This window comes from Chiloscyllium punctatum, chromosome 5, assembly GCF_047496795.1.
Source record: "Chiloscyllium punctatum isolate Juve2018m chromosome 5, sChiPun1.3, whole genome shotgun sequence".
NCBI classification, from domain to species: Eukaryota; Metazoa; Chordata; class Chondrichthyes; order Orectolobiformes; family Hemiscylliidae; genus Chiloscyllium; species Chiloscyllium punctatum.
In genome coordinates this window covers 4947234-5471854 of record NC_092743.1, presented here as the reverse complement: position 1 = coordinate 5471854, position 524621 = coordinate 4947234, and the positions used below count along the sequence as shown (strand labels likewise).

The 524621-nt window shown below is 41.5% G+C and overlaps 2 protein-coding genes across 8 annotated transcripts; both read right to left on the bottom strand.

Moving 5' to 3' along the window:
- Positions 1–3051: 3051 nt before the first annotated feature.
- Positions 3052–113755, bottom strand: ttc39c (tetratricopeptide repeat domain 39C). Of its 6 annotated transcripts, XM_072569680.1 has the most exons (14): positions 113432–113755; positions 77360–77408; positions 74044–74172; positions 49888–50002; positions 43948–44299; positions 26584–26752; positions 21925–22018; positions 19237–19344; positions 16549–16658; positions 14821–14944; positions 11385–11482; positions 10790–10894; positions 9450–9488; positions 3052–5107 (listed from the first exon to the last, which is right to left on the bottom strand). In XM_072569680.1, exons 1-14 carry the CDS (start codon positions 113614–113616, stop codon positions 5018–5020), a joined length of 1767 nt encoding a protein of 588 aa, XP_072425781.1. In that variant the 5' UTR covers positions 113617–113755; the 3' UTR covers positions 3052–5017. The 6 variants fall into 6 exon arrangements, 5 of the variants coding, with proteins under 5 accessions (XP_072425781.1, XP_072425783.1, XP_072425782.1 ...); XR_011960612.1 differs by lacking the exon at positions 11385–11482; XM_072569682.1 differs by lacking the exons at positions 74044–74172; positions 77360–77408 and having other exon boundaries at positions 113432–113520.
- A 10491-nt stretch (positions 113756–124246) lies between these two features.
- On the bottom strand, positions 124247–489029 carry LOC140476847 (laminin subunit alpha-3-like). Of its 2 annotated transcripts, none has more exons than XM_072569677.1 (78): positions 488680–489029; positions 480731–480883; positions 406713–406830; positions 390999–391117; positions 389207–389377; positions 388959–389056; positions 384391–384506; positions 378998–379116; positions 378215–378305; positions 373181–373312; positions 369577–369639; positions 366855–366995; positions 364812–364949; positions 361798–361932; positions 359947–360081; positions 355982–356119; positions 350035–350087; positions 346172–346271; positions 345704–345756; positions 345493–345598; positions 334055–334154; positions 327415–327571; positions 323017–323155; positions 316728–316870; positions 316486–316592; positions 310717–310864; positions 301362–301525; positions 300821–300929; positions 298789–298886; positions 288239–288416; positions 285263–285389; positions 279905–280044; positions 277339–277454; positions 271994–272205; positions 270880–271084; positions 266067–266211; positions 259983–260123; positions 252805–252966; positions 252190–252291; positions 250129–250212; positions 248598–248828; positions 225665–225778; positions 219166–219284; positions 218978–219058; positions 217303–217424; positions 213638–213688; positions 211986–212137; positions 210622–210732; positions 209749–209860; positions 206841–206990; positions 204068–204264; positions 200946–201062; positions 200700–200854; positions 197030–197171; positions 194973–195072; positions 192136–192252; positions 191467–191649; positions 187577–187716; positions 186112–186309; positions 185865–186001; positions 183558–183723; positions 181301–181434; positions 180445–180592; positions 179434–179553; positions 175573–175715; positions 171547–171673; positions 169578–169715; positions 167464–167591; positions 166375–166518; positions 161003–161156; positions 158929–159104; positions 157489–157678; positions 152708–152860; positions 151632–151782; positions 148945–149075; positions 138544–138634; positions 133924–134043; positions 124247–128672 (listed from the first exon to the last, which is right to left on the bottom strand). In XM_072569677.1, the coding sequence occupies exons 1-78, from the start codon at positions 488932–488934 to the stop codon at positions 128527–128529; spliced, it is 10500 nt and encodes a 3499-aa protein (XP_072425778.1). In that variant the 5' UTR covers positions 488935–489029; the 3' UTR covers positions 124247–128526. The 2 variants fall into 2 exon arrangements, with proteins under 2 accessions (XP_072425778.1, XP_072425779.1); XM_072569678.1 differs by lacking the exon at positions 323017–323155 and adding an exon at positions 322666–322798.
- Positions 489030–524621: the final 35592 nt, after the last annotated feature.

Genomic DNA, 524621 nt, shown 5'->3' with positions numbered 1-524621 from the left:
CCTCCTGCTGTCATGTGACACACCAGCCCGGCGCCGGATATTTTTGTGAATGGGTTTCTGTTGCCTTTCGCTCTCTGAGTCCACAATCAGCCCCACGTCCCCTTTCAATGTGCTGCCACAGCTTGAGCTGGTCAGGTTTTGGTCCAGGACACTTGCTTTTGCTTTTACACGCCTTTATTAGTTGAGGCATCGAAGATAAGAGCAGGGGAGGTTCTGCTGGAGATGGATACAAGTTAAATAAGAGAAAGAAGTTCGAATAGTGGGAATCTGAAACGAGAAGTTGCTGGAGAAACTCAACAGGGGCTGGCAGTGTTGGTAAAGAGAGAGAGAGCAATTTTTCTTCTTCTGTGTAAAACCTGAGGCAGGTCACACCTGGAGTACCACTTCTGGTCACCACACTATAGGATGTGATTTCAGTGTAGAGGGTGCAGAGGAGATTCACCACGATCTATCCCCAGTGGAACACTGTAGTCACGCAGGGAGGCTGGAAGAGCACAGGTTGCTTTCCCTTAAGTAGAGAAGACTGAGGGGACCAGATGCAGTTTATAAAATTGACTAGCAACGTCAGGGGAGATGGAAGAGGGGCAGAGTGGAGGAGGAGGGATTGCAGTGCAATTGTCATTGATGGTAATGAGCTAGCTCTGGGCTGATTTATTATATTTCAGCCACGTCTTTCTTTATTTTCCTTATTTTCAAATTATTCAAAGTGGTGCCAAATCAGGCAACAGATGAAAAATTTCACCATATTTTGTTGTATCACTGTAAAATGTGACAATAAATCATGCAATCATTTCATCTTCTAAAATATAGCATTATGGGATTTAAGGGCCAGTTCAAAATCCAATCTGTCAATTGTTTCCTAACTTCATAATCTTTGAATTTAGTCTAAATTGGGGCAAGTAGCTTTTGAAAATCCAAGTAAATTACGTTTTCTACATCATGTCATAGAAGCAGAGATGATTTGCACAGAAACAGACCCTTTGCTCCAACTTGTCTATGCCAAATAGAGATCCTAAATTAATCTAGTCCCATTTGGCAACACTTGGCCCATATCATCAATAACAACCTTCTATTTCAATCCCATAAGATTTAATTCCCATTTGAAACCCATATTATTTATTATTTCTTTCCTGGTCAATCTTCTATAGATCTTTATTTTCAGTTGTTCTATTGTTTTTTCCTAATACTGACATGAAGATGGCTAGCCTATAATTCCCTGGGCATGTTTGCTCCCCTTCTTAATCAAATTGGCTGGCATTACAATTTTCTTTCTAACAGGTTACTAAATATATGCAGCAATTGCTGCCATTTCGTTCCTAGATTATTTGAAATTAGTGGATGCAATCCATTTGAACCAGGGGTTTTATTCTCAGAGTTGATTAGTTGATTCAATTTGTTTAAATGTTCCTATCTCATTACATGTTCAATAGTATGCCAACTTGTTCTATCACCAAATGCCAAAGCAAAATAATTATTTAATTTTTTTCATTATTGCTATTAGCAGGATTATTTTGTCTAACAGGGTGTCCAATTCCCATATCATCCTTTTCATGCCAATGCAATGCCCATATAACGGAGGACAAACAATTAAAAATGGAACAAGTACACTAGTTTGTAGTCTTATGACAAAAGATGTGTCAGATTGGACATATTTTGCACTCGAATTCAAAAGATTGAGGGTTGATTTCATTAATTTTACAAGATCCTGAATTATCTTGACAAAGTGGACGCAGAAAGGATATTTCTTTTTGTGGGCGAGTCCAGAATCAGGGGACACTTAACATTAGCAGTTACTGTTTTAGTTCAGAGGTGAGGGGAAATCTTTTCTCTCAGAGGGATGAGAAATGTGGGAACAGTGCCTCGGTGGCAAACAAATTAGCTGTGATTTTACTAAATAGTGGAGCAGACTTGAATGGAGCAGCCTACTTCGTGCGTTTGTAAAATTATGGACTTATTGAAGCGAAAAGCCCAGGCAAGAGAGTCATGTAGGAATACACTTGTTTACAAGTATAATATTGAATCTTGTCCAATGGAATATTTAGGTAAAACAATACTATGCTTTGAAGCAACAGTTTAAAGTACTGAATTTTCCCCCTAAAAGTTTGGTGAAATTTTAGCTAATGTTGTTCCATTGTTTAAGAAAGGTAGCAAAGATTAGCTAGGTAACTATAGAACAGTGACCCTGACAACAATGGTAGGCAGGTTGTTGGAGGATACTAAGGGACAAAATCAACCAACATTTGGATAGTGTAACTCGGGATAGTTGGCATGGATTTGTACAGTTTGGACATCCTGTAATAGAAGAGATAGTTAAACTGGAAACAGTGCAAAGATGATTTACATGAATGTTGCCAGGACAGTAACCCCAAACTATGGGGGGAGGTTGACCACGATAGGACTCTGCACCCTGGAATGTCAGAGAATGAGGGGTGACCTTATTGAGGTATATAAAATTATGAGGGCCATAGATAGGATGAATACATATAATCTTTTTCCTATGAATGGGGAATTGAAAACGAGAAGGCCTAGGTTGAAAGTGAGGGAGGGAAAAATTTAAGGAGGACCTGAGGGACAATTTCTCCACAGAGAGTAGTGCGAATGTGAAATGGACTGCCAGAGAAAGTGGTTGGGGCAGGTACAATAGCAACATTTAAAACACATTTGGATAACTACATGGATGGGAAGGGTATTGAGGAATATGGACAAAAATACAGGCAATTGGAACTAGCTGAGTGGACACCATGGTCAGCTTGGACCAGTTTGAGCCAAAAGGCCTGTTTCCAAGCTGTATGACTCTATGACTCTAAATATTTTGAAATTGCTTTCAATTATTTCCACATTCCTGTATGCTATGACCATCCATATTTTAGCTATATAGAGCCCAACTTGTCCATGCTGACTAAGTTTCCTAATCCGAAACTAGCCCCATTTACCTGCATTTGGCCCACATCCCTCTAAACCTTTCCTGTCCACGGCCATGTGCAAATGTCTTTTAAATGTAGTAATTGTATAGAGAAAGTGCAATTTTTTTGGAATAAATCACAATGCATATGGACAGAAGTCTTTTTTTTAATACAGCAGAGTAACAGTAGTCTACAGACAGTGAAAAATACAGTGAGTTTTCCTCACCATCCAGTCAGTCAACATTTCCACTTGTACACAATGAAAAAACCCAGTTCTCAATCCCAGTCTTAAACAGTATCACAGTAACAGTGAGTGACGGGGAGGCAGAACATTTAGAAGTCCCATATCCTTCTAGAATAATGTCACTTGTCAATTGCAACGTGAACAAATTGTTTCTCTGTTTATGAAATACTGTTACTACAACCAGGGACACATTAATTCCTTGAGTAACTCATCTCAGTTCATTAACATTTTTGTAATTTTAAAACTTCCTGTCCCCTGAGTAATGTGTGTACCAGAGCAAAACTGTTGATAACATTCTCCAGTCTGAATCAAATTAGAAGATTCACATTTAGTTTATCACATTACTCAATGTCAGACAACTCAGTTATTTAATGCTACTGTTAAAATAAAACAGAAATTACCACATTATAGAATTATACTACCATCTAAGTAAGGGGATTTAAATCCCAGAATTTTAAGTTTAGAAACACAGGACAAGGCTCTAATTCACGAGTAAAATTATTTGCTGAGCAACAACCTGAAAATTCAGAAATAAATAAATAATCCAACATAACCAGCAACAGCACAGGTGAGCTGCTCAGTCACACAGAAAGACCTCAAGTCTGTGCCAAGTCAACTGGCCAGTTGGACAAGGTATCAGACGGCAACCAGCGCCTATTGAATCACAACGCAGCAAAGAGTCAACAGCTTCAGGAAATGGGGAAAACTGGTGCAATAAACATTCATGGCTGTTGGACAAGCCACACAAGGTTATATAGAATTTAGGAACAATATTATTTGTGATTTTATTACTATTAGATCATGCCTCAGAATTTTTATTTTTAAAATAAACTTTTAACACCAAACATGGTGACATCTGCATTCAGGTGATAAGTTCTTATTCAATGGTTCTCACCTCTCAGATAATGGTCCATTGATAATTTAGCATAGGCATCATCTAATGGAATGAAATCTTATTTACCCTGTTAAGAGCAGATACAAATATAGTCATATGACAAAAAAATCATAAAGTAGATAAAGAGACACTAAGATCTACAAGACAATTTGATTTGCCCATTATCTTGTTCCCCAGAGATTTCCTTTAAAAATGTATGAATTTTCACAATTTATTTTGTTTCTTTTGCATCTGATCTACAACTGAGGTATTTTTTTAAAAAGTATACCAGAAGATCTCAAAGAACATCTTAGTATAGTGGCATCATAGGTTTGAAGAAGGTTTTAACTAAAAAGACCTTGTAGATACTGCACCTTTCATTCATAATTAACAAATGACCCTGAGCAGAAATGAACTCAAGTCCTTTGCTGCTGGTGTTCTGCGGGGTCTGATATAAAAGAGAATTTAAAAAGTGCTAACAATATTTTACACATCTGAAAATAATGATGGTGTTAAATCTAGGCAAATTAAAAATATAATTAGTGCAACAAAAATATGGCTATTAACAGGCAAAAGCCATGAACACTTTTTCCTTCCTGACCTTCTGCTACCTTAACCAAAGCACATTTAGAATCTGCCTAAGTGATGTAAATGGGCTCTGTGCTTTGATAAACTGCACTGATATTACAATTAGGTCCAATTTGAAGTACAGTAAAAGTGGGGGAGGAAAAGCAAGGCCACTTGATAATCCTTGGAATCCCTAAGCCTTCTCCTGTTTAACTACCTATAATAAAGAAGCAACAGCTTCAATGCATCTCATTTATCAGTGAAACTGCCCCTATGCGTCCAAAGATATTCTACATGCTTAGGTTTAAGGCAGCCTTTATGAGCTCAGGCCAACCACTATTTCCTTTGCTGTGTAGTTACAGCATAAAGTGCAGGAACTAATTAAGTTCAATCACATGTGCACTGGAGAGGACTTCTTTTTGGCAAAGATCACTGTGGAACAACTTCTTTCAATGATGCTAACGCAGTATGAATACGCACATGAAGACGGTTTTCAAAATCATAACCAGCAAACTCTTCCTGCAAAGTAAGAAAATGAGAATTAACTGACAAGGATAAAATGTATTTTCTGAATCAGCATCTGATAAAGACAGCTTAAATAATTCAATCATATTAATCTAAAGTCACCTATGTCATATTCACAGACACTGAATTAAACAATTAGAAGAAAACATCGAATATTCAAAAATAACTTACCTCTGTTTTGAATGGTGTAAGTTTAAAAGTTCTTTCAGGATTTAAAAAAATTGTCATTTCAAATCTCATTCTGAAATTGTCTAGTTGGCAAGTTAAATATACCAATACCAGAAAGAACTGGTTGTCTGGGGATCTTGGAAGCCAAAAGGGGACTTAATAGTGATGTGTAACATATGAGGAGGCATTAGACAAGAATTTCAATTGTCATAACATTCATGGCTTTCAGCCTGATGAGGGAAAGTGGGACCAGTGTAGATTTACAGTATCTTTTTTTTTTGCTAGTGCAGACTCTATGGACCAATTCTGAAATGAATGACTCCATGAATCTGATAACTTGTATGTGGAGGATTGGAATCCTACAATGTGTATCACTGGGAGACAATAACTTTACAGATAGTAAGGAACAGAACTGAATGATTATTGATTCATAGAATTGTATAGTTTAGAAGATATCCAGGTGGCCCATGTTCCTTGCTATATATTTTCCAAATTTCCTTTCCTGTCTCTTCTCAACTCCACCCTCCTCCCTGACCTATCACCTTCATCCCCTCTCCCACTCATCTATTGTACTCTATGCTACTTTCTCCCCATCCCCACTCTCCTCTCATTTATCTCTCCACCCTTCAGGCACTCTGCCTGTATTCCTGATGATGGGCTTGAAACATCGATTTTACTGCTCCTAAGATGCTGCCTGAACTGCTGTGCTTTTCCAGCACCACTAATCCAGAATCCACGCTGAGTCAGCCTGTACAAGATAATTCATCTCTTGACCTCTCAATCCTACTCCCACTAAATTTATAATCCAACTTCCCATTCTGACACCCACATTAACAAATATTGTAAATGGTTTGCTCTATCCCTTTCCTTTAAATCTACAATCATGAAATTCTCCTTAAAAAATACTCTCCTCTCCTTGGTTCCTTTCTTTGCCTTTGCAAATCTTCGAACCGCCCTTTCCTTTCTGAGGGCCTTGACCATGTTTTCACCTCTGAAAATTTTTCATATCTTTCCCAGAACCCATGGCTGAATTCCACCAATCAAAATTCTACATCTATCACAGTACCAAAGTAATCCTAATTGAAGTTATAAAGGGATTCATAAGTAGCAAGTAACATCTATGTCACACAACTGCCTGCCAGCAATGCAGACTTCCAACAAAAAAGAATAATTCTAACTATTACCTCCTTATGTTAAATAGACTTAACCACTGCTGGATCCCCAACTATTAATGTCCTCAGGGATTACCATTGACCAGAAACTGAACTAGCCACCATGTAAATATTGTGGCTACCAGAGGTGAGGAATTCTGCAGCAAGTAACTGACCACTCAGCTCTCCAAAGTCTGTTCATCCTCTACAAGGCACATGTCAGGAAATTGATGGAATATTCCCCACTGGCCTCAGCCACAATAACATTTAAGAAGCTCAGGTACATCTGGACAAAGCTACTGGTACCCTATCTACCATCTCCAACATTCACTCCCTCAAATGTGAAACTCATAGTGGCAGCAGTGTGCACCATCTAGAAAAGGCACTGCAGCAAATCATCACATTTCCTCTAATGGCACTTTCCAAAACTGCAATATCTGCCATTAAAAAGCAGCAGCTCAGCATTTGCTGAGGAACACCTCGAATTGTAAATTCATAGGTTTAGAAGGATATGGGCCAAATGCTGGCAAACGCGACTAGATTAATTAAGGATATCTGGTCTGCATGGATGAGCTGAATTGAAGAGTCTGTTTCCATGCTATACACCTCTATGACTCTAAGCCACATACGATCATGACATAGAACTGTATCACTGTTCCTTCAGTGTCACTGGGCCAAAATCCTGGAATCCCTCCTAAACAGCGCTGTGGGTGTCCCTCACCCCAAGTACTGCAGTAGATCAATAAGGCAGTTATAATCATAGAGACAGAGAGACATACAGCATGGAAACAGACCCTTCGGTCCTACCTTCCATGCCGACCAGATATCCCACCTAATCTAATCCCATTTGCCAGCACTTGGCCCATATCCCTCTAAACCCTTCCTATTCATAGACCCATCCAGATGTCTTTTAAATATTGCAATTGTACCAGCCTCCACCACTTCCTCTGGCAGCTGATTCCATACCCGTACCATCCTCTGCGTGAAAATGTTGCCCCTTAGGTCTCTTTTATATCTTTCCCCTTTCACCCTTAACCTATGCCCTCTAGTTCTGGACTTCCCTACCAAATAGCCCCTTGCTCCTAACTTCTATAATTTTTTCCTATGGCCTGCCATTTCTTCTACTAGCCTGTCTTATGACTGTACTTCCCTGGTTCTGAACTCCTTGGTCATCACAAATATCCTTCCTGCACTTACCTGTCTAGTCTTGCGAGAATTTTATAGATTTCTGTGAGAACCCTCACCCCATCTCCACCATTCCTCTGAATTCTAGCAAATAGAATCCCAACTGATACAGTCTCTCCTCATATATCTGACATGTCATCCCAGGAATCAGTCTGACAAACCTTAATTTTCCTCCCTCCATAACCAGAACATCCTTCCTCAGATAAGGAGACTAAAACTGCAGTTAATACTCCAGGTGTGGACTCGCCAATGCCCTGTAGAATTGCAGTAAGACACACTTGCTCCTGTACTCTAATCCTCTCCCTATGAAGGTCAACCTGCCGTTTGCCTTCTTCACTATCTATTGTACCTGCATGCTTAACTTCAGCGACTGGAGTACAAGGTCACCCAGATCTCATTGCACCTCAACCTTTCTTAATCTACCACTACTCAGGTAATAATCTACATTCCTGTTTTGGCTACAAAAGTGGATAACCCCACATGTATCCACATTATACTTCATCTAAAGAGAGATCATTCTTTTCATAGTAAGTCTTTGTTCTCAGAGGTGACATAATTCAGTGCTGTGAAATGCTATTTCCAAGTTATGATACCATTGATTTGTTTCATAATAGGGGCTCACATAGAACATAAACACTGACATGGACCGGTTGAACTAAATAACTGGCCCTTATGATATATATAAAATGTAAATAGACAGCAGTGTAGTGGTAGTATTAGTGGACTAGCAATCCACAGACCCAGGCTAATGTTTTAGGGAGCTGATTCCCACTATAGCAAATGGTAAAATTTAATTCTATATTTTTATTGAATTTAAAAAGTTGCCTAATCGCAAACATGCACACTGTCAATTGTTGTTAAAAAAAACATCTGGCTCACTAATATCCTTCAGGGAAGAAAACTGACTTTCTCATTTGGTCTGGCCTGTATGTGATTCCATATCCATCGCAATATGGTTGACTCTTAAGCGACATCTGGGTAATTAGGAATGGGCAACAAACGCTAGTCAAGCCAGCAATGCTCACATCTTGTGAATTAATTAAGAAAACAGAATACACATTGGGAACTAAGTTTAAATTGGAAACGATCAATGCAATCAGTTTCAGCAAAATTAGGTGGCACAAAATGGGTTAGATATTGCATTTTCACTTCTGACTCTGCTTCAAACGTAGTGTAGCTCAAGAGATAAGTCTCTCCCTCTCTTGACTAGAAGGGTCATATGTAAAATGCTGAAAATGTGTTGCTGGAAAAGCACAGCAGATCAGGCAGCATCCAAGGAGCAGGAGAATCGACGTTTCGGGCATGAGCCCTTCTTCAAGAATTCCTGAAGAAGGGCTTATGCCCGAAACGTCGATTCTCCTGCTCCTTCGATGCTGCCTGACCTGCTGCTCTTTCCTGCAACACATTTTCAACTCTGATCTCCAGCATCTGCAGTCCTCACTTTCTCCTCATATGTAAAATGACTTTGCACAACATAGTTGGCCATTATCTGTTTTTACCATCTATATTAGAGAGTGTCCTTTACACAGTAGATATGTAGGAGAAAGTGAAGGCTGCAGATGCTGGAGATCAGAGTTGAAAATATGTTGCTGGAAAAGCGCAGCAGGTCAGGCAGCATCCAAGGAGCAGGAGAATCGACGTTTTGGGCATGAGCTCATGCCCGAAACATCGATTCTCCCGCTCCTTGGATGCTGCCTGACCTGCTGCGCTTTTCTAATCAGTAATATACTTTACAAGTTTGGGTGTTTGCTTGCAGTGTTTTCATACAAGGATTTGGTCAATGTCAAAATATCTAAACTACAAAGAAATCAGACACAGGTTTTCTAACTTACCTTGGCTTGGTACAGTAAAGTTCTGCCTTTATCCAAAGTCTATCATTTAAAAAAAAAGTAAACGTATTAATAATATGTCCTCCACTCAAATAATGGCAATAAAATCACAATTGCAAGGAACTATTATCAGACTATCATTTACATTCAATAATACAGCATCTCTGGAGAATAATTTGAAGATTTTACAATTGGAATATAGGAACTGGAGTAGGCAATTCAGCCCTCAACCCTGTTCTGTCATTCAATGAGATCATGGCTGATGTGTGGCTATTGCTTAATCAAAATTTAAAATTAACAACTGATCCAGATCCACTGCTCTTGGTGGAAGATAGCTCCAAACTTCTGTTTCCCAACAATCCTCCTAAAAGGTCTGGCCCTAATCTTTTGACAATGCTCCCTAGTTCTAGAATTCCAAACAAGTGGAAATAGTTTATCTACTGTCTTTTCATGTTAATATCTTGAGGACTTTGATCAGATCACCATTTAACTTTCTAAATTCTAGAATAAAGATACCTAATTTATCTAATCTGTCTTTATCACTTAACCTCTGAAGTCCAGGTCTCATTCTTGTAAACCTACACTGTACTCCCTCCAAGGCCAATCTATCCTTACCAAGGTTCTGTACATCTCTATGACTGTATGAATGACACCCAGATCTGCTCACAGCACTCCAAGTGGAATCTAACCAGGCTTTTATATAACTGCAGTGTAAATTCTGCACCTTTCCACTCCACTCTTCATAAAAGCCAGCATTCCATTAGCTTTCTTGTTTTCTGCACTGTGTTTCATCTTTTAAAGATTTATGCACTTGATACCCCAAGTATCTTTGGACATCCACTGTGTTTAACTTCACACCATCTGGCATCTGGAAAGTACCCTGATCTATCCTTTCCTGGTCCAAAATGGGTAACCTCACATTTGCTTACACTGGACTCTGTCTGCCACAGTTTTGTCCATTTACCTCATCTATTAATATCCCTTTATATTTTTATGCTTTGAATCTAAACTTTCTACAATGTTGATAACTTTGTGCAATCAGCAAATTTGGATTTGCCTCACAAAGGAAATTTTGATCATGAGTAGGAACAATTAAATCAGACAAATTAAACTAAACTCTTAAGAATCTTGGAATATATCATAAATTAAAAACTAAAGGTCAGAAAACCAATATGGCTGTCAAATGTGGATGAACAGTATGTGCAATATTTTCAGCTCTAAAAACAGAGTTGCAGCTTTTATAAGACCTACTAATTAGTGGGACAATTCTTTGCAAGATAAAGTCTGTAAAATGGATGAGATGTTACATTCAGCCAGCTTTGATTAATGTTGGATATACATACCTCTGGATTTTCTAATAACTGACATCCAAGTTCATAACAAGCATATGGCTGTATGTACGCATTGTTCTGACGACTCAACTCATCCTTTATAGCTAGGTGGAAGAACTGCAAAAAGAAACCAAGTTACAATGTGAAACCATGTCGCACAGATTGATTGATAAATATGTATTACAAAAAGTGATTGTAAACTGCATAGGTATACAGTATTCATGCAACTATAGGTGGAAGGGAAAGGAGAGGAACTTAAATCAGATGCTCAAAACTGTATTACCGTTACAGTTTGGTGCTTTCAAGTGCATTCTTCCTTATGAGCAAGTTACAAGATATACTCAAGATCAATCAATGTTATTTAAAACAGTAATTGAGTTGTAAATATACCTGTAGAATACCAGGTTTCTTTATAATATTTTTACATTTCAAATATACTTTCACAATATATTAATACAACACAGAGTTTTAAATGTCTTTCATTTGGAAATTTTATATTGTGTTTAAATTTTACTGAATATGTTGACGTTGAATAGAAAACAAAATTCAATTCTTAAAGTGCTATCAGCATGAGCAGATGTGTTAAAGACAGGCTATACATACACACCTGAATAGCACCATCTGAATTTCCTAGACATTTGTGTATTGCACCCAGGAGAAGGTGTTTTAACCCAATTGTTAATGGCTCATGCATTTCTTGACAAGCTGCATAAAAGAGGACACATTAGGTTGTCGATTATAAAACTTGACTTGTTGCATTCAGCCTAAAAATCAATCACTATAGGAAAAATAACCAGGAAGATGCACACTTTGTGAAGGATTATTTTCAGTTAATCTCAGAAATCTCAATTTAATTGTATTCACTGCATTAAATAACAAAGGCATAATCGCAGATTATACTATTACAAAACTACACACACTCAACATGCAGTATTAGGTTAGTTGTTATAGATTAAGTATTCTCTTTCTGATGGTTTCATGCATAATTAATTCAACAAGAATCAGAAGTTTCAAACTGTTAATGCATTAAGTTTCCTATGCAAATGCAAAGCAAAGTCTATTTACATAAAACATCAAAACAAGCAATAGATTTTAGGCAATGAAGTTGTCTCACAAAGGGAGATGAACAAGCCAATAAATAAACATTCAGCAAACACCAAGAATCTCATATCCATGTGAGTTGGGATGTTATTAGCGTTGACCTTTCAACAGGGTAGGAGGCAAGGTTGGGGATATGGAGGTTACAGGTGACCCCACTAGTCCTGATCAGAATGGAAATAAGTGCTTAATCCCCCTCCTTCAGATTCCCCCCTGCAGATCACACTGCTGTAACAGGATTTCATTACTGTTCTCCATTGACTATCTTACTCACAAAATTATCCTATTTAATTAGGAGACTGCTGGAATTTCTATCTTGAGCGGAGTTTACTTCTGCTGGTAGAGCTGTTTTGAAATAGACACAGTGATGCCAATAGAAACTTCAGATGAGGAGATGAATATTCACCAAACAATGGCTTCTCATGAAGCGGCAAGTTCAACGTTTTGCCATGCCCAGAAGGTAGAACATTGTGGATAATTATACTTTTGTTTTAAATCAGATATTGAGTGCAGGGAAGTGGCAGATGGAGATTAATTCAGATAAATGCGAGGTGCTGCATTTTGGGAAAGCAAATCTTAGCAGGACTTATACACTTAATGGTAAGGTCCTAGGGAGTGTTGCTGAACAAAGAGACCTTGGAATGCACGTTCATTGCTCCTTGAAAGTGGAGTCGCAGGTAGATAGGATAGTGAAGAAGGTGTTTGGTATGCTTTCCTTTATTGGTCAGTGTATTGAGTACAGGAGTTGGGAAGTCATGTTGTGGCTGTACAGGACATTTGTTAGGCCACTTTTGGAATACTGCATGCAGTTCTGGTCTCCTTCCCACTGGAAAGATGTTGTGAAACTTGAGAGTTCAGAAAAGATTTACAAGGCTGTTGCCAGGTTGGAGGATTTGAGCTGGAGGGAGAGGTTGGAGTGTCAGAGGCTGAAGGGTGACCTTATAGAGGTTTACAAACTCATGAGGGACATGGATAGGATAAATAGACAAAGTCTTTTCCCAGCGGTGGAGAAGTCCAGAACTAGAGGGCATAGGTTTAGGGTGAGAGGGGAAAGATATAAAAGGGACCCAAGGGGCAACTTTTTCACGCAGAGGATGGTACATTTATGGAATGAGCGGCCAGAGTAAGTGGTGGAGGCTGTTACAGTTGCAATATTTAAAAGGAATCTGGATGGGTATATGAATAAGAAGGGTTTGGAGGGATATGGGCCGGGTACTGGCAGGTGGGACAAGATTGGTTTGAGATATCTGATCGGCATGGACAAGTTGGACTGAAGGGTCTGTTTCCATGCTTTACATCTCTATCTATGATGAGTGTGACACAGAGCTTTCAGAAGAATAAGTAAGTTAATTGGGTGGGGAAAAAACATAGCAGATGGAATATATGAAGGGATTTTTTTTATCACGGGAGGTTGAGTATGAAGGGCTTACATTCATTGAAGTTTAAAAAGAATGAGAGGCAACTTTACTGAAACATAGAACTCTTAGGGAGATTGATAGGGTAGATATTGAGAGGTTGTTTTCCCTTGTTGGAGAGCGTTGGACCAAAAAGCACAATCTCAGAATGTGTGGCCACACAGTTAAGAGAGTGATGAAGAGGAATTTCTTTTCTCAAAGAGTACTGAATCTAAGAAAGTCGTTGTGGATTAGGGCTGTGTAGTGTGGGTCGTTAAATATATTCAGAACCAAAGTAGACAGATTTTTAATCAGTAAAGAAATTGACGATTATTGGGATAAGGCAGGTCAATGGAGTTGAGTATTAGAGGTCAGGGAGAAAGTGAGGACTGCAGATGCTGGAGATCAGAGCTGAAAATGTGTTGCTGGAAAAGCGCAGCAGGTCAGGCAGCATCCAAGGAACAGGAGATGCAGCAGGTCCGGCTCTCCTGCTCCTTGGATGCTGCCTGATCTGCTGCGCTTTTCCAGCAACACATTTTCAGTATTAGAAGATCAGCCATAATCTCATTGAATAGCAGAGCAGACTCGATGGGGTGAATGGCCTACTTTGCTCCCAATCGTATGTTCTTATTTTAGACAAATAATTTTTATAATGCCTGACAGGTTAGACATTGAGAGTTGTTTTTTCTTGCCTTGAGATTCTAGTACTGGGGTGACAGTTTCAGAATCACTGAAGACCGAGTTGAGTAGGAATGGCTTCATTCTGCAAGATGTAAATATTTGGAATTATTTATTCCAGAGGGCTGCGGATAAAAGTCTTTGAGTAAATTCAAGACAGAGATTGATAAGAGTTCTGGGATGCAGGTTCACAGTGGGCAAGTGCTTTCCACAAAAACCAAAGGATGCAGGGATAGGGTAGGCAGCTGTTGCTTGTACATACATTGTGCAATGATCACTTCAAATGCTTTAGGGGCAGTAGCATGTAATGCTGCTTCTACTCTTCTGAAAAATAATGTTATTATTTCTTTTTTTGAAAGTGGGCAAGGATTAATTTCAATATTGTCTATTGAGAATTTAGCAAAGTAGATGCGATTCACTTAGTCAGCCTCCATAGCAATTTTTACACCATGTTGTTTGTGTGAACTTGAACTTTCATATAAATCACAGAATTATTACAGTGCAGGAGGCATCAATTTGGCCCACTGTCTATACGCTAGCTCCTCAGCAAAACTTGCAGGGCCAATGGACTGTTTTTATGCTTAGACTCTCAACATAATATGCAAAAAAACCTGCGTGAAGTTGTAGGTTCAAATAAAAGCAATGTACTGCAAATGTTGGAGATCTGAAATGAAAACAAAGTGCTGGACAAACCCAGCAGGTCTGACAACACTTGTGGAGAAAGAAACAGATTTAATGTTTCAAGTCTATTATGACTGTTTTATGGAACTAGAGTTAAAAAAAAATGACAACTCTATTTTTCCCTCTTCAGAGATGCTGCCAAACCAGAGTCTCTTTAATATTCTTGTTTTAATTACTGCAATAGTAGGTTACCTTGATTCATTTGCTGCAGATTTGAAGGGGAACAATTGGCAAGTGCTTTCCACAAATACAGCACTTCAATGACAGCGAGGACACATAATTCTTTGGTGGGCTTCTCCTTCTGGAATCTTTCAGCCTGCACAGAAATTAACAAACATTAAAAAAAACATTAATTTTGACTCTCTTTTCTTAAAGAAAGACAACAAATTCTTACAACTGCTGGAAATACTCAGCAAGTTTGACACTTTCTCTGGGGAGAAACAGAGTTAACACGTGAGTCAAGTCTGACAAAGAAAATTACACCGAAACTTTAAACACTGTTTCTATCTCCACAGATGCTGTTTAACCTGCCAAGAATTTCCATCATTTTTGATTTTTCAGTATACACAGAATTTGGTTTTTGCAGATCCATACATGCCCTTCACAAACAGAAGCAGATTTTCCTCATCAGTTAGATGAGCTGAATAACGTTAAATGGAATTCAAACCGGATTACTGAGGTGATACACTTGAGATGAACAAACATGACAAGGTAATGTTAGTTGAACAGCAAGATCCTGGAAAGCACTAAGCATCAGACGGAGTTTGGTGTGCAGGATCACTGGTCCCGTAAGATATCAGGGCAGGTAGACTGAGCGGTTAAGGCGGCATATGGAATAAAATCATAAATTACTGGAAAAACTCAGCCAATCTGGCAGCATCTCTGGAAAGAAAGCAGAGTTAATATTTCAAGTCCAGTGACTTCAGAATGAAAGATTTCAGATTTCCAGCAGTCACAGTACTTTGTTTTATTATATGGGACACTTGCCTTTATTAGCCAAGGCATAGAATTTAAGAGCAGGGAGGTTAGGCCCGAAGTGTACAAAACATTGGTTAGACCCTAGCTAAACTATTGAGTGTATGTCTGGATCCCACATTATACAAAGGATGTGATAGTACTGGAGAGGGTGCAGGGGAGATTTACCAGAATGTTGCCTGGACTGGAACGTTTTGGTCATTGGGTTGGCTGGGTTGTTTTTCTTGGATCAGAGGAGGCTGAGAGGGCTCGTGATTGAGATGTATAAATTTACGAGAGGCCTAGACAGGGTAGACATGGAGGAAACTACCCCTTGATTAAGACATCATAGAAGTAGTGGATGCAGGTACAGCTACAATAAGTTCATGAATAGGAAAGGTTTGGAGGAATATGGGCCAAATACAGGCAGGTGGGACTAGTCTAATTTGGGAGTATGGTCAGCATGGACTGGTTGGACTTAAAAGTCTGTTTCCAAGATGTATGCCTCTAAGACTAGGGCACAGATTTAAGAGAAGGGCAGGAGGTTTAGAAGGGATGTGAGAAATTTTTTCCCCCACCCAGATGGTGGAACTCACTGCTTATAAGAGTGGTTGAGGCAGAAGCCCTCATAACACTTAAGAAGTATTTAGATAAACACTCGCAATACCAAGACATACAAGGCTATGGCCAAATGCTGGAAAATGGGATTCAAAATATTAGGGGTATTTTTTTAACCAGCATGGACACAATGGGTTGAAAAACCTTTGCCTTTGCTTTGGATCTCTAAGACTCTGACTCTGCATTAAATGGGAGCCCTGTCATTTTTAAACAATGCAGGTGCAATGGGCATCTGACCCCAATACGAATATCTGGGCTTTCAAATTTCAAAATTTCTAATCAATTCTTAAGCATTTACTCATCTCTCCATTTGAGAAATTAAAAAAAAACGGAACCACATCAGTCTACCTTTCGGGAGGAAAATTGCTCAATTTGATTATTCTTCCTTCTGAATAACTTCTGGACTTCAATGAATACTTCTTGTGCCTTGTCAGTTTCACCTGTTGCTCCCTGGCATGCTTGATCAAAGAATTACAAAAGTCTTATTTTATGCAACCAGTCAAAATATCAACACACAACAGTGCAGCAAATAAAGTAAAAATGAAGCAAATGTCAAAATGGCACTATTAGATTCTGAATCGTATTACATTTAACTTTTATTCATCATGAATGCTATTTCTTACTTATTACATATATCTAATGGATTAATTTATGTTTTTAGGAATACAACTTTTAATTTGGGAACTACACATTTTAAATGCACAATAAAACAAAAATATTTAGCTTGTAAATGTTGGTCTCTGTTCGTTTTAGGAGGTTGTAGTGCAACGATTATAAGCTAAACAATGATCTATCTCTTTGTATTTAGAGGTCTAAATTATTCATATGCTTTCCCAAAACTAGGAGGAAGTTTTGCACTTGGACTTAGTTGTTTGAATCTCTTTCAGGGCATCAAAGTATGTCACACTGTTGTGTGTTCTTTTTGACCTGGGTTTTATCTGGGTAATTTCTCACACAAACAGACAGTTACAGTCTGGGTCTAGAGCAGCTGAAGATGACATAGAGAACCTGCTGAGACATATAAACCAGTATTCTTTGATTTGAGGCCACTAAGCAAGAATGCAGTAACAGCCATGTTTGAACTGGGTAATTTAAAGAAAAATTATCTGTGGATGTTAGCATTTCTGGCTGGGCCAGCATTTATTGTCTGTCCCTAGTTGCTCAAGAAGGTGGTGGTGGTGAGCTGCCTTCCTGAACTGCTGCAGTCCACCTGTTGTGGGTTGACCCACAATGCCATTTGGGAGGGAACGCCAGGATTTTGACCCAACGATAGTGAAGGAATGTTGATATATTTCCAGGTCAGGATACTTAGTGAGTTGGAAGGGAAGTCAAAGGTGGTTGTGTTCAGACATCTGCTGCTCCTCTCCTTCTGATTCGAAGTCGTCATGGGTTTACAAGGTGCTGTCTGAGGATCTTTGGTGAATTTCTGCAGTGTATCTTGTTGATAGTATACATTGCTGCTACTGAGTGCTGGTGGTGGAGCGAGTGGATACTTGTGGATATTGTGGAGAGTGTGGTGCTGGAAAAGCACAGCAGGTCAGGCAGCCCCTCCCAGAGGAGCAGGAGAAGAAGGGCTTTTGCCTGAAACATCAACTCTCCTGCTCCTCGGATGATGCCTGACCTGCTGTGCTTTTCCAACACCACAGTCTCAACTCTAATCTCCAGCATTTGCAGTTCTCACTTTCACTTGTAGGTATTGTGCCAATCAAGTGGCTGCTTTTTAGTGGATGGTGTCAAGCCTCTGGAGTGTTGTTGAGGCTGTACCCATCCAGGAAAGTGCAGAATATTCCATCACACTCCTAATTTGTGTCTTGTAATGGTGGATAGGCAATGGGGTGTCAGGTAGTGTGTTACTCGCCTCAGTATTCCTAGCCTCTGACATGCCCTTGTAGCCAGTGTTTATGTGGTGAGTCCAATTGAGTTTTTGGTCAATGATAAGCCTCCAGGATGTTGATAGTGGGGGAATTCAGTGATGCTAACAGTATTAAGTGTCATGGGGCAGTAATTAAGTTGTCTCTTATGGGTAAAGGTCATGGCCTGGCATTTGTGTGGCATGAATGTTACTTACCAATTATCAGCCCAAGCCTAGATATTATCCAGATCTTGTTGCATTTGGACATGGACTTCTGCATTATCAGAGTTGTCGCAAATGGTGCTGGACATTGTGCAATCATCATCGAACATCCCCACTTCTGACTTTATGATGGAGAGAAGGTCATTGATGAAGCAGCAGAGGATGGTTGGACACTACCCTGAGGAACTCCTGCAGAGATGTCCTGAAGCTGAGATGACTGACCTCCAACATCCGCGACCATCTTCCTTTGTGCCAGGTATGGCTTCAATAGCGAAGAGTTTGCCCCCCGATTCCCATTAATTCCAGTTTTGCCAGGACTCCTTGATGCCACACACAGTTGAATGCAGCCTTAATGTCAAGGGCCATCACTCTCAATTCACAACTGTGATGTGTTGAAGGAGAATGGGTTGGTTCAGCTAGCCAGTGGTTACTTGACATCACAAGAAATCCAATACTTCAGCATGATGCCAACAGCATGGATTCAATTCCCACACTGACTAAGGTTACCATGAAGACTCTCCTCCTCACTCTTGCCTCTCACCAGAGATGTGGTGACCATCACCAGTCCTCTCTCTCGATAATGATAGAGTAGCCCTATGGGCTGGTAAGACTATGGTGACTTTACCCTTTTCAGGGGAATAGTATAGGAGAATTCTTGATTGTAAATGATAGAACAGGAACTGCTTGATTGATATTTTCAGGTTTAAGAGCAAGTGCTAACAAAATATAGTATTAAATTAGTAGTACCTCCTTTATTTATTGTACATCAGATCTTTTTAAATGTGAAATTTTGTAGTATAATTCTTTTCATAACCATGAATTTGAATTTCCTTTTTTCTGCTACCGAGAACACTTCACATTAAGCAAAGATATACAGTACCACAATCCTCTGACACTGGGCTAATATTATTCATTGCATTCCTTTTACAAAGCAAATTAAAATGTATAGTTTTGGAACAAACCTGCAGTCAAGTATGCATAATAACACTGAGACCATCGGGATTCATTTTTAAGCCTTGCAAAAGACTTGTATGCATCCTTGAAATTCATTTCTATCATACTACACCAACCTGAAAACAGGAACAAAGCTCAAGTCAAATACAAATATAAACAAATAACAGCTCTCTTCATTTAAAGACAATTTGATATATTTTAAAGGTGCATCAATTTCATGTACTTCCATGCATCTTAATGTCATATGCCACATCTTAAATTTGAATCTACTTTTCCCCCTTTCCCCTCAAAACTTAACTATATGCAATATTATAAATTTCAATTAATGTTTTCTTTGAAAATATTACTCTGCTTCTTCAGATATTTCAAACTAACTTTTCCCTTTTCACTTCGCCCATATTGCTGCCATTTTAAGTTCCATTCAGTGGGCTGACTTGATTTTTCATAAATCTGCACCAGAAGCTTGAACTTGAGAAGAAAGAGGAACATTAAAAAAGAAGAATACAAACAAACATCACTGCACTAAATGAGTTCAGTGAACATCAGCTGATAGAAATTTACTGGTAATGTTTGGCATGAGGGTGCACATTAGAAGGTAAATCACAGGGAAGACACAAACCTTTCATTCTTTTAGCATAAGTCATGGACTTTTGACCTCGTGCTCCAGTTCCACCAATGACTTCCACTCTCCCCAAATGCTATTACAGAGATGGTCCAGGTCAGTACAAACAACCACCAAAGCCCACCTCCTTTAACTTTCTCAAACACCTAGATCTACCTACACTAGACACTCCAGATGGCCACCTGCAAATTAATCTGTTTACTAAACTGGGAGTTGACTTTTCCAATAGCCGAACTCAGTCTGCTCAGATCATTGTCTGTGCAGCCAAGATTCACTAGTCTCAAAAAAGTGCTGCACAGATAACGAATACCATCAGAGACCTGGTCTAGGAAATTCATGGCATTCAAAACAAATTTGAAGGAAATGAAGTGAGTGGACTAGATAGGTAAATAGTCTACAATTAAACAAAGAATTGCAGAAGCTGGAAATCTGAAACAAATGCAGAAATTGCTGAAGAAACTCGGTAGATCTGGCAGCGTCTGTGGAGAGAGAAAAACAGAGTTAATTTTCAAGTCCAATGACTTTTCATCAGAAGTGGGTTGAAGAAGTTAACTCTGATTTCTCTCCACAGATGTTGCCAGACCGGCTCAGTTTCTCTGGCTATTTCTGTTATCATTTTAAATAGTCTATCATGTCTGGAGGGAGAACAAAAATCTGAAATTATTACTTGATAGTACAGAAGTTAAACACTACTAAAAGAAAGAAAAGTCAAAGCTTTTGATCTGGCACTTATTAGGACCCGGAGAAAGAGAGAATTGTAGATGCTGGCAATCAGAGTCAAAAGGTGTGGTGCTGAAAAATGCACAGCAGATCAGGCAGCATCCGAGGAGCAGGAAAGTCAACGTTTCGAGCATAAGTTCTTCATCAGGAATTCCTTTGACTCATTAGGACCAGGGCACAAGAAATGAAATTTAGAAAGGGAAAAAACTCAATGCTGGAGAAACTCAAGAGGGTTGGCAGAATCTAAAGAGAGAAACAGAGGTAATGTTTCAGATCTGGTGTGACTATTTGGCAGTTTTGAACAGTCCCAGAGAGGGAGATGGCAGAGAACGAGGGAGTAGGCAGACAGCGGTGTTGGAGGTAAGGACAGGGGAGGGGGAGATGAGACAGCGAAGACAGAAGAGGAGAGGATAGGAGGAAGATACTTAGTCATCCATAATTATATATCAGTTTCCAGTATAACCTTTAGCACATCGGGAATATTTAGTAAATGGTGTCCAATGAATGACTCTACATTCAGAGATTTATAAGCATGGCCTGATTGAACACAGTCAGTATACTCCCAAATGATGCTGGAAACTATAAATGCCTCCTGCATTCCCCGTGTAAATGTTCTGACCAAACACAGTCTGCATGTCAGGTCTGTGATTAATCAGCTAACTTAGGTTGCCAGTTAACTTTCCAGCCGCATCTCTCTACCAACCATGACCCAAACAATTTACATGGTCTTCCTAAGCTGTATGAATTGGTGCTTTCTATCAAAGCCCTGTTTTCTTGTGCCCCAGTCCTGATGGCCGCAAGATAAAAGGCTTCAACTCCTTGTTTCTTTCCAGCAGTGTTTAAGATCTGAAATGTTAATACGGTGGAAATCTAGACAGGAATCAAGTGGGAAAGGTTCAGTCTCTATTGACACACCTACCCTCTGATTCCATTGGTGACCAGGCTGACTGATAAAAACAGACTACTCGAGTTATGTAGACCTACCCAAATAATACTAAATTAGTGACTAAGACATTGCCAGTTAATTTCAAGCTACCATATCCAGGCATGTCACTTTTCAGCAATCCAAAAATCAGAAAAGACCTCACTGACTTACCCTTCATTATTCCTTCTCTTTTCCTTTCCCTCCCACCAACCCCAGGAGAATTTCCATTACTTGAACTTCACTGTATAGGAGCAATACAGATATTCATGTTAGATGCACATATTTACCCCTAGATGCATTTAAAACCACTCCTGTGTACAATATAATCTCAGTTCATCCTTCACAGAGAAACATTTTGCAGATAATAAGTCAGATTAAAAATACTAACTTCCAATCATAATCCTCAGCACATGAATCTAAAACACTTACCTATCTCATATAAGCATACATGTTGGATTTCTCGTTGATCTATAGCTAGTTCTAATGCGGTTTGGAATGATGTCAAGGCACTATTGATTTTACACTAGAGGAAAACAAAAACAGTGATTTTAAATCACACCCAGCAAAACATTTCCAAACAATATTTCAGTACGGAAAATGTATTTTTTGCTATTTTTGTTTGCCGTATATTGCTTTTATGTTATTTTTCAGCCATTAACATCCCTGCTTCAGGAGCCATGCAGCCAGCGGCACCATGAAGACAACAACTTGCATTTATAGAGAAACAAAATAACAGCAGTAATAATAGTCAAACATCCCAAGCTGTTTCACAAAATTCTAACCTAAATACATCAAATCATTTAAGGAGATATTAAGTCAAATGACCAAAAGATTGATCAAAGAGTAAGGATTTAGGAATTTCAAAAATAAGAGGAGTAGGACATTTTTTAAACAAAAAGCATCCTAGAAATCAACGGCTGCTGACAACTGCTTAGAGTAATGGGGTATTACAGCACAGAAAGAACTCTCGGACTATCGTGTTTATGCCAGTCATTCAGCAATTATCTACTCTAACCCCACTTACCAGCACTTAGCCTGTAGACTTGGATGATATGACTTTCAAGTGTTCATCTAAATATTTCTTAAATATTGTGATGGTTCCTGCCTCTACCACCTTTTCAGACAGTGAGTTCCAGATACCCACCATCTACTGGGTTAATTTTTTTTAAACGTTCTAAGTTTCTTTCTCCTCACCTGAAATCTATGATGCCTGGTTATTGACCTCTCTCTAAGGAGAGGTTAGTAAGTGTACTTTCTTGCCTTTCTACACCTTTCAAAATGCAACATGTCACACTTTTCAGGAATAAAATCCGTCTGCCACTGTTCCCCATATCTGAGTAGCCAGTCTAGATCATCTTGTTGCCTTCCTCTTCACTACTTACCACAACACCAATTTTTAGCTTATCTGCAAACTTACTAATCAAACTTCCTAAATTTGTGTCTAGATCATTCATGTATAATACATCACCAAACATTATGGTACACATGGGCTTCCAGTCACAAAAAGACCATTTGACCATCAGCCTCTATTTCCTGCCTCAAAGCCAGCTTTGGATCCAATTTGCCAAACAGCCCAGAATCCCAGGAGCTCTTACATCTCAGTCTTCCAGGTAATATTTTATCAAAGTCTATTTGAACTCCACTTAATCTACATCAACTACTTCACCGTCACTGACACACCTAGACATCAAACAAGTCAGTCAAGTTTGATCAACATGATATCACCTTGACAAAGCCACGCTGACCATCCTTGATTAATCCTTGCCTCTCCAAGTGGAGACTTTTAGTATTCCTCTGAGTTTTTTTTCCCAAGTCTTTCCCCACCACTGATGCTAGAAATACTGACTTATAGATTCCTAGTTTATGCCTACCCTCTCCACCTTTGGATTTTTCTGAACTCACTAGTGTATTTTTATGCTCCACCTTCACTTTTTTTTTGAAGTAACCTCATGGTATTTCAATACACTTCTACAACTTCTGCTGTTTATAAGCCCTCCAAACCTGCCATAAGCTTCCTTTGTTTTCCTTTTCCAATGTAATTCTTCTGCATCCAGGGTTTCCTGTATTTGTTGTCCCACTCTTCATTTTTATAGGAAGATATTGGTCCTGCATGTCCGCTATATGTTCGACAAGGTTCCCCATGGGAGACTGGTTAGCAAGGTTAGATCTCATGGAGTACAGGGAGTACTAGCCATGTGGACACAGAACTGGCTCAAAGGTGGAAGACAGAGGGTGGTGGTGGTGGTGGTGGTGGTGAGGGGTGGGGGGGGGGAGGGGAGAGGTTGCTTTTCAAATTGGAGGCCTGTGACCAGTGGAGTGCTGCAAAGATCGGTGCTGGGTCCACTACTTTTCATCATTTATATAAATGATTTGGATGTTAGCATAAGAGGTATAGTTAGTAAGTTTGCAGATGACACCAAAATTGGAGTTGTAGTGGACAGCGAAGAGGGTTACCTCAGATTACAACGTGATCTTGATCAGATGGGCCAATGGGCTGAGGAATGGCAGATGGAGTTTAATTTAGATAAATGTGCGGTGCTGCATTTTGGGAAAACAAATCTTAGCAGGACTTATACACTTAATGGTAAGGTCCTAGGAAGTGTTGCTAAGCAGAGACCTTGCAGGTTCATAGCTCCTTGATAGTGAAGTTGCAGATAAATAGGATAGTGAAGAAGGCATTTGGTATGCTTTTCTTTATTGGTCAGAATATTGAGTACAGGAGTTGGAAGGTCATGTTGCAGCTGTACAGAACATCGGTTAGGCCACTTTTGGAACACTGCGCGCAATTCTGGTCTCCTTTCTGTCGGAAAGATGTTGTGTAACTATAAAGGGTTCAGAAAAGATGTACAAGGATGTTGCCAGGGTTGGAGGATTTGAGCTATAGGGAGAGGTTGAATAAGCTAGGGCTGTTTACCCTGCAGCTTTGGAGGCAGAGGGGTTACCTTTTAGAGGTTTATAAGATCATGAGGGGCATAGATAGGGTAAATAAACAAGGTCTTGTCCCTAGGGTTGGCCAAAATAAGAGGGCACAGGTTTAGGGTGAGAGAACAAAGATAAAACAAAGAGACTAAAGGGCAACTGTACACACAGTGGGTGGTTGTGTGTGGAATGGATTGCCAGAGGAAGTGGTGTAGGCTAGTACAATTGCAACATTTAAAAGGCATCTGGATGGGTATTTGAACAGGAATGGTTTGGAGGGATAAGGGCCAGGTGCCGGTAGGTGGGACTAGATTGTGTTGGGATATCAGGTTGGCTTTGACGAGCCGGACCGAAGGGTCTGTTTCCGTGCTGTACATCTCAATGACTCTATGCCCTTTTTGAATGACTCCCACTGCTCTAATGTAGATTTGCCTAAAAGTAGTTAACCTTAGTACAATTTCACAAATCTTGTCTCATATATTAAAATTATTTATATATTATCATTAAATGTAAATATCCATTCAATGGAGAGTTGGTCAGGGAACTGTGCCTGCTAAAATGGGGTGCCAATCAGATAGGAGGTACTTCTTCAGAGCAGGTTTTTTTCACAAAAGGGCAAGAAAGCTTGCTATATTTCACACCAAGAAACCCTACAAGATGCTCAACGCAACTCGCACTTAGCCAAAAGAAATTGTAAGATACACTGTTATTGGGATAGTGTAGATATATGGCATGAAGGTCACTTATGATCTAGAATAGCAGACCATGCTCAAGGGATCAATGGCCTTTTCCTGCTATATTGCTATATTCAGCAAGTCAGGTAGAATTTCTGCAAAGAGAACAAAAGTCAACACAGGTCAATGACCTTTCACAATTCCAGACCATTTACATTAAATGGCCTAAGTCTGAGCTGTAAAATTCTATCTAATGTTATCTTTGATTTTGACATATCTTAATTGTGCCTGTCAACACATTCAATTGGTTAATAATCCAATTCTACTGGTAGACCATAATACATTTTTGACATGGGTTGAAACAAATTACCAATATATGGCATCCTTGATAAATAATACAAAAAGATGGTTGCACCACTAAGTAATAGCATTACCTGAAAGAGACCAACCTTGGGTGAAGAGAATAAGAGGGAAAAGACTCAAATCATAAAACACAAATCCAGCTGCCTCTTGGGACACTAGTTTCAATCCATCCAGAAAATTGAGCTACAGGGAAGGCTGAATAGGCTGGGGCTGCTTTCCCCGTAGTATCGAAGGCTGAGGGGTGACCTCATAGAATTTTATAAAATCATGAGGGGCATGGATAGGATACATAGACATGGTCTTTTCCCTGGGGTGGGTGAGTCCAGAACTAGAGGGCATAGGTTTAAGGTGAGAGGGGAAAGATAAAAAAGGAACCTAAGGGGCAACTTTTTCCACACAGAGCATGATGTATGTATGGAATGAGCTGCCGGAGGATGTGGTGGAGGCTGGTACAATTGCAATATTTAAAAGGTATATGAATAGAAAGGGTTAGAGGGATATGGGCCAAGTGCTGGCAAATGGGATTAGATTAGGTTGGGATATCTGGTCGGCATGGCTAAGTCGGACATGGCTAAATACTACCGAAGGGTCTGTTTCCGTGCTGTACATCTCTATGACTCTATAAATATCAATCACTGCCCACACAGGGGTGGGCAGATATGACAGGGGTGAACAAAGATGACTATTTCAGTGTCCGGAATTCAGAATTATGAGAAAGAAGCCAATTTGTTCTCCTACAGGAAACTTCAAAGAGACCATGAATAAGCTTCTAAGATTATATGAAGCTTACTAATAGTTAATCCAAACAAAATGTTCACCATGGTGAAAGATTCAAACCTTAGTTAAAATTAGAAGGTTTAATAGAATTTTGATTATTTTGTGCAAAATATAAAATCAGCAGAAAATAATTTACCAGCAAGATATCTAAATTAAGACAGGGTAAAAGGATTTCAAAAAAAAAGGTACGATTAAATATCTGTGGACAGAAGGGAAGACAGAAACTGGCAATAAAATAAGCAACAGGCATAATAACCATATTCTGCTAGTGAACATTGAATATTTTTTGGTATTTGTACTTTTGAATTTTTGCTCAGCATAAACATTTTACATATAAATATGAACAAAACTGTACCTCCAATCGTTGAATTCTCCCCTTGAAAAACAGAAACAATGAAGAGTCTGGATAAATAGCTTCCTTTGTCTGTAGAATTTCTTTTGCCTCTCTCAATCCAGCTTGTGCATCCATGCCGTCCAAAGCAAAGAAAGGACGCACCACTGTGTGGTACCATAGCAAGGCTAATCTGAAAGGTAAAGCAGCAGAATTTTCTGATCTGCAGACAACTTAAATACTACTTTAAATGAGCTCAGAAGTGGGAGGGGGTTCGTACACTAGGGTCTCAGCATACTTTATTAAAGGGACCAAGGCAGAGAAATTCAGCATGTTGCGTTTCAAGGGAGTAATTCAAGGTTGGATGGCTGTCCTTTAATGGTTGGAGTATTACAAGCAAGAGATAGGACTTAATGGTGTAGATAGACTTGTAGAATTGTGACACTGATGTCATCGCAGAGATGGATGGAGGGACAGGACTAGCAAATCAACATTCCAGAATACAGGATCTTCAGGCAGTACAGGGGAAGGTGTAAAAGAAGGAGGAGGTATCACATTATTAATCAAGGAGTCAGTTAGGAGTCAATAAGGAAAGATTCTGTCTTGGAAGGAGTGTCAAATGAGGCACTGAGAATAGAATTTAGGAATAAAAAGAGGCTCGGAGTGTATTATAGATATCCAAACAGTCAGCAGGCAATAGAGGAGCAGATATGTAGACAATTCACAGAGGTGTATAAAAACCTAATAAAAGGTTTTCCCTAATATCAACGGGGATTGTTATAATTTTAAGGGCTTAGAAGGTGCAGTGTCCTTGAAATGTATTCAGGAGAGCTTTGTATATTAACATGTAGAAGGTCCAACAAGAGTCAGCGGGGTGCTGGACCTAACTCTAGGGAAGTAAGCTGGACAAGTGTTCAAGGCAACAGTCGCAGAGCACGTTAATGATAGCGACTATAAGATATAAAAGTAGAATTCATCCATTCGGCCCAGCGACTCTGCTGCACTACTTGATCATGGCTAATATGTTTCATGCCTTCTCCCCTTAACCCTAGATTCCCATACTAATCAAAATCTATTTTTGTCTTAAATACACTCAATAACTTGGCTTCTACAGCCTTGTACGGCAATGAGTTCCATAGATTAATCACTCTGTGACTGAGGAAATTACTTCTCATCTAAGTTTCAAAGGGTTGTCCGTTCACTGAGTCTGTGTTCTCAGGTCCTAATGATGGAAACATCTTCTGCACATCCACTCTATCCAAGCTTCTTAGTATTCTCTAAATTTCAATCAGATCCCTCCCCCCCACCTCTCCACCATCCTTCTGAACTCCACTGAGTACAGATCCTGAGTCCACAAGCTTCCCTCATATTACAAGTCTCTCATAGAACATAGAGTATTACAGTGCAGTACAGGCCCTTCGGCCCCTCGATGTTGTGCCAACCAGTGAAACCAATCTGAAGCCAACCTATCCTACACTATTCCATTTTCATCCATATGTTTATCCTATGACCAGTTAAATGCCCCTAAAGTTGGCAAGTCAACTACTGTTGCAAGCAGTGCGTTCCACACCCCTACTACTCCAAGTAAAGAAACTACCTCTGACATCTGTCCTGTATTTATCACCCCTAAATTTATCGCTACGTCGCCTCATCCTAGCCATCACCATCCAAGGAAAAAAGCCCTCACTTGCCACCCTATCTAGCCCTCTGATTACCTTATATGTCTCAAGTCAACTCTCAAATGTCTCTCAAACAAAAACAGCCTCAAGTCCCTCAGCCTTTCCTCATAAGATGTTCCCTCCATACAAGGCAACATCCTAGTAAATCTCTTCTGAACCATTTCCAAAGCTTCCACATCCTTCCCATAATGTGGTGAACAGAACTCTACACAATACTCCAAATGCGGCCATACCAGAGTTTTGTAAAGCTGCAGCATGACCTCATGGCTCCGTAACTCATTCCCTTTACAAATAAAAGCTAACAGTGTGTTTCTTCTTAACACCCTTATCAACCTGGGTGGCAACTTTCAGAGATCTATGTACATGGACACAGAGTTCGCTCTGCTTTTCTAAACTACCAAGAATCTTATCATTAGCCCAGTATTCTTTATTCCTGTTACTCCTTCCAAAGTGAATCACCTCACACCTTTCTGCATTAAATCCATTTGCCATCTCTCAGCCCAGATCTGCAACTTATCGATGTACCTCTGTAACCTGCAAAATCCTTCAGCACTATCCACAACTCCACCGACCTTTGGGTCATAGAGTCATGGAGATGTACAACACGGAAACAAACCCTTCGTTCCAACTCGCCCATGCCAACCAGATACCCCAACCCAATCTAATCCCAGCTGCCAGCACTTTGCCCATATCCCTCCAAACCCTTCCTATTCATAAACCCATCCAGTTGCCTTTTAAATGTTGCAATTGTACCAGCCTCCACCACTTCCTCTGACATTCATCTGCAAATTTACTGGCCCATCCTTCTATACCCTCATCTAGGTCATTTATAAAAATGACAAACAGCACTGGCCCCAAAACAGATCCTTGCGGTACACCGCTGGTAACTGAATTTCAGAATGAACATTTCCCCATCAACCACCCCCCCCCCCCGTTTTCTTTCAGCTAGCTAATTTCTGATCCAAACTGCTAAATCACTCTCAATCCCATGCCTCCATATTTTGTGCAATAGCCATCCTCATCTACAGGATTATTCTTGTGATCCTCCTCTGTACCCCTTCCAAGGCCAGCACATGCTTACTTAGATACAGAGTCCAAAAATGCTCTCAATATTCCTAATGCAGTCTGACCAGAGCCTTATACAGCCTCAGCAGTACATTCCCCACTCTTCTATTCTAGCTCTCTCAAAATGAATGCTAACATTGCATTTGCCTTCCTGTTAACTGAATCTGCAATGTTAACCTTAAGAGAATCCTGAACTAGGACTCCCAAGTCTCTTTGTGCTTCAGATTTCTGAAGCCTTTCTCTGATTAGAAAATAATCTATAATTCTATTCTTCCAACCAAAGTGCATAACCTCACACTTTCCCATTCTAAATTCCACCTGCCACTTCTTTGCCCACTTGCCTAGCCTGTCCAAGTCCTTCTGCAACCTCTCTGCTTCCTCAATGCTACTGTCTCTCTACCTATCTTTATGTCATCTGCAAATTTAGCAACTATAGTCTCAGTTCCTTCATCCAGATCATCACTATATAATGAGAATAGTTGTCGTCCTAACAAAGGGTCTGTTTCCATGCTGTATGACTCTAATTCTTTGACTCTCTAACTCCAGTAGTCACCACCTGCCATCCTGAATAAAAACAAACAGTCTTCCCCCCAAACCTCTGCCTTCTGCCAGGCAGCCAATTCTCTATCCATTCTAATACATTTCCCCTAACACCATGGATTCTTTTCTTATTTAGCAACCTCCTGTGTAACACCTTGTCAAAGGCTTTCTGAAATCCAAATCAAATACTTCCACTGAATTTCCTTTGTCTAACTTGCTCATTACCACCTCAAAGAATTCTAACAGATTTGTCAGGCACAAAACCTTTGACAAAACCATGCCAACTCTGCCCTATTTTACAATTTATTTTCAAGTACTCCATAACCTCATACTTAAAAATAGACTCTAAAATCTTACCAGTGACCAAGGTCAGGCTAACTGTCCTGTATTTTCCTATCTTCTGCCTTCTTCTCTTCTTAAACAGGGTGTTACAATAGCCATTTTCCAGTCCTCTGGAACCATCCTTGACTCTTGAAAGTGGAGTCACAGTTAGACAGGATGCTGAAGGAGGTGTGTGGCATACTTGCCTTCATCGGTCAATGCATTGAGTATAGGGATTAGGACATCATGTTGCAGCTGTACAGGATATGAGGTGAGGCCCTTTTAAGAATACTGCATTCAACTCTGGTCTCCCAGCTACAGGAAGACTTTGTTAAATTTGGGTTCAGAAAAGATTTACAAGGATGTTACCGGGCTTAGAGGGGTTGACCTACAGGGAAAGGCTGAATAGATTTTTGCTTTTTTTCCCTGGCGCGTTGGAGGCTGAGGGGTGACCTTATTGAGGTCTATCAGGTCATGAGGGGCACTTGGGAATTTGTATATTAAGTGCTCGCCTCACCCACACTCCATTAATGAATAAAATAGTACATTGGATAGGGTGCAGAATAGTTTCACCAGAAAGCATATGTTCTTCTTATTTCACACACTGTTCTCACACTGCAAACTTTTGCTATAAATTTTGTGTCATTACCTTATACTGATGAAGCAGCAGCGCTTCGACTAGTGTTAGTGTATGTGTGTTAGTGTGTGTGTGTGTGTTAGTGTGTGTGTGTGTTAGTGTGTGGTGAAGGCCTAGTGGTATTACTACTGGACTTTTAATCCACAGATCCAGGAAATGTTCTGGGGACCTGGGTTCAAATCCCACCGCGGCAGATGTGTAATTTGAATTCAATCAAGAAAAATCTGGAATTAAGAATCTGGGATTACAATGAATCTATTGTTGACTGTTGGAAAAACCAATCTGGTTCACTTAAGTCCTTCAGGGAAGGAAACTGCTATCCTCACCTTGTCTGGTCTACCTGTGACTTCAAACCAACAGCAATGTCTCTTAACTGTCCTCTGGGTGGGGCAACAGATGCTGGCCGAGCTAGCAAGGTCCTCATCGCCATGAATGAATTAAACAAAACAGGTCGGACTTTCAAGCGAATAATAAACTCTTTCATCTTTCTAACATGTTATATTTTTAAATTCCCAACCAGAGGAAACAGCAACACGATGTCTACCCTGTCAAGGACCTTCAGAATTTCATTCTTAATTCATTCGTCCTGCTTATTCAACTAAACTTGAGAATACAGATCCAGTTAACCCAGTCTCTCATCATGGGATAAATTTCACATTAGGGACCAGTCTAGTGCAACGCCTCCAAGGCAAGTATATCTTTGCTTTTGTATGGAGAGCAAGACTGTGCAGGATTCCAGGCAAAAAGAAGGACTGCAAATGCTGGAAACCAGAGTCTAGATTAGAGTGGTACTGGAAAAGCATCTATTCCTGATGAAGGGCTTTTGCCCGAAACATCAATTTTCCTGCTCCTTGGATGCTGCCTGACCTGCTGTGCTTTTCCAGCACCACTCTAATCTAGACTGTGCAGGATTCCAGATGATGTCTCATTAGAGTCCTGTCATAGAGTCGCAGAGATACAGATTCTTTGGAAACAGACTTTTCAGTCCAATTCATCTATGCCAACCAGATACCCTCAATAAATCTAGTCCCACATGCCAACACTTGGTCCATATCCCTCTAAACCCTTTCTATTCTTGTACCCATCTAGATGCCTTTTAAAATGTTGTAATTGTTCCAGCTTCCACCACTTCCTCTGGCAGCTCATTCCATACACGCACCACCCTTTGCGTGAAAAAGTTACCCTTTAGGCCCCTTTTATATCTTTCCCCTCTCACCCTAAACCTATGCCCTCCAGTTCTGAACTCCACCACCTCAGGGTAAAAATCATGTCTATTTATCCTATCCATGTCCCTCATGATTTTATAAACCTCTGTAAGGTCACCTCTCAGCCTCTGACACTCCAGGGAAAACAGCCCCAGCCTATTCAGTCTCTCCCAAGAGCTCAAAACTTCCAACCTTGGCAACATCCTTGTAAACCTTTCCTGAATCCTTTCAATAGGAAGGAGGTAGGAAGGAGACCAGAATTGCATGCAATATTCCAAAAGTGGCCTAACCAATGTCCTGTACAGATGCAACATGACTTCCTAACTCCTATATTCAATGCTGTGACCAATAAAAATTAAGTGCATTCTTCACTATCCTATCTAACCGAGACTCCACTTTCAAGGAACTATAAGCCTGCACTCCAAGGACTCTTTGTTCAGCAACACTTCCTAGGACCTAACCATTAAGTCTGTAAGCCCTGCCCTGATTTCCCCTTCCAAAATGCAACACCTCGCATTTATCTAAATTAAACTCCATCTGCCATTCCTCAGCCCATTGTAATCTGAGTTAACCTTCTTTGCTGTCCACTACACCTCCAATTTTAGCATCATCTGCAAACCTACTGACGATATTGCCTATGTTCACATCCAAATCATTTATATGAACGATGAAAAGCAGTGCAACCAGCACCAATCCCTGTAGCACACCACTGGTCACAGGTCTCCAGTTTGAAAAGCAACCATCCACCACCACCCTCTGACTTCTAACTTCGAGTGAGTTCAGTATCCAAATGGCTAACTCTCCCTGTATCCCATGTGATTTAACTTTGCTAACCAGTCTACAAAGAGGAACTTTGTTGAATGCCTTACTGAAGTCCATATAAAACACATTCACTGCTCAATCCTGTTTGTTACTTCTTCAAAAACCTCAATCAAGTTTGTGAGACATAATTTCCCATGCACAAAGCCATGTTGACTATCCCTAATTAGTCCTTGCCTTTCCAAATACATGTACATCCTGTCCCTCAGTATTCCCTCCAACAACCTGCCCAGCACCAATGTCAGGCTCACTGGTCTATAGTTCCCTAGCTTTTCCTTACCACCTTTTGTTAAATACTGGCACAACTTTAGTCAACTTCCAGTCTTCCAGCATCTCACCTGTGACTATCGATGATACAAATAACTCAACAAGGGAGGCAGCAAACAATTCCTTAGCTTCGGGTGTATAAGGTTCTAAAAGGGGAGGGCAAATAGCCAGAAATCGTTTTGCATATTGGCACTAATGATATAGCCAGGAAAAGGATCGAGGATATAAAAAGTGATTTCAGGAGTTAGGATGGAAGCTCCAAAGCAGGACAAACAGAGTAGTGTTCTCTAGTTTACTACCGGTACCATGAGATAGCGAGGCGAGGAACAAGGTGCGGGCGCAGCTTAACACGTGGCTGTTCAGCTGGTGTAAGAGGGAGGGCTTCAGATATGTAGATAATTGGGATGCCTTCTGGGGAAGGTGGGACCTGTACAAGAAGGACGGGTTGCATCTGAACTGGAAGGGGGCCAATGTCCTGGGTGGAAGGTTTGCTCGAGTAGTTCGAGAGGGTTTAAGCTAGTATGGCAGGGGGCTGGGAACCTGAGCTGTATATCGGAGGTGAGAGTTGATGCAGATGAGGCAATAGCAAGAGGTAGACCAGCTAGTGGGAAGGATTTTCCTGGGAAGGAACCAAGGGATCAGTTAAAGTGTGTTTGCTTTAACGCAAGGAGTATCAGAAATAAAAGTGATGAACTTAGAGCATGGATCAGTACCTGGTGCTATGATGTTGTGGCCATAACAGAGACATGGGTTTCTCAGGGGCAGGAATGGTTGTTGGGTGTTCCAGGGTTTAGAGCATTTAAAAAGAATAGGGAGGGGAGAAAAAGAGGAGGGGGTGTAGCACTACTAATCAGAGAGGGTATCACAGCTACAGAAGCTTCCATTGTCGAGCAAGATCTGCCTACCGAGTCAGTATGGGTGGAAATTAGGAACAGCAAGGGAGCAGTCACCTCATTAGAGGTTTACTACAAGCCGTCCAATAGCAGCAGGAAGATGGAAGAAAGCATAGGTCAGCAGATTTTGGAAAAGTGTGGACGTAGTAGGGTTGTTGTAACGGGTGACTTTAATTTTCCCAATATTGATTGGAACCTCCTTCGAGCAGAAGATTTGAATGGAGCTGTTTTTGTAAGGTGTGTTCAGGAGGATTTCCTAACTCAGTACGTTGACAGGCCGACGAGGGGAGAGGCCATTCTAGACGTGGTGCTCGGAAATGAACCGGGGCTGGTATCAGATCTTGTGGTGGGAGAACATTTTGGAGATAGTGACCACAACTGCCTCACATTCTACATAGCTATGGAGAAGGAGAGGATTAGGCAAAAATGGGAGGATATTTAACTGGGGAAGAGGAAACTATGATGCAATTAGACATGAGTTAGGAAGCATGGATTGGGAGCAATTGTTCCATGGTAAAGGCACTATAGACACGTGGAGACTGTTTAAGGAACAGTTGTTGCAAGTGATGAATAAATATGTCCCTCTGAGATGGGCAAGAAGTGGTAAGATAAAGGAACCTGGGATGACAAGAGCGATGGAGCTTCTCGTCAAAAGGAAGAAGGTAGCTTACATAAGGTGGAGGAAGCTAGGGTCAAGCTCAGCTGTAGAGGATTACAGGCAGGCGAGGAAGGAGCTTAAAAATGGTCTGAGGAGAGCCAGGAGGAGGCACGAGAATCGCTTGGCAGAACGGATTAGGGAGAACACAAAGGCATTTTACACTAATGTGAGGAATAAGAGAATGGTCAAAGAAAGAGTAGGGCCGATCAGGGATAGCATAGGGAATTTGTGTGTGGAGTCTGAGGAGGTAGGGGAAGCCCTAAATGAGTTTTTTGCTTCTGTCTTTATGAAAGAAACGAACTTTGTAGTGAATAAAATCTTTGAAGAGCAGGTGTGCATGCTGAAATGGATAGAGATAGAGGAAGCTGATGTGCTGAACATTTTGTCAAACATTAAGATTGACAAGTCACCAGGCCCAGACCAGATTTGTCCTCGGCTACTTTGGGAAAAGAGAAATGCAATTGCTTCGCCACTTGCAAAGATCTTTGCATCCTCGCTCTCCACTGGAGTCGTACCTGAGGACTGGAGAGAGGCAAATGTAATTCCTCTCTTCAAGAAAGGAAATAGGGAAATCCCCAGCAATTACAGACCAGTAAGTCTCATGTCTGTCCTCTGCAAGGTGTTAGAAAGGGTTCGGAGGGATGGGATTTATGACCATCTGGAAGAGCATGGCTTGATTAAATGCAGTCAACACGGCTTTGTGAGGGGCAGGTCATGCCTCACAAACCTTATCGAGTTCTTTGAGGATGTGACTAGAAAGGTTGATGAGGGTTGAGCTGTGGATGTGGTGTATATGGACTTCAGCAAGGCATTTGATAAGGTTCCCCATGGTAGGCTCATTCAGAAGGTCAAGAGGAATGGGATACAGGGGAACTTAGCTGTCTGGATACAGAATTGCTGACCAACAGAAGACAGCGAATGGTAGTAGAAGGAAAATATTCTGCCTGGAAGTTTGTGGTGAGTGGTGTTCCACAGGGCCTCTACTGTTTGTAATTTTTATTAATGACTTGTATGAGGGGATTGAAAGATGGGTCAGCAAGTTTGTAGATGACACAAAGGTTGGACGTGTCGTTGACAGTATAGAGGGCTGTTGTAGGCTGCAGCGGGACAGGGACAGGATGCAGAGATGGGCTGAGAGGTGGCAGATGGAGTTCAACCTGGATAAATGCGAGGTGATGCATTTTGGAAGGTCGAATTTGAAAGCTGAGTACAGGATTAAGGATAGGATTCTTGGCAGTGTGGAGGAACTGAGGGATCTTGGTGTGCAGGTACATAGATCCCTTAAAATGGCCACCCAAGTGGACAGGGTTGTTAAGAAAGCATATGGTGTTTTGGCTTTCATTAACAGGGGGGTTGAGTTTAAGAGTCGTGAGATCTTGTTGCAGCTCTATAAAACTTTGGTTAGACTGCACTTGGAATACTGCGTCCAGTTCTGGTTGCCCTATTATAGAAAAGATGTGGATGCTTTGGAGAGGGTTCAGAGGAGGTTTACCAGGATGCCGCCTAGACTGGAGGGCTTATCTTATGAAGAGAGGTTGACTGAGCTCGAGCTTTTTTCATTGGAGAAAAGGAGGAGGAGAGGGGACCTAATTGAGGTATACAAGATAATGAGAGGCATGGATAGAGTCGATAGCCAGAGACTATTTCCCAGGGCAGAAATGACTAACACGAGGGGTCATAGTTTTAAGCTAGCTGGAGGAAAGTATAGGGGGGATGTCAGAGGTGGGTTCTTTACACAGAGAGTTGAGAGAGCATGGAATGCGTTGCCAGCAGCAGTTGTGGAAGCAAGGTCATTGGGGACATTTAAGAGACTACTGGACATGTATATGGTCACAGAAATTTAAGGGTGCATACAGGAGGATCAATGGTCGGCACAACATCGTGGGCTGAAGGGCCTGTTCTGCGCTGTGCTGTACTATTCTATGTTCCCACATAGTTCTATAGTACACCTGATCAGGTCCTGGTATTTATCCACCTTTATGTGTTTTAAGACATTCAGCACCTCCTCCTCTGTAATATGGACATTTTTCAAGATGTCACCATCTATTTCCCTTCAGTATCTCCTATGTCCTTTGCCACAGTGAACACTGATGCAAAATACTTGTTTAGTATCTCTCCCATCTCCTGCGGTTCCATAGATAGACTGCCTTGCTGATCTTTGAGAGGTCCTCTTCTCTCCCTAGTTACCTTTTTGTCCTTAATGTATTTACAAAATCCTTTTGCATTCTCCTTAATCCTATTTGCCAAAGCTATCTCATGTTCCTGTTTTACACCCTCCACCATCGCCCCCACTGATTTCCTTAAGGATTCACTCAATCTCTGAGTTGTATACCTGACATATGCTTTCTTCTTTTCCTTGACCCAAACCTCAATTTCTCTAAATTCGGAGATACCGTTGTTGGACTGGGGTGTACAAAGTTAAAAATCACACAACACCAGGTTATAGTCCAACAGGTTTAATTGGAAGCACACTAGCTTTCGGAGCGACGCTCCTTAATCAGGTGATTGTGGAGGGCTCGATCGTAACACAGAATTTATAGCCTTCCTGAAGAAGGGCTTATGCCCGAAACGTCGATTCTCCTGTTCCTTGGATGCTGCCTGACCTGCTGCGCTTTTCCAGCAACACATTTTTCAGCTCTGATCTCCAGCATCTGCGGTCCTCACTTTCTCCTAGAGTGATGTTGCATTCTTCCATCCTCAGTTGTAACACTGAACAATTTATTCATTTTGTTACAAATGCTGTGCACTTTCAGATACAGACCTCTTGCAATCTACAGCCATATCTAATTGAGCATTCTAAAGTTCACACATATTTCCCTTTCCAAATACACTTTGGTCATCATCACACTGAGCGAATATATCCTTACTTTCCTTTGATTCACCACATCTCCTTGAACATGGTCCCTACTGGCCTAGTATTTAGTTTAAAGCCCTCTCTACTGCCCAGTTATAAGATTTGCCAAACACTGGTCTCAGCACAGTTCAGGTGAAAGCCATACAGCTCCCTCTTTCCCTCGTATTGAGCCCAGTATCCCTAAATCAAAGCACATTTCTCCCATACCATTCTTTCAGCTATGGACCTATCCTTCAAAATCTTATTTATCCTGTACCAATTAACATAGATCGTAAATATCTGAGGTGCCAACACCAATCCTTACACCAGTCCACTGTTGTTAGTTGTTAAACAAGAAGGGTTTTGAACTGTTTGAGTTGAGAAACAAGAAAAATCCAGACCTACAAAAATAGAGGTAATTGTAAAAGCAGGACTTGAGTTTCAGACAGGATAGTGGAACCATAATAAGCAAACTAAAAGAAAGACAGGTATGATGGTAGTAAGTAGAGGCCCAGGCTAATGCCCTGGATACATTGGCTCAAACCTAACAAGGTAGTGCTAACAAGGGTGGAATTTGAATTCAATAAATCCGTAATATAAAACCTGTCCCAGTAACGGTTCCCATGAAACTATTGTCTATCTAGCTATTTAGTTATCCATTACTAAATTCAAGGAGGCTTTGAAAGAAGGGAAGGAGGTGGACAGGCAGATTGGTTTCTATGCTACAAAACTACAACGTGATGCTGAGATACAAAAGATTTGCAAACAATGGACAAATGCCACATGATCAAAACAAGAGTTGGCATGGCAACACCAAGGTTAACTCTATACTCCTCCACAAGAAACAGTTTCTTTGACAGCACCTAGAATAAAACCAGTTTTTGCAGGATATTACCAATTACCTGTACATGAATTTGACAGTATAAAACCAGATTCTTTCTCAAGGTTTGACATGAACGCATTGTGCGGGCATTCAGACTGATCAGAATTTTAATACTATACCCACAGCCTGATGGAAATATAACCAAGGTCATACAAATATTGGAAAGTGTTTTGCATTAAAGATTAAACTCCTTAAAAGCTATGTCTTGTAAAAGAAAATCAAGGTGACTGTTGGCATTCATCAGAACTGAAATTATTTGCTTTAATTTTTCTCCAGTTACAATTTTTTTTCAAAAAGCAAGCTTTCCACTTCATATGGCTTAGAAACACGTACTCTTCTGTAGATGTTTGTCAGAGAATTATTCATTAAGGAAGATAGACAGAATGTGAGACCAAGCGAAAGCAGTCAGGACAACTGTTCTATGGTTCCCTTGAGCATTTAAAAAAAATATAGGATGCTGTGATTATGTTGGTAGCAATGGAAGCTATGAAGGGTGTGTAGTCATCCAGGCCTTCAGCAAACTTTAACCATCAACATTTGCCTGGTTCCTGCCTTTTTTGAGAGACATTGAATAGCTCCAGCCAATACAAATGCTGAAACTAGTTTTTAACTTTAGTTTACAAAACCTTGCCCACTGATGAAGAAAGTGAATGCACTAGAGCCAAGTTTTTGGATAACCCAAAAATAGATGGGAAGGTAAGCAGTGAGGATAACGTGAACAGCCCGCAGATGGATAAGGCATTTTAAGCATGTCAGCATAACCTTGCCATATGTAAGATAATATGATAAAATGTGAACTTATGCACTTTGGCAGGAAGAATAGAGGTGCAGGATGTTATTTAAATGGAGAAACTTCATTAAAATCTCGTGAACAGAGGAAGTTTGTTATTTGTGCACAAGCTGTTCAATGAGCAAACATACAAGTCCAGCAGGTAATATGGAGAAGGTAAATTAAACATTGGCCTTTACTCAAAGGGTATGGAGTATAAAAGTAAGGAGATTTTGCTAAAACTATACAAAGTATTAGTCAGACCACAGCTGAAACACCACAAAGAGTTTTGGGCCCCTGATCTAAGGAAAGATATACTGGCATTGGAGGCAGCCTAGAGAAAGATCACTGGCTGATACCAGGTATGCAGAGACTGTTTTTAAGAAGATATTAAGTGGGTTGGAATTTAAATGAATGAGAAGCAACCTCATTGAAAGATGCAAGATTTTTACATGGCTTGACATTAAAGATGCTGAGAGATTGTTTCCCCTTGTGGGAGAATCTAGGACCAGACTGCACAATCTCAGAGTGAGGAGTCATTTACTTATACAGAGAGGAGGAGGAATTTCTTCTCTCAGGAGGCTAGTAAAGCTGTGGAATTCTTTATGGCAAAAGTGTAGAGGCTGTGTCAATGAGTATATTCAAGGGTGAGACAGATTTTTAATCGTTAAGCGTTATAGGGAAAAGGCAGAAAAGTGGATTGGAGATTATTAGATCAGCCATGATTTTATGACTTGATAAGCTGAATGACTTTTATTTGCTCCTATGCTTTATGGTCTTAGCATAGGAGGAGGCCATTCGCCTCATCACGTACATGCAGCTCTTTGACAGGGTTATCTAATGAATCCCATTTAGTTCTTTCCCCATAGCCCTACAATTATTTCTTCAGTTCCCTTTTGAAAGTTACTTGTGAATTCACTTCCACTGGCCTTTCAGACAGCAAGTTCCAGATTATAATTCACTGCATAAATAATTTTTTCTTCGTGTCATGTGTGGGTCTAATCAGAGCTTTAAACAATGATAGCATGACTTCCATCCCTTGTATTCCAAATCACAAGGCAACTCCAAACTCCCATTATCCTTTTAATTTTTCTTATACTTGCCCACTAGCTTTTAGCTATTTCTGTATTTGCTCATCCACAATTCTAAACTTCCAATTCTGGATTGCTTAAATACTGTAGGTGATAGAGAATTCTAGATCTAACATAATGATTTCACTATAGGAAAGCAGCTAAGTTGACATTCCCAATAACACCAAGGATTCCTAGTCAACACTCAGTACTTGGTCTGACCACAAGTTCCCGACAAACAAAAATCATATTGTAAACAATGATAGTTACTTTTTACAACATATTGGCCAAATTCAGATCAAAGATAAGTGGCTGTTTTATGACATGAATCTGGAAGCAACTAAATATTAGATACATTAGCCAAGCAGGGATATGGTTAGCAGCTCTGCACCGTACATTAAGAGACACCATAATATTTCTGTGTACATGAATAGTACAAGAAGACTGGAGGATAGCAAATGTTGCTCCCTTGTTCAAGAAGGGAGTAGAGACAACCCTGGTAATTATTGACCAGTGAGCCTTACTTCGGTTGTGGGTAAAGTGTTGGAAAAGGTTAGAAGAGTTAGGATTTATAATTATCTAAAATAAAAATAAGTTGATTAAGAATTGTTAATACGGTATCATGACAGGTAGGTCGTGCCTCACACACCTTACTGAGTTCTTTGAGAAGGTGACCAGATAGGTGGATGAGGGAAAAGCCGTTGATGTGGTGCATACAGATTTCAATAAGGCATTTGATAAGGTTCCCCATGGAAGGCTACTGCACAAAATACGGGGATATGGGATTGAGGGTGATTTAACAGCTTGGATCAGACATTGGCTTGCTGAAAGAAGACAGAGGGTGGTGGGTTTATGGGAAATTTTCATTCTAGAGTTCAGTTGCTAGTGGTGTACTACTAGAATCTGTTCTGGGTCCACTGTTGTTTGTCATTTTTATTAACGACCTGGATGAGAGCGTAGAAGGATGGGTTAGCAAATTTGCAGATGACACTAAGGTCAGTACAGTTGTGGATAGTGCCGAAGGATGTTGTAGGTTACAGAGGGACATAGATACACTGCAGAGCTGGGCTGAGAGGTGGCAAATGGAGTTTAATGCAGAAAGGAAGGAGTAACAGGAATCAGAGTACTGGGCGAATGGCAAGATTCTTGGTAGTATAGAGGAGTAGAGAGATCTCGGTGCATGTACACAATTCCTCAATGTTGCCACCCCCTTTGATAGGACTGTTAAGAAGGCATACAGTGCGTTAGGTTTTATTAATAGAGGGATCGAATTTTGGAACCATGAGGTCATGCTGCAGCTCTACAAAGCTCTGTGCGGCCGCACTTTCCGAGCATTGCATGCAGTTCTGATTACCCTATTATAGGAAGGATGTAGAACCTTTGGAAAGGGTTCAGAGGCGATTTACTAGATGTTGCGTGGTATGGAGGGAAAGTCTTATGGAGGAAAGATTGACAGATTTAAGGCTATTTTTGTTAAAGAGAAAATGGTTGAGAGGTGTTAATTAAGACATATTAGATAATCAGAGGGTTAGATTGGGTGGACAGTGACAGCCTTTTTCCTCAGAGGGCGATGGCTAGCATGAGAGGGCATAGCTTCAAACTGAGAGATGATAGATATAGGACAGATGTTAAAGGTAGTTCCTTCACTCAGGAGAGTAGTCGGGATTTGGAATGCACTGCTTGCAACAGTTGTACACTCGCCAACTTTACGGGACTTTAAATGGTCATTGAATAGGCATTTGGACGAGAATGGAATAGTCTAAGTTAGATAGGCTTCAGATTGGTTTCACAGGTCGGCACAACATTGAGGACTGAATGGCCTGTACTGCACTGTAATGTTCTATAAAAGTTTTTTTAAAATAGGAAGTTAGACATTGACCTATTAAAAGTTAAGATGCCAGAATTAGAAAAAAGGAAATGCAAGATTGAAAAAAATTGTTTCTCTTCGTCTACAGTTGTGCCGGTTCACAAGCCAACACCCAAATATCCACTAACATTTAGTGAACACTGAGAGTTATAGATATTTAAATATAAGGAGGGTTTAGATGTCTCATTTCTCAGACAATGTCCAAAATGTAGTTGCAAATTGTTTTACAATGCATACAGAAGGCATCATCATAGGAATGTACTATGATTTAAATGGATTCATATACATTTTAAATCTGGGTAAATAACACGAGTTTTTTTGTGACTAAATTTAATTATGAACTTGTAAATAGTTGTGTAACTAATGCAATTCCTTTTAAAAGTTTGAGAGTGCTTCTTTAGCAGCATTAATGGTTTTTGTATATTTTGTTCATTCACCTTAGGATGTCTTACGACTTAGCAAGCAAACTAATTGTACTTTAAGGTATGTTGGAAATTTCTAGCCAAGATTTTTTTAAACTTATAGGAAAACACCCATAGCTTGGTTTATCTGTTTTTCAGCAGTACTGAGAAGACCTAGGATTGCGGTAATTGTGTACAGCAGATGATCCTGAGAAGGGGAGAATGTAGTAAAATTAGATTACATTAGAGTAAGGAGCTAGTGATAATCCCAGATATATTAGGATAAAACCATAAGAGGTTACTTGAACCTGAGTGCATTTAAGGTCATATGTATTAAAGCTTCAAGAAAAAAATATCATTGTTTCCAGACTTGAAGTTCAAGTCATAGTTGCCTTAAGCCTCCTGATATTTTAGGTCAATTTAGTTCCTCTGGTGAGAGTACTGAACATGGAATGCTTTTTGAGATTTTTTTGGGAATTTGTAGCGTTTTGGTTTTATTGGGATTATACTTTTACTATGTATTTAAAACTCTTTGAACTTGTGTTATAAGTAAAGGTTTTGGTTTATTCTATCTTACACAATTGTTGAGCTAGTGAAGTTCTGTTTTATCATGAAAGTAAAATCTGTAACATTGCATGCTTATGTTGCAGTGAGAAATCAACTCACTAAAACCAAGATAAACAAAACATGACAAAATCAAGTCAGATTTCAGTTGGAATCAGAATTGTCAAATAATATTATCCGCTGGAATCATAACAATTGGGGGCTCTTTGCAGGATCTTTGAATCCACTGGAATTAACAAGGATCAGTCTCTTTCTTGAAGTGTTAGGAATGTTGAAGAGTGGATATAATGGAGGTATGACCACAATCCTCACTACTTCTCAGACATATATCTGATATCAGAACTGGAGAATTGAAAATGTTACACTCTTGTTCCAAAGAGGATGCAAGGATAAACCAGCCAATTAAGCGTAGGTGGTGGAAAGGTTTTTAGAAATGACAATCAAGGACCAACAGCAGAAAAGGAATGTCAGCACAGCCTTAATTAGAGGTGAATTGAATATAACTAACTTGATTTGAGTATTTTGATGATGTAACAGTAGCTTATGGAAGATAACACAGCTTAAAAAAATAAAGGGGACAAGTAGCAACATGGATATGAAGTTGTGAAACATTTGCTCGACCAAGATCGATTTTGTTTCATTTGTTCGATTTGACACAAGATCAGCATCCTCAAATGCTAATGGCTTGTGCCAAAACAAAATCAGAACACATCAAAGATGACCAATAAGCTAACCTGCCTTAATTTAACCGGGTGTGTTCCCTCCCCTGAACCACTGCAATAACCTCCACAAAGTGAGCAGGAAAGATATTCCATGTGCTATGAAAACAAGAGGTATATTTTCACAAATGGATCATGCAATTGGTGCAATTATTAACATTTTTAAAGGAAAATCAAGTACTTGATACATGTACTCACGTAGCTAATGGAGCCTTCATGTCCTTACTTTCACTTGCATACATTAGGGAAGATAATCCCTGCAGACGGTCTCCAGGAAACCCCAGTAAGTTGATGATTTTCAGCAGGTTAGGAGGTACCATTGATATACAAAGATGGAAAAGCCCATAGCCAAAGCTGACAGCACCTTTCAGTCTACTTAGTGATTCTTCTTGTAGAGATACAGCAGGAATATGGTTATCATTAGCCCTATCAGACGTCAGAGATTCCTGAGATCTTTTTTTATGCATCATCTGTAGTGCATCAATTTCTGCATAACACTTATTGTAAATTTTCCATGCTTTTCGAAGGATCCATCCACCTTTAATATACGCTTTAGTTTGGAAGGAAAGAAACAAAACCTTTGTCAACTTTTTAGAAGCAACACTTAGTTTTACACCTCAATTGTGGCAAAATGAAGCTAAACTGTCTAAGATAACCAAGAAACACAAAAGTCATCCTGCTGCAGGAAGATGCATAGTAATCCCCTCTTTCCCCACACGCCGCCAATCTATTTCGTATTTCATGCTCAATGCAGGACACCTCTTGATCAGTTATGGCCAGCTGGAAATGTGGCAAGAATGCTGATAACTACTGCATAGTGAGATGGTGTGCAGATGCCGGTGTTGGACTGGGGTGAACAAGGTCAGAAGTCACACGATACCAGATTATAGTCCAGCACAATTTATTTGAAATCACAAGCTTTTGAAACGTTGCACCTTCATCAGGTGAAGCACAGAGAGACACATAGGCACAGAGTTTGCAGCAGAGAGATCAAAAGATCAAACAAATGGTGTGAGTGGAGTATTGAAAGGTTGAATAATAAGTCTTTATAGGTGATCAGAAGTGTCAGATAGTGTGAGTAAAGTGTCAACAGCTGAATAGTAAGTGAAGGATAACCTATTATATGATTAATTGAGGCAGAGAGTTAATTACAAAAGATTAACAAAGTGGTGTGGGAGACAAACCAAATGGCTGAATCAGTTGTTGACACTTTCCTCACACTATCTGACACTTCTGATCACCTGCAAAGACTTATTCAATCTTTCAACATTCCTCTCACACCATCTGTATGACCTTTTGATCTCTCTGCAGTAAAGTCTGTGCCTATGTGCCTCTCTGCGCTTCACCTGATGAAGGGGCAGTGCTCCGAAACCTTGTGATTTCAAATAAACCTGTTGGACTATCACCTGGTGTCATGTGACTTCTGACACTTGTGGATAAAATTGTATTGGCACCAATGTCACTCATAGGCCCAAAGACACAGAGGCACTTCAGTACTTATAATCTCTGAAGCTTAATTTAAAAATATGACATTAAACCAGAATTACTAATCAATTCTCTTTCACCAACTTCACCTATCAACCTTTCACTTTGGTTGCATTTACAATCCCAAGAACATATCTTACATAGGAGAGAAATTACTTCATTCAAATGGTTGTGAATCCTTGGAATTCTCTCCCTCAGGATGCTCTATCATTGAATGTATTTAAGGCTGGGATAAAGCTGGGATGTTTGATAACTTGGGAAATCAAGGGACATTTGGAGTGAGCAGGAAAGTTGAGTTGAAGCCCTGAATCAGTCATGATCACTTTGAATGGTGGAGCAGACACAAGGTGCCAAATAATCTTTTCTTCTTCTATTTCCTGCGATCTTTGAGTTGCAGGGGTGTCCTTCCTACTTGATAAATCCCATATGCCTAAGTGTATCCTAACCCAGTTCCTTCCACCAATAAATGGATCAGCCAAGTTACATTAGTACAGAAAAAGCTACACAATCTACCTCCAATGTAAATGTATACAGACAATCCTCCCTGCTCAGACAGACTAGCAAGAACTCCACAGAGGTGCCAGAGGCAGGAACATATAAAAAAAATTAAAGGAAATACAGAATATAGGGGCCTTGATTCTTCAATTTTCAAAGCACTAGTGGTAACCATTACAAATAGAAGCTTTCTGAAGAATATCTAAATTACTCTTATGATCCTAGTTGATGGTATTACTGGACAATTCAGATCTCAGACTGAAATCTGGCTTGATATTTTTTTTCTTCCTTTTGTTTTAATTCCATGGACTTTTACTGAAACACAAATATAGTCCAGTAGATTTAGTTTTAACAATGAGAGAGAAGTTTCTTATGTGAAAGAAATAAAATCAAAACAGAACAAGTCAAAACTGTTTTCATACAAATTAAGTTTCAAGATTTCCAAATGCACAGTAAAACATAATCCCATCAATTCTATATGCACTCCTTTGCAGTACTCACAGCAGAGAATTCCTTTTTAACCACATCCTTGGAGCTCAACTGAATTGCTGTTTCAACTCCCAGCCTCAAGAATTATATAGCCTCTTTCTTGAATCTTCGTACAGCTCAGCTTAGACTTGCTCAGCTTCAAATAATCCATTCAGGATTTTAACCAAATACAAGAACTTCCAAACTAAATTTCTTACAATTAGGCAACATATTTCTCAACCATTCTAAACAATCTCACTTCAAAGATTCATAGAATTCATACAGCGTGGAAGCAGGCCATTTGGCCTATCGAGTCCACACCAACCCTCTAAAGAGCACCTCACCCAGAACCACCTCCCTACCCTATTCCCAAAACCCTGCATTTCCCATGGCTAATTCACATCCCAGGACACGAAGGGCAATCTAGCATGGCCAATGCACCTAATCTGCACATTTTTGGATAGTGATAGGAAACTGGAGCACCTGGAGGAAACCCATGCAAACACAGCGAGAATGTGAAAACTCCACACTGATCGTCACCAGAGGGTAGAATCAAACTGGGGTCACTGGTGCTGTGAGACAGCAGTGCTAACCACTGAGCCCCATGTTGCCTTCTTCAGGAGAAATTACTCGACACATCCAACTCCCACTTGAACAAAAAACAGATACACAACAGTACTGAAGAAGGGTCACTGGACCCCAACAGTAACTCTGCTTTCCCTTCACAAATGCTGCCAGAGCTTTTTTTTTAAATTTATTCATTCACGGGATTTAGGTGTCTCTGGCATTTAATTGCCCAACCCTAACTGTCCAGAAGGCAGTTCAGAGTCAATCATATTGCTATGGGTCTGGAGTCACATGTAGGCCAGACCAGGTAAGGATAGTAATTTCCTTCCCTAAAGGACATTAATGAACCAGATGGGTTTTTCTGACAATTGACAATGGAAGCATGGTCATTATTAGATTTTTAATTCCAGAATTTTATTGAATTCAAATTCCACCATCTGCCGTGGCAGGATTCAAACCTGTGTACCCAAAACATTATCTGGGTCTCTGAAATAACAGTTCAGTGTTAATGTCAATTGGCCATCGCCTCCCCATTGCCGAGTTCTTTCCAGTAATTGTTACTTTTGTTTCTCATTTCCAGCCCCTTCAGTTCTTTCCCTTTTTTGTCAGCTTCAACTAGACTTCAGAAAACTGAACTGAAACTATAGGTCTTTTTCAAGCTATGGAATATTCCCCAAACTAAAAACAAAACATTTCCACATCCTTCTAAGCCTAATGCACTACAATGTTTACTTTGTTCATTCATAAACTCTCTCAATATAAACAAATTCCCATTAGCCTCCAAGAACATCATCTCTCAATATTTTTCTTAAAAAACCATGACTTCGCGAGTTTTGAGAAGATTTGTAGCTCAGGTGGAGGTTCTGAATATAGGTTTGCCTGCTGAGCTGCAAGGTTCATTTCCAGACGTTTCATCACCTTACTAGGTAATATCTTCAATGGGCCTCTGGGTGAAGCACTGCTGCTGTTTATATGTTTGGGTTTCTTTGGGTTGGTGATGTCATTTTTTGTGGTGTTGTCATTTCCTGTTCTTTTTCTCAGGGGGTGGTAAATGGGGTCTAACTTGATGTGTTTGTTGATAGAGTTCCAGTTGGAATGTCATGTTTCTAGGAATTCTCATGTGTGTCTCTGTTTAGCTTGTCCTAGGATGGATGTGTTGTCCCAGTCGAAGTGGTGTTCTTCCTTATCTGTATGTAAGGATACTAGTGAGAGAAGGTCATGTCATTTTGTGGCTCGTTGGTGTTCATGTATCCTGGTGGCTAGTTTTCTGCCTGTTTGTTCAATGTAGTGTTTGTTACAGTCCTTGCACGATATTTTGTAAATGACACTAGTTTTGCTTGTTGTCTGTATAGAAACTTCAGAAATCTGGAGAAATCAATAAAACTGACTTCCAAAAAATGAAACCAGGCAGATCCAACACACCACACTTCTACAGATTATCCAAAATTCACAAACCAGGAGCCCCCCCTCAGACCCATAGTCTCGCTAACTGGAACACTGACTTACAGATTGGCCAAGGAGCTACACCAAAGACTAAAACACTTAGTAGAAGACTCACACCACTCCATTCACTCCATCCAAGAGTTCCTGAAGACCAAAGACACCAAGAAAGAAGAAGATGAAATAATGGTCTTCTTTGGTGTAACAGCCCTGTTTACATCAATCAATATTATCCTGGCCATGGAAATACTGCCCACACTATTAGAAGACCAAAGACACATACACCAAACACCACTAACTTCATTAGCAAGGTTAGTATTATCAAGCTAGTGGACCTATGCCTAACCACACACTTCACCTTCAATAACAAAACCTACAGAGAAACCAACGGAACATCCATTGGATCTCCGATATCAGGATTCTTAGCAGAGGCAGTAATGCAGAGACTTGAACAAATAGCTCTGCCAACCATCCAATCCAAACTCTGGGTCTGCTACATGGATGCCACCTTTGTCATCACTAAATGAAACAAATTAGAGGAAACCTTCAAGACCATCAATAATACCCTTACTGGCATAAAATTCACTAAAGAGGAGGAAAACAACAACAAACTGCCATTCCTAAATGTCACAGTAGAGCGAACAGCCAATGGGGAACTTCAAACCAGCGACTACAGGAAAACAACACATACAGATCAAATACAGAAGCAACCATCCCAACAGCCACAAATGAAGTTGCATCAGAACATTATTTCAACAAGCCAAGAGGAACTACGCAGAGCAGAGGAAAATCACCTATATTGTGTTTTCAAAAAGAATGGGAACCCAATGAACACAGTCCACAGATTTCTCAGCAACAAACCCAAACAAGCAGACAAGACAGGTCCAAAAACCCTAGCCACTCTCCCCTACATCAAAGGCATCTCGGAAATGACTGCCAGACTACTCAGACCACCAACACATTGAAACAGCAGCCAATGAACTTGAAAGACCCTATACAGACAACAAGCAAAACTAATGTCATTTATAAAATACCATGCAAAGGTTGTAACAAACACTACATTGGACAAACAGGCAGAAAACTAGCCACCAGGATACATGAACATCAACTAGCCACAAAATGACATGACCCTCTCTCACTAATATCCTTACATACAGATAAGGAAGGACACCACTTTGACTGGGATAACACATCCATCCTAGAACAAGCCAAACAGAGACATGCACAAGATTTCCTAGAAGCATGGCATTCCAACTGGAACTCTATCAACAAACACATCGAGTTAGACCCCATTTACCACCCCCTGAGAAAAAGAACAGGAAATAACATCACCACAAGAAATGACATCACCAACCCAAAGAAACCCAAACATATAAATAGAGAGCAGGAATCAGCAGCAGTGCTTCACCTGGAGACTCACTGAAAATGTTACCTAGTAGGGCAACGAAACATCTGAAAATGAACCTTCCAGCTCAACGAGCAAACCCACATCCAAAACCATGACTTCAGAAAGGTTTAGGAGTTAAACTCCTTTATAGATACAAACCAAAACCCACATGCCACTAACTCATGCTCCAAATACAAAAATAAATGATATCAAAAATGTATAAATCACACACCTTACATTACACTTTCAATACAGAAAAATTTAAGTAATAATCTTAACCTAAAATGACAACATACCAGAAAGCTCCTGCTTTACAAAGGAAAGTACAGCAAGATAGACCTGACAGTCTGCAATGATGATTTGTCTTTGGAGTCTGTCAACATCCAATGCACTCGGCCTCTGCATATCAATCTGTTTAGCAAAAGGGAAAAAAAAATTTTTAACATGGTGTAACAAGTTTAAAGAGCTCAATTATGGTCAGCTTTGGTCTTGTCCAATGGTCAGATAACTTTGCTATTTGAGAAACACAACTGAGACCCATGGCAAGAAATACACAAAGATTGATGGTCGATCAAGTGTTGCCTCCAATAAACCTCGAGAATCCACAATAGCCTGTGATATTCGTTCTTCTGTTATGAAATTTCTTTGTGTTTTCAATTATTGATAGACCATTTTTTCAATAAAATCTTGTCCTTAATAAGCAGGAGTAGCAAAATTAAACTTACGGATAAGGAGAATTCAGATGGAACATCTATTGTGCTACAACTGGTTCAGATACAAGGCCTTGGGTACAAAAAATTAGTTCTTTGAGTAATATATTTAGGAAACTGTAGAATTTGGCAAATTCCAAAAGCACAAAATATGCCAGGAAACAGCTCATATCGCTCATTCAATTTTAGTAATGATCTCTTCCTGTAATTAACCATAGTGGATTTGTAGTCATAATGTTACTTTGGATTTAAAAGGCATTGACTAGGACTTAGTCCAAATTGTGTAAAATACTGCACTCTGGGGATCAAAGTAATACATCAGAACGTTAAAATAGTCATTCTCCCAAAGATCCATACAAATATGGACATTTGAAGTTTTATAGCAAAACGTTTCAATGATGAGGTAGAAAGGGATCCTATAGATTCTTAAATTGTACAGCTTAATAATTTGAATTCCTCAGCACTAACTTTAACAGTAACTTGCATTAATGTAATGTATTTAACATAGTAAACAGAAGAGTTAACAAAATTTTAAACCAAGTTACTCAAAGCTTGGTCAAGGTGCTGAGTCCTGTGGGATGTCTTAAATGACAAGGATGAAGTAGAGAGTCAGAGGCGTAGAAAAGGAATTCCAGGATTTATGGACTAGAGGCTGAAAGCACAGCTGCTAGCGATGGAATGATGGAAAGCATGGATGTACTAGAGGATGGATTTGATTTTTACAAAGCTCTCAGAGGGCTCTGGGGCTGGAAAAAATTACACTAATCGAGATGAGGTCATAGATGGATTTGAAAATAAAAATGAGTTTTTTTAAAGAAGCAAATAAATGTTGGACTGGAAGCCAATGTACAAACCTGGCAAGCACTGGGATGTTGGATGAAATGAACTTGGTACAAGTGCAGCAAATGTTTGGATGAGCTCAAGCTTATGCAAAGTGGGATGTCTGGCAGAAAGACACTTAATGCATGACAAACAGCAGAGGTTCAGCAAACGAGATGAGGCAAAGACAGTGATAAGTTTATATAATCAATAAATCAAATCAGATCTTTGGTTTTGCAAATAATATAAAAAGGAGAAAAGTATTTTTCATGGACACTCTCAAATTCTAAAGTTGCATCTATAATATAAAATTTTAGAACCACTAAATTTCTATTTAAATTACATTGCTTAATTCAAAACATAAGGTAATTCATTTTTGAACAGGAAACCAACTTTGAATCAAGTACAAATAATTTATTTAAAGGCAGTTTGAAACAAAATTGTCGAGTTGTGGTTGCCCTTCTGTAAGAAAGTTGCAACATTTATACTGTGGGTGAAGAAATTTAATAGATGTAATACAGGGATAAGAGGAGATCATTTCACTTAGTTATAAGAGGTTTAGGATACACTTCAGAAGATGAGCTTTTTTCACTAGGGCACTGAAGGACAAGATGATGCTTTGACAAGTAATTAGAAGAAACTATTTTTATCAGTTGGTGTAAGCATAAACTTAAAGGTCAGCAGCAAGAGGCTGAAGGCAGAAACAAAGACTACTTTTGTACGTTAAAGAAGAATAGTGCTATAAGAACAAAGAATGTCCTACCACAAAGTGAAATTCACACTGGTTTTCAAATGAGCTAACAAATGAAAAGTTCACAACCATGATAGACAATACAAAAATTCTCAAATTATAAATGTGTGATATTAAAGACAATGAAATTTTATACCCCTATTACTGTGGAATGCTACTAGGCTTAGTGGCAACAATTTCACCTCAAGAATCTACACATCCTCAGCATTGAGTATTCAGCTCTTTGGAAGCTGTGTCAACATCCAGTGGGATATTTGCATCTGATCAAATGGCATGTTCTCCACCATTCAATTCATTTCAGATCTTCAATTGGTTGAGACAGTGATGCTAATGGTTCATTATGCTGTACCGATAGCTATATTTGGCAAAGGTCCAATAGATGCTGGATTTCCTTTACATTTGGATTTTAGTCATTTTAACTAGATTGCTACTCTGTCCAATTCCAAATCAATCTTAATAAACTCGAACAAAGATATCCAATCCAATATCAGGCATATTGACATGGCAGCACGAACAAAATAAGATTCAATCAGTAGACTCACTGCGCTCCCAACTACCTTTAAAGAAACGTATAATCGTTGCTCGCCTTGTTCAGTATTTCTCAAGGAGTTTAACTTTTTGTGGCCCATACATATTAAATATGGGTGCTTGTGGAATGTTTATTGGCTTATCATATCCTTCTGCAAATAGAAGGGTTGCAGATAATCAGCAACTCTGACCTGGTGGGATGCTAAACTGCTAATAGCATCAACTGACACTCATCAGATTGTTAATGTATAAATAGAATAAATAAGCCTCTCAATGACAAACATGGGAGAGGGATGAAGGACGAAAAGGGCAGAATAAAGTATTCATCTACACTTAGTTTTGGTTAATGGTGACCCCCAGGATGTTGATCGTGGGGATTCAGTGATGGTAATGCCACTGAATGTTATGCATGATGGTTGGAGTGTCTCCTTTGGATATGGTCATTACCTAGTCCGTTTAGCACAAATATTACTTGCCACTTATCATCCCCAAGCCTGAAGGTTATTCCAGGCCTTGCTGCAATTGGGCAGTATCTGAGAGGTCTAGGATAGCACGGAACATTCTTCACAGATGCTTGCACATCCCACCTCCGAACTTTAAGGTGGTGGGAAGGTCATTGATGAAGTAACTGAGAATTGGGCCAAGGACCCTGTCCTCAGGACCCTGAAATGATATCTTGTGGCTTGCATTTTTAACATGGAGAAGCAGTTGAACTGTTGTAACCTATGAAGCCAGTTAGTCTGTTTGAGCTGGCACACGATCTGATGAGCAAAATATTCTCAGCATCTTGTAAAATGCACTTTCAACAACTTAGCCCTACCATTTCTGCAGTTCCAACATGATACAACCACCAAAGTTCTTCCTGATTCCCCACCCCCAGGATTCCAAATGGACCGGGAATAAGCCTTTGTCCATTCTGGAAATCATCCCATCATACAGAACCATCCCCGACATCACAGATGCAACACCAGTTCTTTCATCTCCTTCCTTCATACAGTCTAAGGCACAAAACACTCCTTCCAAACACTCCTTCCTAACTAATAATTACTTGTAGTTATAGAGTCATAGAGATGTACAGCACGGAAACAGACCCTTCGGTCCAACCCATCCATGCCGACCAGATATCCCAACCCAATCTAGCCCCACCTGCCAGCACCCGGCCTATATCCCTCCAAACCCTTCCTATTCAGATACCCATCCAGATGCCTTTTAAATGTTGCAACTGTACTAGCCTCCGGCAGCTCAGTCCACACATGCACCACCCTCTGTGTGAAATGGTTGCCCCTTAGGTCTCTCTTACATCTTTCTCCTCTCCCACCAAACCTATGCCCTCTAGGTCTGGACTCCCCCATCCCAGGGAAAAGACTTTAGCTAATTATCCTATCCATGCCCCTCATGATTTTATAAACCTCCATAAGGTCACCCCTTAGCCTCCTATGCTCCAGAGAAAACAGCCCCAGCTTATTCAACTTCTCTATCCAGCTCAAATCCTCCAACCCTGGCAACATCCTTGTAAATCTTTTCTGAACCCTTTCAAGTTTCACAATATCTTTCCGATAGGAAGGAGACCAGAACTGCATGCAATATTCCAACAGTGGCTTAACCAATGTCATGTACAGCTGCAACATGACCTCTCAACTCCTGTACTCAATACTCTGACCAATAAAGGAATGTATACCAAATGCCGCCTTCAGTATCCTATCTACCTGGGACTCCACTTTCAAGGAGCTATGAACACACACTCCAAGGTCTCTTTGTTCAGCAACGTTCCCTAGGCCTTTACCATTCAGTGTATAAGTCCTGATAAGATTTGCTTTCCCAAAATGCAGCACCTCGCATTTATCTGAATTAAACTCCATCTGCCACTTCTCAGCCCACTGGCCCATCTAATCAAGATCCCATTGTAATCGGAGGTAACCTTCTTCGCTGTCCACTACACCTCCAATTTTGGTGTCACCTGAAAACTTAGTAACTATACCTCTTATGCTCACATCCAAATTCTTTCAAATTAGTATACTGTTTCATTTCAGAAGGTTGGACTAATTCTTCTCCAAGTCCCACTCCTCCACTAGACATGACAATGCTTGAATTTAAAAAGAAAGATTATAATCCCAATTAAAAATTAGACAATATAGCTCAGTACGATAAAACAAGTCAATCAAGTCCTTTAAGTCTTTTTTATTTACTCATGGGATGAGGATGTCGCTGGCTGGACCAACATTTGTTGTCCTTCCCTAATCACCAGAGAGCAGTCTGAATTAGAATTAGATTTTTATTGTCACGTGCACTCAAGTATAGAAATAAATGAGTACAGTGAAAAGTGTATGAAGTCGTCATTCTCCGCTGCCATCTTGGTTACAAAACCAGAACTTTTTTTTTTAAAAAATCAACAACAGAAATAAAAGAAAGCCAAAAAGGTAAGAAAAACATCCACACCTTAAAGTCTAAGTCTTATTTCTATAAAAGGTGTTTGGAACCACTAATGCAGATACCCAGGCCTAGTAACGGCCTGGAGTCTTGGTCGGCTTACAAGTCTCACATCAAGTACTGGGAGGAGCCATGTTTTTGCTGTCACCATCTTCGCTCGTTGGAGGAGCTTTACTATTGCTACCACTGGCCCCAAAACGATGGGAGGAGCCATATCCTTGCTGTTCCCACTGCCTCCAATCGCAGGGAGCAATGGTGTTCACTGCATCAGAGCGATGGGAATCTGCCCTTGTGCCGATGCCACTGATTAACCCGCTGCCAAAGGCTTTAAAGGAAAGAAAAACAAGAAAACGAAACAGCAAAAAAGAAAAAGAGCAAAAGTAAAAAGGAAAAAAAAGAAAACAAGCAGATGGGAGCAGACGAGCCCTGGACTTGCTCAGGAGCCCACGCATAGCCCTGCTACTCCACAGTCATCTGGTATTTAAGAGTCAGCAACATTGCTGTGGATCTGGAGTCACGTATGAACCAGACCAGGTAAGGAAGGTAGTTTTCTTCCCTAAAAGGACATTAGTGAATCAGAAGGGTTTTCCTGACAATCAACAATGGAATTGTGTTCATTAGACTCTTAATTCCAGATTTTTAAAAAAAATTGAATTCAAATTCCACAATCTGCTAGTGCAGGATTCAAACCCAGATTCCCATAACATTACTTGGGTCACTAGATTAACAGTCCAGTGATAATACCACTAGGCCATCACCTCACCAACAAAAAGTTCTTAAATAATTAACTCATTTCATTTCAAAACTCTCACAAAAGCAAATTCTGCAGTCTTAAATTGTTCACAGATTGTCCAAGTGCTGTCTATAACTGAAGTCACTTTCCACAGGTGAATTCAAGTATCTCCACAACAACTTCAGCTCATTGCAAATGCAATGTTTTTGCTGCTGCAGACAATGTCCTCTGCTTTGTAAAGCTGAAGAGACACACACCCAAACAATTGTTTTATAATTTAACGAATCGATACATCCAGCCTATGGCAGCATAAGTTAATATTTTAGGTAACACATCTCCATAACAATACGAAGTTTGCTTCCCACAATGTGGTCTCCTTTGCACTGACGAGTCCTAATGTGGGTTGGGGGATTGATTTATTAAATCATTCAGTCAGCAAACAGGACTAAACCTTCCAGATTGCCTTTCATCTTAATTCTCACCCCAATTTCCTGTTTGTGGGCTCCGTCACTGTTTCAAGGAAGCTAAGCAGAAGTTAGTGTTTCAGCTAAGCACTTTACAGATTTTTGCATTTAATAATAAGTTCAACAATTTGAAATCACAACCAATGCACCCAAGTTTTGGATAGAAGAGATTATTATGATTTCTACTGACACCTCTGCTAGACATATTTTGTGTTTCTTTACTTGTACTATTATCATCTCCTTTTACCTTACATCTTCATTTGTTTTGCCATCCAATCTGTCCCACCAATTTTATTTTATGTTTTATATCTCTATTTCTTTTTCACCCGAATTAACAACCAATTTACACTGGGCCTCAAATCTGTTTCCTTGCCTCCTCCTTCACTTCTCAGCAGTTAAGAGTCAACCACATTGCTGCAGGTCTGGAATCACGCGTAGACCAGGTAAGGACAGCAGTTAGATTCCCTAAAGGAAGTTAGTGAATCAGATGGCTTTTTCTGACAGTCAACAATGGTTGCATAGTCATCATTAGTCACTTAAATCCAGATTCTAATTGAATTCAAATTTCACAAACTGCCATGGCAGGATCTGAACCCAGGTCCCAAAAACACTATCTGGGTCTCTGGATTAATGAACCAGCAATAATACCACTTGGCCATCAATGATAAAATGGATAGCAAAGAAACAGCAGAATAATAAAGAACTGATTCAGTTGTCTTTATGGAAGACAACCAAATAAATTCTCAGGAAGGCTAAGGAATTGAAACAAATTACAAGAGTAATGCTGAGTAATTAATGGGACTGAAAACTAATACATCCCCCAGTGCCTAATAATCTGCATCTTAGGGTACTAAAGGAAGAAGCCATGGAAATAGTGAATGCATTGATTGGCATCTTTTAAATTCTATGGATTCTGGAACTGTCCCGGCAATTAAAGGATGGCATATGCAACGCTGCTATTTGAAAATGAGGAAGGGGAAGTCTCAAAATTACAAAATCAATTAGCCTAGCGTCAATAGTATGAATCATGCTAGATAACAGATGCAATAACACAACATTTAGAAAGTACCAACAGAATTATACAAAATCAACATGGATTTATCATAGAGAAATCATGTTCAACAACCTACTAGAGTTTTTTTGAAGACTTAACTTAGTAGAACTGGTAAGTGAGAATTAATGGATGTGATGTATTTGGATTTTTAGAAAACTTTTGATAGAGAGATTAGAGTGCAAAATCAAAGCACTTGGAAATATGGATAAGTTACTGGTATAGACCAAGAATTGGTTAGCAAACAAATCAGGAATAATTGAACCTTTTCCAACGTGGAAGGTGGTGACTGGCAGAATACCACAGGGTTTAGTGGATGGGCTTCAGCTATTCACAAAAGAATTTGTAGATGAAACAAAACTACATGGGATTGGTGGGAAGGATGTAAAGGAGCTTCAAGGCAATTCATTCAAGTAAATGAATTGTCAAATATGTGACAGACACACTGAAGTTACACAACAGCACTTCCTCCATGATAATCCTTAACACTGGCGTCCCACAAGGATGCATACTCAGCCACCGCACCCACCCCCGCCCCCCCAAACTCGCTGTCCACTCGTGACTATGTGACCAAATTTTGTCCAAGCACCATCTACTAGTTCACTGACAACACAACCACTACAGGCCGGATATTAAACAATGATGAGTCAGAATACAGGAAGGAGATAACAGGCTTGGTGCAAAGATAACAATCTCTCCCTTACTGTCAGCAAAACTAAAAAACTAACCTTTGACTTCAGGAAGAAAGGAGGAGGACACACCCTGTATCTACAATCAATGGAGCTGAGGTGGAGAGGGTTGAGAGCATCAAGTTCCCAGGAGTGACGATAACCAACAATCTGTCCTGGTCCTCCCACAAAGATGCAACGACACCTCTTCTTCCTCAAGAGGCTTAGAATATTCTACACGTCCAGAAGAACCTTCACCGACTTTTACAAATGCACCATAGAAAGTATTCTATCTGGGTGCATCATGGCTTGTTACGGCAACAGCTCTGCCCAGGAGAGGAAGAAGAAACTGAACAAAGTTGTGAAGACAGCCCAGACCATCATGCAAGCCAACCTTCCATCCATAAACTCCACCTACACCTCTCATTGACACAGAAAAGCAGCCAACATCAAAGATCCTTCAGACTCCGGTTATACTCTCTTCCAATGTCTTCAGTCGGCCAGAAGATAAAGAAGTTTAAAAACACCTACTTAACAGGTTCAAGAATAGTTCTTCCCCGCTGTTATTAGACTGCTGAATGGACCTCTCTAATTTCAAATCTCATATTCATCTTGCTTTTGTGCCCATCCTGTGCAGCTGTAACCTTGTATGCCTCATTCTGTCTAAACACCCTTTGGTCTGTTTGTCCTTGTATGTTATGATCTGCTTGTACAACAAAGCTTTTCATTGTACTTAGGTACATGTGAAGTGGTAAAAACAGAATGGCAGATTATAATTTAATAGGTAACAGACTGGAAAACATTGATGTGCAACAGTAGCTTTGGTGCTCTTGTGCACTAGTCACTAAAAGCAAACATGCAGGTGCAGAAAACAGTTAGGAAAGAAAATGGCGTATTAGTTTTAACTGCAAGGGGATTAGAATACAAACACAAGGATGCCTGACTGCAGCTCTGCAGAACCTTAATGAGACCATTACTGCATGCATTTTGCCTCATTTCCTAAGAAGGGATATATCTGCCACAGAATTTCAGCAATAGTTAACCAGACTGAATCCTGGGATGACAGGATTGGCGTATGAGAAGAGATTGGGTCAACCCTGCCTGAATCCAATGGAGGTTAGAAAAATGAGAGGGTTTCTCATGGAAACACAAAATTCTAATAGAAGTGGACATAATGGAGATTGGGATTATGCTTCCTTGCAAATGGTTGTAAGGTCTAAAACAGGGAGTCATGGTCTCAGAATTTTAGGATAGGCCATTTAAAGACTGTGATGACAAGCAAATTCTTCACTCAGAGGGAGGTGAACTATTGGAAGTCTCTATCGCAAAATATTGTAGAGGCCATGTTAGTGAAAATATTGAAGAAAAAGAAAGATTTTTAGACACTAAAGGTATCGAGGAGTACAGGGTATATGTGGGATCTGGTGTTGAGATAAAAGATCAGACAATATTCATAGAGTCATAGAGATTTACAGCATGGTAACAGACCCTTTGGTCCAACGCGTCCATGCCAACCAGATATCCTAGATTAATCTAATCCCATTTGGCCTATATATCTAGCACTTGGCCCATATCCCTCTAAACTCTTCCTATTCATATACCCACCCAAATATCTATTAAATGTCTTATAAATGCCTGATTTGTACCAGCCTCCACCATATCCTCTGGCAGCTCATTCCATACACATACCACCCTGTGAGAAAAAGCTACCCCCTTAGATCCCTTTTAAATCTTTCCCCTCTCACCCATGCCCTGATGTTCTGGACTCAACCAACCCAAGGAAAAGACCTTGTCTGTTTACCCTTTCCATGCCCCTCATAATTTTATAAACCTCTAAGTTCACCTCTCAGCCTCTGACACTGCAGGGAAAACAGCCCTAGCCTATTCAGCCACTCCCTGTAGCTCAAAACTCCCACCTGGCAACATCCTTGTAAATCTTTTCTGAACTCTTTCAGGTTTTACAACACCCTTCCAATTGGAGGGGGACCAGAATTTCACACAATTTTCCAAAAGTGACATAACCAATGCCCTGTACAGCTGCAACATGACCTCCCAACTCCTATACTCAATGCACTAACCAATAAAGGAAAGCATACTAACCACCTTCTTCACTATCCTATCTACTTTCAAAGAATTATGAACCTGCATTCCAAGGTCTCTCTGTTCAGCAACACTCCCCGGGACCTTACCATTAAGTGTATAAGTCCTGCCCTGATTTGCCTTTCCAAAATGCAGCACCTCACATTAAATTCCATCTGCCATACCGACTGGTCGACTAGGCTTGATCGGTCAAAGAGTCTACTAATGCTCTTTTGTTTTGTCCTCTACATTTCCCACAAACATCAATGAAATCAGATTATACATCTCTTATATAACATGGGAAAATAGGAATTAGGAGCAAGAGTAGGCAATTCAGCCCTTCAGGCCTTCTCCGCCACTTAGCATGATCATGGCTGATCTTATCCTGGTCTCAACTCCACTTTCCAGCTTGCTCTCCATAGCCCCTTACCCCCCTTATCATCAGACACATATCTATTTGCGTCTTGAATCTGTTGATTGATTCTGCCTGCACTGTACTCTGGGGCAGTGAGTTCCACAGATTCACAACCCTCTGGGAGAAGTAGTTTCTCTTCATCTCAGTTTTGAACCGACCTCTATATCGATGACCTCTTGTTTGAGATTATCCCACGAGGGTGGAACATCTGCTCAATGTCCACCTTATCATTCCCCTTGAGCATTTTATATAAAAGCACCATTGGTAGTGGTAGAAACTTTGAAAGCTAGTAACACAGCAGGATTAAGCTTTCAAGCCTGCTCCATTATCTAATATGATCATGGCTGATCATCCTATCCACTCCACCCTCTCCTCCCCGACCTATCACCTTCATCCCCTCCCCCACTCACCCATTGTACTCTATGCTACTTTCTCCCCACCCCCACCCCCACCCTCCTCTAGCTTATCTCTCCATGCTTCAGGCTCACTGCCTTTATTCCTGATGAAGGGCTTTTGCCCGAAACGTCGATTTCGAAGCTACTTGGATGCTGCCTGAATTGCTGTGCTCTTCCAGCACCACTAATCCAGAATCTGGTTTCCAGCATCTGCAGTCATTGTTTTTACATCCAACTCAGTACCCTGGTCCTGCTTTCTCCCCATACCCTTTGATCCATTAAACCCCAAGACATATACTACATCTAACCTTTTCTTGAAAACGTTCAATGTGTTGGCCTCAATCACCTTCTGCATCATAGAATTTCACACTCCCACCAGCAGCTTTCCATCCAATTTCCCTTACTGGCCTCAGAGTTCTGTGCATGAAATGGCTTCAGGAGTCAATGCTGCAACTAGTGTGCCAACACCAATCACCATGTGTGCACACACACTCAGCTTGGAGTGAATATTGTTTACCACGCTCCAAGTGAAAGTACTTCTCCCTTTCAGTCTTAACTGGCATACCCCTGGTTCTGGACTCCTCAGTCATCATGACTGAGGGGTGACCTTACAGAAGTTTATAATAGTCATGAGTAGCATAGATAGGGTAAATAGACAAGGTCTTTTCCCCAGGGCGGGGGAGTCCAAAACTAAGAGACATAGGTTTAGGGTGAGAGGGGAAAGATTTAAAAGGGACCCAAGGGGCAACGATTTCACACAGAGGGCAGCGAGTGTATGGAATGAGCTGCCAGAGGAAGTTGAGCAGGATTTTGTGATAACTACAGTTGAAGTATAAATATGCCAACAGAATAGAAGATAAATATATTGCAGCAAAACACTTGAGAAGTAGAAAAACACCTTCATTCACAATGAAATGGAGCAAAGTTTGAGTAAAGTGCTTTATAATCCAGATTGGAAACATACGTCTAAAAACGATCCCTTGTTCTTAATGTGGAACAAATATGCAAAAATCTTGAACATACAAATGAATCAGACTTAATTATTACTGCCTGTTGCATTAAAGTAATCAAAACTGACTCACTAAAATACCATGGACAGGGTAAAAGGAGGAAGGATACGCCCAGTGACTGGCAAGGAATTACAGTCTAAGTATATGGGGTACACCATCTGGAATGGAGGTTTTTCTTCTCCCATAGAGAATGGTGAGCCTGTGGAACATTCTGGAGAAAGTGAGGACAGCAGATGCTGGATATCAGAGCTGAAAATGTGTTGCTGGAAAAGCGCAGCAGGTCAGGCAGCATCCAAGGAGCAGGAGAATCGACGTTTCGGGCATGAGCCCTTCTTCGGGAATGGGGAAAGTGTGTCCAGCAGGCTAAGATAAAAGGTAGGGAGGAGGGACTTGGGGGAGGGGCGTTGGAAATGCGATAGGTGGAAGGGGGTTAAGGTGAGGGTGATAGACCGGAGTGCGGGTGGGGGCGGAGAGGCCAGGAAGAAGATTGCAGATTAGGAAGGTGGTGCTGAGTTCGAGGGTTGGGACTGAGTCAAGGTGGGGGGAGGGGAAATGAGGAAAGGGATGAACTCAGATTTCTCCAGTTTCCTCATTTCCCCTCCCCCCACCTTGTCTCAGTCCCAAACCTCAAACTCAGCACCACCTTCCTAATCTGCAATCTTCTTCCTGACCTCTCCGTCCCTGCCCCCACCCCCACTCCAGCCTATCACCCTCACCTTAACCTCCTTCCACCTATCGCATTTCCAACGCCCTCCCCCAAGTCCCTCCTCCCTACCTTTTATCTTAGCCTGTGGACACACTTTCCTCATTCCCGAAGAAGGGCTCATGCCCGAAGCGTCGATTCTCCTGCTCCTTGGATGCTGCCTGACCTGCTGCGCTTTTCCAGCACCACATTTTCAGCTGTGGAAAATTCTGTCACACAAAGGTGAAGCCATAACATTGAATGCTTTCAAGCAGATATTAGCTTTCGATCATAAGACACAGGAGCATAAATTAGGCCATTCAGACCATCGAGTCTGCTTTGCCATTCAATCATGGCTAATAAGTTTCTCAACCCAGTTTCCCACATTTCACAAGTATAGATTCTTGAGTATCAAGAACCTAACTATCTCAGTCTTAAATATACTGAATTACCTGGCCTCCACAGCCTTCTGTGGCAGTGAATTCCATAGATTCACCACCCTCTGGCTGAAGAAGTTTCCCTTTATCTCAGTTATAAAAGGTCTTCCCTTTACCCTAAGGCTGTGTCCTCAGGTCAGAATGCCTCCTACCAATGGAAATATCTTCCCAACATCTACTACGGACTAGATGAGTATATTTACAACTGAGATAGATAGGCTGAGTATCGGGTTATGGGGAGAAAGCTGGGGAATGGGATTGAGAAACTTATCAGTCATGATTGAATTGGCAGAGCTAAAGGAATCAAAGGATATGGGGAGAAGACGGCTACTGAGTTGGATAATCAGCCATGATCATACTGAATGGCAGAGCAGACTCAAAAAAGGGCCAAACAGGTCACTCTTGTGGCTATTTTCTATGTTTCTAAAAGAATTTGATTTGATTTATTTATTGTCATGTGTACCTAAGTACAGTGAAAAGCTTTGTTTGCGACCAGAAGAGGCAGATCATAGTAAGCAAAGATATATGGTGATCATAGGGTGAAAAGAAATCTTGGACAGAGTAAGACATACAAGTTACACCAAGTGCTAGGCAAGATCAGCATCATTTGAAGTTAGAAAATCCATTCATCAGTCTAATAATGGCAGGGAAGAAGCTGTTCTTGCACCTACTGATGAGTGTGTTCAAGTTTCTGTATCTTCTGACGGAATAGGTTGTAAGGAGAGCATTACCAGGGGGTGGATGGGTTTTTGATGATGTTGGCAGCTTTTCCACAGCAGCAAGCCGTGTAAATGGAGTCCACGGATGTGAGGTGTCTGGGCTGTGCATACAACTTTCTGTAGTTTGTTATGGTCCAGGGTAGAGCAGTAGCCGAACCAGGCTGTTATGCTCCCAGACAATGTGCCTTCCAAGGTGCATCTGTAAAGGTTGGTGAGGATCCTTATGGAGATGCTGAATTCTCTGAGCCGCCAGAGGAAGAACAGGTGTTGTTGTGTCTTCTTGACCGTCGCATCTACATAGGAAGTCCAGGACATGTTGTCGGCTATCATCACTCCTACGAATTTCTTGCAGTTCAAATCTGACACATTCACTTGACGAATGCTGTATTTGCATTGCACCATATGTCCAGATTGGTCCAACATCCAACTTACAGCCAGTTAATTACTGCTGAATTTCATGTTGCATAAGCTTCTTGGATGCCAAGGGCAGTAACAGATATGGAAATATGTGTATGGTATGGAGATGTTGGACTTGAATGGATAAAGTCAAAAATCACAAAATACCAGGTTACAGTCCAACAGGTTTGTTTGAAATCACAAGCTTTCAAAGTGACAGTCCTTCACTGGGAGACGCAGATCAGCTACGATCATGTTAAATGATAGTGTTCGCTTTATGCTTTTTAAAAATTCATTGTGGGCAAGACTGGCTGGACCAACATTTATCAACTATCCCTGGTTATCTTTGAGAAGGTGGTGGCAAGTTATCTGCAGTCTATGTGCTATATGTAGACCCACAATGCTGTTAGGGAGGGAATTCCAGGATTTTGATATTGAACAAATGTCAAGACATTTCTAAGTCAAATGGAGAGTGGTTTGGAAAACGTGTAGGTGGTACTGTTCCTATGTATCTGCTACCCATGTCTTTCTAGATGGAGGTGGTCATGGGTTTAGAAGTTGCTGTTTAAACAGACTTGATGAATTTCTACAGTGCATTGTCTAGATGGCACATACCGCTGTTCCTTCATTCTTACAATTTATAATACATTGGCAGCTAACTATGACCCAGCAACTTCCTACTCACAAGGTTTTTAGCTGCTGGCTGAGGGGTATATGTTAAGTATGGGCAAGAGATTTCTCCTGCTCTTCCTTATAACAGGGACATGTGATCTTTCATAATCACTTGAGAAGCCAGGCAAGAATGACACAAGTCATTCAAAAGATTGCTATTATTTAGACAAAATTGGCAGTCAATTAAATATGACCAAATAATTTATTCTAGCATTCGTTTATACAAATTGGTTAAAGAATGAGTAATGGCCAGGAAAGTGGAAGAATTCCCTTGCTCTTCCATTGAATAGTGTCATTGAATCAATTATGCCCTCAATTAAGCATCTCATATATCCACATTAAACCCCTCCTTTAGTGCTTTAGATCAGTGCCAGCTTGGATTATGTGCTCAAACTGGGGCTTGAGCCAACAATCTCATTCAGAGGCATTGGAAACAGAGCATGTGTACTGTAATAATAAAGAGGACTTCACGCACATTTACAACAAATTGACAAAACGGACAGAGCATTTTTTTGAGACAAACCAAATGAAAACTTTAATCGCAATGATCACAGACTGATACAAGGAAGGAATGAACAGCAGCAAAGTAACAGTGACACAGCAGGAATGGAACTAGACTCCCTGTTTTCTTGTCTCAACTTGCAGCAGCATGAGGGTTAAATAAAATTTGTCAAGATGCACAGGAGAAATTAGGACAGATAACCAAAATCTTGATCAGAAAGGTAGGTTTTAAAGATAAAGCTGATAAGAATTTGGTAAAGTCACATCCTTACTTTGTTTTGTTCACAACAGAAACTGCCATTTCTAGTATTATTTTTGTTTCTATTTTAGGATTTAAGAAGAATCTTAAATGGAATAGAATATACACAATCAGTAGAAAAGGTGAAGGACTACAGAAATAGAATTCCAGAACGAAAGCTATATCACAAAAATCAATACAAAAGTATTTGTTGGACTTGTTGGGTGGCACGGTAGCACAGTGGTTAGCACTATTGCCTCACAGCACCAGAGTCCCAGGTTCAATTCCCGCCGCAGGCAACTGACTGTGTGGAGTTTGCACATTCTCCCTGTGTCTGTGTGGGTTTCCTCCGGGTGCTCCGGTTTCCTCCCACAGTCTAAAAACTGTGCAGGTTAGATGAATTGGCCATGCTAAATTGCCCGTGGCGTTAGATGAAGGGGTAAATGTAGGGGAATGGGTCTGGGTGGGTTACGCTTCGGCAGGTCGGTGTGGACTTGTTGGGCCGAAGGGCCTGTTTCCACACTGTAAGTAATCTAATCTAATATAGTAAATTGCCCAAGTATATCCTACCCACAACAAACAGGATAGATCCAATGCAGCCAGTTACACCTCTCAATCTAATCTCAATAATCAGTAAACTTATGCAAGGGGTTATTGACAGTGCCACCAAGTAGCATTTGCAAAGATAAGAGTAAAGTTGCCAGGTCACAGGGCTGCTTTCTCATTGATTGGTAGTGATTTAACCAAAGGGTCACCACACCTTAAGTGAAGGGACAGGTTAAGAAGGAGAGTCTTTCAAGGAAACCTCAGCCAGCATGAATCCATGGTATTGACATCACTCTGTATTGCAAACCTGCCATCCAGTCAACTGAGCTAACCAACACTCCCAGTTACCCTGTTCAATGGCACTCAGTTGTGGTTTTGCCAGGTCACTGCATTCCTCACCTCATTAGTGTCTTGGCTCAAAGAAGATCATAGAAGAGCAGGGCAGCAAGGTTTCTGGTCCTTGGCATCAAGACAGCAGCAACAGAATTGAGGCGTTAAGGAGACCAAGCCAAACTGGTGTCAATGGGACACAAGGGGGAAAACAGGGAAGATGGCTGTAATTATTGGATATCAATCATCTCAGCCCCAGTCATCACTGTAGAAATTCTCAGGATAGTGTCGGTGTCCAATAAGCTTTAGCACATTCATTAACGGCTTTCCCAGGTTGTAGTTGTGGACGTCAGTCATCTTAGTCCAAGACATCTCTTCAAAGCTCCTTAAGGTATTGTCCTTGGCCTGACCATCTACAGCTGCTTCTTCAAAGACCTTCTCCAAAGATCTTCCCTCCATCATAAGATCAGAATTGGGAATATTCATTAATAACTGCACAATGTTCAGCACATCTTGTGGTGTGCACTCCTCATACACTGAAGCAGTCCACATATGATGTAACAATAGTAGGACAACATCAAAGCTTGGACCGCCATGTGCAAGTAACATTCGTACCAGACAAGTGCCATGCAATGACCATCTCCAACAAGAGAAAAATCTAATGACTGTCTCTTGACATTTAATGGCATTACCATTGCTTAATCCCCCACAATCGGGAGAGGTTAACATTGATCAAAAATGGGCAGAAATGGCTATCACAAGGGGATATAATTTTAAGTTGATTAGAGGAAGGTTTAGGACAGATGTCAGAGGTAGGTTCTTTACACAGAGTGTGGTGGGTGTGTGGAATGCACTGCCAGCGGTGGTAGTAGAGTCAGATACATGAAGGGCATTTAAGCAACTCTTGGATAGGCACATGGATGATAGTAAAATGAAGGGTATTCCTATCTTTAAGTAGGAATAAAAGTTGGCACAACATCGAGGGCTGAAGGGCCCAAACTGTACTGTACTGTTCTACGTTCTAAAAACTAAACTGCATGAGCAAAAGATCAGATTTTAGGAATTTTGTGGTAGATTACTCATCACCTGCACCTCTAATACATGCCAACCATCTGCAACATCCAAGTCAGGAACATGTAATGACCATATCATTTTATTTCCTTTATTTTTGATTCGTAGCCCAAATGGGAAAAAAACTATGTTAAAAATGACAGTGGAAAGAATCACTGCACTCTTAATATCAAGATAATAAAACTCACTGTGCTTTGGTCAAGTGGTTTTGGGGAAGATACTTGGAGATGGCATGGCATCAGTTGGTGTGCGCACTGTGAGATGTGCCTGACAACAAGTAGCCATTTGGTTTTTGCAATTGTCACCAGTTATGGATGCCAAAGGCCATCAATTTAGCAACAACTCTGACTGGTTCCTAGGTTACTGAACAGCTAGCAGTATGAGCAACACAAAGTTTGGGGCTGAACAGCAGCAGCGACACCAGTAAAAATACCCGAGGACTGGGCCTAGACTGAGGTCAGACTGAGCAGAGACAGCAGCAGAAACAGGGGAAGGGAGAGCAAATCTGGGGGTGTACTGCAGCAGAATGGAGCTCAATCCAGGGGTGGAGCTCCAGAGGTGACATCACAATTTAGGCTTGGCTGCTCAGCAACCTAGTTTACAGACTGAGTGAGTAGTGATGGAGAGAGACAATACAGTTACTTTTTGTAGTCGCAGTCCACTAGGAACAGGAAATGAGAGTGAGAGACCTGAGTCTAGAAATGAATGGGTAAGGTTGTATAATCAGTTCCTGGATTATTGTCTGTATTTGAGAAGGTTGATTTAATCATTAAGGTTTAAAATGGAAGGAGAACTTGGCCCCATGGAATGCTCCTGCTGTGATGTGAGAAATCAAGGACACTTCCAGTCTCAATGGTGCCAGCACGTATAGGAAGGGTGTTCAACTGCAGCTCTTGATTTGTCACAAAGGACCGGGAGCTGTAGACTGACTCACTACCGAGCATTCATGGGGCCAAGAATGTCATGGATAGCACACTTAATGAGCTGGTCACATCCCTAGTAAGGGCTACACAGGCATAGCAGAATTGGGTGACCAACAGGAAGATGAATAAGTGTGGACAGGCAGTGCAGGAGTCCCCTGCTGCCACTCCCCTGTCAAACAGATATACCATTTTGGATACTGTTGTACAGCAGGGAGGGTCGACGTGTAGGTGTACATCAGTGATAGGGGACAGCCAGGGGTACAGATAGGTGTTTCTATGGCCGCAAGTAAGACTCCAGGATGGTACATTGCCTCCCTGCTGCCTAGGTCAAGGATGTCTCTAAGCCGGCACAGCATATTCTGAAAGGGGAGGATGAGCAGCCAGAGGTTGTGATCCACATTGGTACAAGTGACATGGGCAGAAACAGGGATGAGATCCTGCAAAGGGAATTTAAGGAATTAAAAGCAGGACTTCGAGGGTTGTAACTCAGGATTACTTCCTGTGCCATGTGCTAGTGATGCTAGGAGTAGGACAATAGTACAGTTAAATACATGGCTAAAGAACTGGTTTAGGAGGAGGGCTTCAAGTATGTGAATCTTGTACAAGGAGGGGTTGCACCTAAACTGGAGGGGCACCAGTAACCTGGCAGGGAGGTTTGCTTGTGCCAGCTGCAAGGGTTCAAACAAGTGTCTTGGTAGTGGTTGGGGGGGGGGGGGGGGGGGGAACATGTCCAGAAACTGTTTACCAGGATGTTGGCTAGTTCTGAGGGTGCTGAGAATGTGTACAGGGTATAACCAGGCAGGAAAGAGTTAAGTTCTGAGTTTTGTAAAACAAGAGGTTCAGCTGAGCATGACTTAGATCAGATAAGAACTTACAGTTAACAATGGAGTGCTGGAGGCAAGGGTAATGGGTTAACAAGGTGGAAAAGCATTCATTATGTACAGCCATTTAACAATATTGGATGCATCCAGTATGCAATGTCAGTTAACAAGGTGAAAAGTATTCATTATGTGAAGCCAGTTAACAGGGTTAAGAACATTCATTGTGAAACAGCAGATGGTTTATTCTTTACTGTTGATGCTCGCCTATTGTAACGGTTACCCAATTAATATGTATGTTGCCTTATCTGGATTCTCCTCCCTGTAAAATGACTATAGAGTCCATTTGAGAAACTGCTCTTCTAGGGAAGACCGTGATCATGTCCCTGTGCACATGGACGATCATTCTTTCTCCTTCCAGGGCCCAGAACAAAGATGAAGAAGGTAAAACGTAACTGTGTCTCTGAGTGTTTTGCTTCGACTGAGGGTGCAAGTGGATGACAGTGCTGGCTATGAGAAGAGATTAAACAAACTTTGTTTTCATCGGAATATCAAAAGGGTGCAACCTGATAGAAGTTTATAAAATTGTGAGAGGCATAGATAGTCAGAATCTTTTTCCCAGGCAGAAATGTCAATTACTAGGGGACATAGGTTTAAAGGTAAAAACACTTAAGTTTAAAGGAGGACAGGCATTTTTTTTTTAAAACACAGGAGGATGGTGGTGGAGGCAGTAGCAATACAAATATTTAATAGGCATCTTGAGAGATATATGAACAGGCAGGGAATTAGATGTGGGGGCAAAAGATTTTTAGTTTAGAAAAGCATCATGTGTCAGCCCAGACTGTTCCTGTGCTGGACTGTCTTTTGACTGGGTAGATAGAATAGTGAATAAGGTGTTTGGTATGCTATCCTTTATTGGTCAGAGCATTGTGAATAGAAGTTGGGAGGTCATGTTACAGCTGTACAGGATGTTGGTTAGGCCACTGTTGGAATATTGCATACAATGCTGGTCTCCTTCCTATCAGAAGGATGTTGTGAAACTTGAAAGGGTTCAGAAAAGATTTACAAGGATGTTGCCGGGGTTGGAGGATTTCAGCGATAGGGAGAGGCTGAACAGGCTGGGGCTGTTTTCCCTGGAACGTCAGAGGCTGAGGGGTGACCTCATAGAGGTTTATAAAATCATGACAGGAATGGATAAGATAAATAGACAAAGTCTCTTCCCTGGGTGAGGGAGTCCAGAACTAGAGGGCATAGGTTTAGGATGAGAGGGGAAAGATTTAAAAGAGACCTGGGGGCAACTTTTTCACACAGAGGATGGTGCGTGTATGGAATGAGCTGCCAAAGGAAGTGGTGGAGGCTGGTACAGGTGCAACATTTAAAAGGCATCTGGATGGGTATATGAATAATTGGGTTTAGAACATACAACATAGAACAATACAGCGCAGTACAGGCCCTTTGGCCCTAAGAGGGATCCAGGCCAAGTGCTGGCAAATGGGACTAGATTAGGTTGGGATATCTCGTCAGCATGGATGGGTTGGACTGAAGGGTCTATTTCTGCGCTGTACATCTCTATGACTGCTGCAAGAGTGATTGGTGTATGTATAAAAAATCCTGGAAAACCCCTTTCTAACATCACTGTGCCAGCTCAACATGATCTTTTCATTGGCAATTGGAGATGAGCAAAAAACGCTTGCTTTGCCAGTGACACCATCATTCCTTGAATGTATTTTCAATTAATCAAACATGGTTAAAAATAGGGAATGCTCATGAAGCCCAAAGTGAAGCAACATCAAGATCTCAGACGCATGTGGGGCTGCAGACAGTCATAGATACAGGGCGGGGTGAAAATTGACAGCAACACTCCAACTGCAGTGAAACAGTGTTTTATAAAAGTTTAGCGAAACCTTTTTGTTTTCTTTTCTCTCCACCTCCACTGATAAAACCATATCCATACATCTTTCAAACAGTTTTCTCAATTTAGCTTACAATCCCACCATTAAAGGACATGAGAAAAACACAAAGGGAGCAAAGGACTGAGATAAAGATGGGAAGTTATTATGAAGATCCTCCCGGTCTCAGTTCTTACACTCTTTAAAATTACTCCATTTTGCTTCTGCTCATAATTCCCACTAACTGGGTCACTTCTCACTCTTCGGAATTAAAATTTCACTATGACTACTTCATCAGTCTGCCCACATCCTCCTTGAAGTTTATCACTATCTTCCCTATTGCTTACTTCATTGAGGAGTTTAGTTTTATCAGCAAGCTTTGGACTAATACCAATATGTACCTAATTCATTTACACAATGAAAAGAGCAGTAGCCCCAACATCGATCTAAGGAGAAACTCGGAAGCTAACGACAACACATTTCTTTCTACTCTTTTAAACCAAAATTGGTTTGTACACTCTGCTTTTTATCCCATTGCACCTTTAATCCTTTGGGCTTAAGTTTTGCTAACAAATATAGTACATGATACGCTTTATTCACGCATGCCTAATTGTTCTTGAGGAGTAGTGGTGAGTCGCTTTCTTTAGCCATTGCAGTCCACATGGTACAGATTCAAGGCTATTAAGGACGGTCTACACACACCACACTAAATTCATTATCTTCATCCACCCCACCCCCCTGTAAACTTCAAGAAAGAATCAATGTAGTTAATCAAACAGAACTTGCCTTTGACAAATCCATGTTGGGTTGTATTAGCTGATATTTTTCCAAGTATCAATTAATTTTGTCCCATTAATTGTCCACAATGGACCTGAAAAAACAGATTGAGTTACCTTTTTCTACACTGAATATTGCCAATGTTTTAATACATTTCCTTTATCTAGTTTTATTCCTTAAACTTCCCTAATACCTTTGCTTTCATTATAATGTCACAGCCAAAGAGAATTTTGCCTAAGTACTCAGTCATCACCATAACTATGTCCTCTGTCTCATTATTAAGGCTCCAGCTTTTGGTCCCGAATCAGCCCTAACCTATGTCTAACTATCAACAATTCATCGAAATTCAAGTCAATAGTAAATACAAGATACTTTCACAATTAAAACATATTCCAAAAGGTACAATGATAGTGATGCCCATTTTCTGTATTCAAAGGGTGTAACACTGTGTTTACTTAGCCCAAGAAGTATTAATGTAATGTTAACAATGGGTTACGTGTTCTGTCACATAAAACAGACTCCACTTCCATTACACAAGAGGGTCACGAGGCTAGAAGACACAATTGGAGTTAGTGATTAAAGCAGAGAGAACCTTAACAATTCAAAACAGGTGATTGAAGATAAGGGAACTCAATAGAATTTGTGGACAGAATAATAACATAGAATTACATTGCTTCTGCATGGAATAATTTTTTTGAATGTACAGTTCTGAGATACTATACACATCTGGAGCAAGTGGGACTTGAACCCAGGCTCAAGGATAAGGATAAACACCACACATCAACTGAGAGAAACAACCTGTTTCAAAGTTGCAATGCCTTTGTAATCATCTGCTTGTGATTGGAATGAAGCCCCACCTGTTCCATCTGGTGACAAGAATCAGAAAGGTTGAGTCTCTTTTCTATGAAAGGGCAAGTGATAAATTGTCAGCATTAGTTCATCCTCAGTGACAAAACCACCAGATGTCACTTCTCAAGCATAGGGAAGGCATCTGCTACAATTGTGTCCTTGAAATTCATTTAATTAGTTTAAGTACCTCTGTGTCTCTATGGATTGTAATATTTTCATATTTCACCAATGTAAGCTACTGTAAAGTTAGAAGCAGAAATCAGAGATACTTCATGCACAAGGCATGGCTTTGGCTCAGACAAAGCATATGCTTATTTCTGAAGCACAATACTGCAGAGGTTAGAAATTAGAACAATAAATGACAATACTTAGCAAATCAGGCAGTACACACAATGGAATTAATGTCTCGGGTAGATGAATTTTCGTATTATATGTTAGAAGTGTGATACATAATAAGTGAAATGGGGAAAGACGGCACATAAACAAATAAGGAAAGGTCTATGGGTGGAAGACACAGAAGTTAACATGATATTGAGTCAGCAAAGCAAGACCAATGGGTAGGTCAAATAAGGAAGTGTCCAAAGGAGGCATGAATGGCAGAATGATCAGCAGTTGTCATCCGAAAGCAAAACAACAGAACACAAGAATTAAAACCAAACCCACAGGCTGTAACTAGAGCTGCAAGGTTCAAAGTAGAGGCGTTGGCCATTTGCAGGTCAATATCAATGAGTGAGATAAAGAGAGGGGGAGTAACGTATCTAGGTTCACTGATGATTCAAAGGTGGGACTGGAAGCTATGAGAAAAACAGAGGCCAACGGACTGAGATAAAGATGGGAAGTTATTATGAAGTAGGCAGTTCTATTGACAGAGAGGATGTGGGGTTGAAACCTCTGCCCAAGGTTAACCAAGACTTCCCAATACTTAACTTGAGGAAATTTCTGCTTAAACTAGATTGGGATACTGGAGAATTAGTCTGATATCAAGGTGGTGAGGGATGATCAAGAAACGATGGAGCTGGAGTCATTAGGATATACATAGAAGCTGGCACAGTATTTTTGGTTGAAGTCACCAAGGAAAGGCAGTTCCATGCCAAAATAGAAATCGATTCTTGGAGAATTCCAGAAACAAGGGCAGGAATGAGAAGCCTTCACAGAAGATTTCCCAACTATGAATGGGCAAGAGTGAAACAAAACAGCTGCAGTTTAACGGCAACAGGGTCAAGAAAGCAGGGTGGATTTTGTGGGCATATGAGCTAGAAATTGCACAAATAAAGCACAAAAATAATTTTTTGGGATGTGTTCTAAGGAGTAAACTCAGAAAATTAGAGTACCCTACTCTCACGGGCTAGGTAAAAAGCAAAGTCACACACATTACTCTACAGCACACTCCAATAGTCATGACAAATACAGCTAATTGTTGTGTTTCTTTCCTCCTGCACAACTTGGAATGAGAATATTCTTGCAATGTAAAGACTGACGAAAATGTTCTCCCTATTATTGTTTTTTAAATCGATATAGATTGGATAGCGCTACCAATTCAGACAGTGTACTCACATTCTTTTTAATTTTATTCCTGATTGTTTCAATTACACCTGCTTCACTACTTTCACACAGCTTCTCAGTGTTTTTTAAATCATCACAAGCCAGCTGCATTTTTTCATCTTCAAAGGTCATCATAGCGTTCTGAAAAATTGATGTCAGAATTAATATGTGCAGCTAAAACAGTCAAAGAAGCTTACATTGTGCTAACACATATTAAATAACATACAGTAAATCAACATTAAACTATACAATAATTGGAAGTGTTTAACTAGAGTGATTCAATGTTGTAATAACATATGCTTGGGAATCAGTTAGCTCAGTTGGCTGGTTGACCAAATTCTAAAGCAGACAAATGCCAATAGTGTGGGTTCAGTTCTTATGCCAGCCAAGGTCACTCTGAAGTTCCTGCCTTCTCAATCTTGCCCTTTGCTTGTGGCATGGTGACCCTCTGTTTAAGGTCTCCACCAGCTGTCTCTCTCTTTATAGCTCTATAGTCCTCTGGGACAATGGCAACTTTAAAAAAAAGTCAGCTAATATCTAGTCCTTTTCTTAAGTATATTTCAACTTAATTCTGAAATTTGTAAAATACTATCTTTACTTTTGAAGTCTCAAACCAAAAGGACACTACTCACCCTTCCAGGTTGTAGTACAGTTATGTTTATTTACTTAAAAGGCTGACTTCCTTTCAGGTTATAAATAAAGTTACATATTCAATCTAATCTTTTAAGAACCAAGATTTGAATACCTGAAAATTAATGGGATGGCCTCGAATGCTAACCTTTTAGAAAATTTTTACCATCGGGCAATCTTCCCGATTTCAGAGTCAAGCCTGGATAGTGAATATTTTCCCTGTCAGTCAGTTATGGTTATATTCATTTCAGAGATTCTTTATAGATAGAAGACATTTTGAAATTGAAAATAAAATGCTCATATTTTGTTTTGGAATACCAATTAATGTTAGATTTACAATGAACAGGGATTTGGACTCTAACGTGGGGTGCTTTTAAAAATATTTATTCATGGGACGTGTGTGTCGCTGGCTGGGCCAGCATTTATTACCCATCCCTAATTGCCCTTGAAAAGGTGTTGGTGAGCTGCTTCCTTGAAGGTCCACAGTTTATGTGCTTTATGTATACCTATAAATTATTCTTCTTTTGTATATTCACAGATGAGACATAGGCGTCACTGGCTGGCTATTTATTGCCCATCCCTAATTGCCTCTGAACTGAGTGACTTGCTAGGCCATTTCAAAGAGCAGTTGAGAGTCAGCCACTTTACTGTGGGTCTGGAGTCATGTGTAGGCCAGATCAGGTCAGGATGGCAGTTTTCTTCCCTGAAGAACATTAGTGAACCAGGTGGGTTTTTTCTTTTCTGACAATCGACAATAGTCTTGTGATAATCTGTATATTTTTAATTCCAAATTATCATCAAATTCCACAATCTGCTATGGCTTGATTTGAACCCAAGTCCCCAGAAGATAAGCTGAGTTTCTGGATTAATAGTCGAGTGGTAATACCACTATGCCATCTTCTTCCTATGGTGATCAAAATAAAGCAACAACAGCTGGCTCAAACTAACTCTTGAAAGAAATGCAAGTATGCAACTCCACTCTACAAGTTTTATGCTTTTGCTACACTAAATTATAATGTTTTGTTGGCTACTTCTTTTTTTCTATGTATTAAAATATGATGAACAAATACTTAAGGAGGTGTTTATAAAAATGGCACTGATAACATTTGCTGGCCTACGTAAAAGGCTAACCTAATGGGAACTGATGTACTTCTGATTTTTCTGTTCTACAATGAAAATTAGCAGGTTAAGTCTCCAACACAACGCAACAGTGCTTTCCTGCTATTCCTTTACCTGAATTATATTATTCCAAATAAGATGATCTAAATCTTAGACAAATGGTGATCAGTATCTTGACTCCTATTTCATAAATTTTGCAACAATTAATTGTTTACATTGCATTAAGAAATAAACCTCAGGGCAGCTATTCAAACAAACAATCAAATAAATAGGACATATGGAGGCCATTATATATCAATTTCCATCCTTATAAAATCTAGTATTTTGGACAAACAAAATATATTACCCATTAAAAGACACAAGGAATGTACAATGAGAACTAAGTCAGGACATTTTTAAGCAACAAAATGCACACCTCAGAAATACACAGTCCTCACAATGCGAGAGATAATGCCTTCGCTGAGTCAGCAAAGCTAAAAAATTAATACTATTAACATTTTGAGAGTCTGAAATTACAAATGAGATTGTAAAATCTGGCTTGGTTATGACAAACGTCTCTCTGCCACTCCACCCCACTACAACTGAATCTGCACAAGCCTTTTTGAATTTCACGAAATGTACAATCTGCTATGAACCCACATAATCTGGCATAGTTTAAAAACAATTTTTAATTTAGCTTTTAAAACCATCCCTCAAGCTATTTTAAACGGTCACTTGCTATTTTTGATCAAAATAGCATTATTGATTCCTGAAGAAGGGCTTATGCCCAAAACGTCGATTCTCCTGCTCCTCGGATGCTGCCTGGCCTGCTGGGTTTTTCCAGCACCACATTTTTCAACTCTGGTCTCCAGCATCTGCAGTCCTCACTTTCTCCAAAATAGCAATATCCCAGCATTTTGGCTTTGAAATCAGTGTCAAGTCCCCAATTAAAAAAGTTACTTGATTCTGAAAGTTAATTTTCAAATTACTTCACCATTGGGACAGGGTCCCCAACTGATGCAATGTTTTTAAAATCAAGATAAAAGATCACAGAAAGTGCTTAACACTGCTCAAAATTCCACAATTTTTCTGCATATGCTATGAGGGGAACTTGTAAGTCTGTAACTGGGAGATGTGTTCAAAATAACTCATCACAATGATTCAAGGCAGTGCAAAAGGAGAGATCCAGAAAGACCTTTAGCCTTCCTTCAAACCAATGACATCACTCTTTACCCAATGAAAAAAAGCACTGTCATGTTACTCATTTATGTGTAAGACAAAATAAAAACAGAAATCGTTGGAGAAACTCAGCAGGACTGGCAGCATTTGAGGGAAGAAGGCAGAGTTAATGTTTCAAGTCCAGTGACTCATCATTTTGATATTACATTCAAATTCTCTTATATTGTGATTGTTATGCAATATCTGATGTAGACAAATGTCCAGTTCAGACTTAGACACCAAAACGAATTAAGGTTCCTTGGAGTTTGATTTGCAACTAAATAAATATTGAACTTACAGCAAAGAAAGAAAAGTCTAAACAAGTGATGAGTTCACATTTGCAAATTAGAATGGACAAAACACATACTCTAAATTTACTCACCAAGAAACTAACAAAGCTTGCTCCAAAGCTCATCAGAGGACTGTTGTTCCTATAAAGAATGCATTAAAATTATATGCAAATAAAAACTACTAGAATCTTAGCACTATATTCAATGTATACTTTACACCATAGCAAATGAAACAAAACATATCTGAATAATTAGTTTTAAAGCAATTTCAGTTATTAGAACTACCATAGAAGCCTAAAATCACTGGTATAAATTTCACCAACAACAGAAAATGTTGGAGAAACTCAGCAGGTCTAGTATCACTGGCTAACTTCCTCCAGCAAGTTCTGTTTTATTTCAGCTTTCCAGTAGTCATAGTTTGCTTTTGTATAAATTTTACCAACTTACTGATACAACCAAATGTTGCACAATAAATGCATTGTCAAGCAATTAAATGTTTACTTCTGAATGCCAGTTTTGCATAACATAGTCATTAGCCTATGAATTAGCCATTAAATAATTCTACCCTGAGTAGGTGGTTATTTAGCACTTCACCCCACTCCACCTTTATCATAATTATTGCCTGACAGGGTGTTGGATACAAATTTAATGGTAGCCTTAAAAGGGAATTAAATATTAGGATAGATTTAATTTTTTTTCACTCACTCAGAGGATGGTTAAGCTGTGGAATTTGCTACCACAAAAACTGTGAAGGCAGGGTCACGGAGTATATTCAAGAGGAGATTGATAAAATTTTAGAGATTATAGACATTGAAGAAATAGTAGTAAGAATACAGTGTTGAGACACAGGGTCAGCTACAATCATATTGGATGGCAGAGCAGGCTCAAAGAGCCAAATGGTCTACTCCTGCTCCTAGTTTCTCACAGTGTAGGGATTCCATGATCCCTGAAGAGCACAAGAGAGGGACAAACAGGGTTGCTGTCCAAAAGAGTCAGAGTACAGAGTACAATGGTCCGAATGACCTCTTTCAGTGCTACACTATTTTAAGGCTGAACTGTGATATAACTCCAACTCCATATACACGAAGATGAAACTCATTTCCAAAGATATCAAGCTGCATTGTTATTTTCTCCATTACTACTCTCTTCCACCTCTAAATTACTCATCAAAATATTAGCAGCACAAACTTTTCATATGCTCTACTATTAGTATAATAAAACAAAGCAATGCAAAAGCTGGCGATCTAAAACAAAAAAACAAATTGATGGAGAAACTCGGCATGTCTGGCAGTATCTGTGAAAGAAAATAGAGTTAGTTAATGTTCGAGTCCAGTGATCCTTTTTCAGAACTATATTTGTTCTAGATGTAAGTTTGCTCCCTGAGCTGGAAGGTTTGTTTTCAGTCGTTTTGTCACCATACTAGGTAACATCATCAATGAGCCTCCAGTGAAGCACTGGTGGTATGGCCTGCTTTTTATTTATGTGTTTAGGTTTCCTTGAGTAGGTGATGTCATTTCCTCTTCTTTTTCTTAGGGAGTAATTGGGATCCAAGCCAATGTGCTTGTTGAGAAGAGTTACAGTTGGAATGCCATGCTTCTAGGAATTCTCGTGCGTGTCTCTGTTTGGCTTGTCCTAGGATGGATGTGTTTTCCCAGTCAAAGTGGTGTCCTTGCTCATCAGCATGTAACGATATGACATACTAGTATCTTTACATACAGATGAGGAAGGGCACCACTTCGACTGGGACAATACATCCATCCTAGGACAAGCCAAACAGAGACACGCACGAGAATTCCGAGAAGCATGGCATTCCAACTGTAACTCTTCTCAACAAGCACATTGGCTTGGATCCCAATTACCCCCTAAGAAAAAGAAGAGGAAATGACATCACCTACTCAAGGAAACCTAAACACATAAATAAAAAGCAGGCCATACCACCAGTGCTTCACTGAAGGCTCACTGATGATGTTTTCTAATATGGTGATGAAATGTCTGAAAACAAACCTTCCAGCTTAGCAAGCAAACACATCCAGAACCTCAACCTGAGCTACAAATCTTCTCAAAACTCACTATATTTGTACTTAATTTCCTTGTCTGTGCAAATGAAACTGCATATCATTTGCGTGGAGCCTGGGAGGTGGTAATATCACTGCACTAATATTCTAGAATCCCAGGCTGATGTTCTGGGAGCATAGGTTCAAATCCCACCATGGCTGATGGTGAAAACTGGAATTAAAAGTGGTGACCATGTCCATGGTCAACTGTAATAAAATCCCATTCAGTTCACCAAATGTCCTTTAGAGAAGGGAATTCTGCTATACTCTCCTTGTTTAGCCTCATGAGGTTCCAGACCCTCAACAATTGGTTGACTCTTAACTGCTCACTGGACATTTAGGGACAGGCAATAAATGACATTGAACAAACAAATCCCTCAAACAAATTTTTAAAAATTAGCTGAAGAGACAATGTTGACCTGCTTAACGTGCAATGTAAGTGAGATCAATGCCTGCAATGTCCAGTGAAGTTTTAGTCAGATCACATCTTGGAGTTTGATGGCCAGATACCCTGGAATAAAATCAACAAGATGAGGGAAAAGAAAACTGGACGCGCAACATGTGCTACCCTCCTTGCTATTTACTTTTGAAAAACTATCAAATGTGTTCCATATCTGCCTTAAAGAATAAAAGAGCTACAAATCATGTGGAGCATAATAATTACAAGAGGATGTTGATAGCAAATTAATATATTAATTTCTGTATAAGAATACAAGGTTGAGAGATTTACAAACCTTTTTTTGATAAATGATCATCAACCTGAAATGTTAACTGTGTTTCTCTCCGTAGATGCTGCCAGAACTGCTCAGTTCTTCCAGCATTTTTGTTCTCATGTCAGACTTTTAGCGTTCAGTATTTTGCTTTTGCAATGCTTGTAATGTTCACAACAAACTTAATGAGCTGATAGTCCAAGTGAATAATTATGATATGCTAGCCATTCCGGAGATGTGGCCACAGGATGACGAGGCGTATGTGACATTCAAGAAGAATAAGAAGCTAGGTAAAGATGGAGAAGCCACATACATGCCTAATCAAAGATGGAATTGCTGCAACAGTTAAAGGTGACCTTTGTTTAAAAGGTCAAGATGTAGAGTCTATAGAAACAAATTACTGCAACTGCTGGAATCTGTACTGAAAACAATAAATACTGGAGATCACAGCAGGTCAGACAGCATCCATAGAAAGAGAGCAAGCTAGCATTTTGAGTCTAGATGACTCTTCATCAGAGCTGAAGTAAAGTTTGGACGAGACAGCATTTATGCTGTAGTTTGAGGGCCGGGGGGAATACTGGATGTAGGGTGCTGGTGAAGAAAAGATGTCGATAGTTCTGATTCAGTACATTCCAGTACCCCAGCCCCACTCCCTCTCCAATTATAGCATAAAAGCTGTTCCGTCCACACTTCAGCTCTGATGAAGAGTCATCTAGATTTGAAACATGAGCTTGTTCTCTCTCCATGAATGCTGCCTGACCCACTGTGATGTCCAGCATTTGTTGTTCTCAGGATGTACACAGTCTGCTTGGGTGGAGATGAGGAACAGTAGGGGAAAGAAGTCTCTAATGGGAGTGAGGTATAGGTCTTTAAACAGTAACCACGGTCTAGGCCAATGTTTACAAGAAATATTTGGTACTTGTGATATAGGGACAGCTATAATTATGGGTAATATTAATCTACATTTAACCTAGCAAAATCATATTGACAATAACCTGAATGAGAAGTTCACAGAATGCTTTCAAGATAGTTTCTTGACAGCATATTCTCCAACAGACCAGAGAGCAGATAATTCTGCGTATAAATGTGTAAAGATGAGCAGCAGGTGAGATGACTGGAGAGAATCAGAGAATGGTTAAAAGGCTAATCAGACAAATACATTGGAGCACAAGACGTAGCTAGCTAGAAATGTAAAATTAGCAAGATTATCTATAAGTATCCAAAATGGAAAAAAAACAAACCAAGTGCTGGTCCTCTGGAGGATGAGAATGGGGAGTTAATAGTAAATAAAGAAATGGCAGATATAAAGACAAGCAATATTTATTCACTGTAACAGTGGATACAAAGGAATCCCAATAATACCCATAAAGGTTGAATGACATGTGCATAGTTCATTAACACATACGTTAAATGGCCAAGCAACTGCTGTGAGTCCATATAAACAACCACCTTTGAAAAAGTATGTAAAGAAACCTATTTTTTTCTAAGTTAAAAATCACACCACACCAGGTTATAGTCCAACAGGTTTAATTGGAAGCACACTAGCTTTCGGAGCGACGCTCCTTCATCAGACAATCACCTGATGAAGGAGCGTCGCTCCGAAAGCTAGTGTGCTTCCAATTAAACCTGTTGGACTATAACCTGGTGTGGTGTGATTTTTAACTTTGTACACCCCAGTGCAACACCGGCATCTCCAAATCATATTTTTTTTCTAGCATTTGAGGAGAAGGGAAAAATTTGAAGTAACATACTCTAACTCAGATACATTTACACCATAAGGTTTAATTAGATTAACTTACATTGTGTTCTCACAGTCATGTTTTACAATAAAGTTTATGGACTGTAGTAGAACTGAGAAAAAAGGTTCCAGCAGTTTGTTGGGTTCAGCTCCAAGAGCAAAAGAGCTGATAGGAACTACTAATTAAATACTTTTGATAAGTAGACAATGCTGTAATGTAAGAAAGATAAATCATCCTATTTCTATACTGCAAGTTCCAAAAAGCAGCAGTAAAACAAACCCAGTAGCACAATGAGATCTATTTTTCCAATCAACCTGCTCAGAGAGGTTATCACACACTGCTAGAGCTGCAGGGACTTTAACCCAGGCCCCTCAGCCCAGAGGTAAGGACACTACCAGTGCACAAAAGGGCCCTGTGAGACCTATTAAGTCCATTCCACTGGGAAGACATAAACAAAGTCTTTTGAGTTCTGCAGCTGAAGTGCCAGTCTGGATTAAGTGCTCAGGTCTCTGGAGCAATGATTTAAAACCACAAAGTACTAACTCAAAGAAAACAGCACTGTCAGGAAATTGGATTATTCATCCTTGCCATGCTGAGAGATTCAGGAAGGGATGTCATTTTTAGTTCACTTTTCATTTTGACAAGTTTCAACAAATAATTTTAAATATTTTCTTGTAAAGTTTAAGCAATTATAAATCATAATGCTTACCATTGTGCAGTACTATCTACAAAAATGCTTACTTTTATACTGACCATAAATTCTGAAAACCACTCATTGAGATGTATTTATCAGTAAATGGCATCTTAAGCCTTACTTGCCTTAAAACTATTCACAAAAGTAACATAAATCTAATTTATACACTGGAACAAACAAACAGCTGTTGGTGTTGAGGAAAGAACATTGCTTCTACAGCAGATTAATGTGAAAAACATCAAGACTATTCTGAAGATGTAGGAATAAATGTTCTCTTGTGAAAAGCACACCATTCCAATCATACAGCTCAAACTTGACACGGTCGGAGGATTTTCATGGTCTGATGGGCACAGATGGTCTTCCACTCAGCTTACCAAAATCACAACGCTAAGTGGAAAGCTAAATGGTTTATTGTCTTTTGCTAATTCAGCTTATTAACAGGCAAATTTAGGGCATGGATCAAAGGCCACAGCTACCTTGAGGCAAATACAACAATCTTAAAATTGTTATATTGCAAAAAGTGAACATTCAACAGCACAACAGGCTTACTTCAACAGTCCTGGAACTCAAGTCCCCGAAAAAAGACAAGGGTGGCTTACAGCATCACCACCACCATGTCACAGATCATTCTTATTCAGATATACCATCAACATTCCTTTATCACAATCAAGTCCACACTCTGGATTTCAGTGAACCCCATTGGGGAGGAGGGCTACAAATGTTCAAAGTTCAGCACAAAAAGGAGCAGGTGTCAAAAACAACCCGCAATTCACCAACCAAATGCAGAGCGCAAACTAAAACAAAAACAATCATACACTGAGGGGAATTCAAGAATAGTGACTCGTGAATACATTGGATTTCATCAGCACAGAAAGCTGTGCTTCAATATGCAGCACATTCCTCCATGCAAACCAGTCACTTCAGGATTTCCTTTTCTGCTCATGCTTGCCACTGGAACATTAGCAAGGAATCCCACAGGAAATGTCAAGCCTAGATTAGCAATGTCGCCACTCTCGGTAATTAAATCAATACAATATTGCTGCTGATTTCTGACTGCAATTGACTGAACAGTATTTGAAGTGCATTGAGGAGTTAACCTCAACTTTAAAAACACATATGCTTCATATGAAAAACAGACAGGCTGCTTACATGTATGGACTTACTCACTTCTACCATAGAGATTTGACTTTACATGAGTATACAAGATTACATTTTTAGTCAAAACTTATTTTTACACAAGTAATATTTTGGAAGAGTCAAAACGCACCCTCTCTTTGTCTCCATCTTACGGCTGCCAAGTCAGAGACCCTTACCACCAATGACAATAGAAGCTAAAGATTTCATTATTTTATTATTTATGTATAAATACAAATTAACTCACGGAGAAGCAGGCATTAATCTATGAACACCGGCTGAATTTTCCAAGAAGTGATTAGATGATTAGATTCCCTACAGTGTGGAAACAGGCCCTTCGGCCCAACTAATCCACACTGACCCTCCGAAGAGTAACCCACCCAGACCCGTTTGCCTCTGACTAATGCACCTAACACAATGGGCAATTTAGCATGGCCAATTCACCTGACCTGCACATCTTTGGAATGTGGGTGGAAACTGGAGCAACCGGAGGAGACCCACGCAGACAGGGGGAGAATGTGCAAACTCCACACAGACAGACAGTCACCTGAGGCTGGAATCGAACCTGGGTTCCCGGTGCTGTGAGACAGCAGTGCTAACCACTGAGCCACCGTGCCACCCCAAGACTGAACTCAGGACCTTCAGATCATGAGTGGGCCAACGGACCAAAGAGTGGCATGTGGAGTTTAATTTAGATAAATGCGAGGTGCTGCACTTTGGAAAGGCAAATCAGGACAGGGCTTATATACTTAATGGTAAGGTCCTGGGAGTGTTGCTGAACACAGACCTTGGAGTGCAGATTAATTGTTCTTTGAAAGTGGAGACGCAGATAGACAGGATAGGGAAGAAAGCATTAGGTATGCTTGCCCTTATTGGTCAGTGCATCCAGTATAAGAGTTGGGAGGTCATGTTGCAACTGTACAGGTCACTGGTTGGACCACTTTTGGAATATTGTGTGCAATTCTGGTCTCCCTATTGTGAAACTTGTAAATCTTCTCTGAACCCTTTCAAGGATGCTGCCAGGGTTGGAAGGTTTGAGCTACAGGGAGAGGCTGAATAGCTTGGGGCTGTTTTCCCTGGAGTGTCCAAGGCTAAAGGTTTATAAAATCATGATGGGCATGAATAGGGTAAATAGGCAAGGTCTTTTCCCAGGATGGGGGGGTGGGGGGTGGAAAACTAGAGGGCATAGGTTTAAGGTGAGAGGAGAAAAATATAAAAGGGACCTAAAGAGAAATGTTTTCATGCAGAAAGTGGTGCATGAATGGAATAAGCTGACAGAGGTGGTGGTAGAGGCTAATACAATTATAGCATTTAAAATGCATTCAGATGGGTACATGAATAGGATGGGTTTAAAGGGATATGGGTCAAATGCTAGCAAATGGGGTTAAATTTATGTAGGATATCTGGTTGGCATGGATGAGTGGACCAAAGGGCCTGTTTCCATGCTGTATATCTCTATAACTCTATGACTATGAGTGGCAATCTCATGCAGATGTCACACGCAGGCCAGTGGGGGTGTTAGATCTGGAGTGAAGGTCCATCTGCAAGGAGTAAGATATGGTTGAGAGTGTGAGGGGTACATTTGGTGGTCAGTTTAATAGTTTCTCTGGAGTTAGGTAAGACATTAATAGTCTAACATTTCTTGAGTAACTATTCATTTCAGTGGAGCCCTTGGAATTCCAAGAATTAAATGGACACCTTCAGAGGATCCAGGGATTGGGGAATTGTTTAACAGAATCTTCTATTTGCCACGCAATTCTTCAAAGTCTGGCAAGGTCCTCGTGCACAACTCTTATCTGGACCATTAAGTTGAAAATTCTACTGTTGTTATGAGATGAGTGACTCCGATTGTTATAGGGTAATATTTAGTTGAAGTTAGTATCGGACTGGCCAGATCCCCAAACAGGAACCTGGCTGATTATATCATAATTTGTTTTTTTTAAAAAACCAAAGTGATCATTTATAAAAACATAAGTATGAAATATTGCATTCCGTTATTATGTACATATTTATTGAAAACATTTTTTACTCTTTTACAAAAAAACCCAAAAAAGTTATAAAAGGACAAAAGTACAGAAAAGTAGAAATAATATCGTACTATTTATATTATAGTAATGTTGACAATAAACTGCCTACTATTCTTCAAGATACAGTCGCCTCATACTTACTTAACTTAAACCAAATTAGCATAAACTCAAATTAAATAAACTGACAATAAAATAACAAATTACAATCCACTAAAACTAAATTACACTACATTGTATTATATTACATTACTCCACACGCTGCACCTCCATCAAGGCTCCTGTCCGTGGGAGCAAGAGTGATTATACCCGTATTTACTAGGCCTCCCCACACCTGCCACACCAACCAACACACCCCATTCAACAGCCCCCTCCACCGACCACCACGTACAGCCCTCGTAGCTATATAAAGGCCCTAATCAGTACTGCTGACAGATCCATGTCCATGTAATTTAGAAAGGGGTGCCAAATCTTATAAAATTGCTCCGTTCCATGGCGCACCATACTTGTCAGGTAATCTTGACGGACGTGCTCCATCACAAGTTTGTGCCACCCTGCAAGAGGCTCTTCTGCTATCCAATTCATTAGGATGTTCTTCCTCGCACAGTGTATAAAAATATTGAATAACCTCTTCCCGTGCTCACACAAGGAGGGAAGATTCAGTAGTCCCAAAAGGACGGACACCAGATCCTCACTAACTTCCAGGATCCCCTCCAGTTCATTCACTCTGAGCAACCAGTATCCGTGGATTGACTAACAGGACCAAAAGCAATGTGTAAGGGTACCAATACTGTTTTTACATTTGAGACATTTTGGGAAAGATACTTTCTTAAACTCTGCTAACCTCTCTGGCGCCAATTGAAGGATCTTCAATTGCATCGCTTGTGCCTTATTGCGCACTGAAATTTCTTTACACTCCCCGATATATCCTCCCATGTTTCCTATGAGATTTCTTCCCCCTAACTCCTGATTCCAAATCTTATGGTGTCTCTCCATATCCCCCAAGACACTCCCTCTCTGCAGATGATATAAGGTACTAACTGAGAGCGCACCCCCACATCGGAGCACTCTTCGTTTTATATCCGACTTGTAGGGCTGGGTCAAGAGTGTGGTCTTCTTCTGTATGTAATCCCTAACTTGGAAATAATCGGAAAAGGCCCCTGTTATGGATTCCGTATTTCTAACCTAATTGGCTGAAAGACAGCATTCCTTGTTTTAACAATAAAACAAATGCTTATTAACAAATGTAGAAAAACAAAAAACTTCTCAGGTTCAAAGAAATTTTAAACACATACAGTAGTAAAAATAACCCAAGCACAGCTTATAAATCGAACAGAAATAATAGATTTGGATAGGAATCAGTACAATTGCTGTAACTTACAAATATTGTTGCAATTCTAAGAACTAGTGCTGAAATAGAACTTTATTTTATTTTAACAACTCAAAACTGTTGTCTTTAACTCTCCCCTCACTAGGTATTTCAATATAAACAGTTGGCTCTAGTCTCAATGATCTGGGACACAGGGGTAGGATTACACCATGCAGACCTTAAAGCCTGCCCTACCATTCTGGATCATAGCTTACCACATGTGTTTCTAAATCTTCCAAACTGTGGGGGTGTTATACGTAAACAAATACATTAGTTTAGAGTAATAAACTTCTGTTTTATTTGTAAAACCAAATCTGCTGGATTACGTGCTTGTGTTTCAGTGAAAGGACAACTTGGTAAATAAAAGCAAAACAAATTACAAAGAAGCCAGATTTCATTTTGGTATCAGACTTGGCTGGTACTAACATTAGCTGACTTTAATACATTTAAATTAGAGATATTAGGAAGAACAAGGGTTAAGACCATAAATTAAAACAAATATGACACTAAGTTAAATGACAGGAGATTCTGTTTATCGCAAGAATTTAGAATAAGCTGTTTGTGTAGTATATTAGCTTAAACATTCAAAAGGAAGTTGGACGAACTTGTGGCGCACGTTAATACTTGTAAATAAAGAAATGGTTGCGATATTGAATGATGCATGTCATGGTTACTGATCACTGAGATTTATCTTTGAATAACCCTGGAGCACTAATGATGGGTTCATTAGTATCAGTAATGGGGATCGGACAGAGACAATATTTCTCTGCAACGTTGGCATCCTAATGCATCCTCTGATACTGCAGCATGAATTACTCTCTACCGTCTTTATCACAACAAACACCTACAACAGCACAACATTATTTGTATTCATTAACACTGCCCAAAATTTTTTCACTGGAGGAAACCATTCAGCCCATCGCCTACACAAGCTCAATGGCATCATTGACTAGTGCCAATCTCATGTTACCTCCCCATAACCTTGCACATTACTGTCTTACAAATCAACATCCAATGCCTTTGTTTCAATTGAATATTTCACACAATCTCCATCACATTTCCAGACATTGCATTCCATACCCTAGCTATTCACTAGACAAAAAGAAACCTCACTTTACCCCTGCTTCTTTGGCAGATTACTTTACATCTTTTCTTTTACAAGCAGAACAGCTTCTCTGTATCTACTGTATCCAGCTCACTTATAATTTTGAAAATCTCAATCAGATAGAAACAGTGAAATTAGGAGTAGTCATGTATTCAGCATTATGGTTGATCATCCCACTCAGTCCTCTGTTCCTGTTTCCTCCCTACACCTTCTGATCCCTTTAGCTCCAAGGACTTTATCTAACTCCTTTTTGAAAATCTTCCTGTGACTAAGAATTCCACAGGCTCCCCACTCTCTGGGTGAAGACATTTCTCCTCATCTCAATCCTAAATGGCCCACCCCATATCCTTAGACTGGGGCCCCTAGTTCTGGACTCCCCAGTCACCAGGAAGATTTGTCTGCATTTACATCATCTAGACCTCTAGTAAGAGATCCCCTTTTAGCCTTCTCACAAAAGGAGAACAATCCCAACTTCTTCAATCTAGCCTTGTAACTGAAGTTCCTCATCTCTAGAACCATTCTTGTAAACCACTTGTGCATTCTTTCTCGTGCATTCACATCCCTTTTATAATGTAGGGTCCAGAACGCACACAATATTCTAGCTTGGAACTATTTCCAAAGTGAACATGATGATGTGTACTTAGTACATTTTGAAAATCTCTCTCAACTTTAATTTAACATTGCCCAGTCCCCACTACTGCCTGTTGAACTTGCTTGTCATTTTTGGATATTATTTGAAGATCGCACATAGACTAAGTAGTCAGGTTAAAAATATGTCAAAGTAAACTTTTCAGTGTAAGTCACACTATACTAACTTTCAGTGCATGAATGTGCTTCATGGAAATACCACAAATTATTAGAAAAATAAAGCTATAGAGCTCAGGTGAACAATTTCACAAAAGTACTTGTTCTATCCTGCCATTTGCAGATGTTTTGGGTGAGTGAGCAATGCAATGGATATAGAAAGCATAATTGAGATTCAAGTTGACGGGCATTCATCTATCTAGAAACAAACACTCACTACCACCCAAATTCGATTGCAATTATCTGTGAAATATACAAAACAAACAGCACTCCAAATTTTGGAAGTGGCAGAACAGAAATTACAATAAAGTAAGAGGGCAGTGAAGGCTCAAGCAATATTGTCTTAATTACTAAAATGGGTGAGTAGCAACAAATTGTAAAAGACAAAATCAGAAGTCACATGACACCAGGTTATAGTCCAACAGGTTTATTTGAAATCACAAGCTTTCGGAGCGCTGCTCCTTCGTCAGGTGAATTTCAAACAAAGCTGTAGGATTATAACCCCATGTCATGTGGCTTCTGATTTTGTCCACCCCAGTCCAACACTAGTAGCTCCATAATTTGTAAAAGAACACAGGTTGGATTCATTTCAATACACAACCTCCATGTCTATTATCCTAAGCAAAACAAAAACTGGCCCCGACACCGTTAAGTGCCAGTTATTAAAAACTCAATTGCAAATACTGAATCATACCAAAACCTTTCACAGTGCAGAATTACATTACACAAGCAACTTTAAATACTGGCACAGAATATACTTACATCACATTTTTTTAAAAACTGATAAATGAAATTTCTTCTTCAATCAACAGATATTTTGGCACAGGTAGAAACCCACTGGCATACCACAAAAAAATCCAAACTCAACTACAGAGCAACTATCACAAAGATAGTGTGTACTTGCAAAATATAGGATATTCGTTTGGATGCACATCTCACTGGCTAAGCCAACATTATTGCCCATGCTTAATTGCCGTTGAGAAGTTGGTGATGAGTTACCTTCTTGAACCATTGCAATCCTTGCAGTGTACGTACACCCATAAGGGTGGGATTTGCAGGATTTTAACACAACGACAGTGAAGCAATAGTGATATATTTCCATGTCAAGATGGTGTGTGACTTGGAGGGGATCTTGCAGGTAGTGATGTTCCCCTGCATCTTCTGGCCTTGTCCTTCTAGATGGTAATGGTTATGGATTTCATAGTTTCTGTATCTGGTGAGTTACCAAGATGATACAAAATATTCATCATATGTAGAATGCAGTTAAGGCTACAAATGAAGCCAGTATCAAGTCGTATGACTAATTCCATTCCAAAATTTCATTGTGTTAGCTTGTCTTCCAATTTGGTAAAGAAAGCACACCAACTCCTATCCAGATAGGAAGACCTAGTGACCAATGTGTACATGGAAAAATCAAGTTTAAACCTCTGCTGGACAAATGCTGAATCTTTTCTTTAACTTCTTTCATATGGATGTCATTGGCTGGGCCAGTACTTATTGCCCACCCCATGTTGCCCTTGAGAATGTGGTGATGAACTGCCTCCTGGAATGTCCACAGTCTATGTGGTCAAGGCAAGCCCACATCCCCAATATGCTGCGTGGGTAGCAGAAAGGTATAATAATGGGTTAGACAAATTCCAATTGTTTTCTTTCAGACCCCTCTGATTTGTTGTAGGCCATTAGTGAAAATGCCTCATTTTGATCATAACATTAACTAGCACATAGATTATTTGTGTGTTTGTATACACGCAGCACAATGTAACTAATTCCAGTTTGACCACTCAGTGACTCATAGATCACAATATACCTTCATAAACGCTCTGAAGTGCTGTGAAGAGGTTTAATTCAAGTACTACATTAAAGTACACACTTCCTCTTCTGTTTAATAACCATCTTTCTCATCAGACACATTGACAGGATCCTATGTAATAGTCAGCAGGGTCAAGTTTCAGTCAGGCTCTATCACACTGCGCTACAGTTCTGTGTAGAGCTTGGTCGATGGACACAATCTGGAATTGCTGAATGACTGCAATTATAACACCCGACTGCATTCAGCCACATGAAAACACCCCAAAACATCCTACGTTTAATAATTTTTGGAATGCAATAACTCTTGTAGCAACATGCAACCATTCTGCAAAGACACGTGCTGGTTGCAAAAGTACAGAAAGTACTCAACATGTTTCAGAATCTCTCCTTTAACATACATGGGAGGGAATATTTGATTAGGTTGGTCCAACTCCAGATTTGCTCAGTTCATCTGCTGCAGAAACCTGTATTTGTTATCTCTAAGCCCTACGATTACAACATGCACATGATTGGACTCCGTCATGCAATCATCTGTAAATTTGAGGTAATCCAAACTTCTGCTAATCATGTTTTAACTTGCACCAAGTCACATTCTCCTGTCGCCCTGTACTCTCTGAACGACATTATCTTCTAGTTTAGCAATATCTCAATTTTAACATCTCATTTTCAAATGCTTCCTTAGGAACAAAAGGAACAGGAGGAGGCTATTCAGCCTGACAGGCCTGCCCCACTATTCAATATAATTGTGGTTGATCAAACACTTCAATGACGTTTATCCATCCCAACCTTATAAGCCTCTATGTCACTTGTAATCAGAAATGCATTATTCTCTACCTTAAACATACTCAAAGACTGAGCTTCCACAAGCCTTTAGGAAGAAAAGGATTCCAAAGATTCACAACGCTTGAAATGAATTAAATTCTGATCTTCTCAGCTTGGTGGCTCAGTGGTTAGCATTGCTGTTTCACAGCGCCAGGGACCCAGGCAACTGTCTGTGTGAAGTTTGCAAACTCCCCCAGTGTCTGCATGGGGTTCCTCTGGGTGCTCTGGTTTCCTCCCACAATTCAAAGGTGTGCAGGTTAGGTAAATTCGTCATACTAAATCACCCATAGTGTTCAGGGTTATGTAGGTTAGGTGCATTAGTCAGGGGTAAATGTAGAATATAAGGGTAGGGGAATAGGTCTGGGTGGGTTACTCTTCAGAGGGTTGGTGTGGACTTGTTGGGCAAGTGGCCTATTTCCACACTATAGGGATTCTACGATCGAGATCAAACATTAAGATGGCAGGCAGCATTCAGGCTCCTAGGTCTGTCCGCTCAGAACAGCTGCTTCGTCCCTTCTTTCCTTACCCTTGTTGTCCTCTTTCTTGCTCTTTTTCTGCATTTTCTCCTATCGGCAGTGACAATGGAGATAAAATGTCAGAGGGGAGCAGCCAGAGCAGGATTCTTGGCGGCCTAGCCTGGCAGTGGAGCCAGGGACTCCTGGTTGTGGTGGGCTCGGAGCAGGGACTCCACATGTTGGTGAGGTGACAGCTGAAGCAGTGCCAGAGACTTCTGGTTGTGATAGGCATGGAGCATGGACTCCTGGTCATATGTGTAGTAGTGGCAGCAGCTCCTGGTTGTGATAGGCGCCCAGAGTGGGGACTTCTGGTTGTTGGCGAAGTGACGGTGACAGTGGAGCTGGGGCTCCTGGTTGCGCAGCGAATGTGGGTCCAACACAGGATCTGGCATAGGTAGAGCATTGGTGGGGTGGTTTCAGTGACAAACAGACGGCATGTGAAGAGTGGCGACTGCAACATTGGTGGGCCCAGCGTAGGGGTTGTTGTTCAGCAGGCTCAGGACTCATGGAGGTGGTGACACAGCAAAGATGGGACTTGCTTTCACCTTTGTCTTTTTATTCCTGATGTATTTGAATAGCGCTGGATTGTGGGAATAGTTGAAGCTTTTCACTGTATTTTACTGTTCATTGTACAGCACAAGTGACAATAAATCAAATCATCAGCAAAAAGTAAGTGACATCCCATTTATTTACAACTGAAAACAAAAAATGCTGGAGATCACAGCCAATCAAGCAGCATCCATAGAGAGAAAACAAGCTAAGGCTTTGAGTCTTGATGACTCTTCATCAGGGCTGTCATGAAATGGGTTAGGGGAGGGGGATGTCTGAAATGGCAAAGAATGATCCTTTGAATGTGGAAACCGGTGGGGTGAAAAGTCAGAACAATAAGAACCCGATCACGCTGTTGTGAGTGACAGAAAGGGGCAAGGGTACACGCATAGGTGTTAGGTCAGATATGGTTGAGGGCCCTATCAACCACAGTGGATGGGAAATCACAGTTATGGAAGAAGCAAGTCATGTCAGCAGCACCGCTTTGGAAACTGTCATCGTCCAAAAAGATAGGTGAAGGAAATGGAAGAATGGGATGGAATCCTTGCAGGGCCTGAGGTGGGAACAGCTATAGTGAAGGTAGCTATGGGAGTCAGTGGCCTTTGTAGGGGTTGGAATGCTAGGAGAGAAAGGATGTTGATAGTTCAGATTAAAGTGATCTGAATGTGAGAACGGCAAAACAGTGGTGTGCCTAGCTGCCAGAGGTCCTGTGCAGGAAAGGAGCATTCTTTCTCACTGGCTACCTGAAGGAGGAGTGGGGCTCTGAAGGCTTGTAGTTTCAAATAAACCTGTTAGACTAAAATCCGGTGTTGTGTGATTTTTGACTTTGTCCATCTCAGTTCAACACCAACACCTCCACAGCAGAGACACATATCAGCCATGATCAAATGGCAGAGCAGACTTGATGGGCCAAGTGGTCCAATTCTACTCTTATATCTTATAGGGTCTTATAGTCATTCCAACTATTAGTCAAATAAACCTTTTCTAAACTGCTTCCAATGCACTTTCATCCTTTTTCTAAAATGAAAGGAGACCGATACTGTGCGCAGTACTCCATATATGGTCTTAACAGTATCCTGTATAAGGCACTACTTTTATATTCAATTCCCCTCGAAATAAATTGTAACATTATGTTAGTTTTCTAGCTACTAGCTGCAGCTACTAATCCTTTGTAATTTTATGCAGAAGGACACCCAGATCCCTTTGCAATCTCTCACTATGTGTTTCTTTTTTGTTGCCCTTGCCAAAATGAACAATTTCACATTTTCCCATCTTTGCCCACTCACTTAACTACCTGTTTTTTTTTGCAGCCTCAAGCTTCACAACTTATTGTTCTATGTATCATTTTCATCAGTGTGGCAACCATATTTTCGATTCTTTCATCCACGTCACTTGTATACATCGTAAATAGCGGAGGTCCCAGCTCTGTTCCAATAGTACACAAATCTATCAGGCTGAAAATGACCCATTTATACCTACTCTTTGCTTCCTGTTAGCCAGCTAATTTTCTGTTCTTGTCAACATGTTAACCCTTACATCATGAACTTTTGTTTTTGGCAATAACTTTTGATCCGGCACTTTATCAAATGCCTTCTGGAAATTCATGTATCATATTGCAGTTATGCATGACATTGACGAGGCCACTTTTGGAGCACTGTATACTTGTTGCTCTGCTACAGGAGGATTATTATTAAACTGGAGAAGGTGAGAAAAGATTTACCAGGATGTGACTAGGACCGGAGGGTTTGAGTTTAAGAATAGGTTGAATAGGCTGGGACTTTTTTCACCAAAACATAGGTGGTTGACATTAAGGGGTTTTATAAAATTAGGAAGGGCATAGATAGAGTTAATGGTAGTTGTCTTTTCACTAGGATGCAGGATCTCAAGATTGGGGGCACATTTTAAGGTAAGAGGAGAGAGATTTAAAAAGACATGAGGGGCAAACTTTGTGACACCGAGTTCCCATGTGGAATAAACCTCCAGAGGATGTGGGTACTGCTACAATGTTTAAAAGACTACACAAATAGGAAAGGTTTAGAGAGATATGGGTCAGAAGCAGGTAAGTAGGACTAGTTCAGTTTGGGATTATGTTTGACGTAGACTGGTTGGATTGAAGGATCTGTTTCCATGCTATATGACTCTATGAGTAACATCCCTTTTAAATCTTTCTTCTCTTCATCTTTAAAAATATTCCTCCAAGTTTTGAACTCCCCTACCCTAGGGAAAAGACGTTTGCTATTCACCTTATGAGTAGATTAGATTAGATTTCTTACAGTGTGGAAACAGGCCCTTCGGCCCAACAAGTCCACACCACCCTGCTGAAGCGCAACCCACCCATACCCCTACATCTACCCTTTACCGAACACTACGGGCAATTTTAGCATGGCCAATTCACCTGACCTGCACATCTTTGGACTGTGGGAGGAAACCGGAGCACCCGGAGGAAACCCACGCTGATCCTTCAATCCAACCAGTCTACGTCAAACATAATCCCAAACTGAACTAGTCCTACTTACCTGCTCCTGACCCATATCTCTCTAAACCTTTCCTATTTGTGTAGTCTTTTAAACGTTGTAGCAGTACCCACATCCTCTGGAGGTTTATTCCACATGGGAACTCGGTGTCACAAAGTTTGCCCCTCATGTCTTTTTAAATCTCTCTCCTCTTACCTTAAAATGTGCCCCCAATCTTGAGATCCTGCATCCTAGTGAAAAGACAACTACCATTAACTCTATCTATACCCCTCATTATTTTATAAACTTTTATCAGGTGAACTCTCAACCTTCCACACTCCAGTGAAAAAACTTCCATTCTTTCTTTATAACTCAAACATTCCATATCCACCAACATTCTGGTAAACCTCTCTGAACCTTCTCCAGCTTAATAATATCATTTCTATAACTGAGTGACCAGAACTGGACACAGTATTCCAGAACAGGCCTCACCAATATCCTGTACAACCTCAACATAACATCCCAACTCCAAAACTCAAAAGACTAAGCAATGAAGGCATGGGTTTTCTAACCACCCTGTCTATATTTGATGCAAACTTCAAACTATTATGTACCATACCCCAGGACCCTCTGTTCTACAACATTGCTCAAGACCTTACCATTAATTGTATAAGTTCTCCCCTTGTTTGTTGTAACAAAATGCAATAGCTCGCATTTATCAAATTGAACACCATCTGCCATTTTTCAGCCCATTGACTCATTTGACCAAGATCCATTTGTAACCTTAGAAAGCCTTCTTCAATGTCTACTATGCCACCAATTTTGGTGTCATCCACAAAATTAGAAACCATGTCTTCGGTATTCTCTTACAAATCATTTATAAAAATGACAAACAAAAGAGGACCCAGAACCGATCCCTGTGGAACACCACTGGTAACAGGCCTCTAGTCCGTAGAAGGGCCTGTTTCCACACTCTAAGTAATCTAATCTAATCTAAAAAGAGCAACACACTACCATTACTCTGTCTCCTGCCGTTACGCCAATTTTGTATCCAATTGACAAGTTCACCCTGAATCCCATATGATCTAACTTTACTAATCAATCTACCATGTGGAACCTTGTCAAAGGCTTTCCTAAAGTCCAAGTAAACATTGCGCTGCCCTCAATCTTTTTGGTAACTTCCTCAAAAAATTCAATCAAATTTGAGAGACACCATTTTCCTGACACAAAACCAAGCTAACTATCCCTCATCAATTTGTGCCTCTCTAAATGTCCGTAAATCCTATCTTTCATAATCACCTCCAACAATTTTAGTCAGACTCATTGGTCTCTAGTTCCATGGTTTCTCCTTACAACCTTTCTTAAACAAAGGCACTACATTAGCCCCCTCCAGTCATCAAGCACCTCATCCCATAGTTATAAATGAAGCAAATATTTCTGCAAGGGGACTTGCAATTTTTTCCCTTACTTCCCACAATGTTCTGGGATACATTAGATCATGCCCCAGAGACTCATCCACCTTTATATTCTCCAAGACCTCCCGAACTTCCTGTTCTTTAATGTGAACTGTTTTTAAAACTTCAAAATTTATTTCTCTGCATTAGGGCAACTTTTACACACAAGAGGGTGGTTTGTATATAGAATGAACTGCTGTAGTAAGTGGCATATGCAGGTACAGTTACATTTAAAAGGCATTTGGATGGGTACACAAATAGGAAAGGTTTAGAGAGATCTGGGCCAAAAGCAGGCAAATGGGACCAGTTTATTTTGGGAAATTGGGTTGGCATGGATGAGTTCTACTGTTTACATGCTTTCTGAGTCTATGACACCAGCTCCCCTTTATGTAAACGACCAGGTTATCCCCTCAAAGCCCTCCAACAGATTGACTAAACTGTTGGCTTGGCCCAATTGCCTAGAACTAAGTGCTCTGTTGTAATGTCTTCAATAATAGTTCCTAACATCTCCCCTATGACAATGCTGTTGGAAAGACTGTAACTTGACTCTGCAGCAGTCTAGGAACCAGAAGAAAATATTGAAGAAGGATATCAGGGTGCATAAGTCACTGGAAAAGACAGATAGCAATAAAATAGAGAATAGTAAATTAATAGATAGGGTAAGAAAAATATTAAAATATTCTAAAATCAGGGTAATGTACATGTCTATGAAAGCACAGAATACAATTAATAAGTATGGTAAGAAGATTTGTAGCTCAAGTTGAGGTTCAGGTTGTAAACTTGCTCACTGAGCTGGTAGGTTTGTTCTCTGATGTTTCGTCACCATGCTCGGTAACATCATCATTCAGCCTTCGGTGAAGTTCTGGTATTATGTCCCACTTTCTATTTAATGTGTCTTGGTTTGTTAAGGTGAGTGGTATAATTTCCGGTTCTTTTTCTCAGAGGTTGGTAAATGGGGTCCAAATCGACGTGTTTATTGACGGAGTTCCAGTTTGAATTCCAGGCCTCTAGAAATTCCTGTACATGTCTCTGTTTAGCCTGTCCTAGATGACTACCAGATTACTCTGACCCCTTGGCATCATGGTAGCCCACAAACATATCAACACACAAACAGCTACTGATGAATCTAAAGGACCCTAAATCAACAACCAGCAAAACCAATGTCATTTACAAAATACCCCGCAAGGACTGTTACAAACACTGAACAGAGAGACAGGAAACTAGCCACCAGGATACACGGACACCAACTAGCCACCAAAAGACATGACTAGCTATCACTAGCATCCTTACATACAGATGAAGAAGGACACCACTTCAACTGGGACAACACATCAATCCAAGGACAGGTTAAACGGAGACATGCACACGGGAATTCCTAGAGGCCTGGCATTCAAACCGGAACTCCATCAATAAACACATTGATTTGGACCCCACTTACCAACCTCTGAGAAAGAGAATCAGAAATGATATCACCCACCTTAACAGACCAAGACACACGAATAGAAAGTGGGACAGAATACCAGCGCTTCACCGGAGGCTCACTGATTATGTTACCTAGTGTGGTGATGAAACACCTGGAAACAAATCTACCAGCTCAGCAAGCAAACCTACAACCTGAAGTTTGGTGAGTTATAGGTGCTGCACAAAGAGGATGGTTCAAGGTCAGAGAATCAATGTGGCTACAGCCAAGGAACAAGAAGGGTACAATTGCAAAGTTCAATGTAGTCCACAGACCACCAAACAGATGGAAGGATGTGAAAGGAAAACAAAGATGCTGAGCATAATACAATATGGGTGAGGAGGGGTACAGGGCGAGGAGAAGGAAGAAAGCTCGCTTTAATTAGCCAAATTAGACAGGAACAGTAGTTGTGTCTAGGGAAGAGTGGTGTATTCACCTTCTCACAGTGTGTCCAGTCCAGCAAGAAATGAGACACTGCCAGACCTGGCTCTTAGGAACAAGGTGGGCCAAACAGATCAATTGTCAATAGGGAAGCATTTAGGGGGTAGTGATCGTTGAATCATACAGTTTAACATGACAGTGAGAAAGAACAATGACCTATCTAGAGTAAGAACAAATAACTATGATTCTATGATGCTTATAACTGAGGGAGAGCCAACTTCAAATGGGTAAGAATGAAACTAGGCAAGATGGACTGAGATCACAACTGAATAATGGGCTACCTTCAAAATGAAGATGATTTGCACACAATCTAAGTATATTTGCTAATTAAATCATTATTTAAATATAAATAATATCTTGAATTATGAAGCAAGTGAGGACATCTGTCACTAAGTCATTATGCAGAATCCGAGAGCCGTGACAACATGAGGGGCCAAATGGCCTTCTCCTGCACTATAATTCTGAAAACAAGGGGACAGATCCTTAAAAGTCAAAGCTTATCAATTCAAGGATAATGTCAGGTGGCAACTGCCTGTGGAAATCAGACACTGTGTTGTGTTTTAAATAAAAGTGAGATTTTAAAAGCTATGAAAACAAGGCAGGTTGAGAGGTGTGGAGGTCCATAAGACCATAAGACATAGGAGTGGAAGTAAGGCCATTCGGCCCATCGAGTCCACTCCGCCATTCGATCATGGCTGCTGTGCACTTCAACTCCACTTACCCGCATTCTCCCCGTAGCCCTTAATTCCCCGAGACAACAAGAATCTATCAATCTCTGCCTTGAAGATATTTAGCGTCCCGGCCTCCACTGCATTCTGCGGCAATGAATTCCACAGGCCCACCACTCCCTGGCTGAAGAAATGTCTCCGCATTTCTGTTCTGAATTTACCCCCTCTAATTCTAAGGCTGTGTCCACGGGTCCTAGTCTCCTCACCTAATGGAAACAATTTCCTAGCATCCACCCTTTCCAAGCCATGTATTATCTTGTACGTCTCTATTAAGTCTCCCCTTAATCTTCTAAACTCCAATGAATACAATCCCAAGATCCTCAGCCGTTCCTCATATGTTAGGCCTACCATTCCAGGGATCATCCGTGTGAATCTCCGCTGGACACGCTCCAGTGCCAGTATGTCCTTCCTGAGGTGTGGGGACCAAAACTGGACACAATACTCCAAATGGAGCCTAACCAGAGCTTTATAAAGTCTCAGTAGCACAATGGTATTTTTATATTCCAACCCTCTTGAGACAAGTGACAACATCGCATTCGCTTTCTTAATCACCGACTCAACCTGCATGTTGACCTTTAGAGAATCCTCGACTAGCACTCCCAGATCCCTTTGTACTTTGGCTTTACGAATTTTCTCACCGTTTAGAAAGTAGTCTGTGCTTTTATTCTTTTTGCCAAAGTGCAAGACCTCGCATTTGTTCACGTTGAATTCCATCAGCCATTTCCTGGACCACTCTCCCAAACTGTCTAGATCCTTCTGCAGCCTCCCCACTTCCTCAGTACTACCTGCCTGTCCACCTATCTTCGTATCATCGGCAAACTTCGCTAGAATGCCCCCAGTCCCTTCATCCAGATCATTAATATATAATGCGAACAGCTGTGGCCCCAACACTGAACCCTGTGGGACACCGCTCATCACCGGCTGCCATTCTGAGAAAGAACCTTTTATCCCAACTCTCTGCCTTCTGTCAGACAGCCAATCCTCAATCCATCCCAGTAGCTCACCTCGAACACCATGGGCCCTCACCTTGCTCAGCAGCCTCCCGTGTGACACCTTATCAAAGGCCTTTTGGAAGTCTAGATAGACCACATCCACTGGGTTTCCCTGGTCTAACCTACTTGTTACCTCTTCAAAGAATACCAACAGGTTTGTCAGGCATGACCTCCATGTTGACTTGTTCTAATCAGACTCTGCCCTTCTAAGAATTTAGAAACCTCATCCTTAATGATGGATTCTAGAATTTTACCAACAACCGAGGTTAGGCTAATTGGCCTATAATTTTCCATCTTTTGTCTTGATCCTTTCTTGAACAATGGGGTTACAACCGCGATCTTCCAATCATCCGGGACTTTCCGTGACTCCAGTGACTCTTGAAAGATCTCAACCAATGCCTCCGTTATTTCCTCAGCCACCTCTCTCAGAACTCTAGGATGTATCCCATCGGGGCCAGGAGATTTATCAATTTTAAGACTTTTTAGCTTTTCTAGCACTATCTCTTTTGTAATGACAACCATACTCAACTCAGCCTCCCGACTCCCTTTAATTCTTGGGATATTACTCCTGTCTTCCACTGTGAAAACTGACGCAAAGTACTTGTTAAGTTCTCCTGCTATTTCCTTATCTCCCATCACTAGGCTTCTAGCATCAGTTTGAAGTGGCCCAATGTCTACTTTTGTCTGTCGTTTGTTTCTTATGTATTGAAAGAAACTTTTACTATCGTTTCTAATATTACTGGCTAGCCTACCTTCATATTTGATCCTCTCCTTTCTTATCACTCTCTTTGTTATCCTCTGTTTGTTTTTGTAGCCTTCCCAATCTTCTGATTTCCCACTGCTCTTGGCCACTTTATAGGATCTCTCTTTTTCTTTAATACATTTCCTGACTTCCTTCGTCAGCCATGGCTGTCTAATCCCTCCCTGGATAATCTTTCTTTTCTTGGGGATGAACCTCTGTACACAGTGTCCTTAATTATACCCACAAACTCCTGCCATTTTTGCTCTACTATCTTCCCCGCAAGCCTCTGCTTCCAGTCTATTTTTGTCAGTTCCGCTCTCATAATTACCTTTATTTAACTGTAACACCATTACATCCGATTTTGCCTTCTCTCTTTCAAACTGCATACTGAACTCTACCATATTATGATCGCTGCTTCCTAAGGGTTCCCTTACTTTAAGATCTTTTCAGCCATGTCAGCCATGATCATAAAGAATGTCAGAAAAGGCTAAAGAGCTTGTGTCCTCTTCTGTTCTTTCTGTAGTTGGATACCCAGTTTCACATCTGTTTTGAAGGAAACACCTATAATAGTCCAATTCTTTACCAGAGACGGCAGCAAATGTGGAACATGGAGTGATGACTCAAATGGTATATAATAAGTTAAGAGGAAGCTAGATAATTGCATGAGGAAGAAAGGGAGAGAGGGATGATGTAACGTTTGAGATGAAACTTCAGCACAGATTAGATTGGCTCAATACAGATCAGTAACACTACAATTGTGGAACTACCTACAATATCAATGAATGAATGTGAGAATTGGCAATAAGGTCATTAAGGAGTAAGAGAAAAAACATTCCAGCTGTAAGATTCTCAGGCTGATAAGTCCAAGGACAGTGGCAAGAAACAGGTTTCACAATTTCAATAAATAAAGTTTGTGGAACACATAACTTTCTTTTTATATAAAAGACATGAGCAGCCCCTGACAAGGCCAGTAAATGCTGCCAATCCCTAAATGCCCTGAAGAAAGGGGTACTGAGACACCTTATTGAAGTCCTTGGGGTATAAGGGAGGGAAGTGAAGGATTTTGACCCAGTGATAGTGAACAAACAGTGATATATTTCTAAGTTAGGATAGTATGTGCCTTGGAGAAGAACCCAAGTACATGCTGTTCCCAAGTACATGCTGTTTTTCAAAAAAGTGGTAGCGTTTTTGTGTTTCAGAAGTGATGTTGAAGGGGTCTTAGTGAGTTGCTGCATTGCATCTTGTAGATGGTATGCACCACTGCTCCTGTGTACCGATAGTGAAGCGAGTGCATGCTGAAGGTGACGAATTTTTGATTTCTTTTTATTCATTGATCGATCGATATGGGCATCACCGGCTAGGTCAGCATTTATTATCCATCCCTACTTGCCCAGAGGACAGTTAAGAGTCAATCACAATGAAACAGATGAGGTTTTAAAATAAATCAACAGTAATGGCATGGTTGCAGTAGGCTGTTTATTCAAAATGTTTTATTAAATTCAAATTTCACATCGCAATGGTGGAATTCAAAACCAGGACCCCAGAATATTAGCATGAGGTTCTGATTACTAGTGATATTACCACTACACTATCGCCTCTCTTAAAATACCAAAGACGGGAATAAAACCAATATTTATTCCGTATTTATACTGTCATACGGTTTTTCTCTTAAATTTCCTGTAAATTACCCTGATGAGTGCAACACAAAAAGCTTTCGCAGCTTTTTGAAAGAAAAGTGTTTTTTTTAGCAACATTCAGTTCTGTAATACTGAATGACTATTTATAAACCTGGAAATATTCAGCTAAAGTACAATAATATTAATAATTATGCAAAATGCAATGAGACGTTAAGACTCGAAGGGACAATTAATCAATAACAATCTCAAACAAATAAGCTAAGATGTCAATCTGACTAGTTCTTGGTGTTGACACAACTGGGGAGATTTTACAAATGCGACATTTTTCCCATCTCGTGACTGTACAGTGATTGCATCATGCAAACTATTTTATAGGCTTTTCTATTAGTGTGGATCCTTCCTAAATGTAATCCCACTCACGTTCATACTTCAGCATATTGCTGCAACACATTTTTTTCCCAAGCTGTTTAGATATTGACCATTCAGATATTTTAAAAAAACAGTTTATCCCTATGAAGGCCATCACAATTGAGAAAATGCAGGTTTCCTCACCAATATTACAAATGCCAAATACATTAGTTGTAATCAATTCATCTATTCATTTTTGGGGTTTAGCTTTTCTGAACAAAGTCAGGATTGGCTTTTTCCAAGTATGTTGTGTGCAATTTATTACTTGCACTGCATTCTGCAACATCCAATTAAATCATGATCACCTTAAAAGTTAAAGGTTTGTGAAATACAGCAGGAGCAGTGAAACAAACCAAAATGATATTCTAACCCCTTCTCTTGTAATTTCCCTTTCTCATATCTCTATACACAATTAAAATGGGGTAAAGCAGAAATACAACATTTCCTATAAAGCCAGTTTGCTTTCTCTGCATAAAGCATATGACAAGAATATTAATTCTGTCGAAACTGAAGATGAGAAGGCCACCACTGTATTCACCACAACAGAGTTAATCTAATTTCACAGCAAAGAAATGGGTGTTCTCCAAACACTTTGTTGCATCATTATGAATTTGCATTTTAAAATATCAATATAAGAGTGGCTTAAAAGCAGAGAAACAACAAGATGATTAATCTGTGATGGAGGCATGATAAAAAAAATGTTTTCACATTACACGAAGCTCGCAAAGGCTGTAATCTCAAGTACTCTGTAGGAAACAGTTATACAAACAGCTTCAAAGATCTGACTTTATGTGCTTAAACTTAATTGTCCAACCAATTAGAACCTAATCATTCCACATTACATTGGCAACATTACCATTACACTACCATTACAACACCACAAGTAGTGGGAACTAATTTCCTTATCAGTGGTATCGTCCTGATGAAATGAAATGGCCAGCTTTATCAGACAAGTTGGAAACAAGTTGCATTGTAAAACAATGAATACTTTCAGCTGAACCATTTTTCTTTAAACAAATAAGAGATGTGGAATAATTAGACCAGAGATGGAGTTGGGGCCACTTCTGAAAGAAGGTTCATGAGGGTGCAATGGAGATTTATTAGAATAGTACTAGGAGTGAGGAACTTCAGTTAACATGGAGAGACTGGAGAAGCTGAAGAAGGTGGAGGGATGTTCTGAAGAGGTCTCATACTGGACTCTAAATCATAACTCAATTTCTCTCTCTCCCAATTCTACCAAGCACCTGTTGAGTTTCTCAAGCACTTTGCTTTTATTAAAATTACCAGATTCCACAACACTTTGCTTTTGTTTCAGGATAACAAGAGATCTGACAGATGTAAAATATGATGAAGGCTTAAGAATGAATGAGGAGAAATGTCCAGTGGCAGGAGGACTGAGAGTCACATAATGCAACTGAATTCCAAATTAAGTTTCAAAATGTGATATTCTATCCACAAACAAGAATTAGAAAGTCTATCATGTAGTTATGGTTGATTGGACTAAAGGGTAGGGCAATAAATAAACACTGAGGAAACATTTAAAGAAACAATTCAAAACTTCCAATAAAAATACATTCCATTAACAACTAAAAGTCAGTCAGAAAGAGACACCTATGGATTACTAAAGTGGTTAAGGAGAATATTGCATTAAAACAAGAAGCTTATAATGTTGCAAAGAATACTAATCAGTCTGAAGACTGAGGAAAATAAGAACTAAACTAAATAGTGGGAAGGGGTTGCTTAAATTGCACAGAAAATTATTGAAAAATGTAGAAGGTGGGGAGTGCTCAGCAAGCTTTGAAGTTTCCAGAACAAGTAATAAAGTAGAATTTGGTAACTTCAGGGACAGCAGATAAGGGAACAACTATGAATGGGGGGGTGGGGGCAGTCAATGCAGGATTGAGGGTGTTGTAATTGCATGCACGGAGCATACAAAACAAGGTAAATAAATTTGTAGCATAGATTGGAATTGGCTGGAGCAATGCTGTGGGTATTGCAGAGATGTGCCTGCAAGGAGATCAGGGCTGGGAACTAAATATCCAAGGATGCATGTCCTATTGAAAGGACAAGAATGACAGGCAGGAAAATCGACGTTTTGGCAAAAGCTCTTCATCAGGAATGAGTTTGGAAGCCTCGGGGTGGAGAAATAAATGGGAGAGGGGTGAGGCTACGGGGAAGGTAGCTGAGAGTGCAATAGATGGATGAAGGTGGGCGTAAAGGTGATAGGTCGGAGAGGAGGATGGAGTGGATATGTGAGATGGAAGAGGGACAGGTGGGACAGGTCATGAGGGTGGTGCTTAGCTGGAAGGTTGGAATTGGGATAAGGTGGGGGGAGGGGAAATGAGGAAACTGGTGACACCCACATTGATGCCATGGGGTTGGAGGGTCCCGAGGCGGAAAATGAGGCATTCTTCCTCCAGGCATCAGGTGGTAAGAGGGTGGCGATACAGGAGACCCAGGACCTGCATGTCCTCGGCGGAATGGGGGGTGGGGGGGGGGGGGGGAAAGAGTTGGAGTGTTCGGCCACAGGGCGGTGGGGTTTGTTGGTGCAGGTATCCCGGAGATGGTTCTCTAAAGCGCTCTGCAAGAAGGCGTCCTGTCTCTCCAATGTGGAGGACACCGCATTGGGAGCAACAGATACAGTAAATGATGTGTGGAAGTGCAGGTGAAACTTTGATGGATGTGGAAGGCTCCTTTGGAGCCTTGGACGGAGGTGAGGCGGGGATGTGTGGGTGCAGGTTTTGCAATTCCCGCTACGATGGCAGGGAAAGGTACCAGTAGGGGAGGGTGGGTTGTTGGAGGGCGTGGACCCCTCCCAGCACCTTCCCCAACATCCACACCTCCCCCCTTACCTCCGTCCAAGGCCCCAAAGGAGCCTTCCACATCCATCAAAGTTTCACCTGCACTTCCACACGTCATTTACTGTATCTGTTGCTCCCAATGCAGTCTTCTCTATATTGGGGAGACAGGACGCCTACTCGCAGAGTGCTTCAGAGAACACCTGCGGGACATCCGCACCAACAAACACCACTGCCCCATGGCCAAACACTTCAACTCCCCCTCCCATTCCACCGAGGACATGCAGATCTTGGGCCTTCATCGCCACTCCCTCACCACTCAATGGCTCATCGTCCACCTCGGGACCCTCCAACCCCATGGCATCAATATGAGTTTCACCAATTTCCACATTTCCCCTTCACCCCACCTTATCCTAGTTCCAATCTTCCAGCTCAGCACTGCCCTCATGACCTGCTCCACCTTCCACCCCACCTATCCACTCTACGCTCCCCTCTGACCTATCACCTTTACCCCCATCTCCATCCACCTACTCCACTCTCAGCTATTTTCCCTGTCGCCCCACCCCTCTCCCATTTATCTCTCCACCCCCGAGGCTCCCAGCCTCATTCTTGATGAAGGGCTTTTGCCCAAAACGTTGATTCTCCTGCTCCTTGGATGCTGCCTGACCTGCTGTGCTTTTCCAACACCACACTCTTGACTCTAAGCTCCAGCATCTGCAGTCCTCGCTTTCGCCTAGATGGGCAGAGGTGCCTTGTTAGTAAGACATGAAATGGAATCAATAGTGAAAAGTGACAGAGTCAGAAGGTGTGAAATCTGTGTGGGTAGAGTTGAGGAATTACAAAGGGATAAAAGACCCTGATGGGAGTTGTGCACAGGCCTCCTAGCAGCAGTCAGGATGTGGGAAGAAAACAAATCAGGGGATAGCAAAGACTTGAAAGAAAGACACAATTACAATAATCATTGGGGACTTCAATATGAGGTGGACTGGGAAAAATCAGGTTGGTTGTCAATCCCAAAAAAAGGAATTCATGGAATGTCTATGAGATGTATATTTGGAGCAGTTTGTAGTACAGCCCATTAGGGAACCAGACCATTCTGGATTTAGTGATGAGCGATGAGGCAGACTTGATTAGGGAGTGTAATGTTAAGGAACCCAGAGATGGCACTGACTATTATAAGATGCTTGAGAGTTTGAGGAAGAAGTTAGAATCAGATGTAATAGTATTATAATTTTGAGTAACAGTAACTACAAAGACACGAGGGAGAGGCTGGCCAGAGTTGATTGGAAGGGTAGTCTAGCAGGGAAGACAGTGGAACAGCAATGGCAAGGGATTTTGAGGGGGTAATTCAGGAGGTTTAGCAGAAATTCTCTCCAAGGAGGAAGAAACATATTAAGGGGAGGATGAGGCAACCATAGCTGATGAGGAAAGCTAAGGATAGTGGTGCAGAGATAGTGCCCCTACCTTTGAGCCTGGAGGTGTGGGTTCAAGACCCACCTACTCCAGAGGTGTACAATAACATCACTGAACAGATTGATTTAAAAATCTAAAAGCAAAACAAAATCAATATGATGGAGATTAGTGGGAAGCCAGAGGATTGGGAAGCTTTTAAAAACCAGCAGAGGATAACCAAAAAAAAGGAATAAGGCTGGAGGTGTTGAAAAATGTAAGTAAGCTAGCTGATAAAAGAAATTTGCAGGAGTGTTTTTTAAGATATCTAAAAGGTTTGAGAGATGCAGCAGTGGACATTGGACAACTGAAAAATTAGGCTAGAGAAGTAATGGGGGGACAAAGAAATTGTGGAGGTACTGAACTGGTACTTCGCATCAGTCTTCACAGTGGAAGAGTAAGGGCCACTTTTGGAATATTGTGTGCAATTCTGGTCTCTCTGCTATCGGAAGGACGTTGTGAAACTTGAGCGAATACAAAAAAAGATTCAGAAGGATGTTGTCAGGATCGGAGGATTTCAACTTTAGGGAAAGGCTGTATAGGCAGGAGATGTTTTCCCTGGAGCGTCAGATGCTGAGAGGTGACCTTAGAGGTTTGTAAAATCACGAGGGGCATGGAGAGGGTAAACAGACAAGGTCATTTCCCCAGGTGGGGTAGTCCAGAACTAGAGGGCATGGGTTTAGGGTGAGAGGGGAGAAATTTAAAAAGGGACAACTTGTTCATGCAGAGAGTGGTGCGTATATGTAATGAGCTGCCAGAGGAAGTGGCGGACGTTGGTTCAATTACAATATTTCATTGGATGGGTATATGAATAGGAAGGCTCAGAGGAATATCGGCCAAGTGCTGTCAAATGGTACTAGATTAGGTTAGGATATCTGGTCGGCATAGACGAGTTGGACCGAAGGGTCTGTTTCCATGCTGTATGGCTCTATGACTCTATGATACCAGCAGCATACCAGAACTTCAAAAATGTCAGGAACAGAGGAGGGTGTAGTGATCATTGCTAGGGAGAAGATGCTGGGAAATTGCAATATCTAAAGGTGGATAAATTATCCAGACCAGGTGGACTACACCCCACAGTACTGAAGGAAGTAGTTGAGGGGATTATAGAGGCATTGGAGGTGATCTTTCAAGAATCACTGAAGTCGTGGAAACTTCCATAAGACTGGAAAATGACTAATGTAATATCCCTGTTTAAAGATGGAAGGAGGCAAAAGACAGGAAAGAAAAAGCCAGTTGGTAATTTGTATGAGTTTAGAGCTCATTATTAAGAATGAGATTGCAGAGTCCCTGAAAGTGCATTGTAAAACAGAGTGGAGTCAGCACAATTTTATCAAGGGCAGGTCACGCCAGGCAAATCTATTACAATTCTTTGAGGAAGTAAAAAGCAAGATAGACAAAGGAGAGCTAGTGGATGAGATTTTGTTTTGGAAATCCAAATACATGTTTGAGAAATTAGAATCAGATGCACTCTCTGGATTGGTGGTACTGGAAGAGCACAGCAGTTCAGGCAGCATCTAAGGAGCAGCACGGATGCTGCCTGAACTGCTGTGCTCTTCCAGCACCACCAATCCAAAATCTGGCTTCCAGCATCTGCAGTCATTGTTTTTACCTAGATGCACTCTCTGACCAAGTGCTGAACAGGAGGCTGCGAAATAAAATAAGAACCCATGGTGTTAGGGGCAAGATACTGGCATGGATGGAGGATAGGCTGACTGGCAGAAGGCAGTGAGTGGGGACAAAGGAGTCTTTTGCAAGATGGCAGCCAGTGACGAGTGGAGCTCCACAGTGGTCAGGGTTGGGACCACAACTATTCACATGATAGATCAACGCTCTAAACAAAGAGACTGAGGGCATTATTGCTATGTTTGCAGATGGAACAAAGATAGGTGGAGGGACAGCTAGGAACAGGGAAGTTGGGCAAAGAAGTGGCAGATGGAATTCAATATGGGAAAGTGAGAGGTTATGCACATTGGTAGGAAGAATAGAGGCATAGACAATTTTCAAAATGGGGAACTTAGGACTCCTAGTTTAGGATTTGGTTAAAGGTTAACATGAAAGTTTAGCTGGTTGTTAGGAAATCAAATGCAATGTTAGCATTCATCCCAGAGGGCTAGAATTCAAGAACAATGATGTACTACTGAGGCTGCAGAAGGCTCTGATAGACTGCATTTGGAATATTGAGCATTCTTGGGCCCTATATCTAAGGATGAATGTGCTGGCATTGGAGGAGACCCAGAGGAGGTTTACAAGAATGATCACAGGGTGAAGGGCTTGTCGTATGAAGAGTAATTCAGGATTCAGGGTCTGCACTTCATGGAGTTTAGCAGGATGAGGGGGACCAGATTCACAGAATTTTGGGAGGCATGGATACAGCGGACATCTCAGCCAGAGAGTAATTAATCTGTGGAACATATTGCTGCAGAGGGCTGTGGAGGCCAAGTCATTGAGTGTACTTGTGATACAGATAGATAGGTTCTTGACTGGTAAATGGATCAAGGCTTACTGGAAGGAGGCAGGAGAACAGGGCTGAGAAAGGTATCAACTATGATCGAATTGTGGAGCAGACTGATTGGGCCAAATGGCTAATTCTGTTCCTACATCTTATGGTCTCATGGAAACTAGCAAAGTGCATATAACGGGAAAACAAAAGGAATATGAATTAATCAAGAATATGAAAAGATCATCAGGCTTTAGTAGTATATTAAAAGGAGAGTAGCAGAATGAAACATTAGTCACTTAGAAGCACAGAGAGGAGAAAGGGAAAATGCAAGTGTGTTGAAAACAGAAAGTTTACTAAACTAACAGAAGGAGTATGGGTTGTCCTATGAGCAAGTGGTGAACAGGTTGGGTTTGTATCCACTGGAGTTTTTGAAGAGTTAAAGAGTGACTTGATTAAAACATACAAGGTCCTGAAGGGGCTTGACAGGGTGGCTGGGGAAAGGATGTTTTCTCAAACCAGAGGGCCACCCCATTTAAGACGATGATAATCTTAATAAACAGCAGAATGCAACAGAACAAGTGGCCTATACCTGTTTCTAATTCATATGTCTATATAATCTGAAGGTCTTATTACAATTGCTCAAAGTTTGATAAGACCACATGGAGTAGTATGTACATTTTTAGTCTCTGTATTTAAACAAGGATAATTACATTACAGCAGTACAGCAAAGGCTCACTACACTGTCCCCTAGGACATATGGGTTGTAATGTGACAAGAGTCTGATTGAATTTGGCCAATATTCTCTGGAGTTTTGAAAAATGATGGATGATGTCATGAAAACATATTAGGGATTTTAAAGGGACTGTTTCCCTAGCTGGATAATCTAGAACTATGGATATGCTCTCAGGCTAAGGGTCGAATCATTTAGGACTGAGAGGTAGAGAAACAGGTCCACTCAATCAGTTCAAATCTTTGGAATTCTCCACCCCTGAGGATGCAAACATTCCACTGTGGAATATATTTAAGGCAATCAAAGGACTGAAAGAAGCCAGTGGGAGAGAAGAGTTCAAGATCAGCCATGATAGCAATGTCAGTCAGAATAGGCTCACAGAGGAGGAAATGCTGAGTGTCTTGAAACGCATAAAAGTGGATAAGTCCCCAGGACCTGATCATCTGTATCCTAGAACTCTGTGGGAAATGAGGGAAGTAATCGCTGGGTCCCTTGCTGAGATATTTGTATCATCGATAGTCATAGGTGAGGTGCCGAAAGACTGGAGGTTGGCTAACATGGTACCACTATTGAAAAAAGGTGGTAAGGGCAAGCCAGAGAACTATAGACCGGACAGCCTGAAGTCGGTGGTAGGCAAGTTGTTGGAGGGAATCCTGAGGGACAGGATGTACATGTATTCGGAAAGACAAGGACTGATTAGGATTAAAATCAACGAGGTAAAAACAATGACTGCAGATGCTGGAAACCAGATTCTGGATTAGTGGTGCTGGAAGAGCACAGCAGTTCAGGCAGCATCCAAGTAGTTTCGAAATCGACGTTTCGGGCAAAAGCCCTTCATCAGCCCTTCCAGCATCACTAATCCTGATTAGGATTAGTCAACATGGCTTTGTGCGTGGGAAATCATGTCTCACAAACTTGATTGAGTTTTTGGAAGAACAAAGAGGATTGATGAGGTCAGAGCAGTAGACATGATTTATATTGACTTCAGTAAGTCATTCAACAAGGTTTCCCATGGGAGACTGGTGAGCAAGGTTAGATCTCATGGAATACAGGGAGAACTAGCCATTTGGATCCGGAACTGGCTCAAAGTAGAAGACAGAGGGTGGTGGTGGAGGATTGTTTTTCAGACTGGATGCCTGTGACCAGTGGAGTGCCACAAGGATTGGTGCTGGGTCCACTACTTTTCGTCATTTATAAAAATAGTTTGGGTGTAAGCATAAGAGATATTGTTAGTAAGCTTGCACATGACACCAAAATTGAAGGTGTAGTGGACAGCGAAGAGGGTTACCTTAGATTACAATGGGATCTTGATCAGATGGGCCAATGGGCTTGGAAGTGGCAGATGGAGTTTCATTTAGATAAATGTGAGGTGCTGCATTTTGGGAAAGCAAATCTTAGCAGGACTTATACACTTAATGATAAGGTTCTAGGGAGTGTTACTGAACAAAGAGACCTTGGAGTGCAGGATCATACCTCCTTGAAAGTAGAGTCGCAGGTCGATAGGATAGTAAAGGAGGCGTTTGGTATGCTTTCTTTTATTGGTCAAAGTATTGAGTACAGGAGTTGGGAGGTCATGTTGCGGCTGTACAGGACATTGGTTAAGCCACTGTTGGAATATTGCGTGCAACTCTGGTCTCCTTCCTATTGGAAAGATGTTGTGAAACTTGAAAGGGTTCAGACAAGATTTACACGAATGTTGCCAGAGTTGGAGGATTTGATCTACAGGGAGAGGTTGAATAGGCTGGGGCTGTTGTCCCTGGAGTGTCAGAGGCTGAGGGGTGACATTACAGAGGTTTATAAAATCATGAGGGGCATGGATAGGATAAATAGACAAAGTTTTTTCCCCTGGGGTGGGGGGAGTCCAGAACTAGAGGGCATAGGTTTAGGGCGAGAGGGGAAAGATATAAAAGAGACCTAAGGGGTAACTTTTTCACACAGATGTGGTACATCTATGGAATGAGCTACCAGAGGAGGTGGTGGAGGTTAGTACAATTGCAATATCTAAAATGTATGTAGATGAATATAGGAATAGGAAGGCTTTAGAGGGATATAGGCCAGATTCTGGCAAGTGGGTCTAGAATAGGTTGGAATATCTGGTCTGCATGGACGAGTTGGACTGAAGGGTCTGTTTTCGTGTTGTACATCTCTGTGACTCTATGGCTTAATGATCTACTCCCTCTCCTAATTCTTGGATAATTACCTGAAGGGGACAGATGTGCAGAGCTATGGGCAAAGAATGATGGCTGGTGTTGGGAGAAGGATATTCAGATGGTGGGACTAATTGCAGATCTCTTTCAAAGAGTCAGCACTTAGACTAAGTAGCCTCCTTCTGCACTGCATCATTACATGGGGAATGAGGGGTGGAAAATCAGACTTAAGGAAAAGACGGCATCAGGGAAGATATGTCAGTAGAAATCGCTCGGCCATTGAATAAGATCATGGTTGAACTGATTACTCCCTCTTGTCTACTGTTGTTAACCCTGCATCCACCGGAGCCGCGAAGCTGTCAGCCCATTTGCCTGGACAGCTACAGCTGGTGGCCATTTCGTCCAACAGCTGAGGTCTTCACGAAGACCTCAACTTTCTCAACATCGCCCAAGGCACAGGAACCCTCAGGTTAAATTCACCACCAGAAGGCATCTGGATGGGTACATGGATAGGAAGGGTTTGGAGGGTTTTGAGCCAAGTGCTGGCAGGTGGGACTAGATTGGGTTAGGATATCAGATCAGCATGGACGGGTTGGACCAAAGGGCCTGTTTCCATCTCTATGACTCTAAGTCATCTCCAAATGGAGAGAGAGAGTAGGTTAGATCTCTCTAGGACTAGAGTGACTTTCACTTTTTTTAAAGAAAGACTCTGCTTCCACCGCCTTTTGAGGAAGGGTGTTCTGAATTATGGTTTGAACGGTGATCCCTGTTTCTAGATTCACCCAGAAGAGGGGACATCCTCTCTCCACATTCAAGACATCCCTCACCCCCTCTGAGGGGGGGGGGGGGGGGGGGGTGGGGGGGAGAGAGCCGAAAACTGCCGAAGATACCCGAGTGATCCCGAATGGATCACGAGTCTCCCCGAGTGATGCCGAGCCTCTCCAGACTCACTCACCGGTATTTTTTGAAGAGCTGGTCCGATTCCCTGAAGCCGTTGTTAAGCAGCATGTTAATCCCCGCCAGGGCCAGCTCGGCGTCGTCCAGCTCCTGCTGGGGGCAGCTGCCGGTCGGTGCGAGCCCGAGCCCAGGCCCAGGGCCAGAGGGAGTCGAGCCCGAAGCCTCCCCCCGCCTGCGATCCATCACCTCAGCCGCCGGGGTCCGGTGAGACACCACCCGCGGGGCTCCGCGCTCTGGAATTCCCGTCCGGTTAAAACAAGAGATCTCTGAGGTTCGCTACAAGAAGGCGGTCCCGGTGCCAGTTACGGCCGGGTCCCGCCCAACGACCCGCCCACATACACTAGGCTCCGCCCACAGATTCCACCCCGCCCATACTAGATCCGCCCCTCGTCATGGCCCCGCCTCCACATTCGGCCCCGCCCTCCATGCCGCAGGCTTCGCCTAAACCCCGCCCCCCGGTAAAGGTTGCTCCCTTCGAGTCCGCTTACCTCTCGACGCGCGGGCGGTGCCATGACGACGAAGCCTGATGTCCTGCTCGACACCAGCCAATCAGCGACAACCCCGGGGGTGAGCAACCGTTTCGTGACACTCTCCCCACCCCCCCGGGGGACACACTCTCCCCACCCCCTGGGGACACTCTCCCCACCCCCGGGGGACACACTCTCCCCACCCCCTGGGGACACTCTCCCCACCCCCTGGTACACTGTCCCAGCGCCGGGGACACACTCTCCCCACCCCCTGGGGACACTCTCCCCACCCCCGGGGGACACACTCTCCCCACCCCCTGGTACACTGTCCCAGCGCCGGGGACACACTCTCCCCACCCCCTGGGGACACTCTCCCCACCCCCTGGTACACTGTCCCAGCTCCGGGGACACACTCGCCCCACCCCCAGAGCACACTGTCTCCAACCTCTGGGGACATATTGTCCCCACCCTCCAGGGCATACTATGTCCACCTCCTGGGGACATACTCCCCAACCCCAAAGGTACACTCTACTCACCTCCTGTGGGGACACATTTCCCATCCCCTGGGGACACTTTGACCCACCACCCAGGACATAATCTTCCTGCCCCTCCAGGACACATACTTCACACCCCCAGGGACGCACTGACTCCAACCCCTGGGCACACTCTCCCTATCCCCTGAGGACACATTCTCCCACTGTCCAGGACGCAGGCAGGAGGAGGGCAAGAAAGTGAGCACATCCCCAAGTACATTGAGCACCATGTGAAGGACAGTGACAGAGTACGGGGGAGATTGAGTCTGAGGTCTTCTGGCATCTGCGGCATTGTTGAGCGCAGAGGAGATCAAGCCCACCACAGAGGAGATTGATCCCTTGTGGGGAGTGCAAGTCCAGCATGGCCATGTACTTATGAAGGGACTGTCATATTGAACTTTTAACATTTCTTTATTTTCCTAAATTATATTAAGAAAGACTATTGTTGAATTGTTAGCTTTACATTCGGTTATGCTATAACAAATGTTTCTTCAAAGCGAATTGGCTTTAACACGATTGAAGAATTTAGACCATTATTTGTAGAATGTGAACATTTCTTACCTGTATTGGCTATAACATGATTCCGTACCATTAGTTTAAATGGCAGGGTTATTAGGTGATTTTCTTAAAACACAAGACTAAATGAGAATGAAACTATCGTGTTAGATCAGAATTGACTGTATTTCCAAATCTTTTTACTTTGTACCTAAAATTTTGTACATAGGTACCTTTGTACCTAAGATGGCGCTGGGAATGGCAACATCATACACTCTTCACTGTACTCCTGTATCCCTGTACTTGATATGCATGACAATAAAATCTAATTCTAATTGGACATTTACAGGAAGGATCTGAGACAGATCAATTAGAGGGGGTGGCACGGTGGCTCAATGGTTAGCACTGCTGCCTCACAGCGCCAGGGACCCAGGTTCAATTCCTGCCACGGGCAACTGTCTGGGTGGAGTTTGCGTGGGTTTCCTACGGGTGCTCCCGTTTCCTTCCACAGTACAAGGAAGTGCAGGTCAGGTGAATTAGCCATGCTAAATTGCCCATAGTGTTCAGGGTAAATGTAGAGGAATGGGCCTGGGTAAGTTACTCTCCAGAGGTTGGTGTGACTTATTGGGTTGAAGGGCATGTTCCATACTGTAAGTAATTAATTTAGGATAGTGTGCCATCACCCAGCATAAATGCAATTTGTCATTTGACTTGACAAATTGTTATATCTGGATTAGTGGTGCTGGAAGAGCACAGTAGTTCAGGCAGCATCCGAGGAGCAATAAAAATCGACGTTTCGGGCAAAAGCCCTTCATCAGGAATACAGGCAGAGAGCCTGAAGGGTGGAGAGATAAGTGAGAAGAGGGTGGGGGTGGAGGTGGGGAGAAAGTAGCATCGAGTACAATAGGTAAGTGGGGGAGGGGATGAAGGTGATAGGTCAGGGGGGGAAGGGTGGAGTGGATAGGCGCAAAAGAAGATAGGCAGGTAGGACAAGTCATGGGGACAGTGCTGAGCTGGAAGTTTGGAACTAGGGTGAGGTGGGGAAGGGGAAATGAGGAAACTGTTGAAGTCCACATTGGTGCCCTGGGGTTGAAGTGTTCCGAGGCGGAAGATGAGGCGTTCTTCCTCCAGGCGTCTGGTGGTGAGGGAGCGGCGGTGAAGGAGGCCCAGGACCTCCATGTCCTTGGCAGAGTGAGAGGGGGAGTTGAAATGTTGGGCCACAGGGAGGTGTGGTTGGTTGGTGCGGGTGTCCCGGAGATGTTCCCTAAAGCGGTCTGCTAGGAGGCGTCCAGTCTCCCCAATGTAGAGGAGACCGCATCGGGAGCAATTGGTGGATGTGCAGGTAAAACCTTGATGGATGTGGAAGGCTCCTTTAGGACCTTGAATGGAGGTGAGGGAGGAGGTGTGGGCGTAGCAAAGGCCGTTCCCTCTGTGACTACCTGGTCAGGTCCACGCCCCCCTACAACCCACCCTCCCATCCTGGCACCTTCCCCTGCCACCGTAGGAATTGCAAAACCTGCGCCCACACCTCCTCCCTCACCTTTTCCAGCAACACATTTTTAAGTGCTGAAAGGTACAGTACACCTCCACACCTTCATAGCATAAGTAATGGATTTTAGTCCACCCCTTTAAACCAGCAGTATAAAGACAAATTTGCCTTTACATTCCAAGGCCAATTGCACACAGAGATCTGCCTGTCCCAAGGATTTCAAAACTTCCCATCCATTTTCCACTGAAGATTGGCCAAAGGGTTAGAAGATTTTTCATGAGCAGAAGCCTGATTCAAAATGTAAACAATCTCCTCCTACAGACAGTTACCTGGGAGAAACATTTCAGATTGCAAGATGGATTAGTGACCCTCCCTTCAACAGTCAGATTAAAAGTCAATCCCAAAAAGGCACAGATCATAAAGACCTAAGTCACATACAGTGCCTACAATCTACAGTGACCCACAGCAAACAAGAATTTAAAAGCAAGCAAATGTAAATGATAGCCCAATTATCCAAAGATGTGAGTTTGCGACATTCCTTTCGAGGATTGGTGGGATACTGTAGGAACCACATTTGCACTTTTGTCACCAAAGCCTCAGAATTCCTAAAAGAAATGCCCCATGGAGTTGGGCAGAGCAGCACACAATGGCTGTCTCTGGTGAAGGCTCCAACATTACAGCTGTTGGGCCAGGAACCCTTCTTTGCACTAGAAGTTGCCATTACAGACAAAACACTGTCAAGTGTACTTCTCCAAGAACACCACAAAACACTTGGGCTAATGGCCCCACAGCTCCTATCCCCAGTGGAACAGGATTTCTCAGTGTGTGTAAGAGACACTTTCTGGCAGTTTTCTAGGCAGTACAGTACTGCCAATATCATTAGACTCAGTCCCTCACCATATCCCACAGAACATATCCCCACAAAGCAAAGTGGACCCTGAAAGTTTGAGGCCATATCATTAAAGTCAAACAAACAAAACTGCCCACATTCTTAGCAGAGACCTTGAACTATGGTAGAGAGTCCCATGAGTGCCAAATAGTGGCAACAAAAGCAGGGAGGACACATGGAAGACACTCCCAGAGAAGGCACAATAAGTGTTTTTGTACATAGATCCTCTACGGTGGATGATAGGATTAGAAGAACAGGGTGTGGGATTTACTTGGAAAACCAACAAAATAGACTACCAGTGGAGCTCCACTCTCCCTTCCGACTTATCACCATCACCCCCACCACCATCTACCTACCGCACTCTCAGCTACCTTCCCCCCAGATCCACCGCCCTCCCATTATCTCTCCAGCTCCCCCCCACCGGCTCACAAGCTTCATTCCTGATGAAAGGCTCTTGCCCGAAATGTTGATGTCCCTACTCCTCAGATGCTGCCTAACCTGCTGTGATTTTCCAGAACCACACTCTCGACTCTGCTCGTGGAGCTAGATTTAAAACTATCTAGCAAAATAAGTGCTTAGTTATCCCACCACAGGCATACATTAACGCAGTAACAGACTGACAGACTTCCTGCCACTTTGGGAAGCTAGAGGATTTGTCTTGGCAGACGTAAAACCGTTACTGCCTGCATCCCTGCTGTAATACATCTTTCAGGTTGCCCAAGGCCACGAGTACAGAATTGTTTAAAATTAGTGCCCACCATAGAACATCATCAACTAGAAGCATAAAGACAAATGATATGGGCAAGCAGCCAAGAAGGAGAATCATGGAAAATCCCACCCCTGCCCCACTCCATCCTGGAACAGGTTTATGCTGCCATTGTCAGTCAGGCCAAAATCAAGGATCTTGTGCAAGCACAGACCAATGACAGGGAATTAAAATAAATACTAAAAGGAACACATGCTCCCTCCTATGATAGGCAGAAGGACAAATTACAGTTAAAGGATGGACCTGTCCTTAAGGAGGGACAATACATAGTGCTAAATGGGAATGCAACAAGATAAGTTAACAATGCCATGATGTCCAGGACCATCAGGGAACAGAAGCAACTACAGAAAAAAATTAAGCAACTGTGTTGGTGGTCAAAAATGGGTAAAGATATAAACCATTATGTTAAAACTTGTATCATCTGTGCGCAAAACAACTGAGACAGGTGGGTGCACAGGGGAGAGTTAAGGCACACCCGATACTTGGATGAATTTACAGATTTATTATGATGACCTTCACCTTCTTGCAAGGGGGAATAGAAGTTTATCCTGGTCATAGATAGATGATACATTTAGTAAATCAGTTGAAGCATTCCCAACCTGACCAATCCAGACAAAACGTCACAGCAAATAATCCACTGCAACAGATATTAAGTAGATGGGGGCTCCTGCGTAGCATAGAGTCAGATCAGACGCCCCATTTCACAACCCAAATAATACAAAATGTCATGAACCTCTGGAATAAGCCAAAAATTCCACATTGCATACCACCTTCAATCAAATGGGATATTGGAGAGAATGAACGTACCCTAAAAGATTATAGACCATCCAAAAAAAAATTTCCACTTGAAATATTATGTTACCCTCTGTTGTGATACTGGCATAGAATATGGTAGCATATTCTGCCAGATGCCCCACAAAAGAAATCAAACTACTGTTAGGACGAGATCTGTCCGAGCCTGAAATCACAGCCCTCAGCCATGAGCAGGTCATAAAAACACAGCCAGAGAATATATAGGCCACGTAGATGGCAGCCACTATTAAATTAAGGGCAGAAAAGGAAGGCCTACTTTGAGAGCAGAGAAAGCCCAATAGAGTATGAGGTAGGAAAAAAAGGTAATGTTCTGGGTTTTCTAACCAGACACATTCCTGTCCCCCAAATTCTCCAGACTCCAAGACCGTCGGTTTGCAAGATCTTAGTGGAATCTGGGAACGCTGGATGGAACCAGATGAAGGCATATGGCCCCCAAAGCAACAATCAGTTTCACATATCCCCAGAGGAATGTGAGACACCAGTCCCACATCCTGATCCCTTGCCTCTGATCCAAATCACATGGAACCAGGAAGCAATGCCCTGGTCACCCCAACCACTGCCACAACTCAAACGAGGAAAACGAGGAAAGTCATCATTGCTCTGAGGCTCACACAAACGTTTGCTTAGATGTTCCAATGAGGAGGACAAGGCTGAACAAAACTCTCCACAGCCCAAGTCCTCCTATTTTTAACACCCTTGACATCCTGTCTTAAATAGCTTCCATACTGTAAGGTATCAGCAGCCAGGCACCTTTCTCCTCCCCATTCACGCAGAATGAAAGAAGCCATGTCCCGAGCATTATACGAGTCTATCTAAGAGATAACACTAACCAGATACAGATGCATGGGCACAAGTATGCTTCCAACTCTAAATTTTGAGATCAACCGTCAAACCTTCAGGCCAGTATTTATACGTAACAAAATTGATAGATCAAAAGGAGGAAATCAGTTTAAATAAAAATAAGTATAATAAGATGGAATGAAGAGAGTGATGTAGTTGATTCTGAGACAACGGTTCTGAATATTAATAAGGAAAACTATGATGGTATGAGTTGTGAGTTGGTTATGATGGATTGGGAAATGTTACTGTAAGGAATAACAGTGGATAAACAATGGCAAACATTCAAAGAGCAAATGGATGAGCAATAAAAATTGTTTATTCCTGTCTGGTACAAGAGTGCAAAGAGAATAGTGGAAAAATCATGACTTATGAGGGAAGCTCCCCTAATGTCCTCAGCTCATCCACCTTCAACTGCTTTATCACTGACGTTCCCTCCATCATAACGTCAGAAATGGGGATGTTCACTGATGATTGCACAATGTTCAGCACCATTCGCAATTCCTCAAATACTAAAGCAGACCATATTGAAATGCAACAAGATCTGCACAATACAATATCCAGGCTTGAGCTGACAAGTGGCAAATATCATTCACACCACACAAATACCAAGCAAAGACGATCTCGAATAAGAAACAATCTAACACTGCCCCTTGAAATTCAATGGAGTATCACTGAATCCTCCACTGTCAACATCTTGGGGTTACCATTGACAACCACTTGCCACAAAAGCACAGTGGCTACACAAGCAGGTCAGAGGCAAGGAATATTGCGGTGAGAAACTCACCTTCTGACTCCCCAATGCCTGTTCATCATTTTTAAGGATAAGTCAGGAGTGAGATGTATACTCTCCACTTGCCTAGATAGGTGCAACTCCAACAACACTCAAGAAGCTTGACACCATCTAGGACAAAGCAGCCACTTGATTGGCTTTCTCTCCCTCCATCACTGACATTCAGTAGCAGCAGTGTGTACTATCTATAATAGGCACTGTAGAAATTCACCAAAGATCCTCAGTCATCACCTTTCAAATGCACATCCACTTCCATCTAGAACGACAAGGGCAGTAGATACATTGGAACACCACCACCTTCAAGTTCCCCTCCAAACCAATCTCATCTGATTTGGAACTATATATTTTTCTTCTCGTTCCTTAACAGTCACTGGGTTAAAATTGTAGAATTCTCTCCTTCAGTGCATTGTGGATTTACATACAGCATTTGGACTGCAGAGCTTCAAGGAAGCTGCTCACCCCACCTTCTCAAGGGGGAACTAGAGATATGCAATAAATGCTGGACCCAGCCAGTGACACCCATGACCCAGGAATGAATAAAAAAAAGTTTAAAAATGCAAATAAATTTGCAAGATGAAAACCAATAGACCCAAGAATTGGGTACAGCTTAGAAGTCAGCAAAGGCAGACCAAGGAATTGATTAAGAAGGGGAAAATAGATTATGAGAGTAAGCTTGTGGGGACCATAATCACTGACCTTAAAACTCTCCAAAGGTATGTAAAGAGAAACAGATTGGTGAAAACCAATGTAGGCCCCTTACAGTTGGAAATGGGGGACAAAGAAATAGCTAATGAACTAAATTCATCTTTCCCTTCTCTGAATAATATTCCAGAAATGATGGCGAACACTGGGTTTAGTAAGATGGAGGAACTTAAACAAATCCATATCAACAGAGAACTGGTATTGAAAAAAATGATGGGATTGAAAGCCAATAAATCATCAGGGTCTGATAATCTACATCCCAGATACTTCAGAAAGTGGTCCAAGAAATAATGGATGCTTGGACCGTCAAATTCCCAGATTCTTCAGACTCTGAAATAATTCCTACAGATTGGAGGGTAGCTAATGTAACCCCACTATTTAAAAAAGGGAAATAGAGAGAACTCAGGAAACTATAGACCACTGAGTCTGATGTCAGTAATAGGAAAGATGCTAGAGTCCATTATCAAAGATATTATAACAGAGCACATAGAAAACAGTAGTGGAATCAGACACAGTTAGCATGAATTTACAAAAGGAAAACCGTGTTTGACAAATCTTCTTGAATTTTTGAGGATGTAACTAGTAGAATAGATCTGGGCAGCCAGTGGATGTGGTTTATTTGGACTTTTCAGATGGCTTTTAACAAAGTCCCATTTAAGTAACTAATGTGTAAAATTAAAGTGGGATTGGTGGTAGTGTATTGAGATGGATAAAAAAATCAATTAGCAAACAGGAAACAAAGATTAGGAATAAATGGGTCTTTTTCCAAATAGCAGGCAGTAACTAGTGGAGTGTTGCAGGGATCAGTGTTATGACCCCAGCTATTCACACTATATTTTAATGGTACAGTTGAGGGAACTAAATGTAATATCTCAAAATTTGTGGGTGAAACAAAGTTGGGTGGAAGGGTAAGATGTGAGGAGGATGCACAAATGTTACAGTGTGATTTGGTCAGGCTGAGTGTGTGGGTAAAGGCATGGCAGATGCAGTATATTGTGGATAAATGTGAGGTTATCCACTTTGACAGCATAACTGGCAGGCAGATTATTATTTGAGCAGGTGTAAATTGAGAGAGAGGAATGTTCAATGACACCTGGATGTCCTTGTACACCAGTTGCTGAAAGTAAGCATGGAGGTGCAGCAGGCAGTAAAGAAGGCAAGCTGTATGTTGACCTTCATAGCAAGAGGATTTGAGTACAGGAATAGGGATATCTTGCTTCAATTATACCGGGCATTGGTGAGGTCGCACAAGGAATATTATGTGCAGTTTTGGTGTCCTTACCTGAAGAAGGATGTTCACATATGGAGGTAAGGTTTACCAAATTAATTCCTGGAATGATAGGACTGACATTTGAAGTATAAAATTCTAACAGGACTAGACATGCTAGATGCAGGAAGGGTGTTCCCAATAGTAGTGGAGTCTAGAACCAGAGGTCACAGTTTAAAAATAAGTCCTTTTAGGACTGAGATTAGGAAAATTTCTTCACAAAGAATGATGAGCCTGTGGATTTTACTGCCACAGAAAGTATTTTTTAATATCTCTTCATTCACGGGATGGGGGCATCCCTGGCTCGGCCTGCATTTATTGCCCATCCCTAATTGTCCAGGGTGCAGTTAAGGGTCAACCACGTTTCTGGAGTCACATGTAGGTCAGACCAGGTAAGGATGGCAGTTTCCTTGTGTACAGGTCATTAGTGAACCGGTGTGCTTTTCCAACCATTGACAATGGGTTAGTAAGCTCTTAATTATTATTATTAAACTATTATTATTAAACCATCATTATTAAACTCTTAATTCCAGATTTTTATTGAACTTAAATTCCACCATCTCCTATGGTGGGACTTGAACCTGGGTCCCTAGAACATTGCCTGGGTCTCTGGATTAACTGTCATCACTCAGTCATCAACTCCCCTTTAGGTGGAGGCCAAAGCATTGTGTTTTCACGAAGGAGGTAGATATAGCTCTTGTAGCTAAAGGGATCAAGGGAGATGGAAGTAGGGAAATATTAGAGCTTAATGATCAGTCATGATCTTATCAAATGGTGGAGCAGGAAGGAGATCTTACCTTCCATGTAGCATAACATTTGAGGTGAGGGGTACCTCTAACTAAAGTATGTCAAAGTGAACAACTCATATTATGTAGTCTTTGAAATATTTTTGAAAGAACCTGAGGCCTTAAATTTATCTTATCCTCCTTAGCTCAGGAAAGATCAGAAGACCATGAGATAAAGGATCATCGAGTCTGCTCCACCATTAGAATATGGCTAATATGTTTCTCAACCCCATTCTCCTGCCTTCTCCCCATAACCCTTGATCTCCTTATCAGTTAAGAATCTGCCTATCTTTAAATACACTCAATGACTTAGCCTCCACAGGTCTCTGCGGCAATGAGTTGCACAGATTAACCATCTTCAGGCTGAAGAAATTCCTTCTCATCACAGTTCTACAGGGTTATTCCCTTCACTCTGAGGCTGTGACCTTGGGTCCTAGTCTCTCCCATTGGTGGAAGTATCTTCTTCACCTCCACTTGATCTAGGCCTCTCAATATTCTGTAAGTTTCAATGAAATATTCCCTCATTCTTCTAAACTCTGAACATAGACCCAGAGTCCTCAACCTGAAAGATATTATTGCCATAGAAAGTGTAACAAACATTTACTTGTTCCTGGGATGGTGGGATTGTCTTCCTGGCTTGGAAGCTTCACAATCTTAACATTTCTCATAAGGTAACTTGCTTCCTGAACTCCTATTACAAAAACTAAACATCATAGTAAGACAGCAGATTTCCTTCCCTAAAGGCCAACAGTAGCTAAAATGTTTTTTTAGAAAATTAATGATAGTTTTATGGTCACCACTACTGAAACTAATTTCCAATTCTTGATGTTTATTAATTTGAATTTAACTTCTACCAGCTGGTGGGATTTGAACCCAATGCTTGCACAGCAATAAACTGGGTGATTACTCATCCAGTATGTCACAATCTACATTTAATTAATAAAATTTAAGAGACATATATCACACAAAACAAAATGTGTTGAGATAATACACTTTTTTATTTAATTGATAGGAATCATACAAGTTACCAAAAATACTAGAACATGAGTAAATGAAAGTGCACATCTAATGTCTTGCATTAGTGCATTTTTGACAGTGCAACACCAAAACCTAAAAATGAATATTTGAAATGGTTGCATGACAAAGTTCTGTCTGATATGGAAAAGACATGACATTGAAAGTAAATGGTTAACATTACATTGCAACAACAGTTGCAATGAGTTAGAAGCTTCCATATTCCCATAATTTGCTAAGCAGTGACAGGCAAAATTTGGATGAACTCAAATAATCAGGAGGCAGCTTTGGAGGGCACTTCATTTAAGTTTGAGAATAATATGGGGTTCTCCTTCCCAATACTGTTACGAACAAATCATAAACCATTATGATATGCATTCTTTAGAAATAATTATCTTTCTTTATGAATTGCAAATAAAAAGTAAGTATTGTTTTAAATGTTACCCTGAAAGGTGTGACACTTATTGCTAATTAGGTTTGATGATTTTCTAATTAAGCAATGATATTGGAGCAGTCATATATCTAGTAGACAGTAATTATACTTGGAAAGCCTTAATTGGTTATAATGTGGTTGGAGGACATGAAAAATGCTATGTAATTGCACATTTTCTCTCTCAGATGTTTTATTATAACAGAGTCTGAAGCAGATTTTTAGCTAGAATGGGCTTTGCAGCAATGGATTTCAATTCTCAGCACAGGCAGAAAACCTATAGTCATTTGAACCACTGAAATTCACTGAATTACTCCAAGCCTGTTTCCCGCCTGGAGCAAGGCTGAAGTTGGTGGGGACTCAATATTTGCAAGCAATGATTAGGTGGTCAGTGTGGACTTAGAGAGGGTTGTTGGATCTCGCAGACTTAAATGGGGATGATGGGAACACAGGCTTTGCCTTTATTAGAGGAGTCTGCAGGAAGTCTCAAAATGCAATTAAAATGGCTGTAGCCACGTGCCTTATTCTCTCCCTGAGCTGACATAACCTGCTTATTGCTAACTGCCCACATGACCGGTTTCAATGAGGCAGCTGGGATTTAAATCTATCCATATAGTGTTAACCCTCTCTTTTCCTACACATGGAGCTCATTATTGGCCATTAGTTCATTCATTTGTCAAGACTGTTTATTACTTATCAGTTGCTATATCTCTTCCGACTGATACCAACCTGGTAGCAGTACAAAAGAACATTCAGACATTTCAGTGGTTTTGAAGATTTTAACTTTTAAATATATGTATTTTGAGCAGGTTAAAATCTTGTCCGATGTTTCTTGCAAAGTTGTTATGTCGGAGACACAGCAGGCAATTTGTGCACAATAAGAGTCAACAAAAAGTAACATGGTGGCATTATAGCATGTGTGATCATGTGAATCCTTCAATATGTTCTCAGAAATGTAGTACTCTTTTCTGAAACTCCCAGGTAAATATCAGACTAGAGATGTATTATACAGTCGCAACACACTCCTCTATAGAAATGTATCAGAGGAGAGGACTAAAATGAATTGAAACCAATCATGTTTCAAGAATAACAATTGCATCTGTGTAGATTGGTGTGTTTGTTGTTTTTGGTAAATACTATAGCTGATGTTCACACAAAGGAGACGCATTTTAATCCAGCCTGTCGAGTGGAATATCGGTTCTATATCCTGCCCAATATGGACTTCAGTGGAGAGTGACACTAGGGAATGAGGGGCTATGTGGACAAGGTGGGACAGTGGAGTTGGGAGACAATCTTCCATCCATTCCGAACAGTTTCCTGATGGATGGGTCAGGTTAGAATTTCCCCTAGCCTCTCTATCTGAAATGTTAATCTATTAATTCTCTTCAGATTCTTACTGCCTGCTAACTATGTTAGGCATTTTTATTTATCATGAGTTTCTGTTTAAATACAATTACAAAGTACTAACAGCACAAGAGGCATTTTGACACAACTAATCTATTGTGATATTTGTCCCATGCCTTAGTTAATCTTACCCAAGTGGCACAGTCTTCCATTCCTTCCTCTCACGTATTTATGTAACTTACTCTTAAATGCATCAATACTAGTCACTTCAACCACTCCATCAGTTTTCTATGTTCTCACCATGCTCCATAAAGCAGTCTGGCCAGAATTCTTGGATGGACTGGGGGAGGAGAAGGGGCATTGGTTGTTGAATGTTTTTTTAAGAATATTTAAATGTGCACCTGCAGTGCCAAGGCAAACAAGGCTATGGGCCATTGCAGGAATTTGCAATTATAATAGTCAGGTGGTTGTTTTTGACCAGGACTGACTTGATGGGCACAAGATGAGAAAAACCTAATCACTCAGAGTGTTGTTAGAGTGAATTGAGAGTGTGGTGCCGGTAGGTCAGGCAGCATCCGAGGAGCAGGAGAGTCGATATTTTGGGCAAAAACGCTTCATCAGGAATGGGCTGTGAGCTGAGGCGATGGTGAGATAAATGGGAGGGGGGTGGGGCTGGGGGGAGGTAGCTGAGAGTGCAATAGGTAAATGGTGATAGGTCAGAGAGGAGGGTGGAGTGGATAGGTGGAAAGGAAGATGGACAGGTAGGAGAGAGCATGAGGGCAGTGCTGAGTTGGAAGGTTGGATCCGGGATAAGGTGGGGGGAGGGAAAATTGCAGTATTTAAAGAAAGAGGCCATCTGGTGTGTTCTGTGGTGGAACTGGTCCTCCTGGGAGCAGATGCAGCAGAGGCAAAGGAATTGGGAATATGGGATAGCGTTTTAACCTAGTCCTTTGCCTAGTCTTTGGAATTGTCAACCAGAGGGTATAGATTAGATTAGACTAGATTAGATTAGATTACTTACAGTGTGGAAACAGGCCCTTCAGCCCAACAAGTCCACACTGACCCGCCAAAGCGCAACCTACCAGACCCATTCCCCTACATTTACCCCTTCACCGAACACTACGGGCAATTTGACTTTGCCAATTCACCTAACTTGCACATTTTTGGATTGTGGGAGGAAACCGGAGCACCCAGAGGAAACCCACGCAGACACGGCGAGAATGTGCAAACTCCACACAGAGTCGCCTGAGGCGGGAATTGAACCCGGGTCTCTGGCGCTGTGAGGCAGCAGTGCTAACCACTGATGCTCCATCGTTTGAAGAGATTCAAGATGGACTATTAGAAGCATTCATTCATGGAATGTGGATGTTGCTGACCAGGCCATCCCTAATCGACCAGGAGAACATGGTGGTGAGCTATCTTCTTATATTGCGACAGTGTAGGGGTACCACAGTGCTGTTACGATGTGAGTTTCAGGATTCTAACCCAGCAACAGCAAAGAGGTAATGAAATAGTTCCAAATAAGGATAATGTGTCTCTTTTTGGTGGTGTTCCCATGTATCTACTACCCTTGACTTTCAATGCGGTGGAGGTCACGGATTTGGCAGGTGCTGTTGCAGGGGTCTTGGGTGAGTTATTATAGTGCACCTTACAGATTGCACCACTGTGCATTGGTAGTGAAGTAAGTGAATATTGGAGGTGATAAGTGGGGGTTGATGAAATTTTTGGGGATCGAGGAATATGTTGACAGGGCAAGACAGTGGAGTTGAGGGAGATCATGCATGATCTTATTGAATCGTGGAGGCGTGGAGAGAAATATGGCCTCATCATGGCCCTATTTTTTTTAATCTTATTTTGGTGGATATTTCATTGGACTATCAATGTATACTGCCAGAGATACAAGTCCCGGGTTCCGTTCGACTACACTGCTACTCTCAAGACCGCTTCAAGAGTCCGACAGATGCTCACAGGAAGAAATATAATCTGTATTTGTGTCTGTGTCGAAGCTTGCCTGTGCTTCCAATCGGATGATGCATGGGGGAAAACATTCCCTTTCTAGAAGATCATTTACTCTCCAAAAACAATTTGAAAGGCTTTTAATAATGATGGTTGAATCATGTTTATTTTAGAAATATGTTTAGCATTTAATTATTCAAGTATGAAAATATAAAATTAGCAGCAAATTTTAGTAATTTATTTGGCCCCACAGTATATAGCACCAATTAGGAATAAAATATTTGCATTGCGTTTCAAAAAGTTAGTGGGTCATTTTTCTTTTAATTGTAAAAATTGCTGTTATGAAAAGCCAAACCATAAATGTGTCAAATTCAATTGACTGAAATGAGAAGAATGCAAAGTCCAAGTTACAATAAATTAATTATTCTGCATTTTTGACAGTGGTTTAGTTGTCTATTACAATCAAGTGCAGGAAGATTAAAACATCTTTGCGGTTACAAACAGTAGCTGGATTTACATGACAGGACACCGAGTCACACTAACAGCACCATGAACTGCCACTGCTTTCTTGAATGATACTGGCTTCACGTTGATCACTACTTCCCCCATGCAGCCAATGAATGGATTACGAGTTGGCAAATGAGATAACTGTACATTATCTGCAAGTACAAAAAGATCAATACATTTTTTAGAATAAAACATAACCATAAAATACAACCTAACAGAATAGAGTATATATATGAAGAATAGAGGCTTAGGGACTATTTTTTAAATAGGGAGGGAAAGTCTTCAGAAATCTGAATTTCAAAGGGACTAGTTCAGGATCCTCTTAAGGTTAACCAACAATTTGATGTCAATTAGGAAGTCAAATGCATGGATAGGATAAATAGACAAAGTCTTTTCCCCGGGGTGGGAGAGTCCAGAACTAAAGGGTATAGGTTTAGTGTGAGAGGGGAAAGATATAAAAGAGACCTTAGGGGCAACATTTTCACACAGAGGGTGGTACTTGTATATAATGAGCTGCCAGAGGAAGTGGTGGAGGCTGGTACAATTTCAATATTTAAAAGGCATTTTGATGGAATGCCCTGCCAGTAGCAGTGGTGGACTCTCCCTCTTTATGGGCATTTAAACGGGCATTGGATAGGCATATGGAGAATAGTGGGCTAGTATAGGTTAGGTGGGCTTGGATTGGCGCAACATCGAGGGCCAAAGGGCCTGTATTGCGCTGTATTGTTCTATGTTCTATGAATAGGAAGGGTTTAGAGGGATATGGGCCAGGTGCTGGCAGGTGGGACTAGATTGGGTTAGGATATCTGGTTGGTGTAGATGGGTTGGACTGAAGGTTTTTTTTCCATGCTGTACATCTCTATGACTCTATGCCACTTCTCAGCCCATTGGCCCAACTGATCAAGATCAAATTGTAATCTGAGGTATCCTTCTTTGCTGTCCACTGCACCTCAAACTTTGGTGTCATCTGCAAGCTTACTAACTGTACCTCTTATGCTCACATCCAAATCATTTATATAAATGATGAAAAGTAGTGGACCCAGAACTGATCCTTGTGGCACTCCACTGGTCACAGGCCTCCAGTCTGAAAAACAACCCTCCACCCTCTGTCTTCTATCTTTGAACCAGTTCTGTATCCAAGTGGCTAGTTCTCCCTGTATTCCATGAGATCTAACCTTGCTAACTAGTCTCCCATGGGGAGCTTTGTTGAATGCCTTACTGAAGTCCAGTGTTAGTATTTAATTCAAGAAGACCAGAATACAAGATCAGGGATGTATTGCTGAGGCTGGAGAAGGCTCTGGTCAGACCTCATTTGAAATATTGCAAGCAGGTTTTGACCCGGTATCTAAGGAAAGATGTACTGGCCTTAGAGGGTGTCAAGGGGAAGTTAAGAAGGAAGATACCAGGGATGACAGACTTGTCACATGAAGAACAGTTGAGGACTCTAGGTCTGTACTCAATGGAGTTTGGAAGTAATGAGTTGGGGGGTGGGGAATCTAATCAAAACTTACAGAATATTGAGAGCCTGGATAGAGTGGACATGGAGAAGACATTTCCACTAGAAGGAGAGACTATGACACAAAGGCACAGCCTTTGAGTGAACAGTCAACGTTTTGAACTGAAATGAGGGAGAATTTCTTCAGCCAGAGGGTGGTGAATCTTTGGAACTCATTGTCACAAACAGCTGTGAAGGCCAAGTCATTGAGTGTATTTAAGGAAGAGGTAGATTACAAATTTTGATTAGTAAAGGGAACAAAGGCTGCAGAGAGAATGAAGTTGAGAAATGTATCGGCCATGATTGAATGGAGGAGCAGACTCAATGGGCCAAAATGATCTAATTCTGCTCTTCTACCTTATGGTCTTATAATTCACTCAAAACCCCATGTCAAAACTTTAAGACAATATGTACTAAAATATATTAGAAAAATGTATTTCCTTATATTATGAAGGCCATTCTTTCTCTTATTTTGTGTGGAATATTGAACCAGAAGGCATTTTACCTAATATTGATCTCTGAACTACAATCAGATTATCTGGTCATTTTCACAATGTTGTTTATGGTGGAGTCCTTATGTATATTTAAGGCTGAGATTGATAGATTCTTGATCTCACTAGGGGAATCCAGGGTTATGGGGAAAAAGGACAGGGAAGTGAACATGAGAAAAGTTGTATCAGCCATAATCCTGTTCAATGGTGAATTAGGCCCATGGGGCCATATGGTCTACTCCTGTTCCTATGTCTTATAGTCTTATGGGAGCTTGCTGCATGCAAATTGGCAACCACATTTCTACCGTGGCTACACTTCCAAAGTGCTGAATAGGTTTAGGGTGAGAGGGAAACAATTTAAAAGGGACCTAGGGGGCAGCCTTTCCACGCAGAGCTCATGTATGGAATGAGCTGCCAGAGGAAGTGATGGGGACTGGTACAATTACAACATTTAAAAGGTATCTGGATGGGGATATGAATAGAAAGGGTTTAGAGGGATATGGGCCAAGTGCTGGCAAATTAGACTAGATTAGGTTGGGATATTTGGTCAGCATGGATGAGTTGGACTGAAGGGTCTGTTTCCATGCTGTATATCTCCATGGCTCTATGGCTGGAAATTTTTAGATTGAGGAAAAAGCTATGTAATTGCAATAAATTCCTTGACATCAGTGAAAATACCTTGCTGATGTCCTGTCCCCTTTTTGTGCACATCCTTCAAACCACATCACATTCTCCAGATTAAGAAGGGTCACTCTAAAGTAAATTGCTCATTGAAGCACTAATTACCTGGTTGCATCATATGCCCTTCTGTGAGTTCAATAATCGCAACACATTGGCATTGGGTTGTGAAGTTGTCTTATAGCACTTAGAAGTTGTTGTGATAGGATGGAGGAAGCATAAAGAATGAAGATAACCCTTTTTCATGTTGGGGGTGCTGGTGCAATTTAAATTTCCCACACTCTCAGTTCACTATATACAAATAGGACATAGGACTTAGGAGAGAGTAGACCATTCAGCCCCTGAACCTCATCTGCCATTCCATTTAATCAGGGCTGATTCTTTGTAGTCTAAGATTACAAAGATTTCTTGATCAATTGGGATAATGAGCTGAGGAGTGGCAGATGGAGTTTAATTTGGATAAATGCAAGGTATTGCATTTTGATAAAACAAACAAAGGCAGGACTTATACAATTAATGGTAGGGCCCTGGGTAGTATCGTAGAACAGAGAGATTTAGGTGCATAATTCTTTGAAATTTGTGCCACAGGTAGTCAGGGTAGTTAAGAATGCACTTAGGAGCTTGCCTTCATTGCCTAGACCTTTGAGTCTAGGAGTTGAAGTTTATCAGGACACTGGTGAGGCCACTTCTGGAGTACTGTGTGCTGTTCTGGTTACGCTGCTATAAGATATAATTAAATTGGAGAGGGTTCAGAAAAGATTTAGCAGGATGTTGCCGGTAATAGAGGGTTTAGTTATAAAAGTAGGCTAGAGGCTGGATTTTTTTTTTAACTGGAGCGTAGGAGGTTGAGCATATAGAGGTTTATAAAATGATGAGGGCACAGTTAAAGTGAATAGCAAGTGTCTTTTCCCTAGGGTGGGAGGGTTCAAACTAGGGGGCATATTTTTAAGACAAGAGGAGAAAGTTTTAAAAAGGACATGAGGGGCAACTTTATACATGGAGAGTGGTTCATGTGTGTATTGAACTTCCTGAGGAAGTGGTGGATGCAGGTACAATTACAACACTTAAAAGACATTTGCATAAGTACATAAATAGGAAAATGTTGGGTGGGATATGGGCCAAATGCAGGCAGCTGAGATTAGCTGGGAACATGGGCATCATAGACCAAAAGGTCTGTTTCCATGCTTATGATTTTATGACTCAATGACTCTGAACTCCAATTTCCATAATCCTTGACTCCTTTGTCGATTAAAAATGCATCAAATCAGCTTTGAATACACTCAACGTCTAACCTCTGCTGCACAGTTAAACAGCCTTCAGAAAAGGAATTCTCCTCATCGGTCTTTAAAGTGAGACCTTTTATGCTTAAACTGTTTATCCTTAGCTCTAGAGTCTCCGACAGAGGGAGAGATCTTTCAGGAACTACGTTGTCAAGTCCCATCAGGATCTTTTATGCTTCAATAAGATTACCTTTCAGACTCATTAACTTCAAAAGATATCAACTGTTAAATCTTTCTTCGTCCCAGGAATAGTGAGTGAACCTTCTCTGAACTGCTTTCAATGTCATTATATCAACTGAATTCCAGATGTGATATCATCAAAGTTTTGTACAGAGGCAGTATTTCCTAACTCTTATCTTTTTCACATCCAGGCATGCTTTCATGTACCACTTAAAGTCTTTTTTCCACCATTAAATCACCCGTGCTAATTTTTCCCTGAATCCTCCACCATTAAATCACTTGTGTTTCTACTTCAATTATCAATTTGTAGGCAAAATCCATCAGGGACAGTGCATTGACAACTAAAGTGAGGGAAGGGTGGGAAGAAGGGGAGGAAACTAAATCAAAATGGAGTTGAAGGCGGGGAAAAAGGCATTCCATCAGCCGCTGCGGTGCCCACCTCTCTCTCTGAAGGCTTCGAGAGTGTTGGTATGGTGTAGTTGCAGAAGAGGGGAAGATAGTCAGTAACTACCACCCCCTCCACAACCTGCTGCTTGGACCTGTTTAATGGCCATTTTGGCCAGGCCCAGGAGTAGACCCAGCGGGAAGTGCTCCAACTTGCACCCCCCTTCCATATCAGAGATCAGGAGCATGGTGCTGAAGTGCAACCAAAAACACAACAAAAGGTTTCTCAAATAACTAAAAATGGGGTGCAAACATCCACAAACATTGTCAACAGTCTCCACAGTACCATGACTCTTTTATTCTATTCCCATTGTAATATTGAAAATTGACAAATAAACCAGTGAATTAGACATTTTAGCTCAAAGACTCAATTTGTTTACTATAATCTAATACTTTCTAGGTAGCTCAAACATTTTAGGTAGCCACGTACAGAAAGCTCCATGATCAAATGCACTCAATCATCCCCTGCAAGGCACTGCCTATTTTAATGTGAACAATTGTAGGAAGTGCTTCAAAGAAAACAAAATTTAATCATGGATACATTATTTTGAATATACAGGGCAAACGAGCCATTCAGCCTATTGGGTCTGTACTGACATTTATACTTATTACAAATCTCTTCCCATGCAATCTGTCTTATGGTATCACATTTTGTTGGATAACATTCCTGGGAAGTGACTTGGGATGTTTTTTGATTTTAAAGGCACAATATAAATGTACTCACACATATGCCATTACGTGAACTAACAATTATATGTTCAGGTGAGATGAACAGGTGCAATGACCAGGGCAAATCTCAAAATAATGAATTTTCTCTTTACAACAAGCTTCTTACCTGGGATGCCACCGACGTAGAGAGGGTCGGCAGTATCAGTGGAAAGTGAAGCAGCAGGTCCTACAACATGGTCACGTTCTGTGTCCACATCAAGTTGCACCACATTATTTCTTTTAATTACTATGTTAGAATATAAAACAAGGAACAATAATTACACTTCAGAAAGTACTTCTTTGGATGTAACACATAGGCAACTAAAACTGAGATTCAAAGTGCCTTTTGTTGGGTGAGGGTTTGGAGTTATGGAACCAAGGCAGGTAAACAGGTCAGATATGTATCGTCCATGATGTAATTAAATGGTGGAACAGGTTAATTTGTTTCCTTCTCTTCCTGTTTGCTTTAGGCACTTTGACACTTGGGTGAAGCATGAATTCAAATTTTCTTTCATGTATTTGATACAGCTGTGAACATTTGGACAAATGCTAATTTTTAATTATCATTGCAAATAACAATTAATATTTGTTCAATGTCCTCAGCCAATGTTGGTCCCTGAACCAACAATACCAAAACAGATTATCTGGGCAATATGGTCATCTGTTTGAGAGAGGTTACTATGCACCAATTCGTTGATGTGGTTTCCTACCTTACAGCAATGCATACACTTCAAAAATACTTAGTTCGAAGTAAACCATTTTGTAATATAAAATCCCTACACTGCAAAAAGCAGCTGTGTGGCTCATCGAGTCTGCATCGATTTTCCACCCAGACCCCAGCCCTATTCCCATAACCCTATATTTACTGTAGCCATTCCTTCTAACGTGCACATATTTGGACTGTGGGAGGAAACCAGAGCATCTAGTGGAAACCCATGCAGACACAGGGAGAACATGCAAACTCCAGAAAGATAATCACCCAAAGCTGGAATCAAACTTGAGTCCCTGGCACTGTGAGGCAGCAATGGTAACCACTGAGCTACCATAATGACGTAGAATCACTGGATTCAAAACATTAACTCTGCTTTCTTCCTACAAATGCTGTCAGGCCTACTGAGTTTCTCTAGCAATTTCTAATTTCGTTTTAGAAAATTTCCAGCATCTGCAGTTCTTTGTTTTATTGTATTAGAATATTTTGCAGATTGAGAGACTCTAAATGAATACAAGTCTGTGTTTTGTCTGCCTCACACTTTTCTGACAAGGAAACGGTCAGATTGGGAGTTAGATATTGGAAATGTGCAGAAGTAACATGTTGTCATGGGTAACTTTAACTTTTCTAATATTTATTGGAATCTCCTTGGTTCAAATTGTTTGGATGGATCAATTTTATAGACCAACTAGAGAGGAGGCCATATTGGATTTGGTGCTTGGCAACGAACCATGCCAGGTGTCAGATCTCTCAATGGGAGAGCATTTCGGTGATACTGATCATAACTCCCTGACCTTTATTATAGTCATGGAGAGGATAGGAGTAGATGGTACGGGAAAGTGTTTAATTAGGGGAGGGGAATTACAATTCTATTAGGCAGGAACTGGGGTGCCTAAATTGGGAACAGATATTCTCAGGGAAATGCACAACAGAAATGTGGAAGTTGTTTGGGGAACAATTGCTGATAGTGCTGGACAGGTTTGTCCCACTGAGGCAAGGGATGGTAGGTTGAAAGAATCTTGGGTGACAAGGGATGTGGAACATCTCATCAAGAGGAAGGAGGAAGCTTACTTAAAGCTCAGGAGACAATGGTCAGACAGCGCTGTAGAGGGTTACAAGGTAGCCAGGAAGGAACTGAAGAATGGATTTAGGCGAGCTCAAAGGGGATATGAAAAAGCTTTAACAGGTAGGATTAAGGAAGACCCGTAGGCAGTCTGCAATTATGTGAGGAACAAGAGGATGGCCAGAGTGAGGGTAGGGCCGATCAGGGATAGTGGAGGGAACTTGTGTCTGGAGTCTTAGGAGGTAGGGGAGGTCATTAATGAATACTTTGCTTCAGTATTCACTACTGAGAGAGACCTTGATGTTACTGAGGACAGCGTGAAACAGACTGATATGCTTGAACAGGTTGATGTTAAGAAGGAGGATGTGCTGAAAATTTTGAAAATCATAAGGATAGATAAATTCCTTGGGTCAGATGGGATATACCCTAGGTTTCTATAGCAACTGAGGGAAGAGATTGCTGCGTATTTGGTGAAGATCTTTGTGTTCTCATTATCCACTGAAGTAGTGCCAGATGGTTGGAGGGTGGCAAGTGTTATTCCCTTGTTCAAGAAAGGGAATAGGGGTAATCCTGAGAATTACAGACCAGTCAGTCTCATGTTTGTGGTGGGTGAAGTATTGAAGAGGATTCTGAGAGACATGATTAATGGATACTTGGAAAACCATAGTTTGATTAGAGATAGTCAGCATGGCTTTATGAGGAGCAGGTCATGCCTCACAAAACTTATTGAATTCTTTGAGGGTGTGACAAAGCACACTGATGAAGGTAGAGCTGTGGTTATGCCGTACATGGATATTAGCAAGGCATTTGATAAGGTTCTCCATGGTAGGGGCATTCAGATGGTAAGGAGGCATGGGATACAGGAAAATCTGGATGTCTGGATACAGAATTTGCTGGCCCATAGAAGACAGAGGGTAGTGGTTGATGGAAAGTATTTAGCCTGGAGCTTGGTGACCAGTGGTGTTCCGCAGGGATCTGTTCTGGGACCTCTGCTCTTTGTGGTTTTTATAAATGACTTAGATGCGGAAGTGGAGGGGTGGGTTAGTAAATTTGCTGATAACATGAAGGTTAGTGGAGTGGTACATAGTGTGGAGGGCTGTTGTAGGTTGCAGCAGGACACTGACAAGATGCAGAATAGGCTGATAAGTGGCAGATTGAGTTAACCTGGAAAAGTGTGAAGTGATTCATTTTGAAAGGTTGAATTTGAATGCAGAATACGAAGTAAAGGCAAGATTCTTGGAGTGTGGAGGAACAGAGGGATCTTGGGGTCCATGTCCATAGATCCCTCAAAGTTACCACCCAAGTTGACAGGTTTGTTAAGAAGCCGTATGGTGTGTTGGCTTTCATTAGCAGGGGGAATTGAGTTTAAGAGCCATGAGATTATGCTGCATCTCTGTAGAGCCCTAGTTAGACCACACTTTGTATATTGTGTTCAGTTCTGATCGCCTCATTATATGAAGGATATGGAAGCTTTAGAGAGGATGCAGAGGAGATTTACCAAGATGCTGCCAGGACTGGAGGGCATGTCTTATGAAGAAAGGTTGAGGGAGCTAGGGCTTTTCTTATTGGATCAAAGTAGGATGAGAGGTGACTTGATAGAGTTGTACGAGATGATGAGCGACATCGATAGAGTAGATAGCTAGAGACTTTTACCCAGGATGGAAATGGCTATCATGAGGGGGCGTAATTTTAAGGTGATTGGAGGAAGGTTTAGGGGAGATGTCAGAGGTAGGTTCATTACACAGAGTGTGGTGGGTGTGTGGAATGCACTGCCAGTAGTGGTAGTAGAGTCAGATACATTATGGACATTTAAGAGACTCTTGGATAGGCATATAGAAGATAGTACAACGAAGGGGATGTAGGTCAGTCTGATCCTAGAGTAGGATAAAAGGTCGGCACAACATCAAGGGCTGAAGGGCCTGTACTGTGCTGTACTGTTCTATGATTTATAATAACAATAAAAAAAACAACAGAAATCTATTGTCATCTGGGTATTTAAAAATGTGAGAGATTTTCCCATGTGGAAAACACACAGAAACATTATTGCTACCAATGTTATTGCGAAGGGAGTTTGCTGGTTCAAAATCCTGCAACTCCCATCCTAACAGCACCTTGAATGTTCCTAAATCCCAAAGGCTGCAACAATTCAAGACAACTTCAACAGGACAGTTAGCAATGGGTACTAAATGCTTGCCCAGCCAATGATGCCCTCATCATGCAAACAAAGTTAAAGAATAAGTATTCCTAAATATTTACTTTTGTTATTTTAGATTGATGACCAAACAAAACCTTATGTTTCTATAAATCTGTTCCATGCATTTATTTGCAATTTTGAGGAGAGAAGTGTTTGCGGAACTGAGATAAATATTTGCAGAAAGTAAAATTTTTCTCATAGTATGACAGGGCGGCGCAACATCGAGGGCCGAAGTGCTGTAATGTTCTATGTTCTATGTAAAATGGTACAGCACAGAAGGGGTCCCATTCTGACACCCATCATGCCTGTGCCAAGTCAATGAAGGAACCAACCAATAGTCCCACTGACAATGTCAAAGAAATCTTAGATTCTGGAGAAATCCTGGTGATTCCAGGATGATTAGAAACTGTGCCTCACATCCTCACCTAATTTCAGCTTCAAGGCACAAATTTCACCTCACTTCTTCTCCAACTTTGATTCTTCTATCTCCCAATAAACAATGACAGTAAAGGATATTCTAGGCTATCTATTTCATCATCATTGAATTCCACCTGAACTAATCCTCTGAAATCTGCTGCTGCCAAACCTGTCAGATCTCTAGTGAATGTACTGCTCGACAGTGGATATATTTTCAGTCTCATATAATAAATATTGATATTTTAAAAAGTGCTTCCCAATGAACTTTGCAGTAGATCTGCCATTTTATTCTGAACTTGTCTGTATTTAAAATATTTCCTGGTTGCTTTATTCAGAGCTGTGAATTAAAGTGAAGGATACTCACCTACTATTCTGTGCCACTGTCCATCACACAGTGACTGAGGTGTGACCGATGTGTTGAAATCACCAGCTCCATTGTTTACATGGACAGTAACCTGAAAATAGAAATTTTAAAATGTTCTGTTAATTTTTCAAGAAAATTAACCTTTGTTTTCTGCACGTTGAAAGCATTGCAAGAAAGTAGTTTTGTTTAGCTCAGAGTTACATTCCAGTAGAGCAAAGACCCAGAGCAGTTGTGGGACTAGATCATACACAAGGCCAAACTGTGTAAAGATAACAGGTTTCCATCCAAATTCTTCACATCAGATGTCAACCAGGACACTGTCTACCTTGTCAATTTGATGTAGAAGTTCCTACTTCACAGTTACGAGGAGGAGCTGGGGAGTTCTCCCTGTTACATATATTCTTCAATTAACACCACAGAAAAGAATTATCTATTCAAAGCTATTTGTGCGATCTGGTTCTGGGAAAACTGGCTGCCATGTGTCCTACACTACAACAGTGGACGCACTCATTTTGCTGATATGTAGCACTGGGATAGCTTGCGTCTGCAAAAGTGCTGTGTTAATGCAAGTCTTTCTTCCAATAACCAGTTTTTGTCATTACAATGCAACAGCTTCATGGTCACTTTTTTGGTTCTAGTTTTTTGTTAATTCTAAATTTTTAACTTATTCTTTGAACACTGTAAAGTAATGCAACTACTTTTTAAATTCCTCTTTCATATCTAAGATTTGTACCTAAGTACTTGTACCTAAGATAGTGCCATTAGAGGCAGCTATTGTAAAAACTTTTCACTGTACTCCTGTAATTGAGTACACATGACAATAAAGGATATTCTAAATTTAAATTATCAACCTTTTCTCATGTCCTTAACCAAAATCTACACACCAGATCTTGTCATCACACGGATGTTACCACATCCATCTCCCAATGTCAGGTACCAACTAGAAAGCTTGATTCCCTCAGGTTGACCTTTCATTCCTTATCTGTGCAACTGTTGTTCTCGCTCTAGGCTTCATTTCCAATCTATTGTTTACTCATTTCCCCTCCCCCTACTCCACCTTTAGCATATATGTCAACCTTTTCCTAGCTGCAGTCAGTCCTGAAGGTGGTCACGGGACTTGAAACATTAACTCTGCTTTTTCTCCACAGATGCTGCCAGACCTGCTGAGCTTTCCCAGCAATTTCTGTTTTTGTTTGTGAAAGAAATGCAAGGATTTTGTTTGTTCCTGAAATAGAAGTTGCAGGGAGCCCACATGTGTACTCAAGCTTTTTTTTGATATCTATCAGTGTTCTGACCACTGAGCGTTGCATTCTCCATCACGTCGAATTAAAGATAACATTAAGAGGGCCAAGATAACAACACTGATAATTGTGCTGTTCAGCAAAAAACAAACATTTTGAGAAATGAGAAGTAAAGCTGAAGTATTTTAAATAATAATTAAACTAGCCATGATTCGGTTGCTATTTTATCACTAACCCAAACATTCATTGCTACTCTTTCACAATAATTTTATATGTATCTACAAAATAAGTCTCAAGAGTGAAACATATTAATTAATGCTTCTTCAAAGTCTTGAAAATGTTTAATAAACTGTACAAAGGCAATGAAGCAATTTAATGAGGTTAGCAGCCAGTGATTGATAGTTGGTTGTCAAGAATAATGAGCTTATGTCTCAGCAATGGGGATGGAAGGAATTTAATTACATGTACAAGCAAAAGGCAAAGTAAGCATGCATCATTATTCTGTCATTAGTGTTCTACAATTGAAACATTATTTAAGTCAATGTAAGAGTACTTACAGGAATAATAGATTATTATGGATATTATAGATAATTATATACATATGTATCCAACTCATTGGCTGACACAACAGCGTTACTATTCACCCTGTTAAATCTCATTAGTTGGACACTTCCACATATTTGGGAGAGGCCATTGACGCACCGCATCTCAGGAAGTTTCAGTGTGGTGTAACCATTTTCATCATTATTTTCTTCTCTTCCAGTGGTATATAACAGACCTATTATAACTGCTTATTCTTCAGATAAGGAAGCTTCACCTTTTGTTGCTGTCAGATGATTAACATTTCAACAATGTAAATAAATTTTGAGACTCAGTCCCTCTGCCTTTACATTTCAGATTTGTTTTTCTTCATGCAACGGGCTTTCAGAATATCAAGTATTGGCAGTGAAGTTTAGATCAGAGTGGTGCTGGAAAAGCACAGCAGGTGAGGAGCAGGAAAATCAACGTTTCAGGCAAAAGCCCTTCATTAGGTTTCCTGATGAAGGGCTTTTGCCCAAAATGTTGATTGTCCTGCTCCTCGGATGCTGCCTGACCTGCTGTGCTTTTCCAGCACCACTCTGATATAACTCTGGTTGCCAGCATCTGCAGTCCTCACTTTTGCCTTGGCAGTGAAGTGACAGCCTAGATTTTTGCTCAAGTCTGCAGCAGAGTACTTAAAGCCAGAGCTCATGCACGGAAGCTCTACATACTGTACCAAGTGAACAACATGTGTAACGTCACAAGTAACTAAGGAATTATAAAAATTATTAAGAATGTAAGGGCTGATCTAATCACATTGGCTTTGATAGTCTCTTGCACATTCTTCAAATTGACAATATCCTGCAAGGTTATTTCAGTTCTTTGCAACTTTTCCTGCTCATCAAAAAAACCGCAATTATTTATAGACAAAGTAAAAAGCAATCATTAAAACTCGTTAGACCTTTTTTCTAGACAATAATGTTTTGTGTATGGCCTGATGGTAAATAATTGATGCAGGTATTAGAAAGTAATTGAAAGGAAGCAATTCTGGAGCAATGAACAATTCCTTTTTGTTCACCAAAGTCCTGACAGTCTCATGGCTTTTCAGTCTGACTGAGTGGTGGAAAAATGGTTCTAATTTGGAAATTGGTGATTACTCTTGATTTTATTGTGGGTAAGACCAAAGCAATGAGCTCAGAAAATTAACTTCTGGCTACAGTAGAGATGAGTGAACAATTCACCTGACAAAATAAATTATTAGAATCCTTTCAGAAGGTTTTGAAAAATATACATAAAGGTGAAGCAGTAGATCTTATATGTTTGGATTTTAGGAAGGAGTTTGATAAGGTACCACACCATAGGCTATTTAATAAGAGGTAAAAACAATGACTGCAGATGCTGGAAACCAGATTCTGGATTAGTGGTGCTGGAAGAGCACAGCAGTTCAGGCAGCATCCAAGGAGCTTTGAAATCAACATTTCGGGCAAAAGCCCTTCATCAGGAATAAAGGCAGTGAGCCTGAAGCGTGGAGAGATAAGCTAGAGGAGGGTGGGGGTGGGGAGAAAGTAGCATAGAGTACAATGGGTGAGTGGGGGAGGGGATGAAAGTGATAGATCAGGGAGGAGAGGGTGGAGTGGATAGGTGGAAAAGGAGATAGGCAGGTAGGACAAGTCCGGACAAGTCATGGGGACAGTGCTGAGCTGGAAGTTTAGAACTAGGGTGAGATGGGGAAGGGGAAATGAGGAAACTGTTGAAGTCCACATTGATGCCCTGGGGTTGAAGTGTTCCGAGGCGGAAGATGAGGCATTCTTCCTCCAGGCGTCTGGTGGTGAGGGAGCGGCGGTGAAGTGCTGGAGATAGCACATTAGCATGGATACACGATAGGCTAACTGATAGAAGGCAGAGTTGGGATAAGGGGTGCATTTTCAGGATGGCAGCCTATTCAAAGTTTGTGAGGTTGGCAGCCTGTAACTAGTGGAATGCCACAGTGATCAATACTGAGGCCATTAATTATTTGGAGGAGAAAAGTGAATGTTCTTTAGCCAAGTTTGTAGATGACACAAAAATAGGTGGGAAGGTAAGTGGTGAGGATGACACAAACAGCCTGCAAAGGAATATAGACAGATTAAGTGAAGTAAAAACTTGGATCTTGAAATTCCATGTGGGAAAATGTGAGGTCATACAATTTGGCAAGAAAAATGGAGGAGCTGAACATTATTCCAATGGAGAAAGACTGCAGGAAACTATAGAACAGAGGGATTTGGGAGTCCTGAATCACAAAAAGTTAACTTATCCAAGTTCAATGGATAATAAGAAGGCAAATGAAGTGCTGGTCTTTACTTCAAAGGGAATGGAGTGTAAAACTGGGAGGTTTTACTAAAACTGTACAATGTACTAGTCAGACAATGGTTGGTATTCTATGAACAGTTTTGGGCCCTTTATCTAAGGAAAGATAGACTGGCATTGGGGACAATCAACAGAAGGTTGACTAGGCTAATTCCAGGTATGGAGGTGAGGTTAAATAGATTGAGCCTGTACTCACTGGAATTTACAGGAATGAGAGGCAACCTTTAAACAGATACATTTCTTGACAGGGTAAATGTGGAAGAGCTGCTCCCCCTTGTGAGGAAGTCTAGGACCAGTGGGCAGAATCTCAGAATAAGGGGTTGCCAATTTAATACAGAGATGAGGAAGAATATCTTCTCTCAGAAGGGAATGAATTTGTGGAATTCTTTATCACAGAGAGCAATCAAGGGCCAAATGAAAAAAGGCAGAAAAGTGAAATTGGGAATTATTACATCAGCCATTATCTCATTGAATTGTAGAACAGAATTGATGGCTGAATGGTCTAATTCTGCTTCTACATCTTCAGATCTAAATACACCTGGAGATCAATAAAGAAAGGAAAGATAGATTTTGAATGCAAATTAGCACAGAATATAAAAATAGTTGGGAAAAGTTTTTATAAATATATAAAATGGAAAGGGTGGCTAAAGTGGAGTAAGTTCCTTGCAGGATGAGAAAGGGGAATTAATATTGGGTAATTCTGAGATGGCTAGGGTCTTGAATAACTATTTTGTATCAGTCTTCACAGTGGATGATGTGTCTAACATGCCAAAGAATGATGTTAAGGATATGACGGGAGGTGAGGACCTCAATTCAATTGTTATCACTAAAGGTCATGATTTGGAGATGCCAACATTGAACTGGGGTGTACAAAGTTAAAAATCGCACAACACCAGGTTATAGTCCAACAGGTTTAATTGCTAGTGTGCTTCCAATTAAACCTGTTGAACTATAACCTGGTGTTGTGTGATTTTTAACTTTATCAGTAAAGGAGTAGTGTTGAGTAAACTTGAGGGTCTAAAGGTAGATAAGTCCCCTGGTCCTGATGGACTGCATCCCAGGGTGCTGAAAGAAATGGCGGAAGTTATAGCAGATGCATTAGTGGTAATTTACCAAAATTCACGGGATTCTGGGCAGGCCCTGGCAGACTGGAAAACCATGAATGTCACGCCGCTGTGTAAAAAAAAGGTGTAGGCAAAAGGCAGGTAACTATAGGCCAGTTAGTTTAACATTTGTAGTCAGGAAAATGCTGGAGGCTATCATTAAAGAAGAAATAGTGAGACATCTGGATGGAGAAGTGGCAGATAGAGTTTAATTCAGGTAAATGAGAGATGCTGCATTTTGGGAAAGCAATTCTTAGCAGGACATATACACTTAATGGTAAGGTCCTAGGGAGTGTTGCTAAACAAAGAGGCCTTGGAGCGCAGAATCATAGATCCTTGAAAGTGGAGTGGCAGGGAGGGAAGATAATGAAGAAGGCATTTGGTATGCTTTCCTTTATTGGTCAGAGTATTGAGTACAGGAGTTGGGAGGTCATGTTGTGGCTGTACAGGACATTGGTTAGGCCATTGTTGGAATATTGCATGCAATTCTGGTCTCCTTCCTGTTGGAAAAATGTTGTGAGACTTGAAAGGGTTCAGAAAAGATTTACATGTATGTTGCCAGGGTTGGAGGATTTGAGCGATAGGAACAGGCTGAACAGGCTGGGGCTGTTTTTCCTGTAGCATCAGTGGCTGAGAGGTGACCTTATAGAGGTTTACAAAATTATGAGGGGCATGGATCAGGTAAATAGGCAAAGTCTTTTCCCTGGGATAGGGGAGTCTAGAACTAGAGGGCATAAGTATAGGGTGAGAGGGGAACGATATAAAAGAGACCTACGGGGCAATTTTTTTCATGCAGAGGGTGGTACATGTATGGAATGAGCTGCCAGAGGGAGTGGTGGAGGCTGGTACAATTGCAACATTTAAGAGGCAGTTGGATGAGTTATATGAATAGGAAGGGTTTGGAAGGATATGGGCCTGGTGCTGGCAGGTGGGATTAGATTGGGTTGGGATATCTGGTCAGCATGAACGAGTTGGACTGAAGGGTCTGTTTCCATGCTGTACATCTCTATGACTCTATGAAAGGGTTCCATCAGGCAGACGCAGCATGGATTTAGGAAGGGAAGGCCATGTTTGACAAACTGACTGGAGACGTTTGAGGATATAACAAGCGCGGTGAATGGAGGGGAACAGGTGAACGTTGTATACTTGGATTTCCAGAAGGCGTTCGATAAGGTGCTGCATAAAAGACTCATCCATAAGATAAGAAAGCATGGAGTTGCGGGAATGTACTAGCATGAATAAAGGACTAGTTAACCAATAGAAAGCAGAGAGTTGGGATAAATGGGTGTTTCTCTGGTTGGAGATCAGTGGTAAACAGGGTGCCATAAGGGTCGATGCAACTGTTCTTTAGAAATATGATTTGGAAGAGGACACCAAGTGTAACATATCCACATTTGCTGATGACACTGAAATGAGCGGAAAGGCAAACTGTGAGGAAAAAGATTTAGATAGGTTAAGTGAGTGGGCAAGGGTCTAGCAGATGGAGTACAATGTTGGTAAATGGGAGGTTATCCACTTTTGAAGTAAAAATAGTAGGTCAGAGTATTATTTAAATGGTGAAAGATTGCAGCATGCTGTTGTATAGAGGAACTTAGGGGTGCTTGTACAGGAATCACTAAAAATTGATTTGCAGGTGCAACAGATAATCAGGAAGGCAAACAGACATTGGTTTTCATTGCAAGAGGGATTGAATTTAAGAGCAGGGAGGTTCTGCTGCAATTATACAAGGTGTTAATGAGGCTGCACCTGGAGTATTGTGTGCAGTTCTGGTCTCCTTATTTGAGGAAGAATCTCCTGGCCTTGGAGGCGGTGCAGAGGAGGTTCACCAGGTTGATTCCGGAGATGAGGGGGCTAGGCTATGAGGAGAGGTTGACTCGCATGGGACTGTACTCGCTAGAATTTAGAGGAGTGAGAGGGGATCTTTTAGAAACATAATGAAAGGGATAGAGAAGATAGAGGTAGGCAAGTTGTTTGTGCTGGTGGGTGAGACTAGGACTAGGGAACATGGCCTCAAGGTTAGGGGGAGTAGATTTAGGACAGAGATGAGGAGGAACTGCTTTTCCCAGAGATTAGTGAATCTATGAAATTCTCTGCCCAAGGAAGCAGTAGAGGCAGCTTCATTAAATATATTCAAGACACAATTGGATGGGTTTTTGCATTGTAGGAGAATTAAGAGTTTGCTCTGCCATTCAATATGATCATGACTGATCTGACATACCTCCTGTCCACTTTCCTCCCCTTTTCCCTTATTCCTTGATTACCCAACTGATTGAGAATCTATCGTTCTCAGCTTTAAATATACTCAAGGACTCTGCCCCCTCAGCTCTCTGTGGCAAGGAATTCCAAAGACTCTGAGAGAAGAAATTCCTCTTCATCTTAATCTTAAATTGGTATTCTTTTATTCTGAGGCTATGCCCTCTGGTCCTAAACTCTCTCATTAGGGGAAACATCCTCTCAGTATTGACCCTGTCAAGCCCTTTAAGAATCCAATATGTTTCAATGAAATCACTTCTCATTCTTCTAAGCTCCAGTGAGTAGACTTCTAGGAGAAAGTGAGGACTGCAGATGCTGGAGATCAGAGCTGAAAAATGTGTTGCGCTTCACTGAACTGCCTCCAATATCTTTCCTTATATAAGAGAATCAAAACTGCTCACAGTACTCCAGATGTCATCTCACCAGCACATTGAACAGCTGCAGTAAGACTTCCCTGCTCTTATTCTCCAACCCCCTTGAAATAAAGGTCAACATTCAATTGGCCTTCCTGATTACCTGCTGCACTTTTGTGCTAGCTTTTTGTGTTTCATGTACAGGTACCCTCAAGTCCCTTTGTGTTGCAGCTTTCTGCAGTTTTTCTCTATTTAAATAATATTCTGTTCTTTTGATCTTCTATCCAATATGAACAACTTCACATTTACCTGCATTATACTCCATTTGCCAATTTTTTGACCACTCACCTAACCTCTCAATATCTCTCTGTAGGTTGTTTGTATCCCTCTTACAACCAGTCTTTTCACGTATTTTAACGTCATCAAATTTAGCTACAGTATATTCACTTCCTTCCTCCAAGTTATTAATATATATTGTAAACAATTGAAGTCCCAGCTCTAATCCCTGTGAAACCGATTGGTCATAAGTTACTAACATGAAAAATAATCTCTTGACCAGTGGTTTTCACAGGGATCAGAACTAGGACCACTTCCTCCTCTCTGTTTCCTGCTCATTAGCCAATTTCTTATCAATGCCAATATATTATCTCCAACATCATGGGGTGTTATCTTATGACTTAAGGTTTTGTGATATACCTCTGAATGCCTTATGGAAATATAGCATATCAGCTAGGCCCCTTCTGTGTACTCTGATTTGAGACTTCTTCGAGAAAATTGTAATGAATTAGTCAAATACAAATTCCCTTTCATGAAGCCAAGCTGCAAAACTGTTCATTCTCTCCTCATAAGCCAAACCCTTCATCTCTGGTATCAATCTCGTTAACCTCCTCTGAATCGCCTCCGGCACAACTACACCCCTCCTTAAGGGGATCAAAATTGTTCGCAATACTCCAGATGTGATCTCACTAATGCCTTATACAGTTCCAGCTGCACTACCCTACTTTAAACTCTATTCCTTTGTACGGGTTTATCAAAAATGCCTTGTTTTTCTATGTGCCTGTGCAGCCTTTGGACACTTTAGGAATGGAGTGTTTGAAGTCCAAGACCTCAAATCCAGTACCTAACTCATGGTCTATACAGCAACCCTAGTCCCCACACTCCTGTATATATCAGAAACATGTACAGCAGACACCTCAAATCCCTGAGAGTTATCACAAGTACTGCCGTCACAAAATCCTGCAAATCACTGGCAGGATGGTGTACTAATGTGCATGTCCTTTCCCAGGCCAATGTCCCAGTACCAAGGTATGGATTACACATGACAAGCTGCAATGGTTGAGTCACACAGTCATGTCAGGCATGTGGACAATCTAAACAAATGCTCTGCAATCACTCGGGAGAGCTTACTAGAGAGGGCAGAGAAAATGTGACAAGAGCACCCTAAAACAAATGCATCATCCACATTGACACATCTGAATCATTTACCCTAGAGTGCACTGAAATCACTCCACAGAGGCTGGTATCCCATCACCAAGTCACCCTTTATTTACATTTGAAAGGTTCTTGACACTGAGCCAGCTCTCAGAGTGAACAGAACCTGTGACACTCCTGTTTGCATCTGTCAACCGGGCGCCCTAATTGGACCAGATTAAGAACCCCAATCAGGGAACTCATATTCTATGAGGTCCACCCAGCTGACCTCATTATAATTACTATATGCACAAGCTGAAGAAGAAGCATCCATGATGGCATCAACACTTTGAGTGTCACCAAATGGAGTACAGGGAGGCCAGTGCAAGCAGGTGGAAAGCGGATGCAGAATCCAGGGCACTTCACCCACCCACCCACCCAACTAAGACTGAGTACGCAATTTCAAGACATGACTACTCAACCACTGCTGAAACCCACCCACCGTCTCAGGGAAGCAAGACGTCCTCAACCCTGAGGGACTGCCAAAGAAAAAGAAGTTTTTGTACTCTTTGCTTATCTTTTAAAGACCAGGATCCTGTATGCCTTACAAACTATTTTCTCAACCTGTCTTGCCACAGTCAGATTACTTGTGCATATAGACATCCTGGTTCCCTGAATCTTCAATTTTATCTGTCATGTATTGACCAATTACAGCAGCCTGTCTCTGTCCTCTTAATATCTACCATTATTGTTCAAACAGTTACAATCCCTCCAAATCTTTGTGTAAGTCTGAAAATGTTTAAATTGTGACCTGTACATCAAAGTCTATGTCATTAGTATAGGTGACAAAAAACAGTTCCCTGGGGAAGCCAATTACATAATGCTTCCAGCCTGAAAAACGATCATTCATCCTTACTCTCTGTTCCTTGTCACTTAGTCCCAGGCTGCTAGTACCCCTCTAATTCCATGGACTTTAACCGTGATAACAAGTCTTTTATATGCTATTGGATATTGGACATACCTGACTTCAGAATGCTTTCAGGGCTGGTAAACACTGTTATACCCGAAACAATACTTGCAGCAAGACTATAGGTTGTAACAACCCATTTAATACAAAACACAGAAGGTAAATAAAATTTAATGGTATGTAGCTGATTATTTAAGAATTATTCTTACCTTTCCCTTGTACATATATAGACTGAGATAATTTCCTTGAGAGCTGTTGATATGAAAGAGGATTCCAGTCTGGCTTTGAGGGCGCACTGCAAACAGGAGCTCAAAGTCCTTGCCCACCACAAATGAGTTATCTGAAAACAAGCATTCAGACATCAGTAATGAAGGATATTGATGATAATGTTTATAGGGTTATGCTGTGCTAGTGCACAGTAGGGCACTACAACTTGTGTTTCCTTACCAGATTAAGCTGCAGTTTCAGTGAAAAAGAGCAGAGAGAGAGAGAGAAAAAAAGATTTTCATGCCTGCAGCTCCTTTCATTGCATCAGAATGTCCCAAAACATTTTACATTGTAATCATTGTTGTAATAGAGAAAATGTAGTCAATTTGTCACAGCAAGTCTCATAGACTGCGAATCTATAACAATCTGAAGCATTGCCATAAAGATGATCACAGGTTGACTGGTTGGTGAGTAACTGCTGCTAGGGACTGTGCAACTGATATTGCAAAAGCCTTTTTTTTAGAAAAAGCCCTAAAATACCATACTAGCATTTATTAATTTTGATAAAGTTTGAAACTGACTGCAAGATGTAGACATTATAAATTACAAATCAATTAAGATTATTTGTTAATTAACACAATAAAAATGGCAGCACAAGTGATGTGCTGCAACTGCAGGATGTGGGAACTAGTGTGTTCCAGGCCAAAAGATATGCGGGATATGTCTGCACTGCAGGGACTTCAGTTCAGAGGTAGTGCACTGGAGGCTCAGCTACAGATGTTGCGATATGTCAGGGAAGATGAATGCTCCCTTCCCAATATATTCCAAGAGGCATTCACAACTCTCATGATGGAGTCTTCTGATTTGGCTAGTGATCAGGAACAGGAGGATGTGACCTCAGGTAGGGTAATCTTGAGGTCAGGCCCACAGGAGCCTCACCTCTTATAAATGTTGGAGGGTCAGTGCTGAGGAAATGCTGCACTGTGGGAGGGTCAGTACTGAGGGAGCAACACACTGTCAAGGGGGTCAGTGCTGAAGGAGTGCCACACTGTCAGGGGGTCAGTGCTGAGGGAGGGCCACACTGACAGGTCCAACTGGTCTTGCATGAGATTGAGGGCTGTAATGTGGATGAGTTAATTAATAATGGCATGGGAAGCCATTCAAGTGGGAGGGAAGGAAAGGGAATGTTGTGGTAGTAACAGGCAGGATGATAAGGGAAATTGAGCAAAGAGCAAGAGTCCAAGTGTCTGCATGACAGTGCCAGACTTTGGAATATCTGCTCAAGCTTGGAAAGGAACTTGCAGTGGAAGGGGGAGCATCCATTGTTGTAGTCCATGTTGTACCAATGACATATGGAGGCTGAGCTAGGAAAGAGACTCTACTAAGGGAGTATGAGACGCCAGGTGATAACTTGAAAGCAGAACATCAAAGGTAATAATCTCTGTTTACTATCTGAACCACATGCAAATTGGCTTAAGGCAAAAAAGATTAGAAAAGATGGTACAAAGATTGGTGTGTGAGAAGTAGGTTCTAGTTCTTGTGTCAATGACACCAATGGGGGAGAAAGTGGGATCTGTACTGTTGGAATGTTCTACTCCTGAATTGAATAAGGAGCAAGCCACTTATGATCAAAATGAGAAATTTATTCACTCATAGGATCATGAAGTTTTCAAGTTCTCTATCCATGGTTTATGGAACTTCAGTGATTAAATATTTTCAAGACAGAGATGATTGGCTTTTGATATCAATGACATCACGGGATATGCAGATAATATGGGAATATATAACGTGGAATAGATGATTAGTGATGATATAGAATGGCAGCAGATCAGGCTTATGGCACTGAATGGCCTACTTCTGCTCCTTAGCTCCTATCTTCATAGCAGTTGAGCACTCCCTCAGCACTGACCCCCTGACAGTGCAGCACTCCCTCAGCACTGACCCCCTGACAGTGTGGCACGCCCTCAGCACTGACCCCCTGACAGTGTTGCGCTCCCACAGCACTGACTCCCCAATAGTGTGGCATTCCCTCAGCACTGACCCCCTGACAGTGTGGCGCTCCCTCAACACTGACCCCCTGACAGTGTGGCGCTCCCTCAACACTGATCCCCTGACAGTGTGGCGCTCCCTCAGCACTGACCCAGTGACAGCGCGATGCCTCCTCAGTACTGACCCCCACACAGTGTAGTGCTCCCTCAATATCGATCCTCCAACAGTGTGGTGCTCCCTCAGCACTGACCCCCTGACAGTGCGGCGCTCCCTCAGCACTGACCCAGTGACAGCGCAATGCCTCCTCAGTACTGACCCCCACACAGTGCGGTGCTCCCTCAGTACTGACCCTCCGACAGTGTCGCGCTCCCTCAGCACTGACCCCCCGACAGTGTGGTGCCTTCTCAGTGCTGATCCTCCCACAGTGAGCATTTCCTCAGCATTGATCCTTCGACAGTGCTCCCTCAGCAATGAACTTCCGACAGTACAGTGTTCTCTCGCACTGACTCTCTGAGAGTGCACTGCATTGGAGGGACAGGCTAGGTTTTGTGTTGAAGTTCCTGAAGAAGGACTTAACTCATAAATTAATTCAGAAGACAGAATGCTTCCTAACAAGTAGTTTTCATTCATCACATGTGGAAGCAAAAATAATTTCAGAAAAGTTTTCTTTTCATAGAAGTAACTTAAGGATTTGACAAACCTAAAACAACATATCCTCCTTTGGCTGAGAAATAGACCCCTTGCTTAAATTTGCCGTCGAAACATGGTGTGACTCCAAATGTGTGCAATGGAGAATGCAGTTCACTACCATCCATTTTGAAGTTTCTTAGACATCCCTGAAAACCATGTAGCTGTTTGAAAAATATAAGACAATTAATGGATTAAAATTATGACCACAACTATATAAATTCTGGATAGGCCAACACAGGACCACTTGACCAAAATATGTGCAAAAAGCTTACAGATGAAACATGATCAACAAGTACAGAAAATACTCAAACAAACAAGCACCGGCCTTTATATCCAGGGTAGTTAAAAACAAGGGAGGAGAAATATGCTTCACTTATAAAAAGCCCTGGTTATCCTATATCTGCGTTCTGGTTATTATTTTGGGAAGGATATATTGACCTTGGAGTTAGCATGGAAGAAATTTATCAAAATAAAAACAAAGGTCTCGACAGTTATTTGTTAAAATAAAGTTTAAAGAAATGAAGGAGAACAGACAGGATACTAGAAATACTTTATTTTCCATCTGAGTGGGGAAGCTAGTATTACCAGGTATCATCTAAAAATTAAAGTCAAATCTTTAAGGGTTGAAGTGAGGAAACATTCAACACAGAAAAGGCAGTAGTGATTTAAAACTTATTTTTGCCAAAAGAAACTGATGCTAGATCAATTGCTCATTTAAACTCTGAGATTAATGGATTTTTGTTTACCAAGGGTTATGGTGTAAAGTATACAGAGTTAAATCATGGATCAGCTGTGATCTCAATGACAGAACAGGCCTCTTCCTGCAGCTATGCTGCCATGGTGAAAATGGGAAGATTTAGGAGGTATCTTAAAAGAGGTGAGAGAAAGAGAAAAAGGTGTGGGGAACTAATTCCAGAGCCAAGGCCTTTGAAAACTGGGTGCTAACGGCGGAATGATTACGATCAGCAATTTACAAGATGCCAGAATCGAAGAATTGCAGTGATCTTGGTGGGCTGTTGGGTTGGAGAGCATTGAAAAGTTGGAAGGGTGGGCAAGGCCACAGTGAGATTGTCAATTCCACATTACCTTCCTATTGCGTCGCTTTTTGCCTGAGGGTAATCCACCCAAATAGAATGGAGATTCAACTTTCAAGAGTGCACTATCGCTAAAACTGGCATGTCGTGTCCGAAGTCCATCAATAATGAGCTTTCCTTTATTATTTTCTCTGCTAAACACCACCTTTAAAAGGAAATTAATTACAAAATGGTAAATTAGGAGGGGAGCAGTACAGGAGTCAATAGAAAAATGCAATTAAGTTATTCAATACTGTTCTTGTAAATTATATTACAGAATGAATTTCTTAATGCAACTCAACTTTCCATAACATATTTTTAAACTTTTCTTATTCAGGTACATGCAATTTTAACAAAAATATTAATGGATTAAGTTTTTTTTACATGCAAAGTACCCGTTTCACCACAAACAGCTGTTGCAGCTGAAGCAACATGACATTTAGGTAGAGGTTAAATACTCAGAAACAATAGGGGTGTTTGTAAAGAGAAGAAAAAAAATTGACTCTATAGTTTTGGAGAATTTAGGATTCTCCAGTTGGATGGATCGAATGGCCTTCTTCAGCCTACTGTGTTGTTAACTTGATTTTCTTCGAGAATTTCCTATTTGTTTATTGTAAAATCAAATATTTACAGGTTACATACTGGCTGTATTTATAAGACCATAAGACATAGGAGCAGAAATTGGGCAATTCATCTACTCTGTCCAGACCATTCAGTATTCTGTAAGTTTCAATTAGATCCCCTCTCATCCTTATAACATTCATCAAATATAGGCCCAGAGTCCTCAACCATTCCTCATGTGTTAAGCTTTTCATTCTTGTGAGCCTCCTCTGAATATGCTCCACAGCCAGTACATCCTTCCTGACATATGGGGCCCAAAACTGTGCACAATACTCCAAATGTGGTCTGACCAGAGCGTTATAGAAGCCCAGAAATACATCCTGCTTTTATATTCAAGTCCTCTCAAGATAAATGCCATCATTTCATTTGCCTTCCTAATTACTGACTCAACCTGCAAGTTTACCTTGAGAGAATCCTGGACTAGAACTCCCAAGTCTCTTTGCACTTCAGACTTCTGAATCTTCTCCCCATTTAGAAAATAAATTCTGCTGTTGGTAGCTTGGTGTAAACAATACAGCTTGAGTTTTGTGATGCCATGATCAAAATATTGACAACTACTTGCATTTCTAAAATACTTTAATTTAGTCCCAAGGTTTTTGACAGGAGTGTTGTCAGACAAATTTTGATATTGAACCACTTGAGGAGTTAAGGTGACCAAAGGTTTCTTCTCATACAGCAGGATTTAATGGGTGTCATTAAGATAAAAGGAGGAATGTTGAGGCAGGAAAGGTTTGAAGGGATATGGGCCGAGCACAGGCAGGTGGGACTAGTTTAGTTTGGGATTATGTTCGGCATGGACTAGTTGGACTGAAGGGTCTGTTTCTGTGCTTTATGACTCAGAACACTATAGAAATGGAAATTCAACATTCAGGTTTGAATCAGCTGAAAGCACAGTCATCGATGGTGATGAAATGGAACTATGAATGTGCCACAGACCAGAACTAGCAAGGGGGTTGTAGGCCTGAAAGAAAGATAGTGAGATTTTTTATTTGGACAAGCAGAGTGAGTGGGCAAATACATGGTAGATGTAGTATAACACGGATGAATGTGAGGTTATCCACTTTGGGAGCAAAAACAGGGAGGCAGATTATTCTCAGAATTGCTATAAATTGAGAGAGGAGACTGTGTAGTGAGACCTGGGTATCCTTGTAGACTAGTCACTGAAGATAAGCATGCAGATGCAGCAGGTACTCAAGAGAATTTAGGTAAAGGAGTAGGGATGTCTTACTGGAAATGTACGTAGTCCTAGTGAGACGGCACCTGGAATATTGTGTGCAATTTGGTCTCCTTATCAGAGGAAGGATGTTCTTGCTACAGAGGGAGGGCAGTGAAGGACTGATGTATGAGGAGAGACTGAATCAGTTAGAACTACATTTGCTGGAGTTCTGAAGAATGAGGGGGAATCATAGAAACTTATAAAAGTCAAACATAACTAGGCAGGTAAGATGCAGGACGAGTGTTCCCAATGATCAAGGAGTCCAGAACCAGGGGTTACAGTCTAAGGATATAGGGTAGGCCATTTAGGACTGAGATAAGGAGAAATTTATTCACCCAGAGAATGGAGAGCCCATAGAATTTACCACCACAGAAAGTGGTTGAGGCTAAAACATTGTATGATTTCTCGAAGGAATTGGATATAGCACTTGGGGCTAAAGGAGTCAGAGGATATGGGGAAATGTGGGAACAGGCTATTAAATTGGATGAATAGGCATGATCACAATGAATGTTGGAGCAGGCTGAAAGGGCCAAGTGGTCTACTGCTGCTCCTATTTTCTATGTTAGGAGTGAGGCAATGGTTTCAGCCAACAGATAGACTAACAGTACAATTTCCCAGAAGTACCTTTTCCCTATACATAGAACATAGAACATTACAGTGCAGTACAGACCTTTTGGCCCCTCGATGTTGCACCAACCTGTGGAACCAATCTGAAGCCCATCTAACCTAGACCATTCCATTCTCGTCCATATGTCTATCCAATGAACATTTAAATGCCCTTAGAGTTGATGAGTCTACTACTGTTGCAGGCAGTGTATTCCACGCCCCTACCGATCTCTGAGTAAATAAACTACTCTCTGACATCTGACCTATATCTATCACCCCTCAATTAAAAGCAATGTCCCCTTGTGCTAACCATCACCATCCGAGGAAAAAGGCTCTCACTGTCCACCCTATCTAACCCTCTGATGATCTTATATGTCTCAATTAAGTCGACTCTCATCTTCTTCTCCCTAAATAAAACAACCTCAAGTCCCTCAGCCCTTCCTCCTAAGACCTTCCCTCCATACCAGGCAACATTCTAGTAAATCTCCTCTGAACACTTTCCAATGCTTCCACATCCTTCCTATAATGTGGTGACCAGAACTGTGTACAATACTCGAAATGTGGCTTCATCAGAGTTTTGTGTAGCTGCAGCATGATCTCATGGTTCCAAAACTCAATTCCTCTACTAATAAAAGCTAAGAGACCATATGCCTTCTTAACAACCCTACCAACCTGGGTGACAACTTTCAAGGATCTATGAACCTGGACACCGAGATCTCTGCTGTTCTACATTACCAACAATCTTACCATTAGCCCAGTACTCTGCACTCCTGTTGAGAAAAAGCTGGAAAATCTCAGCAGGTCTGGCAGCATCTGTACGGAGAGAAAAGAGCTGACATTTTGAGTCTAACTGACCCTTTCTCAAAGCTTTGACAAAGGGTCAGTTAGACTCGAAACATCAGCTCTTTTCTCTCCTTACAGATGCTGCCAGACCCCCTGAGATTTTCAGCTTTTTCTCTTTTGGTTTCAGATTCCAGCATCCGCAGTAATTTGCTTTTACTCTGCACTCCTGTTAATCCTTCCAAAGTGAATCACCTCACACTTTTCCACATTAAACTCAATTTGCCAACTTTCAGCCCAGCTCTGCAGCTTATCTCTGTCTCTGCAACCTGCAACATTCTTTGTCACTATCTAGAACTCTACTGACCTTACTGTTATGTGCGAGTTTACTAACCCATTCTTCTGTGCCCTCATCAAGGTCATTTATATAAATGACAATCAACAGTGGACCCAAAACAGATCCTTGCAGTACACCACTATTAATTGAACTCCAGGATGAATATTTCCAATCAACTACCATCCTCGGTCTTCTTTCAGCTAGCCAACTTCTGATCCAAACCACTAAATGGTGGCACAGTGGTTAGCACTGCTGCCTCACAGCGCCAGAGACCTGGGTTCAATTCCCGCCTCAGGTGACTCTCTGTGTGGAGATTGCACATTCTCCCCGTGTCTGCGTGGGTTTCCTCCGGGTGCTCCGGTTTCCTCCCACACTCCAAAGATGTGCAGGTCAGGTGAATTGGCCATGCTAAATTGCCTGTAGTGTTAGGTAAGGGGTAGATGTAGAGGTATGGGTGGGTTGCGCTTCGGCGGGGCGGTGTGGACTTGTTGGGCCGAAGGGCCTGTTTCCACACTGTAAGTAATCTAATCTAATCTAAATCACCCTCCATCCCATGCCTCCATATTTTGTGCAATAGCCTACCATGGGGAACCTTATCAAATGCTTTACTGAAATCCATATACACCATATCAACACCTTTAACCTCATCCACCTATTTGGTCACCTTCTCAAAGAACTCAATAAGATTCGTGAGTCCCGACCTAGCCCTTCACAAAACTGTGTTGACTATCCTTAAACAACCTATTCCTCTCTTGATGGTTATAAATCCTATCTCTTATAACCTATTCCAACACTTTACCCACAACCCAAGTCAGGCTCACTGGTCTATAATTACAAGGGTTGCCTCTACTCTCCTTGAACAAGGGAATAACATTTGCTTTCCTCCAGTTTTCTGGCACTATTCCTGGAGAGAATGATGACATAAAGATCAAGCTAAAGGCTCGGCAATCTCCTCCCTGGCTTCCCAGAGAATCCTAGGATAAATCCCATCCGACCCAGGGGACTTATCTATTTTTACACTTTCCAGAATTGCTAACACCTCCTCCTTATGTACCTCAATCCCATCTAGTCTAGTAGCCTGTATCTCAGTATTCTCCTTGACCACATTGTCTTTTTCTAGTGTGAATACTGACGAAAAGTATTCATTTAGCACTTCCCCAATCTCCTCTGACTCCATGCACATCTTCCCATTACTATGCCTTGTATTTGCAGATAAAAGCTAGTGTTTACTTACTGTATGCCACTTTCCATCATTGTGCTTTGCTTTGCTCTTAATTTTCAGTTTCTTCTCATTAACAGTAAAGGAAAAGATGAAACGACCTCTCGAAACATAAAGTATCATGGAGGATTTCCCTGACTTATCTGCTACATAAAAGATGGTTCCTTCTGTTGCAACTGTTCGCACATCGATGGAGAATGTTGACCTGAAAAATGTAATTATGTAAATATTGTATTTAAAACATCAATATGAGTGTTCCCAATACAGGAGACAGGGCGGCACCGTTAAAAGTGGCCAACATGATCCATCTGCACATTTGTAGTTGCACACAGTATTAATAATACTCAGTGGAAGCACTTGATATTATTCCCTGATCAAGAACAAAAACTCACAGCACAGTAAGCGGTGCATTAGTGTTTGGAAATGAAAATATTAAATTGAACAACACTCTGTTCCATCTTCTACCGCTTCACCTGATGAAGGAGCAGTGCTCTGGAAGCCTGTGATTTCAAATAAACCTGTTGGACTATGATGTTGTGTGATATCTGATATCTTCTACCAGTCAGCAAGACTCTGAGCTACACAGGACATTTTCTTTACAGATTGTACCGGGAAGAAACAACTATTCATATTGTTTGAATTCCCTACAATAGATTTTTAAACAAATTTGCGCATGGTTGAGTGTCACTGGTAAGGCCAGCATTTGTTGCCCATCCCTAAGTGTCATTAAACTGAGTGGCTTACTTGGCTATTTGATGAGATAAGTTCAGAGTCAACCACATTGCTGTGTGTCTAGAATCACCTGTAGGCTAGGCAAGGCAATGATGGCAGCTTTCCTTCCCTTAAAGACATTTGTGAACCAGGTGCGTTTTTCTGACAATTGACAATGGTTATATAGTCACATTTAAGGCCAACATTTAAGGCCAGATTTTTAATATGCAAAGTTATTTATGCAAACACAGGATAAGGTGACATTTATGATAAATAGCATTTGTTGCTGGATGCAAGTTTAAAAACAACAAACAATACACCAATTTTACATGTGCATATGTGGTGCTCCACCTAGCAATGACATTGGTCACAAAGCAGCCTTAAATTATATCAGAGTGCCTTTCATTATGAAAGGAACACAGAGAATGCTGGAGAAACTCTGCAGGTCTGGCAGCATCTAAGGAGAGAGGAACAAAGTTAACGTTTCAACTCCGTTATGACTCTCCTTCAGAACTGGTGAAGTGTTTGTTTCAGACTTCTAGCATCTGCAGTATTTTGGTCTTTTATCATGTTCCTGGTTGAGATTCAAGAAATGCTGTTTTCTAACACAAGTATCAAGCCACACAATAAATGAAGTACTTTCTTTTAAATTCCTATGGAATGGAGTGAGTATGCAAATTTGCATTATAACAGCTATTCGTTAAACATACATATTGACAGATTATAAATAATAATTCACTTTACCTCTCTTTAAATGATTCAGGAACAAAGTCATATTCCAATCTGCTGTCTGGTGAATCTCCAAATTGGTAGGCACCACTGACTGATTTTGGTTGCCATGGCAACAGGCAATCCTTTGATTCTTGGCCTGTATTCTCCTTAGTTGAATAATCAGGAATAACCTTTTGATTCTTTCCATTCTGTGACAAAGAAAACCTTCTATCAACATAGAACATTACAGCACAGTACAGGCCCTTCGGCCCTCGATGTTGCACTGTCTTGTGAAACCAAACCGAAGCCCATAGAACCTACACTATTCTATTTTCATCCATACGTTTATCCAATTACCATTTAAATTCTTTAAAGTTCACGAATCTACTACTGTTGCATGCAGGCTATTCCACATCCCTACTACTCTCTGAGTAAAGAAACTACCTCTGTCATCTGTCCTATATCTATCACCCTCAAGTTTAAAGCTATGTCCTCTCATGCTAGCCATCATCATCCGAGGAAAAAGGCTCTCACTGTCCACTCTATCTAACCCTCTGATTATCTTATACGTCTCGATTAAGTCACCTCTCAACCTTCTTCTCTCCAATGAAAACAGCCTCAAGTCCCTCAGCCATTCCTCATAAAACCTTCCCTCCACAACAGGCAAAATCCTAGCAAATCTCTTCTGAACCCTTTCCAAAGCTTCCACATCCTTCCTATAATGTGGCAACCACAACTGTACGCAATACTCCGAGTGCAGCTGCATCAGAGTTTTGTACAGCTGTAGCATGACCTTATGGCTCTGAAACTCAATCCCTCTACTAATAAAAGCTAACACACTGTGTGACTTCTTAATAACCCTATCAACCTGGGCGGCAACTTTCAAGGATCTATGTACATCTCTTTTACACTACCAAGATTCTTACCATTATCCCAGCATTCTGCATTCCTGTTACTCCTTCCAAAGTGAATCACCTCACACTTTTCCACATTAAACTCCATTTGCCACCTCTTAGCCCTGCTCTGCAGCTTATCTATGTCCCTCTGTAAGCTACAACATCCTTTGGCGCTATTCACAACTCTACCGACCTTAGTATCATCTGCAAATTTACTAACCCATCCTTCTCTGCCCTCATCCAGGTCATTTTTAAAAATAACAAACAGCAGGTATCCCAAAACAGATCCTTGTGGTACACCACTAGTAAATGAACATTTCCCATCAACCATCACCCTCTGTTTTCTTTCAGCGAGCCAATTTCTGATCCAAACCACGAAATCACCCTCAATCCCATGCCTCCATATTTTGTGCAATAGCCTAATGTGGGGAACCTTACTGAAATCCACATACATCACATCAACTGCTTTACCCTCATTGACCTGTTTAGTCACTTTCTCAAAGAACTCAACAGAGTTTGTGAGGCACGACCTACCCTTCAAAAAACTGTATTGACTATTCTAGATGATTATAAATCCTATGCTTTATAACCTCTTCCAACACTTTACCCACAACTGAAGTAAGGTTCAATAGTCTATAATTACCAGGGTTGTCTCTACTGTCCTTCTTGAACAAGGGGACAACATTTGCTATCCTTCAGCCTTCTAGCACTATTCCTGTAAACAATGATGACATAAAGATCAAAGCCAAAGGCTCTGCAATCTCCTTCATGGCTTCCCAGAGAATCCTAGGATAAGTCCCATTCAGTCCAAGGGACTTATCTATTTTCACACTTCCCAGAATTGCTAACACCTCCTCCTTGTGAACCTCAATCCTATGTAGTCTAGCACCCTGTATCTCAGTATTCTCCTTGACAAATTTGTCTTTTTCAGTGTCTCATCAGTGAATACTGATGAAAAATATTAATTTATTGCCTCCCCTATCTCCTCTGACTCCATGCACAACTTCCCACTACTGTCCTTGATTGGCCCTAATCTTACTCCAGTCATTCTTTTATTCCAGATATACCGACAGAAAGTCTTTGGGTTTTTCTTGATCCTATCTGCCAATTATTTCTCATGTCCCTGCCTGGCTCTTCTTAGCTCTCTCTTTAGGATACATTGGTCATTAATGCTGCTTACATTATCCTGGGGAACAAGAGAATTTGCATACCTTGTTTGTTTTAACTGTCTCTTGACCATTCCATTTTCTGCCCTCTTTCAACATGAGCATTTCTGGTGCTCTCTGCTGGGGACAAGTGTCAAGGTACACTCCGGTGTCCTCAACTGAAAATGCCAAATTTTCAATTCTGGGTGATTCACGGTTCCTAAAGGGAGAGACATGATTAGCCATATCCGTTGTAGCCCCAGTCCACCTGTTTATAATAATAATTTTAACAAAGTATTCTGTCAAATCGCCAATTCTACTTAATTTACCATGTTTTAATGGATTTTTAAGGTATATTAATAAAACAAATGAATAAGCTAATCCTTATATACTTTAATTGCAATTATGCAATGATCAATACTGTTTCAGAATAATTTCAGTAATGAGTAATATTTCCCACACCAAGACACCTTTTCTTTCTCCACTTGTGAGATGTGGGTGTTGCTGGCTGGGCAGCATTCATTGCCTGTCTCTAGTTGCCCCTTGAGAAGGTGGGGGTGAGCTGCCTTCTGGAACCGCTGCAGTCCATGTGCTGTAGGTAGACCCACAATACCCTCAGGGATAGAGTTCCAGGATTTTGTTCTGGTGACACGAAAGGAATAATAATGTATTTCCAAGTCAGAGTAGCTTGGGGGAGGCTTGCACGTATTTGCTGCCCTTATCCTTCTAGATGATAGTGGTCGTGAATTTGTCAAAGCAACCTTCATAAATTCCTACAGTTTATCTTGCAGATAGTACACACTGCTGCTACTGAGCGTCAGTGGTGGAGGGAGTGGATCTTTGTGGATGTGGTGCTGATCAAATGGGCTGCCTTGTCCAGGATGATGTCAAGCTTCTTGAGCATTATTGGAGCTGCACCCTTTCAGGCAAGTGGGGAGTATTTCATCACGCTCCTGACATGTGCCTTGTAGATGGTGGACTGGCTATGGAGTCAGGAGCCGAGTTAATTCGCTTTAATATTGCTAGTCTCTCACCTCTCTTGTAGGCCCTGTACTTATAAGGGGAATCTGGTTGAATTTCTGGTCAATGGTAAACCCCAGGATGTTGATAGTGGTGACTTCCATTTTAGTAATGCTCTTGAATGTCAAAGGGCACCTGGATTGTCTTTTGCTGGATTTGATCATTGCCTGCCATTTCTGTGGTATGAATGTTACTTGCCACTTGTCAACTTGAACATGAATATTGTCCAGATCTTGTTGCATTTGAACATGCACTGCTTCAGTATCTGAGGAGCTGCAAAAAATGCTGAATATTGTGCAGTCATCTGTGAACATCAGGGGCACTACCTTGAGAAACTACTGCAGAGATGTCCTGGAACTGAGATGACTGTTGTCAGCAACCATGACCATTTTCCCATGTGCCAAGTATGACCAACAACTTGATACCTTTTCCCCTAATTCCCATTGACTCCAGTTGTGCTAGGACTCCTTTCTACCCCACTCAGCCAAATGCAGCTTTGATGTCAAGTGCTGTCACTATCATCTCACCTCTATAATTCAGCTCTTTTGTCTGTGCTGGAACTAAGGTTGTAATGAGGCCAGGAGCTTACTGGCCTTGGCAGAACCCAAAATTAGCACTGTTGATTACACCTTCCATCATTTTATTGAGGACCGAGAGTAGACTCATGGAGCAGTTGGTAATTAGTTTGGTTTGGATTTGTCCTGCTTTTTTTGGACAGGATATATCTGGGCAATTTTACACATTGTCAGGTAGATACCAGCGTTTTAATTGTACTGGAAGAGCCTGGCTAGAGGTGATGTAAATTCTGGAGCACAAGTACTATTGTCAGAATATTGTCAGGGCTCAAAACCTTTGGAGTATCCAATGTCTGCAACTGTTTCTTGATAACATGAGGAGTGAATCAAATTGGCTGAAGATTGGCAACTGTGCTGTTGGAGACCACTGGAGGAGGTCAAAATGGATCATCCATTTGGTACATTTGGCTGAAAATGATTTCAGTGTTATCTTTTGCATTGATATGTTTGGCTCCCCATCATTGAGGATTGGGATATTTGTGAAGTCTCCACCTTTTGTTAGTTAATTTAATAGCCCACCATAATTCATGACAATATAGGAGAACTGCAGAGGTTACATCTAATCTATTTGTTCTGAGATCGCTTTTTGCTTATGTTGTTTCGTATGCGAGTAGTCCTGTTTGGTTGCTTCACCAGGCTGACAATGCATTTTCAGATCTGCCTGGTGCTGCTGCTGCTATTCCCTCCTGTACTCTCCATTGAATCGAGTTGATCCCCTGGCTTGATAGTAATGGTTGACTGGGGGATATGCCAGGCGATGAGATTGCAGAATGCGCTGGAGTACAATTCTGCTGCTGTCGACGGTTCACAGCGCTTCATGGATGCCCAGTCTTGCAGTTACTAGTTATATTTGAAGTTTGTTCCATTTAACAGAGTGTCACACAATAAAATGGAGGGTATTCTGAACGTGAGGATGGGACTTCGTCTCCACAAGGGCTATGGTCACTCTTACTATCATGAACAGATGTATCTTTAGTTGGCAGATTGAGTAAGAATGACGTCAAGAATGTTTTTTCTCATTGTTGGTTCTCTCACTACCTGCTGCAGACCCAGTCTAACAGCAATGTCCTTTAGGAACTGACTAGCTTGATACATTAGGAGATAGTGAAGACTACAGATGCTGGAGATTAGAGTCAAGAGTGTGGTACTGGAAAAGCACAGCAGGTCAGTCGGCATCTGAGAAGCAGGAAATCGATGTTTTGGGCTGGAATCAGGAATGAGGCTATGAGCCAAGGGGGTGGTGAGATAAATGGGAGGGGAGTGGGGCTGGGTGGAAGGTAGCTGAGAGTGCAATAGGTAGATGGTGGTGGGGGTGGAGGTGATAGGCCGGAGGGGAGGGTGCAGTGGATAGGTGGAAAAGAAGATGGACAAGTAAGACAGATCGTGAAGGCGGTGCTAAGTTGGAAGATTGGAACTGGGATAGGGTCGGGAGAGGGGAAATGAGGAAACTGATGAAATCCACATTGATGCCATGGGGTTGGAGGGTCCTGAGGCGGAAGATGAGGCGTTCTTCCTCCAGGCGTCAGGTAGTTAGGAAGTAGCAATAGAGGAGGTCCAGGACCTGCATGCCCTTGGCGGAGTGGGAGGGGGAGTTGAAGTGTTCAGCCGTGGGTGGTGGGATTTGTTGGTGCAGGTGTCCTGGAGATGTTGTCTGAAGCGCTCTGCAAGTAGGCGTTGTATCTCCCCAAAATCGCAAGTTTTGCAATTCCTGCAGTGGCAGGGGAAGGTGCCGGGAAGGGGGGTGTGGTTGGTGGGAGGCATGGATTTTGACGAGGCAGTCGCGGAGGGAATGGTCTTTATGGAAAGCAGATAGGGATGGGGAGGGAAATATATCTCTGGTGGTGGGGTCCATTTGTAGGTGGCAGAAATGGTAGAGAATGATGCAGTGTATACGGAGCTTGGTGGGGGTGGAAAGTGAGGACTGGGGGTTCTGTCCTTGTTGCAGTTGGAGGGGTGGGGTTTGAGGGCAGAGGTGCAGGAAGTGGATGAGATGTGCTGGAAGGCATCATCAATCACTTGGGAAGGAAAGTGTGGAAGGAGGCCATCTGGTGTGGAATTGGTCCTCCTGGGAGCAGATGCGGCAGAGGCGGAGGAATTGGGAATAAGAGATGGCATTTTTACAGGAGTCAGGGTGGGAGAAGGTGTAGTCCAGGTAGCTGTGGGAGTTGGAGGGCTTGTAGAAGATGTCAGTGTTGAGTCGGTCACCGTTGATGGAGATCAAGAGATCCGGGAAGGGGAGAGAGGTATCTGAGATGGTCCAGATGAACTTAAGGTCAAGGTGGAATGTATTGGTGAAGTTGATGAACTGTTCAACTTTCTTATGGGAGCACAAGATGGCGTTGATACAGTCATCAATGTAATAGAGGAAAAGGTGGGGAATGGTGCTGGTGTAACTATGGAAGATGGACTGTTCCACGTAACCAACACAGAGACAAGCATAGCTGTGGCCCATACGGGTGCCCATGGCTATCCCTTTCCTCTGGAGGAAGTGGAAGGATTCAAAGGAGAAATTATTGAGGGTGGGCTTGATAAGTTGTGCTGCTGCTGAGCCATTCTTGGTGGTGACATTGAAATTGCCCAGTCAGAGTATATCCACACCCTTGCCAACCTTTGTGCTTCCTCCAAATGGTATTCAACATGGAAGACCGCTGATTCATAAACCGAGAGAGCACATTATGTAGTACTCAACAGGAGGTTTCCTTGCCCATGTCTTTTCAACCTGTTATGGTGACCAGAGTCGATGTTCAGGGCTCCCAAGGCAAGGTCCCTTGCCTATATACCCCTGAGCTCCCACCTCTGCTAGGCCTGTCCTGGGACAGGACACATCCAGGGATAGGCCTCGAAGATATGATAACCCAAAAGACAAGCAAATTGTGTAAAATGGTTCTTAAATAAGATATTTTTTTGAATGTGTACTTGCAAAAGCATGCCACATATGTGCCCTGAAAAGCATTTGTGTTTGGTTCCCTCCTGCTCCATGCATGGTGAAGGACAACTCCTGGCAGGCAACAGCGCTTAGCCAGATGCACAGATGTGCTTTAAAAAAAAACGCCAACTCCAGAAATACAGAAGATGTTGGGAGCAACAACAACCTCTGGTGAAAGGGAAGAAATGATGAGCAGGAGGCCATACAAACATGAGCATAGATAAGATGAGGTGAGATACTGAAAATAGCATGAAAAATCATGCAGGGCTTACAGGAAAAAACCATCATGAAACTTGCCAAAATTGACGTTTAGTTGCTATCTGGTAGAATTCTGCTCATATTGTCCATGCTGGCTTGCAAAAAAAACTTCTCATTCTTTCCCAGCAGCTAAGCATTTATTGCCCATCCCTAATTATCCTTGAAAAGATGGTGAAGAGCCAACTTCTTAAATTGCTGCATTCTATGTGATATCTCTAGACCCACAATGCTGTTAAGATGGGAGATGGGAGAGTGGGACTCATTGCAGTGATACTTTTGTTGAAAATATTGATTTTAATACCAAAATTAACACTATCCAAATATTCCAGTATTGCTACCTTCATCATCAACCAGATTTGAACAGTGTGATCACTGATTCTTTGTACTAGTCCATACTCTATCAATTGGAATTGACAGAAATTACAATACAGAAAAGGTCATCTTGGTCAGTTTTGGTCTTTATGCTCCACAGAAACCACCTGCCACTCTAATTCATCAAACTCAGTGTATCCTTTCTCCATCATGCATTTATCTACTCCCTAAATGCATTAACGCTGTTCACTCAACAATTCCATCTATTAAAAGATTTTCCTCAATATTAGCTGAAATTAATTACAGTTGCCATTGTCCCTAGTTGAATAAGAAAGAGAGTAATTTACCTTTGTAGAAAGACATTGCTGATGCAGCCATCAAAGTTCCTTCTGTTTTTGTCCCCACCCAGATAAACCAAACCTTCTGTTCCAGGCTGACCCAACTGTATTGTTTCTTTCTGCTTGTCCATATCATCCACATTCAGATAGATACTGGATTTTATTGAAAACAAAAGGCAAAGTGGTAAATACTAAAAAGCAGATTCTCAGGTAGTAATATCAGAATAGAGATAACCAATATTTGTTTATACAAGATTTTACATTAAATGCAGGGGACTGGTTAGCTCAGTTGGCTGGATGTCTGGTTTCCAGTGCAGACTGGTACCAACAGTGTGGGTTCGATTTCTGCATTGGTTGAGGTTACAATGAAAAACTCTCCTTCTCAACCTTGCCCCTTTTCTGAAATGTGGTGACCCACCACAATTATCTCTTGCAATCAGAGAACAGCTCTACAATCTAGTAGAACTGTGACAACTTTAACTTTTCTTTAATGCTCAGGAAGGACATCCTTTCTAAAGGTTGGTGCCTAATGCTCCAGCTGAGGTCTATACAGTGATTTATAACTTGCAACTATAATGCGATATATCTTATTGAATCATATTTGTAAAAATTGGATCAGATATTTTGAAAACAACTTTGTTGGGAATATTTCTACTTCAACAGCTTCTGCATATCTTGCATGATTATAGATTATGTTTTAAGAATTTATCCTAATTTATTCTTTCATTGCCCATCCCTAATTGCCCTAGAACTCAACTCAATGGCCTAGCAAGTCAGCAGGCAGTTATATCATCTAGAGTCAAATGTATACTTTACCAAGTAAGGACAGCAGATTTCCTTTCCCTACTTAGTAATTAAACCCGATGGATTTCTCCTGACAATCAATGGCAGTTTCACAGTCACCATCAAATAAGATAAGCTTTACATTCAAGATTTATGAATTGAATAAGTGCGATGGTGGAGTTTGAACCTGTGTCTCTGGAGCATTAGCCTGGGCCTTTAGATTACGAGTTTAAAGACATAACTGCAATGTCACCCCCTAGTTTTTGTTCTATTAAAAAGCAAACATCAGACTTGATAAATTGTGTATAAGCTTACCGATTTCCTATCCTCTGGATTGATACATAGTGATTGGCACCATCATTGAAGGAGCTTTGAGACTTTAGGACTTTGCCCAGTATATTAACTACCACTTTACCATTTTCCAGGAAAACGTCAAAGTTATTCTGTAAAGTTAAACATATTGTTTTACTGTCAGAATTACAGTTGAGCTGTTTGGTTAAGTTCCACACTGCAAACTAACGTGAAAACTTTCAGTAAAATTTTTCATAAAATGGCTAATTTAGAGATGGACTTTTATTTAGTCTCTCCCCCACTATCCGAAATGGTAGGAAAATATTAGGCAGGGGTTTAAAATCTTGAAATTAAAAAGTCTGCCACCAACCCACTGCAAGATGAATATAGTTAACAGATAATACTCCCATTAATAGAAGGCAGGGACCTACTCAAGGTGCAGCAATCACAACACCATGACACCATCACCCTGCACAGTAGTGGTAATGTGCATTAAAGTCTGTATTTATTCTATTATACAGGAGATGTAGGCATCACTGGCTGGGCCAGTATTTATTGCCCATTCCTAGTTGCCTTTGAAAAGGTAATGGTGAACTTCCTTCTTAAATTACTGAAATCCATTTGGTATAGGGACAACCACAATGCCACTAGGGAGACAGGGGGTTCTAGTGACACTGAAGGAATGGCAACATATTTCCAAGTCTGGATGGTGACTAGATTAGAAGGGACTTACAGGTGATGTTGTTCTCATGTATCTCCCATGTATCCCTTGATCATTTAGATGGAAGTGGTCAGGAGTTTGGAAGGTGCTGTCTAAAGTGCCTTTCTGCAGTGCACCTTATAGATAATACACACTTCTGCTACTGAGGGAAGTGTGGTGGAGGGAGTGGAAGATTGTGGATGTGGTGCCACTTAAGCAGACTGCTTTGTCCAAGATGGTGTCAAAATTTGTGTTGTTTTTGGAGCAACACACATCTAGGCACACTCCTGAAGTATGCCTAGTAGATACTACACAGGCTTTGTGGAGTCAGGAGATGAGTTACTCCATGCAGCATTTCTAGTCTCTGACCTGCTCTTGTAGCTGCTGTGTTTGTGTGAGGAATCCAGTTAAGCTTTTGGTCAATGGTAACCCCAAGGGTGTAGATAGTGAGGTTTCAGTGATGGTAATAACAATGAACATCAGGGGACAGTGATTAGATTGTTTCTTATTTGAGATGATTATTGTCTGGCATTTGTATGGCACGAATGCTACTTGTCACTTATCAGCCCAAGCATGGATATTGTCCACATCTTGCTGCATTCGAATATAGACTGCTTTCAGTATCTGAGAAGTCACTAATAATGCTGAACATTATGCAATCATCAGTGAACATCCCCACATCTGAGCTTATGACGGAGGGAAAATTATTGATGAAGCAGCTGAAGAAGGTTGGGCTGAGGACACTACCCTGAGGAACTCCTGCAGAGATGTCCTGGAGCTGAAATGATTTACCTCCAAAACCACAACCATCTTCCTTGTTGCAGTTATGGCTCCAATCAATGGGAAGTTCTCATCCGATTCCCATTGACCCTAATTTTGTTAGTCCTCCTTGATGCCCCATTCAGTCAAATGTGGCCTTGACGTGAAGGACAGTCACTCCTACAGTCCCTGTGGAGTTCTTGCATTTTATTATATATTTCAAGGCTTTTTTTATTCTGTTTTTCACTAGTTAGGAGTCAGTTTTGCTTCAATGGGTAACATTCTCGACTCCGGCTAGAAAGGTGATGGGTTTCAAGTCTGACTCCAGTGATTTAAATGGAAAAGTGCAGTTTGATGCCCCCATGTTGTTTTGATGGAGTGCTGTATTTTTGTAGGTGTCACCTCTCAGATGCAAAGCTCTATCTGCCCTGATACCTAGAATTTAGGAGCAAGAATAGGCCGTTCAACTCTTTGACCCTTCTTGGATGAACTTAGACCAAAAATAGGAAAATGCTGGTCACAAGGCTATATTAATCAAGCACAAAAGCTACTCAATTCCAAGCAAATAATGTTTTCAAAGAAAATTTGAAATCCTTTCAATACTATAGGATATAACAATTCATTTGGTTTAAAAAATGAAATAGATATATTAGATTGAGTCACTCACTAGATTCCTTACCTTTTCATAAGAGAACAGTAGACTGTTTAACTGACTTGTTGCAAAACCAAATCCAATGTGGAAGTTTTCGGGGAAAGTCAAATCAGATGCAGGAAGTCCCAATAACCCACTGCCATTAAAGTAGGCAGTACGGACCAGCTAATGAAAAAAAACATTAGAAAACAGTTCATTAGGCAACTATATGTATCCATAGAAACATAAAACATAGAACAGTGCTTCTCACTGAGGTGCCATTGTGAGGCTTGAAAGTTGTAATGACTCCTCAGTGAGAAGTGACAGAGCAAGGTGTCTGGATTGTGAAAGCACAGGCCAGGAGCAGGAGCACAGCTAATAGAACTCAATTAGAGGTTCATTACCATCATTGCTGTCTCAGAACTTGCAACCAAACTTTCACCTCACAATCCTATTTGGGGTCTCAAATCCCACTTTGGAAAGGTTGGACATAATAAGAGCCCATTTGAAAGATATGGGGTTGGCCATTTAGAGTTGAGACAAGGCCTAGAGAGTGGTGACCCTGAGGAATTCATTGCCACAGATAGCAGTCAAGGCAAATCATCGAATGCTTTCAAGAAGGCAATAGATTAGGTATGGGGAGAAAGCAGGAACAAACGATCAGCCATGCTCACATTGAATAGTGGAGCAGGTTCAGAAACACCTACTCCTGCTCCTAGTTTCTATCTCAGTCCTAAACTATTGTTCTCTGATCTCATGAACTGTGGCTGTTCAGGTTAGCTCTTTAGTGTGCAGAAAGAACCTCTTTGAGTCTACCTTGTCAAGCTCCATCAGCATTTTTTATATTTCAATGAGATCATCCCATTGTTAAAAACTCTGTAGAGTATATAGCTCAACTTACTCAACATCTCACTATAAGAAAAACCTCTCATCCCAGCAACTAATCTATTTGACCATAATCTGATATTAACTAAGTGATAGAAAGACCAGAGGTCTACACATTACAATCCATGTTTTTCCCATATTTGAGATTTCTCAAATGAATTAGTCTCAGGGTGGACCAAGATATTACTCCAATTAACCTTGAAGAGGTTATGTTAATGTTAATGTACAAATAAACTAAGCCCATCTCTGTAAAGAGCTGGATAGAATATGCAGTGATTAATGAATAAAATAAATAGAGAAGAAAGAAAATTAAACAATTAATCTTAATATAGTTATAAACTAATAAACTCAATACTTTTCCTATAAATTAGCTTAAGCAGAGATTGTGGCTTCTTATGGAAGTATCTATTTATCACCATCACTAAAACGGATTATATGGGCTGAATCCAATTGTTTGTTGCAGTTTGCTGCGCACAGTTTGGTTGCCATTTTTCTCTATTGAAACAGCACATCATTGTGAAAGGTTTTATATGAACTTAAGTCTTTCTTTAGTTTAAAGGAGTCCTCCACATGACAAGTTTTGAGAAAATTTGGTAGCCAAAGTTATTAAGACCATAAGTCTGTAGAAATAGGCCCAGGAGTAGGCATTTCAGCCTACTCTACCATTCAGTAGGATGATGGTTGATGCGACATTCCTCCCAGTCACTTTTCTGCATTTTCGCAGTACCTCTTGATTTATCTACAGATGAAGAACATCTTTGTCTCAGCCTTAAATATAAAAAGGACTTTGCCAACCCCCCCCCCCCCCCCCCCCCCCCCCCCCCCCCGCCCACAGCTCTCTATGGCAAGGAGTTCCAACGATTCACAATCCACTGAGAGAAGAACTTCCTCCTCATCTCAGTCTTAAATTGGTGCTCCTTTACTCTGAGACAGTGCTCTCTGTTCTTTGGGGGAAGCATCCTCTCAGCATTTACCTTATTTACTATATCTAACTCCCTCTTGGAAGCATTCAATGTCTTGGCCTTGATTGCTTTATGTGGCAGTGTATTCCTCAGGCTGACCACTCTACAGCATTTCTTTAGAGATATTCATTATTATTGATCACTTGCAGGAAATGTACATTAATACTCACCAGGAGTGATTTTGAGCATCCTTTGCTAACACCAACAATAGGCTCATTGGACAGATCAATGTTCCTTTCCTCAGCTTTCAGATTTTTCATACAGGCCCTCACTGATGTCTTTACAGGAATGTTCAATCTAGAATGAAAAAGACAAAGAGAATTATCTACATATTATGAGATAGCAATCGATCACTCAGCCTCCTCCTCCACAGGAGCTTCCCTGACCCTTCATCTCACCCAATCAGCACATCCACTGATAAAGGTCAAGTTGCCATAGTCCCAGAGGACCACTGTCTCACGAAAGAGAGAGAGTCATTGAGTCATAGAGTAATACAGCATGGAAACAGGCCCTTCAGCCCAAACTGGTCCATGCTGACCACGGTGCCCACTCACCTGGTTCCAATTGCCTGCATTTGGTCAATTTTCTCTAAACCCTTCCCAACCACTGCCTCAACCACTTTCTCTGTGAGTCCATTCCAAATACACACCACTCTCTGCTTGAAGAAGTTGCCCCTCAGGTCCTTCTTAAATCTTTCCCCTCTCACCTTAAACTTAGGCCCTCTCATTTTCAATTCCCCATTCCTGGGAAAAAGCCTAAATGCATTCATCCTCTCTATGCCCCTCATGATTTTATACAACTAAATAAGGTCATCCCCTCATTCTTCTACTTTCCAAAGAATAAAGTCCCATCCTGACCAACTTCTCCCTATAACTCACGCCCACTAGTCCTGGCAACACTCTTATAATTCTTCTTTGCATTCTTTCCAGTTTAACGATAGCCTTCCTATAAGAGGGTGACCAAAACTGTACACAATACTCCCAATGACTTCTACAACTATAGCACAACATCCTAACTCCTATAGTCAATGCCTTGACCGATGAAGGCTAGCAATGCTAAATGCTTTCTTCACCACAATGTCTACCTGTGATATTGCTTTTAATGAACTATATACTTGTACTCCTAGGTCACCCTGTTCCACAACACCCCTCAGGACCTTACCATTTAGTGTATAAGTCCCACCTTGGTTTGACTTTCCAAAATGCAACATCTCACATTTCTGCAATTCTGTATTAAATAGCATTTCCTAACCCTCAGCCCACTTCCCTAACTGATTTGATAACCTTTTTCACTATCAATGATAGCTCCTAATTTTGTATCATCCACAAACTTACCAATCATGCCTTCATGTTCACATCAAGATCATTCAAGTAAATAACAAATAACAAAAGGTCCCAGCACCGACCCTTGTGGCACACCATGCGTCACAGGCCTCCGGTCTGAGAAACAACCTTCAATTATCACCCGCTGCTTCCTAACATTGAGCCAATTCTGAATCCAATTAGCAAGCTCTCCCTGGATCCCACATGACCTAACTGGAGAGAGATGACCAGAGATGACCAGATTACCTCTGGGTCACCACATGTCAGGTGAGGGAAGAGGTTGATAACTCAGCTAGAGTTTAGATCAGAGTGATGCTGGAAAAGCACAGCAGGTCAGGCAGCATCTGACGAGCAGGAAAATCGATGTTTCAGGCAAAAGTCCTTCATCAGGAAAGGGCAGAGGAGATGACCTGGGGGTTGCAGTAAGAGAGAGAGAAAGACTCACTGAGATTCTTGTGGAGAGAGGAGGAGAACTTCTTCAAGGTAGGCACCTTTGCAAGAGGATTCACAGTAAGATTAAAATCAACTAGGTAAAAGTGAGGACTGCAAATGCTGGAAACCAGAGTTTAGATCAGAGTGGTGCTGGAAAAGCACAGCAGGTCAGGCAGCATCCGAGGAGCAGGAAAATTGAAGCTTCGGGCAAAAGCCCTTCATCAGCTGATAACTCAGCTAGTGCAGGAATTGAACCCACACTGTTGGCATCATTCTGTATTAAAAACCAGCCATCCAGTCAACTGTGCTCAATTCCATTTACCAAACTTTGTGTTGTAACCTTCAATATCATCGTTCCCTGGTTAGTTTTCTTCAGAGGAAGACTCAGGCAGAGAATTTCCTGGCATGGTGGTTAGCTCAAGATGAAAGGGAGCGAAGGAGGAGATTTCTTCAAATAGAACAGAGCACAGGCCACCCCCAAACCCACCCTTCCCCAGAAATCAACTTCATCCATCTGTTCACTCTCAGGGATCTTTTAAATCATTTATGTGATGTGGGCAACATTGGTCAGACCAGCATTTATTGACCATCCCTAATCAACCCGTGATCTGAGTGACTTTTTAGGACCACTTCAAAGGGCAATTGTGTCAACCACATTGTTGAGGGTTTGGAATCAAATGTAAGCCAGGGTAAGGACAGCAGAGTTTCTTCCCTAACAGAACTCATGTGGTGGTAGCGTTCACCTGAGGTATGTAATCGACCCTGCAGTTTGAGCAAGAGAAGCTGGAATCAGAGGTAATAGGATAACAATTGAGCAAAGACATAAGGGAGCAGATGACTAGAGTTGATTGGCAGGGGAATCTAGCAGGGAAGTCAATGGAACAACAATGTTAGCATTAGTTTCACACGGGCCAGAATACAAGAGCAGGGATGTACTGCTGAGGCTGTAAAAGGCTCTGATCAGACTGCAGTTGGAATATTGTGAGCAGTTTGATTTCCATATTTCAGGTAGAATGTGCTGACTTTGGAGAGAATCCAGAGGAGATTCACAAGAATGATCCCGGGGCGAAGGTTTGTCATAATGAGGAACATAGAATGTTGGAGCAGGTGTAGGCCTTTGCCACAAGAGGAAACAGCTTCCAATGTTCATCCTGTAAAGTCCCCTCAGTATCTTACATGTTTTAATAAGATCACCTGTTATTCATTTAAACCCCAATGGATATCGTCCCAGTCTGTCCACCCTCTACTCATGTGATAACCTCCCGATCCCAGTAAGAAGTCAACCTACTCCTAGTGCAATTACATACATTTTCAAATTAGAGCATTACAACTGGACATAGTCCTCCAGAGACAATCTCGCCAAAGTCCTGTACAGCTGCAGTAAAATGTCCCTATTTTTATGTTCTATTCACCATGCAATAAGTGACAATGTACCATTTGCATTTCATGAAGATGAAATCACAAATAAATTACAATTCATGACTTGTAAATGAAACAGCAATTAAATAATGGGCTGCCCTTGAAGAAGAGATAACTCAGGCACATTGTTGCAGTCCTTCATATCTGTTCTTACAGACAGAAATGATACAGATATTGTTGAGAAGGGAATGAAGTATTTGTAGTGATAAATATAGAAAGTGGGGAAGTATTAGTAGGATTAGCATCACTGAAAGCAGGCAAATACCATGGGCAGACAAAATGTATTTCATACTGTTAAAAGCAGGTAAGGAGGAAATAACAGAAAGTCTAGTCATCATTTTCCAGTCCTCAATGGGTACAGGTGTGGTGCTGGTGGATTGCGGGATTACTGAGAGAATGGGGCAATAGTAAAGTTACCATCACTTTTGCAGTATTTTTTGTTAAACTCATTTACGGAATGTGGGCATCGCTGACTGGGCAACATTTAGTGCCAAGTGCCCTTGACAAGATGGTGGTGATAACGACAGACCTGCTTTACCTATTCTACAATTATATACTCTTTGACCAAGCATTCAGGCACCTAATATCTCATGTAACTTGTTGTTAAATTCTATCTGATTAATACTTCTGAGCAGTATCTTTGGACATTTCACTACCTTAGAGAGGTGTCACAGAAATGCAAGTTATTTATATTGTTGTTTTACACTACTATGAAAGGGGGAAATAAGCCAAGTTGTCTAGTCAAACTGTGAAAGTCTGCAGAGAATCTGTTCATGTAAAATCCCTTGGGGCAGTGTTTCCAATTACCTTACCGACCACCTGTTGAAGTTACAGCAACAGAAACTGAGAACTTCACAGAAATGGGAGATTTATTTTTAATTTCATATTTCAAATTTATCTGATAGAAAGGTGAAACTACTATCCTATAAAAAAGATTTCTGCAGGCAAACTTTGTTAAAAAGTTTGGTTTTAAACTTGCATCCAACTTCTTTATTTTTTAAAATAAAGCACAGGTCAACGTACCGTTCCTTAATCTGTGATGGTATTCCTCCAAGGTAATAGTTACGGAAATCCAGCTGACTGAAAGTATTATTCACATACACAGCATTGACACCATTGACTATCACAACAGTACGTTTTTTCGAATTGAGCATTCTGATTCTTATCTGAAAGAAATTAAAACACATTGTAAGCATATATGAGAGAATTAATACGAACCAACTATGACAAATTAAAACAGATTCGAACAAATTAAATAGATGAGGATTGAAAACCGCTAAATGTTATTTTCTCCTAAAGAAACACTGAAAACGTTGACATTTCAGAAATAGTATTTTCCTTTGAAAATCGTTTTAAACTAAGATACTGTATTGGAATATTGTTAGGAAGCAGAATATCACAGATATGTAATTTTGCACTTTCCAAACAATGGTCACGGTATTCAAGCAAGCTGTTCATTTGGAAGGAACATAAAACATTAATTATTACTCAAAAGAATAGAAATTACATTAAAATTAAATAAAATCTTAATGTACAGTTCTGATCTTCATTGAATAAAAAGCTCATTGATGCACTGAACAAAGTGCCAAAAATTATTCAATTGGTGACCTAAGAGGTTTCAGCTATTGAGAATTTGACTGAATTGTGATCTTTAAAATTGTGAAGTTGCTTGATAGGATAGGTGTGGTGAAGATGATTATGAGTGAGAGCAGAACTAGGGGCCATAACCATTATATGGTCATGAAGAATGCAAGAGGAACCTCTTTATAAAATAATTGTTGATCATACAGAAGATAAGCATTACGAAAAAAGATAAAAATTGAAAGCTTTTTGTCTTGCACTCATCAGAACTGAAATGAAAGGTGTCCAACTTTAGAAAGGGACGCACAGGAACTGTTAATTGCAAGCTTAGCTAACTGATTAAATTCAAACCAGGCAAGTCAAAGACATCTTCTGGATTCCCTGAAACGGTTTTCTATACTGACATTCCTGAGTTGATTGATTGTGTAATCTACTCTCTATTATAGCAGGAGTTAACAATGGCATCCAACAGGAGATAAGCTGAAGGACGATTTCAAATTAAAGTGATGGAAATGGGAAAGATGGCACCTTAAGTGCCTGGCCTTTGGTCACTGATCAGACAGAAGAACTGGAAAAGGTGATTGACAGGGAAAACAGTGAAAGAAAACTAGCTGGTAACATAAAAAGTCAGTAATCCTGCAAATATTTGATGAGAGAAGGAGTGAAAAAAAGTCAGTGTTGATCTTCTAGAAACAGGGACGTTGATAATGAAAAACAAGAAAATGTCTGAGGCACTGAACAGGTATTTTGCACCTGTCTTCATTGTAGAAGCTTCAGAAAACTGTCCATAAACACCTGAAAATCAAGGAGTGAAAGGGAGGGAAGAACCTAAAATAATCACCACCATAGGGAAAAGATACTGGGAGAGCTGTTAGAGTGGAAGGCTGACAAGTCCCCAGGACTCGAGAGTCTGCATCTCAGGATCCTTAAAAGAAGTAGCTGCAGTGGTGTTAGAGGCATTTCTTATAATAGTTCAAAATTCTTTAGATTCTGGCAAGATCCAGTGCACTGGAAAATAGCAAGTGAAATGCCTTTATTCAAGAAAGGAGGGATACAGAAATCAGGAAATTAAAAGCCAAGTGAGTGAAACAAGAGTTAATGTGTTCAAAATGTTAACTCTCTTCCTCACTCCACAGGTGTTGCCAGACTTGCTGAATTTCCCCAACAGTTTCTGCCTTTATTTCAGCACAGTTAACATGATTCTGTGAAAGGGAAATTGTATTTACCAAATTTACAGTTTTTGAGAGTTAGACATTTGAAGTTATTTATTGTCTGTAGTGCTAAAGTTATAAGAAAGATAGATTAAAGGGAAGAAAAGAATGTGGTAAACTTGGATTTCCAAAAGGCATTTCATTTCAGACCACATTAAAGATTCCTGCAAAAGATAATTAAAAAAAGTGTAGAGGGTAACATACTGGCATAGATATAGGCCTGGTTAAATAGAGAAAGCAGAAAATTGGGATTACTGGATCTTTTTGGCAAAATGTTATTAGTGGAATGCAACAGGGTCATTGCTGGAATCTCAATTATTTACAATCTCTATCAATGATTTGGATGAGGGAACCAAACGTATGCTAGCTAAATTTGGCAGTAACACCATGGTAGGCAGAAAAATAAGTTGTCAAGAGGAAGTTAAGAGTTAATGAATGGATACAGACAGGTTAAGTGAGCAGGCAAACAATTTAGAAAATGGAATATAATATGAGAAATTATCCACTTTGGCAGGGAGAATAGAAGAGTAGTTTAATACTTAACTGGAGGAATTATGTGGAGGTTCTGGTGTTGGACGGGTTGACAAGGTCAAAAGTCGCATGACACTAGGTTATGCTCAACAGATTTATTTTAAATCATAAGTTTTTGGAGTGCTGCTTTTTCATCAGGGGAATGAAAGGCACCTGACAAAGGAGCAATGCTCTGAAAGCTTGTGATTTCAAATAAACCTGATGGACTATAACCTGGTGTTATGTGACTTCTGACCTTAAATGGAGAGAGAATGCAGAATCCATTGGTACAGACAATAAATAACTTCAAATGTCTAACTCTCAAAAACTGTAAATTTGGTAAATACAATTTCCCTTTCGCAGAATCATGTTAACTGTGCTGAAATAAAGGCAGAAACTGTTGGGGAAATTCAGCAAGTCTGGCAACACCTGTGGAGTGAGGAAGAGAGTTAACGTTTCGAACACATTGGTACATGAGGATCTGGGTATCCCAGTACATAAATCACAATAGTATTGTGTGGATAAGGACCAAATGGAATGTTGGGATTTCTTGCAAAGTGATTTGAAGATAAAAGAAGAGATGTTATATTGCAGCTGTTCAGATCTTGGTTTGATTACACCTAAAGTAATGTGTATAGTTTTGGCTTTCATATTTGAAAGTGAAGTGAATGCAAATACAGCAGAAGCTATTCAGAGAGGGTTCACTGACTTATTCTTGAGATGAAGGTCTTGCCTTAAGAAGCATCCCAAAACAGAAAATACTAGAGAAACTCAGCAGGTCTGGTAGCAGCTGAAAATGTGTTGCTGGAAAAGTGCAGCAGGTCAGGCAGCATCCAAGGAGCAGGAGAATTGACGTTTCGGGCATGAGCCCTTCTTCGGGAATGAGGAAAGTGTGCCAAGCAGGCTAAGATAAAAGGTAGGGAGGAGAGACTTGGGGGAAGGGCGTTGGAAATGCGATAGGTGGAAGGAGGTTAAGGTGAGGGTGATAAGGTGAGGGCGATAGGCCGGAGTTGGGGTGGGGACAGAGAGGGCAGAAAGATCTGGTAGCATCCATAGACAGCGAAAGCAGAATTGGTGTTTCGAGTCCAGTGACCATTGTACAGAACTGATAGAAGGTAGGACAGGGTGACATTTGCACTGATGACTGAGGGGTGGGAATGGGGGCAGAGAGGTGAGCAGATATGTGGAGGAGTCCAGAGAGGGAGAAAGGAAAAGAATGTTAGGCAGACAAAGTGATTAACAAAGAGTTTTTTTTAAATTGAAGAAACATTCGCAGGGAGGGTCTTTGAATGTCAGAGTTTAGCAGAATGAGAGCTCATATTATAGAAATGACAGGATTTGATAGAGATATTGGGAGGATGACTCCTCTAGTGGGTGAGATGGGCCTAAAAAGGAGCCCTACATATTAGGTAAGTATTTTAATATTTTATTTATAGACAAACAATATTCATTTTTATTTATACTCTGTGGTACTAAAGAAATCAGTTAATCAAATCCACTTTCAGAATGCAGAGAGAATTTAGTTAATCTACTAGTTATACTGTACCTATTTGTTCACAATCTAAATCATAATAAAAATTACCACAATCTCGTTGCTGGTGTTTAGGGGGACTGATGATTGGGAAACCTTGGGTGCACTGGATTTGAGGTCATATCTGAACACCAACCTTCCATCTTCAATTGTGAGAACACAGCTTGAATCCTAAAACAAAGAATATATCTTATTACAACACTTCTTAATTTAACTTAAAATTATGTAAGGGTTTGTATAAGTGATCTAAACTTTGTTCAAAGGTTTTAAGGAGGTGGACAAGTTGGAAAGGTTTAGGGAGGGAACTCCAGAGCTTAGGGCCCAGGCAGATGAATGTTTAATCAACAACAGTGCCACTGGAAGTGAATCCTTAATAAGGTGATAGTGATCTGCCTTGTTAAGTAAAATTGAGTGGTCTTCCAGGCCATTTCAGAGGACAGTCAAGAGTCAAACATGTTTCTGTGGGTCTTTTCTTTTTAAATTTATTTATGGGATTTGGGTGTCATTGATTGGGCCAGGGTTTATTGTCTATTCTTAACTGCTGTGGAGGAATGGTGGGGAGCTGCCTTCTAGAATTGCTGTAGTAAACAGGGTGTAAGGAGGCAAATCCAAGATTTTGACCAAAGAAACTGAAATATATTTTAAAATCAGGATCGAGAATTGCTTGGAAGGGAGCTTGCAGGTGGTGAAGATTTCATTTATCTGGTGCCCTTGATCTTCTAGGTGTTAAAGGTAGCTGGTTTGGAAGGTACATTTGAAGAGATTTTGAATAAATCTCTTCTCCCAATATCTTTGACGCTACCTAATTAGGAATGTCATTAAACTTATCCATTCAAGATTGTTAATGACTGCTGTCACCTAAGTGTTGTGATGTCGCAGATATCAACAAAGGAGTCAGCACAGGTTGGGATAAATTTACAATATTACACACAGAGTGATGAGACATGTTGGACCTATGCACGTGGTAGTGTACCTGCACCCAGACAGCTAAATAATTGCTGGTACGTGGATGGACTTTGGTTTCATGTCAACATTGTGCACAAAAAAAGTACAATATTTTACCTTGCTCTCCAAATATAACAGCACAGCATTTTTACTCAAAGTTTGAATCGTTTGTTCAATTGCTAAGTTTTGTGCATAACCGGACAATTTAATTAGTGCATATCCAGTTCCATCAAAATAAAAGCCTTCATTTCCTCGTGGCTTATATCTGTAAAAGATAGCAATTTAGGTTGAGTCCAAGTTAAACTGCAATTATTCCTGTGAAAATTATTGTGCAACTAAACACTGAAAGTCTGATCTGAACTATCTATGCCTAATGCAGAGAATTAATACTGAAAATATGCCTCATCCCACTGGATTGGAGTCACACTCACAGCCAAATTAATTGGCATGTGTCAGGCAGTGAGAAAGGATGACTCCTATTGCTGGCACGAAACTTGTGAAGCTCAGTATTCTTCCTATGAATCAGAAAACTCCAAAGTTTGTAGATTCAAGTTCAACTCCAAAGAGCTAGCCATACAATTTATGTTGACTTGATGATTACCATTATTGATGGAATGCTGCATTGTCAGAGTGCCTTTTTTTTGGATGAGTCATTAAATCAACATCACCAATTCTGAGGGAACAGACAGAGTTGCAGGGGGTGGTGTTAATGAGACCATAGTTGCAATAGGGGGTAGCAGGGTGGATGGGCAGCTAGGTGTTCTGCTGTGTTTGTGGGAATGCGCAAATGGGACGACATCTATCAACATGTTATACAGGCCAACACGGCAAAATACTCAACAATTCAGGACAACCGCCTCAAATATGAGATAGTTCCACAAAGTCCTTGAAAGAAATGAAAGATTTCATTTGGAAAGAAAATTTTTTTAAGCTTTTCCCAAGGATGAACTATTCAGTGCTAGCTGTCCCATACCTTTGACATGGTCTGTCTTCTGTTGTATTGATGTTGAATGTTTGTTCAAAGTTGTATAAACTGATCAGTTTCTCGTTCAAGACACCAAGTTCAATGCAACCCTTATACTTTGGATAATCTAAGGCAGCTGGAGGCTGGATAGAAAAAGACTCACAATTAAAATGAGTTTGTATATCAAGTTAATTTTATATGATCAAAGGTACTTTGCGACATTCCCTAGATAATTACCTGACGGCGACATTAATTACATAGAATTTGCAGACCAGTCAGCCCAACTGGACAATATGAGCTGCCACCAACCCCAGCGCACCAAAATTGGTGGAAGGACATAATGAACATTTATTAGTTTTAACTAATTTAATTTGATATAATATATCAGTGGAAATTTAAACTTCCTATAATACAAAAACTACAACAGCTTCAATTTGAATGATCAGTTCAGAATATGACTTTGTATAAAAAGCACTGAATAATTAAAATGTTTAATGAATGTTGCATAATCATGATGTGGTGAAAATAAATAAGGATGGATGTTTTGCTACAGTTGGTTAAAGCTCTGATTAAGTTATACCTGTAAGTGGGTACAGTTTATCAGAATGAAAATGGAGAAAATTAAAATGTTTGAATTATGGGAACTGGTTGCATTTAATAGTCTCATATTCTCTTGAACCGAAAAGATTAAACAATGATCTAATTGAGGTTTGGGAGAGTAAAGAATTTCGTATGGTGTCTAGAGAGAAACACAAGAACAGGTAAGAGTAGGAGAAAACCATTTAGCATACCCTTCCTGCTCTGCTATTCAATATGATTATAGCTGAGCTCAGGATTCAACTCACTTTCTCACATGCTCCACATATCCTTCAACTTCTTGAAAAACCAAAAATCTATCTGTCCCAGCTCTAAAAACAAGCCTATGGGATGCAGAATTCCAAAGATTAATCACCCTCTGAGTGAAGAAATGTCTCACCTCAGTCCTAAAACCTAGTGCTTATCCTGGAGTTATTCCATCATGTTTTAGATTCACCAGCTAAAAGAAAGCCCCTCAGTGTCCAGCCTGTCAACTTTGTATATTTCAATGAGATTACTTTTCATTCTTCTAAATAACATAGACTAAATTTACTCAACTTCTCATCATAAGACAACCCTGTCTCAGCTCAATGTAGTGTACCTTTGCTGCTGTGTCTCTAATGCAAGTATATCCTTCCTTAAATATGGGAACCAAAACTGTAGACAGTGTTCCGGGTGCATTCTCACTAAATTCTTAAATAAATGTAACAAGGCTTTCTTATTCTTCCTCCTTTGGAAGGAAGTCCAGAACAAGGCAGCACATTCTTAAAATTAGAGCCAAGACATTCAAGAGTGATGTCAAGAAACACTTCTTTACACAAAGGGCAATGGAAAATTGGAACTTTCATCCAAAAAGCTGTAGATGCTGCAGTTAATTGCAGTTTTCAAAACTTTTATTGGAGGAAAGTTATGGAATAAAGGTCAGTAGACAGAATTAAGGTACAGGTCAGTCATGATCAAATTGAACCTAACTGGCATAGATTCAAGACACTGACATAAAGAAAATGCCTGCACTTGTACAAGTCTCCAAATTCAGCACCATTAATTAGGAGACAGTCATGAATACATCCAATAAAGAGTTCAGGAAAAGGTCTTTTACCGAATGTATAAAGAACCTTCTATGACATTCTGCGGTTGAGGTAAAGCAGAGAATCTTAAAGTACAGAAGAGACCTTTGACCCATTGAGTCTGTACCATCAACAAACTACGTTAAATCTATTCTCATCCAAATTTCCAGAACTTGTCCCATAGCCTTGAATGAGCCCACAGTGCTCATCCAAGTACTTTTTAAAGATTATAAGGTTTTTCTGCCTCAATTACCATCCCAGGCAATGCATTCCAGATTCCCACCATGCTCTGGGTGTAATTCCTTTTTCTCAAATCCCCTCTAAACCTCCCACTTTTCATCTTAAAAGTGTGTCCCTTGTTATTAACCATTGAACTATCATGGGGCATCTTAAGAGAAGCCAACTGTGTAGATGGAAGAGAAAGAAATGATAGGTTTTGTTGGTGGGATGTTAAGGAGGTGAGAGGAGGTTCCTGTGGGGCATAACATTTGTATTGGTTGAATGGTTTTAATTTTGTGCTGTACATTCTACATAGTTTAACGTAATTCTAAGCAATGGACCTAGAGATGTTCCATATTGCATATCCTTAAATAAAGTTGGTTTAGTAGTTGATGTGTTTTTACCACAAAGGTGGGGGGAAATCCTCCAACATAGAAGACTGTATTCTTTGGATCAAGATTAAGTAGCAAGTCATCTCCTTTTGCGGTTACGTTAGATGAGACGCTGTCAATACGTTTCTGCATGGTGGAACTGACTTGACTGTAGTTTAAGCTGCCATACTGTAGGATCCTGAAACGTAAGAGCTTTCATAAAACACACAATTTTATATGAAGAGCTTACAAACTTCCTATCGAGTCAACTGGACACCATTGTACTGGATATTCTCATAGTTACACAAACAGCCAAAAAAAAACATTTGCCAGAATGTGAGACAAAAATGTACATATGATGGAGTCTCAAGAACCAAGTGTAAAATTTAAATCCATATTTCAATATATCTGCATATTGCTGAAATGTCATGATGCCAGACTGTTCAGGGTTGATGTCAGGAAGCATTTCTTCATACAAATATTAATGGGAATATGGAACTAACTACGGGGGTTGCTCAATTGCCAATGTCAAATTTAGATCAGTTGATTGAGAATGGCACAATAGGCTCCCTGGCTGAACTACCTCCTCTTGTTCTAATGTGTCCACTTTTGATTAATGTTTGGCACTAACGTCCAGAAGGAGGAGTATAGTGCTTTACTTGATCAGAAATGCAAATGCCTAGACTGATGCTTTAGACACATGGAATCAAATCTCAGCAATTAATAAAATTATCTGTCAATAAATACTGGTCTCATAAATAATGATCATGTCTGATGATAAAAAATAAATCTGTTCAGTAATCTCTGGATTACAACATAAGCAATGAGCAAATCAGGAAAAGGTAAATAAGATCAGAGTTGAATTCAAGACTCAAGGGTGAGTGTGGGAGAAAGTGATTTCCATTTATGGCAAACAGGTATGAGTGCTGGGAAAAAGAGAGCTGTACGATTAAGGTGGAGTTCGCTTCAAATGCGTTGGGCTGAGTGTTCTGGTGAATCATGACTTCAGGGCTGTAGATGTGCAATGAGATACTTTCTCACTCAAAGCTGGGTTGACCTTTTAGATTATTTGTTCCCTTCTCAAAACTTGCTTTTGTACCTTTGTATTCTCATGAAATTTCATTTTATATCGCACCTTACTGAATGGCTTTTGGAAATCAATATTGATATCCCTTTGTCCACTTGGTACTTCTAACATGACTCTGCCTGATTGCCTTATGATTTTCTAAATGTCCTGCCTCCATAATATTGAATCTAAAATTTCATAATGACATTTTAAACTAACTGGCCAACCATTTTCTGCTTTCTGTTACTCCTTTCTTAAATAGTGGTTTTATATTTGAGGTTATTTTTCAACCCTTTGGGACCTCTTGAAAAACAAAGGAATTTAAACTTGCTGAACAGGTTGGGTATCCTTTATCCACATATTCAAAAAGACCTAAACACCAAAGGCTTTTTTTGAAAGTGGACCCAAATGGACCTGAAGACACCTGTAGACAGACAGTTTGGGCACTTTGGGGAAAATAACTTTGGCCCAAACTGATCTCAAAGCGAAGTTGTTTTTTCTAAAGATCCAAACTCAGCATATCTACAAATCTGTTGGGGTTCCTGGGGCAATGTGAATTTTTTCCCAAGGGGCCTGAACGGACCTTCAGTGGTAAGTATAGGAACAAATGGAGACAAGAATGATAAATGCAGATACCATCAGGTTTTTGGTAAAGATATTGTGAACCCATTCCCCAGCAGACTAAGATATATTGAGTTCAACAGTTAAATGAATATTTTGGTTTTGGTTGTGAGATGATCAGCAAAAGATCTTACATGGTAAAGTAAGTATATCCAAAAACTGAAAATATCAGCCACCCAAAAAATCTGAAGTTCTGAGGTTTTCAGGTGAAGGTTTCCTGACCTCTGCCTGCATACTAGCTTTGTAATTCATACATCAGGCCACCCAGATTTCTCTGCATCTTAGAGTTCTGGAGTTTATCTCTATTTATCTTGCCAAAATTGACAAGTTCACATTTTCCAAAATTACACTTCATTTGCCAAATTTATGTCCACTCACTCACTGATCTATAATCCTTCACAGGCTCTTTGTGTCCTGTCACAATTTACTCACTATTTGCTTATGACATTGAGTCGTCGACAAATTTAACAACTGTACACTCTGTCCCTTCATCCAAGTCATCAATATAGATTATATTCTTTTGTCATTTGGCAAGTGGACTGAAGCATAAATACATACCTTGATGCAGGTATTTTCACAAAATGCATGTAACAAAAGAAAAACGTTACAACAGTAACTTTGCAAAATTTGAAATGATTAAGTCTATGCTTTACCTTTCAAATTTGACAATATCGAAGCTTTCTTTATTGACGGTTTTCTCAGAGATTATTTTAGCTTCATCATTTGCTAGTTTATAGACAGTTACTAGTTTCTCACCCTGCAATGCCATGCCCATGTAATCTTTGGATGTCTGGTATGAAAGAGAAACAATTGGCACAAAATATTCAATGACATACTTAAAATGTTGCTTCCTTGTAACTTTGTTATATTCCAATTGTCCATGAAATGAACAATACTTACATCTTTGTTACCTAAATACAAAACAAACATGTTTGTTGCATCCTGCCTCTTACGCCTTCCAGCATCTCCTCGGGGTGGTAGGACATTTGGTCGTTTGAGGTATAACAGTAAAGATGTGTAAGGTTTTAAGTGATCGAGATTATCAGGAAGACGTACTTCAACACCAGAATTACCATTGAACTTCATTGCCACATTTATCTGTAACCACAGAGGAGAAATGGAAAAGTCTTAGAAAACTGTTCAATAGAAAAGGAACAAAATAACATTTCTGTGGTACCTTTCACAACCTCAGAACGTTCAAGATGCTTCATAGCCAGAATATATTTGAAATGTTGTCATTGTTGTGGCAAATACATTTGCTGATTTTCCCTACATGCTATCGGTCACAAAAGTAGCAATATGATAATAATAGGATTTCTTTTTAAAAGTGAATGTGATAAAAGAATAAATATTGAACGAGGACATGGGGATTCAGCATTTAAAAAATTTCATCTGTGAGAGCAGGGTCGTAGAACCAATGAAAGCAAAAAGGACACAAATCAACCTTGATCTATTGAATGACAGAATAGACTAGATTAGAATAGAATAGACAGATATTCCATATGGTGGAGGTAAGAAACAAAAAGAGAAAGAACACACTGTTAGAAGTAGTCTATAGCCCCCTTAGCAGTATTTGTACAGTGGAACAGAGAATGCATCAATAGATATTGAAGGCATGTAACAAAGCTAGTACATTAATAATTGGTTGCTTTAATCTTCATGTAGATTGGGATAGTCAGAATGGCAGAGGAAGCCATAAAGAAAAATTCATATTAGATTTGGGCCAGTTTCCTAGAACAATATGTTGAGGATTCAATCAGGGATCAAGCTATTTTGCATCTGGTCATATGTAATGAAGTAGGTCTTATCAATGATGTCCCCTCAGAAAAAGTGACCATAATGGGGTAGAATTTAGCATTCAGTTTGTGATGGAGGAACGTGGGTCAGAATCAACCATGTTTAACTTAAATAAGGATAATTACAGAGCAATGAGGTCAGAGCTACCTGGAGTGGACTGAGAATGGAGTTTAGCAGCAAAGACAGTGAGGAACAGTGGCAGATGTTTAAGAAAATAGTTCATGGCTCACAGCAAAGATATATTCTGGTGTGGTTGAACAAGTCTAGGAATGGGATAAGCCAACCAGGGTAGTTAAGGATAGCACCAGATTTAAATAAAAACATACTATCTTGCAAAGATTAGTGGTAAACCAAGAATGGGGCAAGTTCTGCTTCACCTTTGTCTTACGGTCTTAGGGACTTTGTGAGCCAAATGGTCTCCTCTTGTTCCTATGCAGCTTTATTGTTGTTAACTTTACAAGTTAAGGTGTCTTTCATAATGTAGAAAATTCCAGTTCATAATTAATTTGTGAAATAACTGAAATGAATATCCAAAAAGTTGGCTTTTAATCCATTTAATAACACAAACCTTATTAGCAGCTTCCCTGGCCTGATCAATGAGTTCCCTGATTCGGCCTATATTCTTAGAGATGTTATTGACAGGTTGTATTTGGCTTAAATCCTTTAGCTTCTTCACGAGGTCTGGTAGGGTATTAGTCAAATTTTTTACTGTGTGAGAGAACAAATATTACATTTGTTACTTCAAACATTTGTTAGTTTAGCTACTGAAAATATCACATCAGTGTTCAGTATTATAAAGGATGATCACATTCTCTTCTGTTCTTTCTTGGCAGTTCTACAAATTTAGCATTCATTCAATGCTTAAAGTTAGAATTTATTTATAAAGGCCCTCAAGGAAGCACATTGTAAACCATAACGACTTATCGTGTTAAAAAGTTTTTCCTTGACTCACCCTTGACTCTTTTTGCGAATTATCACTAAGGAGTTTCCCGGCTGGGGGATCCAAGACCCTTTTCATTAAGAGGGTTGTAAATCTTTGTAGTTCTCTACCTAAGAGGGTTGTAGATGCTCCATTGTTGTGTAAATTTAAGACAGATTTTTGATTTCTTAGGGAATCAATGTATATAGACAATGAGTGGGAACATTGATTTGGGGCAGAAAAATCAGCCACAACGGTACTGAATGGCGGAGAAGGCACCGTGGAGGTGAGTCATGCTTTGCTGCTCCTATGACATTCTTCTCTTTGTAACTTGAAACTGACCTTTTTTTTAAATGTAAATACCTTACCATTTAATAATTTTGATTGCCTTTATTAAATCTCTGTTCACTCCAAGGAGAACAATCCAGTCTCTCCAAATTGCAAAGTCATAGAGTCATCGAGATGTACAGCACAGAAACAGATCCTTCCATCCAACTTGTCCATGCTGACCAGATATCCTAAAGTAATCTCATCTCATTTGCCAGCATTTGGCCCACCTCATCCTTGGTGCCATTCTATGGAATTTTCTCAGCACTCTTTCCAAGAAAGACATTGTATATTACTGCAGTCAATGTCTAAATTGACATTTTCCATAGAGTCATACAGTCATAGAGTCCTACAGCACAGAGACAGGCCCTTTGGCTGAAATTGGTCCATACCGATATAAATGTCCACCAACGCTGACCCCATTTCCCTGCACTTAGCCCATATCCTTCTAAACCTTTCCTATTCACGTATTTATTCAAATACCTTTTAAAAGTTGCTAATGTGCCCACCTCAACCACTTCCGCTGACAGTTCATTCGGTATTTATACCTCCCTCTGTGTAAAACGGTTGCCCTCAGGTTCCCTTTCATTCTTTTCCCTGTAACCTTAAACTGATGCCCTCTAGTCCTTGATTCTCCAATCCTGGGAAAAAGACTGAGTGCATTCACCCTATCCATGCATCTCAAGATCTTGTTGCCTCTATATGAACCCCCTTAGTCTCCCACACTCTAAGGAAAATGTCCCAGCCTCTTCCTATAACTCAGACCATTGAGTACAGGCAACATCCTTGTAAATTTCTTCTGTGCTATTTCCAGTTTAATAACATCCTTCCTATAGGAAGGCGACCAAAGCTGAACACAAAACTCCAAGTGCAGCCTCAACAACATAACTGCAACATGACTTGCTAACTTCTATACTCAATGCCCTGACTGATGAGGTCAGTGTGCCAAAGCCTTTTTCACTGGTCTGTCTGTTTGTGATTCCAGTTTCAGAGAACTGTGAACCCGAACTCCAAGATCCCTCTGTTCCACTACAATCCTAAAGGCCCTACCATTCACTATGAAACTCCAACCTTGATTTGACTTTCCAAAACGCAAAACCTCACATTACCTATATTAAATTCCATTTGCTATTTCTTGGCCCACTTCCCCAGCCGATCAAGGTCCTGCTGCAATTTCTCATAACCTTCCTCACTTTCGATGATACCACTGTCGATTTTAGTTTCATCAGCAAATTACTAATCATGCCTTGTACCTTCTCATGCAAATCATTGATATAGATAACAAATAGTAATGGGCCCAGCACTGACCCCTGAGGCACTCCACTAGTCACAGGTCTCCAGTCCAACAAGCATCCTTCCATTACTACCCTCCCCTTCCTACCATGAAGCCAATTTTGTATCCAATTTGCCAACTTGCCCTGGATTCCATGTGATCTAACCTTCCAGAACAGCCTACCATGTGAACCTTACCAATCGCCTTACTGAAATCCGTATGGACTATGTTTACGGCCCTGCCCTTGTCAACCTTCCTGGTCACTTCATCAAAGAACTCTGGAAAATTTGTGAGGCATGATCTCCCACTCACAAAGTGAAGCTGACTACTCCTAATCAAACCCTGTCTTTCCAAATGCATGTATATCTTATCTCTCAGAATCTTCTCAAGTAACATACCCACCACAGCTGTTAAACTTACTGGTCTATAACCCTATTGGTCCTGCAAGTCTCCTCAATCTCCCTGCATATTTGTTCCTCTAATTCTCATTAACTATTTGGGGATCTATAATGTAACTCCAATAATGTCACTACCCCCTTCTTCTTCCTTAGCTCCACACACAAAGCCTCACTGGATTATCCTTCATCTCTGCTTACTGCTGTGATAATTACCTTAATCAAAAACGCAACTCCCTTCCTCTCCCCTCCTTCCACCATCACTGTCCTGTCTAAAGCACCTGTACCCTAGCATATTAAGCTGCAGTCCATAAGACCATAAGACCATAAGAGATAGGAGTGGAAGTAAGGCCATTCGGCCCATCGAGTCCACTCCGCCATTCAATCATGGCTGATGCGCATTTCAGCTCCACTTACCAGCGTTCTCCCCGTAGCCCTTAATTCCTCTAGACAACAAGAATCTATCAATCTCGGCCTTGAAGACATTTAGTGTCCCGGCTTCCACTGCACTCCGTGGCAATGAATTCCACAGGCCCACCACTCTCTGGCTGAAGAAATGTCTCCGCATTTCTGTTCTGAAATGACCCCCTCTAATTCTAAGGTTGTGTCCACGGGTCCTAGTCTCCTCGTCTAACGGAAACAATTTCCTAGCATCCACCTTTTCCAAGCCATGTATTATTTTGTACGTCTCTATTAGATCTCCCCTTAATCTTCCAAACTCCAACGAATACAATCCCAGTATCCTCAGCCGTTCCTCATATCTTAGACCTGTCATTCCAGGGATCATCCGTGTGAATCTCCACTGGACACATTCCAGTGCCAGTATGTCCTTCCTGAGGTGTGGGGACCAAAACTGGACACAGTACTCCAAATGGGGCCTAACCAGAGCTTTATAAAGTCTTAGTAGTACATCTCTGCTTTTATATTCCAACCCTCTTGAGATAAGAGACAACATTGCATTCGCTTTCTTAATCACGGACTCAACCTGCATGTTTACCTTTAGAGAATCCTCGACTAGCACTCCCAGATCCATTTGTGCTTTGGCTTTATTAATTTTCTCACCATTTAGAAAGTAGCCCATGCTTTTATTCTTTTTGCCAAAGTGCAAGACCTCGCACTTGCTCACGTTAAATTCCATCAGCCATTTCCTGGACCACTCTCCCAACCTGTCTAGATCCTTCTGTAGCCTCCCCACTTCCTCAGTACTACCTGCCTGTCTACCTAACTTCGTATCATTGAAGGGCTTATGCCCAAAATGTCAACTCTCCTGGTCCTCAAATGCTGCCTGACCTTCTGTGCTTTTCCAGCGCCACACCTTTTGACTCTGATCTCCAGCATCTGCAGTCCTCACCTTCTCCCATTCGATAGATTCTTGTGAAGCAGGGGGTGAAATGTGGGATTGAGGGAAATGTGGATTTGAGGTTACAATCAGATCAGCCATGATCTTACTGAACGATGGAACAAGGTCAGAGTGGCTGAATGGTCTACTCCTGCTCCTAATTCATACATTTACATTATTCATTGAAAAATATTATTTTAATTACCTGAATTTTCAGCCTCCCTTAAAGCTATGTTAATGGCTGTAGCATTTTCAATACTCTCTGATGACCTGTTAAGGTTTTTTATATCATTAATTATTGGCTGCAGTTTAGACATCACTCTATTCGCAGTATCATTTGCTTCTTTAGCTGCATCTTTTGCCATGTCTAAAGTCTCACCGACATCATCTGAAAGATGGAAGACATTGAAAAATGTTTATTTTAAGAATGGCAAGATCTAATAATGACAAGACTTTCCCAAATCTTGAACAGTAACAGTGATCTAACTAAGGAGTTTGAAATGATTACAGAATTTGAGATGGAATTTCAGAGAAACTAGGGGAGTCCAGAAGAAGGGGGAATAACATTAACATTATCTAGGGTTTACATTATCTAGGGTTTACATCTAGGGATGTCAGGAAACACTTCACATGGAAGTTGGCAGAAACCTGAAATTCTTTCCCATCAAGAAAAAATATTGAGGATGAGAGTTAATCTAAAATGTCAAAATTGAAACTGAAAGTTTTGTTGCAAAGGGTCTTGAAGGTCACAGAATAAATGGACTTAAGGTGGATATCAGCCACAGTCTAATCGGATGCAAAACCAGCTTGATAGGCTCCTGTTCATCTGTTCCATTGACCTGAGCCATCTAGTGAATAACATGCGAATGCATACCTCTATTTATTTGTTGAAGTTTGGCCTGAAGTGGAGCAAGACCAGGCTGTAATTCGTTCTTCTTGGATTTTGCATTGTTGAGGCGATTAGATGCATCTCTGAGCTTTGATGAAACATCTGCAAAATAACACAAGTCAATTTTTCTGTACAGAAACAAGGACTTGCAAACAGCCATGACGATCCTGAAATGGCTGGAGGATGAATGATTTTCCAAAATATTTTGCCATGCAGATGTTGCTAATATACAGATCATAGAATCATACAGTACAGTTGAGGTCCTTTGGCCTATCAAGCATGTACTTCCAAATGGTAGAAGTATGGTCTGGAACTGATATTTCTGTCAGATGACAGAGGTCTGAACCTCGTGCTAGAGAGCCAGTAATAGTAGAGACCCAACTCCTTCAGCAAGGGCCCAATATGTTAAGAACCTAGTGGCCAGCAGCAGGTCTTCCTCGGAATCATGGGCCTTTGGACAGAAATCCACACTCAAGAACCGCCAGCCAACTGGAGGCTGACACCTCTTCATTGTAGGCAGTGCCAGTGACAGTACAGGCAGTTATAGTTATTGCACCCACCAGAAATCCAGGACCATTGAGGAAAGCCAGGCCACAACTAAGGAAGGTCAGGCAATCAGTTTTGTGGGAAAAAGGACACGAGGGGTTGGTTCTCTTGCTGTGTGCTCACCCTTCCCATCGCTGGGTCTCTCAATCAGGTACCAAGTGTGTTTCAGCAAAGCACCCATTCCTGCAACCATTGCTCCCCACCTCCCCCCCCCACCCCCCCTCACCCACCCCCGCCACTTCCACCAAAAACCTGTAAGAAAACAGCCTTCATAAGTAGAGGCATAGATTGGAAGAGTAAGGAGATTATGATGAACTGAAGACACTGGATAAACCTTAGCTGGAGGAATGTGCAAACGTTCTGGGCAACACACTGTAGAAAAGTTGTGAGTGCAATGGTGCGACTGCAGAAGAGGTTTGTGAGAATGGTTCCGGGGAATGAGATCCTTCAGTTATGAGGATAGATTGCAGAGTTTGGGACTATTTTTCTTGGAGACAAAATGGCTAAGGGGAGATTTGACAGAAGTTTTCAAACTCATGAGGGATCTAAACAGTGTGGATAGGGAGAAGGTGTTCCCACTCATGAACAGATTGAGAATCAGAATGCACAGTCTTATAGTATTATGCAAAAGAAGCAAATGTAAAGTGAGAAAAATTTTTTTCATATGGGGGGTAGTTAGGGTATGGAATGCACTGCCTGGAAATGTGGTGCTGTATGTTCAATTGAGACCTTCAAGAGGGCAGGAGCTGATTATTTAAAAAGGAACAATATGCAACGTTAAGGGAAAAAGCAGGAGATTGGCACTAAGTTAAAATGCTTAGACAGCGAGTGCACACACATAAAGGTAATGACACTGTGATGTTGCTCTCTCATTAGAGAGGGTCTACTACATTTCATCATTTATATCAATGATTTGGATGTAAGCATAAGAGGTATAGTTAGTAAATTTGCAGATGACACAAAAATTGGAGGTGTAGTGGACAGCGATGAAGGTTACCTCAGATTACAATGGGATCTTGATCAGATGGGTCAACAGGCTGAGGAGTGGCAGATGGAGTTTAATTTAGGTAAATGTGAGGTGCTGCATTTTGGGAAAGCAAATCTTAGCAGGACTTATACACTTAATGGTAAGGTCCTAGAGAGTGTTGCCGAACAAAGAGATCTTGGAGTGCACGTTCATAGCTCCTTGAAAGTGGAGTTGCAGGTAGATAGGATAGTGAAGGAGATGTTTGGTATGCTTTCCTTTATTGATCAGATATTTAGTACAGGAGTTGGGAGGTCATGTTGAGGCTGTACAGGACATTGGTTAGACCACTTTTGGAATTCTACCTGCAATTCTGGTCACCTTCCTATCGGAAAAATGTTGTGAAACTCAAAAGAATTCAGAAAAGATTTACAAGGATGTTGTCAGGGTTGGAGGATTTGAGCTACCGAGAGAGGTTGAACAGGCTGGGGCTGTTTTCCCTGGAGCATGCATGAAATGAGCTGCTAGAGGAAGTGGTGGAGGCTAGTACAATTGCAACATTTAAAAGGCATCTGGATGGGTATATACTAGGAAGGGTTTGGAGGGGATATGGGCTGGATGCTGGCAGATGGGATTAAATTGGGTTAGGATCTCTGGTCAGCAAGGACGGGTTGGACCGAAGGGTCTGTTTCTGCGCTGTAATCTCTATGGCTCGAGAGAGAGACAACTGGTGGTGAGTTCAACCTGAGGGTGATTTTGGCTCATCTGAGGAGAGAAATTAATGAAGGAAGTCCTCCATAGTAACTTCAATTGGTGCAGAAATCAAGCCCATGATGTTGATCACCCTGTATCACAAACCAGCCATCCAGCCAACTGAGCTAACTGATCCTAACACATGATGAGTTAAATGGCCTCCCTCACCATGACAGTTCTGTGATTCTGTGAAGCATAACAGAACTGTACTTCAAAACATCTGGCCAGTAGTGTGGGAGGGCTATCCACGAGCCTTCCCGCTCTGAGTTTAAATCGGCCAGAGGCAGGAGGGTACTGGGCCCCCCACCTTACACAACTCCACTTTATGAAAGACCCCATCTTGACTTCCAAATATGCCTTCGGGAAGAGCATACATTCTACTCTGTATGTACAAGTCAATCTTGTCTATTAGCAATCCCTGTCAGATTCTGATGTTTTGATTTTGTATATCTTTCCATTAATTCTTTTGGTTCTTTGACATTTTGTGACTGTACACCTGAGATCCAACTATCACTGAGATCCTCACATACCTACATTAAATTCTACTTAAATACTCCACCTTTGAAGTTACGATTCAATCCATTCGTCGTGGAAAAAATATCATCGCTTTTGGTTTTTAATTCAGATGCTTGGCCAGGCAAATCCTCCTTCACCACAGCCTAAAACCACAATTATAAGCATAAATAAGTCATAAGTTTACAGGAATATTTTCAAAGAAAGATTGACATTGTGGCAACCATTGTAAGTGACAAGAATTTAGAATCATACAAGAAGTAACTTTTCATCTCAATGAATCTGACTTTTTCAAACAGTTATCCAATTTTATTTTCAATCATTTATGAGATGGGGGCACACACATTGGCAGGGCCAGAAATTATCACTCATCCCTAATTGTCCAAGAAATTAATCTCACTTCCCTGTTCTTTCTCCCAATTATTTTCTTTCCAAATAGATCCAATTCCCTTCAGAAAGTTACTCTTATAGACATAAAGGTCTGCAGGAGTGAAAAAAGCCTTTCAGTCCAACGTGTTGGTCAAAAAAACCCACTAACTATTCTTATCCCATTTTCCAGTACTTGACGCATAGCCTTTTATGCCTTGACACATCTAAATCCATCTTCAATACTCTGAGGGTTTCTGCCTCTACCATCCTTGCAGGCAGTGAGTTCTAGATTCCCACCATCCTCTGGGTGAAAACATTTTTCCTCAAATCTGCTCTAAACCTACTGCCCCTTTCCTTAAATCCATGTCCCCTGGTCATTGATCTCTCCACCAAAGAGGGAAGTTACTTTATGTCTACCCTGCCTACAATCCTTATAATTTTTAATATCTCAATCATGTCCCTTCCAGTCTCCTCCTTTTATAAAGCTCCACTGCAGCCTTCCCACTCTTAAATTCTATGCTTTGGTTAATAAAGGCAAAGATCCCAAATGCCTTCTTAACTACTTTATCACCTGTCCTGCTACCTCAAGTTATCTTGCTTCCCAGGGTCCTACCATTCATCAAATATTTCTTTGCTTTGTGTTTTTCTGTGCAAGTGCATCACCTCATACTTATCCAGATTGAATTCTATTTGCCACTGAGAAGGCCCTCTGACCAGACTGTCTATATCCTTCTGTAATCTAAGACTATCTTCCATTTAACACCTCTTAAATTTTTATATCATCTGTGAACTTATTTATCAGTCCTCTCGCATTCAAGCCTAAATCATTTATTTAAACCACAAACAACACTGATCCCTACAGAGCCCACTGGACACAGGCTTCAAGTTACAAAAATGTCCCTTGACCATCAGTCTCTGCTTCCTGCCACTCGGCCAATTTGCCAAATTTTCTTAGATCCCATGGACTCTTACCTTTGCAATCAATCTTCCACATGTGACTCTATGAAAAACCTCATAGACCCCAAGGGGTCTGGCATCATGATAGCCCACAAACCCACCAACACACTAAAACAGCAGCTAATGAACTTTAAAGACCCTATACAGAAAAAAAGCAAAACTAATGTTATTTACAAAATACCATGCAAGGACAAACACTACATTGGACAAACAGGCAGAAAACTAGCCACCAGGATACATGAACATCAACTAGACACAAAACGACATGACCCTCTCTCACTAGTATCCTTACAAACAGAGGAGGAAGAACACCACTTCGACTGGGATAACACATCCATCCTAGGACAAGCCAAACAGAGACACACACGAGAATTCCTAGAAGCATGACATTCCAGCCGGAACACTATCAACAAACACATTGAGTTAGACCCCATCTACAACACCCTGAGAAAAAGAACAGGAAATAACATCATCACGGGAAATTATGTCACCACTTGAAATTACATCACCAACCCAAGGAAATCCAAACATATAAATAAAAAGCAGGAATTATCAACAGTGTTTCGCAGAGCCCACTGAAGATGTAACCTAGTAGGGTGATGAAATGTCTGGAAATGAACCTTCCAGCTCAGCGAGCAAACCTACATTCAGAACCTCAACTGAGCTACAAACCTTTTCAAAACTCGCTGTATTAGTTATGGAATTTAGTGCATCCCTCTACTCACACACTCCTAGCATGTAACCAGCTGCAGATTATCTACAGATCTTGGCATTTACCTGCAAGGCAATATGTGATGCATTTGCTGCCTTGTTGGCTGCCATCTCTGCTGCATCCACTGCATTGATTATCTTCTCATAGGCATCTGAAGCATCGACGACACGTTGGATTAAGGAATCTTGGTTCACTTCTTCTATTGCTCTGTTATAATATAAACAGTATAAAGTCAAAGGTACATTTTCTTTAAAAATCTACGCAAATGCAATAAAACCAAATGAAGTGTTACTCACTCCCAAACTCCCTGCAGTGCTGCAAGAAGCCTATAATCCAGCTCAAAGAGGGCAAGTATGATGCAGCGGTAATGTCCCTACCTCTGAGCCAGGAGACTCTGCTTCAAAGGTTTGAAGCTCAGTATGTTCCAGAGACTTGGCCCAGATAGTCTGAAGGCTGGCACAGATTAGGTGAAAGGACTAAAATTCAAGTGCATTTAAAAAAAATACTTTATTCTGTATTCTTATGCTGAACTTTTATTTCTGATCCTCCCAAATCTGTAACATATACTTAAGTATTCTGTACCTAGATACCCTGTACCTAAGATGGCACCAAAGCGGTGATATTACAAACGTTGCACTGCATTCGAGTGCACGTGACAATAAAGGTTCATTCAAATTAATTCAAGACCCACCTGCTCCAAATTTGTTATAACATCTCTGAATAGGTTGATGAAAAAATATTTATAATACAGCCAGATGAAATGTTCGTCCAGAAATTGGTTAATAACAAAATGAGAGAAGATATTGGTAGGTATGGGACTGGTACTGGGTAATGGGTACATGTTCTGACCTTGAAGTTGCCAAGATTGCTCTGCAGTATCCAGGGATTAAAGGTTAATATCCTTGACACTGCTTCTAAGCATCCTGGAGAAAAAAATATTTGGGGCATTGAAATTAGTGTTTCATTTACTTTTGGACAATATCATTAATTGGTTATAATATGATGGGAGATGGAGAGAAAGGCTGTTTGAATAACATTTGAGAAACACCAAATTGGATAAGTCAGAATCTGATTTGCTATGGCAAGGAGAAGGATGAAGAGGATTGACAGATCTGGCAGCCAAGGGCATGAGCAAGTCTTGGAGAGGCACGTGATGCTATTTCCAGGAGTAGATTCAATCAGATCCAGCAGTTTAACTGGAGCTTTCCACTGTTCTTCAGTCTGCTGTTGTGGAAAGCCCCAGAGTCATCCAGGAGGGTGGGATGAACAAGTGAGGTGCTCCTGGGTTTTATGAACATAGACACAGGAGTAGACCCTTCAGGCCATCGAACCCACTCTGCCATTTCATTAAACCATTGTACTAAAATAGCCAATGCTACTTTCCTGCACTATCTCCATATCCCTTAACATCATTACTCTTCAGACATCAATCAATTTCTGCCCTGAATCTGCTCAAAGATTGAGCCACATGTCCCTTAGTTAGAGAATTCCAAAGATTCACCACCCTGCACAAAACTATTCTTTCCCAGTCTTCTGTTATTCTGAGATTGTGCTTCCTGTTCTAAAATCACAAGTCAAACATCTGTATCTACCCTAACACAAACTGTAAAAATTTTCAAAGTTTTAGTGAGATCACCCTCATTCTTCAAAACTCTGGAGAATACAATTTCTCCTCACAAGATGACCCTAAAACCTCAGGGATTAGTCTGGTAAACCTTTAGTGCACTCCCTCTGTGGCAAGTATATCACTTCTGTCAGAAAAAAATTGAAACAGTACACAATATTCCAGGTGAGGTCTCACCAAGATGTACACAATTGCAGCAAGACATCTTTACTTGTGTACTCAATCCTGCTACGATGAAGACCAACATACTACTTGCTTTTCTCATTGCTCGCTGTACTTACATGTTACCTTTTAGTGACTTACAAACTAGGACACCCAGTTTTGTTTGGGCACCTGCAGTTAACAACATCTCACCATTTACACAATATTCTAATTTCTGTTTTCTCTACCAAAGTTAATAACTTCATATTTATTCACATTTTATTCCAATTGCCCTGTCCTAGCCCATTCACCTAGACTTCATCTGGACCCCTCAAAACCAAATCATCCTCCACCTTACTGTCTGAGCATAAGAAGTTGATATGAGAAAACCTCCTCACTCCTCATTTAAACAAGTGGTATTGTTCCCATACCCACTGCAGCAAATACCCAAACAATTTAAGTGACTCTTGGGTAAGCACATGGAAGATAGTACAATGATGGGTACATATATTAGTCTGATCTTAGATAAAAGGCTGGCACAACATAGAGGGCTAAAGAGCAAATACTGTACTGTTCTGTTCTATGTTCTATAGCTGCATAAATGGTATGTTTACACAGTGGCTTTCATGAGCCCAGATGTCTGAATCACTTTATGGCTAACAAAGTGCTTCGAAATGTGCTTCCTACATTTTGTAGGACACAGGACAAACAATTTTTATATAACAATCATCTATAAATAGCAATGTGATACTGACAAGCTAATTTGTAATTGTAATATTGTTTGAGGGATCAATGTTGGCCTGTACTTATTCAAAACAAGAGGAAATGAATGGACTCAATTTCAACTTCTCACCCAAATGAAGGTACCTCCCACATTAAAGCAGAATTAAAGATAGCTGCAGATTTGCAGCTGAGATTTTGGGCTTACATTATTGGGTGGGACTTGCTCTCACAACCAGAGGCAAAAGATATTAACCATATCAATAATTGGATCAGAGAACAAGCATCACAGGTTGCCAGCCTCACTTTTCCAAAGATTGGCACCTGACAAATATTTCAAAAATTATTAGCTTGTTTTACTTTCCCCTCTTAATGTCTCTCCATATGATGTGGATATGTCTAAGTTGGGAGAATTTTTTTTTCACCATGAGATGATTGTTGCAATCCATAATTACCCTTGAACAAATTGGCTCTCTAGGCCATTTCAGACAGCAGTAAAGACTCAAAAACATTAAGGTCTGAAGTTACATGTAGACCAGGAAAGCAGATTTCCTTCCCTAATGATACTAGTGGGCTACATGGGATTTTACAACAATCAATGGTCATTTCATAATCACCAATACTGAAATTAGCTTTACATTTAAGCTTTATTATTTGCATTTAAATTCCATCAGCTGCTGTGGTAGCATTTGAATTTATGTCTCCACAACATGAGCTTGAATCTTGGAATTAGCAGGGTCCAGTCTTGGAATTACCAGTCCAGTGAGATTACCACTCCACCACTTTGAGAATGGTAACATGTGAAAGACCACCTAGCTTCTTTCCTTCAACATGCAATAATGTGACCTCTGCTTGTTCCATGATTCTCTCTACACTCCTCCTTTGCGCATCCTCCCCTTTGGCCACTGTGCCAACAGCTGCCTGGGATCAGAATACTGGAAGTCTCTCCTTTAACCTCCGCCTCTCTCTCCTCCTTGAAGATGCTTCTTTTAACCTGACTCAAAAACTTGTCGACAAGTATAGCGCAGAAGGAGACTATTTGGTCAATTGTTTCTGCACCTGTCAACAATGATCTGTTGTGTCAGTCTGTGTTTTTGCTTACTTTTTCCAATAATCCAGTGCTCTTATGTAAGAATATTAGAAATAGGAACATTTGGCCCTTAAGTCCTGCCCTGACATTTTAAAAATAGACTATGGTTAATCGTCAGTGTCAGCCCCACTTTCCAGCTCTATCCCTGAATCCCTCTCACCTGTGGAGTTGCTTTGACAGTTGATCCAGGTTTTCAGCATGTCTCTCAGCACTAACCACAATGGGCTCCTTGCTGTTGGCATTTGAGAGCTTTTTAATTTTGTCTTCAAGTGATGATAAGGCTCCATCTAACTGAGCTCCGTGTTTTTCATAATCCTGGTTAATGTAGGAATAATCAAATATGAACATGAGTGTGGAGTCTACTCAGATATCATATCAAAATATGGTGATGAATGCTTTCTCTTACCTCCTGGCTCTTATCCAACATCCGGAGCATGTTGTTCAGATTATTAAGGGTGACATCTGCCATTTGAAGCAAACTTGCAACTTCCGCCTGCTTAATATTTAATTTACCATGTTTATTCTGTGAAGAGAATTGTATATTGACTTTCTGTACCATGGTACATGTCCATATATGAAGACTCTTTATTCACACAATAGAAACAGATCTTTTCTAACATTTCCAGAAATGGTCTTTGGCCACTACTGGTGCTCCAAGTGGACTTCCCCTTCCTTTCGTTTCTGTGGAGAAACTTCTTGTGACCTCTACTTGTTCCATCAGCCTTACTGCGCTCCTCCTTTGTGCATCCTCCCCACTGGTGACTGTGCCAACATCTGCCTGGGCTCAGAATATTGGAAGTCTCTCTTTCAACCTCCGCCTCTCTCTCCTCCTTTAAGATGCTTTTTATAGCCTAACTCGAAAACTTGTTGACAAGTACAGCATAGAAGGAGACTCTTTGGTCAATTGTTTCTGCACCGATCAACAATGATCTGAATATATTAATCTCATTTTCCAGCACTTGGCCTTTAGCCCTGAAGGTTATGATAATGTAAGTGAATATCTAAATTCTGATTAAATGTTACAAGTGTTTATGACTCAACCACCCTCTGGAGCACAGAATTCCAGCCGTCCATCACCCTCTGGGTGAAAATATTTGTGCCAAATTCCACTCTATTTAACTCTGATCAGCTTCAAAATATTGTCATTAGAAACTTATGTTGTACAGACCAATTACTTTAGATTTGTACAGCGATTATCAACCAACAACTTTCTACATATATGGTGCCTTCAATATAAAACACTGGAGTATCTCCAATTTTGAATTGCTCCATCACTGGTAGCCACACCTCAACTACCTAAGCTCTAGAACTCCTTCCCCAAATTTCTCTACCTCATTTTCCTCTCTTAGGCTGCTCCATAAAACCTATAGCTCTTTAATGAAGCTTTTGGTCATGTGCTCAAAGGTTAAACAGGTTGGGGCTTTACTCATCTGAGTTTAGAATGAATTGATCTCATTGAAAAATATAGGATTCTTAAGGGCTTGACAGGACAAGAGCTGAGAGTATACTCCCCCTCACAGGAGAGTCTAGGTCCAGACAGCCCAGTTTCAAAGTAAAGGGATAAGGTGAGATGAGGAGGAATTTCCTCTCTCTGAGGGTTGTGAGTCTTTGGAACTCCTTGCCGCAGAGAACTGTGGGGCTGGAGTGCTTAGGTGTATTTAAATACTTAGGTAGATAGCGTCTTGGTCATTAGGGGAACCGAGGGTTAAGGGGAAAGAGTAGTAGAGCGGATATAACGAATGTTGGATCAGCCGTGATCCTATTGTATGACTGAGGTGAAGGGCTGAGTGGACTACTCCTTTACCTATTTCTTATGTTACCTAATATCTCCTCAAATAACTCCATGTCATATTGTTTGATAATACCTTGTGAAGTGCTTAGGGATGTTTAATAAATGTTTATTGTTGTGAAGGGAAGGTGAATTATCCCAGAAGTGATGGATAAGTGGGATTTACTCTGGGTTCAGATATAGACACACTGAGTTTTGGATAAGCTAAAGTTCAGAGAGTGTGGAAATAGAGGAATAATGAAACAATGACTTGCATTTAGATAAAATCTCTAAATTGGGAAATCTCTAATCATATAGATTAGTTCTACTGAAAGTTGAGGCTACTAATTTTTCTGTTTAACAATGATATTTACTCAAGTGACTTCAAATGTTACAGTGTGTTAAAAAAATATAGTTGGTGTTCAGTACATTTTTTTGGCCAAGAGATGTCACTGGTGTGTTTTGAACAGAGATGTTTTAAATGGTTTGCTTTAGCTGAAATCAAATCTTTCTCATGCGCTGTAAAATTTGTTCAATACAATGCTGTTTTCACAGGAATAGAAGAACGGGAGGAGGTCATTTAACTAAGTTCTGAAGAGGTGTCACTGTACCTGAGATGTTAACTCTGTTTCTCTCTCCTCAGATACTCCCAGACCTGCTGAGTTTCTCCAGCATGAGATCAGGGTACTTTCTATATGGTATAAAGTTAAATACAGTGGATGTCCAAAGACTTGTGAGTTCAGATCTTTAAACTGCCACAAACAGGGTGCAGCAAATAATCAAGACTATCTACTTGAATGCTGGCTTTTATATCTGGAGGATTGGTGTATAAGGATGCTGCAGCTATGCTGCAGTTATACAAACCTCTGGTTAGACCCCATTGAGAGCACTGTGAGCAGATGTGAGCAGCACACCTTAGGAAGGATCTATTGGCCAGTGAGGGAGTACAAAGTAGGTTTACAAGAATGATACCTGGACTTCAGAGGTTAAGTTATGAGGAGAGATTACACAAATTAAGTCTGTTTTATTTTGAATTTAGAAGGCTAAGGGGTGATCTGATCAATTTATTTCCATTAGCTGGGGATTCTACAACTTTGGGGTATAGTCTGCGAATTAGGGTCAGGAGAGATGGTAGTAGTACTTCGACACTGAAAGCGTGGTAGATGTTTGGTACTCACTTCCACAAATGGCAGTGGATATAGGATCAAATGTTAATTTTAAATCTGAGATAAATTAAATAGATAAAGATGTTAAGAAACATGAGCCAAGGCAGGTATATAGTGTTCGATCACAGATCAGCTGCAATCTCATTGAATGGTAAAGCAGGCTTGAAGGACTGAATAATATACTTCTATTTCTATGTCCTATTTTTTGTTGGAGGACATTTAACCCCGGGAGCCCTAGAATGAGATCATGACTGAGAGAAATGTCTTCCTGAAACTTTGTTGTGAATCAGCTTTCACCAAACTTCCAGGCAGCATATTCCACATTACAGCCATTCAGTGTGTTAAGAATATTGTCACATCTCTCTTCTGGCTCTTGTGTCAGTTATTCTAAATTTATATCCTCTGGCTGCTGAGACTCCTACCACTGACAACAGTTTCCCTTTATTTTCTTTATCAAAATTTGTCATAATTCCCTCAAAGTTCTTTCTAATTAAAAGGAAATCATTTTAAATGTTGAACTATTATGAATATTGATGTTGCAAAGAAATAAAATTCAACCATTAAGTAATGCAATTAATAATATTTAACAATCACCTTAATATTGTCCAGTGAAATAGAATTAATTCCGTTGAGGTTTTCAGCTTTTTGAGTAAGATTGGCTGCTTCAGTTATCGCGTCTTGAAGATCCATTAACTTAGTCTGATATAAACTTAGTGCATCCATTATATTACTTGCAAGTTGTTTGTTCTCTTCAATATTTTTTACAAATCCATTCTTAATACGGTCAAGCACTAACAGATAACAAATAAGAAATAGGAGAGTAACAGTAACAAAATTACATTTTTGATTTTAAAAAATCCTGTGTCACAGATTATACTGAAGAATTTTGGAATCAGTCAAGGCCATTTAGACCCTTGAGCCTGTTCTTCCATCCAATGAGAAAAAGACCAATACCTAGGATTGGATTTTCCTGATTTCAACTGGGGCTGGAATACATACAATCTGGGAGAGCAAAACAGCTGCAGCATTACAGAGTTAGATTTCCGACTTTGTATCTGATCTTGATGATACTTCTGATGGCAGGGAGATAGTGATTTTGCCAATCAATCTGTTCAGATATGCTATGACACACTTTTGGAATAGGTGGGACATCGACCTGCACCTTCTGGCTGACAGATAAGGACATAACCACTTCACTACAAAAGTCTCTCTGATGACAGGGAGTAGTGATGGTCTCTGAACTAGCTTAAACCAGCAAAAGGCCAAATAACATTGTTTAGGACTTACTAAAAGCTAGTCCCTTGATATCACCTTTTGAACATTTTTGGAGGATGCTAACATTCAGCAGTTGCCTGTGCTGCATGCAAGTAAAGGCCAGGTCAGGGGCAGATCATGGAGGCAGAAAGAGTTAAAAATATTCAAGCTTTTCATAGAAAATTAAAATTTCTGCAGCCAATATTAAGTAAGGGTGGTGTCTGTATTAATAAGTTTACCAGTTCAGGAAGTTGCCATCTTTCTGGCATAAAATGGGCATCAGAACAGGGAACATGGCTATTCAGACCCGACTTGAGTCGGCCACAGTTGGAGGCAACAGTTGAAAGGCTACAGTTGGAGATGGGTGCTCTACCCCCGGCAACTGAGGTGACTGGAGATGGAGAGCAGCAGTCGGCAGAGGAATGGTAGATTGCCAACTTCAGGAGATCAGATGAGAGGGGCAAGGGACATGAAGGAGAAGGAGAAGTTACTCTGAATACAAGATGGGCAGGAGTGATGGAATCTGTAGTTATTTGTGAACTGTTGCTAAGTCATCTACAACTTTCTAGGCAGATGGTCACGGACATCTGTGTCCTCGTCAACTGTGAACATCAGTGGCTGTGATAGGGGGTGGCAAATTGTATATCATCCAGATGACAGATGCCCTCTTTACAAATGCTGAACAACACATCAGAGTAACAATAGAAGGGACATTGCAGGCTCCCAGGGCACTGGTCCAATGTCTGATGCATTCACATTGTGCTCTCCAATACCCTCCTATATCCTCAATCACTGTGATTCTTCTGTGCTGTCCATAATATGGACCTTCTGCATGGACCTTAAGGGTGATGATGCGCTGGGAGCTGACAGTTCATTGGGAACAGGAGGTGGGGAGCAGAAATTGGAGGCAGAGGGAGATGACACTGAACAGAAAGGTGACACTGCTCCAACAGAAGATAACTTTCTCTGCCACCTCATTGGAAAAGGATCTGTCCATCTCCCTCCTCTATTGTCAGTCATTTGGCTTGCCGTGACAACCTGCTTCCCCGTGACACAATGGCACAGCTTGATACAAACTCCCTCCTTTAGGACAACATTCAACCTAAATCCAAATCCAAAACCCATCCCCATTCTTGCTCCCAAATTCTAATCTGATTTAATTGGATAAGAAACACTTGCGCCTGTGTCAATTAAGAGATCATCCCTGGAAAGGTTATTACAAAAGAAGACAGTCTGGCTTTATTAGATTAGATTACTTACAGTGTGGAAACAGGCCCTTCGGCCCAACAAGTCCACACCGCCCCGCCGAAGCGTAACCCACCCATACCCCTACATCTACATTTACCCCTTACCTAACACTATGGGCAATTTAGCATGGCCAATTCACCTGGCCTGCACATCTTTGGACTGTGGGAGGAAACCGGAGCACCCGGAGGAAACCCACGCAGACACGGGGAGAACGTGCAAATTCCACACAGTCAGTCGCCTGAGGCGGGAATTGAACCCGGGTCTCAGGCGCTGTGAGGGAGCAGTGCTAACCACTGTGCCACCGTGCCGCCCACAAGCTTCCTCATATGCTCTCAACATATCCTGTGCTCCTTTTTTTCTTAAAAGCTTCACCTTAAATGTAGCCATGCAATTCAGCCACTCACTGTAATAGCAAATTTCACATTCTTACCACATTTAGGATAAAGAAATTTAAGTCAAATTCTTTATTGCATTTTTAAGTGACTCATTATCTTAATGGCCCTTGAATAAAATAAGTTGCATTCTAAACCAAGAATCTGAACGGAAATTAAATTGTACTTGTCATCACATCAACAATAAATTATAGTATCAGTTACAGTAATAAGAAAAGTAATCCTGCTGATAAGACAATTCATTATTTTTCTGAAATTTTAAGTGAGAATTTAATCAAAACCTACACAGATTGAAAATCCTGTCAGCTAGCTTCCCTTTAGAGGCACCAATGCTACTCATCTTAATCATCTCCTGTCGCAGCAAGTTTCACAATTTACTTTATTCACCTTCAGCACTTTGGAATCAAACAGCTGGATCTACATGTCTGTTGAAAGCCAATGAAAAGTGTTTTTCCTAAGGCGACAATACTTACATATCTTTGACTCTTGATTCTCCCTGTCAGCCACTCTTCTCTCCTCATCAAAGTTACGGTTTCTCATTTCATTGAGCATCCGTTCTACCTCATCTAACTTGGGTGCAGTGCCAGATGAGGAATCAAGGGTGTTCATGGTCTTCAACATTTCTGAAATACAATTGCAGAAACAAAGTCCTTCCGAGTTTCTCCTGACAAGGATGTTTCATTATTATAATATGATGCATATTGTCAGCAACTGTAAAACCTGCTCTCTTCTCCATCCTTGATTTTCACTGCTTTACCGCTGTGTCTTCAGACCCTTGGGCTCTTTTTCCTCCCTAATTTCCCTCCAAACGCCTCATAACTACTTAAAACAAATTTTGTCTAAGCTTTTGAGCACAAATCTCCTTGTGTGGCTCAATGTGAATTTCTTGTCATCTAATGCTCCTGTCAAACACCTTTGACTGCTATACTATTTTAAAAGGTGCTATATAAATGCAAGATTGTTAAGGTGAAACTCAGCAATGATAGAGCGGATTTTTAACATAAATTTATGTATATCTAAAAATGACTTGGATACTGGAATATTGATGGATTAGATTGCCCCAGGAAAAGATGCCAAAGATTCAGTGGGCTGGAGAGCCTCCTTGCTGCCATAACTCACTCTATGGGCATGAGTTTTTGAATGGTGGGGTTTCCTGCTCCAGCACACAAAGAATCTATGAGATTTGCTCATTTGCTCTGCAGTACTTAACACTTACCTCAGGATGAAGCTTTTGCTCATATCTGGGACAAAGTTCTACCTTGGAGAAGTGTTGGCTCTCTAAAATCACAGCTCTACAAATGTTGGTCATTGTCAATAACACCCACATCCCATGAAAAGATAGACAAAAATATACATAGCTGTAAAGTGCTTTGGGATATTCTAAGTGTGTAATATCTGCTTTAGAAAGGAGTATACTTAAGAGGGAAATCAGGAGGGCAAAACGGGGACATGAGATAGCGTTGGCAAATACAATTAAGGAGAATCCAAAGGGTTTTTACAAATATATTAAGGACAAAAGGGTAACTAGGGAGAGAATAGGGCCCCTCAAAGATCAGCAAGGCAGCCTTTGTGTGGAGCCACAGAAAATGGGGGAGATATTAAATGAATATTTTGCATCAGTATTTACTGTGGAAAAGGATATGGAAAATATAGACTGTAGGGAAATAGATGGTGACATTTTTAAAAATGTCCATATTACAGAGGAGGAAGTGCTGGATGCCTTGAAACGGTTAAAGGTGAATAAATCCCCAGGACCTGATCAGGTGTACCCGAGAACTCTGTGGGAAGCTAGAGAAGTGATTGCTGGGCCTCTTGCTGAGATATTTGTATCATCAATAGTCACAGGTGAGGTGCCAGAAGACTGAAGGTTGGCTAACGTGGTGCCACTGTTTAAGAAGGGCGGTAAAGACAAGCCAGGGAACTATAGACTGGTGAGCCTGACCTCGGTGGTGGGCAAGTTGTTGGAGGGAATCTTGAGGGACAGGATGTCCATGTATTTGGAAAGGCAAAGACTGATTTGGGATAGTCAACTTGGCTTTGTGCATGGGAAATCATGTCTCAAACTTGATTGATTTTTTTGATGAAGTAACAAAGAAGATTGATGAGGGAAGAGCAGTAGATGTGATCTATGTGGACTTCAGGAAGGCGTTCGACAAGGTTTCCCATGGGAGACTGATTAGCAAGGTTAGATCTCATGGAATACAGGGAGAACTAGCCATTTGGATACAGAACTGGCTCAAAGGTAGAAGACAAAGGGTGGTGGTGGAGGGTTGTTTTTCAGACTGGAGGCCTGTGACCAGTGGAATGCCACAAGGATCGGTGCTGGGTCCTCTACTTTTAGTCATTTACATTAATGATTTTGATGTGAGCATAAGAGGTACAGTTAGTAAGTTTGCAAATGACACCAAAATTGGAGGTGTAGTGGACAACGAAGAGGGTTACCTCAGATTACAACAGGATCTGGATCAGATGGGCCAATGGGCTGAAAAGTGGCAGATGGAGTTTAATTCAGATAAATGCGAGGTGCTGTATTTTGGGAAAGCAAATCTTAGCAGGACTTATACACTTAATGGTAAGGTCCTAGGGAGTGTTGCTGAACAAAGAGACCTTGGAGTGCAGGTTCATAGCTCCTTGAAAGTGGAGTCACGGGTAGATAGGATAGTGAAGAAGGCGTTTGGTATACTTTCCTTTATTGGTCAGAGTATTGAGTACAGGAGTTGGGAGGTCATGTTGCGGCTGTACAGGACATTGGTTAGGCCATTGTTGGAATATTGCATGCAATTCTGGTCTCCTTCCTATCGGAAAGATGTTGTGAAACTTGAAAGGGTTCAGAAAAGATTTACAAGGATGTTGCCAGGGTTGGAGGATTTGAGCTACAGGGAGAGGCTGAACAGGCTGGGGCTGTTTTCCCTGGAGCGTCAGAGGCTGAGGGGTGACCTTATAGAAGTTTACAAAATTATGAGGGGCATGGATATGATAAATAGACAAAGTCTTTTCCCTGGGGTCGGGGAGTCTCGAACTAGAGGGCATAGGTTTAGGGTGAGAGGGGAAAGATATAAAAGAGACCTAAGGGGCAGCTTTTTCATGCAGAGGGTGGTATGTGTATGGAATGAGCTGCCAGAGGATGTGGTGGAGGCTGGTACAATTGCAACATTTAAGAGGCCTTTGGATGGGTATATGAATAGGAAGGGTTTGGAGGAATATGGGCCGGGTGCTGGCAGGTGGGACTAGATTGGGTTGGGATATCTGGTCAGCATGGATGGGTTGGACTGAAGGGTCTGTTTCCATGCTGTACATCTCAATGACTCTAAATGGAGGTCTTTTTGTTTAAAGGCTGTATTACAATATCAGCTACTTTATTTAGTGTAAAAGCGAGCTCACCCAAGATCTGCAACAACACGTTTTCTATATTTGTCACCATGTCTTGTGCACGTTGATGGGTCACATTGATTGAAGAGAGTAACAGTTGAGTAGTTCGAGAATCTTTTTCCACCTTAAAATAAAACATTTTCAGACTTCAGCACATCTGAAGTTTACACAGATAGTTTGAGTGATAACTTCTCATGTTCCGTGCTGTACATCTCCATGACTCTATGACACAACACAGAAGGTGGCCATTTTGCATATTTTCTGGATTAGTGTTGCTGGAAGAGCACAGCAGTTCAGGCAGCATCCAAGTAGCTTCGAAATCGACGTCGATTTCGAAGCTACTTGGATGCTGCCTGAACTGCTGTGCTCTTCCAGCAACACTAATCCAGAATCTGGTTTCCAGCATCTGCAGTCATTGTTTTTACCTCGTTGATTTTGCACATTTTGCCTATGTCAGCTCTATAAAAAGAATACTTGGGTATGTTTCAGTTTCTCACTCTTCCAGTCCTGCAAATTTTCTTTTCCAAGTTCTTTTGTCTAGTTCCCTCATGAAAGTTATCATTTTTCTGCTACACATTCAGACCAAGCTTTCCAACTGTACCCATGTGCAAACAAACTTCCACTCTGAGATTTTTGACAACTATCTGAATTCTATGTCTCCTGGTATCAACACTCTTGCCACTGGAAATCATTTACTGATCTTAACAAAACTCTGTATCATTTTGAGCATGCTTATTTAATCTCCCTTTAAGTTTCTCTGTTCTAAGGAGAATAATCACAGATCCTCTAATCTCTCCAGTGGTATCAATCTGGTAAATCCTTCCGTAGTAACTCAGAGGCTTTAACATTTGTTAATTTTTTGAAATTGTTACAAATATTACTTACCTTTTCCTCAAGCGCAAGAACATCTTGAACGAGATTCATGTTGTCATTTTCCAAGTCATCAGTCCTTTTTACGTGCCGCTCCACAGTGGCCTGATACACCTTTAACTGATTCTAAAATGGGAAACAATTTATATGATTGAATTTGTAATTTAAATGTATTATTTTTGGCTGCACTTATCACCAATGTTATTCTATTTGGTGATGCAGAGACTGTTGACACACTAAGACACAGGTTCACAGGATATGTCACTGCAAAGTGACAACACAGAAGCTGTGGGAACAACAATGGTCTGACCCATATAATCACACAGTTTGGAACTACACTCCAACAGTCTCCCAGGGTAGATTTTGTCCCTAGTTTGCAGATGATAAGAGGGTCTTTTCTGTGCTGTAGATCTGTCTGACTCGAGGGATAGGAAAATCAGTGTGAACAATGCAACTACAACCCCAGGCATGCAACCGATCAACCTGGGGCTGCTTTTTTGGAGAGAAATATTACTGATTGTTTTGACTGTTTCAAAACTGCCTTCCTCATTTCCTAACATTGGGTCAACAATGCCTCATGGCACACTGGATGTAGTTCACACACAGTAAACTTTACCTCCCAGAAAGGCACTTTAATGGACAGCAAATCTACAGTCAAATCAGCTCCAATTAAATCAGAATTCTGTACATCCCCTGAACTGGGAATTCTCCCATTTAACAATGTATCTGCACAAGTGTATATGATATTGATCACATGCATGTAGATGCACTCTGCACTCTGCACTCTGTTGTTAGTAACTGATTTATTTAGACCCATTTGCACAAGCCATTTTGATGACCACTTTTGTGTTCAGGCCTATTACTGTGACTTTTCTTTTAATCAGTCTGCTTAAACAATGCATAATTCATTTCCAAGCTAGCAAGGAATATTATGTTAAAATAAACTGATACACCTATAATAAATTAACTGTATTTTCTAACTTAAAACCTGAACATTTGAGTGTAACTGACATCCAGTTTATTTTCATACCTTGTACTCCCATGCAGACATACATTTCACACCCCCATACATACGCACATGACAGGTCTACAGACTTACACCAATGTGAGATCAACCAATTGACTGACGCAGTATACTCAAGGGAGAGAATCCTGTTCCTATTTCGTATGATCTGATGGTCATGTTTTCCTTCAGCATCTTATTTCACTAAATTGAGATGTTAAATCTTACACTGGTATATTATTGTTTTCAACCATTTAAAAAAATAACTGGTCTGAGCAAGGAAACTCAAACTTTACTTGGGGCCAGTCTGTAAGGTTTTGGGGACGACATAGAAGTGATAGAATTTGACTTTGGAAAAGCCTTGTCTTGGATTTACCTCAGTGTTTTTTATGGACTTGTCTAAGTTGTTCATGCGATGCTGTGTAGCAGTGCTTGTGTTTGCATTTTGAAGCTGGAGTTTGATCTTATGCAGATCGGAATCCATTTTGTTCAAGTCGAGCAACAGAGCTTCAACGCAACTGTCACAGGCTGGAGAATAAACAAATGAATTATCATTGATTCTGTGTACTGGTTGCAGAGAAACTGAACACAAAATGAGAACTTTTAAAATACCAAAGAGGATGAGTACAACGAAGTGTACATTTAATGCAAAGCACTCTACTCCCCCCCGCCTCCTTAACAAACTCTCATCTCCCTCACCCTCTTTGGTATGGTTACCTTAGCACCCTTAACTTGAAAGTTCATTCTGACAATATTTGCCAGCTGGTGTTGAATTAATACATGAGAATGGCACCTTCTGCACCTTATTTTAATACTGATATGAATTTGTTTATTTTAACAGGTGTTGCCCAACAACAGACCTTGGAAATGGACAGGAAAGAAATGAAGTTGCCATATGGTCTGTGAAAACAGAAGCTTGACAAACCAGGCTGATACACTGCAGGACAAGGGAAGCCCATTTAGTCCACTGTGACAATGCTGGCTTTCAGATAAAATTTACTCACTCCAGTTACTTTCCATGTAAAGTTGAAATTATTTTCAAATGTGAAAAGGCTAGGCTAACAGTTGCAGCGCAAATCAAAGGGAGGGTCACATAGTCGGAGGGTCAGTGCTCATGGAGGGCTTCTTTTTTACTTATTCACAGGATATGGCATCTCTGGCTAGATCAGCATTTATTCACCATCACTAATTGCCCAGAGGGCAGGTTAGAGTGGGTCTTGAATCATATGTAGGTAAAGATGAGAAATGTTCTTCCTAAAGGACATTAGTGAACCAGATGGATTTTCTAACAATCAACAATGGATTTCATGGTTATCATTAGACTCTCAATTCCAGATGCTTCACTGAATTCAAATTCCACCATCTGCCATGGTGGGATTCAAACCCAGGTCCCAGAATATTGGCTGAGTGGATTAATAGTCCACCAATAAAACTACCAGGCCATTGCCTCACTGGAAGGTCATTAGAGGAAGGGCTACATTTTTCTCCTACTTATCGATTACCCTTTAGCAAATTAAAATTCTGCTTCAATCAGATTCTGAACATTCCATTTGGAAAATTAATCTCACAACCTTTTTTCTTCTTTTGATGATCATATACACTACCCCTTAACTTAACTACAATCCTCTATAGATTTGAACACTTAAATCAGATTTACTCTTAATCTTATTTGTTTTTGAGATGAGCACACATTTCTCTTGTTTCTCCTCTTAACCAAAGACTCTCATTCCTTTTCTCACCCTGTGCTGTAACATTTGTAGAATGATTGAATGAAATAGCATGAAAGGAGACTTTTCAGCCCATCTTATCAATGTTGGTTCTTTGGAAGAACAATCACAATTCCCTGTCCTGCAGATTTCTATTTGTATCCACCTCTCGTTTTGGTGCTGCATTCCATCATAACTTGACATAGGTAAAAGATATTCATTTTTGTTCTTATTAATGCAGCACAGTAACAATTCAGGAAGCATTTTTCCTTTCCATGATATAATATAGCTGCAGAACAGATCTGCAGAATCTTTCACTTACTGTCACACTTCTCATCAGAACTAGTATCCTTGGGTTCTTCATTTGTGCAGTCTATGTAAAAGAAAAGCACAAATAAATTAATTCACCAAAACAAAGGAATTTCAAAACTTCGATTGTACATATAGTCAAATGAAGAACAGCCTAAAAGTAGGATGCTGGGTGTGCAAGAAAGTGGATCAGCCATGATCCTACTGAATGGCTGAGCAGGTATGAGGAGCCGAACTGTCTACTCCTGTTCCTATTTCTTCTGATCTTATCATCACAGGCAATTGCAGCAAGTGCTGAAGATTGTTAACCTTAACTTACCCATGAAGGTCCTACCTTCTCTTTCCCCCTCACCTGAGATGTGGTGACACTCAGGTTAATCTCACCATCAATCTTCCTTCTCTAATGAGAGAACAGTCTATGATCCTCTGGGCCTTTGGTAACTTTATGCTAAGCCACTGAATTTACAATTAATTTATATATTCATAACAGTGAGTTATTAACAAGCAGTTAATTTCCAGCAAGATCCAGCACCACAAACATTTTTAAAAAAGTAACATGATTTTTAATCTGGGTATGCAAAGCAAGAACTGACAGCAGCAAGTCACATTGCAAACCAAGATGAAAAACTGACTTGATCAGCATCCTTGCTGATGCAGTGAAAATAATCAGTGACTTCAAATACAGAGGAACTTTGATTATCTGAAGGACATGAGTGGGCAGTATTTCGCTCGGTTAATCAAATTCTGGATAATCGAATGCCGGACCCTCCGACAGTGCGGCACTCCCTCAGCACTGGATATTGTAGGTTGGCCTTCATAGCGAGAGGATCGAATACAGGAATAAGGATATGGGGCGGCAAGGTGGCTCAGTGGTCAGCACTGCTGCCTCACAGCGCCAGGGACCCGGGTTCACTTCCACCCTCGGGTGACTGTCTGTGTGGAGTTTGCACACCCTCCCCATGTCTGCGTGGGTTTCCTCCAGGTACTCTGGTTTCCTCCCACGGTCCAAAGATGTGCAGGTTACATGAATTGGCCAAACTAAATTGCCCATAGTGTTCAGGGATGTGTGCGTTAGGTGCATTAGTCAGCGTTAAATATAGGTGGGGGAGTGGGTTACTCTTTGGAGGGGTCAGTGTGGACATGTTGAGCCAAAGGGTCTGTTTCCACACTGTAGAGATTCTATGATATCTTGCTGGAAGGCATTGTGAGGCTAGACCTGGAATATTGTGTGCAGTTTTGGTCTCCTTATCTGTGGAAAGATGGATGTTCTTGTTACAAAGGGAGTACAGTAAGGATTTACCAAATTGATTCCAAGGATGGCAGGACTTACATATGAAAAGAAATTGACTTGGTTAGGATTATATTCATTGGAGTATAGAAGAATTAGAGGGGAATCTCATGGAACCTACAAAATTCTAACAGAACTAGACAGGTGAGATGCAGGAAGGATGTTTCTGATAGTGGGGGAGAGTCCAGAATCAGGACTGAGATGAGAAGTAATTAGGGGAGGCAATGGCCTAGTGGTATTCTTGCTTGACTGTTAATACAGAGACCCAGATAATGTTCTGGGGCCCCAGGTTTGAGTCCCGTCATGGCAGATAGTAGAATTTGAATTCGATAAATATCTTGAATTATAAATCTAATGAAGACCATGAATCCACTGTTGGAAAAACCTATCTGGTTCACTAATGTTCTTTAGGGCAGGAAACAATCATCCTTACCTTGTCTGGCTTATCTGTGACTCCAGACCCACAGCAATGTGGTTGACTCTTAACTGCCCTCTGGGCAATAAACCCTGCCTAGTTAGCGACATCCTCATTCCAGTGAATGAATAAAGGGAATTTTTCACCCAGAATGGTGAGTCTGTGCAATTCACTACCACAGAAAGTAGTTGAGGCCGAAACATTGTGTTTTCAAGGAGTTAGATATAACTCTTGCAGCTAAGGGGATCAAGGGAAATGGGGAGAGCGGGATTAGGCTTTTGAGCTCAATGATCAGTCGTGATCAGATTGAATGATGGAGCAGACTCGAGGGATTGAATGCCTACTCACGCTCTATCTTCCATGTATCTATGTTTTCTAAGGCAGAATCTAACTATGATGGAGGTAGTTCAGAGAAAGTATGCTATACTAAACCGGAATGGTTGTCTTATGTCTAAGTGTCGGACAGGTGAGGCTTGTATTCATTGAAATTTAGAAGAGTAAACATTGATTGAAATATATAAAACCCTGAGGGGTCTTAACAATATTGATGAGGTTAAGGTGTCATATCATAGAATCCCTACAGTGTGATAGCAGGCCATTCAACCCATCAAGTCCATACTAACCTTCTGAAGAGCAGTTCACCCGGACCCACCCCTATCCCTTTAAGTTTGCAATTTCTATGGCAAATCCACCTAACCTGCATATCTTTGGACTGCAGGAGGAAACCCACACAGACATGAAGAGAATGTGCAAACTCCCCACAGACAGTCACCCAAAGGTGGAACTGAACCTGAGTCCCTGGCGGTATGAGGGAGCAGTGCTAACCACTGAGCCACCGGGCCACTTTTGGCGGACTTGTTTTTATTAGGTGATAGGCATAGAGTTAAAGAGCAGGGAGGTTTTGCTGGAACTGTATAAAGTATTGGCTAGGCTATAGCTAGAGTAATGTGTGCAATTCTGGAACCCACATGATAGAAGGGATGTAATAGCACTGGAGAGGGTGCAGAGGAGATTTACCAGGATGTTGTCTGGACTGGCGATTTCAGTTATGAAGAAAGATTGGGTAGATTGGGGTTGTTTTCCTTGGAGTAGATGAGATTGAGGGAGGCATGATTGAGATGTATTAAATTATGAGGGTCATAGACAGGGTAGACAGGAAAAAACATTTTCCCTTGGTGGAGAGATCAATGACCAAGATTAGATGTAGGAGTTTGGAGGAGATCTGAGGAAAGATATTTTTCACCCAGAGGGTGGTGGGGATCTGGATCTCACTGCCTATAAAGGTTTAGAGGCAGAAACTCTAACATTCAACAATATTGCAATGCCAAGACATACAAGGCTTTGTGCCAAATATTAATTGGATTACAATGATGAAGTGGTTAGTTTTGACCGGTGCAGTCTTGATTGGCTAAATGTTTTTTTTCTGTGCTGGTCATGTTTATGACTATGTCCAGAAATGTTTCATCCTGTGAGTGATTTTGATCGAGGGGGTCACTGTTTAAACTCAGGGGTCAGCCATTAAAACAGAGATGAGGTGAAGTTTTTCTCTCTCTCAGCAGATAGAGAACCTTTCGGACTCTCTTCTTGAAAATACAGGAAAAGCAAAACATTTTAAAGGCAGAGGTGCATAGATTCTAGTTAAGCAAAGATGGAAGGTTATCAGGGATACACAGGAAGGATTTAAGGCTACAAGCAGATGGGTCTGGAGTCATACGTGGACCAAAGCACATAGTAGACTTCCATCCCTGAAGGACATCTGTGATCCAGGTGGACGTTTGTAATAATTATCATAAACACCAATGGTATAACATTTTAGTTTGACTCAATTCTGATTTTACCATTTGACATGGTGAGATTGGTACCCACAACAACAGAACATTAGCCTGAGATTCTGAATTGCTAGCTCAGTGACAATACCACTGCGTCCTTTAATTTAGATTGAGATTTTCTCTGTCATGTAGGCTCATACTGTTACCTTGGCAGTTGCTGCATTGGCCGGTCAATGGGTCACAACTTGTAGAACTTGAATGTCCACACTGACAAGGTCTACATTCACTTCCTATCTCCAAAGGGTTTCCAAAATAACCTGGAGCGCACCTGCAGATTTAATTAATATAAATTTGAATATATGTTTGTACAATCAGAAGATGCTGAAAGGGAAAGCACTCAGCAGGTCGGGCAGTATCTCTAAGAGAGAAATGGCGAACATTCCAAGTCCAATATGGATTTTTCTTGCAAAACTCCTTCTCTTAGCTAGATTGGACTCCAAACATTACCTTTGTTTCTCTGTTCATAGATGCTGCTAGACTGTTGATTTTCTCCAGCGCTTGTTTTTATTAGATCACTACCATCCACAGTGCTTTGCATTTATTTTAGAGATAACCAGAGTTAGCATTTTAGGTTTTTAATGAATGTCAATGGGAGGTCATTGACCTGAAATACTGTGATTATTTTTAGCCTGACTCACTATGCAGGAAGTCCATGAGATTGGCTTCACTCCCTCTAAATATTAACTTCAATTTGGAGTTACATCAAGCTGGATATATAACCAGTATGGTCGGTGAACCTGTCGGGTTTCCTCTGGGAAAGTCCTGTTTACCTTTACTCACTGTGATTTTCTGTTTGCAGATACAGACTTAACTGTTGGATGTTTTTCAGACATTACCACTATTATTTATAATTTCCAATACCCCTTAGTAGTCAGCCTTCATTTTGATGTTCCAAAGAGGTGTTGCTTTTCTTGATTTAATACTTTTCCAAAATGCCTAGGTTCATCAATACATAATCATTCTGGACTTTATTCTATCCTCCACACCAGCAGGTCAGTGTTACAGCTGTTGGCCACTTTGTGGAAGGGATCAGAATTTCAAAGCATCCTCAAAGGTTCCTCCATCTTCAGGTACCCTCATATCCTACTTGCCTCAACAGTGCCTAATATTCCCATGCAGCGGGCTCCACTCATGGTAACTCCCAATTACAAGATTCGACCACACTCTTTAAATACCTTAGAGTGAATTAAACTGACATCTTGACAAGACCACTTCCAGGTTCCTGACTTGGGAGTGAACTGTCAGGATCATCACCTAGCTGGAAAAACAAAGCACCATACGAGACTGCATAAATTGGATGGATTCCTCTACTCTAGTTGGCAGTGGGCGTGGAGTTGGGAAGGGTTAGAGCTAGGGTTAGGGTATAACCCTATCACATTTCTGGTGTTTTGGTGGTACACCCGAATTCTGCCACCTTCCTGCCTCTCCCAGAGTTAGACAACCATGGGCAATGTCTCCATCCCACCACCAACTGAGGCCCTTAAGTCGTGAATTAACAATCACATAAAGATCTGATTCCATGATGCCTTATTTATCACGTGCGCCTATCACCATTTAGATGCTTAGGAACACCAATGCCAGCTGAAAGTTTTCATCATACTGACTGGGAACTATAATTACCGTTCCTTCACTGTTGTTGTATCAAAGTTCCAGAATCCCACCCAAAGTGCACTGTGGATGTGCCAACATAGCAAGAACTATGACAAATCAAGTCAGCAGCTCGCCATCATCTTCTTAATAGCAAATAGGAGCAGGCAATCAATGCTGAATCAATAGCCAGAGATGCCTACATCCCATGAAAAAGTTTTCAAAAGAACTAACCTCTCACATCTTGATCCGGTATAGCCCGGTTTACACATACACTGAAAGGCACCATTAATCTCGCCACATCGTGTGGCAAAGCTGTAGACAAAAGCAATTGAAGACTATCAATAAACCAAACTGAGATTTGAATAACAGAACATTGACTCGTTAATTTAAGCACAGCATTTCAAGCTCGTGAACCTTACCTGTTGGAGGGTTGTGTGTATGGACAAGGACAGGAACTGCAGGTACCTTGGGCAGCATTTCCAAAGAAACCTGATTTACATCGTTCACAGTGATCTCCTTCTGTGTTATGTTTACAATCCTGGTACAGAAAAGCACAATGAATTATTTATTTAGACATATATGTATGGTCAAACAGCTCACTGCATAGTTTACTATTCAAATTGAAAACTCTGAAGTGAGCAGGAAATAACAAGACTTTTACAAAGCATATAAACTAGTGAAATGAACATACACATGTCCGGCAACTTAAATGCTCAGATGAAATGGCACATTTCTGAAAAGGAATGAGGTTAAGGTAATATAATCCACATGACACATTTCTAAGTGAGTGCCGGACCAGAGGGACCTGGAGATGTGTATCCACAAATCATTGAAGGTGACAGAACAAGGCAGTATGGTTATTAAAGGCATATGGAATTATTGACTTTATAAACAGATTCATAGAATGGGTACAGCACAGAAGTAGACAGTTCAGCCCATTGTGTTCATGTTGGTTTACTTCATGGACAGTGGCAATTCAAGAAGTCAGCTCACAGTCAATCTTCTCAGAGGGCAATTAGGGTTGGGCAATAAATACTGGCCTAACCAGAAATCTTGTGAATGAATTAGTTTAAAAACTCAGCTAGTCCCACTTCCCCATTTCTTCCCTGCAGTCCTACAATTTATTCTGTTTAGGTAATTATTCAATTTTCTTTTGGAAGCCCTGATTGAATCTGCCTCCACTGCACCTTCTAGAAGTGCATTGAACTCATTGTAGAATATTAGTTATCCTCCTCTGGGTCTTTGCCAGTGACTTTAACAGATATCATTTGGTTCTTAGTGCTCACAGGAAGAGTTTCTCACTGTCCACTCTGTCCAAATACTTCATGATACCCAAAGGCATTGGGTATAAAAGTAAGGAGGTTAAGCCAAATCTTTATAAACTACAGCCTACTCCTCAGCTGACAGGGAAAGTTGGACTAATTTGATAACTCAAAGAGCCAGCATTGGTACCTTGGGCTGAATGGCCTTCCTCTGCACTGTAAGGTTCTATGTTAGCATTTGAGATTCCAATTTGTGAAATAAAACAGCATATAAAGCAACACTGGAAAATGTATTTTTTAAAATTACAATTCTACAAACAGAATGCCAAATAAAGCAAATAACTGGAATAAGATCTAAGTACTTCGGCTACACCACCAAGACTCCACCTCGTAAGGTCTCAGCTAGCACATGTCCCCACCCATCTTTGGCCTGATTCCTATCCTCAGGCAGAATAGACATGCTGTAATTGATATGTTGGAGTCCAGCAGAAACAGCTGGATTAAAAACTAAAATAAGGTTTCAAAACTGTGCCCCATTGATACAATAATTACATTTAAAAAAATAATACCTCAATTCATGGCAACCTTTTACTTTTTTCCTGAGGTTGTGACACTTAACTTTTAAACAAACTTAATTAATAATTAATGTGGTAAGATATGTTTATAGTTGTCAACTAAAATTCGCAATTCAGTCAGTTGGCCTTGAGATATCACACTGCAAGGCATAAAAGCTGAAAATCGACAATAAATATTTTTGAAGTTACTTTTTTTTGTACTGAGGTCCAACTTTAACATGTCTGTCATACAGTGAATAATATTCTAAGGAAATCTCCTAGAATTTAACTGAATGTATTAAGTTGCACAGAAACAGTTAATTGGCTTCAGGGCATTGCAAGAGACTTTTATAGTTTCTGTACTTTCTGTGCATATCTTGCTGTAACCTCAGCTAATCTAACCCTACCTTGGACAATAAATCTTAATCCACCAGTGAATTACACTGAGTTACTGTTCCAAACAAGTTTACTTCACTGTTGTACTGCCTGATTACAGCAAAACAGTTAAGAGTGCATTGGAGAGAGACTATAAAGAATCTATAAAACAAATCAAAATCACTTAAAATTAATATTTTATTTCATTAAACATTTCAATTTGCTGTGTTTTAAAGAATAATACATGACAGGAGGAGACTTATTGGCCCATTGTGGCTGTTCTGGCAGCTGACTTGTCCAACTTGTCCCATCCTTCCCATAGTAGTCCGACATCAAACAGCTGTCAGACTCTTGATAGAAGACTCAGTGTTTGTCCTGACTTAACATGATGGGTGGTGCATTTCTGCTAAACAAAACCTCTTCTTTCTGATCCATGAATTCTGATCTCCTGACTCTCACTTGCCTGATGGCCACACCCATTTTTTTTTCCTCTTTACTCTCCTTTCTATTATTACCATAACAGTTTGTTAAGGCTCACTACTGGGATCACCACTTGACATGAGATTGTCACCTAGTTTCACTGAACAGCCTTTAAACCCAAGGGCTCAAACAATGATTATTCTTTTGTTTTTGATATAAGAACAGTGCTAAGAAATATAGATGGATAAAAACTACAAATGAGAATAGGTCATTTGGCTAAACCCCCAAACCCAATCTCTGGAATACTCCCAGTGCCATGCTTGAGTGAAAGGAGGAATAGTAGGATAGGACAGATGAATGCATGGCTGAGGAGCTGGTGCTGGTTGCAGGATTTCAGATCTTTGGATCATTGTGATCTCTTTTGGGGCAAATGTGACCTGTACAGGAAAGACAGGTTGCACCTGATTTGGAGGGTTCCAATTTCCTAGTGGAAACATTACTTGGGAAGGTTGAAACTAGTCTGGCGGGGTGGGAGGTTGGAGCATCATGCAGTGGTAAGACAAAACAGAAAGTTGAGGCTGGTACAGAATTTAAAGAGAGCAAGTTAAATAGACCAGGCTGGCAAGAGCATAGCAGAAAACAAGGAATGACTGATGAATCAAACTGAATTTATTTCAATGCAAGAGGCCTGATAGTTAAGGTGGATGAACTCAGGGCACAGATGGGAACATGAGACTGGGATCTAGATTAGAGTGGTGCTGGAAAAGCACAGCAGTTCAGGCAGTTCCTCTATTCCTGTTGAAGGGCTTTTGCCTGAAACGTCAATTTTCCAGCTCCTTGGATGCTGCCTGAACTGCTGTGCTTTTCCAGCACCATTCTAATCTAGAATCTGGTTTCCAGCATCTGCAGTCCTTGTTTTTACCTACATGAGACTGGGGTGTCATAGCTATCACAGAAACATGGCTGAGGGAGGGACAGGACTGACAGCTCAATCTTCCAGGGTATAGACACTACAGGAAGGGCAGAAGGAGAGGCAAGAGAGGAGGGAGTACCGCCATGATGTTTTCCCAAATCAAAAACATCATGGCGGTACTGAGAAAGGATATTCCTGAGGATCATCCTGTGAAGTTTTATTGGTGGAATGGAGAAATAAGAAAGGGGTGATCACTTTGTTGGGATTGTACTGTGGGCCCTCCAGACATCAACTGGAAATAGGTAGGGAGATTACAGAGAGCTGCAAGAATAATAGCATTGTAATAGTAGAGGATTTTAACTTTCCAAACATAGACTGAGAGTGCCAAACTGTTAACAGCTTGGATGGGAAGGAATTTGTTAAGTGTGTTCAAGAAAACTTTTTCAATCGATGTGTAGATTAACCTACTGGAGAAAGGACAAAACCTGATGTCCTCTTGGGAAATAAGACAGGTCAAGTGACTCCAAAAAGTTCCAAAGTGGCAGCTGGAGTTTAATTCAGATAAATGCGAGATGCTGCATTTTGGGAAAGCAAATCTTAGCAGGACTTATACACTTAATGGTAAAGTCCTAGGGAGTGTTGCTGAACAAAGAGACCTTGGAGTGCAGGTTCATAGCTCCTTGAAAGTGGAGTTGCACGTAGATAGGATAGTGAAGGAGGCGTTTGGTATGCTTTCATTTATTGGTCAAAGTATTGAGTACAGGAGTTGGGAGGTCATGTTGCGGCTGTACAGGACATTGGCTAGGCCACTGTTGGAATATTGTGTGCAATTCTGGTCTCCTTCCTATCGGAAAGATGTTGCGAAACTTGAAAGGGTTCAGAAAAGATTTACAAGGATGTTGCCAGGGTTGGAACATCTGAGCTACAGGGAGAGGCTGAACAGGCTGGGGCTGTTTTCCCTGGAGCGTCGGAGGATGAAGGGTGACCTTACAGAGGTTTACAAAATTATGAGGGGCATGGATAGGATAAATAGACAAAGTCTTTTCCCTGGAGTTGGGGAGTCCAGAACTAGAGGGGCATAGGTTTAGGGTGAGAGGGGAAAGATATAAAACAGACCTAAGGGCCAACTTTTTCCACACAGAGGGTGGTACGTGTATGGAATGAGCTGCCAGAGGATGTGGTGGAAGCTGGTACAATTGCAACATTTAAGAGGCATTTGGATGGAGATATGACTATGAAGGGTTTTGAGGGATATGGGCCGGGTGCTGGCAGGTGGGACTAGATTGGGTTGGGATATCTGTCGGCATGAACGGGTTGGACCAAAGGGTCTGTTTCCGTGCTGTACATCTCTATGACTCTAAGTGACTGAGGTGTTAATGGGGGTGCACTTTGGGACCAGTGACTGTAATTCTATTAGTTTTAACGTAATTATCAAAAAGGACAGACCTGGTTCATAAGTTAAAGTTCTAAATTGGGGCAAGGTCAAATTTGATGGTATTAGACAGGAACCTTCAAAAGTTGATTGGGGGAGCCTGCTTGTGGTAAAGGGAAGTCTGTCAATTGAGAAGCTTTCAAAGGCCTTGAGATAATGAGACTTCAGGGATAGCATGTTCCTGTTAGTGTGAAGGGCAAAGCTAGCAGGAGGAAACCTACACAGCATGAGTAGGGCAAAGCGGGTGACTAGAGATATTGAGGCTCTGGTCATGAAATAGAAGGAAGCATATGTCAGGCAGAGACAGCTGGGATAAAGTGAATGCCTTCAGGATTACACTTAAGAGGGAAATCAGGAAGGCAAAAAGGGGACATGACATAGCTTTGGCAGATAAGGTCAAGGAGAATTCTTAAAGTATATTAAGGGCAAAAGAGTAACTAGGGAGAGAATAGGGCCCCTTAAAGATCAATGAGGCCTTTTATGTGTGGAACCATAGGAGATGGGCAGAAGTGGATACTGCAGATGCTGGAGATTAGAGTCAAGATTAGAATGGTGATGAAGGACTTTTGCCTGAAACGTCGATTATCCTGCTCCTCGGATGCTGCCTGACCTACTGTGCTTTTCTAGCACCATACTAATCTTGACTTAGTAGCAGCAGTTTGTACCATCTACAAGGTGTACCACAGAAATTTTCAAAAGTACCTACCAAAGCCATGACCATTTCCATCTAGAAGGAACACCACCCCCTGCAAGTTCCCCTTCAAGCCACTCACCATCCTGACTTTGAAATATATCACTGTTCCTTTAGTTTCACTGGGTCAAAATCCTAGAATTCCCTCCCTAAGGGCGTTGTGAGTCAACACACAGCAGGAGGATTGCAGCAGTTCAAGAAGGCAGCTCACCCCCACCTTCTCAAGGGCAACTAGTGAAGGGCAATAAATGCTGGGCAGCCAGTGATACCCACATCCCATAAAATGAATAAAATAAAGATAAGTAGGAAAGCAACTTGGACGGAGGACACAAGAAGTCTGCAAAACTGATCAATCAGCAAATGGAGTTTAATTTATAATGGTGAGGAAGTTGGAGATATGTTGATAATGTCATTGGACAAATAATCCAGTGTTGGTTTAGCTCAGTTAGCTGGTTTGCAGTGCTATCAAACTGCCATAAAGCCAAGACAAATGTCATTTGACAAAGGAGCAGCACTCTGAAAGCTTGTGATTTCAGATATTGGACTATAATCTGGTATCATGTAACTTTTGACTTTTATTCAAACACGGACAAAAAAGTTGCATTCCAGAGGTCGGTTGAGAGTGACTGCTTTTGGGATCATGGCAGCATTCTAATGAGCACAATCAAGGAGCCCTAAAAAAACTGAAATCAATGGGGAACAAGGGAAAACCTCAGCTGGTTAGAGTCATACCTAGTACCAGCATTCCCTATAAATTTTCTTTCCGGCTGTGTGAGTCTCCAAGGTCCACATACAGCAGCAACGTCTGGAACTGGAAGTCAATGCCTCGAATGGTGAGCCATAGTCAAGTCATCAGATCAGCCATGTTCTTATTGAATGTTGCAGTAGTCTCAGGACTAAACGACTTACTCCTGCTCCAATTCATGTATTCTTATGTTTCCACTTGCTAGTGAGGCCATGACTACTGACCATCAATATGAGACAATTCACTAAGAAATTTAATAGGGAATCAAGAGAAATTTGTTTACCTAGAGAGTATGAATGTGGAACTCATCAACATAAGGTATAGTTGTGACAAATAGCATAATTACATTTATGGAAGGTGATAAACACAGGAGGGAGAAAGGGATAAAAGATAAGGCAATTGGGATAGATTAAAAATGATGTGTGGAGGAGAAGTGGAGTTGTTGGGCTAAATGTCATATTTGTGTGTTGTGAACACTCTGTAGCTTTTTGCAGAGCACATAAAAATACCATATCCAGATACTTACAATACATCTTCCAGATCGGTCTGCACATTGTTTTGAATGTCCATGACAGCGACAAGGTACACAGCGCCCCGAGAAGAAGCCATTCCAATCTCTGTAGTATCCAATGGCACATTTCTATTTAAGATAAACATTGAGAAAAGTGTAAGCCAACATTTACTTTGTGGTAGAGGGCAGGAGGATATAGAGACTCAGTGACCCAAATCACCAGAAGTAGTGATGCAAGTTAATAAGGAGATTAAAATAAAGCACAGGGGATATGCTTCTGGAAGGATGGAATTGAAGCAAAAGATGTTATTTTAAAAACTTTTTTGGAACTTAGGTTAGACCACGCTTAGATTACTATGCAAGATTCTGGTCTCCATATTATGGCAAGGATATGTAGGCACTGGAAATGACTCACAAGTTTACCAGAACTAAGAGACTAAAATGACAGCAAAGATTGACAGACTGTGGCTCATTTCTCTGCAAAAGAATAGGCTGAAGTTTAATCAAATAGAGGACTTGGAAAGGAGAGATGTAGAGAAGTTTGCATTTGTAAGCAAGAGCAAAATTGGAGGTGGTAAATAAATAATACTTACTAAAATACTCTATAGGAAATTCAGGCAAAACTTCTTTACCTGGGGAATGGTAATATTATAGAAGACACCAGCACATGGATTGGTTGAGACAAATAGCATGTATGTATTTAAAAGGAAGCTGTATAGACACACAAGGGAGAAAAGAATAGGATATGCTGATAGGGTGAGGTGAGGTAGCATTGGAGGAGTCTCACATGGACAATAACACCAATATTGACAAATCAGCAATATAGTTTCAAGTGAGGGTAGTCCACAAAATTCCCTATAAGCCACACTGCATCCCATCTTGAAACCATGTAACTGTTCCTTCACTGTCTTTGGATCAAAAACTCTAGAACTCCCTACCCAGTAGCACTGTGTGCATCCCTCCACAATAAGGGCTATGGTGGTTCAAGAAGGCAGCTCACCCCCACCCTCTCTGAGGTAGTTAGGGGTGGGCAATGACTGCTGGCCTAGCCAATGAAGCCCAAATCCCACAACTGAATAAAAATACCAAGTTGGGCCAAATGGCCTGTTTCTGTTCTCTAATTACTACATAGGAAACAAATGTATATTCCAAAAACTCAAAGGAGAAAAGTGAAAATAAGATCAACTAGATACAAGGCCATCAACACAAATCAACTTAAGTAATATTGGGCTCCATTTTCAGGAAGAACATTGAGACTCAAGGGAATACAGAGTAGGGTCACTAAGACATTGTCTGTTATAAGGAAATACAAATCTTAAAAAAATATTTAAAATGGTTTCTTATTAGCTGATAAGACAGATATATTTAAAATTATTGAAGGATAGGACAGGCTAGGTAGAAACAACATATTTCATGTAAATGAGAGGTCTCGAATGCAAGGCCATAGGCTAGCTCAGACTCAGTGAGTAGCATTCTTATCTTTGAGTCAGAAGGTCATAGGTTTAATCTCCACTCCAGAGACTAGACCATATTATTTAGGTAAATACTCCAGTGGTATACTGAGAGCATGCTGGATAGAGTGGACATGGAGAAGACATATCCACTAGTAGGACCTGGGCGTACAGCTTCAAGGTGAAGGGATGACTCTTTAGAACTCAGATGGGGAGGAACTTCCTCAGTCAGAGGGTGGTGACTCTGGAATTCATTCCCACAGAGGACTGTGCAGACCAAGCCATTGAGTGTATTTAAGGTAGAGATACAACAGTTCTTGATTAGTAAGGGAATCAGGGGTCATAAGGAGAAGGTGGGAGAGTGGGATTGAGAAACATATCAGTCATGATCGAATGATGGTGCAGACTCAATGGGCTGAATGGCCTAATTCTGCTACTACATCTTGTGGTCTTAATGCTTCTCTGCTCATGGTGCTATTTTTCAGATAAAATAAGAAATGGTGGTCTATCCTGTCAGGTGGATATAAAATATTCCATTGCTACAATTCTGATGAAGAACACAGGAGTTCTCTTCAGTGTCCTGGTCACAATCATCACCAAAACAAGATTATAGGATCATTTAACTCTGTGATGGTTCCTGGGATCTTGAAAGAAGGCAGCCCATTTTCCTTATACTACAACAGTAACTACTCTGTAGAAAATAAAGAACTGTAGATGCTGGAGATCTAAAATAAACAAAAACAGATATTGCTGGAAAAACTCAGAAAATATTTGGCAGTGAAGAGTTTTGGGAAATCCTGAATTCTGAGAGATTCCATGTAAGTAACTGTTTTTTCTTTCCACTGTTTTGAAATGTAAGATTTAGAACAGAGAACAGGAAGACTTTCTTGACAGAGAATCACATGGCTGTGGAATTCACTTTCAAGGTTAATGGGTGAGTCAGAAACTGAACTAATATTTAAGATTAGATTTCAGAAGAGAATGAAGGAAAAGGAGTTTATTGGATATGGAACAGTATGGGTAAACATGATTAAAACTATGCACTCATATGCAGAGTAAACATTGATGTTTGCTTTTCTGTGTTGTATTTCAAAATCAGAGAACCAGACAACACATTAGGCAGCTATTCAGCCCATCATGCCTGTGAAACAGGCATTCAATTAGTCCCTCTGCTCCCTTTCTTTTCTCCACAGTGTTGCAAATTATTTCCCTTTCAGCTTGTTATCCAAATTCCTCTTAAAAATTCCAAATGAAGCTGCTTCCAGCTCCATTTCAGGCAGTACCTGCCTGACCTCAACAAGTTGTTATGTAATCACAATTTTCCTTAGTTGAGAATTAAAAATACTTTATTTAATATCGCACTCCTATTAAATTTTGTATGATCTTGTTCATTCCTGCCATCAAGAGAACCAAAATCATACTTAGAAAAATATCAGCAAACTTCATATTTGCAGCTTTATAGAAAAAAAATTCAGTAAACAGCAACTAAACTAATATTTGCCCTGATCTCAACAGCTAAAAAAAACCCCACGTATCAAAAAATTCTACAGCACTTTTCATGTTCTAGAAGTATTTTATTGAATTGGAAAGAGCATTGGGCACACAAAACTGCATGTTTCTTTAAATTATAAACAAGAAGGAAACTAGTTCTGAGTTTAATTGAGTTGTTTCACAGTATCTTATTACAGAATATTACCTGCCTGCAGTTGATTCTCCTATTGTTGCTATTCAAGGAAACATTTCGTGAAGTCGATGGTATATTCTTTGGTTTATCCAGTGGTCTGTTCCCCGCTGAACATAGTCCAATAATCGATAACAAGACAGCCAGGACATGGAGTCTCTTCATTCGAACCTTAAAGGTGGACATCCTCAGTTTCCAAGTGACACGGTCCAATAGTTCTAGATGTGGATTTCACCACTCAGTGCCCCTATTATATATGCTGCCTGTACTCAGGTTGAATCAAACTTGCAAAAGTGTCTGATACTCCACCTTTAAACCCTGCCTCTCTCTGACTCAGGATTTACAACAGCTATAATCACTAATACAACACTGACAAATCAGACAACGCATTTGCAGATCTAGTTGGTACTAGTTGGAAGGTGTGGCAGCCACACACCTTTATCATGTCTGGACTAAGGCATGTCTAGACAGTCACTCAGTCATTTCATTTTAATGTGATTGATTTCTACCGCAGAAATGCTGATGCATTGCTTTTTCGTCAGAGTATTTATTTTTTTCAGTGGAATTAACATCTTGGAGATATAAACAATGAAAACATAATGCCATGTTCACTTCTCCAATTTACACATGTAGAAGAACTCAGATAGTCTCAATGTGCTTTTGTTAACTATCTGGAAAAGTATTAGAAAAATAGCCCATCTTCTTTCTTTGGTAGAGTAAACTCCTGTTTTTCAAATCAAGGATTAGAGTGCACAATTTTTAATTGGTTTTGATTTTTCATTGGTGCCTTAATTGTCCAAGTAATTCCCAGTTAGGCTTTCCTTCCATAGGAACATCAGAAGAGGAGGAGGTGATTGAAAATATTTAGCCTGGAGCTCGATGACCAGTGGTGTTCCGCAGTGGGATTGAGTTTGAGAGCTGTGAGATTCTGCTGCAGCTTTATAGTTAGACCACACTTGGAATATTGTGCTCAGTTCTGGTCATCTCATTATGGGAAAGATGTGGGAGCTTTAGAGAGGGTGCAGAGGAGATTTACCAGGATGCTGCCTGGACTGGAGGGCATGAAGAAAGGTTGAGGGACATTGTGCTTTTCTTATTGGAGTGAAGGAGGATGAGCAGTGACTTGATAGAGGTGTACAAGATGTTGAGAGGCATAGATTAAGTGAATAGAGAGAATTTTTCCCAGGGCGGAAATGTCTATCATGAGGGGACATAATTTTAAGGGAATTGGAGGAAGGTTTAGGGGAGATGTCAGATGAAGGTTCTCTACACAGAGAGTGGTGGGTGCATGGAATGTACTGCTGGCAGTGGTAGTAGAGTCAGATACATTAGGGATATTTAAGCGACTCTTTGACAGGCACATGGATGATAGTAAAATGAACATTACGTCAGTTAGTCTGACCTTAGAGTAGGATAAAAGGCTGGCACAACACCAAGGGCCGATGGGCCTGTACTATTCTGTACTGTTCTACGTTCTATGTTCTAAGCCTGTTTAGACATGGCTGATCTAATAGAATCTGAACCATTTGCTTGACTTTGCTCCATAGCCGTTGATACTCTTGCCTATTATTTATTTTTGAATGGTTGAATAAAAGAGGCTCCTTCTTTAGAAGATTGAGGATCGACCAGAAATACATCTTTATGATTACGAAAGGATTTGATACAGTAGACATAAAAAAGATATTAACATTGGAGGGGAAGACTAGAACTAAAAGTTATTCATTTAAGATCCTGAGGATTCTTGACAGGGTGTACATAGAAAGGGTGTTTCCTCTTGTTAAGGGTCATTTTAATTTTAATTTACACTGCAGGAGAAAATTGGTTATCCAGTTGGCTGAAGTACATTTTTGCTTTTGTCATGATGAGTACAAGGGGAAAAGCGCAAGTAAAATGCGAGATTTCATATTACATAGAACATAGAACAGTACAGCACAGGAACAGGCCCTTTGGCCCACCAAGCCTGTGGGCTTTTGTCCTTCCATACTAAAACTGCCTTCCGTTACAGGAGCCATATCCCTCTATTCCCTTCCTATTTGTGTATTCGTCCAGGTGTTTCTTGAATGCTGTTATTGTGTCTGTTTCCACCACCTCCTCTGGCAACGTATTCCAGGCACTCACCACCCGTTGATTGAAAAAATTGTGTCGTACATCTTTTTTAAACATCCCCCTTTGCACCTTGAACCTGTGCCCCCCTGCAACTGATCCAGTAATATTCTGTACAAAAACAAGGTAAAGTTGCCATAAGACCATAGGAAAGTGTTTAACATGAGGGTCACCATGCCTCAGGTGAGGAAAGAGGTTGAGAAGAAGAGTCCTTCGTGGTAACCTCAGCTGGCATGGGAATTGAACTTACCCTGTTAGCATCACTCTGTGTTAGAAAACCAGCTGTCCAGTCAACTGAGCTGACCAACTCCCCAGCAGGGAAGTTATGATTAACTTATATCAGAAACTAGCTAAACCTCAGCCAGAGAATTGTGTGCAGTTCTGGGCACCACACTTTAGGAATGATGTTAATGCATTGGAGAGTGCAGAAGAGAATGATTGCAGGGTTAAAATATTTTGGTTACGAATAAAGATTAAAGAAGTTGGATCTGTTTTCCTTGGAAAGGAGATGGATGAAGGGAGATTTGATAGAAGTTTTCATAATCGTGATGGGCAAGGACAGAGTAGAAAGGGAGAAACTGTTTCTGCCTGTTAAACAGTCATGAATCAGTGGGCATAATTTTACAAAAGAAGAAAATGCAATGTGAAAATAACTTTCTCATACAGCGAGTTGTCAGGGAATAGAATGGACTGCCTGGAAGTGTAGTGGAGGCAGGTTCAAGTGAAGGATTCAAGAAGTTGTTGGATGATTACTTAATTAGAAATAATGTATAGGGATACGGGAAAAGCCAAGAAGTTGCCACTAATTCAAAATGCTCTGGTGCAGATATGATGGCCTGAATGGCCTCCTTCTGTACCAGAACAATTTTGAGATTCCTGCTCATAATGTTTTGAACAGTTTAAAAAAATTGCAATCCTACAAGTCAGAATATTAAAAAAAATACATTTAAATGAAAAAATCTTGCTGTTCAAATACATAGCAGATTTTGACTGTTTACCAGCTAATTAACCCAAATGTTCCTGATGTCAAATACATCTATAATGTAGATTTGGAAATTTCCCATTCCAGTCAATAGCTAAGAATATAACCTGATAACTTTCGTGAGCTATCCCAGAAAAACATGCGTCTAATGTACAAATTTATGTTTGTTATGTGGTGTCAAATCTCTAACTGAAGAATGGTGTAATAGTATGTTATTGTGTGCTTTGGATCTGCATCAAAAACATTTGGAAAATAGCAAGCTGCAATGCTAACAGTGCCAGAGTACTGAACCAGCAATCATAGACCCAGTAACTTTCAAGGGAGTACAGAGTTTGAAGGGTGAGATATACAATGTCAAGCAGTTATTAAATTGCTTTCTAAACAATCTTAAAGGAAGATTTGATTTAATATTCCAAAAGGAGGCATGGTAATGTAGGAAGAGTCCAACTTTAAGAAGTTTTCATTTATTCCTCTGAAAGTACTGAATAGGAATCATTGCAGGAACAGCTGCTGAAAGAGAAACATCCTCCTTATAAACAATGGTCATTATTAATATTGCACCTTTGACATAGTAAAACATTCCAAAGTACTTCACAGCACCGCTTTCAGATAAAACTTTAGCACTGAATCACATATAGGCAAATATTACATTTGACCCTGATATCCAAATGCTTGTTATAGATTTTGAACACCTGGGAGTCAAGCACAGTGGTACCCCACTGGCCAGTGAGAGCCAAATTGAACAAAATCCATTTATTTCTATTCCATTCATTACCTGATAACCAATCCTCAATCCATGCTACTATATTACCTCCCCATGCCATCACTTTCATTTTATTTACTAACCTCCTGTGTGACAGTTTTGTCAAAAGCATTCTGAAAACCAAATACTGGTTTCTGGTTGATAAGAAGGAACCATTCACTGGTTCCTTCTTATCAACTCAAAAAAACTCTCTTAGGATTTTAAAACATGGCTCACTCTTCAGAAGTCCATAATGACTCTGTGCAAGCAGATGACTGTTTAACTATCCAGTAATCACATCCACAAGATCACACAATTGTTACTGTGCAAGAGGGACCATTCCGTCCATTGTGTCTGCTTTCGCTCTTCAAATGAACATCATGATTCAGTGCTATTCTTTTGCCATTTCCCCATATAATCATCCAATATTCTCCAAATTGCCTCAATTGAAGTTGCCTCCACCACAGTTCCAGGGATTGTATTCCAGACACCAAGCACTCGAGTGAAAATAAAACCTTGCATTTGCTTCTGTTGCAAATCAATTAAAATCTATACCTTCTTGTTCTTAACAGGTTTATAAGTGAGAACAGTTTCTCTCTTGCTATTCTATCCAGCCCCTTATGATTTCAAACAGTTCTATCAGATTACCTCTTATCTAGTACTGGATGTCTGATAAACAGTTTGATGGTTTAGTATGGAGACTGAGGTAGATGGTGAGGTGGCTGGTACTGATGCAAATGTGAATATGAAAATAGCACTGATGTCGAAGGAAAGCACCTAGTTAAAGGATATAAGGGAGTTGAGGATATATCCTTGGAATTACAAGGGGTAATGGTCAGGGAGAGGGAATAGAAGCTTAGAGCCATAGATGTGGGAAGTCTAGGCTTCTTTCTTAGGTCTGAAGAAGTACACTCCTGCAACTCTCAGCACACAGGGAAACTTAAAATTTAATAATTTGAAATTAACAGCTAGATGTTCAGTTGCAATGCTTCCATCTCTTCAAGATCTAGACTGAGCGAAAGCCTGCGCTATTGTAACAGTAACCTAGGGTAGGATTTGGGGTTTTGTCTGTATCAAACCGGGGTCAAGGGCAGATAATTTTAAGGTGAAAGGCCCAAGGTTTACAGGGGATTTGAGGGTGGTGGGGTCTAGAATTCACTGCCTGAGGGGGTAGTTGAAGTGGGACGCCTCATTACCTTTGAGAAAGGGCTTGGATGAGTTCTTGAAATGTCGTAACATTCAAGGCTGTGAGCCAAATACTGAAAAGTGGAACTGGTGCAGATTTAGAGTAGTTTTTTTTGGTCAGTGCAGACTTGATGGGCTGAAAGGCCTATTCTGTACTTTATGATTTTATGATTCTATGAATCTGCACAGAATGGGAAACTATCACTCAGCAGTGATTTTTTGAAATTGGCAAAATAGTGCCTGTGTTAGACTGGCCATTCAACTAATGATTGTAGACAGTCTCTCAAAGCTAAATGATTAATTGGAAACCCTTCAGCACTAAAGCAGCAACTGTCAGCAGAAACAAAGCAGTTTACTTCGTTTTAAGGTGCAACACATTACAATGAATGTTATGAGTGAGACCAATATCCTGTTCAGCTGGCAACAGAATATTCAATAGCTTCTGTTGAGGCAACCATCACATTGAGGAAAGTATCCTGAATCCAAGACCTACCAGCCCAGAGGACTGGCAGCTCAGGAGTGCCACTGTTAGCAGTGACTATTGCTAGGAGTGCACCTACAGGATGGGGCACAAAACAGGTCAGTGTGTAGTATTCATAAAGATGTACACCATGGAAATAGACCCTTTAGTCCAACTCATTCATGCCGACCAAATATCCTAACCTAACCTAGTCCTCATTTGCTAGTACTTGACCCATGTCCCTCTAAACCCTTCCTATTCACATACCCATCCAGATGCCTTTTAAATGTTGTAACTGTACCAGCCTCCACCACTTCCTCTGGCAGCTCATTCCATACACCAGCACCATCTACGTGAAAAAGTTGTGCCTTAGATCCCTTTTAAATTTTCCCCTCTCACCCTAAACCTATGCCCTCTAGTTCTGGACTCTCCTTCCTACCCCCGGGAAAAGACTTTGTGTATTCACTCTATGCATGCCCCTCATGATAAGGTCACCCTTCAGCGTCCGATGCTCCAGGGAAAACAGCCGCAGCCTATTCAGCCTCTCCTTATAGCTCAAAACCTACAACCCTAGCAACATCCTTGTTAATCTTTTATGAACCCTTTCAAGTATCTCAACATCCTTCTGAAAGGAGGAAGACCTGAATTGCACACAATATTCTAAAAGTGGCCTAACCAATGTCCTGTCCAGCCACAACATGACCTCCCAACCCCTAAAACCCAATTCTCTGTCCAATAAAGGAAAGCATATCAAACACCTTCTTCACTAACTAATCTATTTGCAACTCCACTTTCAAGGCGCTATGAACCTGCACTCCAAGGTCTCTTTGTTCAGCAACACTTCCCAGGACCTTACCATCAAGTGTAAAAGTCCTGCTAAGATTTGCTTTTCCAAAATGCAGCATCTCACATTTACCTACATTAAACGCCATCTGCCACTCCTCAGCCCATTGGCCCATCTGATCAAGATCCCATTGTAATCTGACGTAACCTTCTTCACTGTCCACTACACCTCCAATTTTGGTATCATCTGCAAACTTTCTAACCATTATTTTAATTTTTTTTAAAAATAGGAGGCCACATGGCCCATCACCCCTGCACCAGCTCTTCAAATAGGCATCATTACCAAGTGGCAATCGCCTGCTATTTCCACATACATTGTTTTTGGCCAAATAATTATTCAGTTCCCTATATTCTGCAAATGCATTTGGCAGTGAGCCTAATAACAGATGGTTGTACTGGTAGTCCTATCAAAGAGGCTTCAGATTAATTAGTAATTTACAGACAACTAATTCTCAACCAATCAACTTAGTTACAAATCAAAGGTCACGCCTGAAATTTAAAATTTTCACTGTATTCTAATTCTCTTGTAAATATTTAAACAGCTATCAAAATATTATAAGATCACAGCTGTGAATGTGTATACTCCAGTTGTGATCTTTACACAATTCAAATATTGTCAGAAATTTGGAGCAAACCTCAAATGAGGTTGCTCTCAATGGAATGCAATAAAAGATACCTGAACTGAATATCTGAACCTTGACAGGATTTTCCTACAACAACAAAAAATAACAATCTATGTACTGTCAGCAGCCTTCATTTCAGATCATAAATCCTTGTACACTATAAAACTATAATTTAAAAAATGACAATATTACACATGATGATCTCTTATGGAGAGCTGAAAATCTGTAAGGAGTGAGAACAAAATCAGGTCCTCTTCAGAAGTCTCTGTAACAACGTAACCTGCAACTAGTCACTAACAGGCAATAAACCTGATCTACCTGATCTAACAGGCAATAAACCTACAAGAGACTCTTTTAGTTAGACCAGGAAGTGTTTTTTTTCCTCAACCACACTAGACCAAGGAAACCCTGTTGTTTCCTATACTTATGGTGGCAGCAACCTTCCTGGTTTATTGCCTACCGATATAAGATTCTGTGTTTAAATTCCATTCCAGGACATGAACATTTAATTCAAATCTGACACTTCAGTGGAGCACTGACGAGTTTTTACAATGTTAGAGGAATGTCCTTAATGACAAGATGTGAAACTCAAGCAATTTTTGGGACATTTGAACCAGAGGAGTACTAATATCCTGGGCGGGAAATTTGCTGGTGTTATTCGGGTGGGTTTAAACTTTCTCAGCAGGGGGATGGGAACTGGAGGTGTAGCTGCAGTGCACAGGAGGATGAGAGTAGGAAGGATAGGGACAGGATTTCAGGTCACAGGAATGTGCTGGCAGACAGCGAAGTGGTTTGAAGTGTGTCTACTTCAAAGTCAGAAGTATCCGAAATAAGGTAGGTGAGCTTGCAGCATGGATAGGTACCTGGCCATTTCGGAGACATGGATAGAGCAGAGTGAGGAACGGATGTTGCAGGTTCCAGGGTTTAGATCTTTCATTACGAACAGGCAAGGTGGTAAAAGAGGGGGAGGTGTTGCCTAGTTAGTCAAGGATAGTGTAACGGTGGCTGAGAGAACTTTAGATGAGGACTCGTCTACTGAGGTAGTGTGGGCTGAGGTTAGAAAGAGGAGAGGAGAGGTCACACTTCTTGGAGTTTTGTATAGGCCTCCGCAGAGTTCCAGGGAGATGGAAGAGAGGATTAGCAACATTATTCTTGGTAGGAGTGAAAGGAACAGGGTGGTCATAATGGGGGACTTTAACTTCCCCAACATTGACTGGAAATGCTATAACTTCCGAATGTCGGATGGATCAGTTTTTGTCCAATGTGTACAGGAGGGTTTCCTGACACAGTATGTCGAAGGGCCGACAAGAGGGGAGGCCATATTGGATCTGGTGCTTGGTAATGAACCAGGCCAGGTGTTTGATTTAGTTGTAGGTGAGCACTTTGGAAAGAGTGACCATAATTCAGTTGCGTTTAATTTAGTGATGGAAAGGGATAGGTACATGCCACAGGTGAAGAGTTATTGGTGGGGCAAGGACAATTATAATGCGATTAGGCAAGAATTAGGATGCATAGAACGGGGTAGCAAAATGCAGGGGATGCAGACAATCGAAATGTGGAGCTAGTTTAAGGAACAGATATTGCGCGTCCTTGATAGGTATGACCCTGTCAGACAGGGAGGAAGTGATAAGGTAGGGGAACCGTGGTTTACTACAGAAATTTCAACTCTTGTTAAGAAGAAGAAGGAGGCTTATGTGTTGATGAGGCAAGATGGTTCAGATGAGGCAATGGAGAGTTACAGATCAGCTAGGAAGGATTTTAAGAGAGAGTTAAGAAGAGCAAAGAGAGGATATGAGCAGTCTTTAGTAAATAGAATAAAAGAGAACCCTAAAGCTTTCTATAGGTATGTGAGGAATAAAAGGATGATTAGGGTAGGAATAGGGCCAGTCAAAGGCAGAAATGGGAAGTTGAGTGTGGACCCTTCAGAGAATGGAGAGGTGCTAAATGAACATTTCTCATCAATGTTCACTCAGGAAAAGGAGGGTATTGTTGAGAAGAAGAATGAGGTACGAGATATTAGACTAGAAAGGATCGAGGTTAGTTACACACAGGTGTTATCAATTCTAGAAGGAGTGAAAGTAGACAAGTATTGTGGGCCAGATGGAATTTATCCGAGGATTCTCTGGGAAGCTAGGGAGGAGATAGCAGAGCCTTTGGCTTTGATATTTGAGTTGTCATTGTCTACAGGTTTAGTACCTGAGGACTGGAAATGTTGTGCCCTTGTTCAACAAGGGCAGCAGAGATGACCCAGGTAATTATAGACCAGTGGGCCTTACTTCTGTTGTAGAAAAGGTTTTGGAAAGGATTATGAGAGATATGATTTATAACATCTAGCAAGCAACAATTTGATTTCGGATAGTCAACATGGTTTCGTCAAGGTAAGAACAATGACTGCAGATGCTGGAAACCAGATTCTGGATTAGTGGTGCTGGAAGATCACATCAGTTCAGACAACATCTGAGGAGCAGTAAAATCGACATTTGGGCAAAAGCCCTTCAAGGGCAGGTCATGTCTCACAAACCTCATTGAATTTTTTGAGAAGGTGATCAAGCATGTAGATGAGGGTAGGGCAGTTGATGTGGTATACTTGGACTTCAGTAAAGCCTTTGATAAGGTTCCACATGGTAGGCTGATGGAGAAAATGCAGAGACATGGAATTGAGGGTGATTTAACAGTTTGGATTAGAAACTGGCTTTCTGGAAGAAGGCAGCGAGTGGTGGTTGATGGAAAATATTCAGTCTGGAGTCTAGTTACTAGTGGTGTGCCACAAAGATCTGTTTTGGGACCACTTCTGTTTGTATTTTTATAAATGACTTAGACACAGTCATAGGTGGATGGATTAGTAAATTTGCAGACGACACTAAAGTCGGTGGAGTAGTGGACAGTTTGGAAGAATGCTACAGGTTGCCGGGGGACTTTGATAAACTGCAGAATTGGGCTGAGAGGTAGCAAATGGACATCAATGCAGCTAAATGTGAGGTGATCCACTTTGGGAAGAGTAACAGGAAGGCAGAGTACTTGGTCACTGGAAAGATTCTTGGTAGTGTGGATGTGCAGAGGGATCTTGGATCCATGTGCATAAATCCCTGAAAGTTGCCACCCAGGTAGATAGTGCTGTTAAGAAGGCATATGGTGTGTTAGGTTTCATTGGTAGAGGGATTGAGTTCTGGAGCCGCAATATCATGCTGCAAATATACAAAATGCTGGTGTGGCCACACTTGGAATATTGTGTACCGTTCTGGTCCCCATATTTCGGGAAGGATGTGGAAGCATTGGAAAAGATACAGAGATTTACCAGGGTGTTTGGAGGGAAGGTCTTATGAGGAAAGGCTGAGAGACTTGGGTCTGTTCTCATTGGAAAGAAGAAGGCTATGGGTGGATTTGATACAAAATGATCAGAGGATTAGATAGGGTAGACAGAGAAAGACTTTTTCCTAGGATGATGACGTCAGCTTGTATGAGAGGGCACAACTACAAATTGAGGGGTGATAGATTTAAGACAGGTGTCAGAGGCAAATTCTTTACGCAGAGAGTTCTAAGGACGTGGAATGTCCTACCTGCTAAGGTAGTCGACTCAGCCACATTAGGGAGATTTAAACAATCCTTAGATAAGCACATAGATGATTTTGGGGTAGTGTAAGGGGACGAGCTGAGAATAGTTTACAGGTTGGCGCAACATCGAGGGCCAAAGGGCTTGTTCTGCACTCTATTGTTCTATGTTCTGTGTTCTTCTATATCCTGAAAGGCTTTTTTAAAATAAAAGCAGGCAGTTCCTCCAACTGACATTCCTGGCTAAACCATCACATCTAGAATGAACTAACTTATTATTCATTTCATAGAATTTTATAGCACAGAAGGAGGCCAATCAGCCCACTGAGAGTGTCCCATCAAAACAACCTTTCAGTTAGTTCCAGTACTCCAGTAAATTAGCCCATTTTAAGTATATTTAAAATATTCTTTTGATTCTTACCAATGGAAGCTGCCTTAGCAGCCCTCCAGCATTTTTCACAATTTCCTTAATTTGCACTCTCTGGTTAGGAGAAAGTGAGGACTGCAGATGCTGCAGATCAGAGCTGAAAAATGTGTTACTTGTGCCCGAAACGTCGATTCTCCTGCTCCTTGGATGCTGCCTGACTCTCTGGTTAGGACCTGTTCTGTCAGTATTTTGATGACGTTTGAGAGATAAATGTTGGCCAGGACAGTAGCGAAAATTCTCCTGCTCATCTTCAAAACATTCATTCATTCAAGAGCACAAACAGGATCTCTGTTTAACAGCACAAACAAAAAGAAGCCCCTTCATTCCCCACCCACATGGACAAAGCAGCACTCCAAACTTTTCCCGTTTCTTGCAGATGTTAAGGAACGCAAGCTTCAACTTCTCATCCACATCCCTGCCCATCCTCCACCTTCCAACAGTCCCAATCCCTCAAACCCCATCTCTTCCAGCCCCAGCCCTTGTCGTGTGTTCACCATACCCTCTGACCTTCCCCTCTCTGAGGCGGAGCGTGCTGTTCTCAGCAAAGGACTCAGCTTTGTACCCTTATGTCCCCACCTCAATGAATTCTGGGCTCGACATGATGCTGAGCTTTTCTTCCGTCGCCTTCTCCTTAGTGCTCACTTCTTTGGGCAAGAGTTCTCCCCCTTCTCCACAGATCCTTTCACATCCCTCCAACATTCCCCCTCTAATTGGACACCCCCGCCAGGACAATTTCCTGCCCTCGATCTTTTCATTGACAATTGTCGCCGGGACATTGGCCACCTGAATTTCTCTGCCCCTCTTACCCATTCCAACCTCTCTCCATCTGAACTTTCTGCCCTTCGCTCCCTTAGGTCCAACCCCAACCTTGTCATCAAACCTGCTGACCAAGGAGGTGCTGTTGTCATCTGGCGTACTGACCTCTACCTCGCAGAGGCTGAGTGCCAATTCTCAAATTCCTCCTCCTACCACCCCCACAGCATGACCACACCACTGAGCATCAAGCCATTGTCTCCAATACCGTGACTGACCTCATTTCCTCTGGATGCCTTCCCCCTACAGCTTCCAACTTCAAAGTCTCCCAACTTCAGACAGCCTGTTTCTACCTACTCCCCAAAATCCACAAGAGGGTCTGTCCCGGTAGGCCCACTGTGTCAGCATACTCCTGCCCCACTGAACTTATTTCCTCCTACCTCGACTCCATCCTTACTCCTCTGGTTCACACACCCTCCCCACCTACATCAGGGATTCCTCTGATGGCCTGTGACACATTGACAGCTTTCAATTCGTAAGCCCTAACCACCTTCTATTCACCATGGATGTGCAATCTCTTTACACCTCCATCGCACACCAAGACGGCTTGAAAGCTCTTCGCTTCTTTCACGAAAAGAGGCCCAAATAATCTCCATCCACCACCACTCTCCTCTGCCTAGCTGAACTTGTTCGCTCCCTCAACAACTTTGCCTTCAACTCATCCCATTTTCTCCAAATCAAAGGTGTAGCAATGGGTACTCACAAGGGTCCTAGCTATGCCTGCCCTTTCATGGGGTATGTGGAACATTTCTTGTTCCAGGCCTACCCGGGTCACCTCCCACAAATGCTTTATCGGTACATCGATGACTATTTCAGTGCAGCTTCATGCTCTCTTCCTGACCTGAAAAAATTCATAAACTTCGCTTCCAGTTTCCATCCCTCCATCACCTTCACTCGGTCCATCTCTGACACTTGCCTTCCTTTCCTTGACCTTTCTGTCTCCATTTCTGGCAGTAGCTCTATCCACTAATATCCATTACAAGCCCACTGACTCCCACAGCTATCTGGACTACAGCTCTTCTCACCCTACATCCTGTAAGGACTCTATCCCTTTCTCTCAGCTCCTTCGCCTCCACCGCATTTGTTCCAATGAGGCCAGTTTCCAAAGTGGTGCTTTTAACATGTGCTCCTTCTTCTCCAACCGTGGCTTCCCACCGACAGTTGTTGACAGGGCTCTCAACAGTGTGCGGTCCATCTCCGCGCCACGACCTTCACCCCCTCCCTCCCTCTTGTTCTCACCTTTCACCCCACCAGCCTTCACATGCAAAGAATAATCCTCCGCCATTTTCGCCAACTCCAACACGATGCCACCACTAAACACATCTTCCCTTCCCTCCCCTGTCTGCATTCCGCAGAGATCGTTCCCTCCAGGACAACCTAGCCCACTGCTCCATCACACCTAACACCTCTCCCATCACACACGGCACCTTCCCATCACACCAAACACCTCTCCCATCACACACGGCACCTTCCCATCACACCTAACACCTCTCTCATCACACACGGCACCTTCCCATCACACCTAACACCGCTCCCATCACACACGGCACCTTCCCATGCAATCGCAAAAGGCGCAACACCTGCCCCTTTACCATGCTCACCATCCAAGGCCCCAAACACTCATTTCAGATTAAGCAGTGTTTCACTTGTACCTCTTTCAATTTGGTCTATTGCATTCGTTGCTCCCAATCTGGTCTCCTCTATATTGGAGAAACAAAACGGCGACTGGGTGATCGCTTTGCTGGGCACCTACGCAATCAGGTCCCAGACCTTCCCATGGCTTGCCACTTCAACACACAATCCTGCTCCCATGCCCACATGTCTCTCCTTGGCCTGCTGCAATATTCCAGTGAAGCTCAACGCAAACTGGAGGAACTGGGTGGCACGGTGGCACAGTGGTTAGCACTGGGTTCAGTTCCCGCCTCAGGTGACTGACTGTGCGGAGTTTGCACATTCTCCCCGTGTCTGCGTGGGTTTCCTCCAGGTGCTTCGGTTTCCTCCCACAGTCCAAAAATGTGCAGGTTAGGTGAATTGGCCATGCTAAATTGTCCGTAGTGTTAGGTGAAGGGGTAAGTGTAGGGGAATGGGTTGTGCTTCAGTGGGTCGGTGTAGACTTGTTGGGCCGAAGGGCCTGTTTCCACACTGTAAGTAATCTAATCTAAAGCATCTCATCTTCCGACTAGGCACGCTACAGCCTGCTGGTCTCAACATTGAATTCAATAACTTCAGATGATTATACCATCTCGATTCCTCTGTTTTCATTCTGCTCCATAATTTTATTTTATTTATTTATCTTTTTTTGTTTTTTTTTTCACTGTTCTGTACCTCTTATTTCTTGATTGTCTCTCTTTCTCTCGCTCCCAATTTTCTCATCACCTTTTTCCTCTTCTCTTCCCACTTTGCTACCCTTCTCCCATGTTTTCCGTTTTGCCTCTGCTTCACCCATCCCCGCCATCCCCCACATATTTTGCCACATAGCACTGGCTTCAGCCTCGGTCATACACAGGTCCTAATCTCCCTATAATCTCTCTATGCACTGTCATTATCACCTTTTTATTGCTACCTTTGCTTCTGGACCCATGACTCACCTTCTCTCAGTTTAGTATAAATACCTCCCCATTTCTCCTTTTTTTAGCTTTGATAAAGGGATCAGTTAGACTCGAAACGTCAGCTCTTTTCTCTCCTTACAGATGCTGCCAGACTCGCTGAGATTTTCCAGCATTTTCTCTTTTTTGGCTCCTAACATAGTATTGCACCAAATTCTCAGTCTAGAATTGGCTTTTGAGGCACAGTGAATGTGCTCTTACCCTAAGCCAGGAGGCCTGGGTTCAAGTCCCATCTGCTCCAGAGGTGTGCCATAAAAATTCTGGATGGGTTGATTAGAGAATATCTAGAAATTATGTTCAATTCTCTCAAAAATGACATGAATCTACAACATTCAGAAATGGAAGCTAGAATGCTACTCAGAGGATCATGCCTAATGGCTGAAAATTAAAACACATCATGAAGAGTCATTTCGATCTATGGTCCAAACTCTCAACATTATACTTCATAAGTTTCTATGAGATACCTCTGCATTCTTCCAAACTCTAGTGAACATAGGCCTGACCAGTCCAGTCTCTGTTCATACATCAGTCCTGCCATCCCAAGAATCAGTCTGGTAAATCTTTGTTGTGCTCCCTGCATAGCCAGAATACCGTTCCTTACATTAGAGACCAAAACTGCACACAATATTCCAGGTGCGGTCTCACTAAAGCCCTGTACAATTGCAGCAAGACACCCCTGCTCCTGAAACAAAAAACAGAAAATTGCAGGAAAAATTCAGCAGCTCTGGCAGCATCTGAGGAGAGAAAGCAGAGTTAATGTTTTGGGTCCAGTGACCCTTCTTCAGAACTATGTCCTATTCCAGTACTTCTATTTTCTCAAAATATCTTTCCACATCCACCCAGTCAAGTCTACTCTTTTTCTTACAAGTTTCAATGCTATTTACATGATGTTTACACTGCTTGGCATTCAAGTATTCCTATAGTGTAGCTTCACAAAGTTGATATCACATGTTTAGGTATGCCTGGTGCTTCTCATGGCAAGTCCTGCCAGTCTTCATTGAATTAGGGTTGGTCCCTTGGCTTGATGATTATATTTGAGTGGGGGAAATGCCAAGCCACAACATCACACATTGTGGTTGATTGACAATTTTGGTGTCGATAGCCCAACACCTCCTGGATGCCCAGTTTTGTATTATATCTGTTCAAAATCTATCCCATTTAGCACAGTGCCACAAAACTCGATGAAGGGTAGCCTGAATGGAAAGAGAACAACACATTGATGACCAATGACCTGCACAGTGCACTCTATCAGAGCATAAGAAATAGGAAAAGCAGTAGGCATGTTTTCCTCAAGCCTATAACATCTTCCAACAGGATCATGGTTGATCCGACATTTCTCACGTCCACTTTCATGCCCTTTCCCCATAACCCTTGATTCCCCAACTAATCAAGACTCTATCTACTTCAGCCTACACAAAAGCTCTGCCCCCACAGCTCTTTGAGTCAAGAAGTTCCAAAGACTTACAAGGACTATGCCTTCTGGTCCTAGACTTTCCCATGAGGGGAAACATCCTCTCAGCAATTAGATCACCTCTCAGTCTTCTACACTTCAGTGAGTAGGGTACAGCCTATTTAGCTTCTGTTTGTAAGACAATCCTTCCATACCAAGGAACATCCGAGTGAATCTTTTCTGAACTGCATACTGATACTATCATGGTCAGATGCATCTGGGGCAAGTAGATTGGTGAGGAGGTCAAGTATGTTTTTCCTTTTTATTGGTTGTCTCATCATCTGCTGCAGGCCCAGACTGCAACCATGTCCTTTGTCAGTCGGGGTGCTGCAAAATCTCTCTTGGTGGATAACCTTGAAGACCCTGTCCAGAATACATTTCATGCCTTTGCCACCCTCATTGCTTCCTCCAAGTGCTGACAAAGATAGAGGAGTACTGACTCATCAGCTGAGGGATTTGGTATGTAGTAATCAGCAGATGATTTCTTTGTCCAATGTTTAGAGTTCCAGGAGTCCCTGGAACTATTTCCAGAGTTGGAGGAACACAAAGATCTTGGGGGTTGTAGGACTGCAGTAGGTTATGGAAGGTTCAAGACATTTTGTTTCCAAAGATGAGAATTTTAAAACTGATGCACTGCCAAATCAAGTGGCCGTGCCAGTCAGTGGGCACAAGAGTAATGGTTGAATAGGATGTAATGTGAAATAGAAGGCTGGAGGATAGCAAATGCGGTTCCCCTGTTCAAGAAGGGGAGTAGAGACAATCCAGGTAATTATAGACCAATGAGCCTTACTTCAGTTGTTGGTAAAGTGTTGGAAAAGGTTATAAGAGATAGGATTTCTAATCATCTAGAAAAGAATAATTTGATTAGGGATAGTCAACATGGTTTTGTGAAGGGTAGGTCATGCCTCACAAACCTTATTGAGTTCTTTGAGAAGGTGACCAAACAGATAGTTGAGAGTAAACCGGTTGATGTGGTGTATATGGATTTCAGCAAGGCGTTTGATAAGGTTCCCCACAGTAGGCTATTATACAAAATGCAGAAGAATGAGATTGTGGGAGATAAAGCAGTTTGGATCAGTAATTGGCTTGCTGAAAGAAGACAGAGGATGGTGGTTGATCGGAAATGTTCATCCTGGAGTCCAGTTACCAGTGGTGTACCGCAAGGGTCAGTGTTGGGTCCACTGCTGTTCGTCATTTTTATAAATGACCTGGATGAGGGCATAGAAGGGTGGGTTAGTAAATTTGCATATGACACTAAGGTCAGTGGAGATGACACTAAGGTCAGTGGAGTTGTGGATAGTGATGAAGGATGTTGTAAGTTACAGAGAGACATAGGTAAGCTACAGAGCTGGGCTGAGAGGTGGCAAATGGAGTTTAATGCGGACAAGTGTGAGGTGATTCACTTTGGTCAGAGTAACCGGAATGCAAAGTACTGGGCTAATGGTAAGATTCTTGGTAGTGTAGATGAGCAGAGAGATCTCGGTGTCCAGGTACACAGATCCTTGAAAGTTGCCACCCAGGTTGACAGGGTTGTTAAGAAGGCATACAGTGTTTTAGCTTTTATTAATAGAGGGTTCGAGTTCTAGAACAATGAGGTTATGCTACAGCTGTACAAAACTCTAGCACTTGGAGTATTGTGTACAGTTCTGGTCACCGCATTATAAGGAAGATGTGGAAGCTTTGGAAAGGGTGCAGAGGAGATTCACTAGAATGTTGCCTGGTATGGAGGGAAGGTCTTAAGAGGAAAGACTGAGGGACTTGAGGCTATTTTCGTTAGAGAAAAGAAGGTTGAGAGGTGACTTAATAGAGACATATAAGATAATCAGCGGGTTAGTTAGGGTGGACAGGGAGAGCCTTTTTCCTCAGATGGTGATGGTGAGCACGAGGGGGCATAGCTTTAAATTGAGGGGTGATAGATATAGGACAGATGTCAGAGGTAGTTTCTTTACTCAGAGAGTAGTAAGGGTATGGAATGCTTTGCCTGCAATGGGAGAGTGGTCCAGGAAATGGCTGATGGAATTCAACGTGAACAAATGCGAGGTCTTGCACTTTGGCAAAAAGAATAAAAGCACAGACTACTTTCTAAACGGTGAGAAAATTCGTAAAGCCAAAGTGCAAAGGGAGGGAGTGCAGGTCGAGGATTCTCTAAAGGTCAACATGCAGGTTGAGTCTGTGATTAAGAAAGCGAATGCGATGTTGCCACTTATCTCAAGAGGGTTGGAATATAAAAGCACCGTTGTGCTACTGAGACTTTATAAAGCTCTGGTTAGGCCCCACTTGGAGCACTGTGTCCAGTTTTGGTCCCCAAACCTCAGGAAAGACATACTGGCACTGGAACGTGTCCAGCGGAGATTCACACGGATGATCCCTGGAATGGTTGGTCTAACATATGAGGAACGGCTGAGGATCCTGGGATTGTATTCATTGGAGTTTAGAAGATTAAGGGGAGACTTAATAGAGACGTACAAGATAATACATGGCTTGGAAAGGGTGGACGCTAGGAAATTGTTTCCATTAGGTGAGGAGACTAGGACCCGTGGACACAGCCTTAGAATTAGAGGAGGTAAATTCAGAACAGAAATGCAGAGACATTTCTTCAGCCAGAGAGTGGTGGACCTGTGGAATTCATTGCCCCAGAGTGCAGTGGAGGCCGGGACGCTAAATGTCTTCAAGGCAGAGATTGATAGATTCTTGTTGTCTTGAGGAATTAAGGGCTACGGGGAGAATGTGGGTAAGTGGAGTTGAAATGCCCATCGGCCACGATTGAATGGCGGAGTGGACTCGATGGGCTGAATGGCCTTACTTCCACTCCTATGTCTTATGGTCTTATGGTAGTAGATTCGCCAACTTTAAGTACATTTAAGTCGTCATTTGTCAAGCATATGGACGTACATGGAATAGTATAGGTTAGATGGGCTTCAAATTGGTATGACAGGTCGGCGCAACATCGAGGGCCGAAGGGTCTGTACTGCGCTGTAATGTTCTATGTTTTAATGTGGGCAGCCCAGTTTTGGATGTTCAAAGGGCTAAATGGCCTATTCCTGCTCCAATTTTCTATGTTTCTTTCTTAAATTTGTGAAGAGTGGAAGAGGAGCTGAGACAGATAATACTACAGAGGTGATAGTAAGCACAAATCAGAAAAAGATAAATCAAAGTCATGTATTAATATAATAAGGATGCAATTCACAGTTTCCCTGAATGGATCTACAACATGTAAAACACTGAAAGTTACATATAATTAAATCAAAGAGTATGTACTTCTTCAGTGATGATATAAAAGTATTGACTTACTGAAAAAACAGCAGCTGTAAACAAATCTTTACCTTGCTCAAATTAATTCAATTCTCCAACCCATGAGCAAGCTAACATTCTGGACTTTTTTCTTATTATTTGGTGATATTAGATGCCAAATAAATATAATCCCAGAAAAATAACTGAGAATATTAACTGCAGAACTTAATCAGCAAGAAATATAAAAACCTTGAGAAATAAATATGTACAAAGCCATCACAAAGGGGAAAACAAAAGATACTACAAATGTCAAGCATATCAATGTAGCATTTATTAAACCCATACAGTCACTACATTACTGAGCAGAATGGATCACCAGATATACAATCAAGTTATTAAACCAAAAATCTGTCGAAAGTCATTTGAGGCAATATACACACTTTAAGAATTGGCAAACATATTCTTTTACACATCCACACACATGTGCTGTAAAGTCATACAGAAGTGAGGATTGGTACACATTTTAAGAAAGCTGCATGACAAGCTTGTGAGTAAGTTCTAACCCAACAGAATCAACCCCTTGGAAAGTTATTAGATTAACAGTTCCTAGTCTGATGAATGCCTGTTTCACAATGTTAAAAATAAAGAAAACCAGGATTTTTGAGCAACAGTTCATGCTCTAGACACACAACAAAATATCCAGTTACCAAAACATCTTCAAAAGCAAAAGTTAAAATATTCAAAACTGATGTGTTACACATCACAGAGAAAAATATGTATTTCAGCGAATAACAGGTCCTACCTGGCAGGAATCTCCCAAGTAGTTAGGAGGACATGAGCACACTTCCACATTAGTAGCAGGATTTCCAGTTCCGGAAACAGAGGCTTCCTCAAGTTGAACTTGACCGAGGGAAAGGCGTTGTGTTTGTGAGTAATAAAGTGCTCTAATGTGTAGTTCCTCCAAATTGCTCAACAAAAGCATGAAATCTTCCCTAGTTACTGGACTGTTAATGATAGCATGTCGAAAGTTATCCTGTCAATAGAACAGATAACTATTACTCCATTTTAATTGGACATTTCAGCATTTTTCTAACACTTCACTTGGTATCATAAGAGGAATATTTTATAAGGATGATAACAGAACTGAAAGGTTATAAACATCAGGAAATCTGAACAGACTGGGGACTCATTTTTGTTAGAAAACAGAAGGCCCAAGAACATGGTCTGTAATTGCATTTTCAAGTATTTAAAATGATTATCAGGTGCTGTCAAAGGAGAATTGGAATGTTTCTGCAGTGCATCTCGTAGATGTTACACACTGCTGCTACTGTGCAGCTATATTGGAAGCAATGAACATGAAAGGCTGGTGGATGGGCAGAGGGAAAGCAAGCAGGATGATTTATCATGGATAGTGTCAAGCTCCTTGAGTTGTTGGAGCTGCACTCATCCAGACAAGTAGGGAGCATTCCATCATACTTGTGCCTTGTATATGGTGCACAGGTTCTGGAAGTCAGGAGATGGAGCTATTCAGTGCAGAATTCTGAGTCTCTTTTGGCACAGTATTTAAATGGCTTATACAATTCTTGTCAATGTAACTTCCAAGATGTTCAAAGTTAAAACTCACACAACACCAGGTTATAGTCCAACAGATTTAATCGGAAGCACACTAGCAATTAAACCTGTTGGACTATAACCTGGTGTTGTGTGATTTTTAACTTTGTACACCCCAGTCCAACACCGGCATCTCCAAATCATGACTTCCAAGATGTTGATTAGGAGAGATTCAGTCCTGGCAATGTCATTAAAAAAGGAATGATCAGTTTCTGTCTTTTTGGAAATAGTCATTGTCTGATGCAAATGTTACTTGTCACTTATTAACCTAGACTGAATGCTGTTCTGGTCCGGTTGAAAGTGGGAATAGACTATTTTGGTACCGAAGGAATTACAAGTGGGACTGAACTTCAGTGTAGTCATTAGCAAACATCCCCACTTCTGACCATACAATGAAGAAAGGTCATTGACAGTGTAACTGAAGCTGGTTGAGTTCAGGACATTAACTTGAGGAACTCCTGCAATGATCATTGCCACAAGGAGTAGCTGAGGTGATTAGAAAAGATGCATTTTAGAGGAAGTTAGATAAACTTATAAGGGAAAAAGGAATAGACAGATATAAAATTGTGTTGAATAAAGCAGGGTTGAAAAGACCCTTGCTTGAAACATTATCAATAGATTAGAATGTTGGGCTAAATGGTCTGTTTTTGAGTAATAAAATTCAACCTAATTTTACTAAATATAACAAATGATTAAAATATCATCAATAATGTTTCATTTACCTCTAAAAGCTGGACTTGTCCATGATAAACTCGATCTGGAAGTGGATTCCGTGGATCAAAATATACAATAGTCATTTGTTCACCCTAAAGTTCAAAAATCAATATTTATCTTCTAATATCCATATGTAAAATTTATTATACTGTTTGAATATTTATCGTGTAATGTTTTAAAATTAAAATTGTTAACATTCAAGGACAGATTTTACTTGGATGTCGAATGGGGAAATTGACAGGATAGTAATCTCAGAAGTAGTTTCTTTAGTCTCAGAAATAGGGGGCACCCATTTAAAACCAAGATGAGGAGAAATTCTCTTGTGCATCTTTGGAATGCCTTGTCACAGAGAGCTGTGGGAATAGAGTCCTTGTGTATATTTAAGCCCGAGATCAATAGATTCTTGATCAGTCGGGGAATCAAGGGTTATGGAGAAAGGACAGAAAAATTGATGTGAAGAGTATCAGATCAGTCATGATCCTACTGAATGACAGAGTATGCTCGACCCCTCACTTGCCTGAATGAGTGCAGCCCCAATAACACTCAAGAAGCTTGACACTATCTATTCATCTTATCATGTTCTTATTTCTTATGGTCTTATGGTAGATAAGGGGATAGATCTCACTCTGCCCAACAACAGTTTCACTAACCTAACCAGGCTCCACTGGATACTTCTAAAAAACACACCTGCCATTCTGAGTTCCATGGATACATCAAGTTGCATGTAGGCAGAAAAGCTGTAACTGCTAGCTTTGCTAATGTGGACAATGGCCAGCTAACAAATGAATCCTAAATTAGTTAAGTGACTTTTTGGACTCCAGCTATAATTCAAAATGGAACTTGCGAGCCCTTGGAAATTTGCTGATCATTGTTGTGTGGCACAGTGTAGATTCATTTCAATATAAAAGTGGTGAAGTAATTTTGTCAGCAAAATAAATTTGCTAGAACAGAGTACATGCATATGACATTTCTCCTACTGATTTAATTTCCAATGTTGTGATTTCACTTTGGATCACAGAAACAGAGCAACATCATTCTGACCCTTGAGCCTGTTCCACATTCTATTAAATCCTGATTGTTCTGTCTCTGAATTCCAACTACCCACCTTGATTGCATAACCCTTACCCAACAAAAGTTCAATGAAAATTTTCTGTATTTTAATTGACGATACCAGCCTCAACAGTTTCCTGCGAGTGAGACTTCTAGATTTTAATTCACATTTGTGTGGTACCACCTTGAAGAGCTGGATCAATTTTTAAGGTAATTTCTCTTTTGTTCCTGACTTCCAGTCGACAAAAGAAATGCTTCTCTCCACATATCCTTTCAAATTCCTTAATCATTTAATTACCTCAAGTAAATCATCGCTTATATCTTCTTAAGAAATACGAGCCTTGCCAATACAATCTGTCCTTGTCATTTAACCTTAAACAGCACCTTCCAAGCCCACAAGGCTAGGTCAACAGATACATGGGAATACTATTACCTGCAAATTTCCCTCCAAGCCACTCACCATTCTGGCTTGGAAATGTTATAATTTTTCTATCCATTAATATATCCTTCCTGAGGTACACAGAACTGAAGGAGGTGAGGACTGCAGATGCTGAAGATCAGAGTCGAAGAGTGTGGTGCTGGAAAAGCACAGCTGGTCAGGCAGCATTCAAGGAGCAGGTGACTCGACGTTTCAGGCATAGGCCCTTCATCAGGAATGAGGCTTTTGGGCCAAGGGGCCTGACGGATAAATGGAGGGGGCTGGGGGGTAGGTATCAGGGAATGCAAAAGTTGGGGGTGAAAGTGATAGGTTGGAGAGGACAGTGGAACAGGTGGGAAGGAAGATGGACAGATAGGACAGTTCAAGACGGCGGTGCCGAGTTGGGAGGTTGGGATTGGGATAAGGTGGGGGGAGGGGAAACTGGTGAAATCGACATTGATCCCGTGTGGTTGCAGGGCCAGAACTGAATGCAATTAGAAACCTGCACATAAATGTTCCCTCTGTGACCATGTCGTATCTCAATGCCACTGACTAAATTCATCAACCCTGTATTTAGTTATATGCAAAGTTCAGTACTCACTCTCAATTCAACGTCAGACCTTTTCTCAAGTAAAGTCATCCCTTCACTTGGTAAGCCAAAGGACTTTAATTGGTATGTCAGGAGGCCACCATATGAAGAGACCTGATAGAAAATTGATAAGAAGTTACTTTTGAAGCTGTGTTGAAGCAATGAAAATTGTGCGCTTTTAACCATAAAGCTGTGGAGGTAAGAGAGTAACTCAGGAGAGGTATTCAAGTTTAGTAAAATTTCTGAATCGTTCCAATGATATTCCTTGTATTGGTCAACCTGATGCTAAGGAATGGGTACAAATTGAAAATAATCACAAATAGCCCTTCTAAAATGCACTTAGGCATGGGTAACAAATGCTGACCTCGCCACTGACACTCACAACCTACATAAGAAATGCTTAAATGGAGGTTAGAAAGAAAAGATTTTAGTTAGTAGATGCAACTATTTCACAAAGTACTGCATACGGGTTGCTTGATCAAGCAGATTGTTAAAGGATATAGAGTTGGACAGTGAGGCTAGATTCAGCAGTTGAAGCAGAGAATAACATGGCACCCATTTGATTAGCCCCACAGCCTGCAACATCTTATGGTTTGATTTGATTTCACAGTCTTATTCTTCATTTACCTTGTCTCCCAGATAGGACTCTGGGGCTAGCCAGTATAAATCACGAATAACATCAGGTAGTTCTTGTACATCAGCAACGACGGTATTACTCCGTTGGTTATAAACAACTGGAATGCTCTGTTTATTCCCAGTGAGTAACTTCCATTTCTTCATTTGCATATGCTAAAGAAAAATATGAATCTAAATTGCAATATCAAAACTAAATCAACAATTAAAAACATTCTTGTGTTTAACAGGCACATGTTTACATATATAATATAATTTCCGGTATGGATAGATTGTCTGATAAGTAATGACTAAACATGTTGGCACTCTACACATTGGAATTTAGAAGAATGAGAGTGATCTCATTGAAATGTATAGGATTCTTAAGGGCTTTTCCAGAATTAACGCTGATAGGATATTCTCCCTCATGGGAAAGTCTCGAACCAGAGGGCATAGTCTCACAACAAACATGGGATTAGGAGAAATTTCTTCTCTCAGAGGGGTTGGGAGTCTTTGGAAGTCCTTGCCCCAGAGAGCTGTAGGTACAGAGTCCCTGTGTATTTTGGATCAGTCAGGGAATCAAGGGTTATGGGAAAGGACAGGAAAATGGACTTGAAGAATTTCGGATCACCCATGATCCTATTGAATGGCATACCAGAACTAGGAGCTAGCAACATAAGATAGTCATTAATAAATCAAAGACAGCCTTCAGGAAAGTGAATGTGAAACTGACAACCATATAGAATAGTTAAACTGAATGCATTGATGCCTTTTAGGGGAGTTTGGATAAACACATGATGAAGGAAATAGCAAGATATATTGCGCAGGTATGACAAAGAGAGTCTGGAAAAGACATGCCTGGACCAATATCTCTGGCATAGACCAGTTGGACTGAATGGTCTGTTCCATTTTATCTAATTCTATGTATATGATATGGATCTGAATTGGGACTGTATCACCAACTCTTCACTATTTTCGTCAAAAATCCTGAAACTCCCTTCTTACCAGAACTGTGGGTTTTCCAACACCACACGGACTGCAGCAGTTCAACAAGGCATCTCTTAAGTGCAATTAAATGCTGGTAGTACTGGCACTACACACATCTCATGAATGAGTTAAAGAAAAGGTAGAAAAGGTTTAAATGTTGGCAATTAAGCTATTATTTAAATCAGATCCAAAACTAATTATTAAACTCTTTTGAAATGTAAGATACGGCTGGTCAGATTGGAAATGTATCCCAGTGAAACACCGCCAGGTATGAGTCCACCGCACCCCAGAAACTCATCCGGATCAGTATATGTCACGGCGACAAGAGTAGGTCAGAGGCTGCATCTTCTGAGATGGGTGTTTTACCTCCTGCCTCCTGATGTCTGTCCACAATCTACAAGGCACAAGCCAGGTGTGTGATGGAATGAATGCAACTCCAATAATATTCAAGGAGAACATTATTTCACTAACCATGGGTAAATCGCATATATATTACTATTACCAACATTTGAGGAAGACCTTAGATCATCTAGGAATTGAAAACTATTCTCTTGGATACTGCTATGATCAATGCCCAAGTGAAAAAATCATCAAGGCATTGAGAACCTGTGGTTCTTCTTCTTAAGGAATTCAAGGTAGCTGGTGGCAAATATGTTGCTATGTTTCCCACCTCATCAACTGTCATGCTGGAAGAAAGATTCTGGGAGTTATTTCTGACACTAGTCTTGTGCTCCCAGCCAGCCTCTAATGAACAAGCAAATTTCATAAAACATAGAACAATACAGCGCAGTACAGGCCCTTTGGCCCTCGATGATGCGTTGCCTTGTCATACTAATCTGAAGCCCATCCCACCTACACTATTCCATGTACGTCCATTTGCCTGTCCAATGACAACTTAAGTGCCTTTAAACTTGGTGAATCTACCACCAATGCAGGCAAAGCATTCCATACCCTTACTACTCTCTGAGTAAAGAAACTACCTCTGACATCTGTCTGATACCTATCTTACCTCACTTTAAAGTTGTGTTCCCTCGTGTTTGCTGTCCCCATACTTGGAAAAAGGCTCTCCCTGTCCACCCTATCTAACCCTCTGATTATCTTGTATGTCTCTATTAAGTCACTTCTCAACCTTCTTCTCTCTAACGAGAACGGCCTCAAGGCCCTCAGCCTTTCCTCATAAGACATTCCTTTCATACCAGGCAACATCCTAGTAAATCTCCTCTGCACCCTTTCCAAAGCTTCCACATCCTCCTTATAATGCGGTAACCAGAACTGTACACAATACTCCAAGTGTGGCTGTACCAGAGCTTTGTACAGCTGCAGCATAACCGCCTGGTTCCAGAACTCATTCCCTCTATTAATAAAGGCCAAAACACTGTATCCCTTAACAACCCTGTCAATATGGGTGGCAACTTTCAGGGATCTGTGCACATGAACACCAAGATCTCTCTGCTCATCTGCACTCCCAAAATTCAGCCCTCTGTTTCTTTCACCACAGGTGCTAGAAGTCCTGTTGAATATTACCAGCATGTTCACCCTATATTTCAGATAGTTTTGAGAAGATTTGTAGCTCAGATTGAGGTTCTGCATGTAAGTTTGCTCACTGAGCTGGAAGGTTCAGTTTCAGACATTTCGTCACCACACTAGGTAACATCATCAGTGAAGCACTTATAGTATGGCCCACTTTTTAATTTATGTGTTTAGATTTCCTTGGGTTGGTGATGTCATTTCCTGTGGTGGCATCATTTCCTGTTCTTTTTCTCAGGGGGTGGTAGATGGGATCCAAGTCAATGTGTTTGTTGACAGAGTTCCAGTTGGAATCCCGTGCTTCTCTCTGTTTGGCTTGTTCTAGGATGGATGTGTTGTCCAAGTCGATGTGGTGTCCTTCCTCATCTGTATGTAAGGATACTAGTGAGAGTGGGGTCATGCCTTTTTGTGGCTAGTTGATGTTCACATATCCTGGTGGCTAGTTTTCTGCCTGTTTGTCCAATGTAGTGTTTGTTACAGTCCTTGCACGGAATTTTGTAAATGACATTAGTTTTGCTCGTTGTCTGTACAGGGTCTTTCAAGTTCATTAGCTGCTGTTTTAGTGTGTTCGTGGGTTTGTGGGCTACCATGATGCCAAGGGGTCTGAGTAGTCTGGCAGTCATTTCTGAGATGTCTTCGATGTAGGAGAGAGTGGTTTGGGTTTCTGGGTGTGTTTTGTCTGCTTGTTTGAGTTTGTTGCTGAGAAATCTGCAGACTATGTTCATTGGGCACCCGTTCTTTTTGAATACACTGTATAGGTGATTTTTCTCTGCTCTGCATAGTTCCTCTGCACTGCAGTGTGTGGTGGCTCATTGAAATAATGTTCTAATGCAGCTTCATTTGTGGACGTTGGGATGATTGCTTCTGTAGTTCAGTATATGGTCCATATGTGTTACTTTCCTGTAGTCGTCGCTGGTTTGAAGTTCCCCATTGGCTGTTCGCTCTACTGCGACATTGAGGAATGGCAGTTTGTGGTTGTTTTCCTCCTCTTTACTGAATTTTATGCCAGTAAGGGTATTATTGATTGGTCTTGAAGGTTTCTTCTAATTTGTTTCATTTAGTGATGACAAAGGTGTCATCCACGTAGCGGACCCAAAGTTTGGGTTGGATGGTTCACAGAGCTGTTTGTTCGAGATTCTGCATTACTGCCTCTGCTAAGAACCCTGATATTGAAGATCCCATGGATGTTCTGTTGGTTTGTCTGTCGGTTTTGTTGTTGAAGGGGAAGTTGGTGGTCAGGCATAGGTCCACTCACTTGTCGATACTGTCCTTGCTGATGAAGTTGGTGGTGTTTGGTGCATGTGTCTTTGGTTCTTCTAATAATGTAGTCAGTGTTTCCTTGGCCAGGTTGATTTTGATAGATGTGAACAGGGATGTTACGTCAACAGAGACCATTATTTCATCCTGTTCTATCTTGGTGTCTTTGATGGTCTTCAGGAATTCTTGGGTGGAGTGGATGGAGTGGTGTGAGTCATCTACTAAGTATTTTAGTCTTTGGTGTAACTCCTTGGCTAATCTGTAAATTTGTGTTCCAGGATAGCAAGATTATGGTCTGAGAGGAGCTGCTAGTTTGTGAATTTTGGATAAGCTGTAGAAGCCTGGTGTGTTGGATCTGTCTGGTTTCATTTTTTGGAAGTTGGTCTTATTTATTTCTCCAGATTTCTTAAGTATTTTGAGTAGGGCTGTGATTGATCCTCTAGTTGTGGAGTCAGGTGTATCGCCACTTGTTGGTAAGTGTTGGTATCTGCAAGCAGTGTGTTCACTTTCTCAACAGTCACTGATTTAAAATAACAATCAAGCGTCCTTTGTCTGCAAGTAGGATAACAATGTTTTTTTTAGTCCTTCTAGTGCTTTCCTTTCTTGTGTATTGACTGTGTTTCCTTCCTTTTTCCTGCTTCATGTTGGTGCAACTGTTTGTCTGAAGGTTTGCTGGGTTTCTTCTGGAGTTTGTTGTCTTTCAGTGTTGTTCTGAATGCTGTTAAGAAATCTTTCTTGTCCACATTCTGGAAGTTGTAATTTAATCCTCTTACTAAGATGGCTTTCTCAGTGACTGTTAAGGGTCGGTCAGATAAGTTTTTTTATCCATGGTTCTGTGTTGTCTGTTTTGTTATTTTATGTACGTTTATCTAATTTTTTTCCCACGGTCTAGTTCTTATCATGACAAAAAGACATGACCCACTCTCACTAGTCTCTTTACACGCAGATGAGGAAGGATACCACTTTGAATGGGACAACACATCCATCCTAGGACAAGCCAAACCATGACATGTGCAAGAATTCCTAGAAGCATGGCATTCCAACCGGAACTCTATGAACAAACACATTAACTTGGATCCCATTTACCACCCCTGAGAAAAAAAAGGGAAATGGCGTCACCATAGGAAATGATGTCACCAACCCAAGGAAACCTAAACCATAAATAAAAAGCAGGCCATACCACCAGTGCTTCATCCGGAGACTCACTGATGATGTTACTTAGTATGGTGACGAAACGTCTGAAACAGAATTTTCCAACTCAACGAGCAAACCTTCTTCCACTATATTTCAGACCTCCAGTGTCTATTCACTGTTGTAGCCAGGGAAGTCATTTTGTCAGGTGAAAAATGATAGGGCCATGAGAACATGTGATGGCATCCCCAGGGATATGTCAATCAGAATTGACAATTCCTATGATTCTACCTGCGACTCCACTTTCAAGGAGCTATGAACCTGCACTCCAAGGTCTCTTTGTTCAGCAACACTCCCTAGGACCTAATCTAAAGTTTTGGACTAATAACCTAGGAACACTGGTTCAATTCAAATAAAACAAAACTGAAATACAAAAGCGAGTTCCTGTAATCACTTTAGGGTAGGAAATGTGTCATCCTTATCTAGTCTGATGTACATTTGATTCCTGTCCCACAGCAATGTGGTTGACTCTTAACTGCTCTCTGGTTAAGGGACATGAGCAACAAATTCTAGCAATGTATTGTTCAGCAACTCCCTAGGATCTTACCATTAAGTGTATAAGTCCTGCTAAGATTTGCTTTCCCAAAATGTAGCACCTTGCATTTATCTGAATTAAACTCCATCTGCCACTTCTCAACTCATTGGCCCATCTGATCAAGATCCCATTGCGATCTGAGGTAACCTTCTTCACTGCCCACTACACCTCCAATTTTGGTGTCATCTGTAAACTGACTGACTATACCTCTTGTGCTCACATCCAAATATTTTATATAAATGACAAAAAGAAGTGGACCCAGCACCAATCCTTGTGACACTCCACTGGTCTCAGGCCTCCAGTCTGAAAAATAACCCTCCAGCACCTCCCTCTGTCTTCTACCTTTGAACCAGTTGTGTATCCAAATAGCTAGATCCCCCTGTATCCGTGACATCTAATCTTGCTAATCAGTCTCCCATGGAGAACCTTGTCGAACGCCTTACTGAAGTCCATATAGATCACATCTACCGCTCTGCCCTCATCAATTCTCTTTGTTATTTCTTCAAAAATCTCCATCAACTTTGTGAGACATGATTTCCCATGCACAACGCCATGTTGACTATCCCTAATCAGTCTTTGCCTTTCTAAATACATGTATATCTTGTCCCTCAGGATTCCCTCCAACAACTTGCCCACCACCGACGTCAGGGTCACTGGTCTATAGTTCCCTGGCTTGTCCTTACCACCTTTCTTAAACTGTGGCACCACATTAGCCAACCTCACTTGTGACTATTGATGATACAAATATTTCATTAATTTTCCAGCAATCACTTCCCTAGCCTCCCACAGAGTTCTAGGGTACACCTGATCAGGTCCTGGGGATTTATCCACCTTTATGCATTTCAAGACATCCATCACTTCCTCCTATGTAATATGGACGTTTTGCAAGATGTCACCATCTATTTCCCTACACTGTATATCTTCCATGTTTTTTTCCACAGTAAATACTGATGCAAAATACCCGTTTAGCATGTCCCCCATTTTCTGCAGCTCCACACAGAGGCCGCCTTGCAGATCTTTGAGGGGTCTATTCTCTCCCTAGTTACCCATTTGTCCTTAATGTATTTGTAAAAACCCTTTGGATTCTCCTTAACTCTATTTGCCAAAGTTAGCACATGTCCTCTTTTTGCTCTTCCGACTTCCCTTTTAAGTGTATTCCTACTGCCTTTATACTCTTCTAAGGATTCACTTGATCTATCCTGTCTATAGCTGACATATGCTTCCTTCTTTTACTTAATCAAACCCTCAATTTCTTTAGTCATCCAACATTCCCTATCCCTGCTAGTCCAGCCTTTCACTCGAACAGGAATATACTGTCTCTGGACTCACATTATCTCATTTCTGAAGGCTTCCCATTTTCCAGCCGTCCCTTTACCTGCGAACATTTGACCCCAATCAGCTTTTGAAAGTTCTTCCCTTATACCATCAAATTGGCCTTTCTCCAATTTAGAACTTCAACTTCTAGATCTGGTCTATCCTTTTCCATCACTATTTTAAAACTAATCGAATTATGGTTGCTGGCCCCAAAATGCTCCCCCACTCAGTCACCTGTCCTGCTTTATTTTCCAAGCGTTTGCCTAAAATATTTCTAATCGAAATTGTTAACTTTAAAAAAATCTAATTATTATACTCACTTCAGTGCGAAACACAAATTTGGAAAAAATTTAAAAATGACAATTTGTATTTCTTCACTCACTTTAGTCCTGGACTTATCAGAACTTCGACACTCATTCGTTATTCCAAAGCAAAAGCAGCTGGTGCAGCCTTTGGGATTGGCTGGATCAAGATAGAATGAACCAGGTCGACAGATATCACACTGTGCACCAATTACATTCTCCTAAAATGAGGAAAGTAGAAAAATTTACAGTTGTATCAGAAATGTTTTTTGTCATGTTGAATATAATGTTTAAGTCACTCTGTGATAATTGCATTTCAATGTTCAGCAGGCCTAGCTGTGCAGAGACAGGAGTTAATATTTCAGATCAATCATTAGAATTCTCTCTCCATCTGCTTGGACAGTTGAGCATTTCCAGCATTTCCTGTTTTTATGTTGCTTTCTAGCATCTGTAGAAATTTGCTTTATTCACAGTATTTTAACATTAAATGCACAACCAGCATAGATTAAAGTGAGAAAGAACAAATACAAATACTAAAGATCAATCACTCAATATACAATCTGGGCAACAGTCAAAGCCAATCTGCACCCGTCTCTAGTAGTTAGATATCTACAGGAACCTCCATGCCATCTCTAACAAGTGGAAGAAGCTCATAAACATCTTTATTATTAAGAGTTTGATAATCTATTCCACTGCTTTAGTTGTATTGCTTCCATTTTCTCATTCAGCAAGCCAAATCTACCTCAACCTACCTGAGTCTGTCCTTTTTGTCTAGTTTCTCTCCTATCTTCTCACTCCATGTGCTCATTCTGATCCCAACAGGACTAAATCCTGCTCTTTTCATTCCACTTATCAATCACATCATCTGACATTGACATTCTTCTGTTCCTATAAAACTCTTGAACCTGCTGTCTGAATTACAAACAGATCATTCCTGATCTGTATCTAAACTCCAATTGGTTTCCATATCCCTTAATATCATTACCAACCAATAATAATTAACCTCAATCCTGAAATTTTTCTAATGTCCCTCAGCCTCCAGAGTTTGCAATCTCCCAGTCTCTCAAGTTGAAAATTAAAATTCATGCAATCGTTTCAGATGATCATGGTACAGGAGCTCAGAATGTAAAAAATACTTTTAATGGAAATTAGGAACAGTTGGGGAAAGAAATCGCTTGTAGGGGTAATCTATAGGCCCCCAAAACATAACAATGAAATAGTAACAAGTATATGAGCTGAGATGGTGATAACCTAGTGGTATTATCGTGAGACATGCACCGAGGGTGGCAAGGACGTAAAATGTACCTCAGGGTGGGGGATTTCAATGTCCACCACCAAGAGTGACTCAGTGGCAATACTACTGATCGAGCTGGTTGGGTCCTAAAGGATTAGCTGCTGGACTGGATTTGTGACAGGTGATGAAGGAAAAAACAAGAGATAAAAACACACTTGCCCTCATCCTTTCTGTCAATGACAGCATCGGTTAGAGTGACCACTGCATAGTCCTCGTGAAGAAGAAGCCCCATCTTCACATTGAGAACATCCTTCATCATGTTGTGTGGCATTATCACCATGCTAAATGGGACAGACTTTGAACAGCAGTACACTTGTACTCTACTACAAGCTACAATCTCATGGTCTGGCATCTCCCCCACTCAACCATTACCAAAGGAGCCAGGGGATCAACCCTGGTTCAATGGGGGAGGGCATGCCAGGAGCAATAACAAGCATAAGTGAAAATGAGATATCAACCTGGTGATGCTACCAAACAGGACTATTTGCATGCCAAATCGCATAAGCGGCAAGTGAATGATCTGTTGGCCCAACCAATGGATCAGATCTAAGCTTTGCAGTTCTGCTACATCTAATCATGAATGGTGGTCAACAATTAGAGGAGGAGGCTCCATAAATTAACCTATCTTCACTGATGTAAGAGCCCAGCACATCATTGCAAAAGATAAGGCTGAAGCATTTGTAGCTATCTTCAGACAGAAGTGTCGAGTGGGCAATTCATCTCAGCCTCCTCTAGTGGTCCCCAGCAATACAGATACCAGTCTTCAGCCAATTCAATCCACTCCATGTGAAGGTTGGAAACACTAGATACTGCAAAGACTATGGGCCCTGACAATGTATTGAAGAATTGTTCCCCAGTATTACTGCTCCCCTAGCCTTATTATTCCAGTACAGTTACAACACTGGCATCTACCCAATAATGTGGAAAATGTCCCAGGTATGTCTTGTACACAAAAAGCACATAAATCTAACTGGGCCAATTACCCCCTATCACTACAGTGGCTATCATCAGTAAAGTGATGGAAGATGTCATCAACAGTGCTATCAAGCAGCACCTGCTCAGCAATAACCTGCTCAGTGACGCCTAGTTTGGGTTCAGCCACTTTGACATTCAATAATGCTACCATCACTGAATTATCAACCAACGTGGGGTTACCATTGATCAGAAATTCAACTGGATTCATCACATGAACACAGTGGCTACAAAAGCAGGTCAGAGGCTAGCACTACTGTGGCGAGTAACTCACCTGCTGACTCCTCAAAGCCTCTCCACCATGGGGCTGCACCCAGCCATGCAGAGTATACCACCACAGTCTTGACTGGTGCCTTGTAGAAGATGAAGAGGCTTTGGGAGTCATAACCCTTACTTTTAAATCCAAATCATTAATGTATGCCATGAATAGCAAGGGTCTGAGCACTGAATCCCATGGAACCCCACAGGAAACAAATTTTCATTCACGGAAACTGCAACCCATCAATGCTTTCTTATGTATTTTCTTTGCTTTTCTATTTTCCTTTTTTGGTTCACTACTTTACTTTTAATAGTCCTCTTGGTATCTGCCATATGCTTCTCTTTATTCTCTTAATCCTAACCTTTGTGTCCCTCGACATTCAGGGTTCTCCAGTCTTAGTCCCTCCCTTTTGTATTTATGGGAATATATTTACCCTGAACTCTTGCTATTTCCTTGTTGAATACCTCCCACTGTTCTGACAGTTATATCTGCAAGGAGCTGTTGGACTACTTGGACCAAATCATTTCAATAAAATGATCCATTCTCCAGCTTAGATTTTTTATTTCTGGCATCTTCCTATTCTTATCCATAGCTCACCTAAAATCTACTGATGGTCACTATGAACACGATGCTCCCCTACTGATGTGTCCACAGAATTTTGGAATTTTGAAATTTAGCATGCTACCAAGGACAAGGGATTTTAGTTACGTGAACAAAGTGGGGACGCTGGTCCTGAGGGGAGGTGTTTGAAATTATGAACAGTTGAGATGATTTGGACAGCTCTTTCAATGAGCTGGCACAGGAGTGACAGACTGAATAGTCCCCTTATGTGCTCTGATTCTCTCCTCTTCATATTTAATAGGTTAAATCTCCATTAAAATAGATAGGAAAGAAATAAGAATGAATTAATTAAGCTCTGTGTTAATATTTACTCTGTATAATGTAAAAAAACACATTATTTCTTTGAATTAAAGTTTAATCTTTGTTGCTTTAATTTGTTATTTTTTTCCATAACTGACATTGGAATCTTTCCTTTTTCTCTGGCCCTGCTTGGCAACTCTCCTAATAGCCAACCAATCTGAAACTGAGCCGTGGCGGACAGTAGACACAATCTGTTACTGTAAACACATCAATAATACTGAAAAATTCTGAAGCATGTGAGGAGTGGCTATTGTAAACAAAAGGTTAGTCATTGCATGGTTCTTTATCAATCTACAGACTGCTCTTGCACAGGATGCAGAGACTTACTAAAAAAATACCAAGTTTCTGGAATTTTGGCTATGGTAGAGATTAAAGAGGTTGCTATTATTTTTCAAACAGACAAGTGTAAGTGGCGATTTAACAGAAGATAGTGATTTTTGAGATTTGTAGCTCAGGTTGATGATAAGTATGTAAGTTAGCTCACTGAGCTTGAAGGTTTGTTTTCAGACGTTTCATCACCATGGTAACATCATCAGTGAGAGTCTCTGGTGAAGTGCTGGTGGTATGTCCTGCCTCTCTATTTATAGGTCTTGATTTCTTAATGTGGATGACATCATTTCCGGTTCTTTTCTTTTTATTCTTTTCAAGGGGAGGTCGATGGGGTCGAAATCAATGTGTTTATTGATGGAGTTCTGGTTGGAGTGCCAGCCTCTAAGAATTCTCATGCATGTCTTTGTTTTGCCTGTCCTAGGAAGTGTATTGTTCCAGTCAAGGTGGGTGTCCTTCTTTGTCTGTATGTATGGAAACTCTCACTGATGATGTTACTTAGTATGGTGACGAAACGTCTGAAAACAAACTTTCAAGCTCAGCGAGCTAAGATATATACTTATTTATTAAAAGTTTTCTAAATAACAGAGGGCATGGGGTGGGATTGATACGGGTTGGGGAAATCAAAATTGTTGAGGAACATAGAGTTTACTGACAGAGAGGAACCAAAGGAAATCATTATTAGTAGGGAAATAGTGTTGGGAAACTAACGGGCCTGAAAGCTGATAAATCCCAGGGCATAATAATCTACATCCCAGAGTACTTAAGGAAAAGGCACTAAAAATAGTGAATGCTTCAGAATATTTCAAAATTTTATATATTCTATGAGTGGGCGGCACGGTGGCACAGTGGTTAGCACTGCTGCCTCACAGCGCCAGAGACCTGGGTTCAATTCCCGCCTCAGGCGACTGACTGTGTGGAGTTTGCACATTCTCCCCGTGTCTGCGTGGGTTTCCTCCGGGTGCTCCGGTTTCCTCCCACAGTCCAAAGATGTGCAGGTCAGGTGAATTGGCCATGCTAAATTGCCCGTAGTGTTAGGTAAGGGGTAGATGTAGATGTAGGTGTAGGGGTATGGGTGGGTTACGCTTCGGCGGGGCGGTGTGGACTTGTTGGGCCGAAGGGCCTGTTTCCATACTGTAAGTAATCTAATCTAATATTCTGTTCCTACGGATTGCAGTATAGCTAATGTAACCCCATTATTTAAAAAAAGGAGGTGGAGAGAAAAAACAGAGAATTTTAGACCAGTTAGTCTGACAGTGGTAGTGGGGGTAGTGCTCAAATCCTTTATAAAAGATTTAATAGTAGAGCAGTTTGAAAACAGTTACAGGATTTGACAGAGTCAGCATGGATTTACGAAAGGGAAATCATGCTTGACAAACCGACTGGAATGTTTTAAGCATGTGTCTGGGAGAGTTGAAAGGTGGAGCCAGTGGATGTGGTTTACTTAGACTTTCAGAAGGCTTTCAATAAGGTCCAACATAACAAATTAGCTTGTAAAATGAACACAAATGGGATTGGGGTTAGTGTACTGAGATGGATATAGAATTGGGTGCAAGACCAGAAATGAAGAGGAGGAACTAATAAATGGATACTTTTCTGAATGGCAAATAGTGACTAATAGGGTACTGCAGGGATCAATGCTTGGATCCCAACTATTCACAATAATATTAATGATTTAGATGAGGAAACCAAATGTAATATTTCCAGGTTTGTAAGGGGCACAAAACTGGGTGGACGACTGAGCTAAGATGATGCAGCAAAGATGTTTCAGTTTGATCTAGACACGTTATGTGAATGGGAAAATGCATGGTAGATGAGGTATAATGTGTGTAATGAGGTTATACACTCTGGGAGCAAAATTCAAAGGCAGATTATTATCTGAATAGCAATAGATTGGGAAAAGGGGGCAACAGCGAGACCCAGTCATCCTTGTATTTCAGTTGCTGATAGTAGGTGGTGATGAAGAAAACAAATGGTATGTTGGCCATCATAGTGAGAGGATCTGAGTACAGGGGCACAGATGTCTTACTGTAATTGTACAGAGCCTTGGTGAGACCACATCTGGAGTATTGTGCACAGTTTGGTTTCCTTTTCTGAGGAGGGATGTTCTGGTTTTGAGGGAGTGCAACAAAGGTTTGTCAGATACTTCCTGACAGAGTGGAGGAAATAGATTTAACAGTAACATACAAAAAGGAATTGGATAAATATTTGTTGGAAGAGCTACGGGAAAAGTACAGTTACAACAATACCTCTTCAACGAGACAATGATTAACAGGCCTCCATTTTAGTCAGATGATTCTCTAATATAAGAAATGGATCGTGTGTCATGATTTATTTGCAAAGTAATGCCATTTGTTCCATTACAATACATTTGAGAACCTTGAGACTGACCTTACAAAGACACTGTCCAGTTATGGGATCACACACACTTGGCTGTGTTGCTTCACGGTTACAGTTACAGGGAATGCAATCAGGGTAACGGGAGTAACCGATGGAACAGCGGTCACACTGGCGACCTGTTACTTTCGATTTGCATCTAAACAGAAAACGTACAAGAAATTAAGTTACTCGGAAAAGGTCTATGGGGCACATTTCTTTCTAAAATAATCAGACTCTTAGTATTTTCAAATACATGTCTACTGATAATGCAACTTTTAAAGAACCAAAGTGGCTGAATTTAATTGTATTTTTCCCCAAAGTCCAATTGCAGTCTGCATAATTAAAGATTTATATAGTTTGTCTTTCACAATCTGAAGACACCTGAAAACTGCTACACATGATGATGAAGTACTTTAGAAGCCTTAGTTGGCATTTTCCGTTTTTTGGTAAAGTGCGGTGGTAGACGTCATTGCAAATGAGACCCCCCCCCACCCCCCTCCCACCATGACCGACTCTTTTGAGAATGCTCAGCAACAATCAGGCTGTCAACCCAGAGGCATTTGCAGTGAATCCCTCCCTGGGTTCTGGTCAGAGACTGTAGAGGACCAGGCCACTGGCAATGGGGAGGGGGGGTGGGGGGTGGCCAGGTGACTTTTTGGAGTGAATCAAGAATTGTGTTGTGGAGTCATGGAGAAAGAGGTGTTGGAGGCAGGATGGTGGGAGTAGGTAGGGTAACTTTCATCAATTAACCAAACACCCTGGCAGTATGAGGAGAGCTACATATCTAGTGCCAACCCATATAACTGTTTGCCCTTTCTGCCAATTTCCCTTCCACCTCTAGGGAGGAGACTATCCTGTTGAATTGATCAGATTTTCACCCAGTCAAGATGAATCAGGAGCCCTCTAAAAATAACCAATTTTCCTGAGTAGATCTTTAAGAGTTTGGGCTGTGCCAGGCTTTGAGCCAGTGCTCAGAATTGCTGACCTGGATGGCTCAGTTGTGGAGATGAACATTGCTAATCCTTCTACAAATTTCCTGTAGTTGGGCCAACTTTATACAAAATCCTGGTGCATCCAGATACTGGAAAATTTCAGTAGCTGACACCACAATGCACTTCAAACCACTTAAACTTCTGTAAACAAAAACTCTGAAATCGATAACAACGATCAGATAGTCAGAGCTATCAATCAAAGAGGGACTTGAGTATTTCAGTCATGTAGGATCTCTCAGCCAAGTCTTGTCTGTATTCTTAGTCGACTAACCAGATAAACATTAGATTATTGGAATACCTGAGCTCCTGCTTGACTGACAATATTTAGAGGAGAAAGTGAGGACAGCAGATGCTGGAGAGTCAGAGTTGAAAAGCATGGAGTTGGAAAAATACAACAGTTCAGGCAGCATCCGAGGTGCAGGAGGTTGGTCATGTCGGGCATAAGCCTTTCATCAGGAATGTGGAGGGGGAAGGGGCTAAGAGATTAGTAGGAGGGCTGGTGGTAGGGGTGGGGAAGGTAGCTGGGAAGGCGATAGGTGGATGCAGGTTGCGGGGGAGGTAATTGTAATAGGTTGATGTGGAGGATGGAATGGATAGGTGGGAAGGAAGGGTCCCAAGGTGGAAGATTAGGCATTCTTCCTCCTGTTGGTGAGTGGCTTTGGTTTGGCAGTGGAGGAGGCCTGGGAGGGTGTGGTCGGCCACAGGGCGGTGGGGTTTTTGGTGCGTGTGTCCCACTGATGTTCTCTGAAGCGCTCCACAACTTGGTGTCATGACTCCCCAGTGGAGAGGAGTCCACGTCAAGAGCAACGGACACAGTAGATGAGGTGGGTGGATGTGCAGGAAAATCTCTGCCAGATGTGAAAAGATCCTTTGCGGTCTTGGACGGAGGTGAGGAGGGAAGTGTGGGTGCAGGTTTTGCACCTCGTGTGGAGGCAAGGGAAGGTTTTAAGAGTGGAGGAGACAAAAAAAAACTGCAGATGCTATAATCCAAAGTAGACAAGCAACAGGCTAGAAGAACACAGCAAGGCAGGCAGCGTCAGGAGGTGGATAAGTCATAGAGTCATAGAGATGTACAGCATGGAAACAGACCCTTCAGTCCAACCCGTCCATACCGACCAGATATCTCAATCCAATCTAGTCCCACCTGCCAGCACCAGGCCCATATCCCTCCAAACCCTTCCTATTCATAAACCCATCCAAATGCCTCTTAAATGTTGCAATTGTACCAGCCTCCACCACTTCCCCCGGCATCTCATTCCATACATGTACCACCCTCTGCGTGAAAAAGTTGCCCCTTAGGTCTCTTTCATATTTTTCCCCTCTCATCCTAAACCTATGCCCTCTAGTTCTGGACACCCTAACACCAGGGAAAAGACTTTGCCTATTTACCCTATCCATGCCCCTCATAATTTTGTAAACCTCTATAAGGTCACCCCTCAGCCTCCAACGCTCCAGGGAAAACAGCCCCAGATTGTTCAGCCTGACCTTGTAGCTCAAATCCTCCAACCCTGATAACATCCTTGTAAATCTTTTCTGAACCCTTTCAAGTTTCACAACATCTTTCCGATAGGAAGGAGACCAGAATTGTATGCAATATTCCAACAGTGGCCTAAACAATGTCCTGCAACAGCTGCAACATGACCTCCCAATTGCAGTACTCAATACTCTGATCAATAAAGGAAAGCATCCCAAATACCTTCTTCACTATCCTATCTAGCCAACTCCATCTTCCAGCACCTCACTTGTGACTATCAATGATACAATAATCTCATTAAGAAGTTCAGCAATCACTTCCCTTGCTTCCCACAGAGTTCTAGAGTACACCTGATCAAATTCTGAGGATATACGCGTTTCAAGATATCTAGTACTTCCTCCTCTGTAATATGGGCATTTTACAAAATGTCACAATCTATTTCCCTACATTCTATATCTTCCATGTCCATCTTTACAGTAAACACAGTAAACATAGGTGAACTAAGGCAGGATGCACGGCCTGGTTGGTCGCTGGAAAGAATAAATCCAGTTGGTGGCTGGAAGGAAACGTCAGTAAGTGGAAAAGCAGGGTGTGGGAGGGGCTGGGAAGGGAGTCAGGGGATGGGAAGGAAGATTATTTGAAATTGATTAACTCAATGTTAAGTCCTCTGAGCTGTAGGCTGCCCAGGTGGAGGTTAAGGTGTTGTTCCTCCAATTTGCAGTCTGATTCACTCTGGCAATGGTGGAGGCTGAGGATGGTCATGTTGGAGAGGGAATTGAAATGGGCGGTGATTGGGAGGTCAGGTTAGCTCCTACAGGCCCAGCTGAGATACTCGGTGAAACGTTCCTGTCGTTTAGGTTTGGTCCCACCAGAGTAGAGAAGACCACATTGGGAGCACCGGATACAGTAAACCAGGTTGGAGGAGAGGCAGGTGACTTCTGCCTCACCTGGAAGGACTGTTTGGGGCCTGGGATGGAAGTGAGAAGGGAGGTGTGCCAGCAAATTCTGCATCTTCTATGGTTACAGGGCAAGGTACCTGGGGGTTCGGAAGGGCGCAGTTGGTAGGGAGAGTTGGTAGGTGCGAACCTTGGAGTAACAAACACTGGCCGTCTGATTTTTTTTCTATCAAATTGAAATTCTTCATTTAAACCAAGTTAAGCAGTTTAAAGTGTCTTGTGGATTTCAGCTGATGAATCCTTAAAATATCTAAATGATTCACATTTTATAGGACTGCAATGATTGGAGTTTTTATTACATAAAGGAAAGTCATCAAAGATTACTCTCGGGTCCATCCCTTCTGTACAACGCATACTGGGTGAAATACTGGGTGAAAGGGATTGGAAGTGCCATGGGGCACATGGGGGCTGATGAGGAGTTGTTTGAGTGGTGCTTACCTTTGCTTGGGACACGATGTGGCATGGATGGAGGGGAGGTGTGGTGAGGGAGTATGAGGGAGTGTAATGGTGAGGGCAGAGCCTGTTTTATTTTACAGTCAGGAATAAATCCCATAGACTGAGGATGACCTATTTAACAACCTGCCTCCACACAGCCCCTGTGACTGTGTTTTAACTGCTTCAGGAGTCACCTGCCCCAATTTCAGCTGGAACCTACCTCCTGGCAATGAAAATCATGTGAACAGAGCTCATATTTCTTGAAATGGGCATGAGAAACTGGGAGTTTTCCCAAGTTCCAGTACAAGCCTTGCGAATGAAAATCCAGCCCATAGTCTAAGGATAAGGGATGAACAATTTAGAATTGAGATGAGGAGAAGTTTCTTCACTCAAAGGGTTATGAATCTTTGGCATGTTCTTGGCCAGAGAACTGTGGATGTTCAGTCATTGAGAATATTCAAGGCTGGGATTGACAGACTTTTAACTTTATGGGAATAAAGGGATATGGGGGAAGGCAAGAAACTGGGCATTGGTGAAATGTAAGTGTGGAAGGAGATCAATAGTGTTACTGAATGTTGGAGTAGGCTAGAAGGGTTGAATGGTTGAATGTCTTTATGCTCCATTACTTGATTTCATCCCAGAGGCACACCTCCAAAAGTACAGCACTCCCTGCATGGCCCATTCCAGACTCACTCACTGCTTGGACTTTTAGAGGCAGGGAGCGGGCTTGCTGTCCAATTGGGATAATACGCATGTGAAGCAAACTGGGACGTCTACCACACTAGCTCACCATCACCTTCCCCAGGGAAATTGGGGCTTGGTAATAAATGCTGGGTTTCTTTTCTCCTCATTCCCTGAATGAATTAAAAGAAAGATGCTAGCAAAATACAAGCTGCTGTTGCTGCTTATGGCTAATTATTTCAGGAAAGCTGAGAAATTGAAGGAGAGATGAGTGTAGTTCGACTTACCGACACTGCCCAGTTTGTCGGTTGCAGTCTGGGTTTGCAGGTTTAATGATTCCTTCTCGTGAGCAGTTGCACTTTGCACAGCCCATTAGAGGATGGTAACTGAAGGTCTGTTTCTCACATGTCTCGCACGAAGGTTTAACAGTCTGGGGAGGGCAGATGCATTGGCCTGTGACCTCATCACACAGGCGTTTGCCACAATTGCAGGCTTAAGGTGAGACAAAAAATGGGAGAGGTTTGCTTCTTTTCCTCAATTCTTTCTATAGCAAATAAAACTTGAATTCTTCTAATGGAATAGTAGATCAATTGTAAGATCATAAAACCGTAAGAAATGGGAACCGGAGTAGGCCATTCGGCCTCTCAAGCCTGTCCTAATATTTAATAGGATCATGTCTGATTTAACATTCCTCATGTCCACTTTCCTGCCTGTTCCCCATAACCCATTATATCCTGATTAATCAAGATACAATATCATACTAAATAACACAGACACAATTGGTAACATATTCTTAAAACAAAACTAAAAATTATACGTAAGTGCACAGAAGTTATAATTTGAAAACAGGCCATTTGACCTAATGTATATTTAGGTTATGGTATGACAAGGCTGTGCCCATTCAATCAATTTTATGTAGATTGGTTCTGAGAGGAAAAGGCTATGGTCTTTGATTGTTGTCTCCAAAGGTTGACCAGGCCCTTCAAAAAGCCAACAATTCCATGAATTCATCTCTGTTGGGTGGTTTCAGAGATGGAGGTGTTGTAGAAAATTCACTGGAATCATGTCAGCATGTGTGGGCTAGTCATACAGTCTTTCAGACAATGGGCCAAATAGACCCTTTCTTTATTGTATCATGCTATGATTCTATAAACAGACTATTAGAGAAGGTGAGACAAAGTTGACAACAATAGACAATAGGATTTCACTGCTATGGTGGAGCTGCTGTGCCTCCTGGCTTTAGTGCAATTCGCCTCATTATAAGGGCATTTTTTCAGCCCCCAAATTAGTACTTGAATTTATTACTAGATGGCATTTATAGTAATTTGTTGTGCTGTCAAAATATATCAAAGCATCTAATTCTTGTCTGATTATTTTGCATTTGCACAAACACCCACTTACGTCGACAATTGGGGAACTTAAAATAGCCAGTGGCACATTTGTTACATTGACGCCCAATAACATTTGGCCTGCAGGAACACTGGCCTCCAAATGGATTACATGCAGGACTAGTAGCACCTTTTTCATTACATTGGCAAGGGAGAGCTCCATTATTGTAGAATGCCACCAGTGACTTAGCTGAGTCCAGGCAGAATCTGGATGATGTAGCTGGGCTGCAAAACAGAATTACAAAGAACAGATTTAACTAGATATTTCTGCTTCATAAAAGGCATCTCACACTTTCCTCAACTTATTATATTGGCATAATCTTCTATTCCTTTCTCCTTGATGCATGTACCCAGCTGCCTGTGAAATACATCTATGTTAATCTCTGCAGTCATTACCTGTGATAGCAAATTACATATCTCATTCCCTTTGGAAAGTTCTGCATTCTAGAAGGACAAGGGTAGCAGATACATATGAACACCACTGCCTGCAAGATCACCCCTCAGCCCTTCACCATCCTGACTTGGAAATATATCACTGTTCCTTCACTGTCACTGAATCAAAATCCTAGAACTCCTTCCCTAAGTTTCTCCCTTCCTAGTGTATACCTACACCACATGGACTGCAGTGGCTCAAGAATTTTGTGTGCAGTTCTGGAATCCATATTATAGAAGGGGTGTGATTGCAATGGTTGCAGAGGAGATTTACCAGGATAAAACCATAAGACCCTAAGACATAGGAGCAGAGATTAAGCCATCAGCCCATCAAGTATGCTCCACCATTCAATCATGGCTGATAAGTTTCTCAACCCCATTCTCTCACTTTCTCTCACTTCTGCAGAACTAGAGCAGAAGAGACTGAGGTGGGGGATATGAGTGTGATGTATAAAATTAGGAGCGGAGGTAGACAGGAAGAAGTGGTTTCCCTTGATGGAGAGATCAAGGGAACTAGGGGCATAGATTTAAGAAAAGGGGCAGGAGGTTTAGAGAAAACATGAGGAAAACATTTTTACCCAGAGGATGATCGGAATCTGGAACTCATGCCTGAAGGGGTGGTAGAAATAGAAATTCTCATATCACTTTAGTATTTAAACTTATACTTGCAATTGAACAAAGTAGCAATTTATTGTCACTTATATTTTTCCAAATAAATTCAATGAAATATTTAATAATTTCTACACTTATTCATTTAATGGTAAGGTCCTAGGGAGTGTTGCTGAACAAAGAGACCTTGGAGTGCAGTTTCATAGCTCCTTGAAAGTGGAGTTGCAGATAGATAGGATAGTGAAGAAGGTATTTGGTATGCTTTCCTTTATTGGTCAGAATATTGAGTACAGGAGTTGGGAGGTCATGTTGCGGCTGTACAGGATATTGGTTAGGCCACTGTTGGAATATTGCATGCAATTCTGGTCTCCTTCCTATTGGAAAGATGTTGTGAAACTTGAAAGGGTTCAGAAAAGATTTACAAGGATGATGCCAGGGTTGGAGGATTTGAGCCATAGGGAGAGGCCGAACAGGCTGGGGCTGTTTTCTCTGGAGCATCGGAGGCTGAGGGGTGACCTTATGGAGGCTTATAAAATCATTAGGGGCAATGATACGATAAATACGCAAAGTCTTTTCCCTGGTGTGGGGGAGTTCAGAATTAGAGGGCATAAGTTTAGGGTGAGAGGGGAAAGATATAAAAGAGAGCGAAGGGACAACGTTTTCACACAGAGGGTGGTACATGTATGGAATGAGTTGCCAGAGGATGTGGTGGAGGCTAGTACAATTGTAACATTTAAAAGGCATCTGGATGGGTATATGAATAAGAAGGGTTTGGAGGGATATGGGCTGGATGCTGGCAGGCGGGACTAGATTGGTTTGGGATATCTGGTTGGCATGGATAAGTTGGACCAAGACGTTTGTTTCCATGCTGTACATATATATAACTCTATGACTCTAAGTTGCCACACCACAGCACCTAAATTAACAATAGAAATAAAAAAGAAAAAGCTCATCACAATTCAGTTAGCAGCTTCTGGGTTCTGGGCATGCTGGGAAACCGGACTGAAACAGCTCCACAGAGCCAGACCAAGTCTGCAATGCAAGGCCAAGATCGCCTCACCATGCCAAGATGAGACCTCCATGCTGGGCTGTTGGAAGACCCAGAGGCCACCTTTGTAGGAAGGACAAGACCTTCACACTAAGACGGGACCTGCACACTGGAACTAGATCCTCACACTGGGCTGTTGGAAAACTCAGAAGCCCCCAAATAAGATCTCCACTCTCGGACAAGACCATCATACTAAGAGATTGCCCGCCATGGGTGTCAGGCCAATACTGCCATTCTGGGCCTTTGGAAGCTGCCTCGTCACTGGGCCTTGGCTAGGAGAAGACATCTTCCACCAAAGTCATTAAAAGAAGGTAAGGTACCATACTAAACAGAAGCATTTTTTAAAAAAAGAGAAAAAGTAAAGCAGATGGAGTAGTTGAGCTCGAGGATCTTGGGCTGAGGAGCCTACACGTTGGGCTGCTACTCTGCTGCCATTTTGAAAATAAAATTGTCATTCAATTACTCAACTGGCATTCAGTCCCTGTTATAAGTTGAAAATGACTTTGTGTCAGAATTGCTGGGTCATTTAACCATTCAGTACAGGAGGAAATTATTTGGCTCATTATGCTTGTCTTGGTTGTTAGAAACACGTCATGGCATATAAGGCTATGGACCGAGGGCTGGAAAATGGGATTAGAATAGTCAGGTAGTTGCTTTGGACTAATGCAGACTCAATGGGTTGAAGGACCTTTTTCCATGCTGTAGGCCTCTATGAATCTTAAATGACATCACCACCTTCTTAAGGCCAACCGTAGAATCCCTACAGTGTGGAAGCAGGCCACACATCCCATCAAGTCCACCCTAACCCTCAAAAGAGCAGCCCATCCAACAACCTTGCATTCCCCACAGCTAATACACCTAGCCTCCACACTATGGGCAATTTTGCATGGCCAATTCACCTGTCATGCACATCTTTGGACCGTGGGAGGAAACTGAAGCACCCAGAGGAAACCCATATAGACATAAGGAGAATGTGCAAACTTCACAGTCACCTGAGGGTAGAGTTGAACCCAGACCTTTGGTGCTGTGCTAACCATTGAGCCACTGCACCACTCACTATGGCTGTGCATAATATTCAGAACTAGCCAGTGACTTTCACATCCTGTGACAGCACAAAAGAAATGTTCAGCATACTGTGGGTGAGAAGTTTTCCTGAATTCTTCATATCTTTTTTGTGGTATCTTATATTCATGTCCTCTCATTTTAGATATCCCTATAAGTGGAAATATTTTCTCTACATCTATCCATAAAACACATTTATTTCAATAATACATTCAGCTGAAACCAGACCAAGATATAATTTCAAAGAAGAACAGAGGAGTTCTTCAGTAGGTCTGGCAGCATCAATGGAGAGAGAAACAAAGTTAACATTTTGACACAAAAGTCAAGTCATACCAGACTTGAAATATTAACTCTGTTTCTCTCTCCACTGATTCTGTCAGATCTGCTGAATTTCTCCAGCAAGTTCATTTTGGATTTACAGCATCTGCTGTACTTTCCCTTTACTGGAGAAGTTCTTTCCTGTATTCATTCGGCTAAAGTTTACCCTTCAATCAATAACCAAAACACAAACATGATTACCAGGTTATTATCACATTGCTATTTATGGAATCTTACTCTGTGCTAATTACGCTGCTCCATTTCCAACACCACAACAGTGACCACAAAGTTTCAGTAAATCATTTCCTGAGTTGTGAAATGCAAGTCTTTCTTTCTTGATTTCACCATACCACAAAGCTAATAGTAATTTTGAATGTTAAGTATTTGTATCAAAATTTGGTAATTATGATAATTATGATAATCCCAGCAAAATCTAAGACTGAAAAGGCAAAAAGATCCTGACTTTACCAGAATAAAATAAAGAACTGTGGACATTGGAAATCTAAAACAAAAACAGAGACTGGTAAAGAAACTCAGCAGCAACTGCAGACAGAAATGGAGTTAATGTTTCGAATCTAGTGACCCTTCTGCAGAACTCTTGATTTTCCAGATATTATTTTCCTTCCAGTTATGAGCCGATGATGAAGAGAGAAGTGCAAGTGCCTCACCAGGTGACTGCTTTCTTCACTCTGAAAAAACATTTCAGCTTGAGACCTCTACTATCAAACAGAGTATTATCTGCTCAATTGAATTTCAGTCCCTGCTATAAGTTGAAAATAACTGCAAGTGTCACAAGTACAGTGTCATCTAACCATTCAGTACAGAAGGAAATTATGTGGCTCATTATGCTTGCTTCACTTGATGGAAAGAGCTATTGAACTGGCCCAATTTTCTCGTGTTCCTAGCCCTGTAGTTTTTCAAAAGTCTGCTGTGTGGCTCAAACATGTCCTGTTTTCATTTCAGATACCCAATATTTGGAGCATTTTGCTTTTTGTGTCTAAATATTTTATGGCATGTTCCCTGAAGCTCTTCTGGAGGATTTGCTTCTAATAATCTTGTGCTTTACAAAGCATTCCTTTCAGAATTCACACCCCAATTCAACATGATTGCACATGCCTTTGTAGAATGCTGTTCCTGTATTACCGAACCAGTACTTTTAGGACCTGTTCAAAATTCCAGCCTTTACGCTGGACTCCAAAAATGGGAACCTATCTGAACAGTTGAAGGTAGTTGGCCTCTAAATAGCAGAGCTATGCGTAGAAAAGTAAATGTTTTGGTCAATAGCCTATTTGTACCAATCAAGTTCCATTCTTCTGCTCTTTTACTATAGTGCTGTAATTTATCCAATGCTCTCTTTGAAATTTAGTAATTAACCTCCGTCACCCTTCTGGTGCTTTGAAAAAAATATATTTCATCTCTCTTCTGTATTTTTGCTGATTAACATAAATTTGTGGTCCTCTGTTGACTGACTCTCGTGCCACTGGAAACAACTTCTCCTTATTTACTTAAGCAAAACCCTTCACGATTTTCAATGGTGCAGTTCAAATCCTCTCTAAATCTTCTCTCCTCTAAGCAGAACAATGCTTCTCTAGTCCCTACATGTAACTGATTTGTGATACGATTTTGGTAAATCCCTCTGCACCCTCTCTGAGACCTTGACATCATTTCCATAGTGAGGTCCCTGGAGTTGGATACTCTGCTCCAGCTAAAGCTGATCCAGAATATAGGTAATACTATTCGATACTCATGTTAACTATTTTTCCAGAGTTTCGCCAAAACACCATCAGAGATTCCAGCCAATTATTTTCTATTTCGAGTTAAGGTGAATATAAAATACAAACGATGCCCACATCCCCTGAAGGAATAAAAAAAAACTAAATTATACTCACTTGATGAAAAAGCTATTTCCACCACAGGCAGTAATGAAATCAAATGACTTATCCAAAGGCTTTTCATTTCGCAAGTCAGGATCATAACTTTCTGAAGGAACAATTAAGATATAGTCCTACAAAAGAGAAGTATTTTCAGACACTTATGACTTTGTAAAGAAATTAACATTGCAAAGAGATTATTGAATATAGAAATTTCAGTTCGGGGGAGGCCAGATAGTCCATTCCGCTGTGCCAGTGGTAACCGATATGCTAGACTCAATAGGGCAGGATGGGCAGGAAGCATGTACACAACATCAGACAGTACTGCACAGCCCAACAAACTGGATAAGATCAAAATGAAATGCACAGTGGAACATGTACAGAATAATTTATGCAAATTAGAGGGCACTAATCTCAGTAATGATTATCTGCAATTTAATCCTCTGTGGGCTGCAGTCTCACACATCACAAAGTGGTGTGAACCAGAAGGGCCCTTTTCTAGTTTGCTGAGTACAGAACTGTGGAAAAGTAGGAGTGATTGCTCCTATCCTACATTTTGTGAAGGGTAGGTCGTACCTCACCAACGTTACTGAGTTCTTCGAGAAGGTGATTAAACAGGTGGATGGTTGGTAAAGCGGTTGATGTGGTGTATATGGACTTCAGTAAGGCATTTGATAAGGTCCTATATGGTAGACTATTGTACAAAATATCAAGTTTTAGGATTGAAGGTGATTTAGTGGTTTGGATCAAAAATTGGCTAGCTGAAAGAAGACGGGAGTGATGGTTGATGGGAAATGTTCATCCTGGAACTCAGTTACCAGTGGTGTGCCTCAAAGATGTGTTTTGGGGTCACTGCTGTTTGTCATTTTTATAAATGATCTGGATGTGGGCATAGAAGGATGGGTTAGTAAAATTGCGGATGACACCAAGATAGGCAGAGTTATGGATAGTGCCGAAGGATGTTGTGGGTTACAGAGGGACATAGATAAGATGCAGAGCTGGTCTGAGAAGTGATAAAAGGAGTTTAATGCAGAAAAGTGTGAGGTTGTTCACTTCGGAAGAAATAAAAGGAATGTAGAGAACTGGGCTAATGGTAAAATTCTTGGCAGTGAGGTGTACAGAGAGATCTCAGTGTACAGGTGCATAAATCCCTGAAAGTTGCCTCCCAGGTGGATAAGGTTGTTAAGAAGGCATATGGTGTATTGGCATTTAGTGGTAGGGGGATTGTGTTTTGGAGCCACGAGGTCATGCTACAGCTGTACAAGACACTTTTGAGGCTGCACCTGGAATATTGCGTGCAGTTCTGGACATCGCATTACAGGAAGAATGTGGAAGCTTTAGAAAGTGTTCAGAGGAGACTTACTAGGATGTTGCCTGGTACGGAAGGAAGGTCTTACAAGGAAAGGCTGAGGGAACTGAGGCTGTGTTCGTTGGAGAGAAGGAGGTTGAGAGGTGACTTAATTGAGATATATAAGATAATCAGAGGGTTAGATAGGGTGGACAGTAAGAGCCTTTTTCCTCGGACGGTAAAGGCTAACACGAGGGGCCATAGCTTTAAATTGAGGGGTGATAGATTTAGGACAGATATTAGATGTAATTTCTTCACTCAGAGAGTAGTAGGGGCATGGCTGCCTGCAACAGTAGTAGACTCACTGGTGTTAAGGGCATTTAAATGGGCATTGGACATATATATGGATAATAATGGAATGGTGTAGGTTAGATGGGCATCAGATTAATTTCACAGGTCGACGCAAAATCGAGGGCTGAAGGGCCTGTACTGTGCTGTAACTTTTTATGTTCTATGTTCTATTACAACAATGAAGACCACTTAGCCCCATCCTATCCTCAAAGGCACTTTGGAATGATGCTTCAGGATCGGGGATTGTACCTTGCGTTTCCATCCCCAATACAGAAAAATGAGTATTTAGGTACTCTGCTTTAATTCAAATTTTCTGCTTTATCCTTTCATGGATTTTTTTTCTTGTGTGTTTGTAAGGTGGGTCTTAAATGCTATGATTCACTTGTGCCAGACATTCCTTTCCTTTATAACACTTTGCATGAACAACAATCTTTGAGCACAACCCCTCATGTTTAAAGTCATAGAATCATACAGCACAGAAAAGGCCCTTTAGCCCATCGAGACTGCACAGACAAAAGCAACCACTTAATTCTAAGCCCATTTTCCACCACTTGGCCCATAGTGTTTTATAGCTTAACATCGCAAGTGTCTAAATGCTTCACTGCTTTGAAATAGAATTAAAGTGGTCACCTTATTTCCTTTTGTAGCATAGAAAAAACAAAAAAAAAAATGACTTTCACAACTTCAGGAAATCTCAAATCACTTTAATAACAATTAAGTACTTTTGAAGTTCTGGAATTTCATAAATGAGTTCCTTTCTTTCCTCTTGTACAATGTACTTTAAAACACACCCTTTTGGCCAGCTGTTGGTCACTTGTCCATCATGTAGCTCAATGTTAGAAAGCTGTGACCTGAAATGCCTTGCAACATTTTAATAGCTATTATAAAAATGCAAGTTTTCTGGAAAATCAGAAACACAATAACAATAATTTCTTCAAAGCTTACCAACCAAAGGGCTTTTCCTTTTGGAACAGTAAGAATGACGGACAACTCTGGATTGATTATATCCAATTCTATTGTATTCCCTGAAATGACCTGGTTGCGACACCCAAACCCATGTGGACAGAAGAAAGCACTAAAAAATCCTAAAAAAAAATGAAGATGTAAATTTAGTTTGTAACCAAAATTAAGTATCACATAAAAGGCATTCAGCCTCAAAAGTCCATCATATAGTTAAATGAGAGTAATCCATAACTCAGATTTGATTTTTGCAAAAATTTATTCAAGGACGTGGGTATTTAATTGCCTGGTGGGTTAAAACCTACTGTGGGTCACATTAGGCGACAAGAGGTAAGGATGGTGATTTCCTTCCCTAAAGGACATTAATGAACCAGATGGGGTTTCTGACGATCGCCAATGGTTTCATGGTCATCATTCGAGTCTTAAATCTAGATTTGTATTGAATTCAAATTTCACCATCTGCTATGGCAGGATTTGAACTAGGTCCCCAGAACATGATCTGGGTCTCTGGATTAATAGTCCAGCAATATTACTACTAGGCTTTCACATCTCCTCATCTTACTTGCTTTCATAACATTCAACATCCTCATTCAAGACAATTCTATTAATCTTAGTTTGAAATTTTCAACTGGCTGCCAGGTCCAAATGTTCCTCTGGGCTGTGGAAAATTTGACCTGAATATTTTCACAGTCCAGAAATGGCACACATGTATGACTTCATATACTATTTCTGGTTTTTGACTTTGGGTCTGGAAGCCATAGTGCAGGAAAACTAGTTAGATGGTCTATGTCAGTTCACCAACTCTGAGTTGGGCGCCAGAAGGGCGATGTCCGGCTCCCTCTTGAATATATCTAATGAACTGGTCCCAACAGCTTCCTGTAGGAGAGAATTCCATAGTCCAGCCTCAGAAAAAGCTTAACCTCTAACCTCACACTTCCATAATTCCCCACCCATCTATGTATACCCTTTCAAGCTGTCCATGCAATTTTATGCCCCCTACATACCCTACATTTCCTCTCATATCACCCTCAGTACCCCTTCATGATGTGGAGATGCTGGTGTTGGACTGGGGCAGAAAAAGTTAAAAATCACATAACACCAGGTTATAGTCCAACAGGTTTATTTGGAAGCACTAGCTTTTTGAGTGCTGCTCCTCCGTCAGGTATTGAGTGGGGCAGGATCATGGGACTCAGAATTTATAGTAAAAGATCAAAGTCCCATACACTGATGCAATGTATTGAACAAACCTAGATTGCTGTTAAGTCTTTAATCACTTAGAAATGGGTTGCAGGATTCAATTCATTACCCAATTCATTCATTACCCAATTCATGTCTTCATGCACCATCTATGCCTTCTCAGATCACCCATGCCATCTCTATATCCTCTATAGCCACTCACTTAGTACACAGAATTCACTATACTCAAGTTCCACATAATATCAGCCAAAACATGAACAGCATAGAGGCTCAGTGGTTAGCAGTGCTGTCTCACAGCACCAGGGACTCGGGTTCGATTCCAGCCTAAGGTGACTGTCAGTGTGGAGTTTGCATGTTCTCCCCGTGTCTGTGTTGGTTTCATCCCACAGTCCAAAGATGTGCGGGTTAGATGGATTGGTCATGCTAAATTGCATCATATTGTCCAGGGATAGGTGGGTTAGCCATTGTAAATGCAGGTTTACGGGGATGGGGTGGGTCATACAAACACAGAAAATAGGAGCAGGAGTAGGTCATTTACCCCTTTGAGTCTGCACCACCTTTCAATATGCTCATGGCTGATCATGCAATTTCAGTATCCCATTCCTACCTTCTCTCTATATCCCTTTAGCCAGAAGGGCGATGTCCAGCTCCCTCTTGAATATATCTAATGAACTGGTCCCAACAGCTTCCTGTAGGAGAGAATTCCATCGGTTCACAGCTCTCTGAGTGAAGAAAGTCTTCCTCATCTCAGTCCTGAATGGCTTACCATTATTCTTAAGCTGTGACCCCCTCATTCTGGACTTCCCTAACATTGGGAACATTCTTCCCACATCTAGCCTGTCAGGATACTGTATGTTTCTATGAGATCCCCCCTCATTCTTCTAAATTCCAGTGAGTACAAGCCCAGTCAACCCAGTCTTTCCTCATATGTCAGTCCTGCCATCCCGGGAATCAGTCTGGGCAACCTTCAATAACAATAGCAATAATGCCCTTCCTCAGACTAGGAGACCAAAACTGTACACAATACTCGAGATGGGGCCTCACCAAGGCTCTGTGAAACTGCAGAAAGACATCCTTATTCTGATACTCAAACTCTCTTGCTATGAATGCCAGCATGCTAATCATTAGCTTTCCTCACTGCCTGCTGTATCTGCATGCCAACCTTCAGTGATTGTTCCACCATGACACCCAGGTCTTGTTGCACCTCACACTTTCCTAAACTGCCACCCTTCAGATAATAATGTACCATCCTGTTTTTGCAACTAAAGTGGATACCCTCACATTTACCACATTCTATTGCATTTGTCAAGTATTTGCCTACTCAACCAGTCTGTCCAAGTAACCCTGCAGCCACTTAGCATCCTCCTCACAGTACACACTGCCACCCAGCTTACTGTCATCTCCAAATTTGGAGATTTGGCATTCAATTCTTTCATCAAAATTGTTAATGTATATTGTGAACAGCTGGGGTTCCAGCACTGAACCTTGCGGCGCCCCATTTATCATTGCCTGCCATTCTGAAAAGGACTTGTTTACTTTAACTCTTTGCTTCCTGTCTGCCAACCAGTTCTCTATCAATGTCAACACATTACCTCCAATACCATGAATTTTAATTTTCGTTACTAATCTCTTGTGTGGAACCTTGTCAAAAGCCTTTTGAAAATCTAGATACACACTACGGGACTACTTTACTGGTCGCATCCTCAAAAGATTCCTGAAGATTTGTCAAGCATGATTTCCCTTTAGTGAATCCATGCTGACTAGGACCGATTCTGTCACCACTTTCCAAATGGTCAGTTATTACATCCTTAATAATTGACTCCAACATCGATGTCAGGCTAACCAGCCTATAATTCCCCATTTTCTCTCTCCCTCCTTTTTAAAAGAGTGGGGTTGCATTAGCTATCATTGGAACTCTTCCAGAGCCCACAGAATGCTAGAAAATGATCACCAATGTACCAATGCATCTATTATTTTCGGGCCACTTCCTTAAATACTTTGGGATGAAGCACATTGGGTTCTGGGGACTTGTGTTTTGATCCCATCAATTTCCCTATACCATTTCCTGACTAATAAGGATTGCCTTCAGTTCCTCCTTCATACTTTATGCTCTTTTCTCTAACATTTCCTGAAGGTATTTGTGCCCTCCTTAGTGAAGACAGATGCAAAGTATTTGTTCAACTAGTCTGCCATCTCTTTGGTATCCATTATTATTTCACCTGACTCTAACTGCAAGGGACTTACATTTGTCTTCACCAGTCTTTTTCTCTTCACGTATCTATAGAAGTTTTTGCAGTCAGTTTTTATGTTTTCCACAAGCTTACTTTCATATTCTATTTTCCCCTTCTGAATGAAACTCTTTGTCATCCTCTGCTGAATTTTAAATATCCCCCAGTCCTTAGGTTTGCTGCTTTTGCTCCCCAAGCCTCCTCTTTGGCTTTAACACTATCCCTGATTTCTCTTGTTAGCCATGATTGAGCCGTCTTCCTACTTTTACTTTTATGCCAGACTGGGATGTGTCGGGGTGGGATGCTCTTCAGAGGGTTAGTGTTGATTTGATGGGCCTCATGTCCTGCACTGTAGGGATTCTATGAATTTTCTAAATACCATTGGGAAAAGTGAACCTCTTGCAATTTAACAAAAGTAACCAAAACATTAATACTGAAATAAAATTTTAAACCACATTAGATGGGCACCGTATTACATCTTGAACAAAATCAGAAATTGATGGAAAAACCCAGCAGGCCTGGCTATATCTGCAAAGAAGGGTTCTAAAGGACCCAAAACTTTAACTCTGCTTTGTCTCCACAGATACTGGCAGACCTGCTGAGTTTTTCCAGAAATTTCTGATTTTGGTTCTGATTTCCAGCATCACAGTTCTTTGGTTTATTTTATTACTTCTGGAAATTGTTCTTCACTCTTAGATAAATGGAACACCTATTTTTCTGAAACCAATCAGCACTTGAACTCAGCCAAACATTGACAATGGCCACAATTTAAAACAACAGGTTTCACTCTGCAAAGGGAAAAAAAACAAGTAATTCTAAATAAGTGTGCTTGTCAATAAATGTAAAGGTTAGATTTTTAAGGGTGTAGATTTTATTCCACACCTAGATGGAAAATTTGGCAGATTACTTCAAGTCTGAGACAGATGGACTTTTAATCAGTTTGGAAATCAATGGTTATGAGGGAAAGGCGGGAAAGTGGAGTTGAGGTTTGTCAGATTAGGCATGATCTGATTGAATAGTGCAGCAGACTTGACGGGAGGAATGACCTACTTCTGCTCCTACATAATGGTCATCAATAGCTTTTTGGTGAGGGAGTGAAGAGTTCTTGATTTCCACTACACTCTCTGGTTATGGCCCCCTTTTCTAGACTCCCTCACCAGCTGATATTGTTTTTTTGCCAGTTAGGCCATCAAGTTCTTCAATTATATTACCTCTTTATAATAGAATGCCTAGAGTGTGAAACAGGCCATTTGACCCATCAAGTCCACACCGACCCTCCAAACAACATCCCGCCCCATCAGCCAGACCCAACCTCCTACCCTTTTCCTGTAACTCTACATTTTCCATGGCCAATCTACCTAACCTGTATATCTTTGGACTGAGGGAGGAAACCAGAGCATCCGGAAGAAACCCACGCAGACACAGAGAGAATGTGAAAACTCCACACTCCAAGGGTGGAATTGAATCTGGGTCCCTGGCACTGTAATGCACCAGTACTAACCACTGAGCTACCATGCTACCCAGAAATGTCTTGTAGATATTTTTAATTAACCTGTTAACATGTATTATAATACACTTCTGGAGCAAGTGGATTTTGACCCAGGCCTTCTAACCCAGATGTGAGTCACTACCACTGCACCACAAAAGCCCTAAAACACAGCCAATCACACAGAGTCTGATCTCTATCACGGAATTAGATTCCAGTTGCCTGCATGACTGATGGGGACACAGTTACTATACCAACAAGGAGACTCCTCTGTCCACCTTGTAAACTGGAGGGAATACAAACCTAATTTATACAACTTCTTGTCCAAACTGAACTACTTTATGCCAATATCATACAGGTGAACCTGTGGTTCACTCGAATCTCATGCAAAGTGCAATGGCTAGTGAATGCTTTGAATTCTTAATAACTTACCATTATAGGGACGACCTCCATCCACCATCACCCCTACTGGGAATGTTGGGTACAAAGGCTGATAAAAATGCACCAATATCACGTGTTTGCCTTCATTTGGCACTCTTGTTTTGAAGGTAATCTGATTCTATAAAGCAAATTAGCCTCATGTTGACAAAAGAAAATCCACATCTCATGAATGAATAAACCGTAGCTGATAAGTTTAAGAGAATTAGCTTAAGAAACAGAGGGAATATAAGCTTTGCTGTCCAAGCCAGCATTTATTGCTCATCCCTACTTGTCCTGGTGGAGGTGGTGGTGAGCTGCCTTTTGAACTATTGCAGTCCTTTGGATGGAGGGAACAATGGTATTTTTTCAAGTTAGGATGGTGTGTGACGTGGAACGGAACTTAAGTGGTGGTGTTCTCGTGCATCTGCTACTCTTGTTCTTTTAGGTGATAGGGTCACTAGTGGAACCTTGGTGAGTTATTCAAGTACATCTTCTGGATGGTACACACTGCTGCTATTGAGCAACAGTGGTGGAGTGAGTAAATATTTGAGGATATGTGCCAATCAAGCGGGCTGCTTTGTCCTAGATGGTGTCAAGCTTCTTGAGTGTTGTTGGAGCTGCCCCCATCCAGGCAAGTGGGGAGTATTATGTTACGCTCCTGACTTGTGCCTTGTAGGTGGTGGACAGGCTCTAGGGAGGAAGGAGGCGTTGTGATCTGAAAAGAATGGTGGAAGCAGGTTCAGTAACTTTCAAAAGAAAGTTTTATATAAACATGGAAGTAAAATAAAATGAAAATGCAAAGGGAAAACAGTTGAGGAAAAGGGACTAACAGTTGGGGAAGAGAGTACAACACAGGAATGGACCCTAAGGCCCATGATGTTGTGCTGAACATGATGTCAAGTTAAACTAAGCTCTTCTGCCTGCCCTGGTCCTGGGCCTCTTCCATTGCCAAACCCTAACCACTTGAAGCCTGGAGGAAGAACGTCTCATTCTCTACCTTGGGACCCTCCAGCCACATGGGATCAATGTGGATTTCACCAGTTTCCTCATTTCTCCTTGCCCTACGTTATCCCAGATCCCACCTTCCAACTTGGCACCGTCCTCTTGAACTGTCCTACCTGTCCATCTTCCTTCCCACCTATCAGCTCACCCTCCTCACCGACCTATCACCTTCTACTTCACCTTCATCTACCTATCGCATTCTCAGCCACCATCCCCCCGCCACACACTCCCTCACATTTATCTCTCACCATCCTCCCACCATCACCATCACCACCAGCCCACAAGCCTCATTCCTGATGAAGAGCTTACATTCAAAATATCGATTCTTCTGCTCCTCCAATGCTGCCTGACCTGCTGTGCTTTTCCAGCACAACACTCTTGACCTTGGTCCATACCCCTCCATTTCTTGCATATTTATGTGCTTATCTAAAAGTCCTTTAAACGCACCTATCACATCTGCCTCCACCACAATCCCAACAGCGTGTTCCAGACTCCTCCCACCCTCTGTGTAAAAAACTTGCCCCTCACATCTCCTTTGAACTTTCGCCCTCTCACCTTAAATGCAAGCCCCATAGTATTAGACATCTGAACTCTGGGAAAAATATTCTAACAGCAACCCTCTCAATGCATCTCATAATCTTATAGACTTCTTTCAGGCCTCCCCTCAGCCACTCCAGAGAAAACAACCCTAGTTTTTTCTAGCTTCTCCTTGTAGCTCATAATCCAAGCAGCATCCTGGTGAACCTCTTATGCACCCTCATATCATTCCTGTAATGTGGTGACCAGAATTGAACACAATACTCTAAGTAAAGTCTTATAAAGACTTTGGCCCAACAAAAGTCTTATAAAGTTGCACAATGACTCTTGTACTCAATTCCCCAACCAATAAGGGCAAGCATGCTGTACACCTTCTTTATCATCCTATCAACTTGCATTGCCACTTTCAGGGAGCTATGGAATCGAACCCCAACATTCCCTTGTACATCAATGCTCTTCAGGGTTCTGCCATTACCTGAACACTTTTCCTTAACATTGGATCTCCCAAAGTGCAGCACCTCACACTTACTCAGTTTAAACTCCCACCTGTCATTTCTCTCCAGTGAAGCACTAATCGAAGAACTTTCCCAAACAGCCAGAAAAATTACTTGAACAGAGTCCTCCTGTGCTTTGTGACCTCTGAACTAGGGATGAACATCAAATTGCGAATATTCTGTACAATGAAAAAAGGGTTGAGTAACACGTAACATTATTCTAGATGTACCTACATCAAATGGACTGCAGCGGCTTAAGAAGGCAGCTCACCATCACCTGCCCAAGGGCAAATACAGATGGGCAATAAATTCTAGTCCAGCCAGCAATGCCCACATCCATGACTGATTAAAAAACATGCACACTGTTCAAAGTCATTCCATGTACTATCAATGAAATAAAAATTCTGAGATAGAGTAAATGGACTCAAATATATCCTCAGAAGCAAACAGAAAATTTTGGAGAAATTCAGCAGGTTTGGTACCAACTGTGGAAAAAGAAACAGATTAATGTCTTTTTCAGAACTGGAGAATCATATTGGAATTGATAAGCTAACTCTTTTTATTTTCAAAGATGCTGCCAGACCAGCTGAGTTCCTCCAACACTTTCTGTTTTTATATCAGGTCTCCAGCATCCATAGCGTTTTGTTGAAATGAATTTTATTCAAAAGATGAGAAACTATAGAAGAGATTGGCAGAACATCACAATCTTTCTGAGAGTCAGTGGAAACTAGAAAGATACGAGAAGGTAGGAAACAGAATGATGTGATGCCCACATTCAAAAAGCATGACTTAGCAGATCCTTGTGTCTGGGAGGTATTCCAGCATAGCTCCCAGCTATTTTCTCATCTTCTGTCTTCACTCCTGCTCCTGGACCTAGAGGAATACTACTCTAAGACTTCCTTCTTATTTTGGGCATATTAATTTACATTAAAACTCAATCAAAACTGTTGATTACCTTTGGTGATTTTAGTAAAATAATATCTCCTGGTTCCACCATGGTTGGAGGGCGCTGGGTTAGGAGCTGTGGATCTTTAGATAGGTCAGATTGTGAAGAAAGATCTGCAGTTGAAAGATGTCCATCTTTCACCTTCACTGATGACACGGGTATTTCATACTTGGATGCAACACATGAGCTGTTCAAAATTTCAAATAAAGACAGTGACATTTATAAAGGACAATATTCTGGACAATCACGTTTATTCACAAATAAGTTTGTGTTCTACATCATCAGGGCTCTTGATAGAGTGCAGAGGAGAAACTATTTCCATTGTTGCAAGGTCAGAAACCAGAGGACACAGAATGAGGATAATTAGCAAAAAAATCACCAGAAGAGATTTTGTTCGCACACAGCAAGTTGCTATAATCTGGAGTGCACTATCTAACAGGTTGGTGGGCACGGATTCAATAGTAATTCTCAAAGGGAACTGGATGTATGCTTTAAAGAGAGAATATTGCAGGGTTATGGAGTAAAGTGGAGGGAGTGGGACAAATTGGATCAAATCATTTTCCATAAAATAGATATTTTGGCTCAAGAATAAAATGAAGAGAGTGAAATTCTCTTGCCAATAATTTGGGCAAAGTAGTAAATCTGAGTATGGAAATGGATTTTCTCTACACTTGGCTAGGCCTCAGTTCATCTATTGAATCCAGTTCTGGAGAAAGAGAGTGAAGAGGAGATTTATTAGAATGATAGCAGCAGATGCTGGAAATCTGAAGCAAACAGAGAGAATGCTGGAGAAACTCATCAGGTCTGGTAGCATACGTGGAGAGAGAAAACAGAGTTAATGTTTTGAGTCTGATTCTTCTTCAGAACAGCCAATGCTGCTGAGTTTCTCCAATATTTTCTACATTAAATAAAATAGTAACAGGGAATGAAAGACTTGAGGATGGAAAGACTGGAGAAGACGATGTTGTCTTTTGAGAAGGTTAAAAGGAAATAAAGTAAGCTTCATAATTGTGAGGGGTTTGATAAAGCAATACAGAGGAGCTGTTTCTAGGGGCAGAGGAGTGAATAAACAGAGGACATAGATTTGACATAACTGGCAAAAAATGCAAGGTGTGAGTCGTCTTTGTGCAGCAAGTTGTTGTGACTGGAATGCGCTGCCTGAAAGGACCGTGGAAGCAGATACAATCGTAACTTTCAAAAGGTATTGGATAACAATGTAAAGATTTGTAAGGCTTTGGGGTAAGAGAAAGCAGGGTAAAACTTTTCAAAGAGCTAGCATAGGCATGTAGGGCCCAATGGCTTCCTTCTGTTCTGCTTCATTCTATGCGAAATGCATAATGAAAGGCATTGCTTCCTGACTGCCAGAGAAAAGTACTATTTTTGAATATAGCAGCAACTTCTCAATTCTAAATGAAGTGAGTATTTTCATAAAATGCAGGAGCTGAGCATATGCTGTGGAATTTTGTTTGGTGCCTCAATGCTCTTGATCTAATCAGGTTTGCTGTGTTTATTGCTCTCCTTTATAGCCATCCTTGAAAGCTGGAATCATTTATGTTTGAGTAACTTGTATAAATAAATATTATTCAATCAAACCTATCTGAACTTGATGAACAATGCTGATTTCAATTACCCTTTTACTTTCTAATCTCAGTGGGATGCCCTGCAGCAAAATGTTTATTGCTGATCTATGAAATGAAACCATTCATCTGATCTTTATCAGAGCTTTTTTATAAAAATGCTACCAAAAGACAACTTTTCCAACTTATTTGACAACTCTTTTATTTATTCATTCACAGGATTAGGGTGTTGCTGGCTAAGTCAGCATTTATTGCCCATTCCTAAGGCAATTAAGAGTCAACCACATTGGAGTCACATGCAGGCCAAACCAGATAAGGGTATCAATTTCTTTCCCTAAAGACAGCAGTGAGCCGGATAGGGTTTTCCTGGTAATTGTTTCATGGTCATCATTAGACTCTTAATTTAAAATTTTTATTGAATTCAAATTCCACCATCCGCCCTGGGTGCATGAGTCCCCAGAACATTACCTTTGAATTAGCAGGCCATCGCTTTCCCCCTTTATGATAGAGTCATACAACACAAGGAGGAGGCCATTTGGCCCATCGTGCCTGAGCCACTCAATTTGCTCCATATTTGTCGACTTTCCTGAAAGTTCCCTTTTGAAAGTTATCATAGCATCTACACTCATCAGTGCATTCCAGGGCATTATAATTAATTAATATTTTTTTGTTTAGTCATTAAACATGGGCATCACCAGCTGATCCAGAATTTATTGTCCATCCCTAGTTGCCCTTGGTTATGGTGATGGTAAGTGATGCTGAGTTGCCTTCTTGAACTGCTGCAGTCCATGTGCTGTAGGTATACCTACAATGCTACTAGGGATTAAAACAATTTCTCCTTATCTCCCCATTTGACAATCACCTTTAGTGCTTTCTGGTCACTAATGTACATTATTTATTCAAACAAAAACCTATATAATCCTGAATATCGCTATTACATGTTGGTCCTTGCAAGATGATGGCAGAATAGGGCTCCTGAGTTGGAGCTCATCTAATCCAACTCCTTTTCTTATGTCTTTGATCTTCCTTGCATTTTTTTCAGTTTTTAATTTTTTTCTTTTCTCTACAGAACTTCTGGAGAGAGCTTGGTTTTGTAGGCAGCAGTAGCAATAGGAGGGGCTGGGGGCCCAGAGCAGCATCGTGGAAGCAGCTGGCGACCCGGAGTGGCACCACAGCAGGATACTGGCAGTTTGTGGTGAGGCAGATGGTGAGCCAGCAGCGAGACATCAGCATGGAGGTGTGGGGATTGGGCCCAGTGCGGGGGAGAGGGATGGGACCCAGTGCGGGGGAGAGGGATGGGACCCAGTGCGGGGGAGAGGGATGGGGCCCAGTGTGGGGGAGAGGGATGGGGCCCAGTGTGGGGGAGAGGGATGGGGCCCAGTGTGGGGGAGAGGGATGGGGCCCAGTGAGGGGGACAGAGATTGGGCCCAATGCAGAGAGGAGAGATCGGGCCCAATGCAGGGGAGCGAGTGATCCCAACACAGGGGAGAGATCAATCCCAGCACAGGGGAGAGATCATGTCCAGCGCAGAGGAGAGATTGAGCCCAGTGCGGGAGAGAGATCAGGCCTAATGCAGTGGAGAGATTAAGTCCAGCATGGGAGAGTGATTGAACCCAGCATGAGGGTGGGGGGTCGGCGAGATTGAGTCTGGTGCAGAGGAGAGATCGAGCCCAGCGCAGGAGAGTGATCGAGCCCGATGTAGGGGAGAGTGCGGGCAAGAGATTGTGCCCAACACAGAGGAGAGATCAAACCCTTGAGGGGAAAGCCCAATGTGGAGCAACTGCAGGCCCATGGCTAAAGAAGGACTGTAATTTAGAACTTACACTTTACTTCTTATTTACTACTTTATACTTACAAGAACTGTAATGTTGAACATTTAACTTGTTTCTTTATTTTTCTACTTTTTACCTAAGGTTTTGTACTTAGATACCTTCTACCTAAGATGGTGCTGTGATTAGTGACATTTTAAACTTTTCATTGTTCTTGTGTATCCCTGCAATTGAGTACACATGACAATAAAACCAAATTCTAACTCTACATTTCTTCCTGCTTTGACAAGAGCAATCACAATTTTTTCAGCCTGTGACACTCAGGTTTGAACCTAGTACAAGTGAGGCCTAACCAGCAACTGATAACTCAGTGAATTATTGGGCCACTTTCAGACTCATTTCCAGCAGGTCCAGCAGCGGTTTAGGAACCTGTAAGTTCATAGAGTGGATATTATTATGCGTCTCTAACTGAGGAACAACGTCTAGGTTTTCTGATCAACCAGAACATGTGGGTATAGTCATGCTTGATGCTGATGCCTCAGTATTTTAAGGGACTTTAGTGAGGGAGAGAATGGCTTTATCCTACAAGTGCTAACTTGTAGGCATCTGGAACAATGGAATCTCAAAGAGGAAAAGCTACATCCCATTTCTTCTAAGCATCTCTGGAGAGCCTGCTGTAAGCCATAGGGCCCACAGAGACACCTTGTTCCCAGCAGAAAGGAGGAAGAAGACTGCTTCTGAACTAAGATGGAAAGTGCCTGAGGAAGCAAAACTATGGCACGTTGTCACTTACTTATGAATAAATGTGCTGCAAAATGTTCAATTACTTCACTAGGGTAGGAAAGGTACATGTCATGTTTAAGTGATACCTCTCACCCTGATTTACCAAGCTCTCTCCTGCACGTCACCACTCAAATTAACACAGCTTGCAGGTCCACCCATTCCTTTCTCTTGAGCAACCTCCTCACATCCCCATCTGAGCAGTCATTACTGATAGTCTCCTTCATCTCATTGCCATTCACATTCATCCCTCAAAGTCACCGTCCACAAATGCTGTCATTCCAACCTCTCAACAGATTCCACATCTCACACCAATACTTCTTTTTCTGGCTCTCTCCTCACAGAAAAGTGCCAAACATTAGGGAGAGACAGAGCACTGGCAGTGGTCTTCCTGTGATAGCCAGCTTGAATGCTGCATAGGGGATTTGCTGGATAAACACAGCTGATTGCTTCAAGAAAGGTTAAAAATCAGGGATCCATTGTCTTTATTTCATTGACCACATGCTTTGACAAGGTGAACTAACACTAATGTTTATAAACTGGGAGCCCAAATTGAAGAACTGTTTTACCAGTAACAGTGGCCATAAGAGAACTGAGAAAGCAGATAAGATTAAGAAAATGGGGAGCTGACATAGCAAGTATGAAACAGGAGAATTAGATCAAATATTAAACATTCCTCCTTCTAGGGTCTGTGCTTTTATAAATTGGACAGTTCTTTCAATGAACTGGCATTTGCATGATAATACCAGATGGTTTCCTAAGCGTGTTATATAAACCTGTTGTGTTCGATGAGAAAGAAGCAGATTGGTCCAACAGGTGCATGCTGTTATGTATCCACATCAGTCTCAATCCACCCTACTTCATCTCACCCTGTTAGCACATCGCTCTCTTTTTCTCCAATATGTGCTTTCAAGTTTTGTAATAAATCTGTGTCTGCTATTCACCTCCCCTACTCTCTGTGGTGGCAAGTTTCACATTCTTCCTACTCTTCAAGTAAAGATGTTTGCCTTGAATTCCCTATTTGATTTGTTAGTGACTATTTTATGCAGATGGTTTCCTTGTTTATGGACATTCCCACAAGGACAAATAGCTTCTCTACATCTAACCTATCAAATTGTTTGAAAGAAAAAGAAGAGATAAAGAGCTGCAGTATGCAGATTGCAACTGACAAATATAAACAAAACAAGATGGATTTGAGGTTCAAAATAAGCTGACAAGAAATGCAGTTTTGTTGGGAAGGAAAAACATCAAGGTAACCTATACAAAACAGCAATTTCTTCAACATATACCTAATTTCAATGTACCTGTATAAGCTGCACCCATAATCGGAATTTGCTCCAGGTTGTGAATGGCAAATCAAGTTTGTACAAAGTTGGGAATTCAAATGGAATTGGACAGGAGACGACTAGACAGCAATTCATTTTTTTAGTGGTGCAGTACATTAGTTTTCTATAAATTACCAAACATTTCCTCTTCTTCTCAGGTAATTTATTAGAATTGGGGAGGCTTGCTTCCATTGTGGTTCAACGGTTTTACGATGGCTGATTTATACTATATATGATCTGCAGATTGTACCCCATGCTTGGAGAGTTAGGTTCATGAGTTGACACATGATTTGTGCTCCCCCCAACCCAACCCGTGCTGCAACTTCATCTCTGGGCGTTCCCCATGTAGGCCCTGATGTATGCAGTGCCTTTCCAAATTAACTTTGTACATTTTAATTAGTCTTAATTAAGACCCCCCAGTGGAGATGTTTGACTTCCTTAGGGATGCTTTGAGAATCATAAAACCATAAGACATAGGAGCAGAAGCAGACTATTCAGCCCATTGAATCTGCTCCATCATGCAACAAGATCATGACTCTATATTCCTGCCTTTTTCCCACAATTCTTGATTCCCTTACTTTGATTCCCTTCCCAACCAACCTTGGCAGCCCTTTGTGGTAAAGAATTCTAAAGATTCACAACTCTCTGAGAAAAAAAAATTCTCCTCATGTGTGATCCCTTATTCTGAGATTGTGATCTGGGAAACATTCCTAAAGCATTTCCATTGTCTTCCTGGGAGTCTCCTGCTGTGACTGAGTACAGCAGATGCATCGGAAATCTGCCATCAAGTTGGGTTTGAATAACTCCACCCTTGGGTGGACTAATGGCAGGTATAATTCTGCCAAAGAGAAAATCTTTAACAGCACTATCATCACTGCAATACCTAACATCATCCTTCTCCATTAAATATAACTTTAAATGATCAAGGTATATTCAGAGTCATGGCTACAAAGCCAGGACAGAGACTGATCCATCATTCATTGGAGTAAGACTGCTACTGGTCTTGTTTCCATAACCCTTAATGCTCTTGGCTGACAAACATCTGTCGATCCCAATACTGAATTTTTCACTTCATACCAACTTCAACAACATTTTAGGGGAGTCCTGGACCTCCACTATGCTTTGTGTGAAGTTATGCTTCCTGATATCATTCCTGAATAGACTAACCCTAACTTTCAGATTGTTCAAGGTTCCTGTCACCAGGGGAAATAGTTTCTCTCTATCTACTCCGCCAACTCCTTAATATTCTAAACCTGAGGGAATATCCACTGTTTATGTAATCTGTCTTCATAATTAAATCCATCTATCCTTTGGTTAACTAAAGTCTATCAATCACAGTTTAAAATTAACAATTGATCTATTGCATTAATTGCTGTTTGTGGAAGAGTTTCTGAAGGGTCACTCGACTCTTAACTCTCTTTTCTTCCGCAGATGCTGCAAGACCTGCTGATTTCTCCAGCAATTTCTGTTTCTGTACCAATCTTAAATGACTCTTTGTATCTAGAAGCATTTCCTAAATTTAATCCTAGAAGCTTTGGTTTTAATATTTTCACTATGTTGATCTGTCACTATGTCATGGGCTTTTGCCTTTTCTGAGGTATTTGTACTTGATCACTAAGAGTTATGTGATATCCCGTGCTGTATTGAACTAGATTGTACTAACAGGGCTATGAAAGATTCAGTAGACATTTATTATAGCTCCTGATGTATACATATTTTACAGTTATATGCACTTCAGTGACAGGGCTATTATTAAATTGTTTAGTTCCAAACAGTAGCATGCTTCAGCATGTCATGTTTTTAGCATGTTTTTGGCACCAACTAAAATGGCATCTGAGAACTTTATACCATCCAGTTACATGTTCATTCAGTTGATACAATGGTGCATACTAGCTGCATTCTAGCTGTCAGAGATAATACAATAATATCCCCTCGTCCTTGATTCCACAACTAGTGAAAATAGTTTCTAGAGCTTCCACACCATTCCTATAATAAGGCGACCGGAACTGAACACAATATTCTAAGTGTGGCCCAACCAAGGCTTAAGGAGCAGCAGCATAACCACATGGCTTTTCCACTCAATCTCCCCACTAATGAAAGCCAACACACTGTATGCTGTTTTAACAACTCTATCAACTTGGGTGGCAACTTTGAAGGATCTATGGATGTGGACGCATGATCCCTCTGTTCCTCCACACTGCCAAGAATCCTGCCTTTAACCCTGTAATCTACATTCAGATTTAACCTTCCAAAATGAACCACTTCACACTTTTCCAGGTTGAACTCCATCTGTCACTTCTGAGCCCAGCTCTGCATCCTGTCAATGTCCATTGCAACCTACAACAGCCCTCCACATTACCCACAATTCCACCAAACTTCATGTCATTGGAAAACTTACTAACCTACCCTTCCACTTCCTCATCCAAGTCATTTATAAAAATCACAAAGAACAGAGGTCCCAGAACAGATCTCTGCGGAACACCACTGGTCACAAAGCTCCAAACTGAATACTTTCCATCAACTACCACCCTGTCTTGTATGAGCCAACCAATTTTGTATTCAGACAACCACATTTCCCGGTCCATGCCTGCTTACTTTCTTCATGAGCCTAACATGGGGAGCCTTGCTAAAATACATGTACATTACATTCACTGCTCTATCTTCATCAATGTGTTTCGTCACATCCTCTAAGAAGTGAGTAAGGCTTGTGAGGTATGACCTGCCCCTCACAAAGCCATGCTGACTATCTCTAATCTAGCTATGGTTTTCCAAATAATCAGAAATCCTGTGTCTCAGAATCCTCTTCAATACATTGCCCATTGCTCATGTAAGACTGACTGGTCTGTAATTCCCAGGGTTATCCCTATCCCCTTTCTTGAACAAGGGAATAACATTTGCCACCCTCCATTTATTTGGTACTACTCCAGTGGGCACTGTGAATGCAAAGATCATTGCCAAAGGCACAGCAATCTCTTCCCATGCTTCTTGGAGAAACCTTGGGTATATCCCATCCGGGCCAGGGGACTTATCTATCCCCATGTTTTTCAAGATTTCCAGCATATTCTCCATCTTAACGTTAACCTGTTTGAGCACATCAGCCTGTTTCACACTGTCCTCACAAAATTCAAGGTCCCTCTCACTAGTGAATACTGAAGCAAAGTGTTCATTAAGGACTTCCCCATCCTTCTCTGACTCCAGGCACATGTTCCCTCCATTATCCCTGATCAGCCCTACCCTCACTGAAGGGTGACCTTAGGGAGGTTTATAAAATCATAAGGGGCATGGATAAGGTGAATAGCAAATAGTATTGTCCCCAAAGCAAGGGATTTCAAAACCAGAGGGCATATTTTCAAGATGGGAGGTGAAAGATTTAAAGGACTTGAGGGGCAATTTTTTCACACAGAGGGTGGTGCGTATATGGAATGAACTACCAGAAAAAGTGGTAAATGCAGGTACAGTTAAAACATTTAAAAGACATTTGGACAAGTAAATGAACAGGAATGGGTTAGAGAGATAAGGGCTAAATGAAGTCAAATGGGGTTAGTTTAGTTTGGGAAACATGGTCGGCCTGTGTGTGATAGAAGAAGGGTCTGTTTCTATGCTCTATGACTGTATCCTCAGTGTGAGAGAACACATTCTACCTTTAACCCTGTAATCTACATTCAAATTTAACCTTCCAAAATGAACCACTTCACACTTTTCCAGGTTGAACTCCATCTGTCACTTCTGAGCCCAGCGTGGTGAATGTATTCATAGCAACATTCTAGGAGATCAATGCTATCCATTATATCAGTAACAATCTCTTCCAGCATCAGCGTAGTTTTGCTGTGCGCTTTATAATCTGTATGATTAGTCTCTTGTTAAGCACCTCCGAAACACTATCTTTTGGAGTATGCCCTCTCAATCACACATCACTCTGACTTGGAAATGTATCGTTACTCTTTCATGGTTGCTGGGTCACATTACCTTGCAACAGAAATCTGGGAGCATTTCAATACATGGCGTGCAGCAGTTTAAGACAGTGGGTCACCACAACAGATGGTCATTTATAGTCAGACAATAAATTTTAACTTCATTGCATTTCCCATAGATTAGGACTCCTTGAATCATACAGCACATTGGAGACCATTCTGCCTACATCCTACATGGCTGTGAAATAGCTGTTCAATTGGGAAGGTGGTGGTATACTTGTATTGTCACTGGACTAGTGATCCAAAACCACAGGTTAATGTTCTGGGGACACTGCTTCGCATTCCACCATGGTGGATACTGAAAGTTGAATTCAATAAAACTCTGGAATGAAGAGCTGACCTTTGCATATAACCATTGTCATAAAATCCCATCTCATTCACTCAGTCCAAAAATGTGCAGATTAGGTGAGGTGCAGGTTAAGTGCATTAGTCAGGGGAAATGTAGAGTAATAGGGTAAGGGAATGAGTCTGGGTGGGTTACTCTTTGGAGAGTCAGTATGGACTTGTTAGGCCAAATGGCCTGTTTCCACAGGGTAGGGATTCTATGATTTCTATGAATATTCTCTTGGGAAGGAGATTTGCTGTCCTTGCATATGACTCCAGATCCACAGCAATGTGATTTACTCTTAACTACCCGCGGAACAATTAGGGCTGGCCTAGCCAGTGCTGCCTTCGTCCCATAAATTAGTATTAAAAAACTAGGTACCACACCCCTGTACTTTCCTAGTAGCCCTGTGAATGATTTCTTTTCATGCATTTATCCAATTCCCTTTTGGAAGTTACTAGTGAATATGCTTCTACATCCCTTTCACATTACATTTCCAGGTCATAATAAGAAAAAGCATTTTAACCCTCTTAAAATAAGAACCAGCGATGTCGAGTGACTCAGTAAAATGTCGAGTGACTATTCCAGGAGTATGGGCAACCTCAGTCCCCAGATACTGAGAATTCTCAGCTCCATTTCTCAGATGCTTTACCCACTTTCCTTGTTTACTTACGCGAGTTGAAGTGAATCCCACCTGACCTTGCAACTTTTGGCAATTTGGTAGAGGTGGGACCGTGAAATTTACAGGCCCTTCATAATAATTTCTCCATTCTGAAATGTACAGCAGGAAAGTTCATGAGATAGGTTTTTACCTCCTGTTAGTGATGGGGCCATGGGTGCCGATGCAGTGCATTTTAGGCTCCACGTGTTCAGTGCAGAACTCTTTAAAAGGTATTAAATAAACTTTGTGCTGTCCATGAAAAGGAATAAAAATGCAATATATTAATAAATATGTTATCTCTGTACTAACAATTTCTGTACTGTCAGGACATTTATGCATTTGAAACAGTGAGGTCCCCTAATGACTCTTAACACTTGCTGTATCATACATGGCAGAGCCACATGAATTACAAGGAAACAGGATCTCAACTGGAGCAGCACATGGTATTTTTATTTGCAGCTACCAAGTATTAAAAAGGCTATTAAAATATGGCATTAGTATCAACTTGGTTGGAATATAAAACGATTTTCAGCTATGGAGATTAGATTGCATCTGAAGTAACTGTATTCAGCTCTGCCCAATGCATCCCAGGACAGATATTGTTATAGTCCTATCTGATGGTGTTACTGGACAAGTCATATCCTAAGTGAGACCTGGCTTGACAGACCATAGGTTTTGCTTTTGTTTACCATGGTGTTCAGTCACAAGAGGCTGCCCAACATATTTAAAAAATAGAAATATAAAAGTTTATTACATGAAAGAAAATAGCATTGATTCAATGCAGAAATTAGATAAAAAGAAAGGCAGTAACTATGCTACACGATGCAAAGCTATTTGAAATAAACCCATTACAAATGGGTTTGTAATTTGTGGGTGGCACGGTGGCACAGTGGTTAGCACTGCTGCCTCACAACGCCAGAGACCCGGGTTCAATTCCCGCCTCAGGCGACTGACTGTGTGGAGTTTGCACATTCTCCCCGTGTCTGCGTGGGTTTCCTCCGGGTGCTCCGGTTTCCTCCCACAGTCCAAAGATGTGCAGGTCAGGTAAATTGCCCGTAGTGTCAGGTAAGGGGTAGATGTAGGGGTATGGGTGGGTTGCGCTTCGGCGGGGCGGTGTGGACTTGTTGGGCCGAAGGGCCTGTTTCCACACTGTAAGTAATCTAATCTAATCTAAAATATCAGAAAGAACGGCCAAACATTTTTATCCTCAACAACCTTACAGATGAGTAGTCAAACCTGTCTCCACTTTAAACCTCCTTATTCAATTTGCGAGATGGTATTTGATTTCTTTTTATCTAATTTCTATAATGACTCAATGCTATTTTCTTCAGTTAAAGACTCTCTGTGACTCAGCTCACTTATTCCTCACCATATGTTCCAAAAATTCATTTCTTCAACAGGCTTCTGTTTCTGGAGGTTTTATCTTAAGCAACTCAGAAATTCTTCCCAGTTGTGCCCTGACTGTTTACTTAATCAAATTTAGGTGTTAGCTTTTTGAGATTCACGAACAAGGACTCTCAAATCCTTCCATTCTGCAGCTGGAAAGTTTAAGGGGGATACACGCGGCAAGTACTTCACACAGAGAATTGGTGGGCTCTTGGAACTTGTTGCCAGCAGAAGTAGTTGAGGCAGGCACGGTAGATTCATTTAAGATGTGTCTGGATAAATGCATGAGTAGGTGGGGAGTAGAGGAATACAGATACTTAGGAAATGACTGACAGGTTTAGACAGTACATTTGGATCGGTTCAGGCTTGGGAGGGCCGAAGGGCCTGTTCCTGGGCTGTAAATTTTCTTTGTTCTTTGTTCTTTATTTAAATAATAACACATCAGATCTAGAGCACAGATCAGTCTTTAACTAATAAAAAAAATCGGAATATGATTCTTTACAGACATTGAGTTGCACAATTATTACCTAGGGACAACTTCCGTGAAATGATTGTTTATTAAGAATAAATGTTCTGAGTAGCTTGTCAATCACCACACATATTATGTGCTGTTAGCTGATGTGCTCTCATGGCAAATGTACAACTTATCACGAGTATGGACTTGGAAAATTTAACTTGGAATCTTCTCCCAAGAAAAAAACAAACTTAACAAAATGCAACTTGCCCTACATGTCCGATGCTGAAGAAACAATCAATTTGTTTAGCTGGTTCACATATCACTTGAATAATGTACTTACCAGTAAAAAACTGATTGATGTACCATGCAGAAGGAGATCAGCATAAGAAAGCAGATCAAAGGCTGCAATGCGATTCTGTGAGTCAATTGCAACACTCCGACAAAAGAAACTGCAGCAAATTCAAATGGTCACAATTATATCTTTTATAAATACAAAAAAAATCAAAATATTCATATCATCCTGCAATCTACTTATTTGATTGTAATAAGAAACTAAAATGTACCAATCTCATCGTAAGTCCTAATCTTATTTTGTATTGCTGATGATACAGTGACTACACTTACCATGTCTCTTCTTTCCACAAATACTCCTGACCTGCTGAATATTTCCTGCATTTTCTGTTTTTATCGGAATATTTCTTATTAAGTTTAGACACACAAATGAGCAAATAATGGTCACTTCATGTTACATCTAACCACACGAACAAGCAGAGATTCATCATACATACTATGTTCCTTGTTAGGACTATTGTGTAACTACACCAAGTAGGACACATATATCATGACATTACTTGGGTCTATCCTATTATGTCTTACCATACCTGTATTTGCAGCTGTATAGATTGAATGTCCCTTGTGTAGTTGCTCCACGTGGATTGGGTACTGCCACATTAAGCTTATGCAGTCTCTCATCTTCATTGGCATATTCAAGTACAAAAACATATTGGTCTGGTTCAGGAATCTTAATTCTAAACTGTAGCTGAACCTAAAGGGAGGAATAAATGATGTTAATGGAGAAGCATCTAGCCTATCTGAGTGTTTGTGTTCTGTACATGATGTTGTACCTTTGAACACTCAGTCTAGTGCAATGGCTTCTTGGAAGCCTCATTGTGGATAGACAACAGCTAAAATGAACCTCTAAACCAGATGATGATACTCCCTTATTTAAGGATAAATATTATTTCCCTTAAGACAGTTCAGAGAAGTTGCACTGGGGTGATCCCTGGTATGAAGGGATTGTCTTACGAGCACAGGCCAAACAGGTTGGGATTCTACTCATTGGAATTCATAAGAATGAAAGTGATTTTGCTAATACATACAAGATTCTTGATGGGTTTGACAGGGTAAATGCTAAGAAGATGTTTCCCCTCGTGGGAGAGAGAGGACCAGACAATATAGTCTCAGAACAAAGGGGTGCCAATTTAAGTCAGAGATGAAGAGGTATTTCTTCTCTCCATTGGTTATAATATTCCAAAGATCCTTGGACAGAAAAGACCATGAAGAGCTTATGCCCAAAACGTCGATTCTCATGCTCCTCGGATGCTGCCTGACCTGCTGTGCTTTCCCAGTACCACAATCTTCATAGTGAAGAAGGCGTTTGGTATGCTTTCCTTTATTGGTCAGAGTATTGAGTACAGGAGTTGGGAGGTCATGTTGCGGCTGTACAGGACTTTGGTTAGGCCTCTTTTGGAATATTGCGTGCAATTTTGGTCTCCTTCCTATCCGAAGGAAACGTGAAACGTGAAAGGGTTGAGAAAAGATTTACAAGGATGTTGCCAGGGTTGGATGATTTGAGCTATAGGGAGAGGGTGAATAGGGTTATTTTTCCTTGAGTGTCGGAGGCTGAGGGGTGACCTCATAGAGGTTTATAAAATCATGAGGGGCATAGATAGGATAAATAGACAAAGTCTCTTCCCTGAGGTGGGGGATTCCAGAATTAGAGGGCATAGGTTTAGGATGAGAGGGGAAAGATTTAAAAGATACCTAAGGGGCAACTTTTTCACACAGAGGATGGTAGGTGTATGGAATGAGCTGCCAGAGGAAGTGGTGGTGGCTAGTATAATTGCAACATTTAAAAGGCATCTGGATGGGTATATGAATAGGAAGGGTTTACAGGGATATGGGCCGGGTGCTGGCAGGTGGGACTAGATTGGGTTGGGATATCTGGTCGGCATGGACGGGTTGGATCGAAGGCTCAAATCCTCCAATCCTGGCAACATCCTTGTAAATCATTTCTGAACCCTTTCAAGTTTCACAACATCTTTTCGATAGGAAGGAGACCAGAATTGCACACAATATTCCAACAGTGGCCTAACCAATGTCCTGTACAGCTGCAACATGACCTGCCAACACCTGTACTCAATACTCTGACCAATAAAGGAAAGCATACCAAACGCCTTCTTCACTATCTTATCTACCTGCGACTCCACTTTCAAGAAGCTATGAACCTGCACTCCAAGGTCTCTTTGTTCAGCAACACTCCCTAGGACCTTACCATTAAGTGTATAAGTCCTGCTAAGATTTGCTTTCCCAAAATGCAGCACCTCACATTTATCTGAATTAAACTCCATCTGCCACTTCTCAGCCCAGTGGCACATCTGATTGAGATCCTGTTGTAATCCAAGGTAACCTTCTTCTCTGTCCACTACACCTCCAATTTTGGTGTCATCTGCAAATTTACTAACTGTACATCTTATGCTCACATCAAAATCATTTATGTAAACGATGAAAAGTAGTGGACCCAGCACCGATCCTTGTGCCGCTCCACTGGTCACAGGCCTCCAGTCTGAAAAACAACCCTCCACCACCACCCTCTGTTTTCTAACTTTGAGCCAATTCTGGATCCAAATGGCTAGTTCTCCTGTATTCCATGAGATCTAACCTTGCTAAGCAGTCTCCCATGGGGAACCTTGTCGAACGCCTGACTGAAGTCCATATAGATTCCATCAACTGCTCTGCCCTCATCAATCCTCTTTGTTACTTCTTCTTACAACTCAATCAAGTTTGTGAGACATGATTTCCCATGCACAAAGCCATGTTGACTATCCCTAATCAGTCCTTGCCTTTCCAAATACATGTACATCCTGTCCCTCAGGATTTCCTCCAACAACTTGCCCACCACCAACATCAGGCTCACTGGTCTATAATTCCCTGGCTTGTCCTTACCACCCCTCTTAAACAGTGGCACCACATTAGCCAACCTCTAGTCTTCCGGCACCTCACCTGTGACTATTGATGATACAAATATCTCAGCAAGAGGCCCAGCAATCATTTCCCCAGCTTCCCACAGAGTTCTAGAATACACCTGATCAAGTCCTGGGGATTTATTCACTTTTATGCATTTCAAGACATCCAGTACTTCCTCCTCTGTAATATGGACATTTTCATGAAGTCACTACCTATTTCCCTTCTTCCATTTCCTTCCATGTCCATATATCTTCTATGTCCTTTTCCACAGTATATACTGATGCAAAATACTCGTTTAGTATCTCCCCATCTCCTGCGGCTCCACACAAGGGTTGCCTTGCTGATCTTTGAAGGGCCCTATTCTCTCCCTACCTCCACCTATCTTTGTGTCATCTGCAAACTTAGCAACTAAGCCCTAAAGAGATCTGGAGTGGAATATACTTTGAAACAGTCTCACCTGACAGTGATGAACGTGTGTAACTTTAAACCTTTCGGGCTCAGTAGATTTATTACTATTTCATAATTCTTCTATTGTGCACTGAAGAGATTCCAGTTTTACTTCATACTCCCTGTCCTTCAAACACCTTGACTATGCACCCCAAACACTGCAGTTCCAGAAGGTACCTAGCTCACCTTCATCTTCTTAATGGCAATTAGAGATGGACAATAAATGCTGGCTTAGCTTTTTATTTTATTCAGTCAAGACCATTGCTTGCTGCGTCAGCATTTATTGTCCATCTCTAACTGCCCTTGACTTGAATTATGGCTTGCTTTGTTGATCTTTTTTGTTCACTTTCAAGTTAGCTCACAACTCTCTGCACACCAACATTTCTATTTGTAGTTGTGCTTTTATACAGCTTTGCAACATTCATCTCAGTGTCACTTCAGATACCATGTTTTGTGATTAGAACACAGCAGTTTGTTCAACACAAGGTCTTCTCGGAAGAGAGCTGAGGGTGTCTGGCCACAGAGTGTGTGCTCCATGGTGGAGGTCACATGACTATAGCAGATTAGAAAGGACATTTGTACATGATGGAGGTCATATGACCACTGCAGAGTGGAAAGGACGTTTGAACATGATTGCATTTCAAGGGCTTTTGCCCGAAACGTCGATTTCGAAGCTACTTGGATGCTGCCTGAACTGCTGTGCTCTTCTAGCACCACTAATCCTGAATCTGGTTTCCAGCATCTGCAGTCATTGCTTTTACCTCGTTAAATTTAATATCATGTCTAGCCTAAACATGATTTCACATTCACAGAAATATAGTTGACTTTTAGCTTGGAAATATCCTAGCGAGCCATTAGGTTGTGGAGTTTCAAGCAGGTCGTCACCATCACCTTCTCATGAGCCATTAGCAATGGGCAATAAATGTCAGTTTTGTGAGCAATACCAACACCCAAAGAACAAAATTTAAAAATTACTGTCAGTCACCATCTTCCTCATTTATTACGTGAGTCATACAGCTGTGATAAAACCTCACTCTAATCTGAATGAATGTAATAAAGTGCAGTGAAAAGAACAGGGCCACTGATCACAGTGGTGATAAGATCTTCGGCAATGCATATCTATTTCTTTAAAGAAACATCTATCAATATGCTTTTTTTGTTGTCCTTTTGGCTGCAAACACAGTAAAGAACAAACAAGCAGTGCCTATTATCCATGACATGACTCTTAGTTCTGTTGTCACAACAGCAGCTGTTTTTCTGCTCTGTTAAACTGAGAATGGATAGAGGCTTTTCTCATGTCTCATAGCTTTAAGATCCACCATATACTTCCAGAAATAAAGGCCAAACAAAAGGCAATTTAGTGGTGGGAGAAATATTTGTATAACGAGGAGTTAAATAACAACCAAACCATCATTCTACAAAGGGGAAGTTTTACCGATGCTGAGGGATACTGCATATATGTTCAGAAAACCATAAAGCAACTTCAAAAATATTTCTAATGCAAATAAAACTAACAGCCCTTTGACAAAACAACAGAGGAATGTAACATAACAGAGGCCTGAGAGGAAGGTAAATTTAAAGTATAAAAACTTATCTCATGAATCGGAAGAGCGCACACTGATCAGGAGCGGACATGGGACTGCTGGGTATATTTGGGCAGTTTTTTAATATTAGGGTGGGCTTTGCCTGAAACATTACTTCAGTAGTGTCTCCCATCCACCCTCCTCCTCTAACCAAAAAAAAGTTCTCTGCACTGGATTGGTAAGGTTACTTGTTTTTTTTAGATTTTAGTAGTCTCCTTGGGAATTTAGAACAGTGGGAATAGAAGTTAGGGCAATTGAATGTTCTTCCTGCAGAATGTGGGAGGTGAGGGTCACCACTAGTGTCACGGCCGACTGCATCTGCGGCAAGTGCACTCAACTCCAGGTCCTCAAAAACCACAATAGAAAACTAGAACTGGAGCTGGATCAACTTCGGATCATTCGGTAGGCAGAAGGAGTATATGAGAGGGAGTTACAGGGAGGTAGTCACACCTCAGGTAAAAGAAGAAGGTAGATGGGTTACCGTCAGGGGACGGAAAGGGAATCAGCAGGCAGTGCAGGGATCTCCTGTGGTGGTTCCCCTTAACAACAAGTATATCATTTTGGATACTGCTGGGGGTCAATTTACCGGGGTAAGCAATGGGACACAGTTCTCTGGCACAGAGTCTGTCCCTGTTGCTCAGAAGGGAAGGGAGGTGAGGAGCAGAGCATTAGTCATTGGGGGCTCCATGGTTAGGGGGACAGCTAAGAGATTCTGTGGGAACAAGAATGACTCACAGTTAGTGTGTTGCCTCCCAGGTGCTAGGGTTCGCAATGACTAGGATCATGTTTTCGGGATCCTTGAGGGGAAAGGGGAGCAGCCCCAAGTCGTGGTCCACATAGGCACCAATGACATAGGTAGAGAGAGAGATGGGGATCTAAGGCAGAAATTCAGTGAGCTAGGGTGGGAGCTTAGGGCTAGAAAAAAGTTGTTATCTCTGGTTTGTTGCTCATGCCACGTGATTGCGAGGTGAGGAATAGGGAGAGAGGGGAGTTGAACATGTAGTTACAGGGATGGTTCATTAGAGAGAAGAAGGTTGAGAGGTGATTTAATTTAGACGTATAAGATAATCAGAGGGTTAGATTGGGTGGACAGTAAGCCTTTTTCCTCGGATGGTGATGGCCAGCATGAGGGGACATAAACTGAGGGCAGACATAGATATAGGACAGATGTCAGAAGTAGTTTCTTTACTCAGAGTAATAGGGACGTGGAACACACTGCCTGCAACAGCTGTAGACTCGCCAACTTTAAGGGCATTTAAATGGCCATTGGATAGACATATGGACAAAAATGGAATAGTGTAGTTTAGTTGGGCTTCAGATTGGTTTCACAGGTCAGTGCATTATCGAGGGCCAAAGGGTCTATTCTGTGCTGTAATGTTCTATATACTATGTTCTATGTAATTAAGGGGCAAGCTATAAAAGAGAAAAATCTGAGATAGTGGGGAAAAAATGACAGATTTTAATTTGAATCCCAACACAAATAAAGATGAAAAGAGAATTGAAAAAAATCTGAAATATATAACATAGCAGACCCCCAGAATACGAACGGTTTCCATTCTTGATACGTTCATAAGTTGATTTGTACACAAATCAGAACACAATACAATATAAAATATACATTCATAAGTGTGAGCGAATGTTCCCATGTCAGATCCTTAAGATTGGGTGTCAGTTAACTCAGTTGGCTGGATAGCTGGTTTGTGGTTTGTGATATAGAGTAATGCCAATAGCCATCCTTCTCAACATCCCCCTTTGCCTGAAGTGTGGTGACGATCAGGTTAAACTACCACTTGCCTTTCTCTCATGAGAGAGCGGCTCTATGGTTGGTAACACATTGTTGACTTTAACTTTACCTTCAAATTAATAATAATATGGAATTCATTTGCAAGTACAGCTGTTTGTTACGTCAGACATTCGTAAATCGGGGACCCATTATACACACAAAGTTAATCAGTGGTATCATTCTTGCATTTAATGCAATAATCACTTTATCACGGTCTTTAAAATAATAATGGCACAGTATTTTGACACCATTCAATGTACTGTACATCAAACACAAAAATTATTCTCATGTAAAGTTTCTGAGAAAGTATGAAAAAGAAATGATGAAGCAGACTTGAGGTGGGGTAGGGTTAGGGCTGACTAACCTATCTCTGCTCCTACGTTCCTATCTTTCAGATAAAGCTTTAAACTCTGTTTGCTGTTAGACAAATATGTCATTCCATTCTTGGCAAGAAGAGTGAGAACGGTTCTCTCTGATTAAATGGTCATTACAACATTCCTGAAGAAGGGCTTATGCCCGAAACGTCGATTCTCCTGTTCCTATTATGCTGCCTGACCTGCTGCACTTTTCCAGCAACACATTTTTAAGCATTACAACATTACTGTCTGGGGAGCTCCTATGAGATGTGCTTCCTACATTATAACTAGGATTACAGTTCATATTTAGTCCCTTGGCCATGAAGTACTTTGGGATGTACTGAGATCATGAAGTACAGCATCTTGCTTTCCCTTGATATTCACTGAAAAATTGGATCCTTCTCACATTCTGTCACTGCTATCTTGCACTTTAGGAATCATGTAACATTTCATCCTCACCAACACATTATAGTTTTGCTTACATTACATTTGCCCCTCTTGTCACTTCTCCATGCCAGGTATTTGAATGGAAGTGGTTATTCAGAATTGACTGAAAAGAATACATGAGCTTTCCAGATCTATCAGTTAAACTTGCAGACAGACTTTTTATATTTGTCTTGGGAAGTGGGTATTCCTGGCTAGGCCAGCATTTATTTCCCCTCCCTAAAGCAGTTAAGATTTCAGATAGTCAACATACTTTCGTCAAGGCAGGTCATGTCTCGCAAACCTCATTGAGTTTTTTGAGAAGGTGACCAGGCATGTAGATGAGAGTAGGGCAGTTGACATGGTAAACATGGACTCAGTAAAGCCTGTGATAAGGTTCCACATGGTAGGCTGTTGGAGAAAATGCAGAGGCATGGAATTGAAGGTGATTTAGTAGTTTGGATTAGAAACTGGCTTTCTGAAAGAAGGCAGCGAGTGGTGGTTGATGGAAAATATTCAGCCTGAGGTCTGGTCACTTGTGATGTGCCACAAAGATCTGTTTTGGGACCACTGCTGTTTGGCACTTTTATAAATGACTTAGACGCAGGCATAGGTGGATGGATTAGTAAATTTGCAGACGACACTAAAGTCAGTGGAGTAGTCGACAGTTTGGAAGAATGTTACAGGTTGCAGGGCGGCTTGGATAAACTGCAGAATTGGGCTGAGAGGTGGCAAATGGAGTTCAATGCAGCTAAATGTGAGGTGATGCACTTTGGGAAGAATAGCAGGAAGGCAGAGTACTGGGTCAATGGAAAGATTCTTGATCATGTGGATTGCAGAGTGCAGAGGGATCTTGGAGTCCATGTACATAGATCCCTAAGAGTTGCCACCCAGGTTGATAGTGCTGTTAAGAAGGCATATGGTGTGTTAGGTTTCATTGGTAGAGGGATTGAGTTCCGGAACCACAATATCATGCTGCAACTATACAAAACACTAGTGCGGCCACACTTGGAATATTGTGTACAATTCTGGTCGCCATATTTCGGGAAGGATGTGGAAGCATTGGAAAAGGTGCAGAAGAGATTTACCAGGATATTGCCTGGTCTGGAGGGAAAGTCATATGAGGAAAAGCTGAGAGATTTGGGTCTGTTCTCATTGGACAGAAGAAGGCTAAGAAGGGATTTGATAGAGACATACAAGATGATCAGAGGATTAGATAGGGTAGAAAGTGAAAGTCTTTTTCCTAGGATGATGACGTCAGTGTGTATGAGGGGGCGCAACTATAAATTGAGGGGTGATAGATTTAAGACAAACATCAGAGGTAGGAGCTTTGATAAAGGGTCAGTTAGACTCAAAACGTCAGCTTTTTTCTCTCCTTACAGATGCTGCCAGACCTGCTGAGACTTTCCAGCATTTTCTCTTTTGGTTTCAGATTCCAGCATCTGTAGTAATTTGCTTTTATCAGAGGTAGGTTCTTTACGCAGAGAGTGGTAAGGGAGTGGAATGCCCTACCTGCTAATGTCGTCAACTCAGCCACATTAGGGAGATTTAAACAATCCTTAGATAAGCACATGGGTGATGATGGGATAGTGTAGGGGGACAAGCTGAGAGTAGTTCACAGGTTGGCACAACATCAAGGGTCGAAATGCCTCTTCTGCGCTATATTGTTCTATGTTCTAAGAATCAACCCCATTGTTGTGGACCTGGAGACATATTTCGCCAGACTACATAAGGATGGCTGATTTCCTTTCTGAAAGGACATTGGTGAAATAAATGGGTTTTTACAACAGCTGGCAATAGTTTCATAGCTGTCCTAGATAATGTTCCAGATTGGAACCCATATGCCCAGAACATTAGCCTGGGGTTTTAGGTTACCATCCCAGAGACATTAACTATATGCTGTTACCACTGCTTGCCTCTTTTGAAAACTGAATTTTAATTTCCGAACACCTACAAGCACAGAACTCCTATCTATCACAGGACTCTTGCTGGAAATGTCTCCCATCAAACTTCCCCAAGAATCATCCATGAAACTCTGCCAGATTCATCTCGACAAGAATACAATTCAAAAAAGGCGAGCAGAGGTAATAGCATAAAGTTAACATCACTAAAATGGTAATGAAAACCCTAAGCTAACGTTGTGGGGATAGGGTTCCAATCCAGAACAATCTGGAACAGCCATGTAATCGTTGTCAATTGTTGTAAAAATGCATCAGTTTCATGAATGTCTTTTAGGAAAGGAAATTCACCTTGGAAATTCTTGGACCTTTTTGTTTGTTTTAATATTTAAACAGTATATTAGCAGTTTGGCAAAATTCATCAATTGACACAATACATTTGCTAATGCTAAAAAAGGCCTATGAACTGAACATAAAGTCTGTTAGATATTCTTTGATACCTGTCTGCCAGTGAGAACAGCCATCCTTGTCCGGTAGGAGGTAGGTAATTGAACCGAGGATTGCTGTTTGCCATCCACAGTGTATATGCCATCATCTGCTCCAGCCGAGGGGAAGATATCCAAAGGAAGATATTTGTATAACAAGCAGCTGTTGAAGGTAATTTACAGTTAGGTTAACTGAATGACAGAAGTTTTGTCAATAAAAGCAAAATATTGCAGATGCTGGTGATCTGAAATAAAAGCAGAGAGTGCAGGAGGCTCAGTGGGTCTGGCAGCATCTATGGAGAGAGAAGCAAAGTTAATGTTTTGAGTACAATATGACCCCTTTTTCAGATACAATCTTTTTAAGAATTGGGGCTAAATTAAACTTAGATGGACCAGACTTAAGTGTTTCGGTCTCAATGTTATAGAAAGGATATAGAAGCATTAAGGACAGTGGAAAAAACATTTACAAGCATGATAACAGAACTATAACATCATAAATATCTGGAAAAGTTTTCTTTAGAAAAGGCTGAAAAGTTCTTTTGAACAGAGTTAGTCACATTTTCCCTGCTCTTCCTCCAAATCCTTGTAAGATTCTTCTCTTCAAGTTTTTCCCCAAATGGTGGGAGAGTGGGCCAGAGCATGGCAGCTGGAGTAATAGATTGGATACATGTGAAGTTAGCAAAGCCCGGAAGGGAGATTGTCATCTGAATGGCTATAAATTAAGAGAAGGAAATGTGTAATGAGACCTGGGTATCCTCATACACCAGTCACTGAAGGTAAGCACACAGGTGCAATAGGCACTCAAGAAGCAAAGGATATGCTGGCCTAACAGCAAGATGATTTGGGTACAGGAGAAGGAAATGTCTTGCTGCAGTTATGCAATTATAACCACTCCTGGAATATTGTGTGCAGTTTTGATCTCCTTATCTGAGGATGGATGTTCTTGCTATTGAGGAAGTGCAGCAACATATTAACAAACTGATTCTTGGGATGGCGTGACTGACGTATGAAGAGATACTCGTTTTTTAAAAAATTCATCTGAGGGATGTAGGCATCGCTGGCTGGCCAAAATTTATTGCCTAGTTGCCCTTCAGAAGGTGGTGGTGAACTGCCTTCTTGAACCATCACAGTCCACCTACTGTGGGTTGACCCACAATGCACTATGGAGGGAATTCCAGGATTTTGAGCCAGCAACAGTGAAAGAACAGAGATATATTTCCAAGTAAGGATGCTGAGTGGCTTGGCGGGGAGGTGGGTGGGGGGGGGGGGGGGGGGGGGGCTGGTGGAGCAATTTCTGCAGTGTGTCTTGTAGATAGTACACACTGCTGGTACTGAGTGGTGGATGTTTGAGGATGTGGTGTCAGTCAAGTGGGGGCTGCTTTGTCCTGGATGGTGTCAAGCTTCTTTAGTGTTGTTGAGGCTGTACTCATCCATGCAAGAGGGAGTATTCCATCACATTGCTGACTTACACATTGTAGATGATAGACAGGCTTTGGGGAGTCAGGATATGAGTTACTCACCACAGTATTGTTAGCCTCTGACCTGTTCTAGTAGCCACAATGTTTATATGACGAGTCCAATTGAGTTTCTAGCAAATGCTTATGACAGGATGTTGATAGTGAGGAATTTTGTGATGGAGCAGTGGTTAGATTGCCTCTTATTGGTGATGGTCATGGCCTGGATTTGTGTGATTAGATTAGATTACTTACAGTGTGGAAACAGGCCCTTCGGCCCAACAAGTCCACACCGCCCCACCGAAGCGTAACCCACCCAGACCCATTCCCCTACATTTACCCCTTCATCTAACACCACGGGCAATTTAGCATGGCCAGTTCACCTAACCTGCACATCTTTGGACTGTAGGAGGAAACCGGAGCACCCAGAGGAAACCCACGCAGACACGGGGAGAATGTGCAAACTCCATACGGACAGTTGCCCGAGGCGGGAATTGAACCTGGGTCTGTGGCGCTGTGAGGCAGCAGTGCTGCCCGTGTGGTGTGAATGTTACTTGCCACTTGTCAGCCCAAGCCAGGATATTGTCCAGATCAACTTGCATTTGAACATGGACTGCATCAGTATCTCAGGAGTCATGAATGGTGCGGAACTTTGTGCAATCAGCAGCGAACATTCCTACTTCAGACGTAATGATGGAGGAAGGGTCATTGATGAAGCTGCTGAAGATAGTTGAGCCTAGGTGTATCCTGAAGAACTCATGCAGAGATGTCCTGAAGTTGAGATGAATGATTCCAAAAACCACAATCATCTTCCTATGCCAGGTATGACACCAACCAGTGGAGAGTTTGCCAACTGATACCCCTCAATTCCAATTTTGCTCGAGTTCCTTAACGCTACACGTCATCAAATGCAGCCTTGATGTCAATTTTGTCCATGTTTGAATCAAGGCTATGATGAGGTCAGGAACTGAGTGGCTGAAGTAGAACTCAAACTGGTGTCACTGAGCAGGTTATTGCTGAGCAGGTGCTGCTTGATAACAGTGTTGATGACACCTTCCATCGTTTTACTGATGTTCAAGTGTAGACTGATGAGGCTGTAATTGGCTGGGTTGCATTTTTTTTTGTGTACAGGACATGCCTGAGCAATTGTCCACACTGTTGGGTAGGCAGTGTTGGATCAGCTTGGCTAGAGGAGCAGCAAGTTCAAGAGCACAAGTTTGCATTACGATTGCTGGAATATAGTCATGTCTCAGTCTTGGGAGTATCCAGTGCCTCCATTCTTTTATTGGTTTCACGTGGAGTGAATTGAATTGGCTGAAGACTGGTATCTGTGATCCTGGGGCCACTGGAGGAGGCTGAGATGGATCATCAACTCGGCACCTCTGGCCAAAGATTGCTGTGAACACTTCAGCCTTATCTTTTGAGCTGATGTGCTCGGATCTTTCATTATTGAAGATGGGTATATTTGTGAAGCCTCCTCCTCTATCGAGTTGTTTAACTGTCCGCCATCATTCAGTTCTGGATGTGGCATGACAGCAGAGTTTAGATCTGATCCATTGATTCTGGGATCACTTAACTTTGTCTATCATTTGCTGCTTATGTGGTTTGGAATACAAGTAGTCCTGTTTGGTAGCTTCACCAGATTGACACCTCCTGCATTCTCCAATGAACTACGATTGGTCCCCTAGCTTGATGGTAATGTGTGTGGGGGAATGTGCCAGACCAAGAGGTTACAGATCAGGCTAGAAAACAATTCTGTTGCTGTTGATAGCCCATACAGTCACATGGATGTTCAGTCCTGGGTTGCTAAACGGTTCAAAATCCATCCCATTTAGCACGGTGATAGTGCCACACAAACACAATGGATATTATTCTCAATGTGAAGGTGGTTCTTTGCCTCCACAAGGACTGGTCACTCTTACTGATACTGTCATGACAGATGCATCTGCAATGGTAAATTGGTCAGGATACGGTCAAGTATGTTTTTCCATCTTGTTGGTTCCCTCACCTACTGCTGCAGAACCAGTCTGGCAGCTATGTCCTTTAGGAGCTGACCAGCTTGAGCAGTAATGCTGCTGCCAAGCCACTCTTGGTGGTGGACATTCAAATGCCCCACCCAGAGTATATATTGTGCCCTCGCCACCTTCAATGCTCCCTCCAAGTTTTGTTCAATGTGGAGGAGTTCCGACACATCAGCTGAGGGAGGACATTATGTGGTAATTAGCGGGAGGCTTCCTTGTCCAAGTTTAATCTGAAGTCATGAGAGTTCATGGGGTCTGGAGTCAATGTTGAAGACTCCTGGTGGTGGCAAATCCTCCCTTGATTAAGCCAGGTGGCTAATATGAGGTTCACAGTCATTGCTAGGATTTCAGTTAGGCTCATTAGTCAGTGCATTAGCTGTATGGAAAGAATCTGAAATGCTAGTAGAACATAATGTTGATATCCTGCTGTTATGATGTCTAGACTGTTGAACAAAGACAGAATACAAGTAGGTGAGATGCTGGTTCTAATTTTTGAGTCCTCCTTCAATATGAAAATTATGTAGGAATTATGGTAAATTGCCAAAGTGTAACTGATGTAATTACAATGTTGCAGAGACAGCAAAGGAAAGAATGGCTAACTACAGACCAGAGATTACATTATCAGTTCTGGGCCAACACTCGAAATCCATAATTCCAGTTCAAATTATTAAGAATTATGTCTTATGAGAAAAAAACAGTGAGCGTGTATAAGGCATTCTTTCCCATGTTGGTGACCTGTGATCAGTGAGATTCTAAAGCAATCATTGCTGGGACTGCAATTGTTTACCATACAGAACAACCTTGGCTATCCGAACATCAATTATCCAAATTCTGGATTATCCAAACAAGATCTCAAAGTCCTGTAAATGCTTCCTTTGTTTACGATCAGATCAGTTATCCAAACAATCAGTTATCCGAACGAAATACTCCCTGCCCGTCTTGTTCGGATAACCGAAGTTGTTCCATACATATATATTAATGACTTGGAGGAAAGCTGCAAATGTACTGGAGCCAAATTTCCATACGGCACAAAAATAGGTGGAAAGGCAATTTGCGAGAGGGATGCAGTTTCCAAAGAGATATTATTAGGTTAGGTAAATGAGCAGAAAGTTGGCAAATGGAGTATAATGTGGGAAAATATGAAGTTGTTCATTTTGGAAGGGAGAACAAAAGAATGGCGTGTTGAGAAATCCACAAAGGAACTTAGGTACCTGGGCATGAAACACAGTTGCAGCAGGTAATCAGGAAAGCTGATATGTTGGCCCTCATTTCAAGGAGGTTAGGGTATATGAACAGGGTGGTCTTACTGCAACTGTACAAGTGAGACCACATCTGGAGAACTGTGAGCAGTTTTGGTCCCCTTATCTACTAGAGGCAGCTCAGAGAAAGTTCACTGGAATGATCCCCAGTATGGAGGGATAGCCTTATGAGCAATGGTTAAACAGATTGGGGCTCTACTCACTGCTAATTAGAAATAATAAGAGGTGATTTCATTGAAACATATGGGATTCTTAAGGAACTTGACAGGGTAAATGCAGAAAGAATGTTTCCCCTCGTGGGAAAGTCTAGGACCAGAGGACATAGTCTCAAAATAAAAGGATGAGGAGAGGTGAGGCGGAATTTCTTCTCTCAGAGGAGTGTCTTTTTAACTCCTTGCCATGGAGAACTGTGGAGGTAGTGTCCCTGTGTAAATTTAAGGCTGACATCAGCCACGATCCTATTGAATAGCAGATGCAGGCTCCAAGGGCCAAATGGCCTACTCCTACCTATTTCTTATGGTCTTATTATAAATACTTTCCTTGTTTTGATTATTTAGTTTTAAATCAAAAATTTCAAAAAAAAACCTTAAAGCTCAAATAAAAGTATCATTAAGGACTGGCAACTGCTTGTGTTTAGATGGACTGACAATACACAAGGAGCTTTTCAGGAGCAATATCAGAAGTTGAACACCAAACCACATAAGGAGATAACAGGACAGAGCACCACAGTTTAGCCAAAGAAATAAGTTTTAAAAAGAGTTGTAAAAATGGAAAGGGTTGGGTTCTAGAGCTTGGGACCAAGAAAGTTGAAGCTATGGTCACCAATGGAGCAGCAATTAAAACTGGACATGTTCAAGGATTGGAGGAGACTACACTGATAGTGAGGGTGCCAGGGTATGGAGGGATTTGAAAACAAAGAGAAGAATCTTCAAATCTAAATTTTATGTTGAAGCATTGTCAAACTGGAAGCCAATGTAGGTCAGCAAGGTTAAGGGAAGCACATCCTCAACTTTTAAATCTAGAGAAATTTGTTATCTGTCTTTTGCTTACTTTTTTCCCACTTGTTCAGGATTAGCTGCATAAGTACAGGGATCTGTCACTTGTAACTGCAGAATCGGAGCTTCATAATAATCACTGGGCAGCAGAATCAGATAATCCTAATAATTTAAAAATACATTGATGGATTAGATCAATGACTGAATCTAACCAGAAAGTTTACTTTCATTCCAATAGATGTTCAAGCTACAGATAAGAATTTTCCCATGTTGTAATACAATGCATATTGTTCTCACCAGAAGTACTCCTTCTGCCTCGATGTTGACAGTCCAAGTCCCAGGTGTGAGTGGGAAAGGGTCACCATAGTTACTCCTTGCAACCGTAACAAAAGATGGCTCTTTACTTCGAGCAAAGATAATTTCTTTTGCCTGAGGTAACACTAGCAACAAGGTAAAAAGAATTGGATCACCGGAAAGTTCTGGACTATACAATGGTGCTGTCAAAACAGATAATTGCATTCTGAAATATTTGGGGATTGCAACATATTTATAAATTCATTTATAGTTCCTTATATTGAAAATACCATATCAGTTAAAGTATTCCTGATTTGCTTTCAAGTAAAAATGTAGACATAGAACTATACAATACTGAAGGGCCATTTTAACAATCGTGCCTGTGCTGTCTCTTCAAAAGAACTACCTAACTAGTCCCCTGCTCTTTCCTCACAACCCTGCATTTTTTTTTCCTTTTCATGCATATGTCCAATTCCACATTTGAAGGTAACTCAATCAGTTTCCACCACTGTGGATTCCATTTTGCAACTTACTGTTCTAGTTGCTTCTAGTTCTCTTGTTTATTATCTTCTACTTAATTGTTCTCCTCTGCTTAGTGATATCCCTGACACTGGAAACAGTCATCCACAGAATGAGGCTAATGCCCTAGTGAAGGAGGTAGCCCTTCTAACTTGCTATGCTTGCCACTGTTCCTACCTCAGGTCTGCACTGGTAGTTGGCAGCACAATTTCAGCCCACCCCTGTCTTCTTGTGTGTAAGCACCTCATCAATAAGACTTTGAATTAAACAGAATTTGGAATAAAAAGCCAGCTTCAACATGTCAATTAAGCAATCAAATTGTGGTAAAAATTCTTAAGTTTATAAGACATAAAGACATAAGAACAGAAGCAGGCCATTCGATAATTATTTCATGAATATCCTCAGAAGAACATAAGATCTTAAGCACTAGGAGCAGGAGTAGACAACTCAGCCTCTCAAGCCTACTTGTCATTTGATACATTCATGACTGATCACAAAAGAATCAGAAATCACTGGAAAAGCTCAGCAGTTCCGGCAGCATCTGGCAGCGTTAACATTTGTGATACAGTGACCCTTCTTCTGATCTTCTAAAGAAGAGTCAACAGACCCGAAATATTAACTCTGATTTCTATCCACAGATGCTGCCAGACCTGCTAAGTTTTTCCATCAATTTCTGATTTAGTTTCTGATTTTCAGTATCTGCAGTTCTTTTCTTTCATGACTGATCACAGCTTGGCCTCAATTCCACTTTCCCTCACACTCCCCATAACCTTTCAACCTGTTACTAATTAAAAACCTGTCTGTCTATCTCCTCCTTAAATTTACTCAATAGTACACCATCAACCACATTCTGGGGAAGTGAATTATACAGTTTTACAACTCTATGAAACAAGTAGTTCTTCCTCATCTCTGTTTTTAATCCATTACCCCTTATCATAAAACAATTATCTGTCATTCTAAATAACACCACATGAGAAAGTATTCTTCCTATGTCTACTTTGTCAAACCCCTTAGCATCTTACATAGTTCAATTACATTTTTTTTAAACTTCTAAACTCCAGAGAGTATAGCCTAAATTGCATAGGACAAACCCCTCATCTCTGGAATTAATCTAGGAAACCACCTCTGAACTAGCTCCAATGCAACTACACTCCAACTCAATATAGGGGTCCAAACTGTATGCAATACTTCAAGTGCGGTCTCACTAATGCCTTATATAGTTGCAGTACACTTCCTTATTTTTACATTTTATACCTTTAGGAGTAAATGCCAAAATTCCAACTGCCATCCATATTACATGCTGTACCTGAAGACTAGTTTTCTGCAATACATTCATGAGGACACCCAGATCCCTCTGCACCAAGACATTCTGAAGTTTCTCTCCGTTTAGATAATAAGTTGTCTGTTAATTCTTCTGACCAAAATGGATAATCTCACACTTATTCATGTTAATCTCCATCTGCCAAATTTTGGCCGATATACTTAATCTATATCCATATCCATATCCATATCCATTTGTAAATTTCTTATTTCTTCATTGCAACTTACCTTCCCACCTATTTTACTGTCGTTGGCTGAAGTGTTTTTCATTCTGCATACAGGTCAGCAATATAGATTGCATATTGTTGGATCCTAAGGAATGAACACTGTGGAACCCCACTAGATATATTTTGCCATCCAGAAAAAAAGGTCGTGTTTATTCACTTGTGGGATGTGGGCATCACTGGCTGGGCCAGCATTTATTGCCTGTTCCTAGTTGCCGTTGAGAAGGTGGAGGTAAGCTGTTTTCTTGCACAGCTGCAGTCCTAATTCCAAGATTTTGACCCAGCAACATTAAAATAATGGTCATATGTTTCCAAGACAGGATGGTAAGTAATTTGGAGTGAAATTTGCATGTGGTGGTGCTCTGATATATCTGCTTCCTTTGTACTTTTAGATGGAAATGTTCCTGGGTTTGGAAGATACTGCCTCAGGATCTTTGGTAAATTTCTGCAGTACACTTGAAGGGCGGTACAGTGGCAAGTGGTTAGCACTGCTGCCTCACAGCGCCAGGGACCCAGGTTCAATTCCCACCTCAGGCAACTGCCTGTGTGGAGTTTGCACATTCTCCCCGTGTCCTCCGGGTGCTCCAGTTTCCTGCCACAGTCCAAAAATGTGGAGGTTAGATGAATTGGCCATGTTAAATTGCCTATAGTGTTAGGTGAAGGTAAATGTATGGGTGGGTTGCTCTTCAGAGGGTCGGTGTGGACTTGTTGGGCCGAAGGGCCTGTTTCCACACTGCAACTAATCTAATCTAAGGGATGTAGATGGTAGGCTACTTTGTCCTGGATGGTGTCAAGCCTCTCAAGCAGGTTGCAAGAATTCCATCCTGACCTGTGCCTTGCAGATGATGGACAAGCTTGGGGTATCAGGAGGTGAATTACTCACTGCAGTATTCCTAGCTTCTGACCATTGTATATAACCATTGTATTTATATGGTGAGTCTAGTTCAGTTTCTGGTCTGTGGGATTCAGTGATGGTAATGCCATTAAATGTCAAGGTGGTTAGATTGTTTGGACAAATTAACATCTGCCACTGCTCGTCAATAATCCTACCTTTCAGTCTTCCTGACCAGTCCACTTAGGTCAAATCTGTCCTTGTGCCTAAGTAATTATCTTTGTTTAATCCAGAACACTAGTGTGAGACTCTCGTTTCTCACCCTTCCTTCAAGGAAGTAAATCAGTCATCCTTACCTTTTCTGGCCTACATGACCCACAGCAATGCAATTGACTCACAATTTCCCTCTGAAGTGGTCTAGAAAACACTAAGTTTTATTCAAGAATGTGACTCACCACCATTAGTAATGATCAATAGATTCCGGCCTAACCAATGACATTGTGACTTGGTTAGTTCAGTTGGCTTTCCAGCTGGTTTGCCATGCAAAGTGATGCCAACAGCAGGGGTTCAGATGCTGTACTAGCTTACGTTACCATGAAGATATCACTTTCTCAACCTCTCCCCTTGCCTGAGGTGTGGTGACTCTCAGGTCAAACTCATTACCAGTCATCTCTCTCTCTCTCTCTCTATCTCTAATGAGAGAGCAACTTATGGTCTGCTAGGACTACGGCAACTTTACCCTCACCTTTGATGCCACATCCAATGAATGATTTGAAAATAAAGAAAAGAGTAAAAAATGTTAGCATAAAGCATTTGATCTATAATATTGGAACCGAATAAAAATAATCATACATTTAAACCTCCATCCCAGCCAATTAAAAAATAGAGTTTACAAACTATCACTAGAGAATTCACATTTGTTTTCCATGGGATTTTATGTTGCAACATCAGCAAACAAACACTGTAGAAACTTTAGAAAGAAGTTCCTATTAGCAAATGACATTGGAAATATTTCTGCAATGCCACACTCGAAGCAATTCCATGTCAATATGGTTGTTAGGTAAGGTAAGGGTGGAAGCTACATGTACAGTTAATGCTTGAGCACAACTGCAGCCAAGGCATGGGCTGAAGCTATAGTAGGTTTATTTCGACACTCAGGTTGCCAACCTTCTGGATAGTACTGGAGGTTCCAACAACAAACCATCAGTCTCCTGGACATCGTCACATTGTTTTGGTGGTGATGTGAGATAAGGGCCTAAATTTTCATTCTTGATTCAAAACCTAAAAGTTGAGAAAACTCACATCTCATAAATTTGACTTGGGAAGAAGTGCCTCAGATGATCTGATTTTCAGTCTGGGGCTAGTGTTAATGGGAGCTGGACCCACTGCCCTCAGACACAGAGAAAATACAGCCACCAGGGCAGCTGTGCGCAGGGGCAGGCTCTGTGAAAGGATGACTTTGGCACTCTAGGATTTGCAAACAAAGTTATAAAATAAAAAGAGAAGCCCTCTAAAACTCACCCTTCACACCCCCCATAACCCTAAATCCTCTACATATTCACTGTGCCACATCCATTTCAATCTACACCAACTGATGCTCCCAGGCCAAACCTCTGCCCCTCTACATCCTTAATGTAAATCTATATACCTCTGGACTGATTCCCAAAGGTCTTTCATTGTCCCTTTGCCAGCCTAGTACCTTCTCATTACAACCAATGTCCCCTCCCTCCTCCCACCTACCACCCTTGCATTTACATAGAAAGTAGCTGCCATGAGAGACCTCAGGACATGAAATAATATACATTTCTAAGTTTCTATTGGTGACTTTATTATTTTTTTTAAAAACTTCCACTGATTAAAAACCTATTCACTACATTAAAATTCCTTCAATTATTTAATGCCTTATAAAAGCAAATATTAATATATCTACAATAAAGGTTTTCTAATAATTTGAAACTAACTGACAAGTGGCCCACTATGTTAATAATAGTTTGTGAAATTAGTCACACACTCCTAATCTTACTATAATAGTTCTCAGGCTCTTAAATTGAAATTGCAAACACTAATTATTTTTAAACCACAGTCTATACTATTATTGAAAGGGTAGTAGATTTAGATGCACTGACAGATTGACAGTTGCAAGTGAATTTAAATGCCTTAATGGCTTGACAGTTGAGATTTATACACATTCATTTCATATTCATAATTTTAATAATTCCAATAATTCACCTCTTCTAAAGGTGGCATAAGTTGTCCAAAAGGGCACCTTAGCTCTGAACCTATCCAAACAGATACCTAACTCCCCAAAGCAATTCAGGTAGTGTAAGCCTTCTCCTGGAACGTATAGATATCTTTTGTCATATTTTGGATTGAACACAAATGAAAATCGGATCAGTTTGAAAACAGCTGTACTTTTACAAATGCAAAAGCCTTCAAGAAGCCTAAAATGTTCCTTTGCTGCTCTCATCCCAGAGAACATGGTGTAACTTCTGGAATTGGGGCTCCAGAGCCATTTTGACTAAGCTGAGGACTCTCTCCATTTCTGTGAAAATTAGGCCCAAGTAAACCAGAGAGGCAGAGAGCTAAAGAGACAAAGGCAGGAAGGCAGAGGCTGCCAAGGGAGAAGCTGATTGACATATTGAATGTCATAAAGGGAATTTCTTTGAAAACATTTGGCTTAGTTACAAAAATATTTGAGATGAGAGAAAAGGCTGCGTGATATTCAAGAATGACCCAGTCCAGTCAAGTTAAGGAAGAGCCTGTCCTCTTCCCTAGTGGCTGTGGGAAGGTGATGCCTATGAGGATACATAGATTCAGCCACCATGAGGAGAGATAGGGGGAGTAGGCAGTGCAGTTGGAAGTAGGACATCATGCAACAAAACCTCCAGAAATATATCCAACAGAGTTGGCAACCCTACATGTTACCCATGCAGATGTAGTACTCACTGTCATAGGCAAAATGCAAAAGGATTTTAAAAATACTTTACTTACCATAGGATGAATTCAGGCCAGTTAAGTTTTTGAACCCTGTACTGCTCAGTCTTACCTGTGCTTGGTTGTGCTTGGTAAATTGCTACATGGCCGTACACAGTAGTGAATCCGGGGTTAATATATCTGAAGGCGATGCGGAACAAATTGAGGTTTCTATTCTCCACATGCACTGTTACCCTCACGTTATTCTGTAAAAGTGAAGTTAATGAACACATGACTGGTAGGGTAATCTAGAAGCAGAGTTAGTGGCAGTGCTAGTCAAGGGAGCTCATGCAGAATGAAGACCAGGAGATCCTTCAAGGTCAAAGGAAGTCACCTCATTTAAATAAATAAGGGTAGGAAGTTGTTATGGTAGGTTTTCAGAAAGATGGTGGACAAACTAGGTGCAGAAATGAAAGCCACTTACAGTTACAGCAAGAATCAACATTTACTTCCTCAGTGATTGAGATCCTTCCTCTAACAGGCTTTGGGGTACGGTTCTTGTACCGGAAGATTATGCGAAACAGATTAGGAGAAGTCACAGTGATAGACATGACCACCTCTGGCTGGGAAGAAAAATGCAATCAAAGGAGCATAAAGAAAAACCCAAACACCACCAATAGTAGAAGAATCACCCCAAGCAGCACTTGAATGCCATAAAGCAAGCAATGGTGTTTGAACTGGTAACCCAAAACTGCAGCAAGTTAGCAGCAGAGATATCTAGCAGAAACCAAATATAAAAGCAGAGTCAATGGATAAATTATAATATTACATAGAATTTCTCCACTTTAACTTTCAAGCAGTGAACTCATTATAGTGTGAAGAGTTGAATTCACATAATGTACCTGTAAACATGCCTTATTTATAAGAATGATTACTATATTCTTGTGGAGCCTAGCTGGGAATATCCAATGTTTCTTCTTACAGGGTGCTAACTGTTAAGCAGAAAATGAAATGAACTGACTGGTAAATTTCCATCTTTGCTGAGCTTACAGAATTAAGTTATAAGGACAGGTTACATAGACAAGGCTTGTATTCCCAAGAGAATCCAAATTTGCTGATTATAATGTTAGTTGCATTGTGGACAGTGTAGATGATAGCATAAAATTACAAACGGTTATTGACAGACTAAGTGATTAGGCAAAACTGTTGCAGAGGGAGTTCAATGTAAGCATTTGTGAGGTGATCCAATTTGGACATGAAAAAGGATAAATCAGACTACTTTCTAGATGGTGATGAAGTTAAATGCAGTGGATGTCCAAAATGACTTTGTGGATTCAGATGCATAGTTCATTAAAATGCCGTGAATAGATGCAGAAGATAATCAGGAAAGCTAATGCCATGCCAATCTTTTCTATCTAGAGGGCAGGAGTATTAAGACAGAGAAGTTAAGCTGCAGCTGTACAAAACCTGGTTAGGTCCCACCTTGAGTACTGTCAGCAGATCTGGGCACCTCATCTTAGGAAGGATATATTACCCTTAGAGGGAATACAGGAATGACACCTGGATTTCAAGGATTAGGTTGTGAGGCAAGATTATACAAATTAGGCCTGTTTTCTTCAGAATTTAAAAGGTTAAGAGGTGATTTAATCAAAGTCTTCAAGATATTAACAGGGATAGATAGGGTAGATAAAAATGGTTGGGAATCTTAGAACACAGGAACATTGTTGAAAAATTAGGGCCAGACTATTCAGGAAACATGTTCGAAAACATTTTTACATACAAAGGCTGGTAGGTGTTTGGAACTCTCCTCCATAAATGGAGGTTGATGTTGTTAACTTTAACTCTGAGATAGATAAATGTCTGTTAAGCAAAGGTATTAAGAGATATGGGCCAAAGGCAGGTATTTGGAGTTAGGTCACAGATCAGCCATGATCTCACTGAATGACAGAACAGACTCGAGGGCCTGAATAGTCTACTCCTGTTCCTATATAATCTGGTGGAAGTGTTGAAAACAAAGGTGTTGATAGGATGGATAAAGTGAATTCATTTCCTCTGGTCAGGGGAGAATGGTAAATGTAAGCTCAGGCAATATGAGAGGAACTTCTGGACACAAAGGTTACTGTAAATCTGGAACACTCTCCACCAAAAAGCTGCTGTTATTGGCTACCAATTGTAACATGTAAAAACTGAGATTTATCATCATTTGTTAGTTAAAGGTATTGAGGGTTATGGAATTAAGGAAGGTAGTTAGAATTAAGACAGACAGTAACCATAAAGTAAATGATGAAACAAGCACAATGCACTAAATGTTTGCACATCTAAACTTTGGAGGAGGAGCCAGGGAAGTTAAGGAGTTGGAATAACTCCCATGGAAATTCAACCCAAAGACGTCTGTAGAGTAACTCTCAAGCAATAATTTACAACTGGCACATTAGGAAGGAATCCTCATATTGGAGAAACAGTCTTCTGAAGGAAGGCACAGGAGGAGAAAGGGTACTCAGGAATATATGAAACAGGAACAGGAGGAGAGCACACAGCACCTCCAGTCTGCCATTCAATAAGGTCATGGTTTACATAATTTCGCCTCAACTTCACTTTCCTGTCACTTCCCCATAACTTTAGACTCCCTTATAGCAGACTCTAAATACAGTCTCATCAAAACCCTGTACAGTTGTAGCAATACTGCACTACCTTAAAACTTATTCACTTTGTAACAGAAAGCGAAAGAGAAAAAGGCAGTCAGCAGCATTAACAGTAAGTCTGTTCTGTATCTGAGTATAAATCAAGCGAAAATAGCCAAGATATTTGGAACAATCATATTTTTTATAACAAAAGTGTCCAGCACCAATACCATAGAAAAAAGTAGGGGCAAAAATTCACAGACTCCACTGATAGGTTTGTAGGCGGACAGGCAGGTAAAATTTGCCTAGATTGCCTTCCTGCAACTCTCCCACCTGCCCCAATCTGACCGCAATTTTACAGGGTACATCTGAATCCTCAAGCTCCCTGGATCACTCTCACCCCAACTGAGGTCCTGAAAGTATGTCGCCTGGCAGGTGAAACTAGAACTGGAGGGCATAGCCTTAAAATAAAGGGAGCAGGTTTAGGACTGAATTAAGAAGGAACTTCTTCCCCCAAAGTGTTGTGAATCTGTGCAATTCTCTGCCCAGTGAAGCAGTTAAGGCTACCTCGTTGAATGTTTTTAAGGCAAAGATAGATAGATTTTTAAACAGTAAGGGAATTAAGGATTATGGTGAGCGGGCTGGTAAGTGGACCTGAGTCCACAAAAAGATTAGCTATGATCTTAATGAATGACAGAGATGGTTCAAGGGGCAAGGTGGCCTATTCCTGCTCCTAGTTCTTATGTTTCATTATTGTCCTTAATTTGAAACTGGTGAGATGAGTTCAGGGGCAAGGGGGCAACCTGGAAGATCACCCTAATTGTGCTCCTGGCAGAAAGGCACAGGGTGTTGCTTCCTTTACAGGCTTTGATATTGATACCAGATCCCAGGATTTACTTCCTTGGTGGTCACTTCCACCCACACTTCTTTATTAAGTCTGCTCATCACACCCTCCCAAATCCCCAGTGTCCAGGCCTGTCCTTCCCTCACCATATTTTCAGCCTTGGACTTTAGAACTTAGAACCTGGAGACTTCCTATAGTGCCAGTCTTCGACATGCTGCTTGTGTTACTGGGATAGCAATCAGATTGACCAGCGTGTTTCAGAACCAAGGAGCTACCATCTGAGAGAGAGCTGGCTGTTTCACCTCCTCAGAGTGTGAGATGGCTGTGGGCTGCTGTGATCAGCAGGGATATGTCCCTCACTAACTCTTCAGGTGGTAGGCTGGGAAACAATGTCATCTGAAAAATTCTGCCCTTTATAATTCAAAAAAACCAAATTGCTGGGGGAGGAAGGAGTAACTACCTGTATTAACCTAACATTAAAAAAAATCTCCTTTATGATCCAAACAGGGCAAAATCTCCAAATCACTCTATAGGAAGTTTTAGATCAGATTTAGGGGAGCCTAGTGGTATTATCATGAGACTATTAATCCAGAGACCTAGGTAATGTCCTGGAGACCTGGGTTCAAATTCCATCATGGCAGATGGTGGAATTTGAATTCATGAAGAAAAAGTCTGGAGTTACGAGTCTAATGTTAGCTATGAAACCATTGTTGAAAATTCTCATCTGTTTCAACAATACCCTTTCAGGAAGGAAACTGTTACTCTTATCTAGTCTGGCCAATATGTGAATCCAGACCCACAACAATGTAGTTGTCTCTTAAACCGCCCTCTAGTCAATTAGGGATGTGCAATAAATGCTGGCCCAGCCAGTGACACTCTCACCCCATGAATGAATAAAAAACTTTTACAAACTTCTGAATGCAGTTCTGGGATATGACAGTATGCCATTGCGCTTGACTTTGTGTATTTGTGCAACTGCATGAAAACTGGGCCAGTTACATGCCTACAAAACTGAACTTTGTGATGGTCATGAAAATTAAACCCACACATTCTATTCCATTTATAATCCCACCATCTTGCAACATGCTGAGTACAAACCTAATACATCCCTTAACTCCTTCACATTTAGAATATTTATTCCATCATTTTCTTAAGTAATCTTTTTAATTTTATGACTTGCAACTGGCTTTATTTGTTAAATATTAGGAAGGTCTCACTCTTGCTCCAATTGAGGACCTGAAGTGGCCAGTTATTGTCCTCAATTGCTGCTTAATTTCTTTAAATGGGCAAAAAATTGCAAAGTGCAAAATGGTACATGAAATAGTATCAAAATGATTCTGAACCCATTCCAGCAGATTTGAGAAGGTTAGATAGCTTTCACCAGACATGCATTTCATCAGAATCTTTGATCACATACTTGCACAGATGACATTTGCGCATAGCCTCTCCAACTGAAGTTCAGGAACTCCTGTGGATCAAATCCAAACCGAACAGCTCTTCCATTGGGTGTAGTGCCATCTTCAATTTCATACTTCAGGTGGTGAAGATCTGGGAAATAGTGGTTGCGACGTGGCCTTCAAGTACAGGTTAGATAGATATATTTAATCTCAGTGCAAATGGTATAGTCATGTAAAAGTTACACTATACTGAGTAATATTTCTCAATAAGGGCACAACGTACAATTATCTAGATCCTTTCACAACCACAGCACATCCAAAACTACTTTACAGCCAAATGAAGTGTGATCAGTGGCATAAGAAATGCAGGGAATACTTCAGATACAACAAAGACAGTGGGGAGAGGAAGTCCCCACAAGTCAAACGCCTGCAGCTCTTCACTGATTGGCAGCATGACCGGGAAGCAGTGACTGCTGACAGGATACACCCATCGGAGGCCTCAGACTCTTTGTTCCCCCTAATTATTTTCACTGTGTGGATCCCTGAGGTTCATGTCTGGCAGTGACCTCTGCATGCAGATGTCACTGCATCAACAGGACCTCTGAACAGCTGCAAAGTTGCATAACTTAGAGGCCCCATTGCTTGGCTGACCACAGATCCATGTCGAGGTCAGAGGGATTTGTGGGGTAGAGTGTCAGGAACATAGCATAAAATAATGTCAACATGGTAAGCACTGGGCCTATAGGAAGTCAGAACAAAGAATTAAAATGGAAATAATAAAATGGCAGACGAATTGAATGGGTATTTTGCAAATAATATCCCAAACGGAGCAATAAATCAGAAAAAGGAAGCTAGGGAAGGTGGGGGGGGGTGGGGTGGACTCAGAAAAGAAGTGATACAGAGTAAATTGTTGGAGCTGAGGGCTGACATGTGCCCAGGTCAGGGTGGAGGTCATCCTAGATTCTGAAAAGAAGTATCAATGACATAGTTAATGCATTGGTTTTAATTTTTTCAAAGCTTGCTTGACTCAGGGATTGCCCTATTAGATTGGAAGACAGAGAATGTAACTCCTTTATTCAAAAAGGGGCAGAGACAGAAAGCATGAAACTACAGATCAATTAGCTTCACATCTGTCACAGAGAAAATATTAGACACCATTATTAAAGATAAAAATCACACAACACCAAGTTATAGTCCAATAGGTTTATTTGGAAGTACTAGCTTACAGAGCACTGCTCCTTCATTAGGTAACTGTGGAGCAGGATCATAAGACAGAGTTTATAGAAAAAGATTACAGTGTCATACAACTGAAACAATACATTGAACAAACCTAGATTGCTGTTAAGACTTTCATCTTTTTTTTCAGAGAGAGAGACATTCACACACACTCTCTCTCTCTCTCTCATGCAGGCACACACACATATATAAGTTTATGGGGTGAATTTGCATTTGCAGAATTGTATTTGCAAATACATTCTATTTTGCTCAAAAAGCACACAATCTGTAGGCAGTCAATCCATGTAATATTTTATAAATTCCGACTTGGAAATAGAACCAGTTTGGCTCAAGTTTGGGATATAGACAGACTCTAACCTCATAGCTTTAATGCATTGTCTGAGCTGAGATGTCACCTTTTTTTATAAAACCTTATTTTGAGAATGTGACTTAAAAGAAGTTATGGAATTTGTATATTAATGAACTGAAACCTGCAACCCATTCTGAAAAAATGAAAGACTTAACAGCAATCTAGATTAGTTCAATATATTCGTTCAGTTGCATGACACTGTAATATTTTTCTATAAATTCTGTGTCTTATGATCCTGCTTCCCAGCGACCTGATGAAGGACCAGCGCCTAGAAAGCTAGCACTTCCAAATAAACCTTTTGGACTATAGCCTGGTATTTTGTGGTTTTTAACTTTGCCCACTCCAGTCCAACACCGGCATCTCCACATCATTATTAGAGTTGTTATAGCAGGGCACTTGGTTACGTTCAGTGTAATCAGGCAGAATTAAAATGGTTTTGTCAAAGGGAAATTGATCAAACTATTTGAATTCTTTGAGGAAGTAATGCATATTGTGGATAATGGGGAATCGGTAGATGTACTATATTTAGATTTCAAAAGGCATTTGATAAGGTGGTATATTATGTTGCAGAAAAAAAACGCTCATCGTGTAAAGGGCGCATTTTGGCATAGATAGAAGATTTTCCAATTATCATGAAGCAGAGTCTGTGTTGGTTTTGGCAAGATTTAATGAGTGGTGTGCCACAGGGATCAGTGCCGGGACCTCAAATGTTTACAATTTATACGAATGACTTAGATGAAGGGATGGAAGATTTCATTACCACATTTGCAGATGACACTAAAATAGGTAGGAAAGTAAATTGTTAGGACGGTGTAAAAAGACTACAAATGTTACAGCGCTGTAATTTTTTTTGGTTAAATCCATGTTATATCATTTTTTAAAAAGGGATTTCCACTCCGAGATATAGTGCATTTCCTCACCGAATCTTACCAAACCCACCTCATTAATTATCTACCTGCCCCTTTGGCATCTATTAAGTCCAATTCTGGCCTTATCTTACCATGAGCTGTCCCAGAACAATTTGTTACTCAGCAGATATTCATTGGCATCCCTTGAACTTGTGCAGTCTTTAAAAGACATTGCAGTATGTGGACAAACACCGCCAGTCTGAAGTTGCACCGTATGGTCTCTGGCATTTGTCCTGGAAGTGGCAACAGTGTGCTGGTTGGTTTTTTTTATCAGCTTGTATAGAATGTGTTAATATTCACCACAGTGTTTCAAACACTGGGGAGGCTTTCTTTACCGACACAACAGTTTTGTTCCAGAAGACATGGACAGTAGGAAAATACACAGTGACATCTTGCAAAATGCCCATATTACAGAGGAGGAAGTGCTGGATGTCTGAAACACATAAAAGTGGATACGTCCCCAGGACCTGAACAGGTGTACCCGAGAACTCTGTGGGAAGCTAGAGAAGTGATTGCTAGGCCTCTTGCTGAGATATTTGTATCATCGATAGTCACAGGTGAGGTGCCGGAAGACTGAAGGTTGGCTAACATGGTGTCACTCTTTAAGAAGGGTGGTAAGGACAAGCCAGGGAACTATAGACCAGTGAGCCTGATGTCGGTGGTGAGCAAGTTGTTGGAGGGAATCCTGAGGGATAGGATGTATATGTACTTGGAAAGGCAAGGACTGATTAGGGATAGTCAACATGGTTTTGTGCGTAGGAAATCATGTCTCACAAACTTGATTGAGTTTTTTGAGGAAGTAACAAAGAGGATTGATGAGGCAGAGCGGAAGATGTGATCTATATGGATTTCAGGAAGGCGTTCAACAAGGTTCCCATGGGAGACTGATTAACAAGGTTAGATCTCATGGAATACAGGGAGAGCTAAGCATTTGGATACAGAACTGGCTCAAAGTTAGAAGACAGAGGGTGGTGATGGAGGGTTGTTTTTCAGACTGGAGGCTTGTGACCAGTGGAGTGCCACAAGGATCGGTGCTGGTTCCTCTACGTTTTGTCATTTACATAAATGATTTGGATGTGAGCATAAGAGGTACAGTTAGTAAATTTGCAGATGACACCAAAATTGGAGGTGTAGTGGACTGCAAAGAGGGTTACCTCAGATTACAACAGGATCTGGACCAGATGGGCCAATGTGCTGAGAACTGGCAGATGGAGTTTAATTCAGGTAAATGCGAGGTGCTGCATTTTGGGAAAGCAAATGTTAGCAGGACTCATACACTTAATGGTAAGGTCCTAGGGAGTGTTGCTAAACAAAGAGGCCTTGGAGTGCAGGTTCATAGCTCCTTGAAAGTGGAATCGCAGGTAGATAGGATAGTGAAGAAGGCATTTGGTATGCTTTCCTTTATTGGTCAGAGTATTGAGTACAGGAGTTGGGAGGTCATGTTGTGGCTGGACAGGACATTGGTTAGGCCACTGTTGGAATATTCCGTGCAATTCTGGTCTCCTTGTTGTGGTTCTGTTCGCCGAGCTGGGAATTTGTGTTGCAAACGTTTCGTCCCCTGTCTAGGTGACATCCTCAGTGCTTGGGAGCCTCCTATGAAGCGCTTCTGTGATCTTTCCTCCGGCATTTATAGTGGTTTGAATCTGCCGCTTCCAGTTGTCAGTTCCAGCTGTCTGCTGCAGTGGTCGGTATATTGGGTCCAGATCAATGTGCTTATTGATTGAATCTGTGGATGAGTGCCATGCCTCTAGGAATTCCCTGGCTGTTCTCTGTTTGGCTTGTCAAATAATAGTAGTCTTGTCCCAGTTGAATTCATGTTGCTTGTCATCTGCGTGTGTGGCTATTAAGGATAGCTGGTCGTGTCGTTTCGTGGTTAGTTGGTGTTCATGGATGTGGATCGTTAGCTGTCTTCCTGTTTGTCCTATGTAGTGGTTTGTACAGTCCTTGCATGGGATTTTGTACACTATATTGGTTTTGCTCATGCTGGGTATCGCGTCCTTCGTTCTGGTGAGTTGTTGTCTGAGAGTGGCTGTTGGTTTGTGTGCTGTTATGAGTCCTAGTGGTCGCAGTAGTCTGGCTGTCAGTTCGGAAATGCTCTTGATGTATGGTAGTGTGGCTAGTCCTTTGGGTTGCGGCATGTCCTCGTTCCGTTGTCTTTCCCTTAGGCATCCGTTGATGAAATTGCGCGGGTATCCATTTTTGGCGAATACATTGTATAGGTGTTCTTCTTCCTCTTTTTGCAGTTCTGGTGTGCTGCAGTGTGTTGTGGCTCTTTTGAATAGTGTCTTGATGCAACTTCGTTTGTGTGTGTTGGGGTGGTTGCTTTCGTAGTTTAGGACTTGGTCTGTGTGTGTGGCTTTCCTGTATACCTTTGTGGTGAATTCTCCGTTCGGTGTTCTCTGTATCATTACGTCTAGAAATTGACAGCCAGACTACTGCGACCACTAGGGCTCATAACAGCACACAAACCAACAGCCACTCTCAGACAACAACTCACCAGAACGAAGGACCCGATACCCAGCATGAGCAAAACCAATGTAGTGTACAAAATCCCATGCAAGGACTGTACAAAACACTAAATAGGACAAACAGGAAGACAGCTAATGATCCGCATCCATGAACACCAACTAGCCACGAAACGACACGACCAGCTATCCTTAGTAGCCACACATGCAGATGACAAGCAACATGAATTCGACTGGGACAAGACTACTATTATAGGACAAGCCAAACAGAGAACAGCCAGGGAATTCCTAGAGGCACGGCACTCACCCACAGATTCAATCAATAAGCACATCGATCTGGACCCAATATACCGACCACTGCAACGGACAGCTGGAACTGACAACCGGAAGCGGCAGATTCAAACCACTACAAATGCCGGAGGAAAGATCACAGAAGCGCTTCACAGGAGGCTCCCAAGCACTGAGAATGTCACCTAGACAGGGGACGAAACGTCTGCAACACAAATTCCCAGCTCGGCGAACAGAACCACAACAACAAGCACCCGGGCTACAAATCTTCTCACAAACTTTGAATTCTGGTCTCCTTCCTATCGGAAAGATGTGAAACTTGAAAGAGTTCAGAAAAGATTTACAAGGATGTTGCCAGGGTTGGAGGAATTGAGCTATAGGGAGAGGCCGAATAGGCTGGGGCTGTTTTCCCTGGAGTGTCAGACGCTGAGGGGTGACTTATAGACGTTTACAAATTATGAAGGGCATAGATAGGGTAAATAGGCATAGTCTTTTCCCTGGGTTTGGGGAGTCTACATCTAGAGGGCACAGGTTTAAGGTGAGAGGGGAGAGATATAAAAGAGATCTACGGGGCAACATTTTCAAGCAGAGGGTGGTACTTGTATGGAATGAGCTGCCAGAGGAAGTTGTGCAGGCTGGTACAATTGCAACATTTAAGAGGCATTTGGATGGGTACATGAATAGGAAGGGTTTGGAGGGATATGGCCTGGGTGCTGACAGGTGGGACTAGATTGGGTTGGGATATCTGGTTGGCATGGATGGGTTAGACCAAAGGGTCTGTTTCCATGCTGCACATCTCTATGACTCTATGACTCTTGAGTGCAGTGGTAGTGTCCCTACCTCTAGGTCAGAAGGTCCAGGTTCAAGTCCCAACTGCCGCAGAGATTCATGAAATACTTCTAAAAATGTTTATTGGAAATGGTCACAACAACTTAATCAGTCTTTGAGCTACAACAGGTACCTTCTAATCAAGCTGTTTAGAGATGTTATTACATTCCTCTGGAGCAGCTAGGACATGAACTGAGGCCTCATGGCTCAGAGGCAGGGACATTACCACTATGGTAATATCCATTTTTACATTAGCGTTCAGAAATGTGAACTATTAAGTAGGCACAGCTCTTTCTGTCTGAGACAAACTGAGTAATTAAGATGCATATTGTGGAATCAGAGTTTCAGAAACATCAGCACATACTGGGAAAATGCCTGGCCACAGTTTTATTTTTAAGGCTCAATTACAGGCTCTGTTTCTTCTTTAAAAAATTAACTAATTTTCACCATCAACGGGAGATGAACCTTACAAAGGCAACTGACAAAGTGAATTTGGCCAATGGGAAAAAGGATCCGCATTTTTGATGTTATTCCCACACAAAAAAATGACATACAGAGTATAGAGTACAGTGTACTGGAGTCTTACTCGTTGCAAGTACGCCCCTCCACATTTGGTCTGCATTGGCAGGTCCCTGACAATATATTGCATGTTAGATTAGTAGAACCTCCAATGTCACACTGGCAGCCTGTCAGTAGAATGAGAGAAATGAGTAAGAAATTATCATTTCAAGCAACTACTAATCATGTAAGTTCAAAGCTGAAATAAAAACAGAAATTGCAAGAAGCATCGATCAGGTTAGGTTGCACTGTAGACAGAATGGGGACAAGCCTAAAAGTAACAGATACTTCCTCTTAGGACTTTCTGTTCTCCAATTTCTTGGCACTATAATTAAAAGGCATTCAAACAGCACATCACTCTGTACAAGGTACATCACACAATCTCTGCTCATCAACAATGCTCCCATCTACTACCCCCATTCCTGGAGATAATAGAGATTCAGAAAAAAAGTGATATCATACCCTAGCAATAACTCCCTAGAGGTTCCCCTTCAGGCTGTTCTGGAGAGATGGGAAACAACAAGAGGTCACCCCAAGTGACAAAAGTAGTCCATGTGCAGAAGCAACTTTGGAGAAGCTCAAGAGAACCTGGCTCCAGGGCTGTAACAGGGTGAATGATCTGCTGCACTTCCCCAGTGTATGTACCACTGTCCATTCAATGCTTCATGTCCCTCTGAGTGTGAGTTAGCATTACAAACAAATCACTGCAGAGGACGAGGAGAAAGTGAGGATTGCAGATGCTAGAGACTAGAGTCGAAAAATGTGGTGCTGGTAAAGCACAACAGGTCAGACAGCATTCAAGGAGCAGGAGAGTAACATTTTGGGCATAAGCCCTTCATCAGGAATGCAGAGGCAGGAAGGGGGCACAGTGTGGGCACCAAGGTGGCACAGTGTGGGTGGCACTGTGGCACAGTGGTTAGCACTGCTGCCTCACAGCACCAGAGACCCGGGTTCAATTCCCGCCTCAGATGACTGACTGTGTGGAGTTTGTACATTCTCCCCGTGTCAGCGTGGGTTTCCTCCGGGTGCTCCGGTTTCCTCCCACAGTCCAAAAGATGTGCAGGTTAGGTGAATTGGCCATGCTAGGTGAAGGGGTAAATGTAGGGGAATGGGTCTGGGTGGGTTGCGCTTCGGTGGGCCGAGGTGGATTTGTTGGGCCGAAGGGCCTGTTTCCACACTAAGTAATCTAATCTAATCTAATCTAAGGGAGAGGGTGGGGCTGGGGGAAGGTAGCTGGGAAGGCGATTGGTAGATGTAGGTGGGGATTGATGGTGATAGGTGAGAACAGAGGGTGAGCAGAGAGGTGGGAAGCAAGATGGGCTGCTGAGACGTTCAAGAGGACGGTGCCAAGTTGGAGGGTTGGGTTTGGAAACTAGTCAAATTGATGTTGTTGCCATGTGGTTGGATGGTCTCAAGGCAGAAGATGAAGTGTTTATCCTCCAGGCGTCAGGTGGCTAGGATTTGGCGGTGGAGGAGGCCCAGGACTTCTATGTCCTTGGCAAAGTGGGAGGGGGAGTTGAAGTGATCAGCGTCGGGCCCTGGGGTTGCTTGGTGTGTGCGTCCCAGGAAGTTCCTGAAATGCACCCTGAGTTGCACCCTGTCTCTCCAATGTAGACGAGGCCACATTCAGAACAATGGATGAGGTTTTGGGTATGCAAGAAAATTTCTGCCAGATGTGGAAGAATTTTTTGGCTTTGGATGGAGGTCGGGGGGAGGTGTGGGCACAGGCTTTACACCTCTTGCAGCGGCAAGGAATACAACAATACCCTCCAGCTCCCACTTTCCACACCTCCACCCTTGAACACCACCACTCCAACTACAACAAGGATAGACCCCTGCACCCCCTACCCCATCCTCATCTCCTACCCCACCAGTCTCTTGATATAGTGCATCATCATCGTATGCCATTTCCACCACCTACAGTCAGACCCCACCACTAGAGATATATTTCCCTCCCCACCCATATCAGCATTCCACAGAGACCACTCCCTCTGCAACTCCTTTGTTAGATCCACTCTCCCCACCAACCCATCCTCCACTCCTGGCACCTTCCCTTGCCGCCACCCATACCAGCCCCCCACCACCCCCCCCCCCCTCCCTCACCTCTGTCCAAGGCCCCAAAGGATCCTTCATCATCCAGCAGAGATTTTCCTGCACAACCAAACACCTCATCTACTGTCTCCGTTGCTTTCAATGTGGTCTCCTCTATATTGGGGAGACATGACGCCAACTCAAAGAATGCTTCAGGGAACAGCCCTGGGACACATGCACCAAACAACCCCACCACCCTGTGGCCATACACTTCAACTCCCCCTCCCACTCCGCCAAGGTCATGCAAGTCCTGGGTCACCTCCACCACCAAATCCTAGCCACTCGACGCCTGGAGGAAGAGCACTCATCTTTCACCTTGGAACCCTCCAACCATAGAGGATCAATTTGGATTTCACCAGTTTCCTCATTTTCCCTTCCCCCACTTCACCCCAGATCCAACCCTCCAACTTGGCACCACCCTCTCGAACTGTCACACCTGTCCATCTTGCTTCCCATCTATTCACTTCACCCTCCACTCTAACCTATTACCATCAGCCCTCAAGCTGCAACTAACTATCGCCTTCCCAGATACCTTACACTCAGCCCCACCCCAGCCTCAATTTATCTTTCAGCCTCCTTCACCGTGCCCCCCACATTCCTGATGAAGAGCTTATGCCTGAAACATCGATTCTCCTGCTCCTCAGAGAATGCCTTTCCCACTGTGCTTTTCCAGTGCCACACTTTTCAACACTGAAGAGGACTGTCACACATCAGATTAGATGGCAGTCATCTCCATCAGATGTCTCATATGCAAACAATGTCTGCCACTTTTTAAATTCACTCGTGGGATGTGTGCATCACTGGTTAGCCAGCATTTATTGCTCAAAGTACTGTAACTTTATTTGGTAAGGTAGGCAGGGTGGCATGGGGGTGGGATTGCCTTATTAGTAAAATGTGAAATTAAATCAATAGTAAGAAACTAAGTAGGGTCAGATGGCATAGAATCTGTCTGGGTGGAATTGAGGAACTGCAAAGATAAAAAAAAAAACCATAGTCGGAGGTATGTACAGGCCTCCAAACAGTAGTTAGGAAATACACCAGGAGATAGACAAGACATGTAGGAAATGCAAAGTTACAGTGATCATGGGGGATTTCAATATGCAGATAGACTTTGAAAATCAGCTTAGTAATGGAATGCGAAAAAAGGAAATTGTGAAATGTCTCCCAGATGGCTTTTTGGAGCAGCTTATGGCGGGGCCCACGAGGGAACAAGCAATACTGGATTTAGTGTTGTGCAATGAGGCAGACTTGATACGGGGGCTTAAGGTGAAGGAACTCTTCAGAGGCAGTGATCATAATATGATTGAATTTACTATGCAATTTGAGAAGGAGAAGATAGAATCAACGATAACAGTGTTACAGCTGAATAAAAGAAACTACGGAGGCATGAGAGAGGAGCTGGGTAGAATTGACTGGCAGAGGAGCCTAGCAGGAAAGACAGTGGAACAGCAATGGCAGGAGTTTCTGGGAGTAATTCAGGAGACACTGCAGAGATTTATCATTGTACAAGGAGGATGAGGCAACTATGGCTGACTAGGGACATCAGCAAAAGCAAAAGAGAAAGCATATAATGTGAAGGGCAGTGGGAAACCAGAGGATTAGGAAGCTTACAAAGATCAACAGAAGGTAACAAAAAAAAAGAAATAAGGAGCAAAAAGATTAAATATGAGGGTAAGCTATCCACCAATATAAAGGAAGACTGTAAGAGTTTCTTGAGATATATAAAGGGCAAAAGAGAGGCGAAAGTGGACATTGAGCTGCTGGAAAATGATGCTGGAGCGATAGTAAAGGGGAACAAAGAAATGGCTGAGGAACTGAGTAATTACTTTGCATCAGTCTTCACAGTGGAAGACACGAGTAATAGCCCAAAAATTTAACAGAGTGAGGGAGCAGAGCTGAGTATGGTAGCCATCACCAAGGGGAACTGAAAAACTGAATGGCCTGAAGATGAATAAATCACCTCGACCAGATAGACTACAGCCCAAAGTTCTAAGGGAGATAGCTGAAGAGATAGTGGAGGAAATAGTGGTGATCTTTTAAGAATTGCTAGAATCCGGGAAGGTCCCAGAAGACTGGAAAATCGCTAACATGACACCTCTGTTTAAAAAGGAAGTAAGGCAAAAGACGGAAAATTACAGACTGATTAGTCTTGGTCATGGGTAAGATCCTGGAATCCATTGTCAAGGATAAGATTTCTGAATATTTGGAAGTATGGTAACAAGCAAAAAGGCAAAGTCAGCATGGTTTCATCAGGGGAGGTCACGCCTGACAAATCTGCTACAACTCTTTGAGGAAGTAACGAGCAGGTTAGACCGAGGAGAGCCAATGGATGTTATCCATTTGGGCTTCAAGAAGGCCTTTGACAATGTGCCACAGGATGCTGCTGAATAAGGTAAGAGCCCATGGTATTAGAGGCAAGGTGATAGCATGGATAGAAGCTTGGCTGTCTGTCAGAAAGCAGAGAGTGGGTATAAAGGGGTCCTTCTCAGGATAGTAATCGAGGTCTCCATTCTGGGAAAAAGTTCCTTGCTATCCACCCTGTCTACACTTCTCATGATTTTGTGGGCCTCAATCAGGTCCCCCCTCAACCTCCTTCTTTCCAATGAAAATAATCCTAATCTACTCAACTTCTCCTCATAGTTAGCACCCTCCATACTAGGCAACATCCTGGTGAATCTCCTCTGCACCCTCTCCAAAGCATCCACATCCTTTTGGTAATGTGGTGACCAGGACCAGTATTCCAAATGTGGCCAAACCAAAATCCCATACAACTGTAACATGACCTGCCAACTGTTGTACTCAATACCCTGTTCGATGAAGGAAAGTATGGCGTGTGCTTTCTTGACCACTTTACTGACTTGCATCGCTACCCTCAGGGAACAATGGACCTGAACACCCAGGTCTCTCTGTATATCAATTTTCCCCAGGACTTTTCCATTTACTTTATAGTTCACACTGGAATTGCATCTTTCAAAATGCATCACCTCGCATTTGTCCAGATTGAGCTCCCTCTCCAATTTCTCTGCCCAACTTCTCCAATCTATCTATATTCTGCTGTATTATCTGACAGTCCCCTTCATTATCTGCTACTCCACCAATCTTAGTGTCATCTGCAAACTTGCTAATGAGGTAACCTACACCATTTATGTTTATCACAAATGACAATCGTCCCAGCATGGATCCCTTTGGGACAGCACTGGTCACAGGTCTCCATTTTGAGAAGCTCCCTTCCACTACTACTCTCTGTCTCTTGTTGCCCAACCAGTTCTCTCTCCATCTAGCTAGAACACCCTGGACCCCATGCGACTTCTTCTTCATCAGCCTACCATGGGAACCTTATCAAAAGCCTTACTAAAGTTCATGTATATGACATCTACATCCCTTCCCTCATCAATCAACTTTGTCACATCTTCAAAGAATTCTATTAGGTTTGTAAGACATGACCTTCCTGCACAAAACCATTCTGCCTATCACTGATAAGCGTATTTTCTTTCAAATGGGTATTCCAAATGACTCCATGTATATCTTTTCTCCTTTGTCCTTTCTCTCAATACCCTCTTTCTCCTTATATAAAAGCTTTGGGGTTTTCCTTAACCATACTCACTAAGGATATCTCCTGACCCCTTTTAGATCTCATAATTCCTCATTTCAGATACGTCCTATATTCCCGATATTCTTCCAAAGCTTTGTCTTGTCTTCAGTCGCCTGGAATTTATGTACACATCCTTTTTCTAGTCTCACGATTTCACTTATCATTCATGCTTCCCTAATTCTGCCATTTCTATCCTTCATTTTCACAGGAACATATCTCTCCTGAACTCTAATCAACCTCTCTTAAAAGCCTCCCACATATCAAAGGTGGATTTCCCTTCAAACAGCTGCTCCAATCTATATTCCACAGGTCCTGCTGAATTTTGATATAGATTAGATTAGATTTCTTACAGTGGGGAAACAGGCCCTTCGGCCCAACAAGTCCACACCGACCCTCCGAACAGCAACCCACCCAGACCCATTCCCCTACATTTACCCCTTCACCTAACACTACAGGCAATTTAGCATGGCTAATTCACCTAACCTGCACATCTTTGGACTGTGGGAGGAAACCAGAGCACCCGGAGGAAACCCACGCAGACACAGGGAGAATGTGCAAACTCCATACGGACAGTTGCCCGAGGCGTGAATTGAACCTAGGTCTCTGGCGCTGTGAGGCAGCAGTGCTAACCACTGTGCCACTGTGCCGCCCACAAGTTAGCCTTCATCCAATTTAGCACTCTTCCTTTGTCCATGAGTATTCTAAAACTTATGGAATTGTGATCACTATTCCCAAAGTAATCCCTCACTGCAACTTCAACCACCAAGCCGGGCCCATTTGCCAACATCAGGTTCAGTATGGCTCCTTCCTGAGTTGGGCTACTTACATACTGCTCTAGAAGACCTTCCTGGATGCTCCTTACAAATTCTGCTCCATCCAGACCTCTAACATTAAGCGAATCCCATCAATACAGAGTCACCTTGATTATCCGAATACCAATTATCCGAAAATCGGATTACTCGAAGGTGATCTTGATGCCCCGACAGAAACATTACAATAAAGACATGTTTCCAACACTGATCACATCTTTTATTTAGTGATTAAACAGGCACCGTCTCCAAATGACTGATCTCCTGCCCTCTCTCTCTCCCCTACACTTTCCCTGAAGTTCTACAGAGAGGTGTACCTAACCTCACTTCCCCAGATAATCTCTCCAACATTGTCCTGTACAGCTTAAACATGGAACCTATCAAAAGGTTGCAGCAAAACATTGTGTGTGTGGCTGTGTGTGCTATTTGGAGACTCACTCCACAAAGACAGCAGCAGTAGCAGCAGCAGCTTGTTATTGGTGTCCAGTCGGGCTGCCCCGGAGAGAGGGTGGTGGCAGGGGCGGAGTTGAACGGGGTTGGGGGTTGGGGGCGATGTTGGACGGTTTTGGGGGTTGGGGTGTGGGCGGGGGGCAGAGTTGGACACGGTTGGGGGCGGGCAGGGGAGGAGTTGGATTGGGTTGGGGGCAGTATTGGATGGTTTTGGGGGTTGGGGTGCGGGCAGGGAGTGGAGTTGAATGGGGTTGGGGTTTGGGGGCGGTGTTGGACGGTGTTGGGGGTTGGGGAGCGGGTGGGGGGTGGAGTTGGACAGGGCTGGGGTGGGCAGGGGCGGAGTTGGATGGGGTTGGGGCGGAGTTGGACAGGGTTGGGAGCGGAGTTGGACAGGGTTGGGGCAGGTGGTGGGCGGAGTTGGATGGGATTGGGGTGGGCAGGGGCGGAGTTGGATGGGGTTGGGGGTAGTGTCAGACAGTTTTGGGGATTGGGGGAATGGCTGCGGTGTTGGATGGAATTGGGGGCGGTGTTGGACAGTTTTGGGGGTTGGGGCAGGCAGAGGGAGTTGGACGGGGTTGGGCGAGTGGGCAGGGGACAGTGTTGGATGGGGTTGGGGGGTGGAGGTGGAGCTGGACATGGTTGGGGCGGAGGATGGAGTTGGGCAATGTTTGGGGGCAGGGCGGTGTTGGATGGTGTTGGGGATTGGGGGACAGGTAGAGGGCGGAGTTGGATGGGGTTGGGGGCAGGCAGAGGGTGGAGTTGGAGAGGGTTGCGGGGGCGGAGGGTGGAGTTGGATGGGTTTGGGGGGGTGAGGGTGGATTTGGGGGTGGGGCCTCACACGCTGTGTGCTGCTTCAGTCTCCTGAACATGGAGCAGATTTTTTAAAATGCCTGAGGAAAGGCATTTAATCGAATCACCGAATAAACGATGATCCGAACGAAATAGTGCCCGCCCATCTTGTTCGGAGAATCGAGGTTCCCCTGTATTGGGAAAATCAAAATCTCCTATCACCACCACCCTGTTGCTCCTACATCTTTCTGTGATCCCACTACGTATATGTACCTCTCTCTCATGTTCACTGTTGGGAGGCCTATAGTACAATCCCAGCATTGTTACCACACCCTTCGTATTTCTAAGCTTTGCCCGTATTGCCTCAGTGCTCAAGTCTTCCATAGTGCCCTCCTTCAGCACAGTGGTGATAGCCTCTCTGACCAGTAATGCAACTCCTCCACTCCTTTTACCTCCCTCTCTATCCCGCCTGAAGCATCAATATCCTGGGATATTTAGTTGCCAATCATGTCCTTCCCTCAACCAAGTCTCAGTAAGAGCAATAACATTATACTCCCAGGTACTAATCCAGGCCTTGAGTTCATCTGCCTTAACTACTACACTTCTTGCATGAAAACAAATGGACCTCAGACCACCAGTCCCTCTGCCTTTATTCTCCACTCCCTGCCTACTCTTCCCCTTCGTCACGCTGATTTCACAATCTAGCTCCTTACAGGCTTTAGTTACTGCCTCCTTACTGTCCACTAACCTCCTCATTTGGTTCCCATCTCCCTGCCACATTAGTTTAGACCCTCCCCAACAGCATTAGCAAAAGCACCCCCAAGGACATTGGTTCCAGTCTGGCCCAGTTGAAGACCATCTCATTTGTAGTTGTCCCACCTCCCCCAGAACTGATCCCAATGTCCCAAAAACCTGAACCCCTCCCTCCTGCACCATCTCTCAAGCCATGCATTCATCCTGAATATTCTATCATTCCCAGTCTGACTAGCACACGGCACGAGTAGCAATCCTAAGATTACTACCTCTGAGATCCTACTTTTTAAACTTGGTTTCTAACTCCCTAAAGTCTTCGTGTAGGACCTCATCCCATTTTTTTACCGATATCATTGGTACCTATGTACACCAAGACAACTGGATGGTCACCCTCTCCGTGGAGAATTTTCTGCAGCGGATCTGGGACATCCCTGACCTGTGCACCTGGGAGGCAACTTACCATTCAGGAGTCTCGTTTCCGACCACAGAACCACCTATCTACTCCCCTTACAATTGAATCCCCTATGACTATAGCCCTTCCACTCTGTTTCCTGCCCTTCTGTACAGCAGAGCCAGTCATGGTGCCATGAACCTGGCTATTGTTGCCTTCCCCTGGTGAGCCATCTCCTTAACAGTACAAAACAGTCCACCTATTTTGGAGGGAGATGACCACAGGGGACACCTGCAGTGCATTCCTGCTTTTTCTCTGCCTTTTGGTCACCTATTCCCTTTCTCCCTCAGCAATCCTAATCTGCGGTGTGACCAACGTGTTACACGTGCTATTCACAACCCAACTCAGCATTACATATGCTCCAAAGTGAGTCCATCTGCAGCTCCAGAGCTGTCATTCAGTCTAACAAGAGCTGCAATTGGACACACTTCCTGCACATGAAGGAGCCAGGGACATCAACTGTGTCCCTGAGCTCCCACATTGACCAAGGGGAGCATAACACAGGTAAATATGTATATATATATTTATATTTTCCTTGTAGATGACCTTGATATATTAATGATTTGGACAAAGGAACTGAGGACATTTTTGCCAAAATGCAGATGGTACAACGACAGGCGGAGGACAAGTAATGTCGAGGAAGCAGGGAGCTTGCAGAAGGACTTGGACAGGCTAGGAGAGTGGGCAAAGAAACGACAGATGGAATACAATGTGGGAAAGTGTGAGGTTGTGTACTTTGGTGGGAAAACGAGGCATAGACAATTTTCTACATCTGTAGTTCTGTAGTTTTTTGAAGTTAAGAAAAACCCTTGAGGGCAAGAATGCTTCTGCACCAAATAGTTTCATAGCATAGAGTATCTACATATGTTAATGTAAAATAACTTGGCCTCCCACTTAGTCAGTGTCAAGTTCTCTCGGGCCAGTCTGCCTCATTATAATACAGCCTTAGCTTCATCAGCATCATAAAACATAGAACAGTAAAGCACAGGAACAGGGCCTTCAGCCCACCATGTCTATGCCAACCATGATTCCAAACTAATTCCATCTGCCTGCACATGGTCTGTACCTCAGCCTACATATGTGGCTGCCTAAACTTTCCTCTTAAACTTTGCTATTGCTCCTACCACCTCCCCTGACAGTTCATTCCAGACACCTACCACTTTCTGTATAAAATTCTTTCCTCACACATTTTAAAATCTTCCCCATCTCCCTTGAAACCTACATGCTCTATTATCACTATCCCTTACTCAAAGTTCCTCTGCCTCCGTCGCATCTGCTCTCAGGAGGACCAATTCCACCATAGAACATCTCAGATGGCCTCCTCCTTCAAGGACCACAATTTCCCCTCCCACATGGCCAACTATGCTGTCCAGTGTACCTCCTCCACTTCCCGTACCTCTGCCCTTGAACCCCACCCCTCCAACTGCAACAAGGACAGAAACCGTCAGTCCTCACCTTCCACCCCACCAACCTCTAGATACAATGCATTTCCGCCACCTACAAACAGACTCCAACACCGGGGATTTTTTCCCTCCCCACCCCTATGGAGGTTCCGCAGAGACCATTTCCCCCACAACTCCCTTGTTAGGTCCACAGTCCTCACCAACCAACTTCCGGCACCTTTCCCTGCCACTGCAAAAAGTGCCAAAACTACACCCCTCACCTCCGTCCAAGGCCCCAAAGGATCCTTCCACACACATGTCATCTACTGTGTCCATTGCTCTCGATGTGATCTGCTGTACATCGGGGAGACAGGACGCCAATTTGCGGTACGTTTCAGAAATCATCTCTGGGATACACGCACTAACCAACCCCACCACCCTGTGGCTGACCACATCAACTCCACCTCCCATTCCGCCAAGGACATGCAAGTCCTTGGCCTCGTCCATTGCCAAACTCCAACCACCCAACGTCTAGAGGAAGAAAGCCTCATCTTCCACCTTGGGACCCTCCAACCACATGGGATTAATGTCGATTTCACCAGTTTCCTCATTTCCCCTCCCCCCACCTTATCCCAGATCCAACTTTCCAACTCGGCTCCACCCTCCTTGAACTGTCCTACCTGTCCATCTTCCTTCCCACCTATCCACTCCACCCTTCTCCCTGACCTATCACCTTCACCCCCACTTTCATCTAGCTATTCCATTTCCACCTACCTTCTCCCCAGCCCCTCCTCCCTCCCTCCCATTTATCTCTCAGCCCCCTTGGGCCACCCCCTCTGTCCTGATGAAGAGCTCATGCCTGAAACATTGATTCTCCTGCTCCTTGGATGCCGCCTGAGCTGCTGTGCTTTATCAGCACCACACTCTCAACTCTGATCTCCAGCATCTGCACTCCTCATTTTCTCCCATCAATCTCTGCTGTCCTGTAAATGGCAGGCTCTTTGTTTGAAACGCTGCAATATTTAAGGTGACCCACAGTGCTCTTAGGTAGGGGAATTCCAGGATATTGATCCCATGAAAATGAAGGAAAGGGGATTTGCCCCAAGTTCAGAGAGTGGTGACTTGTTTCACCTTAATATTTGGACTTACCTTGACAACCAAAATAGTGTCTCTCTTCTAAAGCATAGTGTCCTTCCTTGCACCAATCACAAAGCTCATCACATACATTAGATTTACAGTAGCAATGGCCATCATCCTGAAACATTAAAGTCATAGGTAAAAATCAAAACAAAACCTCCCTGTGCAAAAGCAGATGCTGGTCATTGTTTTGCAAATCCTGCAATTTCTTCTGTATGCTCACCTGATTGCATTCTCCAATCCCACTAATTGTGCCAATCACATTACAGCGACATTCTGCAATATCAAAAATATTGCTAGGATCAGCTTATTTCAGATCTACATCAGTTCCCAGTTAGAAATGATAACATAATGTAGAAGAATGATACAATTCGGGGTGAGGCTATTTGGCCCATTGCTCCAGTGAGCTTTGAAAGAGCTGTCCGGTTCACCCAATCTGAGAGGAGAAATTCCTCCTCATCTCAGTCCTAAATTGGCACCTATTTCATTCTTAGTTCCATAAGAAGTATCAATGAGTATTATTCCACATCAATCAAATTGAAAGTACTGATATCAATTAATGATCATTGAAATGTATCAGGTATAATTATTGCTAAACATCTCACAAGTGCAGAGCCAGTGCACCATACAATGAATAAATTCATAAGGTCCAAACCTTTTCAACTACGTAAGGAAGACAAAACTTACTTACCAATGCAACCATCAGGATTCTCCTCAGCCAGGTTCCAGTAGAGTGACTTACACTGATCACATTTTGATCCCTTGACATTTGCCAGGCACTGACAGGACCCCTGTTAAACAGGAAGGTCACAGAAAACATACAAAAGCTAGAAAGTAGTTTGTAAACCAGTCTGCTATGTTGCACTTGAAATAATGGGTGCAGTCCTTGTCACACTTTAGACTGCTGTTAGTTATTTACATTTTCCCAAGATGGAGCTGTGGCCTAATCTATTAAAATAATATACGGCACACCCACTTCCTTCCAATTTGAATTCACAAATTTAGTATCTTGGTATAAATTGGAGGATTTCCAACTCTGATTGAGTATACTTCTGGAGCTTTCATCTAAGGGCATCCTGCCTCGATGCTGTTGTTGGTCAATTGACTCACCCACACGTGCACTGCCTGGCCTTCCCACGGCCAATTACCATGTATTACTCGATTGGCTGATTCTGGACAGTTTTCCTATGTTGATATTTTCATAAATTGAAAACAAAACTGTTCAGTCCAAACAGAAATGCAGAATATTTCTTGAATAATGTGAGGTGTGAATGTCAGGGTGTTCAGAATGATCTTGGTGTCCTTGACCCAGAGTCAGTAAATGTTACCAAGTAGCTGTAGCAAGCAATCAGAAAAGCAAATGGTATGTTGGCATTCATTTCAAGGAGATTTGGGTACAGGAGTAAAGATGTCTTGCTGTAGTTGAATGGAGATTTGGTAAGACCTCATCTGGAGTGAGTCTTGGTCTCCTTATTCAAGGAAGAAGATACTTGGCACATAGAGAGTGTAACAAAGGTTCACCAGATTAATCCCTCACAGTGGGCTGAAGAGGAAACTGGGTCTCACAGCATATGACAAGGTGGATATAGATAGAATGGCTCCTCTGGCTGGTGACGCCAAAACCAGGAGATATAATCTCAGAATAAGGGGCCAGCTTTTTAAGACTGAGATGAGGAGGAATTTCTGCATTCGGCAGGGGTGGGGTGAATCTTTGAAATTATATAGCTTTGAAGAGGCTGGATAAGCTCAGGTTGTTTTCTTTGAAACACAGAAGGTCGAGGGGATAGCTGATAGAGGTGCTACGAAAAGCATGGACAGAGTGAATTGAAAGCAGCTGCTTCCCCTTAGTTGATAGGCCAATAACAAGGGGTCATAATTTTAAGGTGAAAGGCAGGAGATTTAGAGGTTTATTTGAGGAAATATTTATTAACTCACAAGGTGGTGGAGGTCTGGAATGCACTGTCTAGGAGGGTAGTTGAGGCGAGTAACCTTGCTTTAAAAACGACTGAGATGAATTAAGAGTCAAGACTTTGGGCCTAGAAGCGAGATGAGTGTAGATTGGGTACAGATTTGGTCACCACACCTGAGACAAGGAGAGAAATTGAGAAAGAGTGTCCCTCATTACAACCTCAGCCAGTGCAGGAAATGAATTTGTGATGTTGGTGTAACTCTGTATTATAAACCAGCCAACTGGGCTAGCTGACCCCTCAACCTAAGAAGGCTATGAAAACTCAATGATTGAGCAGGTTCAAGATAGAATTCGATAAGTTTCAAGAGACTAGTGATATTAATGGATATGGAGATAAGAACAAGAACAAAGAAAATTTACAGCCCAGGAATAGGCCTTTTGGCCCTCCAAGCCTGAGCCAAAAAGGCGAGTAAAGCAAGGTTACTCGCCACAACTACCTTCCTAGGCAGTGCATTCCAGACCTCCACCACCTTGTGGATTAATAAACATTTCCTCAAATAAACCTCTAAATCTCCTGCCTTTCACCTTAAAATCTACTGTCTAAACCTGTCGCCCAATTCCTAAGCATCTGTATCCCTCTGCTCCCCACCTACTCATACATCTGTCCAGACGCATCTTAAATGAATCCACCGTTCTTGCCTCTACCACCTCTGCTGGCAACACGTGTAAAATACTTGCCACATGTATCCCCCTTAAACTTTTCACCTCTCACCTTGAAAGCGTGACCTTTCATTGAATCCTTCACCCTGGGAAAAAGCTTATCTCTATCTACCTTGTTTATACCCTTCATGACTTTGTAGACCTCGATCAGATAGTGCTAGACAATGGCATTCAGGAGATTTTGTGGCAAAATCCTGAATTCCCTCCATAATGGCATTGTGGGTCAACCCACAGCAGGTGGAATGCAGTGGTTCAAGAAGGCAGCTCACCCTGACCTTCTCAAGGGCAACTCAGGATGGGTGAGAAGTACTGGCCAACCTGCGACACCCAAAACCCTCAAAATGAATTTTAAAAATGAGATGACTAGCAATCATCTAGAACGTCAGGGCTGTTTTGATAAGCCAAATAACTTGCTTCTGTTCCTATTCCTAACTGCTCTTGAGCTGGGTGGTTTATTAAACCATTTCAAAGGGCAGTTTAGAGTCAAGCATATTGCTGTGGATCTGAAGTCACATATGGGGTTATATTTCCTTCCCAAAATGCACTGATGAACCTGATGGGTGTTTAATGATAACTGGTGATAGTTTCATGGTTACCTTGGTCTTAAATCTAGATCTCATTATTAATTGAATCTAAATTCCATTAACCATTGTAGTGGGATTTGATCTCACATCCCAGAACATGAGCTTAAATTTATTCAGATTACTAAATTAGTGAGGTTTATCTACACCACAGACTGCCCCTACAATGATATCAAGTTTGCACTAGTATAGAGTATCAGCATACTGGATTAGTGGTGCTGGAAGAGCACAGCAGTTCAGGCAGCATCCAACGAGCAGCGAAATCGACGTTTCGGGCAAAAGCCCTTCATCAGGAGTATCAGCAGTCACAATATAGAAGAGCCTCACTTGTAACACACCAGCCAGAATTTCCTGGGCTGTATGAGCTCATGGACTGTAAATGGAAAAATCCATTCAGTGGAAGTGTGTCATTTCTGAGAGCTTTGAGCACATGATTAGCCAAGATTGCATTAAATGGCGGTACAGACTGAAAAAGGAGCATTTGCTTTACCTCCGCTCCTAATTTTTATGAGCTCCTCCAATGAGAGCCATACATGTTTGCACCTGGAGTGTTTGCTGGGGCAGCTCACTCACATATGCAGAATGCCCATGCAATGCCAGGAGGGTAATGGTCCCTTAATTGGTAGAGTTCTTCACGTTGATTATTTCCTGATGTAGGATTAGATGCTGCCACATTCCTTTCAAAGAGATGAGCTCTTTCAGCAGTGATCAGCTTTTCGGCTTTTAACCTCCCTCAGCATTTCTTGTCTCACTAACTCAAACAAAACTTGATTGATGAGGCAGATAGCTGGCTGTTCCCACAAAATATCGAGACAGGTAAAAAGTTGGCATTTGAACAGCTTTAATTAGTTTTAACATGAGTTTGGAACAGGTTTCATGCCTTCATCATGTCCAGTGTTATGAACGAAGGCAGGAAGTTGTCATGCATGATGTCAGTGGCATTTTCTTTGATTGTCTGCCTTCATTGAGACCCAATCCTGGCCCCTGGACTGTGCCAGTGAGTGTTGTAACAGCAAACAGATAACGTAACTTACAATTTAAATGCCTGTGTTAATAATATTCAGACTCTTGCCACCATACAGAAGTCTGCTGTTGCTTTTATAATCACAACTGCTTACTTGAAAATGTATTTGTCTGAATCATTACGAATATAGTCTTATGCAGTTGAACCTGAGCCACTCAGAAACCAGGGACGTGGAAGATCCTTGGAAGCTGTAACCATTGGCAACAGTCCATTAGTTCTCAGTCTAGGGCAGGTCTCTTGCAGCAATCCAACTCACATGTTTGCCAAAAATACATTTCATTCTCATGTAGTTTAACTTCAAAAACACAACAAATACTTACAGACTGGGATGAAGGATCATGAGTCACTGTGCCAGCTGAATTGCAGTCAGTAACTGTAAAGAATACCACGTATTAGGTACAGAAAGGTTCAAAGTTATTACATTTCTCATACCACATGTTAAATATCACATCGAATCTCTCGCTCTACAGTCAAACTGACATAATAGAAACAGAAAATAGCTGCAGAAGTGGCCATTTGGCCCATCAGGCCTGTTCCACCCTTCAATATGATCATGATAAAGGTGTTGAGTCTTTATCTCAACACCATATTATTTTTGTATAATGGTAATTACATTTTTGAAACAACAGTCACATGATAGAAACATGCAGATCAAAACAAGGCCATTCAACATCTCAGGCCCATACGGTCATTCAATTACATCTTAGTTCTTCTGTATCTGATGTCCAGTTACCTGCTTGGTTTTGTGACATTTACCCAAAAAAACCGATCAATCTCAATTTAGAAACATTCAGATAACATAGAAACATAGAAGCAGGAGTAGGCCATTCAGCACTTCAAGCCTGCTTCACCATTAAATATGGTCATGGCTGATCATCCAATTCAGTCCCCTGTTCCCACTTTCTCCCCAAAGCCTTTGATCCCTTTAGCCCTACGAAGTATTGGTGATGTTAGCGACTGCGGTGAAATTAGAGTTTGTGGTGATGTTAGCGTTCATGGTGATGTTAGTGATGGTGCTGATGTTAATAGCTTTGAAGATCTGGTCTTGGTTGTGATGTTTGTGTTGGTAGTGATGTAAGTGATGGTAGTGATATTTGTACTGAACAAATCAGATCACAGATTGAGTACTAGTTTGATAGATCAGCATTTCTATTTTTATATTATTTAATGTGACCGTCTTTCACTGAAACATACACACTCAAGACCTCAAATTTTATTTTAATCAAAGGTCATTTGATTCAGTCCTTTGTTCCTGCTTACGCCTCATATCTTTGATGTCTTTAGGTCTAAGAACTATATCTTAATTCCCTGGATATATTCCATGTTTTGGCCTCAGTTGCTTCTGTGGCGAAGAATTCCACAGGCTCACCATTCTCTGGGTGAAGAAATTTCTCTTCATCTCAGTCCTAAATGATTTACTCCATATCTTTAGAGTGATCACTGGTTCTGCACTGTCCAGTCTTTGGGAATACCCCTTCTGTGGTTACCCTGTCTAGCTTGTTAGAATTTTATAAGTTTCTAAGAGAGTCTTCTTCATTCTTCTGAACTCCAGTGAATACAATCCTAATTGATCCAGTCCCCCTTCATATATCAGCCCTGCCATTCTAGAAATCAGTCCGGTAAACCTTTGTTGCACTCCTTCCATTGTTCCTCAGAAAATGAGACCAAAACTGCACACAAGGTGTGGGCTCACCAAGACCCTATACAATTGCTGCAAGAAATCCCTGCTCCTGTACTCAATTCCTCTTACTGTGAAGGCCTACATATGATATGCTTATTTTATCTGCATACTTACCTTCAGCGACTAGTGTACTTATGTATCCCCTTTCTAACCTATCGCCATTCAGAAAATAATCTGCTTTCCAGTTTTTGCTACCAGAATGGATGACCTCACATTTATCCACATTATATTGTCTCTGCCATGCACTTGCCCTCTTAATCAACTTGTCCAAATCGCACTGAAGTATCTCTGCATTCTCCTCACAGTTGTCTCTCCCACCCAGCTTTCTGTTGTCTGCAAACTTGAAGGTATGGTATATAGTTTCCTCTAATCATTCATGTACAGGTCGTTCTGTTATAATGCGCATTTAATCAACGTGAATTTGCTGTAAAGCAACTGAGGAATCAGGGATACTGTTTTACAGTGCAACTTTTAAAATGTGTATTGGCTTTAATGTGATTACAACGCCAACATGTTCAGCGCTGTTTCTAAAGCACAACTTTTCTACAATGCAGGGTTGCACAACAACACAACCATCACGTATAGAAGAGCCGACTGTATATTGTGAATAGTTGTATGAGATATTCACTGCAAGGTTCCTAACTTCTGACCTGCTCTTGCAACCACTGTATTTATATGGCTGGTTGAGTTCAGTTTCTCATCAAGCCTTGGGATGTTAATAGTGGAGGATTCAGTGACGGTGATGCCATTGAATATTAAGGTTAGATTCTCTCTTATTGGAGATAGTTACACAGAAGAATATCCTAATCCCTCAGTTCTGCAGATATCTGCTGTTACTCCCCATTTAAATATTCAGCTCCTCTATTCTTCCTACAAAAGTGTACAACTCCACATTTTTCATCAAAATACACCTTCTACCACATTTCTGCCACACAGAACTTAAGTAACTTAAAGCTCTCAAACACTTCCACCTCAGCCTCATTAATACAGCCAGGGTCATGTCCTCCACTCTGCTTCCTGAAGACGATGACTAGTTCTTTCATTTGTCTGACATTGAGGGAGAGATCATTGCCTTTACACCATGCCACTAAGCTATTCATTCCTTTCCTGTAATCTGTCTCATTGTTTCAGATTTGACCCACGACGGTGGTGTCATCAGCAAATTTGTAAATGCAGTTAGAGCTGAATTTGGCCACACAGTTGTGAGTATATAAGGGGCTGAGCATACAACCTTGTGGGGCACCAATATTGAAGATCATCATGGAGGAGGTGTGGCAGATTATTTGGAAAATCAGAATCTAATCAAACAGATTAGCTACTTCATGGCTTCTTGAAAGGGAAATTGTGTGCGACTAATGTTTAACTTCTCAATGAAGTCTTCACCAGAGTTGATAGAGGAGAACCAGTAAGAGTGTTGTATTCGGAATTCCAGAAGACGTTTGACAAGGTACATTGCAAAAGGTTAAGTCACAAGGTAACAGCTCATGGTGTTGGAGGTAGTATTTTGGCATGGATTGAGAATTGGCTAATGGGCAGGAAAAATTAGCAGGTTTTTTTCTCAGGTTGGTAACCTGTGTCCAGTGGGGTTCCACACAGATCAGTGCCAGGGCCACAGCTGTTTATAACATATATTAATGACTTGGAGGAAGGAATCAAACGTACTGTAACTAAATTTACAGATGACGTAAAAATTTCTGAAAATTTCCGCCTCAGGCCACTGACTGTGTGGAGTTTGCACATTCTCCCCGTGTCTGCGTGGGTTTCCTCCGGGTGCTCCGGTTTCCTCCCACAGTCCAAAAATGTGCAGGTTAGGTGAATTGGCCATGCTAAAATTGTTCGTAGTGTTAGGTTAGGGGTAGGTGTAGGGGTATGGGTGGGTTGCGCTTCGGCGGGGCGGTGTGGACTTGTTGGGCCGAAGGGCCTGTTTCCACATTGTAAGTCATCTAATCATCTAATCTAATAATTAGCGAGAGGGTTATAAAATGTTTATAGTTAAGTATGTCGGCAAAAAGTTGGCAAATGGAGTAGAACGTGGAAAAATGTGAGATTTTTCATTTTGGAAGGGAGAACAAAAGAACGTCGTATTATTTAAATGGAGAAAGACTGCAGAAAGTTGTAACACAAAGGCACTTGGGGGGACTTGTGTGCAAAACACAGAAAGCTAGTACGCAATAGCAAGTAGTCAGGAAGGCAAATGGAATTTGGGCTCTGATTTCAAATGGGCTGAGTACAAGTGGTAACAAGGTGCTGGTGAGACCACACCTAGAACGCTGTGAGCAATTTTGGTCCCCTTATTTATGGAAAGATATCTTTTTTTTTCAGAGCCAGTTGAGAAAAGGTTCACAAGGATGATCCTGAGTAGGTAGGGATTGTCTTCTGAGCAAACGCTAAATAAGCTGGGACTCTACTCACTGGGGTTTAGACAAATAAGAGGTGATCTCATTGGAACATATAGGATTCTTAAGGGGTCTTACAAGATAAATGCTGAAAGGATATTTCCACTCATGGGGGAGTATAGCACCAGAGGGCATAGTCTCAGAATAAACATGAGGCCATTTTAAGATTGAGGTGAGAAAGAGTTTCTTCTCTACATGTGTTGTGAGTCTTTGGAACTCCTTGCCACAGAGAGCTATGGGACAGTGTGTATTCAAAGCTGAGACAGATAGGTTCTTGATCAGTCAGGGAATCAAAGGTTATAGGAAAAAATACAGGAGAGTGGATATGAGAAATGGCAGATCAGCTATGATACTATTGAATGGTGAAAGTCTTGTTGCATATAAATAACAAAAGAAAAGTAAAAGGAGGAATAGAGCTGATTAGGGACAAAAAAGAGCATTTAGAAGCAGAGTCTGGAGGTATGGCTGTGGAATTAATTTAATATTTTGCATCTGTTTTTACCCCATGGCTTCATGAAGGGGAAAGCATGACTGATTTTTAGAATTCTTTGAGGAGGTAATAAGCAGGATGGATAAGGGGGAACTTGGAAATAAAACGTATTTGGATTTCCAAAAGGCATTTGATATGTATCATGGATAGACGAGTGGCTAAATAATAGAAGGCAAAGAGTTGGGACAAAGAGGGCTTTTTCAGGATGGCAACCTGTGTCTGGTGGTGTGCTACACGGATCAGTTTGGGGCCACAATTAATTACAACATGTATTAATAACTTGGATGGTAAAAGTCAGTGCACTATTACCAAGTTTGCTGATGACACAAAAATAGATGGAAAGGCAAGAGGTATGTATGACATAAAGGTTAAATGAGTGGCAGAAATGTGGCAGATGGTGTATTTTGATGAAAATGTGGAATTGTACACTTTTATAGGAAGAAAGTATCACCAATTGTTATTGTGATAGATATAGGACAGATGTCAGAGGTAGTTTCTTTACACAGAGAGTAGTAGGTGCGTGGAACGCACTGCCTGCAAAAACTGTAGACTCACCAACTTTAAGGGCATTTAAATGGTCATTGGATAGGCATTTGGATGAGAATGGAATAGTGTAGGTTAGATGGGCTTCAGGTTGGTTCCATAGGTCAGTGCAACATCGAGGGCCGAAGTGCCTGTACTGCGCTATAACGTTCTATGTTCTATCTATCCTGGTCTATCTGCATCAACACTACAGTCAGAAAGCACACCAAGCTTCTATTTCCTCAGAAGGCTAAGAAAATTGAGCACATCCTCAGTGACTCATAAAAAGATGCAACATAAAAAGCATTCAATTTAGCTATGGCAACTGCTCTGCCCAAGACTGCAAGGAATTACAGAGAGTTGTGAATATAGCCCATTCCATCACAAAAATCAGCATTCCTTCCATTGACTCCATCTACATTTCCTGCTGCCTCAGGAAAGCAACCAACATAATCAAAGACTCCTCCAACCCCGTTATACTCTCCTCTACCCTCTTCCACTGGGTAGAAGATACAAAAGTTTGAAACATGTACCAACAGATTTAAGAACAGCTTCTTCCCTGCTGTTATCAGACTTATAAACAGACTTTTCATATATTGGAGTTGACCTTTCCCAGCACCTTCTCTGTAGTTGTACATTATATTCTACATTCTATTCTATTACCCTGTTGTACTTACATAAGGTATGATTTGCCTGATTAGCACACAAAATAGTTCTTTTCACTGTATATAGGTACATGTGACAATAATAAGTCAATTCAAATCAAAGCAAATCAAAAAGCCACCTTCAGGGATCTGTGGATAAGCACCCCAACGTCCCTCTGAGCTTCCTCTGTCATCCAATTAATCCTATTGTCATGACTTTTTCTACAATGCCCTGTAATTTTTTTTCTTTTCATATAAAGTACTTGAAAAAGTTCAGAAGTTGCTGATGACATATTTGGCAAAAATGATTCAGTAATGAATAGAGACACATTGCAAGGTATAGATATGAGAAAAGGGGAATCAACGGATAAGATAACGGCTTAAGCAATCTTTCACCTGCTATTAGGAGTACATATTGAAAATTTGCCAATTTTAGTGTAAATTATTTACACCAAATTTCTTTTAATTGCAACACTTAGAAGATATCACTCACAGGAAGCCTAACAGCATACTGCAATAATAAGCAATGCTTACCTTGACAAGCAGGGAAGTTGTATGCTCCTGTCACACAAGTATCACAACGTTGTCCTGTAACTCGTGGCCGGCAGTTACATTTCCCAGTGGTCTGATCACATTCAGCATTATAAGAACCATCAGCAGAGCACTCACATGCTTTAAAAAAGACAGAACAAAGGATGTTTGTAAGATGACAGAAAACTAAACCAAATACCCAAACTTAGATATTCAGTGGCTTGTCACATCATTTTGAGCCTTTAGGTTGGTTAAGGCACAACTAAGTACTGTTCCCCTGAGGAACTCAGAAAAACAAGGCTACATGAAGCCTAGCAGATAGATTCCCCCTACCACCACCAACCCCCACCCCCCCACCCAATTATCACTATTATTCCTGTCCTTGTGGCTTCCTCATTCTTTTTCCAGTCTGTTCTTCAATTAATTCGGGGTGATGATCTATCTGCTCCATTCTGCAATGTGCAAGCTTGAAGAAAATCAGGTATGTGTCAATGGGTCACATCATTCAAATTCTGTGACTTTTTTAAACTTCTGGCTAGGCAAAAGTGAGGACGACAGATGCTGGAAACCAGAGTCTAGATTAGAGTGGTGCTGGAAAAGCACAGCAGTCAGGCAGCATCCGAGGAGCAGGAAAATCGATGTTTCAGGCAAAAGCTCTTCATCAGGGTTACCCTAGTCCTTCTAGGTTGTAGAGATTATGAGTTTTGAAGGGGCTTTCAAAGTCAACTTAGCAAATCTCACAGTGCATTTAGTAGATGAAAGCCATGACATTCAAGGGCACTACCATCACTGAAGTTCCCACGATCCACATCTTGGAAGTTACTATTGACTATGAACTGAACTGGATCCTGTGGCTACAAGTGCAGGTGAGTGGCTAGCAATTCTGCAGCAAATAACTCACCTCTTGTTTCTGCAATGACTGTCCACCATCTACATGGCACAAGTCAGGAGTGTGAGGGCAATGCTCCCTACTTGTCTGAATGGTGCAATCAAACAAGTTCAACACAATCCAGGACAACACAGCTTAACTGACATGCCCTCCATAAGCCTCAAAATTCACACCCTTCAGCAATGACAGCAGTGTGTACTATTTATAAGATGCACCATAGCAACTCACCCAGGTTCATTCAGCAGCATCTTCCAAACTTGCGACTTCTACCACGTAGAAGGACAAGGCAGTCGATACATGGGAACACCATCACCTGAAAGTTCTCTCCAAGGAAATACATTGGCCTTTGCTTCACTGTTGTCGGGTCAAAATCCTGGAATTTCCTTTCTAACAGAATTGTGGATTTACCTTCACCACATGAACTGCAGTGGTTCAAGAAGGCAGTATCACCCTTGTCTCAAGGGCAATTAAGATTGGGCAATAATGCTGGCCTAACATTGATCTTCACTTGCCACTGTGTACTTCTACTTGGGTGGTGTTAATGTGATTTGCTATCTATCAACACAAGCCGAAATAATTCAGGGCTTGCTGCATGTAGTCATGGCTTGCTTCAGTATCTGTGGAAATTCAAATCCAACTGACAGAAGCATAACCATTTGCAAGCATCTCCATTTATGATCAAGATGTGGAAAAAATGTCATTGATGAAGCAGCTAAATGACTGTTAGCCTAAGAGAATGGCCTGAAGAACACCTGCAACAATGCTTTAGAACTGAAATGATAGGCTTCGAATAACTAGAAGATCTGTCTAATTATGTCTATGACACCGATATTTCCCTATATGCCGACATATTTTTCTGTTCAACTGTTGCTGTTCAATAGATTTTCTCTATTGCCTCTGGACTGATCTCATTTGTCCTGCCATTATCAAATCTGTGAAAATATTAAATCAAGGGAAAGGCATTAAAGAAGCGGTTAGGACTCAAGGAGACCCTTCTAAAATAAAGCAGGGCAGAGCCAACAACTGGAAGCCTTACAGCTGCAGATCAATGGAGGAGGGAACAAGGCTGGTTAGAGTGATCAATAGATGCCAAGAAAAGGGATGAAAATATAACAGAAGGGAATGATATCGAGGGAAAAGTGAATGGATATCAAGAAATCATGAAAACTTTGTATAAATTTATATAGTGCCTTTAATGTAATTAAAATCACAAGATGGCTTCACAGGACCATTATTAGACAAAGGTTGACACTTAGCCATTGCTGATGAAGGGCTTTTGCCTGAAACATCGATTCTCCTGCTCCTCGGGTGCTGACTGACCTGCTGCGTTTTTCCAACACAACACTCTCGACTCTGCAGTCCTCACTTTCACTTACTTAGCCATAGAAGTTGATATTAAGAATAAAGATTAAGAAGTTGAAGTTAGGTTTTAAGTGTAATTTAAAGGAGGACAGAGTAGTGGAGTGGTATCATGATTTAGAAAGTAATTCCAGAGTTTACAGCCCAAGTAACTAAAGGTCACTACAGGCAATCACGAATACACAAGAACAATAAACGCTGGTCAGCCAGCAATGCCCACGTCCCACAAATGAATAAAAAAAGGGCAGAATTAGAGGAGTGCAGAGATTTTGGAGGGGCATCAAACTGCAGGAAATTACAGACAAAGGAATGACAAGATAAGATAAGAATTGTAAAGGGAAGGCCTTGCTGGACTGGTATCAATATAGGTAATTGAGTACAGGACGCTAATGAGACTTGGTTGAACTTGGCTCCTCCTTGGCTGAGGAGTGGCAGATGGAGTCCAACCCTGTCAAGTGTGGGGTTGCCCATTTTGTAAGGATAAATAAGAATGAGGAATACAGGGTTAACGGTAGGGATCTTGGGGTCTATGTTCATAGCTCTTTGAAAGTTGCCACTCAGGTGGATAGAGCTTGTAAGAAGGCCTATGGTGTATTAGCTTTCATTAGCAGAGGGATTGAATTCAAGAGTCGTGAGGTGATGTTGCAGCTGTACAGGACCTTGGTAAGGCCACATTTGGAGTACTGTGTGCAGTTCTGGTTGCCTCACTTTAGGAAAGATGTGGAAGCTTTGGAGAGGGTGCAGAGAAGATTTACCAGGATGTTGCTTGGAATGGAGAATAGGTCGTACGAGGATAGGTTGAGAGTGCTAGGCTTTTTCTCATTGGAACGGCAAAGGATGAGGGGTGACTCGATAGAGGTTTATAAGATGATCAGGGGAATAGATAGAGTAGACAGTCAGAGACTTTTTCTCTCGGTACAACAGAGTGTTACAAGGGGACGTAAATTTAAGGTGAAGGGTGGAAGGTATAGGGGGATGTCAGGAGTAGGTTCTTTACCCAGAGAGTGGTGAGGGCATGGAATGCGCCGCCTGTGGGAGTGGCAGAGTCAGAATCATTGATGACCTTTAAGCGGGAATTGGATAGGTACATGGATGGGTGCTTAAGCTAGGATTAATGTTCGGCACAACATCGTGGGCCGAAGGGCCTGTTCTGTGCTGTATTGTTCTATGTTCTATGAACTTAGGATTTAGACTCAAAAGGAGCTTATCAGTTAACTAAGCTTCAAATGGTTGAACAATTCTGTAAGTAGCTAAAATTATTAAAACAAATCTGATAAACAGGAATGCAAGTTATGAATCTGAAGACGAGGTTCTTAATCGTGTATCTTTTGGTTTATCTCAGATTTTTTTTGGCAGTGTTGAGTGATGAATAAACTTTTTTAATATTGGTTTTCCCCTTTCACCTGTTCTGTAGATTTGTATTTATTGAGGCTTTGTGTGAATGTTTATCCTTCTGAAATGTCATGTTCGAAAATAAAAAAAAGTCAATAATGATAAAATCAGAATGGAAGCATCTGTGGAGAGAAAGCAGTGTTAGCGTTTCAGGTCCAGTGACCCTTCTTCAGAACGGGACCCAAAACCTTAATTCTGCTTTTCTTCCACAGATGCTGTTAGACCCTGCTGACTTTTTCCAGTAACTTCTAATTTTGTTTCTGATTTCAAGCATCCACAGTTCTTTGTTTTTTTTTAAAAGAGAATAAAATATTTGTTGAGTACTTACACAAACAAGTGGGATAACCATAGTAACCAGGCGCACAGTGGGAACATGTTGGTCCTGTGAAGTTTGGACGACAGCGACAGCGTCCAATAGTGTCACAGTTATTATCTATCGATCCTATTTGGTCACAGGAACAGGCTGTAGATAAACAGGAATCAGTGTACTGAACAAGGCCTTCATTTGGGTCAGCTAAGTCACTTAGAAGTTAAAAAGATCAGGGCCCAGATTTTCACTGAGTCTAATTGATTTGGAAGATCATAAGAACATAAGAACTAAAAGCAAGAGTAGGCAATTCAGCCCCCTCTCAAGCCTTCTGCTATTTAATATGATCACAGCTGATCTCATGTCGTCCTTAATGCCACTTTCCTGACTGTTCTCCATAACTCTTTAATAATTACTAATTAAAAATCTATCTCCTCCTTAAATTTATTCAGTAACCTAGCAACACCTGTATTCTGCGGTCGTGAATTCCACAGACCAACTTTTGAGAGAAGTAATTCCTCCCCATCCCTGTCGTAAATCTGCCTCACCTTAGCTTAAAACCATGACTTCTCATTCTAGAATCCCTCACGAGGAAACTTCCTCTCTGTGTCTGCTTTGTCAATCCCTTTAGCATCTTATATGCCTCATTAAAAATAGTAGGTGGGACTGATTCCAGACTTTCTGCCCTTATTCCCATTTCTGGAAATTTTTGCTGCCATGGAAGAAAGGTATGGATAGCCTACATGGGTACAGAATTGCATGTCCATATTCACATGCCAGCTCCATTGTGGGGTAGGCAGTTTAAAGCCCATCTGCAATTTTAATGGGGATGGAGCCCTTCAATCAATAGGTCTGGTTCAAGGTTTCAGAGGAAGTATGAATCACATAAGAAACCTAGTACCACATAGGGAATCAAAAGGAATGGTTACCTTTCACTAATCAGCGTTGAAATATAAAAAGAGTAATTTGTTCCTTCAATTTCAATATTTAGATGATGCGCTGTAAGTGAAATATGTTCTTACTGCAATGATTGGGGTTTCCGGTCTAATAATTTGAAGAGATTTAAATGCCTAGAATCCTTTTAAAAGTAAATAAGTCAATTCAAAAACTGTCAATTAGAAAATAGACCCATCTGTTCCTGGGCTGCTTCAATTGATGGACTACCTGCAGTTTCTAAAAAAGTGGCCATCTGTGTTTGTAATTCAATGGACTCCATTGTCTGCAAGCTAGGATAGCTTGCTATGTCAGCTACGACTATTTTGAATGATCAGTTGAGTTTTTATCCACCTGTTCAGGGGTTGTATTAATATTTTGATTGACAGTTTTAGAAGGTTGTTAAAGTATTAGATGTCTTAGGTGTGCTTAGTTTGACATTGACAAAACTTAATTATTTTGGGATTTTTTAAGGAGATTTTATTCAGTATGGTGTGTTAGACTCAGATTAGTTTGTTAGTGGTTTATTTGTTTACAATGTCCATTTCAAAGACCCTGGAGTCTGCCTATAGTGAATACTGGGTAAGTGGCAATGGAAGGTATGGACCAATCATAGAGGATACAAGTAGAAGTGAGGAGTTGGGGGAATATAGGTCTAGAGAGGTCATAGAGGAGGCACTAAAATATAAAGGGGTATAGAGTGGTTTGGAGGATTATTGTGAGTGGGCTAGTGTACCAGGTAATACGACCATTATCATGCTGGCCTGACAATCTGCTGACCATCGAATGATGGGCCAGAATCAATGGGCTGAATGGCCTGTTTCTGCTCCTTCATTTATGGTTTTACGATAACAAAGTAATGTGATAGACAAATATGCAAGATTTTAGCCCAGCATATAAATTCAGAATGTCTCAGTAATTAATAAATAAGAATCTTACCTTGACACCGAGGGAATGAATGATATCCTGGGTGACATTGATCACACTGATTGCCCGCAAATTCTGCCCGACAGAGACACCTCCCTGACTCATCACAGCGTTCAGGTAGCGTTCCAACATTGTTACACCGACATGCTATAAAACATTCAGCTCACTGCTTAGACAATGCAATAAGCAACAATTGGAAACTCACATTGCAGCAAACTAATCTCTCTAACATCCCTTTTCTGACAGGCTGAATTAAGTACTCCTACCAGCTGGAGAAATAATGACCCCAGGAGATTAGATGACGGGAGGGCAATCAAATAGGGTTTGTTTCAACACTTGGATCACCTTGACGTGGAGAATGACTGATGGACCAGCCAGTCTTTTCTCGTGGCTGCTAATTTTGTATCTTTGTAATTCATTCAATGTTGGAGTTTAAATTGTGTGTTGGTGACAAGAAGCTCGCATTGCTGTGATCGATGGAGCACAGAGTTATGAAGTACAGGTCCCAATCAGTAATTTAAGGTCACTGGTATTAAGGCCGGTGAGAAGAATTTTCTTTAAATATACACACTGAATTATGCATTGCCTGAAAGGGCAGTGGAACTAGATTCAGAAAAGGTAGATTTCCAAAGGAAATTGGGTAAGTGCTCAAAGGGGAATGGGTGACTAGTTGACTAATTCTTTCAAGAAGTGAGCACAGGCATAATGGGTTGATTGGCCTCTTTTTTGTTTTTAATGTCTTATTATACGAATGTCTATCATTGTTTGGCTCCTGACTTCAGCGGTAGCTGGATGGTAAGGATATAGGATTAGCTGGAAGGAGTGTGATTGACGTTGGGGATGTAGTAGCATGGTAGTGTGACAGTGGCAAGGAAACTAGATCAGACAGAACACTAACCTGTTGCACTTTGAGTCCAACCTTAATATTTTGAAACACTATTTTCTTTTTAGTGGCAAAATTTTAGTGAGACGAATTTTCTTGTACTTGTCAAATATATCCTCTCTCAATTATTCCTGCTCAACGTTGCACTTCGTCCTTTGTTCAAATCTTTCTCTGTCTAGCCCCTCCTGGTATCTCTCAGTTACAAAGTTGCTGATCAAGAAATAAAAATTCCTCCACACGGGATTTATAATTTGTTTAGTTGAAAGTTATGTGTATCCTCTTTTTGTAAATAAAGCAACTAAATCCCTTTATGTCAGGAAATTCTCTCAGTTTTCTATTGCAGAAAAAGTCTGATTTCAGCAATGGGCAAAACAATGCTTCCTTTTAAAGTACTAGCGGGAAGAAACAACTTGTATTTATTTGGAATACTTTTTCAGCCAAGGTGAAACCACAATGGGGAAGGTTTTTCAGTCTGTCCTTATTCAGCCAGCCAAGAGTGTTCAGTCCATTACAGTGGTATGCTCCCCTGTACATATCTTGTTGGGTGGGGGGGGGGGGGGGGGGGGTGTAAATATTGTTCAGGAGACTAAGGAAAACTCTAAGTTTTTCAAAATGCCATTCTAGAATCCTTTACTTCCAACTGAGAAGGCAGATAAGGCCTTCATTGAACAGCCAATTCAAAAGACAATAGGGTACCATTAGCGTAGATGGCTAGCATGTGGTTCAGAAGAACGTCAAAGACAATGGTTCAATTCCTCTTCAGGCTGAGGTGGACCTGAGACTTGTCCCTTTGCACTGCCCTCAGAATGGAAGAAATTGCAGATTTCCACTAGCAAAAAACTGCCAAGGAAAAGGCTCAAGGTGAAGCATCAGCAGACAATGCACCAAGGCTCTGCCTTCAGTCAGAGCACACATGTCACTACATAGAATGGAATATGTGACCTCCATCTATGTCATATCATTCTACCATGCTGACACTGATAAGCCAATATTCATCAGGACACTGATTGCCATCTGTCATCTTGTTAGACCCTTGTTAATTTTTCATTATTTTTAATTTATTATTTTATCAGTTTTGGTTTGGAGTTGTAAGCTGAGAACTGTCAGCTGAAAATGTAGCCTGAGTTAAAAAAGAGAGAACTCATAAGTAGTTGTTTGCTTTTGAGGCCAGGCCTGGAAGTTAATTGTAGGTTGTTTCTGGCTCTACAGACTCTTGAACACCCGTGAGGAACAGTACATTTAAATAGATAGCAGATGAGGTCAGTACCTGGGAATTGGTTCCAGCAAGTCTGGTGAGACATTATGCTCAAGCAGATGGCAGATGTTGAATAGTAACTGCCAACTCATGAGGGGATAGTCAGTCTACCAGGAGTGGTCAGCATTTGAACTGGGTTTTGGAATATGTTTCCTGGGAGAAGGAGTTTGGCTGTTAATGCTATAGCTTGAAGATTTGAAAGCTCCCTGCCTAACCTCCCGTTATCAGCTACTGGAAGTTGAGAGAAATTAAGATATAAATATTACTGAAGTGGAGTATTCTGAGTGAACTGAAAAAAATGGCCCTTCAGAAAATCAAAAAACAACCACCTATGCCTGTGGAATAATGCATTGTGAAAACTATATTTGTAACCTTTCCAGTTTTGCTTTTCTTTTTTATTGATCCCTTAATCATGTTTGTTTGTCTGTCGGTCTTTTATATAAATAGGGCTAAAAAACAAGCGTTTATTGGCTTTAAGATCATAGACATTAATTAGATTAATTTGCTGTTTTATTACAATATTGTTAATAAGTTGCTAAATCTTTTGTTTAAGCCTCAAAACCAGAGTCTAACACTGATTATTCGCTGGGATTGGTTACTCAAAACCATTGAGTTAACTTTGAGGGTATTTAAAGGTTTTAATTTTACAGAGGCAAATACAGAGATAAAAAAGGCTGATTTGGTTCAGCTGTCTGTGTCTGTGTCATAACAATCTCTAGCTTGTAATGGTTTTGACATATTTCTCTATTCAGAGTTTAAGCCCTCCTGGAGAGAAGTACAAAAAAGTACAACGCGCCTGACGCATAGGTTATGTGACTGAAATGAAAATATTGTTGCTTAGCTGTAACTGAAAAGTGTTGTCCACCGAAAGTGACAAGTCTTACTTACTCTCACAGTAGGGGAACCGAAAATATCCTGCTGAGCAGCTTTCACAAAAATAACCTTGAAATCCATTTCGACACAAACACTGTCCTGTGTTTGGATCACACACTTGATTTGTCACTCCAGCACTGTAACACTGACATTCTAAACAAATATTGTATAGTATTAAATCGCTGCACACAAAGAGAATTGGTCTTCAATCATTGAAGGCATGATACTCTAAACAAGAGTTCTGTTATGTGTCATCTGTTATAGCTCTACATTATAAGATAGAGTATCTGCTGAAAATATTCTGGTTACCAAAAGTAAACATTGTTTAATAATACCTAGTCTTTCACAGCAGGGTTCCTGACACACTGAAAATGATTTGAGATCACTATCTTGAGCTGTTTACTACTTTCATGATTGTGTACATTAATCTGTTTCTCAATTAATTTAACAGTATTTGATGAGAAAGGAATCATGTATTAATGTACTGACTACTGTAAAGGCACAGAGGAAACTTAGCTCGATTTGAAGTGAGGCTTTCTCAATCAACACAATCAAAGAATTTTTAAATTCAAACTTGGGAGCGGGCACCAAGTTTGTGGGTGGGTCATGATCTGGGAAAATGAATCGTAAACTAGTTTAAGAGATCACAGAAAAGATGTACATTGAGTATTTTTGGGTTTAACTCACTTTAACTGCGCTGGTTTAATTATTTTGACTGGATCTGATGAGTGAGAAAAGAATTGACATAATGATAGTAACATAACAAGCAGCAAGTGCTTAAGTGCAACAACTTACGATGTGGAAATATATTCAAAAAGTTTATTTCTTACCCTAACTGATTGTATGCAACCAGAGCAGTTTTGCATTTGGAAAAAATTCAAAACATGGTGCCCAACATTAGAAATGACTCTGCAATTCGTCAACATTTGCTGGATAATATTGAGTGTGTGAAGAATTAAGCTGACAATCAATTTAGGATTATTAGTCGGGCTCGCAGCATGCAGCGTTTGCATGTACTGGAAGTTACATATATTAACACACTGACCCTGTTCTTTGCAAACAGAAAGAATATGTACACATAGTGCACCTATTTCAACATAAACTTCTGGTTATGCCACAACTTTACAGAATTCTAGTCTCCATGTTACCAAAAGAATATAAAGAGACCATGCAGAAAGTACAGGAAATGAATAATGGAGGTGAGACCCAAGTATGTGAGGTTATAGTTTTCATGAAAGACTGACCTTTTGGAATTCTCTGGAAAACAGAAGGCTGAAGGATGATTACAACTACAAAGGACGAAGTAGGCAAAGAATAGATGCTTTCATTTATTAAGGAGATAGGAATTAGCAGTCTGTATCAACACCGCTCAATTCTTAGGGCAATGCCCAGACCAATCAGAGTCACCAGTTAACTGTCAATCATCATTAGTTTGTGCATTCTCCATGGCAATATCACTGCCAGACAGAAGTCCACTTGCCAACCAATCAGGATTCTCTCTTCACGCAATGTAAATAAGGTTTTCCCTTTAATTAATATTCTTTTTCGTTCTGATGAGCGTAAGGTGAAAGACCTTGACAAAATATGCCTTTTTTCAGCAATATTCAAGTTCTGTACCAACAAATCACATTGTTAATTGATCTCCAGTTTCAAATTATTGTTCCATGAAAATGTTCTCCCTGACTTCACTGTTGAAAGGACTTTCTCTAATTTTAAACCATGATGTAGAGGTGCCAGTGCCTGGGATGGACAAAAAACATCACACACCACTAGGTTATTGTCCAACATGTTTACTTGGAAGTACTAGTTTTTGGAGCGCTGCTCCTTCATCGGGTAGCTGTCTGATGAAGGAGCAGCCCTATGAAAGTTAGTACTTCCAAATAAATCTGTTGCACTATAACATGATGTGTGATTTCTAATTTTTAGGTTATATCCCTTTATTCTGGACTGCTCCTTCCAGATCTCCACTAATATTTTATCTTAAACTGCTGTCAGCTATCTAAATAGCTGAAATAACTACTTAACAACTGAATAATTTGTGGTTCTATACATACTTACGTTGACAGTAATTCCCAAAATATCCTGTGGCACAGTGAGTACAGTATGGCCCAGTGTAGTGTGGTTTGCAATCACAACGCTGAGTATGAGGATCTATGTGACAAGTATTTGCCACTGTGCCCTGCACATTACATTTACAATCTGTAAAGAACAAAAGCCGATGATTGAAAAATCAATACTTCAGTACCAAAACAATTAGTATACATTGATATTTTCCACTTCAAGGCTGATTATTACATTCATCTCTCTTATGATCTTTGACAGTATTATGTCACAATGTTCTCTCTATAGTGAGAACAAATCATGCTGAAGTTGGACTTTCAAGTTCAGTCAGTCTAGCCCATTACTTGATGTCAAATTGTTCAGTAGTTGGATTTTCTAATCTCCAGTGAGGATAGATTGAGGGAAGAAGGTTAGAGGAAATGTGATACAGGCTTATAGAATCATGAAGTGCTGGATGAAGTAGACAGGGACAAATTGTTTCCAATCTTAAAAGGCACAAGAAAAGAGGGCATAGATTTAAAGTAATCTGAAAAAGAAGCAAAGATAAAGTGAGGGAAACCTTTTTCACTCAGTGAGTAGTTAGGGTCTGGAATGCGATGCTTGAATGTGAGGGGAGGCAGGTTCGACTGAAGCATTCAATAGGGCATTAAGTGGTTATATAGATAAAAATAATGTGCAAGAGTTGTGAGAGAGAGAAAAGTGGGAAATTAACACTAAGTAATGATGTCCATTTAACAAACCAGTGCAGACACAATGTACCAGATGGTCTTCTTCAGCGCTGTAACACTTCTGTGGTTCGGTATATCAAAATAAGAGGACTTTTAGTTTTGGTTACCCTTCAAGATTTAGTCCTCTTTTCAACTCAACAAAATAGGTGACAACCATTTTTGGTTCACTTCTCAGGGCAATGCTCTGATCAAGCATAATAAAACTGCCCAGCTTAAAAGTTAAACAAAACCAGGATTTTAACTGTCAATCAGCATTATTGGCTTAATTCTCCTTGGAGATGACTCTCATAATCAGAGTCCACTTCACAACCAATCAGCACTCCCCTTGCATGCAGTACAAATGTTGTTTTTCCTCTTGAATTGGTAGTCTTGCAAAATGTCCTGATGAGTACAAGATGGAAAGCTTCGACAAAATGAGTCTGTTTTCACCAAAGCTCATTTTCCCTTTGTTATTGATGTGCTTTTTTGCTTCTCTTGTGGCTGAATTTGTGAGCAGATGACCTGCTTTAGACCTTCACTAATGTCTCTGTTAGATTGGCATATGAATGCAGTACCGTGATGATTTCCCCATTAGGAACCCCTTCCCTATCTCAGATGTGGGCACAGCAATACAGCAGAAAGCAGGAACTCAGTGGAAGGGTGAAATTCTATGCCAATAGCTCATGGCATGGTATTGATATGTTATTTTGCATATTTCAGGAATTGGAAGCGGCGGTGCCACTTAAACATTAGAAAAAATGTTTGATAATATTTGAATTTCACAAGCAGGATTTGTTGAAAAGTACTTTTATTATCTGCGAGGTTACAGTATAGGTTTCATTTGAATTTTTAGCTTGCTATTTGCACAAACCTGGTGCAAAAATAGTTGTATTTTCTTATCACAAACATTTTCTTAATAGTTAAGATGTTAGAAATGTTTTTGCAGTACTTGGTGTTAAAATACTTGCATTCAATTATTTATTGTTAGCCTTTTGACTGGGCATAAATACTATTTCATTTTAGTTTACAGGTTTTTCAATGCAATCTTATGTTGATAAATAATTCACACAAATTATTTTTGTGGATAATTTGATCTTTAATAAATTATATGGTTCAATTAAATGAATTGGGTTGAATTATAAAGCTTTATCATTTATCATTATCAGAGGTGAATGCTGTTCAATAACTATAGGCCAATCACATATTGACTTCCTTATCTTTTGCCAGCACAGATTTGGGATATTGTCCCCACAAGGCAGGCAAACAATTAAGATCATTAAAAGCCTCATTAACCAGCACTGAAGGAGGCTAACTGGGTAGCTTACCTGCCTAAATGTAGGCACCCAGCATTAGATTGGGTTTCCATCCCTCAATCCCTTCAAGAGCTCATACACCATCTGTCATTGAATGGGGAAACTGTCTCCAAGTGAAGTAAGTTTGAGGAGGCAGGAAGTGCACTGGTAAAAAAATTCGGAGTGTCTTGTTGCTCTGAGGTCAAGCTTGGAACCTGAAACTACTGAGAGAAAATGAGGACCGTAGATGCTGGAGATCAGAATCAAAAAGCACAGCCAGTCAGGCAGCATGCAAAGAGCAGGAGAGTCAACGTTTCGAGCATAAGCTCTTTATCATTCCTGCTGAAGAGCTTATTCTCAAAACATTGACTCTCCTGCTCTTCGGATGCTGCCTGACCAGCTGTGCTTTTCCAGCACCACACTTTTTGAAAACAACCCTGACTTCTATTTTCCAACTAAGGTGATAATTCAGGCCATTATATCTTCAAAACAGTGTAATTTATAGTAGAAAGGAGTTAGCAGAAATTAATAAAGATCATTTTCATCATTTATGTTCTAAATTACTGATCATATTCTGGTGTGATTCCCAGCATCCCTAATGCAGAATGTAGAAGTGTATTTCCAGCTACTTCCACATTAAAAAGCCTGCTGTGTCATGGTATAAATCAAAACTACAATTAATATTTGGTTCTATGCTCAATGATAATTGTAAATGCTTACTTTGGAAATCTCCAGCTGATGGGACTACAGTTACTGGACTGGCTGTGGAATAAACTGGAACATCTAGAACAAAAGACACTCTCAGTTAAAAATGTCAAATCTGCATCACATGCAAATGAATTTTCTCACAGATGAATTAAGAGATATAGTTCCAAGGAAGAATTTCTTTTTCTTTCCAAGTTTGGTCCCTTATTCCTCCCCTGTCTGATTGTGTTGATATATGCTGGAGTATTGCCTGGCCTTTCAAGTCTGCTCCACCTTTAATAGAATCATTGAATCCTTACAATGCAGACAGAGGCCATTTGGCCCATCGAGTCTGCACCAACTATCCAAAGGGCATCCTAACCTGCACAGGGTTGAACTATGGGAGGAAACCAGAGCAGTTCAATCTGGTGGAAATCCACACAGACAGTTGCCCAAAGTTGGAATCAAACCCTGGTGCTGTGAGGCAGCAGTGTTAACCATTAAGCCATTGTGCTGCCCATATTCAAATGCAATGTGATCATGGCTGATCATCCAATTGTGTCCCCTGTTCTCAATTTTGTCCCATGCGCTTTTGTTCCCTTTAGGCGTAAAAACTATATTGAAGTCCTTGTTTTTTTTCAATCATTTCCTGTGGCAAACAATCCCACAGGCTCACCACTGTCTGGGTGAAGAAATATCTCCTCATCTCAGCACCAAATGGCCTACCCATATTCTTAAACTGTGACTCCTAGTCTGGACTCCCCAGGCATTGGAAATATCCTTTCTGTTTACTCTGTGTATTTCAATTTGAATTTTATAGGTTCTTAGAAGATTCCAGCCCCACCCTGCATCATTCTAAACTTCAGGGAACATAGTCCTAACTAATCCATTCTCCCATCATATGTCAGCCTGCAATTTCAGGATTCTGTCCGGTAAACCTTGGTTGGCCTCTCTCCCATCACCAGAACATCTTTCCTCAGAAAAGAAGACCAAATCTGCACACAATGCTCCAGGTGTGGTCTCACCCATGCTCTGTACAATTGCAGGAAGACATCCCTGCTCCTGTAGTCGTATCCTCATGCTATGAAAGCCAACATATCATTTGCCTTCTTCACCACCTATTGCACCAAAGTGAATAACCTCACATTTATCCATATTATTCTGCCTCTGCCATGCATTTTCCTACTCACTCAACTTGTTCCAAATTACACTGAAGTATCTCTGTATCCTCTTCACAGTTCACCCTTCCACCCAGCTTTGTGTCATCTGCAAACTTGGAAGCATTACACTTAGTTCTCTTATCTAATTTAAGAATACATATTGTGAGCAGCTGGCAATATCCCACCAGCTGCCACTCAGAAAATAATCTGTGTACTCCTACTCTTTGTTTCCTCTCTGCCAACCAGTTGTCTGTTCATTTCAGTCCACTTTCCCGTATCCCATATGTTGTAATTTTGCACACTTATGTGGGACATTGTCAAAATCCTTCTGAAGGTCCAAGTAAACCACACCTACTGATTCCTCATTTTCAACTCTACCAGTTGCATACTCAAAAAATGTAGCACGGTGACTCAGTGGTTAGTACTGTTGTCTCACAATGCCAGGGACTTGGGTTTGACTTGGGTGACTGTCTGTATGGAGTTTGCACATTCTCCTCATATCTGTGCCGGTTTTCTCCAGTTGCTCCGGTTTTCTCCCACAGCCCAAAGAAGTGTAGGTTAGGTGAATTGGCCTTGTCAAATCACCCATAGTGTCCACAGATGTGCAGGCTAGGAGGATTAGCCATTGCAAATGCAGGGTTTCAGGGATAGGGTAGCAGGGTGAGACTGGGTGGGATGCTCTTTGGAAGATCAGTGTGGATACAATGGGTTGTGGGCCAGCTTCCACATTGTAGAGATTCTATGAAAATGTTATGGCAGATCTGCCAAGCACAAATTCTCTAAAAAAGGTTAAAACATTCAGGAAGCGTTCCCTAAATCAAGATAGACCACATGGAACTTCTCATGTGATTCTCCCACATTTCTTTCCATAGCCCACATCATTCAAGCCCTTATAAGATTCTGCCAACAGTCTCAGAGTAAAGGCTATGCCATTTAAGATTTTGTTGAGGAGGTATATTTTAATTTAGAGAGTGGAGATTCTTTGGAAATGTCTACTTCAGATGGCTATGAAAGCTCAATCATTGGGAATGTTCGAGACAGAAATCAATAGATTTCTAGAGACTAATGGCACCAAATGATATGAGAATAACATGGGAAGGTATGGTTGTGATAGATAACCAACGATGATCTAATTGAATGGTGATCAAGCTGAGTCACCTACTCTTGCTCTTATGGTCTAAACTGCTTAAGCTTTTACTAGAACATATATTTGTATTTGTAGCCCCACATCAAAGGTAGCAAATCTCTTCATAATCATTTGAAGCTGTCATTCAAATCCATGAATTTACAGACCCAGCATCCCCTCACTGGGATAATGACTGGTTGTGGAATCAGTCAAGCAGCATAAATCGTTATGTCCATGAACAGTGGAATACCAAAAACAGATTTTCTTTGAAAGGCAAACCTTTTTCAAAAATTTAACAGACTCAGGGATTGAAATGACTTGTGTGGTTTGATAATTCCACAGAAAATACAGTACTAATTTATGAAACGTGTTCAGGCTGGTTGTAATATTTTAAAAGTAGACTTGTTCTCTGTCAGAGAAAAGAATTCATAAGTTTAGAAATCCTGTTGTTAGACTACACATGGGACATTGTGAACATTTTCAGCTTCGGTTATTACAAAGAGGACACAAATGCTGGGAAAATGCATTTTTTTAAAAATCAGAAGAGTGATCCCAACACCAAGACGGTACAAACTCAAGGGAAAGACTGGACTGGCAGCCACTCTTCTTTCTAAATAATAGAAAGTTAATGGGTGATCTATTCAGAGACCTTTAAAATTACTAAAGGGTTCAACAGGGGGTTGTCCAAAACCAATGGTCAGAACTTAAGATATTCTCCAATAAATTCAAAAGGAAATTCAGGAGAAACTTATTTACTTAGAAAAGTGGTGTGAATTTAAAACTCTTACCACAGAGATTAGTAGGCCATTTAAGGGGAAGCTTGATAAAAACATGAGGGCATATGGATTGGAAGGAGAGGTAGACAGGCTGGAATGAGTTGGGTAGAAGGAAGCTCCTGTGGGTCAAGACCACTTAGGCTGAATGATCTATGTCTTTGCTGTATATTTTAAGTAACTCTGGACTAATCTGAAACATGAATGGGTGTATGAAGTCTGCACTTGTGAGACTCCCAGTAATGGCCAACTGGCCCCATCCAGATATGGTGCCTGGCCAGCTAGTGGGCCTCTGAATTGGAGGACACTTGAGGCTGTCACAGTACTACAAGTATAGTGGTCTGTCCAAAATTCAGAGTCCATAATATAAGGAGCACAATGTACCTTGTACTTAAATCAGGGATCAGACCATGATGTCTAGATTACAGATCTAAAACTCTCCGGCTGGAATAAAAAACATTATTTTGCTTATATTATTATTTTGCTTACATTTTTACTTGTTTGGAACTGAGCAAAAGAGTACTTAGATCTGCAAACAAGGTGAATAATTAAAACCACAAGGGTGAAAGTGTTCTACATACAACCACACTGAGGGAAGCTGTAATATCCACGAGAACATCTGTCACAGTGTTCACCACTGTACTGCGGTTTGCAGCGACACAGACCTGTTGTTCCATCACATCCATCTGCAAATTCAGGGTTACACCTGCAGGCTGAAAAGAATAGAATCGCATTTTCAGGTTTTTATTCCCAAATTAAACTTATAATTCTTAAAGCATTCAAATCTTTCAGAATATGCTGGGAATCCTCAGCAGATTGGGCAGCATCAGTGGAGTTAGAAACAGAAACAACAAAGTTAACCAGTCTGATGAAAGATCATCAACGTCTCCAAGATCTTTGTTGTGAATCCTCCAGAGAATTGACCCTTTCTCTGTAACCTCCTGCAGATCTTCCAAGTTTGACATCTTTGCACTCCTGGTGCACATCATGCTCTTTGGGGTGGCATGTTAGCACATCATTAGCACTACTGCCTCGCAGTGCTAGGGATACCAGGTTCAATTTCACCCTCAGCCAACTGCATGTGTAAAGTTTGCACATTCTCCACATGTCTGTCTGGTTTTCCTCTGGAGACTCTGGTTCCTACCTACAGTCCACAGAGTCATAGAGATGTACAGCATGGAAACAGACCCTTTGGTCCAACTTATCCATGCTAACCAGATATCCCAACCCAATCTAGTTCTACCTGCCAGCACCCGGCTCATATCCCTCCAAACCCTTCCGATTCATTTAGCCATCTAGATGCCTTTTAAATGTTGCAATCATACTACCTCCACCACTTCCTCTGGCAGCTCATTCCATACACGTACCACCCTCTGTGTGAAAATGTTGCCCCTTACGTCTCTTTTATGTCTTTTTCCTCTCACCCTAAACCTATGCCCTCAAGTTCCAGACTCCCTCACCCCAGGGAAGAGACTTTGTCTATCTATCCTATCCATGACCCTCATGATTTTATAAACCTCTATAATGTCACCCCTCAGCCTCCAACGCTCCAGGGAAAACAGCCCCAGCCTATTCATCCTCTCCCTATCTCAAACCTTCCAAACTCGGTAACATCCTTGTAAATTTTTTCTGATCCCTTTCAAGTTTCACAACATCCTTCTGATAGGAAGAAGGCCAGAATTGCAGATGTGCAGGTTAGGTGGATTGGTTGTGCTAAATTGCTCATAGTGCCTAGGGATATGTGGGCTAACCATGGGTAATATGGGGTTACAGGGATAAGGTAGTGGGGTGAGTCTGGGTGGAATGCTCTTCAGAGGATTGGTGTTGACCCAATGGGCCAAATGGCCTGCTTCTCCACTATAGGGATTCTATGGTATCCTAACCTTCTGTGTATCATGAATATTTATCAATCCATTAGTGGTGCCCAATGCAATAAGTGCATTCAGCTGCCTGAAACTTCCTCTCTAAATCTTCCCTGCCTTTCTCTCCTCATTTACCATACTTAAAAAATGCTTCTTTGACTAATATTTTGGTTGCTTATCTGATTATTTCCTTACGTGTTTGGTGGCCAAATTCTATTTGATAGTCATTCATTTTTACTTGGGGTACTTTACTATGATAAAGGCACCATATAAATGAAAAATGTTACTTTTTATAAAATTGTATTGAAGGTTTATAACATATTTTCATTGTTATTTGGGGACTTTAATTTGAAAGTGGAGGTTACAGCATTTTTGAACCCATTTTATATTGTCACTCCATGTTCTTCCTGCCAAATTCTTCACCTCACATTTCTTAGAATCACAGAATTCCTACAGTGTAGAAAGAGGTCATTCTGATAATTGAATCTGCACCGATCCTTCAAAGAGCATCCTACCCAAATGCAGCCTTCCACCACCTCTGTCCTATCCCCATAACCCTGCATTCACTCTGTCCTTGTGATCCTATAACTTTGTCTTTCAAGTATAATTTCCAATTCTGTTTGAAAGTTTCTGTGAACCTGTTTCATAGTAGTCTAGTCCAGATCATAACAATTTCTCTAATGTTACACACAAGAGAATATTGTTTGCTAAATCGATGAGCCAAGTTCTGGAAAATGAGATTTGAATAATTAGGTGTTTGTTTTTGACTGATGCAGACTAGATGGGCCAAAGGGTCTTTTTCAGTACACCACTATGACCCTATGATATTTATCTTCTACACTGATCTTGAAGAACGCAATCGTGAGGCTAGGAAGACACATACTGACTGCCTGAGCTTCACTCTTTGTAGTCATTGTAATTATCCAGTTTAAAACCTTATCACTCGCTTCCAGCCATTATTCTAATTGCCACAAACTGGCAACCAGATTATTTAGCTTAAGACAATAATTATAGATTGTGTGCTAGTGTTGCATGGTGATAAATCATGGGATTGAAATGTAATTTCATTGGTATTTTCCCAAATGAGGATTTGCCAAAATTTAACTGCTCCGTTGTATGGTTATGCCAAGCTGGTTAAAGTTGTAGGTATTAGGAGTGCCTTAAAGGAAGCCAGAGAGGCTGAGAGGTTTAAGGAGTGACTAAGAGCTTAGGACATAGGCAACTGAAAGTGTAGATGTCAATGGTGGAGTTTTACCCAGTATAATAATGAGGGAGTGCTAATCTGCACCTTAATTTTGCCTTTTCATCTTAGTGTTTAACTCCTTTTCAAAATAAAACTTTCAAAATGAGAGAGTTCAGGAACCAGAAAATTATAAGCCATTTAGCTTGATATCTGTCATGAAGAAGGTATTAGAATCAACCACTGAAGAGCTGGACACCAAGAAAAACTCAAGGCAATCAGGAAGAGTTTTGTGATACTTTGTTATACCCGCATTCTAACTTCCAATGGCTCATACGTTAAAACACCTAGATCACTCTGCACCTTGAAGTTTTTAATTCTCCAATTAAAAAATACTCTGCTTTTTTTTATTCTTCCAGCCAAAGTGAACAAGTTTACATTTCCCATGTTATACTCCATCTGCCAGATTTCCATCCAATCATTTTATCCATATCAACCTGCATTATTGTTAAGTTATACTCACAGCATAGTTTCTTGCCTATCTTTGTGCACTCTGCAAATGTAGCCACCATGCCATCATTCCCATCACCTAAGACATTGATATATCATGCTGTAAAAAAATCTATTACTCTATACAGCACGGTCCTGCGAGTCTTCACTTTGTCGCGTCAATTAAAGTCCTATTTACGCTACTGTCAGTTTTCAGGGAGAGTTTCTTCACACAGAGGGTGGTGAATCTTTGGAATTTTTTTACGCCAAGAGGGCTGTGGAAGCTCAAACATTGAGCACATTTAAGACAGAAATCAATAGATTTCTAGAGGCCTTTTTTTTTAGATTAGATTACTTACAGTGTGGAAACAGGCCCTTCGGCCCAACAAGTCCACACCGCCCCGCCGAAGCGCAACCCACCCATACCCCTACCTTTGCCCCTTACCTAACACTACAGGCAATTTAACCTGCACATCTTTGGACTGTGGGAGGAAACTGGAGCACCCGGAGGAAACCCACGCAGACACGGGGAGAACGTGCAAACTCCACACAGTTAGTCGCCTGAGGCGGGAATTGAACCCGGATCTCTGGCGCTGTGAGGCAGCAGTGCTAACCACTGTGCCACCGTGCCGGAGTACTGTGCTGGAGTACTGTGTCCAGTTTTGGTCTCCCTGTTAGAGGAAGGCAAGTATTAAGTTGGAGAGGGTTCAAAAGAGATTTACCAGGATGTTGCCAGGAATGGAGAGTTTGAGTTATAAGGAGAGGCTGGATAGGCTGAGCCTTTTCTCACTGGAATGTAGGAGGTTGGAGGTGAGGTTTATACAAGATTACAGTGGTTTATAAAATAATAAGAGACAGTGAATGGCACATGTCTTTCCCTCGGGTGGTATTTTAAAGACTAGGGGTCATATTTTAAGGTGAGAAGAGAAATATTTTAAAAGGACATGAGGAGTAACTTTTTTATACAGAGAATGATTTGTGTGTGGAGTGATCTTCAAGCGGAAGTAGTGGATGCAAGTCTAGTTACAATACTTAGAAGACATTTAGATAAGTACATGATTAGGAAAAGTTTGGAGGAATATATGCCAAATACAGGCAGGTAGGACTATTTTTATTTGGGATTATGGTCGGCATGAATTGGTTGGACTGAAGAGTCTGTTTCCTTGCAGTATGACTCTAGAGATTAATAACATAAAGGGATATGAAGATAATGCATTGAGGTAGAAGAGTAGTCTTGGTCCAACTGAATGGTGGAGCAGGCTCACTTGGTTGAATGACTTGCTCCTGCTTCTATGTTCCTATGACATCTTGAAGTCAGAAATTTTGCTTTAAGATCCAAAAGTTTCTTTCTCTCTTTTAGGTAGCCGTAAAGAAGGGAGTAAAATAATATAAATTTAAAATCTTCCATACTGGGATTGTATTTTCATTACAATCCTTTGACAAAAACTAGAAAAATAAAAGCAAAAACAATCTTTTTGCATTCTAAAATGTTATGCATAAATAACAAAGGAACAATTTTAACTTTTTATCAGAGGAAATGCTGATTTCATGCTCTAACTGATTTTACTGGTGACAGAAATTAAGGGCTGAAGAACTGATGTTCCACCCAATTCCATCAAGAGCTAAGGGGGCAGAGTGCTTGTGTATATTTAAGGCTGAGATGGATAGATTATTGATCAGTCGGGGAATCAAGGGTTACGGAGAAAACATACGAAAGTGAATGTGAGGAATTTTGAATCAACAATAATTCTACTGAATGATGGAGCAGACTGAAGGAATGGGCTACTTCTGTTTGTATTTCTCATGGTCTTATGGATTCCATGGGATTCCTGCTCTGCCAGATAGGTTAAAATTACTCTCAGAATCACAGAATTGTTACAACACAGGAAAAAGTCTATTACTTCATCATGTCTGCACTGGCTCTCTGAATGAGTACTTCATTTAGTTTTCCGTGGTGCGTTCTGTCTCCTGCTGTCATACCTCAACATTCTTCCTTTTGAAATAACAGTCTAAAATGATTCCATGAAGGCTTTTACAATATCATTTCACTGGTGGAAAAAGAAAATAACCCAAGAAAAACATACGTAAACAGCCATCCACTGCCTCTTTTGGAACGCCAGATGGTCGATAGTAAAATGGAGCACATCGTTCACAGTTTATTCCCGCTGTGTTGTGCTATGGAGAAATTTAGAGATACATGACTCATTAAATCTTCTGCTGCCACTGATACTTCTTAGTTTGAGATGATAAATTATCATGTGAACAATTGAGGTTTACTTTATGAAATCAGACTCAATTTCTAATGTTGACTTTCCAACTGGACAACTAAGGCTTATGATTTCAAAATTTTAGCAAAAGGTTTATTTTCATGAGCTCAGAGCCATCAAATGAAATTAAAGTGTTAACAGCACTATTGATGCTTGTTTAAATCTGGTTAAAGATGTTGTCAATTTAAAGTTGCTGCACAGGATGGACTGTAAACAGCTAAATTCAACCACCATGTCACAATGACAGTGACTCCAACACAGAAATTGCTGTGTCTATTTACGGAGTCATTAAAAATGTCTTGTGTTTGTCTGCTCAAGTTAATGGGGCACTGCTGTTAAGAAATGTTTGACACATTTCTGCTGCCGAAGCAGGCCTTTAAAAGATATTTTGTTGTCTTTTTCCTAGAAGAGTAAATTAATAAAGATGTTGAAAACATTTGTAACATTTCAACATTAAGGCAAGCTAAAACAATTAGTTTAACAAGCACTGGAAACATCTGTGACGGGACAGCAACACATGGCATATGCTTCTCAACTATGACATTCCTGGCTATTTTTTAATGGAACAATTTGTCCTGACTTGAATAGCTTGCTTCATACCTGGCAGTTCAAGCAAACACCTCCACCTTCATAACGCCCGTAGCTGTTCATGCTTACTCTGCGCCGGCTGACTTCAGCATCATAATAACAATCTGTGGCATGCCCATGGCAATTACACGCTGTAAAATGATCAAGAAACTGTTAACTCAATGTCCATTTTAACAATATTGGCAAAAATAAATGATGATAACTTGGAGAATGATGTCCTTGTAATGGGCATGCTGACATTTGTAATGCTAAGTTCCTGGAAAGGCAATATCTCATCATTGGTCACTTACTTTGTTGGTTCAACAACATTGGGTACTTGGTAACACAAAATCTTTTTGGATATAGATTAGATTAGTTGATTAGATTCCCTACAGTGTGGAAACAGGCCCTTTGGCCCAACTAGTCCACACCGACCCTCCGAAGAGTAACTCACCCAGACCCATACCCCCTGACTAATGCACCTAACACTATGGGCAATTTAGCATGACCAATTCACCTAACCTGCACATCTTTGGACTGTGGAAGGAAATCGGAGCACCCGGAGGAAACCCACGCAGACATAAGGAGAATGTGCAAACTCCACACAGACAGTCACCCGAGGCTGGAATCAAACCCGGGTCCCTGGCGGTGTGAGGCAGCAGTGCTAACCACTGAGTAAGAATGATCCAGAAATTAATATCAAAATCATCTTTGTCTCCCTCATACATTACTAGTCCTAAATCCACCAACTTCAGGGCATTTTTATTCCTTTTTGAGACATGACCATCACTGGCAAGGACAACGCTTATTGCTTATCCCTGATTGCTCTGCATAAGGTGGTGGAATTGAGCTGCCTTCTTGAACCATCACTGTCCAAGGAGTCCCAAGATATTGACCCAGTGATAATGAAATAATTTATCTTTATCTATCTTCAACCTTTTTTCAGCTGTTTGGGTTTTGTATCCTAAAGTGGCATCCCAAATTCATGCAGTAATAAAGATGAGGTAGACAGATTTTCAAAATATTGAGGAGTTAAGGGCTATGGTGAGATGGAAAGAAAGGGAACTGAATCCTGCAGCAGATCAGCTGATCATACAGAATGATGAAGCAGGCTTGATGGGCTGAATGGCCTACTTCTGTCCCTAATTCTCAACTTCTTATCAAATCAAGCAACAAATTATAATTACATTGTACTTAAAAATAGTAAAACACTCTTAGAAACGCTATCAATGCTCAACAGTGAACCACCTAAGGGCATATTAGGATGAAAATACAATCACCAATGGAGTGATTAAAATTAGAGATGTACAACAAATTAGAATTATTTGGAGTGCAGATAATCAAGAGCATAAAACGGCATTATTGAGCTAGGAAGAGAGCAAGATCATGGAGGGAAAAGGATACAAGGATAAGAATTTTAAAATCAAAGTGCTGTTGAACCAAAAGCCAGACTCTAAACCAGACCACAGGGCTGATGCGTGACCAGACTTAATGTGTAATAGGATAGCAACAGTAAAAATTTCAAGAACCTGAAGTTTATGAAATGTAAAAGATGGGCTGTTGGGAGGGAAGCAATGGAATAATCAAGTCTGGAAATATTCAGTTATTGTGCATATTGAACACACACATTCAAGAGGAAATTAAATAGGTACATCAGAGGGAAAGGAAGAGACTAAATGAGAGGAGGCTTGTGTAGTGCATTACCCTGCCACAGATCATTTGGGACAAATGGTCTGTTTCTTTGCTATAAATTGGATGCCAGTCTATTTAATCCATTGTCGAATTGCATCTTACGATCCTTTGAAAATAATAGTGAATTAAGACTTTCTGGGCAGCTGTCAACAAAGATCTGTATTCTATTATTGGAATGAGTTGTTGGAAGTACATTACGAGTCAATGTCAATGACAGTAAAAGCATTTTTTTTCTAATATGAATACCAGAGATTAGAATAAGAAATGCACCTCAGCATGGCCAGTACCTGAAACAGAAAGATATTTTAATATTTTGGGTGAGACCATTCATAGAAACTAGTATCAGGAATAGACCAATCAGCCCTTTGAGCCTGCTCCGCCATTGAATATGATCCTGCTGATTATTCAACTCAGTGCCTTCCTCCCATATTTCTCTCTTATGCTTTGATTCCATTTAGCCCCAAGTGTTACCTCCAACACCTTCTCGAGATCGTACACTGTTTCAGTATTGATTGCTTTCTGTGGTAGAGAATTCTACAGGCACACCACTCTCCAAGCGAAAAGATTTCTCCTCATCTCAGTCCTAAATGGCCTCTCCCATATCCTTACACTGTTCTAGACTCCCTGGTCATCAGGAACATCCTTTCTGCATCTACCCTTTCCAGTCCTGTTAGAAATGTATAGGTTTCTATGAGATTCTCCCTCACTTTTCTGAATTTCAGTGAATATAATCCTAACTGATTCAGTTTCTTCTTATATGTGAGTCCTGCCATTCCAGAAATCATTATAGTAAATCTGTGCTGCACTCCCTCCAGAGCCAAAACATATTTTCCCCGATAAAGAGCTCAATCTGCACATAACACACCAGGTGTAGTCTCACCATAGCCTTGTATAATTGAAGCAAGACATCGCTACCCATGACTCAAATGCATAATTACTCAAAATTCTCTTTCTTACCCTGTTTGAAATTCTACTGCCAGGTAATAGGCATATATTTGAACTTTGCTGCCTCTTTTGTAGATCAAATTAAGCCTTGTTTCCCTATTATCGCTATTCTTACTGTCTGATATTTACTTATGTTTGAACAATGTCCTAAGTTTAACAGTCTCGTTCTTGAATGCACAGCACAATAATATCTCACCCTAATCTGTACTTGAAACCTCCTCTGAGCGTAAATCCTTCAAAATGTCTATGCTCCTTCTTCCTCTTCAGTATCTTCAATTTTAGTCACTCCACCATCAGTTGCTATACTTTGAGCTCCACAGGTTCTGGAATTCTATCCCTAAATCTCTCTGCCTACAACTCTTAATTAAACTGTATCTCTTAGACTAAGGTCTTGACTTAATATCTCCTTATAAAGATATAGGAACAGCATTAGGTCAGTCAGACTGTTGAGTCTGCTCAGCTTTTCAATTCAATTATTACTGATCATCTACTCCGGTGCCTGTTTCTTTCAATATCTTTATAACGCTTTACATCATTAGAAATGTGCTAATTTTTATTTTAAGTATAGTCAGTGATTGAGTTTTCTCAGCTCCGTGGGGTACAGAATTCCAAAGATTCACAACCTTTTGAGGCAAGAAAGTCTCCATTTCTCAGTCGACGTGGCTCAGTCCTGTGTGTCCCCTGATTCTAGACACCAAAACTGAGGGAAAAATTTTATCCATATCCACCCTGTCTATCCTTTTATTACAAAACAAAGAACTGCAGATGCTGAAGAAGATTGAAAACAAAAACAGAAATTGCTGGAGAAACTCAATGTGTCTAGCAGCATCTGTGTGAAAGAGAAACAAGTTTAATGTTTTGAGTCCAGTGAATCTTCTTAGAACTTTATTTTATGCTGTATCTTAGCTTCAAATCCTGTCTGATAATGAGCCTATGAAGTAATTTGAGATACTTTACACTTCGCACACCACTTTATAAATGTTGAATTGTGGCAAGAGATTTTTCAGCTTTGAAGGGGAAAAGTCCTTACTGTGTATAAACTGTATTAAATTAACAGGACAGCAATTCCCAGGAAAGAAGCTTACAAAATGTGAAGCAAGCTACTGGAGAATGAGACAGGCCAGTTGTCTCTTCTATTTTCTCATGCTTTCTTTGTGGGAACTATCGTTAATGTTTGGGATGTTACAAATAATGTCACATTAAATTGTTAGCTTCTTTTGTTTGAAGTTCATGGGTTCACCATCTATTTTTCACTTGGTCAAGGCAAGTCTAACCTTAGAATTACAGGTCTGGAATGTAGCAAAATAAACAATAAAAAAGGAGGAAACTTTCTCTTTATGAGATGTTGGCAGACATCCAGCTTTCTCTCTGCCAGAAAGTAGCTGTGGAACATCACTGTTTAATCCCCACTGCACTGTTCCATGTGAAGGCTGAGGCACTGTGTTTAACAGTGATTTTACAAGCATACCAAACAGCAACTTCTAAACAGATTTCTAATAAAAAAAACAGGCTGGGGGTTATACTGTCAGAGCTTGTTAGACTAAAAGGATTAAATTAGAAGGATTGTTACATGGACAACACTTTTATTCTCTCAAGTACAACAGATTAAGGGGTGATTTAATTGAAGTGTTTAAGATAAATAAATAATTTTTAAAAATAGAGAAACTATTTCCTCTGGTGTTGCGGTGTCAAGAACAATGGAGCACTGTTCCTCAAGCTTGCACTGGCCTTCATTGCAACATTGCAACAGACCTAGGTCAGAAAAAAGAGTGAGCAAACATTAGGAATGGACGAGAGTGTCATGGAGGGAACAGTCCCTGCAAAATGCTGACAATGAAGGGGAGGGAAAGATGTATTTGGTCTTGGCATCCTCCTGGAGGTGGAGGGACTACAGGAGAACGTTGTATGACTACTCAGTAATCTGTAGAGATGCACGTGGATGTAGCACATTAGCCTGGCACAATTTGAATGTAGGAATGTCAGGACTGATGGAACAGCATTCTGTTGAACCAAGTAAAAAAGCTCATCTGGAAACAGAGAATTAATACTTCTGGAAAACAACTGATTGATTGACTCCCAGTCTGTGGGTGTAACGATATAGAAGTCTTTGGACCTTCAGAAATGGAGTGGTGTCTTTTTCTCTTCAGTATAGAGCACCTAAAGCCTGAAGACAGTCAGTTTATTTTCCCTCACTAGTTGCTGTAAGTGTGCTCTTAATGAATAGGTCAGAGGCTTTGTAAATTGTGAAGTTGGTGATCTGTTCCTCATATAAGTAATTGTAAGTACCTGGAGAAGACAATTTAAGTTCAGCAAATCCTGGCATGCCAAAAAGATTCACTGAATAAACTCTGTGGATAGCCTTCTCAGTTTTTCCCTCCACTCATAACACCAATTCTTTATTTTGTGTGTCTGTCTGTATGCGTCTGTTGGGGCAGATATATAAAGGAATAAAATTTTAACTAGTAGAGTTTTATAGCCATGGTTTATAAGTATCTTCCTGCAGGTGGGACCTATTTATTTGTCATAAGCAGTAATCCTTCTTAAGTACAGGAACCTAGTCCATGCTTTCTGTCAACCTGCATCTAAAACGACAGATAAATTGGAAAGTTGTGTATACTTTGATAATATTTTTACTTTTGTGAAGACTCTGGATTTCCAGCACACTACCTCAGTGAGGTGTCATCATTATGACTTGGCAGAGTTCATCATGTCTGTTAAAAAAAATCTGCTCCCTGAGGGCAAAAACTTTCCTTAGCTTGTGTTTAGATAAAACAGGTATGAATACTCACGTTCACATTCATTTGCAGATGAAGTAGTGGCTGGTTGCCATTGTTTCTGACTATATCCAGGGCAACACCGGTCACAAGATATTCCACATGTGTTATGCTGGCACTCACACTGCAACCTGAACATTATAACCTTTGTTAATAACACACAGTCAGAGACAACCAATGTAAATGGATTGAATTAGAGCCAATAAATTTTGACAAATAACATCTTAGTCAGTAACTATATAAACATCCTTTCACAATTATCAAATAATGGTGAAGGTAGCTCTGAAAAAACCAGCAACAGAGATAATGAGGATGTAACTTTTGCAATGGATGATTGTGAATGGCAATAAACAGCCTGAAAGAGCAATGGAAACAAATTCCTTTTTCTCATTCATCTACAGGTTATGGGCATTGCTGACTAGGCCAGTATTTATTGACCATTCTTATTTGCCCAGAGGGCAGTTAAAAGTTAATGACATTGTTGTAGGTCTGAAGTCACAGGTAGGCCAGACCAGATAAGGACAGCAGATTTCCTTCTTTGAAGGGCATGAGTGAACCAGATGGGTTTTTAATGATAATTGACAGTGGTCAACATTACACTAGCCTCTTAATTCTAGATTTTTTGAAAAAGTGAATTCCACCTCCATCATCTGCCATTGTGGGATTTGAAACCATTCCCTCAGAACATTAGCCTGGGATTTCTAATCCAGTTATATTAATACTATACCTTCTCAATGATTACTTTGAAACAAAACATATACTGGAAGAGGGAAAATTGTCAGAGCTATATCAAGAATAACTGGATAGCTTTGTCAAAGGAGTAGCACAAGAATGACTGGGCAGGCACAGTGGCTTAGTGGTTAGCACAGCTGACTCACAGCACTAGGGATCTGGGTTCAATTCCACCCTTGGGTGACTGTGTAGAGCTTGAATATTCTGTGTGGGGCCCCTCTGGGTGCTCTGACTGCCTCCCACAGTTCAAAGATGTGTAGGTTAGGTGAGCTAGCCATGGGAAATGCAAGATTACAAGGTTTGGGGGGATGGGTCAGGATGAGATGCTCTTCAGAGAGTTGGTGTGGACTTGATGGGCCAAATGTCCTACTTTCACACTGTAGGGATTATATGAAATGGCCTCCTTTAGTGTTTTATTATATTTTCTAATTAACTTGCTCAAAATGTTATGACACTGGGGCAGGTGATACTTGAACTTCTGGCTCAGAAGTAGGGACACTACCCACAGCACCAAAAGCCCCTCATTTTGGTTTAGCATTATGTGACACAACTGTGATGTCCCAGATGACAATTTTCATTAATTAACTACAATTTTATACCTGTAATTTGATCTGAAAACTACTTTGATACATTAAACTTCCCTTTGCTCACCATTCATTTTTAAATATTCTTTAAAGTATCATCTCCATAAGTAAATAAACTCCTCATGAATATAACTCCAGACATCTAGTCTCTTCTAAGACTCAAAAAGGACCAAATGTTCCTTCTTGTTTGACACTGTTAACACTTATTCTTCATTTTGATGGAACACTCTCCATTTGCCTGGATAAACAAAGTGCCAATGATACTCAAGAAACAAAGCAGCCCGTTTGATCAGAAGCCATCTCCACCTTCAACTTCCGTTCTTCCTATCACTGATGCAGAGTAGCATTTTTGTGTACAATGTACAAAATACACTGCAGTATCTCACCATGACTCCCCCAACAGCACTTTCCGAACCCATGATTTCTACCAACAAGTAGGACGAGGGCAGGAGATACATGGGAAGACCACTACCTGCAATTTCCCCTCCAAGACACTCACCATCCTGACTTGGAAATATATTTCAATTCCTTCAGTGTTGCTGGGTCAAAATCCTAGAACTCTCTCCTAAACAGCATTGTGAGTCTCCCATAGCACATGAATTACAGGTGTTCAAGAAGGCAGCTCATCACCACCTTCCCAAGGGCAACAAGGGATTAGCAATAAATGCTGGTCCAGACACCCACATCCCATGAATAAACAAAAATGAATGAACATGAAAATAGTAAATACAAACTATTCTTTGAATTGACATTATTCGACACTTTGCTTAACAATTTCTCAAACTAAGGAAGCTTCTCAGTTATTTTACATTTAAAACCCAAATTCTGAAACCTAAAAATTATATTGAAATGAGTATGAAATTACATACTCATGGCTGTATATTAAATTTCAGGTACATGTTGCTGATACAATGCTATAACAATGATGCATGGTATCCCTCTGGTGTTTTTTCATTCAGCAAACGGCCTTTATTGTTACTGGACTTGAATGAGTGCAGTGAAAGGTTTGTAATGTGGCCTCTCAGCATCGTCATCTTAGGTACAGGGTACCTAGGTACAGATACATTAAGTGTTGTCGCAGAATTGAAATAGTTTTTTAAAAAGGCAATCATGGGAATACAGAGTAAAAAGTCCACAATGAAGATAAAAAGTATTTTTAAAGTACTCAAGTTATAGTCCTTTTTCACTGAGTCCATGCCTACTGGGCTTCAGAACATGAGGCCTCACTGCCTGCACGCGCTGGCCTCCGTCCAGGACTCGTACTCCTAACTCAGCCCACGCTCGCTCTGCTCCCACTCCTGTTCCGGCCGCCAATCACTTCTAGGACTAGGCCCATGCTGCTCCAGCCATGACTCACTTCTGGGACTCAGCCTGTGCTGCTCTACAGCCACTCCAGCTGTGACTCAACTTGTCTCCCATGCCAGGCATGTCTTGGACTCTGTTCTCTATATCCTCCAGGTAGGATACTTAAAGAAGGTGGAAGTTGGCAGGCGGGGGATAAAAAAAGCACAGCAAGAGGGGAAAAAAAGGAAATGGGGCTGGCAAGCAGAGGAGCTCCGGCTGGAGCATCTTACTCTGCCACCATCTTAACTGTGCTCACTCATGAGGTAGGGGTGTTGCTGCTATCCTGCATTTACTGCCCGTCCCTAGTTGCCCCCTTGAGAAGGTGGTGGTGAGCTACCTTCTTGAACTGCTGCAGTCCACATGCTGTTGGTAGACTCGCACTGCCCTTACAGAGGGAATTCCAGGATTTTGATCCTGGAATGCTAATGCTAAAGCAATATGTTTCCAAGTCAGAACGGTGAGTGGCTTGGAGAGGAATGTGAAGGGGGTGGTGTTTCCATGTATCTCCTGCCCTTGTCCTTCTAGATGGAAGTGCTTGTGGGCTTGGAAGGTGCTGTCACCGAGAAAATGAAAGATGCCTCATCGCTGTTTGATTTGAAATAAGACTCTTTTTCTACCCGCTTGAGTTTGGAGGACTTTTAAAAATCACAGTGAAACATCAAATGTTTTACAGAGCTTCACAGGATGGATTGTGAGAAGATTTTCTCCTGCATAGATAATCTAAAATGAAGTATCATACCTTCAGAATAAAGGGCCAGCCATTGAGGTTTCATCTGAGAATTTTTTTTAAAAGTTGGGACTCCTAAAATTCCTTACTCAGTCAACTGTTCCATTTATTCCAAAACTCAGAACATAATGTCTAATTTTATTTGAGTTTCTGCAAGAAGATAGCACTGGTTGAACAGTCTTGAATGTGCTAAGATATACACTAGCAATCATTTCAAGTTTATCAGTTAGACTTGCAATGTGGCTTGATAAAACATATTTAAAGCTCCATGTGTTCAAATGCAGAAATCTATCCTGTTCAGGAATAAAGCATAATGTCTAGGCATTGTGCCTTTTTTGAATTACTTGTCATCAAAACTGAGAGGGGCACTAACTCCCTGGCAATGCCTTGAGTCAACATGCCAATCCATCAGCACTCTAATCTGAGACAGCATAAATTGTTGCTCCCTTTGATATTTGGCATTCTTCTATCAGTCCTGACGAGTACAAAATGAAAAGCCTTAACATCACGTCACTTACTTCAGTGACACCCAGGTTCTGCGCTACTGAATGATTAATATCTTATGATGTGGCTTGGTGTCACATTCTACATTATAATGTTCTTGTAAACATGCCTTGGCACATTTTATTACATTAAAAGTAGTATCTAAATATATGAAGTAGAGATCCATAGTCTGGATCTGTAAGGACTATATTCATGGACTTTAAAACAATAGAAAGTTATAAAATTCTAAGAGGACTAGAAAGGCCCCTAGTTCCTATATTTCTACAAAACTTTTGCTCTTTTCAAATCCCTCCATGGGCTAGCTCTCCCAACTTCCCTAATATTTGTAACTATCTCTGGCTCTAACGTCCTCTAAGGTCTCTGCACTTCTTCACTTCTGGTCTTTTGAAAGTACTTGAATTTGTCCTGTGGTGTCCCTACTCTCAGCTGGCTGGTCACAAGCTTTGGAATTCCCTGCTCTAGAACTCTGCACCTCTCTCTCTCCTCCTTTAACACTCTCCTTAAAAACATTTCTTTTATCTTGTTTTGGGCCACTCCTGCTAATGTCTTATTATGTGATTTTTTTTAACAAACAACCTGAAATGAATTTATGAATGGTATTTTCTATGCAGATAAATGTTTAATGCTTCAACATTTCCACTATCATTATAGTTGAAATTTTTCAAGTTACAGGTTAAAATTAAATAACTTACTGGAATGGGTTTTCTGGGTTCTTTGCACGACAACTGTCAGCATGCCCATTGCAAACACATCGGCCTCCAACACTGATATCCTTGATGCTATAGTAATACTAAGGAAACAAACAAAATGAATGACTAAATATTACCTCCATTCATTTCACTTTCCAGAAAGACTTACAGGAAAACTTCTGCCCTTATAGGATGCAAGATCCTATAATCTCAAACCAAAGTTTGGCCTCTGTAGTCAGCATTGCACATACCCTTCGAGTGACTGTGGGATCCTTTTGAGTCTTGGAAATTAGATGACCCAATAAAGTGTTGGTCCTAAGAAATCGTAGTCGGATGTTTGTAGCCTTTGTGAATTCTCTTAAGACAGGAGAATCATTGAAGTTTGTGGATCCTGGACGACCATTCACCAAAGATATAACAATCTAGGGACAATATTATCATTAGATGATGGTACAAGTTTACCATGTATATCAAGCAGAAGTTATTTCTAATGCACTAAGCAGAATCAGAGAACATTCAGCCCATAATACCCATTTGAAGAGGTATCGATTAATCCCAATTCCTGTGCTCTTTTCTAGAGTGATAGTCATAGTGTCACAGACATGTGCAGCACAGAAACAGATACTTCGGTTCAACTCATCCATGCTGACCAGATATCCTAACCTACTCTAGTCCCATTTGCCAGCATTTGCTCCATATCCCCCAAACCCTTCCTACTCACCATCCAGGTGCCTTTTAAATGTTGCAATTGTACTATGTGGAGGAGCTGGTGTTGGACTGAGGTGGACAAAGTTAAAAATCACACAACAACAGGTTTATTTGGAAGCGCTAGATTTCGGAGCACTGCTCTTTCATCAGGTGGTTGTGGAGTGTAAGATCATAAGACACAGAATTTAGAGCAAAAGATTACAGTGTCATGCAACTGAAATGATATATTGAACAAACCTGGATTGTTGCTAAGTCTTACATCTTTTAGAATGGGTTGCAGGTTTTGGTACATTAATATGTAAATCCCAGACCTCCTTTTAAATCACCTCCTTGAGATAACTTAAGGTTTTATAACAAAAGGTGACATCTCAGCTCAGACAATGCATTAAATGTACGAGGTCAGAGGCTGTCTATATCCCAATCTTGAGTCAGACTGTTCTATTTCCAAAGTGAAATTTATATTTATCCATTTATCCAAATTAAGCTCTATCTACCAAACCTCAGCCCATTGGCCCACTTGATCAGGATCCCTTTGTAATCTTAGATAATCTTCTTCAATGTCTACCACACCATCAGTTTTGGTATCATCCACAAACTTACTAATCATGCTTCCTAAATTCGCGTCCAAATCATTTTTATAAATGACAAGCATCAGTGGACCCAGCACTAATCCCTACAGATCACCACTGGTCACAGGTCTCCAGTCCAATAAACAATCCTCCCTTGTCACTCTCTGTCCTCTACAGCCAAGCAAATTTTGTATCCAATTGACAAGCTGTCCCTGAAACCAGTGTGATCTAACTTTACCTATCAGTCTAGCATGCAGAACCTTATCAAAGGCTTTACTGAAGTCCATGTAGTAAATGTCTGTCTCTCTGCCCTCATCTATCGTTTGGGTAACTTCTCCTTTCTAAATATTTATCCAATTCCTTTTGAAAGTCATTACTGCTTGGACATACTCTATCTCTTCAGACAGTGTCCAGTTCACAATAATTTGTTCAATTAAAAAGAAATTTTCTGCAATTTTCCCTTTGGCTCTTTTGCTTCATTATCTTAAATCTGTATCCGTTTAAGAAACAGTTTTTCCTTCTTTACTCAAATCAAGTCATAAATATGAAAATTCTATTAATTTCCCTTTGCATCAATAGTTAGTTGAAAGAATTGGTTTCAGTAATTTTCATACAGTTATATGATTTATTTGTTTGTTACAACAGCTGAATGCAGAGAACTATTAACTCTCACCAACTAGGGGTCTGTAAAAGGAAAATGTACTTTCAGCATCTATTAGTAACCTCATCAATGAACAGTGCTTCTTGATTTTAGCCCAGGTCTTACCTCGCCGTTCTCAAGGGGTAAAATCCGGGAATATTCTGTAGTGCAGATAACATCATCATCTCTTGTAATCCTCTCACGGGCTCGTGTTCTAAATAAATCTTCACAATCGCGTTTGGAATCTGGAGTGTAAATTGAACAAAACCACACCTTGGTAAAACTCTTAACTTTCATTTACAAATAATTTGATGTCTGCCACTATGTCTCTCATTCCAAACAGCAATTGGGAGCTCTACTTGTCTGACACTCAAGTTAAAACTTTCTAGATTCCTGATTAAGATTTTGCCAAGAATATTAGTCCTATGTTGCAAATCTTTACCAAAACAAAGCTGAAGTTCACCTTGGCAAGGTAGAGTCCATTTGGAGAAATGACAGAAGGTCCCAGTACATCCAAACATACAAACTAGGAAGGGAAGTAGGCCACTCAGCATTTCGAGCTTGCCCACCATTCAAAAGGAGATGATGGCTGATCTGATGACTCCACGTTACTGCTTATCCCCTAATGACTTTACAAACTAAGCAAACATCTTTCTCTCTATGTATTAAAAATATTCAAAGACTCTGCTTCCACCAATGTTTGGGAAGAGAGTACTAGAGACTCACAGTACACTGAGAAATAAACTCCCTTCCATTTCCCACTTTACAACTACATCTCATAGGATGAATCCCTACATGTAGAAAGAGGTCATTCAGCCCATCAAGTCTGTACTGACCCTCTGAAGAGCTTCCTACCCTATTCACTATAACCCCACATTTACAATGGCTAATCCACCGAGCCTACACATCTCTGGACACTAACAGTCAATTTAGCGTGGCCAATCCACCTAATTTGCATTTTTCAACTGAGAGAGGACACCCATGCAGACACGGGGAGAACATATCAACTCCACACAGTCAATTGCCTGAGGGATGGAATCAAACCCAGATACCTGCTGCTGTAAGGTAGCAGTGCTAACCATTGAGCTACCGTGGAACAAGCAATTAGCACCAGTTATGTGCTTACTAGGAATCCTATTTTTTTTAAAAACTCCAATATCACATTGATCCTTCTATAATCTATTTAAAAAACAAGTCCAGGGATTTCCAAAAGATTTGAAGTAAACCAATTTTTCACAATCCTTCAAAAGTTAGATCCTGCAAACAATACTAAATATGAAGTGTGTTCATTACAATGTGTTCATTCACACAAAGGACTGCAGCGATTTGTTAGACCTCTAACAGGAGGGGTAAGTTGGTTATCAAGCCCCGCTACTCCACAAGCTGTAACAAAAGTGTAAATGTTTTCTTTAATCATCAAAATGACCAATATGTTTCTGTTTTTGACTTATACAGACAATTCCAGGACTGAGAACAGGTTCTGTACTTGAGTCCATTCACAGGTCAATTTGTATGCAAATCGCAACAATGTAGGACAATACAAGGCAACCTTTTGTATGCATTAGAAATGTTAGTATGCCAGACCTTTAAAATTACACTCCTGTATTGGATCATGTTCATAAGTACAAAAGCTCATAGGTTGGACATTTGTAAATCAAGGATCCAGAATAAAAAGAACAGCCACCAGGATTTTCTAATTAACTCAAAAATGATGTGATTATTAGAAACAATATTCTTACAATAACAAGTAAAACAATTTAACAGCTAAGCTACTATACAGAAAGAAAATATATTCTTTTAATGCCAGAGATACACAAATGACAAGACAAAACTGCTCTGCAGAGATGATTTAGGTTTAAATAATGTAAAGGAAAATCATAGTGGGCCAAGAATCCAAACGCAGAGTAAAAATGGGAAAACTTCCCATAGTCCATAGAGTAATAGAGACGTACAGCATGGAAACAGACCCTTCGGTCCAGTTAATTTCATGTCAAAGACATTGAAATGTTGACAGCCATAGAATTGTTGAGAATTTCAAATGAGATAAGCTCACAAAAGGCATTGAATTATTCAATCAGCCATGATCATATTGAATGGTGGAACAGACCAGATAGCTGAGTGGCCTTCTCCTGTTCCTGTGTTCCAAAATTGTCCAAATACTTACATCTCTTCCTGCTTCCTTCACGTAGTTAATTTTAAGCATTATGTATTCCCAGCAGATTCAACAAAGCAGTTCACCATCACCGTCTCAAGGATAATTAGGGATGGACAATAAATGTTGGCCCAGCCAGTGATACTCACGTCCCATGCCAAAATCTTTTTAAAAATACTTTAAGCTGAAGTTGCCAACTGAACTTCTGCATCTTCAATTTGACCTCACTGAGAAAGTTTTTAGTTACTTCCCAGACTAAAGTCACCCACTTTCCTGGAAATAATATCAAATCTTTCTACCCAGCTCCTTTGTAACAGCTGAGAGTTTTAAACTCAAGCCTGAGCTTCACTCACAATTCCCATGAAGTGACTGAAGATTAGAATGAACCCTGATCTCTAATAACTAGATTTTCGAGGTACACAGGTGGGCACAACTCTTGGCAATGCTTTCCCTCTGTTTTCTGAACTTATACCCACATGAAGCCAAGTGCTTTCACCTTCAGTCACAAAGAATTTCTGGAAAAACCCCACAGATTCCCTTAATTCGATCCAAGGTTCTATTCTGAATCACTTACCTATAAAAAAGGTCTGATGAATATTTAAATTAATTAACTTTTAAATTCAAAATCAAACCGGGCTTTGTGAAACTAATTCACCTCTAACAAAGGCAGGACAATGCTGCTCAGGCATCCTATCACTAGTTTTGACGCAAAATGAGGCCATTTGCCATTTTATAGTTCTCTTTCTCTGTCCCTTCTAGTCTGACTTTATTAAACAGACACAGTTTATGTTTTAAACTGTCAACATTTGAGGTGTTCTGATAATTTCTAAAGACCAATGTTTTAATTACCTGACCTTGAAAAATTTAGTCCTCCCAAAATTGAGAATGACCTGTAAAATATTGGCTAGGAGAAAGTGAAGACTGCAGATGCTAGAGATCAGAGCTGAAAATGTGTTGCTGGAAAAGCGCAGCAGATCAGGCAACATCCAAGGAGCAGGAGAATCGACGTTTCGGGCATAAGCCCTTCTTCAGGAATGAGGAAAGTGTGCCAAGCAGGCTAAGATAAAAGGTAGGGAGGAGGGACTTGGGGGAGGGGCATTGGAAATGCGATAGGTGAAAGGAGGTTAAGGTGAGGGTGATAAGTTGACGGTGATAGGCCGGGGTGAGGGTGGGGTGGAGAGGTCAGGAAGAAGATTGCAGGTTAGGAAGGTGGTGCTGAGTTTGAGGGTTGGGACTGAGACAAGGGGGAGGGGAAATGAGGAAACTGGAGAAATCTGAGTTCATCCCTTGTGGTTGGAGTGTTCCTAGGCGGAAGATGAGGCGCGAGGAAGAGCGCCTCATCTTCCGCCTAGGAACACTCCAACCACAAGGGATGAACTCAGATTTCTCCAGTTTCCTCATTTCCCCTCCCCCCACCGTGCCTCAGTCAAATCCCTCGAACTCAGCACCGCCTTCCTAACCTGCAATCTTCTTCCTGACCTCTCCGCCCCCAACCCCACTCCAGCCTATCACCCTCACCTTGACCTCCTTCCACCTATCGCATTTCCAATGCCCCTCCCCCACGTCCCTCCTCCCTACCTTTTATCTTAGCCTGCTTGGCACACTTTCCTCATTCATGATGAAGGGCTCATGCCCGAAACATTGATTCTCCTGCTCCTTGGATGCTGACTGACCTACTGCGCTTTTCCAGCAACACATTTTCAGTTGTAAAATATTGGCCCAAATCTTCCGATTAGCATCTGAACTGTTGAGTCCAACTCTGATCAGAAAAAAAAATGCCTATTTGCCTAGTTACAGTGAAAAAGGCCAGAATTCTTGATCTACAATGTAGAGGAATTCCTCAGCACTACAAACCAAGCAGAGAGCACAAACAGAATTAGTGCAGAAGACAAAGCCTCATAATATGGCACTAGTTGCTGTGAGATAAGTTTACTGACCAGTGTAAATGTAGTAAATGGGCGATGGATGAATCACTGAATGGTATGGTGGCAGGGCAGGTGGCTTGGTGAGGAAACTGAGTAAGTGGCTGAAGTGGCAGTTGGGTCAACTGCTCGGAGGGGCAAGTGTCAGGCTGATAGTGAGGTAGATTGGTTCAAAGCTAAAAACCACACAACATCTTTTAGAATGATCATGTTAGTTTTGGTTTGATTAGATTCCCTACAGTGTGGAAACAAACCCTTCAGCCCAACAAGTACACATCAACCCTCTGAAGAGTAACCCACCCAGACCCATTTCCCTCTAACTAATATAACTAACACTGTGGGCAATTTAGCATGACCAATTCACCTGGCCTGCACATCTTTAGACTATGGGAGGAAACTAGAGCACACAGAGGAACCCCACGCAGACATGTGGGAGAATGTGCAAACTCCACACAGTCAACCAAGGCTGGAATTGAACTTAGGTCCCTGGCGCTGTGAGGCAGCAGTGCTAACCGCTGAGCCACCATGCTGCCTCATATGGTTCCTTCCTATGTAAATCCCAGAAATTTTAAAAAGTTATATTCGCAAGATCACTTTTAAAAATAGGTGCCATCTCAACTCAGATAATGCATTGGAGGTGTGAAGTTAAGGTCTGAGTCCCAATGTTAGGTCAGACTGATTCTATTTTTAAAGTGGGATCTACAGACTTTTACACAGATCTATGCAGTTTTTGAGCAAAATAAAATGCTGTGTGTGTGTGTGTGTGTGTGTGTGTGTGTGTGTGTGTGTGTCACCCGTAGTGCGGCATGACCCAAGGTCCCAGTCAAGGCCATTCCCATGGGTACTGAACTTGGCCATGAGCCTTTGCTCAGCCAATTTGTGTTGTTGCCTGTCGCAAAGTCTGCCTTGGAGGATGGTCACCCGAAGGTCTGAGGCTGAATGTGCCGAACTGCTGAAGTGTTCCCCGTCTGGGAGGGAACACTCCTGGCTAGTGGTTCAGGTTGGGAGACAGCTGATGAGAATAGTCAGAGGTTTGAGGGCATGTTGTTGGGGGGATCAGTGAGAGTGACCAGTTGTCAATAAACAAGGTCTTCTGCCTGCCAACATCTGTGCGATCGGCTCCTATGTAGCTGAATAGTTTGTGGATGCGACTCTTTGAGCAGAAGCCATAGAACTTCCACAAAGGAAGCTGTTGTCCTTTCCTCTGCAGCAAAAAAAACCTCACACCCGAGAAAGTCAGTTTATTTCCCCTCTTCAGTTACTGTCAACTGTGTCTTTTAACCAGTACGTCAGAGACCTTACAAGTATGAACCAGTCACTCTGTTTTTAACATGCTGCCCGTGTGAGTTGTATCAATAGACATGAGATCTAGCAAATCAAGACCAGACATGTGTGAGGCATTTAGTTTCATTAGACACCAGAGTGGCGGAAAGGGAGTGAATCTGGAATGGGGGAATGGGGCAATGGGGGGTGGGGGGGTGTTTCCGGACTGGGAGTAATGGAGAGCAGGCACTGAGCAGTGCCATGGGGAGGGACTCAGAGAGGAGAAAGAAGAGACTGGGGAAAGGGGAGACTGGGGAAAGAGACAGTAGGTCTGGAGCAGGAAATCTTGGGAGTGAGGGAATGGGCTAGAGGCTGGAGAGAGGAAAAGTGACTGGAAGGCAAATTGGGTTCAAAACCGGAGGGTTGCGTGGGGTATGTATTGAGCGGGGGAGGAAGAAGCCAGGTCGAGGGGAGAAAGAGTCTGCGAGTCAAGAGCGGGAAGGGGTGAGCATGTCTGGTGCGGGGTCAGAGGTATTACCTCCTGGAGAGTTTAAGAGCAATGATAGGCCAATGTCTAGGGGGCAGTGTGAGGTAAGCATGGCATCAATTGAATAGCTACTCAGGAGTTTGACTCTGTATTTAATAATACCTGACAAAGAAGCAGCATTCGGAAAGCTTGAGATTTCAAATAAACCTATTGGACTGTAACCTGGTGAAGTCTGACTTTGTCCACCCCTGTGCAACAATAGCACCTGCACATCACAACTTTTGCTGAGTAACTTACTTAATCAATCCTCAAATTGAAATTGATTCTCTTGAAGGGTTCCATGTGGAGAGGAATTGATCATGGAATTTTCAATTTCCCTTGCAATTGGAATCATCCAACATGGAAACTGACCCTTCAGTCCAACTTGTCCATGCTGACCAGATATCCTAAACTGATCTAGTTCCATTTGCCAACATTTGACCCATATCCCTCTAAACCCTTCCTATTCATGTACCATCCAAATGGCTTCTAAATATTGAACAAAAAACAATGAACAATACAGTACAGGAACAGGACCTTCAGCCCTCCAAGCCGGCACTGATACATGTTTTGATTATAATTGTACCAGCCTCCACCATTTCCTCTGGCAACTCATTCCATACACATACTGCCCTCTGCATGAAAAAGTTGCCCCTCAGGTCCCTTTAACATCTTGCACCTCTCACCTTGAACCTATGTTCTCTAGTTTTGGACTCCCCTTATCCTGGGAATAAGACCTTGGTTATTCACCCTATCCATGCCCCTCATGATTTTATAAACCTCGATAAGGTCACCCCTTAGCCTCCGACGTTCCACAGAAAATAGCCGCAGCCTATTCAGCCTCTCCCTGTAGCTCAAGCCCTCCAATCCCAGCAACATCCTTGTGAATCTTTTCTGAACCCTTTCAAATTTGTCAAGTATTCCTTATAGCAGAGAAATTAATGCAGTATTCTAAAAGCGGCCTCACTATATCCTGTACATCCACAACATGATATCCCAACATCTATAACAAGGAATCTGTAGGATCTCCATGTGCATCCCATCCACACTGGAAAAATGACTGTCTGGCCATTGGAAGACAAAGGTGCTGTTTGTGATCGCAGACAGGGGTAAGTGGAGAGGAAGGGCATCTCCAGAAGAGACTGAGGAGAAGCTTCAATGCACATCATCGCCTCCCAATGGATGCCTGCTGACACTACCCCATCTCTCTATGAGGAAGAGGCACCTGGTATAAAGTCAGCTACCTTTCCATAGCAAGAGCTACAAGCACACACAAGTCGGTTGCATGGTTGAAGCATTAAAGAATCTGATGTAGTTACTGAACATTTATAAAAGAACAATAAAAAGTCTTTGTTCAACTACATTGGTATCAGAGGGAATTTCTTTAACTTGAGCAATAATTTAGGTTGGAATGAACCATCATTCAATAGGGTATCCAATTCTAATGTTAGAACAATACTCACAGTGTATAAATCAGTTATAAGTCAACATTCCATACTCTGCTGATACTGGAAAGTGTGATGAAATACAGTTAGTTCCAAATAAACTGAAAGAGAAGAGATGCACCACAACAAAAGGCCAATTATCCTTTCTCTGAACTATCCAGGCTCCCAGTATGTTGGCTGTATTATCTGACCGTAACACTTTCTTGGTCCAACCAGCTGCAAATACACATAATTGTGATTTTGTCTACTATCTCAATAACTAGACATTGTGGCCAGGAAAAGGACTGAAAAACTCCACATAGAAAAGATCCTTGTATTAAGAAAAGCAAGTACAGGTACATATTTCTCTCTCACTGTGCTATTGACTTTAATGCAGTTTTACGAGAATGTCTAGTAATAGAGCACATAATTATTATGAATTCCTTTACTTTGAAGGAAGAAACAAAGTGTGTTTCACAGCCTCAGGATGCTCCAGTGTTTCACAGTCAATGACGCACATCAAAAGCTGATAGAAACATACAAGATTCTTAGGGGACTTGATACAGTAGAAATGGAAATATTGTTTCCCCTGTGGGAGAGTCTAGAAATAGAGGACATTGTCTCAAAATAAGGGACTGTACATTTCAGACAAAGATAAAGAAGAATTTCTTAGAACATAGAACATAGAACAAAGAACAGTACAGCACAGAACAGGCCCTTTGGCCCACGATGTTGTGCCGAACATTTGTCGAGGCTTAAGCACCTATCCATGTACCTATCCAATTGCCGCTTAAAGGTCGCCAATGATTCTAACTCTGCCACTCCCACAGGCAGCGCATTCCATGCCCCCACCACTCTCTGGGTAAAGAACCTACCCCTGACATCCCCCCTATACCTTCCACCCTTCACCATAAATTTATGTCCCCTTGTAACACTCTGTTGTACCCGGGGAAAAGGTCTCTTGACTGTCTACTCTATCTACTTCCCTGATCTTATCAACTCTATCAAGTCACCCTCATCCTTCGCCGTTCCAATGAGAAAAGGCCTAACACTCTCAACCTATCCTCGTACGACCTATTCTACATTCCAGGCAACATCCTGGTAAATCTCCTCTGCACCCTCTCCAAAGCTTCCACATCTTGCCTAACATGAGGCGACCAGAACTGCACACAGTACTCCAAATGTGGCCTTACCAAGGTCCTATACAGCTGCAACATCACCTCACGACTCTTGAATTCAATCCCTCTGCTAATGAACGCTAATACATCATAGGCCTTCTTACAAGCTCTATCCACCTGAGTGGCAACTTTCAAAAAGCTATGAACATAGACCCCAATATATCCCTCTGCTCCTCCACCTTACTAAGAACCCTATCATTAACCCTGTATTCCGCATTCTTATTTGTCCTTCCAAAATGGACAACCTCACACTTGACAGGGTTGAACTCCATCTGCCACTCCTCAGCCCAGCTCTGCATCATATCTAAGTCCCTTTGCAGCTGACAACAGCCCTCCTCACTATCCACCACTCCACCAATCTTCGTATCGTCTGCAAATTTACTGACCCACCCTTCGACTCCCTCTTCCAAGTCATTAATAAACATTACAAACAGCAGAGGACCCAGAACTGATCCCTCCGGAACTCCACTTGCAACTGGGCTCCGGGCTGAAGATTTACCATCTACCACCACTCTCTGACTTCGACCGGTTAACCAGTTCTCTATCCAACTGGCCAAATTTCCCACTATCCCATGCCTCCTGACTTTCCGCATAAGCCTACCATGGGGAACCTTATCAAAAGCCTGACTCAAATCCATGTACACTACATCCACTGCTCTACCCTCATCCACAGGCTTGGTCTCCTCCTCAAAGAATTCAATAAATCTTGCAAGGCAAGACCTACCCCTCACAAATCCGTGCTGGCTGTCCCTAATCAAGCAGTGTCTTTCCAGATACTCATAAATCCTATCCCTCAGTACCCTTTTCATTACTTTGCCTACCACTGAAGTAAGACTAACTAGCCTGTAATTCCTGGGGTTATCCCTATTCCCTTTTTTGAACAGGGCACAACATTCACCACGCTCCAGTCCCCTGGCACCACCCCCATTAACAGTGAAGACGAGAAGATCATTGCCAACGGCTCTGCAATTTCCTCTCTTACTTCCCACATAATCCTAGGATATATCCCGTCAAGCCCGGGGGACTTGTCTATCCTCAAGTTATTCAAAATGCCCAACACATCTTTCTTCCTTACAAGTATCTCTCCTAGCTTACCAGTCTGTTTCATACTCTCCTCTTCAACAATACGGTCCCTCTCATTTGTAAATACTGAAGAAAAGTACTCATCCAAGACCTCTCCTATCTCTTCCGACTCAATACACAGTCTCCCACTACTGTCCTTGATTGGACCTACCCTCGTTCTCGTCATTCTCATGTTTCTCACATACACGTAAAATGCCTTGGGGTTATCCTTGATCCTATCCGCCAAAGATTTTTCATGCCCTCTCTTACCTCTCCTAATCCCTTTCTTCAGCTCCCTCCTGGCTATCCTGTATCCCTCCAATGCTCTGTCTGAACCTTGTTTCCTCAACCTTATATAAGCCTCCTTCTTCCTCTTTACAAGACATTCAACCTCCCTCGTCAACCAAGGTTCCCCCACACGACCATCTCTTTCCTGCCTGACAGGTACATACATATCAAGGACACGTCGTATCTGTTCCTTGAAAAAGTTCCACATTTCAACGACATCCTTCCCTGATAGCCTATGCTCCCAACTTATGCTCCTCAGATCCTGTCTTGCAGCATCATATTTACCCTTACCCCAATTGTAAAACTTGCCCTGTTGTACGCACGTATCTCTCTCCATAACCAAGGTGAATGTCACAGAATTGTGGGCACCATCACCAAATTGCTCACCCACTAACAAGCCCATCACTTGTCCCGGTTCGTTACCAAGTACCAAATCCAATATGGCCTCCTCTCTGGTCGGACAATCTACATACTGAGTTAGAAAAGCTTCCTGGACACACTGCACAAACACCACCCCATCCAATCTACTTGATCTAAAGAGCTTCCAACCAATATTTGGGAAGTTGAAATCGCCCATGACTACTACCCTGTGGCTTCTGTATCTTTACAAAATCTGTTTCCCAATCTGTTTCTCCACATCTCTGCTGCTATCAGGGGGCCTATAGTAAACACCCAACAAGGTGACTGCACCTTTCCTATTTCTGACTTCAGCCCAGACTACCTACAAAGGCAGATCCCCCTCGAACTGCCTTTCTGCAGCCATTATACCATTTCTAATTAGCAACGCCACACCCCCTCCTTTTTTACCACCCTTCCTAATTTAATGAAATATCTGTAACCAGGAACCTCGAACAACCATTCCTGTCCCTCTTCTATCCACGTTTCCGTGATGGCCACAACATCGTAGTCCCAAGTACCGATCCACGCCTTAAGTTCACCCACCTTATTTCTGATACTCCTTGCGTTGAAGTATACACACTTGAACCCATCTCTGTGTCCGCAAGTATTCCCTGTCAGTGCTACCTTCTCCACAGCCTCCCTACATTCTTGGACATCCTGAAAACAGCTAACCTACTTGCTGGACTACAAGTCCGGATCCCATCCCCCTGCCAAATTAGCTTAAACCCCCCTGAAGGGTGCTAGCAAACCTACCTCCCAGGATATTGATGCCCTTCTGGTTCAGGTGCAACCCATCCTGCTTGTACAGGTCCCACCTTCCTCAGAATGCAGTCCAATTGTCCAAATACCTGAAGCCCTCCCTCCTACACCATCCTTGCAACCATGTGTTCAACTTCACTCTCTCCCTATTCCTTGCCTCACTGTCACACAGCACCGGCAACAACCCAGAGATGACGACTCTGTCCGTCCTAGCTTTTAGCTTCCAGCCTAATCCCAGAGCTCCTGAATGACCTCCCCACCCCTCTTCCTACCTATGCCGTTGGTGCCAATGTGCACCACGACTTCTGGCTGCACACCCTCCCACTTAAGGATTCTGAAGACACGGTCCGAGCTGTCTCGGACCCTAGCACCGGGAGGCAACAAACCATCCAAAAGTCTCGCCCATGTCCACAGGACCGCCTGTCTGTCCCTCTAACCATAGAGTCTCCTATAACTAGCGCTCTCCACCTCTCCCCCTTTCCCTTCTGAGCCTCAGAGCCGGACCTCGTGCAAGAGACCCGGTCACTGCAGCTTACCCCTGCTAGGCTGTCCCCCCCAACAGTATCCAAAGCGGTATACTTATTGTTGAGGGAACGACAACAGGGGATCCCTGCACTGCCTGCTTCCTCCCCTTCCCACCTCTAACTGTTACCCAGCTACCACTGTTCTCTGACATAACTATGTCCCTGTAGCTTCTATCTATCATACTCTCAGCCCCTCGAATAATCCTTCTTCTCTCAGAAGACAGTGAACTTGTGTAATTCTTTACCAGAGACACTGTCAAGGCCAAGTCATAAACTATATTCAAGGCTAGACAGACAGATTCTTATTCAATAATGGAATCAAGGGTTATGAGGAAAAGGCAGAGAAATGATGTTGAGGTTTATCAGATCCCACTGAATGGTGAAGCAGACATGAGGGGATGAATGGCCAACTTCATCTTATGGTCATATTTGTACACAATAAAATCCCACAGAAACATTCAACTGCAATGGCTCAGTGGCGGTCTAGTAGCTCAGTGGTGGCACAGTGGCTAGCACTGTTGCCTCACAGCACCAGAGACTCGGGTTTGATTCCCTTGGGCAACTGTGTGGAGTTTGCATATTCTTCCCGTGGCAGCATGGGTTTCCTCCCGAAGTCCAAAGATGTGCAGGTTAGGTGGATTGGCCATGCTAAATTGCATATAGTGTCCAGGGAAGTGCAGGCTAGGTGGATTGGCCACGGGGAAAATGCAGGGTTACAGGGATAAGATAGAGGAGTTGATCTGAGTAGAATGCTCTTCAGAAGGTCAGTGTGGACTTGATGGTCTGAATGGCCCGCTTCCACACTGTAGGGATTGTATGATTCTAACTATTTTACTGCTCATAAATCATAAAGAAACAAAAAAAAACTGAAGCTGCCCAGGAATGTTTTCTCCTTATTAATTGTAATCTTAAAGGAAAAATGTGATTATTGCATATAATATCTGTTTAATGAGAATAAATCAGATGACAAGACAGAATTTGAGTATTGATGAAGAAATAAAACTATTGAAGAATCTTTAAGTCTTGTATTCATCAGGACTGAAGCAAAGAAGGAAGCAGCTACTTATATGGCAAGAGAAAAGGGTGATCATTGGACAACAAGATAATTCTGCCTCGTCAGGGCGTTGCCATGGAAAAATCACTAGGGAAGTATCGTTCTCATGTTTAGTGTATTTCAAGTAAAGCTCAACGTCTGGGCATGTTCCTTTTCCAGGCCAGGTGCCTGCCTATGAATATATACAATGTCTAGCAAGTGTAAGTGAACCACATTGTGTGCCCATCTGATAATTTTAAGTCGACACATTATAGAGGAAGTGTTGTAGACAGAGGTGTAAGGTGATGCATCTTGAGTTTAAGTTTGATTTGAATTTGAGTTTGATTTATTGTCAGATGTACTGAGATATAGAGAAAAGTGTTGTTTTGTGTTCTATACACACAGATCGTACCATACAAAGTGCATCAGAGTGACAGAACAGAGTGCAGAATAGATTGTTACAGCCACAGAGAAGGTGCAGAGAGAGAGATCAGAGTTATAATTAGAGAGGTAAAATGCAAGTGGAAAGTGCACAGTAAATGGCAGGACCCTCAGAAGAATTGATATACTTTAGGGATCTTGGGGTGCATGTCCATAGCTCCCTGAAAATAGCAACACGAGTGGATAAGGTGGGAAAGCAGACATTCGGCATGCTTGCCTTCATCAGTTGGGGCATTAAGTATAAAAGGTTGCAAGTCATATTGCAGTTGTATAAGACTTTAGTTTGGCCACCTATGGAGTATTGTGTGCAGTTCTGGTCACCACACAATAGGAAGGAGATGGAGACTTAGATTAGATTACATTACAGTGTGGAAACAGGCCCTTCAGCCCAACAAGTCTACACCAACCCACTGAAGCACAACCCACCCATACCCCTAACCTAACACTACGGGCAATTTAGCATGGCCAATTCACCTGACCTGCACATCTTTGGACTGTGGGAGCAAACCCACACAGACACTAGGAGAATGTGCAAACTCCACACAGTCACCTGAGGCAGGAATTGAACCCGGGTCTCAGGCGCTGTGAGGCAGCAGTGCTAACCACTGTGCCACCGTGCCGCCCAACTTTCGAGAGGATGCAAAAGAAATTTACCACAATGTTACCTGGATTGGAGTGTACTAACTATAAGGAGAATATGAACAAAATTTGATTATTTGCACTACAACGTTGAAGGTTGAGGAGTGATCTGACATAAGTATATAAAGTTATAAGAGGCACAGAAAGGATGGGTAGTTGGGAGTCTCTTTCCCAGTTTGGAAATGGAAAATAGTAGGGGATATAAGTTTAAGATGAGAGGGGAAATGTTTAAAGGAGATAAGGGAAGTTTTTTTACAGAGTGGAATGCACTGCCTAGGGATGTTGTAAAAGCAAACACGACAGCAACATTTAAGAGGAATTTAGATACATGAACAGGCAGGAAATAGAGAGATATGGACCACATGCAGACAAATGGGTTTCTTTTAGAATGGCATCATGCAGCAAAGACATGGTGGGCTGAAAGGCCTGTTCCGGTGCTATATTGTTTCATGTTCAATGTTTCCTATTGTTACACTTCATTTCCCTTGAAAAAAACCTCCATTTGCCTTTCCCTTCTCCCCAGTGAACTTGGATGCTAGCTTTTTGTAATTCACATAACTCTGGAATACTTTGGATCACCACCCAATCAGGTTTACTCTGGGAATTGGCTGGGACATTTAAATTTATGTTCCACCCAAAACTTCCATTTAAAGTCACCAGATCCAGGTTTGCCTTGTGTCAGGGTGGCAAAATCTGAGCTCAATATTTCATGTCAATAATGAAAGATCTTTGAACAAGACGTTAATTCTTCTCCAAAGAGGCTGCATGTTTCCAGCATTTTGTTTTTATTCCAGGTGCCTAGTATTTTCAATATTTCATTTTTTGATTCAGCCAAGAACTTCAAGTTGAACTTTGAAGAATATATGGAACATAGAACATTACAGCGCAGTACAGGCCCTACGGCCCTTTATTTTGCGCCAACCTGTGGAACCAATGTGAAGCCTATCTATCCTACACTATTACATTTTCATCCATATGTCTATCCAATGTTCATTTAAATGCCCTTAAAGTTGGCAAGTCTGCTACTGTTTAAGGCAATGTGTTGCACACCCCTACTACTCTCTGAGTAAAGAAACTACCACTGACATCTGTCCTATATCTATTACCCCTCAATTTAAAGCTATGTCCCCATGTGCTAGCCATCACCATCTGAGGAAAAAAGGTCTCACTGTCCATTCTATCTAATCCTTTGATTATCTTACATGTCTCAATTAAATCACCTCTCAACCTTCTTATCTCTAACAAAAACAGCCTCAAGTCCCTCAGCCTTTCCTCATAAGACCTTCCCTCCATACCAGCCAACATTCTAGTAAATTTCCTCTGCACCCTTTCCAAAGCTTCCACATCCTTCCTACAATGCAGTGATCAGAACTGTGTGCAGTACTCCAAGTGCGACTGCAACAGAGATTTGTACATATGCAGCATGATCTCATGGTTCTGAAATTCAATTCCTCTACCAATAAAAGTTAACACACCGGTACGTGTTCTTAACAACCCTATCAACCCGGGTTGCAACTTTCAGGGATCTATGTACATGGACACTGAGATCTCTCTGCTCATCTACACTACCAAGAATCTTACCAATAGCCCAGTACTCTTTATTCCTGTTGCTCCTTCAAAGTGAATCACCTCACACTTGTCCGCATTAAACTCCATTTGCTACCCCTCAGCTCAGCTCTGCAGCTTATCTATGTCCCTCTGTAACCTGCAACAACCTTCAGCACTATCTACAACTCTATCGACCTTAGTGTCATCTGCAAATTTACTAACCCATCCTTCTATTTCCTCATCTAGGTCATTTATAAAAATGACAAACATGCAGTGGCCCTAAAACAGATCATTGCGGTACCCCACTAGTGACTGAACTCCAGGATGAACATTTCCCATCAACCACCACTCTCTATCTTCTTTCAGCAAGCCAATTTCTGATCCAGACTGCTACATCACCCTTGATCTCGTGCCTCAGTATTTTGTGGAATAACCTACTGTGGGGAACCTTAAAAAACGCTTTGCTGAAATCCATATACACCACATCAATCACTTTACCCTTATCTACCTGTTTGGTCACCATTTCAAAGAACTCAATAAGGCTTGTGAGGCATGACCTACCCTTCAAAAAACCATGTTGACTATCCCTAATCAACTTATTCCTCTCTAGATGAAGAAACTAGTTTGTAAAAGCAAGAACAAAATAAAGTAAAATTCCGAGGTAAAAACATGTGAGACTTACGAGCGAAGTACTGCCATGGACTGTAGGATCTTCCAAAGTCAACTGATCTCTCAAGCACCCAAAGGTCAGGACGTGGAGAATTAGCAAACTTTATAAGAATATAAGCCACATGAAAAAGCTGTTAAGAAGACAAATGATTTCATTAATATTAATATATTAGGTCCTGCAATCAAAAATATTTATACATTTGATCAATTTGCTAATCAAAAGGAGTTTGTTTATCATGTACGTACTTTCATTGTACATTATATTTGAGTTTTAACAGATGTTTAAAAATTGAAACACCAATTAATTTCAGATCCAGTAAGATAAAGTCTTTTGTAATTTCTATTGCTTTTTGTACCACTTATTTTGTTGATTAAATCATTACAGATTATAGAGTTCTCTGTCAGGCTTTGGCTCAGAATTGATATATAAACTGTGTTCCCTGAGCAATATAAAATAATTGGATGTTCACAATCTGTTATCGTGCACCAGCTTTTAAGGTAGTGTTCAGTCTCAAGTTAAAACAGTTATTTTATTCTTTTGGGTAGTATTACAACAAGGAAGTAAAGGAAATTTCAAAATATGCTGAGGAACTTCACATTAACAAATGTCATTAGTACAGAGAAGGATTCTGACAAAATACTGGAAGGCTTTTACAAATATGTATAGTGAGCATGTAATTGACAAATTAACTTCAATACAGATGAATAATACAGATGAATGCAATATAATACATTTTGGTAGGAAGTATAAGGAGGTCACGTATTGTATGGAAACGTGTCTGTAGTGCTAACTAATCTTTGATTAGAAATTGTTCATTCTGGTCACACAAACAGTACAAAAAATTCACAAATATATTAAGAGAACAGTACTTATTACGATCAATTAGCCATCCTGTGGGTTCAAAGTTGCCACTAAATTTTGAGATTACGGAGAATTAAAATAGAAGTGTAAAACGAACACTTGGTGGACAATAAAGTAAGACAATAGAATCTACTAAATGAATTTGAGTGCATTGACACTGTGTTACTGGAAATGATTTACACAGTAGAAAGTACAAATTTCAACTTACACAGCAATTGCAGCTTGAATCTATTTAGTGGCTTCATTGTATTATATATTCAAAGGCATTTTACTGGTCTGTTATCAAGCATGATTTGACACTGAGTCATATAAGGAGGTAATGGGACAAATGATCAAAAGCTCTTCTAAAGAGATCAGTTTTAAAGATCACTTTGAAGAAGGTAAGTTGGGTTTTTTTGATTCATTCATGGAATGGAGGCATCACTGGCCAGGTCTGCATTTATTAGCCATCCGTAATTTCTCCTTTATCTGACTGGTTTGCCACATCATTTCAATAAGACATTAGGGACAACCACATTGCTGTGGACCTGGAGTCACATGTAAAAAACAAGGGAGAGGTTGCCAAAGTCCCAAGTGACCATAGGGTTGCTCTCTCCTTCGGAGAAGATGACTGGTGGTAGTTTGGCCTGAGGGTCATCACAGCTCAGGCAAGGGGAGAAACATAGAAGAAGAATCTTTCATGATAATCTCAGCCAATGTGAGTCCTATGGGTATCACATGTAGACCATACCGAAATTCTTCCTGAAAGGAAGGTTCTCTTGTCTTCCATGTGATTCAAGTGCAGTAAGGCTAGCTTTTAATTCCAGATTTTTATTGAATTCAAATTTCTGTTAAAGTCATATTCAAACCCATGTTGCATTGGCCTGGGGTTCAGGATATTATTTCAATGACATTACCATTATGCCACTGCCTCCCCAGCTGGAAGTGGAGAGAGTTATGGAGAAAAATTGCAGAGGTTAAAGACCTCATCTTCAAATCCCTCCATTGCTTTGACTTATCATCTTTCCAGATTTGTATGTTGATCTATTTCCAACTAAGCCTCCTGTAACTGTACAGCAGTCTGCACAAAGATTTTTCCCATGCTTCGATTAATGGATTTTCCAGGGATTTGGTCTTCCATGTGATACAATGGCCTTTTAAATCATGTACAACAACATCACATTTGAGAGCATCCTCTGAGAGGTCTTTTTGTGGCAGTATTCATATTTATTTTCAGGAAACAAGCCAGCTGAATATAAATCAGCTTACAAGTTTTGGCAGTTATATCATTTTTTTAAATGCATGGGGTCAGGGTGTCACTAGCCAGCCAGCATTTATTGTCCATCCACAGTTGTCCCTGAGAAGGTGGAGGTGTGCTGCTTTCTTGAACCGCTGCAGTACATGCCCTTAGGGAGGGAATTCCTGGGTTTTGACCCAGTGACACTGAAGGAACGGTGATATATTTCCAAGTTAGGATGATAAGTGACTTGGAGGGGAACTTACAGGTGGTGGTGTTCCCATATAGCTGCTGCCCTTGCCCTTCTAGATGATTGTGGTTGTGATTTGGAAGGTGCTATTTATGAATCTTTGGTGAATTTCTATTGCACATCTTGTAGATAGTACATACTGCTGCTAGTGAGTGCCAGAGGTGGAGGGAGTGACTGCTTGTGGATGTGCTGCCAATCAAGCTGCATTGTAATGGATGATGAATTCCTGATGAAGGGCTTATGCCTGAATCATCGGCTTTCCCGCTCCTTGGATGCTGCAAGACCTACTGTGCCTTTCCAGTGCCAATCTTTTTGACTTTGATCTCCAGCATCTGCAGTCCTCACTTTCTCCTTGTATGGATGGTGTCAAGCTTCTTGAGTGTTGTTGGAGCTGCACTTATTCAGGCAAATAGGGAGCATTCCATACATTCATGACTAGCGCCTAATAGATGGTAATCTTAAATTTTTCCAGTGAATCTAAAGGCTAATGTTAAAAACAGCACCAAATCTTTTAATTGGGCAGTATACAGCCTTCCACATACAATAATGAGTTCAATAAATTTTAGATCATGACTGTGGCACCTAATTTCACGAACATCAAGCTTTACAGCAACATTTTCATTTCCTATAAATTCATTCTTTGTTTATTCTCCCATTACTATCCCATTTTGCATTGAGCTGTCATCTGAAAAACTGCAATGTCTTCAGTATTTTTGACGCTCATCAATAAAACAGATGAGCTGTTCATTGTCCCAGAATCTAAGAATATTTAAAGGTTAGGCTAAGTTGAGTTTATGAAGTTACCTCGCTCCAATGTTCCTTAGCTTCAATGTTCATAAGACAGCTTTAACATTCTGTTTCTTTCTCCCGCAGACAGACAATATCGATGTGTCTTGTTATCCAGAGCTACTTGTCTAATGTATCTCACAGCTATAGAAATAGAAATCTCACTTTACAACTGCCCTTGAAATGTCCAAATGTAATCCATCCCACATCAGACTGACCTGTGTATGTCAGTCAAATGTACATTCCTATTGATACAGCTATTAATAGTACCCAACATTCATTCATTTTTATTTTCTTTTACAGTTATGGTAACATTGTTTAGGCTTTATGGGCTGCTTATCAAACTTGGAGAGCAAATGTTATGTCACACTTAGAAGTCCCAAAACATAAATGCTTCCTGTCCTCTGAAGAAGGGACTTTGTTGCATGGAGAATACAGTAACAGTACAAGAGGAGGGATGCTGTTCCAGCATGATTTTCACGGGAATGAATGATCATTACAGGTTCAACAAATATTTATTGTATCTTCAATAATATTTGGTGGTACATTGTATGAAGGCTGCTATTGAGCCCTGTTTTGCAGTGCATTAATGTAAATGTGATTTCAACAATGGAAAGATTATCCATAAACGTTAATATGGCCACAATGCAGGCACAGACATAATTTCTGTGATGTCAGCTGGCTGCAACAGGGCAGAACTATACATGTGCCGACAGTGTCATCAAGTTCAATGCACAGTGATATCACCCATTCACTACTGACAGGGTAGGGCTGGGGCCCCAGGGGAGCAAAGACGAAGACCAGAGCAGGAAGTGGGATGGGGGGGTGGGGAAGTCTGCAACAAGAGCAGGGGTTTGGTCAGGGTGGGAGGATTGACCTACACTGAGAGGGGTAAGGGGACTGGACTAGGTGTGGGGGCAAGTGGGGTTGAAGCCTGTAGAGAAACAGGAGGGGGGTGGGGAGATGTCTGGACTGGGACCCCATGCACCTATCTTGTTTTGTTCATTTTGTGCATTAAATTTTTATTAAGAGATTATTTTAAAATCTGAAGAAATTTTCTAAAGACTCACTTCCTATAGAGCCATATTTGTGATTAATTATTGCTTTCCATCACTCATCAAAAAATTAATTTTCAATTTGCATATGTGACCTCTTTAAACCACAATCGGTAGCATTTATATAAATCATAGCTTTCAAACAATGCAATCACCTTAAGTATGAATTTGTGAACTGTTTATAACACTATTTCGCTATAAAGGTTTATGAAAGGTGTAAAAATTGTGCCTGTGTACTTTCCTGTATTTTTAATTGAGGACTGAAATGTTAAAAGAACTGTTTCAAAACAAGTATTGCTAGAGGATTACTGCATGTTTTGAAAGCAGGTAACCTATAAATTCAGGCACTGTTTAGTCAGCTGCTGGTTCCATTTGTAGTTGAAGTGTGACTACACATGAGCCGGAACTGAAAAGTTATGTACTGATGGAACCTTGGTTGGCAACAAGCAGTTGACTGACAACTGGTCACTGATCCATAGACCAATGGCAAAAGCCTTTTGCCGACCATCAACTGTGTGATTGGTCCTGTGGTAGTTGAACAGCTGAGACTGTGAGCAAGATACAAGAAACCTTCAGATCTCCACCAGCTCAGGAACTCTCTCTATTTCCTTTAGTAAAAGCCACTTTAAGCCTGAAGAAAACTAGTTTGTATTACCTTCAGCAGTTGAAATAAAATGAGAATTAAGTCAGAGGCATTTCATAAGTGAATTAGCCACCTTGTGCCCCTTATTCAAAAAGAAATTGAGAAGCAGGGTTCTGATCAGTCCAAGATCCCAGCAGATCCTGTGAACAGAGATTACTGAATTTCCTTCCCAGTTTTTCTCTCCATCCATGACACCCATGATCTTTGTGTGTCCGTGTGTGTGTGTGTGTCTAGGAATTTATAATGTGATTAGACATTTAAATAATATTGTTAGGTTCATAATTGTTAACACGTCATTAGAGTCTATTTATTTGTACTAAATAGTATTCCTTATTAAGTACAGAAACCTGGTCCATGCTTTCTATTAAACTGGGTCTGAAAGTTAGATAAATTGGGAAATTATATAACTATTTTAAAAGAACTTTTATTTTTCTGGTGACTGCATAAATACTGCATCTTTATTTACAGTTTGCAACTGCAGCAAGGCATGACAATATTTAAGGGTATATCTGGGACGGATCTGAAACAGAAACATGGAGAATTTGGTTATAGTATTCATAAAAGGAAAATTTTTTAAAAATGAGGTTCTACACTGAATTTAAGATATGGCATTGGAAATGGTAAAGGAACTTATGCAGGAAGCTCAGTTGTCCCTTGCAGTCTTCAAAGAAATTTCAAAGGCCGGGTAGTTTGCCTTGGCAGATAAACTGGAGGTTACATTGTCTGCCAGACCAGAAAAGCAGAGATAATTTAGGTACCAGTACAACATTTGGGTTTAGAGGAAATGCCAGAGAAGCAAGGTATTCCAAAGTGTGAAAGGTCAATATCAGGTGATATTCAGTTACACTTAAAGCAGCTTGAGCATAAGAGAATGACGAACAAGGATGTTCTGGCCATGAAGGGAGTGCAACAAAGGTTTACCAGATTAATTCCTGGAATGGCAGGACTGATGTATGAACAGAGCCTGGTTTGGTTAGGAAATATATTCACTGGAGCTTCGAAGAATAGAGGTTTATAAAATCAAGAGGGACATGGATAGGATAAAGTTAAAAATCACATAACACCAGGTGAGAGTCCAACAGGTTTAAATGGAAGCACGCTAGCTTTTGGAGCGTTGCTCCTTCATCAGGTGATAGTAGAGGACTCAATCCTAAAACACTGAATTTATAGCAAAAATTTACAGTGTGATGTAACTGACACGCACACACTCCCACACTCACACATGCACCCCCTCACAGACTTAAGACACTCCACACTCACCACACACACACACATACACTCTCACACTCACAACCCCCAACCCAGACAGACACACACACACAGATAGACAAAGACCCACATGCACACATATATTTTGTGGTGTGAATTTGTACTTGCAGAGTTACATTGTACTTTGCTCAAAAACTGCATGAATTCATGTAAAACTCTGTTATCTCACTTTTTAGATTAGAATCAATCTGAACATCATGGCATAGACAGAGAACACAGGGGGCTAACACCTTCAACATATTGTCTAGCTATCACCCATTGTTACAGCGAACCTGATAATACAACTTTTAAAAAAAAAGGTTTTGTGATTTACACATGATAGGAGTGAAACTATCATGGTATTCCAACAGATGTAAGACTGAACAGACAATCAAAGTATTTTTCAATGTATAATTTCAGTGACATCACACTGTAAATTTTTGCTATAAATTCTGTGTTTTAGGATTGAGCCCTCCACTATCACCTAATGAAGGAGCGATGCTCCAAAAGCCAGTGTGCTTCCAATTAAACCTGTTGGACTATAACCTGGTGTTGTGTGATTTTTAACTTTGTACAGCCCAGTCCAACACCGGCATCTCCAAATCATGGATAGGATAAACAGACAAAGTCTCTTCCCTGGAGAGGGGGAAGTCCAGAACTAGACGGCATAGGTTTAGGGTGAGAGGGGAAAGATATAACAGAGACCTAAGGGGCAACGTTTTCATGCAGAGGGTGATACGTGTATGGAATGAGTTGCCAGAGGAAGTGGTCGAGGCTGGTACAATTGCAATATTTAAAAGGCATTGGGATGGGTATATGAATAGGAAGGGTTTGGAAGGATATGGGCCGGGTGCTGGCAGGTGGGAGTAGATTGGATTGAGATATCTGGTTGGCATGGACGAGTTGGACCGAAGGGTCTGTTTCCGTGCTATACATATCCATGACTCTATGACTCTAATAAGGGAACTCTCATAGAAACCTATAAAATCCTAACAGGATTAGACAGGGTAAATGCAGGCAAGATGTTCTTAATGACCAGTGAGTCCAGAACCAAGCATCACAGTTAAAGGATGTTGAGTAGGCCAGTTAGGAATGAGATGAGGAGAAATTTCTTCACCCAGAGCCTATAGAATTCTACACTGTAGAAAGTGGTCAAGGCCCAAACATTGAATTTTTTTTAAGAAAGAGACAGATATTGTTCTTAAGGCTAAAGTGATCAAGGTGTATGAGCCAAGAGCAGGATCAGCATACTCAGCCATGATCATACTGATTGGCAGAGCAGACTCAAAGGGCCAAATGACCTATTCTTGCTTTTATATTCTATGTTCCTAGATGTCTAAATGGGCTGCAATGGTTCAAGAAGGTAGCTCACAACCACCTTATCAAGGACAATTAGGGACAGGCAATAAATGCTGGCCCACATCTCAAGAATGAAATGAATATTTTCTAAACTTGTTTTCTTCAGATTTAAATGGACTTTTACCTGGAGAAGAGAGAGTCAGCTCTAAGCTGGTAGAGATCTGATATCAGAGTGGTGCTGGAAAAGCACAGGTCAGGCATCATCCGAGGAACAGGAAAATTGATGTTTCGGGCAAGAACACTTCATCAGGCTTTTGCCCAAAATGTCGATTTTCCTGCTCCTCAGATGCTGTCTGATCTGCTGTGCTTTTCCAGCATCACTCTAATCTTCACTCTGATCTCCAGTATCTGCAGTCCTCACTTTCGCCTAGAGGCCTGATATTTTTTGTCGATCTTTTTCACTAGCCTAAGCTATTCAGAAACATAAGAACCAAACACATATTTGTTGGCATGCAGAAGGCCTTTCTCACTGACAACTAGTTACTGATCCATAGACCAATCGGTTTCTTGCAGCCTGTGTCAAATTGAAGTCAACAAGCCTCACTCCCATGTGGAGAAATCTGGCTTGCCCAGTATGTTTGATAAGATAGGAAACTGAATATTAACTCAGCAAGCTGTGGAGCCAACAAGTGGTTTACCAAGGTATAAACCCACCTTATTTGGCAACTCACAGTTTCCTATTGAGAATCCCAGCTAGCCACTCAAGCTTCTGCTCACGAGGTTGAGATTAACCTCACTGGACTTCTAGCACAATTTCACCATAGTCTGTGTTACTCAGGCCCCTATAAAATTTAGTCCGTGTTTCCAATGTAGGATTTTATAAAATGGTTTTGCTTGAACATATCTCCCTTATTGGAATGTTTTGGATGAATGTTCTAAATGTAATCTAACCAAGGAAAAAACAATGTCTTATATGGCTCTTTTTTCCAAAACCATTGTAATGCTCCACATTGTTATGTTGACATTTTTATGACCATTTTAACTTCTAATGTTTCTTTTAATGATTTATGTTGCCAAATCTCTTGCAACTCTTCTCTATTTAATGAACTATTAATATAAAACTTTAGCAAGTACTTAAAAATAATGGGGAGGCAGACAGTGAGAAGTTAGTTGTACACATCTAAACGTGTATCTCTTCATCCCCTGAATTGTTAACTGATTTGCATATTAATAATGGTATGTATCATTAATATACTAAGAGATTTCCTGGACTCATGTGTCATTATTACGTCGCCCTAAGTGCATTACTGAAGGTTTAGTAAATATTTCTACCCCTTCACCTGAATGACTGGCCTGTTAATCATTGCCTGAATTACACAATATAGCTGCAGGAGTGTTTCCATGGTTCATCACCAACCAACAAGGATCATTATTCAATTCAACTCATATCCTGCATAATGACACTCCCTTTTCAACCAAGAATAGCACAAAACATTATTTCATGTTAAAGATATAGTGAGCTTATAATGCTGTAGTAGGAATTTATAGGACAACTTACAACAAGGCTGTGATTCTATGATTCTACGGCTGATTAAATGTTTCTTTGACAAATAAGGAATAAGTAATGTATCAAAAATAAGAATGAAATGTAACTGGCAAAATCTTAACTTTGAAACAAAATCTGTTTCAAAGCAGAGTGACAATGTGCATTCTAATACAAAAGATCCTGTTATATTTATTTTTGTAATTATGAAATATTGGAGAGCAATATTGGCACCTATATTAATTAGGTTGGAGTCAAAGGCCTCCATGCTTGGACCTCTAACTACTTGAAAGGAATGTCAAATATTTATTGGATTAGAGTTGTGTTACTTTGATAAATGGTTCCTGCTCTTCAGCAACCCCTGCAACAATGGATTCACAGGCAGCCAAATCACACACAGCTGTTAATAGGTACTGCACTCAAATATTCATTACTGTGGTTAATGATTTTTTGGCAACAATGTGGTTTTCAGGTAACTTCATCTCCCTTCTCCCTGTCTCCATTCTTAGCATCATTGCTCAGTTGGCTGGACATGTGGGTTCAATTCTTGTACTGGCTGAGGTTCCCACAAAGCTCCTGCCTCCTCAACCTCACAACCTCACCTGAGGTGCGATGACTCTCAGGTAAAACACATCACTTGACTGTCTTTTTCTAAAGAGAAAGCAATCTATGGTGCCCTGGGACTACGATAGCTTTCACTTCACTTCAACAAGATCAAGATATGCAAATTATAATCTGAGGAATTAGCTCAAATCCCCAATGCTGTGCACTCAGTGATAAAGCAAAACCAGACATCGGTGTCCTGTGGGTGGGAATGTACTTAGCTCACAACAAAATAATGCATTAAGCCTCATTTAATCAATATTTACTTAGCATGATTACACTGAACTTTACCTATTCCTATCTTCATGAGTCATGATTTATGATGTTATTGTCACGTGTATTTTATAGTGGGAAAACCAGTAAAATACAGTGAAAAGTTTTTCCACTGTTGCAACAATCTAGCACCATTTTGAGTAGGTTTAATAGTAAGAAAAAAATAGAAAGATTTAGCTTGAAGAAGGTCCATCAGTCCTGAGCCAACCCATCATTAATGATGCCTGTACCGCTATCCTTCCTCCACCACCACCTCACCACAGTCTACACCAGACCCAACCAACATCAAGGTCACCATTCTTCAGGCGCCATCTCTCACCACTGGCCTGATTTCCCTCCACCACCACCTCGGCACCCACCTGAATCGGACTCACCAAGATCAGCGTCGCTCCTCTCGCCACTGGACCCACCTCGCCAATGTCACTGTGATGCCCTTCTGCCAACATCAGACCCAACCAACGACAAAGTCATCAACCCTCAGGTGTCATCTTTCGCAGGTGAGCCTACTTCGTCATGTTGCCTCCACTGATGTAGCAGCCAACAATTCCATGACAGGTTCCATGTTCGCTCCAGAACTGTAAGTAAGGGCTCACTCGCTGCTACCATAAGATCCACTCTGGGCCCACTCAAGCCTGTGCTGGAATTCCTCACTGCCCCCAATGATACGTAAATGGGAGGGAAGTATAAAGTATGGAAAAAAAAAGACACTTAAAGGAAAAAAAACAAAAAGTGGTTGGAGCCAACAAGCCCTGGCACAGAAGCCCTACTCTTCTGACATCTTGATATCTTCTTCTGATAGGTTCCTATTTTCTACCTAGTCTAAGGTTTAGCTCATGCAAGTCTCTGCCTCCCATTTCTGAACTCATACCAATGGCAGAAATTAATGCCAACCCCAGCCCACCCTGGAGATAATTTTTGGAGGTGATCTACTCGAATTAAGAGAGGTGGAAAGGCATGCAGGCTGCCTTCCAAAGTGTGATATTGAGGTTTGAACAGAATGAAATGTGCTTTTCTGATGGGCATATTATCACCCCAGTATTAGAAAAGTAGGTTTTGAAATAATTCAGAATCAACACATTGTAGGTGGCCTGAACAACCTCAGTGTCCTTCGTCTCTAGAAAACATCCAAATCTTGAGACCTGTCAGCCAATCTCTTGCAATCCTTGCTGTGTCAACTCAGTATCGCTTATTCCGACACTGCAAGCAGTGCTATGAATGCAAGATGGGAATGGTGAGTTTGGGTTTTGAATGCCTCAACAAGAAACACAAAGAGATGAGACCATCTTGGAAGAGTTATGGAATTACTTGTGATACAAGGTGTACCCTCCATTCTGCCAGAGTTTGTGAAAAGAAACTTCTTGTATTTGGCCACCTTCCACCATTCAACTGTATGACAGCAGTTAAGGTGGAATTAAACAGTTGATTAAACAGTAAAGAGCTTCAACAGACTTAAAGACAGCCAGGCTAGTGGGGCTCATAACCATACATGATATTATGGGAAAATAGTCAGGGATGAGCAGGAAGGTAGTGATCTAGCCACCCATCTCATGTTAAATGCTCATCTCCATCCTTCTGTCAAAACATACTCAATGGGGATTTGAGTGAGGTACATAAAACCCAGGTTAATATTCTGTTCAGGGCTCAGTGTTGTTTAAAGGTTTAGCATAATTTCCTTGCTTTTCTATTCTATTCTGCAATGTCTTTAAGTCAAGAATCCAATGTGCTCTTTTAATAACCATCACAACTATATCTGCCATCTTCAAAGATTTGGGCACAAATATCCTAAAGCCTATTCCTGAACCTGTTACCTTTTTTTAAAATTGCTCTTCCTCATTCTTTCTGATGAACTAGTTCACATTCTTTACATTTGCCATGTGTTTGTTTATTTCACCACAGCAGACCACTTGTTCCACAAGTAGATCATGACTGAAATTACTCCTCAGAGGCTGGTATCCCATCACCAAGTCACCCTTTATTCACACAGGTACAGTCCTTGATACTGCTTCAGAGCCAGCTTTCAGAGTGAACAGGATGTCTAATAATTCTGACCTTGATTTTTTAAATTAAACAATACAGTTTACAAAACACTTCACATTAGCAGCTGTGTACAAAGAAACAACAATTTTACAAGGGAGAGGAGCCAGGTCCCAAATCCTACCATTCAACCAGTTTTCAGGGAAATGAGGACAAACCTCAAATCCCAAATACTCCTGATCTTCTCTGTCAGACAGGGCTCCCTGATTGGACCAGATTAACAGCCCCAAACAGGAATTTATATTCTATGAGGTCCACCTGGCTGATGTCATTACAATCACTACAATGACAAATAGCTGAACTGGGACTGTGACTATTGTCAGACTATTGCCCACATACTGAACTGCTGCTCCGAGAAACATCTTCCAAAATTTATTTCAAGTTATGACTTCCGCATCCAAGAGAATCATAGCCAGAGCCTTCACAATTTTACTTGTCCTAATTGCCTGAGCAACCTAGGATTGGATAACTATTCTACACCGAACACTACCAAGCTTTCAAATAACTTGGTCTATAGAAGCTTTAAGCGTTTCTATAACGATATAATTTTAGGCAGCAAGCAATTATTTGCAGCCAATGAAGCTCAGTCTGTACCTGTTTCACACTAAAATCATGAGAATGGATAAAGTGGCACATACAGCTCAATCAATGACTGTTAGCAGTGGAAAGGTGGAGAGTGAGTTCATTCTGCATTACAATATTGATATCTGCTATCAGGAACTGGAACCAGCTTAATTTCGCCCTCATGTGTCTGTAATTTTTTTAAAAACGTAGGGAAAGAACAATGATCTTGAAATTCCACATCTTATTGAATAACCTATCAATGAATTACATAACAATCAAATAAACCTCGCAATACTTAGTGATGTATAGAGTTCTCTGAAATAATTCTGAAGCAACATCAACTTACATTGATGAAAAACTCATTATTGAAAAACACCCTCCAACATTTTGCAGAAGTGTTATCAAAAATGGATGCTGTGCCAAAGAATGCCATGTTAGGAGAGGTGACAAAACATGGTCTTTAAGGAAGGTTCTGGATGTAAGTTTGCTTACTGACCTTCCAGTTCAGCGAGCAAACTTACATCCAAAACTTCAACCTGAGCTACAAATCTTCTCAAAACGCTTTAAGGAAGGTCTTTAAAAATGGACAGAAATTTGGAGAGGCCTGTTGGTCCAGTAAGATTATGGGAGCAAACTGGAAAGTGGAGTTGAATTCATTAGCAAAACAGCTATGACTATATCAAATGGTAAAGGAGACTCAAAGGCTGAATGGCCTACTCCTGCTCTTAAGTGCTATGTTTCTATGCCAGCAAGAATGTGTGGAACGTGGTGTGGGACAGTATATACACAGTGGAGTTTTGAATGAGTTGGATATGAAAGATGGAAGATCTTCCAGGACCTTATAGAGGTTTATGAAATTATGAGGGGCATGGAAAGGATAAATAGAAAAATTCTTTTCTCTGGGGTCGGGGAGTCCAGAACTAGAGGGCATAGGTTTAGGGTGAGAGGGGAAAGATATAAAAGAGACCTAAGGGGCAACTTTTTCACACAGAGGGTGGTACGTGTATGGAATGAGCTGCCAGAGGATGTGGTGGAGGCTGGTGCAATTCCAACATTTAAGAGGCATTTGGATGGGTATATGAATAGGAAGGGTTTGGAAGGATATGGGCCGGGTGCTGGCAGGTAGGACTAGATTGGGTTGGGATATGGACGGGTTGGCATGGACGGGTTGGACTGAAGGGTCTGTTTCCATGCTGTACATCTCTTTATGACTCTATGACAGCATTGGATAGTGAAGTTTAGAGGTGAAAACAAGGCAAGAATAAAGGGTTCTATAATAGATAAGTTGATGAGATCCAAAGACATATGGAGGTAGGTACTTAGGTTGGAGAGAATATGAGGCCTCTGAAGAAAAATAAAGGTGATTTATAAATGCAGATCATCTATTTTTTTCTTTTGTATGAGTAGCCCAGAAAGAAATGTGTCCCCAGAACAATATTCTTTCCAATAACTAGTCAAGACTTGCAACGCAACCTTGCTAATACAACAACGCTAATTGAGAATGAAATATACACTGTCACCTAGTGGAAAACTCTTGGTATTGTAGCTGATCCATGATATACAGCAAATATCTGAAAACGATGAGTATTTTCCAGCCAATTCTTTGACTCTTATATACCTTGAAGAACTGAACAATCTACTTTTTTTTCAACAGACATCAATTCCAGTAACTCCTAAGACAGATGCAGCGTAGATAAAATAGGTACCAAAGTCCCACTCTCTATTAGGTAAAGGTGCCACAGAGCTGCTCTCTCATCAGAAAGTGGGGAATAACTGGGTTGTGAGTTTAACCAGAGGGTCACCATGCCTCAAGTAAGGGGAGAGATTGAGAAAGAGGTAACCTCAGCCAGTACAGGAATTGAACCCTTGATGTTTGTATTTGTGAGTTAGCCTGCTGTCCAGCCAATTGAGCTAACTCACACAGATTAAAGGCAGGTTAAAGTTCTTATCCTCAGTACTTTGTTTCTGCAGTTCAATGGTAATCAGAGTCAGTTAACAAGCAAAAGTGCCCAATACACAACCAGACAGAAACATTGTTAAAAATTTGATATTCCTGGGTAAGAGTCATTTGCTGTTGAGCTGGTATAGAGGTCATGTCCCTACCTCCAAACCTGAAAGTCCAGGTTAAAGTCCCAGCTGCCTTAGATATGTGACGTAACTGTCTGAAAAGGTTGATGAAAAATATCTAAAGCTCCCATCCTACCTCTGTCTTCACATTGTCTCTTAATTCAGTCTCAGTAAAGTAGCTACTGCTGCACCAGTATGTTGAGCATTAAGAGACATTCATTAAAACAAGCTAACGTGGCACTTCCTTTTCAAGAAGGAAAACAAGGCGTTCAAACTGAACATGTCTGATCTATCTTAACTCCAGGTGCCTGCACTGGTTCAGTAACCCTCAATGCCTTTGCACAAAAAACATCTATTAATCTCCATTCTGAAATTTTCAATTGACTTCAGCCTCAGCAGGTTTTAGAGGGAGGGAGTTGCAGATTCCCACTATCCCTTATGTGAAGGAGTGCTTTCTGACATTGCCTGTGACTAACCGAATTACAATTTTAAGGCTTGGTCGAGGCTTTGCTTGGTCCTTAGTCTAGACACCCCAGCAGAGGACATAGTTGAAAATGTAATAAAGTAGATAAATACTCCAATTAAATCATCCATTAACCTTCTTTTTTTAAGGGAATATAAACTGAATCAATATATTCTGACTTAGGGTAGTCAATTTCCACAACAGTTCATTGTGGAATGTGGGAACAAGAAATGGTCAATCAGCCTCTCAATTAGATAGTAACTTAACTGCATCTGAGCTCCATCTAGATCCCTTGATTGTATACCCCTTAATATTCTACACTAACAACAAACTATCAATCCCAGTTTTAGAATTTTCAATTGACTACCTACCTCCACCTCAATGGCTTTTTGTGGGAAAGGGCTCCAGATTTTCACTTTTCCTTCTGTCTCTAAGTGTTTCCTGATATCACCCCAGCTCTAATTCTGAGTTAATAAGTTGATCAGAAATGGTGCTTAGTTGCACGGGTACAAAACAAAAGAACAGCAATGAGGTGGCAATATCACAAGGATGAACCACAGAGAAATGGCACTGAAAAAGTTCCAAAACTTACCCACAAAATGGCAGAGACTATGAAAAAATGAGTGAACATGCTGGGAAAACTGAGGGATGATTGGCTTTGGGCCTTTGGCTTACTCCTGTTCCTGTTTTCTATGTTTCTTTATCCAGCAGACTCATAGAACATAGAAAAGTACAGCACAGAACAGGCCCTCAGGCCCACGATGTTGTGCCAAGACTTAATCCTAATGTAAAATATAGTAACTTAACCTACACACCCCTCAACTCACTGCTACCCATGTGCATGTCCAGTAGTCGCTTAATGTCCCCAATGATTTCGCTTCCACCACCACAGCTGGCAGCACATTCCATACATTCACAACTCTCTGCATAAAGAACCTACCTCTGACGTCTCCTTTATACCTTCCTCCTAATATCTTCAAACTATGACTTCTCGTACCAGTCAATCCTGCCCTGGGGAAAAAGCCCTCTCTGGCTATTGACTCTATCTATTCCTCTCATTATTTTGTACACCTCGAACAGGTCTCCTCTCTTCCTCATTTTCTCCAGAGAAAAGGTCTGAGCTTATTCAATCTTTCTTCATAAGGCAAGCCTTCCAGTCCAGGCAACATCCTGGTAAACCTTCTTTGCACCCTCTCCAAAGCCTCTGTATCTTTCCTATAGTAGGGCGACCAGAGCTGGACACAATATTCCAAGTGTGGTCTCACCAGGGACTTGGAGAGCTGCAGCAAAACCTCACAGCTCTTAAACTCGATACCCCTGTTAATGAAAGCCAAAACCATATGCTTTCTTGACAACCCTATCCACTTGGGTGGCAGCTTTGAGGGATTTATGTACTTGCACACCCAGACCCCTCCACACTGCCAAGAATCTTGTCTTTAATTCTATATTCAGCATTCGAGTTCGACCTTCCAAAATGCATCACTTCGCATTTATCCTGGTTGAACTCCATCTGCCATTTCTCAGCCCAGCTCTGCATCCTGTCTATGTCGCACTGCAGCCTGCAGTAGCCCTCTATACTATCGATGACACCTCAAACCTTTGTGTCACCTGCACATTTACTAACCCACCCCTCAACCTCCTCATCCAAGTCATTTATAAGTCATATATCATATTCAATTCTCCTTGCAACAAATAATAATATTCTGATAGCTTAAAGACTTATATCACCTGCATACTAAACTTCTGAAATTTTGCAGTTCTTGAAGTGGAAACATTTTCTCAACATTTATCCTTTCAAACCCTCTCAGAGCCTTATATGAGGTAGATGTGCTGGAGTTCGTGCTCCAACATTCGCTAGATTCAGGAAAGATATAACTGCTCACTTCAAAAAACTCAAGGTAATCAGGAAGAATCAGCATGGTGTAATTGAAGGGAAATTGTGTTTCACCAATTCATTAGAGTTTGTTGAAGGAATTACACATGCTGTGGATAAATAGAAGCCTGTAGACATATTAAACCTGGATTACCAGAAGGCATTTGGCAAAGCGCTACTTCAAAGGCTATTGCAGAAGATATGCAGGAAATAACATATTAGCATGGATAGAAGATTGGCTGCTGGCAGAAAACAGAAAGTATATATAATTGGATCTTTGATTGGCAGGATGTGATGAGTCGAGTTCTTCTAGGAGCATGATCATTCTCGATTTATACCAATAACTTAGATGCAGGAGCAAAAGCATAATATCTATAATATACATCTATAAAAGCATAATATCATAGATGGTGGCAGGATAGGATGCTCCACCTGGAGCTCCTCTGCTCTCCGTTCCTTTTTATTTCCTTTTTTTTTAACTCTCTTTTTTAACAGTTCCTGGAGTACTGCACAGCGAGGCTGTCCCTGAGCAGCGTGAGGGGAAACCCAAGACCCAGAGTAACGCAATGGGAAACTTGAGTTCTGGAACAGTGAGATGGGAAGCCAGAGTCCTGGAGCAGCACAAATGGCCTTGGTACAGCTGAGTGCTGGTGCACAGCAGACTAGAGGCTTGCAGCAAAGCAGGACAGTTGTTAGATTGGGGCCTGGCACGGGCAGTTAGACCACATGCTCACTGAGCTGCTACAATGTAATGTCAATCCTTTAACTATCTTATTTCTAACTTATTTTAGATACTGTGAGTAATTCTACTATTCTTTATTTTATTCCTCTTCTGTATCCAAGGTTTGTATCTAGGATCTTGCACCTAAGATGGCACCATTGGAGGCAGCCATTGTAAAATCTTTTCACTGTACTCCTGTCTTTCTGTGCTGAAGTATATGTCACAATAAAGGATATTCCAAATTTGCAGTTGACACCAAGAAAGGTAAGAAAGTATGTCGTGAAGGAGATCAAGCAGATAGCAGACAGATGTAAATAGATTGAGTGAATGGACTAAAATGGAGTAAAGTTTGGGAAAAGGTGAAATTGCTCACTATGGCACAAAAGTAAAAACAACCATGAGAACCCAAAGTAAAGAAGATTATTCTGTTTCCATTAGTTAGTGTATCAGAAACTTGGGATCACAATTTTATAATGGTCAGCAAGACAGCTAGATGTGAAATGAGGAGAAAATTCTTTACTCAGAGAGTTGTTAGGATTTGGAATGTGCCGTCTGGAAGGCAGATTCCTGAGGCGTTTCAAAAGAGGCTTGCATATATATTTGAAACAGATGAATTTAAAAGGCTTTGGGAATAGTGCTAGAGAATAGGGCTATCTGGTTAGGTCCTTCAGGGGCCAGTATGGACACGATGGGCCAAATGGCCTCCTCTTATATTATATATTCAATGATTCAAGATACCATTTCTAACACCTTCTCGAAAATATTCAATGTTTTGACCTTAACCACTTTCTGTGGCAGAGAATTCAACAAGGTTCCCCAATCTCTAGGTGAAGTAATTTCTCCTAATCTCAATCCTAAATGGCCCCATATTCTTAAACTGTGATTCATGTATGAGGACCCCAAAATCATTCTGTATTGCAGCTTTTTGTAATCTTTCTCAATTTAAATAATATTCAATCCTTCTATTCTTCCTGCCAAAGTGCATAACATAACATTTTCTCACATTATATTCCATCTCTCAAGTTTTTGCCTGCTAACTTAAACTGTCTATATCTGTCTTTAAACTCTATGTTCAATTCTCTAGCCCTATTTCCATAGCTTTCTCAATTCATTACTTTCAAATGTATATCCAGCTCTCTTTTGAAATGTCCTATTGAATCCACATCCACCACTTTCCCAGGCAGCGCTTTCCAAATCCAAACAATTCTCTGAGTAAAGAAGTTTCTCATCATCTCTGTCTACCTCTCTTGCTGACAATCTTGAAATTGTGACCACTTTTTGTTTTGTAAACCTATGTTTCCCCCTCCCAAGCCTTCCTCCCTCCAATTAGTTTAAGGCTTTCTCTGCAGCCTGGTTTATTCAATTCACTAAGACATTGCTCCCAGCACAGTGCAAATGAAGCCTGTCTGACCAGAACAACTCCCTTCTACCTCAGTATTGGTGCCAATACCCCATGAATTGAAACCCTTTCCCTCCTCTCCAACCTTCAAGCCACATATTTAACTCCCTTACTTTATTTACTCAATGCCAAATTGTCAGGTAGTTCAAATAAAAACAGGGAGTGCTGGAGAAACTGAGCAGGTCTGGCAGTATCTGTGCAGAATAAAACAAAGGTAATTTTTTGAGCCAAATATGACTTCCTCAGAAGAGAATCATCAGTACATTATCAGTAAAGTGATGAAAGATGTCATCAACAGCGCTGTCAACAACACTTGCTTAGTAATAATCTGCTCATTCTTAGCTTTTGTCTTGGGTTATTCAGTTCATGATCTCATTACAGCCTTAGTTTAAACATAGGCAAACTCTCTGCAGGTTGAAATCATATCTAACACAAGGAAATTGTTGTAGTTGCTGGTGGTTAATCAGTTCAGCTCCAAGACATCTCTGCTGGAGTTCCTCAGGGTAGTGTCCTTGACCAAACTGTCTTCAGCTGCTTTATCAATGACCTTCCCTCCATCATAAGGTCAGAAGTGGATTGTTCACTAATGATTGCACCTTTGGTAGTGGAGCAAATAAATGCTGTGCATCTTGAGTCAATTAAATGGACTGCTTTGTCCTGGATGGTATTGAGCTTCTTGAGTGTTCTTGGAGCTGCATTCATTCAGAAAATAGTGTATTCCACTACACTCATGGACTGTCCCAGGATAGATGTGTTGTCCCAGTCGAAATGGTGTTTTTTTTGGATCCGTGTGTAGGGCTACGAGGGAGACAGGGTCGTATCTTTTTGTGGCTAGCTGGTGTTCGTGTATCCTGGTGGCTAACTTTCTTCCTGTTTTCCTATGTAGTGTTTGTGGCAGTCCTTGCATGGAATTTTGTAGATGACATTGGTTCTGTCCGTGGGTTGTACTGGGACCACCATTTCGACTGGGACAACACATCTATCCTGGGACAGGCTAAGCAAAGACATGCCAGAGAATTCCTAGAGGCCTGGAACTCCAACCACACATCATAAACAACCACATAGATCTAGATACCATCTATCAACCCCTCAGAAAAACGAACAGGAAATGACATCACCACAAACCCCAGGAACCCCATCCAGGACAAACATATAAATAGAAAGCAGGAGACAACAGTTTCGCTTCACTTGGAGGTCGCCACTGATGATGTTACCTAGCCAGGTAATGAAACGTCTGGATATCAAACCTATAGCTCAGCGAGCAAACCTACACCCTAAACCTCAACCTGAGCTACAAACCTTCACAAAACTTGCAAAAGCCTAATAATATCTATGAACAGACTCAGGTTAAAGATGAACTGGATTCAGAGGTGCATGCTTCAAATGTGTAACGCTGTAAATAAATATAAACATATGAAGATTGGTTTCAGTTCTGCAACTCATTTTATGGATATTAACACCCTGTTCCAACAATGGACCATAGTGTGTTTTCCCCTTTTGTTCATGGCTCCAGCTGCATATTTGATTCGACTATGCACGTATTACTTGCCTTAGCATTGCTATTCCTGGCATATATATTTTACATATATAAATGGCTGTGTCATGTTTATACTCCTGTTCATACAATGTCTGGAAATTTACCCATATGAAGAATGAACAGTATGGAATGATTTACTCCATTTCTAATTTAGAATTAAAAGACTTTACTTCTCAAGGTCTCTTTGAAGAAAGGCACTTATAATGGACTAGTCTAACACCTGATTGAAATCTTCAGTTATAGGAAAAGAAAATTCAGGAAAGGAATGTGCTGGTAATTTAAATTTCTACACTTAAATGAAACTGGGCAGCTGCCAATACAAGCCATGGATGAACAAGTTCACTATAGCTCATCTTGATTGGAACTAAATGCAGTCTTTATAGTATGACTGGGATGCAGTACATGACAGATGCTTGTAATATGATTTTAAATGCTATTGATATTTATGCATTTGATGGTAAAGCAATAACATCATCATGGAACTTTGAATTTCACTTTTACTGTCACACAAAAGCTAAGATCAAGTTGGCATGAAAGAATGTCAGGCGTATGCTACATGTTGGAACAATTTCAGCTCAGCACAAATATGTTTTATAATCACTTCTGGAATTAGAATGGAACTGCATTGCAAATACTTTTCCAAATCCTGCAGACTTTTAGTTCCATGGGTTAAAGAAGCCATTAGGTTATCTATCTAAGCATAGTCAATGTTGATACAGAGGTATCATCTGGCGTTTTCCAATCAGGGATCACTGGACAAATGATCATGAATGGGATTTTAAGGAACTCAGAATTCCAGTTGCTTTCCAGTGAACAAAGAGTATTCACCATGTAGCTGCAGAGAGTACTCTAAGAACCTCTTATTGCAGTCATGTAATTTCGACTAGCATCTAATCACCAACTGAGAAGACCATTGAAGCATTCCAACCGAGTAAACGACAGCCCAAATGTGAATTGGGCACAAGAAAGGAAGCCTATGGTTATCAGACGTTTTGCAGTCTCAACCTGAATACAAAATTAGAAAAGTGGACACAGGGTAAAAATTATACACCTATCTCAGCTTACAGCAATCAGCAGGAATAGAACGTTCAATAGAATGGAAGTGAATAAGTACCAAAGTAGTCACAATTCTTACAAGCAATATAAAGTTGCAGTGCTTCTGTATCTGCTTTCTGGCATCTGTTTTCAATCTGGCTACCTAAGCAACATTTTCAGGACTTTGAAAAGTCTAGGTTCAGATACTAAACACATGGAGAGGATTAGAAAAATGTTCTGAACAAAATCTGTAATGAGATAATGATGAAGAAAGAAATTATTTAATGCATTTATTGCATAAAGGTAAATGATTACATTGTACAAATAGAGTTTAGTTCCTTGTAGCACCTCCTCAGAGGGTAATTCTTACACAAATCACTAGACAAAGTGATTTATTTCTCAGTTCATCTAGCAGTTGCCTGAGTGGAGAGTAAAGGACAGTGTTTGTTGGAACAGTGAAGGAGGAACCCCAGTATTGCTCAGCACTGAGTTCTGTAGTGATTGTAATGAGGTCAGCCAGGTATACCTCATAGAATATCAGTTCCCTGTTTGAATCTGTTAATCATGGAATCCTGGTTGACAGATTAAAAATAGTTGTGGGCACAGGAGATGGAGATGGACCCCAGCTACCAACTAACCGTGGACATCTACTACAAACCCACGGACTTCCACAGCTAACTGGAATACACCTTCTCCCGCCCTGTCTCCTGGATAAATGCCATCCCTTCTTCTCAATTCCTCCACCTCCACTTTATCTGTTCCCAGGATAATCAATTCCACCATAGAAAATCACAGATGGCCTCCTTCTTCAAAAACCGCAATTTCCACTCCCACGTGGTTGACGTTGCCCTCCAGCACATCTCCTCCACTTCCCGCACTTCCATCCTTGAACCTCACCTTTCACAACACAACAAGGACAGAACCCCCCCCCCCCCCCGCCCCAGTTCTCACCTTCCACCCCACCAACCTCCGTCTACATCACATTATCCTCCACTACTTCCACACCTACAAACAGACCCCACCACCAGGGATATATTTCCCTCCCCACCCCTATCAGCATTCCAGAGAGACTATTCCCTCCATGACTCCCTTGTCAGATCCACACCCCTCACCCCACTCCTGGCACCTTCCCCTGCCACTGCAGGAAGTGCAAAACCTGCATCCACACCTCCCTCCCTCACCTCCATCCAAAGCCCCAAAGGATCCTTTCACATCCAACAGAAATTTACCTGTGCCTCCACAAAAGGTCATCTACTGTAACCGTTGCACCCAGTGTGGTCTCCTCTACATCAGGGAGACAGGATGCCTACTTGCGGATCATTTCAGAGAACATCTCTGGGACACCTGCACTAAGCAACCCCCACTGCCCCGTGGTTGAACTCCCCCTCCCATTCCATCAAGGACACACAGGTCCTGGACCGCCTCCACTGCCAACACCTAACCACCCAACACCTGGAGGAAGAACGCCTCATCTTCCATCTTGGGACACTGCAAACATACGGGATTAATGTGGATTTCACCAATTTCCTAATTTCCCCTCCCCGCCCCACCTTATCTCAATCGCAAGCCTCCAACTCGGCACACCCTCTTGACCTACTCATCGTCTTTCCCATCTATCTACCCCACCCTTCTCAACAACCTATCACCTTCTCCCCCACCTTCATCTACCTATTGCATTCTCAGCTATCTTCCCCCCAGCCCCACCCCCCCTCCCATTTATCCTTCAGCTACACACACACACACACACACACCCCAACAAGCCTCATTCCTGATGACGACCTTATCCCCAAAAGGTCGATTCCCCTGCTCCTTGGATGCTGTCTGACCTGCTGTGCTTTTCCAGCTCCACACTCTCGACTCATATGACAGTGCTGCCATCTCTGGTGTCAATCTAGTGATTCTTATATCCCTCTCTGCAAATATATCCTTTCTTAGGTTGGGAGACCAAAACCACACAAAATGGTCTAAGTCTGGTCTTACTAAGGCCCTATGTCACTGCAGTGAGACATCCCTACTTCTAAACTCAAATTATCTCACCTTTCTAATTGTATGCTGCAGCTGCCTGTCTATTTTTAATGACTGACATACAAGGACACCCATTTCTCTTTGCACATCCATATTTCCCAATATTTCATCATTTAAATAGGACTTCTTATTTTTATTATTTTTTATTTTACCTTTCAATTTTTCACACCTGATTATCCAACATTTATGGAGTGTTATTTCTGTCATCTTCTGCGAAGACAGAACCAAGAGTTATGTTCAATTCTTCTATCATTTCTTTGTTTATATATTTATAGAAGTGTTTATGGTGTCAATTTTTATGCTTCCTACAATTTTACTCTCAGACTCTATTTTTCCCCTCTTTATCAAACATTTTGTCCTCTTCTGCTGAATTCTAAAATGCTACCAATCTTCAGACTTACTGTTTTTTTCTGGTAATTTTATATGTCTCCTCTTTGTCTTTAATGCTAACTTTTATTCATTGTGTAAGCTGTGGTCAAGCCACCATTCCTCTCTTATTTTTGTCACAGATGAATATATGTCACTTTGAGCAAGCACCAATGAGCCATGTCACAAGTTTGATTGTTTACCTATAATGATTGTTAGTGTAGCTACTAGAGTATTGAAGGTTGTTGAATAAGTGAAGGAGAAAGTGAGGACTGCAGATGCTGGAGATCAGAGCTGAAAATGTGTTGCTGGAAAAGCGCAGCAGGTCAGGCAGCATCCAAGGAGCAGGAGAATCAAAGTTTCAGGCATAAGCCCTTCTCCATGCCTGAAACGTCGATTCTCCTGCTCCTTGGATGCTGCCTGACCTGCTGCGCTTTTCCAGCAACACATTTTCAGTGTTGAATAAGTGAAGCCTAAACCTGGAATCCCAATTAATAGTTGACATTTTGTAATGCCAGTGATATAGGCCATAAATGCCAACAGATTTCATAAAAGGCCGTACTTGCAGAACTCAAAACAAAGTGTGTACTGATAGTCATGATTCAATTATTGGGCATCACTTGCTGAACAATCCATAATGCACTAATAGTTGCACTAATAATCAATTCAAAATAACCTGTTGAGTTCCTTATTTGGCTCAGTTATGCTTACTAGAAGCAATATACATTCATACTCAAAGATCCATCCAATGGCAACAAAAGAAAATGTTCAAGATTTATGCCTTTTTGGACATACCCAGGAGCTCAGGAGGCCTATAGTTTCCCCATTGCCATTTGATGGAGACACCTCAACCAATTAGAGTCAAATCTAAAATTTGGCATTCTTTCATTTGTCCTGACAAGTGCAAGATGCAAAGATTCAACAACTTTCAGCAATATTCTGCCTCTGTTACAAACTATGCTACAGGACAAAAAGTTGGTAAAGCAAGATTAGACAACTATGTAGTGCATTTTCAATCAGCATGTCAGGGGAACATAATTTGTCCTAAAATATCTGTTTATTCAGGTTCCTACAGGCTGAGGCAGATGCCTAAAGACACAGTCACATAATAAGTTAAGACTGGGCCCTTTGCCAGAATTACCTGTACGCTTTTAACCATATATAATCAGAATTGTTTTTAGTGTCAGAATTTGAGAATGCTACAAATTCCTTAAAATTTATTACAAGTAATTTAAAAACAAAGTTAGTTAACATTGGCAGTCAAAGAAAGAAAGGCTATAAATTATCTAACACCTTCACAATGTTTACAGCCAATTATATCCTTATGGCATACACACACACCAAGCACTACACAAATGACATTATGACAACAGCCAGATAATTTGCTTTATTGATGGCGATTGAGAGAGGAATATTTACCAGGACATCAGTCAGGAAGGCAGGTGCAGCACTATGCATATCTAAAAATGACGTTTCAACCTGACAAAACCACAACATAAGATTATTTGTGTGCCATACAACAGAAGCAGCAAGGGATAAATAAAGCTAAGCAATTCCAAACCAATTGATCAGATATAAGGTAAGAAGTCCTGCCACATCCAGTTGTGGTGGACAGCTGCAGGAGGAGGTTTCTCAAATATCCATGTCCTCATGGGAAAGCCCAGCTCATCTATGTAAATTATAAGGCTGAAGCATTCACAACTCCTGACATACTGACACACTTTGTGTCCAAATGCAGCAAGACTTGGACAATATCCAGGCTGAGCCTGACAAGTGATAAGTAACATTTGTTTCATACAAAAGCCAAACAATGACCATCTCCAACAAAACTGAATCTAACCATTTCTGAAAATTATTTATACTTTTTGACTCTGTAAAACTTATCCACCATTTACAAGGCACAGTCAGGAGTGCGATGGAATGCCGGAATGATTGAAGTTTCAACAATACTCATTATGCTTCACACCATCAAAAGTTGATTGATACCACATCCACAAATGCTCAGTAGAAGCAGCTTAGTACCATCCACAAGATGCACATCAGTAATGCACCAAAGATCTGTAGACAGCACCTTCCATAGCCATGACCATTTCCATCTATGGTATGTGCAGCATATACATGGGAACACCACCCCTCCCAGCCACTCACTATGCTGATGTGGAAATACATTGCCATTCCTTCACTGTCATTGGGTCAAATTCCTGGAATTCCCTGCTTAAGGGAATTTTATGTGGATAAATGTATGGTTATCCACTTTGGTGGCAAGAACAGGAAGGCACATTACTACCTAAATGGAGTCAAGTTAGGTAAAGGGGCAGTACAAAGTGATCTGGGTGTTCTTGTACACCAGTCAATGAAGGTAAGCATGCAGGTACAGCAGGTAGTGAAGAAGGCTAATAGCATGCTGGCCTTCATAACAAGAGAGATTGAGTATAGAAGCAAAGAGGTTCTTCTGCAGCTGTACAGGGCCCTGGTGAGACCACACCTGGAGTATTGTGTGCAGTTCTGGTCTCCAAATTTGAGGAAAGACATTCTGGCTATTGAGGGAGTGCAGCGTAGGTTCACAGGATCAATTCCTGGAATGGCGGGACTATTTTATGTTGAAAGATTGGAGCGACTGGGCTTGTATACCCTTGAGTTTAAAAGACTGAGAGGGGATCTGATTGAGATATATAAGATTATTAAAGGATTGGACACTCTGGAGGCAGGAAACATGTTTCCACTGATGGGTGAGTCCCGAACCAGAGGACACAGCTTAAAAATAAGGGGTAGGCCATTTAGGACAGAGATGAGGAGAAACTTCTTCATCCAGAGAGTGGTGGGTGTGTGGAATACTCTGCCTCAGAAGGCAGTGGAGGCCTAGTCTCTGGATTCATTTAAGAAAGAGTTGGATAGAGCTCTCAAGGATAGTGGAATCAAGGGTTATGGAGATAAGGCAGAAACAGGATACTGATTGAGGATGATCAGTCATGATCATAATGAATGGTGGTGCAGGCTCAAAGGGCAGAATGGCCTAATCTGCACCTATTCTCTATTGTCAATTGTCTTACAGCAAATGAATTGCAGCAATTCAAGAAGGTAGCTCACCACCACTTCCTCAAGGACAACTGTGGACAGTTAATAAATGTTGGCCCAACTAGCAATACCCACAACTTTATTTTTAAATACAAGCACTGACAAAATTTCCTTCAATAGCACCTTTCAAATCTACAACCACTTAGTCGAGAAGTACATCGAAACATAATCACATGTAAATTCCCCTAAAGGTGCTAACTGTCTTTACTTGAAAATATATTAGACAATAGGTGCACGAATAGGCCATTCTGCCCTTCAAGCCTGCACCATCATTCAATATGATCATGGCTGATCATCCTTAATCAGTATCCTGTTCCTGCCTTATCTCCATAACCCTTGATTCCACTATCCTTGAGAGCTCTATCCAACTCTTTCTTAAATGAATCCAGAGACTGGGCCTCCACTGCCCTCTGGAGCAGAGCATTCCACACAGCCACCACTCTCTGGGTGAAGAAGTTTCTCCTCATCTCTGTCCTAAATGGTCTACCCCGTATTTTTAAGCTGTGTCCTCTGGTTCGGCACTCACCCATCAGCGGAAACATGTTTCCTGCCTCCAGAGTGCCCAATCCTTTAATACTCTTATATGTCTCAATCAGATCCCCTCTCAGTCTTCTAAACTCAAGGGTATACAAGCACAGTCACTCTAGTCTTTCAGCGTAAGGTAGTCCCGCCATTCCAGGAATTGACCTCGTGAACCTACGCTGCACTCCCTCAATAGCCAGAATGTCTTTCCTCAAATTTGGAGACCAGAACTGCACACAATACTCCAGGTGTGGTCTCACCAGGGCCCTGTACAGCTGCAGAAGAACCTCTTTGCTTCTATACTCAATCTCTCTTGTTATGAAGGCCAGCATGCTATTAGCCTTCTTCACTACCTGCTGTACCTGCATGCTTACCTTCATTGACTGGTGTATAAGAACACCCAAATCTCTCTGTACTGTCCCTTTACCTAAATTGATTCCATTTAGGTAGTAATCTGCCTTCCTGTTCTTGCCACCAAAGTGGATAACCATACATTTATCCACATTAAACTGCATCTTCCATGTATCTGACCACTTACCTAACTTGTCCAGGTCACCCTGTAATCTCCTAAAATCCTCCTCACATTTCACCCTGCCACCTAGCTTAGTATCATCAGCAAATTTGCTAATGTTATTGCTAATACCATCTACTATATCATTAACATATATTGTAAAAAGCTGTGGTCCCAGTACTGATCCCTGCGGTACCCCACTGGTCACTGCCTGCCATTCCAAAATGGAGCTGCTTATCACTACTCTTTGTTTCTTATCAGCCAACCAACTTTCAATCCAAGTTAGTACTTTGCCCCCAATACCATGCACCCTAATTTTGCTCATTAACCTCCTATGTGGGACTTTATCAAAAGCTTTCTGAAAGTCCAGGTACACTACATCTACTGGATCTCCCTCGTCCATTTTCAGAGTTACATCCTCAAAAAATTCCAGAAGATTAGTCAAACATGGTTTGCCCTTCATAAATCCATGCTGACTCTGACCTATCCTGTTACTACTATCCAGATGTGTCGTAATTTCATCCTTTATAATAGGCTCCAGCATCTTTCCCACCACTGAGGTCAGACTAACTGGTCTATAATTTCCTGTTTTCTCTCTCCCACTTTTCTTAAAATGTGGTACAACATTAGCCACCCTCGAATCCGCAGGAACTGATCCTGAATCTATCAAACTCTGGAAAATAATCACATCCACGATCTCTCGAGCCACCTTCTTCAGTACCCTGGGATTTAGACCATCAGGCCCCAGGGACTTATCAACCTTCGGACCTAACAGTCTCTCCAACACCAATTCCTGGCAAATATAAATTCCCTTAAGTTCAGGTCCTTCAGCCACTGTTACCTCAGGGAGTTTGCTTGTGTCTTCCCCAGTGAACACAGATCTGAAGTACCAATTCAATTCTTCTGCCACTTCTTTGTTCCCCATAATATATTCCCCTGTTTCTGTCTTCAAGGGCCCAACTTTAGTCTTAACCATTTTTTTGCCTTTCACATACCTAAAAACACTTTTACTATCCTCCTTTATATTATTGGCCAGTTTACCTTCGTACCTCATTTTTTCTCTGCGTATTTCCTTCTTAGTAATCCTCTGTTGTTCTTTAAAAGCTTCCAAGTCCTTCATTTTCCCACTTATCTTTGCTATGTTATACTTTTTCTCTTTTAACTTTATATGTTTCTTAACTTCCCTCATCAGCCACGGCCACCCATGCCTCCTCCTAGGATTTTTCTTCCCTTTTGGAATGAACTTATCCTGCAACTTCTGCATTATACACAGAAATGTCCGCCATTGTTCCACCACTGTCATCCCTGCTAAGGTATTGCACCATTGAACTTTGGCCAGCTCCTCCCTCATAGCTCCATAGTTCCCTCTATTCAAAAGAAATGTTGTCACTTCCGATTGTACCCTCTCCCTCTCAAATTGCAGATTGAAGCTTATTGTATTATGATCACTACTTCCCAATGGCTCCTTCACTTCGAGGTCCCTGATCAATTCTGGTTCATTGCACAATACCAGATCCAGAATTGCCTTCTCACTGGTCAGCTCCAGCACCAGCTGTTCTAAGAATCCATCTCTGAGGCACTCCACAAAGTCTCTTTCTTGAGGTCCAATACCATCCTGATTCTCCCAGTCTACCTGCATGTTGAAATCCCCCATAACAACTGTAGTAACATCTTTGCAACAGGCCAATTTCAATTCCTGATTTAACTTACATCTGACATCCAGAATACTGTTTGGGGGCCTGTAGATAACTCCCAAGAGGGTCTTTTTACCCTTAGTATTTCTCAGCTCTATCCACACTGACTCTACATCCCCTGATTCTAGGTTCCCCCTGCGCAAGGGACTGAATATTATCCCTTACCAACATGGCCACCCCACCCCCTCTGCCCGTCAGTCCTTCCTTATGATAGCACGTGTAGCCTTGAATATTTATTTCCCAGGCCCTGTCCACTTGAAGCCACGTCTCAGTTATCCCCACAATATCGTACCTGCCAATTTCCAAAAGAGCCTCAAACTCATCCATCTTATTTCTAATACTTCGTGCATTCATGTATAGTATTTTTAATTCGTTACTGCCCTCACCCTTCCCATCAACTCCTATTTCACTCACCCTTACAGCATGATCCCTTTCGGAGTTTTCTGCCTCGTTGATACAGTTGTCTTTCTTGACTTCCCTTGTTCTAACTTTCCCTCCAATTTCCTTCTTAAACATCCAGTTTGTCCCCTCCACCCCGCTACTTAGTTTAAACGTAGCTGTGTTGCAGTAACAAACCTGCCTGCCAGAATGCTGGTCCCTAAACTATTCAGGTGTAAACCGTCTCCCTTGTATAAGTTATGCTTACCACAAAACATACCCCAGTGATCCAAGAATTTAAATCCTTGCTTCCTGCACCAGTTCCCCAGCCACACGTTCAAGTCCATTATCTCCCTGTTTCTGGCCTCACCTGCCCGAGGAACTGGAAGCAAACCGGGGATAACCATCCTGAACATCCTGCTTTTCAGCCTTCTTCCTAGTTCTCCGAAGTCCCGCTGTAGTATGTTCCTCCTCTTCTTCCCGACATCATTTGTGCCTACATGTACCACCCCCTCTGGCTCTTCACCTTCGTCCTTGAGGATTTCCTGTGATGTCTTTAACCCTGGCACCAGGAAGGCAACACACCATCCTTAAGTCCCGTCTGCTGCCACAAAAACCCCGGTCAGTTCCTCTCACTATGGAGTCCCCTATTACCACGGCTCTGTGCGATATCCGACTCTTCCGCTCTGTCTCCACGCCAAATTTTGATTGACAGATCTGGCCGCCTCGTGGACTGGCAATGTCATCTGTCTCTACTGTTTCCAAACGATTCAACTTGTTCCTGACAGGTACTTCCCCCGGGGTCTCTTGCACCTGTCTCCTCTCTGTTTTCCTCATCGTCTGCTCTCTTCTGGTACGATTGGTGTAATAACCTCGCTGAAGATCTTGTCCAGAAAGATCTCGTTCTGTCGGATGAGCCTAAGGTCCTCGAGTTCTTTCATCAGTGCTACAATATGCTCGGTCAGTAGCTGAGTGTGCTCACACTTTCCACACTTATACAAGCCGGACACACCAGAGTCGTTGACCTCCCACATCAAGCACGTAGCACACTGAACCAGCTTGGCAGTCATGTCTTCACCCTCTTCAACTGTAGCGTAATCACTTCACTCAACCACCTTGTCAAAGACTCCTGAGCTAAAGCCTCATTCTTCAATCCACAGGAACTTCCTTGGACCCTCTTTTTGGGGCAAGTCTGTGAACCTTTAATTTAGGTTTGAGGAGGAGGGAGGGAGGGAGGCCCTACTTTGTAGGACCTGGGCTCTAGAACACACCCACTCAAATAACAATCACTTCCCTTCCCGACCGGCTTTGCGCTCTGCCTTCACTTCCGCCCAGCTCCTGCCACTCTCTGATATTATTGCTTCCTCGTTGTTACCAAATAAACTCCTTGAACTCCCTCTCTAAAAATATTGTGGGTTTCTGTATACCCCAAGTAGTTCAAGGTGGTTGCTTACCACCATTTTCTCAAGGACAATTAAGAATGGGACAATAAATGCTGGCAATGCCCGCGATACCCTCATCCCATAAATGAACGTATAAAAGATACGTATGTATCTCAGAGTTCTTCAATCCTTCTCTGTTTAACCAAAGTGTTGCTTCTCCATTTTTTTCTGCCAAAATAATTCACATTTTCCCATATTATATTCCAGCTGCCAAACTTTTGTCACTTACTTGATATATCTATATTCTTTGTAGATTCCTTGTGTCCTCTTCATAACTTAGCTTCCTACCTGTCTTTGTGTTATTAGCAATACAGCAAGCCAATAAATGGTCTTTTGTTCAAAGTCATTGATCTGGATTGTAAGTTATTGAGCCCCAACCCGATCCCTGCGAGATTCCACTCACTACATCTTGTCAATTTGAAAATGATCCAGTTGCTCAGGTCCTGTTAACTAACCAATCTTCCGCCCATGCTTTTATGTTACCTGATACACCTTGAGCTCTTCTTTCATATGGATTCCAATAGAAGAATGAGTGGGATCTTATAGAAACATAAAATTATGAAAGGAATAGATAGGATAGAAGCAAAACGGTTGTTTCCACTGGTGAGTGAAACTAGAACTAGGGGACACAGTCTCAAAATAAGAGGTAGCAGATTTAGGACTGAGTTCAGGAGAAACTTCTTCACTCAAACGGTTGTGAATCTGTTGAGTTCTGTGTCCAGTGAAGCAGTTGAGGCCACTTTGTTGAATGTTTTAAGGCAAAGAGAGAGATTTTTGAACAGTAAAGGAATTAAGGGTTATAGTGAGCGGGTGGGTAAGTGAAGCTGAATCCATAAAAAGATCAGCCATTGAGCAGCAGAGCAAGCTGGGCGGGTCAGATGGCTTACTCCTGCTTGTACTTCTAATGTTTATTAATGGAAACAAGTTTGCAGAATCAGGAACTGATTCAAACTACGACTGCGTATAGTTTGGACCTGGAATGCACTACCTGGGAGTGTGCCAAAGACAGATTCAAATGTAGCTTTCAAATGAGAATTGGATAATCATCTAAGAGAAAAAACATGCAGAGCCAAGGGGAAACAGTGGGGGGTTGGGACTACTTGATTTGCCTTACAGAAAATTACACAGATATATTGGAATGATTGTGATACAGTTAGCGTTAAGTCCATTTCAGGTCCTTTTGTGCTATAATCATTCTTTGATTCTGTACAAATGGCCAACAGTTTGACATAAATATGCTAGTCATTTCCAATTAAAGCTCACAATAAATAAGACTCCTAATTAGGATTGTAAATTTGTAGCATTGACTTTTATAACTATTTCATAAGTCAGAATTCCTTTTGCTCTGAGGCAAAACAGCGAATTTTAGATTTTTTTACATATTAAGTTGTAGTTCAAAGTTCAAACTGACTTATCCACAGACAAAATAAAATAGTAAGGTCCTGGAAATCTGAAAGAAAAGAAAGAAAAATGCAGAAAATACTCAGTAAGTCAGGTAGCATCGAAAGAGAGAAACAAAGTTCATGTTTCAGGTTGAGAGTAACTTTAATCACAACTGAAGGTAGCTTGTAGGATTCTTCTGTGGAAAGCAGGAGGAAACAAGAAGAAAGAAAGTTAAGTAAGGTCTGGGGGGAAAAGTATAATGGGCAACAAAGAAATGGCAGAAGAATTGAACACACATCTTGGTTCTGTCCTCATAAAAGAGGACACAAATATTTCCCCGGAAATGTTAAGGAACCAAGTACATAGTGTGAAGGAGGAATTGAAGAATAGCAGTGCCAGTATAAAAGAAGGTGCTACAGAAAGACTGACAAATCCGCAGGACCTGATAATCTACATCCCAAAGTCCTAAAGGAAGGCCCTAGATATATTGGCAGCATGGTGACCGTATTTCAAAATTCTCTAGATTCTGGACTACTTCTTACAGATTGGAGAGTCATTCTATCATTCAAAAATGAAGGGAGAAAAATAAACAGAAAATTATGACCAGTTCGCTAACCATCAGTAGGGGGAGAAATGCCAGAGTTTATTATAAAAGGCTGTCAATTAGAAAGCATTAACAGAATGAGACAAAGTCAGCATGGCTTTATAAAGGGGAAATCATGTTCAACTAATCTTCAAAGTTTGTTTTTTTTTTGAGGATGTAAGCTAGTAGAATAGAAAAGGGAGAACTAGTGAATGTGGTGTATTTAGATTTCAAAAAGTCTTTTGATGAGGTCTCACATAGAGGGCTAGTTGGAAAATTTAATGCACTTGGGATTGGAGGTAATACAATTGCAAAGATTGAGAATGGTTGAGAGACAGGAAATAGAGAATGGGAATAAATGGGTCTTTTACCGAACGACAGGCAATGACTAGTGGGGTACACCTACTTTGGGTTTAATCGACTGCCACGTCTTTTCAAGGAATGCTCATCCTGAATAAGTGTTGCTCTTCCCTCCAACATGAATTCCAGTCGTCTATCTCACCGTGTACATCTTCATTGTAGCTTTACTTGTTGTATTCTCTGTCACCATATCCTCTCTCCCCTCCCTTCACTCCAATGGGACTGTCTGTTCTTTCCAATCTGACAATTCGACACACCATTGTTCTGCCATTCTCACATACCGATCACGTAATCTGAACTATCAACACCCCTTCTCCCTTCGTACTCCACTCCCCTATTGCATAAATGCTGCCCCCCTCCCCAACATTTTTAATTCAGATAAATGTGAGGTGCTGCATTTTGGGAAAGCAAAGCTCAGAAGGACTCATAACTTAATTGTAAGGTCCCAGGGAGTGTTGCTGAACAAATAGACCTTGGAGTGCACGTTCATAGCTCCTTGAAAGTGGAGTCGCAGGTAGACAGGATAGTGAAGAAGGCGTTTGGTATGCTTTCCTTTATTGGTCAGAGTATTGAGTACAGGAGTTGGGAGGTCATGTTGTGGCTGTACAGGACACTCGTTAGGCCACTGTTGGAATATTGCGTGCAATTCTGGTCTCCTTCTTATTGGAAAGATGTTGTGGAACTTGAAAGGGTTCAGAAAAGATTTACAAGAATATTGCCAGTGTTGGAGGATCTGAGCTACAGGGAGAGGCTGAACAGACTGGGGCTGTTTTCCCTGGAGTGTTGGAGGTGGTGACCTTATAGAGGTTTCCAAAATTATGAGAGGCATGGATAAGGTAAATAAAGTCTTTTCCCTGGGGTTGGGGAATCCAGAACTAGAGGACATAGGTTTAGGGTGAGAGGAGAAAGATATAAAAGAGACCTAAGGGGCAACTTTTTCACACAGAGGGTGGTACGTGTATGGAATGAGCTGCCAGAGGAAGTGGTGCAGGCTAGGACATTTGTAACATTTAAGAGGCATTTGGATGGGTATATGAACAGAAAGGGTTTGGAGGGATATGGGCCTGGTGCTGGCAAGTGGGACCAGATTGGGTTGGGATATCTGGTCGGCATGGACAGGTTGGAGCGAAGGGTCTGTTTCCATGCTGTACATCTCTATGACTCTATGTCTTGGGGTGGCTCAGTGGTTAGCACTGTTGCCTCACAGCGTCGGGGACCCAGGTTCCATTCCAGCCTCAGGCGACTTGCCTGTGTGGCGTGTGCACATTCTCCCCGTGTCTGCATGGGTTTCCACCAGGTGCTTCTGTTACCTCCTCCCATAGTCCAAAGATGTGTAGTTCAGGTGAATTGGCCATGCTAAATTGCCCATAGTCCTAGGTGCATTAGTCAGAGGAAAATGGGTCTGGGTGGGTTACTCTTCAGAGGGTTGGTGTGGACTTGTTGGGCCAAAGGGCCGGTTTCCACACTGTAGGGAATCTAATCTAATCTAAACACACTTAATATCAACTCTGATGGAGAGTCATCTAAACTCGAAATATTAGCTTGCTTGCTCTCCATGGATGCTGCCTGACCCTCTGTGATTTCCAGCATTTTTTGTTTTCAGTACAGATTCCAGCTTATGCAGGAATTTGCTCCTACTACTGCAAGGATCAGTGCTTGGGCCCAAGTTATTGTTAAGATACATAAATGAGTTGGATGAGGGAATCAAATACTGTACAATATTTCTAAGTTTGCTGACAACATAAAACTAGGTGGGATTGTGAGTTGTAAGGAAGATTCAGCAAGGTTTCAGGATAGTCTAGACAATAGGAATGTGTGGGGATGCACATGGCAGATACATTATAACATTTTATTGTGAAGGTTATACACTTTGATATGAAAAACAGAAATGGTCATATATAGCAAATAGAGATGTACAAATGGATCTGGGTGGTCATACATATCAGTTAAAGGAAATATTCAGACAGGTGCAGGAACGATGGTTTCCCTGGTTGGGGATTCTAGAACCAGGGTCCCAGTCTTATGATACGCCATTCAGGACTGAGATGAAAGAACATCTCTTCATTCAGAAGGTTGTCAATTTATGGAATTCACTATTACAGAAAGCTGTGGAGGCCAGCTCACTCAGTATATTGATGAAAAGGATTACTTTCTTTTTAAGATATTGAAGGATATGAGGAGAAAGCAGGGATATGGAGTTGAGATAGAGGATTAGCCATGACCATATTTGGATAGTGGGGGGTGGGCTTGAAGGACCATTTGTCTAACTCATGCTCCTTGTTTCTATGATTCTATGTTTTGTGACTGGTTGGAGGGCAGGATAAAAGATTTAATAATCATACAGCTAAAGGACTTGGTGATATGTACAGTACAGAAACAAAGGCTGTGCCATTATGAGACATGAATGGCAATGCAGCAGCCATCTGACTGCAATGTGAAGAGTTAAAGAAAGAAAAGAGCGAGCAAAATGAACAACAAAAACACATCTAACGTGATGGAGGAAAAGATCATAACCTCTTGTTGAATCAAGTCCAAAGGGGTATTGGATAAATGATGATATTGAACTTGATTGAAACACCATCGCAGACCGTGGACAGAAAGGTGGAAATACTCATACTTTCTGATGCTTATGGTCTTTTGTTAATGATTCCTACAGCTGTTAAATTGTCCAACTAGTACTAAAATGTTGTCTTCTGTGTCTCATCAGTTCTTTGCACTGCCAGAAATTTGTGCACTGTACACATTTTCCAAAAATATCACAAGAAATCCTTCCTTCTCCTCCAAAGAAATACATTTGTCAAAGCTTTTAAAATATGGAAAACTTTGAGATTAGAACTTAAACAAAGTATGCTATTATCTTTAATAATGCTTTTCACAAACATGAACTTTACTTCACTGTTTAATGTTAAGCATAATTTGATGATTTTAAAAACAAATCAGTTCCCCAGACATGGGGTCAAGCTGTCAATCATGTATCATAAAATCTGCATGATTTGCAGGTTAAGCAAACCCACAACATAATGGAAGAAGTCAAAGGTTGGCATTGGAGTGCCAGAAATGAGATGGCTAATCTCTGGAGAGGAAGAAACAAAGCCATTTGCTGGAGAATAGGGAGACTGAGCAATCATAGTCAGACAGCTGGAGTAACTAGGCAGAAGTGTTGTTGACTGGTGCAGATAAATTGGCTGAAGGACCTTTTTCTGCACTGCAAATCCCTGTGCCTATAAGTGTGAGAGTTCATGTCACTTGGTACTGGCATGTGGATACACATCCACAGACTAAAGCTTGTTCTGGGGCTGCCCAGCAAAACTCCCATGGGACTCCACCTTCCCAGAATGAAAAGGCAATCATTTCTGTTGGATGCAATTTGAAGGGCAAGGATTTGTTCTATTTCTGTGACCCCAACCTGGGAACAAATATCGGGACCTGGTCTCCTCCTTCCCCATAAATGCAACAGTCTACAATCTTTTTCCAATCCAATAAAAGTGATTTCCTATCCTTTCCACAAGATGGACTATCTCACTTTTTGCTCCATCTGCAAAATTTCTGCTCCCTCACTAAATCTACCTTTATGCCTTTTCAGACTCCTTGTGACCTCTTCGCAACTTATTTCCCACAACTATCAGCAAGGTTAACGGCAATACACTTGAGTAATTCATCCAAGGCATTGCAGATAACGTCTTAAAACCAGAAACCTCAGGAATGAGTCCATTCAGGTCTTGTCAGTAGAAATAGAAACAAATAGGACACATGTAAAATCAATAAAATTAATGTAAAACAATAAGTTTCTTTTTATTGAAGTTGAAAAAAAAATTCATGACTATTAAGAAATAATGCTTGAAAAATATTTAAATAATGAGCTAAATAAGATTCACTTGCAGGCTGCACTGAATACAATGCTAAACCAGGTCGAGGTTGTGGTGTAAGGACTTCAGGATTCTGTAGTGACTTTGCAATATTGTCACTGAGCTGCATGTTACTTAGCATAAATGAAAAGACGAATGGATGTAATTAGACTACACTGGATGAGAACAGATAAGAATGACTGAGACAGCACACACAAAGAAGATACATTAGCCTGAATTGACGTAGCTATGTGACCAGAGCCTAGTATATTCATGATTACCGTGTACAGCAATATTCCATATTAATATATCATAAATATTGTTACTTTAAAGTCTAAACCTGAAGATCGCTCTTGACTTTTCTCCTTCACCAGTCTGTCATGAACCCAAATTCATAGTGTGGCATCAAACTACACAGGAAAAGATATATGGATCGTGTTTCAGACAGCTCAGAGCATGGGAAAGGACTGGCACACAAATCCAACCATTGGTTTTGGATGCTAGTCAATTGCCCCAGTGAAGTATTTTATTTTTAATTCACTTACAAGATGTGGACGTCACTGGCGAGGCCAGCATTTAGTGCCCATCCCCAATTGCCCAGAGGGCAGCTAAAAGTCAACCACATCGTTGTGGCTCTAGAGATACATGTAGGTCAGACCGGGTAAGGTCAGAAAATTTCCTTCCCTAGGGGACATTTGTAAATCAGCTGAGATTTATCACAACAAGAGAAAATGTTGTTAATTATACTTATAATTCCAAATTTTTATGGAATTCGAATTCTATCATGGGTCTAGAGGAGGTTTAGAAGAATGATCCCAGGGATAATGGGCTTGTTATATGGAGAATGGTTGAGGATTCTGGGTCTGTGCTTGATGGTGTTTCAAATGAGGAGAGGGGATCCAACTGAAACTTCCTGAATACTGAGAGATCTGGATAGACTGGGCATGGAGAAGATGTTTCCAGAAGTAGGAGAGACGCGGACCCAGGGGCACAGCCTCAGAATGAGGAGATGACCATTTAGAACTGAAATGAGGGGGAATTTCTTTAGCCATAGAGTGGTCAATCAGTGGAACTCATTGTTGTAGAAGGCTGTGGAGGCCAAGCCATTCAGCATTTAAGACAGTGACAGATAGGCTCTTGATTAGTAAAGGAATCAAAGGATATGGGGAGTAGGCAGGAGAATGGGGTTAAGAAACATATCTGTCATGATTGAATAGTGGGACACACTTGATAGGCTAAATGGTCTAACTCTGCTCCTATGCCTTATGTCTTATATGCCCTGGTGGGATTCTAAACCAGGTTCCCAGAACATTACCTGGCTCTCTGGATTACAGTTGAGCAATAATACCAGTAGGCCATCACCTGCCCACATGATGTGTGGCAGCTTAGAAAAATGTCTAGTTTTCCATTAACTCCAGTTTGGGAGTGCAAGATTTGCAACTCCATATCTGTATGAACATAGAACATAGAACAATATAGCGCAGTACAAGCCCTTCGGCCATTGATGTTGTGCCAGTCTTTTATTCTACTGTAAGATCAAACAGACCTACATACCCTTCACTTTACTATCATCCATGTGCCTATCCAAGAGTCACCTAAATGTTCCTAATGTCTCTGACTCTACTACCACTGCTGGCAGTGCATTCCATGCACCCACCACTCTCTGTGTAAAGCACCTATTCCTGACATTTCCCTGAAACCTTCCTCCAGTCCCCTTAAAATTATGTCCCCTTGTGATAGCCATTTCCGCTCTGGGAAAAAGTCTTGGCTATCCATTTTATGCCTCTTATCATCTTGTGTATCTCTGACACATCACCTCTCATCCTTCTTCACTCCAATGAGAAAAGCCCAAGTTCCCTCAACCTTCCTTCATAAGAGATTACCTCCAGTCCAGGTAGCATCCTGGTAAGTGTCCTCTGCACCCTCTCTAAAGCTTCCACATTCTTCCTATAATGAGGTGACCAGAACTGAATGCAACTTTCCAAGTGTGATCTAACCAGCGCTCTATATAACCTTGCAGTTCTTAATCTCCCTGCTAAGGAAAGTCAACACTGCATACAGCTTCTTAACAACCTTATCAACTTGGATGGCAACTTTGAGGGATCTATGGACGTGGACCCCAAGAGCCCTCAGTTCCACCACACCGCCAAGAATCCTGCATTTAACCCTGTATTCTGCATTTAAATTCGACCTTCCAAAATGAATCACTTCAAACTTTTCCAGGTTGAACTTCATCTGCCATTTCTCAGTCCAGCTCTGCATCCTGTCAATGTCCCACTGCAACCTACAACAGCCTTCCAACTATCCACAACTTCACCCAACTTTTGTGTTATCATCAAACTTACTAACCTGCCCTTAAACTTCCTCATTCGAGTCATTTATAAAAAATCATAAAGAGAAGAGGTCCTAGAATCAATCCCCGTGGAACACTCCTGGTTACCGACCTCCAGGCTGAACACTTTCCATCTACTACCACCCTCTGTCTTCTATAGGCCAGCCAATTCTGTATCCAAACAGCCAAATTTCTCTGTATCCCATGTCTCCTTACTTTCTGAATGAGCCTACCATGGGGAATCTTATATAGACCGCATCCACAGCTCTACCTTCAGCAATGTGATTTTGTCACATCCTCAAACAATTCAATCAGGCTTGTGAGGCATAACCCGTCCCTCACAAAGCCATGCTGACTATCTCTAATCAACTATGGTTTTCCAAATAATCATAGATCCTGTCTCTCAGAATCTTCTCCAATAATTTGTCCAATACCGACTTAAGACTGACTGGTCTGTAATTCCCAGGGTTATCCCTACTCCCTCTCTTGAACAAGGGAATAATGTTGCTACCCTCTGGCACTATTCCAGTGGATAGTGAGGACACAAAGATCATCGCCAAAGGTGCAGCAATCTCTTCCCTTACTTCCTTTATAACATTGGTTATATCTCATCTGGCCTGGGGGACTTATCTATCCTCATGTTTTTCAAACTTTCCAGCACATCCTCCTTCTTAACATCAACCTGACATCGAGCATGTCAGCCTGTTTCATGCTGTCCTCACAAATGACAAGGTCCCTCTCAGTAGTGAACAGTGAAACAAAGTATTCATTAAGGACCTTCCCTATCTCCTCTGACTCAAGTTCGTTCCATCTCCTCTGACTCAAGCCACAAGTTCGTTCCATCATCCCTGATTGGCCTTACCCTCACTCTGGCCATCCTCTTGTTCCTCACATAGTGTAGAATGCCTCGGGATTTTCCTTAATCCTATCCACCCAGGCTTTTTCATGCGCCCTGTGGCTGTCCTCTTGACTAGATGTTCCACATCTGTTGTCACCCACGGTTCCTTCACCCTACCGCTCCTTCTTTGCCTGTGGAACAAACCAATGCAGCATTTGCAGTACGTGCTCCCTAAACAACCTCCATATTTCTGTTGTGCATTTGCCTGAGAATATCTGTTCCAAATTTATGCTCCATAGTTCCTGTCTAATAGCATTGTAATTCTCCCTCCCCCAATTAAATACTTTCCCATACCATCTGCTCCTATCCCTCTCCATGACAATAATAAAGGTCAGAGAGTTGTGATCACTATCATCAAATTGCTCTCCCACCAAGAGATCTGACACCTAACTTGGTTCTTTGACAAGCACCAAATCCAATATGGCCTCCCCTCTAGACGGCCTACCTACATATTGAGTCAAGAATCCTTCCTGGATAGATCTGAAAAAATCTGCTCCATTCAAACTATTTGCACTAAAGAGATTCCAAACAATATTAGGGAAGTTAAAGTCACCAATGACAATAATTCTGTTACTTCTGCACCTTTCCAAAATCTGCCTCCCAATCTGCTCCTCCATGTCTCTGTTGCTATAGAAAACTCTGGTGTATAGAAAACTCCCAATAAAGTGACTGTTCCTTTCCTGTTTCTGACTCCCACCCATACTGTTGTGTCGCTGTAGTCTTACCAGACCATAGGAGCTGCTCCCTCATTAGACAGAAGTGACTGGTGGTAATTTAACCTGAGGGCCACCAGACCTTATGCAAGGGAAGAGGTTGAGAAGGAGAGCCCTTCATTGTGATGAGAATTGAACCCATGTTGTTGGCATCACACCGTTCTGCAAACCAACAATCTAGCCAACTGATCAGTTGCCAAACCCTCCTCAATTACTTCCCCTTCTGCAGCTGTGATATTATCCCTGATTAGCAATGCCACTCCCCCACCTCTATCCCTGTTCCTTTTGAAACATATAAACCACAGAACATTCAACAACCATTCCTGCCCCTGTCATATCTAAGTCTCGTAATGGCTACATCTTCGCTGCTCCAAGTACTGATCCATGCTCTAAGTTCATCACCCTTATCCCTGACACTTCTTACATTAAAATAGACACACTTCAACCCATCAAATTGACTGCAAATTTGCCCTATTAATTGTCTATCCTTCCTCTTGGTCTCTCTGCACACCGTATCTGCCTGTTCTCCAGCTACCCCATCCTCTGATATGTAGCTCTGGTTCCCATCCTCCTGCCAAACTAATTTAAACTCTCCAGAAGAGCTCTACCAAACCTCCCACTCAGGATATTGGTGATCCTCCAGTTTTGGTGGAATCTGTCCTTTTTGTACAGGTCCCACCTTCCCTAGAAGGTATCCTAATGATCCACATATCTGACACCTTCCCTCCTACACCAGCTCTGCAGTCATGTGTTCAGCTGCACTCGCTTTCTGTTCCTAGCTTCACTAGCCTGTGGCATTTGTAGCAATCCTGAGATTACCACTCTGCTCACCCTACCTTCTAGCTTCCAACCGAATTCCCTATATTCACTTTTCAGGTCCCCATATCTTTTCCTAGCTATGTCATTGGTATGACCTCTGGCTGCTCACCCTCCCCCTTAAGAATCCTATAGATTCAAACTAAGACATTCCTGACTCTGGCACCTGGAAGGCAACATACTAGGAGTCTCATTCACGACCACAGAATCTCATGTCTGTTCCTCTGACCATTGAATCTCCTATCACTATCACTGTCTTATTCTACACCCCCCCCCCCCCACCATTCCCTTCTGAGCCAGAGAGCTGGCTGCTGTGGCTTTCTCCTGGTAGGAAGATTAGCAGGGCGGAAGTTGAGGCGTTCTTCCTCCAACCATTGTGTTGCTATGGTCTGGCGATGGAGGAGTCCAAGGACCTGCATATCCTTGGTGGAGTGGGAGGGGGAGTTGAAGTGTTGAGCCACGGGGTGGTTGGGTTGGTCGGTCCGGGTGTGCTAGAGGTGTTCTCTGAAACGTTCTGCAAGTAGGCGGCCTGTCTCCCCAATATAGAGGAGGCCACATCGGGTGCAGCGGATGCAATAAATGATGTGTGGGGAGGTACAGGTGAATTTGTGGCGGATATTGAAGGATCCCTTGGGGCCTTGGAGGGAAGTAAGGGGGGAGGAGTGGGCGCAAGTTTTGCATTTCTTGCGGTTGCAGGGGAAGGTGTCGGGAGTGGAGGTTGGGTGGAGGGGGGTGTGGACCTGACGAGGGAGTCACGGAGGGAGTAGTCTTTTTGGAACGCTGAAAGGGGAGGGGAGGGAAATATATCCCTCGTGGTGGGGTCCTTTTGGAGGTGGCGGAAATGACGGCGGATGATACGCTGTATATGGAGGTTGGTAGTGTGGTAGGTGAGGACCAGTGGGGTTCTGTCCTGGTGGCGGTTGGAGGGGCGGGGCTCAAGCGCGGAGGACCGGGAAGTGGAGGAGATGCGGTGGAGGGCATCGTCGATCACGTCTGGGGGGAAATTGCGGTCTTTGAAGAAGGAGACCATCTGGGTTGTACAGTATTGGAACTAGTCCTCCTGGGAGCAAATGCGGCAGAGACAAAGGAATTGGGAATATGGGATGGCGTTTTTACAGGGGGCAGGATGGGAGGAACTCAGATAGGAACCCTCCAACCACAAGGGATGAACTCAAATTAGGAACCCTCCAACCACAAGGGATGAACTCAGATTAGGAACCCTCCAACTTCAAGGGATGAACTCAGATTTCTCCAGATTCCTCATTTCCCCTCCCCCCACCTTGTCTCAGTCAAATCCCTCGAACTCAGCACCACCTTCCTAACCTGCAATCTTCTTCCTGACCTCTCCGCCCCCACCCCCACTCCGGCCTATCACCCTCACCTTGACCTCCTTCCACCTATCGCATTTCCAACGCCCATCCCCCAAGTCCCTCCTCCCTACCTTTTATCTTAGCCTGCCGGACACACTTTCCTCATTCCTGAAGAAGGGCTCATGCCCGAAACGTCGATTCTCCTGCTTCTTGGATGCTGCCTGACCTGCTGCGCTTTTCCAGCAACACATTTTCAGCTTTCTCCTGGTAGGTCATTCCTCCCAACAGTATCCAAAGTGGTATACTTATTATTGAGGGGAATGGCCACAGGGAATTCTTACACTATCTGATTGGGTGGAAATTTCTTTCGGGACTGGGGTCTCATTTGCAGAGCCAGTGAGCAACCCATACTGCCCTTTCCACGGAAGGCCTGCTGAAGTACACACCAACCAGGCAGTGTTGAGACCACAGAGAGGCCACCTACGATCAAAACCTTTGTGTGGGGGTGAGGATGAAAGTCCAACCAGTCAAGAACTGATACCCAGTGGCTGGAAGCTCTTACATTCAACAGCAACACAGAGGGGGCCCTGACATGGAGAAGCCTAGGTTAAAGGTAAGTGATACTAGGTGGCTGGTTACTGAGTTGAGAACTGTGGTGAGAGAGGAATTAGATGGTTGGAGGCAAGGTCACGTTATGACTCCCAGCAGGTATCCTTCCTCTGTAATGTCCAGTCCTTTGATCAAAGCACTGATTGGCTTTGATCAAAGAACAATGCTCTCCCAACTTCGCCCATAAGCCAAGAGGGTGGCAACACTCAGGCACGCCACATCACCTGTCATTGGATTAATCCCAGTCACTGCATACCATGACACTTAAATGGTTCGTAATTGGTCAGTTAAGAGCCTCAATAGCAGTTGGGTAGAAAGATTGATCATGGGGCTTCCCACTCAGGATTTAATTTTGGCAGAAGTAAGACTCTCCTTCTCAATTTACCCCCTCACATGAAGTGTGGTGACCCTTAGGTTAAACTACCACCAGTCATCACTCAAGTTAGAAAGCAGCCCAATGGGCCTCTGAAACTCGGGATGGGACCATTCACCGCCGCCGATTAGCCACTGCCCTTTCACCGCCAAGGACACTTCGCCACCGCCCATTGGCCACTGAGGACGATTTGCCACCGCAAGTGTTTGTAACTCATTTTTATGTATAAAGCAATAAAATGATATTTATTTCACCTCTTTTTTATCAATATGTACTATGTTGTTGTATAAACAAAGGGGACTGAGAAGTATGAAAGAACAGGCGGGAGGGAAAACAATCACTAATTATATATATTTCAGGTGGCAAATAGTCTCCAGAGGTCAAACGACCCCAGTGGAGAAACGCTGGTGGAGAACCGGCAATGGCTAATCAGCGGCAGTGAATGTGCTGTGGCGAATCGTCACCAACCCTCTGAAACTATGGTAACTTTACCCATTCCTGTTACATCGATATCATACCTACAGTATGGTCCAACCACTTATTTTACAAACACCCTGCATATGTTTCATCCAAATTGCCAAAGCTGAAAGGCAAAGGGATGCATTGCAGAGTCTATAGCCCAGTCAGGGAAGACCTTAGTCAGTCAGGGGCCTGTGCTGTACTCAGTCAGGAAAGGTGATGAGATGTCTCACGTGAGTGGGAAGTGCAGAAGTCTCACAGTATAGAAGGAGGCCATTCAGCCTGAGTCAGCTTATCGATGAGCATCATTACCTAAGGTCAATCTCCTCTTTAACTTTTAAATGGGCAACCACTTATTTTTAAATAATGACAACTGGTTCTAAATTGCCCACAAACAGAAACAATTTTTCCATGTCTTATATATTTCAAATAAGTTGACTCTTATTCTTCTAAGCTCCAACAGATACATGTCTAGCCTGTCCAACATATCATAAGCCAACCCACCCATTCCAGTTAACAGTCCAGTAAATCTTCTCTGAACTGCTTTCAATACATTTACAATACAGTAGACCAATACTGCACATGGTACTCCAATACCTACATAACCTTAACCACTACTGTATTTACCTGAATGAGGAGGCACTGAGAACTGATAAGTGTCATTTCCCTGTTCTCTTTACAAAGAGGCTACAACCCGCACTCTGCAGCTCTGTTCTCCATTTAGATCAGATATGAATCTGAGTGAAAGCAGTATCAGACTTAAGATCAAAAAACCTCACTCCATGGCTCCAAGTGTTGATGCTTTGAAGCCAAGTACCACTATGCTTTGGTGATTTTAAGAAACCTTATCATAGTTTTTGTGATCTGGAATGTGCTGCTGGAAAGTGCAGTGAACATAAATTTAATAATAGCAAGAGAAACAGAATTGGTGGCTGCATGAGAGATATAACATTATAGGGCTATGCAGAAAAACTTGACAAATATGTTTCATTGGATAGCTGTTTCAAACAGCCAGCATAGGCACTACGGCCTGAATGGCCTCTTCCATGCTGTAGGATTCTATAATTCTATGAAAGGATACAAACTCAGAAATTGCCAGAATTAATTAGCAGGTCAGCAACAGCTTGTGGATACTTTGAGGACGGATTTTAGAAGTTGGGAGCAATATTGCATTTTCCGTCCAGTAACATTTTAAGATATTTGAAACCAATCAAATTTACGTGCCCTGAGTCTATCAAATAGACTTTAAATGAAGTTTCATCATAACTTTCCTGAGATGACAGTTAATCATCTAATGATATGTACATTTATTTGAATAAATGCATTTTTGTGTTCAAGATTAAAGGGAACCAAATCATTAGCTCATTATCATTAAGTCTGAATATAATTGTTAAATCTGTTATACTTATGAACAGGATTCCAAATTAATTAATCAGCCATCAAAAGTTGATAAGTACATTGGTGTCCATAAAAATGGTTAGTTAAGAATACAAAGACTGAGAGTGGGACAAAAAAGATAGTTTCATATTAAAATGAACTTGGTAAGAAATAAAACTATTTACGTTGTTGGAGTATTACAAAGTATTGACTGAGGGGGGTTGGAAGTCTGAAAGGCTAGTGTAATTTTATAATTTTGTTTCAAATTTGTTTTTCAAAGCTGTTTATCCTAGCATTATATACAAATTCGTTGGGTAGCTGAAAGGACTGAAACTGCCAGTGCTTACCTATTGCCTTTATGTAGATTGTCCGGCCAGAGGGAGACCATATTGGATTTGGTACTTGGTAACGAACCGGGACAAGTGATGGGCTTGTTAGTGGGTGAACATTTTGGTGATGGTGACCACAATTCTGTGACTTTCACCTTCGTTATGGAGAGAGATTGGTGCGTGCAACAGGGCAGGTTTTACAATTGGGGGAAGGGTAAATACGATGCTGTAAGACAGGATCTGAGGAGCATAAGTTGGGAGCATAGGCGATCAGGGAAGGATGTCGTTGAAATGTGGAACTTTTTCAAGAAACAGATACAACATGTCCTTGATATGTATGTACCTGTCAGGCAGGAAAGAGATGGTCGTGTGGAGGGACCTTGGTTGATGAGGGAGGTTGAATGTCTTGTAAAGAGGAAGAAGGAGGCTTACATAAGGTTGAGGAAACAAGGCTCAGACAGAGCGTTGGAGGGATACAGGATAGCCAGAAGGGAGCTGAAGAAAGGGATTAGGAGAGCTAAGAGAGGGCATGAAAAATCTTTGGCGGATAAGATCAAGGATAACCCCAAGGTATTTTATGCGCATGTGAGAAACATGAGAATGACGAGAACGAGGGTAGGTCCGATCAAGGACAGTAGCGGGAGACTGTGTATTGAGTCAGAAGAGATAGGAGAGGTCTTGAATGAGTACTTTTCTTCAGTATTTACAAATGAGAGGGACCGTATTGTTGAAGAGGAAAGTGTGAAATGGACTGGTAAACTAGAAGAGATACTTGTTAGGAAGGAAGATGTGTTGGGCATTTTGAATAACTTGAGGATAGACAAGTCCCCTGGGCCTGACGGGATATATCCTAGGATTATGTGGGAAGCAAGAGAGGAAATTGCAGAGCTGTTGGCAATGATCTTTTCATCTTCACTGTCAACGGGGGTGGTACCAGGGGACTGGAGCGTGGCGAATGTTGTGCCCCTGTTCAAAAAAGGGAATAGGGATAACCCCAGGAATTACAGGCCAGTTAGTCTTACTTCAGTGGTAGGCAAAGTAATGGAAAGGGTACTGAGGGATAGGATTTATGAGTATGTGGAAAGACACTGCTTGATTAGGGACAGCCAGCACGGATTTGTGAGGGGTAGGTCTTGTCTTACAAGTCTTATTGAATTCTTTGAGGAGGTGACCAAGCCTGTGGATGAGGGTAGAGCAGTGGATGTAGTGTACATGGATTTTAGTAAGGCCTTTGATAAGGTTCCCCATGGTAGGCTTATGCGGAAAGTCAGGAGGCATGGGATAGAGGGAAATTTGGCCAGATGGATAGAAAACTGGCTAACCAGTCGAAGTCAGAGAATGGTGGCAGATGGTAAATATTCAGCCCGGAGCCCAGTCACAAGTGGAGTTCTGCAGGGATTAGTTCTGGGTCCTCTGCTGTTTGTAATTTTTATTAATGACTTGGAAGAGGGAGTCGAAGGGTGGGTCAGTAAATTTGCAGATGATACAAAGATTGGTGGAGTTGTGGATAGTGAGGAGGGCTGTTGTCAGCTGCAAAGGGACTTAGATATGATGCAGAGCTGGGCTGAGGAGTGGCAGATGGAGTTCAACCCTGTCAAGAGTGAGGTTGTCCATTTTGGAAGAACAAATAAGAATGCGGAGTAGATTAGATTAGATTACTTACAGTGTGGAAACAGGCCCTTCGGCCCAACAAGTCCACACCGCCCCGCCGAAGCGTAACCCACCCATACCCCTACATACCCACCCATACCCCTACATCTACATCTACCCCTTACCTAACACTACAGGCAATTTAGCATGGCCAATTCACCTAACCTGCACATCTTTGGACTGTGGGAGGAAACCGGAGCACCCGGAGGAAACCCACGCAGACACGGGGAGAACGTGCAAACTCCACACAGTCAGTCGCCTGAGGCGGGAATTGAACCCGGGTCTCCGGCGCTGTGAAGCAGCAGTGCTAACCACTGTGCCACCATGCCGCCCGTACAGGGTTAATGGTAGGGTTCTTAGTCAGGTGGAGGAGCAGAGCGATCTTGGGGTCTATGTTCATAGATCTTTGAAAGTTGCCACTCAGGTGGATAGAGCTTGTAAGAAGGCCTACGGTGTATTAGCGTTCATTAGCAGATGGATTGAATTCAAGAGTCGTGAGGTGATATTGCAACTGTGCAGGACCTTGGTAAGGCCACATTTGGAGTACTGTGTGCAGTTCTGGTCGCCTCACTTTAGGAAAGATGTGGAAGCTTTGGAGAAGGTGCAGAGAAGATTTACCAGGATGTTGCCTGGAATAGAGAATAGGTCGTACGAGGATAGGTTGAGAGTGCTAGGCCTTTTCTCATTGGAACGGCGAAGGATGAGGGGTGACTTGATAGACGTTTATAAGATGATCAGAGGAATAGATAGACTAGACAGTCAGAAACTTTTTTCCCGGGTACAACAGAGTGTTACAAGGGGACATAAATTTATGGTGAAGGGTGGAAGGTATGGGGGGATATCAGGGGTAGATTATTTACCCAGAGAGTGGTGGGGGCATGGAATGCGCTGCCTGTGGGAGTGGCAGAGTCAGAATCATTGGCGACCTTTAAGCGGCAATTGGATAGGTACATGGATGGGTGCTTAAGCTAGGACAAATGTTCGGCACAACATCGTGGGCCGAAGGGCCTGTTCTGTGCTGTATTGTTCTATGTTCTATGTTCTATTCTCTCATGGGATGTGGACATCACTGGCAAGATTGGCACTGGTTATCTACCATTAGTTGTCCTTGAACCGAGTGGCTTTGTTAGGCCATTTTCAGGAGACAGTTAAGAGTCAACCTCAGTGGAGTCAAATGGAGGCAGACCAGGTAAGGAGAGAGATTTTCTTCCCTAAAGAATGTTAGTGAACTGAATAGCTTTTACAAGCATCAGTGTTAGCTTGGATAATGGCTCTCTGCCTTTAGGAATGAGCTAAACTGGTTCCTGACTTGGTTACAGATCACTTCATACAAAAGGCAATTTCTATCCATGATTACATGATTGTACATAACACACATTCTACTTTTTAAAATATAAATTCCCAGGAAAAAGACTGAGGGCTAAGTCTAACAGTTTTTTTTGGTGAACATTCAATTTTGCTGATTTTCACAGTGTTTCTCCTTGTGAGGCCAAGCAGGTTTTCTCTGTATTTCTTATAAAACCTGTCCCATTAAGTACTTTCGTCCAACCTTAGGGTGTCCATTATACCCAATTCGCATTCCATGCGACCATGCACTATTCTCAAAAGGATTTGCCATTGATCTCATACCCTCTCAAAGACCTGCTATCTCTGGTGACAGCCACACTTTTAAAAGCACTTTCTGCAAGGATAATGACATTGTTCCCTCTGTCAGGGTAAGTGCCACCATCTATGACCTTACACTGACTCTAACTCAGCTCCTGCAAGCACCCCACACCAAGGCTCTTGAGCTATCACATCACAGTTGCATGAAACACCTTCCCTCTCTTGTTTTCACCATGTCACCCCACAAACCCTCTACTTTCTAACCCTGTATGCCCTCTGCGCTACCAACTCACTCCCTTGGGACATCTCATCACCCTTCCCCTACCTGCATCAGTGCCCAGCACTAAGAGTTGTACCACACACCTTTAACTTAGTGAATTCCTCCCTTTCTCGAGTTCCAGGAGGAAACAGCCCACACCAGGGCAGAAAGAACCCAGGTGTGGAGTACCTAACATTAGGCCCCATTAACATTATAAAATATTCCAAGATGCTTCACATCCCAAGGTCTGATATTATGACAGTTATGACAGTTAACCATCTAATGATATGTATATTTATTTGAATAAATAAATGGTTAGCTTGATGACACTATCCTAAAGAATTCCTGCAGAAATATCCTGGACCTGAGATGACTGTCCTCCAATAGCCACAACACCCTTCCTATGTTCCTCTGATATTATAACTCATAGTTGAATATTGTTGACCAAAACCTTATATCAGGAACACGAGGCAACCATTTAGCCCCTCAAGCTCCATTATAATACTTTTTGAACTCTACTATTCCTAACTTCCCACTGTTGAGAAAGTACTCTGATGTATCCTTTTGAAGTACTTTTTAAAATTGTTTCATTGGTTGTGGGCATCACTGGCAAGGGTAGCATTATTACCATGAATTTCCACATTACAGTGATCAGGAGTCACATGTGACCCAGTACATCAGTGTGAAAGTCAAGAGTGGAAGCATTTGCAGAAGTCCTCAGCCAGAAGTAGCAAATAGATAATCCTCAGATCCCTATGGAGGACCCCAACCTCACAGATGCCAGATGCCAATCTTCAGTTAATTGATTCATGAAACAGCTGATGGCACTGAATAATGCAAAGGCCATGGGACCTGGCAACATTCCAGCATCTATACTCTATACTCCAGAACTTGCAATGTCCTGAGCCAAGCTGTTCCAGTATGGCTACAACATCTACCCAACAATATGCAAAATTGCCCAGGCATGCCCTGTACAGAAAAGCAGAACATATCCAACCCTGCCAACTCCCAGTCCATCAGTCTATTCGCAATCATCAGTAAAGTGATGGAAAGTATCATCAACAGTGCTATAAAACTGGAGTCAATAGGAATCATGGGTAAGCCTTTCCTCTGACTGGAGTGATATCTGGCACATAGGAAGATTGTTGTGGCTAATGGAGGACAGTCATCTCAGCTCCAGGATATTTCTGCAGAAATTCCTTAGGATAGTGCCATCAAGCTAACTATCTGCATCTGTTTCGTAAGATAAAACATTTCTAAATCACAATGGTGAGTAACGCAGATGGGAAGATGCTGTCTCTGCATGTACCTGCTACCCTTGTCCTTCTAGATAAAGTGGTTGTGAGTTTGCTGTGTCAGGAGCGTTGGTGAATTTCTGCAATACACCTTGGAGACAGATATACACTGCCGCTACTGAGTGTTAATGGTGATAGAAATGAATGGCACTTTATCAATAAACAATCAAATGGGTTGCTTTGTCCTCAATAGTGTTGGGTTCATTAAGTTGCACTCATACAGGCAAGTGGGGAGTATTCCATCAAAGTCCTGACTTGTGCCTTGTAGACCCCAGGCTTTGAAAGTTAGGAGATGTTTATTTTCCACAATTATTTCCTAGCCTCTGACTTGCTGATGTAGCAAAGTATCCACATTGCTAGATCAGTTCAATTCCTGGTCAATGGTAAGCATTGGAAAGACATTGCAGTTTCTGCTACATTGATTTATATCCTATTTCAAAGTACTTTCCACAAAGACCTGTTGCTTACTCTTCCTGATATTGCTGGTTCCATTATGGACCACATGAATTTGATCCTCCCTCTCTCGTTCCAATGCATTTCCAAATTTTTTGAGAAGGCCCTCAACATGGTACCATGTCAGTAACACACCAGGAGAATCTCTTAATCCTTCTTAGGAAGAATGTGACCTGATCTCCTCATTATTCAATCTCCTACAACTAACATCTGAGACATCTCCTCTACCTTCCTCTCGACAATCTCCTATACTAAGTAAAGTATTGCTGTTAGCATTCCAGCCATCTTTACACCTTTTCCTTCACATGTAGAAAATACATTGTACTTGCTGGAAAAAAATAGTTTCTGGACTCTCTGATTGGGTATCTTATATGGATTCCAATTATTCTGTTCACTATTTATCACACCATTGTCATTCTGATACTTTACCTGAGTAGTGACCAGTCAACAGCAAACTGCCCAGATAATGGTCCCCCTTCATTATGCATCTCACACTCTAGCTCAATGATTCAGAGCAGGAAAGATTGGAGATTAAGCCATCCACCTCAGATATGTTCACTCTGAGCGGTCTCATATTCCACAAATGTCCATATTACTGCAGTCCAGACACACAATTTGCCCTGCCAAGGGTGGCATGGTGGCTCAGTGGTTAGCACTGCTGCCTCACAGCACCAGGGGATAGGGTTTGATTCCTGCCTCAGATAACTGGCTGTGTGCAGTTTACACATTCTCCCTGTCTCTGCTTGGGTTTCCTCCACAATCCAAAGATGTGCAGGTCAGGGTGAATTGGCCTTGCTAAATTGCACATAGTGTTAGGCACATTAGTCTGGGGTATATGTAGGGGAATGGGTCTGGGTGGGTTACTTCTCGGTGTGTCGGTGTGGATTTGTTGGGCTGAAAGGCCTGTTTCCATATTATAGGGAATCTAATCTGAAATCTTATAGTATATTTATTTTTTTAAATGTTTAGCTTTAAGGCTATTGAACTGTTTGGCTAACATTAAAACACAAACAATAGCCATCAAATTGAAAGAATTCAGAAAAGATTTACAAGGATGTTGCCAAGGTTTCAGCTATAGGGAGAGATTGAAAAGGCTGGGGCTGTTTTCCCTGGAGCATCAGAGGTTGAGGGGTGACCTTATAGAGTTTTACTAAATCATGAGGGGCATGGATAAGATGAACAGCCAAGGTCTTTTCCCCAGAGTAAGAGAGTGCAAAACTAGAGGGCATAAGTTGAAGGTGAGACGGGAAAGATATACAAGGGTCCTAAGGGGCAACGTTTTCATGCAGAGGGTATGGAATGAACTGCCAGTGGGAGTATTTCAGGTTGGTACAATTACAACATTTAAAACACATCTGGACGGAGACATTTATAAGAAGGATTTAGAGGGATATGGGCCAAATGCTGGCAAATGGGATGAGATTAAGGTAAAATATCTGGATGGTTGAGTTGGACCCAGAGGGTCTATTTCTGTGTTGTACAAGTCTCTGACAATGACTGGATAAATAAAAAGACTAACTGCAACTGATCAAATTAATCTTTATCAGTAATGTGGTTGCACTGTTCCATACTCTCTGCTGATTCCATCATTAATTCTTGAGTTTTTCCCTCTGGTTGACTGGTATCTGAAGCTCCACTCCTCCCAAAAGGTTCTGCTGCTGACTTTACCACCCTGTTTAAATTTGCTGTTTGACTTCGCCAAGTAACCTCCACTGTTGCCATTTCTCACCTGCTATTTAAGACCCTCTTTGTATTGAACCCCATGCTCATCAAATGTTAAACCTCCGACTGGTGTTAATGTGGTGACTACAGTGTTATCTGTGCCTTAGTCTGGTCAAAGAGGTTGATTTTGATGAAGTACTTTAAAGACAGAGAAATATAAGAGGTGGGGAGATTTGGGAGTGATAAGGAATAGCCACCTATTACAGAGCAATGAAAATTCAGGATGCACAGTAGTTCAAAATTAGATGAATACAAAGAAACTACAGGGTTGTACATCAAAAGTGTGTTATGCAGATGGAAAGGACCAAAGCTTGTGGGGAATGGAAAAAGGATGTGAATTTGACGAGCTCCAGTCCTAGTTTGCAAATATATTATTTATTTGAGTTCTGTGAGAGAAAGCAGAAAATTATAGACCAGTTAGTCTGACCTCAGTGGTGGGAAAGATGCTGGAGTCTATTATAAAGGATGAAATTACAACACATCTGGATAGTAGTAACAGGATAGATCAGAGTCAGCATGGATTTATGAAGGGGAAATCATACTTGACTAATCTTCTGGAATTTTTTGAGGATGTAACTCTGAAGATGGACGAGGGAGATCCAGTAGATGTAGTGTACCTGGACTTTCAGAAAGCTTTTGATAAAGTCCCACATAGGAGGTTAATGAGCAAAATTAGGGTGCATGGTATTGGGGGCAAAGTACTAACTTGGATTGAAAGTTGGTTGGCTGATAGGAAACAAAGAGTAGTGATAAACGGCTCCATTTCGGAATGGCAGGCAGTGACCAGTGGGGTACCGCAGGGATCAGTGCTGGGACCGCAGCTTTTTACAATATATGTTAATGATATAGAAGATGGTATTAGCAAATTTGCTGATGATACTAAGCTAGGTGGCAGGGTGACATGTGAGGAGATGTTAGGAGATTACAGGGTGACCTGGACAAGTTAGGTGAGTGGTCAGATGCATGGCAGATGCAGTTTAATGTGGATAAATGTATGGTTATCCACTTTGGTGGCAAGAACAGGAAGGCAGATTACTACCTAAATGGAATCAATTTAGATAAAGGGACAGTACAGAGAGATCTGGGTGTTCTTATACACCAGTCAATGAAGGTAAGCATGCAGGTACAGCAGGTAGTAAAGAAGGCTAATAGCATGCTGGCCTTCATAACAAGAGGGATTGAGTATAGAAGCAAAGAGGTTCTTCTGCAGCTGTACAGGGCCCTGGTGAGACCACACCTGGAGTATTGTGTGCAGTTCTGGTCTCCAAACTTTAGGAAAGACATTCTGGCTATTGAGGGAGTGCAGCGTAGGTTCATGAGGTCAATTCCTAGAATGGCGGGACTACCTTACGCTGAAAGACTGGAGCGACAGGGCTTGTATGCCCTTCAGTTTAGAAGACTGAGACGGGATCTGATTGAGACATATAAGATTATTAAAGGATTGGACATTCTGGAGCAGGAAACATGTTTCCGCTGATGGGTGAGTGCCAAACCAGAGGACACAGCTTAAAAATATGGGGTAGACCATTTAGGACAGAGATGAGGAGACACTTCTTCACCCAGAGAGTGGTGGCTGTGTGGAATGCTCTGCCCCAGAGGGCAGTGGAGGCCCAGTCTCTGGATTCATTTAAGAAAGAGTTAGATAGAGCTCTCAAGGATAGTGGAATCAAGGGTTATAGAGATATGGCAGGAACAGGATACTGATTAAGGATGATCAGCCATGATCATATTGAATGGTGGTGCAGGCTCGAAGGCCAGAATGGCCTACTCCTGCACCTATTGTCTATTGTCTATTGAATATTTGACCCTGTAAGAAATACACATTTAATTTTCTTTGTTCATGATTGAACCAGAAACAGAGATCACATCATGGTCATCACTCCTCCAGCATACCAGACACCACTAAAATAAATACTGCAGAGTCTGTCACTTGATAGTTGCATGGAAAATTAGCAAGTATCTCATCTTTTGTTTCCTGGTATTGAGGAGGTAGAGCTGAAGGCATGTAATCTGTTGTGTTGTCTATTGCTGCTGTTTATCTGTGATTGTTAATAAATGTGTTCTATCGTGTTTAGCCAAAATCAAGTCTGTTATGAATGATTATCATTCCACTTTCTGAAACCTAGGAATTCATAAGTATTATAAGACACACAGCAAGTATTCAACTGGCAGTAGCAGATATATTATGGACACTTTGTTTTCTTTACTAAATGAGAAGAATAAAAGGGAGAAGCCAGTGGAAATTTGTCCACTGTTCAATGAGAAGTCCTGGAAGGATTTGAACACACGGATGGGAATTTTAATTTGGAAGAATCAGGGAAGAGAGGAAACGGAATATTGATAAGGACAGGAATTTAGAGTGAGCAGGACTTGAAGTGGGATAGAATATAACCAGCAGAGTCTAGATGAGCTGAAGTTTATGGGCGTTTTCTGATTCTACTTTGGCTTTATTTGTGTCAGCATAGAGTCATCCAGCATGGAAACAGACCCTTCAGCCCAACCAGTCCATGCCAAACATAATCCCAAACTAAACTAGTCCCACCTGCCTGCTCCTGGCCCATATCCCTCCAAACCTTTCCTATTCATGTATCTACCCATATATCATTTAAACATTGTAATTGTACCCACATCCACTAATTCCTCAGAAAGTTCATTCCATGTGCGAACTACCCATTGTGTGAAAAAATTACCTCTTATGTCTTTTTAAAATCTCTCTCCTCTCAAAAATGTGCCCCCGGTCTTGAAATTCTCCATTTGGGAAAAAGACAACTACCATCAACTCTATCTATAGCTCTCATTATTTTATAAACTTCTATCAGGTCACCCTCTCAAAACAGACTAATGTCTGTATTCCACCGATGTTCGTATGAATAAAGCCTCACTAATTATCTGCTGAAATGGTCACCTTGATAATGGAAGTAATCTGATGATTTCAAGTGATGGGGCTTCTTCCATTGTGGGATTGCCTTGGGCAGAAAGATTATTGATACATTACCTTGGAAACAAATAATAACATAAGAACTTAAAAACTAGAATTAGGAGAAGGCAATTAGGCTCCTTGAATCTGCTCTGCCATTTGAGATGATCATGGCTGATTTCATCTTGGCCACAAGTCCACTTTCCTTCCAACATCCCATAATCCTTTAACAATTAACAATTTAAAATCTGTCTACCTCCTCCTTAAATTTATTCAGTGTCCCAGCATCCACCACGTTCTGGGGGAGTGAATTCCATTGATTCACAATCCTTTCAGAGGCAAAGTTTGGGAGAAGATTTGTAGCTCGGGTGCTCGTTGTTGTGGTTCTGTTCACCAAGCTGGGAATTTGTCTTGCAAACGTTTCGTCCCCTGTCTAGGTGACATCCTCAGTGCTTGGGAGCCTCCTGTGAAGCGCTTCTGTGATCTTTCCTCCAGCATTTGTAGTGGTTTCAATCTGCCGCTTCCGGTTGTCAGTTCCAGCTGTCCGTTGCAGTGCCCGGTATATTGGGTCCAGGTCGATGTGTTTGTTGATAGAGTCTGTGGATGAGTGCCATCCCTCTAGGAATTCCCTGGCTGTTCTCTGTTTGGCTTGTCCTATAATGGTAGTGTTGTCCCAGTCGAATTCATGTTGCTTGTCATCTGTGTGTGTGGCTACTAAGGATAGCTGGTCGTGTCGTTTCGTGGCTGGTTGGTGTTCGTGTATACGGATCGTTAACTGTCTTCCTGTTTGTCCTATGTAGTGTTTTGTGCTGTCCTTGCATGGGATTTTGTACACTACATTGGTTTTACTCATGTTGGGTATCAGGTCCTTCGTTCTGGTGAGTTGTTGTCTGAGAGTGGCTGACACCAACTAGCCACGAAACGACACGACCAGCTGTCCTTAGTAGCCACACACGCAGATGACAAGCGACATGAATTCGACTGGGACAACACTACCATTATAGGGCAAGACAAACAGAGAACAGCCAGGGAATTCCTAGAGGCATGGCACTCATCCACAGACTCTATCAACAAACACATCGACCTGGACCCAATATACCGGCCACTACAGCGGACAGCTTGAACTGACAACCGGAAGCGGCAGAGACAGGCCACTACAAATGCCGGAGGAAACATCACAGAAGCGCTTCACAGGAGGCTCCCCAGCACTGAGGATGTCACCTAGACAGAGGACGAAACGTTTGCCAGACAAATTCCCAGCTCGGCGAACAGAACCACAACAACCTTTCAGAGACATTTGGTACACTTGCCTTTATTGGTCAGTGCATTGTATGTACGAGTTGGGAGGTCATGTTGTGGCTCTATAGGAGGTTGGGTGAGGCCACTTTTTCAGTGCTGCATTCAATTCTGGTCTCCCTGCTACAGAAAAGATGTTTGGGGCGGCACAATGGCACAGTGGTTAGCATTGCTGCCTCACAGCACCAGGGTCCCAGGTTCAATTCCAGCCTTGGGCGACTGTCTGTGTGGAGTTTGCACATTCTCCTCGTGTCTACATGGGCGTGCTCTGGTTTCACCTGATGTGCAGGTTAGGTGAATTGGCCATGTTAAATTGCTCATAGTGTTAGATGTGTAAGTCAGAGGGAAATGGGTTTGGGTGGATTACTCTTCGGAGGGTCGATGTGGACTGGTTGGGCCAAAGGGCCTGTTTCCACACTGTAGGTAATCTAATCTAGTTCAAACTTGAAAGGGTTCAGAAAAGATTTACAAGAATGTTGCCAGGATTGGAGGGCTTGAGCTATAGGGAGAGACTGAATAGGCCAGGAGTATTTTCTCTGGAACGTGACAGGCTGAGGAATGACCTTATAGAGGTTTGTAAAATCATAAGGGACATGGATAAGATGAATAGTCAAGGTATTTTCCCTAGGGTAGAAGAATCCAAAACTAGAGGGCACAGGTGAAAGGGGAAAGATTTTAAAGGGGCCTAAGGAGCAACATTTTTATACAGAGTGTGATTTGTGTATGGAATAAGCTTCCAGAGGAAGTGGTTAAGGCTGATACAATTACAACATTTAAAAGGCACCTAGATGGGTACATGAATTGGGGGGGTTAGAGGAATATGGGCCAAATGCTGGCAAATGTGATTACATTAATTTAGAATATCTGGTCGGCTTGGTCGAGTGCGACCGAAGGGTCTGTTTCTGTGCTGTACATTTCTATGACTCTATGACTCTTAGTAATTCCTCCTCATCTCCAATTTAAATCTGCTACCCCTTATCCTAAAAATATGATCTTTCATTCTAGACTGGCCCACATGAGGAAACAGCCTTTCGAGGTCAACATTTGTCAATCCCCTTCAGCATCATGTATGCCTCACTTAGATCTCCTTTCATTTTTCTAAACTCCAAACAGTATAGGCCTAATCTGCTCAATCTCTCTTCATAACAGAAGCCCCTCACTTCTGCAGTCAATCTAGTGAACATCCACTGAACTGCACAGCGCATATAGTCAGAGAGGTGTAAGGCACGAAAACATACCCTTCTGTCCAACTCGTCCATGCCAATTGGTCAGTACCACACTGGAATGCCAGCCTTGGTTTTTGTGACCAAACCCTTGAGTAGGATTTGTGATCCAAATGGAAGAGTGTTATCAACTCAGCCACAGCTGACACGTGACGTCATTGAGGGGAGTGCAGACAGGCTTTGCAGCTAAGAGGATACGGACTGCATATATAAAATAACAAAATAAAACTCTTTATTTGCAATTCATGATTTCAATGTTTATTCTAAGAACAACTCTAATTCACTGCCACCTCACTCAACTTCTACATATTTTGCCAAATTATCAGATTGTTTATCTGACGATCAGTGCTGGAGGAGCACTAATCTCTGCCAATTAAACTTGGATATTGTCCAGGTCTTGCTGCAATTGGATGCAGATTGCTTCAATCTGTGGAGATGTAAATGATATTAAATATTGTGCAATTATGAGCAAATGTTCCTACATCTATCCTAAAGCTATAGTAATTAACCTAAAAATGAAGGAGGTGCTTATGGAGTAGTGATAATGTCCATATCTCTGACACAGGATGCCGAGGCTCAAGACCTACATTACTCCAGAAGTGTGCGATAACAGCTCTGAACAGTTGATGAGAAAATAAAATATCTACCCTGAGGATCGAGAGCTCTTTTGCCACAGTGATAGAGTCCTTTGAGTCAGAAGGCCAGGGTTTAGATCCCACCTGCTCCAGAAGCATGTTGCAACACTTCCAAACAAGTTGTCTAACAAATATCTACCCTGAGGAACTCGTGCAGTAACGTCTTTAGATTGAGAAGGCTGACTTCCAACAACCATAGCAATTTTCCTTTGCACTACGAATGGCTACAACCAGCAAGAGTTAGCCTCCAATTCCCATTGACTCCAGATTTATCACACTTGGTCAAATGCTGCCTTGAAATCAAGGACAGCTACTGTCACCTCACCTTGTCAGTTCAGCTCTTTTGGCTGTAACAAGGTCAGGAGCTGAGTGGTGCGTGGAGTCTAAGGAGGTTGGGGAACCGCTAAATTAATATTTTTCATCAGTATTCACACAGAAAAAAGACAATGCTGTCAAGAAGAATCCTGAGATTCAGCCTACTAGAATAGATGGGATTGACATTTACAAGTAGGAAGTGTACAAGTGGAAAGCGTAAAAATAGGTAAGTCCCCTGGGCTGAATGGGATTTATCCTCGGATTCTCTGGGAAGCCAGGGAGAAGATTGCAGAGCCTTTGGCTTTGATCTTTATGTCGTCATTGTCTACAGGAATTGTGCTGGAAAACTGGAGGAGAGCAAATGTTGTCCCCTTGTTAAAGAAGGTGAGTAGAGACAATCTGGTAATTATAGACGAGTGAGCCTTACTTCGGTTGTGAGTAAAGTGTTGGAAAAAGTTATAAGAGATAGGATTTATAATCATCTTGACAGGAATAGGTTGATTAGGGATAGTCAACGCGGTTTTGTGAAGGATAAGTTGTGCCTCACAAACCTTATTGAGTTATTTGAGAAGGTGACCAAATAGATGGATAAGGGTAAAGAGGTTGATGTGGTGTATATAGATTTCAGCAAGGTGTTCGATAAGGTTCCCCACAGTAGGCTATTGTACAAAATACAGAGGAATTGATGGTGATTTAGCTGTTTGGATCAGAAATTGGCTAGCTGAAAGAAAACAGAGGATGGTGGTTGATGGGAAACGTTTATCCTGGAGTTCAGTTACTAGTGGTGTTCCACAAGGATCTCTTTTGGGGCCACTGTTGTTTGTCATTTTTATAAATTACCTGGATGAGGGCGTAGAAGGATGGGTTAGTAAATTTGCGGATGACACTAAGGTCGGTGGAATTGTGGATAGTGCCGAAGGATGTTGCAGGTTTCAGAGGGACTGCAGAGCTGGGCTGAGAGGTGGCAAATGGAGTTTGATGCAGAAAATTGTGAGGTGATTCACTTTGGAAGGAGCAACAGGAATAAAGAGTACTGGGCTAATGGTAAGATTCTTGGTAGTGTAGATGAGTAGAGAGATCTCAGTGTCCACATACAGAGATCCCTGAAAGTTGCCACCCAGGTTGATAGGGTTGTTAAGAAGGCATACAGTGTGTTAGCTTTTATTAGTAGAGGGATTGAGATTCGGATCAATGAGGTCATGCTGCAGCTGTATAAAACTCTGATGCGGCCGCACTTGGAGTATTGCATACAGTTCTGGTCACCGCATTACAGGAAGAATGTGGAAGCTTTGGAGAGGGATTTACTAGGATATTGCCTGGTATGAAGGGAAGTTCTTATGAGGAAAGGCTGGAGGACTTGAGGCTGTTTTTGTGAGAGAGAAGGTTGAGAGGTGACTTAATTGAGACATATCAGATAATCAGAGGTTGAGATAGGGTGGACAGTGAGAACCTTTTCCGTCAGATGGTGATGGCTAGCACATGGGGGCATAGCTTTAAATTGAGGGGTGATTAGATATAGTACAGATGTCAGAGATAGTTGCTTTACTCAGAGTAGTAAAGGATTGCTGCGAACTACCTGCAACAGTAATAGGCTCGCCAAATATAAGGGCATTTAAATGAATGAAAATAGAATAGTGTGGGATAGATGGCCTTCAGATTCCCAATTCCTCCTCCTCCACTGTATCTGCTCACAACCATCACAGAACACACCAGATGGCCTCCTTCTTTAGAGACCACAATTTCCCTTTCCACATGGTTAAAGATGACCTCCAGCACATCTCATCCACATCCTGTACCTCCGCCCTCAAACCCCACTGCTCCAACTGTAACAAGGACAGAACCCCCCTGGTGCTCACCTTCCACCCTACCAACCTTCGCATAAACCAAATCATCTGCCAACATTTCCGCCAACACCAAACGGACCCAACCACCAGGGATATATTTCCCTCCCCACCCCTTTCCACCTTCCACAAAGACCATTCCCTCCGTGACTACCTGGTCAGGTCCACACCCCCCAACAACGCACCCTCCCGTCCTGGCACCTTCCCCTGCCACCGCAGGAACTGTAAAACCTGCGCCCACACCTCCTCCCTCACCTCTATCCAAGGCCCCAAAGGAGCCTTCCACATCCATCAAAGTTTTACCTGCACATCCACCAATATCATTTATTGTACCCGTTGCTCCCAATGCGGTCTCTACATTGGGGAGACTGGACACCTCCTAGCAAAGCGCTTTAGGGAACATCTCTGGGACACCCACACCAATCAACCATACCGCCCTGTGGCCCAACATTTCATCTCCCCCTCCCACTCTGCCAAGGACATGGAGGTCCTGGGCCTCCTTCACCGCTGCTTCCTCACCACCCAACGCCTGGAGGAAGAACACCTCATCTTCCTCCTCAGAACACTTCAACCCCAGGGCATCAATGTGGACTTCACCAGTTTCCTCATTTCCCCTTCCCCAGCTCATCCCAGTTCCAAACTTCCAGCTCAGCACCATCTCCATGACCTGTCCTACATGTGTATCTTCCTTTCCACCTATCCACTCTACCCACCTCTCTGACCTATCACCTTCATCCCCACCCCCATTCACACATTGTACACTTTGCTACCCTCCCCCACCCTCCTCTCTGACCTATCACCTCCATCCCCACCCCCATTCACCTATTGTACTCTATGCTACTTTCTCCCCACCCCCACCCTCCTCTCATTTATCTCTCCACTCTGCAGGCACCCTTCCTCTATTCCTGATGAAGGGCTTTTGCCCGAAACATCGAATTTCCTGCTCCTCGGATGATACCTGAACTGCTGTGCTTTTCCAGCACACTCTAATCCAGAATCTGGTTTCCAGCATCTGCAGTCATTGTTTTTACCTTCAAATTGGTTCCACAGGTCAGCACAACATCAAGGGCTGAAGGGCCTGTACTGCGCTGTAATGTCCTATGTTCTATCGTCCAGATGACAACCAAACTGAGCATCAGTGAGTGGGTTATTATTAAGTAAGTGTTGCTTGACAGCATAATCAATGAGCACTTCTAACACTCTGCTGATGATCCAATAGGGCAGTAATTGGCTGTCTGGGCTTGTCCTTTTTTTTGAGTGGATAGAATATACCTTGGCAATCTTCCACATTGCTGAGTTGGTACCCGTGTTGTAACTGCTGCTAGGGGTGTAGCTAGTTTTGAAGTACAAGTCTTCACTACTATTACCAGATTGTTGTCAGGATCCACTGCCCACTGCAGAATGCAATGCTTTCAAACGTTTCTTGATATTACATGGAATGCATCAAATGACTGCAGACTGGCTTCTAGATTGCTGGGGACGTCTAGAGGAGGTCAAGATGGTTCATCCACTTGGAATTTCTGGCTGGATATGGTTATGAATGTCAGCTTTTATACTTGTGTGCTGGACTCCCCCATTTGTGAAGCCTCCATCTTTTGTTAGTAATTTACTTGTCCACCACTGTTCACAACTAGATGTGACAAAGCTACAGAGTCAGATGTTGTTTGTTGATTGCAGTATCACTTAGTTTTTCTATTGAATGCTGTTGCTATCTGGCATGAGTGTAAGCCCTCTGCTCTAACTTCAGATATCATTTTTAGGTATGCCTGGTGCTTCTCCTAGCATGCCTTTCTGTACTCTACATTGAACCAGGGTTGATCTCCTGGCTTGATGATAATGGCAAAGAGAGGGATATGCTGGGTCATGAGGTTACAGATGGTGTTTGAATACATTATTGAATTGTTAAGCCTGTAGGGATTCTTTAAAAAAAATTTGGTCCACCACATTTAACATGATGGCAGTGCTACATGGCACTATGTTTGCTTGGGTATTAGACTGTGGAATATCATTCCCACACGCCTCTACCTCTTTCATTTTCTTCCTTCAAGACACTCCTTAAGCTTAACTCTTTGACCAGGCCAGGTCTGAGTTAATACCTCCTATATGGCTCAGTGTCATGCTTTGTTTTATAATTCTCCTATGATCTATCTTGGTACAATTTATGACGTAAAGTTGCTGTATTAATGTATGCTACTGTTCTTGGTGTTGTTGGATGAATTTTTGATCCAAATTTAAGAGGAATCTAAGAGCTTGTTATAGTTCACAATAGAATGTTGTTAAATCTGGGAACCCGGCAACTGTTTGTGTGGAGTTTGCACATTCTCCCCGTGTCTGCCTGGGTTTCCTCCAGATGTTCCGGTTTCTTCCCACAGTCCAAAGAGCTGCAGGTTAGGTGAATTGGCCATGCTAAAATGCCCATAGTGTTCAGAGATGTGTAGGTTACATGCATTAGACAGGGGTAAATGTAGGATAATAGGGTAAGGGAATGTCAGTGTGGACTTCTTGGGCAGAAGAGCCTGTTTCCATACTGTAGGGATTCTATGGATTCTATTCATGAACAGTGTCCCCGAACATATCAATGAGTAACGCATGTAGATAAGTACAATTATTTGTTCCTAAAACAAGATTAGGAATGGAGACAGAAAGTATTGTTTTGTATAGTTTGGAGGATTTTTAAAAGAAAACCATTCATTCTGGTATTATACAATAATATGTCAACTGAGAGTATGTTGGAAGTCTGAAAAGTTTGTCAGCTTCCAATTTTGCTTCAAAACTATGGGTCAAAGTCACTAATTCAACTATTATATTGAAATTTGATGGTTCACCAAACAGTTCAGACCTCTTAGCATGTTTCACTATTTATTATAATTATTTAGTTATCATAATACTGGAAAAGGGCTATTCAGCACATCATGTCTAAACCATTTAAAATGGCTTTACAATTAGTCCAACTCAACCCGTTCATTTTCCAATGCCTTGCAAAATTTTCACCTTTAAATATCGATTGAATTACCTTTTAAACAGCTGAGTATACTTTCTTCAACCTTTCAGATCATGCATTCCTGATCACAGAATCACAGAATCACACAGTACAGAAGACGTCCTTCGGCCCATTTAATCGACACTGAACAATTCTGCTCTAAATCTACACTAGTAATTTTTCTGCATTTTCCACCAACAATCATAGCAACTCCCTGTGTAAAGAAAAGATTCTCTTTATCATTCCTATTCTTTTGCTAATTACCTTAAATCTGTGTCCACCAGGGCCAAAGCAATTTTTTTAAGGGATGGTTTGTTGGGATTTTCTTGAGGCTATTTCTTGCCTATTGCAGGTGATTTTTGGTTTGCAAGGGCGCTATGTCAAATTTCAGGTGAAATGTTCAAGATAAAAACCTTTCTTAGTTCCTTAATATTTCCTGTAAATTGTAGATTCTGAATACAATTCACAATTCAGAACAATAAACAAAGATCCAATTCATCTCAAATTCCACATAGTTGGTGCAAAAAAACAAAAACACAGGGCGATATAGAAAATGCAAAGGTTATAAATCTGCAGAGACAGTTTAACATAGGAAGGAGATACAATGAAATGTAATCACTGATTACTATTGTAAGTCAATTCAATTGAACTTCATTGTCAGCCACTTCTCCAGGACTCCTGATGCCTCCAATTAGGTGGGCAAAATCACTCACTCATTCACCCACTCACCAGTGCCTGCAACTCCCAGAGCACAAGGCTAAAGCATTTAAAACAACCTTTAACGAGAAGTACCTGGTTGATGATCCAACTCGGCACAGCGTCACAGATACCACTCTTCAGCCAATTCGATTCACTCCACATGATAACAAGAAATCGTTGCAGACTATAGATAATGCAAAGGTTATGGGCCCTGACAATATTTTGATAATAGTACTGAAGACTTGTGCTCCAGTACTTGCCACTGCCGTGGCCAAGCTGTTCAAGTACAGTTACAACACTTGCATCGACCTGACAATGTGGAAAATTTCCTAGGTATGTCTTGTAGAAAAAAAACACCATCAGTCTATTCTCAACTATCAGTAAAGTGATGGAAGGTATCATTAACAGTATATCAAGCAGCACCTGCTCAGTGATGCCCAGTTTAGATTCTGCCAGAAAAAAAACTGAAAAAAAAACACAGATACTGTAAATCAGAAACAAAAACAGACACTGATAGAAGAGCTCATCAGGACTGGCAGCATCTGTGGAGAGAAATCAGAGTTAACGTTTCGGGCTGATTGACCCTTCCTTAGAACAAGTAACATTTGAATTCTGAGAAAGGGTCACTCGACCTGAAATGTTAACTCTGATTTCTCTCCACAGATGCTGCCAGACCTGTTCAGCTCTTCCAGCAATTTCTGTTTGCGTCTTGGGTTCTGCCAGGCCCACTCAATTCCTGACTTCATTACAGCCTTGGTTCAAACATAGACAAAGAGTTGAATTCAAAAGGTGAGCTGAGAGTGACAGCCCTTGACAACAAAGCCGCATTTGATCAAATGGCATCAAGAGGCCCTAGCAAAACTGGAATCAATAGGAATCAGGTGAAAAACTCTTCACTGGTTACAGTCATGCCTGGTACAAAGGAGGATGGCCATGCTTGTTGGAAGTCTCTCATCTCAGCTCCAGGACATCCCTGCAGGGTTTCCTCAGGATAGTGTTCAAAGCTGAACATGTTCAGTTTCTTCACCAATGACCTTCCCTCAATCATAAACTCAGACATGGGGATGTTCACATTATTTATGACTCCTCAGACACTGAAGCAATCCATGTGCAAATGCAACAAGACCTGTACAATATCCAAATTTGGGCTGAAAAGTGGCAAGTAACATTTCTACCACATAAATACCAGATAATGGCCACCTCCAAGAATAGTAAGTCTAACCACTGCTCCTTGACATTCAATGGCATTGCCATCACTGAATCTGCCACTACTAATATCCTGGGAGTTACCATTTACCAGAAACTGAACTGCACACAGTAGCTACAACAGCAGGTCAGAGGCTAGGAATATTGTAGCGAGTAACTCACCTCCTTACTCCCCAAAGCCTGTCCACCATCTACAAGGCACAAGTCAGGAGTGTGATGGAATATTCCCCACTTGTCTTAATGAGTGCAGTCCAACACTCAAGAAACTTGACATCATCCAAAGCAAATATCCAGTCTCTCCATTGCCAACACACAGCAGCAGAAGTGTATACTGTGTCACAGATTCTTAGACAGAACCTTTCAAATCCACGACTTTCATCTAGAAGGACAAGCACACAAGATAGCCTTGGATGAGAAGGTTTGGGTGAATCCAAAGAGGTTCTTTAAATATATGAGAGGAAAATAAATAATGGGAGAGTGAATAGGACCCCTTAAGGATCAAAATGGGCATGTATTTATAGAACTGCAGGAGATGGGTGAGGTCCTCAACAAATATTTCTCCTCTGTGTTTACCGTGGAGAAAGACATGAAGATTTGGGAACTTGGGGAAGACAGCGGTCATATCTTGGGGACAGTCCATATCACAGTAGAGGGAAGTGTTGGATGCATTGGAATGTATGAGGGTGGATGAATCTCCTGGTCCTGATCTGGTATATCCAAGAACAATGCAAGAGTCTAGAGAAGAAATTGCGGGGCCCTGGCTAATATTTTTGCATCATCATTGGCCATGGGTGAGGTCCCAGAAGACTGGAGGGTAGCAAATGTTGTGCCCTTATTCAAGAAAGGCATTGAAAAACCTGGGAACTATGGACCAGCAAGCTTAAGATCTGTGGTAGGTAAGGTAATTGAGAAGATTCTGAGATAAGATATACATGCATTTGGAAAAACCAAGTTTGATTAGGAATAGTCAGCATGGCTTTTTTGAGTGGGAGATCATGCCTTACAAATTTGTTAAAGTTCTTTATGAAGAGACCAGGAAGGTTGATGTGGGCAGGACTGTAGACACAGCCGACAAGGATTTCAGTAAGGTTCCACATGGTAGGCTGCTCTGAAAGGTTAGATCGCATGGATCACATTTGCAGCCCTTCTTGAATAAGGGCACAACATTTGCTACCCTCCAGTCTTCCGGGACCTCACCCATGGCCAGGGCCCTGCAATTTCTTCTCTAGCCTCTTGCATTGTTCTTGGATATACCAGATCAGGACCAGGAGATTCATCCACCTTCATACATTCCAATACATCCAACACTTCCCTCTACTGTGATACGGACTGTTCCCAAGATATGACTACTGTCTTCCCCATGTTCCCAAATCTTCATGTCTTTCTCCATGGTAAACACAGAGGAGAAATATTTATTGAGGACCTCACTCATCTCCTGCAGTTCTATACATACATATCCATTTTAATCCTTAAGGGCTCCTACTCACTCTCTCATTATTTATTTTACTCTCATATATTTAAAGAACATCTTTGGATTCACCCAAACCTTCACAGCCAAGGCTGTCTTGTGTGCTTGTCCTTCTAGATGGAAGTCGTGGATTTGAAAGGTTCTGTCTAAGAATCTGTGACACGGTATACATTTCTGCTGCTGTGTGTTAGCAATGAAGAGACTGGATCTTTGTGGGTGTAGCACCAATCAGGTCGGCTGCTTTGTCTTGGATGGTGTCAAGTTTCTTGAGTGTTGGACTACACCCATCCAGAAAAGTGAGGAGTATTCCATCACACTCCTGATGATGGTGGACAGGCTTTGGGAAGTCAGGAGGTGAGTTACTCGCTACAGTATTCCTGGAAAATTAGATACACATTTAGCTTGATGGTAGGAAGCAGAGGGTAATAGTGGAAGGATACTTGTCAGACTGGAGGCCTGTGACTCATGGACTGCCTCAGGGGTCAGTGCTGTGCCCATTGCTGTCTGTTATCCATATCAATGATTTGGATGAGAATGTACTAGTCATGATTAGTAAGTTTGCAGATGGCACTAAAGTACAAAAATAGGCGGTATCATGAACAGTGAGGAAGATTATCAGAAATTGCAGCAGGACCTTGTTCAGCTGGGGAAGTGGGCCGAGAAATGGCCAATGGAGTTTAATACAAATAAGTGTGGGGTCTTGCATTTTAGAAAGTCAAATCAAGGTAGGAGTTTCATGGTGGATGGTATGGTCTTAAGGAGCATAGTGGAATAGAGGGACCTTGGAGTTCAGGTGCATGGTTCTCTGAAAGTAGAGTCACAGGTAGACAGGGCAGTGAAGAAGGCTTTTGGCACACTGACCTTCATCAGTCCAGGCATTGAGTATAGGAGTTGGGATGTTATGTTCCAGTTGTACAGCATGTTGGTGAGGCTGTACATGGAGTACTGTTTTGGTTACCTTGCTATAGGAAGAATGTTATTAAACTGGAAAGGGTGCAAAAGAAATTTACAAGGATGTTACCAAGGTTCAACGGTCTGAGTTATAGGGAGAGGTTGGACAAGCTAGGACTTTTTATTTAGAGCACAGGAGATTGAGGGGGGATCTTTGCAGAGGTATATAAAATCATGAGAGGCACGCATAGGGTGAAAGCACGCAATCTTTTTCCCAGGGTTGGGGAATCAAGGACTAGGGGGCATCAGTTTAAGGTTACAGAGGAAAGAATAAAAAGGAGACTGATGGGCAGCTTTTTTTACACAGAGTGTGGTACGCATATGGAATGTTTGAGGTAGGTACATTGACAACATTTAAAGGGCATTTGGACACATATATGGATCAGAAAGATTTAGAAGGATATGGGCCAAGTGCAGGAAAATGGGGACATTTTGATCGGCATGGACTAGTCTGGGCCAACGGGCCTGTCTCCATTCTGTAGGACTCTATGACTCTATGAAATACACAGAAACACCACCACCTGCAAGTTCTCCCCAAGCTACTCACCATTCAGACTTGGAAATATATCACCGATTCTTCAGTGTTGCCTGGTAAAAATCCTGGAACTCCTTCCCTAAGGGAATTGTGGGTCTATTACACCACGTGGACTGCAGTGGTTCAAGAAAGCAGCTCACCATAACCTTCTCAAGGGCAACTAGGGACAGGCAATAAATGCTAGTCCAACTAACAATGTACACGTTCCATAAATAAATCAAAGAAAGCATGCGCCAATTAAATCCAGATCCAGGCACAGTTATAAGCTGATGTCCCAAAACCTGGAACCAAGGTCGAGTAAGCTTCTGAGGCCGGGCGACAAACATATGCTAGAAATAGCAGAGATTCTTTGATGGTTCGTCCCTGACAGGCAGTGGCCCCAGCAGGTGGTATCTGCTCAAATCAGCCTCTTGTTCGCTATTGGTCACATCCACTGTCTATCTGCAAATGTCACCAGGTTTAGCAGGATGAGGACACAGCCTTCACCACTGGTATCCTGAAAATGGTCAGCAATGTAATCCAGGTCAAGAAAAACACATGTATTAACCTCACAGCAACACGGGATAAACAAGTTGCTGTGAGAACTCACCATGGCCTAGAATGGGATTCTAACTGCACAATATCCAGGCTGCTGCTACCAAGAAAACTGGAAACCCACAATAGTACAGAAAGAAAAGACCAGCTAGGAAGGTACATGTGTAGGGACAGGAGAAACATCCCGAGAGAGACAGATTCTATGATTCAGGAGAAGCTCCTCAGATTCCGCCTTTTGCACAGGTTGCTTCTCTAGCAAAGTGCACGGAGGAAACCGTTCTTGAGTTTTGTAACCCATCATTCGAGTTTTCAAGGCTAGCTTTGAGAAGATTTGTAGCTCAGTTTGAAGTTCTGGATGTAGGTTTGCTCGCTGAGCTGGAAGGCTCGTTTTCAGACATTTCATCACCATACTAGGTAACATCATCAGTGAGCCTCCGGTTGAAGCACTGGTGGTGTAGCCCGCTTACTATTTATATATTTGGGTTTCCTTGGGTTGGTGATGACATTTCCTGTGGTGACACCATTTCCTATGGTGATGTCATTTACTGTTCTTTTTCTCGGGGGTAGTAAATGGGATCCAAGTCAATATGTTTGTTGATAGAGTTCCGGTTGGAATGCCATGCTTCTAGGAATTCTCGTGCATGTCTCTGTATGGCTTGTCCTAGAATGGATGTGTTGTCTGGTTGAAGTGGTGTCCTTCCTCATCCATATGTAAGGATACTAGTGACAGATGGTCATGTCTTTTCATGGCGAGCTAATGTTCATGTATCCTGGTGGCTAGTTTTCTGCCTGTTTGTCCAATGTAGTGTTTGTTACAATTCTTGCAAGGTATTTTGTAAATTACATTAGTTTTGCTTATTGTCAGTATAGGGTCTTTCAAGTTCATTAGCTGCTGTTTTAGTGTGTTGGTGGGTTTGCAGGCTACCGTGACGCCAAGGAGTCTGAGTAGTTTGGCAGTCATTTCAGAGATGTCTTTGATGTAGGGGAGAATGGCTAAGGTTTCTGGATGTGTTTTGTCTGTTTGTTTGGGTTTGTTGCTGAGAAATCTGCAGACTGTGTTCTTTTTGAATACACTATATAGGTGATTTTCCTCTGTTCTGCATAACTCCTCTGTGCTGCTGTGTGCGGTGGCTCATTGGAAAAATGTTCTAATGCAGCTTCGTTTGTGGATGTTGGGATGATTGCTTCTGTAGTTGAATATTTGGTCTGTATGTGTTGTTTTTCTGTAGTCGCTGGTTTGAAGTTCCCCATTGGCTGTTCGCTCTACTGCGACATCGAGGAATGGCAGTTTGTGGTTGTTTTCTTCCTCTTTAGTGAATTTTATGCCAATAAGGGTACTATTGATGGTCTTAAAGGTTTTATCTAATTTGTTTCATTTAGTGATGTCAAAGGTGTCATCCACGTAGCAGACCCAAAGTTTGGGTTGGATGGTTGACAGAGCTGTTTGTTCGAGTCTCTGCATTACTGCCTCTGCTAAGAACCCTAATATCAGAGATCCCACGGGTGTTCCATTGGTTTGTCTGTGGGTTTTGTTGAAGGTGAAGTGGGTGGTCAGGCATAGGTCCACTAGCTTGACGATGTCGTCCTTGCTGATGAAGTTGGTGGTGTTTGATGTACGTGTCTTTGGTTCTTCCAATAATGTAGTCAGTGTTTCCTTGGCCAGGTTGATGTTGATTGATGTGAACAGGGATATTTTATCAAAGGAGACAATTATTTCATCCTCTTCTATCTTGGTATCTTTGACGGTCTTCAGGAATTCTTGGGTGGAGTGGATGGAGTTATGTGAGTCTTCTCCTAAGTGTTTTTGTCTTTGGTGTAGCTCCTTGGCCATTCTGTCAGTTGGTGTTCCAGGTAGTGAGACTATGGGTCTGAGGGGGGGCTCCTGGCTTGTGAATTTTGGGTTATCCGTAGAAGTGTGGTGTGTTGGATCTGTCTGGTATCATTTTTGGAACATTGGTCTTATTTATTTCTCCAGATTTCTGAAGTTATTTGAGTAGGGCCGTGATTCGGTTCTCTCGTTGTGGGGTCGGTTCGATTGCCACTTGTTGGTAAGTGTTGGCATCTGCAAGCAATGTGTTCACTTTCTCAATGTATCTCTTTGATTTAAAATGACTGTCAAGTGTCCTTTTTCTGCAGGTAGGATAACAATGTTTTTATTTTTTTAGTTTTCTCGTGCTTTCCTTTATTGTGAATTGAGTGTGTTTCCTTCCTTTTTCCTGCTTAATATTAACATGACTGTCTGTCTGATGGTTTTCTGGGTTTCTTCTGTGAGTTTGTTGTCTTTCAGTGTTGTTTCTAACGCTGCTGAGAAATCTTTCTTGTCCGTGTCCTGATGTTGTAATTTAATCCTCTTACTAAGACAGCTTTTTCAGTGTATGTTGAGGGTTGGTCTGGTAAGTTTTTAAGGCAAAATTGAGGACTGCCGATGCTAGAAATCAGAGTCTAGATTAGAGTGGTGCTGGAAAAGCACAGCAGGTCAGGCAGCATCTAAGGAGCAGAAAAATTGACGTTTCGGAATCCCACCGCTGCCATTCGTGTGAGTCGCAGGTTGCACTTCAGTGTGTTAAGTGTTGCTGCATTTAGTCTGATAAGTTTTTTATCCATGCAAGCCCCACCCCATACATTTTGCTTGCTCCATCTAAAATTGCCCGCAGGTTGGAGGTGAGCAGTAATGTGGCTGGAAAACCAGTGGAAGAATTTTTACAGCTTCCCCACTCCGCACCCCCCACACCCCTCCCCCCGCCAACCAATATTGTTAACCAATCCTTGCAATGTTATTTTCGCACTTGCTGGAACGTTGTTGAATAAATCAATTCAATCCAAAAGTTATTTTTTAAATAGTAGTGGATCAGCAGAGAAGACTTTTAGGTTTTAATGAGTAACATGTGAATGGGTTGAAAAAACAATTGCCAGTTCAGCAAATCATTGTCGTTGCAGAATCTTACAGCACAGGAGGCAGCCAGTTGGCCCATCAAACCTGTGCCAGCTCTTTAATAGATTTATCCAATTAGTCTACTCCTTCCTACTCTTTCCTATGGGCCTTGTTCCCTTGACTTCAGACTAACAACAGTGCTGTTCACTCTTAACTGCCTTCTAGGAAATTAGGGTTGGGCAATATATGCTAGCCTGGTAAGTGATGCTGATATCCTATGAATGAGCTAAAAATGAGTTCCAATTCACTTATAAAGTTACAACTGAATCTAGTTCTACTATCCTTTCATACCAAATCATAACAACTTATTTGTCAATCGTTTTAAATCTGTGTCATCTCATTACAACCATCCTATCACTGGAAAGAACTTCTCTTTATTTACTCAATAAAGAGCTCTTCTATCTTGAATACCTCAACTAAGTCCGCCTTGAAACTTCTATATTATGAAAAAAAATCTAGTTCTCGAAGTTGCTCCATGTAACAAAACTCCACATCGCTAGCACCATTCATCTGCATGCCCTCCAGGCCTTGGCAAACTTCCAAAAGACTTGTACCCAGATATAATCATACTCAGAAATGTCGGTTTTGCAGTAACAGATGCATCAAGCAAATTGAATAGACATCTCCAGAAATCATTGACCAACCTGACCGAAATCCAGAGTGACATTGACTTGGTTGTAGTGCAGTCCACGAGAAAGGGGCGGACTTTGCCACCAGCGCTCAGTACCATCGATGGCATTGGTGATTGCATGAGCTTTGTATGCATCATCAGATAGACAGTGATCACAGAATTGCCCCTAAAGAAAAGAAATGAAGGATTTAAAAAAAAGTTAAAATTAAGATCTTCAATTAAATCTGAAAAACCTTTGTAGCTTTAATCAGCATCATCAAATTCAAATATTGTTTTAAGTATGATACTTAAAGATAATGAACAGTGACACAAGAGGCATATTTTACCTCATTACCTTCTTCCTTGTGAGATTTCCTCATTTTTTCCTGGACTTTTTTGACATGAATTTCGATTGCTTGTTGCCATACTTGGAAGGAGCCATTCAGCATGTCATGCCTGTGAGAGCATTCTGCAAGGGCACTTACTTAAACCCACACATTCCCATAGCCCTAACAAATGCTTCCTCTTCAGATAATCATCCAAGTCTCTTTTGAAAGTCAGGATGCGCCCTGTCTCCACCACAGCCTTAGGCAGTGCATTTCAGATCCTAACCACTCAATTTGTAAAAACAACTTCCTCATATTGACATTGCTCATTTGGCTGATTAATTTAAATTGACTTCATGTGGTTCTCAATCTTTCCGCAAAGAAAGGTTTCTCCTTTACCCCTCCAAGCAGACTAGATCCAACTTCTTCAACCTGTGCACATGACTAAACTTTCTCATCCCTGGAACCATTTAACATGATGAGGAGCGATAATTATACAAAATGGCATTTCTAATCCTGCCTGAGAGTTGCTGGTTAATCTGAGAGGCTGACATACAGTAGGTATACTGTTCTGGCTGTAGCAGCAGTAGCTTTGGCCAAGTCTGAGAGTGCAACAAGTCCCCAGATTCCAAATCTGAGAGTCTGGGATCATGGTACTGTGGAGGAGAGTGATGAGGTCCAGAGAAGCATGTGGGTTGAGTTTGGCAGAAAAGAGGTTAGGTGCCTTGATAGAGAGGCAAAGGTCAGGGAGGAAGAGAGCACCTAAAGTTGGGGAGACCAATATGATCGATGTTGGAAGGTGGACACTGAAAGAAAGTGAACCCCATTTTCTGCCTGAGGCCTGAGTAGGATGATTGACCTATTAGACAGCACACCATTCTAAAAAGTCACCAACAGTCTTAAAATTCATGCCAGGTGTGAAGTGGTTGACCATATAATGATTGATCACAAGAACCTCAATTCAGTTAGGCAGAAAGCTGCCCTAGGCCACTCCTCTCCCGTATAAAAACGTAAACAGTTGAGTGAAAAAGCATTAGGGGATTTTACAGGCACTTCACCTGCAACCAAGCAGTGAAGGATCATAAAATTTTACCCATAATATTCAGTTGAGGCCAAATCATTGTTTTGTAAAAGTTTGTCATAATTTCTTTACTGTTGCACTCTGATCCTCTATTTATCAAGCCAAGGATGCTATACGCTTTATTAAGTGTGTTGTTAATCTGCACTACAACCTTGAATAACCTAAAGGTCCCTCTGCTCCTACACCATTTTGTGAAGAGCGCCATTTACTTTATATTGTCCTTCATCACTCTTCCTGCCAAGATGAATAATTGTAAGTTTCCTTATAGGGTTGTGAAGAAAGTTTTTGATACAGGTTTGCCTTCATTGCTCAGTCAAGATGTGGAGGTGCTGGTGTTGAACGACATGATACTAGGTTACAGTCCAACAGTTTTATTTGAAAGTACAAGGTTTTGGAGCATTGTTCCTTCAACAGGTAGCTAATTGGGCAGGATACATAAGACACAGAATTTATAAATAAATGATCAAAGTGTCATATAACTAATGTGATGTATTAGACAAATCTAAATGGCTGTTTAGTCTTTAATTACTTGGAATGGAGATGCATTGGAGCCACCTGTAGTGAGACATGAACCCAAGATCCTGATTGAGACCATCCTCATGGATACTGAACTTGGCTATCAGTCTTTGCTCAGCAATTCTGCATTGTTGTACAACCCAAAGTCCACATTGAAGGACATTCACCCGAAGATCCGAGGCCAAACATCCCTGACCCCTGAAGTGTTCTCCCACTGGGAGGGGACATCCCTGTCTGGCGATTGTTGCACAGTGTCCATTCATCCATTGTCATAGCGCCTACATGGTTTCGCCAATATACCATGCAGCCTTGCCTGCAGCTTATGAGATTGGTAACATTGGCCAAGTCACGAGCATACCTGCCGTGCACGTGGTGGGTGTACCTCATGTGTAACGGTAGTATCCATGATGACACTCTGACACGTCTTGCAGAGGTTGCCGGTGCAGGATAGTCTGGTGTTGCGGTTGATGTTGTCCTGAAGGCTGGGTAGTTTGCTATTTTGTTCAAACAGCACACAATCTGTAGGCAGTCAGTCAATGTAACATTTTATAAATTACAGCTTTGAAAAGAAACCCAGTCTGACTCCAGGTTGGGATACAGACAGACTCTAACATCACACCTTTAATGCATTGTCTGGGCAAACATGTCACCTTTTTTTATATACTTAAGTTATCTTGGGACTTGACTTGAAAGAAATTCTGGGATTTACATATTAATCAATCAAAACCTGCATCCCCGTTCTAAGTGATTAAAGACTTAACAGCAATCTAGGTTTGTGGAATACATCGCGTTAGTTGTATGACACTTTGATCTTTTACTTATAAATACTGTGTCCTATGATCCTGCCCCACTAGCTACTTGACAAAGGTGCAGTGCTCCGAACGCTTGTACTTTCAAATAAACCTGTTGGACTATAATGTGACATTGTGTCATTTTTAACTTCTTTGATCAGACCATTAAAACTGCTGGAAAAGCTCAGCAGATCTGGCAGCATCTGTGGAGAGAAATCAGAGTTAACATTTTGAGTCAAGTGACCCTTCCTCAGAACTTGAGTATAGGAGTCGGGACGTCATGTTGTAGCTGTACAGAACATTATGAGGCCACATTTAGAATACTGCATACAATTCTGGTTGCCCCTCTATAGGAAGGATGTTGTGAAACTTGAGAAGGTGTAGAAAAGATTTACAAGGATGTTACCGGGAGAGTTTGAGTTATAGGGAGAGGCTAATTAGGCTGGGTATCCTAAAGTAAACCAGCCATTCAGCCAACTGAGCTAACAGACTCTCTCTGCAATTAAAAAGCCTCTCATGCCAGTTTATTTCCCCATATCAGTTGCTGCAAGCTGTCACTTTTAAGTAATGTCAGTGACTTCTCTAAATGTGAGCAAGTTATCCTATATTTCCTGCAAACATGAAAGTATCTGGAAAAGGCAGATCAAGAAGCAGCATTCTGAATGCAAAAGGACCATCTTAGCAAATATTGTGGACAGGACCTTTGAACTGCCCTTCCCACTCTCCCTTCACACATTTCTCTAATATATTTTTTTGTGTAGATCTGTATGTATGTTTGTGGGGTCTTCCGTAAGTGGATTAGAATTTTGGCTGGTTAAAAACTGCTTGCCTGCAGTGAGAATCTATTTATTTGGCATATATAGCCATTCTTGTCTGGGTCAGAAACCTTGTCTATGTTTTCTATCAACATTGGTCTGAAAGACAGCTAAACTGTGGAGTTCTGCACTCTTAAAAAATTCTTTAACTGATGTGATAACTCTGTGAATAGTGAGGTGTGATTTCCAGTGCACTTCCCCAGTGAAGACAATGTTGACATTATCCGTTAGATGCCTTAGTGTGCACACGTGAAAGCAAATGTTCAGATTATGCAAAATAAAAAACAATATTTTACATCTGAAGATTCAGGTTCACAATTGTTCACCTGAACAACATTGAACATAGGAAAAAAACATTCCTTCAGCATGTTAACATATCTGCAGAGTTTCCTAAAATAAAGCTAATGGATTATTTTGAAGTGACACTATGAAGGTAAATGCTTCCGAAAAGGCAGCTACTGAAAACAATTGAAGTTATTGGTTACATTTTAATCTGTTTGTTTTTGACTATTAATATACTGACAACTTAATTGTACAGTAATTTCCCAGGGATGCATCTGCACTCAAGTGAGATACAATAGGCAGAATTCTTTCCACCATAAATCAAGTCTCAGTGGCTGAAAGCCAGAGACCACCTTTCAGTGATGGGTGGCAGGGCAGGAGCAGGGCATTTTAGCCAATAAAAAGAATACTACTGACATTGGGAAACCACACCCAAGGAGCAGCCGTTTGGCAGTGCCACGACTAACGGTAACTACTGTTGAGGCTGCAGCATGAGGATGCCAGGGCATGGGTGAAGGCTGCAGAAAGCTGGCGGTGAAGAGTGTGGTGCTGGAAAAGCACAGCTGGTCAGGCAGCAACTGAGGAGCAGGAGAATTGACGTTTTGAGCATAAGCTCTTCATCAGGAATGAGGAGAGTGGCCCAATGGAGCTGAGAGATAAATAGCAGGGGGTTGGGGCTGGGGGGAAGGTAGCTGGGAATGCAATAGATGGATAAAGGTGGGGGTGAAGGTGATAAGTTGGAGAGGAGGGTAGTGCAGTTAGGTGGGAAGGGAAATGGACAGGTAGGACAGTTCAAGAGGGTGGTGCCGAGTTAAAGGGTTGGATCTGGGATATGGTGGGGAGAGGGGAAATGAGGAAACTGGTGAAATCCACATTGATCGTGTGTGGTTGGAGGGTCCGAAGGGAGAAGATGAGGTGTTCTTCCTCCAGGCATCAGGTGGTTAGGGTTTGGTGATGGAGGAGCCCAAGGGCTTGCATGTCCTTGGTAGAGTGGGAGGGGGAGTTAAAGTGTTCAGCCATGGGGCAGTGGGGTTGTTTCGTGCGCGTGTCCCAGTGATGTTCTTTGAAATGTTCCACAAATTAGTGTTTAGTCTCCCCAGTGTGGAGGAGATCACATCGAGAACAACCGATATAGTAGATGACATGTGTGGAAGTACAAGTAATCTCTGTTGGATGTGGAAGGATTCTTTGGGGCCTTGGACGGAGGTGAAGGGTGCGGTGTGGGTGCAGGTTTTGCACTTCTTCCAGTGGCAAGGGAAGTTGCTGGCAGTGGAGGGTGGGTTGGTGGGGGGTGTGGACCTAACAACGGAATCGCAGAGGGAATGGTCTCTGCAGAATGCAAATAACAGTGGTGTGGGAAATATATTCCTGATGGTGGGTTTGTTTGTAGGTGGCGGAAATGGCGGAGGATGATGCATTGTATCCAGAGGTTGATGGGGTGGAAGGTGAGGACCAGAGGGGGTTCTCTCCCAACTGCTGCCACGACATGGACCACCTCGACCTGAGCCACCTATGATAGCTATTTCTTCTCTTCCCTGAAATCTATAGCTTGGCTATGCAATCATTTCCATTGCTGACTCTTGTTTTAAGAGTTGATGCAAAGGTGCCAGGATGGAAAAACATCTACCTGGGAGAAACATCTAAGGACTATGCAAGTTCTCTAAGTGCTCCTTATTTGTCTTTCATGATATTAGCACATGCTGGGCCCAGCACAAGACTCTGTAATATCAGCAGCAAATGCATTAGCGAAGTGTACCCATAGTGCCTCATGTTGGAGGCAGAGTTTGGGCCGGTGCAGTACCTGATGGCATCAGTGGGGTCTGCATTAGTGAGGTCCATAGTGGTGAGGGTGTTGGTGGAGGAGAGATGGCACCAAAGACTGGTGACTTTCATTCCAGCGGGCCATCGCGCTTATGATCTTAGAGACTAGTGCCTGGCCACTAGGCCCTTGGCAGAGCACTTAGCAAGGAGTGTAAAACTGAACATTTTTTCTTTATTCTTCTGCCTTTATAGGCTATTTAGTCCCTCATGCCTGTTCCACCTTTCAATGAAATCATGGCTGATATAAGGCCGAACTCCACATGGAATGCCTTTGGTCCATATCCGTTCCTATTATCACTCTCAGATTTAAAATTAACAAATGACTTAACATCAACTGAAACAAAAAAAAAACAGAAATTGCTGTAAAATCTCAACAGGTCTGACAGCATCTGTGGAAAGAAATCAGAGTTAATGTTTTGGGTCATGTGACCCATCATCAGCACATGACCTGAAACTTAAACTATGATTTCTCTCCACAGATGCTGAGCTTTTCCAGCAATTACTGTTTTGTTTATGATTTACAGCATCTGCAATTATTTCATTTTTTATTTAGCATCAACCGATGTCGGTGGAAGAGAGTTTCAAACATCTGCCAGCTTTTGTGTGTAGCTGTGTTTCCCAATATTTCTCTGAATGGTCTGGCTCTGTTTTTAGACTATGCCTCCAAGTTCTAGAATTCTCACCCAGTAGAAATAGTTTATCTTCATCTACCTGGTCTCTTCCTGTTAAACTCTTGAAGATTCAAACCAATTATGTAATCAATCATGTGAGTGATGCCTATTCCCATTGTTTGATCTATTCTAAGACCAATGGTCCCAAATGTTCCAACACTCCAAGACCAAGAAACAGTTGGTTTGGGGGCAACATGACACACATGAAGAAGTGCTAGATAACTGAAATTCTAACATGGTCTCTCACTTTGTTTCACAGATGAAAGCAATGCATGCCAGCAAGAAGCATGGAGAGAAGCTTCATGTTTTAAAGTACACTTGTGTCGATGGGAAAAGCAGCTGTCAGTCTTAAATTTAATTGAAAACTTAGTTATGAAGAGATAGGTTAAATAGAAAATGCTGGAACTGCATTTCAAGCCAGTCAACAGGTTAACATTTTAGGGCATGAAGATCAGGGAAGTATGATGAACTACACCAACCCAAACATAATAATAAAACTATGTCAAGCCAATGCTGACAATCTGCAACAAAGTGCCGGAGAAACTCAGCAGGTCTGGCAGCATCTGTGGAGAGAGAAACAGAGTTAACATTGTGAGTCTTTTGGTATGACTTTTCTGGAGAACAGAGTATTACTCTGAAGAAGTTCTTCAATTCTGAAGAAGTCATACCAGATTCAGAACGTTAATTCTATTTCTCTCGCCAAAGAAACTGCCAAACCTACTGCCTTTCTCCAGCACTTTGTTTTTCTGCCAAATAACCTGGTTTTCTTTCTGCTGATAGCCTTTTTTGTTTGCTTAGCATTTCTGTTTTGGGAGGCAATGCCCTAGTAGTATACTCGTGGGACTCTTAATCCAGAGACTCAGATAATGTTCTAGGGACCTGGGGTCAAATCCCATCATGGCAGATGGTGGAATCTGAATTCAATAAAAATCTGCAATTGAGAGTCTAACGATGATCCTGAATCTAAGCCAATTGTCATGAAAAACCCCATCTGATTCTCTAATGTCCTTCAGGGAAGGAAGCTGTCACCCTTACCCGGTCTTGCTAGCATGTGACTCCAAACCCACAGCAATGCGGTTGGTTCTTAACTGCCCTCTGGGCAATAAATGCCCTCATTTCCATGAATTCATAAACAATTAGACTTCAGTTTTTATTTTCCACTTTCAGACAGATTATGGTTGTTTTCATTTGATATGTGACTTCAGCCAGGCTGATATTCGGTCCAGTTAACCCGTTCTCTCTGGCTACAATGGGGAATGTGACTGGTTTCTGCGTGTAACTGTGTACGGCTGTTAGGATTGAGTGATCACCTAGGTTTAACATGAAGTGTAACCCTGTACAGTTTCCTGTGCTCCATTCACAGCAACAGCTAGATCCTGGACTCTTGGTTTAAACCGAGTTGGCCCTTTTACTTTACGGTTTTAATTTACCAAACCATGAAATATCTCCAAATGTAATACACTTTTCTAAGTTTTTTTTAATGCTCGCAAACTTAATGGTTGAATCATTGAGCGTAGACACTATTCTGCCCATCGCGCTGAAAGCTGTCCAATTAACACATAATGCAGAAGTATCCCCTGATTATTTGGTGGAATCTGTCCAGATTCTCAGTCTTCTGATGGTTTGGAAAGCAGAGTGTTTCCCCGCACTCCAATTCTCAGTTAGCAGCGTGCTCCGTACCTGAATCGTCTGGCTGGAGACTCCGGCAGCTGGTCCTCCCACTAGTTTACAGTAGAGGTCCAATCTCGGCCTGCCCGCTCCGTCCTCTCCGCAAGTGGCCGTAGCCGCAATCTTGGACCCTTGCGCGATGTTCAAGTAGGGCGGGTGCAGGCTGAAGCCGTTGAGTTTGTCTGGTGCCTCTCGGCTGAGGACGAGCTGTCCAAAGTGTAGCAGGACAGCACCGAGCAGCAACCTTCCCCTCGGCCCCCTCGCCATGTTTCACAGTCACAGAGCTCTCTCTCACTCTCTCTCTTAACACTGGAGCTCTGCTCCTTGTCTACAACCCAATGACACACACCCCGTATCTACCCAGGAACTGGGACTAAGGAAATCCTGACTACACAAATTACGAATAATCATTGTTCCAATTTCTATATTTAGATTTTTTTTTAAAAAGAACTAATTGGCCAGTTTTTACATCTTAAAATGAATACACATTCAACATTCTCACGGATTGTCCTAGAAAAGAAATGTATTATAATTGGATGTAATGAGATTACATGTAAGCGCGTTTTTTCCCCTGATGAACAAGTAAACCTGCGTTTGCAATGTTGTATGGTAAATGTGACAATATGACATTAGCAATAACAGTAATAATTCATAAAAGATATTAAACTCTTCCTGTGAAGTTTATTTGTGTAAATTCCATCCCGTCTGATGGTTTTCTCATGGTAACCGTTTTGAACAGAAAATTACAAATAAAAATGTGATGAAAATAGAGTGGAGCACAATTTGTTTGTTGGCAAACAGCCAGAGAATGAAATCAAGGAATACCTGCAAGCCTGAACATACCCTTCCTTTCAGTCAAGTGCTTGACATTCTTTCTTCATCACCTCGCTATTTCTCGGATCCATTGACACATCATCCTGGATTATCTAAATTCGAGTGATCAGGCATTTTTAAATTTGGGAAAGACGCGAGGGTCATTGAGGGGCTGCCGAAGAGATTTACCAGGGAGCGGCGAGATGGCGGTGGGGCTACAAGGTTAGATTGGAGGAGCTGGACTGCTTTCCTTTGAGGAGAGAAACCATTGGGGTGTACAGCATTGTGAGAGGGTTCGATGGGTTAGGCAAGGAGCTGCTCCCTTTAGCTGTTGTATTGGGAATGCAATGGGCACGGGTTTAACATTTTGAGCAAGAGACGCGGGGGAATGTGAGGAGAAATTTCAAAACCGTCCCACAGGTAATGATTGGGAACTTTCTCCCCACTACGGAGGAAGCCGAATGGGGCGATAATGAGTGAGACTAGATGGATTGTTCAGTGGGCAGCCAGTACGAACTCGATAGGCCGAATGGCGTCGTGAGCCGTAAGGGATTCTGCACCAGCGCTGTTTCCATTTAGGCTGAAGTCATTTTATTTTAACTTTTGGAAGACTGCACATTTTATGTCTTGAACGTAGATCTCTGAAGCTGTGTGTGCATTCTTGAAAGGGCTCTAATACAGGGATTAACCTTTCAAAAAGCCTACACAAGCGCGATAGGCCGAATGGTCTCCTGTAGTGAACAATAACTGCAGGGCGAATGGTGTGTAAACGCTGCATTCTACCTTTACACTCAAAATGACAGTCTCTTTTAGTGCCCTGCAAGGAAACTCATATACTTTTACATCTCACTTTACCACAGGGGAGTGCTACAGCTGCACCTCCCACCGCTTCAGATTTATAAAGACAGCCTACTGTTGTCAGCTGCCCCTATATCACGCCCTGTGATAAAAGGGTCTTTTTTATCTGCCGTCATTTACGGGGTGGCAAGCTTTTCAGCACGAAACAGCTCTCACGAAGTTCACCTATCTTCCACACAGCAAGCCAGCTGTACAAACAGGACCAACTTTATGGTGGCTTTCAGAACAACTAAACTGTTCAACTTTTCTGATAAGGACGAAGGGACACAGTTCCAGAATACAGTATTCGGCTCCGATGTGGAACCGTTTGGCAGCATTCAGACAGCAGAGTTACCCCCCACCCCGGCCACTCCGTTGGTGCTGGGCCTATCCCTCCATCGCTGTGTATATTGTTCACGGCTGTTGACATGTGGTTTGCTCGCCTTTGGAGTTTTTTTTAAACTGGAGAAACCCAGCAAGTCTGACAGCATCTGTGCAGATAGAAGCAGAGTTAACGTTTCAAATCCAGAAACCCTGAAGAAGTCTGATCTGAATAATTCACTCCAGACTCAAAGAATTAATTGTTGATCTACAAATACTGGCAGACATTTTGAGCTTCTCCAACACTTCCAGTTTTTGTTTGTTTCAGATCTCTAGTATCTGCATGTTCTTTAACTGACCGGTTGAGAGTAAGGTTCAATTAGCAGAGAGGGGCTGCAAAGCTGATCCCTAATAAAGACTGGAGCCCCACTCCTGTCTGAAGGTGATTTGAAAGTAAATAACCTTGAGAACAGCTGGGTATCTTTATATTTGCAGCTGACATTTTTTGGATGAATATTTATTCGGGTGCCTCAGCTCCCCCCACCCCCCTTTAATGAATATCTTGACAGGAAAGGATGTGCCTGCATCAATGACACCATGAAGAACTTGGGTGTGGCAAAGAGATTGGGAACAAACGTTGTCAAAGAATATGCAAATGGATGATATTTGTATAAATCTGAATCCTCTCCCATGGGCTGGGAGCCAACTGAAAATTTTAAAATAGTTTTTTGCTGGAAAAGCTCAGCAGGTCTGGCAGCATCTGTGGAGAGAAATCAGAGTTAACGTTTCAGGTTAACTCAGAAGGAAGTTGGGTAAAAGGAATACATGTTATTTGTCATCAGAACAAGTTGAAATGACTAAATGGCCAATTTCTGTTTTCATGATCAAAAACTCCATTTTAAATCATAAAACTGTTACAGTAGAGAATGAAATCGTACAGTCACAACTCACCCAGTCCCATTCCCTTACACATTCCTAGGTAAATCCTGTCTCTGGGTTATTCTGATTCCCTCATGAATAACATGACTGAATCTGTTTCCATCATACTTTCAGGCAGAGCATTCCAAATCCCAACCACTTGCTGGGTAAAAATATCTTTCCTCTAGAGGATTCATCACCTTCAATTTGAGTCCTCTGATCATCCTCCCAGTTTAAACCCTTTCAGAGGAATAGTCAGGTTATAATTACACTACAATTCAAGGGAATGACCTTCACTCCATCATAAGGACAGAAGTAGGGATGTTGGCTGATGATTGCACAATGTTCAACACCATTCACAATTCCTCAGGTACTGAAGCAGTCCATGTGCAAATGCAACTAGATCTGGACAATATCCAGGTTTGGGCTGACAAGTGGCAAGTAACATTCACACCTCACAAATGCCAGGCTATAACCATTAGAAATAAGAGACAATCTAAGCACTGCCCCTTGACATTCAGTGCTGTTACTATCATTGAATCCCCCACTTTTGACATTCTTAGGGTTACTATTGACCAGAAACTCAATGAGATTTATGACATAAACTCTGGCTATCAGAGCAAGTCAGAGGCTAGCAATACTGTGGCAAGTAACTCACCTCCTGACTCCCAAAGCCTGTTCATCATCTACAAGGAACAAGTCAGGACTGTGATGGAATACTTCCCACGTGTGTATATGGGTGTATCTCCAATAACACTCACGACGCTTGACACCATTCAGGACAAAGCTGTCCATTTTGATTGGCAGCCATATCCATAAATATCCACTCCCCCCACCATCAATGTCCAGTACCAGTAGTGTGTATCATCTGCAAGATGTACTGCAGAAATTCAAAGAAACTCAAAGTATCTTCCAAAACCACTTCCATCTAGAAGGACAAGAGCAGCAGATACATGGGAACACCACCCCTTGGAAGCTCCCCTCCAAGAGACTCGCCACCCCGACTTGGAAATATGTCACCACTCCTTTGCTATCGCTAGGTCAAAATTTTGTAACTTCCTCCTTAAAGGCATTGTGGCTCAACCCACAGCAGGTAGACTGCAGCTGTTCAAGAAGACAGCTCACTACCACCTTCTCAAGGGCAGCTACCGACTGGCAATAAATGCTAGTCAGCCAGCTACGCTGGCACCCCATGAATGAATAATAAAAAAGTCTCCTTGGCAATTATCAAGGATGATAAGTCCATCTCAAGCTTTCTGATCATTCAGTACTCAGGAGCATTGCTTTTAAGTTATAGCGAATATAATCATAAGTTCACCAAATACAACATAATTGATCCAAATAACCATTATGTGCTCCAATTCTTATAAAAGTAGAACAGGTATTAACTTTCAATGAATTTTAAATCTGACAATACATTTCAATACACTTCTTGTACAAGTTAACCAATAATTCAAAGTATTTGACTTGCATAGTAACAGAGTGATCTCGTCCTATGCCTTTGAAAGTAAGAAATAAAAGCCAGAGGATACATATGAACCTAGAGATAAATATACTTAGCATTCAGAATAGTGTTCCTTTCAATGTATTGTAAATAACATCATCTGGATTACTGAAAATGCAACTTGATACTGCAGCAAGGAGTCATGTGTATTATAGATGTGGAATTTGTTTGATAGACTAGAGGATAGATTGCCAACTTCAGACTATTCTTCTTGGAGGGAAGAAGACAGAGAAGGTTTGATAGAGGTTTTCAAAAGTATACGTGGGCTGGACAGAATAGCTAAGGAGGAGCTATTCCCATTCTTAAGATACAAGAAAGAGAGGGCACAGATTTAAAGTAATGGGCAAAAGAAGCAAGGATAATGTGAGAAAACAAAATTCACACTACATGTAGTAAGAGTATGGAATGCACTACCTAGAAATATGACAGAGGTAGGTTCAGTTGTGACATTCCGTAGAGCATTGGGTGGGTACTTGAACAGAAATGGTGTGCAGGGGCTTGCGGCAAGGGCGGCAGATTGGCATTAGGTAATAAACATAGTGCAGGCATGATGGATCAAATGGTCTCCTCTGCACTGGAACAGTTCTATGATTCCGTGAATAAATACTTTGTTCTTTATACTGCTGTTGGCTCTTGAAAAGAGCAGTGTGTTTACTTCCACATCGCAACTTCTTGACCATAAACATATAAGCTCTGTAGCCTCACATACCTGTCCAACTCTATTTTTTATTGTTTAGAAATTCATGTTAGGTCTGGGATAGACCCTTTGGAGAAGTGAAGGCAGAGAGGAGATCCGATTGAAATATTCAAAATCAGGGGCAGTCTCGACAGAATAAACAATGCTTCCTCTCATGAAAGAATTAAGAACCAGAAAGAAAAGATTTAAAGTAAGTGGTAACAGAAGCTAAAATAATTTGAGGGAAACCTTCTTCATACAACGACTGGTTAGAGCCTGGAATGTACGAGTGTGGTGGAGGCCAGATCAATCGAGGCATTGGAAAGAGAATTAGATGGTTACTCAAAATAAGAAATGTGCAAGATTACTTGAGAAGGCAGGGGAATATCATTAGGTGAGTTGCTCAAAGAGCCAGTGCAAACATGATAGGCCAAAAGGCTTTTTTTTTGTGATGTAGTGATTCTGTAATCCTGTGATCTTTCCCAATAGTGAGACCTAAATTTGTCCATAGTGGTCCAGCTGAGGCCTAAATGGTGATTTATGTTTCTAGCAGAACCTCTGCTTTTAGAATCATTCCTCCAATTATAAACCAAAATACCTCATACATTCCTCAGCATTCCCTCCCAAGCAGCATTGTGAGTCAACCCACAGCAGGTGGACTGCAGTGGTTCAAAAAGGTAGCTCACCACTACCTTCTCAAGGGCAAGTACGGATGGGCAATAAATGCTGGCCAGCCAGCAACACTCACATCCCATAAATACATTTTTAAAAGTATATTTAACCTATTTATTTTGATCTTATAATCAACTTTCTTTTCCACCTTAAGGATTTGTTGTTTGTTTGACAAAGATGACTAGGGGTAAAAACAATGACTGCAGGTGCTGGAAAGCAAATACTGGATTAGTGGTGCTGGAAGAGCACAGCAGTTCAGGCAGCATCCAACGAGCAGCGAAATCGACGTTTCGGGCAAAAGCCCTTCCTGATGAAGGGCTTTTGCCTGAAACGCCGATTTCGCTGCTCGTTGGATGCTGCCTGAACTGCTGTGCTCTTCCAGCACCACTAATCCAGTAAAAGCTGACTAGGGAGCAGAAGTTAAGTTTTGCCTGGTCCATGTTTAAACCGCTCTTTCCAACAAAATAGAAGACTTGCAGAAGAGATAATAGTTCAGCAACAAAAAGATTTGAGCATTGCAAGACAAAACTCATGTTTTGTCTTGTAGAAGTTATGTAGAAGTTGTAGAACATATGTAGAAGTTTATGAAAAGACTGAACGGTTCAGCAAGCATATTCCTGACCCTAATCTCTGTTATTATGTCCTTCATCTTAGCAAAGTGGGTTTGGACTGCACTATCTATGCTCAAGTCACATGACACACAGCATTTTAAAAAAAAATTGTCATCTGACAGTACGGAACTTGAGCATTTCTGAAAAAAAGATAAATCAGATCAAAGTGTTGATTTATCTTTTTTTCAGAAATGCTCAAGTTCCGTACTGTCAGATGACAATTTTTTTTTAAATGCTGTGTGTCATGTGACTTGAGCATAGATAGTGCAGTCCAAACCCACTTTGCTAGGATGAATGACATAACAACAGAGATTAGGGTCAGGAATATGCTTGCTGAACCGTTCAGTCTTTTCATAAACTTCTACATATGCTCATAAATTCTGCTCACTAAAATAAAAATGTTCATTAAAGTCCAGAATAAATGTTATACACAGTAAGACACTTTTGTTCATATTTTCCATTTATGGAAACATGTCATGAGGATGAATTTCTTCAAGGCTTCTTCAGATTTCTGATCATGTCAGAGAAAAATCAGAAATTCCAGAAACTAGATTGATTGATTTAATAATCTTTTGTTGAATCAATATAAATATTTTATTTACTGATGGGATGTGGGCATTACTAACTGAGTTGGCACCCACTGGAAGGTGGATACAAATACTTCAGCCTTACCTTTTGTGGATGATTGGACATGTGCATATTTGTGGAATCACCTCATCCAGTGGGTGTTTAATTGTCCACACAATTCATGGCTGTAATGAGTCCCAGTGAATGAAAGTGCCTCTGTTTCCTACCCATTAAAAAGTCCAGCCCTTTGAATAATAAAGCATAGAAGGACACCATAATGTCTGTGCCAGGTCTTTATAAGATCTATCTAATTAATCCCACTCATCTTCTCTTAGCCTGTAGCCCCAAGTTTGACCCTTGTCAAGTATTTATCCAAATTTACAGTCATAGAGTCATAGAGATGTACAGCATGGTAACAGACCCTGCGGTCCAACTCCTCCATGCCAACCAACTATCCCAACCCAATCTAGTCCCACCTTCAAGCACCCGGCCCATATCCCTCCAAACTCTTCCTATTCATATCCAAATGCCTTTTAAATGTTGCAATCGTGCTAGCTTAAACCACTTCCTCTGGCAGCTCATTCCATACATGTATCTCTGTGTGAAAAAGTTGCCCCTTACGTCTCTTTTATATCTTTCCCCCTCACCCTAAACCTATGCCCTCTGGTCTGGACTCCCCAACCCCAGGGAAAAGACTTTGCCTATTTACACTATCCATGCCTCTCATAATTTTGTAAACCTCTATAAGGTCACCCCTCAGCCTCCGACACTCCAGGGAAAACAGCCCCAGCCTGTTCAGCCTCTCCCTATAGATCAAATCCTCCAACCCTGGCAACATGCTTGTAAATCTTTTCTGAATCTTTTCAAATTTCACAATATCCTTCCGATAAGAAGAAGACCAGAATTGCATGCAATATTCCAAAAGTGGCCTAATTAATATCCTGTACTGCTGCAACATGACCTCCCAACTCCTGTACTCAATGCTCTGACCAATAAAGGAAAGCATACTAAACACCTTCTTCACTATTCTATCTACCTGTGACTCCACTTTCAAGGAGCTATGAACCTGCACTCCAAGGTCTCTTTGTTCAGCAACACTCCCTAGGACCTTACCATTGAGTATATAAGTCCTGCTAAGGTTTGCTTTCCCAAAGTGCAGCACCTCGCATTCATCTAAATTAAACACCATCTGCCACTTCTCAGCCCATTGGCCCATCTGATCAAGATCCCATTGTAATCTGAGGTAGCCTTCTTCGCTGTCCACTACACCTCCAATCTTGGTGTCATCAGCAAACTTACCAATTATACCTCAAATCTTTTATCATCTTTTCAAATTATGCCAATCCAACTTGCATCAAAATAATTCCTAAATATTAATCAATGTTTCTGAAGTTTATTTTCCATCTGGTGCTTTCTAATCTTTAACACACAGTTGACTCTGAAAATACACAAAAGAGCTTGGCAGTATGCCAAATCGAATGTATTAGACTGGGTATTATAGATTCTCAGATGTGAAACCAAATATTACAGTACACACTTTCATACAGCATTCCGCAGTCCTTAAAGGATCTGTGAAGAGGTTTCAGAGGACCAGATGTCTATTCCCTTTCTCAAGCTTTTTAGAATTACATAGAATGTACAGCAAATAAGCAGGTCATTCAGTCCAAATGGTCCATGCTTGTGTTAATGCTCTACATGAATCTCTTCCCATTGTATTTGGCCTTATCAACATATTTCACTCTTCCTTATAGACTTCTCTTTAGACTTATGTATTCCACCAGCTTTATAGAATTTACTTGCAAAGAAGTGATTTATATTTATTATGTTAATAAAATTATTTACCGAAGAGGCTAGCAGGTACTGCCTTTATGAAGTTAAGAAAGGAATTGTAGAGATATGCTAATACATGCAGTGGTTCATTATCAGAAGAGAAGGGCACTGTAAAAAAAAATTGTATTGTCGTAGCTAGTGTCCCTGACCTAAATTCTGAAAACTTTATTTTTAAAACAAAATCATTCAGTAACATGAGCTCCTACTCCATTCGCATGCAATGAATTCTAATTTTTACACAGGCACCTGCTGTAGTCCGTCCTTCTCTATAGTGTGTTATCTCTAGCTTTATAACCACCATTTGCTCCAATTCTTATAAAAGTAGGACTGATATTAATTATCAATGATATTTAAATATCTCATTTAAACCACTGAGAACACATCTTCCAATATATTTCAAGCTTCTTGTGCAAGCCAACCAATAATTCAAAGCATTTGACTCGCATAACAACAGACTGACCTCGTCCTATGCCTTTGAAATAGGGCCTGGCCTTGACCAGTGATCGAAAATAAATTGAGAAACAGCTGATGATAATTGTAAGAGAATGTGGGGCAATTTTGGACTCAGATTTTTGTCTCAGTGGGAGTTGAGATAAACAACAATTTAGAATAGTGGCAATCAAATTCTTTGCCCATAAAAATGTGAGAAACCGAACAGCAACTGTCATCAGATTTCTGTAGGAGATTCAGCCAGCTTTATCCAACAGCAGCTCCTCCAAACCTTTCCAAATGGCCACATCCTGACATATAACAGCAACTGGCATTTCTGAAATACCTTTAACATCACAAGGCTTTTCATAGGGAGATGTCAGGTTCTTAGGGTGGTGCAGTGCCTCAGCAGTTAGCACTGCTGTCTCGCAACGCCAGGGATCTGGGCTTAATTCCACCCCCAGGAACTGTCTGTGTGGAGTTTGGATGTTTTTCCTGTGTCTGTGTGGGTTTCCTCCAGAGAACTGGTTTCCTCCCATAGTCCAAAGGTGTGCAGTTTGAGCCCCAGAACTATCTCAAAATGTTTTATTCTGCCAATCTATCTTTTTGGGAATTCTCCTTTGCCCACCATTTGCATCAGCATTGTAACCCTCCAAGTCCCACATGGCTATGCTCCATGGCCCATACTGTCCAGGGATATGTATGTTAGGTGGATTAGCCATGGGAAATGCAGGGATAGATGGTGGGCGAGGTGAGGCAGGGTGGACTTATTGGGCCAAATGGCCTGTTTCCATACTAAAGGGATTCAATGATTCTAGATAGAATGCAGATGAGATTTATTCAAATAATATCAGGCTTCAAAAATGTCAGATATGAGGAGAAATTGGTATTGTTCTCCTTAGGAGATTTAATTCAAAATCAATTAGGGTTTCATAGAATAAATAAGGAAAAGGGATTTCCAGTGGAAGATGAAAGGTAAGTAGAATAAAAGATAATTCAAGTTAATTTTCCAAAATCAAAAGCAATGACATGAGAGGCCTTTTTTCACGTATACCAAGTTGCTGTTATCTGGAAAGCCTTGTCAAACAGATTCTGTGATAACTCCTACAAAGAGCTGTCACATTATGATGGGCCAAATAGCTTCCTGCACTGCATAAGTTCATGATTGTTTGATTCTATGACTAAGTCATTATAGGACATAAACGGTCATTGAAAAATCAAGAAAAAATATTTCAAATGCAATTAAAACAGTTTAGCCTTGTGCTAAAGAGGTCAGTTTTTAATAGGAAGAGAGGAGAGTTTCAAAGGAAGTCCCAAACTGTGGGGCTTGGAGAGTTACAATGCTGATGCAAATGGTGGGCAAAGGAGAATTCCCAAAAGGAATAAAACATTTTGAGATAGTTCTGGGGCTCAAACTGTTTGTAAAGATAAGAGGTAGACCATGACAGAGGGTGCAGCTATGTCAGTAGAGGAAGAATAATACACAATGGCCATATTCGCAGAAAATATTTTGGATGTTGACGAGCATTATTATAAAGCTATGACAGGGTAGCAAACCAGATTGGAGAGATTCACATGGCATTGTGGGAAGATGGGTAATCAAGGGAAAGAGAAATTGATGTTGGAACATGAGATTGACATATGATTGATTGGTAAAGGCTAAAAAGACAAGGAACAAATTTTTCATTTGTAAAATAGGATGATGCTGGAAGCAGCTAAAACTATCCTGCAGCTAGAGAATACATCCCTGATCATTTTAAAAGACTTGACAAAAGTTTAAGGCCAGAGAATTGGCAAAGATGTTGAATTGGAATTTTCTGTGAAGGTTTGGTAGGCAGATATTTGACATAGTGGTACAACATTTTGGACTGGCGGAAGGGCAAGAGCAGCTAGATATACCCAGTGGTCGGAACTTCAATTAGCAAGAATTCAATTAATGTTAAAACAACTTTAAATAGAAAAGGAAATTAAAATGTACAAGAGGGAATTGGAACTTACAAGACTTTAACTTATACACAATCTAAGTTTGCTTAATATATCGTTTAATTGCTTGACACTGTGATCTTTTGCTATAAATTCTGTGTCTTATGATCCAGCTCCACTAGTTACCTGATGAAGCAGACGTGCCCTGAAAGCTCGTACTTCCAAATAAACCTGTTGGACTATAACCTAGTGTTGTGAAATTTTTAACTTTATTTACAGAAAAGATAACCATAAAAGTGAGAACATTTAAGAAGGAGACTCAGCAGAGAGAAAAGGATAAAAAGAGGGAATTGAATAAAGAATATCAGATTAAAATGGTACAGATATAAAAAAATGTCTCAAATACCAAAATGTTCTGAGGATGAAAATCCTAGCCATAATGTAAAGTCCGGTAAGGAAATGTTTACATTTGTACAGGCCTTACCAAATGTTGAAGATATGGAGTCATTCCTTGTGTCATTTGAAATAGCAACAAAGGAAAATCAGACACTGCCATGCACAAAAAACAGAGACAGCTGGAGAAACTCAGCAGATCTGGCAGCATCTGTGAGAAGAAAGCAGAGGTAACGTTTTGGGTCCATTGATTGTTCATCAGAACAGTTGATAGCAAGGAAAATGTGATATTTATATTGAAGTCAAAATTGGGAGAGGGAGAGAAGGGGAGAATTGAATGAATAGGTGGAGATGGAGCCCAGAGAGAGAGATAAGAAAGGGGTTCATAAACAAGGAAATCACAGGTAGAAGATCAGGACAGAAGAAAAGTTGAATGAGTGATAATAAGAGCTAACAGTAGGGGAAAATGGGTGAGCTGACGTAAAAGCAACCCAAATATTGTGACATTGGGCCTGGGAGTATGCGAGAATAGGTGACTGTGTGAAAAGCACTGAGTATGGATATTTAAAAACATGTAGAAGGATGGGATCAGGCTGTCAAGTTATTGAGTTGAGTCCCGGAGACTGCAGAGTGTCCAAGTGAAAAATGAGATGTTGCTCTTTGGGCTTGTTTTGAGGCTCACTGAAACATTGAGGAAGGGTTACACCCAAAATGTTGACTTCACCTCCTGATGCTGCCTGCCTTGCTGTGTTCTTCCAGCCTCCTGCCTGTCTACTTTGGATTGTAGCATCTGCAGTTTTTTTTTGTCTTAGAACATGTTGGCAGCTTGAGTGCACAATATATATGCATCATTGTCTGAAGAGGTTTCTATGAGTCATGATTCTGTACAAAACAAAACCCTAAATATGAGAGTTTGTTCCAGAAAAAACACAGGCAAAAGTTTCAAATACATTTAAGGAAAGAGCCTCAGCAAACTTACAATGAACTTGAGAGGATAAAGCAAAGTAATTATAAGCAATGAATAAAGGCATGAAGTAAATACCATGTACGAACCCCAAAGGAATTATTCTCTTAGAAGAATTTAAAAGCCCACTATGTTTTGTACTTAGAGCTCATGACGAAGTCCAGAGGGTTGTAACTGCAAGACAGGTGATAGGAACAGCTGATGATTATGAATGACCAAAAAAAATTATTCTTTTTTCCATCACCCCATAAATCCAAAAAGGGTACAAGGTGGGAGACTGAAGAGGTGTCAAATTGCCAAGATGAAGAAGGGACAGTTGGGAGTGCTTCAAGATCTCCTCCCAAGACCAGAAAAGAAGTTTGCTCAAGGTATAAGTGAAAGTTGAAGGCCCAAGTGTTGTAATTGTAACAAAGTTGGACATCTTCATTCAGAATGTTGGAAGTTGTGTGGGAAGCCCATGGGATTTATTAGGGTTCACAAGAGTATAAAGGGACTCAAAAGGAAAATATACCATAGATCAATTTGTAATTTAACTACAACCATGAAAATAAACACTGGTGAGAGTGCAGAAGAGGTGAACAAGGAAATTGAGAGATATAAAGGATATTATGTCAAAATGAAGGGTAATCTCTTTTTCTTTAAGTGACACAATTCAACTTAAAATCTTAAGGGTCACAGGAGTTATTCAAACTCTTTTGCTGAAGAAAGTCATAGATTTTTCTCCATAGAAGGAATTGAAAACCTAAGTTTTAATCAACAGGATAATTGTAAAGTACATACCCATTCCTTTGTACAAAGTGCACTTGGAATATGATTGAATATCTGGAACAGTGGTAGTAGAACTTCATAAATTACTCTGAGCTGAATGAACTTACACCTGGATGATGATTTATCCAAAGTAAAAGTTACAGCTGGAATGTACAATAAACAGTTGAGTTTAAATTGTGTCCATGTTCAACATTTTAGAGAGGACTTTATTTCAGGTATCCATCAAACTCTCTGATTATTAGATCCTGATATTTATAAAAATCATTCTTACCTAATTAACCCATAATTTATATATCAATCAGCTGTTTCCTTGTTCCATTAGGTCTCACACATCCCTTCAGGCTTTATGAGATGATAACAGATTCCCTTTTATCTTCTTAAATAACCAATATTGTGTGTAGTAATAATAAAAAACAAACAAAAGAAAATATACAAAATAACAACATATTACACTTCCATTTGGCAGAAGCACTGCTGCTACTGAGTATCGGTGGTGGAGAAAGTGAATATTTGTGGATGTGGTACCAATCAAGTAGGCTGGTGGTGCTGGGTGGTGTTGAGCTTCTTGAGTGCTGTTGGAGTTGCACCCATCCAGGCAAGTGGTGAGTATTCCATCACACTTCTGACTTGTGCCGCTGTAGACGGTGAGCAGGCTTTGGGAGGAAGGAAGTGTTGTGCTCTGAAAAGAATGGTGGAAGCAGATTCAAGAATAACTTTCAAAAGGAAGTTTGATATAGGCTTGGAAGGAAAAATGATAGTGCTACAGGAAAATGGACTAATTAGATTAGATTCCCTCCAGTGCAGAAACAGGCCATTTGGCCCAACCAGTCCACACTGACCCTTCAAAGAGTAACCCACCCAGACCCATTTCCCTCTGACTAATGCATCTCGCACTAAGGGCAATTTAGCATGGCCAATTCACTTAACCTGCACATTTTTGGACCGCGGGAGGAAATCAGAGCACCCGGAGGAAACCCATGCAGACACGGGGAGAATGTGCCAACTCCACACAGACAGTTGCCTGAAGCTGGAATTGAACCTGGGACCCTGGTGCTGTGAGGTAGCAGTGCTAACCACTGAGCCACCGTGCCACCCCAAAATTGAAGAACTCACCCAAATAGCCAGCAAAATATCACTGTAGGATTCTGTGTGACATGTGGGCCAGGAGTGAACACCAAATTGCAAATATTCTGAATGACAAAGGGAGGGTTGAGTAACACATATTGGTATTCTGGGCTTACCTACATCAAATGGACTGCAGCGGCTTAAGAAAACAGCTCACCCTCACCTGCCCAAGGCTGACTATAGAGAGGCGATAAATTCTGGTCCAGTCAGCAATGCCCACATCCATGACTGATTAAAAAAATGTGCATTCATTCTATATGTTTTCAATAAACAGAAGGTCTGGGACAGAATAAATGGACTTAAAACAAATGAATCCTCAGAAATAAACAAAAAATGCTGGAGAAACTCAGCAGGTCTGGCAGCATCAGTAGAGAAAGTAACAGAGTTAACATTTTTAGTCCAATATGATGCTTCTTCAGAACTGGAGAGTCATATTGGACTCAAACGTTAAATGTTTTTATCTCCAAAGATGTGTTGAAATGTGTGCTTGAAAAGCACTGGATGTCAGGCAGCATCCGAGGAGCAGGAGAATCGACGTTTCGGGCATTAGCCCTTCATCAGGAATGAAGAGTTTATGTCTGAAACAGCAATTCTCCTGCTCCTCAGATGCTGCCTGACCTGCTGTGCTTTTCCAGCGCCACACTTTTCGACTCTGATCTCCAGCATCTGCAGTCCTTTCTTTCTCCCTCTCCAAAGATGCTGCCAGACATGCTGAGTTCCACCAGCACTTTATGTTGTTATATCAGATCTCCAGCATCTGCAGCATTTTGCAAACGTCCTCAGAAATAAATTAATTTTAATCAAGTGGTGAGAGATGATAGAAGAGATTGGGAGAACGAAGCAATTTTTCAGAGTCAGTGAAACTAGTAAGATACAAGAAGTTTGGAAACAGAATGATGTGATGCCCACATTCAAAAAGCATGACTTAGCAGATCCTTGTGTCTGGGAGGTATTCCAGCATAGCTCTCAGCCATTTTCTCAGTTTCTGACTGCACTCTTGATCCCTGGGGCTGGAGCAATACCACCCTAAGACTTCTGTTTTTTCTATTTTGTGCATATTATTTTACAGTAAGCTACAATATAAAAGAAGATTGCAAGAGATTTTTGAGATATATAAAAGAAAAGAGAGAGTTAACAGTGTCCATTGGACTGCTGGAAATTGAGGTTAGAGAATTATTATTGGGGAACAAAGAAATGGCAGAGGAACTGAATAGGTACTTTGCGCAAATTTCATAACGGAAGAACCAGTAGTTTACCAGAACTTCAAGAGAATCAGGGCAGAGATGAGTGTAATGACTATCACTAAGGAGAAGCTGGGGAACTGAAAGGTCTGAAGATGGATAAATCACCTGGACTAGATCGACAACATCCAGAACTGTGAAAAAGAAAGCTGAGGGGATTTTGGAGGCATTGGTGGTAATCTCTCAGGAATCATGGGAGTCAGGAAGGTTTCCAGAGGACTGAAAAAGATTAATGTGACATCCTTATTTCAGAAGGGAGGGTAGCAGACACCAGAAATAATAGGCTGGTTAGCCTGACTTTGGTCACTGGTAAGATCTTAGAGTCCATTAACATGAATGAGGTTATAGAGCACTTGGAAGTGCATAGGAAAAGAGAAAAGGCTACGACAACAGATGAATGGGCACCGCACAACAATCAACAGACAGGAGGGTTCCCTCCCAGTTTGGGAACACTTCAGTGGTCCGGGACATTCGACTTCGGACGTTCGGGTGACCATCCTCCAAGGTGGACTTTGGGATAGGCAGCAGCGAAAAGTGGCCGAGCAGAGGCTGATAGCTAAGTTCGGTACACATAGGGAGGGCCTCAACCAGGACCTAGGGTTCATGACCACCATTGCACTATACACAGACACAGACAGTCCTACACACACACACACACACACACACACACACAGAGGCACCCCTATACACACATACACATGGACAAACATATACACAGACACGCCCACAGACACCCACACACACCCTTATAGACACACACTCTCCCACACTCACACATGCACCCCCTCACAGACTTAAGACACTCTACACTCACTACACACATACACTTTCTCACACTCACAACCCCCACCCCAGACAGACAGACAGACACACAGACAGACAAAGACCCACATGCACACATATATTTTGTGGGGTGAATTTGTACTTGCAGGGTTACATTGTACTTTGCTCAAAAACTGCATACATTCATGTAGAACTCTGAGCTCAAAAACTGCATGAATTCATGTAAAACTCCGTTATCTCACTTTTTAGATTAGATTCAATCTAAACATCAGGTCATAGACAGAGAACACAGGGGCCAACACCTTCAACATATTGTCTAGCTATCACCATTGTTTACAGCTAACCCGAGAATGCAACTTAAAAAAAAGGTTTTGTGATTTACCCATGAAAGAAGTGAAACTATCATGGTGTTCAAATAGATGAAAGACTTCACAATCAAATTTTCAATGTATAATTTCAGTTACATCACATGTAAATTTTTGCTATAAATTCTGTGTGTTAGGATTGAGCCCTCCACTATCACCTGATGAAGGAGTGACGCTCCGAAAGCTAGTTTGCTTCCAATAAAACCTGTTGGACTATAACCTGGTGTTGTGTGATTTTTAACATAGGAAAAGAGAACTGAGTCAGCACAGCTTCATCAAGAGGAGTAAAAATCAACGAGGTAAAATCAATGATTGCAGATGCTGGAAGAGCACAGTAGTTCAGGCAGCATCCGAGGAGCGGTAAAATCGACGTTTCGGGCAAAAGCCCTTCATCAGGAATAAAGGCAGTGAGCCTGAAGTGTGGAGAGATAAGATAGATGGGGGTGGGGGTGGGGAGAAATTAGCAGAGAGTACAATGGGTGAGTCGGGGAGGGGATGAAGGTGATAGGTCAAGGAGGAGAGGGTGGAGTGGATAGGTGGAAAAGGAGATAGGCAGGTAGGACAAGTCCGGACAAGTCATGGGGACAGTTACTGAGCTGGAAGTTTGGAACTAGGGTGAGGTGGGGGAAGGGGAAATAAGGAAACTGTTGAAGTCCACATTGATGCCCTGGGGTTGAAGTGTTCCGAGGCGGAAGATGAGGCGTTCCTCCTCCAGGTGTCTGGTGGTGAGGGAGCGGCAGTGAAGGAGGCCCAGGACCTCCATGTCCTCGGCAGAGTGGGAGGGGGAGTTGAAATGTTGGGCCATGGGGCGGTGTGGTTGATTGGTGCGGGTGTCCCGGAGATGTTCCCTAAAGCGCTCTGCTAGAAGGTGTCCAGTCTCCCCAATGTAGAGGAGACCGCATCGGGAGCAACGGATACAATAAATGATATTAGTGGATGTGCAAGTAAAACTTTGATGGATGTGGAAGGCTCCTTTAAGGCCTTGGATAGAGGTGAGGGAGGAGATGTGGCTGCAGGTTTTACAGTTCCTGCGGTGTCAGGGGAAAGTGCCAGGATGGGAAGGTGGGTTGTAGGGGGGGCATAGACCTGACCAGGTAGTCACAGAGGGAACGGTCTCTGCGGAAGGCGGAAAGGGGTGGGGAGGGAAATATATCCCTGGTGGTGGGGTCTGTTTGGAGGTGGCGGAAATGTCGGCGGATGATTTGGATTATGCGAAGGTTGGTAGGGTGGAAGGTGAGCACTAGGGGTGTTCTGTCCTTGTTACGGTTGGAGGGGTGGGGTCTGAGGGCGGAGGTGCAGGATGTGGACGAGATGCGTTGGAGGGCATCTTTAACCACATGGGAAGGGAAAATGCAGTCTCTAAAGAAGGAGGCCATCTGGTGTGTTCTGTGGTGGAACTGGTCCTCCTGGGAGCAGATACGGCCGAGGCGGAGGAATTGGGAATATAGGATGCAATTTTTGCAAGAGGTAGGATGGGAAGAGGTGTAATCCAGGTAGCTGTGGGAGTCGGTGGGTTTGTAAAAAATGTCAGTGTCAAGTCGGTCGTCATTAATGGAGATGGAGAGGTCCAGGAAGGGGAGGGAGGTGTCAGAGATGGTCCAGGTAAATTTAAGGTCAGGGTGGAATGTGTTGGTGAAGTTGATGAATTGTTCAATCTCCTCTCGGAAGCACGAGGTGACGCCAATGCAGTCATCAATGTAGCGGAGGAAGAGGTGGGGAGTGGTGCCGGTGTAATTACGGAAGATCAACTGCTCTACGTAGCCAACAAAGAGACAGACATAGCTGGGGCCCATACATGTGCCCATGGCTATCCCTTTGGTCTGGAGGAAGTGGGAGGATTCAAAGGAGAAATTGTTAAGGGTGAGGACCAGTTCAGCCAAACGAATGAGAGTGTCAGTGGAAGGGTACTGTTGGGGATGTCTGGAGAGGAAAAAAACGGAGGGCTTGGAGGCCCTGGTCATAGCGAATGGAGATGTAGAGGGATTGGATATCCATGGTGAAGATGAGGCATTGGGGGCCGGGGAAACGGAAGTCTTGGAGGAGGTGGAGGGCGTGGGTGGTGTCTCGAACGTATGTGGGGAGTTCCTGGACTAGGAGGGATAGGACAGTGTCAAGGTAGGTAGAGATGAGTTCAGTGGGGCAGGAGCATGCTGAGACAATGGGTCGGCCAGGGTGGTCAGGCTTGTGGATCTTGGGAAGGAGGTAGAACCGGGCAGTGCGGGGTTCCCGGACTATGAGGTTGGAAGCTGTGGGTGGGTGGTCTCTTGAGGTGATGAGGTTCTGTATGGTCTGGGAGATGATGGTTTGGTGATGGGGGGTGGGGTCATGGTCGAGGGGGCAGTAGGAAGAGGTGTCCTCGAGTTGGCGTTTGGCTTCAGCGGTGTAGAGGTCAGTGCGCCAGACTACCACTGCGCCCCCTTTATCCGCTGGCTTGATGGTGAGGTTGGGATTGGAGCAGAGGGATTGGAGGGCTGTGCGTTGTGAGGGTGAGAGGTTGGAGTGGGGGAGGGAGGTAGACAGGTTGAGGCGGTTAATGTCCCAGCGGCAGTTGGAAATGAAGAGGTCGAGGGCAGGTAATAGGCCAGCGTGGGGTGTCCAGGTGGATGCAGTGTGTTGGAGGTTGGCGAAGGGGTCCTCGGAAGATGGGCGGGAATCCTGATTGTGAAAGTAAGCTCGGAGGTGGAGGCGACGGAAGAATTGTTCGATGTCACGGCGTGTATTAAATTCATTGATGCATGGACGGAGGGGGATGAAGGTGAGTCCTTTGCTGAGGACTGATCGTTCGTCCTTAGTGAGGGGGAGGTCTGGGGGGGATGGTGAAAACTCGGCAGGGCTGGGAGCTGGGATCTGGTGTGGGTGTAGAGCTGGGAGTGGGGCAGAACCTGTAACTGGAGTGGGTGTGAAAGAGGAGGCCATGTCTGACAAATCTGTTAGAATTCTTTGATGTGGTAATGAGCAAGCTACACAAAAGTCGTAAAGGACATTCTGAAGTCATAAAACACGTGATATGAATATAAGTTCCTTCCTTCTTTGCCTTTCTTAGTGATAGAGCTTTACAGGGCTGACAGGTGCTGTTGAAGAAAGCTTGATGAGTTTCTGCATTGCCTTCTGTGGACAGTCATCACTATGAGCTGCGACACAGTCAAGATGGCAGCATAGTCGGATACTCCAGCTGGAGCTTCTCTGCTCTGCCTGTTCTTTTTCTTTTTTACTTCTTTTTCTGGCTAACATGGTGGTGTTTTTCTTTTCTCTTTTCATGAGCATTTTTTAAAAATGTTTTGTTTTTTTAAATTTACTTGAAGGTGAATGAAGGAGGCGGGTCCCAGACGAGGTTGGCATAGGAGGGGATTTCCCAGATTGGAGGTCGATGCGGGGAAGTGAGTCCGAAACCAGAGATTGGCATGGAAGGCGAGTCCCAGATTGGAGGTTGGCGTGGGGAGGTGAATCCCAGATTAGAGGCCAATGGGGGAGGTGAGTCCCGGAGGCGAGATCCAAAGTGGAAGACATTGTGGGGAGGCAAGGCCCTTCCAGACTGGATGTGAGGCACAGAGCTTTGAACCCTGGCATAGTCTGGAGAGTTGGTGCTATATGCCAAACAGCACCTGGCATAGTCTGGAGACTTGGACTGGTGAAAAGGATTGTAATTCAAATACTTTTGTAAATCTTTATTCTTATACTATACTTTGCTGTATTATTCTTTCAATTTTGTGCCAAGTATCTAAGTGTCTGTATCTAGGTAGCTTGTGCCTAAGATGGTACCATAAGCGGCAATTTTACAAACTTTTCTCTGCACCTATTCAAGTGGACGTAACAATAAAGTTAATTCATTTATAAAGAGATTGGACGTTGCTTTTACTCACAAGGGAGTCAATCAAGTGAACTGCTCCATGTTTTATGATTCCTGATGAAGGGCTTATGCCCAAAACCTCAATTCTCCTGCTCCTCAGGTGCTGCTTGACATCCTGTGCTTTTCCAGCACCACACTCTCGGCCCACGTTTTATGTTGTCAAGCTTCTGTAGTGTTATTGTAGCTGCACTCATCCAGTCGATTTGTCATTATTTCGTAGAACTATTGAATAATTACAGAAGAATGAAGGTTATTTCACCCATCATTCATGGTTGGCTCTCTTCAAGAACAATTTGGTTTTTCTTAGATTCTTTCACACGTGTGGGCATTTCTGGCTAGATCCATTTTTTGCCCATCCCTAATTGTCTTTGAAGATTGTGGTGAGACTTTTTCTTGAACATCTTCCCTTTCCCCATAGCCCTACTTTTCTTTTTCCCATCAAGAGGTATACAAGATAATGAGAGGCATGGATAGAGTCGATAGCCAGAGACTATTTCCCAGGCCAGAAATGACTAACACGAGGGGTCATAGTTTTAAGCTGGTTGGAGGAAAGTATAGAGGGGATGTCAGAGGTGGGTTCTTTACACAGAGAGTTGTGAGAGCATGGAATGCGTTGCCAGCAGCAGTTGTGGAAGCAAGGTCATTGGGACATTTAAGAGACTACTGGACATGCATATGGTCACAGAAATTTGAGGGTACATACATGAGGATCAATGGTCGGCACAACATTGTGGGCTGAAGGGCCTGTTCTGTGCTGTACTGTTCTATGTTCTATGTTCTATTTCCTGCTGAAAACCACGACTGAATCTGATTCTATCATGGTCTCAGACAGTGTACTCCAGATGATAATTACTGATTTTGTGAGAACATTTTCCTCATGTCAACTCTAGTTCTTTGCCAATCATTTTAAATGACTGTCGTCTGGTTCCTAATCCTTCAGCCAATGAGAACAAGTCCTTCCTTCTTTAGCTCTGTCTGCAGCACCGCATGAACATCTCTATCATGGCCATCAGCAACTGTTAACATCTACAACCTTGTTTACAGGTTCCTTATACTGAAGGTATTCGCACACAGGAAGTTGTGATCCAATGAATTCACTGGTTGATTGTCTTAACTACAATGTGTATGGTTGAGCTAGTGCAGAAACTATTGGCTCAGCAATGTGCACATGCTGATGGAATTAACACAATTGTGTTAGTGATTTTACACTGCCAAAATGAGATATTCAGAGGGCTTAGGTGGACATTGTTCAGTCTTTCCTCCTCCCTTGCATATACCAAAGGTCTCACCACTGTAGAGGAGTACAGTAAGAGTGCAGGCTTGCATACATAACTACTGATGTATTCTTGTCAGAGAACACTGTTGGATATTACACCTGACTAGTGATATTTTTATTAGTGCTTATTGGTGATTATTTTCCAGAGTTCGATAGATTCGGGATCAGTTCCTGCGGATTGGAGGGTGGCTAATGTTGTACCACTTTTTAAGAAAGGTGGAAGAGAGAAAGCAGGAAATTATAGACCAGTTAGTCTGACCTCAGTGGTGGGAAAGATGTTGGAGTCTATTATAAAGGATGAAATTACGACACATCTGGGTAGTAGTAACAGGATAGGTCAGAGTCAGCAGGGATTTATGAAGGGGAAATCATGCTTGACTAATCTTCTGGAATTTTTTGAGGATGTAACTCTGAAGATGGATGAGGGAGATCCAGTAGATGTAGTGTACCTGGACTTTCAGAAAGCTTTTGATAAAGTCCCACATAGGAGGTTAGTGAGCAAAATTAGGGTGCATGGTATTGGGGGCAAAGTACTAACTTGGATTGAAAGTTGGTTGGCTGACAGGAAACAAAGAGTAGTGATAAATGGCTCCATTTTGGAATGGCAGGCAGTGACCAGTGGGGTACCGCAGGGATCAGTACTGGGACCACAGCTTTTTACAATATATGTTAATGATATAGAAGATGGTATTAGTAATAACATTAGCAAATTTGCTGATGATACTAAGCTGGGCAGCAGGGTGAAATGTGAGGAGGATGTTAGGAGATTACAGGGTGACCTGGACAGGTTGGTTGAGTGGTCAGATGCATGGCAGATGCAGTTTAATGTGGACAAATGTATGGTTATCCACTTTGGTGGCAAGAACAGGAAGGCAGATTACTACCTAAATGGAATTAATTTAGGTAAAGGGGCAGTACGAAGAGATCTGGGTGTTCTTATACACCAGTCAATGAAGGTAAGCATGCAGGTACAGCAGGTAGTGAAGAAGGCTAATAGCATGCTGGCCTTCATAACAAGAGGGATTGAGTATAGAAGCAGAGGTTCTTCTGCAGCTGTACAGGGCCCTGGTGGACCACACCTGGAGTATTGTGTGCAGTTCTGGTCTCCAAATTTGAGGAAAGACATTCTGGCTATTGAGGGAGTGCAGCGTAGGTTCATGAGGTCAATTCCTGGAATGGCGGGACTACCTTACGCTGAAAGACTAGAGTGACTGGGCTTGTATGCCCTTGAGTTTAGAAGACTGAGACGGGATCTGATTGAGACATTTTAGATTATTAAAGGATTGGACACTCTGGAGCAGAAAACATGTTTCCGCTGATGGGTGAGTGCCGAACCAGAGGACACAGCTTAAAAATAACGGGTAGACCATTTAGGACAGAGATGAGGAGACACTTCTTCACCCAGAGAGTGGTGGCTGTGTGGAATGCTCTGCCCCAGAGGGCAGTGGAGGCCCAGTCTCTGGATTCATTTAAGAAAGAGTTGGATAGAGCTCTCAAGGATAGTGGAATCAAGGGCTATGGAGATAAGGTAGGAACAGGATACTGATTGAGGATGATCAGCTATGATCATATTGAATGGTGGTGCAGGCTCGAAGGGCAGAATGGCCTACTCCTGCATCTATTGTCTATTGTCTATTGCTTGCTCATAGTACAGAGATTATTCTACAATTGTACATATTTCAAAGTGGTGTATTCTTTCATTTTCATCCACAAGCTGATAGCTTTAAGAAAATAAATAGGCATTGTCCAAAATGTATATCATGTCCAATACAGTCAAGAACAAATGCTATAATGGTTCTCAATCAAACATGCAACATTCTGCATACATGCTTAACATCACATGCTTTTTCTTCCACTTTCATTGCTTTATGAAAACATCAAACTCTGTGAAAAACCATTTCCTTATAGTTATATTTATTTAATTTCATATGTACCTATTTTCTCAACCTTGGACCAAAGTGGGAAAAAGGAAGTACAAATACTTCTTGAAGCATTGGCACTGTCATAATGAATGAAATGTTAATAACAAGCTAATTTGCACAAGAAAGCTCTCAAATGTAATGATATGATGGTTAGATAATCTGTTTTTAGGTTTAATTTAAGGAAACATATTAGTCCAGGACACTGGGAAGAATTCCCTTATTTATTTCTTGTTTTCAAGAATGATACCTGGACTTCATGGGTTAAGTTATGAAGAAAGATGATACAAATTAGACCTATTCTCTTTAGAATTTAGAAGGTTAATGAAATAACTCCAGAGGTCGGAAAGACTGTTGATGAGCTGGGCATGTTTTGCTCCCACACCAGTTTTGGGTTTGCAGCTTTCATATGGTTCACATGTTTGCTCAGCACTCTCGCACCTTCCCCAATTTTATACGGCACTGGACCTCTCCTCACTTCGTCCATGCTTCATACCCATGCAGGGCCATTCCTATGATTCCCACACCAAACTTAGTCCCTGAAGTAAACTGTCTCTCATTCTTAGCGGATTCTTGTGTCCGACAGAGGTGCTCCTGATGCCATTTCACCCTCAGCCACAGGACTGGGAAAATCAGATTTAACCTGGTGTGGAGTCTTCCCCCTATCAGCAAATCTGCTGGAATCCAGTAGTTGCATGTGGGGTTGTCCTATGATCAAATAGGAATCAGGACAGTTTGGTATCTAGTGAAACTGTAGGCTGTTTCTTTAAGCCTGCTGTCAAAGTTTGGACTGCCCTTTCTATCAGACCATTGGATGATAGATGTTATGGAGCTTTCCTTCTATGTGGAATGCCATTCAAACTTTAAGAAATACTCAAATTCCCTGTTGGTGAACAATCACCCGTTATCTGTGACCAACATTTCTGGGAGTCCATGTGTAGTGAAAGTTGCGCAAAGGTTTTCCATTATCGTCCCCGTGTTTGACAAATGAGCTCTATGCACATCTGGCCATTTTGAGTCAGTGTCCACAATGATTAAGAATTTTGAGCCCATGAAAGGACCCACAAAGTCGATGTCCGTGGCTTACCCAGCCAGTTCCACAAATGTGGACGAGCTGCTGGCTGTAATTTTTGTCTTGTTGACACTCTGGGCACTGCCCAACCAATAGCTATGTCTGCATCCAATCCTGGCCACCAGACATAACATCTCACCAACATCTTCATTTTGGATAACTCTGGAGATCCTGGTAGAGTTCAGCCAGTACTTGGTGGTGACCTTTGCTTGGTACAATCATACTTGCTCCTCATAATAATACAGTGTTCTGTGATCTAGTCTCTCCGTGGCCAAAATGGTTTCAATTCTGGTTGTGACGGCTCTTTAGTTTCTCCCAACACCACCAGCTGTTTCATTTTTGCCACTTTTGGTGTTCAAAGTGTGATATTGTCAGCTGTGACTGGAAGTATTACCAGAAAATTTAAACCATTACACACTCTTTCAATGGTATCTCTAGCAGAAAGAGGTGGCTTAGTGCATCCACGCTCACTACTTAGGCTCTTGGATGGTCATAGAGTCATACAGGAGGCTTTACAAGATGCTCCCTGAAACATTCCGCGAGTTGGCATCCTGTGTCCCCAGTGAACAGGAGACCACATCGAGAGCAATGGACACAGTAGATAAGGTGTGTGGATGTGCAGGAAAATCTCTGCCAGCTGTGGAAAAATCCTTTGGGGCCTTCAACAGAGGTGAGGGGGGGAGGTGTGGGTGTAGATTGTACACCCCTTGCGGTGGCAAGGGAAGATGCCTGGAGTGAAGGGTGGGTTGGTGGGGGGAGTGGATCTAACAAAGGAGTTGCGGATGGAATGGAGTCTGTGGAATGCTGATAGGGGTGGGGCGGGAAATATATCTCTACTGGTGGGGTCTGACTGTAGGTGGTGGAAATGGCAGAGGATGACGTACTGTATCTAGAGATTGGTGGGGTAGAAGATGAGAGAGGGTCTATCCTTATTGTGGTTGGAGGGGTGGGGTTCAAGGATGGAGGTTTTACACCTCCTGTGGTGGCAAGGGAAGGTGCCGGGAGTGGAGGTTGGGGGCATGGACCTAACGAGGGAGTTGAGGAGATAATGGTCTCTGCAGAATGCTGATAGGGATGGGGTGGGAAATGTATCTCTGGTGGTGGGGTCTGACTGTGTGATGAGTGGAGTGCCTCAGGGATCATTGCTGTTTGTTATTTCTATCAATGGTTTGGATGAAAATGTACTGTTTGCAGATGACACTAAAATAGGTGGTATTGCGGACAGTGAGGAAAGGAATCAGAAATTGCAGCAGGATCTTGATCAACTGGGAAAGTGAACTGAGAAATAGCAAATGGAGTTAAATATAGATAAGTGTGAGATCTTGCATTTTAGAAAGTCAAATCAAGGTATAATGGCTGCAGAAAGGCAGTTCGAGGGGGATCTGCCTTTGGAGGTAGTATGGGCTGAAGTCAGAAATAGGAAAGGAGCAGTCACCTTGTTGGGTGTTTACTATAGGCCCCCCAATAGCAGCAGAGATGTGAAGAAACAGATTGGGAAACAGATTTTGGAAAGGTGCAGAAGACACAGGCTAGTAGTCATGGGCGATTTCAACTTCCCAAATATTGATTGGAAGCTCTTTAGATCAAGCAGATTGGATGGGGCGGTGTTTGTGCAGTGTGTCCAGGAAGCTTTCTAACTCAGTATGTAGATTGACCGACCAGAGGGGAGGCCATATTGGATTTGGTACTTGGTAACGAACCGGGACAAGTGATGGGCTTGTTAGTGGGTGAGCATTTTGGTGATGGTGACCACAATTCTGTGACTTTCACCTTGATTATGGAGAGAGATAGGTGCGTGCAACAGGGCAGGTTTTACAATTGGGGGAAGGGTAAATACGATGCTGTAAGACAGGATCTGAGGAGCATAAGTTGGGAGCATAGGCTATCAGGGAAGGATGTCGTTGAAATGTGGCCTTGATATGTATGTGCCTGTCAGGCAGGAAGGAGATGGTCGTGTGAGGGAACCTTGGTTGAAGAGGGAGGTTGAATGTCTTGTAAGGAGGAAGGAGACTTACATAAGGTTGAGGAAACAAGGTTCAGACAGAACATTGGAGGGATACAGGATAGCCAGAAGAGAGCTGAAGAAAGGGATTAGGATAGCTAAGAGAGGGCATGAAAAATCTTTGGCGGATAGGATCAAGGTTAAGAGATAGGAGATGTCTTGAATGAGTACTTTTCTTCAGTATTTACAAACGAGAGGGACCGTATTGTTGAAGAGGAAAGTGTGAAACGGACTGGTAAGCTAGAAGAGGTACTTGTTCGGAAGGAAGATGTGTTGGATATTTGAACAACTTGAGGATAGACAAGTCCCCCGGGCCTGAAGGGATATATCCTAGGATTATGTAGGAAGCAAGAGAGGAAATTGCAGAATCGTTGGCAATGATCTTTTCATCTTCACTGTCAACAGAGGTGGTACCAGGGGACTGGAGAGTGGCGAATGTTGTGCCCCTGTTCAAAAAAGGGAATAGGGATAACCCCGGGAATTACAGGCCAGTTATTCTTACTTCGGTGGTAGGCAAAGTAATAGAAAGGGTTCTGAGGGATAGGATTTATGAGTATCTGGAAAGACACTGCTTGATTAGGGACAGCCAGCACGGGTTTGTGAGGGGTAGGTCTTGCCTTACAAGTCTTATTGAATTCTTTGAGGAGGTGACGAGGCATGTGGAGGAGGGTAGAGCAGTGGATGTAGTGTACATGGATTTGAGTAAGGCATTTGATAAGGTTCCCCATGGTAGGCTTATGTGGAAAGTCAGGAGGCATGGGATAGAGGGAAATTTGGCCAGTTGGATAGAGAACTGGCTAACCGGTCGAAGTCAGAGAGTGGTGGTAGATGGTAAATATTCAGCCTGGAGCCCAGTTACAAGTGGAGTTCCGCAGGGATCAGTTCTGGGTCCTCTGCTGTTTGTAATTTTTATTAATGACTTGGAAGAGGGAGTCGAAGGGTGGGTCAGTAAATTTGCAGACGATACGAAGATTGGTGGAGTTGTGGATAGTGAGGAGGGCTGTTGTCGGCTGCAAAGGGACTTAGATATGATGCAGAGCTGGGCTGAGGAGTGGCAGATGGAGTTCAACCCTGTCAAGTGTGAGGTTGTCCATTTTGGAAGGACAAATAAGAATGCGGAATACAGGGTTAACGGTAGGGTTCTTAGTCAGGTGGAGGAGTAGAGGGATCTTGGGGTCTATGTTCATAGATTTTTGAAAGTTGCCACTTAGGTGGATAGAGCTTGTAAGAAGGCTTATGGTGTATTAGCGTTCATTAGCAGATGGATTGAATTCAAGAGTAGTGAGGTGATGTTGCAGCTGTACAAGACTTTGGTTCGGCCACATTTTGGAGTACTGTGTGCAGTTCTGGTCGCCTCATTTTAGGAAAGATGTGGAAGCTTTGGAGAGGGTGTAGAGAAGATTTACCAGGATGTTGCCTGGAATGGAGAATAGGTCGTACGAGGATAGGTTGAGAATGCTAGGCCTTTTCTCATTGGAAGGGCGAAGGATGAGGGGTGACTTGATAGAGGTTTATAAGATGATCAGGAGAATAGATAGAGTAGACAGTCAGAAACTTTTTCCCCGGGTACAACAGAGTGTTACAAGGGGACATAAATTTAAGGTGATTGTGGAAGGTATAGGGGAGATGTCAGGGGTAGGTTCTTTACCCAGAGAGTGGTGGGGGCATGGAATGCGCTGCCTGTGGGAGTGGCAGAGTTAGAATTATTGGCGACCTTTAAGCGGCAATTGGATAGGTATATGGATGGGTGCTTAAGCTAGGACAAATGTTCGGCACAACATCATGGGCCGAAGGGCCTGTTCTGTGCTGTATTGTTCTATGTTCTATGTTCTATGTTCTATGTTCTATGTTCTATGTTCTAAGGTAGGAGTTTCATGGGGAATGGTAGAGCCTTGAGGAGTGGAACAGAGGAACCTTGGAGTTCAAGTGCATGGTTCTCTGAAAGTGGAACCATAGGTAGACAGGACAATAAAGAAGGCTTTTAGCCTTCATCAATCAGGGCAATGAGTATAGACGTTAGGGGAAGGTAGAACATAGAACATAGAACATAGAACATTACAGCGCAGTACAGGCCCTTCGGCCCTCGATGTTGCGCCGATCAAAGCACCCCTAACCTACACTAAGCCACTATCCTGCATATACCTATCCAATGCCCGCTTAAATACCCATAAAGAGGGAGAGTCCACTACTGCTACTGGCAGGGCATTCCATGAACTTACAACTCGCTGAGTGAAGAACCTACCCCTAACATCAGTCCTATATCTACCCCCACCTTAATTTAAAGCTATGCCCCCTTGTAATAGCTGACTCCATACGTGGAAAAAGGTTCTCACTGTCAACCCGATCTAACCCCCTAATCATCTTGTACACCTCTATCAAATCACCCCTAAACCTTCTTTTCTCCAATGAAAACAACCCCAAGTGCCTCAGCCTTTCCTCATAGGATTTTCCTACCATACCAGGCAACATCCTGGTAAACTTCCTCTGCACCCGTTCCAGTGCCTCCACATCCTTCCTATAGTATGGCGACCAAAACTGCACACAATATTCCAGATGCGGCCGCACCAGAGTCTTATACAACTGCAGCATGACCTCAGGACTCCGGAACTCAATTCCTCTACCAATAAAAGCCAGTACGCCATATGCCTTCTTCACTGCACTATTTACCTGGGTGGCAACTTTCAGAGATCTGTGTACATGGACACCAAGATCCCTCTGCTCTTCCACACTACCAAGTAGTCTACCATTAGACCAGTAATCCATCTTTTTATTACTCTTACCAAAGTGAATCACTTCACACTTAGCTACATTGAACTCCATTTGCCACCTTTCTGCCCAGCTCTGCAGCTTCTCTATATCCCGCTGTAACCTGCCATATCCTTCCTCACTGTCTACAACTCCTCCGACTTTCGTATCATCCGCAAACTTGCTCACCCAACCTTCTAACCCTTCCTCCAGGTCATTTATAAAAATGACAAACAACAATGGTCCCAAAACAGATCCTTGCGGAACACCGCTAGTGACGGCACTCCAAGATGAACCTTTGCCATCAACTACTACCCTCTGTCTTCTTCCAGAGAGCCAATTCCTAATCCAAACCTCCAACTCACCCTCAATGCCATATCTCTGTATTTTCTGCAGTAGCCTACCATGGGGGACCTTATCAAACGCCTTACTAAAATCCATATATACCACATCTACCGCTTTCCCCTCATCTACCTCCTTAGTCACCTTCTCAAAGAATTCAATAAGGTTTGTGAGGCACAACCTGCCCTTCACAAAACCATGCTGACTATCCTTGATCACATCACTCTTATCCAGATGTGCATAAATCCTATCCCTTACAATTCTCTCTAAGACTTTGCCCACAACAGAAGTGAGACTCACTGGCCTATAGTTACTAGGATTATCCCTACTCCCCTTCTTGAACAAGGGAACCACGTTTGCTAGCCTCCAGTCCTCTGGCACTACTCCTGTCGACAAAGAGGACACAAAAATCAAGGCCAATGGCTCTGCAATCTCCTCCCTTGCTTCCCAGAGAATCCTAGGATAAATACCATCAGGCCCAGGGGACTTATCTATTTTCACCCTTGCCAGAATTTCCAACACCTCTTCTCTACATATCTCAAAGCCATCCATTCTACTTATTCGTGCCTCAGTATTTATATCGACAACAATGTCCTGTTCCTGAGTGAATACTGACGAAAAGTATTCATTCAGCGCCTCCCCAATCTCTTCAGCCTCCACACGCAACTTCCCATTACTATCCTTGATTGGACCTATTCCGACCCTAGTCATTCTTTTATTCCTAACATACCTATAGAAAGCCTTAGGGTTTTCCCTAATCCTACCAACTAAGGACCTTTCATGTCCCCTCCTTGCTGCTCTTAGCTCTCTCTTCAGGTCCTTCCGGGCTACCTTATAACTCTCAATTGCCCCTATTGAACCTTCACGCCTCATCTTTACAAAGGCCGCCCTCTTCCGTTTAACAAGGGATTCCAACTCCTTATTAAACCACGGCTCCCTCACACGACCCTTTCCTCCCTGCCTGATAGGTACGTACTTATCAAGGACACTCAATAGTTGCTCCTTGAAAAAGTTCCACATATCAATTACGCTCTTGCCTTGGAATCTACTTTTCCAATCCACACATCCTAAGTCATGCCTCAACGCATCATAATTTCCCTGCCCCCAGCTATAACTCTTGCCCTGTAGTACACACTTATCCCTCTCCATCACGAGAGTAAAAATCACCGAATTGTGGTCACTGTCCCCAAAGTGCTCACCTACCTCTAGTTCTAATACCTGGCCTGGTTCGTTACCCAGAACCAAATCCAGTATGGCCTCACCTCTTGTAGGCTTATCTACATATTGTGTCAGGAAACTCTCCTGCACACATTGCACAAACACTGACCCATCTAACGAACTTGAGCTATAGCTTTCCCAATCAATATCAGGAAAGTTAAAGTCTCCCATAACAATCACCCTATTACTGTCGCTCTTCTCCTGAATCATCTTCACAATCCTTTCTTCAACGATTCTAGGACTATTAGGAGGCCTGTAAAAGACTCCTAACAGGGTGACCTCACCTCTCCTATTCCTAACCTCCACCCAAACTACCTCAGATGGCAAATCTTCGTCCATCTTCCTTTCCACCGCTGTAATACTATCTTTGACAAGCAAAGCCACACCCCCCCCTCTTTTGCCCCCACCTCTGACCCTACTAAAACATTTAAACCCTGGAACCTGCAACAGCCAATCCTGTCCCTGATCTAGCCATGTCTCCGTAATAGCCACAACATCGAAGTCCCAGGTACCAACCCACGCTGCGAGTTCACCTACCTTATTTCGTATACTTCTGGCATTAAAGTACACACACTTCAAGCCACTCTTCTGTTTACAGGCACCCTCCTTTAAGATTGATGCCATATTCCTAACCTCCCTACACTCCAGGTCCTGCACCCTAAAGCTACAGTCTGGGTTCCCATGCCCCTGCAGAGTTAGTTTAAACCCCCCCCAAGAGCACTAGCAAACCTCCCCCCAAGGATACTGGTGCCCCTCAGGTTCAGGTGCAGACCATCCTGTTTATAGAGGTCCCACCTTCCCCAGAAAGAACCCCAGTTATCCAAGTACCGAAATCCCTCCCTCCTGCACCATCCCTGTAGCCACGCATTTAACTCTTCTCTCTCCCTATTCCTCGACTCTCTATCACGTGGCACGGGTAACAAACCAGAGACAACAACTCTGTTCGTTCTAACTCTGAGCTTCCAACCTAGCTCCCTAAAAGCCTGTCTAACATCCTCAGCACTCCTCCTACCTATGTCATTGGTGCCAATATGGACCACGACTTCAGGCTGCTCCCCCTCCCCCTTAAGGACCCGGAAAACACGATCAGAGACATCACGTACCCTTGCACCTGGGAGGCAACATACCAAACGTGAGTCTCTCTCGTTCCCACAAAACCGCCTATCTGTGCCCCGAACTATCGAGTCCCCAATTATTATTGCTCTGCTCTTCTCCACCCTTCCCTTCTGAGTAGCGGGGACAGGCTCCGTGCCAGAGGCCTGAGCCCCGTTACTTACCCCTGGTAAGTCGTCCCCCCCACAAGTATCCAAAACGGTATACTTGTTCTTGAGGGGAACGACCACAGGGGGTCCCTGCACTGGCTGCTTCCTCCCAGTCCCCCTCACTGTCACCCATCTATCTGCCATCTTTGGAGTTACTACTTCCCTATAGCTCCGATCTATGACCCCCTCTGCCTCCCGAATGATCCGAAGTTCATCCAACTCCAGCTCCAGTTCCCTAACACGGTCTTGGAGGAGCTGGAGATGGGTGCACTTCCTGCAAGTGTAATCAGCAAGTTATGTTGCAGTTGTACCGGACATTGGTGAAGCTGCACTTGGAGTATTATGTTCCTTTCTGGTCACCTTGTTATATGAAGGATGTTATTAAACTGAAAAGAGTGTAGAAGAAATTTGCAAAGATGTTGTGTGGACTCAAGGATCTGAGTTATATGGAGAGGTTGGACAAACTAGGACTTTTTTCTTTAGAGTGTAGGAGATTGAGGGGGTGCTCTTATAGAGATATATAAGATCATGAGAGGCATCAATAGGGTGAATGCATTCAGTCTTTTTCGCAGGGTTAGGAAATCACAGACTAGAGGGCATCAGTTTAAGGTTAGAGAAAGAATAAAAAGGAACTGAGGGGCAACTGTTTTACACAGAGGGTGGGACACATATGGAGTGAGCTGCCAGCAGAAGTGGTTGAAGTGTGTACATTAAAAACATTTAAAAGGCATTTGGACAAATATGTGGATAGGTAAGGTTTGAAGGATATGGGGCAAGTGCAAGGAAATGGGGTTAGTGTAGATGGATATTTTGGTCGGCATGGACCAGTTTGGGCCAAAGGATCTGTCTCCATGTTGTAGGACTTTGTGACTCTGTGACTCTGTACAGCGCATTATCCTCTGCCATTTCTGCCACCAACAATTCTTCCAACAAGCATCCTTCCATTATTAGCCTCAACTTCCTACCATCAAGCCAATTGTGTATTCAATTTGCCAGTTCCCCCTGAATTCCATGGTAACAAATAAGATTGATGAGGGCAGAGCAGTAGATGTGATCCATTTGGACTTCAGTAAGGCGTTTGACAAGGTTCCCCATGGGAGACTGATTAGCAAGGTTAGATCTCACGGAATACGGGGAGAACTAGCCATTTGGATACAGAACTGGCTCAAAGGTGGAAGACAGAGAGTGGTGGTGGAGGATTGTTTTTCAGACTGGAGGCCTGTGACCAGTGGAGTGCCACAAGGATCGGTGCTGGGCCCTCTACTTTTTGTCATTAACATAAATGATTTGTGTTCCAACTTGTAATGATAGGCACTTAGTACAGGTACACAATCCTTTATCTGAACCATACAGGACCAGCTGGTTTTCGGAATTCGGAATTTTTCAAATTTCGGAATAAGTGAGTTTGATGGTGAAATTTTTTTTAAAAGACTCACTGTGAGTATTAGGTGCCCTGAGACAGAATTGAGTGCTGGGCCAAACCCACCCACATCACATCTGAGTGACATGCATCGAGTGGATGTGGATTCGGGTTAACTGTTTGCGCGTAAAACAACCTTGTTATTGAGAAAAAAGCTTCACAAGAAAGCCTTAGCATTTCAGATTTCAGGATTTCGGTTAAAGGGTTACCTACCTGTCTTAGAACCCATGGCTGAATTTGGCCTGAAGTTATGGGCGGCACTACCTTGTCCTCTTTAAGTCGACCTAGCAGGGTTTCGTGGTCCCTTATTATTATAAATTTACACCTGTCAAGGTATTGGTGGGACTTCCTGACTCCAAATATGACTGCCAAACCTTCTTTCTCCATTTAGGTGTATTATGATCTGCATTAGCCAAAGTCCTGGATATATACCCTATTGGCCATCTATGATCTAATGTTGCTCCTGTGCAGTACAGGGAGGCATGGCATACCAGATCTTGCTTGGCATCATAGTGCACCAACAGCTTAGAAGCTGATAGTTGTTTCTTCATTTCTCTGAAAGTTATGGCTTGGCTACGTGACTATTTCCAACATGTGGAGGTGTGATTGCTGGACTGGATTGGGCAAGGTGAAAAATCACACAACACCAGGTTATAGTTCAACAGGTTTATTTGAAAACACAAGCTTTTGGAGCCTTGCTCATTTTCAGGTGTTAGTGAGAAAGGGAACATCAGACACAGAATTTATAAGTAAAAGATCAAAGGGTCATACAACTGATGTGAATATCTTGAACAAAACTAAGATGGCTGTTAAATCTTTAATCAGTTAGAATGGAGATCTGGGTTTTGACTAATTAGTATGCAAATCCCAGAATTTCTTTGAAGTCACTGCTCCGAGATAACTTAAAGTTTCATCACTATTGAATAGGTGATATCTCAGGTCAGACAATGCAGTTTAGTTAAAAATCACAAACACCAGGTTAAAGTACTGCAGGTTTATTTGGAAGTACAAGCTTTTGGAGCCTTGCTCCGTTGTCAGACCTGATGAAGGAGCAACACTTCAACATTTACATAAATGATTTGGATGCGAGCATAAGAGGTATAGTTAATAAGTTTGCAGATGACACCAAAATTGGAGAGTTGGTGGACAGTGAAGAAGGTTACCTCAGATTACAACAGGATCTTGACCAGATGGGCCAATGGGCTGAGAAGTAGCAGATGGCGTTTAATTCAGATAAATGCGAGATGCTGCATTTTGGGAAAGCAAATCTTAGCAGGACCTATACACTTAATGGTAAGGTCCTAGGGAATGTTGCTGAACAACGAGACCTTGGAGTGCAAGTTCATAGCTCTTTGAAAGTGGAATCGCACTAAGATAGGATAGTGAAGAAGGCGTTTGGTATGCTTTCCTTTATTGGTCAGAGTATTGCGTACAGGAGTTGGAGGTCATGTTGCAGCTGTACAGGACATTGGTTAGGCCACTGTTGGAATATTGCGTGCAATTCTGGTCTCCTTTCTATTGGAAAGATGTTGTGAAACTTGAAAGGGTTCAGAAAAGATGTACAAGGATGTACAGGGTTGGAGGATTTGAGCTACAGGGAGAGGCTGAACAGGCTGGGGCTGTTTTCCCTGGAGCGTCGAAGTCTGAGGGGTGACCTTATAGAGGTTTACAAAATTATGAGGGGCATGGAAAGAGTTAATAGGCAAAGTCTTTTCCCTGGGGTAGGGGAGTCCAGAACTAGAGGGCATAGGTTTAAGGTGAGAGGGGAAAGATATAAAAGAGACCTAAGGGGCAACATTTTCACACAGAGGGTGGCACGGGCATGGAATGAGCTGCCAGAGGATGTGGTGGAGGCTGGTGCAATTGCAACATTTAAGAGGCATTTGGATGGGTATATGAATAGGAAGGGTTTGGAGGGATATGGGCTGGGTGCTAGTAGGTGGGACTAGATTGGGTTGGGATATCTGGTCGGCATGGATGGGTTGGACCAAAGAGTCTGTTTCCATGCTGTACATCTCTATGACTCTCAATCTGTTTGACTATAACTTGGTGTAGTGTGAGTTTTAACTTTGTCCACCCCAGTCCAACATCAGCACCTCCACGTCAATGCA

Bases quoted from the DNA above. Each gene is read 5' to 3' on its own strand.
- ttc39c (XM_072569680.1), bottom strand. From the start codon at position 113,616: ATGGATCGCAGGCGGGGGGAGGCTTCGGGCTCGACTCCCTCTGGCCCT. The intron at 44,300-49,887 runs GTATGTTGTCAT...TCCAAACTAAAG, and splicing joins TGTAAAGCAGGAGCTTTCTG to CGTATATTAAAGGTGGATGG. The intron at 22,019-26,583 runs GTACAGTTTTGT...GTTTTCCTCTAG, and splicing joins GGAGAATTCAACGATTGGAG to TGTAAAATCAATAGTGCCTT.
- LOC140476847 (XM_072569677.1), bottom strand. From the start codon at position 488,934: ATGGCGAGGGGGCCGAGGGGAAGGTTGCTGCTCGGTGCTGTCCTGCTA. The intron at 389,057-389,206 runs GTATGTGCAATG...TTGTTTCCTTAG, and splicing joins ATCCCACAGTCACTCGAAGG to TATTACTATAGCATCAAGGA. The intron at 209,861-210,621 runs GTAAGTAATATT...TTTTATTTTAAG, and splicing joins TTCTTGCGCTTGAGGAAAAG to GTGGAAAAAGATTCTCGAAC.